Raw genomic sequence first — 576,716 nt, 5'->3', positions numbered from 1 at the left:
CTGTCGGCAGCAGTAGATTGTGGTGTAAACAACTCAAACACCAAAAGATGATGACATAAAAAGAACTTTGCCTGGTGCCCACCCGTCTTATAATTTCCCCTTCTGTCACAGCCTGAATGCCCTGAAAATCCAGCTCCATCCGGAGAGCTGAGTCTCTTCAACTCAAAGGCCGTCTTTGGAGGCGCCGCCGCGACTATTGTGCAAGCGGCGGCACACCTCACGAGGCAATGTTGTGTATCTGAACTATTTGTAGTAGTGTTGACAATTTTTATGGGATACGCAGAAGCAGGATCAGGTGACACCTCTATGGTTTCTACGCCAGAATACGTATAGGAAAGAAATGTGTTACTTACCTTGTAAGCATCTATTCGTGGCGCGTAGTGCAGCAGATCCATATGTTTAGCATACTCCTGCCATCTAGTGTTCAGCTTGGACTCCTGCAACTTGTTTTTCTTCGAAGTCATTCGAGTCACAGGGTAAAGTGACTCGATTATTAGATTATTTTTTGGGCTCATCGGGTGAGTTACGAACGGACAGGAGCAGGCAGTGACCAAAAGGATGAGCACGTCAGTAAAATGAAACTATGGTCGAGTGTTTTAGTTGAGAGGTGTGTACACAGCAAGTAGCTTTCGGGGAGGAGGGCGGGGGCCAACAAGTCTACGGTGCTATGCGCTACAAATAGATGCATAGAGGGTAAGTAACATATTCCGTTTGTCGCATGTGTTACCATAGATACATATGCTTAGCATGTAAAGCAGAGTTCCCAGAAGCGGTGGCTAGCTAGTGGTTGACGTAGATGTTTGAACAAGTGTTCATGATTCAGCTTCACCCACTCTAGCCAGTTGATTAGCTAAGACGTCCACACAATAGTGGTTTGTGAATGTATGTGGGTTATGTCCAGCGGCGGCCGCCCCATTAGAACAGAGGAGCGCCCCCCCCCCCCCACACCACCAAATTAAACGGTAATATACCTGTTTTATTATGGTTTTATTTTAATCCCCTGGACCCGCCCCCAGGACTCTGACGAGTCTTGGGGGGGGGGCTCCAGGGGATGACACTGCTGGTGGGGGAGAGGTGGGCACTCCCTTCACTGTGCATGATGTGTTTGGCCGGCCGTCTCAGGCCGCCCAAACCCCTCATGCGCAGTGAAGCTCTCTCCAGCCCCAGCTGCGTTGCTAGAGCTGGAGAGAGCAGGCACAGGCTCACAGACTGGCCGGAAGCACAAGTTGCAGGCACTCAGGCCAATACTGAAGCTGCTCCCATGTGAGAGCTGCTTCAGGATTGGCCGCAGGGCGGGTTGGGAGCCTGTGCCCAGGGCCAGAAGCAGGAAGAGCGCAATGCGGCGGGAGACAGCGGCGTTAAGGGAAGTTTCTGGTTTGTATTTATTTTAAATTTGTTTTGCCCCCGAACCCTCCTCCCCCTCCTCACATCCCTCCTTTGGCCGGTCCGCCCCCCACTTTGCCAGGGGACTGGCCGCTACTGGTTATTCCATGCAGCTGCTTTACAGATATCCGCTAATGGGATGCTTCCTAGAAAAGCCATGGAGGGTCTTTTTGTTGCGTGTGGCGTGAGCCCATGGAGTTACAAGTAGCAATCGCTTAGCTTTGAGGTAGCAAGTTTTAATACATTTTACTATTCATCTTGCGATTCCAGCTCTGGAGATAAGGGAACCTTTTTGGGGGTTAGAAAAAGTTGTATTTTGCGAACCGGTTTAGTCCTCTCAATGTAGTACATTCCTGCTCTTTTAATATCGAGGGTGTGTAGAGCTCTTAATGCCACTGAAACTGGTTTAGGAAAGAATACTGGTAGCTCAATTGTTTGATTTGCATGGAATTTGGAAACCACTTGAGGAAGGAGGATTGGGTTAGTTCTAAGTGCTAATTTATTTGGATAGATTTGGAAGAAAGGTTCTTCTAAAGTGAGCACTTGAAGTACTTATTTGCCTGAGAGATGTGATAGCTCCTAAAAAAGCTACTTTCCATGTGAGGGACTGTAAATCACATGAATTTAGTGATTCAAACGGTGGCCCCATGAATCTGGTGAGAACAATATTTAGGTTCCAGACTGGTGCTGGTGAGATCGAAGGTGGAATGGCTCTTTTTAGTCTTTCCATAAATGCTTTGATTACTGGAATTTTAAAGAGCAACATATGTTGTCTGTTTTGCACGTAAGCAGCAAGTGCTGCTAAGTGTAGTCTAATAGAGGCATATACTACGCCTGCTAGTTGCAAATAAAATAGATAACAAACAAGCTCTTGACCTGTCAGGGACAGTGGTTGGATTTATTTATCTAAGCAGTAATATACAAATATTTTCCATTTGGCTGCGTCACATGCCCGCGTGGTTGGCCTGCGAGCCTTTTTGATAATGGTCATGCACTCTTGTGGCATATTGCGGTGTCCAAATTCTAAGACCTCGGGAGGCACATCGGCAGATTGAGCTGTTTGGAATTTGGATGTATGACCTTTCCCTGTTCCTAAGTCAGAAGATCTCATGTGGTACCACTGACAGTTGTAACAGGGTTGTGAACCAGGCTTGTCGCACCCTTGTAGGGGCCATTAGGACTAGTGTGAGGGATGTTTGTGTGAGCTATTGAACCACATAAGGAAAGAGTAGAAGAGGGGGAAAAGCATAAGCAAATATGCCTGACCAGCTGATCCATAGGGCATTTCCTTTGGATGGTGGGTGAGGAAACCTGGAGGCGAGGGTTGGGCATTTTGCATTCTGTTGTATTGCGAAGAAGTGTATCTCTAGGGTTCCCCACCGTTGGAAATATGAGTGGGGAAATGTTGTGTTGATTTCCCACTCATGTACCTGCTGATGCGTTCTGCTGAGCATATCTGCAAAGTTGTTGTCCACCCCTGGTAGGTATTCTGCTAGGAGGTGTGTGGAAAAGTGTAAATTCTACGTTAGCATAACCGGCAGCCATTTTGACTGTCGCATCCATTTAGTTTCTGTTGTGTTCATTTTACTCTTTGCTGTTCGTCTTTTCACCCAGCCTGTGTCCTCAACTTTAGCTGACCTCTCTGACATGGTCAATCTGTTGTACGTGCTGGGGGCTGCAACTGCCAGTGCACCTGGTCTTAGATGTTATCCATTGATAGTTTATTGCTGCCATAAACATTCCTTACTCCCCCTCCTCATCTGCTGACCATCTGGTCAGCCTTTGCTCTTGTTTGCCTATAGCTATTTCCGTGCTTAAACCCGTTCCCCCCAGTTTTCCTTCCCATGGGATTGCAATGTAACAAAACAGTATATAAGGACGATGGTTTTTGTATTCCATGTACTTCCTCTCTCAACACTCTAGGGTGTTGCACGGACGCAGTCCCACTCATGAGTGATTAATAAACTTGGTTTGTCTTACTTCAACTCCAGTGCCGATCTCTCTTTGTTAGTCTTCGGACCCGTGGACGGGAGGGTGAATCTGCACCAGTGTCCAGGGTACATTTCCACAGGTGGGTTTTGTGATGTTTGGCCAAGCGCCATATTTGCTCTGCTATGTGTGAGAGCTGTATGGAGTATGTATCTTAGTTTTTTAATGTAGTACACTGCGGTCATGTTGTCGGCACGGACCAGAACTACTTAGTGATGAAGATGTTGCTGAAAAGCTTTGAGAGCTAATTGAACCACAAGAAGCTCTAGGCGATTGCTTTGAAAGTGTTGCAGAGTTGGAGACCATAGCTCACATACTGCGAGGTCCTGCATATGTGCTCCTCAACCCCCTTCGGGATGCCTCTGTTGTAATGGTGATTTGGGGAAGTGGGGCTTTGAAGTGCCGACCCTGGAACAGATTGTCGCTTTTCCACCGCTGAGTTTAGGATTGCACCTAAGAACAGCCGCCTTTGCAGGGGTTGCAGGTGAGATCTTGCTGTATTGAGTAGGAAGCCAAATCTGTGCAGAAGGCTGATTACCTTTTGAGTGTCCTGCACACATTGTTTTTTTTTTAAGTTCTTTTCTATCAAACAGTTAGACAAAGAAAGCTGTGGTGACAGAAGACATTTCAGATCAAAAGGGAGAGACATCTGCAGCAACCCACAAAGTCCCATCAGGACACCCAAATATCGACTTTGACTGTTGTATCAACATTAAACAGCTGCCATCGGTATTACGAAACATCATCAGTAGTACTACCCAGGGGCTCGCAAGTTCCCCCCTATAAGCATTCCACTTTCCCCGTATTTTAGTCCATTTATTTGGACAACTTCTCCCCACATATACCGCCCGCTCAGCCAGCATGAACCAATCTATGTCTCTCTTCCGGTCCCGCAAACTCGGGCTCAATTCGCATCTCCACATGCAAGCTTTGTTTCGCTTGGCTACCATTAGTCCCAATGTGAGCCAGAGTCATACGACTGAGGTCTGTTTCAGCCCAAACATTGAGGAGGCCCCATTTGGCCGACAGCGCCAGATCACGCTCCACTACTTCATTGAGGCAAGTAAATACCCTCTCTCCAGTGATGATGAAGCACAGGGCAACTCCACAGCATATGAAAAACGTACCCTCATGACCACACTTACTAGCACACCAAGCTTGAGCTATTTTGTCCATTTTACCCAGGGTAGTACATGCATAATAGCTGCGGTGACGAATTTTCAGTTGCACCAATCGAAATCTGGAGCATATGGCCACCTCCCACAGGGAGGCCAGGGCTTCGGGCCACTCTCCTTCCTCCAAATTACCTATCTCTCGCTCCCAGCTCGTCAGTAGCTTGCCCAGAAGATCAGGAGAGTTATTGATCAATTTATGACAGGTGAGTGAGATCGCCTGTCTAGTCATGTATTCATCTAACAATCGATTCTCAAGTGGAGAGGACTCAGGGAGGTCTACCACCCTAGGAATTGCTTTCCGTAGGGCGGGTCTCATTTGTAAGTAGCAGACGGTCTCTGTGGGGACCAGTTTGTACTCTCTTTGTAACTCTGAGAAGAGAAGCACATCCCCCTGCCTCCACAGATCAGCCACCCTCGACAGACCAATTAAGTCCCATTTCTCAAAGCCTCTTTGTATTGCTGGGGTGCCCAAACTCGCCATATCCCTCAATGGGGTGGCCTGCATGATTTTATCCCTCCACCCCATATTGTGAAGTGCGATGTGCCAGACCTGAAGACATTTTTGTTTGTTTGCAATCCTGATCAGCTAGTCGTCTAAAACACGTATGTGCGCCCTATTCTGAGATAATATGCCACTACTGTGTGGCATTTTGTAAATGCTAAACACTTTAAACTGGTAATGGTGGCCATTTACTTGAAATCAAAGGTAGAAGCAATGTGCTGGGTATACTGTAATGTGGTAGTAGGCGTCTTTGAGGTCCTGGGCCATCATGAAGTCTCCTTGCTGTAGCAATGGTATTACTTCTTGGAGCGTTACCATAAGAAAGTGCTCTGACAGGATGTACTTAGTAGGTGGCCTGAGGTCTCGTATGGGCCTTAAGGCTCCATTCTTTTTTGGAATGAGGACGTACAGTGAGTACACCCCGTGTCCTTGAAGTTGTTTTGGGACTTGTTCTATGACCCCCTTTTGAAGCAGAGCTTGGATCTCCTCTTGTAGGAATTATAGGTGTTCTGTTGATAATAGTTTGTGTACGTGGAGGGATAGTGGGTGGGGTCGCTGTGAGTTCCAGACAGTGCCCATCTTTTATGATGGAAAGGACCCGTTGGATCTTTTGTAATTTGTGTCCAGGCTTTGTAGTAGTGGAGGGAAAAGCGTATGGAGTCACCGCTTAGTAGGAGTGGTCTCTTTGGAGGCAGATCCACAACACCGTCCTCTATTGTTTTTGCAGTGTGACCTATAGTATGTCCCTCTGGTGTGTTGGGACTGGCAGGAACCGAGTTGCTGCTGCGCATCGCCTGGATCTGTGGTTGGATGGTGGCATTGGAAATAAGTTTGCCTTCCTCCAGTAGCTCAGCCCCTCTTTCCGGTATTGGTCTGGGAGATGATGGAGTAGTTCTTGCATTTCAGCCCATCGGGCTCTATCGTATAGTGAAAAGAGTTCTACAGAATTTGCTACTCTTAGAGATGGTTGGCTGCTTGTGTAGCCACACGTTTTCCGGCCGCATCATACTTTTTGCTCTCCTCATCAGTGGCTGAAGCATCTCCAGCCCCTTGAGAATTGGCCATTTTCCTGGCAGTATGAATCACCAAAGAATCTGCTGGAACCTGGCCCTTGATGTATGTTGGGTCAGATGGGCAGGTATTTTATTTTTCGTCTACCCTTGGGGTTATGACTCTGGATTTGACTGGTTGCTTAAACATTTCCACTGTGGGCTTTAGCATACCTTTCAGCATGGGCAAACACTGTACTGCCCTGTGAGACCTGCTTAATGTTTCCACTAAAAAGTCATCCTAATCCTGTAATGTGCGGAAATCACTTTACAATAGTGTGCAGCTCTACTGAGAATCTCACGGTAGACTATTGTACCATCTGGTGAGGGTTTAGAGGGGTATACATCAGGATCAGTGTCATTGACGGGGTCTACGTATATTGTCTGGATCTACCTGTGGGTCAGGAAAGTATGGTGTGTCATAGCGTGAATCTCATTCCGAGTCAAGGTCTCCCGTAGATGATTGCGCGGGTGATGCCTGTGGTTGTTCACGAGGGCAGTGTTCAGGTGATGGAGGACGAACTGGTGATACAGCAGGTGCTGGTAGCACGGGAATGACAAGTGGTGAAAGAGAAGGTACAGGTAGGGAACTAGGAGGAGGTGGGGTTAGAGGAAAGCGTATTGGGCTAGTGCCCCTGTCTTTGTGTTTTTTCCGTAGGGCTTTTGGTGGCGCTGGTCCCATGGTTTCTTCCTCAAAAGTCTTTTTTCTCTTAGGGAGCATGTGAGTTGGTGGGAGAGGTGGTTTTGCAACTACCCTTCCAGTGTCCGGATTGATAAACAAAGTCTTTTGTTTTTTATCAAGTATTTCTTGCTGTGGTGCAAGTATTGGCCCCACAGGTTGCTGTTTCAGCAGCGATGGTGTCTTTGCTATTTTCGACACCGAGGGTAGTTTAGGCATCAACAGCATTTTTGGCGCCAATGATCCTTTGTGCGGTTGCGCATCTTTTGGCACCAAGAGTGTTTTTGGATCTGAAGGTGGTATTTTCGTGTCCGATGCCTTGTGGTGCTTTTCCAGCATTGAAGCTTAAGTTTACGATGCAGGCACCGAGGTGAGCATTAACTTTGGTGCAGTTGGTGCTTTCGGCTTTTCAACGCCTTTCAGTGTTTGCTTAGGAGGTGGGACATGTCTGCTCCTTTGTCTGTTTTCAGACACTACCCTGGCCTGAGGGCAATGAGGTTCTGTGAGCCATTTTTGCTGGTTTAATGGGGTCTGTACGGCTTTTGCCAGTGTTCTCACAAGCCTTATGGATGTCGACGGGTCGTGGTCTGAATCAGAGCCTTCCCTGCTGCTGGCGAGTGGTAGGGAGATGTCCATAGGCACATCTTGTGATTTGAGCGTCCTCAAATTTCTCTTCTGTCTCAAGAGACTGCTCCTCGCAGATATCTGGCTTATTTTCTACTTGGTGTGCTTGAATGGTGGAATGGGCCCAGGGGAGTTCCCTCTTTTGCCGAAGAGTCTTTTTAGTCCAGAAAGCCAGGCAAGCCTCAAACGACACCTCGTCGTGTTCAGGGGATAGGCAGAGGTTACAGACAGAGTGTTGATCCTGCCTTGAGTACTTGGTATGGCACTTGGGGCAGAAACTGAAGTGCATTTTTTCCATCACTCAGAGTCGTGGAGTGGAAGAAGATGGTGGCTGAAATGGAAGCTGAAGCAGAACCGGGCCCGAGCCCGGGTTGGCGGATCGAAAATATGTAAAGGAAACCAGTGGTTAGTTGTCGTTGTCAACTACTCAGTCGAAACGAATAGTTTCTTACCTGTCGGTGTAGTTTTGCAGCTTGAAGATCTTTCTGGATTCACTATGCTGTGCATTATTCCGCGATCTTGTGGTTGGGTCCGGATTCGTAGTCTTTTCTTTTTTTTTTTTTTTTTTTGTAGCCCAGGTGGGCGTCGACGTACACCATTTGGTGCACCTCCCGTGACGTCGTCGTGCTTCCTGCGGAAGTCCCACCTTTGGGGCGCCATCTTCGGGTTCTTTTTTCCTTCCTTTTTTTTTTTTTTTAACCCTAGGCGATTGATTAACCCTTCTTGTCCCTTTATCTGTATATTTGTATTTCTTTGATCTTTTCCATTTTACCCCCTCTTCCTCCAGCCTCATCTTCCTGGCGGAGGTGGGTGGGTTCGCTAGTGAATCCAGAAAGATCTTCAAGCTGCAAAACTACACCGACAGGTAAGAAACTATTCGTTTTGCAGCGTGAATCTTTCTGGATTCACTATGCTGTGCATCGATTTTGTAGCGGTTTTCCTAGTTCTGTGGCGGCTGGGTGGTAGATGAGCGTTGGTCGTTGAAAATGTGCTGAAGCACCTTCTGTCCAACCTGTGCTTCCTTGTTCATCTGAATGTCCACGCAGTAGTGTTTCGTGAACGTGTGCACAGATGCCCAAGTTGCCGCGAGGCATATGTCCTGGATGGGCGTGTTCGCCAGGAAGGCCACGGTGGCCCCCTTCTTCCTTGTGGAGTGAGCCTGCGGCCCCTCCGCTAGCTCCTGTCCAGCCTGTTTGTGGCAGAATTGAATAGTGAGGGCAATCCACCTTGCGATGGTGCCCTTAGTCACTGGCCTACCCATGAAGCTAGTAGCAAAGGACACAAACAGCTGCTTCGACTTCCTGAGTTCTTTGGTTCTCTCAATGTAGTGCATCACCGCTCTTCTGGCATCGAGGGTGTGCAGTGCCTTTTCTGCTTTTGTAGTCGGGTTTTGGAAGAAACTTGGTATCTGGATAGTCTGATTTAGGTGGAACGCCGACACTACCTTGGGCATGAAGTGTGGGTCCGTTCTCAGGACTATTCTATCTTTGTGAATTTGAATGTAGGGTTCCTGCAGCGTTAGTGCTTGAAGCTCGCTCACCCTGCGTAGTGAGGTTATGGCCACCAGAAAGGCTGTTTTCATAGTTAGCATTTGCAGTGTGGCCTTGTGAATGGGTTCAAACGGTGCCTTCATGAGCTCCGTCAGGACCACATTCAGATTCCATGCCGGCGGCGGCAACCTTTTCGGGGGGGCCATCCTTTTGGCTCCCTCCATGAATCTCCTCACCACCTGCGAGCTGAAGAAACTTCCACCTTTTTCACCTCTGGTGTATGCCACGATGGCCGCTAGGTGTACCCTTAGTGAGCTCGAGCAGAGGTTACTCTTTAGAAGGTGTGTGAGGTACCTCAGTACTGTTGAGTCTCTTGTCATTCTGTTTTGCAGGCCCTTCTTCCGGCACCACACAGTGAACCTCTTCCATTTTGCGCTGTAGCATTTTCGTGTAGTTGGTTTCCTCGCCTCCCGTAGCACTCGCATCGTGCTCGGCGGCAATCTTAGGTGTGCGAACTCTAGGTCTTCAGGAGCCATGCCGCCAGGTTGAGGGTCTCTGGCTCTGGGTGCAGGACCTCTCCGTTTTGCATTGAGAGCAGGTCCTTCCTCCTCTCGAACCTGTATGGGTCGCCTTGTGCCATTTCCTGAATTTGTGAGAACCATGTCTGCCTCGCCCACTGCGGAGCCACCAGGATCAGGGTCATGTTGCTGGTTCTGCACTTGTCGAGCACTCTGTGCAACAGGGGTATCGGTGGAAAGGCGTAGGCAAATGTCCTCGACCAGCTTATCCATAGGGCATTTCCCTTGGATTGCTGATCTGGTTGCCTGGACGCGAAGCTTTGGCATTTTGCATTGTGGCGTGTTGCAAAAAGGTCTATTGTGGGAGTCCCCCATCTCCGGAAGAGTTTCTCCGTTTCCTGGCCATTGAGCTCCCACTCGTGTGATGCTGAGGTCTGCCTGCTTAGCCAGTCTGCCTCCACATTGTCCTTCCCCGCTAGGTGAATTGCCAGTAGATCTATCCTGAGAGGTATGGCCCATCTCCAAATCTCCTGAGCTAGGGATGAGAGTGGGAACGACTGTGTCCCCCCTTGTTTGTTGATGTAGAACATCGCCGTGGTGTTGTCTGTTTGGACCAACACCCTCTTGTTGAACAGGTGCCTCTGGAATGCCTTCAGGGCTAGCAGGATTGTTTTCAACTCTAGGTAGTTGATATGGCGGACCGCATCTGCTGGGGCCCATAGACCCCTCACTCTGAGGTTGTCCATGTGCGCTCCCCATCCCTTCTGCGATGCGTCCGTGGTAATGGTCACTGTTGGGATTGGTGGTGTCAGGCTTCTCCCTGCTGTTATGTTGTCTCTGTTCCACCAAGTTATCTCCTCCTGCACTGCGTGCGTAACAACCACTAGATCCTCCCAGCTTCCGTTTGCTTGTGACCATTGTTGTTGTAGCCATTCCTGGAATGGTCTCATGTGCAGGCGTACATTCGGCACCAGCTGGATACAGGACGCAATCATCCCCATCATCTTGCTCACAGTCCTCACTGTCAGAGCTCGCCCCTTCTGGTAGAGCTTCGCCTCCTTCAGTAGAGCCTCTGTCCTCCTCTCGCTGGGTACTACTGTACTGTTGCGGGAGTTGATCTTTGCCCCCAGGAAAATCTTCACCTGCTCCGGTACCATCGATGATTTTCCCCAGTGGATCGAGAATCCCAACTTTGTGAGGGTGTCTGTTACGCGTTTGGCGTGCCTTTCGCACTTTCCGCGTGAGTTTGCCTTGACCAGCCAGTCGTCCAAGTAGGGGTAGACATGTATTCCCTGCCTTCGTAGGTGCGCCGCTACCGCCGACAGGCATTTTGTAAAGACCCTTGGTGCTGATTTTAATCCGAAGGCCAGGGTCGTGAACTGGTAGTGTTCTTGTTCGATGTTGAATCTTAGAAGGCCCTTGTGCCTTCTGTTTATTGGGATGTGAAGATAGGCATCTTTGAGGTCCACGGTGACCATGAAGTCCCCTTCTCTTATCTGTGGCAGAACCTCCTGCAGTGAAGTCATTTTGAACCTTTGCGTTCTGATGAACTTGTTTAGGTAACGGAGGTCTAGAATGGGTCTGAGGTCTCCGTCTACCTTCGGAACCACGAAGTAGTTTGAGTAGACCCCTTTGTTGCATTCTCTGAACGGCACTGTCTCTATGGCTCCCTTTTGCAGGAGTTTCCGCGTTTCTTCTCTGAGTATTGCCAGTTCTTGGGCCGATCTCAGTCTCCCCCTTGGTTTCCTGTTTGGAGGTCTTTTCTCCAAATCTACGCAGTACCCGTACTGCACAACGTTCCGTATCCACTTGTCTGTGGTTATACGCCGCCACTCCTGAAGGTAGAACCTCAGTCTTCCGCCTACCGGTGTCGTATGCTCGTAGGCTCTTGAATTTTCTCTTCCCCCTGATGACACTTTTTTGCGCCTCACCCTTGGGGTCCTGACGAGGGTAGGCGTCCTCTTGCGTGCTGAGTCACTTTGTCGAGGGCTGTTCGCCCCCTCTCCTCCTTTGGCCACGTCCGTTCCCTCTCCCGCGAAAGGACTGGCCCCGATGTTGATATTGCCAGTTTTGCTTCTGTTGACCTTGCCCGTGACCTTCACCCTGCTGACTTTGTTGGAACGCCTGGTGCGACGTCCCCTGCTGGCTTCCTCCCCTACCGTAGGGTCTTCTCGAGGGATTTCCTCGCCTCATTCCCCTCAGCTGTAGGGCCCCCATGGACCTCGCCATCTCGTTTTCTTTTTTCAGCTGGGTGAGCTTGTCGTCCACTGTTGCTCCGAACAGTGTCTCTCCATTGAAGGGGGTGCCAAGGATGTTGTTCTGCACTTCCGGTTTGAATCCCGAGATTCTTAGCCATGCATGCCTCCTCTCTGTGACCCCTATGGCCATGAGTCTTGCTGAAGTCTCTGCCCCATCCAACGCCGTCTTTATACAGGAGTTGGCGATGTTTTTGCCTTCATCTATCAGGTGAGAGGCTCTCTGCCGGAATTCTTCGGGGAGGTGCTTTACTAACTCCCCCATCTCATCCCAGTGCTGGTACTGGTGTCTATTGAGGAGTGCATTTGAATTCGCCATGCGCCAGTGCATTGCGGCGTTCCTCTCGACCTTTCTTCCTGTGAGGTCAATCCTCCTGCTCTCCTTATCCGGGGGTGGGCCTGAAGTTGCTGGTACGTTGGCCCTTCTCCTGGCCGTGGAGGCTATGATGGAGTCCGCGGTCACGCTACCCTTGATGTAAGGGGGGTCCAGGGAGGAGTGCTTATATTTCTTCTCTGTCCTGGGCGTGATCGACCGGCAGGTTGCAGGTTCCTTGAAGGCTTCTCTCCCCTGATTCATCACGCTTTGTAGCATGGGGAGGAACTGGCTCCTTGTCTGGATGGGGAGCAGTGTCTCGACGAGAAAATCGGCTTTTGGTTTCTCCTCGTCGAGTTTGACGCCGAAGGCCATTGCTGCGCTCCTGACCACAATATTGTAGACCCCGATGTCGTCGGGTGGCGAAGGCCTCGAAGGGTACGTGTCTACGGGCTCCTCCGGGTTTTCGGTGTCGAGATCGTGCCATTCGACGTCGTTGTCGGTAGATGCCGCCGATTCGTAGAACGACCGTTGGTCTTCTTCCTCGGCTTCTCCCTCATAATAGGGTTCTTCTTCCTCTTCGAGTTCCCTTGTCAGCCCTTCGGCGTCGAACTCGTCTTCGACCTCCTCGACGTCCGCTGATGGAACCGTTGGAATCTTGAATTCCTTCATTCTGGCGTCGAACTCCTTCTTTCTTTGAAGGATGTTCTCCATTTCGGCCTCGAGCCGCCTCTTCTTCTTCTCCATCTCGGAGATGCTTTCGGCGTCGACCGCGGGTCTTTTCGATGAACCTTGCGTCGACGTCGAACGTTCTTTCTGCGTCGATCGGCCCGTTTCATGGGATGCTTTCGACGACCCTTGCCTTTCGGCGTCTTTCGGCACCGGGGAGTCCTTATCTAAGGATCCGCTCGGCCTCTTGTCCGTGGTTCCCCCTTTGGACGTCGAATTTTTCGGCGCCGGGGCTCCCTTCGTGGACTTTGACTCAGATTTTCTCGAGTCACCCTCGTGTTGTCGAGGTACTTTTTGTTTTGCGCTCGACGATTCTCTTACCTCGTCTTCTTTTTTCTTGTCGGTCTCTACGACCGTGAAGTTTTCGGCTGTCTCGGCGACGTTGTCCTCGTCGTCTGAGGAGAGGCCCAGAGCGTAGAGCGTCGGGGGCTTCCCCTTGCCGTCCATGCTGGCGTTGGCCCTTCTCTGCCGCTCTCTCACCCTGAGTGTCTTCGGCGCGAAGGCTGAGCAGGCGTTGCAGTCGATACTCTGGTGATCGACCGGTAGGCAGAGGTTGCAGACCGGATGCTGGTCTCTCTGCGCGAACTTGTGGTGGCAGTTTGGGCAGAACTTGAATGGCGTCTTGTCCATTGCGCTCAGGGTCTCTGAGCGTGCATTCTCCAAAGCCGTCGAAGAAAAAGGGCGCTGGTCCTCCTTTCTTCGCGCTCCTGATGAAATCTTTTCCTTTCCTGATATCTTCTAGTGTTTCTATCGATGAAACTCGCTTTTCTTCCTTCTTCCTTCGAGTGTAATTCTGGAGCTTCCCGATGACGATCCAGACCCAACGGCGGAAAAAAGAATCTGAAGATGGCGCCCCAAAGGTGGGACTTCCGCAGGAAGTACGACGACGTCACGGGAGGTGCACCAAATGGTGTACGTCGACGCCCACCTGGGCTACAAAAAAAAAAAAAAAAAAAAGAAAAGACTACGAATCCGGACCCAACCACAAGATCGCGGAATAATGCACAGCATAGTGAATCCAGAAAGATTCACGCTGCAAAACATTATGAATCAGGGCTCTGGGAAGGCCTTGTGGCAGGAATCGACGCTTCGGTAGAGGAGCTCCTCGGTCGACATCTGACCCCGATGGCAGAAAAAAACAATCTAACAAACGACCCATTGAACATGTGCAATACAGTCTATAGGAGGAATCACAAAATCTCCTGACTCCAACAACTTGTATGAAGAAAATCAAATTACAAACGTCTGAGCGCAACACTAGATGGCAGAAGTATGCTAAGCATACGTATCTATGGCCAGCACATTCTATGAATATATCATGCTACAAAATTATCACAACCAAAATATCGTCTTTCTCAAGGCTTTTAGATGCAGGGTTAGGGACACCTACCTTCACAATTCTACGGCAGAGGGAATGTTGGCTACGATATTTAGGCAGCACGATAAGTATTATCCTGGTAGTATACCCTCTAATGCAGGGCTTTCACTTTGCAAAGAGGTGCACTTGAGCTTTCAACACAAACTGGCACCACAAGAACATATAACCCATAAAACATCACAGGAGATCAGTGATATACCCGGAGGCGCACCTCGAGCCCTCGCCGAAGGCGATCTGATGGCAGAACTGTCCGGAGCCTTCTCCCCCTAAGGCACAATCTCAATGTTAGCATAGGATTATCATGCCCGTGTGAAAACCAATTTAGTAAATAATCTTTTAAATGCATGCATCCTGCATTTACCATCCTTAGAAATTCAATTTGGGGCAGCTGTCCAAACACCAATATCACCCACACAAGTCAAGCATGCTAAAATCACTTGTGACTGACACCGAGGCACAACGCGACTACTGCAGCTGAGTGTTGGGAGGTTACCCTAAATGCAGATTCTCCACGACACGGCAGACTCAGATAAACCAAGATGAGGGGACTCCTCACCTTCTCAGAGCCATCATGTGGCCTGTTGCCCGCCCGATCCTCTGATTAACAAATGACCACTGATTATGGAGCTCTAAACACCACACACCAAGTCATCCACAGCCGATGCCACAGTCCCTTGCTGAGAACATACAACACGGTCTGCGGAATCTTCAGCAGTCGCGCTTCTTTGTATTCCATGACCAGAGAGGAAACATGCGTGGGCGCCTACTCAGGGTTCAGGCAACGATGTTAGGGATTATTCTGTCTCTTTGCATAAAGTCTATTAAAGAACATCTTCTCTCAAAGAAATACCTGTTCTTGCTCCCACTACAATAGGTGTGTCAGACTCTCTAGCGCCAAAAGGTCATATATGTGCTCTCCAACCACTGTAGCATGGCCAATAACACACATTCTAGCAGGCTACTGTTCCAAGTCATACCTTATTAGTCTCCCACAACTCAACAGATTACAGTCACACATACAAAAACATACATAATTAATATTGTACAACTCAACAGGACAAATACCATCCCCCAACCACAGATCAACATGAAGCAAACCCAGAGCACAAGATCCACCATCTCACAACTGCACAGAATGCAACGACCAGGGGCCGGGTAAGTAGCACAACTGCCCACAATCTAAGGTTAAGCAATCACAAGCATACTGGCCTGAGGATCTGAATCACAGGAAGAAACACCTTCAAATAAATACCACAAAGTCAAAAATCGAACTAGTCAGAGGTCTACAAGCCACCAGGAGAAGAAAAAAGCAAGTGACCATAACTGCACCTAGCCAAAACTAAACGGGATATAAGAGCAAATCTACCGAACTGCTAACATGTAGAAATCATACCTGATGAGATTGTAACTGATCAGGAAACATGTGCAAGTCTCACTTCAAGATAACTGGATTGGAAATAAGTAAACCATACCAGACGACAAATGAATTGGAAGAAAATATAACCCACACCTGACGACAAGTCAATTGGAAACGTGCAAATCATATCTGACGACAAGTCAATTGGAAACGTGCAAATCATATCTGACGACAAGTCAATTGGAAACATGTGCAAATCATATCTGACGACACGTCATTTGGAAATATGTGCAAATCATATCTGACGACACATCAATTGGAAACATGAAAAACATACCAGACGACAACTAAAACGGATACAGATGTCAAACATTATCTGACCACAACTGGAGTAAATCGATGCAAGAATACCTGACAACAACAAAACTGGCAAGTGGTAATACACCTCCTAGTGAGGAAAGATTCTTGGCACAATTCTGCAGAAATTATGCAGACATTTTAATAGCAGTGTCAAAAACTAATTGTGTAAAGACCTGTGGTGTTTTTAAAAACGATTCAGTTAACAACATTACATTACTGCAGGTCGCATCCCTTCGTGCATGAACATACAACAGGCACAGGCTGGGACATGAACACTTTGTGTAACAACACTAACAAGCAGTACGACTGCAGTTTTTTGGTGAGCTATTTTACTAACATATAGCTTGCTCACCCAAATGTTTAGCAATAGTGGTATAGGACATCAATGTATAGCCGTTGTACGTTCTAGCTTCAAGGTTGGTTGCAATGAGTCTTCATCAGGATGGGCTGCAAGGCAGTTCAGTAAGATATTTTACAATCACCTCTGTCGCTGGACAGCAGGATGTTGCCTATAAGATAAATTGCTAAGGATGCACATAAGCTGATTAATATAGAGCCAGGGTGCAGTGCACCTTATTTCATTTAAGTTTAGGGTTTTGTCGCATTTATAGTTGGAGCGCATAGAAAGGATTTGCTCATACAGAGGACGTTGTGTTTTTTTTAATAGTGTGCCTTGCGTGACTACATGCATTTTTAATGGAACTTTTTAGAGCCTGTTTGTTTGTTTATTCTGGGGAAATTCTTCTTACCGGGGCCTTTGTGCAGTCTTTTGGCAGCTCTCCGGTCCACCGCAACCGGACAGCTGGTTGTTTGAGTGGAGAGAGTCTGCCCTTCCATTTCCGGCTAGTCGCGGGCCGCCATTCACAGCGGTTAGCGTTCTAGCTGCTAAACTCTTCCGGGGGCATATATTCACTGCGCTTGCGGCCGCGCCGCTGGCGAGCCTAAGGCAAGCCCGTCTGCACCTGTCCGCGCCTGAACGCTGCCGGCTGCCAGGAAATGCTGCCCGTTTCCCAACAGGTATGTCCTGTACCGAGATTATGCTATTCTAGAGAGAGGTTGATGCAAATAGGATATGCTGTTCCATCCTGTCCTGGTAGAAGTCATTTTCCTAAGGTAGCAGAGACCCTCATGGCTAAGAACTGCCCTCATTGCGGCTGGCTATTAGCAGATATTGCTTGCTCCTCATGTACCCTTCAGGCCGACTCGCCGAGGCACTTATTAGATCTGGGCCAGTCTGATGGGACAGAGAAACTAGCAGAGGGGAAACTAGCAGTACCCTCGCAGGGACTCTACCTTAATGTTAGATCTATCCCTAAACATGTGGCAGAAATCTGGGATCTATTAGATGATACTAAACCAGATATCTGTCTTTTTACGGAAACCTGGTTAAATAATGAAGCTACACCAACTCTGGCAATGGCATTCCCAGCGGACTATTCAGTTGTGCGCCTAGACAGAGTAGGGAAGAGGGGTGGAGGGCTGGCAATCGCCACGCGCCCCCCTTATCATATTATGACCCTTGACACTGTCTTAACCCCCAATTCAGAGTTATTGATTTTTAGAGTACAACGAGCACACGCGATTGCATGGACAGGAGCTCTAGTGTATCACCCTCCTGGAGGAAGCAAGAGAGAATTCTGTACAGCACTATTAGAGAGGCTTGCTCCATTCACGCTGCAATCAAACAAGTTCCTGCTGGTAGGGGACTTCAATCATCATCTGGAGGCTCTCGCTAATGTAGAGTCGGCCAGTTTGCTTGCAGCTATGGAGTCCCTTGAGCTTTTCTCTAGAGTAGCTAGCCCAACTCACCTGGCAGGCCATGTACTGGACACCATCTTTTCCGACATCTTAGATCTAAAAGTAGATCCCCCGTTAGGGGTAGATTGGACAGACCACTTGGTGTTACGTTTTTCCTGGGCCCCCCTGAAACCGCATGATTTTCCGCAACCCCGTAAAGAACTTCGCAGAGTTTGGAAAAGGTAACAGCCTCTGCCTTTAGCAGGATCTATACCCGCCCTGCATTGCTGAATTGTAATGACTGTGATCGGGCTTTAGAACTATTGATGTTCTAACCTGCCTCAATTTAAAAAAAATGCTTAAGACCTGGCTATTCTAAGTTTTTACTTTACATGGGATCTTTCTTTCTCAGGCGCCGAGAGATCCCCTCAGGGATGATTTGTGTGCCATACAAATGAATGTAAAGTAAAGTAAAAGTTATAGTGTTGGTTTTGACTTAAATCAAATTTGTCAATTCTAGTAAATGGTGAATGTGTGTGTAGAGCGCCCTCCACATCTTTGGACCCATATGAAGAAAGTATATGCCATGCTCAAACTCCATCTGCTGAAACCAATAGTAAACAAGGAGATACTTAGACACTAAGGATTGTTACGACTGTGAAAACTCTCAAGGGCTGAGCCGAGCAGAAACAGGAGTGAATCATGATTAACATGTGCGGGTGGAGCCTTGCCCTGGTAAGATTTCTCCAACCTACTATAATGCATGTGTCCGAGGGAGGCAGACTGCGGTCTCTTTTTACTGGCAAACTGAGCAGTTCTACCCAGCAATAGGCGAGCACTGACAGACAGCATTTCTAAACTGCCGATACAAGGGCAGAGGACTTACTATGGTGTCTTAGTTATATGTCCCATGTCCTCTTGCCCTCTACTTACAAGCAGGAGGGTTGGGAGCTCTCCCAGGATAGTGAAGCCTGAGACTCAGCTCTCTAGTAATGTGATATGTGAACGCCTAAGCTCACAAAACTAGACACAAAGCTAAAGCAAAACTGATCCAACAAACCAAGCTGACAGGGAGAGATGTGGTGCAGCGGCTGACTCTGGACCACAGGGCTCATGGTTCAATCCCCGGCGACAGCTCAGCTCAGTACCCTGTGACTCTGGACAATAGCTCACTTAATCTCCTGACGGCCCCCAGCGCCTTGACACCCCTAGGGGTGATTAGTTTGCGCTACACAAATACTGGATACATACGTACATCCATCTAAACCATATGAGACAAAAACTACATCAATTACATATCAAAAGTGTATGTAGAAAGAACCAATACAGATACAGGTCTGAAACATGACTAGCCAGTATTCTACAAAAACAAAATTGCATATAAACAAGAAGAGGCTGGAAGCATACCCACCATCAAATGAGCAGGACACACATCAGAAGCATCTACATCCACATATGGTATAAAGTGTAACTTGCCGCACCCAAAACAGAGCTGAAGCAAACCAGAGCACAACAGAACCAAATAAAGACTCCGAACACAACAGAAATAACCAACAACACATCCACTGCATATCTGACTGCCCCCAGAAGCACAATGAACCAGACACAGACCGCAACAGAGCAAATTATTGTAAAGAATTCAACACATATCTTACAAGATAGAATTTCATTGTGACAATGAACCCAGAAAAGAGAAAAACAATACACAGAAAAAACCATCAACGGAAAGCCATTACTTCAAAAAGTTTAATAAGTCTTTGCAGCAAATTATTTTCAGCACTGAGATCAATGGATTCATCTCATTGTAGCTCCGGCAAGGTGACGTATTTGATTCTGGTTAGGGATATTGTTACGGCCAGGATAAGAATTATGGGTAGGATTAGGATTAGCATATGGTTCAGTGTTAGGATTCGGCTTACAGTGGTAGAATGAAGGCAAGTTAAACAGTGATGTTTAGGGGTAGGGTTTAGCGTTACCATTAGGGTCTGGTTTAATGTTATGCCTAGCGCATCCCAACCAAACTAGATGTGTGATCTAAAGCAAACCAAGCCACGATCAGCCCGGATACAGATCCAAAACACAAGTGGGCACAAAGAGGTGAGATGCAGATTTAAGACCTAGCTGGGCATAAACAGACCGAATGCAGACCGGAAGCACACCTGACCATAACCGCATGATGCCAACAAAGGGATGCGCCATAAACAAAAACAAGGGTGAAAGCTGCAGACAGATCCTCTACAAATGTATGCATCTTTAAATACGGTCGACCATAGCATTTTCCTATTGTGACTGGAGACCACATTTGGGATTAGAAGTGATGTACTCCAGTGGTTCAGGTCATTCTTGGCTAATCTCAGTCTTCAGGTGGGACGAAGCCCGTTAACATCTAAAACCTCATATAGGACCAGCTCTGTGCTTTCTGGGTCATGCCTCTCAGCGGTCATCATGAAAATCTGTGTTGATTTGCTAGCAGCTATCCGCAACAGCAGCAGCGCTGGGTACCATATGTATGCTGACAATACTCGAATACACCTCAAAGGTCCAGAAACAACTAGAAATTGGAAGAGAAATGCACAATTGCTTCCAACACCTGCCAAAATGGATAACAAAGAACTGGCTTTGCACGACTGACACCAAGACCCTAATAATCAGCCTAGGAACACCAGACACTCTTGCCTGAATCAGGTCCCACTCTCTAAGCCGGCCTTCCTCCATCTCGAAACCAATCCGAAACCTCAGAGTCATGTTCGATGGTGAACTCTCCTTCTCCATCCAGGTCAATTCTGTCACTAAGAATGTGTTCTTCTGCCTCTGCCATGTCCGCGGATTTCTCCTCCTACTGCCACTCAAGACCAATCCTCCCTTATCACCGCTGTGGCCCTTTCACACTTCAGCGAATGGTACAGAGTCTAGTGGGGCTGCCCGTCAAAACCCTGAGTAAATTACACCGAGCCCAAGGCTCTGCTGCCCCAGTCAACTTTAACTTGAAGAGCTTTGATCACCGCAGCCCAGCACTAAAATACAAATCCACTGGCTGTCAATCAAACAAGTGGATCAAATTTAAAACCCTCGGCCTGGTACACAGCATCTGGCATGTTACAACCTCGGAGTAGCTTCAATACTACTTATTCCTTACAGCCCTACTAAACACCTACATTCGGCCTCCCAAAAGTGTCTCTTAGTATTCCCTTCTGAGGTCAGTCTCTGCACCACAAAGGCTCCTTCACTGGGGACTCACCACCACTGCATATTTGTCATGAAACTAACATCAGTTTTTTGCACAAACAACTGAAGACCCATATCCTTTCCCAAGTGTTGTTATGACTTTTATCACTTTGCAGTTCCTCTTCCCACTGTCCTTGTTCTTCGGCCTCTCAGGTATTCCTTGGTCACACAAGTGCCTCATAAAAACAGTAAAATAGAATAATTACTAAAAATAAACAATTCAGATGGGGTTCTTTAATAAGCGAAAGCCAGCTTTAACCAGGATGGTGACCACGCTTTATTAAAATTATTTAGTGGATCACCTACCCCTGTTTTAATATACTCACTTTCACCTCATTTGCACCTACACTCACTATTGTAATTAACTCTCCCCCCCACACACACCTCACTCATCGGCGTTGGAAAAAAAGATCTCCGCTAGGAAGGCCCCATTAGGTGCCTGATCGGACATTGCACCTGCCGGCCCGATAAGGAGCAAAGACCCGGTGATGAAGCAAGACACCAGCTTGTTGGGTGTGTGAGGGTCTTCTTTTCCAAATAAGGAGTTATCTTAACTCCTGTCTTTCACATCAGTTCCCTTACATCACCTTGGTACCCCTTAGGTAATCTATCACACCCTGCGTCCACTTTAGGAACTGCATACCCTTTGCTTTCACTCATTCATGGGCATGTATGCTGGACCTGTGATAATAATAAGACTGATTGTTATTATTTAAAAGCCCTCCTTTCCCTCCATTTGTTTGATAATGATGTTCTTTAATAAGCCACAATACCAAATGGAGGGCAACTCTTCCAACGGTAGGGGTGCTGCAAGTCACCCACTCACTGTAACAAAAGAGAGATAAGAGGGAAAAAATGAAGAGGTGAAAGAATAGTCCTAGGTATCGGACCCACTTGCAAGAGGCATGCACAATCTCTTGTCTCTTGTTGCCCTCACACACTCCGAAGGATGTCATGCTTCATCATCGGGCATTTGCTCCTCGTTGGGCCGGCGCTGTAATGCCCTACTGGTCCCCCGAGGGTCACTTTGTCAGAGATCTTTTGTTAGAACCGCCGTCAGATGAGTGCGGGTGTGTGGGGGGAGTCCTATGTGAAGGGTGAGATGATGTGTGCAAGTTAAAACTGGCTTACTGTAACCAAATTGCTGCGATTTATTATGAATGTTCCCTTGTCAGAATAGAAGACCCCAAAGGTCGTGAGTTACTCCTGCAGGTGTAATGTGCCCAAGTAACTAAAAGGTCAACATGTTTCACGCCTCACTGGTCGAAAAGATCCGTGGCGCTGCATCAGGACAAAAAAAACGTGATGTGACAATGAAAGTGAGTGGAGGGGTCATGGACCCAAATGAATCAGGGCGGGCCAAGCCTGTGACTAGCTACAGTGAGGCTAAAACTAAAATAGTTAAGCCGCTCCTGAAAGAACCTAAGAAAAGGAAGGGAGACATAGAAAACAAAAAGACACACATGAAACACAGAGGTGGAGTTGATTGTGGACTCCACAGAGCTGGCTCCACATGGCCTTTAACTCTTTATGCCCACTGCACCAGTCGCCTACACACTCTGAGGCCCCTGCCTCCTACTCGCACGATCGACTCTTGTTACACTTCGTGAGCGCACCTAGAGCATTTGCCTCCTAACTTGCTGAGTGTTTCTCTGTTTCTACACTGGGCAACAGATAGAGGAAAACCGTTGGGCTTTCATATTCATTTTTTTCTATTTTCCCAATCCCGACACTCATACATTATTCATGCGGTCACCGGAGGTCTAGTAAACCCTACCTCACTATGGCAACCACTTGGGGCACGTGTTACATCTGTTTGCGCAAAGCGAGGGCCGAGCAGCGCTAGACGCCGCTACTCTCCCACATATGCGCAATACTCAGCGATTTGGCTGCTCCCCTCTGACACAGGCGCAGCTTAGACAGACATGACCGGACATTCCTGAAGGATGTACCTCCCTCAACTACCAACCGTGTCACTATATTTTCGATGCCCCTACCGCAGCCATATAATATGCAGGCAGGCGTGATGGCGGGTAGGTACTGAGAGCCAGTACACCGACGCAAAGTGTAAGTATCCCCACGAGACAGGGACTCCGGCCACGCCGTAAGGCTTGTACGGTAAGTCGCTGTGCTGGGGCATGACTTCGCCTCGCGCTATTTTTTCTCTTGCATTTCTTCCCTTCTCATCAGCCCGTTAAGGTGCGGGTCACATCACGCTCTAGCCTATGGGGCGAATTCCTTCATACCTTTCGGTAAGGGCACAGCACTCACGCGCCTATTATTATAAATGCATAGCGATGTGCGACATGTTGTGTTCTACTGCGGAGCATCACACTGCCATGATTATGAGTGCACTGCCGTGTTCCCAATGCGGGCACTATTACATTGACAACGCTGCGCGAGGAGTGCACTGTTTCGTTTATTGGCGAGCACCACATTGGCATGATTAGTAGTGCATCTTCTTGCTCCCAATGCGGGCGCCATCACTCTCCATGCTCCGCACAGACAGGGGGTTTGCACGTGGGGGCTAGGGAGACACCGTACATGCTACTGCCAGTTTCCTGGCAGTGCCTATGTCCGGCTCCTCCACGCCTACCACGACGGCCACACCTGTGGGAGCGTGCCTGCTGTGAAGCTGTGTAGTTGGTCTCAATACTGTTTTAACAGGTAATGTGCGCTGATTGATGCGCTCTGTGGAGTCCACAATCAACTCCACCTCCCTGTTTCATGTGTGTCTTTTTGTTTTCTTTGTCTCCCTCCCTTTTCCTAGGTTCTTTCAGGAGCGGCTTAACTATTATAGTTTTAGCCTCACTGTAGCTAGTCACAGACTTGGCCCGCCCTGATTCATTTGGGTCCTTGACCCCTCCACTCACTTTCATTGTCACATCACGGTTTTTGGTGCTGACGAAGCGCCACGGATCTTTTCGACCAGTGATGCACGAAACATGTTTACCTTTTAGTTACTTGGGCACATTACGCCTGCAGGAGTAACTCACGACCTTTGGGATCTTTTATTCTGACACGGGTACCTTCAAAATAAATCGCAGCAATTTGGTTACCCTTAGCCAGTTTTAACTTGCACACACCATCTCACCCTTCACATAGGACTCCCCCCAACACACCTTCACTCATCTGACAGCGGTTCTAACTAAAGATCTCTGACAATGAGACCCTTCGGGGGACTCGTAGGGCATTGCAGCGCCGGCCCGACGAGGAGCAAACGGCCGATGATGAAGCATTACATCCTTCAAGGTGTGTGAGGGCAACAAGAGACAAGACATCGTGCTTGCCTCTTACTAGTGGGTCCGATACCTAGGACTTTTCTTTCACCTCTTCATTTTTTCCCTCTTATCTCTCTTTTGTTACGGTGAGTGGGTGACTTGCAGACCCCTACCCTGGGAACAGTTACCCTCCATTTGGTATTGTGACTATTATCAGGAGCATGGGTACTGGACCATAACCAGCTCCTAGTCCCCCTTCTATTTTTTTAGGTTCTTTCGTAAGCAACATAAATGAGAGAAATAATTGGAATCAGTAAATTGGTATCTTTAATTAGAAGCTAAGCAGTCCATTTCTGAGAAGGCTATTGGAAACGAAAATAAGACATATATTAAACAAGCATTAGCAAAGCCAATTGGTCTGGCCTTGGTTAGCCTGCAATATTTTTATTTATATATTTATTGCAAGCACAGGTTGTAGGCATTCAGAGTTTGAAAGTAATAAAAAGTATAATAGAGCAGCCTTAAAGTGCTGCGTATACGCTTGCCAAAATAAAGCACTAAAAAATGACCCATCGCAAATATAAGTAAAAAAATAAATTAAAGTGGACATGAAAGCAGAGATTGGTCTAACAGCTTGAATAAATGATAAGAGACAGCCTTGGGAAGGCACTGAAGATTTTTAAACTTACACAGTTATCTCCCCTCCACGACTCCGAAAAGTACTCCCGGCTAACACAGGGCGGCCACTCGGCACTAGAGCATACTCTGGCAAGTGAGTGGGGGACCCATGATGACGCATGACACCCACGGTGGTGTGTGAGGCCGCACCTTACAATTCTGTATGAACCATTGGTCCCTGTATATAGGAAAAGATACAGGATACTCAGGTTTCTCCAAAAACTATCCGGACACAAAGGCCTCATGGAAAACATGTGATGGTCTTGATGAACCGAGCCAGTCCGTTCTGTTGGTAATTTAGACTGTGACATGGGGGAACGCAGACAAGGCCGGACAGGTTTGCTTCTCGCTCCCTCAGTCCCAGCAGTCGGGGTACTGTTGTTTAGTCCAGGCCTCTTCAATGAGTACCTCGTGAGCTCCTGGAAGCTCACCGCCTACCCGGAGGAGCTCTCCTGTGTGCAGACAGCAAACTAAAGTAGAAACTTTTGTTGGGTTGATTTAATAAATGTATCACAAAACTGAAAGGTGTGTCTCGGATGAAAATGTGTGTGTTTTCATAACTCATAAGCTGAAGTTTAGAGAAAATGGATTTCCAAAATTTATTTAAAGCTTATATTTGAATGATAAATCATGCAATATTATTAATATCACGCTGGTGACTGGGGCATTGCAACTATTACTGCCCAGTATTACCCATGTAGAGGAATTCCAAATTGAAAAGACCTTTGTAAATTAGTGCTGGCAAATCTGTATGATGCACCGAGGTGGGCACAGCTGGTATCTAAAGAAGCCTTATCTCACGGGGGCACTATTACAACACTGGTAACATTAGGAGCTTGGGTTCACTTTCATTGAACATAAGTAGCTCTAATTACAGAAAAGGATGGAGGTCCCTGGTTTAGTACAATGCATAGTTGAGAGGATATGCACAGGATACAGATACAAAGCACGGGTGAGCATACCTCAACAGGGTACAGATACAAAGCACCGATGATGACCATACCTCGTTAGGGTACAGATACAAAGCACCAGTGACCATACCTCGTCAGGGTACAGATACAAAGCACTGGTGACCATACCTCGTTAGGGTACAGATACAAAGCACCGGTGACCATACCTCATCAGGGTACAGATACAAAGCACCAGTGACCCTACTTCGTCAGGGTACAGATACAAAGCACATATGACCATATCTCAACAGTGTATAGATACAAAGCACCGGTGACCATACCTCATCAGGGTACAGATACAAAGCACATATGACCATATCTCAACAGTGTATAGATACAAAGCACCGGTGACCATACCTCATCAGGGTACAGATACAAAGCACATATGACCATATCTCAACAGTGTATAGATACAAAGCACCGGTGACCATACCTCCTCAGGGTACAGATACAAAGCACCGGTGACCATACCTCCTCAGGGTACAGATACAAAGCAACAGTGACCATAACTCGCCAGGGTACAGATACAAAGCACAGATGACCATATCTCAACAGTGTATAGATACTATGCACCGGTGACCATACCTCATCAGGGTACAGATACAAAGCATCGGTGACCATACCTCGTCAGGGTGCAGATACAAAGCACCGGTGACCATACCTCAACAGGGTCCAGCCACAAAACATAGGAGCCGATTACAAAGCAGAAAGCAGGCACAAAAAATACATGACTTTAACTGAAGTGGATGGAGATGCAGGGAGTGCCTCGATAGCACAGGAAACTAAACACCATGGGGTTTAGTGTGACCCAGACCTCTTAGTCACAGAGTGCTTGTCTTGAGCCGGTGCTTGCCGGTGGGACCCACCAGCACTCATGTTTGAGGGCCAACACTTATTTTTCTGAATTAGACATTTACAGAGAGCAAGAGAGGGAAAAACACACAAAGCAAAAAGACAGAGGAACAGAAAGACAGAAAAAAGTCTTAAAGTGAGAAAGCAGGAACTTGCAAACGTGAGATAAAAGGGCAGGGGGTGTCTGGTAGTAAATTAAGGAGGCATGAGGTGGATTCAAGACTACCCTGCCTTGGTACTGGTTGCACTGGCATTTACTTGCAGCAGCCGTGGACTTCTGCGCAGATCTTTGGGCACCGGCACTCATTGTTTATAAAATATGCCCCGTTGTCATACATCAGATCACATCATCACGAAAAGGAGCAGCAGCCAACCAATTACGCTTGGAAGAGTCCATCAACTCCCCCAGGTGAAGGAACCAATCGAGAGCCCATCATGATAGCTGCATCACAGAAAGATATTCCCCCGCTGCAGAGATGACTAAAGACAGAGTACAATGAAAGAGGATCATGACGCCCCAACTCCTGCACTTTCTCAATAAACCCATTGGACGAATGGCCCAGAACGCTTCATAAGCGCCCACACCACTGGATCCCGAGCTGGAGTCCCAGGGCAGCAGTGGAAGCTTGACGACCCAATCCAGATCTAAGACAATGCCTACAGCTCTATCAGTGTCCTTGGTCCGCAAGCCCTCGCGTTCTTCTTGGTATCCTGGAAAGGATCTTTAGGGAAGGTCTGAAGACCCAATCCAGATCTAAGACAATGCCTACAGCTCTTTCAGTGCCCTTGGTCCGCAAGCCCTCGCGTTCTTCTTGGTATCCTGGAAAGGATCTTTAGGGAAGGTCTGAAGACCCAATCCAGATCTAAGACAATGCCTACAGCTCTATCAGTGTCCTTGGTCTGCAAGCCCTCGCGTTCTTCTTGGTGTCCTGGAAAGGATCTTTAGGGAAGGTCTGAAGACCCAATCCAGATCTAAGACAATGCCTACAGCTCTATCAGTGTCCTTGGTCCGCAAGCCCTCGCGTTCTTCTTGGTGTCCTGGAAGGGATCTTTAGGGAAGGTCTGAAGACCCAATCCAGATCTAAGACAATGCCTACAGCTCTATCAGTGTCCTTGGTCCGCAAGCCCTCGAGTTCTTCTTGGTATCCTGGAAGGGATCTTTAGGGAAGGTCTGAAGACCCACCTGTTTTAGGCTTTGGTCGCTTGACTAGGAGGCTGGCCTGTTTCTAGGGTGGCCCTTGCTGCTGGCTCGGGGACACTCCCTTGGGAGTAGCCGTGGACTCTATAAATGCCATTGTTTGTATTGTATCCTCAAGAGAGATCTCCATTCGCCTCACTTCGGGGCAGCACGGAAAACTCCCAAATTGCACAATGGAAGTAAGTCCATTGAAACATTTCTAGCAACCATTGCCTAAAACTTGAAATGACAGACGTGCCAGTCACCCACCTGCCTAACTATCTCCGATCCCAAGCGTGTATGACTGACCCCATAATCTGAGACACTCCAGTGCTATGAAGCAGACATAAAGCCTCATGCCGGCGCTTTATTGAATTCATCAATAAAACATACTTTTATACCTGCGATGGTATTACATCAGACATAAACCCATGAATAATGATAAAGTGTCACTCTCTACCTACAGCCACCGCAGAGGATGAGATGGGAGCTCGCTGTAGGGTCAGCCTTGGCGTGTCCGCCCTCTACTTACATTGCACATACAGTTGTGCCAAGACTTGGCGACCTGGGGCAGCTTCTCCTTCTTCTTCCAGCTTGGCGAGGCGCCTTCCCGGACCGCTTCCTGAGGGAACAAAGTCACCTGATGGTCAGTCTGCCAGCGGTCAGATAGAGACTCTCCAATGCATATTCAGTCAGAGTATGCTGCCTCGCACATCAGGCTGCAAACACTGCTACCTTAGAGTACAAAGAAACGGATCTCAAAAATAACAAAACAATGGTGTACAATGGGAGAGCTTGTCTTTAATTCACTTTGTCAAAGCTAAAAGGTTTCAGTTTAATGTTGTATTCTCTACAGAGCTCTGCAAATTCAGCTCTCAGTGGCTCCTTTTTTTCTGGCCTGAAAGACACTGTGAGGTGAAGGTTGAGGGATCTCCCTGCAGAGAAGGCAGTCACAATACTTGCGGTTTGTGGGCAGTGAGAGCGAGGCTCTAAACTGAGGTAAAGAACATAAAAAGACTGAGCAAGACTTACGCCATGGGGACAAGAGCAAGGTGGGGAGTGTGGCTCATCGTGGCAGCAGGAGGAGTTAAAGGGAGAAGCACCTTTATGGTGTTTCTGCTACTCCTACCTCTTACTCTCCACATTTTCAACTGGCTGGAGATACATCGATCCTTCTACTGATCTGGTGAAGTCTGTCCCGGCTGCACACAAGACGCCCATGTGTGATCCTGGTAAATCCAGGCGTGCCCGCTCTAGTTTAACAAGCGTCAAGCGTTCAAGATCAGCGAAGGGAAGAAGGGAGGATTCATCCTAAGTGCCGAAAAACAGGAAAACCAGAGCACAAGAAGCAACAGAAGGTCACACCCCAGAAAAGAAACCTGTTTTGCCAGAATGGGGCTGTGAGGATCCCCTGCAAATGGAGGATTTCTTGACCTCCCGGAGAGTCCTGTTAAACGGGGGGTGTCGGAGAAAGCCACAGAGAAACGTTCCTGACCAGTCTAGATGGACACTGTTAATAATAATGAGGTAACTCTGAATTTCCAAGAACCTGGTTAAAAATACCAGTACAGGCTTAATCTGGTAATCTTGATAAAATATTGCTAAGGTTTTATGGAGTCCTCACACAATGATCAATCATTACACAACAAGAGATGGTAGACTAAAATGAACAATTGCCAGTATTTTACCAATTTAGGGCCCAATTCTAATGTTGGCAGTGTGAACATTCCGTCACACCGGCAACAGAGTACATCCAGGCAACACGAAGGTCCGCCCTATTTAAATGAGGGCAGACCGTCAATTTTGGCGATGAAGTTGACTACTCCATCACTGCCATAGCCAAACCTCTCCGATGACCCGTCGGAGTAAGGGCCGTCAAAGAAATGGCTGCATGTCCGCCCGCCCAATAAGGGTATTTTTACTGCCGTACGCCACCAGGCAAATCCTGGCAGTGAGGGCCAGTAAAAACCAAATAATGCTCCCCCGCCATGGGAGATGACTTCCATGGTGAGGAGAGCGTTGCTTTTTTATCTTCAAAAAGAAAATCCTGTTTTGGGACTTCCTTTTTGAAAATATGTAAAGAATACTGTATGTTGCAGGCTTGCGTCAAGCTAAGGCAGCCCTGCACGAAACAGCGAGACGTGCTGACAGGCATCGCCATGACAGCAGTTCCTACCAATGCTTTATAAATGACCGCCTGCTTGAATTATTCCATGTCCATGGTGGAAAGGCAGGCCGTCGTCAATATCTAAATTGGACCCTTAGGCTAGATGGACATCATTCCTAACAAAACCTTCCTCCACGCCTAGACAAGAAGCGAGCTGAGGACAGCGGTGTCACCAGCATTTTCAGTCGACAAACTCTTCACTCACCAAAGACTGACTGGAAAACCGACTCATTCCGTTGACCTTTGTGAGAAACAAGCTCGAGACTGGTCAGGACGTCCACCTGGATGTGGTTTTTCCCTCCCAAAGGAAGGCCAAAGGGACAAATAGGTTTTGACACACCCAGCCCCAAAGCCAGGCAGCTCGCTAGCGCAGAGCCAGACATGCCACACAGTGCTCGCTGAAAAGGAACATGATTGACGTGCTGTCTGTCAGGATTCGCTCAACTTTACTCAGAAGAAGGGGAGAAAGCACTTCAGTCACAGGGAAATGTTTTCACCTCAAGAGCAGCATCGTTTCTTGGGTGGGTCACAGCCCAGGAGCCTTCAGATCCGATATATGTATGTATGTATCCATGGCATGAACCTTAGCAAAGGTTAATAAGGGATGTCAGGGAAGAGACAAGATTGTGTACATCAACTGGAGAGCAGCTTGAACTGAATACTGACACTACATGCCAGATACATATTTACAATTGCATTGCATTTCACATTCTGTACATTTACAATTTTAATCACATGGAAATTAAGTGAGAGAATGTGGTGTAACGGCCAGAGCTGCCGACTTTGGAGCTGGGGATGTAGATTTGATTCTCAGCGTCGGCTCAACATCCTGTGATTCTAGGTAAATCTCTACGTGCCTAGGAACAGCGCCTAGAGAGCCTCATGGGTGATTAGCCGCGCTTTACACATCCGAGTATTTATTTTATTAAGTGATTTGCCCACAATATTCAGTCAAGTTCCGAGCTGGGGATAGAACCCAGGCCCTTGGGTTACAATTTCAGCAGCTCAGTCATTAAACTGGCCACTGAAAGGACATACAGGGATCCACACTTCTGGTCTGGAGATTGCACACTCAAGTCAGCAGGAAGCACCGAAACAACACAGAGGTGCTCATGGGCGTATCCATTCCGAAGCACTCAAGTCAGCAGCAAGCACCGAAACAACACCAAGGTGCTCATGGGCTTATCCATTCTGAAGCACTCAAATCAGCAGCAAGCACTGAAAGGACACCGGGGTGCTCACAGGCGTATCCATTCCGCAGCACTCAAGTCAGCAGCAAGCACCGAAAGGACACTGGGGTGCTCATGGGCGTATCCATTCCGAAGCACTCAAGTCAGCAGCAAGCACCAAAAGGACACCAGGGTGCTCATGGGCGTATCCATTCGAAGCACTCAAGTCAGCAGCAAGCACCGAAAGAACACCGAGGTGCTCAGGGGCTTATCCATTCCGAAGCACTCAAGTCAGCAGCAAGCAACGAAAGGACACTGGGGTGCTCAGGGGCTTAGCCATTCCGAGGCACTCAAGTCAACAGCAAGTAATGAAAGGACACTGGGGTGCTCACGCGCTTATCCATTCCGAAGCACTCAAGTCAGCAGCAAGCAACGAAAGGACACCGGGGTGCTCAGGTGCTTATCCATTCCGAAGCACTCAAGTCAGCAGCAAGCACCGAAAGGACACTGGGGTGCTCATGGGCGTATCCATTCCGAGGCACTCAAGTCAGCAGCAAGCACTGAAAGGACACCGGGGTGCTCACAGGCGTATCCATTCCAAAGCACTCAAGTCAGCAGCAAGCACCGAAAGGACACCGAGGTGCTCAGGGGCTTATCCATTCCGAAGCACTCAAGTCAGCAGCAAGCACCGACAGAACACTGAGGTGCTCAGGGGCTTTTCCATTCCGAAGCACTCAAGTCAGCTGCAAGCACCGAAAGGACACCGAGGTGCTCACGGGCTTATCCATTCGGAAGCAGTCAAGTCAGCAGCAAGCAACGAAAGAACATCGAGGTGCTCACGGGCTTATCCATTCGGAAGCACTCAAGTCAGCAGCAAGCACCGAAAGAACACCGAGATGCTCACGGGCTTATCCAATCCGAAGCACTCAAGTCAGCGGCAAGCACCGAAAGGACACCGAGGTGCTCACGGGCGTATCCATTCCGAAGCACTCAAGTCAGCGGCAAGCACCGGAAAGACACCGAGGTGCTCACGGGCGTACCCACTCTGAAGCACTCAAGTCAGCAGCAAGCACCGAAAGAACACCGAGGTGCTCACGGGCTTATCCATTCGGAAGCACTCAAGTCAGCAGCAAGCAACGAAACAACACAGAGGTGCTTATGGGCATATCCATTCCGAAGCACTCAAGTCAACAGCAAGCACCGAAACAACACCGAGGTCCTCATGGGCTTATCCATTCTGAAGCACTCGAGTCAGCAGCAAGCACCGAAAGAACACCGAGGTGCTCAGGGGCTTATCCATTCCGAAGCACTCAAGTCAGCAGCAAGCACCGAAAGGACACTGGGGTGCTCAGGGGCTTATCCATTCCAAGGCACTCAAGTCAGCAGCAAGTAATGAAAGGACACTGGGGTGCTCACGCGCTTATCCATTCCAAAGCACTCAAGTCAGCAGCAAGCACCGAAAGGACACCGAGGTGCTCAGGGGCTTATCCATTCCGAAGCACTCAAGTCAGCAGCAAGCACCGACAGAACACTGAGGTGCTCAGGGGCTTTTCCATTCCGAAGCACTCAAGTCAGCTGCAAGCACCGAAAGGACACCGAGGTGCTCACGGGCTTATCCATTCGGAAGCAGTCAAGTCAGCAGCAAGCAACGAAAGAACATTGAGGTGCTCACAGGCTTATCCATTCGGAAGCACTCAAGTCAGCAGCAAGCACCGAAAGAACACCGAGGTGCTCACGGGCTTATCCATTCCGAAGCACTCAAGTCAGCGGCAAGCACCGGAAAGACACCGAGGTGCTCACGGGCGTATCCACTCTGAAGCACTCAAGTCAGCGGCAAGCACCGAAAGGACACCGAGGTGCTCACGGGCGTATCCATTCCGAAGCACTCAAGTCAGCGGCAAGCACCGGAAAGACACCGAGGTGCCCACGGGCGTATCCACTCTGAAGCACTCAAGTCAGCAGCAAGCACCGAAAGAACACCGAGGTGCTCACGGGCTTATCCATTCGGAAGCACTCAAGTCAGCAGCAAGCAACGAAACAACACAGAGGTGCTTATGGGCGTATCCATTCCGAAGCACTCAAGTCAGCAGCAAGCACCGAAACAACACCGAGGTGCTCATGGGCTTATCCATTCTGAAGCACTCAAATCAGCAGCAAGCACCGAAAGGACACCGGGGTGCTCACAGGCGTATCCATTCCGCAGCACTCATGTCAGCAGCAAGCACCGAAAGGACACCGGGGTGCTCACAGGCGTATCCATTCCGCAGCACCCAAGTCAGCAGCAAGCACCGAAAGGACACCGGAGTGCTCACGGGCGTATCCATTCCGCAGCACTCAAGTCAGCAGCAAGCACCGAAAGAACACAGAGGTGCTCACGGGCTTATCCATTTGAAAGCACTCAAGTCAACAGCAAGCAACGAAAGGACACTGGGGTGCTCACAGGCTTATCCATTCCGAAGCACTAAAGTCAGCAGCAAGCACCGAGAGGACACCGGGGTGCTCACAGGCGTATCCATTCTGAAGCACTCAAGTCAGCAGCAAGCAACAAAAGGACACAGAGGTGCTCAGGGGCTTAATCATTCCGAAGCACTCAAGTCAGCAGCAAGCACCGAAAGAACACTGAGGTGCTCACAGGCGTATCCATTCCGAAGCACTCAAGTCAGCAGCAAGCACCGAAAGCACACCGAGGTGCTCGGGGCGTATGCACTTCGAAGGACTCAAGTCAGCAGCAAGCACCGAAAGAACACAGAGGTGCTCACGGGTGTATCCATTCCGAAGCACTCAAGTCAGCGGCAAGCACTTAAAGGACACCGAGGTGCTCACAGGCGTATCTATTCCGAAGCACTCAAGTCAGCAGCAAGCACCGAAAAAACACAGAAGCACTCAAGGTCGTCCAGTACTGGAAGCGAGAGTCATGTTAGCATTGAAGAGTCTGTCACCAGGTCAATTTCCCAATAAAAATGAGTAATTAGTGGTAAAAAGATCCAATAGGAACCAATTTGCGCTTGCAAACCTCATGAGCGGGGAATACATTGTGCTCAATATCAGGGACTGACCAATAATGATGAATTAATGCACAGGTGCATTGATGGTCAGGTGTATTGATGAACAAGTGAAATAATGCACAGGTGAATTGATGCACAGGTGTACTGATAAACAGGTGGATTGTTGGAAAGGTGAATAGATGCACAGGTGTATTGATGCACAATTGAATTAATGCACAGGTGAATTGATGCACAAGTGAAATAATGCACAGGTGAATTAATGCACAGGTGTACTGATAAACAGGTGGATTGTTGCACATGTGAATTGATGCACAGGTGGATTGATGCACAGGTGTAATGATCCACACGTGAAATAAAGCACAGGTGAATTGATGCCCAGGTGTACTGATAAACAGGTGGATTGTTGCACATGTGAATTGATGCACAGGTGGATTGATGCACAGGTGTAATGATAAACAGGTGGATTGTTGCACATGTGAATTGATGCACAGATGTACTGATAAACAGGTGGATTGATTCACACGTGAAATAATGCACAGGTGAATTGATGCACAGGTGTACTGATAAACAGGTGGATTGTCGCACATGTGAATTGATGCACAGGTGGATTGATGCACAGGTGTAATGATGCACACATGAAATAATGCACAGGTGACTTGATGCGCAGGTGCACTGATAAACAGGTGGATTGATTCACACGTGAAATAATGCACAGGTGAATTGATGCACAGGTGTACTGATAAACAGGTGGATTGTCGCACATGTGAATTGATGCACAGGTGGGTTTGATGCACAGGTGTAATGATGCACACGTGAAATAATGCACAGGTGAATTGATGCGCAGGTGCATTGATAAACAGGTGGATTGATTCACACGTGAAATAATGCACAGGTGAATTGATGCACAGGTGTACTGATAAACAGGTGGATTGTCGCACATGTGAATTGATGCACAGGTGGATTGATGCACAGGTGTAATGATGCACACGTGAAATAATGCACAGGTGAATTGATGCGCAGGTGCACTGATAAACAGGTGGATTGATTCACACGTGAAATAATACACAGGTGAATTGATGCACAGGTGTACTGATAAACAGGTGGATTGCCGCACATGTGAATTGATGCACAGGTGGATTGATGCACAGGTGTAATGCTGCACACGTGAAATAATGCACAGGTGAATTGATGCGCAGGTGCACTGATAAACAGGTGGATTGATTCACACGTGAAATAATGCACAGGTGAATTGATGCACAGGTGTACTGATAAACAGGTGGATTGTCGCACATGTGAATTGATGCACAGGTGGATTGATGCACAGGTGTAATGATGCACACGTGAAATAATGCACAGGTGAATTGATGCGCAGGTGTACTGATAAACAGGTGGATTGATTCACACGTGAAATAATGCACAGGTGAATTGATGCACAGGTGTACTGATAAACAGGTGGATTGTTGCACCGGATATACCATATGGAAGTTGCTGAGGGATGCACGTGTGCTGCTTGCAAGGGCACCACACCTTTCAGAGAACATTCTGTTTTACTGCTGGTAAACGACAGGACAAAGCTCCCACAGGAGAGGAACTAAATAACCACAGAACGGCAGCGGGGCGAGTCATACAGAGACGCCAGGCCATGTGAAAACAGAGAAGTAGGAATCACGAGCAGACCCAACTGCACCACTGGCCTACGGTGTTAGGGGTGGACGGGCGTTGTACTAGTGATGACGCGGTATCATGAAATCACCATTAAACTCTGCATGATGTGCCAACCAGATAACACTTTGGAGCTAATGTACCTTTGCAGCTGGTTTTAACACTCCGAGCTTTTACTTCAAATCACTAAAAGAGCAGGTTCCCCGGAGAGAATGGGTGCCCACAACTTCTGCGTGTTCTCTGGTTCAATGCTGAAGCCCCTCCATCCTAGGCTGCAGAAGAGATGTGTGCTAACACACCAGTGGTGCTCCACACACTCACGGTGCCCCCGTCTGTGTGATGTGCACCTCTTTTTTGCCTGAGAAATGCAGCCTTAGCCACCAGGATTTTATCCAAGAACAATCATGGGACCAGGCGAGCGGCTCTCGGCGCTCTTGCATAAAGTTCTGCCTACGACCTATAAAACCAATACATTAAATGCCATATTGGAGTGGAGTCAACAGAACCGACTTTAGCTGCTTCCTGGTAAGAGGAGATTACAAAAGGTGGGCCTGAGTATATTTCTGGATGCAAGGCTGTTTCCGTCCTTGCGGGTGATCATGGGAGCGTGTTCCTAAGCTTGGGGATAGGACTGTAAATTGTATCACTCATTTCAGTCATATTCTTTCACTCCCCAAACATCACTTTACTGCGCATTCACTACTAGTATGCCACTCCCCGACCATCACATTACTGTGCATTGACTACTAGTGTAACACTACCCGACTGTCACTTTACTGCGCAATCCCTACTAGTGTGCCACTCCCCGACCGTCACTTTACTGTGCATTAACTAGTAGTGTGAAACTCCCCGACCCTTGCTTTACTGCGCATTCACTATAATGTACCACAGCTCGACCCTCACTTTACTGCGCATGCACTATAATGTACCACCGCATGACCCTCACTTTACTGCAGATTCACTACTAGTGTGCCACAGCTCGACCATCAATTTACTGCGCATTCACTACTAATGTGCCACTCCTCCACCACCGTCACTTTACTGCGCATTCACTACTAGTATGCCACTCCCGACCGTCACTTTAGTGTGCATTCACTACTAGTGTGCCACTCCCCGTCCGTCACTTTACTGTGCTTTCACTACTAGTGTGCCACTCCTTGACCGTCACTTTACTGCGCATTCACTACTAGTGTGCCACTCCCCGACCGTCACTTTACTGTGCATTCACTACTAGTGTGCCACTCCCCGACTGTCACTTTACTGCGCATTCACTACTAGTGTGCCACTCCCCGACCACCACTTTACCGCGCATTCACAACTAGTATGCCACTCCCCGACCGTCACATTACTGTGCATTGACTACTAGTGTAACACTACCCGACTGTCATTTTACTGCGCATTCACTACTAGTGTGCCACTCCTCGGCCATCACTTTACTGTGCATTCACTACTAGTGTGTCACTCCCCGACCGTCACTTTACTGTGCATTCACTACTAGTGTGCCACTCCCCGACCGTCACTTTACTGTGCATTCACTACAAGTGTGCCACTCCTTGACCGTCACTTTACTGCGCATTCACTACTAGTGTGCCACTCCCCGACCGTCACTTTACTGTGCATTCACTACTAGTGTGCCACTCCCCGACTGTCACTTTACTGCGCATTCACTACTAGTGTGCCACTCCCCGACCGCCACTTTACTGCGCATTCACTACTAGTATGCCACTCCCCGACCGTCACTTTACTGTGCATTGACTACTAGTGTAACACTACTTGACTGTCACTTTACTGCGCATTCACTACTAGTGTGCCACTCCTTGACCGTCACTTTACTGCGCATTCACTACTAGTGTGACACTCTTCGACCATCACTTTACTGCGCATTCACTACTAGTATGCCACTCCCCGACCATCACTTTACTGTGCATTCACAACTAGTGTGCCACTCCCCGACCGTCACTTTACTGTGCATTCACTACTAGTGTGCCACTCCTCGACGGTTATTTTACTGTGCTCTCACTACTAGTGTGCCACTCCCCACCCTTGCTTTACTGCGCATTCACTACTAGTGTGCCACTCCTCGACCATCACTTTAATGCGCATTAATTAGTAGTGTGCCACTCCCTGACCATCACTTTACTAAGCATTAACTACTAGTGTGCCACAGCTCGACCATCACTTTACTGCGCATTCACTACTAGTGTGCCACTCCCCGACCGTCACTTTACTGTGAATTCACTACTAGTGCGCCACACCTCAACCATCACTTTAATGCGCATTCACTACGTGTGTCACTCCCCGACCGTCACTTTTCTGTGCCTTCACTAGTAGTGTGTCATTTATCAATGGTTATTTTACTGTGCTTTCACTACTAGTGTGCCACTCAACGACCCTTGCTTTACTGCGGATTCACTACTAGTGTGCCACTCCTCGACCGTCATTTTACAGCGCATTCAATACTAGTGTGCCGCTCATCGACCGTGACTTTACTGCGCATTCACTACTAATGTGCCACTCCCGGACCAACACTTTATTGCGCATGTGCTACTAGTGTGCCACTCCCAGAATGTCCCTTTACTGCGCATTCACTACTACTGTGCCACTCCCCGACCGTCACTCTACTGTGCATTCACTACTAGTGTGCCACTCCACGACCGTCACTTTACTGTGAATTCACTACTAGTGTGCCACTGCACGACTATCACTTTACAGTGAATTCACTACTAGTGTGCCACTCCCCGACCATCGCTTAATTGTGCATTCACTACTAGCGTGCTACTCCCGGACTGTCACTTTACTGCCCATTCACTACTAGTGTGCCACTCCTTGACCGTCACTTTACTGTGCATTCACTACTAGTGTGACACTCCCCGACTGTCACTTTACTGCGCATTCACTACTAGTGTTCCACTCCTTGACCGTCACTTTACTGCGCATTCACTACTAGTGTGACACTCCTCGACTGTCACTTTACTGTGCATTAACTAGTTGTGTGAAACTCCCCGACCCTTGCTTTACTGCGCATTCACTATAATGTACCACAGCTCGACCCTCACTTTACTGCGCATGCACTATAATGTACCACCGCATGACCCTCACTTTACTGCAGATTCACTACTAGTGTGCCACAGCTCGACCATCAATTTACTGCGCATTCACTACTAATGTGCCACTCCTCCACCACCGTCACTTTACTGCGCATTCACTACTAGTATGCCACTCCCGACCGTCACTTTAGTGTGCATTCACTACTAGTGTGCCACTCCCCGTCCGTCACTTTACTGTGCTTTCACTACTAGTGTGCCACTCCTTGACCGTCACTTTACTGCGCATTCACTACTAGTGTGCCACTCCCCGACCGTCACTTTACTGTGCATTCACTACTAGTGTGCCACTCCCCGACTGTCACTTTACTGCGCATTCACTACTAGTGTGCCACTCCCCGACCGCCACTTTACCGCGCATTCACTACTAGTATGCCACTCCCCGACCGTCACATTACTGTGCATTGACTACTAGTGTAACACTACCCGACTGTCATTTTACTGCGCATTCACTACTAGTGTGCCACTCCTCGGCCATCACTTTACTGTGCATTCACTACTAGTGTGTCACTCCCCGACCGTCACTTTACTGTGCATTCACTACTAGTGAGCCACTCCCCGACCGTCACTTTACTGTGCATTCACTACTAGTGTGCCACTCCTTGACCGTCACTTTACTGCGCATTCACTACTAGTGTGCCACTCCCCGACCGTCACTTTACTGTGCATTCACTACTAGTGTGCCACTCCCCGACTGTCACTTTACTGCGCATTCACTACTAGTGTGCCACTCCCCGACCGCCACTTTACTGCGCATTCACTACTAGTATGCCACTCCCCGACCGTCACTTTACTGTGCATTGACTACTAGTGTAACACTACTTGACTGTCACTTTACTGCGCATTCACTACTAGTGTGCCACTCCTTGACCGTCACTTTACTGCGCATTCACTACTAGTGTGACACTCTTCGACCATCACTTTACTGCGCATTCACTACTAGTATGCCACTCCCCGACCATCACTTTACTGTGCATTCACTACTAGTGTGCCACTCCCCGACCGTCACTTTACTGTGCATTCACTACTAGTGTGCCACTCCTCGATGGTTATTTTACTGCGCTCTCACTACTAGTGTGCCACTCCCCACCCTTGCTTTACTGCGCATTCACTACTAGTGTGCCACTCCTCGACCATCACTTTAATGCGCATTAATTAGTAGTGTGCCACTCCCTGACCATCACTTTACTGTGCATTAACTACTAGTGTGCCACAGCTCGACCATCACTTTACTGCGCATTCACTACTAGTGTGCCACTCCCCGACCGTCACTTTACTGTGAATTCACTACTAGTGCGCCACACCTCAACCATCACTTTAATGCGCATTCACTACGTGTGCCACTCCCCGACCGTCACTTTTCTGTGCATTCACTAGTAGTGTGTCATTCATCAATGGTTATTTTACTGTGCTTTCACTACTAGTGTGCCACTCAACGACCCTTGCTTTACTGCGGATTCACTACTAGTGTGCCACTCCTCGACCGTCATTTTACTGCGCATTCAATACTAGTGTGCCGCTCATCGACCGTGACTTTACTGCGCATTCACTACTAATGTGCCACTCCCGGACCAACACTTTATTGCGCATGTGCTACTAGTGTGCCACTCCCAGACCGTCCCTTTACTGCGCATTCACTACTACTGTGCCACTCCCCGACCGTCACTCTACTGTGCATTCACTACTAGTGTGCCGCTCCACGACCGTCACTTTACTGTGAATTCACTACTAGTGTGCCACTGCACGACTATCACTTTACAGTGAATTCACTACTAGTGTGCCACTCCCCGACCATCGCTTAATTGTGCATTCACTACTAGCGTGCTACTCCCGGACTGTCACTTTACTGCCCATTCACTACTAGTGTGCCACTCCTTGACCGTCACTTTACTGTGCATTCACTACTAGTGTGACACTCCCCGACTGTCACTTTACTGCGCATTCACTACTAGTGTTCCACTCCTTGACCGTCACTTTACTCCGCATTCACTACTAGTGTGACACTCCTCGACTGTCACTTTACTGTGCATTAACTAGTTGTGTGAAACTCCCCGACCCTTGCTTTACTGCGCATTCACTATAATGTACCACAGCTCGACCCTCACTTTACTGCGCATGCACTATAATGTACCACCGCATGACCCTCACTTTACTGCAGATTCACTACTAGTGTGCCACAGCTCGACCATCAATTTACTGCGCATTCACTACTATTGTGCCACTCCGCGACCGTCACTTTACTGCACATTCACTACTAGTGTGCCACTCCTCGACTGTCACTTTACTCCGCATTCACTACTAGTGTGCCACTCCCTAACCCTTGCTTTACAACCCATTCACGACTAGTGTGCCACTCTACCACTGTTACTTTACTCCGCTTTCACTACTAGTGTGCCACTCCCTGACCGTCACATTACTGCGCATTCACTACTAGAATGCCACTCCCCGACCGTCACTTTACTGTGCATTCACTACTAGTGTGCCACACCACGACCATCACTTTACTGCGCATTCACTATAGTGTGCCACAGCTTGACCATCCCTTTACTGCGCATTCACTACTAGTGTGCCACTCGCTGACCATCACTTTACTGCGCATTCATTACTAGTGAGCCACTGCTCGACCGCCACTTTACCGCGCATTCACCACTAGTATGCCACTCCCCGACCGTCACTTTACTCCGCATTCACTACTAGTGTGGCACTCCCTGACCGTCACTTTACTGGGCATTCACTTCTAGTGTGACACTCCTCAACCGTCACTTTACTCCGCATTCACTACTAGTGTGGCACTGCCCGGCCCTTCCTTTACTGCGCATTCAATACTAGTGTGCCACTCCTCGACCGTCACTTTACTGTACATTCACTACTAGTGTGCCGCTCCTCGAACGTCACTTTACTGAGCATTAACTACTAGTGTGGCACTTCCCGACCCTCGCTTTACTGCACATTCACTACTAGTGTGCCACTCCTCGACCCTGGCTTTACTATGGATTCACTACTAGTATGGCACTCCCTGATCGTCACTTTACTATGCATTCACTACTAGTGTAACACTCCCCGACTGTAACTTTACTGTGCACTGATTACTAGTGTAACACTCCTTGACCGTCACTTTACTGCGCATTCACTACGAGTGTGAAACTCCTTGACCGTCACTTTACTGCGCATTCACTACTAGTGTGCCACTCTCCGACCGTCACTTTACTGTGCATTCACTACTAGTGTGACACTCCTTGACCGTCACTTTACTGCGCATTCACTACTAGTGTGACACTCCTTGACCGTCACTTTACTGTGCATTCATTACAAGTGTGCCACTCCCTGACCGTCACTTTACTGTGCATTCATTACAAGTGTGCCACTCCCCGACCGTCACTTTACTGTGCATTCATTACAAGTGTGCCACTCCCCGACTGAGGCTTTACTGCACATTTACTAGTAGTGTGCCACTCCCGACCATCGCTTAACTGTGCATTCACTTCTAGTGTGACACTCCTCGACCCTCGCTTTACTGCGCATTCACTAGTAGTGTGACACTCCCCGACCATCGCTTAACTGTGCATTCACTACTAGTGTGCCGCAACTCTTCGTCACTTTACTGTGCATTCACTACTAGTGTGCCACTCCTTCACTGTCACTTTACTGCGCATTTACTACTAGTGTGCCACTCCTCCACCGTCACTTTACTGCGCATTCACTACAAGTGTGCCACTCCTCCACCATCACTTTACTGCGCATTCACTACTAGTGTGCCACTCCTCCACCGTCACTTTACTGCGCATTCACTAGTAGTGTGACACTCCCCGACCATCGCTTAACTGTGCAGTCACTACTAGTGTGCCGCAACTTGTCGTCACTTTACTGTGCATTCACTACTAGTGTGCCACTCCTCCACCGTCACTTTACTCCGCATTCACTACTAGTGTGCCACTCCTCCACCGTCACTTTGTTGCGCATTCACTACTAGTGTACCACTCCTCCGCCATCACTTTACTGCGCATTCACTACTAGTGTGCCACTCCTCCACCATCACTTTGCTGCGCATTCACTACTAGTGTGCAACTCCTCGACCATCACTTTACTGCGCATTCACTACTAGTGTGCCACTCCTCGACCATCACTTTACTGCGCATTCTAGTGTGCCGCAACTTGTCGTCACTTTACTGCGCATTCACTACTAGTGAGCCACTCCTCCACCGTCACTTTACTGCGCATTCACTAGTAGTGTGACACTCCCCGACCATCGCTTAACTGTTCATTCACTACTAGTGTGCCGCAACTTGTCGTCACTTTACTGTGCATTCAGTACTAGTGTGCCACTCCTCCACCGTCACTTTACTCCGCATTCACTACTAGTGTGCCACTCCTACACCATCACTTTGTTGCGCATTCACTACTAGTGTACCACTCCTCCGCCATCACTTTACTGCGCATTCACTACTAGTGTGCCACTCCTCCACCGTCACTTTACTCCGCATTCACTACTAGTGTGCCACTCCTCCACCGTCACTTTGTTGCGCATTCACTACTAGTGTACCACTCCTCCGCCATCACTTTACTGCGCATTCACTACTAGTGTGCCACTCCTCCACCGTCACTTTGCTGCGCATTCACTACTAGTGTGCCACTCCTCCACCGTCACTTTGCTGCGCATTCACTACTAGTGTGCCACTTCTCCACCATCACTTTACTGCGCATTCACTACTAGTGTGCCACTCCTCCACCGTCACTTTGCTGCGCATTCACTACTAGTGTGCCACTCCTCCACCGTCACTTTGCTGCGCATTCACTACTAGTGTGCCACTCCTCCACCATCACTTTACTGCGCATTCACTACTAGTGTGCCACTCCTCCACCGTCACTTTGCTGCGCATTCACTACTAGTGTGCCACTCCTCCACCGTCACTTTGCTGCGCATTCACTACTAGTGTGCCACTCCTCCGCCGTCACTTTGCTGCGCATTCACTACTAGTGTGCCACTCCTCCACCGTCACTTTACTGCGCATTCACTACTAGTGTGCCACTCCTCCACCGTCACTTTACTGCGCATTCTAGTGTGCCGCAACTTGTCGTCACTTTACTGCGCATTCAGTAGGCTCAAACATTCACCCTTCTTCTCCCTTCCCAGCAGTGCCCCTTTCCTAGGATGGTTCACAGATTTTGAAGGTTTATGATTTCTTCTACTCGACAGAGTACCTGCCCAAAGCATACATGGCACATATCAAATGTCACTCTCAGGGCTGCAATGGCTGACCACGCCCCTCTTATCTTCATCATGTTTCCAATCTACGTAATTCCTTTTATGAACCAGTGTTCGATTCCGTGCAGTTCAGTTTTTCAACTGTAGCGAACCAAGACTACTACCCCCAGAATGCATTAGGCTCCATGGACGCCCAGGACTGTAAACCTGCTGTCCAGGTTACAACGCTCCGCTCAATGACCTGAACGATTATTCGCCCTGCAGAACACAGGGCTGCTGGTGCCCCTGCTCTGGGGGCACCCTCTGCCCCCCTTCCCTGCTTAGCAGACACACCCTTACCTTGGCAGCGATCATGTACGGGGGCACAATCTCAATGCCCAGCTCCTGGAAGAGCTCGCGACACTGCATGGTGATAAAGTCCCCGGCCAGAGGGGACTTCACGATCCCTGCAAAACATAACAGAAATGTGATGTACACGTGTGGCCAGAGGCGCAACTAGAGCCAAATTTCGAGGGGGGGGGGGCTAAGAAAAAATTTCGGGGGTGGGGGGGGCTGAATCTTTTAAGCCATAGGCAGAGTGGAGCTGCAGGGGCTCTTAGAAGGGGTGAAACAACAGCGAGGCCTCATTAACATGCAAATGGTCTTCTAAAGACCTGTGAAGTGCTCGGGTGCGGCTGTGTGCGCCGCGAGGCTCTCTCATCCCGGGAGCCACACACGACGGGGGGGGGGGGGGGGGGCTGAAGCCCTGTGATCCTACGTGTGGCCCTGCCCTTGATTCTAAGCGCAACTGCCGTTGGCAGACAGAAGAACGAGAGCACGGGTAAATGGAATGATCTGCCCAGGAGAACACCATGTGGTGCGGGGAGCAGCCGCGAACTGTTTTTAGTTTCATGCCGGATGCCAACTAAAAAGAATGTGAACACTCCACGGATACACAGGAAACCGAAGCACACGGGGTTTTAATATATCTGTAAAGTGGGTACTGTCTGTGAGACGAGGAACTTCAGTCTGAGAGAGGGAGACTGTATGTAGGAATAAACACAAGGAAATATACCTCAATGGTGTTGTATGTAGTTAGAACTCGAGTGTGTGTCGGCACTCAAAGTTCCGTGGCTCTTTTATTGCACCTAGTGCCTTAATTGTTGCATTATACACCCATGGGGCAATGCCTGGGAGGAAGAAATCCATCTAGTAAATAAATACATGAATTAATAAAATAAATCAGTTCTTTCAGTTTCATAATTAACAGGTTATGCACGTTGCGTTGTCTTGCCTACGGCTGGAGGAGATTGAAAAATACTGAAATATAAAGGGAACAATGAGACACTTTGTAGAGTAGACAACTGCAATTTATTTGTAGCAAAAAATCTAGCTAAAAACCTTGCGGGGGATTTCAAAAGCTGTTGTTAACAACGGTGTTCCCGCATACATGGAAACGTGCGCCATCTAGAGGCCAAAAGGAGTGGTGCAGGTAGAACACGCACGTCTGCGAGGATTCAGAGTGTGGATTCTGACCAAGAAATGTCGGCCCACTTAGCCGCCCCTTGAAGCGTTTTTGGAGTGAATTCTTATTTTGGTGGTCACTGTAGGAAATTGTATTTTTTTAAGTAAATAAAACATCTACCAAATATTAAAAATATTAGACATGCTTAATTCAAGATCGTAAGGGCACTCGATGACAATTAGCAGGCCTTGTATGTTATGTTCATTTAGCTTAATAAGTGCAAGAATTCACCCCTATCGACACCAAGGCGCTATACTTCTTAGCACAATTAACGAAAATATGTACTAAAGCGCGAGAGATCTTACCTGATGATGAGGTCATCATGTGCACAGCAGGGGCCAATGTTTGGGTCAGGAAGGGACGTCCACCAACCAGGGCCGGACTGGTCGTAGCGGGCATCGGGCGTTTCCCCAGGAGGCAGGAAGGTTGGGGGCTGGTTTTGGAGCAGCGGGGGCCAGTTTTGTTACTTGGGGACGATTTTGTAGCGGTGTTGCAATATCAGCTCCCAGTAACAAAAGCAATAGTTTTAGGGGCAGTTTAGTTAAGAGCAGGAGTGCTTCACACTTGCACCCTCGCCCATTGCCTTTTCCTATTTTGGAGATGGTTACTATCGACTTGGAATCAATGGCAATAGTATTTCCTAAATGCCCATTTCGCAATTAGGAAATACTTTGTACATGTGCTTAGGAAATCGCAAATAGGAAATCCCTATTTGCGATTTCCTATTTTGGTAATCACTAATTGTCATTTCCACGGGATAGAAATCGCAGTTTGCGACCGAGTTTCTGCTTTGTACATATGGAGCCCATTTAGCACTTCTTAACGGCTCGAAATAGTGATTCGGTCCATTAAGAAATGCTAAATGGCTTCGTACATAGGGCCCCAAGATTCTTTGTGGATTTAAATGGAATAAGCGGGGTACCCAGGTCATCTAGGCACCAACCTGTGTTAGAGGGGGGGTGCGGCTCAGATTTTTCACCATTGAGTTTTAAAGAACAGAGGTCCATCCAAGCGGCAACTGATAGAAGACAGGAAGATACTTTATCGAGAAGGTTTCCTAGGTCACCGTTAAATGAAATTATGCCCAGAGCGTCATCCACGTAAGACCTAAAAGAGAACCCAAAGTACTGGTCAGCGCTGCCAAGGAGTCAGATAGAAAGTGAAGAGGGCAGGGCAGAGAGATGAACCCTGAGGGACTCCACATCCAAGAAGATTGGAAGTGGAGCAAAGACGGGGGACACGCGCACTGTCCGCGTTCAATCGCACACAACAGAAGAGACAAGGCCACGGTCAAGAATTCTCTACCACCTTGATCGACAATGTGTCCGAGGTTGCTAGAGCCGCTGTATAGAGGTATCTCACTGCTATGCAGAGGGCGGATCCCAGTCTGCTGGATGTCTGGTAGACCTTTGGATTCAACAAAACTGCGGCTCGACAACTGCTTTTTGATCTACAAATCTGGAGGGGAAGGAAGCAACAAGATGGGCTGGAAGGTGCTGAGAACCTTAGGATAGTTTGAGGGTTATTGAAGAAGAGAAACCAATAAAAGAATGGTGGCAGCGGAGAGGAGTGTATTGTAAAGAGATGCAGCAGAAGAAGCAAAGAGTCAAGGGCTTTCATAGCAATGTGACCAGGGCAGAGGACAGAGGGACAAGGTTTAGCAGAGAGGGCTAGAGATGAGAGGATTTCAATGATTGAGGAAGAAATTGCTACAAAGAGGCTCGGTAGTCTCAGGGGCAAAGGAGGAGCGGATGTGGGGTTGGCCGTGAAAGGTAGAGTGAGGAGGCATTGAAACAGCAGCAGATGTTTCGTTCATTCTCATTGTAAAACATTGAAAGACAGCTACAAATTCTTCAGAAGGCAGGAAAGACGTAGCAATGTAAGAAGATTCAGGAAGATCTTGGTCTATTTTAAAAAGATGCCCGGCGATCAATCAATCAAAATTTGCTCGCGATGTGAACAGAACATCACTCGCATGGTCATGCACATGAACATGTGATTAACACCATGCTACATCATCTTCCCTTTTTTAATAAACACCAAAAAGTCAGCATTTTAATGTACATAGAAATTCTTTAAGCCTAGATGGCATGGGAGCATCGCGTGCAGCTCTGGAGTGAGTCAGAGCATTGGGGTCAGATGGAATGGGAACATGATCACCCTGGCAATCTACAAGAATGTCATTGTGTGCACTATCAGCAGACCTTTCACCAGCGAGATCAGGAACAGCAAAATATGCTGAGACCTGAGGTTGAACAAAGTCAGAAGAGCAAATATCATTTGCCAAAAGCTCATTTCCCAAATTAAACTAACTTTCAGGGTCCAACTTTTATATTTACCAATGTCACGCGCCTGTTCAGGTGTTAATTTGATTACATCTCTTTTATTGCACCATCCTTTATCTTGTGAGAAAACAGAACCTTTGCAAACTTCTCAAATTGAGTAGGTTCAGAGAATATAGATTCTCCCTTTTTAGGTCTCGCCTGACCCAGCGCATGCGCTGGTCTGGCGAGACTTATTGAGAGGGCTCCAAAAAGTGCTACCAGGCCAGCCTAGAGCTAAAGTGCATGTGCGCGGGCGCGCACGCCGCGCTTTACCGCTATTACTTTCACTTTCGGGGCCGCACGGCCGCTTTGATGTTTGATCGCGATCACTTTCGCGGCCGCACGGCCGCTTTGATGTTCTCCCCGAGGCTTCAATAGATTGCAGCAGTTAAAACAAGCATTGGCATAGCCAATAGGTCTCATTTTTGGGACCTTATAAGTGTTTAGTTATGCAACTGTTGCATGGCTAAACACTTATAAGGTCCAAAAGGCAAGACCTATTGGCTATGCCAATGCTTGTTTACCTTGTTCGGATGTTTGATGAGAACCCAGTCATCTTTATTAAACTCAACACACTTTACACCATGAGTGGCATGGTAATACAGCTTTTGTCTGAGTTGGGCAGCCTCAACTCTCTGTTTGACCAAATGGGCCAAGTTACAAAAACAAGATTTCTCTTAGGCAAAGTGTCCTTTAACCAATCAGGGAACACCTCTGACTTTGGGATTCTTTTCCTTAATGGTAGATAAGGAGACACCCATGTAGTGGAGTGTGTGGTATGATGATATGTCCACACCTTTTGTTTAAGAAAAATATCAACTGGTACTCCAGTTGCCAAAGCAGAGTGCACACCCTCTTTAAAAAATCTGTTTACTCTCTCAACTAACCCATTGGAAGTTGGAGAATATAACGCTACTTTGGGGTGTCTAATATGGTATTTCTCAACAAACTCCTTCATTTGTGTTAAAAGAAAGTGTGTACCATTGTCAGTTACCAAATCCCTGGGGGGTCCGTCACAATCAAAAATACTGAATAAGAATTTTATGACTAAGAGTATTTGTATTAGGAACAAAATAATTTTTTTTTTTTGAAAAGTAATCAACTTAAACTATTATAAACTTTTTATCAGATGGTAACTGATGAAATTGACCCGCAAAATCCAGGGCTACTTTAGACCATGGTTCCTCTGGTAAGGGATCTACGTGCAAGGGTGTTTTGTGAGGGGGCCAGTGTTTGTCAGACAATAAGCATGTACTGCAAGATGAAATCCAAGCGGCAACCTGTGAGTCTAAAGAGGGCCACCAAAAGTATTGTTTCAAATTTTTAGATGTGGCTCCAACACCAAAATGCCCACAATGTGCTGCTTGATATAATTTGTGTCTACCTGCAAGAGGTGGGACGATCTAATTGCTGCAAAAAATGAAGTCGCCCACTATTGATAACTCACTAGAAACATGTGAAAAAGGTCTGATTGTTTTCGCCCGATCTCTCTACTTCCTTTTGCTGCCACAATCACAGAATCTTACATTAACTCTATCCTTACTAAATTTATAGAGGCTAATAACATTCTAGACCCGACACAGAATGGTTTCAGACCTGGCCACAGCACTGAATCCGCTTTATTGGCTGTGACTGAACAACTGCGGTGTACTTTGGATGAGGGACGGACCTCTGCCTTGATTCTCCTCGAACTTAGTGCAGTGTTTGACACAGTATCTCATAAAATCCTGCTGCAACGCCTTCAGGAGATTGGCCTAGGAGATTCGGCTCTTGTCTGGTTTGTGTCTTTTTTAGCTGACAGATCCTTTCAAGTCATCTCCCCTCCCTATGGCTCCCAGAGGCAGCATGACCACCATGGGGTTCCCCAGGGCTCAGCTCTGAGTCCAACATTATTTAATATCTATCGTCAGCCCCTGGTGGAAGTGGTTAAAAACAGAGGCCTTTCAATGGTCCCATATGCTGATGACAATCAGCTTGTCATCTCGTTATCCAACACCTCTGATCAGCATGTCACCAAGTTCCGCGATGACATGATGGCCATTGCAGAATGGATGACGACCAACCGTTTGCAGCTCAATGCTAGTAAATCTGAGAACCTACTGGTGGGCAGGGACACCCACCTCTGGAATAACCAATGGCGGCCCTCGGCCTTGGGAATCTCTCATACTCCTAAAGATACCGTAAAAAATCTGGGCGTGTGGCGGGACAGTGCACTCACCTTTCAAGCACAGATAAAACTAGTTGCGGGGCAGCTGCTTTGGTCTCTTACGCGGCCTGAGGTCACTGCTCGGGTTCTTTGACCTTCACACTCGCCAAGTTATCATCCAGTCCACCATCCTTTCTAGACTGGACTACTGTAACTCCTTGTATCTGGGTGCCAACAAGGCCGGCATTACCAGATTACAGAGGGTGCAAAATGCCGCTGCTCGCTCCATCTTTGCCTTCCCGCGGTCTTGCTCTACGTCAAAATACATACATAAATTACATTGGCTCCCGGTAGAAAAAAGAATTAAATTCAAATCTCTGTGCATTGCCCACAGAACTGTTCATGCGCAGGCCCCCTCCATTCTAACCAACCTTCTCATTCCCTATAAACCAGAAAGTGCCCTCTGCTCATCACACCAACTATTGGTGTGCACCCCCGTGTTAGAAGAGCATGGGCGGGCGGCTGCTCTTTCCGGGTTCTAGCTGCGTCTCTCTGGAATGCTTTCCCCCGTTCACCGTCAGGAACCCACAAGATCATAGGGTGTTTAGGAAGGCAGTCAAGACCTGGCTCTTCCCCTGATTGCTCCCACCTTTCTGTCTCATCCAGCACTGGGACGCCCCGTCGCTGGGGCAGCCATGTGCTCTACGAATCAGATAACATAACATAACATTGGGGCAGGTAGACATCTTTCTCTGGGCCATCCTTTGGTGACAAAATTCATGACCTGAGACAAAATGTTATCATCTGAAACAGCAGACATCCACTCACTGCGAGAAACCACTCCGTGAGCACTCAAAGTATCGTCCAAAGTCGCCTCCACAGACTCAGCTTTTTCTTGTCCTTCACCAGAATTGATATCTTGGGTTGGCATTCGGGACAAGAAATCCGCTTTGCAATTTCTGCTGACTGCAATGAATTCAATCCTAAAATTGTACTCATGCAATCGTGATAGCAACCTCACAAACCTAGCAGGGGCTTTTGCTGACCCAATACCATCGCGTAGATGAATCGATGATCAGTGAATAGAATGAAACTCACCCACCATAAGTGAGTTTTGAATGTTTCAATGGCCCAAGAACAGGCTAAAGCTTCTCTCTCTGATGGTACTGTATTGAGATTCCGATGACTTGCGAGAGTGGGATGCAAAAGCAATAGTGTGCTCATCGGTGTCCTAGGATTGTAAAAGCACAGCACCTACACCAATTTGACTGGCATCAACAGTGACTAGACATTTTGCACCTGGTTTGAATGCTGATAGAGCAGGGGCATTAGTGACGACATTTTTTTACTGTATTAAACGTTTGGTCAGCAACCTCATTCCCTAGGAAGTTAGCATTCTTTTTAAGAAGATTCCTAAGGGGTTGAACGATGATAGCGTACTCCTGAATGAATTTGGAGTAATGTTCACTCATTCCTAAAAAGGACCTAAGTGCGTCTTTATCCTTGGAAGAGGAACTTCTTGTATGGCTCGTATGAGCGAAGATTTGGTCAAAGTGTCAGAAATGCGATGTCCCAGATAGCCTACTTCATTTTTACAAAATTTGCACTTGTCAGGTTTAAGAGTGATGCCTACATTTTTAAACATTTCTAATACCTTAGATAGGGTGTTTGTATGTTCTACTTTTGTGTTTGAAAAGATTAGAACATCATCTTGATCAGCTTGTGTTCCGGGAAATCCAGCTAATATGGAATCGATGATGTGAGAAGTTGGCCTGGAATATGCTGGTCACTAGTTAAAGTGGACACCTTGCACCAGTACAACTCGACTCTTATGGTAGTAGGTTTAAGACAACCTTTTAAAGAAAGCTATCCTAGTGGTAGCTGTGGAGAGCAGCCTTCAGGCTAAGTCTTTAGAGAAATGTAAAGCAGCTTGTTTTACCTTATAATCTCTTGAATCACTAAATGAAAGGACACCACACAGGTATGTATATCAAATATATATGTATTTATTACTAACAACTCTCTGCTAATCTCTTTATGAGATTAGAAGTCAGGAACATATGCATAAATCAACGTTTCACAACAAGTTAAGCACAAGTATGGCTGGGGCCCTAGGGGCGTACCAGACCATATACTAAAAAAGAGATTTAGGGATAACGACTTGCAAGGGGACATGGCCTAGGGCCTTCAGAAGTGCTGGGGCCTCACAAAACCACCCACGGCAGGTAAGTAAAGGACCCACGGGAGACGCATGCAGTGTGAGAACACAGCCGCGAATCCCTATTGACTTCAATGGAGCAAGTCGCGATTAGAAATTAAGAGTTAAAGGATACTTCGGGAGAGTCTACAAGCAAGTCACTTACAAGCAAGTCACTTACAGGGTAAGTAGTTCTAGAGTCAACACCCACAGGAGCACCGTAGTGCTGGAGTTACCTCACCCAGGGAAGCTGGGTGCATAGGTGTCTTTTAGTGTCGGGTCGCGGCGTCGTTTTCAATGGGAGCCAAAGAAGACTTGCTGCTTGTGACGACAGAAGTGTCCGGTGGAATCCAAGGCTGGATTCAGAAGAAGGAAGACCTGAAAGCAGAGGGGACAGTGTTCAAAGTCACTTGGCAGTGACCCGGGGCAAGGAAGATGGATGCCCACAGTTGTCGGGTGATTTCAGGTGATCCACGGGTGTCTTGACTCTTCAGCCACGAGGTCCAGGAGGCGTCGACGACAACCAGGAGCTGGATTCGGCGTGTCCCACGAAGTCTGCAGCTTAATGCGGTGTTGGTGATCAGATTGGAGACAACAAGCCTTGGTAACAGCAAGTCTCGTGGAAAGGGCAAAAAGTCAGCGGTGCAGACCAGCAAGGTCTGAGGGACACACCCTGCAAGGGTAAGTCAGGGCAGGCCTGGAGCAACCAGGGGAGCCCTTTGGAACTGTAGAAAAGTCTTCAGGGGACCCACAAGACAACTGGCAAGGGATCGCAAAGACGCCTCAGGAGGATCCATTCAACAGGGGCCCACGGTCACTCGGGATGGGGTAGGTCTCTGATCTTCGGAGGGATTCCTGCTAGAGGCTTGGACCACACGTGGCCCAAAGCACAGGTTCGTAGAACGTCGTGAAGGGGTTGCACTCGAAAATAGTGCACAGTACCCAGGGATTGCGGTTCCACGTGGGATCCACTTGCCTCAGCGTCGCTGGGGACTCACGATGGCCTTGGAGAAGTCAGGAAATCCTCTTCCTGGGCTGCAGGGACTTCGGGCTCCGGCAGGAGCTGTGGAGTTTGCGACCGTTGATTGCAAGATTTGGTGCCTGCCGAGCAGGGGAGTCACTCCTTGACTCCAAGGGAGATTCTTCTGTCTTCCAGAGGTAGTGGAACGTCAAAGGTCCGGAATTCGTCTTCAGAGCGTCGTCCAGGGGTATCTAATCTGCAATGTCAAGGGTTCCCTAACTTATACTGGAAGGAAGGGAGGGACTAGCTCTATGACCCCACCTATGGGAGGGTCAGGGGAGTGGGTGGCTACACCCACTTCCCTTTGTCCAGTTTCGCGCCAGAGCAGGGGCAGGTAGCCCCTGAGCCGGTTTGAACTGGTGTATGCACAGAGGAGCCTACTGCTCCCCCAGTGCAGGACTTCAAAGCACTCTAGGAGTGCACCCACCCAGCCCCAATACACTAAACCCTGTCTGGGTGGTGGTCACACCTCCCTGTGACAGGATACCTATTGTTGGGCTCCTTCCACTGCGAGTTTCGGTCATCAGTAGGAGGGCAGCACAGTGTCTGTGACTGGTGGCATCCATTTTGTGATGCCAGGGCTCTTCGGGATTCTACCGTGTTTCCACAGTAGGTACATGTCTATCCCTCTAGAAGGGCGTGATCATACTCCCACACCAGTTACTGGTGTGGGAGTATGATTCCAAAGCGTTTGACACCAAACACAACATGTTTTGATGCAGCCATCCCAAAGTTAGCATTTACCGCGAGGTTATAATGCACTTAAGAGTATATGGTTTGACCGCATTCACAAACAGCCCCAGAGAATGGACTCTGAGAGCTGCAGAGGGGGCCTGCTCAGGAAGAGGCACCCCCTCACATGGAAACCAAGCACCCTGCCCTCAGGATTGATAGGGCCTGCCTTAGGGGTCACTGATAGGTTTAAATGTGTGTGCAGGAGAGATATAGTGAACCTATATCTTAATGAGGAGTGCTAGCACCACCTCACCCAGGCTGCAGTAGCAGGCCTGTGGTGTCAGATTTAGTCTGCTTCTCAGGGGTGGCATAATACATGCTTCAGCCCCTGGTAGGCCTGTGAAGTACCTATGCCCTTGGTACCTAAGGTACCATATACTAGGGACTCATAAGGCACCACAGTATCCAATCACTAGTGCACCTAATATGCACTCCATGTTGTTTAGAGAGAACAGAGAGGCTGGGGCCCTGATTAGCAGGGTCCCAGCCAGACTATAGCCAGAAACCAGTGTAAACATCAGAAAAAAAGTGGGGGCACCATAAGAGGCAGATCCTACTCTCCTACACATGAGTTTTTGAAGCACACTCGCTGCAGAAGCAAGACTAACATTTGTATGCTCCAAAAGGAGTGATGAAAGTCGTGAGGTCTTGAGATTCTGCAGGGAACGGGATTTAGTGGTATGCGGAGCAGAGGTCCAAGAATGGAATGTTTTTTGCACCACTGATATTTGACAGCAAATCATTAATGTTCGGCAAAGGCTGACAGTCAATACCTAGATTTTTGTTTAAAGTACGTAAGTCTGCACATAACCTAATATTGCCATCCCTCTTACGAACTATAACAATGGGACTGACCCACTCAGAAGAATAAGTCTCAGTAATCACCTGATCTTTCACCAAATTATGTAGTAAAGTTTTGAGTTCAGGTTTAATCGATTAGGGTACTGGTCTTAGCTTGTGCGAAATAGGAATAGCATTTTTCTTCAACTTAATTTTGTGTTTAAACTTCTGTATCTTGCCAATTCTGCTTGAGAATACATCAGAAAAAGAATTTAAAAATTCTGCTGCAAGGTCACCTTCAGCCTCCTGCATGGACGGTAAATTTACATCACAAATTCTGACTGTATTGGACAACCCAGGAACCAGCATCAACCCTAACATTACCAAGTCTTGCCACCCTAAAATCAAGTTGCCTTTCTTGGCAACATATTCCTTGGTGAAAGCCTTTTTACCTAAACATTTAATATTTCCATGAAAATCCCAAGTATATCAATGTCTTTCTCCCCATGTGCTTTCGGAAATACATCTGGTTTTTATAACGGTTTTGTTGAAGATCAAATTTGTTCATATAAAGCATTTGATATTATGATGATGGGTGCACCTGAATCTGCCATCATCTCCAGCTTAGTGGTACCCATATACACATCACATATGGGTCCCTTGATTGTCATGGCCTCAATTGTGTCTACATAAAGGGTGAGTACAACTCTGGAGACGTCCTGTGAGCAAACCTCCGTAATGGATGCAATGTCTACGGGCCCTCTCCTAGAGATGCCCTTACCACTCCTACAGACACCGTGAAAATGACCAATCTAATGACATTTAGTACACTTCTTACCGATGGCAGGACACATAAAGTTGTTGCTAAGATGAGTCTTAGAGCCACGCCTGTAGCAAAAATAATTTTCCTTACCATAAGACTTGTTATTATTAGACCTGAAAGAAAAAGCGTTAACAGATTCAGAGACCTGGACAGTATATCAGACGAAATACATCTACTGAAAATTATGGAACGTTCAATTGCTTTTGTCAAAGTTGGATTCCTGAATGAAAGGAGCCGTTCTTGAATCTTCTTTGAATTACATCCAAAGAAAAATTGATCCCTAATTGACACATCAACAGACACCCCGAGATTGCATTTGGCGGCCAGGATCCTGAGCGCAGAAATGTGTTCTTCAACAGTCTCATCTGAAGATTGATTCTTGATGTTGACGTTAGGTCTTTCTAATAAAACACTCAGCTGTTCTGTAAATGTGTTTTTCAATTTGGAAGTTGCCTCTAAATATTCATTTGAGCCTCCCTCTCCTGACGGCGTAATTGGAGGTAAACTGTCAAAAACTTGTTGACCTTCAACCCCAAGACTGCTGAAAAGAATTGCCTTTTACTTCTTTGCATTTCATTTTTCTGCTTTAATGGCCACCAGGAAGTTTTCAAATGGATTGTGCCATTTGTCCCAAGGTTGCAAAGGTTTACCCGGATTTTGCAGAAATTGTTGCATCTGCACGAATTGTTGAAAATTAGCCATGTCTCAGTTTCTGTATTTATTTATTTACTGAGTACAAACAATATAGAGAATTCTTGGAGTTATGAGGAACTATTTGTGCAGAAAGATCTTTATCAGGCACAATTATGTTCAAAATTTGAACATGCAGAAGCAAACGGGAAGTTTGACTTTTCTTTTGTTAAGAGCTGACAACTCCCAGGTTAACAGCTGTTTGCAATGAGACTCTCGCATAATGGGAATCAAAATTGTATCCCAATCCAAGATGGCTGCCGAGTAAGTAGTAGAGGAGAGCGTCTGCAATGAAGGCTGAATATGCAACTGATGTAAGCCTCACCTGGGGAGGGAGCGGGGAGGAGTGCGAGTAGGGGCAGGTGAGCGTTGAAGTAAAACAGCAATTGAGCGTAGGAAAATACACTCACGGTTCCAAAAAAGATGAAATAAATGTCCCCAGCGGAAGTTCCAAAATACCTGCTGCACCTAGGATCCAAAATTGAAGAAAATTTCAAAGGCACAGCGGGCTCCTGCCTGTTACCGCTCATTGTTAAAATGTTACGTGGGAAATGAAGGTACGAGAGAAATCCAAAAGGTACAAAATTAAGGTTTATTCGTATATAAGCAGGAGCCTCTGGCCGCAGGTCCGCCTTCCATGAAATCACAGCTGCATCTAACCAGATACGGTTGCAGATGCCATGGAGAAGGAATGTGGCCATGAGTTCTGTGTGTTGCAAGAAATACAAATATAAAAAGCATTTGGGACTCCATGTGTTAATACAGTACAAATGAAAACATTGTGCCTGACCATGCTCGCGAAGTGAACAGAACATCACTCGCGTGGTCATGCACGTGAACATGTGATGAACGCCATGCTGCAACCACAAAGGCAAAGAACGAACTTTTTGCAAGCAATGGAGGTGGGAAATTCCAGCTTTCTTTGATGTGGCTGCATCTGATAAGATTCCCGGAACCATGAGCCCCACGAGGTCGAATAGAATATGTTCCAAATTCCAATGGCCATTTGGGTGGTTGGATTCCTACAAGATCTCCCTCTTGAATGGGTTCCAGTTTAAGACGCTGACCCTAGAGTTGTCTCTGTATGGTACCCGCTGCAGCTCAGTGAGGTCATCAGCGACCCTCCAGCGCACTGCGTTAAGATAATAAATTGGATCTGTTGAAAGGAGAGGATGAAGTACAGGAAGTGGGGTTCAATATACCTTCAGCTTCACCTTTACTTTTTTAGGTGCTGATGAGAAAAAGTGCAAGCACACACTGCTCTACCCACACTTATGGGCTGTTTTTCTTTTAAATCTCTGAAAACATATTGCAAGGACCTGTCTCAAGCTCGGTCAGGGGTCATTGCTAGTACGGTAATCCTGAAGTGATGCTGGGAGATACAAGGACATTGGTGCCAACCCTATTTGCTTCTGCATGAGCAGCATATTGCACTGGGACCCCCAGACTGCTGCCTTGTGCAGGTCTTACGATAAACTCTCCACATGGTTCTCTAAACTGAAATATATCATAGTTGCTACTTTGAAGTACAAACATCAGGGTTGAAATGCTTCCCTCTCCTACGATAAGTAATTTGGTATTGTGAAGCTGCAGTGGGGGAAGAAGTTAGGACAGTTTTCCTTAAATACCAACAGATTAAGAGGGCGAAGCAAGGACGGCTAAGATGGGGGACGCTAATTTCTGAGCTCCTGTCCGGCTCCTGGTGCCTCCCAGTATAGTGTGGTGCTGGCATGCAGTGAGCACCGTAACAGGCACTCTTGACCCGTGGAGGTCCTGGGGCAAACGGTGCAGGGCCACAGCAACACAGAGCGGCCGAACAGAGTGCCAAAACTGTGGGCCGGGACACAGGTTCTTACAAACAAGATGGCAGCAGGGTTAAGCACTGGCAGCGCCGAAGGCCAAGGTAGACCCTAAACGGAGTGACCCCTTCAGGGTAGCACTGCCCTGGAGGAGGGGTCCTTGAGCTTTGGCCTTGATGGAGGACTGCTCCAAGGTGGTGTGCAGCTGGTGCCACATTGGGACACACAGTAGAGAAGCCACAAGAACCATTTCATGTGGCCATGCACAGGAATCGCGGCGGTCGTGCTGCGGATCGAGGAGTCCCCAGACTGTTGCGAGTCCTTTAGACAACCCCAAGCAGAGGAAACCAAGATTTTAGCGCATTCGTGGAAGCAACCGAGCAGAGGACCCACCCTCTCGAATGGACAATAAGCCCGGGCTGCAGCTTGCAAGAGCAATGGGGGGCACCTGCAGAGTGATGGGCCCAGGGCTAGACATAGGCCATTGTCCCCATGGGGGACCCTGGAGGGGGAGTGTAAAGGGGCCATGCCACATACCAGAGTGGTGACCCCGAGAAGGCTCCCAAGGGACAGCTGACCCTGGCTTGCATCAAGCAAGTTGTTGAGCTCAGAGCCTGACTGCACGTGCCGCCTGTGACAAGAGTGCTGTGGGGCAGGAGGGCCAGGATTTTGCTGTTCCTGGCACAGGAGCTCACCTACCAAGGATTCAGGACCAATATGGGGCGCGGTAAACACCGGTGACCCCGGGCCAAGGCAAGATTGACAAATCCACAATGGCCACCGGAGCGACCAGTAGAGATCGCCAGGGCAACCGAGCCCCAAGGGAGGGGACACCTCAGTGATCCTGTAAGCTGTACAAGACTCGTATTTGGTGCTCGAATCTAAGATCGGAGGGGCCTGGGTGGATGTAGCTCTTCTACAACATACCGTTCGCAACACCACAGCCAGAGTTTCCGAACCTGAAGGGTGCATCTCCGCACTGGAGGATACTGTCCGAGACCTCAAGACAGAGGTGTTCCGCCTGACTGTGAACTCCAAGACCCTTACTGAACGGGCAGAAGACACCAAAATCAGAGCCCATAGGAGTAATCTCCATTTTGTTGTCTTTCCCGAGGGGGTAGAGGAATCTACGCCTGAACTGTTTTTGGAGCAATGGGTTAAATCATGGCTCAATACACTCTTACTATCACTTTGCGTTATCACTGAATAAGCATATAGGTCGTTGGCCCAGAAGCGCCCCTCCCGGGGGCCATACCTCGCCTCATGATTGCCAAAATGTTATGTTATGTTATTTTTATTTGTACCGCGCACAGCTGCCCCAGCAAAGGGGCGTCCTGGCGCTTTGAGAAGGTGAACACAACACAGCACTAAAAGCGGACAAAAGGAGACGAGACACAACAGATAAGCTAAACAAATAAAAAGGTCTTGATAGCCCGTCTAAACTGAAGGAGCTCATCGATGGCCCGGATTTGTGGAGGAAGAGAATTCCACCAACTCGCTGCCAGGACTCGAAAAGAGCGGCCACCAATTCTGCTCAACTTAAAACGCGGGACCACTGCTAAGTTCTGGCCTAGCGATCTAAGAGTGCGAGAGGGGACATAGGGGATCAGCAATTTCTCCAAGATTTGTGGGGGAGTACCCTTTAGGATTTTAAATGCAAAGCAGAGAACCTTAAATCTAATCCTCTGCTGCACAGGGAGCCAGTGGAGAGAGCGCAGAGTTTTGGACACTGAGCATCGCCTAGGCAGACCTGTCACCAGTCGGGCCGCAGCGTTTTGAACCCGCTGGAGCCGCAGAAATTCTGACTGGTTTATCCCCGCCAGTAGGGAGCTGGCATAGTCCAGCCTGGACAGCACTGATGCTTGGACCACCAGCTGTCTTGTGGATGCATCAAAGAATTTGAGGATGGGTCGAAGTCCTCTGATGATGCCATAGCAAGAAGCCGCCACCTTCTTGGTATGACAGATGAAACTCAGAGAAGGATCAAGCCACACCCCCAAGTTTTTTATCTCTGCCGCTGGGAGGGGAGTCACACCCAACTCCGAAGGCCACCATTTGTCATCCCACAAAGCCACCTGTTTACCAACCACCATAATCTCCGTCTTCTTGGTGTTTAACTGGAGACAGTTGGAATTCATCCAGTTAGCCACTTCCCGCAGACCATCACAGAACCTGGGAGCCTCCAGGTCTGAGTCCCCACTCAGTGTGACCGCCAGCTGCGTGTCATCTGCGTAAGAGACCATGGTCAGGCCCCACCGCTTGACGACCGCAGCCAACGGTCTCACATACAGATTGAAAAGGGTGGGACTCAGTGAAGACCCCTGTGGGACTCCCTGGTCTAGCGGGTAGGATGACGACTTACCGGGCGGGATCGCCACCTGGAATGACCTATCCGTAAGGAAGGAACGAAACCAGTGCAAGTCGGAGCAAGAAACGCCCACCTCCTCAAGACGCCGAATCAGAATCCCGTGCGAGACCGTGTCGAAGGCGGCACTAAGATCTAATAACAGTAGTGCCGCCGTCCGACCGGAATCCAGCACGGAACGCAGATGCTCGACCATCGAGAGAAGGGCCGTCTCCGTTCTGGGTAGGGTCGAGAATGTTAAGCCTACCAAGATGGTCTGTAAGAGTGGCATTCACATGGGCCTCTGCTATTTTCGTGGCCCAAGGGAGAAGGGCGATAGGGCGGTAGCTTTCAGGTTTAAGGGGGTTAAGGGTCGCCTTCTTCAGAATTGGCGTGACTACTGCCTGCTTCCATCTAACGGGAACCACTCCAGAAGAGATAGACAGGTTGATCAAGGACAGCACCGGGGTACGGCAAACCGGTGCCAGGGTCTTGAGTTGGGCCGGTTTCAGCGGGTCTGCCGGAGATCCAGACTTGATTTTGGCGCTGAGAAAGTCAAACACCTCCAGAGATAAGGGGGGTAAGATGGAAAGACATTCCCCCTCACCTAAGGTGCGACCAACCTGCTCTAGCATCAGGGAACCCGTTGGGAAAGTGCGATAGATGGCTTGCACTTTTTCATGGAAGAAAGAGGCCAAACCCTCACAATGTGAGTCCGAGCATATTTCCACTGCAGTTGCTTTCTTCGCCATCAAGTCCTTTAATACTTTAAAAATAAGTTTCGATGGATTGGCAGAGTTCTGAAACTGTTGAGCATAAAAGGAAGCGCGAGTTTGACACACTGCCCTGTGATAAATCTTGACCTTGGCCAGATAACATATTTTCAGATCTGGGTCGTACGACTTCCTCCATTATCTTTCGGCCTGTCTACAGGCCCTCTTAAGAGATGCCAAGGAAGTGTCATACCAAGGGCTCGGCTCCTTCCGGTGACACTTGGACCAACACATAGGAATCAGAGAATCGAGGGCACCAGATATCCACTCACAGAAGGAGTCGTATCCACAATCGACCTCGGTGAGCGGACCTAAAGAAACCTTCTCGAGCTGATGGTAAAAATCCTCCAGTCTTAATTTGTTCCAGTGTCGTTTAAGAACAAGTCTATCCTGAGATAGAAAAGGAGAGTCAGACAAAGAGCATGCCGTTTTCACCAGCATGTGGTCTGTCCAGACCAACTGGGAGGAACCAAGAACTCTGAGTCCTTCTAGATTTGTGAAGAACGGGTCAAGAATATGACCACCTTTATGTGTGGGGAAAGTAATCATCTGCGAGAGCTGTAAAGCCTCAAGATCCGCCAGAAAGCTCCTAATAGAGGGTAAAGAAGGGCAGTCCAAATGGAGATTAAGATCTCCCACAACATTAAAATTTGCGCATCCTAGTGCCTCTATGCTAATATACTCAGGAAGAGCAGCCCTAAAAACAGAGTCACAGCCCGGAGGCCGGTAAATTAATAGCCCAGAGAAGGTAAACTGGTGACTAAACGCTATTTTAAATAGGGCACCCTCACACCCCAAAAGTTCAGCGGCTTTCCACTCGCAGGGATAACACCGTTTGGTGGCCATCGCAATACCTCCACCTCTAGTCATCCGATTTAAAGTGAAAATAGCATACTCTGGGGGAAAGGCTAGGTTAATTATCGAGGAGTCAGAGTCCTGGAGCCACGTTTCCGTCAGAAAAAGCACATCCGGCGAACCATCAATAAGAAGGTCGTAAACCTCCTGATGGTGCTTTACCACAGATCTGACGTTTAAGCTCCAGATACTCAGGTCCCGTTGTCCTATCCTCTTTATAACAGGCCCCAAGGAGCGTATAAAAGAGGGGGGTTCCAATGACCAAGCACCACACCTGCAATGATATGGGCCACACAGCGGGACTACAGGCGAAAACTCGCAGCGTGTACATCGGTCCCGAAGGGCCAGTAGATCGGCCCTACTATAAGTTCTCAAAAGTATAGTCATGATGGCCAGGTCCGGAGTTCTGCTGCGAGCCGCGCTTCCTTAGCGCGGACGGGCGCAGACGGGCAGGACTCTGGCACGACTCAGGCACAGCGAAGGCACGCCCACTGCACGTAACCGCTGCGCGTTGGAGGGAGCTTTAAATAGGCGTCCCTCCACTCAGCCGGAGCGCTAGACCGCTCGTCAGCAACACCCACCCAGAGTGACCACCACTCCAAGATGGCGCCCAAAGTGACCACCACTCCAAGATGGCGCCCACAGTGACCACCACTCCAAGATGGCGCCCAAAGCCAATCCCACCCCAGAGACCGGACCCGCCAAAACAGCGGTGAAGGAACCGATTAGAGTGCAGGTGAGGGGGTTACAATAAATCGTATTAAAATCAGGGCAAAATACAACTAAGAAAAACACAAATAGTCATAAGGGTAGCTTTAAAAATAATAGCGCGGTAATGAGGCGCATAGCGCGATGCAAAGCGCGAGTACCTTCTCAGGGCAGTCCACAGGGCAGGTCGCCTTAAATAGGCGTCCCTCCACTCAGCCGGAGCGCTAGACCGCTCGTCAGCAACACCCACCCAGAGTGACCACCACTCCAAGATGGCGCCCAAAGTGACCACCACTCCAAGATGGCGCCCAAAGTGACCACCACTCCAAGATGGCGCCCAAAGCCAATCCCACCCCAGAGACCGGACCCGCCAAAACAGCGGTGAAGGAACCGATTAGAGTGCAGGTGAGGGGGTTACAATAAATCCTATTAAAATCAGGGCAAAATACAACTAAGAAAAACACAAATAGTCATAAGGGTAGCTTTAAAAATAATAGCGCGGTATTGAGGCGCATAGCGCGATGCAAAGCGCGAGTACCTTCTCAGGCTGAACTTTTGTGATAGGGATGTAATCCTACATGGATCACGGGCAAAAGGTCATCTCATGTATCAATCTAGACCTGTGATGATATTTCCAGACTACACGCGACAAGTTCAAGTTCAGCGGAAATCATATGACCACGTAAAACAAAAACTTAAGGCCCTAGGCCTCCAACATATGCTTGTGGTACCAGCACGATTACACATGATCTAAGGGGGCAAATCACACTTCTTTGAGACCCTAGGACAGGTCTGGAACTTGCTCATGGAGCAAAGGCCACTATTGTTAAATAAAGAACCCCGAACGCCCTAGGAGCGGAAGGACAGGGCCCGGTGTGAGGTGAACCCAAAGGCCCCCGGTGTTGGAAAAGATCATATAGAGGGCATCAAGACCACCAAGAAGACCCAGTCACTCCTGGCTCCGAGAGAGAGGAGGCTGTTGCTCCATACATGTCGGACAGTGGGACAGCAGAGGGGAGCCCCACCTTTTTGCAATGGTACACTGAACCCATGATGAGGGGCAGCTACACCGGTCTTGGTGCTTCTTTGCGCACCAGCACGTGTATCCTCACTAAAGCCCTCTGCAGCTGGTAGATCCAGTAGGAGAGCCGGGAAAGCTTTTTTTTTAATAACGCCTAATTTTGAGTTGGGATTTGTGTTAGGGCGACGGATGCTGCTTCGGGGGAAGTATAGGGAGCGGGGTGTTGGGGTGGTGTGAAGTTGGTTGTTTTCTTTCACTGACTTTTATTTTTGTTTTACTAGGCACATTTTACAGCATATGTACCTTGCGTTATCTAATGCACCACAGCTCCTTTCCGCTAAGAACACACTCGCAGGGGCCCGATGAAAATGCCCCACTGACTGGGGGTGTCCTCGAGAGACATCCTCCCCTCCGTACCACATATCGCATAAATCGCTACAGCTACTTTTACAGCTGTGGCGTGGAATGTGAACGGTCTTGTAGGTCACATTAAACGTGGGGCAGTCCTACAATTCATCCATCGTCATGCTCCCCAGATTGTAATGTTGCAAGAGACCCATCTCCTGGGGGCAATTGTGCTTTCCTGGTCAGACCTGGCTACAATAAAATTTACCAAGCAAGATTTACCAGAGGCTCTAGGGGAGTGGCGGTCATGCTTCATAAATCCCTGCCATTAGTGGTCTCTAAGATCCATCAGGACATTGAGAGGCCATTACTTAGCGTATTTGTACCCCCGCCCCAAATGGCCTCACCCACACTGCAGACACTCACAGACCTCATATCGTCCCTCCCCCCCTCAGAATGCTCATGGGAGGGATTTCAATGAATTTGTGCTCTCCCAAGACTCCCTACGGAGTTCAGGGAACATTTCCAGAATGGGAATAGATTGGTTATTTGGACACAGGGCCTGAGGCTATGTGATGCTTGGAGGTTGTGTAACCCAGAGGCGAGGGAATACACACATGCCTCGGCAGCCCACAGTTCACTGTCTCGCATTGACTTTTTCTAGCACCCAGACCCTGACCTCCTACACACACGGGGCTCCCATATCCCTGCGAGTAGTAACTCGGACCATGCTCCAATCACGATCCACTTGGGAACCCGGGGACAGGAGGTGGTGAAACAGATGTGGAGACGCAATGCCTGCTTTCTATATGATCAATCTTTCGCTCAGATATTGCAGGCCTAGCCGATGGCCTTTTTGGAGGTCAATCAGGAGACAGTGCACTCACCTGGGACACTGTGGGAGGTTTGTAAGGCTATTATGGGAGGAGAAGCACAGATCTATATTAGCTGCAAATCCTGTGAGAACTATGCCCGCATACTCGGCCTGGAAACCTCTATTTTTAAAGGCTAAGCATCAGGTTACTCCTGGGGAACTAGTGTGCTGGCACTTGGTGGTGGAGAGGGCCACCTTTTGCCAGCTATGTCTGGATTAAGGCCGTCTGCCTTTGGGACGCCTCCACAAGAAGAGTGTATGAATGAAGTGATAATTCCAGCAAACTCCTGCATTGGCTTGCCACTAGTGAACATGAATCTACAATAGTGCCTAAAATGACTGGACCGAACGGGGTGCAAGCTTCCACCTTTACAGATTTCTATGGCTCTCTTTATGCCAAACACACATGGTTTAGCAGCAGGCACACACCCCACTACCTGCGGACATTCCATTGCCCAGACTGACCCCCTCAGAAAGGGAAGATCTAGACCAGCCATTGACCATGAAGGAGGTCAGAGAGGTCCTCTCAGATCTCAATCTGGGCAGGACTTCCAGGCCAGACAGATTCCCAAAGGAATATTATCACAGACTGCGCCACATCATCCAACCTCCCATCCTGGACCTGTACCTGGAGGCAAACAGTCTAGGCCATTTCCCACCAGAAATAGACCTCGCCACCATAGTAGGGCTTCCAAACCCGACAAGCCACTTGAGCTTTGCACCTTCTACTGGCATTTCTCCATTATAAACGCAGAAGTTAAACTGTTCGCCAGAGTTCTAGCATAATGCCTTGCTGGAGTACTGAGCCGCCTGATCCATCCGGACCAATGTGGCGTCATTTCCCACTGTAACACGTGGCACTGTATTTGAAGGGTCCACTTGGCTCTGGCCTGCAACGCGCCGCAGCGCTGATGCTCTTTGAATTTAAAAAGGCCTGTGCCTTGGTGCCATTTCCATTCCTAAATTTGCACATTAAATGCCAGGCCTCAAGCCCAGGTGCGAGTAAATGGGGCAACTTCCCTTAGATTTCCAGTGTAATAAGACACCAGGCTGGGATGCCCCCGACCCCTCTTTTCGCCATGCTAATAGAACCGGTAGCAACCTGGGTGCGGTTTGACGCCCAAATCTAGAGATTCAACTCGGGAATGGCAATGGAGGACAGGATTGTAGTCTATGCTGGAGCCACATAGGCATTGAAAAGTGTTGGGCTAAAACTGGACCCCTGAGGGACCCCAGAGAGCAGACGTTTTTCTTCTGATTTGCAGTGGCCTAGTGTAATGACTTGTCTGCGATTTTGCAAGAAGTTCTTCAGTCAGGCCAGGACTGTATGGGAAATGTCGAAGGATGCGAGCCGGTCTAGAAGGATGACATGTGAGACCCCGTCTAACGCGGCCGACAGGTCTAGTAACACTAGGTTTGGTCCAGGGCTGCTCTGAGGGATTCAGCCGTATACAATAAGACTGATTCTGTTGAGTGTTGAGATCTAAAACCGGATTGGTTGGGGTGAAGCAGATATGCCTCTTTCAAGTATGTTGTAAGTTGGATATTGTTGAGTTTTTCCCTGATCTTGCTGAGGCAAGGTAAAAGGGAAATAGGTCGAAGATTGGAAAGGGTAGAGGGGTTCGCAAGTTGTTTCTTTTGTAGCGGCTTTACAGCTGCGAGCTTCCATTCTGCGGGGATCTTAGCAGTTGACAAGGAAGCATTTATTATTTTGTTTATGATGAGGTTTACAGTGTTGATTTTGGTGTGTAGAATCAGGGGGGGGCAGGGATCAAAGGGGGAGCCTGATTTTGTAGTAAGGATCGCCTGACGCGATTCTTCCGGGGTGATCGGCTTAAAACTTGGCTCTGTCTTTGCCTAGAGCGGCATTGTAGTTAGTAGAAGCAAGAACAGGAGGAGAGAAATCTTTTTGTAATGTCACAACTTTCTGTTCGAAGTAGTCTGCTATGCTGTTACAAAGGGACTGCGAGGGGGAAATCTCTTGTTGTAAGATTTTAGGATTGGTGAAGGAGTTAACTATCTTAAAGATAGCTTTTTGATTAGAGTTAGTTGTTTTGATTACTTCTGTATAGTTATGTATAGATGGAGACTTGACATGTGCAATGCAGGAAGGTGGAATCTGACTGCATGGTTGCCCCCACTTTTTTACTGGTGTTTGGATGGTTTTTGACTAGTCTGGCTGGGATCCTGCTATCCAGGACCCCAGCCTACCTGCTTACTCCCTTAAAATTACATGGTGTGCATACTAGATGCACTAGTGATTGGATACTGTGGTACCTTATGAGCCCCTAGTATATGGTACCTTAGGTACCAAGGGCATAGGTACTTCACAGGCCTACCAGGGGCTGAAGCATGTATTATGCCACCCCTGGGAAGCAGACTAAATCTGACACCACAGGCCTGCTACTGCAGCCTGGCTGAGGTAGTGTTAGCACTCCTCACTGAGGTATAGGTTCCTATATCTCACCTTACACACACATATAAACCTATCAGTCACCCCTAAGGCAGGCCCTATCAATCCTGAGGGCAGGGTGCTTGGTTTACAATGTGAGGGGGTGCCTCTGCCTGAGAAGGTCCCCTCTGCAGCTGGCAGAGTCTATTCTCTGTGGCTGTTTGGGGATGCGGTTAAACCATATACTCTTAAGTGCATTATAACCTACCGGTAAATGCTAACTGTGAAATGACTGCATCAAAACATGTCGTGTTTGGTGTCAAACAACTTGGAATCATACCCCCACACCAGTAACTGGTGTGGGAGTATGATCCCACCCTTCTAGAGGGGACGACATGTACCCACTGTCGAAACACGGTAGAAATCTGAAAGAGCCCTGGCATCACAAAATGGATGCCACCAGCACAGACACTGGGCTGCCCTCCTGCTGCTGACTGAAACTCGCAGTGGAGGAGGCCCAACAATAGGCATCCTGTCACAGGGAGGTGTCACCACCTTCCAGACAGGATTTAGTGTATTGGGGCTGGGTGGGTGCACTCCTAGAGTGCTTTGAAGTCCTGCACTGGGGGAGCAGTAGGCTCCTCTGTGCATATGCCAGCTCAAACCGGTTGAGGGGCTACCTGCCCCTGCTCTGGCGCGAAACTGGACAAAGGAAAGTGGGTGTAACCACCCACTCCCCTGACCCTCCCAGAGAAGTGGTCATAGAGCTAGTCCCTCCCTTCCTTTTCGTATAAGTTAGGGAAACTTTGCCATGGCAAGTTAGATATCCCTGGACGACGCTTTAAAAGAAGAATCCTGGTCCTTCGACGTTCCACTACCTTTGGAAGACGGAAGAATCTCCCTTGGAGTCAAGGAGTGACTCCCCTGCTTGGCAGGCACCAAAACTTGAATCAACGGTCGCAAACTTTCCCGCTTCCGCCGGAGTCCGAAGTCACTGCAGCCCCGGAAGTGGATTTCCTGACTTCTCGACGGCCAATGTGTGTCACCAGCAAAGCTGAGGTGAGTGGACCCCACGAGTGACGAGGAACCGCAATACCTGGGAACTGTGCTCTATTGTCGAGTGCAACCCCTTCACGACGTTCTACGAACTTGTGCTTTGGACAATTTGTGGCCCAAGCCTCCAGCAGGTTGTGCACCGAAAATCAGAGGCCTACCCCGTCCCGAGTGACCGTGTGCTCCTATAAAGCATTTCCTCACGAGGCGTCTTCGCGATCCCTTGCCCGTTGGCTTGTGGGTCCTCTGAAGACTTTATTAACAAACCAAAGGGCTCCCCTGGTTGCTCTAGGCCTGCCCTCACTCACCCTCGCTAGGTGAGTTCCTCAGACCTTGCTGGTCTGCACCGCTGACTTTATTCACTTTCCACAAGGCTTGCTGTTGCCAAGGCTTGTTGGCTCCAATCCGGTTGCCGACACCTCAGTCAGCTGCAGGCGTCGTGGGACACTCCGAATCCAACTTCTGGTCATCGTTGATCTCTCCTGGACCTCGTGAGCGAAGAGTCAAAACACCCTTGATCACCTGAAATCACCCAACATCCGTGGGCATCCATCTTCCTGGCCCCGGGTCACTGGCAAGTGACTGTGAACACTGTCCCTTCTGCTTTCAGGTCTTCTTCATCTTGAATCCAGCCTTGGATTCCACTGGACACTTCTTCAGTCTTCGCAAGCAGCAAATCTTCTTTGGCTTCCATAGAAAACAGCGACGCGACCCGACACCAAAAGACACCTATGCACCCGGCTTCCCTGTGTGAGGTAACTCGTGCACTCCGGTGCCCTAGTGTGTGTTGGCCCTCGAATTACTTACCTTGTAAGTGGCTTGCTTGTAAACTTCCTCGCAGTACCCTTAAACTTTAAAAATCCAACCGCGACTTGCTCCATTGTAATCAATAGGGTTGTGTTCTCACACTGCATGCGTCTCCCGTGGGTCTTTTACTTACCTGCCTTGGGTGGATTAGTGAAGCCCCAGCGATTCTACAGGCCCTGGGCCTTGTCCCCTTGCAAGTCGACTTTCCTAAACCTCTTTTTTAGTATATGGTCTGGTACGCCCCTAGGGCCCCAGCCATATTTGTGCTTAACTTATTGTGAAACGTTGATATTTGAATGTGTTCCTGACTTCTAATCTCATAAAGAGATTAGTAGAGTGTGTCTAGAAATAAATACATATATATTATATATATGTATACCTGTGTGGTGTCCTTTCATTTGGTAATTCAAGAGATTATAAGGTAAAACAAGCTGCTTTACATTCCTCTGAGACTTAGTCTGAAGGCTGCTCTCCACAGCTACCACTAGGATAGCTTTCTTTAAAGGTTGTCTTTAACCTATCACCATAAGAGTCAAATTGGACTGGTGCAAGGTGGCCACTATAACTAGTGACCAGCATATTCCAGGCCAACTTCTCACAATGCAAGAACAACAATTTCCAGTTATTTTGAGGTAAACATCTCATACACAGGACTGGGGGAGAAGACCAGAGTTGTCAGACAGTTCCTTAAAGCTTTGATGGTCCGAGTGGTCCTCAGAGTGTGAAAGACTGATGAAGATTTAAGGTCATATTGAAAGGGTAGGGATATTGCTGTAAATACTGTGGGTGCAAGTGCACACGGTGAAAGGGCAATCCTAGGGAAGGGAGTTATTGTATTACTGATTAGTGGCTTTCTCTTACGGAAAGGGAGGCAATAGCTGGTGTGCACTCCAGACAGCATGTGTGAGTTGTGTCATAAAGGGATAATGTCAGACCACTAGCTGGTTACTCACATTTGTTTCTGTAAGTATGGGACAGTCAGGAATAAATGCTGGGCCGCCTGGGTGTCAAATGGATGTTTTAGGTGAGGAGACTAGATGAGGTGATAAACTGAGGGACAGGCTGAATGTTTGGTAGGAGCTCAGCTCTCGCATGGCTGTAGAAGAGGAAGCATGAACCTTGAAGTGGATGCAGATGTACAGTCAAGATTGTTTATAATTTGTTAGGCCCCGATTTGAAGTTGGCTAAAAGACAGCCCAGAAATTCCTCTCCCTGTGCTTAAGGATCCTGGGGCATCAATTTCTCTTGGATGGAGGGGGTGTAATTACTTCTCATTACAAGTTTTGGAGGAATAACATTTAGGAATCTAGGTTTCAGTGCGGATTCCCTCATATTGTCGTTCAGTATTTCACCTGGATATTGAGGCTTCTTTCAGCACCAAGCAAGCACCAGGCTTAGGGTCAATGCGAAAACCTGTTACAGATCCCATCAAAATTAAGAGGTCACTTGTTGACGAGGACCTTATTAGATGGATGGAAACATGGTGAGAGGGAACTATGTGGTTTTTGCTTAATCAAAAGTGAGCAGGTGGTGCCTTGAATTTTTGTTGGCCCTAGCTTCCCTTCACTGCCTCCAAAGAAGGTTCAATACTGGGCTCTTTGAGTCAGTGACTTGTACTTTGCACTCGGAGAAGGGCTCTGTGCATTAGTCCAGAGATACATTTGCCACAAACAGCATTCAACATGATGGTGGTTCTCCCAAGCCCCAAAGAGTCTGGATCTGGCCTCTCGCTAAGGAAGAAGCCCTGAAGCTATGATCTGACCCTATGGAGAGACAGTTTTCTCTACTACCCAGAGTGGAGAGGAACGGGTCCCTGCACAAGAGAACACAAACAAGGCCAAGTCGCCCAGCGCCTCCATGAAGAGCCTCATAAGAAACTGAGTAAGTCAGGAGTTACGAGGACCTTGCAGAACATTTGTCTACGATAGAACTAAGAGCATCAACAACATCACGTCCATCGACCAGCTTCAAGTATTCCAGCACTTGCAATACGAAGAGCCTGCATGCTTTCCAACCTTGCTGTACTATTCCGGACTTTGTGGGTTGCCAAATCTACCATTTCCCAGTCCCTAAATGACACAGTGACTTTCCTTCTTCACCAGAGGACTAACAATGTTATCCTGTTGGCTGCAGCAGCTGACCAATTAGGCTCTTGACTTTGGGATCAAATCCTTTGGTATCCTAAAGATATCATCTTTGAGCTGGGCATGGTTTTTAGACTGTATGTGCTGCTTTTATTTTGCACCCAGAACCAACGAAAAGCCCAGCAAAGAACAGACAATTATTATACACTGCAGAATTCTCTCACCTTCGCCCAACTGCATGTGATTTATAAGCAGAGTTCATAGTATGTGACTTGAAACAAGCGTTCCTAAAGTTAGCTGATATTACCGAAAAGTTTCCAGAGGATAACATCAATCATTCAAGGATTTATAAAGTGCGGCAAATCACTCTTGAGGGTCTCAAGGCACTTGGGTTGCTAACTGCTTCGTGGTGATCTGTTCATTTGAACAGCCTGGTCTTGAGTCCTTTCCTGAATTACCAAAGCAAAGAGGCGGCCCTGGGAAAGTCATTCCAAGCTTTGGCTGCCAGATCTGAGAAGGAGCGTCCTCGGCTGTTGCATCAGTGGATCCGGGGGGTGTCTGTGAGGAAGAGGGAGGCGGATCGTAGGTGTCTGTTGGTTGGTGGAAGATCATGCGCTTGTTGATGTAAGCTGGTCCTTCGCCATGCAGCGCTTTGTACGTCAGCAACTTGAACTGGCATCTCTTCTGGATCGGGAGCCAGTGGGGCTTCTTGAGGTGGGGTGTGATGCGGGTCCATCTGTTGAGGTCGAGAATGAGTCTTGTTGCTGAGTTTTGTATTGTCTGAAGTCTCTTCAGGTGGCGTGCGGTGATTCCTATGTAGAGTGTGTTCCAGTAGTACAACCTGCTGGTGACGAGGGCCTGCTTGACGGTCTTTCTGATGTTTACTGGGAGCCACCTGAAGATCTTGCGGAGCATGCATAGGGTGTGGAAGCCGGCGGATGAGACTGCGTTACCTGTTTCTTCATGGATAGCTTCTGTCCGAGACGATGCCGAAGTTGCGGGTGTGGGCTGCCGGGGAGAGGGAGTTCAGCAGGCCACCATGCGTCGTTGGTGATGTGTTATTCCCAAAGATGAGGAATTCTATCTTGTCCATGTTGAGCTTAAGACAGTTGTCCTTCATCAAGTCGGCGATGTTCATCATCCCTCTGTGAAACTTGGCTCCAGTGTTGGAGAGGATAAGCTGGGTGTCATCGGCGTAGGAGATGATGTTGAGTATGTGCGATCTGACGGTGTTGTCCAGGAGGGTCATATATGTGTGTACAAGGGTGGGGCTGACGGACTATCCATGTGGGACGGTTGGAGACAGATTCTCAGGATTTTTCCGGTGAGGTATGAGGCGATCCATTTCAGGGAGTCTCTCCTGGATTCCGATGTGTTGGTGTCTATTGATCAAGATGTGAAGGGAGAGTGTGTAGAAGGCAGCTGATAGGTCCAGGAGGATGAGGGCTGCTGTTTTGCCATGGTCCAGGAGGGCCCTGATGTCGTTGGTGGCTGTGATCGGGGCTGTCTTGGTGGCGTTGTTGACTCAGAATCCAGATTGAGAGGGGTCCAGGAGTTTGTTGTGTTCCAGGTGTTCGGTGAGTTTTTGGTTGATTGCCTTCTCGAGAACCTTCGCTGGAGAGGGGTGCGAGGAGATGGGCCGGTAGTTCTTAGGTTCTGTTGGGCAGGTGAATGGTTTCTTTAGAAGGGTCCTAAATTCAGCATGTTTCCAGTCCTCAAGGAAGGAGGCCGAGATGATGGAGGAGTTTAGGACTTTCTTGAGTTTGTCGCCAAACGTGTTGCTCTGGAGGTTGATGATGTGGTGGGTACAGGGGTCCGTGGGTGCTCCCGAGTGCACGGAGTTCATGATGGAGATTGTGACTTGAGTTGTCAGAGGGTTCCCAATGGGTGAGCTGGTGCTCGTGTTCATGGGTGTGAGCAGGCTGATAGGGTTTGAATTTTTCATAGATGACTGAGATCTTGTCGTGGAAGAAGTCTGCCAAGGTGTCACACGGGTCTTGGGAGGGGGTGATGTCATTTTTGGCAGCTACAGAGTTGGAGAACTCCTTCATGATGGCAAAGGGCTTCTTGTTGCGGTTTGTGCTGCCTTCTATGCAGTCCGCTAGGGCGTTCTTCCTTGTTTCTTTCAGGAGGCGGTGGTACTGGTTGAGTGCTGTCTTGAAGATGGTGTGGTCTCCTGTCTCTTTGCTGGTGCGCCACTTCCTTTCCAGTTGCCAGCAGTTACGTTTGGTGGATTTCAGCTTTGCAGTGAACCAGCTGGCTCTCCTGGCAGGTTCTTTGAATTTGTCTGGCTTGGCGGGGGCAATTGTGTCGGCACATTTTCTAATCTATTGGCGGAAGCTTTTCTAGTCTGTTCTGGCTTTGTTGTTGTGCCTGGTAGTTGGGAGTTGAGCACATTGTTCCACTGGTCTTCGGATATCTTTTTCCAGTATCTCCGCTTGGAGCTGGGAGGGCATGGTGCCAGTGTTGGTAGGTCCAGAGATGGTGAAGTGGACACTGTAGTGGTCGGTCTAGGTGAGCTGCGAGACGTGGTTGTACTTGAATGTCGCTGGATGTGAAAATAGGGTCGAGCGTGTGTTTTGCAATGTGTGTAGGGTCGGTGACTAGTTGCTTCAGGTCAATGTTGCTCATGGTTTCCAGAAGGTCAGTTGTGTTGGTGTCGCTGAGGTCATCGAGGTGTAAGTTAAGATCCCCTAGGATGATGTAGTGCTCAGAGTCGATGGTGATCGGGACAATGAGGTCAGGGATGGTATTGCAGAAGCTGCGGCGTGGTTCTGGTGGTCTGTAGGCGGGGGTGTCTCTGATAGTGCTTTTGCCATCTGTGTGGAGTTGGCAGCTGAGATGCTCCATTATCGGGTTGAGTCGTCTGAGGAGGTTGTGCAGCGAATGGTGTTCTTGCAGATGATGGCGATTCCACCTCCGTGTTTGTTCGTTTATTCCCAGGGTGTTATTTTGTAGCCTTTGTGGGTGGTGGCGGTGGCCAGTGCTGAGGCGGGGTTCAGCCAGGTGTCTGTGAGGAAGATGACATCCCATTGATAGGGATGAGATCGTGTCCCAGATCTCCGTGGCGCATTTGATGAGCATTGAGTGGAATGTACTGGAGTTCTGCCGTGGCGGTCACGGTGATGTGGTGTACGCAGTTGTGTTTGCAGTGTCTCCTGCATTGTTGGTTGTTACCATATTGCAGATGAAGCATCAGCGTTGGCAGCAGATTGGTCCCCTGGTGGTGCGTGGAAATGAGCGGCAGTAGTTGTTGATGATGCCAATGCGCCCTGGATCCAGGGCTCAGAGGTCTACAGCGGTGCAGCTGCATGGGGTGGGAGAACCAGGGTTCCTGGTGCTGGACACGGGGCGTAAACGGACGCACATAGGCTTGCCTGGGAGGGGGAGGTAAGCGGGATCAGTGGGAAAGCAGTCCAGCTCACTGCACAGAGATGGCAGTGAAAGGCTGGGAAAAGGCTGGAAAAGAAAGTCATGAATTACAAAAAACAGGGCTCAGACTACAATCACAGACACAGAAACAATAGCAAGGGAAGGTTGGAAAAGAAAAATTCACAAGTTACAAAATATTGGCCCTCAGACTACAATAACAGGCATAGGGTACAGCAGCAAAGGAGGGCTGGAAAGCGACACACAGAGGGCAAAACACACAGAAAAGGCACTAAACTTAAAGCAGCAGCAGGGGTGCTGGCACAAAGACCTGCTTTGTACATAAGCAGTATGGAACATAAGCAACACGGCCCCTTGTTTCTTGTGTTACAGCGCTGTACCACTGTATTATTTTGTTTGAGGCCATAATGTAGCCCGGAAGGTGCCTAAGGCCTTCTGTTTTCCTAATTGTTAATAAAAGTCCTGTATTTTTTAAAATAAAGACTGAACTGGACATTAAGTCCATTGAGTCCAAAACATGTGTTATACAGTATCAAGTGCCCAACCCTCAACTGAAGTGCCTTGGACCGTGCCCTCACGCCATGAGGAGGGAGTACCGCGACAAAGTAGCCTTGATATCCAACTGAGGTGTATTTACATCTAAGATGCAGGTCTTGTGTGGTAAAGAAGGGCATGTGCCATGGAAAGAGCCCAACAAGCACCACTGCCCGGTGCCCGGAGTAAATGCCACTCTCTGGGTTGAGGCGCAAAAGGTAATCAAGAGAGCTTGTTGCTGTAATCGGATACAATGGTAATCACTGGTAAACATGGAGATGGTGATAAATCACAGGTGTTCGGATCTCCACAATCCATTTTCAGAAATAACAATTTGGGTGATGAACCACTGACCACAGGTGTCACGGTCCATGGGCTTCCCTTAGAAGTACGTGGTACAGCAGACGGCGGGGACATTAAAAATGGCTGGAGCACCTAACCTCAGGTGTAAGCCATCTCGCTTCTTCTTCATTACCATCATTGTACTCATTACCCTTCCCCTCTTCCCCTCTATTGTTTCCCTGCTTTGTAGCTTATGTCCTTCCTCTCTTCTTTTTTTCTCTGTCTTTCTCTTCCTCTCTTTACTTCCTTCCTTGTATAGCTTATTCTCTCACCATCTCTTCCTTTTTCTAACTCTCTTAAATATTATATTTTGCACGTCACTGTATTTCTTTTTTAAAACTCTTTTTATTTGGTACAAGACTTATACTTTTATCTTCAGTAATCATTGAAACCTTTACATATTACACATTCTTTTATAGTACTTCATTCCAGTAGTAATTGTGTATTTCTAGTACATGAGTATATTTACTGGACTGAGTTATTCGCCGCTCCCTGGTCATGTCACTGTATTTGCTGTTATTTCTCAACTCTTAATTTTAACAATAAAATAATTGATACACGCAACAAACGTCAAAGTGCCGACTGCCTTTGTTATGGTGCATCATGACCCTTCCGCAGTGGGGGAAAGGGGTCACGTCATACAAACGCTTTCAGAGTCGGTCTTTTGATTATCAACGCCCATCCACACACAACAGTCCAGCTCCCGACGTACCTTGCTGAAGAACGTATCCATCGTGCACTGGGATGGCCGTGGTGTGTGTGGCCCCGCTGTCCAGGACGAGGCCTGTGGAGCGTCCATTGGCAAAGCTGGCGACAAGAGGTTAAGGAACAAGAAGTGATGCCAACAAGAGCTTGAAAATGTCCTCATCGTGGGAGGAAGGCAATCTAGCGCAGGCACGTGCACTAGCAAGCAACAACACTTAATGGAATCACTTTTGCAGACAGCTTACAATTGAGGAGAACATTTTAAGGAGGACACATTTTGCTTTACACGATAAGAGCATAGTTATTGAACACAGGCCCCAAAGGATATCTACAGAAGGTACATTTCCATACACATAGAGTGTATGGAACATATATACACAGTGTGCAAATATATAGAACCAACTCCGCTGACCTACGTTGGATTTACACAGAATATCAAAACCAAAAATATTGTGAGACAAAATATTGTTTCAAGAATATTGAGGAAAAAAATATTGTGACGGTCATTTTCTATGGTTAAGTAAAGTTTTACTGTATATAACTCCACACATACGTACTTTGACGATATATATATCTACAAAGTTTGTAGATGTGGAGTTAAGAGCAGTAACTCTATACTTATCTATATTGCGCTTACCTTCTCGATATTTTTGACACGATATTCTATTCAAATGATATTTTTGGTTCCGATACGTTGGCTAGACTTCAACCGCAGTCCAAGTTTCATTTCCAGAACTGAGATTGAGAAAAATGCAGATGTTCTAGATCTCTAAGAAGGGTTTTTCTTGAAATGCATTGGGACAAACCGCTCAATGGATCATGTATGTTCAAGCGTTGCAATGTCAACAGTAAAAGGCGCTTCAAGAAGACACAGATGCAGGATGATCCAATTGATTAAATTCACAATAAAGAGAATCCGGTCTCATTTAGTTTGACAGTGAATTGTAGAGAATGAGGCAGGAAGATGTACTGCACAAGTGTCGATCACGCGCACCGCGACAGAGTAGTGGAGCCTTTGATTGGGGAAGCAGGGGGGGTCTTCTTTCTGCAAGCGAAATACCATCACCACAACAGAAATAAAATAGTCTCCCAGATGATGGGCGTCCCACTGCAAGGAAATGAGGGATATGAGGTCGCTGCTGAAACAACTGTAACATGCTCCTGAGCAGTGACCTGCAGCTCTCCACAGCAGCAGGAACGTTACTTGCAGAGCCATGTTTTTACCCCTAACACATCTGGCAAGGTTTAAAAATGAATTTGAGAAGTTGCAAGGTCAGAGTTTCCAGGTTTGCACATCCCAGTATATCATGCCGGTGACCTGAGGTTTTGATCCCTATTCTATTCACAGAGACCCTATTTTAAGTCTCAGACAACCAATCCAGCACTTTCTTACCAAAGACCTCTTCCTTGGAGCCACTAATGTCTGCCTGGTAACATGAGACTTACGTAGAGGACCAGGGCTGCTAAAGAGACACACATCCCCTCCCCCATGAAGCAGATAACTACATTACAAATTCATCCCATAATTTCCCAGGCAGGGCCCACCCTGGAGTTTGTAAGTCCATCCTAAGAGCAAACACCACCACACGCTGGCAGTGGACGGCTGCCCCCTTTCCTGGAGCAACAGAGAGTTACAATCTGTCACAGCTGTGAATTGTCACAGTGCCGGCTGCGTAAACCCATACAGTCCTGCACACACCCACAGAATGAAGAGATTACGCTGTAGCCGCATTGGGATAGAATACTGGGCGCCCAACATAACTTGGTGGGAAACCATTAGGACACCTTTGTTACAAACCTCAGAGTTGACCCTTCAGCCACTGACAAACAACAGCATCGCCCCCCTTCTCCCGCTGACGGAAACTGGGAGTAGATGGCACGGAACAAAGCATTATCTTCGGAGGCACACATGTCCAAGACTGTGAACCCGAACCAACGATAGCTCCTCAGAATGCCTCCAGAATGACATAGTACTTCTAGGAAGAGAGTAAGATCATGATCAGAGTGTCTGGAGCTATGGCGTCAACTCCCAACCACCGCGTGTGAACCACCGAGAGGAACAAGAAGCTGCCACATCTTCACGAAAGGCAGCCGCAGATGAACTGCAAACACTTTTAGGACTTTGTTCTTCTTGATCCTGCACCATTGACACAAGTGGGTTGTGACCTGACAGTAGTGTGGGGAGTTCCTTCCAGTTCAAAGATCAAGGGTTCTCTCTGGCAACAGGCCTTGTACTATCCTCTCTCTAAGGGGGCCCCTAACCATAGCCTGGACGTTGGAGGTCTGAACATGGGGTCTAATGGCAAAGAAGGAAGACGCGAGAGAAGATGCGTACGGACTATTCACCAGTGCGTTGTCTCAAAGATCTCTAGTGTCACTAGAATCTGGTGTTAGTAATCCTTGGATGACGATTTCCATCACTGTCCAATGTGCAGCTTTAATGGGCCATATACAGGCCAGACCAGGGTTCTGCGAAGACTAAAGTCAACCGTGGACAAGGAAAGGAACACAACAGCAGGAGACAGGTGAGAAAGAAAGAGAGACAGAAGAGGATACAAAGAGAAAGAGATTGTGTGAGAAAGAGACAGAGGGGGAAATACGGAGAAAGAGTGAAAGACATAAAGAAGGGGAAAGCGAGAGAAGCAAAGACTGATAAAGTGAGAATTGTGAAAGGCTGTTCCCACACCGCTGCCCATTGCTGTGGCTAAAGATACTGTTCAGGACCTTGTGAGATGCAAAATATTGTCTTAGCATAACTGTGACTACAGCAGCCATGTTTGTAAAGGAAGTGCCCATCCATGATAGGATGGCAACATTTTGAAAACTAAAAAACGGGACATGTATCAAACATGGAAGAAGGGCTACAATTTTACATCGGCACAGAATGACTTTAATGACACTGCTTATCAACACCGAAACACAGACAAGGCTCCAAGGGACTAAATTAATCAAACTTTGAAACCCAGGCTCCTGTGTGTTCATTAAATTGGTTCTTTTAAGATCTGTTACCTCGTCCTACCTTGGAAAACATAAAAATGTTCGTTCCCCAATTTACAGTCGTTCCTTTCTGAAAAGCAGGACATGTGCAAAATGTGCCATTATAGCCGGGACAGCTGGTGGGACACCAGGACTATTCCGACAAACCTGGGATGCCTGGTGACCCTAATCCATGATATCTGAAGCCTCTCTTTCACACCCTAACTCCCAAGGTGAGAAGGTGATGATGAACCTGCTCAGCTGAAAATCTTTACATTCTTCTAACTAGGGAAGGTCTTCTTTCTTCTGTTTAATGTTCTCATTCTCCAGCACCGGGACACTTCCTTCGTCTTACGAAGTCATGTACTGGATTTTACACCTAGTCTTCCAATGGACATCACATCTGTGGTTTACCTTTAGTTTCTGAGTTTGCTCCAATACAGATTGCAGAGGTATTCCCTGATTGATCAAGACTGGGAGTTCTCAGACTATTCATTTTTCCTTTGTTAATAAACTCTTTCGAACTTCGATTGGCGTATGTGTAGATTTTCTTTGACAATTCTCACTGAGGCCAAAGGTCTGCCAAGTAGGAACGCAAGAGACCATCAACAGCTCGAACCACCGCGAACGCGACCCTCCAAACATCAGTGCGACCCTCCAAACATCAGTGTGTCACATTGGGTTGTGGTCCTTGCCGCAGACCAAGCTTTGACTTGGATCTAGCGTTCAGCAATCCCAACAGTCAACTCACTGCCTGGATGTCTGATACCCGTCTGGGACAGTGCATGCATCACGCAGGCATCCAGACTGTGTAGGACACTGATGGTCTCGATTTCACGAACTGCAGAATTAACGCCTGGCACCTCATAATCTTTGGGGCTGAAGCGACTCGATTTTCAGTAACATCGTCCAGTGCATCAACCAGAGTCAACCCCGCCTCAGCACCCAGAGAGATCCTGGCCCTTGGTTTCCCACACAGAGCTCTATGGCCCCTTGACGGGAGACAGTCAACCCCGCCTCAGCACCCAGAGAGATCCTGGCCCTTGGTTTCCCACACAGAGCTCTATGGCCCCTTGACGGGAGACAGTCAACCCCGCCTCAGCACCCAGAGAGATCCTGGCCCTTGGTTTCCCACACAGAGCTCTATGGCTCCTTGATGGGAGACAGTCAACCCCGCCTCAGCACCCAGAGAGATCCTGGCCCTTGGTTTCCCACACAGAGCTCTATGGCTCCTTGACGGGAGACAGTCAACCCCGCCTCAGCACCCAGAGAGATGCTGGCCCTTGGTTTCCCACACAGAGCTCTATGGCCCCTTGACGGGAGACAGTCAACCCCGCCTCAGCACCCAGAGAGATCCTGGCCCTTGGTTTCCCACACAGAGCTCTATGGCCCCTTGACGGGAGACAGTCAACCCCGCCTCAGCACCCAGAGAGATCCTGGCCCTTGGTTTCCCACACAGAGCTCTATGGCCCCTTGATGGGAGACAGTCAACCCCGCCTCAGCACCCAGAGAGATCCTGGCCCTTGGTTTCCCACACAGAGCTCTATGGCCCCTTGACGGGAGACAGTCAACCCCGCCTCAGCACCCAGAGAGATCCTGGCCCTTGGTTTCCCACACAGAGCTCTATGGCCCCTTGACGGGAGACAGTCAACCCCGCCTCAGCACCCAGAGAGATCCTGGCCCTTGGTTTCCCACACAGAGCTCTATGGCCCCTTGACGGGAGACAGTCAACCCCGCCTCAGCACCCAGAGAGATCCTGGCCCTTGGTTTCCCACACAGAGCTCTATGGCTCCTTGATGGGAGACAGTCAACCCCGCCTCAGCACCCAGAGAGATCCTGGCCCTTGGTTTCCCACACAGAGCTCTATGGCTCCTTGACGGGAGACAGTCAACCCCGCCTCAGCACCCAGAGAGATGCTGGCCCTTGGTTTCCCACACAGAGCTCTATGGCCCCTGTACTGCTTGATTTTCCCGGCTTTCTGGTGCTGCAGGGCAGTCCATATGACTTCAGTCTATTTCCATCTAAGTCTCAAGTCTGGAGTAGTGAGTAGAGCCTGTTTGTTAGACACTTTGACACAATTCCGTGCTGCTACCCATAGCCTAGGGCCTATACACATAGCCTAGGGGATAGATTCGTTAGTATTGAGGATAACTTGCCCTATGGTGAGGGTATTTCGTAGAGTTGTACTGAATCCAGGCCTGGTAGGCCTCAAACGGGAGAGACTCCATCTTTCTTTCTGCTCCGGCAGCCCGGGACCTTCCCAGAGGGAGGGGGATGTTTTAGTTATGAAGTGTTATTCGCTCGGAGAGAACTGGTTCGGGCCGGCCCTTATCGAAGGATTGTATTTTTCTTCATGCCGAAGACACTACAACAGGCCGGCCGGCTGGGAAAGTGTCCTTGGTACGGGGAGGTACAGGAATTTGGTGGGCGGCAGGTCTTGAGCTGGAAATTTCCATGAGGGAATGCACGTCCATATTAGTGAAAGTCTGAGTGAGATAAGGCACTTGCTTCTAGACCGTAGGCGGCATCTGGCCGTTAGCAGAAAAGCTATTGCTTGTTTCAGGGAAGACTGATGGCAAACTCAAATCCAAAGAGAAGGGAGTAGTCAAGGAGGACAAGGTTCTAGTGACTCGGAGAGGGAGAAGGAAGCAGACCCACAACTGCCGAGGGGTAACTTCCAGGCTAAACCGAGGCATAGACGAGAAGGGAACCCAGATGTCCATCGAACACAGCCTACACAGATATAAGGTGCAGTCGATCCCTTTTTCTTCTTTGAAGTATATAACTTAACCTTTCACTTTCCTTGCAGGTTCCATATGTATGGTATGTTCTATAACTATGCATGTGCCATTTGAATAAAGTATTTAGCTTGTTGTACGTTAGCATGTGTTGTGTACTTTTGTATAGGAGAACAGTCTATTCTTTAGTCGGAGTTACTTCAAAGTGAACAGAGACTAATCCTGGTCAGGTAAGGGGTAACTGGATGAGGGGAAAGACAAGTCCCTCGAACTAAGAGAACAGGTTGTGCTCAACTGGTAGTCTTTGTGTGATCGGATATGTGGTAATCCTAACTCCCCTGTCGTGTACTATAATTATAATAGGATAAGCTCGTGCTAAGGCTGCCGAATGGGTAGGAGATTCTGGGTCTAACAACGGCCGCGAGACTTTGAGTGTCGCTGCCGAATGGGTAGGAGGTTCTGGGTCTAACAAAGGCCGCGAGACTTTGAGTGTCGCTGCCGAATGGGTAGGAGGTTCTGGGTCTAACACAGGCCGCGAGACTTTGAGTGTCGCTACCGAATGGGTAGGAGGTTCTGGGTCTAACAAAGGCCGCGAGACTTTGAGTGTCGCTGCCGAATGGGTAGGAGGTTCTGGGTCTAACAAAGGCCGCGAGACTTTGAGTGTCGCTGCCGAATGGGTAGGAGGTTCTGGGTCTAACACAGGCCGCGAGACTTTGAGTGTCGCTGCCGAATGGGTAGGAGGTTCTGGGTCTAATACAGGCCGCGAGACTTTGAGTGTCGCTGCCGAATGGGTAGGAGGTTCTGGGTCTAACAAGGGCCGCGAGACTGTGGGTGTCGCTGCCGAATGGGTAGGAGGTTCTGGGTCTAACAAGGGCCGCGAGACTGTGGGTGTCGCTGCCGAATGGGTAGGAGATTTTGGGTCTAAGATTGCGAGGCTGTGAGGCCTCCATATATAATTATAATAGGAATTCCCTGTCCTTAGGTGGTACGCATATATGTGGTTATTTAGGTGTAAAAAGGCCCTAGGGAGGGGGTAACGTTCTGCATTTGGGTTAGAAGGGCTCTGTAGAGCAGGTTCCACCCGATCTAAAAACCCAAGCAGAACATTTGGCATCACGAACTGTTTACGAAACCTGTGTGCGTTGTGTTTGTCTTGTGTTTGCTTTCAGCGTGTGCGTGGTTTTCTTTTTTGTATATTTGCGTGTATAGTTTTTTTTTTTCTCTTTCTTTCTCTCTTCCTTTCTTTTCTCTGCGTCTCTTTTTCTTTCTTTTTCGCGATGTTTTCTAGGAAATCTAAAGCTACTCTTAAATTGTCCGTTGATATTCCCGGATGGGATTCAACGCCTTATGGTGCCTTGGCCCGAGAGTGGGCTGATTCTACTGGTTTGAGTGAAAATTGGACCTCTTCTTTGGAGTCGGCGGAACCGGCTGACGTGATTACTTGTTTGCAGACGGCACCTGTCCTGAAGGGAGAGGAGGTTCCCGCTTTAGGGCGCAGAGGTTGGGTTATTCTATCTGCGTATCGGATTTTGCATGAGAAGTTGCTGAAATTGCAGACCGCTCTTAAGGATGCGGATTCGCACTTTGTTGAGGTTCAAAATTCCAATACTTTATTGCGCTGTCAAAACAAGTTGCTTTCCGACAAAATTGACACTTACCAGACGGTTGCTGAACGGGCGGCTGTGCGGATTGCTCGTTACAAATACAAACACAGGCGTGGTCGAGTTTCGTCGCGTAAGGTGCGTCTGGCCGTGGCAAAGGCTGGACTGGATTGGAATCCTGATGAATGGGATGGTAATATCTGGGACTCGGCTACGTCTTGTTCCTCGGGTGAGGACTGTGCTGTGCATGAGTTTTCTCGTTCCCGTCATGACAGTAAGTCTACTTCCCGCACCTCTGATGGTGCACCCCGTGATTGCGCTCGTCCTTCGGGCGGCATCGATGCTTCTTACACTGATTGTCCCTCTACTAGTACTACTCGGGCTCCTTCTGATGCTCGTCCTGTGGTTGCTGCGCATCCGGTTTTTCGTCGGAAGTTGCAGCAGTCTCCCAATGCTCCGCAGGGTGTTTCTTTAGACTGCTTGGAGGATTTTACCCAACAAGAAATTAGTGATATTTTGCAGCGCTTTCGGCAGCGGACTGGTGAGGCTTTGCTCACTTGGATGGTGCGCCTTTATGAACTAGGCGCTGCTGGTATTATGTTGGATACTGGCGATTGTTTGAAGTTTTGTTCTTTGAGTTTAGATTCTTCTGTACAAGATCATTTTCGTAACTATAATGGTGGTGGTCAGATTTCTTTGCTCCAATTGGCGACTGAGGGCTGTAATTTGAAGTATCCTACTGAGTCTGACTGGCCTGTCAATGACAAGCCGTGGTATACCCTGCGTGATGCTGCGCAACGTCTTAAGGAGGAGGTGATGAAAACGGCTATTTTTCTGGGCACTGCTGACAGGTTGCTTGATGGGATGTTGACTTCTTCTGTGCGGAATCGTATCATTCGCTCTTCTCCTGTTGCCTACAAGCAGGTCATGATGACTTTGTTGATTAACCAGACTGGTAATGTTCTATCTACGGTGTTGGAGTCGGTACGCCAACTCGGTGAGTTGGGTGAGTGGTTTAAACCTGAACGTCAGTCCCGGCCTGACACTCGTACTCCTGGTGAATATAAATTTACTAGACGTGACATCTTTACTGGTCTTTTGGCTGATGGTGTGCGTCGGGAAGACATTGATGGTGAGACTACTGCCCGTTTGTGGGAGATGTTTCGCAAACGGGGCTTGGATCGGAAGGAGGGTGCCCGGCGTGTTCGAACGACTGAGTGTGATCATGGTTGTTCTGATGGTAGCGGTGATGATGATCGCCGTGGGCGCTCTGATCGTCGTGATGATCGGCGTCCTGTACGTAATCTGTCCCCCCGTCGAGAGCGGGACAGGGAGAGAGAGGGGGAAAGGGAAAGGGGGAGAAATGATTATGCCTACAACAGACGTAGAGATGATAGGGATCACTCCCCTGAGCTGAGAAGAAGGGAGGATAGACACAGTTTTAACGATCGAAATTTGCAGTGCAGTGCAGAGGACAGGAATCCATTTCGCAATAGAGATGGATATGAACAGGAAGCACTGATACCTAAAAAACGTGAGAGTCTTTATCCTGATTTGTCCTGGTACACAGAATGCAATAAGAATGACTAGGAAATAGGTCAAGCTCCGGTACACAGATGGGCTCACAGAGATAATAGACCCTATGTAGATATTGAAATTTATTGGAGACATCGTAATATCCAAAGGGCCCGAGCATTAGTTGATACAGGAGCGGAGGCCACTCTTATTCATGGAAAATCGAGGAAATTTACAGGGCAGCCTTTTACTATTACTGGATTAGGAGGAAAAGAAACCCCCGCAGTTCAAACTTTGCTTGAAATGAGAATAGGTAGAATTCCTAGAAAGGAATATTCTGTATTAGTGGTGCCACTCCTAGAATTCATAATTGGAATTGATATTTTGAAAGGAATGACGTTGCATCTTGATGATGGGTGTTACCAATTTGGAACGACGCATTATATCTCGTCCAGACCTATACGGGTTGGTCGTTTAAGGATGCCCCCCATACAAGTTCCCCAGGCGACAAAGGTGGTTTGTCAGAAGCAGTATCGTATTCCGGGTGGTCATGAAGAGATTAGTACCACCATTCAGGAGTTGGTTAATGCAGGTGTTATAACTCCAGTTACTTCTGCTTGGAATAATCCTGTTTGGCCGGTGCGTAAAAGTGATAATTCTTGGCGCATGACTGTTGATTATCGAGAATTGAACAAACACACGCCCTCTTTGACGGCTGCAGTACCGGATGTTATTACTCTGATTGAAAGAATCCAAACACACCCAGGTACATGGTATGCGTCCCTTGATATTGCTAATGCTTTCTTTTCTATTCCAATTGCCCCTGAGTGTCAGGAACAGTTCAGTTTTACGTGGAACGGGCGTCAGATGACGTTCAGAAGTCTTCCTCAGGGCTATGTGCATAGCCCTACGATCTGTCACCGGCTGGTGGCAGAACACTTGACTGAGGTACCAGTTCATCCCAAAATTCAGATATGTCATTATATTGATGATGTGCTGATTCAAGGCGAAACACAAGAGGATGTTCAGATACAATTAGATAAAGTCATTGAATGTCTGCGTGAGAAAGGTTGGGAGATCAATCCGGACAAATTACAGGGTCCATCCCAAGCTGTAAAATTTTTAGGTATTAATTGGCATGAGGGACACCGTGAGGTGATCCCTCAGGTAAAACAGAAGATTCTTGATTTTTCGGTTCCGAGGAATAGGAAGGAAGCCCAAAGCTTTATTGGTTTATTTGGTTTTTGGCGCCAGCATATTCCTCATCTGAGTCAAATATTGGCCCCATTGTATCGTGTTACACGTAAGAAGAATGCATTCGAATGGGGTAAACAACAGCAAGATGCATTTAGCCTAGCAAAAGAGGCGATTCAACATGCTATGGACCTTTGGCCTGTATGTGATGGTGATGTGGATTTGAATGTGTCTGTGCAAGGCCCTTATGCAAACTGGAGTCTGTGGCAGAAACAGGGTAGGTGCAAAGTACCATTAGGATTCTGGACCAAAAAGCTACCTGATGCTGGTGAGCGTTACACACCTTTTGAGAAACAGCTACTTGCTTGTTATTGGGCTTTGGTGGATACCGAGCAATTAACATTGGGACATGACATATTCTTGCGTCCTGAAATTCCTATTATGCAGTGGGTTTTGAGTTCACCAAAAACTCATCGAATTGGGCATGCTCAGGAGGCGAGTGTGATTAAATGGAAATGGTACATACAAGACAGGGCACGTGTGGGTCCGAAAGGAGTTGCGTCCTTACATGAGCAGGTGGCGCAAGTACCATCGACTGAGACTGAGAGTGAGTGTTCTGTACCTTTAGAACAGGAGTCTCCTGTCAAGTGGGGTAAACCTTTTGATGATTTGTCCGTCGAGGACAGGAACCATGTGTGGTTCACAGATGGGTCAGCAAAATTTATTGGAAATACACGGCACTGGAAGGCGGTGTCTTATAATCCGATCACACAGAGACTATTGAGCACAACTGGTGAAGGAAAAAGTAGTCAATTCGCAGAGCTATATGCTGTTTATCAAGTCCTGAAACAAGAGTTACCTGGCGTATGCCATATTTTCACTGACTCCTGGTCTACTGCAAATGGACTGGCTGTTTGGTTACCAACCTGGCATTCTCGTAATTGGAAATTACACTCTAAAGAGTTATGGGGAAAGGAGTTATGGCAAGAAATTTGGGAAATGCTCCCACAGAGTACTGTTACCATCTTCCATGTGGATGCTCACACCCCGATAGACTCCCTTGACAAATTTTTTCATAACATTGCAGATGAGAAATCTAAAATTGCCGAGGCAGTGGTGGACAGACAAGATCCTGACATTGCGGGATTGGCGAAATGGGCACACCAGAAGGCAGGACACTTTGGAGAGAAGGCCACTAGCAGGTGGGCTGCTGACAGAGGAATCTATATTCCCCTAGATCTAATTAAAGATGTTATTCTACATTGTCCCGTCTGCCAACATATCAGGCAGCGTAAAGTACCCCAAATTGTTAGAGGCCATTTACATCGCGGGAAATTGCCCGCTCAAATCTGGCAGATTGATTACATCGGACCCCTTCCCATGAGTAGAAATTGTCAATATGTTTGCACAATTGTCGATACATATAGTGGGTTGCTGGTAGCTTTTCCATGTAAGCAAGCCACCCAATTGAACACCATAAAAACATTGGAATTAATTATGATGTATTATGGTGTGCCATTCCAAATTCAATCTGATAATGCATCCCATTTTCGTGGAAGATTGGTACAGGAATTCTGTGTGGAACATCACATTGAGTGGATCTTTCATATACCCTATTACCCGCAGGCCTCAGGCCTGGTGGAAAGATTGAATGGTCTGCTAAAGGACCAGTTGCGCAAACTAACAGATGACAAGTATAAAAATTGGCGAGACTTTTTACCTCAAGCATTATTGATCTTGAATAATCGTCCTTTTTTAAATGCTGAATCTCCACTTATGCGTTTGTTCCCCCCACAGGTTGAAACAATGCCTAATATAATAAATGAAACTGTGATGTATTGGGAAATTACTTCCGGAGCTCTAGCTCCATGCAGAGCGACCCCAGGGTCGGCAGGCTTGGACTTGCATGCTATGGATGACACCGTTTTAAAAAGCAAAAATCGGGTCATCATTGCTACCGGTGTTGGTATTCATATACCACCGGGAAATTTTGGATTGATCGCCCCTAGATCGGGGTTGGCTGTAAAAGGCATCCAGGTACTTGGAGGTGTAATTGATAGTGATTATCAGGGAGAAATCAAAATACTTCTGCTAAATAGCAGTGAGGATGACCTACTGATACACCGCACCGACCGAGTGGCTCAATTACTCATTATGCCTGTTTTCAGTGGTGGAATAATAAAAGGCACTGCCCCAACTTTGCTAACTGTACGAGGCCAGAAAGGCTTTGGCTCTACGGATAATCCTGGAGCCAAGATTTGGGTGCAATCGCCTAAGAATCCCCCTGAACAAGCGGAGGTTATTGCCACCGGTCAGGATAACACCATTTTGGTTATGAGGCCAGGGAAAGATAGCTGGGAAGCTGTCCCAGCTGATAAATGTTATTTACGAGAATGATTAATGCCCGTGTTTGGTTCTTTTTCAGATCATTCTTTGGATTGTTGCTGCGGGATGTGTCGGTACTGGACACCCTTCGGTCTACTTCGGAGAGAAAGGAGGGATCCCATTAACCCGGGATGAATTGGGAACCAGAGTGTTGCGTTCCTTCAATGCGTGGGACTCGTCATCGAACTTTTGGACACTGCTGGCGAAAAGAGTGACTGATGCCCCTCACTTCTGTTTGACACCGATGAGATCTGTACATGACATTCTGGCGACATGCCTAGTTGCTGTCCCCGCTTCGCTGGAAACCTTAACGAGCATTTTTAACGTTTCAAAAGCTCGTTCGAATATTATTCTGGGTGATTTTGCTACCCATGCATATTGTCCGTTATGTACTGAACTGCCGAATGAACAACTTCCTATTCAATCCCAAATAACTACGTATAACATCACACAGGGTGACCTGTGCTTTTTCCTCACATGTAATCCAAATGCAATCTCTGAATGTCTACGTCTCAAGTTAAGAGGTGCTGTTTCATTCACACCCCATGAGCGAACTTTGTGCCTCCAGAGGACACCGACCTCATGTGCTTCCATACAAAATAATATGACTTGTAATAGTTTGGTAGTTACTCCTAGTCACTATCGCGCAATGTTGCTACCTGCCGGATGGCTTTTCTCATGTGGTAATACTTCCTGGCCCTATGTCCCTGCAAATATTTCCGGAGGTCCGTGTGCCATTACTAGACTTAGTCTGCTTATGTTTTCCTCAAACCCGAATGCCAACTCTCGTGTGCTCCGAGATGCAGTTATGTTACAAGAGGATTGTGATTCATCGTTGCATTTATATTCTAAGTCTGAATACCTTAGTCTAGCTGTCTCAATTATTGGTGTCCCTGCTTTGGCGGTTTATAATGCTAAATCCATTGGAAAAATGGCTTGCTGGATGGTTAAGTCTATTAATCATACTTCCACAGTCCTATCTGACTTACTATTAGATGCCCAGGGTGAACGTAGGGCTATCTTGCAAAACAGAGCAGCCATTGATTATCTTTTACTTAAGCATGGACATGGCTGTTCAGATTTTGAAGGCCTCTGTTGTTTTAACTTATCTGATCATACACAATCCATTCGTGCACACATAGATAAATTGCATGATCTAACTAACGAAGTTAAGAAACACATTGATCAGGGTTGGTTTGACTGGCTCTTCAACTGGTTGCCAGACCTGAAGATGCTACGTCAAGCATTAGGTGGCCTTTTGATTACTATTGTTGTTTTGATTTCTATTTGTTGTCTTATTCAATGTATTCCTTCACTGCTTCAATTCTGCACATCTGGTACTAGACACAGATCGGTTAGTTTTGTTTCTTATTACTCTTCCACAGATGTTAGCTCCGCTTAGTATATGTAAATAGACTAAAGTCAAGGGTGGAATGTACTGCTTGATTTTCCCGGCTTTCTGGTGCTGCAGGGCAGTCCATATGACTTCAGTCTATTTCCATCTAAGTCTCAAGTCTGGAGTAGTGAGTAGAGCCTGTTTGTTAGACACTTTGACACAATTCCGTGCTGCTACCCATAGCCTAGGGCCTATACACATAGCCTAGGGGATAGATTCGTTAGTATTGAGGATAACTTGCCCTATGGTGAGGGTATTTCGTAGAGTTGTACTGAATCCAGGCCTGGTAGGCCTCAAACGGGAGAGACTCCATCTTTCTTTCTGCTCCGGCAGCCCGGGACCTTCCCAGAGGGAGGGGGATGTTTTAGTTATGAAGTGTTATTCGCTCGGAGAGAACTGGTTCGGGCCGGCCCTTATCGAAGGATTGTATTTTTCTTCATGCCGAAGACACTACAACAGGCCGGCCGGCTGGGAAAGTGTCCTTGGTACGGGGAGGTACAGGAATTTGGTGGGCGGCAGGTCTTGAGCTGGAAATTTCCATGAGGGAATGCACGTCCATATTAGTGAAAGTCTGAGTGAGATAAGGCACTTGCTTCTAGACCGTAGGCGGCATCTGGCCGTTAGCAGAAAAGCTATTGCTTGTTTCAGGGAAGACTGATGGCAAACTCAAATCCAAAGAGAAGGGAGTAGTCAAGGAGGACAAGGTTCTAGTGACTCGGAGAGGGAGAAGGAAGCAGACCCACAACTGCCGAGGGGTAACTTCCAGGCTAAACCGAGGCATAGACGAGAAGGGAACCCAGATGTCCATCGAACACAGCCTACACAGATATAAGGTGCAGTCGATCCCTTTTTCTTCTTTGAAGTATATAACTTAACCTTTCACTTTCCTTGCAGGTTCCATATGTATGGTATGTTCTATAACTATGCATGTGCCATTTGAATAAAGTATTTAGCTTGTTGTACGTTAGCATGTGTTGTGTACTTTTGTATAGGAGAACAGTCTATTCTTTAGTCGGAGTTACTTCAAAGTGAACAGAGACTAATCCTGGTCAGGTAAGGGGTAACTGGATGAGGGGAAAGACAAGTCCCTCGAACTAAGAGAACAGGTTGTGCTCAACTGGTAGTCTTTGTGTGATCGGATATGTGGTAATCCTAACTCCCCTGTCGTGTACTATAATTATAATAGGATAAGCTCGTGCTAAGGCTGCCGAATGGGTAGGAGATTCTGGGTCTAACAACGGCCGCGAGACTTTGAGTGTCGCTGCCGAATGGGTAGGAGGTTCTGGGTCTAACAAAGGCCGCGAGACTTTGAGTGTCGCTGCCGAATGGGTAGGAGGTTCTGGGTCTAACACAGGCCGCGAGACTTTGAGTGTCGCTACCGAATGGGTAGGAGGTTCTGGGTCTAACAAAGGCCGCGAGACTTTGAGTGTCGCTGCCGAATGGGTAGGAGGTTCTGGGTCTAACAAAGGCCGCGAGACTTTGAGTGTCGCTGCCGAATGGGTAGGAGGTTCTGGGTCTAACACAGGCCGCGAGACTTTGAGTGTCGCTGCCGAATGGGTAGGAGGTTCTGGGTCTAATACAGGCCGCGAGACTTTGAGTGTCGCTGCCGAATGGGTAGGAGGTTCTGGGTCTAACAAGGGCCGCGAGACTGTGGGTGTCGCTGCCGAATGGGTAGGAGGTTCTGGGTCTAACAAGGGCCGCGAGACTGTGGGTGTCGCTGCCGAATGGGTAGGAGATTTTGGGTCTAAGATTGCGAGGCTGTGAGGCCTCCATATATAATTATAATAGGAATTCCCTGTCCTTAGGTGGTACGCATATATGTGGTTATTTAGGTGTAAAAAGGCCCTAGGGAGGGGGTAACGTTCTGCATTTGGGTTAGAAGGGCTCTGTAGAGCAGGTTCCACCCGATCTAAAAACCCAAGCAGAACAGCCCCTTGACGGGAGACAGTCAACCCCGCCTCAGCACCCAGAGAGATCCTGGCCCTTGGTTTCCCACACAGAGCTCTATGGCCCCTTGACGGGAGACAGTCAACCCCGCCTCAGCACCCAGAGAGATCCTGGCCCTTGGTTTCCCACACAGAGCTCTATGGCCCCTTGATGGGAGACAGTCAACCCCGCCTCAGCACCCAGAGAGATCCTGGCCCTTGGTTTCCCACACAGAGCTCTATGGCCCCTTGACGGGAGACAGTCAACCCCGCCTCAGCACCCAGAGAGATCCTGGCCCTTGGTTTCCCACACAGAGCTCTATGGCCCCTTGACGGGAGACAGTCAACCCCGCCTCAGCACCCAGAGAGATCCTGGCCCTTGGTTTCCCACACAGAGCTCTATGGCCCCTTGACGGGAGACAGTCAACCCCGCCTCAGCACCCAGAGAGATCCTGGCCCTTGGTTTCCCACACAGAGCTCTATGGCTCCTTGATGGGAGACAGTCAACCCCGCCTCAGCACCCAGAGAGATCCTGGCCCTTGGTTTCCCACACAGAGCTCTATGGCTCCTTGACGGGAGACAGTCAACCCCGCCTCAGCACCCAGAGAGATGCTGGCCCTTGGTTTCCCACACAGAGCTCTATGGCCCCTTGACGGGAGACAGTCAACCCCGCCTCAGCACCCAGAGAGATCCTGGCCCTTGGTTTCCCACACAGAGCTCTATGGCCCCTTGACGGGAGACAGTCAACCCCGCCTCAGCACCCAGAGAGATCCTGGCCCTTGGTTTCCCACACAGAGCTCTATGGCCCCTTGATGGGAGACAGTCAACCCCGCCTCAGCACCCAGAGAGATCCTGGCCCTTGGTTTCCCACACAGAGCTCTATGGCCCCTTGACGGGAGACAGTCAACCCCGCCTCAGCACCCAGAGAGATCCTGGCCCTTGGTTTCCCACACAGAGCTCTATGGCCCCTTGACGGGAGACAGTCAACCCCGCCTCAGCACCCAGAGAGATCCTGGCCCTTGGTTTCCCACACAGAGCTCTATGGCCCCTTGATGGGAGACAGTCAACCCCGCCTCAGCACCCAGAGAGATCCTGGCCCTTGGTTTCCCACACAGAGCTCTATGGACCCTTGACGGGAGACAGTCAACCCCGCCTCAGCACCCAGAGAGATCCTGGCCCTTGGTTTCCCACACAGAGCTCTATGGCCCCTTGACGGGAGACAGTCAACCCCGCCTCAGCACCCAGAGAGATCCTGGCCCTTGGTTTCCCACACAGAGCTCTATGGCCCCTTGACGGAAGACAGTCAACCCCGCCTCAGCACCCAAAGAGATCCTGGCCCTTGGTTTCCCACACAGGGCTCTATGGCCCCTTGACGGGAGACAAGACAAAACAGAGTGTAAGGAATGCATGCCCGACAAACAGCAATAGAGGGGTTCTAATGAACACACTCTTGTTGTGACCCCCTCACTAGGCCCCATGGTGGATAACGTCATCCCATCAGGCTGACACTGCAACATGGGCCTTCCTACTTATAGAAAACTCCTCCAAAAAGCCCACCTTATATTGCCACAGTCTGTATGAAAATGTCAACACTGTCCTGACCAAGCGAAACACAAGTGATCTTGGACACAGGGAAATAGCATCATTTGAATCAGATACTCGCAGACCTACACATCAGTAGTCTCTGCAACACTGAACCCAGTTCAAAGTACACAACTGTAGGAAGGTGGATATCTGACTATGGTTACCCCCAACTTTTTGCCTAGTGTCTAGCTGGTTTTTCGACTTAGTTGGCCTGAGATCCTGCCATTCAGGGTCTCAGGCTGTCTGCTCTCTCTTTAAAATGGACTCCATGTACCCTAGGTACATTCCCAATTGGTAAGGATCACCTTATTGGACCCTGTACAGTGTACCCTAGGTACCCAGGGCATAGGTGTACCCTAGGCCTCCCAGGGGCTGCAGCATGTATTATGCCACCCCTGGTCTGGCCTTCCAATCAGACACAACTGGCTGATCACTCAGCTGGGGCAAGGTCGTGTAATCACCCCTTGCTTAGATATAGTATGCCTATATCTACCCTTATATATAGACACATGTGTACCTATCAGTCACTCCTATGGCAGGCCTTAACAATCCTGGAGGCAGAGTGCTTGGTAACATGTGAGATGGTGCTCTAGCATGAGCTGAGCCTGTCTGCAGCTTTCGGAACCATGTCCTTATAGCTGTTCTATGATATAGCCTACCATATACTCTTAAAGTGCCTTATAATCTTAAACGGTTATGGTAACTATGGTTTGGCTTTATCAAAACATGTCGTGTAAGGTGTCTAACACTTTGGAATAATACCCCCATACCATTTCTGGTGATGAGGATATTATTCCTCCCTTCTAGAGGGAGAGACATGTTAAAATCCTACTTTGCTGTTTAACTCTAACCAAAGCCTCAGCATCACAAAATGGATGCTGCTGCCACAGACACGAGTCTGACCCCCTGCTGCTGGGAGTGATCCTGGCAAAGGAGGCTTGGACAATAGGTTTCCTGCTTGGGGAGGTGCTAGCACCACCCCAGACAGACTTTAGTGTATTGGGGCAGGGTGGGCTGAAAGGAATGAGACATGCCTGGGGCACACAAGGTGTTCCTTGCATAGTCCAGTTCAAACCGGCGCTGGGGCACTCCAGCCCCAGCTCTGGCGCGAAACTGGACAAAGGGAAGTGGGTGTAACCACCCCCTCCCAGGTCCCACCCATAAGGCGTGACCTAGCAGGTATCCCAGCCCCCCAGATTAGTATAAGAGTGGGAGTTGGGCCTCAAGACTTTAGATTATCCTGAACCTGCAAAACTGAACAGAAACTCTGGACCTTCGACATTCGACGAAAGAAGAAGACTGAAGAATCTCCCTTGTAGCCAAGGAGTGGCTACCCTGTGCAAACAGGCACCATCAAGAGACTACCCTTTGCTTTGCCCACGTTCTACGAGGAACCGACTGCAGAGCCCGACCAGAGCCTTGACTTCCAGACTTCTCCGACCCTGATCCACATCTACAGCAGAGCTGAGATCCGTGGAGGCGACGAGCGACGTGGGACCGGCTACCTGGAAAAAGTGGCTAGTAACTTAAAGCGCAGCTTCTGAGGTACCCTCGAAGTTGTGCACCGGGGATTGAGAAGCCCCAACCCCAAGCACCATCTGCACCGAAGATCAGCCCCCCACACTCCACGAGTCCTGCGTGGGGCCCTTCAGCATTTTCCTGCTTGCCGCGTCTGTCCGGTTGCTTGCCCGCTGGCTGGTGGCCTTTGTGACGACGCACCCTGAAATCTTCTGCGCTGGTTTGGCTCCTCCAGACTGGCTCCCGCTTCTCTGCAAAGAAGAAGCACCCCAGACCTTCCTGGTCTGCACCAGAAGCAAGTCCTTCGTTCTTCGTGGGTTCCGCTTGCCAAGGCTTGGTGAGTCCTAGTCCAACTTCGACGCCGCCGACAGCAAGAGCCTTCGTGGGACAGCTCGCCTCCTGGTCCTGGTCGTCCTCGACGCTTCCTGGTCCTCCTGGCTGCAGCGACAAGCTTCACCTTCACCTGCAATCTTCACGACATCGCCTGGTTCCTTCCTGGTTCCACGTGGTCACTGGCTAGTGACCTTGACTCTGTCCCTTCTGCTTGCAGGTTTCCTCTCTTCTTGATCCCAGCCTTGGGATCCACCGGACACTCTTCACTGACTGCCTGTCAGCATCTTTCTTCAGGCATCCATAGGAGTCGACGACGAAAACGACGCATCTTCACCCCTATGCACCCGCAGCCTGTGGGCTAGGTAACTTGGGTACTCCGGTGCTCATCAGGATAGTGACTATCCTAGTGTCTAGTTTTCAAGTCTCAACTTCCTAGCTACTCCGGAAGTGTCCTAAATCTACCGTTTTCTAAACTGTACTATTGCTATTGACTTTTACGCATTACGCGTGAGTGTTTCCACTCTGCACACGAATCCCGTGGGCCTCCCACTTCCTAACTAACGCTAGTGTAGTGTAGCCCCAGCGATTCCCTAGGCCTAGGCCTATTCTATTTCCGTGACAGTGGTTCTTATACCACTTACTTAGTATATGGTTTGCGTGGCCCCTAGGGCCTAACTGTATTACTTACCTGTGTGACGTAATGTATGCTTAAATAAGACTGTGTTGTACTTACCTCTAATCTCATAAAGAGTGCTGAGGGTTTGACTAGAATAAATACACTTTATTTTATATATATATCTGTTGTGGTGTCCTTTCATTTGGTATTCAAGGGATTATATATGGTATCACAGCTGGCTTCACATGCCATTCAGAGTTTAGCCTAAGACTGCTCTTGTCCATGCTACCACTAGGATAGCTGGTCTATAAGGTTGACTTTACAACCAATCACCATAAGGGTATTTGGACTGATATAAGGTGTACACTAGAACTAGTGACATCATACATTAGGCCAACTTCTCACAACAACCCCCTGCATGGATATAGTTTAAAACAAGGAAATGCCACCTTAAGCACAATAACCTTCCCCTCTACCCCTTTGCCCTTCAACTACTATCAAAATGGCCAAATCTTAAAACACAGACCCATGGGACCTGAAAGATGCCAAAACCCTACACACCTTTTAAGAAATCCGGGAAATATGGCACTTCCAAGAAACCTGTGAGGACCACCCAGGGCCTACGTAACCAGCCATCATAGGAAAGCAAAGGGACCCTCTTTGTTGCCATCACTCTTACCTTAAAGCTTTTGGGTGTGTGCGCCCCAAGCAAAAAAAAGATCTATTAAATGAAGGGCTTTGTTGACTGTATCAGCAGCAGGATTGACCCCCCTGAAAAGTATGGCATGAATCAGTATTTAAAATCACAGCACAGCCCCTGGTGGAGCCTTAAGAGACATGGAAAAGAATTGTCAACCAACCCCAAAAGACATGGGATCCCCTCAAAGAATCTACATTTGGATATCCAGGTTCTGCTGCCCATACCGGGGATTGAGAACGGTTGATTGGAGGTTTGAAGGAAGGGGCACTTAGGACACGCTAAAGTACTTCTACCATCTGCCCACAGAGAGCACCCGTCTTCCAGTGGAGAGGGCCATTAGAAATGTAGCCATCAAAATGGATGGAGGCAACAAATGATGCCCAGTGGGCTCGCCCAGAAAGGTTCAAGCGTACAACAGGCCGCCCGTGTGGCTGCCCAGCATATTACATCAACCAGTGGTTGACAATGGAAAGCTACTAATGCTGCCTTTCCCTTACTACATGAAAGGATGTCATCTCGAGGAGAAATCCATTTGCATAAAATAATTTAGGGGACTACCCAGAGGGCAGTGGTGGTCTCGAAGACTTGTATGCTGGGTGGAGTGCCGCTGGGAGTTATAAAACACCCACCAGAGGCTCTGAAGTCTTTGGTACTGTTCAAATAAAATAAAAGTAGGGGTCCCCTGTAATTCAAAGTTCTGGAAAGTCCGTTACATATTAAAAGCGAAATTTAAAAAAAGGTGTTCGATTCATTCATTCTCATGGAAGTCGCTTGGGGGGCTTACATTGATCTCGATAAGGAGGTAGGGGAAGTGAAGAAGCCGGTGGCATTTGTTACACCCCGGGTGGAAGGAGAAAAACGTGTTGAAAAGAGAACGCTGCGTTTTTAGTAAAAGTAAACACAGTGAGATGGTCTGTAATGTGCGATCAGTAACTCATGTCCTGGGAGGGAGTAAGTGTCAAAGTGCTGGGGGGAGGGGAAGCTCCAACTAACCTTCAAAGTTCTTCCCTCTCATTTTGATTAAAGGACCACACTGTGGGCACGTTTACACTTTTAGGATGCCCCGAATGCCAATAGCATGTTGGCACGTATGCATTTAATTTTATCTTCAACTGGGCAGAACTGCAATGTCTGAATTGTTAATCTGCTCAGAGCTGCAGATTTCACTGAATAATTTTGAGCAAATGTTTGTCATTCTGGGGCCCCAATACAATATTTTTACACGAAGGAGGAGTGGCATTAAAAAGTCTGAAGACGACTGCCTTAGAGCAGTGGTTTCTAACCTGTGGTCCTGGGACCCCTGAGGGTCAGCGAAGCCTACACAGGGGGCCCGCGACGGCTTAGAAAATTAAATAATATTAACAGATTAATAAAGTATATATAAAAAGAAAAACAAAATTGAAAATTGATAATGTGAAAACATTCTGTAAATGTGAAGGAATTTGAAATTGGATGATAAAAATTAAGTTAGTGACCTCAAATTGATTCGTGGGAGGAGTGCGAGCGCATCGAACAGAATATAGTTTGGACGACGAGCGACCAAGCTGAATTTAGAAATGCTCCAACCTTCCTAATAAAATTAACATTTTTACTTTTTTTATATTTGTTTGTGAATTAAATGCAACATTTCATAATTTGTGTATTTGTTTGATGTATGCTTGTTTCTGTATTCTTTGTGTATTGTTTTGTGCTTCGAATCATCGAAAGGGGTAAGGCATGGGTGCCAGGCGTGCAGTGATGACTCAGTGGGGTCTTCGAATTCCAATAAGGATTCTGGGGGTCCCAGATTCCAATAAGGATTCAGTGGTGGTCTACAAAAGTCAAAAGGTTAAGAGCCACTGCCTTAGAGGAAGACCAGGTACATGTACATCTATGAACGATGGCGCCAGTGGAGATCAGTTAGAGGTGAGTTACGTGTTATTGTTCAAACTGGGCCTTTCATAGGTTCACTTGCGTTTGAACACAGTTACAAGACGTACACAAAGCAGTGTTCCGAGCTGGTCTGGGGGCCACAGGTCACTCAGCGGTCCCGAAGAAGCAGAGGACAGCCTCACAGGAGGATAAATGTTATAGGTAGGTAACTTTCTCTCTAACACATGGGATTCTCTCCAGATTTATTTGCTTTAGAATAATCCTTCATCATCAGTGAGGTCTGACTTAGCATCAATGACAAAGCTTGAGAATTACAGGGAGCAGGAGACGGGTGGGGATTCCTGTGTTTCAGCAGAATTTGTACCGGTACGATCCATTCTGTACCATGGGATCCTCTCTACATTTAGAAGCTTTAGAAGAATTCCTTGTCCCCAAGTCTGGATTGGCAACAGGAAACTATTCAGAAGAGGGGATGCCTTCGCTGAGGAATAAAGATTAGAGATAACTTACTTTTCAAGAAGGAGTCTACTCCTTGTCAACAGGAATCTTCAGGATCTGTGTGGAAAACATCACTGGAGAACAAAGGCAGGGGTTGTCAAAGAAATTGCAAAACATTGTGAACAGGTGAGAAAGTTTCCCTCCACAGCGAGGGATCTTCCACAGAACAATTTACTACCGTGGGCCATATTTTAGGGTCCAGACAATCTGCAGAGAATGAATCAACAACACACGAATCTGGGGAGGGAATCCGCGGCGGACAATTCATGCTTTAGGTAATCACCTAACTATCCTAGCATCTGCAACTGCTTACAATCTCCACCTTTGAGCAGGGGACCCAAACCAGATTTGAACTGAGAACGGTTGATTGGAGGTTTGAAGGAAGGGGCACTTAGGACACGCTAAAGTGACTAACGTGTACTTCTACCGTCTGCTCACGAAGAGCACCCGTCTTCCAGTGGAGAGGACCATTAGAAATGTAGCCATCAAAATGGATGGAGGCAACAAATGATGCCCAGTGGGCTCGCCCAGAAAGGTTCAAGCGTACAACAGGCCGCCCGTGTGGCTGCCCAGCATATTACATCAACCAGTAGAGGACAATGGAAAGCTACTAATGCTGCCTTTCCCTTACTACATGAAAGGATGTCATCTAGAGGAGAAAGTCATTTGCATAAAATAATTTAGGGGACTACCCAGAGGGCAATGGTGGTCTCGAAGACTTGTATGCTGGGTGGAGTGCCGCTGGGAGTTATAAAACACCCACCAGAGGCTCTGAAGTCTTTATTACTGTTCACATAAAATAAAACTAGGGGTCCCCTGTCATTCAAAGTTCTGGAAACTCAGTTACATATTAAAAGCGAAATTTTAAAAAAGGTGTTCGATTGATTCATTCTCATGGAAGTCGCTTGGGGGGCTTACATTGATCTCGATAAGGAGGTAGGGGAACTGAAGAAGCCGGAGGCATTTGTTACACCCCGGGTGCAAGGAGAAAAACGTGTTGAAAATACAACACTGCGTTTTTAGTAAAAGTAAACGCAGTGAGATGCTCTGTAATGTGCAATCAGTAACTCATGTCCTGGGTGGGAGTAAGTGTCAAAGTGCTGGGGGGAGGGGAAGCTCCAACTAACCTTCAAAGTTCTTCCCTCTCATTTTGATTAAAGGACCACACTGTGGGCACGTTTACACTTTTAGGATGCCCCGACTGCCAACAGTATGTTGGCACGTATGCATTTAATTTTATTTTCAACTGGGCAGAACTGCAATGTCAATCAATCAATAAGCTTTATTCGACAGTTTAGTCATAAAAGCACATTACAATCATAACACAGAAACATATAAATTACCTAAAATTTATAAAACTAGGATTAAATTCATAATACAACCGTCGCTAAAGCTAAAATCCGCATAAATTTTCTCAATTTAGGGTATCACATATGTTCAAATTACTGTTAAAATTCCCTACCTTGGGGCTAGCATTTGGTGAAACTTATACAATTTACAGTTGATCACTATACATTACCATCACAACTCATGGCTTTAGCCCGTATACCCCAGGCCCACCCTAGGAACTTGGCCATTGCTATACAGATAAGGGGAGCAGTATCAGTACTCAGAATACGAAAGGCTATACGATAGTTCCTAGTACCCAATAACTTACAAACGGGTTTTATCCAGATCTTCCGGGGTATCATATACATTGGGAAAAAAATAGCAGGTGTTCTACGGATTCACAAACCTCGGTGCATCTATAGCACTTGTCACTTTTGTTTTGGGCACTCCCCCACCCCGCTGTAAATTCTGCAACCGGTAGGGTACCCACCCGTAGCTGGAAGTATAGCTTACTGTCCGAGGGCCTCTCTCTTATATCCCAATACCTCTCAAGCAATGGACTAACTTTTAGGTCTAAAAAACGTCCTGTTAGGTGGGAAGAAAGTCCTTGGGTTGTTTCTATCGTAAAAACCCATTCCCAGTATATAGTTTTATGCTTGTCCTTACTAGGGAAAGTAGCATTTAGTGGGTCATTCCATAATTCGATCAAACCTAAACTACCCAAAAGAAGTTTAATACTACGTAGCCAGTGTATGTTGTGTGATGAATCAGTTTTTAGTATATCACAGAAGCCGCTCTGGTAATGTGCAAGTTCATCAGTGCACCAGAGTCGGTGCCAATAGAGTAGTGGACGAAGCTTTGTAAGGTAGGCCAGGGGCTTTTTCCCTAAGTCTAGCAGTAGAGGACACAATGGAGTGCTAGCAGGAAGGCTTGTAATTTTGCGTAAAAATGCATTTTCAAGCAACGTCAATTTATTCAGGTTGCTAAAGCCCCAGAGTTCAGACCCATATAAGCATGAACTCAGTACCATTGTCCCATATACTTCAAGGACTGGTGAAATTGGTTTTGTATGTGAGCTTTTGAAACTAGTTAAAAGAGCACCTGATTTTTGTTTGTGTAGTAGTGTAGCGCGGTCCATTTGGGAATCCCAGCGCATATCCTTCTGTAATGTAATGCCCAAATACGTGAAGGAGGATACCTCCTCCAGGGGCAAGTCGTTCATAAGAATTTTTCCCCTGAATGATTTATGTGCGTTGAAGGACATAAACTTAGTTTTTTCAGTGTTGACCACCAATCCCCTTATTTTACAGAATTCTTCGAAGCGTCCGAGTGCCTTCTGCAGACCGCTTGGGGTCTTAGAGATAATCAACGTGTCATCCGCAAACATGAGGATAGGAACACGGGTTCCAGCCAAAACAGGAGCATCAGTGGGGGTCTGTGAGAGGAAGTCGACCACCCCGTTGACAAAGAGCGAGAACATGGTTGGTGCCAAGACACAACCCTGCCTCACACCCCTGCCAACCGGGAAGTGTTCCGTCACCTCTCCCACGTCCCCCCAGCGAACCCAAGCTACATTACCCTCATGGAAGCGAATGATTACGGTAAGAAGTTCTGATTCAAGTCCCATTTCTCGCAAAATTTCCCAAAGTTTTATCCGTGGAACTAAATCAAAAGCCGCTTTAAGGTCCACGAAAACCGCGTATAGTGTGCCCTTGCCTAGAGTTACCGTCTTCCAATATAGGATGACAAATCGGAAAATTTGATCTATTGTGCTTGTTTTCCGACAAAAGCCTGCCTGCATTGGACTTAAGATATCCTGCTCCTCGATCCATAATAGGATCTTCTGTAGGAGTAAGCGGGCCCCGGGTGCAAGGAGAAAAACGTGTTGAAAATACAACACTGCGTTTTTAGTAAAAGTAAACGCAGTGAGATGCTCTGTAATGTGCAATCAGTAACTCATGTCCTGGGTGGGAGTAAGTGTCAAAGTGCTGGGGGGAGGGGAAGCTCCAACTAACCTTCAAAGTTCTTCCCTCTCATTTTGATTAAAGGACCACACTGTGGGCACGTTTACACTTTTACGATGCCCCGACTGCCAACAGTATGTTGGCACGTATGCATTTAATTTTATCTTCAACTGGGCAGAACTGCAATGTCTGAATTGTTAATCTGCTCAGAGCTGCAGATTTCACTGAATAATTTTGAGCAAATGTTTGTCATTCTGGGGCCCCAATACAATATTTTTACACGAAAGAGGAGTGGCATTAAAAAGTCTGAAGACGACTGCCTTAGAGCAGTGGTTTCTAACCTGTGGTCCTGGGACCCCTGAGGGTCAGCGAAGCCTACACAGGGGGCCCGCGACGGCTTAGAAAATTAAATAATATTAACAGATTAATAAAGTATATATAAAAAGAAAAACAAAATTGAAAATTGATAATGTGAAAACATTCTGTAAATGTGAAGGAATTTGAAATTGGATGATAAAAATTAAGTTAGTGACCTCAAATTGATTCGTCGGGGGAGTGCGAGCGCATCGAACAGAATATAGTTTGGACGACGAGCGACCGAGCTGAATTTAGAAATGCTCCAACCTTCCTAATAAAATTAACATTTTTACTTTTTTTTATATTTGTTTGTGAATTAAATGCAACATTTCATAATTTGTGTATTTGTTTGATGTATGCTTGTTTCTGTATTCTTTGTGTATTGTTTTGTGCTTCGAATCATCGAAAGGGGTAAGGCATGGGTGCCAGGCGTGCAGTGATGACTCAGTGGGGTCTTCGAATTCCACTAAGGATTCTGGGGGTCCCAGATTCCAATAAGGATTCAGTGGTGGTCTACAAAAGGTTAAGAGCCACTGCCTTAGAGGAAGACCAGGTACATGTACATCTATGAACGATGGCGCCAGTGGAGATCAGTTAGAGGTGAGTTACGTGTTATTGTTCAAACTGGGCCTTTCATAGGTTCACTTGCGTTTGAACACAGTAACAAAACGTACACAAAGCAGTGTTCCGAGCTGGTCTGGGGGCCACAGGTCACTCAGCGGTCCCGAAGAAGCAGAGGACAGCCTCACAGGAGGATAAATGTTATAGGTAGATAACTTTCTCTCTAACACATGGGATTCTCTCCAGATTTATTTGCTTTAGAATAATCCTTCATCATCAGTGAGGTCTGACTTAGCATCAACGACAAAGCTTGAGAATTACAGGGAGCAGGAGACGGGTGGGGATTCCTGTGTTTCAGCAGAATTTGTACCGGTACGATCCATTCTGTACCATGGGATCCTCTCTACATTTAGAAGCTTTAGAAGAATTCCTTGTCACCACGTCTGGATTGGCAACAGGAAACTATTCAGAAGAGGGGATGCCTTCGCTGAGGAATAAAGATTAGAGATAACTTACTTTTCAAGAAGGAGTCTACTCCCTGTCAACAGGAATCTTCAGGATCTGTGTGGAAAACATCACTGGAGAACAAAGGCAGGGGTTGTCAAAGAAATTGCAAAACATTGTGAACAGGTGAGAAACTTTCCCTCCACAGCAAGGGATCCTCCACAGAACAATTTACTACCGTGGGCCATATTTTAGGGTCCAGACAATCTGCAGAGAATGAATCAACAACACACGAATCTGGGGAGGGAATCCGCGACGGACAATTCATGCTTTAGGGAATCACCTAACTATCCTAGCATCTGCACCTGCTTACAATCTCCACCTTTGAGCAGGGGACCCAAACCAGATTTTAACTAGAACTACTATAATTCCAAAAAAGGCGCTTTCTGTGTGGGTCAAGAGACGAGTCTATTGAAATGGGGCCCAGCCCCTTTGTGTGGTTCAGCACTTCACCGGCCACAGTACTAGGCAGGGTTTGTGGTGCAGCTACTGGTGGAAGGATACGCTGTCAGCACAGCTGTCTTGCACAGGAAGAAGGCCGGAATGTTGTAGTGCTCAAACATCAGCTCTGTCAGCTTCTCCCGCTTGGCCCTAGTGTTCCACTGAGTAGAGAGAAAGAGGCACGTTAACTACAAATACAAGATCACGCACGCCCTTCAATTTCATTGGGTAAGAAAGACAGAAGCATGGGTGATATCGACTTGGCTTCTACTAGTCAATGCTCAGAGTGAATCTAGCATAGCACGGTACTAGCTGCGATGTCTTTCACGCTGTTTTTTAGATTTCGTTGTTCACAGAAATATTTGAGAACAATCGGAGAGATTGCCACATCTCCCAAGCACATCAAGTAACATTGCCTGCAACTTAGCCCCAACCTAAGACACCTCCAGCAATGTACACATTTATCTCAAAAATGGCTGGATGGCGTAGGGGAGATTAAGTGAGCTACTGCCCAGAGTTGCATGATGCTGAGCCGAGCTGCCGCCGGCACCCGGGATCAAACAGCGAGCCCCTCGCTCCAGAGTCAGCCACTCTGGCCACTGCGCCACACCTCTCCTAGTGCATTGGTGTCTTCTAAATGGTGTAGAGTGTATACCCTGCATTGCAGCACCATCACCGCCCCCCTGAGCATATCTACCACTGGGGGACATTCACTCACTGCCGCATGTTCAGTGTACTTAGTACACCTGGAAGACACACAGTTATATATTACACAGTGGTGGTCAGCAGGGCGTAGTGATGGTTCAGCCGCACTTTCCATTGAAAAGGCATTTTTTGATTTTCTTATCTGCACAAAACTTGCCATTGTAGCAACTCAGGCAGATATGTTTCAGCACGCAAAGTTTCTTGAAGATTCACCCACAGAATTGAATTAGAGGGAGGTGAAAAACGCTATCATTTTCCATTTTGGCTCCCAGAGAAAACTTAGCCGAAAGATAGAGCAAAAACCGCTGAAAGGATTATACCAAACTTGGCTCAAATGCACAACTGTACTTAAAGGCGAGCTGTGTAAATCCATCTACTAGTTCTTGAGATATTATCCTTTTAAAAAGTTACAGAGTGTGAATTAAAGAGTGAACACGTTTCTATGACTCTGCCGTTCGGGATTGGCAAATTATTTACTAGTCTGGGAATTAAAAAAAAAGGAGAACCAAGAGTTCGGACTGTCCCGCACAGTATGGAAAATGGCCTATTTGGGGCACTGTAGACACCCCCTGGACCTCACGCTGCTGTGATTTAAATTTAAAGTATCCTGGGATTCCAGACTCTAGTTTCTTTGCAGTCCATCTCTGAATCCGCAGTACCAAAATTGCGACAGGAAAAACCGCTCCCTCCGTCTCCCCGATCAGTGTATGTCGTTTTTAAATGCTTTTTAGCTGTGGAGGTCGGTTGTGCTGGTAATGGTCCAGATATCTATAAATTGTAGCCTTTTTGTGCCCATCTGGGCACCTTTTTAAACGCTAATTTCTCAAAAACCACTGGATGGATTTACACCAAACCAAGCAAATGAATACCGTTCTGGCTTCGTAGCAGCCCCGTCGCGCTGTGTTTCTGTGTCAGACAGCACAGAATCCTATACGAATTAAAAAGGAAGATGGCACTTTTAACCCCTCCCCCTTTTCCTTGGCACCCGCCTGATACAAATGCATGAACCTCGCCATGAAGCAGCAAAGGTGCACGTATGTACCTTGAAAACCTTTCTGCAGAGTTAGCAAATGGTGCCAAAGGTATCAACCTTACGCTATCACATCGCTGCCCGGTCACTATCAGACAGCGCGCACTGTTTGGTTAATAACGGTGCACCCTCTTCGAAAAGAAATGATTTTATGTGTAAATGATCATTCGCAGTATGATGGAAGAGAGACTTACCGGAGCCTCAGACATCAGCACGGGGTGCAGATTGGGTTCGGACTTGACGTGCTTGTTGTAGGTGTGGTCCAAAATGGCCTGAAAACAGTCCCAGTCTTCAACTGAGAGGAAGTGAAAGTGAAGGGAAAAGGAGGGAGATGAGGGACAAATAGAAACCCAAAGGGGTAAAAGTGCAAAATGAAAGAGCAATAAGTGATCGTTGCAATGCAACAAGTCATAAATCAACTACAGGCAGGTGGGGTCATTGTGCAATAACATCACAAATAAGTTCTAGGCAGAACAAGTCAACCATCAAGAATAAATGTTGAGAAAAAAATGAAAGGAGTAAAAAGAAGGAGTAAGGAAAAAAGGAGGGAAAAAATAGGAAAAAAGAAATTAATATTCAGAAAAAGGATCTATAAACAGTAGAGAGAAAAAATAAGAAATAAAGGGGAAGAAAATGGAGACCTAATGAAAACTAAGTGCATGGAAATATGCAATCAAAAATGAAGTTATGAAGAGCTCAGAGCAATCTTACGATACAGGACAAAACAAATCTCCCCATGATTTCAATCCATTAACACATGATGATAACCTGAGGGAAATTCCAGCTCTGAGACGAGCAGTGACGCACCCTGGAAAGAAAGGCCGCTTTGTGCCTCGGACACATTAACACAAAGCGCTGGCCCGGGCAGGGACAATACTTTGTAATAACTTGAATTACAGCACCCCGGGCTGAATGGTGCAGACGCACCGGCAGGGCGCGAGCAGTCTCAAAGGCACTGCGGTTCTCCTACTCTTCGCCCCTTCTTCCAGATTTATAGGATGGCCCTAACTCCCTATCTCGCTTTCATATTCTCTCGCTTGTTTCCCTCTCTCGTGTTCTTCCTCTCACCCTCTCATATTCGTATATGTTTCTCCTCAAGCTCTCGCTATTTCCTTTTCGCACTCTCTTATTTCTTTCCTCTATCTCATGTTCACTCTATATCCTTTTCACACTCTTTTTTTTCTCTCTATTTCATGTTCTCTATATCTCTCTTTCCTATTCTCTCTCTTGTTTCCCTCTCTCGTGTTCTTCCTTTCACCCTCTCATATTCGCATATGTTTCTCCTCAAGCTCTCGCTATTTCCTTTTCGCACTCTCTTGTTTTTTTCTCTATCTCATGTTCCCTATCTCTCTCCTTCATATTCTCTCTCCCCTTCTCGCCTTGAGGGGGGCTGTGCAGGGGACGGAAAGGCCTTACTCGAGCTGAAAACCCCAACCCCAGCCTGTGAATGGTCCAGATTGTGCCATTCCGCGTCCGTCCAGCACAGTGTTGCTGCCTGTAATCCAGCACAGCATGGCGACGAGGCTCATGCCATGACATCAAATTATGTAACACCGTCAAACTGCCACCTGCCAATGGCCCTTGGCGCTCAGGTGCCAGGCATGGGTGGTCTACTGTATCCCAGGATGCATGTATTCAGGTCACGTTCCAGGATATGCCCCTAAAGGCATGATGCCAACTGCGGCTGACAGAGCCCTGCTTTTGTGTTTTGCATCCTTGCTGGCATATGGTATCTGGACTATTCTGAAGTGGGTTTAAGACAGGAATGTTAGTGCTGTGCAAAATCAGTCACGTGGGTGCAGGCCCCCCCAAAGCTGTACTTTGTGGGACCTGCACACCCTGGTTCTGTCCCTTGAGGCCAAGAGAAATATCTTCAAAAGCCCGATGCATGAGACGGAGCTGCTGCCCTGCAGCGTCTACAGATACGACGAGACGAGAAATGTGTTCAACCTCCCCGTGGGTAGGAAGGAGCTGTCTGCAGCCTCCACAGATAAAACGAGAGGAGAAATGTCTTCAACATTCCCGTGGGTAGGAAGGAGCTGTCTGCAGCCTACACTGATAAGACGAGACAAGAATTGTCTTCAACATCCCCTAGCATGTGACGAAGCGGTCTGCAGCCTCCACAGAAAAGATGAGAGGAGAAATGTCTTTAACATCCCCGTGGGTAGGAAGGAGCTGTCTGCAGCCTCTACAGATAAGACGAGAGATGTCTTCAACATCCCCGTGGGTAGGAAGGAGCTGTCTGCAGCCTCCACAGATAAAACGAGAGGAGAAATGTCTTCAACAGCCCGTGAGTAGGAAGGAGCTGCCTGCAGCCTCTACAGATACGACGAGAGATGTCTTCAACATTCCCGTGGGTAGGAAGGAGCTGTCTGCAGCCTACACAGATAAGACGAGACAAGAATTGTCTTCAACATCCCCTAGCATGTGACGAAGCGGTCTGCAGCCTCCACAGAAAAGATGAGAGGAGAAATGTCTTCAACATCCCCGTGGGTAGGAAGGAGCTGTCTGCAGCCTCTACAGATAAGACGAGAGATGTCTTCAACATCCCCGTGGGTAGGAAGGAGCTGTCAGAAGCCTCCACAGATTAGACGAGATGAGAAATGTCTTCAACCTCCCCGTGGGTAGGAAGGAGCGGTCTGCAGCCTCTACAGATAAGACAAGAGATGTCTTCAGTTTCCCCGTGGGTAGGAAGGAGCTGTCTGCAGCCTCCACAGATTAGACGAGACGAGAAATGTCTTCAACAGCCCCGTGGGTAGGAAGGAGCTGCCTGCAGCCGCTACAGATAAGACAAGACGAAAAATGTCTTCAAAATTCCTGAGGGTAGGAATGAGCTGTCTGCAGCCTCTACAGATACGACGAGAAATGTCTTAAACATCCCCGTGGGTAGGAAGGAGCTGTCTGCAGCCTCCACAGATAAGACGAGACGAGAAATGTCTTCAACAACCCCGTGGGTGGGAAGGAGCTGCCTGCAGCCTCTACAGATAAGACGAGACAAGACGAGAAATGTCTTCAAAATTCCTGAGGGTAGGAAGGAGCTGCCTGCAGCCTCTACAGATAAGACGAGACGAGGAATGTCTTCAAAAACCCAGTGGGTAGGAAGGAGCTGTCTGCAGCCTCTAAAGATAACACAAGAGGAGAAATGTCTTCAACATTCCCTTAGGTAGGACAGAGCTGTCAGCAGCCTCTACAGATAAGACAAGAAATGTCTTCAACAACCCCGTGGGTAGGAAGGAGCTGTCTGCAGCCTCTACATATAAGACTGGACGAGGATTGTCTTCAACAACCCCGTGGGTAGAAAGGAGCTGTCTGCAGCCTCTACAGATAAGAGACGAGAAATGTATTCCACATCCCCGTGGGTAGGAAGGAGCTGTCTGCAGCCTCTACAGATAAGACGAGAAATGTCTTCAACATCCCCGTGGGTAGGAAGGAGCTGTCTGCAGCCTCTACAGATAAGACGAGAAATGTCTTCAACATCCCCATGGGTAGGAAGGAGCTGTCTGCAGCCTACACAGATAAGACGAGACGAGAACTGTCTTCAACATCCCTGTGGGTAGAATGGAGCTACCTGCAGCCTCTACAGATAAGACGAGAGATGTCTTCAACATCTCCGTGGGCAGGAAGGAGCTGTCTGCAGCATCTACAGATAAGACGAGACGAAAACTGTCTTCAACATCCCTGTGGGTTGGAAGGAGCTGTCTGCAGATAAAACAAGACGAGAAATGTCTTCAACAACCCCGTGGGTAGGAAGGAGCTGTCTGCAGCCTCCACAGATAAGACGCGACAAGAAATGTCTTCTAAATCCCCGTGGGTAGGAAGGAGCTGTCTGCAGCCTCTACAGATAAGACGAGAGATGTCTTCAACATTCCCGTGGGTAGGAAGGAGCTGTCTCCAGCCTCCACATATAATACGAGACAAGAAATGTCTTCAAAATCCCTGTGGGTAGGAAGGAGTTACCTGCAGCCTCTGCAGATAAGACGAGAGATGTCTTCAACATCCCAGTCGGTAGGAAGGAGCTGTCTGCAGCCTCTACAGATAAGATGAGACGAGAAATGTCTTCAACAACCCCGTGGGTGGGAAGGAGCTGCCTGCAGCCTCTACAGATAAGACAAGACGAGGAATGTCTTCCAAAACCCAATGGGTAGGAAGGAGCTGTCTGCAGCCTCTACAGAGAAAACGATAGGAGAAATGTCTTCAACATTCCCTTAGGTAGGACAGAGCTGTCAGCAGCCTCTACAGATAAGACAAGAAATGTCTTCAACAACCCCGTGGGTAGGAAGGAGCTGTCTGCAGCCTCTACATATAAGACTGGACGAGGATTGTCTTCAACAACCCCGTGGGTAGAAAGGAGCTGTCTGCAGCCTCTACAGATAAGAGACGAGAAATGTATTCCACATCCCCGTGGGTAGGAAGGAGTTGTCTGCAGCCTCTACAGATAAGACGAGAAATGTCTTCAACATCCCCGTGGGTAGGAAGGAGCTGTCTGCAGCCTCTACAGATAAGACGAGAAATGTCTTCAACATCCCCATGGGTAGGAAGGAGCTGTCTGCAGCCTACACAGATAAGACGAGACGAGAACTGTCTTCAACATCCCTGTGGGTAGAATGGAGCTGCCTGCAGCCTCTACAGATAAGACAAGAGATGTTTTCAACATCTCCGTGGGCAGGAAGGAGCTGTCTGCAGCATCTACAGATAAGACGAGACGAAAACTGTCTTCAACATCCCTGTGGGTTGGAAGGAGCTGTCTACAGATAAAACAAGACGAGAAATGTCTTCAACAACCCCGTGGGTAGGAAGGAGCTGTCTGCAGCCTCCACAGATAAGACGAGACGAGAACTGTGTTCAACATCCCTGTGGGTAGAACGAAGCTGCTTGCAGCCTCTATAGATAAGACGAGAGATGTCTTCAACATCCCCGTGGGCAGGAAGGAGCTGTCTGCAGCCTCTACAGATGAGACGAGAACTGTCTTCAACATCCCTGAGGGTAGAACGGAGCTGCCTGCAGCCTCTACAGATAAGACGAGACAAGAAATGTCTTCTAAATCCCCGTGGGTAGGAAGGAGCTGTCTGCAGCCTCTACAGATAAGACGAGAGATGTCTTCAACATTCCCGTGGGTAGGAAGGAGCTGTCTCCAGCCTCCACAGATAATACGAGACAAGAAATGTATTCAAAATCCCTGTGGGTAGGAAGGAGCTGTCTGCAGCCTCTACAGATAAGATGAGACGAGAAATGTCTTCAACAACCCCGTGGGTGGGAAGGAGCTGCCTGCAGCCTCTACAGATAAGACAAGACGAGGAATGTCTTCCAAAACCCAATGGGTAGGAAGGAGATGTCTGCAGCCTCTACAGAGAAAACGATAGGAGAAATGTCTTCAGCGTCCCCTTAGGTAGGACAGAGCTGTCAGTAGCCTCTACAGATAAGATGAAACGAAAAATGTCTTCAACAACCCCATGAGTAGGAAGCAGCTGTCTGCAGCCTCTACAGATAAAACAAGAAATGTATTCCACATCCCCGTGGGTAGGAAGGAGCTGTCTGCAGCCTCTACAGATAAGACGAGAAATGTCTTCAACATCCCCGTGGGTAGGAAGGAGCTGTCTGCAGCCTCCACAGATAAGACGAGACGAGAAATGTCTTCAACCTCCCCGTGGGTAGGAAGGAGCTGTCTGCAGCCTCTACAGATAAGACAAGAAATGTATTCCACATCCCCGTGGGTAGGAAGGAGCTGTCTGCAGCCTCTACAGATAAGAGGAGAAATGTCTTCAACATCCCCGTGGGTAGGAAGGAGCTGTCTGCAGCCTCTACAGATAAGACGAGAAATGTCTTCAACATCCCCGTGGGTAGGAAGGAGCTGTCTGCAGCCTCTACAGATAAGACGAGAAATGTCTTCAACATCCCCGTGGGTAGGAAGGAGCTGTCTGCAGCCTGTACAGATAAATAACAAGAAATGTCTTCAACAACCCCGTGGATAGAACGGAGCTGTCTGCAGCCTCTACACATGAGACAAGAAATGTCTTCAACAACCCAGTGGGTAGGAAGGAGATGTCTGCAGCCTTCACCAATAAAATGAAAACGAGAAATGTCTTCAACATCCCCATGGGTAGGAAGGAGCTGTCTGCAGCCTCCACAGACCAGAACCTTCCCAAGTGTGTGCCAGGGCATGAAGAGATCTTTGGTAATCATTGCACCTGTCCCTGCCTTTACACATCACCACAATGTCTGATTCTATTTAAGGTAAACACAGTGAGATTCTTTACCTCTCCTCCAGTTGCTGAACACAAATAAAAAAGGCACTTGTCAATTCTAAGAAGCACTCCTTTACGGGGGAGGTGTCGTTGTTTCAGATCAAACACAGGGCCCTGTCCACTCAGGAGTCACAACGCGTCCCATCAATCAATCAATCAGGGGAATTGTAAGCGCACTACTTACCCGTGAGGGTCTCAAGGCGCTGGGGGGGGTAGCAGCTCCGTTTAGTCGAAAAGCCACGTCTTGAGTGTCTTCCTGAAGATGTTCAGGGAGGGGGCGCGTCTGATGTCGATCGGGAGTTCGTTCCAGGTCTTGGCCACAATGTAGGAGAAGGTTTTCCCACTGTTCTGGCTCTGCGGATCCGCGGGATTACAGCGAGGTCAGCGGATCGGAGGTTTCGCTTGGGTGCATGGAAGGAGATTCTCTAGTTGAGGTATTTGGGTCCGGTGTTGTGAAGGCATTTGTAGGCATGGGTGAGTTTCTTGAAGGTGATTCTCTTTTCTATGGGAAGCCAGTGGAGGTTCTGCAGGTGATGGGTGATGGGTGATGCGCTCGTCTCCGGGGATGTCGAGGGCGAGTCTGGCTGCGGTGTTCTGTATGGTCTGGAGTTTGCGGAGCAGGGACTTGTTGATCCCGGCATCGAGGGTGTTTCCATAGTCCAGTCTGCTGGTTATGAGTGCATGGGCGACGGTCTTCCTTGATTCGGGGGGGGTCCATTTGAAGGTCTTTCGGAGGATGCGGAGGATGTTGAAACAGCTGGAGGCCACGGCATTGACCTGTCAGGTCATGGAGAGGGAGGGCTTGAGTACGATGCCGAGGTTACAGGCGTGTTCCGTGGGGGTGGGAGAGCTGCCGAGGGCAGTGGGCCACCAGGTTTTGTCCCATGCAGAGGGGGAGTGTCCGAGCACGAGGACCTCTGTCTTCTCCAAGTTGAGCTTCAGGCAGGTGCTGCTCATCCAGCATGCGACGTCCTTCATTCCTTCCTGGAAGGTGAGCCTGGTGGTGATGGGGTCCTTGGTGATGGAGAGGGTGAGCTGGGTGTCGTCGGTGTAGGATACTATGCTTAGTCCATGCTTTCTGACGATGGCGGCCAGGGGGTCCTGTAGATGTTAAAGAGTGTGGGCCTGAGCGACGATCCTTGGGGTACTCCACAGTTGATTTCCGTCGGTTCGGAGAGGAAGGGTGGCAGTCTGATTCTTTGGGTTCTGCCGGTGAGGAAGGAGCGGATCCAGTCGACGGCGGTTCCCTGTATTACGGCGTCACGGAGTCTGGCAGTGAGAGTGTGAGATGGGAGACGGTGTTGAATGTTGTAGAGAGGTCAATTAGGATCAGGGCCGCGGTGTGTCCTTGGTCGAGGAGTGTGTGGATGTCATCTGTGGTGGCAAGTAGAGCGGTCTCAGTGCTGTGGTTGCTGCGGAATCCGGATTGGGAGGGGTCAAGGATGGAGTTTTCTTCGATGAATCTTGTAAGCTGGGCATTGGCGATCTTCTCAGTGAATTTGGCCGGCGAACAGGAGGGGGGAGATGGGTCGGTAGTTCTTGAGGTCCGTGGGATATGCTGAGGGCTTGTTGAGCAGGGTTTGACTTCTGCACATTTCCAGTCGTCGAGATAGATGCCGCTCTTGAAGGTGGCGTTGATTGTGTGGCATAGTTCTGGAGCGATGGCGGCTCTGTGGAAGATGTGCAGCAGGAAGGGGTCCGTGGGGGCTCCTGAGTGGATGCCTTTCATGGTTGAGGTGGTGTCTTCGGTGGTGACTGGGGTCCAGTAGGAGATGGTGGGTTGGCTGGAGGAGCATGTGGTTTCGGGGTCAGGCGTCTTGTCTTTAAAATTGTCGGAGAGGCCCTTGATTTTCAGATGGAAGTAGGATCCAAGCTTGTTGCAGAGATCCTGGGAAGGGGTGATGTCCGTGGTTTCGCTGGGGAGCTTGGTGAATTTCTGGATGATGCTGAAAGGTCCCTTAGAGTTTCTGGAGTTGGCGAGGATCTTGTTTTGGATAAAGGTCCTTTTAGTGGATATGATGCGTTGGTGGTGTTCCGTCATGACGTTCTTGTACATGGTGTGATCTTCAGGCGTTTTGCTGTTTCTCCAGTTCTTCTCGAGGCGTCTGCAGATGCGTCTGGATTTTTGGAGATCGGCAGTGAACCATGTGGCCTTCCTGGGGCGCTGTCTGCCGGGGTTACGTAGAAATGTGTGAGCTCGTCTGCGCAGTTGGAGATCCATTTGTGGAGTTCCTTGGCTGCGAGGTTGGCGTCGGTCGAGGTGGTGGGGGGGTCTGGGTTGAGGGGGGAGTTAAGCTGCTCCTCGATGACATTGCTCCAGTTCCCTCGTGGAGGGCAAGGTGCAGGTTTGGGCGGTGTGGGTTTTTCGACGCGGAAGTGTACGCATCTGATCATGTTCATTGTTTATTTACAGTCATTTGTCTTTACCATAGCACACCCTTGTTATGTTTTTAGCTTGTTAATGTTCATCGGTGTACACCAGCATCATCCATATACCCTTATACATGTGTCCATAATAAATGTATGCCAATAAAGAGATAAAAACCACATATTAAGGAATTAAAAAGAGCTTAAGACATTTCTTCACTATAATAGCTGATACTATGCATTTCTATTCTCCAATATATAGTTGTTTGAAAGTATTATCCATAACGTTAAGTTACAAGGTGAAAGTTCAACAATAGTTCCCTTATATATGTCAAAGGTCATATTTGTTTTTAGCATGCTCCTAAATTACAGATGCTGTGTGTGTTTCAGCCTCATTGGCGGCAAAGACTTTTGTGGAGGTCTTCCTCAGGACATGTATTTTATGTAAAAAGGCCCCTACAAATAGAACATTTATTTCGAAAACTCATACTTCAGCAATGTCAACTAGTTTAAACACATAGAGAACAAGCATTGGCTGTTTTTTTTGCCCCGGTTTTTGTAAAACTTTATTGTTGTGTGGGGGCGAAGGGGGCTGACCTACTTCCCCATGCTGCAGTGGACGGAAGAAAAATGTGAATGACACAACAAAAGACAATGGATGAAGAGGGCTGGGTGAAAGTCCCTATCTGTATATCTTATATCTACTTTTAGTTAAACAAAGGGTCATGGCTAAAGCCAGACCTAATAAATGGGTTGTGTGACAGCACAGTTTCCTTTGGTTGCCTAACTAAATCTGTGGGGAAAGAGAAATTATATATTTTTTAGTTATTACGCTCCGTGTTTTTGTTGAATAAGTAAAAGATAATTTTTCTTTTTGCACACAATAGGACAACCAAAAGAAATCGGTAAGACACACAACTAATTTATACTCTACATAGTTCCACCAGTTGAATTTAATTGAACAATTATTTTGTTATCTTTATAGCCCTCTTTCCTAAAAATATAGGTCCTGAAGAAGACCTCCAGAAAAACCTAGACCGGCCAAGGAAGTTGAAACGCACAGCATCAGCGTTTATAGCTGATAAGCATGCTAACAAAATATATATATATGGACTATAAGATCTATAAAGGGACCAATTGTGTAACGTTGGCCCTATAACTTAAGAAGAAGGGATTCTGGTTCCTTGCCCCCAGAGCGACATTATTGATAATACTTTCAAACAACACTATAGTGTTGAATGGAAATGCTCCATGTCAGCATTTGAAGGGGAGGGATATTGTTTATGTGAAGTCATGAGCTCTTTTCAGTTGGTTAATATTTTGGCTTTATCAGACTATTAGCAACTTTTCCTCACAGATACAGGTATAAGGCCCCATGGGTACTGGTGGTGAATGATGGTGGACATTAATAATAAATAAATAAAATAGTGGTGTGTTGTGGTAAGACAAGAAGAAAGACTGTACATAAACCATGAACAGCACCAGAATAAAATCCAGGCGCTTGGGTATTCAGGAATCTATTAATCGTTAGCTGGCTGAAGGAGGTTTGGTGTCCTGGTTTATTAAAGACCCCACCTACAGCAATACTTAAAGGGCCAGACCCCATACATTAGTTCAAGATAGTACTGAAGGTCTTGCACAGAGAAAAACAAAAAAGTGATGTGTGGGATGCTTGAATTAAATCTCAGTCTCTGATAATCACTCAGGGCTGCTTTCCAGTTCATTGATTTTTTGTGCCCAGTGTGCCATTCCAGACAAGACCCGCTCTCACACCTATCAGGCTTGGTCCTGCTCCAGTAGGCAAGATCCGGCCCACACTGACAGTTCTGGTCCCTCTAAAATGGAAACAAGCAACCCAAGGTCAGGATCGGCCTCCTGGGCCTCCTCAGTGAGGTGCAGCTTGATTCCTATTTTTTAAAAACAGATTTTATTGATTTTCATTGATAGGAACCATCAAACATTTCTGGTACTTTTGAAGTATGCAATTGTACAGTTATTACTGCAGTTTCACCAGTACCATCAAAACATTGTTAATCCACCCAACAATCCCACCCGCCCTTTCCCGTCGTGCCTCCAGATATCGGCGTTTGTTGATAGTGTCGGCAGGGTGTGGTCTACTGTTTCCTATGAGGCCTATTCCACATACGACACACATAACCTTTGGTGTGGCCAGAGACATCTTAAGGATTTTGGGGGCCCTGAGCCAAACATATTTTGGGGGCCCGTGTTAGAACAGCTTTGAATTTATGATCCAGTTTCAGCTCTTTCATCCACTCTTTGTCCAGGTCACGACAGTGCGCAGGCACACACGTCCAAATTCTAAATGTTTTGTACATTAATATTCAGGGATAGTGAAGTGTTTTCAATATTGTAGCACAGCAGCAGTTCAATAATATTACTGCAAATAATCTCTTTGACACCATCCCATTTCTCATATGTGAGGTCCTGTTTTGATCTAAAGGAATATTTGTATGGATTTTGCATGTCAAGTAAACACAACATTTCTTGGCAAAATGTCTGTACTAGACTCACACATCACCTACATTAAAAATAGATGAAAGGAAAATGGTATTTAAAACAATCTGTTTAAGAATTATTCAAGGAAACAGGGCAAGACTCTGCAGAACAGAGCTGGCTGTAGCAGGAGGACCCCTCAAAGGCTTGGACCGTGGGCCAGAGCCCACTTTGACTATGCCTTTAAACACCCCTGTGTGTGGCAGGGGTAAAAAGAATCCGTGATAAAGTGTCTGCTATTAGGGGTTCCAGTCGGAGCTCCCGGTGGAGAGGGATCTGGATGCTTCATTCGATCCACTATGGTTTCCCTGGCTCTGGCCATTTCCACTGAGCCCCGGCCAGCTCTAGCCTCTCTCAGCAGCACTGCCCCTTCATAACCAACCCATTTCTCGAGTTCCCTCTGCTATACTCCCCCGCGGGATCCATTATGAGCTTTCCATTTCCAGAAAATCTGCTTCGCAAGCAGGAGTGCCAGGTCCTGGAACCTGCTTGTGGCTTTGTTTTTAGCAGTGTGTGGGGACTAGCTTCAAAGGCAATGATGTGGGGTGCATGGGTCCGCTCCCTCAAAGTCAGCGCCCTCCTCCCCGCACCTTGGACATCTGGCACTTGAGGTTGCACAACACCGATTCATTTGTCTCGGTGTCAGATATGCCCTGTGTTTCAACGCCGCTTGATTCCTATAGCACTGTGAGCATGTGACGGGTGTGCTATAGGGATCGAGCTATGCCCCGCCGATGAGGCCTGAATGGGCTACATAGAGCTTGTGTTCTCGTCTGGGGGCACCTGGTCTGGCACTTTGGGCTGTTCTTCCAGGAGCAGGATCAAGGCTGATTTGCAGGTGATTTTTCTCTGCCCACAGTGGAATAGTGGGCACGAAATGATGGATTGGAATGTGGCATTAGGTAATAACCACCGTCTGAGATTAATTCAAGTATCCCAACCATCACCTGTCTATTTGCTTAGTGCGATGCTCTAAGTGCGACGGGTATGCCCAGACATAGTTATCATGCGCACTGTGCCCCTGGACCCAAGCTTACTTCGCTTTTGACCCCTAACTAGGGAATGCTTGTATTCCCATCTCGAGAGGACCTGGCCTAGCAGTTTGGGCTGGACTGCTTCGATTGGATCAGGACCAAGTCTGAGTTGCATACCACTGGTCTCTGTCGAGTGTGCCATGGTGAGATACAAATACAATGGGCTGAGGCCCATGTCAAATTTTGCATTTCACCCATCACCTTTTTTTCCTCAAGATAATCTTTAAGGCATGTTGCAGGCCAAAGAGTGTCTATCAAATATTACTACTGTGTAACTCTAAGCTATGCTTCAAAAAGGAGTTCCATCCAATTTATGTGGAAAGAGCTGACCTTGGTTAAGGTCATCCTAAATCAATGGTGTATAGATTTAGCCAAATAAACAGACTGGGGCCAACACAAGTTGAACATGGATTCTAGACCCATTCTATGGACCAATAGCTCTCAAAGCTCCTCTCACTCACATACCTTACAGCTGCTAAGGAGGCTCCTCCCAAAGTCTCCACTGAAGAGGGTCAGCCCTCCCGCTCCACCCCCCCCACCGCCAGAATCTTACTCATGCCGTTCTTGAGGGGCGAGATGACCTCTGTACCCTCCCGTGGCACGTGCAGTGAGTTGGTGTCGATGTAGTAAACCTTGCCAACCTTCTTCTCCTTCTCCCCATCGATGTCCATCGCAGATTCATCGTGCGCGAGGAGCCCGACTGTGGTGGGGAAGTCTGCCTGGAAGAGTCAAGACACCACCAGTTAACTCAAGTGCGTAAGTGACATCATTTATAAGTGAATATTGTATATTAAAGAGTGTCTTGGGGCAGGCCATTGCTTCCCTTGCATTGAAGTATACAAAAATTGATGGATGGAATGCTTGAATTAATCTCAGCCACTGGTAATCACTCGGGCAGCATCCTAGTCCATCGTTATTTTGTGTACTATGGTGCCACCGTTTAGACCCAGCTGCAAGCAAATCAGTCTTGACACTCATCCAAACTGAGGAGGCACGGTGTGCGAAATAATGGACTGGGAAGTGGCCCAAGTAATTACCAGTAGCTAAGATTAATTCAAGCATTTCAACCATAATTTTTTGCATACTTTACTGCAGTGCTTAACTTGAGCCAATGGTTTCCGCTGCTCAGCACCGGCACTTAATCACCAACACCGGCACTTTTCATGAGCACCACTTAAGGATAAATTTGTTTACTGGGAGATTAAGGGATTTGACCAGAATCACAGGACATTGAGCAACGCCAAGACTAGAACCTGGTTCCCCAGCTCCAAAGTCGGCAGCTCTGGCCATTATGCCACTTCCTCTCCCCACTTTCATGGTTAGTCGTTGGTTCTGTTTTAGGCGGCGCTAACAGGAGAAATGGGCTGGTGTAAGCTGCCTCCTGATGACAGCCCGGCACTTATGATTTTCACAAATTAACCACCGACTGACCTTACTCAGAAGCAAGGGTTGCCCAGACCAATGGCCACAGAAGAGCAGTGTAACTTACTTTAAAACATGTCTAGGTCCCAGAAACACCAGTCCATGGTATGTATTTGTATAGCATATGTTTTCAGAACACTATCTTGGATGAGCACCAACAGTGTTAGGGTTACGGGCAGTAGACTCTATGCTTCTCTTTGGAAAGAGGGTATTGTTCTACGGTCATTGTTGGGGTGCTGCAAGGGTGGTTGCACTTCTGAACGCGTAGAAGGCAGCCACCCCAGTAGCCAGTACTAACTGGTACTCGGTTTGGTGGTGTTTCTTAGATAATCTGTGCGTTCCAAAGGTCTGGTAGCAAATGTCTCAATTCCTGGTGTGTGGGGGTTTGCCCAGGTATGACTTTATAGAGGTTAAGAGTACCTGAAATATTTGCAAACTTGCAATCTTTAGTTACAGATTGTGTGGAATGATTAAAGTTTCTTTTGAACACCCACATATTTAACTACCAGAAAGCTTTTCTGTACCACATGTCACAAGCAGGCTGATTACTGGAGTCCAGGAATGAGGGTCAGGTGGTGTTTTGAGGAGAGAATATGTGAGCCTAAAGAGTAGAGTAGCATCAAATACACAAAAGGTGATTGGAGGATTCTTGCAATTTGTCTCACCGCTGATAATTGCTCGGGGTAGCATCTCAACCCATCATTCTTTTGCTCATCATGCATTTTCACCCAGCCATATGCAAATCAGTCTTGACCCTGAGCCAATAGGAAGAGTCCAACCTGGATGTGGCCTGGCCTGGTCTAATCTGAGGTGGCATGGTGGGCAGAAGAACAATGGGTTGGGATGCTACCCCGAGCAATCGGCAGTGGTTAGACTTGTTGCAAGCAGCCTCCCATCACCTTTTGTGGGTTTGCCATAGAATACCAAGTATTAGCAAATAAATGTTAATTACCCGTCCTTCCAGCCTAAGTACAGAAGGGCTTGGCAGAACAATCCACAGTACTAGGGTCAGATTGTTTTAGACATGGTCATCACCCACAGAGCTCGACATAATAGGGGTCCCAGGAAAATCAAGAATCTAGTATCCCTTTACATTACAAACAGGCATCTGCGCTCAAGCACGGAGGAACTTCTACAATCAACGAAGGTCAGGAGGGAGAGATGGGGAGGAAGATCCTTCTCCGACCTTGCTCCTAAACTTTGATATTCTTTATCACTGGAACATCGGATGATGAACAAAGAACTACAGTTCCGCAAAGCGATCAAAACATGGCTGTTCAAGCAATACCTTTAAGGCCTGTCCAATTCCTACCAGGCACGTGTCTCCTAGCGCTGGGAAGCCTTAGGGTAGCCATGCACTCTATAAATCCCATATAATAATAATAATATTAGACACCCATTCATGCACAGTACTCACACAGGGTCTGGAACCTAAGCATTTGCATGTGGATTTTTACCTGCATATCTTAGGCTTGGGTTGCATTTCTCAGGATTCAGGTGGATTTGCAATGCAGCGAGTGAGTCTTGGTAGCAGTGTCTATCCTTTGTGGCAATGGCAGCCAGTGCAGGAGCTTGACTTTGTCAGGATGCGAGGCTGGAAGTGCCATTTACAGTCCTGCCGGGTTTGTATCCAACGATGCAGTATGCATAGCACAGGAAAGGATTGTGGTCAGTTCAGAGTAAGGGTGTTCGCTGGATTAAAGCTGTGCATGCGTTGGGAACGTTCCATGCGGTGCAGTGAACTACATTTCCCAGTAAGACGGGGACTCTAGCCTATCTTGAGAAACGGCAGCCATCTTTGATTTTCAGGTATAGCTTCCCTCGCGGGGCTTGGCATTCTTACAAGGTACTTTGTGCTACAACGCGGATGTAACCAGACGTCGCAGCATGGATGCTGGCTTTCAATCATCAATACACCTAGAGCTCTAAGGATTGGTCTATGGATATTTGGCTCTGATTTGCTTCAGCTCTAAAGACAGTGGTCTATGTGTTCTGCTGAAGTTCTTGTGACAGAACAGGAATTGGGTAAACACACACACACGCGTACACACGCACACACACACACAGAGAAACACTCTTATGTTTCTTCGTGTCTTTATGTTAAGGTTTCCAGGCTTCACAGCATCCTGCATAAGCCTTGAAAGTTGGCCGTACACAGATATTGCTAATGAATACCACTGCACCATTGCAGGATATGCACAGCCTTCCAATGACTAGTCAAAGTGCTGCATCAAAAGTCATACAGAATAAAGACTTTTCTGCTGGAGCTGGCGGATTGTGCAACATCTTGGGCCAGTGAAGTGGGCTCGAGACAGACTACAGGCTTGAAGCCGCTTGGGCATGAGCAGCTCTTCGGCATCCATTCATGCATGAGCGAGAGGTATTACATTATTTCAGGATGGGTTCCACATCCTACTTCTGGGTATGAGTGAGATGGGCAGAGGTCACGTGAAGACACTTAAAGGCCACCGGGAGAGTGCTGAGCCTCGGGGACACTCACAGCAGGATTAGCGGCAGGATTTCAGACAAAAGCTGCCCTTCTTTAGTTTGATGGCTCAGACTTGCAGGAAGGGGCCTGTTCATGCTTGGTCAGGGACTGAAGTATTGTCTTGTAAACAAACAGCCACTGGGTAAAGCCAATGCATTGTCGTCGGATGGGGGTCGAAGATTATCACGGGTGCCGGTGTGGGGCTATCGCTGAGTGATGGTTGCACGACTGACTTCAGGGGGGAATGTTTGTAATCTACAGATGAGTGCAATACAGTAGGTGGCACTCTTGACGACTTCAGTTTTATGCTCTTCCATAGTCACATGACTGCCAGTGGAACCCATGAGTTTTCACTTTCTGCCATACTGGGTGCTATCAAGAGCAGAGTGTACGGAGAGCCTATATCTTTCAAATATGTATTGAGCCCGCAAGAAATGGCTCAGTTCTCTCTTTGAACAGAATGAGGCAGAGGGTGTCCAGGGTCCATTTGAGAGTTCCTCCCGGGCCCCTCTGAACAGTTCACAATGGAGTCCAACTATGGTCTTTTGGGTGGTACCGCAGTATGTTTGGAGCCCACCGCCTGCTGTAGCGGAGACCAGACCGTTCAGTGACCTGAGACAGTGGACTCAAGCCTAGGTCTGGCAAGCAAAGCAAACCACCATATGGAGCATGAACTTTATGAACCAAAACAAGGACTGTTCAAGCATACCCAAATCTGACCTTTGACCCTCAAAGTAGGAGTACTTTTAGAAGTCCCAGAATATGCTGACAATGTTGTTGTTTTTAATTTTAAAAACAATTATCAATGAAGGGACGGAGAGGCTTGGGGAAAAAAAGTAAAATGCAGATTTTGTTGCATTAAAAAACAACTTGTTTGTTATGCTTCATTTCTAGGAGAAAAACTTGAAAAAGGAAGTATTTATCACACGCTTTAAATCTCACACAAGAGTAACTGTATTTTACTGACAGTCTGTAAAAACTTTAACCTTTCCCAACCCACTCAAATTAGGACCCAGTTATTTTGGCATTTTCAGCAGCATGGGAATCTTTTGCGGTGTACTTCGCGTTACCACCACCTCCAGCACCGGTATGTACCACACGTAACACTGGAATGAGCAGCACAATAAAAGCAGCACCAGAGACGTCCTCAGCAGAGACATTTACCTCCACCGCCAGCACTGCCTGAAATGATTTCATCTCAAAATGTTGAAAAATTTACATTTGAGGGCCCACAAATTTGTAGAAATGTAGGGGCTTTTTTAAAGTTTGGTGGACAGGGTACTCAGTCAAAACATTACAGATATATTGTTTGCCGTATTACGACTGCCATAGCCTACAACACGCTTGTAATGCGGTGACTGGGAAATCTACCGTTTTGTGACGGAATATCCCAACCACCAAGCTATAAGTTAGGCCCTTATTCTTTTAAAAATGTGTGCATGTTTTTGATAGGGTGAAGTTAACCAAAAAGGAACAAGAATCAAACCTATGAACTCAGAACAAATTCATACTATTAACCATGTACTGAGGACGTAGCATATGAAAATAAGAACTACAAAAACCACACAAAGACTCAAAATAAAGACTGCCCAAAAATCTAAAACATCCGCCCACTAACTCTGACCTGCACCCAATGCTCCAATCAAGGCCTTCCCTCCAAACATACTAAGACGTGAGACAGAATAGAGATGCCACTAAGAGATGGGAACTGCGTTTTGATGAATTGTCAATAGGTCAAAGTCTTTGCATCCTGTTTCTTTTCACAGTTGTCACTTTATTGTCTATAATGTGTTACCCTGTGTCTACTCAGATGGCACTTCTGAGAATTCTGAGAAATAGATGTGTTTGATTAGGGTCCCAGAATTCTTAATTGTGCAGAATGCTTCAAAGACAAAAAAGGCTTACTCAACAGTACAAACCAATCATGTTTGTCAAGTTTATACATCACTATACTACAGAGTAACAGTCCACTGCCAATCTAGCTTCCACTCCAATTGACTCAACTGTATTTTACATTTGACCTTGTACAGTGCTCCCCTGCCGTTTGGCTGGACTCACACTACACAAATGCCACATACATAAATACATACACAGTTGCTACACATGCGACCAGAGAATCACAGACCATCAACATGAAACTATTGTTAACAGCCACATAAATCACTATGGTTGCAGTGTCATGCTATCCTAGTGTGTGCACACAGAGGACTAGGGCTGCTGCTGATAATACAAGGTCCAGAACCTGTTCTTTGACCTGGAAGGTAGCATTAAGTTGTTCAAGACCAGGAAGTTCCTAGTCTCTAATGGCAGCACTGCTAAAACGACAACGCCAACCAGCAGGTAAAAGTGTGGCCCAGCTTGTGATGCAACAAGAGACTAGAATGCACGGATGAGGCTGCTGCGTGGAATTAAGACATGCTGTCAGGGTAAAGCCAAGGGGTAGAATATGTTAAAGTGATTTGCACATCTGATCAGAGGGGGAACTTGAAATAAGTTGCACTTGTGCTCAATCAATGCCTATGTCAACCCGATCATCGAGACGGTAGTCATTAGAAATCTCCAATAGTTGGCAGACAAAGTCCCAGAAGTGGAGGATAGCTCCTTACTGAAAACCAGAACTGAGGAAACAACCTAGTAAATGCAGTTACTATTCAACTGTGCAATCTTCTGTTTTGCTGTGAGACTAAGGTACTTTCTTTTAACTAAACGATGGACACTGAGCTGGATAATATGGTATGTCTGACGTTGGCTGCAGGCTCCTAGCTTTTGTCCACCACAGTACCCACCTGAGACCTGTTTGAGCACTTGCCCTTCCTCTCCTGAGAGTCGAGTGCGGAAAGGGTTGCTATTGGCTCAGTGTGACAGCCATAGTAGAACAGAACCCAAGACACCAGAGGCAATCCACCTCAACCACCACGGTTTGCTCTGTGGCCAACCGAACAGGGTCTGAAACTAGCAAATTAAGGTTACGATACAGAGCTTCTGAGTTTGAAGTGAGGGGTAAGTCATATGGAAAGAAAAAGACACAGCCTATTCTGTTCTGTGCTTTGCGCACCCCTTCTACCATTGGAACCAACCTGATCAAAAAACACAAAAAGTCAAGCAGCAGCGAAAAAGACAGACCACATCTTTGTGGTTGCTAACAATGCTACAAAGTATGCGAAGACATTTGCCCTGTAATAAATCAGTGCCAAGGTTGTGCCTGATGAAGGAGACCACAACCTTTTTGAAACTACTCTTTCACTGAGAAACCAGATGATAGGATGATATGGAGTACAGAGCATGTTGGAATGGGATGCCTTCAAGGTAGTCATCAGAGAGGCCTGCATCAGGCAGATAGCGAGAGTCCACAGGACACTTGACCGAAGCTTGCAGAAAGCTGAAAAGAGCTGGCGGCCGTGACCAAGGCAGCAGACACGGGCTCTGTGACCCCAGCCCAAGTCGCGGAAGCCAAGACGGCGTATGAGGAAGTATAAGCAGACCTACGCAGATACAACTTCAATCTGTAGGCACTCAGGAAGCATAGGGAGGGGGGATTGCAAGATTCTAGGCAAGATTCTGGCGGACCAATTAGGCCCAATGCTCCCGCCGTTAATACACCCGGACCAGAACGGGTTTGTGCTGGATAGGAATACATCCCAAAGCATCCGCAGGCTCTTTCATGTCCAGGATCGGGCTCTGTGCCGCTACCCCAGGGCGGCTTGCCTGGTCCTGGACTTGGAAAACGCATTTGACACTTTGACCTGGCCATACCTCTTCGAGACACTGAAATGGATGGGGGCTGGGATCCACCTTCAGAGCACAGGTGAAACTGTTATACACAAATCTCACGTCCAGGGTGCGAGTGGGTAGATACATCTCGCCGCCCTGCCAGATAGAGAGAAGCACTCGGCAGGGGTCCCCCCTCTCCCCCTTGTTGTTCGCCATGGCAATGGAGCAGCTCTCGATACACTTGCGCCGGGAAGGAGAAGCTTGGGGCATCCCAATACCAGGTACTACGCACATTGTGTCCCTGTACGCGGACAACCTGCTGCTGTTTGTACGGGATATCGTAGCGGATTTCAGTCCCATATGGAACACACTTTTGGACTTTGCGGCTGCAGCAGGGCTAAAGGTCAACTGGGCAAAATCCACTATATACCCCTTGAACCCAGACCTTCCCAACAAGAGATAAGAGTCGGAGACTCAAGTATTGCCTGGAATACCTGCGCCCCACGATACCTCGGCATTCGATTTTAACACTGTCCCACGGACTTATTCGAGGGTAATCATCGTAGAGCCCTAGCGGGAGCCAAGGCCCGTGTACATTTGTGGAAGGCTCTGCCGCTATCCCCAATAAGCAGGATAGCCTTAGCGAAGGTGATCTTAGTGCCGCAATTACTTAGCCAAGACCCCTGTCATCCCCCCTCACTCTTTCTTTTGCGAACTGGATACCTTATTGAGCTCCATCATTTGGGGAAACGGGCATCGGAGAGTAGCCCTTTCAAAGCTACAACTCCCGACAGACCGAGGAGGACTGGGGGCGCCATCCCCCTTATTTTCTTGCGGTGCAACTCCAGTGGGAGTCCCGATGGCTGTACCGATGGACAGCGGGGTGACATCTGGGGGAGACCGGCTCGGAAATGGGATCCATGATGGTGCAGGCTATTTGCCGCTTGCTCCTCCCCGGCACCAGTCATGAGTCGACATATTCTATACAGGTGACGGCAGCACGTACATGCATGTTACGCATTCACCGCATGTCTGGAGGGACCCCCTTGTACAAACCCCTATTACCGCTAACCGGAATACCTAGAAACGGTGGATACTACTCCCCCCGAAATCTGCACAAGCCACTCGGACCTGGAGGTGGGATACTTTTCATGGAGGGTCAGCTGCTCCAGTTCGACCAGCTCTCTGAGGAGACTGGTCTCCCACGTGGGCAATTCCTGCTCCATAGACAAATAATCCTCAGTTGCTGCCGCCTTTTGGACATCTCAGAGGGGGAACCCGCAACGCACCAGGTACTTCACGCAGTACTCAATATGGGCATGGGCCGACACTTAATTACATGGCTTTATAAAGCAATCCGGGATCTCACTGCCACTACACTTACACCACTGCGACAGAAGTGGGAGGAGGAGATAGGGCACCCACTACATGATAAGGAATGGGAACAAGCCTTAGAATACCCAAAGAAAGTGTCCCGCAGCGCTCGATTTAAAAACATACAGTCCTTACCCCGGCACGGCTCTAACGGTTTTACCCAGACACGCGATTCCTCTGCCCAAGATGTCAAACCCTGGATGCAACATTTAAACACGTTTTGGCTATGCCCCACGATACAGTCCTATTGGAGTACAATACACGAGACACTACGGGAATTAACAGGGCTCACTGACATTCACACCTGGGAGGCCAGCGGGATTGGGATATTCCGCAGACGAAAGACCCTTAAAGTTCAGAAGCGCTTTGCCTCCCTAGCCCTTCTACTGGCGAAGAGAGGGATCACAATGTACTGGAGAGCCCCAGAAGACCCCCACTGGCAGCCTGGAGAGGGGCAGTTAGTAAATGAGGCTTGGCAGAGGAGGACACAATTAGGCGGGAGGAGGTACAAGGTCTGCGTAAGAAGCATATTTCCACAGAGTGGGCTACACTACTGTACCAATTCCACCACCACGCAGTAAGCACCCACCAAACGCCACAACAGACAAGTACAACTAAAGCCCCAAGCCAAGATACATAAACCCAGTCCGCCCCAAATACCGGTAACACCCCACTTACCTCCAGACATCACGTTAGTGCATGACCTGGCAGTACCCCCACAGAAAAAAGAGACCCCTACACAGCACCTGCACTCGTATGAGCCACACTTTGGGAAAGCCCCACTCCCACCCCCCACCTAAAAAATACACGCAGCAACATAATCCTTCCATCTCTTGACGCCCACGGATGAAGAGGTTCTAATTTGCTTTGCCCCACTCACTCTAGGTTCTCACCCCCTGTTCGTTCTCCATGCCGGTAGTTTCAGGGACCGGATACCGTTCAAGCTATATAGCTCCTATATTAAGACACACCACAACACTGCACGGCCATAGCAGGGAGACCCATAGCCAATCCCGCTACTCTTGTCACGCCCTTGGTTGACCGGTGGACATGTAATATGCAATTATGACAATTGTGCCAACTTCTATGACTACAATTATGTAAACTGTCGCGGAAAAAATTCAATAAAATAGTTTTTAAAAAGATGGAGTACAGAGCGTGTCCGGCATCTTGTATCATCCTGAGATAGATGGCTGTGTGAAAGATTTAGCTGGACCCCAAGGGTTTGTTTATAGTAAAAAAATCTGATATATTGCGGTTTTAAGAAGGTAACGCTGGAGCTTGAGGTATGGGCGTCACTACCACTATGAGCATATGGGCGTAAAAGTAATAAAGGTAAATCACAATGAAGAGTCTCAACAGCACAAGCATTTTAGTGAGACTGGTACAGAAGATGAGAATGTTCATTGGATCATGAACCCTTTTAGGTCTCACTCACAAACAGGCAAAAGACCTATTGCGTTTAAAGCTGGATGCAACAAAAGTCTTTGTATCTTCAAGGACGTGCCCCTGAAGAATGGGTGATTTCATTATGCAGCTCCTGCACTGACTGGTGATGTATCTGACTGCAGCTGGCAAGTGCCCTTAGAAAGAAACCAATGCTGAGGAGAAAACAAGCTGAAGCAACAACCTCCAATGTAGACAGCAGGAGACCGAACTCTGGAGCGACACCAATGCATCTGAATGGCAAGACAACAGTGAAGGACCAGCCCCAGGAAAATAGTTACACCAAAAGACATAGTGAGAGAATTGAAACACACTGTTAATTTAACTGGCCCCACTAATATAGGATCAATCACCCTGGAAGTTAAAGAGGAACAATGAGAACTAATTTCCCACCACCTTAGATTAGTCTAAGAGGAATCTACAACATGGGGCACCATCATGAAACACTATTGCAACTCAATTCAACATGGTGTCTGAGCACGCATCGGAGCCCCAACGCAGCAGACTCAGCTGCCCCCCTCAATGGCGGAATAGATGGGGGGTTCTACCAGGTGGGCTCCATGCCTTAACACCCCAGGAAACACCACAACTCACCAGGTAAGCAATGGCCCTGGGTAAGTAACGTGCGCTCGAGCTAAGCAGGCAGAACGCCGTCGCCTGACATACTGCATACAATATCAAGCCTTACAGTGGGCATGGGTCAGCCAATTGTTTATAATTGGCTGGCTTTCTTGTCAATTGTGTTTATGTCTAACTCAATGGCTTTCCTTTCCATCTCTTTCCTTGTATTTGTCCTCCCCTGGAACATAGCTCTATTAATATTCTTTAGATTGGATGACTTGTATATTTACACTGCATACATTCATGGAACTTTCATATTTTGCTTTCAGCACTCAATGAGAGTGCATGCATCACACACCCTCCTACCAAGCACTGGCTCGGCAAGAAAAGCCAAGGCATTGCAGCAATGGATATATGATTGGAATCGCTGATGTCTGGAGCAGCCGCAATAACGGTATGCGGGAATACTCCTTTTGTTCACCACTGCACACATTACATTTATTCCTCGATAGAATCCTTTGCATCCCCCCCAACTTAGTATCACACATGCAACATACCTAGGTAAAACGCTAGCAGACCACAACGCCCTAGAAGTAACACTGGCATGGGATTGAGTGCCATCCCCAATACCCACCTGGGGCATGCAACCACTGCTACAGGAGGATGCGGTGTTACATGAGACTATGGCCAACACGACAGCCACCTATTGCTGAGAAAATCCAGACACGCATAACAGTGTTGTTACCAGTAGAAACAATGCTGATGTACGCCATGATCTAGATACGCATAACTATGTCAATATCAGTAAAGACAATATCGATGTATACTGTGACAACTGTACGCACAATGTTGAGAATGTCGGTAAAAATTATAATAATGACTGCCATATTATTTTCAGGAGTTTTAATAAACTTGTATCATTGTTGTTGGATTTACCCAAGGTGACCTCCTCCGTCAACCCAGAGTCAGAGATATGTGGTCAGACAGGTCCTACGACCCCAACTCACGCCTATCGAGTGACACGTCACAGGTGGGGTCTCACTTAGCCCACAGACAAATGGCACTCAGTGAACACCCTGATCGATCCCACAGATAGACAGTTTCACACCAAGCAGGTCAGAGGAAACTGGCCCCAATCAAACAAATTTGGTCAAAGGCGCGTGTTCCCCAAAATACCACAAAGCTAGATGCCACATGTAGTTAGGAACACTCAGCCAATCAGGACATGACATGCACACCACAGGTCGTGATCGCGTGCTCCCCACACCGGATATCTGGACACATACGAATTGGCCCTCAATAGCTCTCCTAGAGGTTGAGAGCCATCTGTGTCCCTATCAGATGCCCAAACTTGTTAATTTATGACTTGGATGCTTTTTCAAGAATGCACAATCAGTTTATTGTACCTCTCGAGAATTTATATATTATCAGCCGAAACTTGTACAAAGTGAGACTTTCCTCAGACGCACTCTGTCGAGACTCTCACGGTTGCTGCGTTTAATTAAACCAACTTGTTCCTTTTTTGCCAAATGACTCTTGTCTTTTCGTGTATAATTAAGGTAAAATCTTATCTGAGCAACCTTTTGACAAGCCAGCCAGAAGAGATTGGTTTATCGAGCCCGACTGCTGCCGAAGGACAAGTACCCATGACCGGACGGATTTATACAAAAGTTGCATTACATAAAACATAATCCAAACAACAGGACAGTTGACATACTACAATAAACTGAAAAAATGACTCAGTTGGACATCCGTTCATTACTGAGAAAACAGTTCAAACATATCCATATTCCCTAAGTGTAGGTATGTAAGACATTGGGACGGAACACCTATTCTTATTGTCGACGTTTCGACCCCCAATGGAAAGTGTGTGTGTATAACACATAACAGTGGGTCTTCCTCAGCACAAATAAAAATTCATCCTGTGTGCTGAAGAATACAGGGCTTATCTTTTGTGCCCATGTCACTCCCTAACTGTTTTAACACCAAGATTGAACTTCAACAATTTTTTAGGAAAGTACGGTTGCACCATTATTTTTACAAGAACCCCAATCCTACACAAGATAGCAGGTTGTCCACCACACAGTTTAGAACACCATCAATGTTTACATCTCATATCCATCAAAATACTGGCATTTGAGCAAGTGGTCCGCGTGATGTCATGAAACTTTTTGACAACAAAAAAAATACCCGATATCACATAAGTAATGAAGAGCGACTGAGCTTAGAATCACTTAAAATGAATGGTGACATAGTCATTAAACCCGCCGACAAGCGGGGTGTTATTGTTATTCAGGACATCGAGGACTACAGCACAGAGATCTCCACACAACTAACAACAAAAATACAAAGGGTGACTCCACCAAAGAGGTTACCAAACTGATACGTCGACTCACACTGACTGAATGAAGGTTACCTCAGTGACTTGGAGTTTGGGTTCCTGAAGAAAAAGAATCCCCGCACTGCTACGATATATACCCTACCCAAGGTACACAAAAATAGGGATAAGCCACCCAGGAGGCCTATTGTCTCCGGATGTGGTTCCATCTTAGAGCCCCTCTCAAATACATTGACCTTATTTTACAACCATGGGTGTTAAAAACAAGACATCGTATTCGAGATACGATGGAGGTTGTTAAATTGGTTGAATATCAGCCCTTCGACAGAGACAGGCAGCTAAAGGTGACGCTGGAAGTAGCCTCAATATACACTAGTGTCCCTCAGGACCAGGCTTTACAAGTGGTCCGTGATGTCCTCAATAAAAGGGAAGGTCCTAACTGGGTACCTACCGAATTTATAGCGCGGTTACTCGAGATAGCCATGATCACAAATTTTATTTCTATTCAGGAATGAGTACTTTTTTCGAATGATGGGTGGGGCTATGGGGGCCGGATTTGCCCCAGCTTTAGAAAATCTGTATATGGACAAGTACGAGGAGGATTACACATACAATACTGATAATTCTTTCCTTGATAACATCACACTTTGGAAGAGGTACATTGATGATGTACTGATGATCTGGACTGTGGGTGAGCTCAGATTGAAAGATGTTTTCATGTGGCTCAATAATAGATCCATGGACATACAATTTACCACTACATATAGTCAAGATGGTATAAATTTCCTAGATCTGAGTATAAGAGTTACTGACAATGCACTTCACACAACACTCTTTAGGAAACCTATGGAACGCAACACACGACTCAGATATCCCAGTCAGCATCCTAGGAATCTGAGAGACAACCTACCACATGGTCAGTTTCTGTGACTTCGGAGAAATTGTACACAAAGAGAAGACTTCTTTAGCGAGACTGACCATCTACTTACACGATTGAAGCAACGGGCTATCCTAAGAGCTTACTCAAAAGAGCTCGAAAAGGAGCACGGTACTGTCCCCGTGACACCCTACTAGGAGTTAACAGCAACCGCAATGCATCCCCCAACAGAATAGTGTGTGTTACTACATTTAATAATAGAAGCCATGCAATAATAAAGCTCATAACCCAGCATTGGGCTCTGGCCTTTGATGAGGCTGACACTGAAGGGAAGCCATTATTTGCCTTTGAAGAGGGGAAAGAACATCAGAGAGTTTGTGGTTAGCTCATTTTTGAAGACGTCGCCAGCCCCTGACTTGAGGACCCAATTAATGTGGCCATTTCAAACGCGGGCGATGTAAGGCGTGCAAATTTGACATTGGAAAGAAAAAGGCTTTATGCATGTTTATCACGGATACACACTTTATCATCAGACAAATTGTAATTCTGCAGAGTTTATCTATGTCTTCGCATGCCTTTGTGACAAGCTATACGTGGGACAGAGGAGACAAAGTCAAAGCCAGAATCCTCCAAAATTGTTCCAGGATTTGTTGTAAAACACAAGGGGTCCCCTTGGTTGACCATTTCAATCACATGCAGCATACAACAGCAGTGGCGGCTGGCATGTATGAAGGGTAGTGAGGCAAGAGGGAACTAAATAAGTTATTAACAAATAAAAAAAACATACATTTACCTTCGATCCTGGCACAACATCCTCCTCACTCGTGTCCAGGCAGGCAAGCAGGCTCCAACGCGACGTGACTAGGAAGCTGCAGAAGCCAATCCTGGCACTGCTTTCAATGAGCATGAAAGCAGCGCCAGGATTGGAGGGAGCAGCCTCTCTGGCCGCCCCCGAGGGCACTGGAGCCCTATGCGATCTCTAACCCAGCTGTCTTAACACAGCTGGGCTAAAGAGGTTCAAACTGAGCATGTCTGGCTGGCCATTGCAAGACGGCTGGCCAAAAAGACATGCGCAGTTTAAACCCAAGTGCCCTGCCTATCGCTGCTTTCTGCTGCTGCCTGATTGGCAGCAGCAGAATCCATAAAGCCCCGCCCCCAGTCCTGACGCTCCCGCCCCCAGTCCTGACGCTCGGCTCAGGACGGGGTTGGGAAAATAAAATGGTAATAAATTACGTTTATTACCATTTAATTTTTCCATATCTGGGGGCAATTTGGTTAGTGGGGCGACGCTCCTTCCCCTTAGCAGAGGATCCGCCCCTGTACGACAGAGAATTTGAGGTGCTGGGTACTGGAACAGGTAATCCCTTGGTGGTGGGTAATTGAAAAGGAGGTGACACAGAAACCACCCTTTACTTAAGAGAGTGCAAGTGGATACAACAGCTTGATACAGGGAAGAAGGGGCTTAATGAATCAGGGGAGATCTCGAGACAGGTGTCCCAACTTCATATGTGTTGAGACCTCCAGAGTACTCTCTTCATACGATCTCTTCGTTTGGTTGTTCTCTTAGTCGGCCCCAGGGGAAACCATGAACTGTATTGACACTTACTTTATTCCTTTTACAAAATGTGATGAGCGATCTGTGTAACGTTTGTGGTGCATTAGCAACTAAAACACACAACATCTATGTGGATTATGTGATAAAGTGCCTTTGATATGTGCTCAAAATAGTACATGCATTTGCCATGTTATGATAACAATTCTGTAGTAAGTATGTTTCCGGATTGTTTCCTAATGTCATGAAATCTTTTACACAGCATGAATCGGAAACTCTCTGTGAAGCATATGGTGATGTAATGATAGTTTTGGAAGTGCCCGGACAGTGTTAACCCTGGTGACATTCCTCGTAGGGCTCATGTTCAGATTAATTATTGGACTAGCGCAGCTCTCAATATTGACATAGTCTCTTGATGACATTCGATAGAATGTGGACACACGTGTTGAAAAGGAACGCGCCTGCCAGACCGGCTCTAAATATATACATCCGACCTGTCACTCCGCCAGGAAGCTAGGGTGACAAAGCAACCGTCCCTCAATTTCACGGACCGTCCGTTATTTTAGTCTGATGTCTATAATGCATCCGTAAAACGCCTTACAGACATCATACTAAAATCAAATTGCTGAATTTCAGGAAGGTATGCTGTTCCCCTGCAGAGGCCCCATGAGTTTGAAAGTTTCCTCTGGGGGCCTCTCGCACTTACCTTTTAATCTGGAGACGGAGGCTGCCTGCAGCCCCCCCCCCCCCCCCCAGACCTCGCATAGACTGTGGACTGGCCCATTGTCGTTCTGAGACGGCAGACGATTATCACAGATAGAGTGACAATGGGCCCTATGATAGTCACAGCGTGAGGTGTGCCTTCTCCCGCACAAATCTGGGTTGCAGAAAGGACCTGGTGTCCCTTTGCAAAGCTGCGCGCATACTGAAAACCTGTGAAGCGCACGATTGTCTCAAACTTATATAAACTTATTTTGACTTGTACTTACTTTGGTTGTCTATTTACTTATAAACTATTGTGCGACCTCCTCTGATATGTCTGTAAAACATATGTTTTGTCCCAAATTTTTGTCCTGAATTTTGACCCTTTGTCCTGAATTTTTACTCTAACCATCTTGAATTTGCACCCATGGCAGTTGGTCACCCTGCAGGTAGCACCACATTATGACGAGCCAGCTGCTTACCGCATAGATCCAGCCCTTGACGTGCACTCACGCAGCAGCTGTCCTTGCATACCTCACTTTACAGGCCCTATAATCTTACAGTCATCAGCAAGGAACGTGGCTGTTGGATCTACTAATTTTCATTGTATATTTACTTATATACTATTGTGCGACCTCCTCTGATATGTCTGTAAAACGTATGATTTGACCCAAATTTTTGTCCTGAATTTTGACCTTCTGTCCTGAATTTTGACCCTTTGTCCTGAATTTTTACACTGACCGTCCTGAATTTGCACCCATGGCAGTTGGTCACCCAGCAGGCAGCACTACATTATGACGAGCCAGCTGCTTACCGCATAGATCCAGCCCTTGACGTGCACTCACGCAGCAGCTGTCCTTGCATACCTCACTTTACAGGCCCCATAATCTTACAGTCATCAGCAAGGAACGTGGCTGTTGGATCTACTAATTTTCGTTGTATATTTACTTATATACTATTGTGCGACCTCCTCTGATATGTCTGTAAAACGTATGATTTGACCCAAATTTTTGTCCTGAATTTTGACCTTCTGTCCTGAATTTTTTTCCTGAATTTTGACCCTTTGTCCTGAATTTTTACACTGACCGTCCTGAATTTGCACCCATGGCAGTTGGTCACCCTGCAGGCGGCACCACATTATGACGAGCCAGCTGCTTACCGCATAGATCCAGCCCTTGACGTGCACTCACGCAGCAGCTGTCCTTGCATACCTCACTTTACAGGCCGTATAATCTTACAGTCATCAGCAAGGAACGTGGCTGTTGGATCTACTAATTTTCATTGTATATTTACTTATATACTATTGTGCGACCTCCTCTGATATGTCTGTAAAACGTATGATTTGACCCAAATTTTTGTCCTGAATTTTGACCTTCTGTCCTGAATTTTTGTCCTGAATTTTGACCCTTTGTCCTGAATTTTTACACTGACCGTCCTGAATTTGCACCCATGGCAGTTGGTCACCCAGCAGGCAGCACTACATTATGACGAGCCAGCTGCTTACCGCATAGATCCAGCCCTTGACGTGCACTCACGCAGCAGCTGTCCTTGCATACCTCACTTTACAGGCCCCATAATCTTACAGTCATCAGCAAGGAACGTGGCTGTTGGATCTACTAATTTTCGTTGTATATTTACTTATATACTATTGTGCGACCTCCTCTGATATGTCTGTAAAACGTATGATTTGACCCAAATTTTTGTCCTGAATTTTGACCTTCTGTCCTGAATTTTTTTCCTGAATTTTGACCCTTTGTCCTGAATTTTTACACTGACCGTCCTGAATTTGCACCCATGGCAGTTGGTCACCCTGCAGGCGGCACCACATTATGACGAGCTAGCTGCTTACCGCGTAGATCCAGCCCTTGGCGTGCACTCACGCAGCGGCAGTACTTGCATACCTCACTACACAGGCCCCATAATCTTACAGTCATCAGCAAGGAACGTGGCTGTTGGATCTACAGGCCTGTGTCTCCAAGACTACGGTGATCCGACCTGTCAACTCGACGGGCGGCATCATGTCGTGACGACACACACCAGATGCTCTCTACGTAGATGCAGCCAGGGCGGACACGCTAGCACAGCGGCCGTCCCTTAATTTCGTTCTGCCGGCCCCGCAGCCTCTCAGTCTATCCCAGATGTGCTTCGGAGCAGGTTGGATTTATGGCCTTTCTACATATGAATAAGGTTATGGCTATGTGGATTATTAGCACATCAGGCTTTTCAAATAGGAAATATCTTTTCCTATTTTGTACAATTCCCCCCTTTTTTCATATTTCAAAGAATCCTATTAGATCCTTCGAGATAAAAAGCAACATTTATTTTCTATTTTATGGTCAAGGTGTCGTGGAAGGACAGGCATCTTTCCCTTAACGATACTCACGAGTTACTTCACAGAAGGTAGGAGCAGGAACATTCACAATTCCACTTAAGTTTGTTTTAAATTTAAATTTGATTATGAGGTCTACACAATGTCACATATGACCATTTCTTCAATGCAGATCTGCATTGGAGACCCTACATTTCCCAGCAGGGCCCTAAAGGGGCCCACAAATGACCATTCGACCACCTCCGGTATCCTTTGTTAAAATTTGCAATGCCCAAAACACAGGTAAACGCCCGCCGGAACCTGCACAAAACAGTTGAAAATCAGCCCACAATTCTCTTCCAAAATAAGGGCGTAACCCAGCAATTCAACTTAATTAGAGAAAACCTTACTCCACGCTACGTGTAGAGACCCAATGGATGCACACGTCAACAGAAATATTGGCCTAAGTTTCAAACATCCATTTCCCTTCACAAGTGCACGCTGTGCATGCAGGTCAAAAGGACACCCCTGCACTGATCAAAACATCACACCTTTATACAGAACAGCCCACAGGGGAAAGAGTACTGTAAGAAGAGGGGCAAACAGAAAATAAAGACAGCATTAAAAAAGTTTAAAATTCACCATTCCCCTAAAAATACTAGTCCCTCCTTCCAGCACACCACCAAGAAAAAATCACTTACAGTACAGCCATCGAATGAATCAGTAAAATGCGAATGCAGGAATTTTCCAAACAACTGCTGAACGATGTGTTTTCCCCCAAGTTAACCTACAACGTGCAGCTTTTATCCTACATGTCTGCGATCAAGCTGAAAGTGCACCATCACTGCCGCAGTCCGCCATTCCTTCGATCAAAGCTTTCAAAAGGACTTTCACAAGGCCAATCACTCAAGTAATCCAGACTACCAATTGACTTTAGCGACCACTTTAAGGGACATTTTATGTATCGCATTAAAACAAGACACCTCTGGGCACCCAGACGATACACATCTCCTCCTAAGGCAATCCTACCCCACAAGACAATCCTACAGCGTATGAATGTTTGTTTTTTAAGGTGTGTATTTTTGTATCATTGTACACACTCTATTTAGCTGGAGGTCTCTCGAGCCCCTCCAAAACTAGATATTTGCCTAATGTCATAAACTCTACTTCTACATTTTTGCAACGCATGGCAGGGACCTCTCTCACCTCATGTACACCTATACTGAACCAAAAGCTAGCATTCCTCACACACTAAACAGCGCACTCCTATACAACACCTGGCACCAAGACATGACCGCCATAGGAACTCGAAGTACAAACTGATCATGCTACATATGTTCACTAATACCACATGCTGTAGGCGCGGGCAGGCTTTACTTATCCAAGGAGATAGCCCCTGAAGAAGCAAAATGTATCGTCCACCTGTACCCATGTAGGATCAGGGCTAAGATTCAAGCCAATAAAGTTGTACCCCGTAGGGAAATAGCAAACATCACCCGGTATGTGACTAACCCCACAGCACTGTACCTTTTCACCAATCCTAGTGATATCCAAACAGAGGTAGGCAGGATGCGCAGGAGCGGCACTAGAGGGGAGAACACTGTTTGGCCCCGGGACTTCGTAGAAAAGAAGTTACTGCAGGTAGCAGGATCACCACACCAGTGCACAAATACGTCAGCTCCCGCCTCCGTATGCAGTCCCAGGGTGGCCCTTAACATCTTTGAGACCACCGTCTTTAATGATAAGTGGATCCCGGACATGGAATTCAAGTGCAGGGCCGTTCACCTCGATCACACTGGGGGAAATGAGTCCCATGGGAGGAAGTCCAAAGCTAGCAAGGACACCCCGTGCCAGCAAATCTGGAACGCTAAGATTAATAGGTACACATGGTTGGAGAGGAAGGGGCAACCCCTAATTTTATAGAAACTTTCACTGTATTCTCTATGTTTCAGAGGCAAAGGAGCTATACTGTTGGGCAGTAACAAAAACTGTACCATGATACTGCACATACTGAACCTGCAATAGGGCACCTCCGCGTTGATGGATATGTACTGGCAATGCAGTGACCTGGCCTACACTCAGCTCATACCCAGATGGCGGGGCCTCTGCAACCTCATGACCATACTCACCACAATGCTGGTCATCCCTGGAGAAGATCTGTCTTAGTTGTCTCAACATCTGTTAGAGAAGAAAACAACTCTGTTGCGTCAGGCTCGAAGGAGAAGAACTACTGATTATTTTGGCTGGGTTCAGGACAAGGACATTCCAGAAGAATTTAGACTGTTCACAGAGACTCACGTAAATGCTGGGGGGGGGTCAATACCCTTTTCCACCATGCAAACAAAGGTAAACACCCGCTGGTTGCAAATAACCAGGTGGGAATTACTGAAGATAAGAACTGATACTGAGCACGACCTAAAATGCACCTTATGGTGATGCAGCATCAGTACATGTTGGACTTGATGACTGTGATGGAGGGGATGGAGGGTGGAGTGTGTACCAAGATTGGTGCTTCCTGTTGTACTTTTATCCCTGGACATCATATGGACAATGGGACATTAGCTATTGCCATCCAAGATCTGCATCATCAGCAAGTCGACATGAAGAAGGAAGGAGGTGCCGCAGCGCAGGACTGGTTTCATAGTATCTTTCTGTGGATCCCCCATGGGGGTCCAAACTATTCATGTCAATTATCCCAGTTTTCATTGTTGTACTTCTGTTGTGTGGTTTCCTGCAAGTGAGGATTTCCTGTTGTAAAAACGAAGTCCTCAAATTAGGTAGTATGCACAAAACTAGGGAAAAATAACAGACACACAAACAATTTAGAATAATATAACGGTCATGATATATGAGGAGGATTGAGTAGTTGAAAAATCAACTACAGTGGGGGGGACGCTGGAGTGGGTGAATATGATGTCAATGAATACCATGGTATGTGCAGGCCGAACAACGGAAATAGCAATAAATGCAATGTCAACGTATGCCACAACAATGTCAATAGCTATAAATGCAATGTCAATGTATGCCATAATCTATGCCCGCACAACAGTGTTGATACCGGCACTGTATGCCATAAAAATGTTGTTACCAGTAGAAACAATGTCGATGTCGCCATGATCTAGGCACGCACATAATGTCAATATTATTAAAGACAATGTTGAGGTACGCTGTGACAACTGTACGCACAATGTTGAGAATGTTGGTAAAAAATATATCAATGACTGCCATATTATCGAAGTGTAATAGACTTGTATCAATGCTGTCGGATCCACCCAAGTTGACCTCCCCATCAACCCCGAGTCAGAGATACATGGTCAGCCAGGTCTTATGACCCCAACCCATGCCTATCGTGTGACAAGTCACAGGTGGGGTCTCACTTAGCCCAGAGCCAAAAGCGCATCCAGGAAAAACCCTGATCGATCCCACAGATAGATAGTTGCACCACAAACAGGTCTGAGGAAATTGGCCCCAATAAAACACGTTTGGCCAATTGCGCGTGTTCCCCCAAAATACCACAAAGCTGGATGTCACATATAGGTAGTAACAATCAGTGCCTGACATGCACACCACACAAAGTGATCACGCACTCCCCGCACTGGACATCTGGACACCGACACACTGGCCCACACTAACTCTCCCCAAGGTCGAGAACCATGTGTCCTTATCAGATACTCAAACTTGTTAATATATAACTGAGATGCTTTTTCAAGAATGCAGAATCGGTTTGTTGTACCTCTCAAGATGTATATATTGTCAGACAAAACTTGTACAAAGTGGGACGTTCCTCAGACGTACTATGTCGACACTCTCCCAGCCACTGTGTTTAATTAAACCAACTTGTTCCTGTTTTGCCAAACGCCTCTTGTCTTTTCATTTATTTAAGGTAAAATCATATCTGAGCAACATCTTGATCACCCTGCCCTTGTCTGTGGTGGGTTGCTTGGCCCTCGCCAAGATGGTTATTCTGCCTCTGCTATTGTACCATTTTGTAAATTGGGTACCTTATGCCCCGAATATCCCTTTGCATGCTCTCCCTACATGTATGGGCACCCTCACCATGGGACGACTGCGCCCTTGGGAACTGGGGTGGCAGGGTGACGACAGTGCGTTCATTATTAGTGGATAGTGTTCATCTCTTGCACTCGGATTTTACACACAATCATTCTCTACTGGAGACCTTATTTCGGACACATGCTAGTATCACTCGTTACATTCGCCAGCATTGGGTGCCAGAAGGTGCCGAACCGGACAACCACGAGCTGATACAAACGATACACACCATGGGTCCCGACAGCCACCTAATCAGATGGCTATACTGAGAACTCTGCACGCACTTGTTGGTTTCCCTAGCTCCTCTGAAGGCCAAATAGGAGGGGGACTTTGCAAGTGAACTCCAGGATAAGGAATGGGCATTCCTACTCGAATACCACAAAAAATATATTGCAACTCCCGCTTTAAGTTTATCCAGTTTTCGGGGGCGTGGCCTGCTGAGCAGCGAGATGGCCGCTCTTTGAGTGAGCTCCGCCGGCCGGACTATAATCCTACATTAATCCTGCACATCGAGGTGAGCCCACGCTGCCAAAACCGGCGACACACGAGCAGGTGGCGGAGGGGCGCCGGAGGAGGCGGCATATTCCCGTCCGCGATCGCCCGGGAGCCGGCGAGATCCGAATAACCTGCGAGCGGCCCCAGCGGAGGAGACTGCCCGAACCAGATTGGGGGTGTGCTGAAACTCGAGCCCGGAGTCGCGGGTGAAGAGGCCTGTGCTACGGCGGAGCAGAATTACTCGGGAGTCTCGGGCAGGTTGGCGGAGCTGCTCGCTACAGCCTGCAAGCACGGATCTGGACGGGCGGACCAGGAGCTGACGGTGGAACGGGCCGAGAGAAGCCGGGAGAACCTGTGGCTGCCCGGCGCCGAGCCGTTGCTGACTGATGCGGTGGGCGCCCGATTAACTGCGGACCCGGATGGCGAGGCACGGTGAGGAGTGAAATAAGTGCCGGGCGTGCGGGAAGAATTGTGAAGAGTGGATGGCTACCCTGTGACGAGTGCCTGAGAAGCGGATCCCTGGGGAGGTGGCCGCCATTTTGTGGTCGACACCGGGAGCCGCGTGGTGAAGGAGTATTGTGCGGTGAGAGGCGCTGGGAGAAGACTGGCGCTCTGGAGGAGACGGCGGGTGCCTGCTGGACCCAGGAGCTGCGGGTGGCGCTGCCGGAGGATTATAAGGCTGCAGGTTGGTGGATACGGGGGTGCGCGAAGGGTCTCCCCCCCCCCCTCGCTGTGCACAATAAGGCGCTCCCCATATGGTCTGGTCCGCCGTGAAGAACTGGCGTAAGACATTGAAGGCAAGATTGAGGTCCGCGAGGTGGCGGTTGCCTGTGCGTCTGACCTCCAAGTTGGGGCCGGCAATCAGGGGTACGGGGCCGGCGCGAGGAGGCCCGCAGTGACACGTCAGCAGCTGTGGAGGCTGAAAACCAGGTGGCGGTGGTCTACGGCGGGACCCCGCGGGGGCTTTCCTCGCCATGGGTAAACACGACTCGAAGCAGCCGAAGCTGAATTTTGATAATAAACGATCCACACGACAGGGGGAGTTGGAGCTGGAGTCCCAGGTGGCAGAGGGGCGCGACCTGGCCGCGAGTGATCAGGGCGAAGATCTGCGCACGTTGATGCTCGAGATGCGCTCTAGCCTCCAGCAACATCGACACAAAACTGGACGCCCTCACCAGTCAATTGGACTCTGTGAAAACGCAAGTGGCGACACACGAGACGAGGCTGGACACGTTGGAGGCTCGCCAATCGGAGTTCCATGGCTTCCAAGTGGAGACGAAAGACCAGCTCCTCCATATGGATAAACTGCTGGGGATCATCCGGGCTAAGAATGAGGACTTGGAAGCGCGGTCCCGGCGCAACAATATACGAGTCACGGGGGTGCCGGAGACCACTGCCATAACGAAAATGGAGACCTATATCACCGAACTCCTACGTGAATTATTTGATCCTGATCTCTCTGCGGTCTTTGCGGTGGAAAGAGCACATAGGTCGCTGGGTCCGAAGCCCCCGGTTGGGGCGCCGCCACGGCCTATAATTGCGAGACTCTTGAACTATCAAGACCGCGACCAGATCCTCAGACTTGCAAGGGAAAGAGGCACCATCACGCACAGGGGCAATACAATCGCCTTCTACCCAGACTTTACCCCGGCAGTCCAGGCTGCCCGCCGAGAGTTTCTGCCGGCGAAGCGGCTCCTTCTGCAGGCGCAGATTCCATACTCGCTCCTTTACCCGGCTAAGTTGAAAGTGGCCTATGAGGGGACTGCCCATATCTTCACTGATGCCAAAGAGGCGATGAAATTTGCCAAACATGTGGGTCGTAAGTCTGGGCAGCGATCTAAGAACATGGCGGAGAAACCGGATAGCAGGCTGAGCGACAATGAGTAGCCGAGTGGCCTATCTATCATATCCTAAGGGGACTGGCTGATATTGGATCTAGGCCTCCTGCTCAGCGGCGTGGACGTGCCTTTGAGATACCCAGGGCTTAATTGATGCCATCTGTTACCATGTGTAATTTCAATTTATTAGGTTTTTGAGTGGCGGGGATCCCTCGCAGACCTTCTGGCCACCCTGTTCCATAAGGGGGAGTAGCCGGCACAGCCACACCCCCTCGGGAATGTTCCCTTGTTCATTTACTGCAGTTTTGGGGATACTATGGGGATGGCTATTCTACGACCCGGTTGGGGGGTTGGAGTGGGTGGGGGGCGGATGGTTGATGTTGTTTGTTTTGATGTTCACTGCCAGCATTTATTACGTGATATCGCAACGGTGCCCGATGTGTATGAACTGGTCACTGTCAACGTGTCCTACTGTAATTTACATACTGTATACGAAGCATGCCGAGAGTAGATAAAACTTTGAACTGCCTTACCTGGAATGTTCGAGGGCTCAACGACCACCGGAAGGCTAGGTTGGTACATGCTTATCTGGTGCGCCATGGGGTGGATGTCTGCCTATTGCAGGAAACGCATTTGAACACAGCCCCCGCTCAAAGACTGCACCACACCAGATGGGGACACGTTTATTCCGCTATATACTCCAATTATGCCCGGGGGGTGGCGATATTGATACGTCGTGGGTTGGACTGGCGGGAGGGCTTGGTTCAGTGTGACCCGGAGGGCAGGTATGTTTTGGTTCAGGGCATCGTATGCGGTGTGTCAGTGGTGTTTGTGGCGGTGTATGGGCCGAACGCGGACTCCCCTGGCTTCTACCATAAGCTCTGGGGGCAGGTGAAGGCCACTGGTTGTGGTACGATTATATGGGGCGGTGACTTCAATGCCATACTTGATGACAACATGGACAGAAAGGGATTGGCTCGCACTTTGAATCCGTTGGCGAGTTCCGTGCTGAGGGAAATATTGACAGACGGGGCGCTAGTTGATGTGTGGAGGGGGAGACATGCGTGCCTGAGGGAGGGTACCTGCATATCGGCCCATGGTAGCGCGTGGTCCCGTCTCGACTTCTGGTTGGTGTCGAGGGATGTTGCACTGTGGACGGCGCAGGTGGAGCATATGCCCCGCTCACTGTCTGACCATGCACCCTGCATGCTGAAATTACTAATCCCGGGCGATCCTTTCCCGGCCTTTTCGTGGCGGCTCCCGCCCCACGCTTTGCTTGATGATGTGTTCAAGGAGGAGATACGGTCTGATATCACTGAATACTTTGAACGAAATACAGGGTCGGTGGCCGAAGAGGCGACTTTGTGGGAGGCATTCAAGGCCGTTATTAGAGGCCAATGTATAGCCCGGCAGGCTGGTGTGCTGAAGGCGATACGAGGCACCCTAGCGACATTAGAGGCCGATATAAAACGACTTGAGCGCACTTTCTTTGAGGGTGGTGGATCGGAGGTGTCAGGGCAGCTGAAGACCAAACTTTTGGAATATGACGAAGAGGCAATGCGGGAGGTAAAATTTTTGGGGAAATATGCGGCGGCTAGGCGCTATGGCGAGGGCGGCCGCCCCGGAAAAGCCTTGGCGAATATGATCCGGTCGCCGCGGACCGCGACATATATACATGAGCTGCGCACGTCGGCTGGCGAGCTACTCCATGATAAGGGGGACATTGCGGGAGCATTCTCCGAGTTTTACTCCCGCTTATATACAAACACCCAGGATGTGTGTCCGGAGGGGCTTGCATCCTTCCTGGACTCCATCGCGTTGGTGTGGTTCAACAACAGACACAGAGAATATATGGACCTCCCAATAGACGCCAGTGACGTGGCACAGGTTATAAAGAGCTTGCCACCTGACAAGGCGCCAGGACCGGACGGCCTGACGACCGCTTTCTACAAGGCGTACGCTGAAGAGTTGTCGCCCCGGTTATTAGCGGTGTATGAGGAGGCCTTAGAAAAGGGGGTGTTGCCTGCTACCATGCGTGAAGCGCTGATCATCACACTGCTGAAGCCGGATAAACCGGCTGACGATCTCAACTCCTATAGGCCCTTGTCTTTAATTAACGTCGACATGAAAATCTTAGCCAAGCTGCTCGCGAACAGGGTGCAGCCACTGCTGCCAATGATCGCACTTCCAGATCAATCCGGTTTTATACCGGGCAGAGCGACCTCCCACAATTTGCGAACGGTCTTCGCCGCGCTGCACTACCTGCACCCCGAGGTCAAGGCTGCGGTGGTGTTTTTAGATGCCACCAAGGCCTTTGACACTCTCGAATGGCCCTATTTATTCCGCATTCTGGAGCGGATGGGTTTCAGCGTGCTGCTGCTTCAGAAAATCCGCTTGCTCTACACTCTGCCACGAGCCAGGGTGCGGGTCAATGGACTGGTGTCGGCACCGTTTCCTATCCTGCGCGGTACTAGGCAGGGTTGCCCTCTCTCCCCGCTGCTGTTTGCCATAGCTATGGAGCCGCTGGCAGCCAGGCTTCGACAACATCACACAGCGAGAGGTATAGGCTTTAGTTCTAGGAATCTTCTAATATCACTCTACGCGGACGACGTGACCCTATACCTTATCAACCCTGCGGATAACCTGGATCCCGTCCTACGGGAATTTGTCCGCTTTGAGGGCCTAGCGGGTATATCCATTAATTGGTCTAAATCGGTAATCTTTCCTCTCACGGACGGCACTGCGGAGGTGTCCTCCGAATACCCCCTTCGTTGGGAGGCGGAGGAGGTTAAATATTTGGGGATCTGGATCAGCCGGAACCTTCAGGAACTCTGGAACCTCAATTTTGGCAGGGCAATGATGTGGCTGAGCGAGAAAGTAAAACTATGGGCTTCCCTGCCACTGTCACTAACTGGGCGGATTGCATTGGCAAAAATGGTGGTACTACCAAAATTCCTTTATTTATTTGTTAATGTACCTATTCCGCTTACGTCGCACTTTTTTGCCGCTCTGCGGTCGCAGTTGGTGGCACTGGTATGGGCAGGTGGACAGGCCAGAATAGCGTGGGACACACTAGTTCTGCCATTGCGGCAGGGAGGCCTGGGTGCCCCGGACATGAAATTGTATGCCCTCTGTGCGCAGGCACAGTTCCTGCACTTCTGGACCCACCCTACCCCCTATCAGCCCCATGTGGCGGTGGAGCGAGATGTGGTGGCGCCCCTCCCGTTGGGTGTAGCGATCTGTGCCAAGGCACGGCGCCCTAAGGCAGATGTAGACACAGCTGGGATGCTGCAATGGGTGTGGGAGGAATTGCGTAAGAGGGCGAAAGTTCCATTGTTGTATGCTCCATCGCTCCCTCTGATGCATAACCCGATGCTGCCCTGTGTCGCTGACGGAATAGCCAGCCACCTAGCTGACAAGATGCACCTTCGCACTTTTGCGGACCTTTTCCCCGATGGCACGTTTATGCCTGCTCCGGTGCCGGAAGAGGGAGGCGCGGTGCCATTTTCCGAATTATTCCTGTATCACAAACTGCGCGCGGCATGCCGGACGCTCTCTGAAGAGTTCCCGGAAGCGCCACCGGTCTTTAAGGCCTTGGAAGCCGTGGTGGGGTCCCCGTCTCCCCGGAAGTTGATAACTCGTATTTACAGCCAGATGCAAAACAAGGAACTGGCGGAGGTGCCCAAGTCTATGTTGTCTTGGAATGAGGAGCTCCAGCCTGGGCTGACTGAGGAACAGTGGGAGTTTTGCTGTGGGCAGCTCACTGCGCTCTCGCCAAACTACAGGTTGCGTCTCATACATTTTAAATATCTGCACCGTTTCTACAGAACCCCCGTCAGCCTCAAAAGGATGGGGCTGCGTGAGACGGATGACTGCTGGCGTTGTGGGTTTGCCTCGGCCTCCTTTTTGCACGTAGCATGGTCATGCCCGAGGCTGGAGGATTATTGGGCTCGGGTATTTTTATTCATCAACCAGATTGTGGGCCGCCTGGACGACCCCTTCCCCCTGCTAGGATTACTAGGCTATGTCAAAGACACTTCACCACAACTACGCAAGTTGCATGCACTGCTCCTGCTGTTCGCTAAGAGGCGGGTGGCGATCCATTGGGGTAGGAGAAAGAGACCCACGGTGAAGGACTGGCTAGCAGACGTAACGTATGGGCATACGCAGTTGACCACGTTTGGGGAGTTGCTGCCGACTACGTCGCGACCCCGCGACATCTGGGATCCATTTGTGAGCTGGGCTCGGGAACATCAGGCTGGGGAGGCGGAGGGGGATATGGTATGTGCATGAGCCCGGAGTGGTGGGGGGCGGGAGAGCCACGCAGAAGTCCTGTCCTTTCCAAACGCGATGGCCGAACCTGTTGGGCTGGAGTGTCCTTTGTTTGCCACACATGCTCTTCTCCATGATTAGTTCACCCTGTGCACCAAGGTAGAGTGTTGCGACCCCTCGAGCTCCTGTATCCAGTTTAAAGGCTTGTAATCCCTATTGCTACGGACATGTTGACTATTGCACGACGTTTTTTTTTCGTATGGCACCAAGCAACAAATTATTTTGTAACACCATGATGATGCTGAATGGCAGGTTTGTTGGTTGTATTAGAAATGTTGAAAATGCTCAATAAAAAAAAAAAAAAAAAAAGTTTATCCAGTTTTCCATATTGCATAGGGCCTATCGTATGCTGCCCAGACTACAGTTGATGTTCCCTGCGGTATCCCCGATGCTCCCATTGCCGATCCCAGACGCAGATCTACTGTATGTTATGGGCTTTCCCCTTACTATCCACTTACTGGTCAGGTGTACAAACTGCCCTCTCAGACCTGACTGGACTAGGTCAATCAATCAATCAATCAATCAAGAATTTATATAGCGCACTACTCACCCAGAGGGTCTCAAGGCGCTGGGGGAGGGGGATCCGCTACTGCTCGAACAGCCAGGTCTTGAGCTGCTTCCAGAAGGCGAGGTGGTCCTGGGTCAGGCGGAGGTGGGTCGGGAGGGAGTTCCATGTCTTGGCGGCGAGGTAGGAGAAGGACCGTCCCCCTGTGGTGGCTCTTCGGATGCGGGGGACGGCGGCGAGGGCGTGGCCGGTCGATCGAAGCTGGCGTTTGGGTGCGTAGAAGTTGAGGCGGCTGTTGAGGTATCCTGGGCCTTGGTTGTGTAGGGCTTTGTGTGCGTGGGTGAGGAGTCGGAAGGTGATCCTCTTGTTGACCGGGAGCCAGTGCAGGTCTCTCAGGTGTCCGGAGATGTGGCCACGACGGGGGATGTATGAGTCGTGCTGAGGCGTTCTGGATCCGCTGGAGTCTCTTCTGGAGTTTGGCGGTGGTTCCGGCGTAGAGGGAGTTGCCGTAGTCCAGGCGGCTGGTGACGAGGGCCTGGGTGACCGTCTTCCTGGTCTCGGTGGGGATCCACCGGAAGATCTTACGTAGCATGCGCAGGATGTTGAAACACGACGAGGAGACGGCGTTGACTTGTCTGGTCATGGAGAGGGAGGAGTCCAGGATGAAGCCCAGGTTGCGTGCGTGGTCTGTTGGTTTGGGTGCGCTGCCTAGGGCGGGGGGCCACCACGAGTCGTCCCAGGCGGAGGGTGAGGAGCCCAGGATGAGGACTTCCGTCTTGTCCGAGTTCAGCTTCAGGCGGCTGTTCCTCATCCATTCGGCTACCTCCTTCATCCCTCCCGTGAAGGTTGGCTCTGGCGGTGGCGGGGTCGTTGGTGAGGGAGAGAATCAGCTGGGTGTCGTCGGCGTAGGAGATGATGTTGAGGTTGTGCTGGCGTGCGATGTCTGCGAGAGGGCTCATGTAGACGTTGAAGAGGGTTGGGCTGAGCGAGGAGCCTTGAGGAACGCCGCAGATGACTTCGGTGGCTTCAGATCTGAACGGGGGGAGGCGGACTCTCTGTGTCCTTCCTGCGAGGAAGGAGGTGATCCACTCCAATGCTTTTTCCTGGATTCCGACGTTGCTGAGACGCTGCACTAGTGTACGGTGGCAGACGGTGTCAAAGGCCGCGGAGAGGTCTAGGAGGATGAGGGCCGCTGTTTCTCCATTGTCAAGCAGGGCTCGGATGTCATCGGTGGCTGCAATCAGGGCGGTCTCGGTGCTGTGGTTGGCCCGGAAGCCAGACTGCGAGAGGTCAAGGGAATCGTTCGTCTCGAGGAAGGCGGCCAGCTGTTTGTTGACGGTCTTCTCGATGACTTTAGCCGGGAACGGGAGCAGTGAGATGGGGCGGTAGTTCTTGAGGTCGGTGGGGTCGGCTGATGGCTTCTTTAGTAGAGCTGTGAGTTCGGCGTGCTTCCAGCTCTCCAGGTAGGTGGCGGTGTCGAAGGAGGAGTTGATGATGTCCCGCAGGTGGGGTGCGATGACAGCGTCGGCCTTGTTGAAGATGTGGTGCGGGCAGGGGTCGGTAGGAGATCCGGAGTGGATGGAGTTCATCGTGCGGGCGGTGTCTTCGGTGCTGATCGGGGTCCAGGCACGGAGGGTGGTGGTGGGGGGCGGTGGTTCGGTCGTGGCGTGCATCGGTTGAGTGCTGAAGCTGTTGTGTATGTCAGCGATCTTGTTGTGGAGGTAGGAGGCGAGGGAGTTGCAGAGGTCTTGCGAAGGGGTGATGTTGTAGTTTCCGGCGTTGGGGTTGGAGAGCTCTTTGACGATGGTGAAGAGTTCCTTGCTGTTGTGTGCGTTGTTGTCAAGTCGTTCCTTGCATGCGGTTTTCTTGGTGGCGTGGATGAGTTGGTGGTGTTTTCGGGTGGCGAGCTTGAGGGTGGTCATGTTGTCTGGTGTCGGGTCTCTGCGCCATGTTCTCTCGAGGGCTCGGCAGTTCTTCTTGGAGCTCTTGAGTTCGTCGGTGAACCATGGGGCTTTCTTGCTAGCGGGCCTGCTGGGCGGGGTCTTCAGAGGGGCGAGGTCGTCTGCGCAGTTGCTGATCCACTTCGCGAGGTTGATGGCCGCCTGGCTTGGGTTTGTTGCGCTGGTGGGAGGGTTCATGCTCAGGGAGGACGCGAGTTGGTCGGCTGTGATCTTGTTCCAGCTTCTGCGTGCAACCTGTTGCTGGTGGCGGTGGACCGTGGTCCTTCTGAAGCTGAAGTGGACGCAGCTGTGGTCCGTCCAGTGGAGTCCGGTGGCGTGGCTGAAGGCGATGTCCTTGCTGGATGAGAAGACGGGGTCGAGTGTGTGTCCGGCGTAGTGGGTGGGGGTGTTGACCAGCTGCTTGAGTCCCAGGTTGGCGAGGTTGTCCAGCAGGGTGGTGGTGTTGCGGTCGTTGATGTTCTCCAGGTGGAAGTTGAGGTCCCCGAGGAGGATGTAGTCAGCGGAGGGGAGGGCGTGCGGGCTGATCAAGTCGGCGATGTCTTCGCTGAATTGTGTGCGTGGTCCCGGGGGTCTGTAGATGAGGGTGCCTCTGAGGGTGGTCTTGGGGTTGACGTGGACCTGGAAGTGCAGGTGCTCGGCGGGTGCGAGGGTGTCGTCGGTGTTGGTCGTGATGCGGATGGTGTTCCTGTGGACGATGGCGATGCCTCCTCCGGTCTGGTTGATGCGGTCCCTTCGGATGATCTTATAGCCGTCTGGGATGGCGATGGCGATGTCGGGCGCTGAAGAGGCGTTCATCCAGGTTTCCGTGAGGAAGGCGACGTCTGGTGAGGTTGTGTCGAGCAGGTTCCAGAGCTCGATGGCGTGTCTGTGGATGGAGCGGGTGTTGAGCAGGATGCATTTCAGGTGGCTGCTGCTGTTGCTCGTCTTGGTCTTGGTTGGTGCTGGAGTAGTGCTGGTCCGGATGCAGGTGAACTTGCAGGCGTTGCAGCAGAAGGGTCCGTGGGTGTGTTTCGGGGTGGCTTGGAAGCATCCCGGGAATCGGCCGGCGTTGAGTGCGTTGAGGGTGGCGGTGTCGTACGTCCGGCGGGTGGGTTGGGGTCTGCGGGGGCCAGGGGTCCTGGCGCTAGGCGCGGTCCGGCCGCGGACGGGCGCAGACGGGCTTACCTTTGACGCACCTTCGGCGCTCAATCGGCGCGCCCACTGCGCGTCAACGCTGCGCGTGCGCACGGTCGCCATTTATGGCGAAGTGCAGGGAGGGAGGAGCAGCTGGGAGGCGGGAGCGGGGAGGAAGGGGGCGTGTCCACACTCCCGGCGGCGGGAAGCGGGAAGCGGGGAGCGGGGAGCGGGGTGGGTGGGCGCAGAGGACAGCGCAGAGGACAGCAGCACAGGGGGGGCAACAGGAAACAAATGATACAATTCTACTGTAATACAATTAAAACAGCACAAAAGCCTGAACGAGGCAGCAGAAGGCAGGGATGCGGGAGCTGCGAGTGGCGGCGGGGGGCGTGGCCCGAGGGCGGGAGGGCTCACGAAGGCTGAGGGTAGCGGCGGGAGGGGCACACGCGACAGCTGGTGGCCGTGCGGCGCGGGGGTGTCCTAAGAATAGGTCACTGGGAAATGGTGGAACACTGCATCCTGGGGTTGCACCCCAGGCCCAAGAGTTCTAGGGTACTGACGCGTTTTGCAGACTTAGCGATTCTCCTCACAAAGCGTCTGTCACGCCCCCACAGACTGGATGAGGCAAAGGAGCTGGGTGTATACGTTTTTTTATTGGCGAACACAAATGAAGGACCGTGGAATTCGTCCATGTTGAGGTTGGCTTTTCGCCGTAGTGCCTTGAGCTCCGTAGGTTCCGTGCAGGGATGTCGGTCTCTGCCGCGTTCCTGCTTCCGTGGGCTGTTCCACCGGGCGTCCCCCTCTGTAAAGAAAAGAGGAGGCGGTCAGGGTTAATTCTTTCCGTTGTTAGTCTTACGCGCGTAGGCTTTGCACTATCCTTTATCTCTCAGTCTCCCAGTGAAACCTATACTGCCTTTCGGGTTCAACCCCTCTCTCTCCCGTCCCCGGGCCCTTTCTTCAGGTGGAGTCCCGTTGGAAGTGAACGAGGGTGGTCCCTGGCCTCGGTTGTGCCCGCCTTTGAAACAAAAAGAAAGAGATGTAAAAGAAAACCTCCTGCTCCTTACTCTATTCCCCTGCTGTTCAGGCGTTCTCCCCGCTCCCTTTAAAGACCAGAGAAGCCGGACCGCGCTTGCCACCATCCTATCAGCGAGCGCCCTGTCTTTCCCATCACTTGCCTGAAACCGGGACCCGATGACAGGGTCCCGGCCGTCTCGTCCGTGGCGCCTTCCTCGGGGTACTTCCCGGTTTTCGTCTGGGTCCTCTCGTCGTCGCCTCGAGCCTCCTGCAGATCGGTCTCCTTCGTCTCCTCCTCCGGTGTCTTCTCAGCTACCTCCTCTTCGTCTCGCGGGTCTCCATGTGGCTCCTCGCTTTCTTGGCGTCCCACGCTGGCTGCTCCTTCTTCCGGGTTTATGTGCGTCCTTGGAATCAGCCCCCTGGCCGTTGCTAGAGTCAGCACCAGTCGCGTCGGCTCAGTGCCCCCGGGGCACTCCTGACGGTATTCGCCGCTCATCTCATCACAGCGTCTCTTGACAAAACACTGTAAATCCTCCCCAGCCCCCCTTGTTTCTCTGTAACATGAGGAGGTGGTGTCTGGTGGAGATTGAGTCTTTGAGGAATACAGAGACTTACGAAAACGACCCATCGCAATGGAATGGGAAGCTGTAGTGTAGTTCCTATATCCCTGATAGGCTCTGTGGATTGGAATAATATACACTGTCGTTTTGACAAAGGACTGAGGTCAGTATGTCTCTATCGAGCTAACTCAGAGGTCACTAGAAACTTCTCGAATAAACAAGAAGGGATTAGTTTCTGACAACCGCATAAACATGACAACTTTTTTTCCCTTAGAGTCGGAACAATATCAGAACCGTGGAAACAATAGATAACAGTCTCACTTAGTCAATTGTGCATGCTTAGTTTCTTCAGAGTTGCACATAAATAACACAGGATAAAATGTGAATACTCATCTGATGCTTCTAAATAGTTCTACCCCAGTGTACCTAACCTAAGTGTAGTACGAGGTAAGAAGTAGCTGCTGTTTCTAAAGTATAGCTAGCTATAGTTCAGTTTTGCCAAGAGTTGCCAAAAGTTTCTCTAAGTTCTAGTCTGCTCCATACCTTAGAATGTGCGAGGTTGGAATCTCTTTTCGGGACTCGATATCTAACACCCTCAAGGGGAGTCAGAAACACTGGAGCTGGATTCTCTGCGAGGAGGATGACAGCGTCTGGTCAGTGCATCAGGTGGGAACTCGATCTCCTTCCGAACCGCAAGAAGGCAGTCAAACTGCACCGTACCGGAACCGTGGTTTGTCAAGGCAAGTGCAGGTATAGTTATACCTTGAAGGTGTTTAGGAATGCCTGTATTGACGTAAAAGTCGGGCATCGGAACATCATGAATGAACCCCTAAGGAATAGATGTTTATGCATAATAAATTAGTTCTTGGAGAAATCAAAGCAAGGGAAATTCCTAAAGGCTTAAGAGTCTGGTTTTCCAAGAACCCGTTGTGACGTGGATGGACGGATGTAGGAGACCATGCCTGTATTTGGTTAGCATGGACAATGCCTAAATAAGGGCTGGATTTTCTATGCCTAAATAAGGGCAATATGAATTGTACCTATATAAGGGCATAAATCGGGAAACCTATATACGGAATCTAAATCTACACACAACAAAGCATTGCTGGAATCATTCAAAACACAGCAGGCTGACAGTGCATAATGTCCCCTGCCATAGACATTCTATATGACAGGTCTAGCCCCTCTCTCCCCGCACCACCCTGATACACTACTGGACTTTGTACCCTTGTGCAGTTTAACCCAACTCTCTTGATGCATTATATACTAGATGCTGGGCCACGGCAGGTCCAAGGCCTCCATCGATCGCACTGTTCCGTGGTCATCTACACCCACCTGTAGCACAGAGATATATAGTACATTATAGTGCCTTTACCAGGTTGTTTTAGGAGAGGGAGGGATAGCGAGGGTTGGGGGAGTTCACATTGGTTTAGGATTCAAGATGCATGTCTTTTGACAGTTATGTAAATGTCGGGGACATTCTCCACCAAAACTTTGTTCATGTACGCCATACGTTTAAAAGTAGATTGTGTCATATTCTTATGTTTTGGACTATGGATGCACACTGACATCATTCGCTCTTCGGCATCTGTACTTACTCGTCTGTTTCCAAATACAATAAAGTTTGTGAAAAAAGAAAATAGAGCGCATGCATATTCTTGCTCTCTCCCTTGCTTGCTTTTTTCTTTCCTTCTGTTCTACTTTAACAACGCGTTTCGAGTATCTTTCAGTTATCCATTGCTCCCTTGCACAGCAGTGTTTGTTTTCACAAAGGATTTCAATCTAGCTTGATTGATTGTCACTAATCCAGTCATCTGCGCTTCCAAATTTTCTTCTGCCTTTGTAATTTCAGCTCACTTTGAAGTTTATTGTCTTCTCTTCCTGTGCAAAATAACTCGACAAGATGCACCATAAATGAATTTATGCACAATATTTTATCTCACCTTCCTGTGCAAAACACCTCTGTTTGCTACATGAAGAGACGTAAATTCATGTATGCACAGTGCTGTCTCTCAGTGTACACTACAGTGTTGCTCTCCAGCGATCCTCACTTTTATTTAATTCCGCTTGGCATGTGCTTTTGTCAGCTTCATGTTATATTCGATTTGCCTGAGATTCCCATGTCCTTGAAGCATGCCGATGTACCCTTCAGGGGCTCACGTCTCCACACGCTGGCAGCGTCCGGGTGATCAGTCGAAGAGCCAGGTCTTCATCGCCTGTGGAACTCCCGGTGGAACTTTGATAGAACTTTCGATGCACCTTTGACGATGCCCCCTGGGCGGATACCAAAACTGTTTGTACTTACCTCGGTGCACGAGCAACCTTGGCCGATGCCCGGTGGAGCTGTATATGCAGCTATAGAGGAGTCCGGCCCTGGTTTTACCCCCTCGGCCGTCACCTACCCAGCCGGTCATCTGACATTGTTTTCCTCGTTTCCCCGTTGTGTTTCCTTCCCTCCCCCTCCCCCTCCTCCTCCCTCCGTGATTCATTGATTTAATTGATGTAACTATGTAACCTGTAACTCTGGTCGGATACCAAAACTGTTTGTACTTACCTCGGTGCACGAGCAACCTTGGTCGATGCCCGGTGGAGCTGTCACATGCAGCTATAAAGGAGTCTGGCCCTGGTGTTTCACCCTATCGGCAGTCACCTACCCAGCCGGTCATCTGACATTGTTTTTCCTCGTATCCTTCCCTCCCCATCCCCCCTTCCTCCCTCCGTGATTCTTTGATTTAATTGATGTAACTATGTAACCTATAACTCGCTGATCCTCATGTAAAGCGCTCTGATACCTCCGGGTCTAGCCAGCGCTATATCAAACTTTTCAAATAAATATAATAAAATAAATAAAATAAACTCCAGAAGGAATGGGGAGGTCCAGAGATGTAGTGGAAGTTCATTCCATGTCTTCGTTGCCAGATAGGAGAAGGAGACGGAGCGTCCCCCAAGCACATGCAGATGCACTGATTATATGTTATTTATTACCATTGTTGAGGGAGGGGAGGAGCCTCATGGCTCACTTGAGGCATCCTCCACCTCCCGTGAGTCATGGCCCCTCCCTCCACTCAACAATGGTAATAAACAGCATATAGACTCTGCAAATCTGCCTATATATTATTCAAATATACCCATTCAAGGACTTCAGCTAGTACTCTTGATCCATTTGTTGGTTTAAGTGTCAGTAACATTTTTGCTTCTGCTCACCACAAGTTCCAGAGTACGCAAAGGGTCAGCCCTCTTAAGTCTTTGGCTCTCCACATTGAATAAAGGCATTTTCTATGTGCACGTCTATCTAAAAAGTAGTCCAATTCAGTGCCATGGCTAGAAGGTCTAAGCCTACTTTGACTCCTGCTTTCATTCCATGTTTTTTTTCTTTATTTTTGCGATGTGTCATTTTTGATTTTTCTTTTTTTTTGCAAATGTATCCATGTCACCTTCAGAAGACAGCAGCATTTTTACTTTTAATGCATTTAGCAAAAAATAGATTTAAAACACATTATAGACTTGCCATGGAACAGCCTATTGGCTTTGCAAATTCTTGTTAAAGGAAAGAATGCCTTACAGTGCACAATCATGCAGAAATTTTTAATATTCATCCTTCCCTTGCCCTCTGTACTAGCCTATCTGATTTCTTTGAGGAAAAAATTCAAAAGCTTTACTCTTCGTTCCAGCCAGAAGTTGGCTTAGAAGGATCTGCCCCACCATCCAACAACCCTCAGGTTTTTTTTGTAGAATTTTTATCCAATTTCCAAAAATGATTCACTGGAGGAGCTATCGAATTGTAAGACCGGCTCCCCAGAGGATCCCTGCCCGCCTCAATTTCTCAGAATGGTTGCTTCCAATGTAAATACATTTTTTAATCGAATCTGGAATGTCTCTCTGAAATCTGGAATATTCCCTGCCATATGGAAACAGGCGTTCCTGCTGCTGCTGCTCAAAAAGACCAATGCGGACACAGGGTGCTTAGCAATTTTAGGCCCATCTCATTGCTATCGGCACCCGCAATTTTTTTAGAAAAGATGGTACAGCACCAACTATCCTCCTTTGTAGAAGCCAGTGGTTTGTTGTATGACGCGCAATCCAGCTTCCGTGCAGGCTATAGCACGGAGACCGCTCTACTGGAAGTGTCTGAAACAGTCAGAGAGGCGCTGGACGGTGGTGCTTCCGCTATGGTAGTGCTGCTTGATCTCTCAGCAGCGTTTGACACAATAGCTCATTCTACGCTGTTGAAGGAATTAAGCTATTGTGGCTTTCAGGGCACAGTGTTATCTTGGTTGCAATCTTTTTTAGAAGATCGATCCCAGAGGGTCTTCCGGCACCTATTTTCATCTTCACCCAAACCGTTGGTGTGTGGGGTGCCACAGGGCTCTGCTCCTAGCCGCTGCTTTTCAATCCATATCTAGCCCCTTTCGCCACTCTTATCAAATCTTGGGGAGTGAAGGTTGGCTCGTATGCGGACGTCAGGCAGCTAGTGTTTTCGTTTAGAGAACACTCAGAAGCAGCCTTTCTTAATTTCAAAGAGTGCTTAAAAGATATTTTGAAGTGGATGAACAGCAACTTTCTGAAACTAAACGCAGATAAGATGGAGGTGCTCTGCTTTAGTCAGTCTGCATCCCGTCCATCTGGCCTTTGTAGGCCGTCTGAATTGAATCCCCTACCATTACCGGTTGCATCTGCTAGAAATTTAGGAATTAAGTTTCATGCCGATCTCTCTTTTGCAGCCCAAATCCGGCATATTTCTTCATCCTGTTTTGTTAAGTTGAGATCTGTCAGAAAGCTATTGCATTTTCTCCCAGCGGAGACTTGAAAGATCATTGTCCATGCGTTGGTGACCTCGCACTTGGATTAAGCCAATAGCTTATATTTGGGGCTTCCAGCTTTTCTGATCCGTAGGCTACAAATCATATAGAATGCGGCAGCTAGGCTCATTCGTCGGGTCTCATTTCGCCATCACATCTCCCAACATTTGAGACAACTTCATTGGATTCCGGTTGCCAAGAGGATTGACTTTAAAGCCCTGACTTTTGATTTCAGAGCCTTGAGGGGCATTGAGCCTAGCTATCTCAGGAGTAGGCTCAGCATGTACCAGCAGGAGCGGGTCTTGTGAGCTAACCACCTGCGACTCCTTTGCATTCTGAGGTTTGCCAAAGCGCGACGAGGGGGCAGGTCATTCTCGGTACGGACGGCTAAGCTCTAGAATTCCCTGCCCACCCACTTACGCATTATTACAAAAAACAGTGGAGCCTAGTAGTTGGGGGATTAAGATAAGGATAGAAACTAAATAGTATTTATGTCATTTTACAGCTTGAATCTATTGGCGCTTTCAACAGTGTTAATATGTACTATAGTTCTCAATTATGTTATCGCCGATTATATTTAATGTGAGATATTTTTGATTGCTTCCGCAGCGTTTAAGGTTGGAATTCTACAGTTCATTTTTAGTGGTTGCATTTCACTTGATTTTTAGCATTTATTATTATATATATATTATGATATGATATATTTTTTTAAATTTCTTTTTCATGTGATGTTTTAACCATTGAAAGTTGATGTTAATTTTCTTTTGGGTTTAATATTTTCATCCATTATGATTTTTGCTTTGTTTCTTTTTCAATTTTCTTGCCACATGGTGATTTGTTTACTGAATCTTGTTGCGAAGACTACATTTATTTATTTCTAATTGATGTTTTGTGATCTTGGGTTATTAATCACTGCACTTATGCACAATTTTCTATGTTGGCGCTCACACCAAACTCCAAAGTGTGAGTTTAAGTCACCCTCATTGACACCTACAAGCCTCTGTGGAGTTGTCTGTGAGTGACTGTCTAACAGGCCTGTTTCTTACAAACCCAGAAAAAGATAAACTTACCTTTGTAGATTGATCTGTTCCCCATAACTTACTTTTTCTGTCCTGTTCTCTCGACCTGTCCGTGTACTGTCAACTAGTGATTGGACCAAAATATTTTTCTGGTCGCTATTGATTTGGTGGTTTGGACTGTTGCTATCATGCACTCATGCGCACTTCTATGCATAGATGTTCTATTCCGCTGCATCTATCAATCAATTAATCAAAGCCATTTGTACAGCGCGCGTCTACCTCAACTGACGCGTTCCAGCCCTTAAAGCAAGACTGAAGAATAGACTGGCCAGAACGATCTTAGCTTAACTGAAGAGCCATGTTTTTAAATCTTTCCTGAATCCCTGTTCTGTCTCTGCCATGCGTATGTGGGTTATGAGAGACAAGGGAACCCGAAGGTAATACACTAGGGACCTTGGGCGTTAACGTATTACAAAAAACAGTGGACCCTAGTAGTTGGGGGATTAAGATAAGGATAGACACAAACTAAATAGTATTTATGTCCTTTGTCCAGCCAGACAAGAATTTATTTGGCGATGCACAAAATCAGAAAGTAATGTCAAGGGGGCACAGCCCGTGACCTACAGCGAACAAGACAAAGCAACAAATATAGGCAACAGCGAGCAAATCGGTCTGTATACTTATAATCAGTGAACAGACTTGATTATAATTTGAGTGACCATTGTACATAGCATTCACAAGCATATGCAGTACATATGATCCTATTGTGTCGACGACGTTTCGATGCCGAAAAACAAAATAAATGGCATCATCTTCAGGACAAATATATAAATCATGTTTGTCTTGGAGTTATAAACAATTTGCCTTTCATGCTACATACAAGCGACATTTGTTGGGAAAAAAATAAGGGAGAAAAGGGAAAAACACTGTAAATACGAGGCCAGGCATGTAAATTTAGAACAGAAGTGACATGGATAAAATTAGTGATACGGTTTGCACCAAACGGACCGTTCTTTTCAGGCATGCTTAGTGCTAGAACAACGATGTCATACTGTGCACTAAACAATGGTGCAGTCACTATGTTTGGATAGTGAAGTGTGTTTAGAAACTGTGATCGGTGCTCGGCGTAGGCGGCGAAAAATAGAATAGGAGCTATCACCATGTTTAAAAAAAGACGGCGCAGTGCGGGAAGATATTAAAAACCATAGTTCCATTTGGGAACAATAGGAGAACCAGGTGAATTAAAAACCAGATAGTTACATATGGCGCAGTGCGAGACAATATTTAGAATAGAGGTGAAAGGGTCAAAGTTGACCGGTGCATTAGCGAAGACTTAACGGTGCTGGGTACACAGTTGTCTATATAGTGATTAATCTGGTGTAAACGGCGCATTTGCATTAGAGGAAAAAGGTATTACCAAGGCTGGTCCATAAAGCGGGGAAGGTAGTTCAGGTAGAGAAGGAATAAGACCTATGGGGAAGTTAAGCAATCATAAGTATAGTGCATTCAGGGCAGATTGGGCGTGAGAGACGGGGGCAGAGTATAATTACCATCAATGGTGCGTCGATATCAGGATATCCCGCGTGTTTATCAAGGAAACCATCCAGGTCACGGCTCACTGGGGAAAGGAAGCACGGGTATTATTCAAATTAAGTGACAGTGGGGCTGGAGCAAGGCTATGCAGGTTAGGGATTGTGTACTTACAGTGGTGCCGGTTGCAGAATCGCAGGACGCAGCATCTCTGGCGGGGATCGCTGTTAGACTGTCCTAAGAGAACCAGCTATAAAGCTAGCAAGGAGCATGTGGTCTGGAAGAATAAAATAAATAATAAAGAAGGGACTAATGCTGACTGTGTGGTGGCCATATTGGAATGGCAGTCAGGTAACTAAGACGCGGTGGCCATCTTGGAGTGGTGAATAAGAGATAGTGAAATAGAGGTGGTGGTGACGTGAATTACAGTGACAAATTTCAAAAACTGTTTGGAATTATACATTCAAAATAACAATTCAGCTATTAAGAAATGGATACAGAAAATCACATTGAGAGAGTATTTTCTATACAAGGATAGAGACAAAACACCGAACATTACTGTAGACTTCCACGTAACCCGACAGAGGAAATACAAAAGATGATTCTTGGTGTCACTAAAGAAGCACTCGAATCAGGATATCTATCCAAAAAGGAACACAAATTTCTTAACATTAAAGCACCCAGAATACCGGTGATTTACTGCCTCCCTAAAATCCATAAAAATTCCGACAGTCCACCTGGTCGACCGATTGTCTCGGGGTGTGGCTCTGTGTTAGAGCCCCTCGGACATTACATTGACTTCTTCATTAAACAATTTGTCCCGGACACCCAATGCTACATAAAAGACAGCATGTCCATGATAAACATGATTATTATTATTATTATTATTATTATTAGGAGCTTATAAAGCGCGCTTATACCCGAAGGTGTCCTGGCGATTGAGGACCATCCATTTGACCCCACAGCCAGCACTATGTGTACGCTGGATGTAGAGTCATTATATACCAACATCCCTCAATTAGAGTCTCTTCGGGTAATTGAAAAAGTTCTAAATACACGACCACACCCGCATAATGTCCCTTCACTATTCTTTCTGCAATTACTGGAAATCTGTCTAACTAAAAAAAAAAATCTTTTTGAGGGACAATTCTATGGCCAGGTACGTGGAACTTCCATGGGAGCTATCTTTGCTCCCAACCTGGCCATTCTATACATGGATCATATTGAAACATCATGTATTCTGAGCTCCTCCAATCCTTTCCACAATGGCATAGCCCTGTGGAAACGATACATTGATGATATTTTTTTTACTATGGACTGACTCTACAGACTCTCTCACCGACCTTCTAGACTGGCTTAATAATAACAGTGGGGGACTCAAATACACGCTCTCAATAAGTAAAGACTCAATACCATTCCTTGATCTTGAAATTAAACACACAGATGGACGTTTGACCACTAGTCTCCACCGTAAACCTACTGAGCGCAATACTCTGTTAACCTACAACAGCCATCATCCCCGTGCCTTGAGAGATTCCCTTCCTTACTCACAGTTCCTACGTATCCGAAGGAACTGTTACTTCAAGGAAGACTACTTCAAGGAGGCAAAAATTCTCAGTGATAAACTCAGGAACAGAGGGTACCAAAAAAATTGGTACGCCGCTCTCTAAAAAGAGCTTGGCACTGTCCCCGTGAGGTCTTGCTGGAACCCAAACCCAAAAAGAACCAAGACAAACTCATATGTGTGACTACTTTCTCACCAGCCTCAAACTCTATAAGGAAAAGCATATTGAAACACTGGCCAGTACTGAATGCAGGGGAACTACAATTAGAACGCCCCATGTTCGCTTTCAAACGGGCCAAAAATATCAAAGACCACCTGGTACGAGCGTCCCTCCCACAACCGACATCTAAAGTTACGCTAAATGATGTATGGGGACTACCCACACTAACTGGCCACATGAAATGTGGCAACTGTGTAGCCTGTGACTCAACTATTGAAGGTAAAACCTTTTCATTTGGCTCGATCCAGTTTGAGAGAAAACATTTTACTAATTGTAATTCATCAAATGTGGTGTATGCAATCTTTTGCCCGTGCATGAAAATATACATAGGTCAAACCGCTCAGAAAATAAAGCTTCGCATTGGGCAGCACAGGAGCAGAATAAGATGCAACATGGAAAATGCTCCCTTGGTGGAACACTTTATGGAAAAGGCACACAATGAAAGAGACTTGACTTGGACAATTATCACACAGATCAAACCACCACCACGTGGTGCGGATGTGTCACAGCTACTAAACAAGGAAGAGCTCCATTGGATATTAAGGACTAACAGTATCGCATGGGACTCCATCGCATTGAGGATTGGACGTCCCTCCTCTAACTGAATGTGCAAAATGGTTACAAATTACTGTGTCAAAGAAATGTTTTGTCTCTATCCTTCTATAGAAAATACTCTCTCAATGAGATTTTCTGTATCCATTTCTTAATAGCTGAATTGTTATTTTGAATGTATAATTCCAAACAGTTTTTGAAATTTTTCACTGTAATTCACGTCACCACCACCTCTATTTCACTATCTCTTATTCACCACTCCAAGATGGCCACCGTGTCTTAGCTATCTGACTGCCATTTCAATATGGCCACCACTTTACTATTTCTCACTCACCACTCCAAGATGGCCACTGCGTCTTAGTTACCTGACTGCCATTCCAATATGGCCACCAAACAGTCAGCATTAGTCCCTCCTTTATTATTTATTTAAATTCTTCCAGACCACATGCTCCTTGCTAGCTTTATAGCCGGTTCTCTTAGGACAATCTAACAGCGATCCCCGCCAGAGATGCCGCGTCCTGCGTTTCTGCAACCGGCACCACTGTAAGTACACAATCCCTAACCCGCATAGCCTTGCTCCAACCCCACTGTCACTTAATTTGAATAATGCCCGTGCTTCCTTTCCCCAGTGAGCCGTGACCTGGACGGTTTCCTTGATAAACACGCGGGATATCCTGATATCGACGCACCATTGATGGTAATTATACTCTGCCCCCGTCTCTCACGCCCAATCTGCCATGGATGCACTATACTTATGATTGCTTAACTTCCCCATAGGACTTAATCCTTCTCTACCTGAACCACCTTCCCCCGCTTTATGGACCAGCCTTGGTAATACCTTTTTCCTCTAATGCAAATGCGCCGTTTAAACACCAGATTAATCACTATATAGACAACTGTGTACCCAGCACCGTTAAGTCTTCGCTAATGCACCGGTCAACTTTGACCCTTTCACCTCTATTCTAAATATTGTCTCGCAATGCGCCATATGTAACGATCTGGTTTTTAATTCACCTGGTTCCCCTATTGTTCCCAAATGGAACTATGGTTTTTAATATCTTCCCGCACTGCGCCGTCTTTTTTTTAAAATGGTGATAGCTCCTATTCTATTTTTCGCCGCCTACGCCGAGCACCGATCACAGTTTCTAAACACACTTCACTATCCAAACATAGTGACTGCACCATTGTTTAGTGCACAGTATGACATCGTTGTTCTAGCACTAAGCATGCCTGAAAAGAACGGTCCGTTTGGTGCAAACCGTATCACTAATTTTATCCATGTCACTTCTGTTCTAAATTTACATGCCTGGCCTCGTATTTACAGTGTTTTTCCCTTTTCTCCCTTATTTTTTTCCCAACAAATGTCGCTTGTATGTAGCATGAAAGGCAAATTGTTTATAATTCCAAGACAAACATAATTTATATATTTGTCCTGAAGATGATGCCATTTATTTTGTTTTTCGGCATCGAAACGTCGTCGACACAATAGGATCATATGTACTGCATATGCTTGTGAATGCTATGTACAATGGTCACTCAAATTATAATCAAGTCTGTTCACTGATTATAAGTATACAGACCGATTTGCGCGCTGTTGCCTATATTTGTTGCTTTGTCTTGTTCGCTGTAGGTCACGGGCTGTGCCCCCTTGACATTACTTTCTGATTTTGTGCATCGCCAAATAAATTCTTGTCTGGCTGGACAAAGGACATAAATACTATTTAGTTTGTGTCTATCCTTATCTTAATCCCCCAACTACTAGGGTCCACTGTTTTTTGTAATACGTTAACGCCCAAGGTCCCTAGTGTATTACCTTCGGGTTCCCTTGTCTCTCATAACCCACATACGCATGGCAGAGACAGAACAGGGATTCAGGAAAGATTTAAAAACATGGCTCTTCAGTTAAGCTAAGATCGTTCTGGCCAGTCTATTCTTCAGTCTTGCTTTAAGCGCTGGAACGCGTCAGTTGAGGTAGACGCGCGCTGTACAAATGGCTTCGATTAATTGATTGATAGATGCAGCGGAATAGACCATCTATGCATAGAAGTGCGCATGAGTGCATGATAGCAACAGTCCAAACCACCAAATCAATAGCGACCAGAAAAATATTTTGGTCCAATCACTAGTTGACAGTACACGGACAGGTCGAGAGAACAGGACAGAAAAAGTAAGTTATGGGGAACAGATCAATCTACAAAGGTAAGTTTATCTTTTTCTGGGTTTGTAAGAAACAGGCCTGTTAGACAGTCACTCACAGACAACTCCACAGAGGCTAGTAGGTGTCAATGAGGGTGACTTAAACTCACACTTTGGAGTTTGGTGTGAGCGCCAACATAGAAAATTGTGCATAAGTGCAGTGATTAATATCCCAAGATCACAAAACATCAATTAGAAATAAATACATTTAGTCTTCGCAACAAGATTCAGTAAAGAAATCACCTTGTGGCAAGAAGATTGAAAAAGAAACAAAGCAAAAATCATAATGGATCAAAATATTAAACCCAAAAGAAAATTAACATCAACTTTCAATGGTTAAAACATCACATGAAAAAGAAATAAAATATATCATATCATAATATATATATAATAATAAATGCTAAAAATCAAGTGAAATGCAACCACTAAAAATTAACTGTAAAATTCCAACCTTAAACGCTGCGGGAGCAATCAAAAATATCTCACAATAAATATAATCAGCGATAACATAATTGAGAACTATAGTACATATTAACACTGTTGAAGACGCCAATAGATTCAAGCTGTAAAATGATCACAGTAAAAATCAATTGTACGACCAATGATCAAAATTGCCCAAGGAAAAATAATACTAAAAACATGACACCTAAAACCAAATGGAAAAATCAAAACTCTGGAAAATACTGAAAAATGATAAACATCCAAAGTTGGGACTACGCAGTGCCTGGAGCCCATGTGCAAACACACGCAGTCACATGCTAGGAAGGATTCTTCCAGCTGAAGGGTTTTCCCTTTAGACACAGAAACTTTAATAGAAGCCAAAAATCATGATAATGACCCATCGAATGACTGCAGCAGACCTGGGTCCCCCCCAAACCGAATATCCCTTGCATGAGATCTTAGTCAACTGGATAACATTAGTGGTAAAAGCTCTGATTGGGCGAAACATGAAAAACCACCGGTGGATTTGGGCTCCAGGAGCTTGGATATAATTTGTAGATGCTTCAAGTCAACCACGTACATTTAGTACAAAAAACATTCAAACGATCCCAAGTCAAAATTCAAGCCGGGAGTCACCTCAATTTTAGAACCCCGACTTTTTAGGTTTATCTCAATCTAGATGTAGGATTTTACAAGTTTTTACTGTAAAATGGAAACATATGGGCTTCATCTGCACCACTATTATTGTAACTATTCAGGGTAGGTCTCTGGTAACCGTGGCCATTTATAGAAATTGTTGAAATGGGTGTCCCTGCACAGACCCATAGTCCAGAACTCCAAATTAATAGGACAGCCGGAACCCATCAGCAGCTTCCGCTGGATAGCTAAAGACGTAGGGGTGATTTATAGTTTTGGAGACAGGGTACTTTGTCACAAATGTGACAGAGTATCTTGTCTGCCAAAATGACTGTCGCTTTGCCATGTATAGGGTCAGGAGGACCGACAGCTTTCCCAAACAAAAGCTTCCACTGTCGGCAAGCCAGCAGAGTAGGAGTCGTCAGAGGAAGGGCATTACACCACCGGTTGATGGTGGGATACTCTTTATTTCTGTCCACCACCTCCAGGTAAAACCTGATAGTGAGGGACAGTAAACAAAAAATAATGACCCTCACACATGGGAAAAATCCCTGGGCGTGGTGTCCATTAGGTTCTTGTTTTTCAATAACAAACTCCTACTATGTGAGTTTGATTCTGAAAATCAAAATTTGTGTGAAAATTAGATGGGCTGCCGTCAAACCTGATGGCGGCTCACCACCAAACTTTTGTCATTCCAGCAGTTCCTGTCAAGGTACAGATATTGCTGCTAGGCCAGCGTTGATCTCTAAACTCAGCAGGTGTCCGACCGTCAGGGTGTCCGATGTAATGTCCTCCATCACGGTGATGGACGGAGCACCGTCTGTAAGACTCTAGATATGGCCCTTACATCTCCATGTTCCTCAAGAGCTGGCAAAAGTCTTCAACGGGTCTTTTTGAGCTAGAGAATTTAAATTGTTGAACTAGAAAATTCCAGGCACTTCCCCACAGGTCCTCAGGGAACAGTATTCCTTGTTTTTTCTTCTTCAAGTCCTGAAAAGGATGAGTCAGAACTTTTAAAGACAATCAATCTGTATCAGTGGTGAAGGGAAAAATGGTAAAATAATTCCTGCCTACAGCCCACTGACTTTCAGAGCACAATGATACAATGCTAATCAAACACTATTGGGTTCAATATGGGCAAATCCCCCAGGAGGCTGATAGGTAAACCCGATATGGCAGAATGCTAACTAAAACGCAGCCTTCTCCCAGCAAACAAATCTTTACATCCAATAGCTACAAAGACATGCAATATACCTGTCTTAAAAATATCTAACCCTCCCTTCGTGCAACTGTGCAGGTCCTATGCACCTTCATAGCTAACTTGTTAGTTATGTATGGTGAACCAGCCTTCAGTGTCAGGCTTTCACCTGGCTCAGGTCAGGGCAGCGGCACAGAAGCAGCGCTATCCTGGCTGTTGAGGAGACGTCGATTATGCAAAGCGTCAAGTGGCTAAGCTTGTTTATCAGACCTCAAAGGTCCAAAGCAAAAAAGAAATAAAAAATGTAAGAAGCAGAACTTTTCCCAGAGCAGATGGAGAGTCTCGCAAAGGTACCTTCTAGCTCGAGTGTGATTTGGCAGCTGGGGCGGCTTCAGACTGTAAGGTTATCCAAGGCCTCCAGTGTCTCTCTGGCCTGTGGAATATCAGAGCTGCTGATCTGAGGTGCACACAACACCTCGCTCTCTTTTTTCAGTAGGTTTCTCCTCTCGTTAGAATCCTTGGCTAACACGATTGAGACATCTGGAGATGGGAAAATGCCACTCCATATTGAATACCTGCTCATTGACGTTGGCTGCTAGGTCAGTTGTGCCCAGAAGAGGCTGTTGTAGCGCCTATAAAGATTTACATGGTCTTTCACCTTCACCAACTTTATAAAATAAACATGGAAAGATGTAGATGGAAAGAAAAAATAAATAAAATCACTGACAGTATTGAACCTAAGGACAACTAACTTGGAGGCAAATGCCACCCAGGCACTAAGCTATCTCCACCCACACCTGATGGAGAGTTTGCAGTTTCTTTTCAATACAGTTACACCTCCCCCACACCCTGCCTCGCCTACCTTTGCAGCTTCAGTAGCAGCCACAGCGCCTCTATCAGGGCTGCTTTAAGACTGCATTTGCAAGCCTCACTGTCCTTGTCTACCCAGAAAAGGATTCCTCCAGTTTGTCTTCACTGCTCTGGTCACATTAAGGAACTTCATGGTCACTACAGGCCAGAAACAAACTTTTCATCTTTCTTGCTCCCCACGACCTGTGTTAGGACTGCCTGCCCCTTATCTACAGTGTAAGTGCTGCTCACTTCATGCTCAAAGGAAGCAAAGGCAGCAAAGGAAAGGGGTTCCTTGCTGAACAACTCCGGAGGCTGAGGTCTATTGTTTGCACAAAGGCCCTGAAGCTTGCTGTCAGTAAGGTGCATGAATGGAGACCTCTATGGGGCTTCCACTGGGGTTTTATGAATGGAGGCCTCTATGGGACTTCCACAGGAGTTTTATGAATGGAGACCTCTATGGGACTTCCACTGGCATTTCATGAATGGAGACTTCTATGAGGCTTCCACTGGAGTTTCATGACTGGAGACCTCTAGAGGACTTCCACAGGAGTTTTGTGAATGGAGACTGTTATGCCCTGCATAGTTATTCTATTTTTCACATTTCACCCTTTCTTCCTGCTGCTCAGCCAATGTGCATGTGTCCTGTAGAATGTTGGGAATGCAGTGATGCACGGAATGTTGTGTGTCTGTGTGAGTGAGGAATGACAGTTAGAGAGAGAGGGGCTGAGCAGCAGGCAGGCTGCTCCTGGTGGGGTTTGATACTACAAGGGGTTTGCTGTGGCATAGGACCAAGGGCTGACTGCTGGGCTAACCTACTTTACCTTCACCTGTTACATGGACTACCGACTACAGATTAAAGGTACATGTTAAATCTACTAGGCTACCAGTGTCTACTTCTACCACAGAGTACAACAGAGACCTCTATGGGACTTCCACAGGATATTCATGAATGGAGACCTCTACAGGACTTCCACCGATGGTTCATGACTGGAGACCTCTAGAGGACTTCTACAGCAGTTTCATTAATGGAGATCTCCACTGGATTTCCACCGGCGTTTCATGAATGGAGACCTCTACAGGACTTCCACAGCAGTTTCAAGAATGGAGACCTCTATGGGACTTTAACAGCAGTTTCATGACTGGAGACCTCTAGAGGACTTCCACAGCAGTTTCATGAATGGAGATCTCCACTGGATTTCCACCGACGTTTCATGAATGGAGATCTCTACAGGACTTCCACAGCAGTTTCATGAATGGAGACCTCTATGGGACTTCCAATGGAGTTTCATAAATGGAGACCTCTATGAAGACCTCCACGGTACTTCCACCAGTGTTTCATGAATGGAGACCTGAACAGGACTTCCACAGGAGTTTCATGAATGGAGACTTCCACAGGACTTCTAGCGGAGTTTTATGAATGGATACCTCTACAGGACTTCAACTGGCGTTTCACGAATGGAGACCTCTATAGGACATCCACAGGAGATTCGTGAATGGAGAGCTCTATGGGACTTCAACAGAAGATTCATGAATGGAGAACTCTACAGGACTTCCACAGTAGTTTCATGAATGGAGACCGTCACAGGACTTCCACAGGAGTTTCATGAATGGAGACCTCCACGGGACTTCCACTGGCATTTCATGAATGAAGACCTCTACGGGATTTCCACAGGAGTTTCATGAATGGAGACCTCTACGGGACTTCCACTGGCGTTTCATGGATGTAGACCTATATGGTACTTCTACAGGAGTTTCATGAATGGGGAATTCCACTGCCGTTCCATGACTTGAGAACTCTACAGTACTTCCACAGGAGTTTCATAAATGACGACCTCTATGGGACTTCCACAAGAGTTTCATGAATGGAGACCTCTATGGGACTTCCACAGGAGTTTCGTGAATGTGGACCTTCTCAGGACTGCCACAGGAGTCTCATGAACGGAGACCCCCACTGGCCTTCCAGAGGAGTTTCATGAATAGAAACCCCTATGGGACTTCCACTGGAGTTTCATGAATGGAGTCCACTACATGACTTCCGCTGCAGTTTCATTAATAGAGACCTCCACGGGACTTCCCCTGGCATTTCATGAATGGAGACCTCAATGGGACTTCCACTGGAGTTTGATTTACGGAGAGCTCTACAGGACCTCCATTGGAGTTTGATAAATGGAGACCTCTATGGGACTTCCACAGGAGTTTCATGAATGGAGACCTCTACATAATTTCTGATGGAGTTTCATGAATGGAGACCTCTACAGGACGTCCACTAGAGTTTCATGAATGGAGATCTTTACAGGACTTCCACAGGAGTTTCATGAATGGAGACCTCTACGGAACTACCACTGGAGTTTTATGAATGGAGACCTCTATGGGCTTCCACTGTTGTTTCATGAATGGAGACTTCTACTGGACTTCCACCTGCGTTTCATGAATGGAGTCCTCTACAGGACTTCCACAGGAGTTTCATGAATGGAGTCCTCTACAGGACTTCCACAGGAGTTTCATGAATGGAGATCTCTACAGGACTTCCACAGGAGTTTCATGAATGGAGATCTCTACAGGACTTCCACAGGAGTTTCATGAATGGAGACCTCTACAGAACTTCCACAGGAGTTTCATGAATGGAGACCTCTACAGGACTTCCTCAGGAGTTTCATGAATGGAGACCTCTACAGGACTTACACTGGAGTTTGATGAATGGAGACCTTTACAGGACTTCCACAGGAGCTTCATGAATGGAGACCTCTATGGGCCTTCCATAGGAGTTTCATGAAAGGAGACCTCAACGGGACTTCCACTGGAGTTTGATGAATGGAGAACACTACAGGACTTCCGCAGTAGTTTCATGAATGGAGACCTTTACAGGACTTCCACTGGAGTTTCATGAATGGAGACCTCCACGTGACTTTCACAGGAGTTTCATGAATGGAAAACTCTATGAGACTTCAACTGGAGTTTCATGAACAGAGACCTCTACAGGACTTCCACAGGAGTTTCATGAATAGAGACCTCTACAGGATTTCCGCAGGATTTTCATGAATGGAGACCTCTACGGGACTTCCACAGGAGCTTCATGGATGTAGACCTCTATGGGACGTCCACAGAAGTTTCATGAATGGGGACTTCCACTGGAGTTCCATGAATTGAGAACTCTACAGTACTTCCACAGGAGTTTCATGAATGACGACCTCTCTGGGACTTCCACAGGAGTTTCATGGGACGTCCACAGGAGTTTCATGAATGGAGACCTCTACGGGACTTCCACAGGAGTTTCGTGAATGTGGACCTTCTCAGGACTGCCACAGGAGTCTCACGAATGGAGACCCCCACTGGCCTTCCAGAGGAGTTTCATGAATGGAAACCACTATGGGACTTCCACTGGAGATTCATGAATGGAGTCCTCTATATGACTTCCGCTGGAGTTTCATTAATAGAGACACCCACGGGACTTCCACTGGCATTTCATGAATTGAGACCTCTACGGGACGTCCACAGGGGTTTCATGAATGGAGACCTCAATGGGACTTCCACTGGAGTTTGATTTACGGAGCACTCTACAGGACCTCCATTGGAGTTTGATGAATGGAGACCTCTACAGGACTTCCACAGGAGATTCATGAATGACAACCTCTAAGGGACTTCCACTGGAGTTTCATGAATGAAGACCTCTATGGGACTTCCACAGGAGTTTCATGAATGGAGACCTCTACATAACTTCTGATGGAGTTTCATGAATGGAGACCTCTACAGGACGTCTACTGGAGTTTCATGAATGGAGATCTTTACAGGACTTACACAGGAGTTTCATGAATGGAGACGTCGACCGAACTACCACTGGAGTTTTATGAATGGAGACCTCAACGGGCTTCCACTGGTGTTTCATGAATGGAGACTTCTACTGGACATCCATCGGCGTTTCATGAATGGAGTCCTCTACAGGACTTCCACAGGAGTTTCATGAATGGAGACCTCAACAGGACTTCCACAGGAGTTTCATGAATGGAGACCTCTACAGGACTTCCACAGGAGCTTCATGAATGGAGACATCTATGGGACTTCCACTGGAGTTTCATGAATGGAGAACTCCACAGGACTTCCACAGTAGTTTCGTGAATGGAGACCTTTACAGGATTTCCACTGGAGTTTCATGAATGGAGACATCCACGGGACTTCCACAGAGGTTTCATGAATGGAGAACTCTATGGGACTTCCACTGGAGTTTCATGAACAGAGACCTCTACGGGGCTTCCACTGGCGTTTCATGAATGGAGCCCTCTACTGGACTTCCACCGGCGTTTCATGAATGGAGACCTCTACAGGACTTCCACAGGAGTTTCTTGAATGGAGACCTCTACAGGACTTCCACAGGAGTTTCATGAATGAAGACCTCTACAGGACTTCCACAGGAGTTTCATGAATGGAGACCTCTACAGGACTTGCCTGGAAGCAAGCTTTGAACAGGCCCTGAACCTCCTGTCTGCCTGGAAGCAGGCTCTGAGCAGGTTCTGAATATTATCTCTTCCTGTAAGCAGGCTCTGAACCTCTTCTCTGCCTGGAAGCAGGTTCAGAGCAAGCTCTGAACCTCTTCTCTGCCTGGAAGCAGGCTCTGAACCACTTCTCTGTCTGGAAGCAAGCTCTGAACCTCTTCTCTGCCTGGAAGCAAGCTCTGAACCACTTCTCTGCCTGGAAGCAGGCTCTGAACCACTTCTCTGTCTGGAAGCAAGCTCTGAACCTCTATCTTGCCTTGAATCAAGCTCTGAACCTCTTCTCTGCCTGGAAGCAGACTCTGAACCTCTTCTCTGCCTGGAAGCAAGCTCCGAACCTCTTCTCTACCTGGAAGCTGGCTCTGAACCACTTCTCTGCCTGGAAGCTGGCTCTGAGCAGGTTGTAAATCTCTTCTCTGTCTGGAAGCAGGCTCTGGACCTCTTCTCTGCCTGGAAGCAGGCTCTGAACCTCTTCTCTGCCTGGAAGCAAGCTCTGAAAGTCTTCTCTGTCCGGAAGCAGGCTCTGAACCTCTTCTCTGCTTGGAAGCAGTCTCTAAGGAGGTGAACCTCTTCTCTGCCTGGAAGCAGGTTCTTAACCTCTTCTCTGTCTGGAAGCTGGCCCTGAACCTCTTCTCTGCCTGGAAGCAAGCTCCGAACCTCTTCTCTGCCTGGAAGCAGGCTCTGAACCTCTTCTCTGCCTGGAAGCAGGCTCTGAACCTCTTCCTTGCCTGGATGCAGACTATGAACCTATCCTCTGCCTGGTAGCAGGCTCTGAACCTCTTCCTTGCCTGGAAGCAGGCTCTGAACCACTTATCTGCCTGGAAGCAAACTCTGAACCTCTTCTCTGTCTGGAAGCAGGCTCTGAACCTCTTCTCTGCCTGGAAGCAGGCTCTGAACCTCTTCTCTGCCTGGAAGCAGGCTCTGAGCAGACTCTGAACCTCTTTTCTGCCTGGGAGAAGGCTCTGAACCTCTTCCTTGCCTGGAAGCTGGCTCTGAACCACTTCCTTGCCTGGAATCAGGCTCTGAACCTATTCCTTGCCTGGAAGCAGGCTCTGAACCTCTTTCCTGCCTTGAAGCAGGCTCTGAACCTATTCCTTGCCTGGAAGCAGGCTCTGAACCTCTTCCTTGCCTGGACACAGGCTCAGAACCTCTTCACTGCCTGGAAGCAGGCTCGGAACCTCTTCTCTGCCTGGAAGCAGGCTCTGGGCAGGTTTTGAACCTCTTCCTTGCCTGGAAGCCGGCTCTGAACATCTTCCTTCCCTGGAAGCAGGCTCTGAACCTCTTCCTTGCCTTGAAGCAGGCTCTGAATCTCTTCCTTGCCTGGAAGCAGGCTCCGAACCTCTTCTCTGCCTGGAAGCAGGCTCTGAACCTCTTCCTTGCTTGGAAGCAGGCTCTGAACCTCTTCCTTGCCTGGAAGCAGGCTCTGAACCTCTTCCTTGCCTGGAAGCAGGCTCTGAACCTCTTCTCTGCCTGGAAACAGACTCTGAACCTCTCCTCTGCCTGGAAGCAGGTTCTTCATTTCCCTTGCTCTTTGAGATACTGCTTGTTCAGCTCACTGGTGGGTTTCCATTATAACTAGGGCTCCCGGTTTTCCGTTTAAACTGATTTTTACATATAAATACAGACGGATTTTTTTTTTCCTTTGTCTGTATTTACATATAAAAACGGAAAAATACTAGCAAATGTTGCCGCGCTGCCGTGCTCGAATCCAGAGTTATCTCGCATTGCCCCCTTCCTGATGCTGGGAATTCCTTCTGATCCTTCCATTCAGGGTCTTTTAGTGACCTACTGCGGTGCCCCTGAACCAGCCCTCCGCAATTTCAACTCGGAAGGTACGTGTAGACTCGAAAAGAACCAGGGCATATGGGAGGTCGAAGGGGGAGGGCGGGAGCAAACAAACACCACACAACAGACAAGCACTCCAGCGTCCTCTGTGCCACCTCTGTACCCCCGTGGCACCGCTACACTAACAACGTCCCCACCCGCTGTACCAACTACACCGTCGGTGCTGTCCGGATGGAGGCCGCGCACATGAACTTCTTGGTGTAGCGGGGGCCGGCTCGTCGTCTCACCTTCTGCGTGGCGGGCCCCGAGGCCCGATCTGGTCAGAGCTTTCTACCTCTCGGGGCCCTCCTTGGTGCACATGTCTATCCTCTGGCGCTGAGGGCGGCCCCGGCCTGTTCTTCATCTCTCGGGCCTGCCCAGCTCCTGCGATGTCTCGCTACTGGGCTGCCTGCACACCTGACTCGTCCTCTAGGCAAGTGGCCGACCACGGGTACTGGGGTGGGGGGGCGTCCTGCAGGTTTCTCAGGCCCCATTCGGCCGGCTTCCTCCATCACTAGAGGTCATAATCGATATTAGAGGCAGCATAGACCGGCCAGGATCAGTCGGACGACTGCTGGTGGTGCAGGCGCAGAGTCTGGTCTGTTCCGGCCTCTCGGTTGCATTGTGTGGAATTGCCACCCTCATGAAGTGGGTCGAAATGGAAAGAGCGAGAAGGGTCCCCAGTTCGTCAGAACATGTCTATTTGATTTAAACGGTAGTGTGCTATACATCGTATGGAGAACCTAGCTGAGGGGAAAAGGTGTTTGCATATGTTTAGAAATGTTGGAATTTCGCCTTTTTACTGTACTACCCAGGCGCGCAACACCCATTGGGCTCATTGGGATTCACTCGGTTGCTCGTGGTCAGCACCCTAGTTACAGACCACCCAACAACTTGCACATGCCCATTCACCCCTGTGGCCTCTTACTTACCCTGCAGTCAAACAGCAATTTGAAATGTTGCCTTACTTTAATCTTTCATGGGTCCCCTGATAGACCAGCTCTGTTCTGCAGTCTCGCCCTAATGACCGTGAATATGTCTTTAAAAGAGTGCTTAGCTACCGTTTTCATGTAATTTCTTTTTAAAATGGAACTAGCATGTGTTTCAGCTTTTCGTGCCCTCTTTTGCCAGGTCGTTAGAGTGCACAGGAACACTCCTTCAAATTCTAAATGTGTTTACATCGATTATTCTGGGATAGTGAGGTGTGTTTTCAATATTGTTGTAACACAGCAGTAGCTTATTTATATATATTACTGAAAATAATCATGCATTGTCAATTTAAATAATTGTGGAAAAATACTAGCTGTAGCGTCGTCTTTTGCTTGTGGCAAAAATAAATGTGGATAAATACAAACGGAAATGGCAAAAAAACAAATACCATAAAACCAGGAGCCCTAATTATAACCAACTCAACCTAATGATGCACAGAATCAAGAAACTCCAGTGAGTCCTATTGCAGCAAACAGAATGTGGAGACAGTGTGGTCACAGGTCACCATAAATTTGTCACACAGTAAGTTGTAGATTGTGATTTGTCTAGAACTCTGGTGCAGCAACATGTCAAAGTTTCTGCAGATGTGCTCGATTTTGGCAAATTGCAAGGTCGTTCCTGAGCACCTTCAAAGCTGCAGCAAACAAAGACAGATGTGAGTGTGAGGAAGGCTTCATTCAACAAGGGACAGAAATCTTGTGAAACATCCATCTTCTGCCCCACCTGGACACACGAAAGACCCACACTACATACTTTGATGCTTCTGCTCTTATGTGGAGGAAGAGACGTGCTTAAATATTTCACTAAGTAGAAAGTTGAGGATCCTCCTGAGTATACACCTGGTGGAAAAAAGAGTCCATGTTGAGGGAATGTAATCCACCATTGTCTGGGAGTGTGAGAAGATGGGGTGGGCCCTGCAGAAACGCAAATTCTACAATTAAAAGGCACAGGGTCTGATGTCATTGGCTGCTACCCCTCTGACTGGCTAGACACCATGAATGAAATTTAACAGAGAAGTCTCTCTGAGAGTGGTGTCATCTCAAGGGCAGAACACAGCTACGGTACAATAACATGGCAAACCCAGAGGAAGCTCACTAAAGGGGAAACTTTAGACCTCATCATCTCCAAAGTTCATACCATCTCATTGGATTCCATCATTCCATGTGATTGGTCGGATCATCACATCATTTCCTTCCATATCAACTCTGAGGTTCATCAGAGTAAGGCACAAAAAACCAAACCAAAGATTTGGAAAAGGGACCTCGGAGATATCAATACAGCTGACCTAGCAACCCGCTGTAATCAGGCCCTCTCTCCCCAATTGGACATACTTGAAGTCCGTGCTCTCACAGACTTCTAAAACTCTTCTATTTCCAACATCATGGACGCTTTGGCCCCACTACAACAACAAAATGCACCTGCAAAAATTTCCAAACCTTGGTTCAATGGCAACTTCAACTCGGAACGTCTCAATCTAAGGGCCATAGAACGTTCCTGGAGATCCTCTCCATCTGCAGACCATCTAAAAAACCTTAAAGCAGCAAGAAGTGCGTATAACAAACAAATCAAGTCAGCTAAGGCAGAGTATTTCAGATCCCAACTTAACCAAGCGTCGAATCGACCCAAGAAATTGTTTGAATTGATTAAACAACAATCAGTGGTAGCCCCTAACCGACCAGCCTCAGAAGTCAAACCTCCCTCATGCGATGATCTGGCTGCCTTTTTCACTGAGACAATGAGATTTATTAACATTGATCTGGAAACAAGGAGGGCTCTAAATGCTACCTAATGAACCTGCATCCCCACTGACCGGACTAGACATGACTGCACCATGTAGCTGGGGTATCAAGAACAACGCTTCCTGGGACACCTTTACCCCCTCAATGAAAATGATATCAAAAAGGTCCTTCGGAGTATCAACCCATCTAATCACTTCAGTGACCCTTTACCACCTACCATCTTCAAAGTAATTAAGGATGAAATCTCCCCCTTCTGGACAAAGATCGTCACTGCGTCTCTGTTACAAGGCACGATCCCAGAATGCCTAAAAGAGGCTCAGGTAACACCTATACTAAAACAAAAACACAGCCGACAGTACAGACCTTAACAACTTCCGACCTATCTCCAGCATCCCCACTCTAGCCAAACTCCTTGAAAAATGCGTCCAGTCACAACTATGTGCGCACATAGAAAATTTCCATCTCCTGGACGAACACCAATCTGGCTTTCGCAGTGGGCACAGCACTGAATCGGCTCTCACCCACGTGATGGATGACATCTTAATAATGCTTGATCAAAATGAATCCTGCCTCCTTATCCTACTTGACCTCTCCTCCGCATTTGACACCGTCAATCATGACAACCTCCTATTCATTCTGGCACATAGGATGGGCCTTTCTGGTCAGGTACTGCAGTGGCGCTCGTCCTTTGTGCAGCACAGGTCCCAAAGAATTCAAGCAAACCACTCACTCTCCCAGCCATCCCCAGTCAGCATGGGGGTTCCCCAAGGGTCCTCCTTATCTCCCATTCTCTTCAATGTGTTCCTGGAACATTTAGCTAATGTTCTAAAATCCTTGGACATTCGCTTCCATATGTATGCAGACGACACCCAACTCTATCTGAAAATCTCCTCCCCCGGATGGCATCCCTTCTCTCAACTCCACCCTACTGACTACCCAAAACTGGTTAACTGCAAACCACCTCCTGCTAAACACCTCCAAAACAGAATTCCTCCTCATTTCTCCCCCGAAACATACTCCTAACATCGACCTATGAATGAACCAACTTACAGCCTCCAACTGCTCCCCCCGCATTATCGACTCAGCTAAATCCCTAGGAATTACCCTGGACAAGCATCTGAATATGAAGACTCACATTAACAACATGTGCAAGGGAGCTAACCACCTTCTGAGAACACTTAGGAATCTCAAACCTTTCCTACCTCAAGCAGATTTCAAGCAAGTGGTCCAAGCGCTTGTTCTGCCGAGACTTGACTATGGCAGTGCTACACTATGGGGCCTCCCCAAATACACTTTGGCTCCCCTAAAGGCTTCTCTGAACGCTGCGGCAAGATTGATCACGGGCACCAAGCGAAATGCACACATCTCCCCGGTTTTAAATTTGCTAAACTGGCTACCCTACGAAGCTAGAATTCAACTGAAGATTGCCTGCCTATCACACAAAGCCCTCCACTTTTAAAACCCCCATCTACCTTGCACAAAAACTTGAACTATCCGGGGAGGGGGGGGGGGGGGGGGTAAGTCTGTCAAGGAGTGCTTTTTCCCTCCTCTTGAAACCAGATCTTTCGCAAAAAGAGAACATGCCAACGAGCCTTCTCTGGCGCCGCTCCTAAAATTTGGAAGTCTCTTCCACCGGAAATTCGGAGGATCTCTTCCAAGGCTGCTTTCAAACTGGAAGCAAAAAAATTCCTCATGAACAAGTTCTTACCTTAACATGGGGGGCAATTTTTAAGTCATTCTGCTCCATCGTCTAGCACATTCCTCGTTCACCCAGGTGTATAAATGATCGGTTAGATGTTCAACATTTGATTCATTGCCTTTTAGACTCCGCATTTGGCTTTTGTTTTGATTATTGTTTAGGGTACTGGTTATTATTCCTGTATATGATTATTGCACGTACTCCCCTTATCTCTCTATGCTCCATCGCATAGCCCATTCTTATCCGTGTACTCAGGTTTATTTTGAGCTATTATGTGTGTACTAGTTGATCCAACGCCTATTAGAGTCCCCATATTAGACTCATGTTTTGATTTGTTACCTGTGTCTCAAATTGTAAAGCGCTCTGATATCCTTCGGGATCAAGTTCGCGCTATAGAAAACTTTATAAATAAATAAAATAAATAAGCGGGTAGTGCCACAGTACACGAGAGATCAGGTAAAAACAGACATTGTTAAAAGGCAAGATTTGTTTGTTCCCACCCATCCTGACTGTGTAGTGATGTGTAGAGAAATAGTATCGAGCTTGTAAGGTTCTGCCACTAATGAGGACATTTCGATCTTCACCTGGACCATGCCCTCTCCTTCACTGTGCATGCATTAACCAGAGGAAAGGAAATGCAAAACCTTACCATTGCACCCCCAAGCCTGAGAGCCAGCCCCCTATCCCCCCACCTAAAAGGAATGATCTGGTGCCCCTACGGCATGCTGAGAGGGAATGCCAGGCTACTTTACTTTTGCCTAACGTTTAGCAGACTGACCTCTGTGGCATCCTCCCTAGACGGGGAGCATGCAAATGACCACACCACACATGGAGCTCTGTAACACACGTCTTTATTCTTTGGCATGCAACCGTTAACTGAACGTAATACATCATAATCTTTATTGACCACACCCAGACACCTCCCAACTGATTACATAACTTTGTAAGGAGTCTGACGAGGACCACAAGGGTCATACTGCACATTATCACACAACACTAGACACTCCCTACCTTCTGCACAGTATCCACTGTATCACTTCAGGCAAATACAAACACAAAGTGAACTTGGAGTTGTGTGATGACCAAATAACCAAAATAAGAGAAAGTAAAAGTGCATAAAACTGACCTTTGGGCAATCTTCGCCTGCATAGCCTGCCCGCACGGAGAAAGAGCCGATGTCAAAAACCAGGGCGCCCACCTCATCTGACCAGAGACAAGAGGGTGGTGGGGTGAGGTGGGGGGAGAAGTGAAGGAGAAGGGGAAGAGGGAAAGAAATAAAAAGTCAGGAAGAGGCAAAAGTTCCAAGAGTGAGTAAAAGTCTACATAATAAATTATGAAAAAACCTGCACAAAAGTAACCACAAAGCTAGTCTTGGTTCCACAAAATGAATAACAGTGAGTGAAGCGGGTGTGGTGTGAGGTGACTTGGCAGAGCTGGGTCTGCCGCTGTACAGGTATGACAGGTTGTGCTGCAGTCCCGGGTTGAGGTGAGTTGGAATAGTGCTGGACAACAGACTAGCATGTGCACAGTATGTTATGGCCAGGGCTACTGGAATTCTGCGATTCTGCAGCGACAGCATTTTGCACATAGTTATCGTTTGACACAAAATTCATCATCTGCAGTATACATTGGCTCAAAAGTTACAAAAAGCATGGCAAGATTGACCAGTCACTTTTCTCTTGCTTTTTTCCTCTGTATTTGAGTGTCAATGTAGTACTAATGAGGTGAAACCTTTGTTCAGATAGTATTAAAGTGTAAATATTCCAAAATAATAAGGGAACGCTAAAATTAAATATGCTGCATTACACAGCATAATTTGTCTTTTCTTCAATATATTATTTAGTCAACCCTGTGGCATAATTTGGTTCTTCCGAACCGCATTTTTTCAGTGGCCCTCTTTAAGGTTGAGTCATATTACAAGAGGTCTGAGTGAGTCCCAGAAATGACAAAGCAACGGGTTCTTAGGGCAGTGTGGTGCTGCATTGACAGAGCAGGAAGTGGTTCCCAGCACCAGCATAACAGCTGGGGGCTGTCAGGGGCGAGGTACTATATCTTCTATGAGAGCATATCTGCATGAGCATATATAATCCCCTATAATATCCTTGTTTATTACTGGATATTGTAAGTTACAGGGAAGCCATAATAAGTACATGGGCTGGATATTTATTCATCATTACGAGTTGCCCAACTCCATAACGGTTTCACTGAAGTGTGGGATGTTTTGTACCAAACAGCTCAGCAGAATAAACCTGCACTGATTCCAGTGTCGTAATAATTTACAAAAGTGCACACAGAAAGACTTTTAGAGGGGCCCCCTAACACTTACCAATCCTTAGTTTGGTCACCGACTGGCCTAAGCCAGCCTGCTACCAGTGTTCTGACCTCATGGGGAGAGTGCCTGCGCACTCTGAGGCCGAGAACAAGATGTTCACACCTCCCCCTGGTCAGGAAGACCCATCCATGGCGGGGAGCTTCAAAGGCCTTGCCGCCTTTGTAATGCGACCCCAGCCTCTCCTGTTAGAAGGAACAGACCCCCTTCCTGTCCTCATCCCCTTTTTGGTGGGAGGACAGGCAGGAAAACATAGAAAGAATCGGAGGTGTCCCCCCCTTCTGCCAACTCCCCCTTCAGGTGCTGGAGGCGAGATGAGGCAAACTTTTGGTGGGACTCTTCCAATCAGGATCAGGGATTTGCCCCCCCCCCCTCACGTGGGGTGAGCATTTAGAGGGTGTAGTTACCCTTAAGGTAAGTAGCTCATTGACTACTACCTGGCACTCCCTTTAAATGCCCCTACATGCAGTATTTAGGTGGCCCTCCTGAACCCTGATCTTCAGTTCCTGATGGCCTGAGAAGAGCCAGACACTACAGAGCCTCAAAGAAGACTGCAGAGACCAACTGACTTGGCCCCAGTCCTACTGGCCTGCCCTCGACGATCCTGCACCAAAAGAGTAATAGTCCTGCAGTCCAGCAACCACCAAACACCTTGGAGGACTGACTGCCTTCAATAAAGAGGATGAATCCCACGAAAAGTAGACCTGTTCCCCTAGCAGCCATCTTTAAAGTAAGGACTCTGTGACCAGAAGAACTGCAAAGCCTGCCCTAGTTCCACTTCGGCACCCGACGCCTCGGGCCCGAGTCCAAGTGGCCCACCGGTTCCAGTGAGGTTCCCCAGCACTCCAGAGTCCGAGTCCATTGTGGGCTGCCCTCTACTGAACTCCTGGACGTTGCCTGAAGCCTCTGCACAGAGACCCCCTCAGCTGTGATTTGCTCTGGTAAGCAGTTTCTGACATCAAAAGGCACCCCTGCAACCATCCATCCTGGGCCTTGTTGAAGAGGACAAAAGGTGTCCTTATATCCCCGGGCATTGCAACTTACCTCTACAGCTGTAGGTTTTCTTTGACTGACATAAGCCTGCAGCCTGTTTCCGATTTTAGTTTAATCCATTGCTTTGCACTGGGCCCCCAACACACTGTTGGCCCCCTGCATCCGGCCGCCTCTGTCTCGCTGGTGGTGTGTTGGTGCTGCTTGGGGTCCTGTCTAGTGCTTGCTTCAACCCTTGGAGACGGCTCGTCCAAGTCGCTGCTAGTTACCTGTAAGCAGCCTCTGACTGATTGCCCACAATCTGCATTGATTTGTATTGGGCGCCCTACCTTGAACTTGCACCTTGCACCTGGCCACCCCGATGCCTCTGGTTGTGCACTGTTGGCGCTGAACTGAACCTTGCCAAATACTTACCTTAACTTCCAAAAACTGGTCTCGTAAGTCGATGTTGACCCTACGTTTGCTGAATGTTTTCCTTCTCTCATAGGTTAACATTGCAAAGTCTGAAAATTGCACTGTGCCCATTTTTCCAACTGAAAAGTATTTCTTTTGAAACACGTATTTACCTAAGACAAAGTTCTGTGGCTCTGCAAAATAAATATAAGCACGTACTATTTTTATAAATTGGTCTTGGATTTATTCATTGAGTGGGTGTCTCATTTATTGGCACTGTGTGTACAACAAATGCTTAACACAGCCTTCTGATAACCCTAACTGCTCGCCCCCACTACCACAAAAGAGAGCATTAGTATTATCTACTTTAACCTCTGTCAAGTCTCTGGGGAGTCACTGGACTCTCTGTGCACTATACCTCTTTTTGGTATAATATATAGAGAGGCAGATTCCTACAGGACCGGTTTGCTGCTGAGAAGAGCTGGCACTCTCCCTTGCACATTAAAGAAGTGTAGTTAGCCAGTGGCAGACAGTACCTGGTCCATTTAAAGCACTGGTGATGATCCTAGCAGGTGAGAACTGGTATGCACCGGCTGAGATACACGAGGAGAGGAGAGTTGCGAGATAGGGTTGAGGTACATTGGCTGAGCCCTATGTGGGTGTAGGGGGTGGGAGAGCTAAAGGGCAGGATGAGGTGCACTGGCGCGGCCGGGTGTCTCAGTACTGGAATAGGAAGAGGTGCAGCAGGGCAGGGCTGAGGTTTAATGGCAGAGCTGTCGTGGGTCCCAATACTGTACAATCAGGGAACACTGGAAATATGCACTGTAGTGGGGGGATACGGATGAGGCTTGAGGTACACTGGCAGAGCTGGGTGTGGACTCAAGTGCTACGATAGGAGATGGCATGGGGCACATCTGAGGTGCCACTGGCATATCTGGGCGTGGACTTTTGTGCGGCAATAGGAGATGACATAGGACAGGTCTGAGGTGCACTGGCAGAGCTGGGAGTGGACCCCAGTGCTGCAATAGAAGAAAATGCATAGGGCTGGGCTGGGGTGCACTGGCAGAGCTGGGCGTGGACCCCAGTGCTGCAATAGGAGAGAATGCATAGGGCTAGCCTGAAGTGCACTGGCAGAGCTGGGCGTGGACCCCAGTGCTGCAAAAGGAGAGAATGCATAGGGCTGGTCTGAAGTGCACTGTCAGAGCTGGGCGTGGACTCCAGTGCTGCAGCAGGAGATGACATAGGGCAGTTCTGAGGTGCACTGGCAGAGCTGGGCATGGACTCCAGTGCTGCAATAGGAGATGACATAGGGCATGAGTGAGGTGCACTGTCAGAGCTGGGCGTGGACCCCAGTGCTGCAATAGGAGCTATGGCATAGGGCATGAGTGAGGTGCACTGGCAGAGCTGGGTGTGGACCCCAGTGCTGCAACAGGAGAGATGGCATAGGGAAGGTTTGAGGTGCACTGGCAGAGCTGTGTGGGAGTCTCAATCTTGCAATAGGAGACACACTGCAGCGCATGACTGAGGTGCCCTGGCAATGGTAGGCGTGAACCCAGTGAGGTGCACTGGCAGAGCTGAGCGTGAACCCCAGTGCTGCAGTAGGGAAGATGGTATAGGGCAGTTCTGAGATGCACTGGCAGAACTGGGCGTGAACCCCAGTGCTGAAGTAGGGAAGATGATATAGGGCAGTTCTGAGATGAACTGGCAGAGTGGGCGTGGATCCCAGTGCTGCAGCAGGAGATGGTATAGGGCAGGTCTGAGGTGCCACTGGCACAGGTGTGTGTGGGTCCCTGTGCTGCAATAGGGGAGATAGCATAGGGCAGGGCTGAGGTGCACAGGTGTGTGTGGGTCCCTGTGCTGCAATAGGAGATAGCATAGGGCAGGGCTGAGGTGCACAGGTGTGTGTGGGTCCCTGTGCTGCAATAGGGGAAATAGCATGGGGCAGGGCTGAGGTGCACTGGTGTGTGTGGGTCCCTGTGCTGCAATAGGAGATAGCATAGGGCAGGGCTGAGGTTCATTGGTGTGTGTGGGTCCCTGTGCTGCAATAGGAGATGACATAGGGCAAGGCTGAGGTGCACTGGTGTGTGTGGGTCCCTGTGCTGCAATAGGGGAAATAGCATAGGGCAGGGCTGAGGTGTACAGGTGTGTGTGGGTCCCTGTGCTGCAATAGGGGAGATTGCATAGGGCAAGTCTGAGGTGCACAGGTGTGTGTGGGTCCCTGTGCTGCAATAAGAGAGATAGCATAGGGCAGGGCTGAGGTGCACAGGTGTGTGGGTCCCTGTGCTGCAATAGGGGAGATTGCATAGGGAAAGTCTGAGGTGCACAGGTGTGTGTGGGTCCCTGTGCTGCAATAGGGGAGATTGCATTGGGAAAAGTCTGAGGTGCACAGGTGTGTGTGGGTCCCTGTGCTGCAATAGGAGAGATAGCATAGGGCAAGTCTGAGGTGCACAGGTGTGTGTGGGTCCCTGTGCTGCAATAGGGGAGATAGCATAGGGCAGGGCTGAGGTGCACAGGTGTGTGTGGGTCCCTGTGCTGCAATAGGGGAGATTGCATAGGGCAAGTCTGAGGTGCACAGGTGTGTGTGGGTCCCTGTGCTGCAATAAGAGAGATAGCATAGGGCAAGTCTGAGGTGCACGTGTGTGTGTGGGTCCGTGTGCTGCAATAGGAGAGATAGCATAGGGCAGGGCTGAGGTGCACAGGTGTGTGTGGGTCCCTGTGCTGCAATAGGGGAGATTGCATAGGGCAAGTCTGAGGTGCACAGGTGTGTGTGGGTCCCTGTGCTGCAATAAGAGAGATAGCATAGGGCAAGTCTGAGGTGCACAGGTGTGTGTGGGTCCCTGTGCTGCAATAGGGGAGATAGCATAGGGCAGGGCTGAGGTGCACAGGTGTGTGTGGGTCCCTGTGCTGCAATAGGGGAGATTGCATAGGGCAAGTCTGAGGTGCACAGGTGTGTGTGGGTCCCTGTGCTGCAATAAGAGAGATAGCATAGGGCAAGTCTGAGGTGCACAGGTGTGTGTGGGTCCGTGTACTGCAATAGGAGAGATAGCATATGGCAGGGCTGAGGTGCACAGGTGTGAATGGGTCCCTGTGCTGCAATAGGGGAGATTGCATAGGGCAAGTCTGAGGTGCACAGGTGTGTGTGGGTCCCTGTGCTGCAATAGGAGAGATAGCATAGGGCAAGTCTGAGGTGCACAGGTGTGTGTGGGTCCCCGTGCTGCAATAGGGGAGATTGCATTGGGCAAGTCTGAGGTGCACAGGTGTGTGTGGGTCCCTGTGCTGCAATAGGAGAGATAGCATAGGGCAAGTCTGAGGTGCACAGGTGTGTGTGGGTCCCTGTGCTGCAATAGGAGATAGCATAGGGCAGGGCTGAGGTGCACAGGTGTGTGTGGGTCCCTGTGCTGCAATAGGGGAAATAGCATAGGGCAGGGCTGAGGTGCACTGGTGTGTGTGGGTCCCTGTGCTGCAATAGGAGATAGCATAGGGCAGGGCTGAGGTTCATTGGTGTGTGTGGGTCCCTGTGCTGCAATAGGAGATGGCATAGGGCAAGGCTGAGGTGCACTGGTGTGTGTGGGTCCCTGTGCTGCAATAGGGGAAATAGCATAGGGCAGTGCTGAGGTGTACAGGTGTGTGTGGGTCCCTGTGCTGCAATAGGGGAGATTGCATAGGGCAAGTCTGAGGTGCACAGGTGTTTGTGGGTCCCTGTGCTGCAATAAGAGAGATAGCATAGGGCAAGTCTGAGGTGCACAGGTGTGTGTGTGGGTCCGTGTGCTGCAATAGGAGAGATAGCATAGGGCAGGGCTGAGGTGCACAGGTGTGTGTGGGTCCCTGTGCTGCAATAGGGGAGATTGCATAGGGCAAGTCTGAGGTGCACAGGTGTGTGTGGGTCCCTGTGCTGCAATAGGGGAGATTGCATTGGGAAAAGTCTGAGGTGCACAGGTGTGTGTGGGTCCCTGTGCTGCAATAGGAGAGATAGCATAGGGCAAGTCTGAGGTGCACAGGTGTGTGTGGGTCCCTGTGCTGCAATAGGGGAGATAGCATTGGGAAAAGTCTGAGGTGCACAGGTGTGTGTGGGTCCCTGTGCTGCAATAGGGGAGATAGCATAGGGCAGGGCTGAGGTGCACAGGTGTGTGTGGGTCCCTGTGCTGCAATAGGGGAGATTGCATAGGGCAAGTCTGAGGTGCACAGGTGTGTGTGGGTCCCTGTGCTGCAATAAGAGAGATAGCATAGGGCAAGTCTGAGGTGCACAGGTGTGTGTGGGTCAGTGTGCTGCAATAGGAGAGATAGCATAAGGCAGGGCTGAGGTGCACAGGTGTGTATGGGTCCCTGTGCTGCAATAGGAGAGATAGCATAGGGCAAGTCTGAGGTGCACAGGTGTGTGTGGGTCCCTGTGCTGCAATAGGGGAGATTGCATTGGGCAAGACTGAGGTGCACAGGAGTGTGTGGGTCCCTGTGCTGCAATAGGAGAGATAGCATATTGCAAGTCTGAGGTGCACAGGTGTGTGTGGGTCCCTGTGCTGCAATAAGAGAGATAGCATAGGGCAAATCTGAGGTGCGCAGGTGTGTGTGGGTCCCTGTGCTGCAATAGGAGAGATAGCATAGGGCAAGTCTGAGGTGCACAGGTGTGTGTGGGTCCCTGTGCTGCAATAGGGGAGATTGCATTGGGCAAGACTGAGGTGCACAGGAGTGTGTGGGTCCCTGTGATGCAATAGGAGAGATAGCATAGGGCAAGTCTGAGGTGCACAGGTGTGTGTGGGTCCCTGTGCTGCAATAGGAGAGATAGCATAGTGCAAGTCTGCGGTGCACAGGTGTGTGTGGGTCCCCGTGCTGCAATAGGGGAGATTGCATTGGGCAAGACTGAGGTGCACAGGAGTGTGTGGGTCCCTGTGCTGCAATAGGGGAGATTGCATTGGGCAAGTCTGAGGTGCACAGGTGTGTGTGGGTCCCTGTGCTGCAATAGGAGAGATAGCATAGGGCAAGTCTGAGGTGCACAGGTGTGTGTGGGTCCCTGTGCTGCAATAGGAGAGATAGCATAGTGCAAGTCTGCGGTGCACAGGTGTGTGTGGGTCCCTGTGCTGCAATAGGGGAGATAGCATAGGGCAGGGCTGAGGTGCACTGGCACTCCCAGGTGTGGGTCCCTGTGCTGCAATAGGAGATGGCATAGGGCAAGGCTGAGGTGCACTGGCACTCCCAGGTGTGGGTCCCTGTGCTGCAATAGGAGATGGCATAGGGCAGGGCTGAGGTGCACTGGCACTCCCAGGTGTGGGTCCCTGTGCTGCAATAGGAGATAGCATAGGGCAAGTCTGAGGTGCACAGGTGTGTGTGGGTCCCTGGGCTGCAATAGGGGAGATTGCATTGGGCAAGTCTGAGGTGCACAGGTGTGTGTGGGTCCCTGTGCTGCAATAGGAGAGATAGCATAGGGCAAGTCTGAGGTGCACAGGTGTGTGTGGGTCCCTGTGCTGCAATAGGGGAGATAGCATAGGGCAGGGCTGAGGTGCACTGGCACTCCCAGGTGTGGGTCCCTGTGCTGCAATAGGAGATGGCATAGGGCAAGGCTGAGGTGCACTGGCACTCCCAGGTGTGGGTCCCTGTGCTGCAATAGGAGATGGCATAGGGCAGGGCTGAGGTGCACTGGCACTCCCAGGTGTGGGTCCCTGTGCTGCAATAGGAGATAGCATAGGGCAAGTCTGAGGTGCACAGGTGTGTGTGGGTCCCTGGGCTGCAATAGGGGAGATTGCATTGGGCAAGTCTGAGGTGCACAGGTGTGTGTGGGTCCCTGTGCTGCAATAGGAGAGATAGCATAGGGCAAGTCTGAGGTGCACAGGTGTGTGTGGGTCCCTGTGCTGCAATAGGGGAGATAGCATAGGGCAGGGCTGAGGTGCACTGGCACTCCCAGGTGTGGGTCCCAGTCCTGTAACAGCAGTGGAGCTGAAGATCACGACTGAGGCGCCCTGGCAGAGCTGTGCACAAACCCTGCCGCACTTGTGCATGGGGGGGGGGTGCACTAACCAGGCCCTGTGGCTGCCCTTACCTCCTCCATACACACCCCCGCTCATCCTGACCGGTCCCCGGCAGCCCTGCTGCTGCTGCTGAAGATGATGATGATGCAGAAGCAGCTGGAAGAAGGGTGGGTGGATGCCCAATTTCTCTTTCCTCCCCACCCCAAAAAAAATTTGGAGAATGACCCTTTCTTCTAACCAATCACAGGACAGGACAGCCGACGGTCGCCGTTTACGATTGGCTGGCAGCAGGAAATGGGCGGGTTGATCTGGCTCGCACCTCTCGAGCTCTTAAAGGCACAGCTCGGCAAGAGAGGAAGAAAATGGGATAAAAATATATAAATATATATGTAAATACAAATATGTGTATTAAAATAGACGTCTGGTTTTTGCAGCCTCCGGGGAGAGGCGTCATACGTCGCGCCCTGACGTCATGACGGCACCAGGGTCCTCATTGTTTGGGAGGGAGGAAGAAGATGCTTTTGGAGGGATGGGCGGTGCGGCTGCCATGATGCATGTTGTATTAGAGCACCATAAAGCTGGTCTGTGAGTCGGTGCTCCTGACGCAGATGTCTGCGGCCAACCTGCTAATGCAAAATTCGAATCTCAGAAAGAGAGAGCGCTCAGTGGGTTCATGCACCGGTTGCTCATTCCTTTTGCATTTTCCATGCCGCAGGCTCAAGCTCATTTAAGTTAGCCACAGCAGGCAATACAATCAAGCCAATTTAAGGGCTGCTCAGTGGGTTCATGTGCCGGCTCCAGATATGTGTGTATGCCAAGTACTGAATTCCAATCAGAGGAATTCACAATTCGAGCTCTAATAATCTAACTCAGTAGATTAGTGTGTCTGTTGTAGAGAGGCATATATAACTTGCTGTTCACGGCTTCCATGACCAGAAAGCTCAGTGGGAGTCAATTCTAGGAGGGAGGGAGACAGAGAAAGAGAATAGAGTGTGTTTGTGTCAGTCAATCCCGGTAAAATGGCTTGATGGGTTAATGTGCCTGTTAAACTGGGCTGTACCACTACTTCACTTGTCCTATCCCTGGTATGATGTAATTTTATCTGTATTTATGTAGCGTATTCACCCGGTAGGGTATCCTGGCGCTTCGCAGGTGTGTGAGGCTAGCAATGAGTGGGGGGTTGGCATAGCCGCCAAGGTTCCAGATTGCTATGTGTGACATTTTCATAATTTCAGATTAATTATGAGTGACATTTCATCGACTATGAGTGACACTTTCTCGTGAGCAAAATCAAGCAATGAAGATGAGGGAAACATATAACTACCAGAAATGTCACCCATTTGAGCAACGAGAAACTCTAAGAAGATCTTAAAACTGCTGCAAAGCCCCAGAAAGGGAAGGAAGGGCACTGAGTGGCGGCAGCATCAGTAACAGAGGGTGGGCAGGCCCTGCCGATGATCTCACTGATGTGATCATTCATGACCTCAGCGAGCCCAAAAAGGTCATTTTTGGCATAGCAAGTGCAACTAGGAGGTTATACCGTCACTCAGTCACAGGCATAATCGGTTGCTAATGCAATAAGGTCAAAAAGAATGCTGTGAAGCGCCAGCGCAAAACTTGGCAGTGTTCCACTCTAGACACGTGGTAGTGCAAAAATAAACAAATTGCACGGCCAGTCTTTTCTTAGTTTTAAAGACAAGCTTTTGCAGTCATGACACCATTTTATCAGATCACTAATGAAGAAACCACGCCACCCACAACGGTATTATACAGGGTCAATGATGCAGAAACCACATCACCCTTGCGAGACAATAGGGTTATCGCACACTTTGAAGCTTACCAGGAACCTCCAGGTATTTGTATCTCTGTGGGCCACATTTAAAGCACTACAAACATGACGGCCTTGTGCCCCTTCACTGTTTGTAAAATGCACTCCCATTCAAGCATGGCCCGGACCACCGTGCGTATCGTCGGCCAATAAAATGCGAAGACATCTCATTTTCAGCAATGTAAGATTGGTAAGGATTGCACTGGATGATGGGCCGCTATCTGAGTTGGAGCTGTGGGCCGCTTTTCTGGGAGACATGAAGGCCGATTTGGGCTGTGTCTGTTCTGTTCAGATGCCGCCAGGGGCCCAGTGGGTGCCTGAGCGGCCTTTCTGGAGGCAGATGGGCTTCTATTACCTCCCTTTTACCAAAGGGGCAGAGGTGTTATTCCCAGTCTCTTGCTGGCCCGGCCCATAAATGTATGCAGGTTGAGCAGGAGGCCTGTGCAGAAGTGGACTCAGTTATTTCAGGTGTGGTTCAACATTGTGAACTTTTCCGTGCTCAAAGAGTCCTGGCAACATTTGAATCTTTTTCTTGTAGTGAAGTTAAGAAAACATGCCTCTTTTAGAGAACACCCCCCCCCTTTTTTTCATAATACTTCAAACACTGAATCAGTGTTTTGCAAAAAAGGTGCAATCCGCAAATGTGGGCCACTTTTTGTAGGGCCCTCGGGCCTATTTTTGATCCCAAACTCTCCCTGGTTGCCTGGGATGTGTTATGATATCCGAAGATGTAGGATCGTAGATGGAGTTAAAATGTACCTTTTTAACAGTGGGTTGAGCCAGAGACATTTTATTGCATGGAGAAAGTGGGTAATTGACCAGGGCACCCACCTTCCAAAGCTGCTCCCTTAGGAAACCAAATTTTCTCTCTATTTGACCTCTGTCGATCCTATTTCTCTATCTAAACCACTCTCTCTCACTGCCTACTTTCATCTCTGACTGTCTCTTTATCGTATGTTGTTTTAAAAAATGTTGGGATCCCAAACAAGACATATTTCAACTGTTTTTGTCTGACCATGTTAAAGTTTAACCTGTAATTTAGCTCTTTTTGGCATAATGCGGATTTGAATTTGCAGGAAATTATTAATACAACTTAAATTTGTTCTGTACAGGGGTCACCAAAAATGTCTTGCCCTGGGCCCCCAAAATCATTACGATGACACTGGGCAGTGGCATTACGAAACTTGAGAGGGCCCCCTGCAAAGTACAGGGAGGGGTCCCCCCATGCTCTGGATCCAGTCAGGAGCTCTCAGGCCGGGGGCCTGCTGCCCGTGCATAGGAGCTCGTGGCCCCCCGCTCCGCGGGGGTTGCGGGGGCTAATGTTACGCCACTGACACTGGACTGAGCGCTGCTTCAGAGAGAAGAATCTGCAGATCTCAGTATATATTTACAATAAGGTATCGGACCCACTGCCAAGATCTGCCTGCAACCTGCAGGTTCGAATCCTAAGGGGTGAACTTTGTCTTTCATCCTTTTGAGCTCATTGAAAGGAGTCAATTTGCTCTGGATAAAAAGAACTTCCATTGTGAAAATGCCCTGAGACGACATATTTTGCAGCGCACTTCACAACAAAGGCCAGTATTAATAATATGTAGCAGAAGAAACACTCCGGGGGTCAAACAGATGCACATTCCAGGTTCTTTTGTTCTCTTTGTAGGTATCCGCTACAGACAGCTGTATCTGTATGTTTGCAAGAGCTTTCCTTTCCAATACATCACACGAGCCTAGAGTGGTCTGTGGGTCAGCCTTTGGCTCATGATTGGATGGCTTTGTTTTCTGTCTCCCTTCCCTGCTCTTGATTCGATGGCTTTCCTTCCGGTTCTTGTGTTCGTCCCCTCTAGGGGACGATTTAGGTCGCACAGTGTTCTCACTGGACCAGTTGTTTCCTTTCAAGGCATACGCGAGGTACCTATGTTTTATTTGTCATTGGGCACTTCATGGGCATGCATGTGTTTCTTGGCTCTCTCGCTCTAAAGCCCCCCCAACCCTATCCTGTCTTGTTGCTCCAGCCCCACACCCCACTCCCCATGTTCGAGGGCCCAGCAGGTGCCAAGTGCCGCCATCTGCTTGGTCACTTTCTCTTTCTGTTTCTCACTGTGAGCAGTCTTTAGTTTGACTCCCCTCCCTCTTTTTGCTTCCCCTACCCTCGTCCATTATTTGGCGCCCGTTCCCACTTCCAGTGTTATAAATTTGGAGAGGGCTCACAGTTGCATCACTGCTTCGCTTGGTTCCATTTTTCACTCTTTTCACAGTCTAGTTTATTTTTTACATTCTAACTTACTATTTTAACCTGGCCATCCACAGTGTTATAATAGTAAATTAAAATGACCACCTTGCGTTACGATACATGCACACGCAAACCTCACAATGTACATGTGCGCATTGGTAACTATCTTGGAAAGGGCCTTCTTTAGGACAAACCTCATTCCAATATTGCCAGCCCTGCATTTGGATGCATTTCAGTGCCAGCATGCATTGGCAAAGCCAACAGCTCAAGCCTTTAAAGCTGAGACCTATTGGCTTTGCCCGAGCTTGTTTGTTATTAGTTGTAATTGTATGATTTGCCAGGTATTTTTGCATTAATAGTCTGTGGTATAGTGTTTTGTCTTCGAAAGTAGAATATTTGAGCTTCTTTCACAATCCTATTGTGACATCACAGCCAGTCAAAAAACACAATACGACATCACCGGTCATTTATTTTAACTGGAAGAATGGAGTTATTTAAAGCATTTATGTGGCTACTGAATATGCATACTCATTCCACTTTTCACCAACAAATAAAACTGGCCCAAAAGAAAAAAAGTCTTAGGGAACCACCAACAAAATCACTTGGATACTGCCTGGTACAAGCGCCATACAAGCAAACCTATTAAAATGCAACAACAGAAGCTGATCTTTTGCAACACACAATCATCCATTTCGGAATTGTTTCGGTGCTGCACAGAGTTTAAAACAGAGGTAGTTTTACACATCTCACTTGGACATCATGTTGGAGCGATGGACAGATGGTACACATGGATCTCTGTAGCAGGGACATTACCGCACCATGTCTACAGGCTGTACAGGGTGGGAAAGTGATTACTGAATAGAATGAATGATAGAATTATAAAGTGCATGGCTACTCTGAGGAGTGTCTCAGCGTTAGCAGGAGAGCCCAGGTGCACAGCCCCATACCGGAAGAACTACTTCTCCCTAGAGAAACAAGCATTGGCATAGCCAATAGGTCTCGCTTTTGGGACCTTATAAGTATTTAGTTATGCAGCACAATATCCTTGGTGCAACAATATCAACCGTTGCATGGCTAAACACTAATAAGGTCCCAATAAGGTCCCAAAGGCGAGACCTATTGGCTATGCAAATGCTTGTTTGTACTGGACGGGGCATTAAAATATCAGTCATGGCGGTAAAAAAGGTTTAAAAAAACAGCCTTGCGAATGCCACAATTGCGTGGCTCCAGGTACCGGAGAGTGAGGGGACCACTGCACCCAGCATCTTTTTTTTGTTTACATACCGCGAACTAGACACGAAGATATCAGAGCACTTTACATAAGCACCAGTTGCGTTAAAGACGGACATATTCATTTCTAGGCACTGAGAGATTAAGTGATTTGCCCAGAACCACAGGATGTTAAGTGTCACTGCCGAGGCTCGAACACGGTCCCCTAGGTTCAAGGGCGACCGCCCTAGCAGTTAGGCTACATACTTATTTGCTACTAAACGGAGCATGGTCACCTATTGATCTAATGTAAGAGAAAGCCAAGAATGTATTCTGTGTATGGGAACGCTATCTAGGAACTCTAACTGAAATGGCTCCATGCTGAAGTGCACCTCACCAAACCACAGAAAGGAATGATTAAGAAGACAACGCCATCTACCGGCGAAAGTTAGACTGTGGCGTGACACTACTTGTGTATCGCGGAAACAACGGCCACTTTGTGTGGTTACGAAATCTTTATGCGGAAGAGAAACTTGAGCTATCTACGAAGCATAAAGTGTACGTTTCATGCAACAAGAAATGTGTAAAATACACGCATGTTATACACGGGTGAATAAAAAACGTGTCTAAACAATTTAAAATAATTTGTCTGTCATTGCCGATTTCAGAGTCGCCATAGAACCCTCCTTCCGGTCCTGCCCTGAATCGATGAAAACAGTTGATACGGAGCAAAGAGCTGTTAACGCATATCCGATGCCTCACACGTGTCCATTTGCTTCAACAGGGATATACTGTACTTGTCGGCCCAGCGCTAAATCACTGCACGGGGCGCTCGTGCAATAAGGCCTCCTTTGTTGCTCGGGGAGTGAGTGACATGTCTTCTGATGAGGGGAAGCATATTAGCAGAGGCAGAGAATGAAAGCGGTCTAAGATTAGAAACACAACCGAGCCGTGTTTAAAGCGACCTCTGTCTCCCACTTTATAATTTACATTATCATTGTGATTAAATCTCATATTATATAACAGGATGTGATATTTTTACAGTGGGCAGGATGCAATGACTTACAGTAATGGGCGGCTGGGTTTGGCAAAGTGCTTCATTCATGCTAAACATTGCATGGACAAGCGTAATTTATTTAAAAAGAATTACGATTAGAGTCTGTAAATAAAAGAAAAATAGTAACTAAATAAAGGTACTATGGTACCATGTAAAGTGATTGAACAGTGCTTGCGTGAGGAATAGAAGTAAGAGGGGAACCTAGCATCTCATGAAACTCTTCCGTGCAGTAAGGGAGGGGGAGGAGCGGGTGAGAGAGGGGGAGGAAAGCCGGCCATGCGATGAAACTGAAAGGAATGCTAGAAACCAGGAAAGAAGCTGTGCGCGTGCACGACATCGCCAACGCAAACTGGAGGCCTGAAAAAAGCCACTAGGTTAGCACTTCCAAAACCCGCTTACTAAAACTCTTGCCAGAGCAGCGCTATAAGCGCTGGCTCAGGCGAGACCTAAAAACGAGACTTACGTTATTTATGGAAGACGGGCTCTGAAACAGTCCATCATAGGTCACGGGGGACTGGGAACCAAAACCGGCCCTGGCAAAGTGCTCGGCCAGCCCCCCGGGGCTTGGGGGTGCGGCCAAGCAGTTTGCCAAGGCCGGTTTCGGCCGATTTCATTACAGAGGCCGATATTGCAGCTATGGTGCAAAAACGGCCATGTAACAAAATCAGTCCCCCAGGGGCCCAAATCCGGCCCGGCCCTGGCGGCCCACCGGGGAAATGCCGGATGCCTACTGCGGGGGAGCATTCCAGGCCTTGGAAGCCAAAAAAGAAAAGGCCTTTCGAACATGCTTAATGCGTGGACTAACTAAAAGAGAAGTAGAAGTGAAGCGCAGAGTTCTGGGAGGAATACACTGAGTAAATCTATCGGTCTAATATCGAGGTCTGGAAGAGAACACTGCTCTGTGGACCATCACTAGTGCTTTGAAGAGGATGCGTTTCTTAACAGGCAGCCAATGCAAACCTTGAGAGCGGCGGCCGTTCAGGAACGCCAGGGCAGACGGTGATGTAGTGCAGGCTGCCGCATTTTGAACCACCTGCAGGCGCTTCACCTGGGCTTCAGTAGCCCCCAAGAACAGAATATTTGCATAATAAGATGTGACATGATCATGGCATGGATCACTATTCTTCTTGCCTCGAAAGGCAGGAGGGTAAGAAAATTCGTAGTGGTACGGAGCAGCACTTTGAGATCAGGTGTGTGAAGAGCAAGTAGTGAAGGGGCAACTGTAGTGTAGGAAGCACTCGCCACACACCTGGTAATTGAACTGTAGGCTTTATTGAAGACACAGCCTGGCGTCAGTCCTCCACAAGGTGCCAGGGTCAACTGCAACCATTTACAATCTTGGGAGTAAACTGCATGGGAGGAGATTATTTATTTGCCACTGCTGGACTTGGCCCTTCTGGCAGGTTCACCCCTGAACTTTTTGCCTTAAGCTCTGACATATTGGTAGTGATTTTTGGCCTCTGCGCACTTTAGCACTGTGGCCCAGTGTAAAGTGCGTGCGCTCTCTAAGTGCGTGTGGTGAGAGTGGCCTGCCCTCCCATAGGAATGCATGGGGGATATGTGTTTCCATGGTAATTCCTGATGTGAGAGGAGTGCAGGGTTGAATTTAGTATGTGCGAACTATTGAGAATAAATGCTGCGCAATGGTGTGCGCAGATTTATTGTGACTAGTGGAGAAGTGCCACTTCTAGAAGTTGGCATTTCTGTGTGCTGTGTGATGTGAATTGCATGTCAGGCTTGTGATTGACAGGAGCTGAGAGGGCTGGGGAATTCCAGGAGCCAGGATGGGTGAATAGGGAGACCTGCATGTAGATGGGAGGGAGAAGTTGCACCTGGGACCTGAATAGGGCTGTGCCTTCACTTCCACAATGCTGGCTCCACCTCCTGTGGTGCGTCTGATGTCCCTGGCCTGTCCTGTGAATAGAGAGGGGACCTGAGCAAAACAAAGTGCTTCTGAACCAGTTGTATCTGGTTCTCCCCTTGCCTACACTTTTAAAACAAAGGATTTGCTGATATAAATAGAGGGGCTGTGACCCCATGTAAATGTTCTTGTGCTTGGACTTGAATCTGCCAGGGGTGTGCTGCTGCTGGGGCCTGGGGAAGGCTTGCCTCCCTGGGCTGTGCCCTGCCCCATGATGCCTGGAGGACTTCTTTTTCTGGGACCCTTCTGCCTTACTTTGATTCCAGGACCCTAAAGAGACATTGGGACTGCCCCAGCACCTTGGGAGTGCTGGATTTATTTTTTAATGCACCTGGCTCTTTCTGCGCTTTATTTTCTCCCCGCAGCGCTGGACTGCGCGCCGCTGCTGAGAGAGGATCCCCCAGCCTAGGGATTCCCCCCTCCTTGTGAGTTTTGCGGGTGCCCACCCCGCTTATTTTTATTATAATTAATTTGGGTGCCCACCCCGCTTATTTGAGCCCCAGCGGGTGCCCACCCCGCATGCTAGCTTTATTTCTGCTCTCGAGGGAGCCCACCCCTCATTTGCCGCTGTTAAAATCACCGCGGCGGCCCGAGTCGCGGACAGGGCGGAAGTCAGGCAACAATGGGCCTGACGGCGGGCGGGACTTCCGGTTTTGAGAAGGAAGTCCCGCGCACACCGCCGCCGCCGGAGAAGCTGCCCAGAAGGATGGTGATGGCGCCTGCCCGTGCGGGGTTCCCTTTGCTGAGGGAGAGCCTGCGGGTGCCAACCAGTAGAAATTGATGGCGGAGGGGGCGCGAGGCACATTGCCGGTTCCTGTCCCCGCCGCAGGTGAAGAAGAGAGAGCCTGTGTGCAGCCACCAGGAAGCTCCGGTGAGTAGGGGCTTCGTCCGTGTGGTGTCCCGGTGAGTGGGGGCTCCCTGTTGTTTAGTGCCCTTCGCAGCACAGTGCCATTGTTGCACTTCCAGCGCCCCCGTCTTGCAGCGAGCTGCTCCAACGAGGCAGGCATGATTTTGTTCTAGGAGCCAGCCTGCTCCACCGTGCCCATTGTCTGCCAGCTGCCCACTTTACAGCGGGCCGCTCCAACGTCGGGGGCAAGTTCTATTTTGACCATTATTGGTTTAAAGTCCCCGTGAGGGGCTTGGGGCATAATTACTTTAAAGGGCCACCACTGTTAAAAGGGCCAGAGGAGCCCGTGTTCTTTCCCACGTTTGCCCCCATCATTTCTAGAGCCTGTGCATGGCTCCAACGTTTTGCCCAGTTGTTTCAAGGGCCATTGAGAGCCCATACCACATTTTTAACTCTCACAGCTGCCCAGCAAGTAGTGAGCAGCTGCACCATTTAGGTCTTTATTTTAGGATACATGCTGAATTCAGGAGTGAGACGCACTCCTTCGCCCCCATCTTTTCCTACACAGCTGCGCAGCACTTAGTGCCAGCTGCTACGTTTAGGCCTGCACAAATTGCGCACCCTTGACAGTCGCTGCATTGGCAGCAGCCCTGACTTTTGGACAGAGGGCAGTTGAGCCCCTTTGGGATGGCCAGTTGGCCAGGGGGATTGTTAGGTTTATTGGGCGCCAGGACCTACTGTGGTTTTGGGTGCTAGGAAATGTGATTCATGTAGAATGATTTACGCACCTGTGTTGATACCTCTAAATGTGTTTTATAATTATGAGGTTGGTTCGCATATTATGGTTTATGCTAGTGAGATTTGTAGTTATACTTAGGAGGTCAGGGTCTAATGCGTTTAGACTTGTGAGATGATGGCCTCATGTGTTTATGATGGTGAGGTTGGTGCAGAATGTAATTCGTGCCTGATGTGATACTGTGCATAATGTGGTTTATGTTACAGGCTGATGCTAAGTTCAGTGGTTACCAGTAGTTACTGGTTGTGTTCTATGATTATGATATGTTCTGCATTTACTAAGTTCACTTTGTGATGGTCCTGACAGTGGTCCAGGTGGCCCTGTCATGTGTAAATAATCCCTTGTAAATATGACCTAGTGCCAGGTGGCACCATGTATAATATGTGCTTACTATTCTAATGTGTTATGATAATACAAAGGCTATTTTTGATATAACCTTGTGTGGAGTTCCTTTTGTGGTGGGCCTTGGGTGTTGTTGCTGGGTGCGTGCGCAAATGCTTTTACACATTGCCTCCGGGATAAGCCTGACTGCTCGTGCCAAGCTACCAAGGGAGTGAGCAGGGGTTATCTTTGGCGCGTAACTTTCTTGCCCTGACTAGAGTGGTGGTCTCTGCCTGGCTTTGGCTCAAGCCTTAGCCAACTAGAGATCCCATTTCTAACAGCCACGTATTCATATTTTACATTTCTTTGCTGTTAAACACGTAAGTGTGACCCTGGATATTATAAATGGATTCTTAGGTGGTGATGGGCAAGGACTCTTAGAAAAGAGACTTGCTCGGAAGCAATCCGCTCCTTTAACTCACTAACAAGTTACTAAAAGAGTTTTGTGTAAAACTAATGCGCACCACATGAGACATGAATGCGAGTGTGAAATACAATTTTTAATAAAAATTTAGGGGATGGGTTTGCGAACAATGGTTAACTAATTTTAGATGACATGTAAGCATGGTGTGATGATCATCCCCCCTTGCCTGACCAATTAGATTTCTAATTTTTACGATATTGAAACTTTAGTGGAACATGCAGAACGAAAAGGTATAATTAAGATAGCTTTAGTTAGTTAGTCAGATGAAGATTTTCTGAATGCTGCAGAGCTCGGGATGCTGTGGGTGTAGCGGGTGATGCTGATGCTGGGAGGGATGCTGTGAGATGCTGATGAAGAATCGAATGCAGAGCCTGAAGCAAAACTTTCTTTCCTAATTTAATTGGGTTAGATCAGAAGATCGCGGAAGAATCTCGAGGAGGAAGAGAGTGTCAGAGAGGGGTGCGGCGCAAATCGTCAGTGTTCTAGAGAGGTCAACTATCCTGTCCTGATTCCTGTCCTGAAGTCTTTGTCGCTTGAACTATCCCAGGGGACCCTTACCAGCCCTTTGGCCAGGGGGTTGGTCTTCACACCATTCTTGGTCATTATTATTTCGTGTTATTTGCAGATGATCTTTTCTCTCTGTCCTCTCCCTTTCTGAGCATTGATCATTGCATGAGTCCGAAGTACGTGGTTGATGTTTAATCAATTGAAGTTTCTCTCCGATGAATGATGGTGACAGTGCTGTATTTTTGAAGTGGTTCACATGCATTTAATTTAGATAAAGATGTAGAACTTTCCCGAGTCTGTGGTTATTTTACTTCAAAGTATAGATAAGTTAGAATTAAGTTAATTATCACCATCAATTAGTTAAACTAATGGTCCATCGACCAGAGGAAAGAACATTTTGATCCGTGAAGGGTTAGTTAAAGGTGACTAGAGGTATTTTAGGCTAATACTAAACATTATGAGAAACGTATATACAAAACAGTCCAGCGGTTTACTTAAACTGTGTGTGTATGGGCCCAGGTGAGTATATGGTAGTAGAGTATCTGTTGTTGGTACGCCGCTGGATCAGTTTTCTGGTAGCAGAGTTATGGTCATTATTGAATAGTTTGGGGATAAATATTGATTATTGATTTATGTTTAACACAATAGTTAGCGTCTTGTTTTATGCTGTCCAGAATCCCGGGAAGTGAAAAGCGGGTGGTAATAGAAGCCACACTGTAGTGAGGTTACTCGTCTGTTGGAATAGCATTGAGAAGCTACGCAGGGCGGGCAGTGTTAAATTAGGGACTATTTTCGTATAAAAGTAGAGTGTCATTGATAGCAGAGAGTTCGCTGGTGAAACTTTGGTCTTATTTCCCAGTAGGGGTAACACTGAAGGAGTAACAGGTTCTTCCGAGCTTGAATGAAGGGTAAACAGAGGTTTTTACTCGCAGTAGAAGAGGAGTAATTCTAAAACTCCAGAATAAGTCAAAATCTATCCTTTGTTTAGTGGAACAGGCAGAGTAGCGAATGTTTTTATGTTGTTATTAACGAAGAATTTCAAGAAAAGTATTAAGAAATACGTTTTCGTATTACCTTGTGAAGGGAGGGTCAGTCGCTGGAGTTGTACTGACGTCACAGAGAGCCACGCTGGGATTGGTTGAAACAGTGGGCTTGAGACAGAAACAGATTGTAAAGGAGAGGTCAGTAGTGAGAAGTAATACTGATGTCACAAAAGGCCGCGATAGCATTGGTCAGACCACGAGCGTGAGCCTGAGTCTGATTGGTTAAATAGATAGAAGCCGCGCTAGGATTGGTCGAAAGAGAAATTGTATGTTGGATTCTGATTTGACTGCTGGTGTGAGTCGCACAGATAGTAGAGTTCAAGGGTTTGCGGAATACTCTTTCATATATTGTTCATCTAGAATGTATGGAGAAAAGAGAAAAATGTCATTAATAAAGAAAATTAAGGATTTCTTTAAAAAAGATAAGCTTGTGTTGACTAGAGAGGGAATTTATATTCCGCCACCAAAAACGCCTGCTTCCTTTATGATTGTCGGATGTCAATGGCATATGCAAGTGATGAGCCACTAACCTCTGAGGATCGTCAGCGGGAACAATGATGTGCAGAGTATCCTCCCTCGTCCCCAAAGCACAGCGGCGCATAGGGTATGTACAACTCCCAGGCGACCCTGCACCCCGGGGAAAGGGGAAGTGGATAAAACAAGAAAAAAGGCTGCCAGATGTTCTCCTTCTCCTGTTCTCCCTCTATGGCCCTGGGGGGACGTGTAGATGTCGGGGGAGCAGGAAGATACTGTATGCACACAGGAGAGAGAGTAAGGGATTAATACAAGTAATAGTGCGTACCCTCGCCTACTATTCTACATCGGCAGGTACTCACCAAGAACCATGGCGAGCAGCTCTGAGAACAGTGTAGTCCACACGGGAAATGTTCAGGAAGACTACACTGAATCCGGACACAGAATCCTGATACGCGGTGCAAGTTTCAAACAAACAAAACAGCGCAACCGCGCTCAGCTCCAACAGTAAATTACAACCTAAATACCTGAATGATCCGATGATTTGCACGGCGTGGGAAGACACCCACTGAGACCAAGGTACGTGGCTCACAGAGCTACAGCAGTCCTGCGGGGAATACCATCCGCTCTGCCTGACTCCGGACCACAGCTGCGGTCCCCACTGCAGATAGTGAAGACTCAATGAGGCAAGAATGGCAGCGGCATCCGCACTGAATCTATAAACCGAAGAAGTTCAGAGCAGCGGAAAAGCGGGTTGACCCATCCGCTACGAGGTTGCTGACAGGAACGGCGAAGGTCACTCAGCGGCAGGGAAATCCGGCAATAGAACGGGAACGGCTGAAGACTGGCTTCCAGGCAGTTTGCAAAGCCCCGCGCTAAACCAGGGGCGGGGCTTTGTAGCTTCGAAATGCAGGCTTCCCCTTCCGGTAATTCCGCGGTGGGGCTTCTGGGAGTTGTAGTGTTCTATGGCCTGAGGGATCAGAACTCGTTCTATGTTGTCCATAATGCCTCTTCTCGGCGCTCCACCTACGGGAACGCAGGTAGGGCCGCCTGCCCCATGTCGAGAGTCCCGTGAACGCTACAGAACCCCCTCTCAATAACCGCCATCTCGGTGGTTGACCCGGTTTCCCGGGATTTTCCGCATGAAACCTGTTCAACAGGAGAGGGCAATGTAGATTATCCACTGGTTCCCAGGTTCGATCCTCTACTCCAAACCCTTTCCAATCTACTAGATACTGCACTTTTCCCCTGACCATGCGAGAGTCTAGAAGTTTGTGTACTTCGTATTCTTTCTCACCATCTATGTTGATGGGAACGGGTTTAGGGGGTAATCGTGTAGTAATCGGACAAGGCAGAAGTAGAGACACGTGAAAGACAGGATGGATGTGCCATGACGCTGGAAGAGATAGGCGCATCGCTACAGGATTGATTACTTTCTCTACGGTGTAGGGACCAATGTATTTGGGAGCTAGTTTACCCACCCCTTTAAGATGGAGGTTCTTTGTGGCCAACCAAACCTTATCCCCTACTGCATATGAAGGTGCGGGTGCCCTTTTTGTGTCTGCATGTCGTTTTTGAGCGGTTTGGGCCAAGATCAATTGGTGTTTGGCGTCGATGAGCACCGCTCGTAGGTGAGCGTGATGTTCTTGTATGCTGGGGTGATTGGATCTGACAGGCCAGTCAAAGGGGAGCATGTTTGGGTGTGAACCATACATACAGAAAAAAGGGGAGCAACCCAGGGTGGAATGTTCTGCATTGTTGTATGCGAATTCAGCCATCCAGATAAGGGGGAACCAATCAGAAGTGTTTTGGAGTGTGAAGCATCTAAGGTATTGTTCTAGGGTTTGATTAAGCCGCTCCGTCTTACCATCAGTTTGAGGGTGATAACTGGAAGATAAACGGGCTTCTATGTTTAATGTGCTACACAGCTCTTTCCAAAACCGTGAAGTGAATTGTGTTCCCCTGTCTGTGATAAGTGCTCTGGGTATTCCATGGGCCCTGATGACATGTTGCAAGAATAAAAAAGCAAGTTCGTGGGAAGTGGGAAGATGTGTGAGTGGAATGAAATGTCCCATCTTTGTTAAATGATCGACGATCACTAAGACTGTGGTATACCCCTGGCACGGTGGCATTTCAACTATGAAGTCCATTGATACTGTATGCCATGGAGAAGGGGGAATCGGTATGGGTTGTAGCAAGCCAGCAGGTTTGGTGTGTTTGGCTTTTCCTTGAACACAGATGGCACAATTCTTGACATAGTCCCTGGTATCTTTCCTCAACGTGGGCCACCAAAAATGTCTTTCCATCAAGGCGATGGTTTTGGTTTCTCCCAAATGTCCTCCTAGCGATGAATCATGAGCCCAGGCCAGTACTTGTTGTTGCAGAGATGTGATGGGTACATACAAAGCGTGATCGTGGTACGCTAAATCTCCGGTCGTGCTCCGCTGGTTTGGATTGATTTGAACCCATGAAGGGACATCCAGGGTTGTTAGAGCACCTTTTATCTCGTCGAGGAACTCCTGTGAAAGAATGGTTACCAACACTTGTGCAGGGAAGGCAGAGACAGGAATAATGGCTGGTGGTTCCTTCAGGTCTTCCTCCTGTGGAAATATGGATTTTTAGGGTCAGTTATGTCCCCTATCTTGGACCCCAACGGTTTCATGTATAAACCATAAGTACATGTATGTTTCCTCCAGTTCCAGTTATGAAGACGCAAACACATGTGCGTCCACCGTCAACATGTGTTCTTTCAGATCCGCCATGAATGGGCCGGATATTCTATTCCTAAGTATGAAAGGCCACCGGCTTTATATGGTTCACTTATCCCATTTTACAGTTCAGACGAGTAGGCCCTGATTCTGCCATCAAGTTTTTTCTGCCTTCTGCCTCTGAAAGCTCCAGTCTGAGCTCGCATCTGTACCCATGAACTTTGTCCTACTCCCTGCGCGGCTAACGGTGCCTGACTCCAGCCTGTTGCCTGCCAAAAACTGTATTTCACCTTCAAGATTATCTGCTTTGCTCCGCTCCCTATCCAATACATTCCTGTCTAGTAGTTTAAGTAAACATTCTCCCAGCTACCGAGCAAAGGGCCTGGCTTCTCTGTCTTCATGCAAGTAATTAATAGCCCTATTACTATGGAAGATTTCTGCCCTCGCATCTAGTGTAGACACTTAGACGCTTGTACACGCACTAACGGACAGTATAGTCAGTATAGAATAAGATTCTATCCTAAGAGACCTTTCTTTCTGGATAACACAGTTCTTTAAACATAGGATATTAGATATGATTTGGGATTAGGTTGACATAACCCCAGACTTCTGTCTCCACATGTAGAGCTACATGTCAAGTCCCCTTCATCCCCTAGTTGCACGTCAATCACACGTCATGCTGCTGCGCGCGCATCTCTGCCAAGTATTTCTGCTGACATTGCGAAATTCTTTCATGGAACCACCCATTTATGACATCATACCTGATGACGTTCTTTAGTTACACCCACTTTAGTTACGCATGTATGTTCTTATCTTTGTTATCAACTGTTACGCCTCCGGCATCTGTTTCACTGTAATGCCTATTGTATATAAATGATTACTTGTCAATAAAGTGGGGTCCTTCACTTCCTGAACCTTCGTGGTGATGGAATATGGAGTCCTCAATTCGAATTGATTTTGGAATAAAGCCCGTTCCGAACCTCTAATACCACGGATTCTGCCTCTTATTTTACTGAGCTATTATTATAGATTTTCCGCATCAAATTAAGTCCCGGTAATTAAATTATTTACCACATATATGGCGCCCGAACAGGGACACTTTCTCATCTCACGCGCCGGAGGTGCGTTGCAGGCCCGGTCTCCTGTCACAGCTGGACGGACAACAACGCGTACCCACAGGATTTCCTGTATCTCCCTCCTGCAGAGCGGGGGTAACTGAGGCTGCGATCAACACCCAGACGAGGCGGTGAGAAGTGCGAAGTATCCCGACCAGAGCCTAGCTGAGAGAGCAAGATCCGAGGTATACAGAGGCCCACCAGTTCCGAAGTTCCGAAGTATCGAGTCGAGTCCAGTCCGGTCCGAGTCCAGTTCAGTTCAGTTCCGAGGCCTTCCGTTCCGAGCTACCCGGTGAGTACCATTGTCGGGGAGGCGTTCTGACGTGCACATAGGTTGTGCCGGTCAAGACGGGTTTGGGTACACAAATCCGGTCTGCACTGTTTCAGCAGTGTATCTGTACTGTTTAGCAGTATATCAAGTATGTCTAGTATATGAAGTCAGAATTATCTAGTTAGTATCGAGTATTATGCTTAGTGAACGGCCATCATTGTTGTTCATTAAATGTTAAATGTTAAATGTTTTTAAATACGTTCTGCATATTGTGGTGTGAATGACTGTTCATTATTGTGTTTCGTTGTATTAAACGTGTTCAAAATTAGGTATCAGATCAGTTTTCAATATGCCGCTCTTTTCGAAATTAAGACAGATCAAAACCAGAAAAGGGGTACTCGAAGAAGCTGTTCCCATTCCCCCTAGGGACACTCCAGGGTACTTCATGTATCATAAACATGGCCTAGACGCCATATTATTTCTTGATTTATGGGTAGACTACACCAAGGAATTACCAGAAAGTCAGAGGTGGCCCGCAGCTGGGACCTGGGATGCAGATTGCATCGTGAAAGTAGAGGAAGAATTATGGAAAAAGAAAGCTAGACAATCACAGAAAGACGCCATTGAATTATGGCGTAAAGAATCGTATAGACGTACAGAAAAAGCACGTAGACAGGAAGAGAAGAGTAAGGAGAATTTAAATAAAGTTCGAGAAAATATATTAATTGAAGAAGGTACTCGAGTAAAATCAGAACAAGTAGACAGACAACGAAATGCCCTTATGAATGGTATGTATCCTCTCCTGGCCGAAGGATTACCTAAGGCTACTCCGGAGATACCAAAAGACTTGCCACCCCCATTGTTTCCGATAAAGGTACATCCCAAAGGGCATCCCAGAACCGCAGAAGATGTTTTTCTTTCCTCTTATTTAGACGACGCAGCTCCCGAGTATGCTAATGCTGCGCCACATAGACCGCCTGCAGAGGGGGTTCAACTCCAAGACCCTCTTCCGTCTGTACCTCCGCAACAGCAAACTCCGACACAAGTTCAGGCAAGCACATCTGCTTCGACATCTGTATCCACACCTATAGTTGCTATATCACGTTCGACGAATCCTTTCACATCCAGCACCCCAGGTGGGGCTACCGGAGGTACATCAAACATTTTTTCCACGCCACCCAGAGTAAATAAACTTTCCTTTCAAGAATTAGCCCACCAACGTACGCCCAAACTAGTAACTCCCAACACGCTCAAGGAACTTCTAATAGATTGTAGATATGACCCTGTGCCCGGAAAAGGGGACGAAATGATGCTAGCATCATTACGTATCCGACGAGCTGCTATATATTTAGGGAAGCTACCAGGAATGACTACACACTTAGAAAATATATATCACTTTGTTCAGTCAGGGCGAGATTCTGAGAGTATTAACAGAGCCATGGAGTACAGGGGGAACTGTTACGTTTCCTCATAAATTGTGTGATCAGAAATCAAGACCAACCAGGGGTAAATCCGAAAGAAATGCAAATTCTTACCACATGTAGTCAGAATATATCAGAGGGGAGACATGATAAACGATCATGTATAGTAGCCATGTGCCGAAAGATCCGCAAAGAAATAGAACGAATACACGAAGAAAGATTAGCAGTAGACGAACCTGAACAAACCGAAGACGAGGAAGAATTAGAACTGCCCACAGGACAGTTAGAAACCATGGCCTATGTAGGTAGAGGAAGATCTTGCGATAATACTAGATGCTTCACTGATCCGATACGTCCGGTACGTCCAGATAATAGCAGAAATTTCCAAACTCCTATAATAAATATAAGGTCCCCCGAACATTCGTTCCAAGCCGCTGACAACCTACTCCGAGAACGAAGGGGTTATCATATACTCGATTCTATGGACGAACAAGAATTAGCCAGGTCAGCCGTTCATTGGGTTGATAGTCCCGGAAAATATAGTGATGATACATTAGCACACACGTTTTTGAACCTCGCCCCAGATGAACAGCGTTTAGCTGGTATCTATATGATTCAAAAACTCCTTATATTATATAAAAGCCAACACTCCGACCCTGGTCCCTTACCTGATATATTGACTAAATTACTCACGAATAAATGGAGAGGTTCAGGTACTGAGCTAATTAGAGAAATACTAGAATCCAGAAAGCAGTACATTCTTTTTGTATGTCCCGAACATGTTTCACTGCCCATCAAGGAAAGAGCGACGTACTATATGGATAGACAGAATCCCTTACGCGAAGTGCACCCGATAAAAGGTGAGGACAATCAGTTTAAACGTGTGTTTGTATACACACCCATATCTAAAATAGAACTATTGGAAATGAAGAAGGTGGTACCCAGTCATGACAAAGACCCAGCGGGTTTCCACCGAGAAATTAAAGACATGTTGCTCATGGGAGAGTATACCTACCCCGACATTATGACAATATTGAAGGTATTAATGCCTGCGGGCATTTATGAAAAACTCAAGGAAAAGGATTGGGAGGTGGGAGACCAAAAGATAGATTGGACAGCATTAGAAAACGAAGAAAAAGCTCGAGGTCCAGGTGCAGGGCTTGGGGAGAAGACCAAAACACTACCAGGTTTACTAGTACAGGTACTGCCACGTTTATTAACTACGAAAAAGGAAGACTGGGGTGCAATCTCAGCCTGTAAACAAAAACCAGATGAAGACACTAGTGATTTCTATGCCCGATTCGAAAAATGTTTTGGTATAAATAGTGGAATAAAAGCAAGTAGCGAATCGTATCCACATCTGTTTGTGACAAAGTTAGTTGAAAATTCTTTGCCCCAAGTTAAGAATAGAGTATTGAAATTCGAGAGTACCTGGCAAGGTAACACTCCGTCACAAATGTTACAAATGCTACAGTACCATCACAATAGAATTAGAGAGGAACAAGAACATGAACAAAGACGCATGAAAGACACGAAAATGAAAATGCTAGTTTCCCAGACAGTTCCAGCTGACGGTCATAAAAAGGGTATGACACAGTCCAGTGTTTCAACAGGTCCTGTAAAAGGGACATGCAACTATTGTAAACAGCCAGGTCATTATGTACACGATTGTCCAGTTTTAAAACATAATATCGCCATAGGTAATACAAAAGAAAGACCACGGCCACTCAGACAGGATCAGAACCAACAAGGAGCCCCGCAGCATGCACAGTCCATGCCAGCCCCGCAACAGTCTCTGCCGGCTCCACCATCGCAGCCTATTGCTGCCACACAAACAACGACACGACAGATGTACCAGACCGCACAGTATGACTATCCTGATTATCAACGATACTCATGAAACAGCCTAGAGAGGGAAGTTGGCTTACCCCTTATTGAGGTCCCTGTAGATCAAGAAGGACCTTATGTACACAGTGAACTATTAGGCCAAGATAGAAAATTTTTACTTGATACAGGGGCAAGCCGAACAACAATAAAACGTAGTGAAGTTCCAGGGGCACCCCTCTCAGGCTCACAGAATATTTCCCTTGGCTTTTCAGGAAAACCTATCGTTAACAAAGTATCACAGCCTCTTCCCCTTACGATTGGTCCTTTGACACGAACTACAGATTTATTGCTTACTAAATCATGCCCAGAAAACTTGTTAGGTATAAAAACTTTGAAAGCTCTAGGAGCTATAATATGTTGTTCTCCGGAAGGAGTAAGATTGTTTTTACGTGATTTCAAAGGGCACTATGTGTCCCGAGACATGGATCACCGACTGCAGACTTTACCCACACATTTATGGGCACAAGGCCCTACAGATGTTGGTTGCATGAACATTACACCATATCGAGTCACACTAAAGGCAGGAGTGGTACTACCACGAATGCGACAATACAAGTTACCACCAGATGCTGTAGTGGCTTTACTGCAAATCATTGACGAACTTATTACCCAAGGAGTGGTTGTGGAAACAGACTCCAATGTATGTAATTCACCGATAATTCCGATTCTTAAACGAACTGATCTAAAGGCCCCGCCAGTATATCGATTGGTCATTGATCTGCGCGAATTAAATAAATGTATTGTACCACAATACCCCGTAGTTCCAGACATTTCTTCATTATTGACAGCTATTGATTCCGAAGCAACATTCTTTACTGCAATTGATCTCAAGAATGCCTTTTTCAGCGTCCCAATAGATCCGGAAAGCCAATACTTGTTCGGATTTAGTTTAAATGGACGAAGCTTTAAATTCACACGCGCACCCCAAGGATTCACAGAAAGCCCCAGCATCTATAGCCAAGCACTGAAACGAGAACTTGACAGTATACACATGCCAGTCAACACTGCCCTGCTTCAATATGTCGATGATCTGCTGATCACCGCTAGAAGCGAACCTGAATGTGAAAAAGCCTCACTGACGGTTTTACATTTTTTGGCCGAAAAGGGGCACAAGGTGTCCCCTTCTAAGCTGCAATTCTGTGTCCAGCGAGTTGTTTACCTTGGTCACTCGCTGTCCAAGGAGGGAAGGCAGCTTACACCAGATCGCATCCAGTTAATTGCTAACATACCAATACCCAAGACACAAAAGGAGGTGCGGGCTTTTATAGGCCTCACTTCATATTGTAGGCAGTGGATCCCTCAGTATGCATTTCTAGCAAAACCACTCATTCAATTGACAACACAGGAGGCAGCCACATCGACTGTCCTCCCTTGGACACAGGAACATACACAAGCTTTTGAAAGCCTAAAGAAAGCTTTATGTCAAGCACCCGTTTTAGCAACACCATGTTACTATAAACATTTTACACTCTTTGTTACAGAACGCGAAGGTACTGCTTTGTCAGTACTCACTCAGGAACAAGCAGGATCACACAAACCGTGTGCTTATTTTTCTAGTACATTAGATCCCGTAGCTCAGGCTCTGCCTGCGTGCCTGAAATCAGTGGCAGCAACAGCTTTAGCAATCAGACAAAGCGATGCCATAGTGTTAGGACACCAATTGACAGAACAAGTACCACATGCAGTAGAGGTTCTCTTGAACCGCACACAGACACAACACTTGACTATAGCACGACTCACTGGTTACGAATTAACATTGTTTCAGCCACATATAGAAATCAGACGTTGTAGTACATTGAATCCTGCCACACTGTTACCAGTAAACGGAACAGACCCACTTGCACATGATTGTATTGAAGTTATCACTATCACGACGAAACCTAGACAAGACTTGACAGACGTCCCATTGTCAGATCCAGACCTGACGTTGTATGTAGATGGGTCATGTATGAGAACAAGTACAGGAGAGTTAGTGGCCGCGTATGCAGTCACAACAGATACTGAAGTTATTGAAACAAATCGCATAAATACCTTGTCCGCTCAAGTAGCAGAGCTCGTCGCTCTGACACAAGCCTGTATTCAAGCTACGAATAAAAAAGTCAACATATATACTGATTCACGTTATGCATTCGGAGTTGTACATGACTTCGGCGTGCTGTGGCGAGAGAGAGGTTATTTAACTTCTCACGGTATCCACATTCAGCACGGACCCCTTATGCATGCCTTACTAGATGCAATACATCTACCCACTGCAATATCAATTATGAAATGTAAAGCTCATACGAAAGTTACTGATATCATTTCCCAAGGCAATGATTTAGCTGACAGAACAGCTAAACAGACTGCTCAAACCCACACGTCTGACATGACAAAGACAATAGTTCCGACACCAACACATTGCATGACGGTTAAGGATCCCGCTCTTGACGTAATTGACATACAGACACATGCTACACCAGATGAAATAAAGAAATGGACTGAATTAGGAGGGACCCAAACGGATCAAGGATGGATGACGAAGGAAAAATCTGTGTGGTTCCTTCCTGATTCAATGGTCCAAGTTATCATTAACACTGTACATAGTCCAGCGCACCTAGGAGAAAAAGCTATGCTAGACAGCATTCAACACATTTGGTTCAACAAACATTTACGAGCAGCAGCTAAACAAAAAGTCCGTACCTGTATGATCTGTTGTCAGTTTAACCCAGGTAAAAGCATTCCCGTAGAACAGGGTGGATTTCAGCCTCCTGATCACTCTTTTGAAGTCCTCCAGATAGATTATATCCAGATGGAACGATGTCGAGGATTCAAATATGTTCTCGTAGTTGTCTGTGCTCTTTCCCGTTGGACAGAGGCATACCCGGTTTCAGATTACACTGCCTCGACTACTGCCAAACAATTGGTTCGAGAATTCTTCCCACGATACGGTTTACCACGTGTTGTCTACTCAGATAACGGCCAGCCGTTCTCCTCCGAACTAATGAAACACGTTTCACTTTTGTTAGGCTATCAGTGGAGATTTCACTGTGTCCGACACCCCGAGGCAGCAGGTCTCGTGGAACGACATAATCAAACTCTGAAAATTAGATTGTCCAAAATATGTAGAGAGAAAGGTGTCGACTGGGTAGTAGCCTTACCAGTTGCACTCTTTTATATGAGAATGGTAGCGCACTCTCGAACAGGGCTATCCCCTTATGAGGTGGTCTTTGGTAGACCACCAAATATGTGGGGGACGCCTATACCACGAAAAATAACTGATGTTGACTGTAACATGCTGACAGATTACTTGGCTTCCTTGATGTCTGCACTACAATCTTGTGGTTCACAGGTAGCTGCAGCCTTTCCCGACAACACCGAGGTGAAACCCCATGACGTAATTCCAGGGGATTTGGTGTTAGTGAGGAATTTTGACCGGAAGTCCCAGCTGGATCCTAGGTGGAGATCGCCTCAACTCGTACTGTTAACAACGAGGACAGCCGTGAAGATCGAAGGTCGAAAAGGCTGGATACATTCAAGTCATATCAAGAAATTTCATGGACTACCGTCCGATGTAAATGACACACCTTGCGTGTCTTCACCGATTGACTCAAAGCTTCCTTTGGTTGAACTGAATGACAAAGAACAATACAGACTAAAATTAAGGTCTACCAAGTCAGACAATTTGATTGTTTAAGTCCTCTCCAAGGTGAATCGGTCGAATTTGTCCCTGACATGAATCCCCTAGACCTGAATAGAGAAAGACACCGAAGGAAGCGAATGAAACAACATGCGTACTATAAATCACTGCGTAGTCATTGCACAGTGACGTTATTAATTTTGTTTTTCTTATGTCTTTTAATAATAGCTGCAAGTATATTGTTGCACATATATTATCCTATTTCTAAACATGTTCATAATATTACTGCTGAACATTCTTTTAGTGAACTTCCCCCGCATGAGTTGTCATATAGATTTGCGCTGCGCAATAACACTTTTATTAGTATGTTACATCATTCCCATCAGGTTAGCAATGCTACAAATTGTTGGATATGTGGCCGACTCCCTCCCTATCAGAACTATAAAGGAATTCTGCCTCTCTTTCCATATCCGTTCACACACAATGGCTCCTGTGGAGCATGGTTTAGTCTAATTAATTCCCAAGATTCGAATTCCGCAGTTTATCAAGACAACTGGGTATGGGGAAACCTGAACTTAGTTTTACTCAAAGTCTGCTACCCTGACAAGAAGGGACTTCCCAAAAGAACAGGAACTGATCTAGAAAATGAAGTATATGGATTAGGTAATTTCACGCTTAATCTCATGATCCTGAATGTTGAATCCGAAGCTGCACCAATTTTGCCCGCTATGTCAGTATTTCCAGTTAAAGGTGAATTATGTATAAGAAAGAATGGCTCTATACACATGGGCCACAGTAAATGCACCACTGTAATAGAATTCAGTGATCAAGGCAAGTCTACATTTAGAGCTTCTCGCCATTCCTACTTTGTATGTGGTCAGACTGCATATATACGTTTGCCTCTAGATTGGGATGGTACCTGCTACATTGGATTCCTTTTGCCACCTGTTTTCCTAGCTCCTCCTGATTATCATAGAAATACTCATTTAGTACACAATAGAGAACGGAGAGATCTCCCAATAGTCGATTACACTGAGACAGCATGGGAAAAATACACAGATTTCAATAAAGGTCTCTTTCCCTATATAGGTACAGTTACCAATAGTAAGCTGATACGTAGATTAACCAGAACCCTTGAAGCAGTAGTGAACGAAACTATTTCCGCCTTAGGCAATTTAACAGAAGAGCAGTCTGCTATGCGGATTGTTGTGCTTCAAAATCGTCTTGTCCTTGACGTCATCCTGGCCGATAGGGGCGGAGCTTGTAGGGTCATCGGATCAAGCTGTTGCATTTTCATACCAGAAAATTCGCCATCTGTATATAAAGCCATAACTCGCCTTCATAAGATTGTAAGCCAGATACACCAGAATCCAGGCACCTGGACTTGGTCCAGTTGGTTTTGGAGTGTATTATCTACCTTTGGATGGAGGGTCCTATCCTTCCTAGGTATTGGCTTTCTCATACTATTCAGTTGCTGTTTATGCCTACAATGTGGACCAGCGATTTGTGGTCTGTGTGCCACCTCGTGTATCCCACATCCAAGTTTTCATTCAAGATTCCGGAAGAAGAAAGAAGAACAAATGATGCTATATGAACAGATCAACGGATTGATGAAGATTGATATCTCTTAAGGGCAAGTAGGGGACAAGGAGGGAATGTGGAAATATGGATTTTTAGGGTCAGTTATGTCCCCTATCTTGGACCCCAACGGTTTCATGTATAAACCATAAGTACATGTATGTTTCCTCCAGTTCCAGTTATGAAGACGCAAACACATGTGCGTCCACCGTCAACATGTGTTCTTTCAGATCCGCCATGAATGGGCCGGATATTCTATTCCTAAGTATGAAAGGCCACCGGCTTTATATGGTTCACTTATCCCATTTTACAGTTCAGACGAGTAGGCCCTGATTCTGCCATCAAGTTTTTTCTGCCTTCTGCCTCTGAAAGCTCCAGTCTGAGCTCGCATCTGTACCCATGAACTTTGTCCTACTCCCTGCGCGGCTAACGGTGCCTGACTCCAGCCTGTTGCCTGCCAAAAACTGTATTTCACCTTCAAGATTATCTGCTTTGCTCCGCTCCCTATCCAATACATTCCTGTCTAGTAGTTTAAGTAAACATTCTCCCAGCTACCGAGCAAAGGGCCCGGCTTCTCTGTCTTCATGCAAGTAATTAATAGCCCTATTACTATGGAAGATTTCTGCCCTCGCATCTAGTGTAGACACTTAGACGCTTGTACACGCACTAACGGACAGTATAGTCAGTATAGAATAAGATTCTATCCTAAGAGACCTTTCTTTCTGGATAACACAGTTCTTTAAACATAGGATATTAGATATGATTTGGGATTAGGTTGACATAACCCCAGACTTCTGTCTCCACATGTAGAGCTAAATGTCAAGTCCCCTTCATCCCCTAGTTGCACGTCAATCACACGTCATGCTGCTGCGCGCGCATCTCTGCCAAGTATTTCTGCTGACATTGCGAAATTCTTTCATGGAACCACCCATTTATGACATCATACCTGATGACGTTCTTTAGTTACACCCACTTTAGTTACGCATGTATGTTCTTATCTTTGTTATCAACTGTTACGCCTCCGGCATCTGTTTCACTGTAATGCCTATTGTATATAAATGATTACTTGTCAATAAAGTGGGGTCCTTCACTTCCTGAACCTTCGTGGTGATGGAATATGGAGTCCTCAATTCGAATTGATTTTGGAATAAAGCCCGTTCCGAACCTCTAATACCACGGATTCTGCCTCTTATTTTACTGAGCTATTATTATAGATTTTCCGCATCAAATTAAGTCCCGGTAATTAAATTATTTACCACACTCCGGTGGATCTCCAGATTCGTTCCTCCGGGATAGGGCATCTGCCTTCCCGTTTTGTGGTCCAGGTCTGTACTTAATGACGAAATCGTAGTCAGAAAAGAATAACGACCATCGTAACTGGCGAGGAGTTAAAGCTTTTGCGGTCTTGAGAAAAAGGAGATTGCGGTGATCAGTGTAAATTTCTACTGTGTGAAGTGCTCCCAAGAGATAATGACGCCATTCCTCACATGCCCGTTTAATGGCCAGCAATTCTTTATCTGTGATGGAGTAGTTTATCTCACAAGGTGTGAGTTTCTTTGAAAAGAAAGCAATCGGATGTAGTTGACCAGTTGTAGGATGTCGCTGGGATAGAACTCCTCCCAATGCGTACTGGGAAGCGTCGGTTTCTACTACAAAAGGTACCCCCGGATCAGGGTGACGTAAAATGGGGGCCTGGGTGAACCGTTCTTTTAGCGTTTCGAACGCATGGTCAGCTTCCTTGGACCACACAAACGGGGTGTTTTTCTTCAGCAGACCAGAAATAGGATGTATGACTTTCGAAAAGTCTTTTATGAACCGCCTATAATAATTGGCGAATCCCAAAAATCTCTGAACAGCTTTGACGTTCCCCGGAGCCTTCCATTCCGTGATGGCTGTCACTTTGTTGTTGTCCATTTGAAAACCTTCGGCATTGATGATATAACCCAGGAAGGCAACTTCATCGACGTGGAACAGGCATTTTTCCAACTTGGCGAACAAAGAGTGTTGTTGCAATCGCTTCAATACCTTCTTCACATGGATTATGTGCTCCTGACGGTTAGCAGAGTAAATGAGAATGTCGTCAATATAGACAATGCAAATGGTGTCCAATAAGCCTCTGAGCACTTCATCCATGAAAAATTGAAACGCTGCAGGGGCGTTACATAAACCAAAAGGCATTACTTGGTATTCATATAATCCAAATTTTGTCCTGAACGCTGTTTTCCACTCGTCCCCAGCTTTGACCCTTACGAGGTGGTAAGCGCCTCGGAGGTCTAACTTGGTAAAAATACGAGCTCCTCTTAGTTGGTCCAGCAACACCGGAATCAAAGGTAATGGGTACCGGTTTTTAATAGTTACTTTATTTATGGCTCTGTAGTCAATGCAAGTTCTGAGCTCATCGCAGTCCTTCTTAGAAATAAAAAAAAAGGGGAGATGAAGCCGGAGAAGATGAGTGGCGGATGAAGCCGGAGGCAAGGTTTTCTTCGAGGTATGACTTGAGATAACGTGTTTCGGATTCCGTGAGAGCGTATACCCGACTGCACGGTATGTCGGCACCTGGAATGAGATCTATACGGCAATCGTATGGTCTGTGTGGTGGTAACTGGGTAGCCTTCTGTTTGTCAAATACCTCCTGATAATCAGTATACTCCACAGGTAGAGAGGTTGAGCAGCAGAACTTCTTCTCTTCACATCCGGTGGACAGCAACCCAGCTTGGGATGTCATGGCGTTGTCCTGTACCGGGGCACTCCTATAACAATGCTCTTGACAGAACGTAGAAGTCAAAGAAACAGTGCGTTCCGTCCATCTGATGACAGGGTCATGCAGGGTTAACCAGGGCATTCCCAGAATGAGGCGAAAATCCGGGGCATCTATCAAATCGAACTGAATGAGTTCATAATGGTCCTGGCCCACTCGCACTCCCAAAGGGGTAGTATGAAAACGTATCGGACCTGAAGTCAATGTTTTGCCATCTACCGCTTTAACTACTTCTGGGATGGTTTTACGTTCACACAAAACTCCTAGATGTTGGGCGTACTGTTGATCAATGAAATTCCCGGTGGCTCCGGAGTCAATCAAGGCAGCGACACATATAGCCTTATCGGTGGACACCCAAACAGTTACGTTCAGATTGATGTGTGCCACGGAGGGCTGAATGGTGTTGGCTAACATAAATGGGATCGGTTGTGATCCATAACCCAAGGAGGCGATCCCGTCCATACTTGGGTTCATTAGTTTTCCGTCTTCTGAAGGGCAGATTTCTGTGGCTTGGCCTCTGTTCCACGGTCGGGTCCTCTGGCTCGGGCTCTACAGTCCCTGATAAAATGGCCGCTTTTGCCACAATAGAGACAGAGCTGACGTTGGCGCCTCTTCTCCCTCTCTTCTGGTGTAAGGGGGCCCCTGATCCCCCCAATCTGCATTGGCTCTGCTCCGTTTGCCGTCTTTGTCTGTTCTTCCAGAAATGCACGAGCCCTGGGGGCAGAGAAACGGGAGTCCCCACGGCCTCGATCACCCTTTCTCTCTTGCAGTCGATGATCCAATTGGACGGCTAACTCTATCATTTCTTCACACGTATTGGGGAGTCTTACCACTTGGGAGAGGACGTCTTTCATCTCACTCCGCAGCCCCTGATAGAATAGGGTGGTCCTTTTTTCTTGTGGCCAATCGGTTTCAACAACAAGACGATTGAAGGTGGTAATATAAGTGAGCAAGTCTTGAGACCCTTGTCGAAGGGTAATCAGTTCTTTGTCTAAGGCCATCATGTGCGTCTTCCTATCAAAGAGCTTCCGCATCTCGTTACAAAACTCAGGAAAGTTATGGAGCACCGGGTCATTCCGTTCCATTAATGGGATGGTCCAACTTGCAGCGTTACCCCCCATGTAGGACATCATGAATAATGTTTTTGATGCATCGTCCTGGAAGATAACCGGTTTACACAAGAAATGAAGTCTACAGTGATTGAGAAATATCTCAAATTTTTTCGGATCGCCATAATAACGTTCAGGGGGTGCTAAAGGAATCCCGGGGTTCTGCACTATGTGTACGGTGGGTGAAGTGCCCTGGGCAGGGGGTAGTGATGTTGGGTCGGGTAGAAAACTAGCTCCCTGTGAAGGTACCCCAATAGAAGAGGAAGGAGGGGGAAGAGTACTTTCCTTGATATAGGGACATTTACCAAAGGCATATGTTTTCCCTGCTCTAGACATACCCGCTACTTCTCTTCTTAATGACCCTACCTCGTTTTTCAACTCATGGGTTTCTGTCCGGGAAGTGTGTAATTCCTGTTGGAGGGCGGTAAGGCTGTCCAGCAGGGAGGCAAGAACCACATTGGTATCCATTGTTCAGGCTGACACGTTAACGTGGGCTTTGCAATCTGTCGGATGTCAATGGCATATGCAAGTGATGAGCCACTAACCTCTGAGGATCGTCAGCGGGAACAATGATGTGCAGAGTATCCTCCCTCGTCCCCAAAGCACAGCGGCGCATAGGGTATGTACAACTCCCAGGCGACCCTGCACCCTGGGGAAAGGGGAAGTGGATAAAACAAGAAAAAAGGCTGCCAGATGTTCTCCTTCTCCTGTTCTCCCTCTATGGCCCTGGGGGGACGTGTAGATGTCGGGGGAGCAGGAAGATACTGTATGCACACAGGAGAGAGAGTAAGGGATTAATACAAGTAATAGTGCGTACCCTCGCCTACTATTCTACATCGGCAGGTACTCACCAAGAACCATGGCGAGCAGCTCTGAGAACAGTGTAGTCCACACGGGAAATGTTCAGGAAGACTACACTGAATCCGGACACAGAATCCTGATACGCGGTGCAAGTTTCAAACAAACAAAACAGCGCAACCGCGCTCAGCTCCAACAGTAAATTACAACCTAAATACCTGAATGATCCGATGATTTGCACGGCGTGGGAAGACACCCACTGAGACCAAGGTACGTGGCTCACAGAGCTACAGCAGTCCTGCGGGGAATACCATCCGCTCTGCCTGACTCCGGACCACAGCTGCGGTCCCCACTGCAGATAGTGAAGACTCAATGAGGCAAGAATGGCAGCGGCATCCGCACTGAATCTATAAACCGAAGAAGTTCAGAGCAGCGGAAAAGCGGGTTGACCCATCCGCTACGAGGTTGCTGACAGGAACGGCGAAGGTCACTCAGCGGCAGGGAAATCCGGCAATAGAACGGGAACGGCTGAAGACTGGCTTCCAGGCAGTTTGCAAAGCCCCGCGCTAAACCAGGGGCGGGGCTTTGTAGCTTCGAAATGCAGGCTTCCCCTTCCGGTAATTCCGCGGTGGGGCTTCTGGGAGTTGTAGTGTTCTATGGCCTGAGGGATCAGAACTCGTTCTATGTTGTCCATAATGCCTCTTCTCGGCGCTCCACCTAAGGGAACGCAGGTAGGGCCGCCTGCCCCATGTCGAGAGTCCCGTGAATGCTACAATGATGATGGAAAGAGGATATCATACTTGTGTAAGGTTGGAGAATTGGATAGAATATACCAAAGGTGATGGAGTGCTAGCTTTTCCTGAACATGATACATTTAATGGGAGAATGCCAGATAAAAGTATGTTGTAAAAAGGTAACATATACAAAAAACAATCTGGCTGATGATGGGCGCCAGCCAAGTCAATCCATTAGAGTGTATGAGCAGTAAGTTGCAATAGCCTCCAAGAGGAATTCATTGTTATTGTCAGAAAAAAGAGACGCCATCCAGTTTATTAAAGAGAACGAACATATGTGCTCTATAATAATGAGTGCCTTCAGCACCATCAGAGGACAACTTGTGTGATACTCGATATAACTCCATTGGAGAAAGTCATGTGCTGCCGCACAGATATCCCATCGCGCCAAAACTCCATGCGCAGCCACGCAGGCCATTATCCCAACACAGGAACACTCTTGCTCATGGGACAGTAAGGGACTCATCAGCAGATTACAATCCGGTGCAGGAGATACCGTATTGGAGAGGCAAAGATCCAATGCCCATTCAAATGAACATTCCAAGCAGGTGAAGACTGGTTGCACGCAAGTGTAGTATAAGAAAGGAAAGGATAATCAATAAGCCACGCTGAGTGTGGTCAAGGGCAAAGTACTGTAGCATTCAAGCATACAGCTACGAAGCATCTACAGCCGGTCTGGGCTGTGCAGGGCCACAGGAGGAGCAGCCATTTCGCAGCAGGCAAATCAACAGCAGAACTGCAGCAGCTAAGGCAAGTAATAGTGGCAACCCACCGAAGACGTTGGAAAAAATAGAATGAATAAATGCCGGTATCACACCAAATAAAGTTTGGAAAAAAGTCAAAAAGGCCAGAGCCCACAACGTTAAAAAAATGGGCCAAGCCAGTAGTGTGAGAGGCATTGAAAACGGTATGAATTAACGAACCAAAATGCAGTGGGAGGTCAGTATTAAGAAGGGCCTGCACCTCTGTCCGGGTGTTTGCTACATGAAGGACGAATGTGTCCCGGGTTGATGTGAGCAAAACTTCTTTTTGAGATAATAATGCTCTTCTTCTGCTCAATTTATTGAAGTGTGCCTTCAAGGTCGGAATGGAAGGCCAAATCGAGTTATCGAGCCTCCCGTGTGGGGATGGAAAAAGTACATTTTTACAGCAAACCACATGTTGAGAGACTGTCACAATGTAAGGGATGCTGGCAAGCATGCCGCAGCATTCCTCAATATTTAAAAGCAGATAACTACAGTTTGCAAGCAGGGTGAAAGTAGGTGTAATAGCTGGCACTGGATTACCCTTCAAAACACATGCAAGATTCGGGGCCGTAAGGTTACAAGCTCCATGCAACTGAATATTTTTGCAAACTCTGGAATGACCCATGGATGAATTGTATGATTCCCCAGTAAGGTAAACCTATTTTTCATCCCGTAGGCATCTGTATGTGAATGGTAACGATCACACCTCATGAAGGAATGCAGTACCCAAGGGTTCGAAGCGGCCTAGTGGATAATGCTTCATGTATTAACTAAATTTAAACAATGAAAACGGCAGGGCTATTACCCCATGGATGAGCCAGACAGCAGAGTCTGTTTCGGCCACAGAGAACGGTAAAGGTTCTAACTTTTCAATATGTAAAAGAGTGTATGTAGCATCTTTCATGGACATAAACTGTTGTTTGTCTGTCAAGTTAAAAGGCAAAAGTAAAGATGATACGTTCAAATAATCCCATGGAACTTTCCCCATCTTCAGCGTTTGTAAAGTCCATGCAAACTGCATAATGGAATGCAATTGATGTTGACCATGATACAAAACAGAAACATCTTCCTGTACAATATCAACAACAGATGAAACAATATTATCCAAAGTGTAAATGCGGGAAGAAAGTTTGTTAATACTATTATCAACAATGGCAAGTACCTTTTCTAAATTAGCCTGGTCTATTGCCCTTAAACATTAAGCGGCTTCAATTTGGGACAGCTTCTAGATTTCATTGTTAGCTGCGTATATAAATCTTTTTGATCTAGGACCAGCAGACCATTTTATGAAATCTGTCAAATCTATGTCACCTGATAATAATGACAAATGTTTTACTGATGAAAGTGTTGAATGTTGTAACCAATTTTGACATAACTTTCCCACTGAATAGGTGGTAACTGAATGGGAGTTAGAAAAACGTGGTTCAGGCCTATCCTGTGTGTAGCCAGGGGCCTTGTCATGGAAACGGAGTTGGCAAGAATCTGAACTGGTCTGCCAAAGTAACCAACCTAGGGGGTCCAGACTAGAAATATTAAAGGTATCATTTGTAAATAATGTTTGCAAGTCTTCAATGGAATAATCCGTATGATTGCTCCAGTTCTGATATGTAGCCAGAGCAGGTATTGTAGGAGCATTCATTTGCTTCGAAGTAGCCAATCCAAAACAAGTAGTCTGATAGATTGCAGCATTTAAAAAGAAAATCTGAGTTGGGATGAGGCACGCACGATATAAAGCTTCTGTGCCTCGCACCTTCCAGGATCTAGAACCCCAAACAGATTGAAGTAGCCAATCCAAAACAAGTAGTCTGATAGATTGAAGCATTTAAAAATAAAATTTGAGTTGGGATGAGGCACGCACAACATAAAGCTTCTGTGCCTCGCACCTGCCAGGATCTAGAACCCCAAACAGATTTAAGCTCTACCGTGGCTCTCCACAGATCATAGCCACCCACCGATAATTCATCAATAAAGGATTTTGAATACAACAATTTTGTGTGGGTGAGCATCACCTTAGGATAAGAAGAAGTATTTAACTTAAAATAGAACGACTCTGGTTTTGACTTATCAAAATCTGTAAAATATGTAAATAAATGTAAAAGCGTTTTTGAGCTACCTTGCAAAGGAGTCGGGCAATGTTCCCACTGTGTGTAATTAAAAATATTTCGAAAAGTATTAGCTTTATGCAGGTAGTGATGTGCATAATGCTGGTAGCAAAACAAACCAGCATATTGCAGTATTTAAATATAAATCTTAAGCAGCATAATACTTTAAATCAGAAAACAAAGATTGTATGGCATGTGCGTCCCAATCATCGGATCTCATGTTGTGTTTCACTACATCACTCATTGAAACACGAAGTACATTTGGTACACTAACTATCTCTGTAGGGCCATGAATTTGGAAATCCACAGCATCCCATACTATACCATCTGCAACTGGCCAGGCGGTGATGTTGACAAAAGTCTGGTCTCTTTTCATGATGTGAGAAGAAGAGTGCGGAGCCAAAGTTCCATCAACCAGTTTTACAGCAGAGCGTTCAGGTTGGTAGTGACCATTGATGAGAAGGAAAAAAATGTCACAAATCCAATCGACATGAACAAAAAAATGGCGATGAGTACCAACCAGATGTATGTCCAAGGCGGAACCAATTAAGTCTGTTTAAACCTTGTGACAAGAATAGAGAATTTGGTAGGGGCCAATGATGGTGTGGAGTTCGAGTCAAAGGAAAAACATGACTGGTTAAGGGTATCCAGTTGCAAACCAGGCAATGACTCGATAGTGGGATAAGCATACTCAGTTTCTTCATTATGACTGGAAGCAAGGGGGGTTAGCAAGGGATTAGTAACATCTCTATGGCAGTGTCACGCCGCGTGCTGTCAGATGTGCCCAACACTGGATTCCTGGATATTGCTGGACAGGATGCAGCCTGTTATACTATTCAGGATCGGCCAGATGTTGTAACTTGACATTGTCCACTTAGATGTATCTGTTGTATTTGTGACCAGGAAGTGTTGGTAAAATGGCTGTACCAGTACCCTTCATGCCAAGCAATGGGACAGGTGCACGGTAAGAGGGGCCAAATTCTTTTTTGTTCTCCACCTTCTCTCGGACCAGGTCTCCGACTTTGGGTAGCCAGCCTACTACCGGAATCTGCAGTGCTGCATCAGTGTCAGAGGGTAAGTGTTCCTTTGCAAGACTGTCTCTGGTCTCTTTTAGTTTCTGTAATATAGCAGAATGATTATCTACGCCAAAGAGCATTTCGTATGGGATCCGCCCACCCAGAGATCTTCTAGGGAGATTATTAAGTGCATGTTGTAAGATATACAAATGGGCGAACCAGTTCCTGCCAGTACCTAAGACCCTAGCTGTCAAGGATTGCTTTAAGTCACGGTTCATTTGTTCAACAACTAAGTTGCCTTTAGGCCTGTATGGAGACGAATATTTGACCTGCACCCCCAAAGACCTCATGGCACCCTGGTACGCCTTAGAGGCGAACGCGAGACCCTGGTCTGAATGAAAGGTGCCACATGCAAAAATTCCCACGAAGACATGCAAATCCCTGATGACAGTTCGAGCGTCAGCACTGCATTGTGGCCACACCCAAAGAAAACGTGTGCACAAATCAACTGCAACTAAGATGAATTTATAGGCAGTATCTGAAGAAAATGGACCGCGATGATCTAGATAAACACAACCGAAAGGTTTATTAGAAATGCATAGCTGTGTTTGTGGTGGGTGTGCAACCGTAGACGGTTTAATCTGTTGACAAATGTCACAAGAAAGCACATAATTACGGGTTTGTTTATATAACCCACGCCACCAGTAACGCCATGTTGCAGGGATTCTGCACATACACAGAACTATGCGCAGGAAACCAGGACCTCGGTGTGCAGTGGTGTACCAAAAAACCCACCTCGATGCCCCACGTTGGGCGCCATGTTGCAGGGATTCTGCACATACACAGAACTATGCGCAGGAAACCAGGACCTTGGTGTGTAGTGGTGTACCAAAAAACCCATCTCGGTGCCCAGAACCCCAATCTACCTAGCTATAGTGTCTCATTCGTTCTCCGTACTACAGCGAAGCTACCAATGATTAGACATCCTAGAACATGTCACTTCGACCCTCTCAGGAATCGCGGGAATAAGAACACTCTTTCGTTCAAACACTCATATTTGTCCACAACGTGAGTAAACAGAGACACGGTATAGTTTAAAATGTTAATTTTAACTAACGTGCTCTATAATGCAGTACACGAGCCAATACTAGCAGCAAAATGCATAAGAACAATATAATCAGCATTATTATAATTCCATAAAGCACAAACGGGGAAACAGTACTATAATGACAGTGGAAATAGGACTACAGCGCCTTACCACCCTCCCTGTGCTAAGAGCTAGTTTATTATAATTATAGAAGTCCTCTAGCCTTTGTAAGGGAGACCCCATACCTCCAAGTTAGCTGAAAGGATTTTACATCTCCGGACAAGCACAGCTCTTCTTCGTTGGAATGATTTTCTCCAAGTGCCTTTTCATGCATGTAATGCCATATTAAAAGCACCAGAGTTTTAGTAGTGCATCTGTGTTCCATGTTATGTCTATGGGCGTGGGACTGACCAAAGTGAATCAACGCGGTACAAAAGGGGGTGGTGATGGACGGAGTATCAGAACCAATCAAACACTCACACCATATTTACTGATAGTCAATATGGTTTTGAGGTTATGCACGACTTCGGCCAGCTGTTGGATGCAATACAATTGCCAAAAGAAATAGCAGTGGTCAAGTGTGCTGCTCACCAATCAGGAAATGACTATGTGGCGGCAGGTAATAGATATCCTGGCCAAATTGCTCAATATTGTGCAAGAAATAACATGGCACTTAGTAGAAAAATGTAAACAAGTGAAATCAGCTGCCAACTTATGTTTTTCTCAACTCTAGAAACATGGGATGAGGTCAGACAGTTGCAGGATGAAGTTGAGGCGAAAGAAAAGGAAATATGGATAAAGTCAGGTTGTGAAAGAAGGACAGAAGATAATGTATGGGTATACACTGATCGCAGACCAGTCATGCCAGACTGCTCACTCTCTCACATGGCAAGAATGTATCATGGAGACACGCATGTGGGTGGGGGTGCAATGAGTAGACTATTCAGACAGAGTTGGTACAATCCTAAGTTTAGGGTAGCCGCAGAGAGCCTTTGCCAGAGATGCTTAATTTGTCAGCAGCTAAAGCCAGGCAGAAAGACAGTGGTCAGTTGGGGAAAATTGGAAAGGCAGAAGGACCATTCACAAGATTGCAGTTAGATTTCATTGAGTTGCCTCCGAGCAATGGATTGAAATATGTACTTGTCATAGTGTGCCTGTTCTCAAGATGGGTAGAGGCATACCCTACAAGAAGAAATGACAGCCTTACAGTTGCTAAATTACTGCTGAGGGAGTTGATACCTCGTTTTGGTTTTCCAGTCACTTTGCAATCAGATAGAGTACCTCATTTTAATAATGAAATAATTCGATTAATCCGGGAAGCATTCAAAATTGAACAGAAACTGCACTGTGCATACCGTCCAGAGGCTTCTGGAGTGGTTGAGCAATTAAATGGCACAATCAAGTCAAGGTTAGAGAAAGTGTGTGCATCCACATCACTGAAATGGCCAGATGCATTGCCTCTTGTGTTGATGGGACTCCGAAGTATTCCTGACAGAAAAGCAGGATTGAGTCCACATGAAATACTCATGGGAAGGGCAATGAGACAAGCATTTATTCCTGGACGTAAATTGATGAATATAACTGATGATCTGGTATTGGAAAGGATTGACTGACCTAGTGCGTTCTATCTCTCGCCAGGTTGGAGAAGACGCAGTTGCCAGGCAGCCAGCGCAGGCGCATGATTTGAATTCTGGAGATTGGGTGGTAGTGAAGAAACACGCCAGAAAGTCGTGCTTAGCACCCAGGTGGGATAAACCACGTCAAGTCATACTGGTCACTACTACAGCGATGAAGTGTGCAGGTTTACCCTATTGGGTACATGCAAGCCATACCAAAAGAGTTCCAGGCCCCACTGAAGAAGAACAGCAACTGAATGAACCAGTTGAGACAGCTGAAGGTTGTGAAGTCGGAGAATCTAGAGGGATAGCTTCTGAGGTGATAGACGGGGAACAACCGAGCACTAGTCAGGGGGTAATGGATACCAGTGATTGACATACCTGAAGTTGTTATTCAAACGAGAAGAAGAACCAGATTAGAGAGACAGGAAAGTAGTGAGGATCTGATAGGAGTGGAAGAACACGCTCAGGTAGAAGAGAACAAAGCTACCCGAAACCCTGAGCAGGACCAGACAGGGAGAGAAGAACATAGTCAGGCAGAGGTGAACAGAACTATTCAAAGCCCTGAGCAGGGACAGCCAGGAAAAGAAGAACACGTTCACGCAGCAGAAGAACAAATTGTAGTAAGACCTGAACAGGACCAGTTAGGAGAAGAAGATCAATTTGAAATAAGACCCGAGCAGGACCAGATAGAGAAAGAAGAAGAACAGGTTCAGGTAGATGAAATAAGATCTGAACAGGAACAGGTAGAGAGTGATTCAGAAGATTGTGCCTAGACACTCTCAAAATAAAAGAACTTTAGAAAAAGATGGAGAGGGTGAAAGTGCAGTTCAGGTTAAAAGGGTCAGAAAAGGTGACAACTGGCCAAGTGGAGTGAAAAGATTGAGATACTATCTGGGAAAAACAAGAGAAAGACCAGAGCAGGTGAATGAGATTACTAGTCAAACTCAGTCTAAACAGTTGATTGTGAGAACCACTCGAAGAAGCCCAAGACTGAGAATTTTGAACAACAAATACAAGGGCCCTGAGTGGACCTATGTAATATTAGAAGAATTTGAGAATTTAGATTTGAGTAAGGAATCAGAAGAAGAAGTAGATGCTACATAGATTGATGAAAGAAAATTGAGGCCACCTTAAAACAAGTAGGTGAAGGAAGAAAAAGAAGAGAAATCTTAGATTAAAATGGCGAAAAATGAAGTCACTGAGCAACCAAAACGAAGTTTAAAACGAAGATGGTGTAGAGCTGGCATATGTAGTATTTTATTAGTGATCTCAGTATGGCTATTTCTAACAGTAGCGATGCCTTATTTTATGATAACAAGTAAGAAGAATTATACAGTTACTAATGAGAAAACCGCTACCGTAAAAGGAGATAGAGTAGAATTAGAAGCAGCAGATGAGACAGATTTACATCACACAGTCTTAGATAATGATACGTCTTTAAATGTTTTTTCAAATTGTTATTTCAATATGTAGATACAATGGAGATTAGTGATTGTTATGTCTGTATGAAATTACCAGTGTCAGTGTCAGAAGGAGTTACATATCACCTTTTACCTTTAAAATATGGTATATCATGTAGTGTACTAGCAAGTCTGTTTAATAAAACCGGAAAACTTCAGTATTATTATTCAAACTTAGATGTAGTATTTCCAGAACTTCCTATTCGAAAGAATATGAATCCAGTACTTAGAAGCCAAGATGCACAGTTTATGTGTGAATTTTTCTTAACAATGAAATCAATAGATATAGTAAAGGCACACAAGAATAATTTAACATGTATATTACGTGAAGAAGAGAAAGTGTTTTTGAATTTAGTTGAAGAAAGGAGACAGGATTTTAGAAAGAAAGCTGCTGAACAGAAACCCCATGTACCACCATGGGCTGAGAAAGAGGTAATTTATACAGCAGGCAAGGCTCATGCTGCGATGTTCCTAGACTTTGTGAAGAAAGGGAAAACCTGCCTCCATAGGTTAAAGACAGATTATAATAATGTATTTATTTGTTCCAGTGAATGTGAACATAACTTCCTAATTTTGGGAGGTTGAGGACTAAAAGGGGGAACTGATCTGGTATTTCCTGGGGTTTACTATGTGTGTGGGAATAATACTTATTATAAGTTACCTGCACGGTGGTAGGGAAGCTGCTGCTTTGGGATAGTTTTTCCGAAAATTTATCATGTAAAAAGAATCACTGGAAACAATGACAACACTAATGGACTAACACGGAGAAAGAGAGCTAGTTTTCCAGAAATAGTAGGTGATATATTTGGTGCATTGATACCTTCAGTGGGAGTCATTCTGAATTCACATTGAATTTGTAAATTGTCAACAGTAGTTGATTGTCTCTCGACTGATACTGCTTGGGGTTTCTTGATGATAAATACGGAGATGGTTGCGATTAGGTCTATGGTTTTACAAAATGGACTTGCGCTTGATATTTTCTTAGCAAAAGAGGACGGAGTCTGTAAAATGTTGAAAGTGCAACATTGTTGTACTTACATACCTGATAAAATTAAAGGAAATCAGAGGGTATATTAAGAATATTACAAAACTTCATGAAAATTTGAAACCACTGGAGGTTGACAATGTATGAGAAAGACTAACAAAAAGTATTTCTTCAATAGGGACTTGGTTTTCTGATTTAGGGAAAAGTATTTTAGGTCAAATAAGTTGGTATGATAATAATAGTTTTAACAATGATTTGGTGTAAATGTTGCAGAAACAAAGGAAAGGCAAGAAAATTCCAAAGTTAATGGGAAAGGAAAGAAAAGAAAGAGGGAATACAAGGAAATTCAGATGGAGGAAATGAAAGGGAGGATATACAAAAAGATGAAAGATTTAGAAAACAAAGATGAAAATGAGAACGGAAAAGAGGAGAACGAGAATGAGAAATGCTAAAAGTTGGCATCTGGTTAGGGATGGGTAATTTTGTGATGGCTCAAAAATGCCATCAGAGAGGGGATTGATGATGGAGCAAGGAGTCGTAGAAAATAGACTTGCTCGGAAGCAATCTGCTCCTTTAACTCACTAACAAGTTACTAAAAGAGTTTTGTGTAAAACTAATGTGCACCACATGAACAAGCAGATTAGTGAAGCTTGCTTATGTGTTTAATAACAAGGATAACATGAACGAAGGACTATAACCACTGTAAACGAGGAATCTTTACTGCGCATGCGTCAACCACATCTACGTAGTATGACGAGCAGTCGCTTGAAGGGAAATTCTTGAGCCTGAGCAGAAGGCACAAAAATGGAGTCTTGAAGACTCGCATACATGGCATCTGCTATGCTGAAACAACACCGAGCTATTCTACTAATGCTAATGCAGGAAAAGTATTAGTAAGTAAAGGGAATTACAGTAGAGGTGGGTGGTATACAGTGTGACCACTTTTTTTTGTGAAATTAATATTTGTCTTTCTGAATTTATCACTAGTGCGCATTTGGGCCTCTCATGTATAACTGAAGTAAGCTGAGTCATGTGACGACTGCGTATGTCTACTGAAAGTGAAGCCGGAATAATGACTTGGATGTTGAACGGGAGCCAAGATCGCAAAGTGCCCTGGTTCGGAAAGCATTTATAACCCGATTCGGTGGGAATGCCTTCCTAACGACATGGTAATCGACCCCTTAATGTTTGGATTTTTAAAAATAAAATATTTATTGTAAGTCAAATTTACTGGCAAAGTAGGGTCTGTAATGAATATTTTGGAAAGGGACGTTTTAGAAAGTTACATTTGACCATGTCTGAAGTCTGCATTTAGCTCTCTCACTTCTGCCAGTCCTTAATTAGCATTTGGACCGGGGTGAAAGAGGTGTGGACTTGCTCCCAAGAGCAAACAATAGGCTTACCTGAATGGGCAGAGATGACCCATCTGAACCTGACAGAATATGCAGGGTAGCGCTGTGAAGATCTTTTTTTCACATTAAAGTGTCACATCCTGCTTGAATGTACACTCTGCTTGATGGGTCTGCTGGGGTTTTGTATATGACACTTGGGGTGCACTTCAAAGAAGCCTCCCATGTCACAGGAAATGTTAGCTGAAATTTGGGCAGTGCCCTTATTTTGTCTCCTCCAGCCTGGCAGACCCCAAACACAGTTGTTCTTTATTTGACATTACAGTGTCACAGCCCGTTTGACAGGTCTATTGGGTTTACATATAACATTTGGGACACACTTTGAAGGAGGGAAACAACATGGCAAGCAGTTTGTGTGTATGTACTGTCTGGGTGCCGAAACCTCAGCTTTGTTCTACCAGACTCCTACCTCTGAGGTTGTTGTGGGTACAGGGACTGCCTTAAACTGGATTTTTGTGTTATATATCAGAGGACACTAGTATTACCATAGTACACTACACCCACACACCACCCTCAGAGCCCAAGTTTAGGGTGGCCAAAGACTTTGGCCATCTTGAAGATACCCAACGTGGGTAGAGGTAGCTCTGGAAAACTTTACCCCATTGGTTAGGGTGCCCCCAAGTTACCACCTACTACCTTGTGCCATGCATAAATGTGACACCTGCAGGCGTCCACTTCAGAGCACTCCAGTACCTGAGGAATGTCAGTAGTGAACCTGCGGTCTGCAACCCAAGAAGAGCCCTGGAGGGCTGGACCTGCTCCCTCTTGTATCAAGGACACAGAAGTGGTCTCCAAGGGCCATAAGGTTGACCCCCTCTTCAGGTTACCGGAACAGAACAAGCTACAGGAGGCCTTTCCTGAAGCATCCCAGCTCATCAGTGGCAACTGGACTGGACACTGCCTGACACCCAGTGAGTCTCTCAGTGCCTCCCCTGAGGTCCCGAGGGCTTTAGAAGTGTACTCTCTCCTGTAGTGAATTGGGACTTAGAGGACTAAAGTGAGAAGATAAAATATTTGAGTAGGGCGAAAATCAAAAAGGAAAATATATAGATAAATAGTGGGACTTTGTGTCAGCCCTCCTCATCCACTGGCTTGCTCAACATCAATCACATTTGGCACCCACCACAGCAAGGGGCCGTGGATTAGCCCACTTCAGCCACTGGCTTCTTTGTACTGAGTGACAGCATTTTGCCTCGCCATGTGCGCATCTGCTTGCAAAGAAGGGCACTCAGTGCCAGGCCTGAGAGGCCAATCCTATGTGTTTAAACTAAGTGATCAGGTTCCAGTCATTCTAAGCCAATAGCATGTTTTCTTTGCGCCATTAAGAATCATATTTCTTGTGATGCGCTTTAAAAAAAAGAAAGAGTTTATTTGCCTCTTCTGAGTACACCTGATTGCTGGGAAGCAAGTGTTCTCTTACAATGATATGCAATGGCTGTTTTTTGTATTTGAAATGTTTATTGCAAGCATATAGTCACCAGGTTTACGCAAGGTGTTTCTTTTTTCTCCTTCTTAGTTTTGTGCGATATGCTTGAAATAAAAAAGCACTGGCAAAGCCATCACTCCTTTCCTTTTTGACCTATTGGATTTGCCAATATTGTGTCAGCAAAAAGCATTTTTTTGCCAATGCTGTGCAGCATCGGACAAAAGAAAAAGGGTGCAATGGTGCATGCGTGTGTGCTGATATATGCATGCAACACCACATATGCGCACGCAGCAACTGGGAGTGTGTGCAAGGGGGGATCAGGGGCGCTTGAGGATGGGCCCAAGGAAAAAACAATAAATATTAAAAATAAAAGCAATGGAGGGTGGGGAAAGCAATGGAGGAACTTGTGGGTGGGGGAGAGGGAGGAACATGGAGCAGATATGTGATGTAGATGTTTAGCAGGAAGGAGACAGCACATGTAAGGGAGAGAGCTGGAAAACATGCACTCTCATAGAATGCTAAAAGAAAACGAATAACGTAGTTCCCTTAGTGTGAGCACTGGAAGAATACAAGTCATTCAGTCAAAAGGATGGTTGAGTCGACCAATGGGGAAGCTCTGAGCACACCTTACATTTATGGAATGGTTCACAAGAGACTTTCGCCTACAGTGAAAAGCTGGCTGGTAGGTAAGACCTAAAAATAATTATTGCACCAGCTTGTGAAGGCCACAGCCAGTAAGTAGCTTTGCAAATGCTTGTTGGAACTTGGGGTGAGCGAACTCTACAAACTGACAGGTTATCTGGAATTATGCTGGTATGGGGCAGCATTGGAGGACCAAATTATGTGACAAGGTTGACTAAAGTATGTGGCAAGAAAAGGCAAATTCTGCTGCACATTCTGTGATAGTATTAATGTAGTACTTTGTTACTTTAACACAGTAATAACCTAATCATTTGGAGAAGTGAAAAGAAAAATGAGAAAGGGGTGTAAAGGGATGAGGGTCCACTGAGAGACCCCAATTGGGAAAAGCTCTGCTGTACCCTAGAAAGTAAAAGCAACAATTGATGGACAGAATGCAGAACAATGTCATACATTCACCCCAGTACAGAGATATGGGCCTAAATCCATCGTTTTTTGCTCACCATGCCATTCCAGTTTGGACCCAGCCATATGCAAATCAGTCTTGACCCTGCGCCCTGTGGGAACAGTCCAGCCCGAACTGCCAGGCCAGGTCCTCCCTGGACTATAAACAAGCATCCTAGGACCGGTTTCGGGCTTTCAGCCCTCATCAGCCAGGATAGCTTGACCCCAGCAGCATGGAGAGCACGGTATGCGCAGACGTGGATCCCTTGCTCACTGTGCCACTGGATTCAAGCTAGCCTGGCTGAAGAAGGGTTACATGCCCTGAAACCGGTCCCAGGATGCTTATTTCCGGTCCAGGGTGGACCTGGCCTGGCAATTCGGTCTGGACTGTTCCCATGGGGCACTGGGTCAAGACTGATTTGCATATGGCTGGGTCCAAACTGGGGTGGCGTAGTGGGCAAAAGAACGATGGATTTAGCCCAGATCTTTTGATTGGGGAAGAATGTTTGCATTGTCAGCATTCCGTCCATCATTTGTTTGCTGTACCCTATAAAGTGACAATTCAAACAGTGTTTAAACTACAATTCTGCATAGAATATATTACACCAGAGTCCAACTCTAGAATTTTGGTAAGACCCCTTCCCCACACACACACATGTGAGAGCCTTTTGGGGGAGTGAACTGGAAGGAGCTACTTCAATGTTGTCTTTTAATGTCCCAAAATTAAGCTAGTTTGGAGGGATGTTATGGATATTCTCATGAGGATTAAGGGTAGAAATATTTTCATAGCACCCAGTGGCTCAACACAAAATGGTGGGGTTCCCTAGTAAAATGTGAAGAGGGCCCGATACTTATGTATTGCACAAATGTTCATAGGCTTTTGACTGAATGTGGACCCCCTGAGCTGTGGGCCACCCTTGCCACTGGGATTGCACCCCTGATAGCAGCTATGACAACTCTCATCGGGTTGTGGGGGACAGCAATCCTTCCAGAGACATCACAAAATATTTGCAAATCTGTGACTGGCTGTGGCACACAGAGATACTGTACAAACATGGGGTAATCCCGAGAGTCCATTAGAGGCCCGGTGCACAAATGTGGATTGCTTCATGGTAGCTGGAAGAGCAGTGGCAGTTCCTCCGCTAAGGTGGGAGGGGGGGTGGCGGCACCTAAAGTGCGCTTGACGCTTTCGCCGGGCCGTATCGGGTTGGCCAACGCATAATGCGCACTCTGCATGTTCTCCACTGAGGCTGTTTAACAAACTTTGGGTTATTGACCCATCCCCTTTCCGCAGACGGTGGGGAGGACAAGAACATCATCAAGTCAGACTGACGGCTCAGGGATCCCTGCACGAAGAGTTTCTGTTACTCACAGCTGCTGCCTCTGTCCCACCGGAGGGTGCCTCGCCCAGCAGTCATCCCGACTGAGGTCCTGAACTGCGTACCCTGATCTGACTGTTTGGTCCGAAGAGTCGGCAGTGGAGAACTGGTTTCTTTGTACTTCGGATATCAGGTGAGTCTTTTTTGGTTCTATGTGGATGTGGTAGTGCTGTGATTTGGTTTTGCTTTGGTATTTGGATTGTTTTGGTAAAAAGTGTTTGCAAATACATTGCCAGGTAAAATAACGATTTGTTTTTCATTCCTTTGCAATGCCTGGTTATACTAAACTTCGGAGTTTGTTTTGTGGTTGTTGTTCCACTGATGCACAGTTGGCCGAATCCAAACCTGCACCTCCTGAGGGAAGTCCTAATTATGATATGTATGTGAAACATGGCCTTGGCCCTATCATGTTTATTACGTTATGGCACAAATATACGAGGGACATTGCCGAGTTGCAGTGGCTTTTGACGGGCTCTTTTGATGAACAAAAGATAGGATTTCTGCAGGAACAGTTGTTTAAAAGACGTAGTAGACAATCTATGTTTGACTTTCTTCGTACTTGGCAGAAAGAAGCTCTAGAGAGGCGATTGAAAACGGAGAGAGACGCTAGAAAAGGAAAGATGCAAACTCTTACACAAAAAGCTGTGGCTTATGATAAAGAAAAACAGAAGACATGAATAGAGTGTGAGGACAGGAGATTTTGGTTGCATATTGCTAAATCCTATGTGGCTAAGAAGAAAGGGGATACTTTTATGGATGCTTTGTTAGATGCTCGACCCCCGCCTCCGTATGTCCCAGAAAGGGTCTACCCCGTTATTCCCCATCTGCAACCACAGGCACTAGGTGCATCCGCCCCTACAGTCCTACAGTCGTCACACCTACTGCCCCAGTTAGTGTGCCCCCTTCTCCTCCTCTTCCATTACACTCTTTAACTGTTGCAACACCTACCACTCCTGCCCCATTAATCCATCCCCCATCGACCTTAATTACTGACATGCCAGTGCGCGCCTCGGGAGATAGGTATCTCACTGGACTCAGAGAGCGGCCAGGTCTGTTAATGCGATCAGGGGTGGAAAATGGAGAGAAGAATGAAGTAGCGGATGAGGTGATAAAATGGGCTTGCAACCCGATTTATAGTCTCACAGACATTTGGCAGGTAACACTGGACTATGACCCCTTTTTGCAACAACATGCCCTCAAACATTTGTCCTCTACCCGGATTGACCTTTGGCACATACACATTGAAACGGAAGCACCCAGAATATTATCTGATTTTAATGAAGGTGCTTATGTACATAGTTTTGAGCCGACCTCCTTGTTTAGAAATATTTCCCCACTGTTGGCTTATAGAGATAGGTTGTATGATAGGAGCCCCACTAAGATAACTCAATTCCCAATGTCAGACGTTCACCCAATTTATAATTCGGAAACTCCTGCAACAGCAGATCAGCATGGGATGGTTACCAGACAGTCTGTGCCTGCTCGCTTTCAAGAACAATGGGTCTATAGCCCATGGAAGAGATGTGAGGTTTTGGCCCTCAAGGCTATGCTGCCTGACCCTAGGAAAAATCCTGCTGCTTACCATAAAGAATTGACGGAGGCTGCTTCCTCTACTGTAATGACCCTTGCTAACATTGAGATGTTTTTTGGTTTGTTGGTTCTAGTTGATATTTGGCGGCAAGTACATACCCAAGATAACATTGCCTAGTTAGGTGGTACATAGGACGTGATTAAAGGTTGGGACAGAGACAGGAAGCCAGGAGATAAACCATGCTCTGAGTTACTTGCTTTGCCCAGCCATTTAATACAGTACATGCATACTCTTATTCCGCCCAAGAAAGTTAGTTGAGATAGATTGACTGCCTGTCGGCAGAAGAAAAACGAGAGTGTGTCTGATTTTTTCACTAGGTTTGAGGAAACGTTTTTGGACTACAGTGGGCAGGATATGTCTACAGAAGGAGGAGTCCATTTATTTGTTGATACCTTTGTCATTAATCTCCTCCCCGAAATAATTTCCAGTCTTCAGGCATCAGAGAGCACTTTGTCTACGTCTTCGCCCTCTGTTATTTTAAATACGGCCCAATATTACGAGCTTAGGGACAGAAATGATAAAAAGCATAAAGATTTGAAGACCAAGGACTTTTTGCAACAAGCATATTGAGGTAACACCAGGGGACGGGGACCCCAACAACAGCTTCCTCATACTAGACAGCCTCCAGTTACACCTTTGGATCAGAATCAGTGTGCATATTGTAAGGAGGAAGGTCACTGGAGCCGCCAGTGCCCCGTACTTTAGCAAAACGTTTCGTCCTCCCGAGAACAAGGTTCCGGAAACAGAGGCCGCGGGTCCAATAGGCAGCAACGTACTTCTGCCCCTGTAAATCGTTATTTTGATGATGCTAGAGACAGGCAGTATTACAATGACGATTATGATATTGATGATGTGATGAGGATGTCTTACAGCTAGGACAGCCAGGGACAGGGTACAACACCCGTTAAAATACCCGTATACCAATGTGGCCCTTATGTCAAGATAGATCTGCAAGGATCTAATAAGGAGTTCCTGGTTGATACAGGTGCCACAAAAAGCTCTATTGCCCACCACCTGGTCCCTGGGGCACCCCGGCTGGCCAGAATAATGTTTTGGTGGGTTTTTCAGGAGTACCGGTTGTAATCCCCATCTCATGCCCCCTTGCTCTTACTGTTGGTCCTTTTACTGTGGAATCTTCATTTTTTTTAACCATCTAATTGTGGTGAGAATTTGCTGGATTTGGATATACTCAAGAGATTGCATGCTACTATTTACTGTTCCTCAGACGGAGTCTATATTACAATGGGTCTGGACATGGGTACTAGACAGTGTCTCTCTAAAGATGCCCGCCTTCCACCTGAATTTGCTCAAGTACCCCCTACGTTGTGGGCCACTGGTGATACCGATGTATTTCTATTGCATTTACTCCCAGTTTCCATACAGGTTAAGGACAATGCCATATTGCCCCGCATTCCACAGTATAAACTATCACAGGCATGAGAACGAGCCCTTCTTCAAATAGTTCAGGATTTAATATGTAAAGGAGTTGTTGAGGAGACTACAGGTAATGTATGTAATAGTCCTATTCTTCCTGTCCTGAAAAGGACACTTTCAGATTCCTTTGAGGTATATTGTTTTGTGACTGATTTGCGAGAAGTTAATAAAATAGTAGTTCCGCAATTCCAAGTAGTTCCTGACAATACTACGCTTTTGACAATGATTCCATCTACAGCTAAGTTTTTCTCTGTTATTGATTTGAAGAATGCATTCTTTAGCATTCCTATTCACCCAGATAGTAGGTATTTGTTTGGGTTTACACTTTCTGGCAAAAGCTTTCACTTCTGCCCCGCTCCTCAAGGCTATACTGAAAGTCCTAGTATTTATAGTCAAGCATTGAAAGGTCAGTTGGATTCACTATCACTTTCTCCAGGTAATGTATTGGTTCAATATTTCAATGATTTGTTGATTGCTTCTGATACGGAACAAGGTTGTAAGGATAGTACAGTGAAATTATTGTTACATTTGGCCCATCATGGACATAAGATATCCCTTTCGAAGTTTCAATATTGTCGACAGGAGGTCACATATTTAGGTCACCTACTGTTGAAGGAGGGTAGAAGGTTAACGCCAGAACGCATTAGTAGCATTGTTAAAATGCCCCTTTCGAAAACCCCAAAAGATGTGCATGCCTTCATAGGCATTACTTCTTATGTCATCAGTGGATTCCGAACTACTCTTTATTAATAAAACCTTTGCTTGCACTAACAATGAAAGACGTGCATGAGCCTTTGCTCTGGACGCCTGATTGTCAGCATTCTTTTGAACAACAACTAAAGACTTCGCTTTGCTCCACTCCCGTGTTAGGCACACCTGACTATATGAAACCTTTTGTGTTTTATGTGCACGAGTTGGCTGGTTGTGCCCTCTCTGTCTTGACTCAAAGATTTGGTGATAGACAGAGACCTTGTGCTTATTTTTCTGCTGTGTTTGACCCTGTCGCAAGAGCCCTCCCAAGCTGTCTGCGAGCGGTCATGGCTGTGGCCTCTTCCATCAGACAATTGGCTGAACTCGTACTTGATACTGACCTCACAGTTATGGTACCCCATGCTGTGGATACACTTTTGAATAAAACAGAAACACAGCACCTCACCAGTGCACGTCTTACCGGCTATGAATTTACATTGTTTGCTCAGCATTATTACGATTAAAAGATGTGCCACTCTGAATCCAGCCACATTACTACCCCTCCCTTCCGAAAGTGATGTAGTTGATAAACATGACTAAATTTTCCGAACAGAGGAAGAGACGAAAGGATGGGTAGACCTGACTGATGTTTCCTTATCTGGCCCCCAAGAAGAACTATATGTTGATGGCTCTTGTTTTAAATTACCAGATGGCACAACTACTGCAGCTTATGCTATTACTACTTTGCGCACGGTGTTGGAAACATCACAAGTTCCTTATCAGTCTGCTCAAGCGGCAGAGCTCGTGACTCTTATATGAGATTGTGAATTGAGCGAGGGTTTGGTTGTCAATATCTACACAGACAGCCAGTACGCATTCGGGGTGACACATAATTTCGGCAGATTGTGGGCAGAGAGAGGTCAAGTCTGGAGAGCAGAAGTGGATGTTACCTGATGCATATGTACTCCATGTGGTTACTATGGCTCATGGTCCAGCTCATATTAGTGCAAAAGGCATTTGTAAATTATTGGCTCCGGTTTGGTGCAATGATAACATTTCCAGAACGGCTACACAGCTAGTAAAAGATTGCATTATTAGCATGATGCATAATCCAGGGAAGGGTACTCCTACACCATCCGTCAATTTTGGACCACCTACATTCCCATTCAAAGTCCTTCAAATGGATTTTATTGAGTTGGAATGTTGTAATAATCTCAAGTATGTTCTGGTGGTTATATGCATGTTCAGTAAGTGGGTTGAGGCGTACCATACTAAAGACAAACCAGCCACCACAACGGCGAAGGTACTCATTAAAGAGAATTTTCCTCGTTTTGGTATGCCCCAAAGTATTTGGAGTGATAACAGAACTCATTTTAATGGGAAAGTGATTAGATTAGTGTGTGAGGGCTTTCACATCAAACAGAAATGTCATGCTGCCAATGATCCGCAGTCTGCGGGTTTGGTTGAGAAGTTCAATGGTACCCTCAAACTGAAATTGGCAAAAATCCAAGAGACGACAGGGTTGAAATGGCCTGATGCTTTACCATTAGCTCTTTTGTCAACTAGAACTACAGCACATTCTAGAACTGGCTTATCACCTTACGAGGTCGTGTTTGGACGTCCGGCAAATGTCTGGGGTGTCCCACGTCCTCGTAAATACTCCGATATTGAATATCCTGTATTGCTTGATTATCTTGGACAATTGACACAAAGTGTGCGTTCTATTCACCAACAGGTGCAAGACTCCCTACCTCTTATACCAGAGGAGCTTCGCCACAACATCCAACCTGGGGACTTCATTCTGGTAAAGAATTTTCAGAGGAAGAAAAGTTTGGAGCTCGATGGAAAGGTCCTGAGCAAGTTATGTTGGTGACGCGGATGGCTGTAAAGGTTGCTGGTCGAAAGAACTGGGTGCATGCCACCCATTGCCAGAAGGTACCTTTGCAGGTACCATATGACCAGTGGGTGAAGGAGGATATTGGAGACACTGAATATGAACAAGTGCCCAGATTTCTCCCATTTAGTGACGCATAACTGATCTGGACACAAACAGAGAAGGAGAACGACACTGTTCTGAACGAGGCTGTCCTACCAGAAATACGAGCTATCCAGGAGTCTTTGTTCAGTGATCACACAGTGCCTGGGGCTGCCAGGTACAATTTGCATCCGCGGCAGAGGGCCACTGAATCTAAGGAGAAAAAAGATTAGGGATGGACTGTACAAGATAGGTAGTACTGAGTAGCAGTACTAACGGGTAATTGGAGCAAGTGAAAATTCTGCATTTGTTTTGTTTTGTTGTTCGGACATTAGATAGGGAAAATGTATTCTTTGAAAGTATACCACCTTTATCGACGTGGGATAGATTAGGAGAAGAGCTTAGGACAGAGCAAGCTCCACCGCCGGTGCTCAAGAGCGCCAGCTGATTGATGGACAATAGGAGCCCGTGCCAGTGAGGCTCTGATGGGCACCGGGAACTTTTGAATTTCCTTGCAATTTCTTTTGTATATGAGAAGAAAACAAAAAACGAGATTCAACATACATCCTTTTGGCAGGAAGCTTGCCGAGGAGGAGCAACAGATTATCATGGTACAACATAATGTGATTTGGTCGAAAAAGAGTAAAATAATATGTGTTGCTCTTTTGATACTGGTGATAATAATACTGAGTGGGGTGTCGTGGTTCTTGGAGGATGCATACAGCGTACCCGCATGTAGTACAGGCAAAACAATTTTTCCCGAGACGTAATAAAAGCGCTGTACCAAGTAATGTGTTTGTGGAGACGCATAAGAGGTTCTTTGCGAAGGGGACTGCCTGTTATCCCACCAGATCTGTCAGTAGCCTTTGGACGGCGTATCCCTTGTCACTTGTGAATTACACGTACACCCGACCGCCCCAGTTTGCAGAAGTAATGGGGGTGTTTGGATTTGGTTACCCTGGACCATGTCTATACCATAAAAAGCCACAAGAAATGGGTTAGCAAGGTTGTGATAATAATACATATTGAGATAATTTTTATATGGAAGCACAGAATATATCATTGATGGGTCGGCATTACAAGGAGTTGACAGTATCCTGGTAGGATGGTTATTATCCTGCTTGTTGCCCCATGATAAATAGTACTGATACTTCACTGTATATTAATTGTTCCGGGATAATATTGTTTAGTCATACGGTCCCCTTGGTGAATAAAGATGATTTGAGCACTTTGGGAATGAACTCTAGATATTCTGCAGTGAATTAAGAGGGACCGATATATGCACACCCTGGGTTCTTCTTTTTGTCCAATGGGTCTTATTCCAATGTCCATAATGGTACTGATGATGTTGCTCTTGGGATGGTGTTGCCATTGGGTGTCCCATGTAAATATGCTCGACCCAAAACGAGATGGGTGAAAAGGACCTTGACAAAAGAATTCTGTGAAGGAGTTACTGATTTAGAAGTAAATAGTCATAATAATGGAATTACATGTGGATACATCCTTTCTTCCATATTCACATTGGGTGGTACTGCCATGATCAGGGGTGAGAAAGCTAGGGAATATTTTGGATGTAAGGTACAAATTTTTATCCAATACCACAGTAGCAGCTTTGCTTGATATCACTACCCAGTTAGAAAGCATGCGGGTGTATTCAGAACAGACAAGATATGCACTAGATTTCATCTTAGCAAAGAGTGGTGGTGTATGCACAGTAGTTGGAGATCAGTGTGTGGTCGGTATAAGAAATTTGGAAAAGAATATAACTCAACATATTACGGAGATCATTTTTAAAAACATTTTTTTTAAATTAAAGGTTTTTAGTTATTGCAATAACAAAGCATTACAACACATCACAATGTTCATTTTCTGTGGTGTTCTTTACATATCTTCTCATTTATATCTACATTCATGTGCATTTCAAATCAAACAACAAACACAAATAAAGGTCCCTATGTGGGAGGGAGCAGAGGGGGCTCTCTCATATATATATATTTTTTTATTAAAAAAGAAAAACAACATATTTGTTCCGTGGGGCAATGGTGTACCTCATCCGGTGGTGATTGTAGCATGGGTATTCGCACATCTCACAGACAATTCATGTCATGGCGCGTCAACACACCGGCCAGACACTGCCCTAGCCGGCCAAAGTGGTGTTGGGGACTATAGGAGCGGGGGGGCGCTTGCCCTCTGTCAATCTGTTGAGATCCTGGAGAGGAGCATGGGCATGGTTGTTGTGTCTGCCACAGGTAGCAGCGATAAATATGCCAGATATCCTTAGGACGTGAGGTTGGTGGTTAGAGTGTGGCATAGATTTCTGTTTGTGTATCACAGTATGACATGCTACACAGCCACATGTCTTTTGTAGAACTGGTTTTTGCACGGCAATTTCCCTTTTCGCTAATAGCAGCGCTATAGCGACAAATCTTCAGTAACATAACTTTATGGTATTGACTATTCCCAGCAAGGCCAACTTGGGAGAGGGAGGAAGCGGGGTGGCAATCATATCAGAGATCGTTTGGAAAATGGCGGTCCAGAAGATAGCTATCTGGGGGCATGCCCAGGTCATATGGGCAAAGTCTGCCTCCAGAGCTTGGCATTTTTGGCATGTGGATGGCCTAGTGGGGTCATATTTGGCCAACTGACACGGTGTAATATATGCCCTGTGTACAAACTTGAAGTGAAGGAGTTTGTGCCTGTGGTTGGGGGATATCCTTTGTATTTGTTCTAGACAACAAGTCCATTCCTTATCCGTCAGTGGCCCAAATCTTCTTCCCATCGTTTTCTAACCCCCTGGTCCCGAGCCTGTTTTAGCACCGAACATGCTTGGTATAGTTTGGTGACGAGGTGATCCCCTTCTTTGTCAGTTATGATTAATGTGAGTGGTTGAAATTCTGCAGGAGGAGAAGGGAATGTGGGAGTGGACGAGCGGAGTGCCCCAAGCAGCCTTGTTCCTACAAACTTGTCCATATATGTCAGTTCAGTGCGTGTAGATAGATCCATCATGGTTAGCGCCTATCCGTCCGGGAAGAGGGAGCCAAGAGTACACAGCTTTAGTTTGTTAAGTGTACGCTGTATCACCGCTTCGAATGTGAGTGGTAAGTGCGGGTTCTGATACAGTGGGAGCTCTGGCGAGTATAGAGAGCCATTGCCTAGCTTCCGGCTCAGCCTACGCCAAGCCCAACACGTAGTGGAGAGAGGTTGTATGTCATTTGGATCTAATGGAATACCCCATGGAAATAGTGCCCCCAAGGGGGTGGGGGAGTCAGGTCCAGCTCAGGCTTGGTGTAGGGTATATGGGCATCTGGGTGAAACCAGTGACGGGCAAATTGTGCCTGTGCGACCTAGTAGTATAGGTGAAAGTCTGGGATTGCAAATCCACCCCTGTCATATGGGAGCGTGAGAGTGTCCAATGCTATCTGCGGTCTACACCCCCCCCCCGATCAAACGTACCAGCAGCCCCCTCAACTGCGCTAAAAAGGCATTGGTGAGTAGAATAGGTATACTAACGAATAGATATAGAAATCGGGGTAGAACATTAATTTTAATAGGGGCGATACGCCCTGCCATAGAGATAGGTAGCTGAATCCATCTCTCAACTTGTGAGCTAAGTTGTGTAATAGCTGGTCCGTAGTTGAGGCGTATAACTTGTTCCTTGTGTTTATGCAGCGCAATACCCAGATATTTGGTGGTATCCCCAGCCCCTATGAAGAGGCACCTCTAGCTCCCCCGGATTGGCAGAATCAGCGATTGGAAACAGCTCCGACTTATTCCAGTTGATCTGCAACCCAGACATGGGCCCAAACCGATGTATTTCTTCAATTAGGGGCTGCAGGTTGGCGTTAGGGTGTCTGACAAAAAGTAATATGTCGGCTGCATATATAGACATTAATAGGGGGTCTGACTGAAACTGGAGATCATCAAACATGTGTTTTTCCTGTAGGTGTCTAACCAGAGGGTCCATGGCTATTATAAAAAGTAGGGGGTATAAAGGACAGCCCTGCCGAGTCCCTCGTGAAATAGGAATTGACTTTGACAGGGAGCCATTCACTCAAATTCAAGCCATGGGGGCTGAATATAATAGCACAATCAGTGCAATAAAGTTGCCCGGAAGGCCCAACTTGCAGAGCGTGGCAACAAGGAACGGCCATTCTAAGGAATTGAAAGCCTTCTCCGCGTCGAGAAGAAGTATCGCTGCGGGGACACTTGGGTCGATTCTATTAATGACTGAGAAGACCGTTTGAAGGTTTAGGGCGGTTGACCTGTGCGGGACGAAACCAGACTGAACTGGTGACAGTATCTGGTCTAAAAGTAAGGAGAGTCGGGTAGATAGTATTTTTACCAAGATTTTATTATCAAAATGTATCAAGGATATGGGCCGGTAGGAGGCACAGCTAGTGGGCTCCTTATCGGTTTCAACAAGAGAGAAATGGCCGCATACTCTCTCATAGAGGGGGGAAGGACGCCATCTTCTATGGTTTCTGCATTTACCTCGAGTAGCTGGGGTGCGAGGGCGTCTTTGAACGTTTAGAACATTCTGGACAACCCATCTAGGCCAGGTGCCTTCGAGCCAACACGGACAAACATGGAAGCAGGACAACGATCCAAAACGCCGAAGCAGCTGGACGTGTACGGTGCAGCGCGATCATTTCGCCCTGGATACTTGGCTCCACGCTACCCTCAAGACAGCAAAAACATATCAAGAGCAAAATCTGTCCCTTCCAGTGGAGATATGACATCTGTTCCTTTTTGAAAAACGACTTTGACCTACAATAGCGTCCTACACTTAATTTACCAGCCCTGAGGAAGACCTTCTTCGAATCCTCTTGGTCCCTACACGAAGGTCGAAACGCGTCGGCTCACCCACCACTCACCCAGTTTTTACATCATGAGGCCAAGTATATCGCCATTCTACACTGAAAAGAGATTATGAACATCTAGGTTTAGCCAACCGATGGTGGCCTAAACTGACAGAAAAAACTTTAAGGCGTTCTCTGACCTCCACACTTTATGGACCGTTTATTGATTCAGTATCGAGGATAATTAGGGTATGAATCCCAATACATGACTACAATGAAGTAGGACCTGTCTGCCTTATGACACTGTTCATGCACTGCTTGTAAAGATTAAGTTTGTATTTTGTTTTCTTTGCACTGTATATAGAGTATTTATTGTATCAATATGTGAAGCAGTTCTACAATGAAAATATGTGTTTCAATTTTGAAAAAAAGAAAAACCAAAAATATGAAGTAAAATTGCATTGATGAATTACTAAACATTGTGCACTAAGATGTTTGAATAATTTACGTCTGCTTGTTCACCCACATGGCTAAGTAGTAACGAAAACTCCAGTTCATTTGTTGGACATATACGGAAGCAATAAGCTCAGACCTTCGTAGTGAATAAAAAGAGTGAATTTATGGTCAAAGAGGCAAAATTTCACTGTACTTTCGAGCCACATAGAGCATCTATTGCCGTGGCCATCTCCTCCACAGTGAAAGGGTCACTGAGGAACTCAGCTTGACCAGTGGTGAGCCACACCATGGCAATCTCTTGCAGGTACGTTAAATGTTGTGTAAAGTCCTTGGGGAGCTTAGTAGTGTATAGGGATCGATAATATGCGACAAGTTCTGACAGAATGTCTGCATCCTCAGTAGCCATTGAGTCATCTGCTCTTTTTATTGCCACTTTGTGCCCTGCTCCCCGAGGGGGTTTCACTAAGCGTGCTAAAGTTTTACCCGGGTGTTCTCCCTCGCCATATCAGCATGCTGTGTGAAATTTACCTAACAAGGTAGCCTCCCTATCAGCATGCTCATTTAATTTGAGTAGAAGCGTGTTACATTTATTTAAGGCACCGGGAGCGTTCAGGGACACATCCAATAGTGACAGTTCCGTCTCAACCCGGGGAAGACTACCCCGTATGGAACGCAGGACACTTGCCTGTTTAGATATACATATCCCCCGGATATACGCCTTAAAGGCGTCCCATAAAGTAGCATATTTAGCTACTGAACCGGTGTTCAGAGTAAAATATTCTTCAATGGCTTAAATGGAGGAATACTGGTGCATGATCAGAAAGCGTACGTGGCAGAGTGTCTATGCCCTTCGTCCACTGGCACCCCAAGGCGTCAGTAAGTCAATAATCTATGCGTGTCTGGGTGGAATGTGGTGCCGAGTGGAAGTATATCCAGAAGTTGCTGGCTGGTGTGTGCGACAAAGGTCATGTAGGTGTGGGACCGGATGAGGTCCACCAGCTCCCGGTGTGCGTGAGGCTTGACACCGTGTACAGCGCTCGAGGAGCCCTGCTCAGGGTCTAACCATATATTTAAGTCCCCTCCGAGGAAAATCATGTCGTATTCGTATCGATGCAATAATGTATGCAGACTAGTAAAAAAACACGTGTCGTCTATGTTAGGTGAGGATACATTGAGAAATGGCACTGTTTTACCCATCAGTGATCCCACCACCAGTAGGTATCTTCCTTGTACATCGGCCACCATAGTTTTAAGTGTAAACAGGAGGGTATGATGAATCAAAATACACACCCTGCGTGAGTATGTGCTTTAACTTGCAAAGAATCTATGTGATCCCCACGATGAAGCAAATGGAGGAGTATTCTGCAACGGGAGGTGAGTCTCCTGTAAGACTGCTCTCTTAATATTGTGTCTTCGGAGGTACACTTTCTGGGATTGTTTAAGCCCTCTTACATTCCAAGTGATTAGGTTAGCTTTAACAGCAGAATCTAGGGTCATGGCCAGCAAGGGGGTGAATAGATGCACATATACTCGGTAAACACAGGTCTACATTTCAATTGTGGAGAGAGAGGGACACATAGGAAAAGCGGCATAGGGATCCTTAAAAAACAAAGCAATAACAATGCAAAGAACAATTTCCTTAAAGAAAGTGACCACCACCACCCCTTCCCACACCTGGGCTCAAAAGTCCGGTGAATATCCACCCCCCAGCCCCAGACTAGAAAGAAAATCCCACAAAACAAACTATTTGGGGTCATCCATAGGGGGCGGGCAACGCCTTGAGTGCTTGATGCCCATTACTCAAATTAAGCATTTTGAAAGGTATCGGCATACAGGAACTTATGTAACTGTTTAAACTCTATATGGCTCTATCCTCATATCCAACATCTTACGAAGCGAATTACTCCCGGGCCTGTCCACAATGACCCAGAGGCTGCTACTCCGTAGTAATCAATTCTGCACTTGCAGCACGCTGCCTGTCCGGGGAAGAATGCCCTGAAGTTCGGGACGGGCTTCTATGAGTTGTACTTTGGTGTTGTTTACAGAAGGTCATTGCGTCAGCGTCATTCTCGAAAAAACATGTTTTATTGTCCACCGTTACTCAGTGCTTGGCTGGATAAAGCATAGCGTAGGGCAGGTCCATCTTGAGGAGCTGAAGTTTAGCGTCCGTGAATTTACGGCTGGCCTCCTGGACAGCAATAGTATGGTCCAGGTAAAAAGAAAGTGTGGCGCCTTGGTATTGTATCGGTGCGTTTTCTCGGGCTAGGTGAAGTTTCATGTTGCGGTCCCTATAATTGAGCAAGCGTGCAATAATGGGCCGCGGGGGGCTCCTGGGGGAGGTCGCGGACCAAGAGATCTACGGGCCCTCTCCACAACAAAGGCCTTAGAGAAGTTGTCAACCCCAAACAGTTCAACCAACAAGGACTCGATAAAGGGTTCAGGCCGCCCCATGTTTGTGGACTCCGCCAGACCCATTATGCGATTGTTGTTCCTCCTAGACCTCGCTTCCAGGTCTTCATTATTTGTTGCTATGGATTTAAGTAGATGCTCCACTCATTCCAGTCGACGCTGCATGTCTGTGGATTGATCCTCGTGGGAGGAGATGCGCTTTCCGGCCTCGTCTAGCCTAGTGCTGTGGTTCTCCAGGCGTTCCCCCATTTTGTCGAGGCGGGTGGTCAGGGAGTTGAACCTGGAGTCTATCACACACAATCCTGCTCGGAGTTCCGCCATAATAGCTGCAGCGCCATCTGTCCCTTGTGGCAGTTCGTCGTGTTCCGAGCCGTCCCCCCTTTCAGAGCTGGGGTCGTTAGACGTACCCTGCTTAACAAAATTAAGCTTTTGCTGCTTAGGGTCCCCACGACCCATGGTCACGACGTATGTGAGTCTTGGTATAGCAAAAGAGGTTGGGGCTCCGCACCGCAACCGGACAACAGGGGGGGAGAGAGGAAGGTGTTTCCCACGCTGAACCGATGAAGGAACTCACCCCCAGCCGCCACCCCAACAAGGTGATTTGGGTGGTAAGTTGCTGATGTAGTGGGCTCGAACGCGTCCCCCCCCAGGGATCAAGTATTGTTGCCAGCGTCTCCATCCCCAGCAGGTCCCAAATGTGTGCATACTTTTTGAGGCAGCCTTCGCTCTGGCATTCTTTGGGGCATTCTGAGCAAGGGCACAAGTGGCCCCTTCCAAAAATCCTCTTCCCTGTGGGTGGGCTCAATTTGGGGCTGATCACAATGCTTAAAGAAAAATAGTGAGACTGGATTGCCTCAATGATCCCAAAGGCTGTCCAGTCCGCCTCCTCAAAGCTTATACGAGCCAGAGGCTGAAGCGGGGCTTTTCTCTATTGTGCAAGAAGCTCGATCTCCGTCGATAAGACTGCAGTTTCAGTTGCGATAGTGAGGATGGCACTTGGGTTGGTTGATATTGAAGATTATTTTAACACATTCCTTTGTCATCAGGCTCCTTCCACAGCACCCCCGGCTGGTATGCAGGATGAGGCCATTATGAAGATAAGTCAGGGAAAATGTAGGCGCTGTTAGTCCTACGTCAGGCATATTTCCTATTAGCCAGGAGATGGTGGACTATGTTCCCTCTTTGACTCACTCCTGTTTATCCTCTTCTCTCATCAGAGGATACGGAAAGTACCAGTTGTCTGGGTTATCGGGACTCATTTATCACAATAGCCCAGCGCAGAGCCCCCTTTGCAAAATGGTATGCGGTGGCTGGGTCTCTCACAGACAACAGCTGAATGGTTTGGGAGACCTGCCGAGAGAGCACAGCTGGGAGCTTAGATGGGGAACCCCCTTACTCTTTTCCTGGACCACCGTACCCTCCATTTAGGGACAGTGCCCTTAAAAACCTATCTTTCCGAGGTACTCTGGGTGACTGGCCCTCTCGGGTCTGTTCTCGCGAGTGGGAGCTCATTGCCAAAGATGCAGTTAGTGGGCATCTGGGGACCAACAAAGACCTTCCTGTGGACAAGTATCTCCTCCAGTTCTAAGAATGCCATGCGCATAGGGTGGAAAAAGTAGTGCCTATGGGCCTGGGTAACACTACAGACTTATCCTGGCAGACACTTTTCCGGGAAAACCAGCCTTGATACCACCATGGTCTGGACGGCACAAGTATCCAGCAGAGCAGTGACCGGGACCCCATTCACTCTGACCGCCTGGAAGTGACGGCTACCACGCTCCAGAGTCACCAGCTTACCTTCTGGGTACATGTCCCAACCACAGGATGCTAGAGTGTGCTCTACCCTCTCGTCCTGGGACTAACCTCCACCCAGGACTGCATTGACCACCCCAGTGCAGGTCCTATTGGTGTATGGCTTCCTGTGATGTACAGAGTTCCTCTTCTTATGCCCTGACTGGAGACAGGCATAACAGCTGGGTCATCAGAACCTCCCCTCCTGTGCCATGAAGAGGTCTGGGAATCCTTCCCCTCAAAACTCTTTTGGGGCAATCTCTGAATTATCCTGACCTTCCTCTTTTCTCTGTAGAGTTGAACCTGAACCAACCTTCCTGTGGTAGCTCCTGTGTACCTTCTTGAACACTCTAGTGCTAACCCAGAGGTCAGCTTCCTTCACAAGCTCTCTGGACACAGTACACTTGGTATCTGCCAGGTGCTGGCTCAACTCTGTAAACACATTACTTAAAATGTTTTTTTCATCAAAATAATTCTACAGCTTATCATAATCACTTAATATCCTGTCCTCCACCAAACCATCCAGTGCCTGGCTAGAAGAATCCACAAAATCTACCCATACCTGGTGTGACTGCTCCCGGCTATCCTGAACTATAGGTGATATGTCTCTGGTGAGGTGGATTGAACCTGGCATACTTCCTCCCAATCTCTGAGGGCAATGTCCTCCTTCTTGTAGTCTCTGCTCAGCCTTAGCCTTCTGTCCTTGCAGATCTTCCTCAGCTCTGCCATGCAGAGGCTCTCGGTGCTGCTCAGGTCTACCTACACGCTTGCAAAAGTCACAGGTGCAAAAATTGAGGATAAGATTGAATATAGGAAAAATCCAAATAGGACCAATCAGAAATCATAAGCCAATTTAATACGCCAAAAGTCGATTTTTTATGTCACTTTAAAAAGGGATTTTTAAGTTTAACATAAATCCTGGGTCCCACTGCTAAACTCCAATGTAAGAAATTGGAATATTAATTGAGACAGGTGACCCGCCTCACAGAATAATCAGAGCCCTTGTGTGGGTGAACTCTTAAAGTCAGTAAAGTAACCTGAGCTCGACCCCTTGGTAGCTGTGGCACAGAGCAGACAGGCTTAACTTAGACGATGCGTAAAGTTTTATGCAGTACCAAAACAGTAATAAAGTCGAAATGCAAAACAATAAAGATCCTAAACTGAATTAGAAAATAGAGTAAACTTTAATAAACAAAATCACACCAAAATGACAAAAATCAAACAGGGGAATCTGGAGATAAGAGTTTTAAAACTTTTAAGTAGGAATAGCGCCAAGAAGCATAAAGTGACAATGATAGTCAATGGTCACGTTGACCGCTATGGAGCGTGGGTAGAAAATACCAACCAGGTTTGCCCTGCTCAAAGATTTTATCTTTTGACTTTGTTCTTTAAGTCCCAATCCGCCACCGGAGCGCACTTCTAAAGTCCCAAAGCCTTCACGGAAGGCACTTAGAGAGACTCACAGGGTGTCAATACAGAGGTCAGCAGCAGGGTTCAGTCACCATGGTCAGCTGGAGAGTTGCAGGAAAATGTCTCTTGTAGCCTGTCCTGTCCCTATAGCTTTAGCAGATCAGCCTAATAAGCCTTGGAGTCCACATGTTTGTCCTGGGTACATGAGAGAGTAGCTCCAGTCCTTCACGGCTCCGCTCAGGTCACAGAGAGCAGGTCCAGTCCTCTTCTGTTCTTCCTTGGTTTGAGGAGTGTTCTGAATTGAGTGCCTCGAGGTGCCACATTTATGCCTGGCACAAGCTAGTGGGTGGGTATGACTCCTGGACATGCCCTCATCAATAGAGTAGAAGTTCCGGGGGCCTACCCTTTGATCATTTTCAAGATGGGGAAAGCCTTCAGCCATGCTAAACCTTGGTTCTGAGGGCTGGGAATATGTGTGGGAAGAATACTATGGTAATCCTAGTGTCCTCCTACATCTAACACTAAAATCCAGTTTAGGGCAGTCACTGTACCTACAATAAACCCAGCGACAGAAGTGTAGTAGACAAACAGTAGGATTTCCATCAGACAGTGAATATACAAGAATTGTTTTGGCATCCTGGTTCCCTTCCTTTCAAATGTTCCCCTAGTGTTATATGTAAAACCCAGAGAAAGAAGTCTTGTGTGACAAAGTAGGTCCTTCAGCAACTAGACAGTGGATACACAGGGATTTTGGCAGCCTGTTTCCCTTCCTTTAAAATTTGACCACAGTGTTATATGCAAACCGAGCAGACCTTTCAAGCAGGATTTGACACTGTAATGTCAAAAAGGATGCTCGCAGTCCCATCCCACATATTGTGTCAGGTTTAGAGGCGTCATCTCCGCCCATTCAGGTCAGCCTATTGTTTGCTCCTGGGAGGCACTTTGCACCTTTTTCATGCCTTATCAAATGCTGGATGGCAGAAGTGGGAGAGCAAATGCAAATTTAGCTTCTGGGAACTTCGCACAGTGAAAAAGTAATTTTCTAAAAGTTATTTTTCCTTAAGATTTATTAAAAACATGACTTCACCATTGAATTGGATGTTTAATGAGTATTTAAAATAGTTGTTTAATTATTTTTCAGCTAGTCCCATTCCCAAAATACAGTATTAGGATTTTAATCTGTTTTCTGGTTTTCTACATAAAACAGCTAGGCCTGCCACAGTGAAAAAGAGCTTTAGGTTGTAGTCACTGCAAGGACATGTTAACATTAAATTTCTACATGGTCTACTTTTAAATACGGTGCACCCTACCTCGTCGGCCACATGGCCTATATAAGGGTGACGTATTAATACGAAAAAGTGAGGTTTTGACCTGTCAAAAGGGTTTGTTTTGACTAGTCAAAATTGCAGTTTTTACACTGCTAAGTCAGGCTACACTGTTAGGCCTGAATCTATGTTTTACACTGTCAATGTAGTGGATAGCATAATAGGTGCTGCAGCCATTAGTGTCATTTAAGTTACAGGCCCTGGGTGTACTATGTACCATCTACACGGGACCTATAGGTAAGTTAAATATACGGATTATGAGTATACCAATTCAGCCATGTTTAAAGGGAAAGCACAGTCACTTCAGTACTGGTTAGCAATGGTCAAGAGCTTAGGATTCTAAAGCAGGGTATGCCCAGACGTGGGTCCCTTGCTCACTGTGCCACTGGATTCATGCTAGCCTGGCTGAAGAGGGGTGATGCCCAGAAACCGGTCCTAGGATGCTTGTCTCCGGTCCAGGGAGGACCTGGCCTGGCAGTTCGGGCTGGACTGTTCCCACAAGGAACATGGTCAAGACTGATTTGCATATGGCTGGGCCCAAACTGGGGTGGGGTGGAGAGCAAAAGAATGGTGGATTAAACCCAGACCCTTGTGACTGGGGGTGAATGTTTGCATTGTTCTGCATTCCGTCCATCAATTGTTTATTTTGCAGAATTCTAAAGCCAGCAAAAATATAGGAGCCAACAAAAGGCAAATAATCCAGGGAGACCACGCAGAAAGGATGGATTTCATACACTCCTGGAATCTAGACCCCCCATGCCCTCCCCGACATACTGTGTATCTACCTGGGAGGCCCTACATCACCAAGCTGGAGTGGGCCAGCTTGTTGGGTGATACGAGGCAGGCATTGGTATCGCATTTCCGGCTAGCAGGGTCAAACATGGTCCAAAATGATGCCTATGCTTGCATGGTGCTTGGGGGGGGGGGGGTGATGCCTATGCTTGCATGGTGCTTGGGGGGGAGGGGGCTGTCTCACTCAGCTGTGGAAAGATCAAAGAAGACGTTGAACACAGCAATGGGAACATTCTGCAGGAGCATGGCCTCAGGATAGCGCTGCACGGTTTACTCAGGTTGAGTTGTGTGGGGAACTACAAGCAGGAAGGGTGCATCTTTCTGAGGTGGGCACTGAACCATTCCTGCTCAACACTGGAAGGCTCATTGAAGTGGCGGTGCACAGGGCCATCCTTTGGCATAGGCAAGCTGTGCTGACGCCCAGGGCGCCAACCATCAACGGGGCGTGTGGAGCTGTCTGCACTAGGCCATGCCCCGGCAGCGTCCCTCCCACTTTGCTCCCTTCATTCCATTTAAATTGTTTCTAATCGTGTTTTGCATTCTTCAAGGTCACACGTGGCCCTGTGGAAGGGACCGGACAGGGCCTTGTGCAGGGAAGCCCCGTGCCTTGGGAGGGGAGAGGGCAGGCTGGGCCCAGTGCATGAGAGAGGGGAGGGTCGCAGGGCCCTGAGAAAGGGACAGGACAGGGCCTTGTTCTGGGTGGAGGGAAGAGTCCCGTGCCCCGAGCAGGGAAGAGGGAACGGCAGGCAGAGCCCTGTGCAGGAGAGAAGGGAGGGCACTGAGGAAGGGAAGGGACCTCGTGCATGCTGGAGGGATGTCTCGTGCCCTGTGCAGGACTGAGGGCAGGCAAGGCCCTGTGCAGGAGAGGGGGAAAGGACAGGGCAGGACCTTGCGCATGGTGGAGGGAAGTCCCGTGCCCTGAGCAGGGGAGAAGGCAGACTGGACCCTGTGCAGAAGGGCAGGCGGGGCCCAAAAGAACGGACAGGTTGGGGGTAGGGGGGATTAGAGGGAGTCCCGTGCCCCGGGGAGAGGGCAGGCTGGCCTCCAGTGTAGGGGAGAAGGGAGGGCAGGCAGGACCCTGATGAAGGGACAGGGTCTCGTGCAGGGTGACGATATCTCGTGCCCTGTGCAGGAAGGATGGCAGCCTGGACCCCGTGCAGGAGGGAAGGGAGGACAAGCAGGACCCTGATGAAGGGACAGGACAGGTCCTCGTACAGGGTGGAGGATGTCTCGTGCCCTGTGCAGGGAGGAGGGCAGGCAGGCCCTGTGCAGGAGAGAGGGCAGGCAGAGTCCCGAGGAAGGGAGGGGCCGGCCTTGTGCAGGGCGGGGCCCCGAGCCCTGGGGAGAGGGCAGGCCGGACCCCGGTGCAAGAGAGCGGGAGCCCTCTGCCCGGCTGGCCGAGGCCCGGATCCACCTTTGGAGTTGGCTGCTAGGGAGGGAGAGAAGAAAGGAGAGAGGAGGAAGGAGGGAGCGGGGCGGGCCCAGGGCTTCCCTCGCCGCAGACAGGCCCGAGGAGGAGGAAGGGCTGAGGAGCAGGGCTGGGGCTCCACCCCGGGAAGGGAAGCGGAGGGAGGGGTTGAGGGAGACGAGGAGGGCTGCTCATCCGCTCAGGAAGGAAAGCAGCAGCAGTAGCAGCATCCCTGCTCCCATCCTCAGGAGGGCCGAGGGGAGAGGGAGAGAGGTGAGGGGCCGAAGGAGAGGGGCGGAAGGGGGGCGCCGCACGGTAGAGGGGGTCAGGGAGGGCGCAGTGTCCCCGCCGGTGGAGGCCTGGGACCTCCGGCCCAGGACCCCCTCCCATCCTCAGGAGGGCCGAGGGGGGGGACGGGAGAGGGGTGAGGGGCTGAGAGAGGGGCGGCAGGGGGGCGCCGCACAGTCGAGGGGGGCGGGGAGGGCACACTACCTCCCCCCCATCCATCCTCCGGGGGCGGCCAGGGACCTCCGGCCCAGGAACCCTCCCATCCTCAGGAGGGCCGAGGAGAGAGGCGAGGGGCTGAGGGAGAGAGAGAGGGGCTGCAGGGGGGCGCCGCACCCTAGAGAGGGGCGGGGAGGGTACACTGCCCCCCTTTCCCGGGGGGCGGCTTGGGATCTCCGGCCCAGCGCCCCCGATGCCCCCCCCCCCCCTTGCATCCACCCTAGAGGGCTGAGGAGAGGAGGAGGAATGGGGCGGGGGCCTCCACGGGGTGGGGGTGACCCGGACACTGGGAGGATGGGGGTGGGGGGTCACCCGCCGGCCATGCACGGCCTCCGCCAGGGGCACACTCGCGCACGGCTCGATGGAAGGGGCTTTTGTGGAGGGCGGTGGCGAGAGGAGGAGACCCATCCTCTGCAGGGTGGGGGTGAATGTGGCCGGTGCTCGGGAGTGCCCCCTCCTCGAGGAGGGCACCATGGGGGGCGTGCTCAAGGCTGGGGGGCTGCGGCGGACAGGAGGAGGCTGGGATCGGGCCTAGGGGATGGGCTGGGCTCGGAAGAAGAGGCTGGGATCTGGCCCAGGAGATATACTGCAGATCGGGGCTAGGGGATGGAGAGAGAGGGGAGCTGTAGGCCAAGCCTAGGGGATGGGCCGGGCTCGGAAGAAGAGGCTGGGATCTGGCCCAGGAGATATACTGCAGAATAGGGCCAGGGGACGGAGAGAGAGGGGAGCTGTAGGCCAACCCTAGGGGATGGGGTGGGCTAGGCAGAGGAGCTGTGGATCTGGCCTAGAGGATGGGGTGGGCAAGGGAGAGGAACCGTTTATTAGGGCTGGGGGAAGGAGAAGAGCAGTGGATCAGAGCCGTCGTAAGACAGGCCTAGGGGATGGGGTGGGATAGGGAAAGTAGCCGTGGGCCAGGCCTAGGGATAGAGTGGGCTAGGGAGACGAGGCTTCGATCGGGCCTAAGGGCGCTAGGGGATGGAGAGGGCTAGAAAGAGCAGCAGTGGATCTGGCCTAGAGGTTAGAGAGGGCCAGGGAGAGGAGCCACCGGTCAGGCCTTGGGAATGGAGCCTGGGGTACGAACAGGAGCCGTAGGTCATTCCCCAATATAGCCCGGGGTAGGAAGAGGAACCGTGTGGACCAGCACCGAGGTTCTCGGGTGGCATTGGGTGATGAGCGTACATTTTAATTTTATTTATAACGTTTTATGCAGCGTAAACTGCTTTACAAATGGTCAGGAAAGGAGAAACGGGTAGAGCAAAACAACAACATACTCTAGAACGTACAGGATGTAGTAACTACCCATGTCAGGGAAGAGACCACCACAAAGGCCAGGACGATCGATCAACAAACAATAACATAACAGACATAGGTCAATAGTGGAGGCCTGTGGTTAGTAAAGAGAAGGAGCCATGGATCAGGGCTGGGTTGGAATAAGATGTGAGCCATGGACCTGGCCTGGGATAGGACGAGGAGCTGTCCATGAGGGTTAGAGGTCTCCTCTAGGATTAAATGATTGTGGCCTCGGATAGGACCAGGAGCTGTCCATGAGGGTTAGAGGTCTCCTGTAGGATCGGATGAGCTTGGCCTAGGATGGGACGAGGAGCTGTCCATGGGGGTTAGAGGTTTCCTCTAGGATTAGATCATCTTGGACTAGGATAGGATCAGGAGCTTCCATGAGGGTTAGTGGTATTCTCTAGGATTAGATGATCTTGGCCTAGGATAGGACCATGAGATGTTCATGAGGGTTAGAGGTTACCTGTAGTATTAGATGATCTTGGCCTAGTATAGGTGCATGCATGGGCTCTTGATGAGGGTAACAGGTCTCCTTTCGGGTTAGTTGATCGTTGCCTAGTATAGGGCCAGGAGATTTCATGAGGGTTCGAGCTATCCTCTAGGATTAGATGATCTTGGCCTAGGATAGGAGCACAAGCTGTCCATGAGGGTTAGCGGTCTCCTCAAGGATTAGATGATTCTTAGCCTAGGATAGGACAAGGGAGGAGCTGTCCATGAGGGTTGGAGGTTTCCTGTAGGATTAGATGATCTTGGCCTAGGATAGGACAAGGGAGGAGCTGTCCATGAGGGTTGGAGGTTTCCCGTAGGATTAGATGATTCTTAGCCTAGGATAGGACAAGGGAGGAGCTGTCCATGAGGGTTGGAGGTTTCCCGTGGGATTAGATGATTCTTAGCCTAGGATAGGACAAGGGAGGAGCTGTCCATGAGGGTTGGAGGTTTCCCGTAGGATTAGATGATCTTGGCCTAGGACAGGACAAGGAGCTGTCCATGAGAGTTGTAGGTTTCCTTTAGGGTTAGATGATTGTGGCCTAGAATAGGACCAGGAGCTGTCCATGAGGGTTAGAGATATCGTCTAGGATTAGATGATCTTGGCCTAGGTTGAGACCAGGAGCTGTCTGAGGGTTAGAGGTTTCCTCTAAGATTAGATGATGTTGGCCTAGGATAGGACCAGGAGGTGTCCATGAAGGTTGGAGGTTTCCCGTAGGAATAGATAATCTTGGCCAAAGACAGGAGCAGGAGCTGACCATGAGGGTTAGAGGTTTTTCCGTAGGATTAGATGATCTTGGCCTAGGATAGGACCAGGAGCTGCCCATGAGGGTTTGAGTTATCCTCTTGGATTAGACGTTCTTGGCCTATGATAGGACCAGGAGATGTTCATGAGGGTATGAGGTATCCTCTTGGAGGAAATGATCTTGGCCTAGGAGAGGACAAGGAGCTGTCCATGAGAGTTGGAGGTCTCCTCTAAGATTAAATGATCTTGGCCTAGGATAGAAGCACAAGCTGTCAATGAGGGTTAGAGGTTTCCTCTAGGATTAGATGATCGTGGCCTAGGATAGGACCAGGAGGTGTCCATGTGGGTTGGAGGTTTCCCATAGGATTAGATGATCTTGGCCTAGGAGAGGTCAAGGAGCTGTCCATGAGGGTTAGAGGTCTCCTCTAGCATTAGATGATCTTGGCCTAGGATGGGACGAGGAGCTGTCCACGAGAGTTAGACGTATAGTCTAGGGTTGGATGATCTTGGCCTAGGATAGAACGAGGAGCTGTCCATGAAGGTAAGAGGTATTCTCTAGGATTAGACGATCTTTGCCTAGGATAGGAGCAGGTGCTGTCCATGTGGGTTAGAGGCCGCCTCTAGAATTAGATCATCTTGGCCTAGGACAGGACGAGGAGCTTCCATGTGGGTTAGAGGTATCCTCTAGGATTAGATGATTGTGGCCTAGGATAGGACCAGGAGCTTCCATGAGGGTTAGAAGTTTTATCAAGGATAATATGATCTTAGCCTAGGATAGGACCAGGAGCTGTCCATGGGGGTTAGAGGTTTCCCATAGGTTTAGATGATCTTGGCCTAGGAGAGGACAAGGAGCTGTCCATGAGGGTTAGAGGTATCGTCTAGGATTAGATGATCTTGGCCTAGGATAGGACCAGGAGCTGTCCATGTGGGTTGGAGGTCGTCTCTATGATTAGATCATCGTGGCCTAGGATTGGAATAGGAGCTTCCATGAGGGTTAGAGGCATGGCTTTAAGTGGGCCGGGTCTCACCAGGTCTGAGCACCGGCAGTTTTTAAAAGAGGCCTCGAAACGGGTCTCTATCGGGCTCTGTTTTGTGCCCTGGCACAGGCGGTCCGTTTTTTCCGGACTGCAGTGACAGCATGCACATGGATGTGCGCGTGCTCACTTCTCACTAGTGGATAAGTTACGGCATGACGTCATGCCAGGTGAGCCTTGTAGGGAAAGGGAAATCCTTTAAAGAGAGTCATTCTCTCTTTGGATTTCCCTTCTCTTTTTGAAACTCAGGAGCAGCAACATCGTCGTGGTGTCACCAGGGCTTTAGGTGGAAGCTTTTTCAATATTATATATGAGCCATCATTACTGCTTATTTAGCTTATGCAACTAACAACCATTGACAAAGCCAATAGTCCTGACTTGTTGTAGGTATGATGTTAATTGTTGTATCATATATCTGGATGCAATGACAGAAACAGCAAAATACAAGTCGAGTGGCACACTATGCTAAGCACAGATTTTTAGCTTGCGTGTTTTAAGCCACGCCTTTAATTAAATTGGCCACACCCCTTTGAGAGACCCCCCAGTTTTTTCGTCCCACTTAAAGCCCTGGTTAGAGGTATCCTTTAGGATTAGATGATCTTGGCCTAGGAAAAGATGATGAGATTTCTGTCCATGAAGGTTAGTGGTTCCCTCTAAGGTTAGATGATCTTGACCCAGGATAGGATCAGGAGCTGTCCATGAGGGTTGGTGGTTCCCTCTAAGGTTAGATGATCTTGGCCTATGATAGGACCAGGAGCTTTCATGAGGGTTAGAGGTTTCCTCTAGGGTTAAATGATCTTGCCCCAGGATAGGACGAGGAGCTTTCATGCAGGTTATAGGTTTCCTTTAGGGTTAGATGATCTTGGCCTAGGATAGGACCAGGAGCTGCCCATGAGGGTTAGAGGTCTCCTCTAGCATTAGATGATCATCTTGGCTGGGGCAGCACAGGCTTAGGAGCTGTGGATGAGAGCTGATCAGATAGGATAACGAGTCTTGGATCAAGGCTAGGGGCTTGTGGTGTGATATAGTGATGAGCCATGGGCCTGGGCTATGCTAGGATGAGAAGATGGGATTCTGGATTGGAGGTCTGGGGTGGGAAGGCAGATTTAGGTATGACTCCATGGTGTGCTTCATTTGTGGGATAATAATACCTTGGCGTGAGTGGGGTGTGATCAGACCCCATGGCACAGAGTGGTGTGTGATAAGACCCCATGGCACAGAGTGGGGTGTGATAAGACCCCATGGCACAGCAGAGTTGGGTGTGATAAGACCCCCATGGCACAGCAGAGTGGGGTGTGATAAGACCCCATGGCACAGAGTGGGGTGTGATAAGACCCCATGGCACAGAGTGGGGTGCGATAAGACCCCATGGCACAGAGTGGGGTGCGATAAGACCCCATGGCACAGAGTGGGGTGCGATAAGACCCCATGGCACAGAGTGGGGTGTGATAAGACCCCATGGCACAGAGTGGGGTGTGATAAGACGCCATGGCACAGAGTGGAGTGTGATAAGACGCCATGGCATAGAGAGGAGTGTGATAAGACGCCATGGCATAGAGTGGGGTGTGATAAAGACTCCATGGCAGTGAGTGGGGTTGATAAGACCCCTACGGCGAAGAAAAAGAGCGGTATACATGAGCTAGCTTCAGCAGTGTGTACCAGGGTTCCCTGGTGTGCGGCGGAGGGTCAGCACGAATAGAACACGATGGAAGACAGGATATATATGACTGCGTAGGGGAGAAAGGGGTGGAATAAGACTTCCCCACTATGGATATGGGTGGGATAGGACACTACAGAAGGGAGCGAGGCAGGATACGTCCCAGTGATAGAGAGCGGGGTAAGATAAAACCTTGGGGCGGAGGGCAGCCTCGGATATGAGCCAGTAGTGGATAACTGGGTGGAATAAGGACACATGGTATGCATCAGTCAAATGAGTTCCCATGGCTGAGAAGAGGCTAGGATAACCCCTCATGGTGGAGAGCAGTCTGGAAAATGTTTCCATCTTCAAAACCCACTAGAGGAAGACCCCTGTGGTGGAGTAGGGGTGGGATGAGAACCCATGATAGGGAGCAGGGTGGAATAATATCACCTGTGGAGAGGAGGGGATGGAATAAGAAACCAAGACAGTGAGCAGGGTGGAATATGACCCTGTGGTGGAGCTGGGTAGGATATGATCCCATGATAGGGCGTAGGGTGGAATAAGACCCCGTGGTGGAGCCGGGTGGGATATGATCCCATGATAGGGAGCAGGGTGGAATAAGACCCCGTGGTGGAGCCGGGTGGGATATGATCCCATGATAGGGAGCAGGGTGGAATAAGACCCCGTGATGGAGCCGAGTAGGATATGATCCCATGATGGGGAGCAGGGTGGAATATGACCCCGTGGTGGAGCTGGGTGGGATATGATCCCATGATAGGTAGCAGGGTGGAATAAGACCCCGTGGTGGAGCCGGGTGGGATATGATCCCATGATAGGGAGCAGGGTGGAATAAGACCCTGTGGTGGAGCCGGGTGGGATATGATCCCATGATAATGAGCAGGGTGGAATAAGACCCCGTGGTGGAGCCAGGTGGGATATGATCCCATGATAGGGAGCAGGGTGGAATAAGACCCCGTGGTGGAGCCGGGTGGGATATGATCCCATGATAATGAGCAGGGTGGAATAAGACCCCGTGGTGGAGCCGGGTGGGATATGATCCCATGATAGGGAGCAGGGTGGAATAAGACCCTGTGGTGGAGCCGGGTGGGATATGATCCCATGATAGGGAGCAGGGTGGAATAAGATCACCTGTGGAGAGGAGGGGATGGAATAAGAAACCATGATAGGGAGCTGAGTGGATTAAGCCCCAGCGGAGGGCGGTGAGGATAAGAGCCCATGATAGAGAGTAGGGTAGCATGAGACCCCCGCTACCATGTAGAAAGTGGGTGGAATTAGAAACTGTGATAGGGAGCAGGGTGGAATAAGATCCAGCGGAGGATTGCTGAGGATAAGATCACATGACGGTGAGTCGGGTAGAATGAGACCCCCTGCACCCATGTAGAGGAGGGGGTGCAATTAGAAACGATGATAGGGAGGAGAGTGGAATAATGCCCGGTGTAGGGGTGGTGAGGATAAGATCCCATGATAGTATACATGGTGAAATAAGACCCCCCTTCCTGTCGAGAGGAAATGGGATAAGAAACCATGATCGGGAGCAGAGTGGAATAAGACCACAATAGAGATGGGGTTGAATACAATCCGATGGTAGGGAGCAAGGCGGTTTAAGACCCTTGGCGGTGAATGGCATAGTTATAAAGACCCCCTTGGCAGATAAAGGGGTGGGCTAATGCCTGCGGGGCGGGGGTGCTAACATAACACCACATGGCAGATGCCAGATTGTCCAGTGTGGTTGTATGTCCACTGTTGGTTGCAGCAGGAAGGCTAATGATCTTTTCTTAGTTCCCACCTACAGACCGCTATACCTTTTGGTAGAGACCTCATATTAACAATACGCTACTGCATACACGAGCATGCCTATACAGAAAGAGTTGACTCTCCTGCTTTGTTGGGTTGGCTCTCCTTCAAGCCATGACATTTGTGGAAGGTTACATGACTTTGCTATTATGTTTTGCATTGACTCTTGTGATAGGTTGGAACTTACAGTTGTACGCTGTGGTAACCTCTAACCTGTTTTGACTGCTCCCCTTGCTGTTTCTCTGGTCTCCACCCTATGCATGCACAGCAGCCATCTTGTTTTAGTTTTTCATAAAGCATAAGCAAAACCATTTCAAAATGGCAACCATGCGTATGCGAACATGCTCGACTGCCATTGGACTGGAAAAGGAAAATGGCACCCCAAATAGGTCAGCCTCAAAGGCAAGATCTGTTGATTTTGCCACTGCTTGTTGAGGGTTTTAACACACCATATACAACTGCAAATGACTTGTGAGGCTATGTTGCGGCACACCTATCTAATTTAGGAATATTTTGCTATGGAACCATTATCGAATAAGGTACCGCCTGCGGTTCCCAAGCAGGTAAAGCAAAGGGAAGTCACTGCTATAAAACAGAGGCAGGGAGATGCCTCCCCTTCATAAAGGTAGGCAGGGTGGCAATGCCCTTTCATAAATGGGATGAGGCCTGGAATGTGCCTTTGCATTAGAGTGGAAAAGAGGCACCTGCCTAAGGGGATAGGGGAGACATTGCTGCATGAAAGGGGCTGGTCTCCCTCCTTGTCTGCATTTCATCAAAATCCATTAAAGGTCTTTGACATTTGCCGCCTTTTCCAGCCATAAGAAAAAAGTTTCATTTAGCCAGAAGAGGACCTCTTCTCGTTCACTAGTCATCAGATGTTCTTTCTTTCTCTTTCTGCTGCCCTCGCTCCATTACAAGTACTTAACCCCTTTTGATGTCTACTCCTCACTTTCACAAGGCATGAGCATAAGACATCTTCACCTTTCCTTATCCACCAAAGGTCATCTTCCCCTTTCTCCAGCTGTCATCGTTAATTTCCATCTTTATCCAACCACAGGAGGGGGTTTGCGCCTTCCCTTTTCGAGATAGCCTACCCCCTACTGCTTTTTATATTCGGAATTCCTCTTCTCCCTTCGGTGATCCTTTAGACTTTCTCCCCTCTTTAGCCGTTCTATGTCCTCTTCCTTTTCGGCAAGGCCTAGACGTTTCCTACCACAGCCGTCTAAGGTCCTCTGTCTCATTCCCCATCTTCTCCCCACTTTCTGAGCCATTTTATTCCTTTTTCCTTCATTAGCCCATCCCCCTTTTCCAGTCATCAGTGGTCCTTTTCTGCCTTGTCTCTTCCTTAAAGGTCCCCTCTGCTTTTTTCTTGCAACACAGGCGCTCTCCCCAGCTGCCAGAGGTCCAGGGCCATTTCTACAGCCTTGGCATCTAGCCTCTTTCGGCTGCTGCAACAAGTCCTATTTCTCCAGCCGTCTGAGATCCCTCCTTTTCCATCCTTTAGAGGTCAAATGGACCTTGTAGTATTCACCTTTCTCCAGCTGTCCGAGGTTCTCTTCTCTTTTCCGAAGGACACCGGGGGCTCTCTGGCCCTAGCTATCAACAGTTGTCTTCCTTTTCAGCACCTATCAGGAGCCCTTAGCCCTTTTCTCCATCCATCTGAGGCCGCCTATGAAGCCACCTATACCATTTCAGGCCTCACATGAGCCTTTCTCCAACCATCTGTGGTTCTCTCCTCTTTCCTTGGCCATCTGCACTGATTTTCCTCATTCTTCAGTCGCCGTAAGCCCTCTCCTCCTTCTCTCTTGTCATCAGAAGCCCCCTTCTCTGGCTGTCAGAGGTTCAATTCACCTTTGTCCAGACAGCAAACGTCATTTTTATCTTTTTCCAAACTTCAGAGGACCTTTTTATATTTATCCGGACACTAGAGATTTATGATAGCTTTCCACAGCCATTTCCATGTCTGCTCTACCTTTCCTTAATTATATAGGTGCTCCCATTTCCTAGTTGAGTCATGTGAAGAGACTTTTTTGGAAGAACCTTCTGAATAGGCTTACCCGCGTGGCGGTCATTTGAGGTGCTGCCTCACTGGCTGTATATTCAGGAAGGGTGTCTGGAGCACAGAATCTAGGCGCTTTGCTCGCTTTTTCATCTGGGGGTGAGTGATAGCTATGTATTATAAAGATGGATTTTGTGCACTTCTTTGAACCCGGTTAGCTTATTCCATTATATTTTTTATGGGGTTTGGGCAGTCTTTAGTTGATGTCTGTAGACCGTGAAGGGTTGTCCACTCAGTAAGCCGGTGTGTACTTCTATAGCGAGGGCACCTGCAGGCAGGCATGGGCCAGGCAAAGGATCTCCTTTTTTAGAGGCAAGTCGATTTGTGCTGGCCGTGGGGTAGTGACGTGGTGAACTGGTGGTACTGTGACTATGAGAAGGGACCCTTTGAGAGTACATTTGGTGTCTAGGGCCAGTGACATCCAATCTTACAAGTGCTGAAGGCATTGTGTGATGTTTGTTATATGGTGACCGATAAGCTGCATTCGAGTTCTGATGTACAAGTTAAAGTAGGTGGTGCGAGCTGGTTTCCGCGTGGCACCATGTAAAGACTAGGGTCGCAATATTATGGCTGCCGACCCAGACATCAACATTAGCAATTGGAAGCATTTGATGTTGCAAAGCTGCTTCTCTGTGGTGTTGGGAAGGGAGGGGATAGATCTGTGATATTATCCACACCAGTAACCTCATGTGAGTGTGTGTGGTGAGCAGAAGGCTGGCTAAAAAGAGTCTCATCATCTTTGTTGTTCTGGGTATTGATGACAATGGACTACTGTGATTTTTTTAAATTTTATTTTAAATATGGGCTATGATTGGTAGATTGACGCAGGGATCATTTTTAGTTAACTTACTTCATATACTTGTATATACTTAATGCATTTTCTGCCTATTATGGGTACTGTAGTCTTCTTGTTTGCATTGTATCTAGCAAGATTTTATGGCATGATAAATCGCAGTGTTTCAGCCTGACAACCTTTCTCTGGGGGAAACAAGATGAAAAGCGGGACAACTGTGGATGAAGACATTTTTGATCATCTCTCGTTTGTTCCAAAACTAAGTAAAGCAAAATGCTTGTGATTAGAGTCCTTTTCCAAATTTTTAAGAAAATGTGCTTTGATGTACTCGGATTTATATTCAGGATTGAAATATTTTTACATTTAATTTTATACATAAATTAATTTCAAGTTTAAAAAAAATAACTATTGAATTATTTATCAAATGCTTCCTATGCTGTACACCAACATATTTATTTTCAACTACATGTACGAAGAACATCAACAATGCAGACCTTTTGAAATATAAATGGTTCCTTTCTTCTGTCTTTTAGTCCGTAAGGTGTTTTTGTGTTGAATCTCTTTATCCATTTAGCATTCTCTTTGCAACTGCCTCACTGGAGACAGTGGCAAATTAGAATAAATGATAAATTGTTTCTTGCCATGATGTTCTGCAGAGTGTATCCCAAACCGGTTACTTATATAATCTTATTACTCTTGTTGCCACACTAGTCACAGTTTTAATTCATGGATAGTGTTACCTACAGGTGAAAACCACAGAGCACCAACATACACATCAAGAAACTATTCAGAACACAAACAAATCACAAAGTTTAGTTGTCTAATACTGACTTTGGGTATTCCTGGAATTATTTTAGGTATTGGTCACATACAGAGGAGATTCTGTAGGTGCAGAATTCTTATTAATTGAGGACATCTTGGGTCTTTGTTCTTCTATTCAAGGATATTTATTCTAAGCTTTGGTTTTTTTGTGATAATTTGCTCAAAGCTAATGTGGAAACAGACTTGAGAAACCCAGGTGGATGGTGCATTTTCCTCATTTAGAGATGTCTGCTGTCTCTTGGAGTGTTGAAAAGAAGCTGGCCCTTGTAAACATGTTTTACTTTGAATAACCATATGTCTTGTACCTTATTTACCTTCTGGGTCAGTGGTGAAATGCCTCATGAAATTCATCTTCCTTTGTGAATAGTTCTTGTCTGAGAGTGAGAATGTCGTACATCAGCTCTTAGATAACGACAGGAGGAGCTTGCTTTGTCTTTGGGATGCCACTGGGGAGGTCTTTCATCTGTCCTGGGATGCAGCTGGTAATTTATATAATCAACCCTTGGGTGAGGCTGGGAGAATCTTGGACCAGATCCTACATGATTCATTGGATGAGACTGGGGCAGGGTGACCATCTCCCTCATGGTCAATATGGACACTGTATTACGTCCTGAACGTATGAGTGATAGCCTGGGGCATCCTGGATGTTGTAGTCTTGTTTTGCTTCCATTGAACTGTTTAGACTATCAGTGGTTTGTAAGTGAAAATTGAGAATAGGAGACAGTACCTGAAATGACCTTGAGTGAGATGGTCACCCTAGCCTGGGGTGGTCTAACAACAATCTTTTCATGAGTCCAGGATTCTATTTCTACAATCCTTGGATGGGGAGGGTCCTTTCTGTAATCAATCATTGGGTTAGGCTGGCCATTTTACTTTAGTCCTTGTTTGGGGCTAAGAGAATCCTATATTATTCATTGGATGAGGCTGGTAAGATTTTACATCAATCCGTTGATGAAGCTAGGATAATCTTGGATTTGTCCTTTGAGGCTTGGTATCTCGCACTGATCCTTGAACAGGGCTTAGAGAATCCTGGAACAGACCTTGATGGAATCTGGATGGTTATTATAATAATCTAATTGATTTGGGTTTTGCAGCACAGAATACCAGCAATACAGATTGCATTTCAAAAGCAGATACAACGCATGGTCAAACAACAGTTGTCTCGTCAGCTCAAGAATGCAGTAGAGGGGCAACATAAGGATGACTGAGGGGGAAAGACGGGAAAAGGGGAGAAATGGAAGGATAGGAGTGGGGAAGGACTAGGAGATAACCAATAACAGCCTCTCCGTAAAGTCTACGCTCTGCCCTAGCAAGGGGATCCAAAGTCAGCCCACCCAACCGGTTGAATGGTCATGGCATCCGTTCGAGTCAATCGGGCAATCAGACAAGGCGTCAATGAGAGAGGGCAGTCAGGCATACCCACAGTTTAGGAAGATTTGCCAGGGTCGCGCCTACTCTCCATCGAAAGTAAGTTGTCAAGTGGGACCATATATCTGTAGGACGGGAGCGGCCAGGCATCTACTCCCAATACGCCTTCAGCATCTCCTGACAGACTGCAGTGTCATGTAACTAGCTGCTCCTAGTGGGAGCCCGTCCCCTGCCCCAATGCATCTCCACTCTGCTCTTCGTCAATAACAGCAGCTTTGCCGTCAGCCGATGGACACTCGGGGGAATTTCCTTGACGTAGCCTAGCAAGGCAACAAGGGGTCTGTAGTCTTGAGAGTGGTCAGTGATGCCAAGGACTTCCCGGAACACCTTCTCTCAAAAGTCGCGGATTTCAGGGCATTCCGGTGCCAGGTGCAGGACGTCTGCATGCAGCGCAGCACAGCGCGCATCCTCCGTGAGGCCAGTGCGCTGCAGTCTCACCGGCGTCTAATAAATTCTGTGTAAAAACTTGAAATGGATCAAGCACAGCCTATAGTTTTGAGAAAGGGCCTTAAATGGAGCACAGCAGAAGGCCCACTGTTCCTCTGTTATCACCACATTAATATTGTCCAACCAAACCTGTCGTTTAGGCACGGTCCACTGCATACTGACATAGATACGCGTAATCAACCTGCGGGGCGAGGGGTTAGTGAGCATCTTTTTGAGTACCATGAACATATGGGGGGCCGTGAGGAAAGTATCATAAAGGTTGTGCATGGACTCTTGGAGTTGGTAATGGGTAATGAAATCCAAAAGAGGGGTCCTGAAAAGTCTGCTGGTAGGTAACAAAGCTGTCATCAGGGTATGCCGCCCCCAAAGGAGGTGAGTTGTAGCCGGCAAAGACGTGCACGCGTCCCAGCCTCCGAGGCCATGGGGATTAGCGGGTCTCCCAAAATTGGAGCTGACACAGCAAACAGTTAGTCAAGGCCCTCTTTCGCAGCTCATCACGCCAAGACCGTGCATGTCATGCTGTCCACCTGTTTGCACACATGGATAACACATGGCGGGGAGGGCCATAGATTACTACCTGAAGTGGACATGGGCCATGTGGCCTGCCTCAGCAGCGGTGTGAGGCTGGAATTTAATAGGGTGTAGCCAGAAATTCGTTAAGTGTGCCTGTGCGCTAAGGAAGTAAAGATCCATGTTGGACGCCCCAAGGCCACCCTATTCAAAAGGAAGCATCAGGATTTCCAATGACACACGAGGCTGTTTACCCGCCCAAGCTAGAGAAACAAGATTAGATCAGAGTTGCCTACAGAAGTAGGCTGGGAGTGGGAGGGGCAAACTGGTAAATATAGGAATTTGGGAAGTATCACCATTTTAGCAATAGTCAGTCTACCAGTTTGGGACAATGGCAATTTCAACCAGACAGCCACCCTGTCATCAGCCTGCCATAGTTGTCCCGACTAGGGGTGGGCGGAATTTGCGTAGTCGCGCTACGTAAATCTCCGTGAAATGGTTAAAAATCTCCGCGAACACGCAGAAATTCCGCAAACACGCGGAATTGCTTGTTCGCGATGCTTTTTTCCTGTTGGCGACCGCTGTTTGCATGCTCGACGGGAAATATCTCGCAAACACGCATTTTGAGATCGCGAAAAAGCAAAAACTTCCGCGAAGCTGCGGAAAGCAGAATTTTGGGAAATTCCGCGTTCTCCGCGGAACGCGAAATTACCCAAATTCCGCAAATTCTGCGAGCGGAATGGAATTTACCGCCCAGGCCTAGTCCCGACACAGCTTATCTGTGTTCTGGCTGTGTCACACCCCCAAATAATGGACAGAGTCCTGGGCCGGAAGTTAGGAGTGAAAATCTGCGTGGTCTGGGTGAGTGGGAGTAGAATGGATTTCGCCCAGTTGACAGTAATACCTGCTATACCACCAAATTGAGTAAACTCCCGATGGAGCGGGTCCAGGTTAACCGAAGGCTTCCTAGCATTTAAGGTAACATCGTCCGCGTACATCGAGACAAGAATCTTCCTTGGATAGAAGACAAGGCCGCATTGTGCATGGTATTAACGCGATCGAGCTGCAAGCGCCTCCATTGCGTTAGCAAATAGAATAGGCAACAGTGGACATCCCATCCCTTGCCTGTGCCGCGGGCAACTGCAAAAGGGGCCAAGATTGTGCCAGTAATCCGCAGACTTGTGCAAAAGGCCGGGTGTACAGCAAAAGAATCAGGTGAATGAATTTGCGACCCACACCAAGACGCTTGAGAAGACGAAAAAGATAAGGCCATTCGAGCTAGTCAAATGCCTTGGAGACGTCCAGGAATACAGCAGCGGCCTGTAGGTGCAGATCAATTATGTGAAGGAGGGCAAAGAATGTACGCAAGTTATGAGCCGGTGATCTTCCCAGCACTGGGCGGATCATCTGGGAAAGACGAGGGTGGAGTCCGGAGGCAATGAGTTTTGCCAGAATCTTATTATGGAGATTTATCATGGAGAGGGGTCTGTAGGACTTGCAGTGCCTAGCGTCTTCATCAGGTTTCAGGATGGTTATGATCAGGGCCTCCCGCAAGTAGGAGGGGAGGACTCCAGTTTGTGTAGACTCCTCATACATGTCAAGAAGGAGAGGGGCCTGTAGAGGCCCACATTCCTGATCCTGGATGGGTGACTATCAATCCTTGGATGACTTCTGCAAGATTTTGCATTCATTATAAAAAAACACGAAGATCTTGCGTCCGTCCACAGATGAGGAGGGCTGGTAGCTTTGAATTAGTTTAGGCTGCGAAGCTCTTGCGTCAATCCAAGGATACGGATTAGGGGGTGGAGATACAACATCAAGCTCTAAATGTGGCTTCAAGATTTCACTTCATTTCATGGATGGGAAGGTGCTACATCAATCCTTTGCAGCCTGCAGTGGTGCTACTTAATGTCTGCAGGTTGGATTATGACTGTGGCACGGACTACCCTGTGGGAGCGGACTGCCAGGGGTCCACCTCCTCTTCATTTGTCATCGGATTGTGGACTTGGGATCCTGATACACCTTTGCAAATGGAAACCGTGACAAGAGTATGGCTGTATACCATCCTTTCTATATATTTTGGCAGACTGTTAAGCATTCTCAGGCACAGGGCATGCCAACACCCCCTCGCTACTTGTAATTATTTCCCCAAACATAGACAAGTCACCTTCTAATCAGGTTCTTTGTTGGGGCAATAGCAGAACTCTATAGGAGTGCCTTAGATGGCAGGTCACTGTATGTGTCTCTCAGCGCCATGATGCTGGAGGGAACTAGCCCCCTCCTCTGCGGAAGAAGGACCTAGATGATATGAGGCAGTCCCTTTCTCCTTTGTGAAGAACCATGAAAGCCAATGTTTCCTTTTAAAATAGGTTGGCATTGGCTCTTGCTATTCATTGAATCAGGCTTGGTGTGGTTGCAGCGGGACGCAAGATAGAAGACCTGATTGGCAGGCAGAAAATTCACAAGAACTGTGGCAGGCACATATGGCAGTGGCAGATACGAAGAGAGGTATACATTATGGTGGAAGGTTCAGAGACGCTTATACACTGGCATATGATCAGGCCAGTGATAGACAGCAGGGGCTCGACATCTCTTATCCTCACTCTCTTCCAGCAGAGGGTGCGGCCACTGACAGTTCGAGTATACTAGTTGCTGGGTCATGGCGGAAGGTAGGCCCCAGATTCTTCCATATTTTCCTACAGTGTTTGGAAGTTTCAGAGTGAGGGCTTCCAGAAGCAGAGAAGCGTGACTGGGCTTATGGACCAAGGATCACTTTTTTGTCATTGCACATCTCACCTTGTCACTTTAAATGCTATTGGTCCCCCCTCTCTCTGGCCATCAAGATGTTCCTGTAAATGCTTTCAGGAACTATTTTATTCAGGCTTTGAAAGTCTTATCACCCCCTCTCCAGCATTTAGATATCGCCTCCTTCCTCCAGAGCTGCAGATTTTTCATCCATCACTTCAAGCCATGGAAGTCTCATCCTCTCTATCCCTTCCACCTTTTCTGAAACTCTCTGCACTTCTCTCTCTCCCTAATCTTTTTGTCCCATTTCCAGCTATCGAAGGACTTCATCCATCCAGCCACCAGAAGTCTTCCCCAGCTGTTGTAGGTCTGCAGTTGCCTAAACAACGGAAGCCATGTCCCCCCCCCCTACTATCTTTTGATCTCTTTTCCTGCTTCCCCATCAGCAGCAGTGCTACTATCCTTTACATCAACTATCTTCTCTCCTTGCCTACTATCAGATGTTTTTATCCCTTATCTCCAGTGATCCTTTTGTGCTGTCTGCAGTAATGGGATCAGTTCCACCTGATCGCCAGGAATCTGAGATCTAATCCTCTACAACTATTCTAGGTACTTATACTATAGTTTCCAGCCACTGAAGTCTCCGCCCCTCTCTCCAGCCACCAATGATAATCTCATTTATGGATCTGCTTTGAGCTTCAACCATTTGAAGTTTTTTGCTGGCCATCAGTGACCTTATTCATTTCTCTTGAGCAGTCAGAGACTTTGGCGTTACACCCAGCCATCATGGATCGCCCCCTTTCTCGCCATTATTTGAGGCCCCTTCGCTTTCCTTGTTAAGCCTTGTTCCATTCTCCTCCACCATGAGAAGTGGTCTTCTCTGTTCTCTTATTTGCGTTCTTCCCGCGGTTTTCAGCTACTAGAGTATTTCTCATTCTCATTAGTCATGATTTTCCTCTCCCTCTCTTCTCCAGCCATCATATTATTTTTCCATTATCTTTCACAACTAGTCATCTTCTCCAGCGATGAGATGTACTGTCACTTCCAGCTGTTGGAAGTCTTCTTTCTTCCTCTTGTGTTTAAAGAGAGCTCCCTTTGTAGCCTCCTCCCCTCCTCCCCCCAGCAATGTGAAGCCTATCGTCTTGTCTTCAGGTAGCAGGGGCCACCTTCAGTCAGCGGAGTGCTTTGCCCCTCCTCTACAGCCAGCAGTGATGGTATCCCCTCTTTCCACCCATCTGAAAATCTCTCAAGTAATGTGAAGGTCTTTCCTTGTTTTTGCAGCTACACAAGAACAGATTCTGTCTTCATCCTCTGGAGGTCCTCGTTGTCCATTCCTAGACATTGTAGCTCTTGCGTCATCTTCTCCAGCCGTAGGACACTTACCTCCTTACTCTTCAGTCCCCCATGACCGTCTTCCGTCATCTTCAAACAACTTCCATAAAATGCAGCGGTTCCTTGTTTAGCAGGGCATGGATGTACTGTGCCCCTTCTCCGTACCCTGGTCTCCCCAAAGCCGCATAAAACACCAATGTAGGTCATACCTAGTAGACTTCCTCAAAGGTGAGCTTGTTACTGCTGACTCCACAGTAGCAAACATGGCCACCAGTCTAACTGTTGATCTGCATTATCAGTGAGCGCTGAAGTCTCCGTGAACATGCTCGTACTCTTCACACGGCCCTACCCTCGCTCCCTGGGTGTAGTTTTAAAAACTGTATGTAATATTGTAATATGTGTAAAATCAGTACTCTGAGGTCCAGGTGATTTCCAGACTCTGGTTTGTCCGAACCATCCACATAATCATTGCACACCAAATGGACGTACGTATCCCAAACCTCCAGATCCTTGCACAGCGTCTAAAGTCTTTGCACAGCACTCCATCTGCAGTCACTGCTCTGAAACTAGTCTTTTTACTAGTTCTGTGATTGGACAGGGATCTTTTCTGAGGAACTAGGGCTCTTTGATTGTCTTCCATTTCATGACCGACACCTCACTGCAGCGGAGAGGAGACCTAAAGCAGAACATGCATTCGCCACACATCTCGTAGGACATGCCCAACCCAGATTCTGTGTCACAGCATATTGCGTGACCAGCTACCCTCGAGGCAGGGCCTGGCCTCAATCAATCAATCAATCAATCAGTGACACTTGTAAAGCGCGCTACATACCCGTAGGGTCTCAAGGCGCTGGGGGGAGGGGGAGGGGGGGTGCCGCTACTGCTCGAACAGCCAGGTCTTCAGCTTCTTCCTGAAGGAGAGGTGGTCTTGGGTCAGGCGCAGGTCGGTCGGGAGGGAGTTCCAGGTCTTGGCGGCCAGGTAGGAGAAGGACCTTCCTCCTGTAGTCGCTCTTCGGATGCGGGGGACGGCGGCGAGGGCGTGGTTGGCTGATCGGAGGTGGCGTTTGGGAGCGTGGAAGTTGACTCGGCTGTTGAGGTAGCTCGGGCCTTGGTCGTGTAGGGCTTTGTGTGCGTGGGTGAGGAGGCGGAAGGTGATTCTTTTGTTGACGGGGAGCCAGTGAAGGTCTCTCAGATGTCCGGAGATGTGGCTGGTTCGTGGGATGTCGAGGATGAGTCTGGCTGAGGCGTTCTGGATCCGCTGGAGTCTCTTCTGGAGCTTGGCGGTGGTACCGGCGTAGAGGGCGTTGCCGTAGTCCAGTCGGCTGGTGACGAGGGCCTGGGTGACGGTCTTCCTGGTCTCGGTGGGGATCCACCAGAAGATCTTCCGTAGCATGCGTAGGATGTTGAAGCACGCCGAGGAGACGTTGTTGACTTGCCTGGTCATGGAGAGGGAGGAGTCCAGGAGGAAGCCCAGGTTGCGTGCATGGTCTGTCGGTTTGGGTGCGGTGCCCAGGGCGGGAGGCCACCAGGAGTCGTCCCAGGCGGAGGGTGAGGAGCCCAGGATGAGGACCTCCGTCTTGTCCGAGTTCAGTTTCAGGCGGCTGGTCGTCATCCACTCGGCTACCTCTTTCCTCCCTTCGTGCAGGTTGGATCTGGCGGCGGCGGGGTCGTTGGTCAGGGAGAGGATCAGTTGGGTGTCGTCGGCGTAGGAGATTATGCTGAGGTTGTGTTTGCGTACGATGGCCGCGAGGGGGCTCATGTAGACGTTGAAGAGGGTGGGGCTCAGAGATGATCCTTGAGGGACGCCGCAGGTGACTTCGGAGGCCTCTGACTTGTACGGTGGTAGGCGGACTCTCTGTGTTCTTCCGTCGAGGAAGGAGATGATCCAGTCCAGCGCCTTGTCCTGGATTCCGATGTTGCTGAGGCGCCGTACTAGGGTGCGGTGGCAGACCGTGTCGAATGCCGCAGAGAGGTCTAGGAGGATGAGGGCCGCTGTTTCTCCATTGTCCATCAGGGCTCGGATGTCATCGGTGGCGGCGATGAGGGCGGTCTCGGTGCTGTGATTGGCTCGGAAGCCGGACTGTGAGGGGTCGAGGGATCCGTTTGTCTCGAGGAAGGCGGCCATCTGCTTGTTGACGGTCTTCTCGATGACTTTGGCTGGAAACGGGAGGAGCGAGATGGGGCGGTAATTCTTGAGGTCGGTGGGGTCCGCTGTAGGTTTCTTTAGTAGGGCGCTGAGTTCGGCGTGCTTCCAGCTCTCAGGGAAGATGGTGGTGTCGAAGGAAGTGTTGATGATGTCTCGCAGGTGGGGTGCGATGACAGCGTCGGCCTTGTTGAAGACGTGGTGAGGGCAGGGGTCGGTCGGTGATCCGGAGTGGATGGAGTTCATCGTGCGGATGGTGTCTTCGGTGCTGATCGGGGTCCAGGCGTGGAGGGTGGTGGTGGGGGGTGGTTGTTCGGTCATGGTGTGCGTTGGTTGGTTGTTGAAGCTGTTATGTATGTCCGCGATCTTGTTGTGGAAGTATGAAGCGAGGGAGTTGCAGAGGTCTTGCGATGGGGTGATGTCGTTGTTTCCTGCGCTGGGGTTGGAAAGCTCTTTCACGATGTTGAAGAGTTCCTTGCAGTTGTGTGCGTTGTTGTCCAACCGGTCTTTGAATGCTGTTTTCTTGGCGGCGCGGATCAGCTGGTGGTGTTTCCGGGTGGCAAGTTTGAAGGAGGTCCTGTTGTCTGGTGTCGGTTCCCTTCTCCAGACTTTCTCGAGGGCTCGGCAGTTCTTCTTGGAGCTCTTGAGTTCGTCGGTGAACCATGGGGCCTTCTTGCTGCCGGGTCTGCTAGGCGGGGTCCTCAGTGGGGCGAATTCGTCCGCGCAGTTGCTGATCCACTTCGTGAGGTTGTCGGCGGCTTGGCTGGGGTTCGCTGAGCTGGCAGGAGGGTGCTGGTTCAGGGAGGTGGCGAGCTGGTCTGCTGTGATCTTGTTCCAGCTTCTGCGGGCTGCCTGTTGCTGGTGTTGGTGGGTCGTCGTTCTCTTGAAGGTGAAGTGGACGCAGCTGTGGTCCGTCCATTGAAGCTCTGTGGCGTGGCTGAAGTCTATGTCTGTGCTGGATGAGAAGACTGCGTCGAGTGTGTGTCCGGCGAGGTGGGTGGGGGTGGACACCAGTTGCTTGAGTCCCAGGTTGGCGAGGTTGTCGAGCAGGGTGCTGGTGTTGCGGTCGTTGTTGTTCTCCAGATGGAAGTTGAGGTCTCCCAGGAGGATGTAGTCGGCGGAGGGGAGGGCATGCGGGCTGACGAAGTCGGCGATGTCCTCGCTGAATTGTGTGCGTGGTCCAGGGGGTCGGTAGATCAGGGTGCCTCTGAGGGTGGTGTTCGGGTTGGTGTGGATCTGGAAATGCAGGTGTTCGGCGCTGGTCAGGGTGTTGTCGGTGCTGGTCGTGAGACGGATGGTGTTCCTGTGGATGATGGCGATGCCTCCTCCCATCTGGTTGGCGTTTCGGTCCCTCCGGACGACCTTGTAGCCCTCTGGGATAGCGATGGCGATGTCGGGAGCTGAAGAGGCGTTCATCCAGGTCTCCGTGAGGAAGGCGACGTCAGGGGCTGTGGTGTCTAGAAGGTTCCAGAGTTCGATGGCGTGTCTGTGGACGGAGCGGGTGTTGAGCAGGATGCACTTGAGGTGGGTGCTGCTGGTGTTCGACTTGGTGGGTGCTGGTGCGAGGCTGGTCCGGATGCAGGTGAACTTGCAGGCGTGGCAGCTGAAAGGTCCGTGGGTACGTCGTGGAGTGGCTTGATGGCATTCTGGGAGTCGGCCGGTGTTGAGTGCGGTGAGGGTGGCGGCGGAGTACGTCAGGCGGGTCGGTCGGGATCTTCGTTGGCCAGGGGTCCTGGCGCTGGGCGCGGTCCGGTCGCGGACGGGCGCAGACGGGCTTACCTTTGGCGCGCCTTCGGCGCACAATCGGCGCGCCCGCTGCGCGTGACCGCTGCGCGTTCGCACGGTCGCCATATAAGGCAAAGTGCGCGGGTGGGCGGGGCAGCTGGGAGGCGGGAGCGGGGAGGGAACAGAAAGGAAAAAGGGGCGTGGTCAGCGGTGGTGGCGGGAAGCGGGGAGCGGGGAGGGAAGGCGGAGGGCGGCGAGGTAGGCGGGCAGACAGGCAGGAGAACGCAAAGGGCTGAAACTGACTAGGAAAAAATACAGGCACAAAAGTCAGACAAAAGCTGCTAACACGGGAGGAAAAATGCAGTTCAAACAAGCACAAATGCTAGACAAAACAAGCACAAAAGTCAGACAAAAGCTGCTAACACGGGAGGAAAATGCAGAAACTGACTAGAAAAAATACAGGCACAAAAGTCAGACAAAAGCTGCTAACACGGGAGGAAAATGCAGTTCAAACAAGCACAAATGCTAGACAAAACAAGCAAAAACAGACGCCAGCGGCGTCAGCCGGCAGCGAGGCAGGCAGCGAGGCAGAGGGCAAGGCGAGGGGGCACACACAGCAGCTGGTGGCCGTGCGGCGCGGGGGTGCCTCAGAAGCTCGTGCTTGAGGGAGATCATTAGTTCTGGGGTGGGGTATGAAGAATCAGGGTCTTTTACTTTGGAGTCAACCATTGGCTCCTTTGGACTCTCAGGGATCCCTAATCACTGGTTTACGAGGGGTGTTTTGGAATCGCGGCATGCCTTCTGGGGCAGTGTCTGGCTGTAACATCCACAATCCACCTTTTCTAAGTTTAGCTTGACAGCGCAGCTATCCGTTCTTTCAAAGGTGCACAGAGCGGGCTTTGACTCCTCCCAGAGGAGTACTACCCTCTCACCTCATGCTATTGGCTGTTACTTTACCATTCCACCTTCAATGAAGTGTTTCCTCTAGGATGCATGAGGGGTTATTTTACATTTGAAAAGTATTCACACACCGTTTCCCCTTCTGCCTTCTGTACAGTAAGCAATCCTGATTTGCTACTTTTTCCAGCACTGGACAAGCTAGTAGCTCGTGCTTTAATGTGATAAAAGCATTTATGCTTGCAAGCTGCATTGGTTTTTCCCTTTATATGCATACATTAGCACAGTAAAGCCAGACCTGTTGGTGTTACCAGTGTTTGTTATTTACACTAATGGTATGTGGCACAAGCATCGCTGCAAACCACTTCTTGCCAAACTCTGTACTCAGTGATGCTGGGATGGCCTTATTCGGTCAGTTAGGATATGGAATGTTGCCAGACCCTACTATACTCCATAAAGTTCTAAGAAGCTGAAGAGAGAGCTGTACCATCTTGTGTGTTGGCTCTTGAGTTTAACTCTACCTAGAGTTTAATATCAGCCCCAGATGCAACGTGCTTCGATCGCTGAATTCATTACTTTAGCTAATGTCGTCTAGAGGCACTCTGTCAGGCTTACTAATATTAAACGTTTGACACTACTTTATGAACTTGCGATGTTACGCAGAGGCCAGAGTTTAATCCTCCAAGGTGCCCTTGATTAAACCAAGGCAGTGATGAACTGATTACATTTACCATATATTAAAAAAATGATGGGCGAAAGAATGATGCACAATGTACACTGTTCCTCTACACCCGGTATAGATAATCTGAACTTCTTAATAACATTCTCAAAAAGTAATTTTTAAACACTTCTTTGTTAGTACTATAAATGTCAGTCTAGCAGTGTTATCAGTGTTGTCTCACAGATCTGCATAAGACACGTGCCTACAAAATAGGCTTTTAGTTATGGTGTTAATTATTAGAGAAAAACAATGATATACTGTATTCATGGGACATGTATTTTGTGATCCTTTAATTTCAAAGGGATGTTTTCTCTGTGTTACACAGACATATGGTTTAATGGAGTAAAAAGGTTTTTGTGTTAACAAAGACAATCATTTAGGTATGTGTTTGCTTTATATTTTTACCATGCTTAACGTTTTTAAATACATTTTTCTTTCATTTTAGTTACCTTTGGTAAAATCAAGAGATGGTATTTTATTTAATGAAAATTATCTTTGTAATTTAATAGTCTTGAATGAGTAACAATGTACCGAAACAAGCATTGGCTGTGGGTGTTCATATTTTTTGTACACAATTAAGGAATTAAAGTTGTTAATAGAATTGTCTTCAGATCGATACCTGGAACTAAATTTGATAACACTGGAGCTCAAGAACTGATTTGATACTCTTTACAACAAGGATTTGATTGTGAAATTATGTTAGAAAATAAACTTGCCAAAAAAGAGAAATTTGAGTATAACATTAAGAAATGTTTTGGGGCAAAGGTGAATTCTACATTGACACATTGTTCCATATTTGTGTCCAAATTGTCTCCTATTGAGTTCTTCATCAGTCCATCAATGAACGTACAATAATCTGTACGCACCCTCATCTCTCTATTTACCTTGCTAACCACCATGATTGGTGAGATGCATAGATTGAAAAGTTCCCAGGAGCGTTCAAATTCTCTAGATTCCTTCTTATATCATCCCAAACATATTGAGTGAGATACCCGAGCCTTTCCCAGAGTATAATCTGATCACATTGTTGAATATATTATTTAACCTCATGCACTTTCACTATGTCAGACTGGCCGGTAGAGCTCTCATGCATTTTCTACTTGGTTTCTGCATGACCTTTCACTTTCACTCCTTCCGCATAGTGCATTAATAAAATGTAAGTCTGCATCCAGATATATATAGCACCAAATCACTAAACGCTGTAATAATACTATTGTGATTGTCCAAGTCAGCAGTACTCATATTAAAGAGCTTAAAAGATGAAGAGCTGAACCAGAACCTGCAACCTTGGTGTGTGACTTTGCTGGCAAACAAGCTGAGCACGCCAGGTTAACCCTAAAAATGCAGCCCAAATGGTCTTTCGGATTGGGCTATTGCACGGTAGGTGATGTTAATCATGAGCCCATGAGGAATGGTTTGCCCCTTTAGAGGTTTGAAAAGTCTCATTAATGGGATGGAACTGAGAAGGCAGCCTCCCTGCAGTTTTTCCATACAGCAAGTCCTTTTCAGTAATTGGTGATTCCAACTAAGAAAGGTGCTTGTCGTGGCTGGAAATGTGACTTGTGCATTAAACAAGTGACTAAAATAGCCTTCAAGGTGTGGTATACTTTCATAGTGCAGGCAGTGGACACACAGTCCATGCAGAGCAAGATTGTTTTTTCGTATGGACCAAATTCCACTTCCAAACAACCTATCGACTGCAATGATCGCGGAGGGCAGTGAGTTCCATATTGACTGACCTTGAAAGAAGAGGCTCTCTCCTCCCTCTGAAGCTGCAGTCTTGAACGGTAATGAGGTAACAGAAATTCGACCGTAGTTGGTTGACGTCAATCCATGCCGATGCTTACGGACCAGTCACACTACTTTGATAATAGCCAGCGGGTGACTTGGATTGGGATACAGACCAGTGGGCTTGAGAAATGTGTCTGTACCTGGAGAAAACACTGGTTGTGCTCCAGCATTCTGCATTACCTGAACATAGTTGATCGGTCCTTTTCGTAAGCTACTTAATACACTGTTTAAATATCCTACCTTTGAGCTGGTCATTGCTATCTTGCCAAGCTGTGATTCCGAAGTAAAAGCAGCAACATGTGTTTCCTCTTGAAAACATGCGTTCTTTACCTTTGCAGTGAGTGGGCTCGCAAGGGTGATGTTCGACTACTGCGCTCAGTGCTTGACTTTAGTGCTTTGAGTGACAATGCTCACCGTAAGAGAGAAACATACTTGAATGCCAGAGACCTGGAAGTCCTTTGGAAGCCTTCAGCCTTTCACACCTACCCACCGCCTGTCCTACAATCCACGTCAAAAACTAGATGAGGGGGTCGAAAAAGCTTGGCAAGTTGGAAAATGTGATAAAAATTGATGAATTATGTGTCTGTGAACTGATATACGCAGTTTAGTCACACGTAAGAGAGGGGCCAGATATACCTTGAATACCTTCGATAAAGATGGTGAATGAGCAGTGACTCTTGGCACGTGGCCCTCGGGGTGAAAGGGGAACTGTCTGTTAAGGGGTGTAGGATAGTCGACTGGTTCAAGCAAATCAAGCAGGACTAAATGCAAGAATGTTCGGCATGACTGCTCCTAAGATTTCTTCCCAGATGATAAATAAGACATACGTGGTCCTGGACCTTGATCTAAATCCTTTTTGACCACCTTCCAATACATGGTTTGATATCGAAAGCGCTAGACTTGGGACAGACTAACTTTGCCTGTCTCTGGGACCTGGACCTCCGCTTTCTTAGATGGTAAGGCATGCCTTCAAATGGCCATCCCACCCAGCCTACCAAGGACAACATCCAACCGAGGTCATGGGCGGTTTCCAAAGACAGTGCCGACTGTGGTTGCGTGCTTTTCCAGAATGCAGGACACTGACAGAGAGCGCTCCTTTCCTAAAACAAATTGGTCCTACAGATTCTGGGCAACGCTGGAAGCTTCTTTCGCAGATGGGGGAGGACCCTGACGTAGAGTGGATTTGATGCACTGTCGCTCCCCCGCTTCTATCGGACACAGCCTCTGGCGGCTTCTAATATCAAATGCCAACGTTGTTTCCTGCACTAATGGGTTGTATGACATTGATGGATACAGCGCAGCGTTACTTGTAACTCAGGGGTCCTGCAATCTCCCAATAAAAGGTATCCTTCAATAGGGGACATGGGTTGCTGCTCTCGCCTTATACCCACCCAGTCCCCAAGTTTCTATTGTTTTCCTCTGCAGCTTGAGAACAAAGGAGCTTAAATTAAAGGGTGGGTGAATCTTTCCATTTACAGGTAGAATCCCCAGGGGAGTCCATCCTGGCCACCCAGAGTGGAACGTGTTGTAATGTGCGTGTTCGTAATTTGCAGTGGTTTCATCGATGAGGCCAAAAAGATGGTACAGAAGGCCCCATAACATGTGCCCTTCTTTTATTGCGAAGTGGCTTCTTCTTTTGCCAAGAGGTGGAATAGCCAAAATTGGGAGACTGTCTCAGATGACTGGGGTGGACGCCATTCGGACTTCCCTGATTTCTAAAGCTACTCGGTGAGTCCATAAGTGGTTAGAAGACTGGGTCAGAATATGTCAGTTTTCTTTGCCTTGTATGAAACCTAAAGCAGCATCTGACCTAGATTTATAAAAAACGTACAATCTTGGTACATGACCACCGGTGTGTTGGTAATTTCTCTTAAACACACAGAGGTTGGTACAATCTTGCCAATGCCAACACAGCAGGCTATCATAATTACAACCCTGAGGGGCTGTTGAATCACATATGTCGCCTTTTATGTCTGCTCCTTTTCAGCCTCCTCGTACTCGGGTCCACTTGCGTGGCATGGAGAGGGACACGTTCATGTGATATATCCAGCCCAAGGGTGTCCTCTGTGAACCTGGAAGCGGTAGATGGATCCAAGACCTTAGGATCCATTTACTGCCGGTAACCTGGTGATGCCCACTCTGCTCCGTATACATATCTAATAGAAGTGCTGCTTGCCGTAAGCCAGCTAAAGGGGGGCCTAGCCTTTGAAGATGTAATTTGGTGGGTTTTGCTGGGATTTCTTGAGTCTGGTGAAGTTTTACCAGTGATCTTGTTTATAGTACTTCTGAAGACTCCCTATAGGAGATCAATATCTTGGGGTTTGGTTTCTCAACCGAGAAGAATCGGGCCTTGCTATTGAGAAGTGTCTGTATCTGATAGTGCACTGGTGGTTCATACCTGCTGTGAGGCAGGCATCTGTGCTAGCTGAAGGATTTCCAGGGTATGTGGCCTTCAGTAGGAATAGATTTACTGTTACAGCTTTCAGGCGGAGCTTCCCCTCCATCAGCGGCAGTAGTGCAGTGTCTTCCTCTGCGCGGCTTCATTTCTGCGAATGTGCCAGAGTGTGTTGTTTTTGACTTGAAGACTTACTTTTTCCTCCTCCCAGTCTCATGCACAATAACCTGCACCTTTTAATGGCATCAACCAGCATCGAGTAAGTAGTCCTTGCGGCTCCTTCAGCAAAGCCCTACCGCTCTCATGTTGTGCATTGGGTGCCGCACTCCTGTTGTGCATTGGCTGCCGCACTCCTGTTGTGCATTGGCTGCCGCACTCCTGTTGTGCATTGGGTGCCGCACTCCTGTTGTGCATTGGGTGCCGCACTCCTGTTGTGCATTGGGTGCCGCACTCCTGTTGTGCATTGGGTGCCGCACTCCTGTTGTGCATTGGGTGCCGCACTCCTGTTGTGCTTTGGGTGCCGCTCTCCTGTTGTGCTTTGGGTGCCGCTCTCCTGTTGTGCATTGGGTGCCGCTCTCCTGTTGTGCATTGGGTGCCGCTCTCCTGTTGTGCATTGGCTGCTGCATAGGGATCTCTACACTTGCGGTCCTGGACCTTATTGGGCCGCGATTGCTTGGTTTACAGTCGAGGCACCCAGGTCAGTCCGGCATCTGTGTGCTGTGAAATCTGAGAGCAAGAGATGCAGTCCTGTTTGTGGCATGCAAAACTGAGGCAATGTCTCCATGCAAAGTGGCTAAACGGCGAGAAGGCAAATCCTGACCAAGATTCACCAACCGCTCGTCATTTACTCTGGATCCTCGCGGAGGGCGCTGAGAGCCGCGTGGGCTCGGCACCGTTTTCTCCTCCGGCTCTTCCTCCTCTCATCCTTCATCCGAGACCCTGTCTTTGTCCCAGTTCTTCAGCTGGAATCATCGTTCAGTGTGGTCCATTCCAGCCTGTGACCTAATTCAATCTGCAACCTGCTCCTTTGTTGTCAGCCTCTTCATTGTCTCTGCTGCACAACTCTGGAATTTGTAGCTCCAGGTGCCTCCTGTCCCCGAGAACCTCTGTGAAGTCCCTGAAAAAGCCCTCCATGCCACATGCCTCTTCGCCTTTTGCTGTGCTTCCACAAGGACGCCATGATGACGGACCATGAGTCCCACCAAGGTGCCACCATTTCCCATCCTGGACTGCACACAGTACTGTACTCCACCTACCAGGATTCCCCTTTCAGCCAAACTGCACTAGTGTTGGTGCTGCTCTGTGATTTCATGGGGAATGTATCATTTTTTCTGCAAGTTATTTTTTTTTTTAACTTGCCACATGAATGAGATTGCTTGTAGTTATTAGGATATGAGATGAACGGGGAACCTTCTGTCCCCAAACTGTTTTCAAAATTCAATGCTGTGCTGTCTGTGGTGGTGTTTTTCCTGCACCTGGAGAGCTTTAGAAAAGACTGTGATTTGCAGTGACGTGCATCGGACCATTGACGTACCGCGTCTTGTGAGCGGTGGTGGTAAGTCGCCCATACTTTGAACCAGACATTGTGGGCTTGGAGGTGGACTTATATCTATGGTACAAAAAACACGTAGAACTCAGAGGAGTGAGGGAGTCGGGGAAAGGGGGTGAACAGCCAATCTATGGGTGTTGCATACCTGGTGCATGCACATATCGGAAGGTTAAGGTCTCAAGGTCATTTACTTTAGGTTTTTATACATGTAAAGGAGGGGGGATGGCAGAGCACGTTACATATGATGCTAGCTCGTTACATATGATGCTAGCTCGTTACATATGATGCTAGCTCGTTACATATGATGCCAGCTCGTTACATATGATGCTAGCTCGACATCGACCGATGCAGATTTACAGTTGCGCAACACTAAATGCACCCTCTCCATGCACTGAGCTCCTACAAGTTTTGTAATTTGATATGTCACAAGTGTTGTTATGAATGCTATGATTTCACATGGTATAAGCGGTGTAATGTGAAAGGGAAGAGCCAGTGTATGGAGAAGGTGCATGCTATGGTTAATGTAGTGTGGCGACCACACTGGACATGGAGGTGCGCAACCGATAGTAATTTGAAGGTGAAGCGTAAATGATAAATTTGTTATAACTTTAGAATTTTGAATCTTTGTCTAGTTTAAGTTGAGTTTGTATAGAAAGAATACATAAAGTTTCCCGAACTATAACTTCTCTATAGCCTTTCGTTTGTTTTGGGAATGATCATGGACCGAAAGGGTTTCTCAACTTGAATGCTCTCTCAGCAGAGGACTCATCCCTTTCCTTCTGCAGATTGAGTTGAAGCAAAAGGGTGTGAAGCTGCATAGTTTTTGCTGTTCTTCTGAGAATCTTTTGATTTTGCATTATTCAAGCCATGTGGGCGATCTTCCATATTTTTATTTTGCCATAAATGGTGTCCTCAGTGTAGCACTTGCAGGCAATGTTAAATTACATTTCAAATAGTCCAGCACTTTAATATTCAGGGGATTTTTAACTATCCTAGAAATAATGCAGGGCTGGAGTAAGTCAAGTAAATAAGCCTCCTGGACTATTTTGAGAATTTTCCAAATATTGAAGGACTGAAGTTAGTCTATTCAATTAGCCACAAACCCCTCTGCTGCTTGAAGGCCGCCCCTGAAGGTGAGCGACTCGAGGGGATGCTGGGTTCGAGGCTGATCAGTGCATTCAGACACATTTGCAGTTTGGTTGATGACATCAGGAAGGGTTCAGTTTTTTCAGGGTTTAATTTGAGGAGGTGCTGGGTCATCCGCTAGTTACGTGTGTTCAGAATATGTGAGATTTGTGGGGGGAAGGCACTCTCATGCGGGTAAGCTACTCTCAGACCACTGTCGCAAGTTAGAAGTGGTAGCAGATGTTGAAGGGGTTTTTGGGGAGGTTGTGATGGCCTGTATTGCCATCTTTTTGAGGATGATTTAGATGTGGTCCACTGAGGTGGGTGATGACACCCATTCTTTGAGTTGAGTTTGTGGTGTGCCATGCCAGTGTAGAGAGCAACAGGTTAATGAAGGTAATGCTTGGGGTGGCCCTTCTGCTTGCGTCCTCAATCCGCGTCTTGGCAGATGTAACAGGAGACCCAGACAAATAGAACCCCACTTGTTTTATATTGATTATTAGTCTTTCAGAAGTCCATGGCAGGAAAAGGAAACAGATGTGAAGAGTGGCTGTTCTCTGGGCTTTCCTGTTTCCTGGGGATGAGACTGAACAACTTCCTGCTGATTTTACCGCTGGAGATTGGAGGGAGTGCTGGTCAGGCTTGTCCACCCCTGTCCTACCTGGAGTCCAGGTGGCCAAGCCTTTTAAGTCATCCTTCCTGCAGGACTGCAATTCCCACATTGCTTAGGGGTGAGAGTCACATGCGTCACTAGTTTGACATGATCCGAATCGTGCTGCAGTGCACGTCAGGCTGCGTTGCTCATCTGGGCTAGGCGCTGGCGTACACGTCAGCCTGGGGTGCTCATCCAGGCTAGGCGCTGGCGTACACGTCAGCCTGGGGTGCTCAGCCAGGCTTGGCGCTGGCGTACACGTCAGCCTGGGGTGCTCAGCCAGGCTAGGAGCAGGAGTACACGTCTGCCTGTGGTGCTCATCCTGACTAGACGCAGGAGTACATGTCGGCCTGCGGTGCTCATCCAGGCTAGGCGCATGAGTACACGTCCGCTTGCGGTGCTCATCCAGGCTAGGCGCTGGAGTACACGTCAGCCTGCCGTGTTCATCCAGGCTAGATGCTGGAGCACACGTCCACCTGCAGTGCTCATACAGGCTAGATGCTGGAGCACACGTCTGCCTGCAGTGCTCATCCAGGCTAGACGCTGGAGTACACGTCAGCATGCAGTGCTCAGCCAGGTTAGCTGCTAGAGTACACGTCAACATATGGTGCTCAATCAGGCTATGCACAGTAGTACACGTCAGCCTACGGTGCTCAGTCAGGCTATGCGCAGGTGTACACGTCAGCCTACGGTGGTCAGTCAGGCTAGGCGATGACACGTCGGCCTGCGGTGCTCTTCCACGCTAGGCACTGGAGTACACGTCAGCCTGTGGTGCTCATCCCGGCCAGACGCTGGAGTACACGTCAGGCTGCGGTGCTCATCCAGGCTAAGCACTGGAGTACACGTCAGGCTGCGGGGCTCATCTGGGCTAGACGCTGGAGTACACCACAGGCTGCGGTTCTTATCCAGGCTAAGCACTGGAGTACACTTCAGGCTGCGTTGCTCATCTGGGCTAGAGGCTGGAGTACACGTCAGCCTACGGTGCTCAGCCAGGCTAGGCGCTGGCGTACATGTCAGCCTATGGTGCTCAGTCAGGCGAGGCGCAAGAGTATACATCAGCCTGCGGTGCTCATCCAGGCTAGGTGCGGGACTACGTGTCAGGCTGCGTTGCTCATCCAGGCTAGATGCTGGAGCACATGTCAGCCTGCGGTGCTCAGCCAGGCTAGGCGCAGGAGTACATGTCAGCCCGCGGTACTCATCCAGACTAGGCGCTGGAGTACAAGTCAGGCTGCGTTGGCCATCCAGGGTAGGCACTGGAGTACACTTTCACCTGTGGTGCTCCTCATGGCCGGCGGTGCTCATCCAGGCCAGGCGTTGTAGTACACGTCAGCCTGCGGTACCTATCCAGGCTAATCGCTAGAGTACACGTCAGCCTGCGGTGCTCTTCCAGGCTAGGGGATGAAGTACTCTTTCACCTGTGGTGGTGCTCATGGCCTGCGGTGCCCATCCAGGCTAGATGCTGAAGTACACTCCAGTCGGCAGTGCTTATCCAGGCTAAGCACTGGAGTACTTGTCAGGCTGCGTTGCTCATCTGGGCTAGAGGCTGGAGTACACGTCCGCCTGCGGTGGCACATCCAGGGTAGGCGCTGGAGTACACTTTCGCCTGTGGTGCTCCTCATGGCCTGCGTTGCCCATCTAGGCTAGGCGCTGGAATACACATTACCCTGCGGTCCTCATCCAGGCTAGGCACTTGAGTACACGTCAGCCTGCCGTGTTCATCCAGGCAAGACGCAGGAGTACACGTCGGCTTGCGGTGCTCCTCCAGGCTAGGTATTGGAGTACACGTCAGCCTGCGATGCTCATCCATGCTAGATGCTGGAGCACACGTCAGCCTACGGTGCTCAGCTAGGCTAGGCGTAGGAGTACACATCAGCCTGCGGTGCACATCCAGGCTAAGCACTGGAGTACACGTCAGGCTGCGTTGCTCATCTGGGCTAGAGGCTGGAGTACACGTCAGCTTGCGGTGCTCATCCAGGCCAGACACTGGAGCACACGTCAGCTTGCGGTGCTCATCCAGGCTAGGCGATTAAGTTCATGTCGGCCTGCATTTTTCACATCAGCCTGCGTTGCTCATCCGGGCTAGGCGCTGGAGTACACGTCAGCCTATGGTGGCCACCCAGGGTAGGCGCTGGAGTATACGTCCGGCTGCATTGGCTATCCAGGGTAGGTACTGGAGTACACGTCAGCCTACGGTGGCTATCCAGGCTAAGCGCTATAGTACACGTCAGCCTGCGGTGCTCATCCAGGGTAGATGCTAGGGCACACGTCAGTCTGTGGTGCTCAGCCAGGCTAAGCACTGTACTACACGTCAGCCTGCGGTGCTCATCCAGGCTAGATGCTGGGGCACATGTCAGCCTGTGGTGCTCAGCCAGGATAAGCACTGGAGTACACGTCAGCCTGCAGTGCTCATCTGGGCTAGAGGCTGGAGTACACGTCAGCCTGCGGGGCACATCCAGGCTAGGCGCTGGAGTACATGTCAGGCTGCGTTGCTCACCTGGGCTAGAGGCTGGAGTATACGTCAGCCTGTAGGGCACATCCAGGCTAGGCGCTGGAGTACATGTCAGGCTGCGTTGCTCACCTGGGCTAGAGGCTGGAGTACACGTCAGCCTGCGGGGCACATCCAGGCTAGGCGCTGGAGTACATGTAAGGCTGTGTTGCTCACCTGGGCTAGAGGCTGGAGTACACGTCAGCCTGCGGTGGCACATCCAGGGTAGGCGCTGGAGTACACTTTCGCCTGTGGTGCTCCTCATGGCCTGCGGTGCTCATCCAGGCTAGGTGCTGGAGTACTCTTTTGTCTGTAGTGCTCCTTCTGTCCTGCGGTGCTCCTCGAGGCTAGGTGCTGCAGTACTCTTTTACCTGTGGTGCTCCTCAAGGCTAGGTGCTGCAGTACTCTTTTACCTGCGGTGCCCATCCAGGATAGGTGCTGCAGTACTCTTTTACCTGCGGTGCCCATCTAGGATAGGTGCTGCAGTACTCTTTTACCTGCGGTGCCCATCCAGGATAGGTGCTGCAGTACTCTTTTGCCTGCGGTGCCCATCCAGGATAGGTGCTGCAGTACTCTTTTGCCTGCGGTGCCCATCCAGGATAGGTGCTGCAGTACTCTTTTGCCTGCGGTGCTCCTCCAGGATAGGTGCTGCAGTACTCTTTTGCCTGCGGTGCTCCTCCAGGCTAGGTGCTGCAGTACACTTTTGCCTGTGGTGCACATCCAGGATAGGTGCTGCAGTACTCTTTTGCCTGCTGTGCTCCTCCAGGATAGGTGCTGCAGTACTCTTTTGCCTGCGGTGCCCATCCAGGATAGGTGCTGCAGTACTCTTTTGCCTGCGGTGCCCATCCAGGATAGGTGCTGCAGTTCTCTTTTGCCTGTGGTGCACATCCAGGATAGGTGCTGCAGTACTCTTTTGCCTGCTGTGCTCCTCCAGGATAGGTGCTGCAGTACTCTTTTGCCTGCGGTGCCCATCCAGGATAGGTGCTGCAGTACTCTTTTACCTGCGGTGCCCATCCACGATAGGTGCTGCAGTACTCTTTTGCCTGCGGTGCTCCTCGAGGCTAGGTGCTGCAGTACTCTTTTACCTGCGGTGCCCATCCAGGATAGGTGCTGCAGTACTCTTTTGCCTGCGGTGCCCATCCAGGATAGGTGCTGCAGTACTCTTTTGCCTGCGGTGCCCATCCAGGATAGGTGCTGCAGTACTCTTTTGCCTACGGTGCCCTTCCAGGATAGGTGCTGCAGTACTCTTTTGCCTGCGGTGCTCCTCCAGGCTAGGTGCTGCAGTACTCTTTTGCCTGCGGTGCTCCTCCAGGCTAGGTGCTGCAGTACTCTTTTGCCTGTGGTGCATATCCAGGATAGGTGCTGCAGTACTCTTTTGCCTGCGGTGCTCCTCCAGGATAGGTGCTGCAGTACTCTTTTGCCTGCGGTGCCCATCCAGGATAGGTGCTGCAGTACTCTTTTGCCTGCGGTGCCCATCCAGGATAGGTGCTGCAGTACTCTTTTGCCTGCGGTGCTCCTCCAGGCTAGGTGCTGCAGTACTCTTTTACCTGCGGTGCCCATCCAGGATAGGTGCTGCAGTACTCTTTTGCCTGCGGTGCTCCTCCAGGATAGGTGCTGCAGTACTCTTTTGCCTGCGGTGCTCCTCCAGGCTAGGTGCTGCAGTACTCTTTTGCCTGTGGTGCACATCCAGGATAGGTGCTGCAGTACTCTTTTGCCTGCGGTGCTCCTCCAGGATAGGTGCTGCAGTACTCTTTTGCCTGCGGTGCTCCTCCAGGCTAGGTGCTGCAGTACTCTTTTGCCTGTGGTGCACATCCAGGATAGGTGCTGCAGTACTCTTTTGCCTGCGGTGCCCATCCAGGATAGGTGCTGCAGTACTCTTTTGCCTGTGGTGCTCCTCGAGGCTGGGTGCTGCAGTACTCTTTTGCCTGTAGTGCTCCTCATGGCCTGCGGTGCTCCTCCAGGATAGGTGCTGCAGTACTCTTTTGCCTGTAGTGCTGCTCCTGTCCTGCGGTGCCCATCCAGGGTAGGTGCTTCAGTACTCTTTTGCCTGTAGTGCTGCTCCTGTCCTGCGGTGCCCATCCAGGGTAGGTGCTGCAGTACTCTTTTGCCTATAGTGCTGCTCCTGTCCTGCGGTGCCCATCCAGGGTAGGTGCTGCAGTACTCTTTTGCCTGTAGTGCTGCTCCTGTCCTGCGGTGCTCCTCCAGGATAGGTGCTGCAGTACTCTTTTGCCTGTAGTGCTGCTCCTGTCCTGCGGTGCTCCTCCAGGATAGGTGCTGCAGTACTCTTTTGCCTGTAGTGCTGCTCCTGGCCTGCGGTGCCCATTCAGGATAGGTGCTGCAGTACTCTTTTGCCTGTAGTGCTGCTCCTGTCCTGCGGTGCTCCTCCAGGATACATGCTGCAGTACTCTTTTGCCTGTAGTGCTGCTCCTGTCCTGCGGTGCTCCTCCAGGGTAGGTGCTGCAGTACTCTTTTGCCTGTAGTGCTCCTTCTGTCCTGCGGTGCCCATCCAGGGTAGGTGCTGCAGTACTCTTTTGCCTGTAGTGCTGCTCCTGTCCTGCGGTGCTCCTTGAGGCTAGGTGCTGCAGTACTCTTTTGCCTGCAGTGCTCCGTCTGGCTGCCGGTGCTCCTCCAGGATAGGTGCTGCAGTACTCTTTTGCCTGTAGTGCTGCTCCTGGCCTGCGGTGCTCCTCGAGGCTAGGTGCTGCAGGACTCTTTTGCCTGCAGTGCTCCTTCTGGCCTGCGGTGCTCCTCCAGGATAGGTGCTGCAGTACTCTTTTGCCTGCGGTGCCCATCCAGGGTAGGTGCTGCAGTACTCTTTTGCCTGTAGTGCAGCTCCAGGGTAGGTGCTGTAGTACTCTTTTGCCTGTAGTGCTGCTCCAGGGTAGGTGCTGCAGTACTCTTTTGCCTGTTGTGCTGCTCCTGGCCTGCGGTGCCCATCGAGGATAGGTGCTGCAGTACTCTTTTGCCTGCGGTGCCCATCCAGGGTAGGTGCTGCAGTACTCTTTTGCCTGCAGTGCTGCTCCTGTCCTGCGGTGCTCCTCCAGGCTGGGTGCTGCAGTACTCTTTTGCCTGTAGTGCTGCTCCTGTCCTGCGGTGCTCCTCCAGGGTAGGTGCTGCAGTACTCTTTTGCCTGTAGTGCTGCTCCTGTCCTGCGGTGCTCCTCCAGGGTAGGTGCTGTAGTACTCATTTGCCTGTAGTGCTGCTCCTGTCCTGCGGTGCTCCTCCAGGGTAGGTGCTGCAGTACTCTTTTGCCTGTAGTGCTGCTCCTGTCCTGCGGTGCTCCTCCAGGGTAGGTGCTGTAGTACTCTTTTGCCTGTAGTGCTGCTCCTGTCCTGCGGTGCTCCTCCAGGGTAGGTGCTGCAGTACTCTTTTGCCTGTAGTACTGCTCCTGTCCTGCGGTGCTCCTCCAGGCTGGGTGCTGCAGTACTCTTTTGCCTGTAGTGCTGCTCCAGGGTAGGTGCTGTAGTACTCTTTTGCCTGTAGTGCTGCTCCAGGGTAGGTACTGCAGTACTCTTTTGCCTGTAGTGCTGCTCCTGTCCTGCGGTGCTCCTCCAGGGTAGGTGCTGTAGTACTCTTTTGCCTGTAGTGCTGCTCCTGTCCTGCGGTGCTCCTCCAGGCTGGGTGCTGCAGTACTCTTTTGCCTGTAGTGCTGCTCCAGGGTAGGTGCTGTAGTACTCTTTTGCCTGTAGTGCTGCTCCAGGGTAGGTGCTGCAGTACTCTTTTGCCTGTAGTGCTGCTCCTGTCCTGCGGTGCTCCTCCAGGGTAGGTGCTGCAGTACTCTTTTGCCTGCAGTGCTGCTCCTGTCCTGCGGTGCTCCTCCAGGCTGGGTGCTGCAGTACTCTTTTGCCTGTAGTGCTGCTCCTGTCCTGCGGTGCTCCTCCAGGCTGGGTGCTGCAGTACTCTTTTGCCTGCAGTGCTGCTCCTGTCCTGCGGTGCTCCTCCAGGCTGGGTGCTGCAGTACTCTTTTGCCTGTAGTGCTGCTCCAGGGTAGGTGCTGTAGTACTCTTTTGCCTGTAGTGCTGCTCCAGGGTAGGTGCTGCAGTACTCTTTTGCCTGTAGTGCTGCTCCTGTCCTGCGGTGCTCCTCCAGGCTAGGTGCTGCAGTACTCTTTTGCCTGCAGTGCTGCTCCTGTCCTGCGGTGCTCCTCCAGGTTAGGTGCTGCAGTACTCTTTTGCCTGCAGTGCTGCTCCTGTCCTGCGGTGCTCCTCCAGGGTAGGTGCTGTAGTACTCTTTTGCCTGTAGTGCTGCTCCTGTCCTGCGGTGCTCCTCCAGGGTAGGTGCTGCAGTACTCTTTTGCCTGTAGTGCTGCTCCTGTCCTGCGGTGCTCCTCCAGGCTAGGTGCTGCAGTACTCTTTTGCCTGTAGTGCTGCTCCTGTCCTGCGGTGCTCCTCCAGGCTGGGTGCTGCAGTACTCTTTAGCCTGTAGTGCTGCTCCAGGGTAGGTGCTGCAGTACTCTTTTGCCTGTAGTGCTGCTCCTGTCCTGCGGTGCTCCTCCAGGGTAGGTGCTGCAGTACTCTTTTGCCTGTAGTGCTGCTCCTGTCCTGCGGTGCTCCTCCAGGGTAGGTGCTGCAGTACTCTTTTGCCTTTAGTGCTGCTCCTGTCCTGCGGTGCTCCTCCAGGCTGGGTGCTGCAGTACTCTTTTGCCTGTAGTGCTGCTCCAGGGTAGGTGCTGCAGTACTCTTTTGCCTGTAGTGCTGCTCCTGTCCTGCGGTGCTCCTCCAGGGTAGGTGCTGTAGTACTCTTTTGCCTGTAGTGCTGCTCCAGGGTAGGTGCTGCAGTACTCTTTTGCCTGTAGTGCTGCTCCTGGCCTGCGGTGCTCCTCCAGGGTAGGTGCTGTAGTACTCTTTTGCCTGGAGTGCTGCTCCTGTCCTGCGGTGCTCCTCCAGGGTAGGTGCTGTAGTACTCTTTTGCCTGGAGTGCTGCTCCTGTCCTGCGGTGCTCCTCCAGGCTGGGTGCTGCAGTACTCTTTTGCCTGCAGTGCTGCTCCTGTCCTGCGGTGCTCCTCCAGGCTGGGTGCTGCAGTACTCTTTTGCCTGTAGTGCTGCTCCAGGGTAGGTGCTGTAGTACTCTTTTGCCTGTAGTGCTGCTCCAGGGTAGGTGCTGCAGTACTCTTTTGCCTGTAGTGCTGCTCCTGTCCTGCGGTGCTCCTCCAGGCTAGGTGCTGCAGTACTCTTTTGCCTGCAGTGCTGCTCCTGTCCTGCGGTGCTCCTCCAGGGTAGGTGCTGTAGTACACTTTTGCCTGTAGTGCTGCTCCTGTCCTGCGGTGCTCCTCCAGGGTAGGTGCTGCAGTACTCTTTTGCCTGTAGTGCTGCTCCTGTCCTGCGGTGCTCCTCCAGGCTAGGTGCTGCAGTACTCTTTTGCCTGCAGTGCTGCTCCTGTCCTGCGGTGCTCCTCCAGGCTGGGTGCTGCAGTACTCTTTTGCCTGTAGTGCTGCTCCAGGGTAGGTGCTGCAGTACTCTTTTGCCTGTAGTGCTGCTGCAGGGTAGGTGCTGCAGTACTCTTTTGCCTGTAGTGCTGCTCCTGTCCTGCGGTGCTCCTCCAGGGTAGGTGCTGCAGTACTCTTTTGCCTGTAGTGCTGCTCCAGGGTAGGTGCTGCAGTACTCTTTTGCCTGTAGTGCTGCTCCTGGCCTGCGGTGCTCCTCGAGGCTGGGTGCTGCAGTACTCTTTAGCCTGTAGTGCTGCTCCTGTCCTGCGGTGCTCCTCGAGGCTAGGTGCTGCAGTACTCTTTTGCCTGTAGGGCTGCTCCTGGCCTGTGGTGCTCCTCCAGGATAGGTGCTGCAGTACTCTTTTGCCTGTAGTGCTCCTTCTGTCCTGCGGTGCTCCTCCAGGATAGGTGCTGCAGTACTCTTTTGCCTGTAGTGCTGCTCCTGTCCTGCGGTGCTCCTGCAGGGAAGGTGCTGCAGTACTCTTTTGCCTGCGGTGCTCCTCGAGGCTGGGTGCTGCAGTACTCTTTTGCCTGCGGTGCTCCTCCAGGATAGGTGCTGCAGTACTCTTTTGCCTGTAGTGCTGCTCCTGTCCTGCGGTGCTCCTCCAGGGTAGGTGCTGCAGTACTCTTTTGCCTGTAGTGCTGCTCCTGTCCTGCGGTGCTCCTCCAGGATAGGTGCTGCAGTACTCTTTTGCCTGTAGTGCTGCTCCTGTCCTGCGGTGCTCCTCCAGGGTAGGTGCTGCAGTACTCTTTTGCCTGTAGTGCTGCTCCTGTCCTGCGGTGCTCCTCCAGGCCAGGCTCTGGTGTACTCTCTGCTCTGACCTCCCAACGGCTGCTTCCTGGACCCTCTTCCTCTTCCGGTGAACCTGCCTTGTTTTCTCTGTGAGCGCTTTAGGGAAGTGCAATGGTGGCGCGCGCTGGAGCGACTCTTGGGGACAGCGCCTGACCTGCTGGTGAGATCAGGGCCGCTGGCACCAAACTCAGTTCATAAGTTGGACTCTGGGTGTGTGTCCGGACACCTGCCCCGACCCCCCGAGACTGAAACCCCGCCGATGCCTCCACTGCCCCATTTCAGGTATCCCCTGGACCAGCAGGACGAGCCCTGCGCCTGCCTGGCTGTTAGGAGCACTCCATAAAATCCACGTGTCACGGTGCCACTGTGCGCACACAGTGTCATTATTGGGGGTTCACCAGTCAGAAAGTAGGTGTCTCAATATTCAGGGCCCACAGGGAACAAAATGCCTGCTCCGCACTATCGAGGACTCCTGAGGTAAAAGTACTGGTCGGGGTCAGCAACCTCAAGAGGACACCGTAGGCTCACTGGCGCTGCCCTCCAGAGCAGCCAATGCTGGGCCAAAGCTGGCACGGGTGGCAAGGATTCATTCAGCAACTCCACTAAACACAACAGAAAGCGCTGCCTTCAATATGCTGGGATCACCATCCAACGCCTGGAAAGACGCCAGACGATACAGAACTCAGAGGCCAGACTCCTCCTCGGCCTCCCCAGACACACCCACATCAGCCCCCACCTCAGGACCCTCCACTGGCTCTCCATCCAGAAAAGATGCCGACACGCGCCTACAAAGCCCTCCACGACCAAGGACCATCACACACCAACCACTGCCTGAAGTTTTGCAGACCCCTCTAGACACTTGCGCTGCGCCTTCCTTGCCTTCGCTTACACTCCTTGCGTCCGTTGGAGCCACCGTGGAGGACAGTCCTTCTCTTGCGTCTCTGCCAAGGCCTGGAAAGACCTGCCCCTCCATCTCCATCGCTGCCAAGGCCTGGAAAGACCTTCCCCTCCATCTCCATCGCTGCCAGGGCCTGGAAAGACCTGCCCCTCCATCTCCATCGCTGCCAAGGCCTGGAAAGACCTTCGCCTCCATCTCCATCGCTGCCAAGGCCTGGAAGGACCTTCCCCTCCATCTCCATCGCTGCCAAGGCCTGGAAAGACCTGCCCCTCCATCTCCATCGCTGCCAAGGCCTGGAAGGACCTTCCCCTCCATCTCTGCCAAGGCCTGGAAAGACCTTCCCCTCCATCTTCAAACAGAATCCTCGCTCCTGGAATCCAGAAAAGGACTCGAGACCTTGCTCTTTGACTGATCCCTGCAAGAACCTAGCGCCTGGATACACTCGCAGGTGATTAGTCGCGCTTTACAAATCCGGGCTGATTGATTGTACAGCCAGCAAAACACTGATGGCAAAGTGTCTCTTGAAGACTAACAAACAATGTCCCCAAAGTGTCACACGCCCAGGCTGTTGGCAGCATAAACATATGTCTATGTACCACCCCCCCTTCCAAACTATACGGCACAACAAACCACCCCGTAGCGGACCATGCCCACATCTGAACCGATGTACCAGGTGATGGGTGGCAGTCGCATTTCAACAGTGCAGAATCAAACCCAGGCCTCTTTCGACTGCTCCTACATTAAGACGCGCACTGCACTCGCCCGTCAGGCATACCCTACACGCACTGCACTCGCCCGTCAGGCATACCCGACTCCAGTCACTGCATAGGGTCTCCTATTGCCCCAGTGGCTCATCAGATCAGTCAGTCTGACCAAGTCCACACACGCAAGAGCCTCCCTTGGCTGCACTGCCCAGCACACCCACGATGCACCATCCTGGTGAAACCTCTGCCCTGGCACAGAGGTGTGCCAGTGCATGCCAGGGGCAGATGTAGACTCTACAAATATTACGTAAAAAAGCACAACACAAAAACAGCGTCGTGTTTGTATCTGAAAGGGGACATTCTTCCATGTAGAATTTAGTGAGGCCTGCAAGCTGTCAGCCTGAAAAGCGGATGAACCTGTTCTGTCTACTACGTGTGCTGGAGCCCTGAAGGCACAGGAAGCTACCTGCCCCAAACATGCACTCTTCATTTGTGGACGACAAGTGGGGCAGTAGATGTAAGCCTGTGTTTCCTTTCCCAAGAGTGCATGTGTGGGGGACAGCAGGTCATGGCTGCTGGAGCCCTGAAGGCACAGGAAGCTACCTGCCCCAAACATGCACTCTTCATTTGTGGACGACAAGTGGGGCAGTAGATGTAAGCCTGTGTTTCCGTTCCCAAGAGTGCATGTGTGGGGGACAGCAGGTCATGGCTGCTGGAGCCCTGAAGGCACAGGAAGCTACCTGCCCCAAACATGCACTCTTCATTTGTGGACGACCAGTGGGGCAGAAGATGTAAACCTGTGTTTCATTTCCCAAGAGTGCATGTGTGGGGGACAGCAGGTCATGGCTGCTGGAGCCCTGAAGGCACAGGAAGCTACCTGCCCCAAACATGCACTCTTCATTTGTGGACGACCAGTGGGGCAGAAGATGTAAACCTGTGTTTCATTTCCCAAGAGTGCATGTGTGGGGGACAGCAGGTCATGGCTGCTGGAGCCCTGAAGGCACAGGAAGCTACCTGCCCCAAACATGCACTCTTCATTTGTGGACGACCAGTGGGGCAGAAGATGTAAGCCTGTGTTTCATTTCCCAAGAGTGCATGTGTGGGGGACAGCAGGTCATGGCTGCTGGAGCCCTGAAGGCACAGGAAGCTACCTGGCCCAAACATGCACTCTTCATTTGTGGACGACCAGTGGGGCAGAAGATGTAAACCTGTGTTTCATTTCCCAAGAGTGCATGTGTGGGGGACAGCAGGTCATGGCTGCTGGAGCCCTGAAGGCACAGGTAGCTACCTGCCCCAAACATGCACTCTTCATTTGTGGACGACAAGTGGGGCAGAAGATGTAAACCTGTGTTTCCTTTCCCAAGAGTGCATGTGTGGGGGACAGCAGGTCATGGCTGCTGGAGCCCTGAAGGCACAGGAAGCTACCTGCCCCAAACATGCACTCTTCATTTGTGGACGACAAGTGGGGCAGAAGATGTAAACCTGTGTTTCCTTTCCCAAGAGTGCATGTGTGGGGGACAGCAGGTCATGGCTGCTGGAGCCCTGAAGGCACAGGAAGCTACCTGCCCCAAACATGCACTCTTCATTTGTGGACGACCAGTGGGGCAGAAGATGTAAGCCTGTGTTTCATTTCCCAAGAGTGCATGTGTGGGGGACAGCAGGTCATGGCTGCTGGAGCCCTGAAGGCACAGGAAGCTACCTGCCCCAAACATGCACTCTTCATTTGTGGACGACCAGTGGGGCAGAAGATGTAAACCTGTGTTTCATTTCCCAAGAGTGCATGTGTGAGGGACAGCAGGTCATGGCTGCTGGAGCCCTGAAGGCACAGGAAGCTACCTGCCCCAAACATGCACTCTTCATTTGTGGACGACAAGTGGGGCAGAAGATGTAAAGCTGTGTCATTTCCCAAGAGTGCATGTGTGGGGGACAGCAGGTAATGGCTGTCTGGATGGAGGCAACTGACTGCTGCACACCTGGACGCGTGCCACTGTGTCATGCTGGCTTCCTCTTGCATTGTGTTTGCTCAGTGTGTGTCTTATTTTAACTCTGTGACCTGCATTGTTCCCTCTGCTGCTCATGGAAGATTGTTCTGTGCATGTGTCACAATGTGTTCTCGGAGGAATGTTACTCCCGAGTCGCCCTCCTATAGGCTGCGTTATGGGCTCCTAGTTTTAGACTGACCATACAAAGAGCACCCTCGCTGAATAAAGAATCGAGTGTGATTCTATCCCGTTTCAATAAAAGGAGGCGATGGCTGATTTTTTTTATCCCGGTACTTTTAAGGGCGGCGGAGAGGTCTAAGGTGGTCTTGCAATAAGCGATCATTGAGTCGCCCAATCTCAAGAACCCGCCTTTCCTTTGCACCGTGGAGTGCGCAGTAGATTTGCTGAACCTGAGCAAATAATGGTATGTTTCTTTCTTTTTCATACTTGGCCCCGTACCATCGGAATAAACTGACCCTTCGATCCGTACCCGCCCTGACTTTTGGAATTTTAAGAAGATGTCGAAGACATGGATGTTCTGAGCGCACTCGCTCTTGCCTGTAACACAAGAGCCGAGATACTCCTATGGGAGTGAGTTGTGCACTATACCAAGAACAATAAATAAATATATAATAATTGTGAATGTGAATGAACTCTCATCTCAAATTACACAGGCGACCTATTAATCCTCATGAATGTCTCAAAGCTTTTCTAGTCTAAATTTGCAAGGACAGAAACGTTTCAACTCTTTTATGAGCTCATAGCGCCTTAATCAGGCACTCATGGCCTAAGCCAGCTTTAATATTGTGATCAGGAGTTTTCTTCAATAAAGTCACCTCTTCTCAGTTACATAATTGTAATCCTTACTGACCCATAAACCGTAGTTACAAGCTGACCACACAGCATAGCGTCCACACAGATTTGAATCTCACCACTGACTCTAGTCCCAGGCTAAGAGCAGACCTGATGATGGAGCATGCCCCATAAATGTGGGCGAGAGGACCCTTTAAAAGCTAGTGAGATACGGGTAAGAGGTATCGCCTCCGATTATCCAAATACGAATAAATCACACTATGTGCTCTGTCCAACCGATATGGATATCTGTGCAGTGGGGATTGCACCCTTTAGTTGCTTCCTTAGCTGGTAAGCCTCATCTTTTCTTGTTTTGAAAACCTCTGGTTTTAGAGCCATATCTGTAAGGCATCGACCCCCCCCCCCCCCCACCCTCCCTTACACACTGCATATATTTAAATTGTTGCATTTCTAGTCTTCTGGTGCAGCCCTGACTCTGTTTTGGTAGCTGTCTTCTGGAACATATGTACACTTTAATAAACTTTTTTGAAACATTCCTCTAGAAGAGGATACAATACTCCAGATCTCAACTTTAAAACTGGCCTGAAGGTTGCAGCTGAGGCCTCCAGGTTGGGATACATTACTTACAATATGTTCGACAGGAATGAAGAGAATACCACAGATGAGGCTTTCGACATTTGATCCAACTTAACACATGAGGACCGGACACAAAGCGCCTAGAGGGGCCTTCAGTACTCGGCTCAATAACCCCAGATAATATCTTCAGGACTGGACATTAGTCCTTCTGAACTGGACACAATCACTCAGATGAGGTCTCTAGAATAGAACACCATACTCCAGTTCTGCAAATGACCTAAGTGATAGGCTATGTCAAAATGCCCATTTCTACACTGCTCGCTTCCATCATATCGAGGCACCTTTACTAAAGAAACCCTTTGTAAACACCAGCTTTATCCCAAAAGAGAAGTATATTGCGGGAGTCGTGGTACTTTCCACACTTCCAGTCCACAGTATCTCTCCTTATCTGCTCTCATTTTAGATTTTCAAGAAGAATTGTGTCATATTTGAGAAGTCGAGTGCTCTTTTTTTTTTGTTTTGCTCTTTGTTTTTTTTTGCTCTTTTTTTTGTTGCGCTTTTTTTTTTATTTTTTTTTACAGTGAAGTCAATATGTGGGTAAGAAATAAGGAAAGAAATAAACTGCTTAATCATCCCTTTTATTGAATTTAATGTATACTATCATTTACTCCTTAAGAAGATTTTTTTAATATCTTCAAAATCATGGATTTAAGTGAAAAGGTTTAAATAGATGAAGGGATGCAAATGCATCAGATAACTGGAAAAATGTGTACCCAAATTATTATTATTTTTTAAATCTGGGTGTAAGTCAAATTTTCAAAATAAACCAATCATTGATCTTAATAAAAAATTGTAAGATATGAATGCAGATTGATAAACACCAATTCATGTGCTAGAGAATACTGGAATAAGTGAGATGTGCGAGAGGATCTAGTTATGATGGCTGATCGACATGAAATGCAGCACTAGAGCAAATTACTATACACTTGCTCGCTTGTTTACTTGGGGCCAACCTTGCATGAGTCAGTGTTACTCGCCACAATATCCAACAATACCACATGGTTAGCTTCATTATTTTTGCAGCTTACAAAAAGGGGAAGAAGTGGCTAGGCCTCCTAATAAAGCGGACAAAGTAAACTGATCGAAAAGATCTGTTTGCGTATGTTGCCTCAGTAAGCTATAGATTGGAATTATGCTGCAGGGTTGAGTCAATTATGCTGCAAGAAAAGCAAAATTATGCGGCGTAATGCAGCACATTTTGTGATAGCATTACATATTTAGACATTTTTTAACACTGTGCCACATTGGTTGCATCTCATTAGTACCAGTGTAATACTCCAATTCAGCAATAAGCAACAGAAAGATGACCTGGCAACCTTTCCAAAGGGCCTACCACTGCGCTGCAACGTGTTGATGTTTTTACTAACTTTTGAATCATTTGAGCTAGCAACTTAGGTTTTTGATAAAATCTGCAGATTATGCAGCAGTAGATGGATTATGCGGCAAATCTATAACTATGCGAAAAACGCTGCAGCAGCACAATTGCAGAATACCATTGGCCCTGATTTTAGGTAGGCCTGAGATTAACATTTTGTGTACGTACAGGTAAAGCTATTTAGTTACTCCATAATACAGTCTTTTTTTATTAAAAAAAAAAAAAAAAAAACAGCATTGCAATCTGCCATGCATTTATAACTGGGAACAATAATCCAGACTGGCCAAAGTACTTCCAGAACTGGATTCAATATTCCAATTGCGTCCCTTTCAAATGGGCCTAACATTCCAGCTGTGTCCTCTAGAGAGGCGCAAAACTCCCGATGTGGCCTTTACAGTGGGAACGATACTCCAGATGTGTACTCCAGAACGAGGCGTAATACTGTTGGTGTGGCTTCCAGAACTGGGTATAATATGCCAGATATGGATTTCCGAACTAGACCAATAGTTTTGCTCCAGATGAGGCATTGAAATTAAACAGTTATGATTCAGTGGCAATTATGTCAGCATCCGAATAGTGGGAAGTGGCCCAATGCCACCTGCCACTCAAAAGGAAGGCTCAAATAATCTTACATAGAAGTTGACTAATTGTAGTTCGTCCCACTTTCAAATCTCTCTACAATCGGTTTCACAGTATGTGTCCTGAAGAAGCCCTTTGTGTTTACTGTTTTTTTACATGGGGGCATCAGCAGGATGCTATGAGAGTACCATGTCTCTGCTTTCTGCCCCCACCCTCCAATCACATTGTAGACTCCTGGAAGAATGTGCAGCTGTCTGAGGGGTTCAAGAGTTCTCAGGCTGCCTTTGTGCTCTCCTGTCTTTGCATCTGGTTTATTATAATGGCCAGATAGTTTTGTCTCTAGTTCTCTGGATGACTGTGTAGTGGCTGAAGAGCACAAGCTGTCACCGCGATATCATTGTCCACCTAGCTGTCTCTCTCGTGACATTATGAGTACAATATGCAGTGAATGAACCGCCAGCCAACTGTCCTCCTAGATTGTGTGCTGGGTGTTTTTGGACCACCAAATTAAAATAATAAATAGATTTGTATAGGCGTCTGTAGGATGCAGTCTGGTCACACAAGGCATTCAAGCTGTTTGTGTGAAACAAAGTCCTACCAGATGTCTGGACCGGTGACGATGGACCAAGGACATCTTGGACTCCACTGCCACAGCCGAGCTGCTGGTATAGGCAGCAAGTTTATTCCAAGCCAGAGTGGAACAGGAGACCACATTTTGGGTGGCACTTGCAGAACTTATCTGATGCAGAGGTTTCTCTGGTATTGCTACAAAACCAAAAGTAATTGCAGTGCTAGTACTAGAGATGAAGGTCTGTCACGTGCCACAGTAGTAAATTGTATGTTAGCACCAGGGTCAGACAGTGGCTCACTTGTCAGAACCTAAACATTCTGTAGGGGTTCATGTTAGTAAGCCCGCTGTGTGCCAGGGCCACAATAGGGAATGCAGGCCCCAACTAAATACTTGACGGGGAGAATTCGGAAATGAATCTGAAGTCAAGGAAAACCTATGTGATGCTGTAGACAGAAATCTAGAGAGGTGTGACTCCATATAGCAGGATCAATGACCTCAGGGACACACATACCCACACACGGGCAGATTAACTGAGCACACGTGCATAGAATTGCTCTCCTATTTTGGCATGAGCAACCGCCACTGTGCCAGTTGCCTTCTACTACAGCATGTTCCCAGAGCTCTCTTCTCTGGTCTTTCATGTTCGTCCTGGTAGTCTTGCTCATGAGTGGATGGCTTTGTTGTCTATCTCACTAGTCTATCTGTGCTGGCTCTCCTCCCTAATCATATTTGTCCTGCCCATCACCATTTCATTGTCATAATGTTTTGATGGATCTGTTCTATCCTTCCAGTGCTTACTTCAGGGGACTTTCTTAAAGCACTTCATGGAAGTGCATGTTTCCTTGTTCTCTCTTTTTCCTTCCCACACACCATTGTTTTTTTTCACACTGCCACGCTCCTCGACGATGCCCCCTGTCTCTTAATGCTTTATTTTTATTACGAGAGCCCACCAGGTACAAAGTTCTGCCCGGCTACTTGCACTACCCTTTTATCGATGTTTTGCTTTTTTTGAGTAAATAACTTACTATTGTAACTTGGCCTTCTGCCATGTTTAAATGGTAAATAAAAAATGGCTGCCATGCCTTGTGATGTAAGCGTCGCTACGCACACATTGGTGGCCATCGTGAAAGGTTTTTTTCTTTAATAGAAAACCCATTTCAAAATTGCCATCAGTGCAGGTGCGTCTTGACACATGCAAACCTATGCCACTCCCAAAAGACATTGGCAAAGGCAGCAACCTGCCCTGTTGGATCTGATACCTATTGGCTTTGCCAGTGCTTGATCCGTTAGGCAAGTACTTATGAAAGGAACCTTGCCATCCGGCTGGAGGCAGGAAAGGAAGTGAGGATCTTCAGGGATTTGATGCCTTCTTCTTTTCCAACCCATAGTCTGTCTGATCCAGGCAATTTGCATATATTTTTTTTTTAACGGATTAAGGGAGCTCAGTGTATAGTGACATTAAATATACCAGCTGTGAAATAGCTACCACCCTAACATCCCCTTGGGATGACACCTAAACCTTTCTAGAGTTTGAGCAGGTGGAAGGGCGGCTTTTGCGATCTGAAGGCTGCTCGACAATTTTATATTAGTGTTACCGGGTTTTTTTTTTGCCTTGGCGGCTATTGCTACTTGTTGTTGGATAAAAAATCGGAAGCGGAGAAAAGAATTGACGTGACTGCATTATCTCCCTTTTCATGCTGTTATCCATCAATTTATCACCATGAATACATACGACACGTTTGTAGTCCTTTATATCAATGAAATTATCCAGGTGCCCTTGAGTAACTCTGGTCTGCATCAGCTGGAGATTGAATGTGTAGGCATTTTATTGTATCATTACTGTCAGCAGAGGTCTTCTATAGCGAGGTTAAGGGGGGGGGAGAAGTAGAGGCGGCATCTTGGAGGAATATCTGCAGATGGGGAGAGAATATATGGTTTTAGTTGGATTGTGTTTAGCATTTTTTGTATTTAAAAGAGAGAGACTCGCCCTTACGCATTGTGTTTTGAATGTGAAGACCTAGTTGCACTTAAAATAATTTGTCACACTTTATCAGCTTAAGAGAACTGTTCGGGTCGGGTTGGGTTAATGTTTGTTTTGTAAAGCGCAAAATGGCTACCCAAAGGCTTACCCGCGCAGGTAAGCTTTACTGACAAACAACAGCTGTGAGTTTCTAAAGGTAAGCATGTTTGGATTTGATCGGACGGATGTCTTGACGGTTTGTAATATGCTGGCCTTATGCCTGCAATAACTCCAAGGCCTTCCAGCGCAATAAACTGGGGGAAATTCTAAAAGTCTAAAGTTTCTATATGGAAAACTCCTGTGTGAACAGTTCACCTGTGGATATCATATGATGACCTTATAAACCCTGATGAAGTTCCCCTTAAGGGAATGAAACGCATTGGCTGAGTGTTGTTTACTCGCATGAGAAAAAAAGAAATTTGAAATAAAGGATTTGTTTACACTACTGTCAGTCTACTGGACTTCATTACCTGGCGCACCCCCATTTGTAGTAATTGGTCTGGATCTGGAGCACAGAGTCGTCACGCAACAGCTGGTGCTGGGGGGTATTGCTCAGAATCAGGATTTGATGGAACTAGCGTGAGGTGCAGTGCTAGAAGTTCGCCGCTGAAATTGTGGATATATTTAATGTTTGTTTTGTAAAGCGCAAAACGGCTACCCGAAGGCTTCCCTGCGCAGGCGCGTACTGTGCTGAGAGTAGGGCCACTGGTACATTAATGGGGATACAGCCATGTCTTAAGTTTCTTCCTGAAGGAAAGTTCATTTTCCAGTGCTCTGAGACTGGGTGGAAGATTGTTCCACAACTTCGGTACTAAGTGTGCAAATGATCTTCCTCCCCATCTCATCCTTTTTACCCTGGTTGTACTGAAGATATGAGGATCTCAGGTGTCTAGTTGGAACATAAGTGGTTACCAACTCACTAAGCTTCACTGATCAACAACAGCTGTGAGTTTCTAAAGGTGAGCCTGTTAGGACAAGGTCTTAGCACCAGCCCCAATAGGCAGCCTCAAGACAGAACAAACTCCCTCCTCCGCGAGACATGGGTGATCTACTTGTTTCCAGGATGGGTTTGAAGACCTGGTTGTTCAATCTCATCCAACACGCGGAAGAGTTCTCCTCCTCCTAATTCATGTATGGTACTTTTTCATCATCCAGTGGGTGGAATCAAAGCTTTTGAAGAATTGGGTCACTCATTCTTCAATTTGTTTTTTGTAAACTGTTGCGTCTAAGCTCTGAAAGAATTGAGAAAGCAAGAGCTTGTCAACTGTCATTAAAATGGTGGATGGGAGCACGGTGTGCTGGCTGGTACAGATATAATTTAATGTTGCTCGCAGCATGGAGAATTGGCTTTTACAACTACAGTGGAAATGGTGGATCATGGTGTGCTGGCGCGTACAACTGTAAACTATTGATCGCAGCATGGTGTGCAAGCTTTGTACAATTGTTATTAAATGGTGGATCCTGGTGGGCTGGCTTGTACAGCTGTAATAGAAATGGCGGATCGCTTGCACAGTATGCTAATTGTACAACTGTATTGGAAATGATTGATCCCTGCAATATACTGCTAAGTCCATATTTGTTCCACACACTTGTCCATGGTATTAGATGGTAAAGTCTTGGAGGTTGCATTAGTTGGAGTCAAGTAGCCCCATCAGACTACAGCAGGGGTTGCTGTGGTGTATTTCCCCTCCTCTTAGCGTGGGGCAAAGGGGGGCGATTACCTTCTCTTATATTTCCATCTGATGCTTTCTTGGCTATGGTCAGGCCCACTGGAATTATGCGATGCTGCAGCATTTTCTGCATAATTATAGATTTAATGGATTTGCCACACAGCCTGTGTTTTTGTCATAATTTGCAGTTTTTAACAAAAAAGCCTATAGCTCAGAGATCAAAAGTTACTAAAGGTGCCATACATGGGCCGCGCCGTGGCAAACCCTTTGCAAAGGTTAACTAGTCATCTTTCAGTTGCCAATTCCTGTATTCGGGTGTTAACTGATACTAATGAGGTGAAGCTTTGTCCAAACATTGTTAAAATGGCGAAATAATACTGCCATAGAACGTGCTGCGTGATTCGGTTTTTATTGCCATGTAATTTAGTGAATCCTGCTGTATAATTTGATTCTCCATTGCCACATGAAGGGGCCCGGAGTAGCATTCTACTTGCAATGAATTGTTTCAAGGCCATCTCAGGGGTAGTAAGCACTCCTGGTTCCTGCAGTACATGCAAGGGCCTGGAGTATCCAGAGCACTAGCTTCCTGCTAGCTCCTACATCTCACCATAGAGTACAGGCAGTGGCACACCCGCTCTGCAGTTGTTCCTGTTGTGCATCAGTCACAGAGAGTGGAGTAGCCACTCCTTTGGTTACTGCAGTACATGAAAGGGTCCAAAGACCTTGAGTATCTATACCAGTGGGTTTCTCCTAGTGCCTAGATCTCACCATAAAGGCAGTGGCCAGCACACCCCTTCTGCATTTGTTCCTGTTCTGCATCAGTCCCGTGAAGTGGAATAGCCACTCCTGCAGCACATGCAAGGACCTGGAGTATCCAGAGCAGTGGGTTCCTGCTAGTGCCTACATCTCGGCATAGATTAGAGGCAGTGGCCAGCACATCCCTTCTGCAGTTGTTCCTGTTGTGCATCATTCCAGGGAGCTGGATAGCCATTCCTCTTGGCTGCAGAACATGCAAGGGCCTGGAGAATCCAGTGCAGTGGGTTCCTGCTAGTCCTACATCCCGCCATAGAGGCAGTGGCCAGCACACCCTTTATGCAGTGGTCCCTGTTGTGCATCAGTCCCAGAGAGTGGAGTAGTCACTCCTCTTGGTTCCTGTAGCACATGCAAGGGCCTGGACTATCCAGAGCACTGGGGTGTTGCTAGTTTCTAACTCTCACCATAGAGGAGAGGCAGTGGCCAGCATGCCCCTTCTGTAGTTGTCCCCTCCCCTCCCCGCCCTCTATGGCTGTAGTCTGTGAAGTAAAACAAGGAAACTGCTCAACTTCACAGCCAAGCCTTGGTCACGTGACCCTTTGAGCTTAAAGGTTGTACTCCAGCCTCAACCAACGCTCGAGGGTGGGGAATTTCCTTTCTCCTATGTGCATGTGGAGGGGACGTCACGCTACAGAAGTGTAGATCTAAACCAGGATTTTGAAAGTTTAAATTTAATCGAAAGCACCATTCGGGAAGGACAGAGACGCTTAACACAACGCCCTCCCTTGCACTGTAGGATTGGTACGACCCTCTTCGCAACGCTGGGTGCGGCGGAGACCGTACCACCAAAGGAGAAAAGGGGGGACAGGATAGAGGCGTGACCCAGCAAGCGCTTCGCGAAAGAAAAGGAGAGAACCTTCGACGGTAAACGTGAACTCGACGGGTCTCTGCGGGGCTGGTGCCTTCGTTTTGACCGGAAGGCTCAGCGCCACCGTGTAAAGGGTTGAGACCGGGCGTGCGCGCCCCCGTGGCAGCAGTGGTACGGTCCGGGGCGGGAGGGGGTCGGGTGGGAAATGCCCGCCGCCTCCTTCTCGAGTCATTCTACCGAGGAGGCGCCGAGGAGGGATCCGGGCATCGACGGGAGAGGAGCGGGGTGCTGGGGTGACGCACAGCCGGACACCCAACCCACCCTCAGGGACCGCGGACAGCCACGCCGCCCCTCCTGACACCGCGGGGCGGGCTGCGTCCCCCCTTCATCGTTTCACTTGGAAGAGGCTACATTTTAAAGAAGGAAACCCTTTTTTGGCGGTTGACACATATTTCTGGGGTGGACCCTGTCCCCCCTCCGTAGTCAGTTGGAATCACCGGGACTTGAAGAGGAAGGCGGCGGCCGCCGGTACCATTCCCTACCCGCAGGGGGGCGGCGGGATTCCCCCAGCAGGTACTCGTTTGCTGTATGTTTGTGGGGGGTGGAGCTGAAGCCTGTACAAATAGCGAAATATGAAGAATCCGCATGCTATCCTTCATGTTTAGGCTTATCTGGCCCATTATTAGCAGAACGCTTAGGTCCGGGTTTAGGGCCACCCCCCTCCTCATGATTGGAGCCTGTCGGGGGCACCCCAGTACCTGAGTGTTATCATTGGAACATGTCATCTAGGCAAGGGGGTAGGGGTGCAGTACTAGGCCTGGCTAGCCCCGAGGATGGCTTACCTCCCCCCCCCCCCCCTTTTGTTATCGAGGCTTGTCCTTCCTGCATGGGTCTGAAGGCCCCTCTGCCCCTGGGGCCATCACTGGAAGCATGTCCTGATGGAGGCACCCCCCACCCCTCCACTAATGAGCTGTCACGTGAGGGCTGCCCATCAGCACCATTGCCACACGCCATTTCCGGGTGGGGGTGGAGGCTTGACCACACCACACTGGACCCCCTGCAGGGGACGTCCCTTCTGCTGGCCCACTCATTTGTTTGTTCTCTCCATTGTCATTGCATGCTTTACAAGGGGCTGTCCCCGTTACTATTTCATCACCCGTAGGGGGCTTGGCCTGATTGGCCTAATTGTTTATGCATGCATGTTTGACCTGTAAGGGGGGCTTGCAGTGGGATTTTCCCAATAATATTTGAATGTCTTACTGTAGCCAATTTACCCCCCACCCCTCCCGTGTCGTTTTCTTTCTTATTGCATCTGCTGCAAGGTACTTGATTTACCCATTCGTTTTTCAGCACGTCTAGACCGAAGATGGTTTGTCCCCTCTTTCAGTGCAGCACCCTGCCCAGTACAAAGCTCCACTCCTGCCCTATTTAATTATTTGCAAGGGGCTTACCTCGCTCTATTTCAGTGCAAGTTATCTGGACATAGCTACCCTTTGCGTGATGGATTTCCCCTCCATCACTGGGAGAGGCCCGTCGTTGGAGCCACGACTTCACCATCAGCCCCATTAGGAATGCGCAGGCTTATTCTTTGCGGCTCCTGCCCTTCACTCCCATTATCATAGAGACGTGCCTGCCCTGGAAGGAGGTAGCCACCTCCCCCCACTGTGTGACCCGCACGGGGCCTCCCTCTGAGTTTTTAAATATACCGCACACTGATGGCCACAACCCTTTCTTATTAGGACATTTGGTTTTAGAGAAGTTCGATGTCTCTGGTATCATTGGAGCTTGCCTCTGCAGCATTTAGGGCCCTCTTTTCCAATTCCGTTTGGGCCCTGTGTCCTTGCACATGACACTACACTTGCCATTGGACCATACATACCTGTTCTGGAGGGAATGGGGGGGGTGGGCCTTCACATCCTCCATTACTGTTGGAACATGCCTGTCCTGTAGCAGCGTGACACCAGATTATTACTGGAACATGTATGTATAGTCCCCTTGTTACAAGATGTCTGTCCAGCTGCAGGGCTTCTCGTCCCTCCTCATTCTAATTGTATCGTGCCAGGCCTTCACAGCCTATTACTCTACCCGTCCTGTGGGGCATGGCTGCCACCCCTCTGGATCCGTGCGTAATATCTTGTCACCTCCTAGAAAACGTCCTTGCCACACAGACAGCCTCGGCGACAAAGCTGGGCCTTGTCTATGCATATTTGCACCATCTCCTCCACCCGGGGATGTCTTGGGGTACCCAGTAGACATTGTCTTGGCGCACTGTGCAGCACACACCAGTCATTTAATGGGCTGGTTGAATTGCCCACCCCTCCCTGTGAAAGTGTCACCTTGTGACCAATCGCCCCTTTCTGAACCAGCGGCTTGGGTAACGTTGAGCTCTACTTGTGTGTGTGGGGGGGGGAGGGAAGCACCAGTGGTGTCCTTTGGTCACTGAATGGTGTGGGATCCTGTCCCCAAGGCGCCCGGCACCATCTGCCCCCTCTTCTCGCCGCCCTTGTTATGAAACGACCATGGGTCCAGAGTGAGGCGGATCTGAACGCCGCCCCTCTCCCCCTTCATTCTTCGAAAGCATTCCTCTTTGGTGCCTCCCCAAACCCTGATGTGTTTGTCGCAGGGACCCCTCCCTCAGGCCCCTGCACCCGTCTGTGGGTGGAGTACCCTGGCGTGGGGTCCTCTGCCCGGGGTGAGGCGGACCCGAGCTCCCCCTCCAATCCTGGAAAGCAATATTCTTTTAGTACGTCCCCGAGCCATGATCTATTTGTCGCAGAGCCCCCACCCCCGGGGGGTATGCACCCCCACCCCTCTGAGCGGTCAGAGTCGAGGCTCCCAGCCACCCTTGCATACACCGGGTTCGAGAGGCGGGCACCCCTCCTCCATTCTGTTCTGTTCTTCGAAGGCATCCCTCCTCCTCGCTCTGCCTCCATCCGTCATGGAGACGTCGCGTGATGGGCAGGACGAGCCACCCCTGCCTCTCCCACCACAATCTGGAGGGCTCCGAGGCTGGCGTCGCCTCTCCTATCGAGAAGCGTTTGTAGTTCGTGGTACCCTTGCATCTTTGTACGGCTCAGCTGTGCCTTTCACAAATGCGTCGTGTCGTTTACATGAAGCTTCTTCCCCAATGCTGGCTGGTGGGGAGTGACCTCTTTTCCACCCCCTCCCCCCAATAACTCCTTTTGGATAATTGTATTAAATTGCCCTCTCATGACATGCACAGGCTATGTAACCATCCTATCCAATCTTTCCCTTTTTTTATTAGACCTTTTTGCGTAATTGTGTAAAAAAAAAAAAGGGGGGTGGAGGTCAACTGTTAGAGTTAAGGGCGGCGAAGGGAGTAATAAAAAACGATGGGAGGGAGCTGGAGACATTGGCAAACATGGATCTGGCTGTCGCCTGCTCCTCGCTGGTTTCCTGCGGTGGGTTAGGAAATGGATGCCGGCTCTGGGGGAGGGAGGCGCCGCTCTTTCTCCTCCCCGAGGCCACACGCATGGTTTTTATTTAACGCCTGTACGGCTTTCTCCTCTACACATACATGTGGCTGCGTTTGTTGGTGTGTGCTCTGCCGCTGCAGACACCTCGCCTCATGTGAATGTGCATGGACGGGTGCGTGTTCTTTACATGCCAGCCATTCTAAACGCGCCAGGGCCCCCTGCCTTCTTGTGCGCCACGGATGGCTTTCGAGGTTTTATGCAGTATGTACATTGCCGTTTAATACACGCAGGCCACCGTAATGGCAAGGGCGGCTGCCAGCGGGGCTCTTTTAAGGGTCTGCGAAAGGGCACACCATGCTGCCTTACATTGGGGCATGTTCAGCCACACATGCCTCTTTGGCTTAAACTCTCTTGAGCTTTGCCTGTCTGGTTCTGCTGTGAACAGTAAATAGTGGCACCGACACAGAGGTGGCCAATGGTCCTTCTTTGCGACATTTGAAGATCTTTTTGTAACTTGCACATGTCTTACACTTCCTGGCTTTAAGTGTTTTTTATGGGTGAAGACTGCCACCATCACTTCCCAGGTACCTGGTGTCACGTCAGATGCATGCACACTGGGCTTTGGGCACCGATACTGGCTGTGGGTTCATCATTGCTTCATATGGTTACTCTGCCTCTGATGTATGTAGTTCTGCATATCTAGTCTGTTGTAGTGCTGATGTAAGGCTCACCTTGGTTGGCAAACTTTTAAACGAGAATCTGGTGGCATTGGGCCTACCCTTCAGTAATGCTGGAAACACATCTTTTGATGGCCAGTAGTGTTTTAATGGTAACCAGTGGTTACTTTGGAAAGGCGCTCCGATGAATCAGGTTGGGAATTTGTAGGTCCCTCGCTGCTTTCTCTTGCCATTTGATTTGTGAGCTCTGTGGTTTGCCTGTGCTCCACCTAGTGTGCTCTTTTTGTTATGTTCAGGTTTGCACAGTGGTTGGCTATACAGAGGTAAGGTAATACTTTATTGTGCATTTAATAAAAACCATTACAAACCAACATCAATTAAAACGGTTTCTCTAATGAACAGAAGCCATGTGTGCACTTCTCAGGGGGTGGGCTTACCTTTATGTGGCCTGCCATATCATAGCACCCAGACAGGTCGGCATGCCCCCTCCTATTTGCGTAAGGATACTCCTGGGTGAGATGCGCACTTTACAAGTACACTTAACATGCCATATCTTCACTGTGCCCTGGCACTCACTGGTTAGATGAGACTTAATTTAAGTAGCTTCTGATGGACTGTGAGTGATGCACCCTCTCACCACTACAACCATCCTTTCTTTGTTGGGTTTCAGCAGCCTGGCTTCCTTCTTTTCTTTGATTCGTGTGCATGATCACACATGGGATCACGCTCTCACCAGCGTCTTTTGTTGACGTTATGCTGAGCGCCACTTAGGGCGAACATAGCAAACACAACATGATGGGCGGAGTGCTGAAACTTTTCAACCACTCCACAGTTGGGTTGCACTGTTCCCATGAGGAGCAGTCTCAAGATTGATTTGCATAAGGCTGGGTCCAAACTGAGGTGGCATAGTGATCAAAAGAATGATGGATTTAACTCCGATCTCTTGGCTGGCAGTGAATGTTTGATTCATTCAGCATTCCGTTCATCAGTTGTTGCCGCAGCACTTTTCTGCTCTGTTAGTGGATTGGGTACTGATTCAGGTGAGAGGTACATCAGTGCACCTACCTCCCTACACGTTTACCTCGCCCAGTCTGTCCCAGATTTTGAGAACCATCTCCTTCACTTGATTGCCTCAACCACACCGTATATTTTTCTGTCCGTCCCATCTCCTCCCCACCGCGCACTCTCTCCTAGCCCTGATGTCTTTATCTGTCAGGCCTCTGACCACCACTCTACTTCCAAAGGCGAAGTCTCTTTCCAAACACCCGCCTCCAGTCCCTCTATACCTTTCTGGCAAGGGCCCACTCAGATCTGCAGCTACTTATTGTTTACATGTCTCTACCCCCCCCCCCCCCTCCCCCCCCTATCCGTTGCTGGGTAACCACTGGTTTCAGAATATAGTAAAGTGAATGATGGAAAAACTGTCCAAAATCGCGTGAATATTTATTGCTTGCCAATTCCCAGGAAGGGAACCATCCTAAAAGGTATAACTTGCCCCTCGTGCCACCATGGTATTTCAGAAACGCTTGGAGATTCTGCTGCCCACCTTTTTGTTTTCAGTTGCACAATTGTGTTGTCTAACACCATCCCACTCATCCAGGCGGCATATGCATCCTGGACAGCACCCTTCTTGTTTGCTGTCTGGTTCTCGGTACATCTTTTTAACTCTTCCCTGCAGATTTGTACTTCATGGTGTCGTCGGAGCTCGTAGCAGCCAGTGCTTCTTGGTTTGCTTTGGAGGTTACCTTTATTGTATGGATATGGGCTACCTGCGCGTGGTAAAATACATACACCTCGTATCAAGCTTCTCTGAATCACGGTTTATTGTCACAGGATAAGGAATATGTGCCTGTGGTGTGAGTGATTGCACTCCTGTCCTGCTTAGGTCTCTGAGTGAGTGATGCAGTCACGTTTACGGTTAGCGAGTCTGTGTCCTGCAGGCACTGCCAGCTCAGTACATTCTCTGCTAACTCCTACTGAGGTGAGTCTACTTGTAAATAAAAAACGTTTTATCGTACACTCTTGCCTGATATAGGTAACTTGATTTGAAATGGTGACCAGTCCTAGCCTCCCATCCAAGTTCTAACCAGGCCCGACCCTGCTTAGCTTCCGATACAGGACAAGATTGGGCGCATTCAGGGTGGTATGGCTGTAGGCGACTAGTCTTTGCCTGTGAGCGAACCCACATGTTGCAAGTTCAGGTGGTGATCTGCGCCAGGGAGGTTGTGTTCCAGGAAGATTTCCGATCAGTCTTGCCTGCCTGCTGAAAGTTACACCAGTCTGCTTCAGTGGTAGGGCTTGCCTTGCTGGAAAAAGGTAGAAGACATTTGCCATTAGGACAGCCAAGTCAGCAGAACTGGTAAGTTGCCACACGGAGGAAGCCGCAGTTGGAAGCCAGGAGATCCCCAGACTGGTGGGGTATAATAGAACCTCCTGATTACTTGCTTGGAACCAAGTAGAAGCAGTCTATTGTAGGGAATTTTAGGAAAGAAACCTGCTTGAGTAAGCCTGTTAATGGCAGTTGGAAGCAGGGTGCGGAAGGAGAAGACACCTTGATGAGTTTGCTGTGGGAAAGAGAGAACAGTGCTGATGTGCTGGGCCAGGTGCCTGAAAGGGAAGCTGGGGACACTTGAACTGTAATACACCTTAATAATTAGACTGTGCTCCAGGAGAACCTTATTGTTCCTTTAGGGTCGGTGTTCCCTGCTCCTGCTGTTTTGTTTAGCCCTTGTGGCATAATCTAGTATTTTGCCACCCTGCACTCCCCTGGTAACTGGCGCTTTGCTTCAGCGGGAGGTGTGGTTACCTGCGTGTCCTTGGTTGCTCTGGTAACTAGTATGAGTGGGAGCACCAGATCTTGGTTTGTGGACAGCGTAGTGGTGGTTCTTGCACTAATCTTACCATTTGTGTGTAGTGCCTGCATGGACGTTATGCTCCTACCTCTTGTGCATATACAATTGGGGCCTCCTTGTCAGCGCTGCATGTGAATATCAGAAGATTGTGCTGAGGCGATGAGGTATGGTTTTTTGGGTCGGAGGCTTTGATGCAGTACTTGCACAGGGGCTGCGTAGTACGCCTTCATTTGCCAAATATGTTGCATTTTGTGAAGGGAAGGGCTATGCATGTAAACGCTTGAAAGGCAATAGGCACTGCTATGGCAGAGTCAGACGAGCAGTGCCACTTTTCAAATGTAGCTTGGTAGTGCACCTGTTGCCTGATGTTATATGATCAACAAAAAGACTGTTCAGCACTACTGTAGGCTGCACCCACATGTTGATTCCCTTGAGTCCAGCATTTGATTGAGCAGAAGTTGTGTGCTTCCACTGAATGAGTGCTTGTAATCTTACTCATTATGACAGGACTCAGTTATAGTGCCAATTCTGTGAGCTAACCTATAGATTTGATACGTTTATTGTGGAAAGTTATGATCAGGGAAGTCGGCATGGCAGATTTATTGGGAAAGCATATGTTAAAGCCTAGAGGGTGGTTGTTACACTATTTTTAAGGCTATTGAGAGAGGTACTTGGTTGTATGGAATCTCCTAGATTATTGTAGTAGGCAAGTGATTTCGAGTTTACCCACTTTGGCAAACTCTGGGGGCGAGACGATTTACACCGATAAACCTTGCAAGGGCCTCTTCTGAATGACTGTACACCTGAGTGCTGCCTTATATGAGAGCCAACGTTCCATACATTAAGATTGAGCTGCTTACGGTGAGAATCAACCGATAAAGCTTTTAGGTTTGAGTGGTTGATTGGGAAAAGTTATGTCAGATGCCATTGGTCTGGTCTGCTTATTTTGAAAGTTACAAAAAAGAGACAGGCCGGACTTGTTTAATGTGGAAAGCATGTGATCAAGCCAATAGGCCTTTGGGTGGATTGCTTTTATGTGTTAAAGCCCATGGGTAGATATTTTGTTACTTGGAATCTCACAAAATTCCATTGTAGGCATGGGTTTTAGTGTTGACTACCGTCTGACATCCTGGCGGTTGAATATGTGCACTGTGGAATTCTTTGTGCTCTCCATTAAGGGGCTGTACATTGTTTTGCCAACTGCAATTTTACGTATTGATCATTTTATGAGTGTATAGCTGATTGCCTTATCAGAAAGTTTATTTATTTTATTTATAAAGTTTTATATAGTGCAAGCTTGATCCTGAAGGATATCGGAGCGCTTTACAATTTGAGGGAAAGGAAGGTAACAAATCAAAACATGAGTCTAATATGGTGAATCTAATAGGCATTGAATCAAATAGTGCGCACATAACAGATCATTTGTGAACGGGGAATGGGCTATACGGTGGAGCATAGTTACATAAGGGGAGTAAGTACAATAATCATTTACAGGAATAAAAACCAATACAATAATCAGAACGGGAGTCAAAAGGGGAGTCTAATAGGCATTGAATCAGATGAACACCTACCAGATCATTTATACGCCTGGGTGAACGAAGAATGGGCTAGACGATGGGGCATAATGACTTAAGGGGAGTAAATACAATAGTCATGTGCAGGAATAATAACCAAAACAAACTAATAAACATATACAGGGATAATAAATGCTATGATATGTTCGATGCGCTTAGAGCTGACAAATGTCCCTCATGTAAAGGTAAGAACTTATTCATGAATCTTTTTGCTTCCAGTTTGAAAGCATCCTTGGAAGAGCTCCTCCGAATTTCAGGTGGAAGAGTTCCAAATTTTTGGAGCAGAGCCAGAGAAGGCTCGTTGGCATGTTCTCTTTTTGCAGTAGATCTTTATGCTCTTTAAGTAGGAGTTAGTTGGTTAGGTTAATTAATGGGCAACTGGTAAAGTCAATCTGCATTTAAGGTACATTTTTATTCTTCTGTAATAAAACCTGTGGACAGGTATTTTGTGACTTTACTAGGCAAGGATTTAGGTGTTGATTACTTCCTTTTACATACCCCGGAGATGGATGATTTGCAGTCTGATAATCCTTGCTATACCTTCTTGGGAGTGATTGACAGCATATGTGCCTAACTCTTGTAATATAAGATCACTTCTATTCGTATACATATCTAGAGGGTCTCTGGATCACCCCTTTTCTGCCACTGTAGAAAGGCCTTTTTTTAGATAATTACCAGAATCTTAGTGGGCATTGTACTAGATAATTGCACAACATTGGTTGGGTTTCTTGTCATTCGTTTGCTTGCTTATTCAGTGGATTTCCATCCTCGTTTTTTGTCCCTCCCCTGGAGCATGGCCTTTTACCGTCCTTAATGTAGCAAATGGGTCCTGCCCACTGAGTCCACCGGGAATTTTCTAATGATCCACATTCCACCCCCACACCCCCAGGACTTTTGGTCTTGCTTGCAGTAAATTCATGGTAATTGGACTGAGCATATTAACCATCACTGTCCAGCTTTTAAGATAAACCAGTTGCTTCCGACCCACCTCCGCGCACTCTTTATTTAAAAAAAAAAAAAAGTTTTTTCAGGTCCAGTCATCTACCATTTGGTACCAGACTGCTCTATTTTAAATGTGATTTCGCACATAGTTTAAAAAAAATGATGAATGCTCCCAGAGACATAAGCCATCTTGGAACCGGGAATGGTACTATAGCGCTCTTGCTGCTTGTTTAATCCGCAATACGTTGCATCACGTACAGCCACTGCCGCTAAAGCAGGCAACCATCTTGGAATGGTATTGTCCATTGTGAATCAATCAATATATCTATATTAAATTGTATATTTCGACATCGTATGTCATTGTTTTTTCCTTTCCAAGAAACAATTAGAACAGTCTTCAGATGCTTTGTTGACATTTTTTTGTAGGCAGATGCTTGTCATGTTTAGGGGTTGACATATTTTCTTTACATTTATGCTTTTATGTATGTGCTTGTTTAGTGCTTTGTGGGTTGGTAGTTGGGAGAGTCCCATGTTAGTGGGTGAAGGATTGAATGCATGAGCTGGAAGGTGAGTGAGTGCACATGCGATAACATGGCGAGTGGCTAAACTCCCCAGTGATTGAACAGGCTCTTGATCACAAGCCGGTCTTTTCTGGGTTTGAGGACGCATGCTGGTTGTGCTACATTGGGTATCTGTGTGCGAGCCAGGTGGTGGTGTAGGCACTGGTTGTATGAGGAGTTATCATACCAGTGATCCGGTGAGGGTGGAAGAGTTCAGGTCACTTTATCTTCTGGTTTCTTTTGTGCAGGGGCATATTCTCTACTTTAGTAAATATTTGATGTTCTTCTGGGGAGATAGCTTTCTTCTTTGGTTTCTTGCCTACAGGACAACAGTGTGGATTTCATTCACACTCTGGTTGTGGTTTGTGCACTGTGGTCATGGTTCATGCACAGGTTTCCTTGTTGTGTGGTGGTTTGTTTGAGAGAGTATTTATAGAGCGCCCGTACACTGCGTCGTCTTGCTGCTAATGAAGAAAATGCCTGCAGCACACTGTAAAAGATGGCAGAAACATACCCGGTATGGTGTTCTATTAAAGGTAGGCAGGTGTAGAACCGTGTTTATTGGCTGTGCTGCGTTCTCTGTGTGTTTAGTGGTGGCGAGTATGCTGCTGCTGAGATGAGGCGGGTATCCACTCCTGGTGGGACTGGTCTAGTGCTGACTTTGGAGCTAACTGTAGCCATAATAAATGCACGTTTACATTGTTGCCCACTGGAACCCCACTTTGTTACATGTTCCTTCGCGACTATGTAGTTGTACTATATAAAGACAGGGTTCTGCTTGCTAACCATCCTGTTTCATGGAAGGCGTGCTGGCGCGCTAGAGAGGGCGTGTGTGACCTGCAGGGGTTCTTCTGGGGTTGTCTTTTCTCTGTCAGACTCTTCTCTCCTCTTTCTTCGGTCGTGCTGTCTCGTACCTTGACTTGGGTAACTCCTGCAGTCTCCCTTCTCCAGAGGCATGGCTGCCCGTCTCTCTGCCACCTGCAGCTTGGCCGCCTCTTTTTCTTGCATCCACTGCTGGGAGAGCAACTGGTCCAGGAGCTTGTTCAGCGATTTACCAAGAATGGACTGACAAAGACATTGGTCTCTGTTCAACAATCTGTCGGCGTAGTGCTTGGGCTGATGACAGACCCTGCTGTCAGGCTCGCGCTGTGCCCTTATTCCCAGGTTTTTCCACCATGTCAGCCCGTGCTATTATCAACTACGACCTTTACCTCTTGCTTGATTCGACCTGAGCCCTCTTTGCCCTCATGTCACCCTCCTCTCATTCTTCAGTTCCTCTGCTGAGCATAGTCAAGATGCTTCCTCTTGAGAACAGAGACCCCTGCTCTTTACACAGCACAGGGTTATTATATGCCGGTTTTTTCATGTGCGAGCTGGAGAGCGGGGTGGGTTGGAGTTGCATTTACAAAAGACAAGATACAGAGGAGAGTTGAACGAAATGATGTGCAGCCCATCTCACTTTTGACCAACTACACTAGGCATTGGTGTCCTACATGGGAGAGCGGGTGGACAAAGAATTGAACTAGTTCTAGTTCGCAAGGGGTCCTGCTTTAATAGCAAAAACAACATCCAGTCAAAATCTCCACACGTCTTTGCAGGAGCAGGGCATTGAAAGGTTTGCCAAAGCAGAGGGTGGTGCGAAATATGTGTAGGAGGGCAAAGACCCAAAGGGAAGCTGACTAGGCAGCTGCCAATTTAACGAGCATTGGCGTAGCCAATAGGTCTCGCCTTTGGGACCTTATAAGTGTTTAGCTATGCAACAGTTGATGTTGTTGCACCAAGGATATTGTGCTGGATAACTAAACACTTATAAGGTCCCAAAGGCAAGTCCTATTGACTATGCCAATGCTTGTTGTGCTTTGAATTTAACACCGACATTTCACCCAAGAGAGGAATTAGCTTTCCTAGTGTAGGCCGGGGATGGGTACTGAAAGCGCAGAGCTATAGTCCCTTTTGGCTTCCTGCATTCTTTTCGGACAGATGCATTTTGTTGTGGAGGGGGTAACAAGACCTAAAGAACCTTTGGGGGTCGGGGGGTGTCTCATTTATAGGTATGTAGATGTCCATCCCCTCCCGGTCCCTCTACCCCATTTATTGCAGCAGGGGGTGCTTGGGGGTCGGGAAATGTGGCCCCTTGTTACTGGGGGATCAGAGATTAGGAACCGGGCTTTCCAATTACAAGTCCTTGTTAGCATGTGTGTTAAGTAATTAACTGCCCCAACACTAAACTACAATGCAGTCCATGGTGACCTGAATCACTTAATACCCTCATCCAGAGGGAAACAAATGAAACGGGGGTGAGGAATTTGATAAAATATCTACTTGTCCATGGGGCAGGTTGCTTCATAAATCTACTTTTCCTGTAACAAAATCAATTTGTCCCTTTGGTGCCATTTAGTGCGACGACAAATGATGGCAGCAAGCAATCTCATTATATAAGATCTCTGATATAGCCTCTCTGATTATGCCAGGGCTCATACCATAGTAGTGTTTGAATACTTGCAATACCCTTATGTTGCTACTTTTCCGCAGATCTACATACTGGGGCTGAAGGTAGTGGTAAGCAATAGTTCCTGCGTTTGAATGCCTTTTTGAGTCTGTGCAAACCCACTAACTTGCATGTTTTAAGGGTTTTTAACAACTCTTCTCTAATCTTTTCCCATACTGAGAAATAGTGGAAATTTACTCCGGACCATGGCAGACGTAAACCTTCTACCAGAGTTGGGGGGGAAAAAAGTGGTTGGAGGGAAAGTGAACTTGCAAATACTCAGATTTACGCATGAGCAAATGTACACAGTGCAGTCAGAGCTTACAACATTTACTTGGAAGGCTTACCCTAATAATAAAGGTGTTCAATTAATGAACCATAAATACAGGTTTGAACAGCACTAACAAATGGACAAAAATATTACCTTAACTGCAGACATTGCCCTTCTCTGTTCCATAATGTGGTACTGCAAACTGGCAGTCAAAGGGTTTGTGCTGCAGGGGGTTGGGCCTACTTGTCCCAAGGACAAAATACACATGAGAACTTGTTGCCCTTTACCCCAAACAATATGTCCTAGGCGTCTGGCTATAGGAATTCCACATCGCTGTGAAACCATAGAAGAAGTAAAAAATTATGATGACTCACAAACTGCTAACTGAAGGGGGATAAACAGACCGGGAGGAGTGCCTTCAAAAGCCGCAGAATAAAAGGTGCACACCTTTTATTACTTTCACCTTTTATTACTTTCACCCAAGTAAGTCTATACACGTGAGGCAGATTATAGAGAATCTGTTCTTGTGCTTAAGGACATCGTTCTATATTTCAAACCAGAAGGTTTGGCCATCTAGTGCATTAACTAGCAGAGGCCTGTAAAAGAAACCGATGGGAACTTGGAACACAAGAAACCGCGTTCATGCACCAGAGGAGAGCATGAAAGATCACCGTTGAAGGGGGGCCCTCATACACCACATTGTACGTTTATGGAGAGCAGGGCACCAAGCTAAAGAATAAAGGAAATCATTATTAATGGAAACACGCACAAAACAAACGAGAAAAGTGGAGTAGGGTTAACATAACACGCTCTTATCGTATACCGTGCAAGTAAATGCGCGGACAGAGGTGGAAAGGAGCACTTACTCTACAGATTCGGCCCTTAAATCTACAGATCCACCTGTTAAATAAAAAAGTTGACAAGGGAGGGTGAGAAAGGCCGTGGAAGAGGAAGCGCGCGCGCGCCTGCGCTAATTACAAACTGATGGCCCCTGCGCGCCGCTGCTCGCTCCCGGAAGGTGGATGCCGCCACATGCTCGAGTGTGTGGAAAAGAGCAGACCAATTTCTAAAGGTCACCTCCTAGACAGCGCATGCGCGCTGCGCTAGGCTCGTCCTAAAAAGGAGCAAATGTTGGGTTGAGCACGAAGCTGATGAGAAGTAGTTGTCTTTACATAAATGCTTATCACGTTTTCAGTGTTCATAGGTCTGTGCGAATGGATTGGTGACTAGAAGTCTGTGGTCGAATTTTAAGCTGTCACTAACTGGTGGGTAAGGCAGTGGTTACCTTCTTTGGTCACACGCTGGAGCAGGGGGCATTGCTTAGTTGAAGACTTGGGAAGGGGCACTTCTCATTAAAAATGAAACCGACTGGCCGATCCCGCCCTGCAAACCTTTCCTCTGCGGTGGTAAAATCAATGCAGACCTTTATGAAAGTGCTTAGTAGACTAGAGTGAAGTTGTAAGAGGACGTGGTCTGGTGCTACAGTTGGACTTTGATGGACAGGTCTTCTTGTGATCAACAAGGGACTGTGAGACTTGGGTAAAATATATATATATATATTTTTTTTTGCATATGATGCATACTCATGGGGAATAGTTTTAAGTATAATAGATTGATGTGGTGTACTTGGATTTTGCAAAACTGCCGGGCAGTTCTCCTGGACTTGGAGGCAGATAATGTAGCTACTAGGTTGGTCCAATGGGGTGAATCTGGATTGGAAGCCATGGTGATAAAGTATGTTGTCCTCTCTATGGCGAGGGGGGGACCTGGAGTATGTCCTGCGGGGGTCAATCACAGAGCTCCCCTCTTCGATTTCTTATTGGTGACACAAAGGGCTTAGAAGAAAGATAGGTCATCTTGAGTAGATACTAATGCCTGCCACTGGAAATGATGGGTATTGAAGGAACCTTTCATCAGCCAAGCAGAAATGTATATCTATGTTAGATCTATTCGGGGTGAGTGTTGCAATCTATACCATGATCGGCGGCGGTTATTATAGAGTGGAATCTTGTGGCTCTCCGGCATAGCAGACGCGTGAGCTTTCAGGATTGCAAGCCAACCAAGCAAAAGCTATTTGTTTCTTTTTGTTTATGGGTCGCTCTTTGTCCCCTATTTCTGGGGAGAAATCATGCGGATCTATGTTCCACTTCCCCCGCGCTCTGATTAAGACTGGCCTGGGTCGTCATGAGGGAACATATACAGGCAGCACCTGTCTTCTGAAAATGTGTGCAGTGCTTCACCAAATCGTCCCCAAAACGACGTCCATGCTCGCTCCAATCTGAAATCTAACCCCGGTTGAAGCCAGTGACATTGTGGATCCTCTCTTTATCAAATTAAGTTTATTTTTTCCAAAAAAGAAGAAAAAGTAATGCAAAATTTGTTTGGACTGTTAAAATATTCACTTGCGGTCAGACCATATTGAGCCTGGTTATCCAGAATTCCAGGCCAGATTACAAAAGCGCTTTAGAAGAATGCAAATGCACTTAAAATAAGCTAAATAGATTTAAAACTGTCAGTGTCCCTATTTTAAATGGTTTTTTTGTGCACTTTTTATTGCGGTAATCAGGGTTGCTGTAGCCGGTACGTTTCTTGTGTTTTTTTGGGGTTTTTTTTGCCTCTCCTCGGGGAAAAAAATGTTTGTAAATTATGGGAAGTGAGTGCCAGATAGTTTTAGCTGAATCTAAATTGTTTCCTTTTTTTCTGGTAATGACTTCACACAAGTACTTCAAACCAAAGTGCCACGGAAAAATGTTTAGTTAAGTAGCTGCACATTTTTTGCCGCTGTTGATCTGCGGCTGATTGCTTGTGTTCTGTGAAATATTTGGTGAATGCCATGTGGTGCAATTTTTAGAAAATATAATTGGTGAGTATTGGAAAAAATAGTTTTTACATTGCACCCTCCCACTTTAGGTGAAGGTTTTCACACATGCTTTGCTTAAATCACAGGGTGGTGAGGCCAACCATGTTGGTCATGACCACCTGTGTTTTAAGCTGCGTGTGTTCTGTCTTTGTAGCTAAAAGAAGCGGAGCAATGAATGTGGTTAAAGGAGAGCATAAAAGGAATGTGTATGGGGACAGGAGTTTGGGTTGTGGACGCTTAATTCATTTTGATGTAGTTTTCTTTGAAGCAGTGAGTCTTTTAATGCTTTCCTTAATTGAGGCAAGGTTAGGGCAATCCTGATGGATATGGAGATGTTGTTCCACATCCCGGGTCCTTGGATGTAAAACGCCTGTTGTGTTTTTTTTTTTGTTTTTTTACACTTCGTAGTCTGCAGTCTGATGGTGTCCTGGATGCAGTTGTTCCGAGATCCACCAGAGATGGTGAAGAGTGCGTAACTGGGGGTGCTGGTCGTGATTGCTTTGTAATTAATTTACCTGGTTTTGAAGATGGTGCTAGTCTGCAAGGGCAGTCGGCGTAGTTCCATTAGGATGGGGTGATGTGATCTTATTTCTTCAGGCCCTGGATGACGCATCCTGCGGCATGTAGACGATTCCTCTATAGGATGCCATCATTGAGTCTGGGAGGCCAGGGAGTAAGGCGTTTCCACAGTGTAGATGCAAGAGTATGAAGGCTTGAACAGCAATTCTAACATCACTTTTGGCAACAAACTGTTTGACTTTCTTTAGAAAAGAGTGCTGGTACCAGGCTGCCTTTTTGTTTGCAACAAGGTCCTTGAGGGTGAGGTTGGTGCCCAGGATGAATCTTGGGGTAAGCTAGGGTTTGAAACAGTCGTTGAGCCTAGTTTGTACTTTTTTTTTTTTTTTTTTTTTTTTTTAGTTCTTCGCAAATACCAATTTTGGTTGGGTTAAGTTTCGTTTATGAGCTGGGCATCCAAGTTTGCATGATGAGCAAGTAGTGTTTTAATGCGTTGGCTGTTGAAGTAGAGGAATCTTTCAGGTACAGTCGTGTCATCTGCATATTGGTGACACTTGATAATGTTGTCCGAGTAGAGCACCAAGTGGCTTACTGCAAAAGTTCAAGATGACACAGTGCAGAGGACATAATGACTCCACTGGAAATGAAAATGTTTGATAACCCAGGGGGTGCCCATATGAACAAAGTACTATCAGTTGATAAGGTGGGAGGAGAACCAATGAAGGACATTGCTGATCAATCCCATTTGAGACTCCGGGGTGCGTATGAGGCTGGGATAGGCCAACTGTGTTGAAGGCAGGTGAGAGATTAAGCAATGTCAGGAGGCAGGTGTCATAGTTTGGGATGCAGCGTGATCTGAAACCAGACTGGTAATCCGGCAGGAGATTGTTCGCTTCAGTGTGATCTTGGAGTTGAGCATAGTCTACTTTTTTAAATCTTGCTGATGAATGGTAGGTGAATGATGGGCGAATAGTTAGCGAGGTCATCAGGGTCTTGTGTAGGTTTCCTTATGAGTGGGAGGTTCTGGCTTGTCTTGAGAGCTTTTGTGACTGTTCCTAGAGTGAGGGAGGCGTTGATAATGAATAGTAAGGGGTAAGAGCATCCCCAGAGGGAGCTTTAATGAAGGATGATGGTAAGACCTCTTCATAGTCAAAAGTGGCTTTGTGGGAGTCCAGTACATCAGCAAGATCTGGCCCCGATGGGGCTTTGAACACTGGCAATTGCAGGGTTATACGGGAAGGGGTGGGTGTAAGAATTGAAGCAGGCTTGTTTTCAGGTCTTTTGTAACTTTTCTTTGAAGAAGAGGTTGGTGCCTTTGCACTTTTCTGAGGAATGGGTGGGTCTGGCAGTGTTTTGATAGTGTTGATTAGTGTTCTGCTTCTGTTGGTGGCTTTCTTGGTATTGTTAGTACAGTAGTTCTGTGGCTGATGTGATTAGCTGTATGTGTTGAGCGGGTGGACTTTTGTATCAAAAAGTCCCCTGGATTTTTGTTTTTCTTCCCATCGACGGAAGGATTTATTGTCAGCATTTTCTTAAGAGTACCAGGGTGCTTAAACTTGCTCAGTCATTCAATCAGTTTGTAAAGCAAAGCCACTCACCCGTTAGGTTCTCAATGTGCAGGGAGGGGTGGGGAGGCTGCTGGTCCGTCTGTGCTTAGGTGTTCAGTCAAAGAGCTGTGTCTTGAGGTCCTTCCTAAATTGGGTCAGTGACTGGGATTGTCTGGGGTGGGTAGGCAGGGTGTGCAAGGTCTTGCGCGAGTGCTGCTACCCAAAAGCGGCCATAGGGATGTTGGTCTCCAACTTAACACGGTTGCTAGATTGCTTACCTGGTAAGTCTCTTGGATAGCTTCACCTGGGCCGGCATTTGGCCACCGTGGTTTAGTTCAGTCTGTCAACTGCTGTGAAACTTCCAGAGCGCCGTGTGCTGAAAGTTAACTGAAGAGGGATTGTGCCATTTATGTCCCTTAGCAAGAGTGGCCAAGCTCTGGCTCCAAATATAGTCTACGCCTTCTGTCATCTCTGCTTGTGGAGCACCAGTTCTAGCTAAGAGAGTGCGAAGGGGTGAGAGTTTAGGCACAAGGTGTACCTGTTCACTCAAACCAACTTTTTTTGGTTCTACGGAGCTCGTGTCTGAATAGAGACCCCCAAAGTTAGTGGCAGACCTCGATTGGATATTCGACCAGGCCCTCCTGAACAACCACTGGTGGAGGATAAGGCGGGGCTGTGAAAGTGTGTTCTTAGGTGGATGTGTGATGGAGCTGGATGCTCAGCTGTGGGGGCGCTACAAGGTATCGGCCTTTATGGCCTTCGAGGTTGATTCCTTTGGGGGATGCAAGACTCTGCAGAGACTACCTCTGGGTTCAATGCTCTCTGCTCTTGCGTGGGATTGAAGACTTGCTCCTTAAGGTTCTGCAAGGGACTGGGTGCGAGCAGACTTGAGCAGTCCTGCTGAGGTAATACCGTTTGCTTGTTTCCTCCTTGCCACATTCGCGTGAGTGGGTGTATGTAGATAAAGGGTACTTTAAGTGTTGAACAATCTTAGGAATGCGTGTTCTTTCCGGCTGCAGTGGCAGTAGGTGAGCTGCCTTCAGCAACCTGTTTGCTCATTGTTTTTGGTGATCCCTTGTTAGTCTTGTTTGCTTCCTTGAAGGTCTGGTAAGGCTATGCCTCACCCCACCCCCCACCTTCAGAGGGTCTAACAGTATTTAAACGTTCAAACTTGCTGCTGTTCACGAATCACCCTTATAGCTGTTCCAGGAGCCTCATGGGGGCCTGGGGATCTAGCTATAAATTATGCACTGCCTTCACACAGCCCTTAAAACCCCATTATGTAGAAATGTTGTCTCAAAATGAGGAGGCCGATAAAGCTCTATACCCAAATGCAAAGGGCGTGGTGCCTCAAAAGTGCCCCTGGTGCCTAAAGGCAAGTATCTCTGAACAATGCTACGTAATTATAGATTTTTGATCCACAGATACACCGAGTAATGCAGCTGGGGGTGTGATGAATGTGTTAGGGCTGGAAAATGGCTAATAGTAATTAACTATCCACTTTAATTGAGTAGAAACATGTAAAGCCTTTTTTAAATCTGCTCACATCCCAAACGTAACTTACTGTGCGCATCTTTAGTCTAGGGCACATCATTAGTTCTCTTTGCCCAGAACCCCACTAGGCTCCTTGATTCTCCTGCAGTGGAGTTGTTGGTTCCCCGTGTATTTCTGAAGTTATGGGTATCCTGAACTCTTCCATGGTGGATTTGTGGGCCCGCTGTCTCTCCAGGATTCTTCCACAGTAGAGTTGTGATTCTCCCGAATTCTTTCAAGGTTGAGCTGTTTGGCGTTTTTTCTCCTGGATTCTTCCTCACTGTGGTTGTGGGTTTGCTGTTTTTCTCCTAGGTTATTCTACAGTGGAGCTGTTTTCTAAGTGTTTTTTCTGGATTTTTCCACAGTGGGATTGTGGGATTTCTGTGGGTTTCTCCTGGCTTCTTCCACATTGTGATTGTGGGTTTGGCCTGGATTCTTTCACAGTGGGGGTTGTGGGTTTGCAGTGTTCTTCCTGCATTCTTCTAGTGTTGATCTGTGTTTTTCTCCTGTATTCTTCTGCAGTGCAGTTGTGGGTTCGCCATATGTTTCTTTTGGATTCTGCCACCGTGTAGCTGTGTGTTCCCGGTGTGTTTCTCCTGGATTCTTCCACCGTGGAGTTGTGGGGTCGCAGTGCGTTGCTCCTGGATTCTTCCACCGTGGAGTTCTGGGGTCGCAGTGCGTTGCTCCTGGATTCTTCCACCGTGGAGTTGTGGGGTCGCAGTGCGTTTCTCCTTCATTCTTCTTTCGGTGTTGAGCTGCCTGCCGTGTTTTTCTCCTAGATGGAGCAGTGTGCTCGACGTTCGTTTAGGCTGTGGTCGGCTCTCTTCGAGGAATCTCGCGGGTTAGATTTATTTATGTTTTGGGCTCCTGTTGAATGTCCGCTTGAAGTGTTTATTCGTGCGCGGTGCCTCGGCTCCCGCTTGTCGCCAGCCCATGGTACGTACGGTGCCTTGGGCTGCCCTGGTGGCTCGGTGTCCGGGGAGCCCTGTTGCCAGCTGGGGCCCCATTAGTTCCGCCCCCAGTGGCCTGCGCGTCCCTAATTAGATTGTTAGTGAGGTTAATTTGCTGCACACCTGCCCGGTAATCTCCTGCGTAGCTGCCTCTGTCCCTCGGCCCAACCCGCAGCCTTTTCACCAGGAGCGCAGCCCAGATCTTTGGTTAGATGGTGCTCGTGCGCCCTCGATGTGGCTCCTCTGGTGATTGATGGGTACCTCAGGGGTACCGCGCACATACCCCTGCGCCAGTGCGCACCTGCCTCAGTCCCTCGGCCCAACCCGCAGCCTTTCCACCAGGACCGCAGTCGTGATCTGCTGTTAGCTGGTGCTTGTGCACCCTCGAGGTGGCCCCTCTGGTGGCCCGGTGGGTGCCCAGGGGACGGCACACATACCCCTGCGCCAATGCGCAGTTGCCTCTGTCCAACCCGCAGCCTACTCACCAGGAGAGTAGTCCTGATCTTCAGTTAGATGGTGCTTGTGCGCCCTCGAGGTGGCACCTCTGGTGGCCCGGTGGGATCCCCAGGGGTACGGTGCACACTTGGTGGGTATTTCCTGGCACTTTGGTGTGGTCATGGACACTGCACGCTCTCCCCTATGGACGGGTGCCCAGTGGCTGTGGTGACCCGATGGGTACCAGGAGTTCGGCGCACAAAGTAACCCCTGCGCGGCTGCTCAGGGGCTGTGGTGACCAGGTGGGTACCCCAGTGGCAGGGTTGGTATTCCTTAGCACTGCGGTTAGTTCATGGGCACGACGCGCACTCCCGGTGCCCAGTGGCTGCTTTATCCGGTGTGGCCTGGCAGGTTGCCCGTAGAGGGCTCGACAAAAGTGCTACTAGTGGACGAAGCGCCAACATCCGTGTGGTAAAAGGCTGCCGGATAGCGGGTAGATTGAAGAGGCAGGACTTCACAGGCGGCTTGTGTGTTAACTATTACTGGTTCTGTGGTGCGAGAGCACCGTTCACGCACCTCTTCTGCCTGCATTGCGTTTCGGAAGAGACTTTAAAGTTTTCCTGACGGGAGGCTACAAGTTGACACTGGACCCAAGTATGCACGGCCCCTCATGGACCACAGAGCTGCTCTGTTGTTGTCTCCCATTCCAGAGAACAAACAATTAATATTTTTTTTCCACAACATGGAAAGGAGAGGAATCCGGCCCCATGGTTGTGGCTTCACATGCCATAAGTGATGTCTTAATCCATGCAGTGTCACTAGTGTGATGTCCACACTAGGACCTCGTTGTGAGCAGCGCCGCAGTGAGGATTGTCTGGCTTTGTATTCGTTCCTGGGTCCTGTACTCCTCAGTCTGGCAAGTTCACCCCTAATGGTCACTGGCCATTTCTCCATGGGAGGGACGCCAAACTTACTACTTCCACTGCTCGTCCTGTGTGCTTGTGGCTGGTGGGGGCACGGTGTGGGAGTACGTGAGCTCTACCATCCTGCCAGCCTCTGGCTCATTTACAGCAGTGTACCAAGAGGTACAGCTCTTCCCGCTCTCTCCACCCTTGCAGTCTGGGCACTCCTCTTCTAGCCTTCCCTGCTATAGGAACCAAAGTAGTTTCAGTAGCCCTGGCTGCTGAGGGCTCAGATCGTCCATCTGAGGGCCCCCCCCTCATGTGAAGGTTCTGCTTTGGGGGCCCATCTGTCACCATAGTTCTGACCTACTAGGGTTCTGCAGGTTTTTGGGGCAGTGTGTGCTCTTTAGAGGGTAGAGAGGCTGTGGTGGCGTCCTTGACGTCATGGGTATTTAGACAGCTGACCTTTGAAATGCTTCCACATTGCTACTGCTTCAACCACAGGCCCTGAAGGTTCAAATTTTCTAGGCCTTCTCTTGCTGGCCACAGCTCTCTGAGGTGACTTTTACCCTATTCTCTGTACCCGTATAGTGCTCTGCTCTAAACCTGTACAAACTGAGAGCTTCTCACTAGTCCATTGGGATTGTATTTGGCATTTATTTCTGAGATACTAAAAATGTGTATCTCTGGGCAGAGCAAACCAGGTAATTCCCTTCGGCTTGAAGCGGTGGTCATGTTACTGAGCTCGGTGATGCTGAGAAGGATGGAATTTTTACCTGCCCCTCCGGTTGTGCAGATCTCTTCTGATAACGTTGTACTAACGGACGCTACTTGCATTTTCCATTTATCATTCATGTGACCGGCTGTTGGTAAATGGGATATCACAAGTGTTCACGCAGCTGTGGTGGTGGTGTGGGACTGTCTTGCAAGAATCTCTTGCAGAGATGGCCTTTGGCCTTCACCAGGAGGTAGCAATCTGGGTCCAAGCTTCTCCAGCCGATGACTCCTGTGTATGGTGGTTTCATGGTGGCTCACTTTGGCCAATTGTTAGGAGTAAGAGCCTTCCTGGCGGCTGATCTTCAGTCTATACATCCAGCTGAGCCCTCTGTGAGCTGCCTTGCTGAAGCTTGCTTATGTTTCTCTATAGGTTGCAAAACTTTCAGTCAGTTGTCCATGCATTTTATTGTTTGCACTAGTTTTTTAAGTCTCGCCTAGGCAAGATCTATTGTTGTCGACTTGGGTGCCGAAGGGGGACAGGAGATGTGCACTTTCCCAGACAGCTGATGTGCACGCTCACGGCATCTCTTCTCTGGTGTAGTTGCTGAAGGGGGACAGCGGATGTGCACGCGGACCCGTACGGCGTTAAGACGAGTGTTCTCTGGGCGGAGGACAGGAGATGTGCACGCGTAGGGAGGACAACGGATATGTACGGGTCGCAAGCTCAACGCGCGCTTTAGCTTTCCCTACCTTCCCCTCCCTTGTTCGTTTTCTAGTTGCATTTTTCCAGTTGCATTTGTGTGCATGGTTTTCTGCCTCCGCTCTTTACCTTGCTGTGTTTAGTGCGCAATGCGCGGTCCGTCCCCATCCGTTCTGCGTCCAGTCCGCTGCACTTCTTGTGTCAAACACAAGCGACTGCCTTTTTTTTTTTTTCCAGTAAATTGGGGGAAATTACATTCTCCTCCCCTCCCCGTGTCTGCCTTCGCCTGGATACCTGAGTCGACGTCACTGACAAGCTGCTGCCTTTTGCATTCCGGAGTGCTTTGGTCATGATAACTTCAGCGATTTCTGGTCCTCCGCCCTACCGATTCCGTGGCTGCCTTCTCTACCCATTTCTGCTCCCTCAGGTGGGTCTGTTCAGTGTTTCATCATAAATTTGGGTGTCGGTTTGTATCGATCTGCTGGCCTGCCATTTTGTGCTGAGGTATATGGGTCTGTGAACTGGTGCCACCATCTTCACGGCCTCGATCGGTTTCTTTCATCGCTATGGGCCACCGGTCTACGTCTTGGTGCTGGCAATCTTGTTCCAGTGCTTCAAGTTGACCCCCTCCCCCCTCAGAACGCATAATCTCCCCTCGGAAAACAATGGTCATGGCAAGACACCCCTTTCAACCTTTGGTGCTCCGGCATAGATAGCGAGTATGGCCACAGACAGTATGTTTTGTGTGACTCTTAACTAACAAAAATACAGATTTTGCTTGTTCCGCTTTTATGGCGGACTTCTCCAGCTTCACCTAGCCCTAAGCTATCAAACACATTCGAACTGGAATATGTGAACTGCAGCCTTCACGCATTTAAAATTTCTGTGCTTAGCAAAATAAACCAGTCGGGTGACTTATTGTATTTGAATCCCTGTGACTGTCCCATTTTAACTTGTCCTAAAGGCATCGGAGCGCTTTGCCTCAGCACCAGCTTACATTACACGAGGTCAGATTCTTTTTTAGGCCCGGGCAGAATAAGTGGTTTGCCCAGAATCACAGGATATTGAGCCTAAGAGACTAAACTGACTCAAACCTGTTCCCCCAGTTACAGTCCATGCTATTGCCGCTTGAGGCTTCAGGGCACATGTCAGATTTTTGCAGAAGGCGCATCAACAATCTTTGAAGGTTGCTGGAATTGTAGCTTTTGGCCTCCAAGCTGTACATATATATCTGCAAAAAGCACATTAAGCCACCCAGCTCATGTACTATCTTTAGGAGTTTTTCTGGTGATCCATTGATGTCACAGATCCCAGCCTTTTCACCAAATCTCCCAAAAAAGAATAATGACTTTCTTTGCACTTCAGATAAAACTGGGTCCGTGTTCTGCTTCCATCTAATAGAAGATGCACACATGACACTTCTCTTTATAGCACATCCCTTTCGCCTTCTTCCAATATTAATACTTGGTGCCATGTCATTTGGAGCACCTTTTAGGTAGCCAACGATCCTGGCTTTTGAGACTCGGGTTTCGATGCTTCTCATTATAAGCATGTGACTTTCAGCCCCACTGTGCAGCGCACTATTTCGTAAACGTGACGGGTAATCCTACAAACGTGGGGACAGTTACACCTTAAAGGGTTCCCATTTTTCCATCGTCGACAAGAGGCTTCACGTCGTGTGTGGCACCCTTAATCAGAGCTTCCTTCTTAGCAACAGTAGTTTGCACGCTGTGAGCATATATCAGTAATGTCAAAAGTGAAACTGCAACTCCTGAAATATAGTGCATCACTGGCTTAAAAAGCAAGGACTGGCTACTATGTCTGAGGACATGGTTCCACTTGGCAGCTGTGCTTTAGCCACCTGAAACCCAAGATACAACTAGAGAAGTACACAGCCCCTCGCAGCCCCCGCGCACAGGGAGCCCCCAGCCCTTCAGCACAACACCAATAAATATCTGTGATATGAGGGACCGAGAGCACCCTCTTCCGTTCCGTTGGAGGTCCCCACCATCTTGCATTACAGTACCGTCATAAATGCTTAAAATGTACTGCACAAAGAACATAAAAGGGAACACTATATTTGACAAGTGCATTCTGGGATGTACGTCGATCGTAAACTCCACTGGTAGCACTCTGATTTAATTTTTAATTAAAGTTTCAATATTTGTTTTGACAATTTGAAAAAGATTCACACAAAGAAACTTTACCATAATTAACATTGTTTTAAATCGATCACAGGAAGTCTCTTGAAGTTCATTACAAAAAGAAGCTATCTAACGTGTACCAGGAGACCGTGTGCAAAACAGTAAACAGACTTGAAAATACAACACGCATAATGTGTCCTATTGAACACAACCAGCCAGGGCTTATTCAAGCGGCCGGTGTCTAGCTCTCACTGCACTAAGCAGCCATTTTGCATCGAGTGGGTCGCGGACGTACAGTGACCACGTTGTGTGACATGAGGCATGGGCTGTTTTGAATTTGTCTCGGCTGTGACTGGCTGCAGGAGGTGATCGTGGGGTGCTATGAAGAAACTGGGCTAAATAGTCCGAGTTGAGTTGCATTGGGAAGACTGTAACAAGCATTTGCAATGCAATAGGTCTCACATTTGCGAGAGTTTAAGCTATTGGCATTCTAAATGACAATGCCTTTTATTTATGTTTTAAAAACCAACCCGTAAATAAAAGGCGCATTGCCATTTACAATGCCAATAGCTCAAACTCTTAACTGCGAGACCTATTGCATTGCAAGTGCTTGTTTGACCACAAGAAGCCGAGGTTAGCCTTCAGTAGAGATGTCTATACTAAAGAGGACACAATGTCTGTATTTGTGGACACCGCTTAGAACTGTATGATTGTCATACATTACTGTTGTGTGTGATTAATGTGGTGCCAAATGTTGTGGGGATTTTAGGTGTCTTGTCAAATCCGCTATGCTCAAACCTTGCACTGATCCCTATTGAGTCGTGATGTGGACTGTTACGTTCTGCTGGCCCCGGCTGTGTCGCTGCTCAGGTGCATGCCTACGAATAGCTGAAGCTGCAGATGCGGTATGGATGGCTGCATCTGTGGCCTAACGGATTGGCATAAGCTCGCGGAGATTCAGACCTGTCCCCAGGTGATGTGGGTGCCAGCTGCAGACACCATTCCAACACAGAGCATGACGACTTTGCCTGGTTTGTGCTTGTGAGGCACATTCCGCAGTGAAATGAAACGCTGGGAACCGTGGGTTTCTCAAAGTGTGGTCTGAATGCAGAGCTCAGAGAAACTTTGTGCAACATGGAAAGGTTAGTCGTTGGTGTTGGGTCAAGTATGGCTTATTCTCTTTTCCGCTGTCGGGATGTGCCTTGTGTGGTTCTCTTCTGCCTGATGGATGCTGGGTAGGTCCATGTCTCTGTACAGTCTCCAAGCCGGCTGGCTTTTGGCAAAACCAAACTCTATACAAGCTAAGCCGGACTTCCCCAAACTACCTGTCAGAAATCCCGAATCTGTTCCAATTCGCAACCTTTTCTCAACTGACCAGTACCCCATAACTACATTCAGGCAAGCGGTGTCAAGGCTTTGAACCATGCTGGGGCGACTGTGCTACAACTCTCTTCTGACTGAAATTGGCTCGGTTGCCACAATCTGAATTTGTCATTTTATACATAGTGTCATATTCCTCTGTAGTACATGTATTGTGATGTTGTGCAACATGCCCCATCGATCTAATTCACCTGCTTCTCTCAAGTATTCACCCAAGACCTCTAGTTCACTGTTGCTGTATGACATTGGTGCCTTGTGCATCATTTCTGGCCTGAATGTTCTTGTGTGTTAAATGCCTTGCACCGCTTTACATTTCTATGATCCTAACAATAAAAACAGGATTTGTAGTGTTTAGCACGAAGTCTCTTCTTGTGCCCTAGACCGGGGGTTCTCCAATGTCGGCCCTGGAGGTACGGATCCATGCCAGATTTTTTAAATAACTACATTATCTAAATGTGGATATGTTAAAAATCTGGTGTGGACCTAGCCATCCAGGACCGACATTGGAAAACTCTGCCCTAGACTGTGGTCTTGTCCATTACTTCCCTTTTGCCTCCCCTTCCGTATTTTCAGCCACATTATGATGAGTCCTAGGCAGCTCTTGACGAGTGTCTTCCATACCTTTCCCCAGGCCGTCTCTTGGGATGGGACAGTGTTGGTGGTACGTTGGAGGAGGACACTAGACCTGCTTTCTGATGTTTACTCTCCACCTTCACACTGCCCTGTGCCATTGGCTAATCTACTCATGCCTACTCCCCTTCCCGCTCTCTCTTGCCCTTACGCAGGGTGCCACTCTGGCTTGTTCTGTTGGTGAAGCCCTGCTTCCTCTGCACCAGTGTCCCTACATGCTTGCTTCTATCATTTATTGCACCTCGCTGCAGTTAATCATTACACGCCATGACATTATTTATTACCTCCCATCTGCTTCTATCCAGTCTTTGTCCATCTGTCAGGCAGCCTGGGAGGAAGGAATCCCTTTTCTCTGTTACAAATCGGTGGTTGTCCTCTGACGGATCACCTGCTTACACTGTGATGCCCCATCCAGTGCAGACTGGATTAGGGGACTGGAGAGCAGTCCGTATGACTGAGGCGAACAGAGTGGTTGGACAGGGTGTCCTCAAAGCCTGCTATTGAGCACCCGCACAGGGTGCCAGGGAACACACTGGCCTGGGTGGAGTGAGCTCTTGTTTGCGGTAAACCTTCTTAGATGCCCTTCCATGTGGGTAGGATCACAGGCCTAGTGTCCTCTGTTGTGGGAGGGCCAGGGTTTCACGAGGCACATTGCGATGTCCCAGCCAGTGGTGGTGTAACCGGTTTTATGAGTTGCAAAACTTTCAGAGTACACTCTTAAAAGTGTATGACGTGCTGTGCAAGTCCGAATTGCCCACTCACTGGCAGCAAAACTGGTTGTGAAAAAGTTTTTCATCCACTACGTAGATTGGTTGTGTTTTCTGTTTCTTGACTGTAACCCAATACAGAGGCAGCTGTACCATACACATCCACTTACTCGACAATGGGCAGTTCCGCTTGTAGCTTTCTTGGCTCTCGGTGCAGGCGTTGCCAAGCTTTTGGGAAACCTGCAAAGAGCAGTTGCGATAGCCTGAGCCATTATCATGGTGCAATTACTTTGAGAGTATTGGAGTCTGCTAGTGTGTCCCCTTGCCAGTTACTGGATCTAGGTTGGTAATTCGCATGTGTGCATGTTCTGGATCTAGGTTGGTAATTTGCATGTGTGCATGTTCAATCTTTTAGACTGAGTCTCTCACCTCCATTAACATAAGGAGGAAGCTGTCCTTGCTTCAGTGATGGACAGAGGCCCAATTAAGAATGAACTTGTCAAGAGGTTACAGATTTGCAAAAAGTGGCCCCAGAATGTGATTACTGAAGGGAGCCTGGGGGATTAATTTTACCTCCAACTACCAGTAGTGTCTTCGATTTCTGGATGGGGGCTTGCTTGGCACCAACCAGGAGGTCTGTCACTCTGTAGCGGTCCAGCTCTAGCAAGCACCAGTTAAGCGGGAATCTCAAGACCATCCGTTTAACCAACATGATGCATTGAGACTACTATCCTGCAGTAACCTGCCCTCCCTTTGGCAAATGCAGACCACCCTTTTCTCCCCAAGTTGTTAATTTCAAGCTTTCTCTCCCGTTTTGATAGCCCTATAGGCGCCCACACTTGTGCTGCATTCCTTTGCTTGGTACCTGGGTTTACGCTGTGTTAGTCACATGCTTGGCTTGATGTCCTCACTAACCACCATAATCTTGCTATTAGGACATGCAGAATTGTGGCAGAAGTATTTGAGGTTGAGATCTTGGGGCTGCAGGGATGTTCAACGTCTGTGCTGTCTGGAACACTTGAACATGCTGCTTATTGGCCTCTGGTTCATGTTTAGCTGCAAATGTTGACCTGTGATGCTTGTGTGGCTGTACTCTGTATAGTCGTGTGTTCTTTGCAGAAGAGTTTTTACTTCATTTAGTTTTAATTTGTCAGGTTACCCTTTTCTCCATGCTATGCCTTAATTGAACTGGCTGTAGGTTTCCCTTCAGACCAGCTCGTTCACCTGAGATTTGCTATGCTTTGCCTTTTCAACCACAGAGACCCAAGTGCCTGTTGGCTTTCACTCTATCTTTGGAGTTGTTCTTAACCTTCAAGTTATTATTCTTAGCAGTACATCCCAGTCTGTCCTCTCGAGGACTAGATTGAGGTAGAGAACTCTTGCAGCAATTCAGCCCACTGCAATAGTGAATATCCACCCTCCCATGTTACTTGGGATGCTGCAGATAGTCTAGTGGCTAGAAGGGAGCCTCAGACCAAACCACCACTCGGTGGACACTTGGCTGCCTCCTTGTGAAGTTGTGAATCCTAGCTTACCCAAGTACTGTCATCACAAGTGAGACTTTAAGAAACCCCATAGCTCTGTGATAGCAAAACACATTTGGTCCGTGGAAGCTCTAACCAGAATCTCCGGCAGCTCCTCATGTCACCTTGCAGGTCCAAAGCTTTGTGCTGCTTCTAGACCCAATCTAGGAGGAGGTCCCAACTCTCATTCCCACCCCTATAACACTGAATTCAGAAGGTACTTTCAAACCTGTCGGATTTGACTCAAAAACGGCTTCTCCTTGAGCCAAACAGTACCCAGATGTGTTTCCTTTATCATGGTGCTGCCAAACGAGGAACTGCTTTAGCCGATCAGCTACAGAGCTGCGCGCTGAATAGTACAGTACCTCATTTCTAGGATCTGATAGCATATCCTCTATACTTTTCCACCCCCAGCATTTGCTTGAGGACTTTTTGAAGAACCTCGCTTTGCTCTATATAGTTCTAATCTTGCAATTTGAGGCTGTTGCCATTCTGATAGCCCTATGGCTGATTTTACTTACCTCACTTGGAGAAGCAGTCCCACCATGCCCCTGCCCCACCTCTGCTCCAACTAGTGTCATTCACTATGTGGAAGAAGCAGATATTACTTACCTACCCAGGGGAATATGTCCACACAACCCAAACTCCTGTACTTAAAGGTGCAACATCTCAATCTTCTGCAGCACAGCTTCCTTTATTGAGAAATGCAGCAGATTTGGGCTGGCTCACTATCTATATGATTAATGCTCTTAACACCACTCCTGTGTAAATTTAAGATTTTGCCTAAACTTTGCTGTCTCTTACAAGACATTTGGTATCTTACAGGGCGCTTAGAGGCCACCTATTGCTTGCCATCAGTTGGCTTTGCTAGTCTTATTGTTCAGTTTCCGTAGGCTTCCTTCTTTGTCATGTTTGTTCCTCCCCTGGAGCATAGACATGTTACTCGTCTTTCCACTGCACCTTTTTTTCTGGTGTGACTTTTTTTTTTTTTTGTTTTAAGCACTTTTCTAAAGTGCATTTTTTTCCAGCTGTCTCCTTTGTGCACTTCTCCTCCCCCCCCCCCCCCCCCCCCCTCCTGTGATGTTCCCCAGTCCGTCTCGTCGGCTTTCCGTGATCAGTCTGCTTGCTCCTAGCCCCTCTCTCCCACCAGTCTGTCTGGTTGCTTGTCCCCAGCCATTCCTACCTGCTCTTCAATTTCTAGGTGTTTGCCCCAGCCCCTGCAGAACACTCTCTGTTGTCTGGCTGCTTGCTTCCCCATCCGTGCCCTTGCTTTCCTCTGTTGCCTGAGCCGCAGTGCTTTTTTAAAATCACTTTTAGCCATGCTGCACAACAGGCACGCTGCAGTTCAACATGGCTACAAAACCTTGGCAAAGCCAACCGCTCTCATAATCGAGACCTTTTGGCTTTGCCAGCGCATGCGATATTGGGGTTCTGTTTGCTGAATTATATGTATTTAATGGGTTACGACCTTGCAAGGGTGTTTTTATGGGGTGTGGTGGGTGTGTGAAAGGAAGTGGGGAGTCTTGTTGCTTTGTGGTTTTCTGTGTGGAGCAGAGCTTACCGAGGAGGCCGGTCAATGAATGCTCTTGCTGTTATCAGATTGTGAAACTACGGAAGTCCTATCATGGGCCAAGCAAGCGCTGCCTGTGGTTCCGTTTGCAAGCGCCTTGTTTTAAGATGTGGAGATGCTCTGTTTGCTCATGCTAGTGTGTGCGCTACTGGTCCAAGACTGTCCTTTCTGTTTTTATCAAGCTGTAGTATATCTGGATGTATGGCAGGCCATACATTTACTGAGGGTTTTTTTGTATAAGAGTATTTACCTTTGATATTTGCTTAGGACTTAATTTGCAAGGCATTTTTCGTACCTCCTGTGCGAGGCTCCCTAAAGTGAGCTCTTTGCTTTGAAGGAGCTTTATTCTTGGGTGATAACCGTAGTAGGCTTTCAGTCCACCAACCTATACCACCGCCTTTCCGGACAAACGGATGCTGAGAACTAAAGCTGTCTTCCTATGGAAAGGTTTGTCTCCCTTTCACGCCAGACCATCCATCACTCTTCATATGTTATTTGCCCCACTTCACCCCTTGAAAGAGGAAAGACTGCATTTTTGGGGGATTCAAAGAGCGCTACTCTTTTTTTTTTTATCGGTCATACCAAAGACCATTGGGTGGACGGTCGGCTCTTAGTGGCGTTCTCCAGGGCAAAGCAATGCAGAAAAGGACTTTGTCCAGGTGGATAGTCCTGTGCATTAAGATATGCTTCGTGATTGCCAAGAAGCAGCCTCCAGTGGGTAAAGAAAAAAAAAACGCTTTGATCGTCACGACGAAGTGATTCCCTCCGGACTGATCCCGTCTCTGAAAATCAGGCTTGACACCTCCAATCGCTGATTTACACAGTGCCTTATTATTTCATTTGCTGGTTGCTCCGACTGCCCTTGATTCCCATACCTGAATTCCATTATTGATTGCTGATTAATACAGTGTCTAAAACCTTCATTGCTGTTTGCTCCAATTGCCCTCGATTCCCAGACCCCATTTCCACTATTGACATTATTAGATACGTGCCTCCCTTCATTGGCGGACCTCCATTGATGTTGTTATACAACTTTCCCTCAATCTCCTAATTGGAATTTCATTTCCCTGTACTCGGCCATGACGCTGTGAATTAAACAATTTCATACACAGGTATTTTTAATACTCTGGTAACCATAGTCCTGATGATGACCTCAACGTAAGGAGGTTGAAACGTCGTCGACTTGACAGCAGTAATCGCGGCTTGTTAAAGGGCCATTTGTGATTTAAAAATATTTTGTAAACTGTCTACTGTATATATCTTTGTTTTGACCCTGAATTTATTATTTTTGAATAGTTCTTTGCCGCACCATGTTGTCCTTCTAACACTTATGTCACTGCGCTGTTCACTTCACTATCAGTGCACATATGATTGTTATGGTTACTTCAAACTGTATATACTAATTGTGTATTTAATTATAAATCATTACCTTTTCATTTCCTTTGGTCTCCCTTGTCCCTCCTTGGCTGTTTGATTAAATCTTGTATTTATTGGTCCCTTGACATAATTTCCCTGTTGAGACATTGTTTTTGTTATTAGTGGGTTTCAGGTCCTTTCCACCAGGGCCACGGCTGTTACTCCTGCGATGGCACACAGATTGCTTGTGCTGGATATTTGTCAGGCTGCAGTAAGGGCCTCCGCGCATGCATTCATGAAACACTACAGCCTTGGCAGCCAGGTTTGACGAAAAGAGCATTTTGGCCGTTCGGTCCTGCAATATTTTTCCGTCTGAGACATTCGACAGATCCACCATCGGGGGAGGTAGGTACTGCTTTGGTATCTATTCCAAAGGTGAGATCTGTGATTAGAAATATCCATCAAAAGAACAAGTTATTTAGCTTTGAATTTTTTTCTGGTGGATAATGTATCGAACTGCAGATTCCTAACCAGTCTCCTCCCTCACTGTTCTGTGGAATGGACACTTCCATCTAAAAGGTCCCTAATTAGAGCTCTGCACACAGGCACATACAACCGGCTTTTGGGTCCCACCTCCGAGGGTGAACTTCACGCACACGTGTGGATGGGAACATTCACGGTCACTGCAGTGTAAAAGTCCCTTGCTACACCGAACAGTTACAGCATGGCAGTAGCGACAGCGTTTCCCTCCGACACAGAAAACCAAGAGCACAAGCAGCAGGATACAAGCACCCACCCACCCCTTTACATGGGCAGCTGTGCAAAGTTTCCTCAAGTGCATCATGAGCAGTAGTGCTGCCAACATCCCTGACACTTGTGATGCATTCAGCATATGCATAACTGGGGCTCTATTGGTGATGGACAGTTGAGAATGGGCTAGAAAGATGCCTCTTGGTTGACTGTTTAATCGTGGGCATCCGTTTGGTACCTGGCCGCATGGTTTGACATCACTCGACTGGATATGAGCTCCCTTTCCCTCTAGGTTAATCATGGGCCTCACAGAGCTGGGCATGTGGTTCATGGTTGGTTGTAGAGTGCTCATGGGATTTAGCGGCTGAATACAAGACCCTTGACTTGGTATAGATTACTAATTGGCTGTAAGAGTTTGGGTACAAGGTTTTTGGTTGCCCTTGGATTACTCATGGGCGTCATTGACTGGGAATGAGGCCCCTAAGTTGGCTGTAGATTACTCATAAGCGCCAGTGGCTTGGTTTGATGACCCTCTGTTGGCTGTATATTACTCGTGGGTGTCTGTGGCTGGGTATGCTGTTAGCTGTAGATTACTCCGTCACATAGTGATGTTTTGCCTCACACCACCATGTTACAAATTGAAAGGATTGAGTCAGTCTCATAAGATAGTCATGGAAGGTCCCACTTTTTTGGGGATGCAATATCCTTCACCTACCAAGGTAACATGCATCATTGGATTTTGATCCTCGCTAGTGGGCATTGCAATACCAGCGGGACCCATAGGCGGGGCTCTTTAGCAGAGATTTTTCTCAAACCTTCCAGGGCCAACTTATGATATTGACTCCCCCATTTCAATTTGGAATACGATGGCGTGGTGGAACAGCATACTATGCGTAATTGCGAATTATCATCTGGGAACTGTGTGCATGTTTAAAAAGATGAATTAAAAAAATCCTCATTCCTGCTTGGCTTTGTAGTAATTACTCATAAGCCCCAGTGACTAGGTATGAGGCCCTTGGTTGGCTGAAGAATAATCGTATGCATTGGTGGCTAGTTACGAGGCGCTTGGTTGGCTGTAGAATAATCTTATGCATTGGTGGCTAGGTATTAGGCCCTTGGTTGGCTGTAGATTAATCGTGGGCGTCGGTGTACAAGTACGAGGCCCATGGTTGGCTGTATATTAATTGTGCGTAGGTGGCTAGATACGTGGCCCTTGGCTGTAGATTATTCGTGGGTGTTGGTGGCGATGTACCTGGTTCTTGGTTGGCTATAGTTTAATCGTGTTCGTTGGTAGCTAGGTACGAGGCTCTTGATTCGCTGTAGATAAATCATGGGCATCGGTAGCAGGTACAAGGCCCTTGGTTGGCTATAGATTAATTGTATGCATCGGTGGCTAGCATTGCGGCCCTTGGTTGTAGATTAATCGTGAGTGTCGGTGGCTAGGTACGAGGTCCTTGGTTGGCTGGCTGTAGATTAATCGTGAGCGTAGGTGGATACGAGGCCCTTGGTTGGCTGAAGATTATTCGTGGGCGTAGGTGGCTACGAGGCCCTTGGTTGGCTGTAGATTAATTGTGGGTGTTGGTTGCTAGGTACCTGGTCGGCTACAGATTGTGTGCATCAGTGGCAAGGTACGAGGCCCTTGATTCGCTGTGGATTAATCCTGGGCGTCTGGCTGGAGTTATGGTCTATATATTGTCCTGTAGATTGTGGCTTTTGTTTAAAGTAGCTTCAGTTAGAAATAATGTGCTGTGGGGTTGTCTCTTTGTGCTCTGTGGCAGTTTGGGCGTCACTGGGCAGTGTTCTGTGTGGGTACCGTAGGTACGTGTCATATGGTCGCGGATATATTTCACTCAGTTGGATAAGCAAGTTATTCTGTGTAAGTTCTAGATTTCCTAGGGGTAACCAACTTGAGCATTCAAAGCTACCGAATGGTAATGGTTAGTGAGTCGGTGTAAGGTGGTGGTTGGGATCTCAGCGGGACACTCGTGGTAACACTCCGTAAGATTGCCAGAGTGGCTAGGAAGCCCCTGGCAGCCGCCGTCAGTGGCCCGGGGCCTTGAAGCCCTGTGCGTGGCCATCAGGTGGAATGAAGTTGGGTAACCAGTGAGCAGCTGGCAGGTGAAGGCTGGATGCGAGGAAGGCTAGCTTCAAGGTTCCGAGTGACAGCCATTTGTCCTCCGCATCTCCAGATTTGGATTGGAATTGCATTTATGTAGCGCTTACTCCTGATGAGGCATCGAAGCGCTATTTTGGCAAGTAGCACGCTGCTCCAGAACCCCTAAAGGATTAGTGGTGAATTAGTATAGTGAAATAAGAAAGTAATTTGAGTGGTGCTTATTTAATAACTTACCCATTAGTAAAATCTTTTTTGTTTGCCAGTTTTATTTATTTTACCCAAGTGACTTTGCGCTATTACAAACACGAAGCATGGTTGAGCATATACTTTTATTTGTTTTACGGGTTGATCGTTCCAACATTATTCATTTTTATTTATTTTTACTAGTAACACCCTACGAAAAACGCTATTTGCGGCTTTTGAGATCAACACTTAAACCTCTAAAACACAGAAACAAATCTCACCCGGAAACAAGCACTTTCATTCTTGAATACCCAAAAAAGTCAAGTTATTTGACAGGTTAGTAATGTAGCAACAGATGCAGAGTGTGCATCGTGTGTGCAGATTATTAAAACTCCACTTGGTAGAAGCTGTGGCCGTAAATGTTTTTAAGGCTTAAAGTTTTGACCCAAACTTAACGGAACATATTCTTCCTGAATGCAATAATTCTTGAGAATAAACGCACAGACGCCTCAAAATATCGGAACCAGTAATTGTGGGAGGGTGAGTGACTCGCGTCCACCTCCGCAGGCGAAGAGAAGCTTGGAAACTCCGTGTGGCTTGTGGAGTCTGCTGCTGGACTAGCACACAGGAGGCTGCACACACCCCAGACGCCGCGCTGTGCACATGGCTTGTGTCCAAAGCACAGCTCGGCCTGTGCGGGTGTGGGAGGGGAAACCGGATATCCTGCTAGCGCTGGCCACGCCTCCCTGTCCATCTCTTGGAGTGTGGCTCGCTGTGGCAGTAGGAGCCGTCGCCACATCCCCGGGCACCGTTTGAATTGGTGCACCGCCCTGAGAAGTGGCCAGTTGTGCTGGCGACTGCACAAGAGCTATGGCAGCGAAGAGCAGTGCCGAGACATGTCAGACATTGCTGGAAATGTGACCATAAACTTCCTTAATCGTGACCTTGTAAGTAGAGGGTAGTAGTGAAATGTTAGTTCAATAACCTACATTAAAATTGGCCCCGGGTGAAACCTTATGAAATTCGCGTCACGTGATTAGTTTTGTGTGTGCAGCGTTTTGTAGAAAGAAGGGTCTCCTTAGCAGAATCGTTGGAGGAGACAATGCTTGGTGGAAACAGTGACCTCATTGCTGCGGGGCCTTTAAACAGTCTCCAGCTGGCTAACCTGTGACTTTTGCTCACGAGTATGGTCACTTTTCACGCGAATTAAGCCATTTCTCCGAATGTGTGCAACGGTTCCCCCTTGATCGTGTATTATTTACAAAGAAGTGTTGCGAGAAAGGAACAATTGGCTTTTACAAAAGTTATTCCAATCCAGTTTTTTAAGAGGAATCGAACATTGTACCAGAAGCTGGAGCTTAGAGTTCTTTCTGTGGTGTGGGGTTGAAAGAAAACGTTCAACTACCCGCGCTGGTCATTCATGGCTCTGTTAAGGATTTCTGTGTACAGGCTTCGCATCTGAGCTCCCAGGTGTGGATGACATGTCGCCTAAAGGTCACCTTGGGAGGGCATGGGCAACTGCGGGCGCTGTCCGAGGGGCGCCCTCCATGGACGTGCATCTCACGGGCCTCGGAGGCGGGAGGAGAGGGGCCCCCTCCATGGACGTACACCACACGGGCCCGTAGGATAGGGGCACCCTCCATGGACGTGCACCACACGGGCCCGTAGGATAGGGGCCCCCTCCATGGAAGTGCACCACAAGGGCCTCGGAGGCGGGAGGAGAGGGTCCCCCTCCATGGACGTGCACCACACGGGCCCGTAGGATAGGGCCCCCCTCAATGGACGTGCTCCACAAGGACCTCAGATGCGGGAGGATAGGGGCACCCTCCATGGACGTGCACCACACGGGCCCGTAGGATAGGGGCCCCCTCCATGGAAGTTCACCACACGGGCCTCGGAGGCGGGAGGATAGGGCCCCCCTCAATGGACGTGCTCCACAAGGACCTCAGATGCGGGAGGAGAGGGGCCCCCCTCCATGGACGTGCACCACACGGGCCCGTAGGATAGGGGCCCCCTCCATGAAGGTGCACCACACGGACCTTGGAGGCGGGAGGAGAGGGGCCCCCTCCATGGACGTGCACCACACGGGCCCGTAGGATAGGGGCCCCCTCCATGAAGGTGCACCACACGGACCTTGGAGGCGGGAGGAGAGGGGCCCCCTCCATGGACGTGCACCACACGGGCCTTGGAGGCGGGAGGAGAAGGACCCCTCCATGGACGTGCTCCACATGGACCTCAGAGGCAGGAGGAGAGGGGCCCCCTCCATGGACGTGCTCCACACGGGCCCGTAGGAAAGGGGCCCCCCTCCATGGACGTGCTCCACACGGGCCCGTAGGATAGGGCCCCCCTCAATGGACGTGCTCCACAAGGACCTCAGATGCGGGAGGATAGGGGCCCCCTCAATGGACGTGCACCACACGGGCCTCGGAGGCGGGAGGATAGGGTCCCCCTCCATGGACGTGCACCACACGGGCCTCGGAGGCGGAAGGAGAGGGGCCCCCTCCATGGACGTGCACCACACGGGCCCTTAGGAGATGGGCTCCCTCCATGGACGTGCACCACACGGGCCTCGGAGGCGGAAGGAGAGGGGCCCCCTCCATGGACGTGCACCACACGGGCTTCGGAGGCGGGAGGAGAGGGCCCCCCTCCATGGACGTGCACCACACGGGCCCGTAGGAGAGGGGCCCCCTCCATGGACGTGCACCACACGGGCCTTGGAGGCGGGAGGAGAGGGACCCCTCCATGGACGTGCTCCACACGGGCCCTTAAGAGATGGGCTCCCTCCATGGACGTGCACCTCACGGGCCTCGGAGGTGGGAGGAGAGGGCCCCCCTCCATGGACGTGCACCACGCGGGCCCGTAGGAGAGGGCCCCCCCTCCATGGACGTGCACCACACGGGCCTCGGAGGCGGGAGGATAGGGTCCCCCTCCATGGACGTACACCACACGGGCCTCGGAGGCGGAAGGAGAGGGGCCCCCTCCATGGACGTGCACCACACGGGCCCTTAGGAGATGGGCTCCCTCCATGGACGTGCACCACACGGGCCTCGGAGGCGGAAGGAGAGGGGCCCCCTCCATGGACGTGCACCACACGGGCTTCGGAGGCGGGAGGAGAGGGCCCCCCTCCATGGACGTGCACCACACGGGCCCGTAGGAGAGGGGCCCCCTCCATGGACGTGCACCACACGGGCCTTGGAGGCGGGAGGAGAGGGACCCCTCCATGGACGTGCACCACGCGGGCCCGTAGGAGAGGGCCCCCCCTCCATGGACGTGCACCACACGGGCCCGTAGGAGAGGGGCCCCCTCCATGGACGTGCGCCACACGGGCCTTGGAGGCGGGAGGAGAGGGGCCCCCCTTCCATGGACTTGAACCACATGGGCCTCGAAGCCTTGTGTGGGGGCGCGGGCAGAGGTCACGGGGATGCTCGATTTTACTCAGAAGCACGTATCGGCAGAATCCCTGCAGTTTACTTGTCTAAAGTGACTGAATTGTGTCTTTTGTTTGCATTTTCCTCACTTTACTTTGTACATTTGCCCCCTTCCCCACCCCATGTCTGCCTGCGCATCCTGTCTCTCATAATAGGCATTTTCTCGAGTTATCCCTAGGACTACGCGCCTGGGTAATCCTGCTGTAATCTGCAGTTTAATTTCAGATTTTGTATCGTAATGGATCTGCTTTTTAATAAACAAATAGGATTGCAAATTGGATGTGGAGGGCCGGCGTAAAGGCTGATCTGTGCGGCGGGGGTGTGCTAAGCTGGCGGCGGATCTCCCGGCCTCGAGTGCACGGTTGTGATGTCGGCTCTGAACCCGCTGATCTGCCGGGAGTGCAGGACTCGAGTGCCGGGGCCGCAGCTGAGCCACGATCACGACTCGGGCCTTGTCTACACCCGTGGGGAGTTCGTTCTCTGCAGCGCGCGTGATCGCATGCCCTGCATTGAACTGGACCTGGCTGGAGGGGGCTCTATCCAGGAGCGAGACCTGAGAGGGCGCTCGGCAGACTTCACCAAAAGTGCCCCCCCTCCCCCGCGAGGCTTTGGGGTGGGTCTGATCGTATGTACCCCAGCCCCCTCCCCCTGAGGGACTGTGGCGGGTCTGATCCCATGTACCCTCTCCCCGAGGCACTGGGGTAGGTCTCTTCCCATGTTTACACCCCCGGCATCACGGCAGGCTTGATTCCCCCCCCCCCCCCCCCCCCCAACTAGGGCAATTGAGCCAATGCATTACCCCCCCCCCCGCACTAGGGCATGCTTGATCCCAAGTGGGGTGGGTCTGATCCATGTACCCCCCCCCTCCCCCCCCAGGCATTGGCTCGGGTCTGATACCATGTACCCCGACCCCGAAGCTCTGGGGCGGGTCTGATCTTATGACACCCCCCCCCCCCCCCCCCCAACGCACTGGGGTAGGTCTGATCCATGCACCACCCCGAGGCACTGGGGCAGGTTTGATCCCATGCACCACCCCGAGGCACTGGGGCAGGTCTGATCGTGCGCCCCCCCCCCCCCCCCCCCGGCACTGGGGGCAGGTCTGGTACCGTAACCAGCGGTGGAAGGGTTACAGTATGACCTTCCATGTGCATGATCACACCGACTGCAGAATAGGCCTTTACATAATCACCTCTGGTACCTTAACTAGGGCGGAAGGGTTACAGTTGGACCATCCATGTGCATGATCACTCCGGGTGTAGGATAGGCCTGTACATCCTCTCCTCTGGTACCTTAACCAGCGACGGGGCGGTTACAGTGTGACCTCCCATGTGCTTCATCACACCGGCTGTAGGATAGGCCATAACATCATCCCTCTCTGGGTACCTTCACTAGGGCGGAAGAGCTATGCACCGGAGGATGAGTTCAGTTTTTCCTGGTTAAAGCACTTCCTTTCTCTGTCTTCACTGTTCAGCACTGCCAGTCATCCAACTCGACCTGAGATAAGATCTGCACCATTTTCAGACTTGGGCTCCACACTGTTTGAGCAAAGCTCCTCCATCCTGCTGCATGGTGGCTCATGTTTTTTAGAGTTTGGTCCCTTGTACAGTTCGTACCACACCTTGTACGGTCATGAATACTCCATATTGCAACTCACTCTCCCACTACCCTGACCTGCTCGGCACTCTGATTTTTCTTTTTCTTCTCATCCCTGAAACTCCCGTTATGATCTCGGTGCAGCTCTATTCCTGCCCTTCAGCATCTCCTGTTGCAGTTCTGGGAGATGTACACTGCTCTTCCTGTGCACCTCGTCCCTGCCCTTCAACATCCTTGTGCACCTCATCCATGCCCTTCAGCATCTCCTGTGCACATCACCCCACCCCTTCAACATCTCAAGCAGTTTCAGAGGTGGGCGCCACGCACTGCTGTGCCATTGTACCTGCTTCCTCACCTGTGACCATCTGCACCACTGTAAGTGTGCTGTAGCCTTGGAGCGCTGCTTTTTAGGTTTCGCCTGCAGAGCCTCTTGTAATTAAAAAAGAAAAATCTTAAAACTGGCTTACAGCCCACTCATTAGTTACCATTGGTTGGCTGTGTGGTCACTCCCATTTTCTTGCTTCTCATTGGTCAGCAGCATCAGTGTAATGTTACCAGGTCTTACTTCCTTTCTTCTTCCCAACATTTGGCTTTTTTCAAGAGCTTGGACCAAGTACAGTTTCCGGTTGGTGGCCAATGTCCTTCCACTAGCCACATGATTCTTGAGGTACATTGTTTAGTTGGGTTCTAACACTCCATTAGCGTGCATGTGTTTCCTGACTGTCTTCCCTCTACCAGCTCACTTCCATGTCATTTCCTGCACCCAGAGCATCCTCCCCCGTGTCGTTGCTTACACCAGCCTCCACGCATGCTCGTAAACACTAAGTAAACATTGGTAAACCTGTAGACCATGTAGCGCCCACAAGTAAATCGCAGGCAGGAAAGGGATCGCCTTGGTAAGTCCTAAAAGCTTTAATCTGCAGCCGGCCTCTGTTTGTAAGAAAGCATGTTTCCTTTCCTTCCATACTTTATGCTCGCCTTAAATGTGTCATCTGTTGCAATGCACAGGTATGAGCTAGATCCCACTCTTTGAAGAGAGCCGCACATAATGTGATATTAATTCCAGCGACACTGTAGTTATGGTATTTAGTGGAATCGAAAAATGAAACATTCTCTTATTTGAGTAACAATGTTGGCAAGCATGAGATGGCAACACTCGTCGTGTCATTGGACACTGAACGATTATTCCGTGGCTTATTTTTCGGGACTTGTGCCCCATTTTGCTTACTTGGTCCTCCCAAGGTCCCAACGCCCCCGTTAAGAGTAACGCCGCAGAGACAATGAAGTATATTGACAGTTTATACGCAATTTAGATAAACCCACAACTAGGAGCGTCCGGCATCTACAAAACATGTCCAGCAACTGCCTAACATTGTTGGAAACCATGCAGGCACCAATCCACTATCGAGCATGGAACTCGCATTACATAACACGGCATCGCTGTGCTATAGAGTCGCACAAGGATGCTCAATACTCCCAACATTTCCCTCTTTTTTTTTTTTTTAAACTTTATTTTTCATCTTACAGTAACCAGATAGGCACCGGTTATTGCCTTAATTTTTTTACAAGTACATGAATAGGCAGTACATTTCACCCCCTTATGCACCCTCCCATCCTGTCTATTCAGACTTAAATCATTCACCCAGTGGGGCCAGAGAAAAGCACGTATCTGGGTCTCGCTCCACAGGAGACCCGCCAGGGAATCTGGTTTACGCAGGTCCGCCATTTGGCACGTTACTCAGCATATCCTCTGAAGGTGTTGGGAGAGTGATTTTGCTGAGATGGGGAGCTAGTGGTGATTTCCAACGCAAGGAGATATTTCTGCAACGGCTGCCATATGTCACCAGGTCTACATGCTGTTAGTTGCAAGTTAGAGTATAGCTCACAGTTACTGTTACAGTGGTTTAACCTGTTAAGCCTTGCTTTTTGTGTGGGAGAGTGCTTGCTGCCCCAAAGCGGCATGAGGTTTTAGGGATGTCATGTACATATCCTAAGAGCTCTGGTGAGGGTGTGATGGTAGTCATGTGTGACAGCTCTGCAAATATGAACATCCAGTATCGTTTATCCTATCGCAGGTCCATGTCATGTGTGCGAAGTCCACTTGCGGTGCTTAGCATTTGGGGTATGTTTGGGAGCGCGAGGGGTCGATTTTGCTTAGTTTTGCCGGTGTAGAATACACCCGCCACAGGAATTTGAAATGGAGTAGCTTGTGTTGGTGATTGAGAGAGATCTTCAGTGTCTGCTGACAACAGTAGTACCACTGGGAGTCCAGCAGCGAGTGGCCAAGATCACGCTCCCAGGCTGCCCGGACCCCAGTGTCCCTAGGCGAAAGTAGGGCTAGACTTGTCTTGTACAGTTTAGATATCCGATGATCCTAACCTGAGTCTGTGATAAGTAGTGTCAAGGGGGGGGGGGGGGGGGGTGGAAACCCTCCGGTTCCAAGGGGTAGTTGTGGACCTGGCCCCCAAGTGCTCCAGGCTACTGCCCATTAAGGGGGCTGTCTGGAAACTAATATCTTCCGGTTCGAGGCATATGTGCTGTGGATACACATGCTTTGCATACTTCTGTCATCTACTGTTGGGTCCGGATGTTTGCAAGTTGTTTTTCTTCGAAGAAGTCTTTCCCAGTCGCGAGGTAAGGTGATTCCTCCTTAGGGTGATAATGCCCATGGGCATCAACTTCATTGTTGGATTATTTTCTTACCGCCATCGGATTAAGTCGTTTTCGGGATCCCCTCGGTGCGTAACCCACTGCAACCTCGTCAGTATGGTTTTGTACGCCTTCCTTTATTCCCGCGTGTCGGGGGAGGGGGGGGGGAACGGACACGAGAACTTCGTCCTCGATCCAGAAGACTCGTTGGTTGCCTTCAGGCCTATCCATTTCTTTTGACTTTCTCTCCATCGTACTCGTTGAGTCTACCGCTGATGGAACAGACTCATTTCAATTCTTTCCCCGGTGCCACGCCAATTATCCGTGCACCGACCTGCACGGAGTCTGCATCTTGTGCCTTTCACCGTAGCACAAGAAGGAAGATTGTGACGCCTGTCGGTCATTTCGGTTGAAATAGACTTTTGCGGGATCGTCAGGCTCGATTAAGGGGCATGCAGAGACAATACATAGAGTATACCTCAGATCCCAATAATTCCTCCTATAAAACAAACCCAACCTACTTCATCCAGGGGGTTCTATAGGGGAGGCTACAGAGGGAACAACTTCAGAGGAAGAGGTACACCATCACGTACCTCCCTGATCATCTTACACCTGTCGGGGAAGACTACAGTACTTCTCATTGGCAAGCAATGACCACAGACAAATGGGTATTAGTCGTTATCCAACTTGGTTATTGCCTGGAACTCACCAGCGATCCTCCCAATATTCCACCTCGCATTATTATTATTATTATTATTATTATTATTATTATTATTATTATTATTATATGTTCTTATATAGCGCTCAACTACCCTTGGGCATCTTGGCGCTTGCCTTGGGAACCCTTCCTGGTTTTTCCCTGTGAGATAACCCGTAATGGGCATCCCCAAGGTGAAAGCCAGGCATCCCGCCGCGGGGGGGCCGTTGTGGAGATTAAGCAAGCTATTGCCCAGAGTTGCAGCGTGGGACCCATGATTAGAATAGGCACTGAGGCGAGAATATCCAGTCCGCGGAATTTATAGCCCGAGACCCTGCCGCGACGGGAATCGAACCCTGGTCCCGGACCAGTGCTCTGCATCGAGGTCTGCCCCTCTAACCATTGAGCCACACTTCTCCACTAATAATCAGCTGTAGTTACAACACTTACAGCTACTCAAACAGGAAGTACAAGCTCTTAGCAAAAGGAAGTATAGAACGTGTTCCAATACAATATCAAGGTTTATGAGTATATTCACTGTATTTCCTAATTCCCAAACAGGATGGGTCTCGACGACCAATAGTAGATCCAAGACCCCTAAATCTGTACATACTATCAGAGCACTTTCACATGGTCACCCTCCATCACCTGCTCCCGCAAATACAGCAAGGAGACTTTAGGTCTATGCTAGACCTAAAGGACGCATGCTTTCATGTCCTCATCCATCCATCCAGCACATCGCAAATACCTCAGATTTGGGATGGCAGGAAAGCTCTACCAATTCAAGGTACTTCCATTCGGATTGACTACTGCACCCAGAGCATTCACAAAATGTCTGGCAGTAGTGGGCACCTCCGATAATGTAATGGGCCTAATAAATTGCCCAAACAAAGATGTCCGCTAAAGCTTCACCAGAGTGATGACTTATTTGATGCTGTGATGGGCTGCCTGGCAGTCGCAGCTGAATTCAAGAACGAATGCTTGCCCGGCCTCTCAGATGGGAGAACCTAATTCAAGGTTGGTGAATTTGACATGGGTCAGTTCCGCTCGTCACAAAAAAGGTTAAGAGTATATCCGCGGAGTCCATTGAAGGTTCATTCACGATATTGATACACCCACTACCAGCAGCGTCCGGTGTCTGCGAGGCGCATCCTGCAACTGTCCAATGTTGTGGTGAGCCATGTAGGCACCATTCCACTCCCGAATGTGGAACTCACATTAAATAACGCAGCATTATCGTGCTAAAGAATCGTACGAGGATGCTCAATAATACACCACCACTCACTTCATTACCAGTCAGCACATGCGTGCCCTATGAAGCACTGTTTCACCTGCCCCACCTCACTGAAGAGCTGTTCAAGCATGTCACCGCTGACAGAATCTGGCAAGCCTCGTCAAAAGAAAGTGAGGCCATCCATGGTAAAGGGAATATCAAATACTTTATTCTCTCACCCATATACTACACACAAGCCTGACACATGGGAGCAGCCATCTTGGCAAAGTGGAAGTTCGAACGCCACTATTTTTGGAAAAGGCAGAAGTGAAAGAAAGTTAATGAACTCAAAGGTAAACAGCACAGTTGCCATTTTGGAATCGTGAGGAGTGTAATAAGTAAATAATGGCTAAAGTAGCCACGGAAGTGGCTGGGAATCTTACTGGGCCTGGAATACGTTCAAAATACGAAGAAGCAGAAATCTGACATGTATTTCATGTTGTGGGTCACGTTGATAGCAACTAATTTTCACACATATTTGTACAAAATATACTGTTTTTCTTCCCTGACGCTCCTAAAATATTTTTTCTAAGACCGTACATAGAAAACAAGGCTTGGATTGTATTTCACAGTGAAACCAATGTTTTTCGAGTTATGGAAAGTTATCTACCATGGCTGCTGTGCATACCTTTTGTGCCAGTACCTTTTAGTATGTCGCTATCGGGTTAAGATGGCTCCATAAGGTCGCCGTATAGGGCTTTCACTCAATTTTACAATTCACTGCATTTTGGGTGTGTTTATCCTGGTTCGGCTCAAGCCAATTTTCTGATTACAAACAATGGTCAATCCGTATTTGTAAGCAAGGTTGTGGTATCCTGCTAATCATCCCAAGGGGGGTATCAGGCACTGAGGTCTTCGAGGTCTCTAGTCGAAGAGCCAGACCCTGAGTCCCTTCCTCAAGTCTGCTAAAGAGGGTGCTATTTGTAGGTGGAGGTTGTTCGAGGACTTGGCGTTGAGGTAGGAGAAGGAACAACCTCTGCTGTGGCTCCGGCGGAGCGCATTTGTATGGCAGGCTGGTATAATTTTGGGCAATGGTTGATGTAGGCTGGACCCTGGTCGTTGAGGGCTTTGTGGGAGTGAGTACGCATCTTGAACTGGCATCTCTTCTGAACTTGGAGCCAGTGGAGGTTCTTGAGGTGATATGTTCTTAGAAGGTAAAACGGAGTGAAATATAGGGACCCTGCTGATTTGAAAAAGAAAAAAGCAAATCTGTAGGTCTGACGTTATCAAAGACCATTTGATTTTACTAAAATTATATGCATTACTGCTACGTTTTCAGACTGCTTATGGGTGGCATTTCAGTGTAGGTATGAGTGACATTTTACTGTCCAGGGTGACACTTTTTCGTCCGAAATCATAGCAGTGACACTTATTTGGCTGCCTCTATTTTTAGGTTTTGCCTGCACGGTGCTTGCAAAATCTCTTGTAATAAAAAAAAAAAAAACAGATCTTAAAAGGGGTTAACAGCCTATGGTGGCCGAGTCGGATAACTTTTTTTTTTTTTTTTTTTTTAATTTACGCCATATTACACTGCAGCTCAAGTTCTGTACAGCATGTAAATTGACAAAGCGAATAGATTTTGCGTAGGTGAAACCTATTGGCTTTGCCAATGCTTTTCCAGTGACCTACTTACTCCTGCCTACACATTTCGTTTCTGAGCTGCTGCGCCCTCTGACTTAACAATGGCTTAATTCATCCGCCACACCATAGTTGACGAGGTAAGTCTTTGTTACAATGGCTGTGGTGTACGTATGCTGAGGTGAAAGGTCGTGCCTGTGCCCTCCACACATGAGCACACTGACTTACTTCTCTCCAATAATATTACTAAGTGGCAGAATCCTTATCTGTGGTTAAACATCAATATATTTCAAGATTTCTCTTCCTCTTGTTTGCCACATGGAACTGTTATAGGCCATACATGCAGTTGCCATGGCAATGTGTCGGGGAGTCAGCCGATGGCGCCAGTGTGTAGTGCCTCAGAGTGATGGTTGCCATGGAAACCAGATGGACGAGCTTGGTGCTCGCCTTGACCAATTCAGTGAGATCTTGCCTGGCAGGTGGCACCTGGTGAACGGGAACCTGGGCCGCAGGGTATGGTGGTGATACACAGGTATCATTTGTGTGTGTTTTTTTGGGTGGGGGGGCGTTGTGTAAGGAGGGTTGGGGTTACCTGCTTCTGCGGGCATCATGGTTTTCCAAAGGTTCTCCACAGGTGCGCCCACCTCTGATTGCCCACTGGCTTCTTTAGCACCTGGCTGTTTGAACTAGCTGCATAGAAGTTCCTCTTGCACTTCCAGGCCACTGGGTGAAAGTGTGGCAGAGGGTGATTTTCAGTGGCAACGCATCCCTTCATGTAGGGTATAGTGCAGAAAGGCCTTTCCAACAGTTTCACAAGGTGGCACAGTCTCATATCCTGTTCGCCCTCCCTCGAACTGGAACCCTGAACTAGAAGACATTGTCCTGTGTGCCTCAGTCCTTTTCTAATGCTCCTAATTAGGAGCTTTGGAACGGACCAGCCCCAAAGTATGATCTGTTTAACATTTTTGTCCTACCTCTTTTAGTACAGTCAGAAAAGTCGACAGTGTGTGCATTCTAATCGGGGCCGTAGCCAGGGTGTATGTTTTGGGTGGCATGAAGCCCCGCCCACCCCGCGTCCCCTGGTGAATACCAAATTAAGGATAGAGACAACTGTTTTAACAATGGGCGCGGCGCACTCATGGAATCGTGCATACACCTGTCTAATTTCAGCGTATTAGGGGATTTTAATTTTCCCCTAGAGGAACCTGCTGATAAAGATACGGAACACTTAATCATATGTTAATATGTTAAGCTTTAACCTCGCACAAAGGGTCCATACTAGCACTCATTTAGCTGGCCACACTTGATGGTATTTTTACCAATAATCCTGCTCTCACATTCGTCCTCTCTACCGCTGACCTGGTCAGACCATAATGCGATCTTTTTTTTCCATGGAGATCCTTTAATAAAGTAGTACCGGGTACTGACATCTTCTAAACTACTAAATCACAAGCTTGGCACAAAATAGATGAAAAATGTTTAAAGAAATTCTTTTAGATTCCCAACCATTTCTTGTTAATGACTTAGACCTAGCAACCTCAAACTATACCAATTGGATAGATAAAGCAGTGGATCGGCTGACCCCTTTAAAAGGCCAGAAAAACCATAAACTTAAACCATCAACCCCTTGGTATTCGGTCAATCTAAGATTCCAAAAAACATTTGTAGAAGGCTGGAACAAAAATGGAGGAGAAACTATAGCCATTTCGAAAGACCCATATAAACAGTGTATTAAAGAATGTAAAGCTATGATTGTGATTGAAAAATCTACCTACTGTAGTGAAAATATCAAACCCGCTAAATATTCTGCTAAAGAACTCTTTAAGACAGTCCATACACTCACACTTCAACAATAAAAATACGTCTGGCCTTAACAAATCTTTCTATGACAAACTGCCCAACTATTTTCAATCTAAAGTTATTGTAGTGTATAACAAGTTCCCCTTCAGTATGCAAGAGGATCTATCTGACCTTATGTTGAAAAGCCTTTTTTTTTTAAGTATCCAGGACTCCTAATGATTTTACACCTTTGCCTGTAGAGTTCATAACAAAGCTAATTGAATTAAATAAATCTGTCCCCCCCCCCCCCACCACCACCACCATTGAATTAAATAAATCTGTCCCCCCCCCCCCCCCCCACCACCACCACCACCACCACCACCACCACCACCTCAGATCCCTGCTCTCCTAGAATCATACACCTTGTTCAAGAAACAATAGCTTTGCACCTCACCAAGCTTGTAAACAGTATGTTTGAATTAGAACAATTTCCAAGGCCTTGGAAAAAGTCTTCTGTTTTGCCATTAGTAATAAGACCATCGTTCAACCCACACAAAGTAAGCAGCTACTGGCCCAATTCCAGCTAAAAAAAAGTGGGAAAGGCTATGAATAATGTACTCTCCTCATTTCTTAATAGTAGTCATGTGTTAGATTCTTCTCAGTTTGGCTTTAGAAGTAATCGTAACACAATCTGCCCTGATTGTAGCTACGGAAGAAGTCCGATCCATAGTAGATAATGGTGGCATGGCTGCACTCAGCCTGTTAGATTTGTCTGCGGCGTTCGACACTGTCAATCACAAAGTGCTTATTGCTGGTCTTGAGAGCATAGGGATTAGGGACTCTGCCCTAGTCCTTCTCAGACAGAGAACAGTCTGGTTCTCATGGTGATTGTGTATCTAAGCCTTTCTCCCTCCCCTGTGAAGTTGGAACTCTTCCATCTCCTGCTAGAAAAGTCAAGAATCTGGGAGTACTGTTTGACGTAAAGTTGACTTACTCAGTCCAAATCAATCATGTCACTTCGACCTGTTACGGTCTTCTAAGAATTCTGATGAAATGCTTTTTCTTCATCCCTTTTGAGCTTTAGAAAACTGTAATTGACCTACTGCTTTTCAGGATAGACTATTGCAACACTCTATATGATGACATCCAACAACGATTACTAAATAAGCTCAAGATCCTACAAAATGCTGTTTGCTTGTCTTCTCCTTAACATTCCAAAATTCCAGTCAGCCTCCCAGGCAATAGTCTATCTTCACTGGCTGCCAGTAAAGCAAGCATTGGCATAGCCAATAGGTCTCTTCTTTGGGATCTTATAAGAGAGCAATCGCTGCTAAAGTGGATGTAGCAAGGATTGACACTAGGACAGCAATCCAAAAACAATGACAGTAAAAAAGTGTAACCTGGTCTCATTCCACATAAGTTACTTCAATACAACTGGCGAAATACTGCCTACTGCACTAAATAATGTCTGCAATAAAGCGACTTTGCAGAGCCCAGGCCAATCGCCAAAAATTGATACACCAGAAAAATCATTTTTGCCTCTTTCCATGCTTTGCCATTGTATTATGTAAAGCAATACTGTCACCTTAACAATAATTGATCACAAATATGGGGTACCTCAAGGCTCCATTTTTAGCCCTTTGTTTTATGTGTATGTCAGACTTTTAGCCAACATTGCAGAAGAAGCTGGGTTGTCCTTATTCTCCTATGCGGATGACACCCAGATTATCTTCTCCCTTTCTGCTGAGCTAGGGCTGCGTAATATCGCATCTTGGATGCAGGCTAATTTTCTTAAACTCAATGGGGAGAAAACTGAGGTCTTGATCCTGGGGAAAAATAAAGACCTTTGGGTCCCCCAACATTGGTCCATGGAAATGGGTGCTTTTTCCTCAACCTTCTCGCCATATTCGCAATCTAGGCTTCATCATAGACTACTATCTATGAAAAACCAAGTAGTGACGGTGGCCTCAACTTGCTTTACCATACTGAAATGGCTTAAAAAGATTATCTGGATGCTGCCAGCTCTATCCAGAGAACCGTGGTCCAAGCTCTTGTTACCTCAAGACTGACTACGGCAACATCCGCTATCTTGGGGCTAATAAGGAGGTAACGCGCAAGCTACAGATAATCCAGAACTCTGCTGCCAGACTGATTTGGCAGGTTCCCAGAACTGCCTCAATCTCAGGCTCTCTGCGTGACCTTCACTGGCTCAGGGTGGAGAGCTGAATTAAGTTCAAAGCCCTGAGCTACGTGTTCCAAATCAAATGTGGAGTGGCCCCTCAAAACCTACAGACTCTGGTTCACCCCTATTTGCCCCCACGTGCGCTGCGCTCTGCCACTCGGGCGAAGTTCTCTGTACCTAAAATTAGACTGTCATGTATGGGCGGTCGATCATTTGCCTACTTATGCCCCACTTTGTGGAACTCTCTTCCTGCGCCGCTTCGGAATGAAACTGTATATGCGAACTTCCGTAAAAGCCTAAACTTTGCAGTTCAATCAATAAATAGTTTACTTCCTTCTGGTCCTTCTTAGCCTGCGCCGGGAAACCCATCTTGGGTAGCTGTTGCGCCTTACAAATTAAAATTAACATAACATGCACAACATGTATGTCTGCCAAAAGACAGCAATTCCAAAATACATAATGAAAAAACGTGCAATTACGTTTTGCAGTCGGTAATGCTCTCGTTCCAGTATTTCATTTCCAGCTTTCCGGTGCTGGCGAAGCTTTTTTAATTCACATAATGTATAGTTTTTCAGATTCTCCATGTGTGATGTGATGGTGGCTTGAAATAAACTGCGTTGCGTTGTTGGACTTGTAGTTTTTCTTTCCTTTGGTAGGCCCACTCCTCCTAGTCCAAATGCGAGCAGTGCAATACAAGCTTTCTTTATTTTCCCCAAGAATGCTGAAACTTATTTTTTTCTCAAGAAATGTGGCCTTCTTTCGCTAAATTATCGTGTCCACATTAGAGCAATTTTTGGCAACTTCAGTTAGTTAGAAAACCCATCAACGAGCGCGAAAGTGAAAGCGACCTCGCTATGTTAAATTAGTAACCTGATCCACGACCAGCTGCCAGCCTGCGTGCCGCTGCGCGCTCCCGAGACCCAAAGGCCATGGGAGTGAACGTTTAGAGGAAAGGCAGGACATGCACCCGTCTTGGGCCATTTGCGTGCTTTCATTATTGAAAGCCACACGCAAAGGCCAATGGAATGTGTGGGAGGAGTTCGACCCACACGGAGAAGTCTCTGGAAAGTCTGGAGTGATTCCAAGGGGCCCTCTCCTAGAGCAGCGCATGCGCGCTGCGCTAGGCTCGACCTAAAAAACCGGGTTGCTTTTAATGCCCTGTGCACTGCTCATAAAGCGTTTCTTGACTTTGGCCCGAAATACCAGCGTACTAGATTCCAATGGTATGTCCCTAATAGAATGCGACGTTTCACATGTTCAAAGAATATAGTGTTCACTATATCTAAAAGGGCACTTTGGGATGACAGGTTTCATCTCGTCCACTGGAAAATTGTGGAACAGTTTACCCTGGTTTCTAAAATCTCAGACCAACTTGACTAATTTCAGAAAATCGCTCAAAACCTCACTGTTTTCAAATTACTTTTAGCAGGATCATAATCAGTCGCATTCAGTTCACTAGCACCAAAACGCCTATGGGCCATTTGCAAGCTTTTTATATTCATTCATTAACTCTAAGGATCCTGGAGTTTTAGGATGCGGGTTTCTTGCATGCAGAAATGTTTTTGAAAAATGCTGCAATAGGCGGTGAAGTTTAAAAAAAAAAAAAAGTGTATGTATGTGTGTGTGTGTGTGTGTATATATGTATATATGTATATATGTATATATATATATATATATATATATATATATATATATGTGTGTGTGTGTTTTTGATTACAGTATTATTCCCCCCCTTAAGATTTTGGGGAAATTTTGCAGTAAATGTATCTAAAAAGGCATTGGTATAATCTGAATATAATTCAATGCCCACTTAAGGTGAGCCATGACTAGAGCTGAGTAGGAAGCTGCTGCAAGAGTACTGTGGTATGCTAAAGCATTCATGCTTGAATTAATCTCAGCCACTGTTAATTAATTTGGCTGCAGCCATGTGCACATTAGTCTAGACCCTGGTCCAGTAGGAACAGTCCAGCCCGGGCAGCCAGGGCAGGGCCTCCCTGAACTGGAACACAAGCAACCCTGGACCAGTTTTGCCTTTGTTGGCTGATCAGCCAGGTGACTGTGCATGGGACACATGTCTGGGCATACTTTTCCACTTAGGGCAGCACACTGGAATGAACGGGTATGCGACCCTAGTGGCTGAGAGTAATTCAAGTATTCCATCTTTTTCTTGTATGCTTAAGTGTGTTATCCTGAGTGGGACGTAGTGCTGTGTTTAGATGTCTTGTGCTTTGCACTCCTGGAGGAGGGGGAGGATGGGTATCCTACATGCCCTTACGTTTCATGATGTGATCACAGAACTGTTGTCTCCCATCTACAGATCCTCTTCCAAATATCGCTGTCTTGTCAAAGAAAACCATGTATGCAGGTCCCTGCACTGTAGCGCTTGGACACCCTGCTCACTTTTTTCCCGAGCCTCCACTCCCCACTGGTCATGGGCATGTGCATTCTTGAGCAGGTGCGATCTCTGCTCGTAACTTGTTTGTGTAATACACCGCTACCCCTGGTGTAGTCTGCAGTACTGATGTCAATCGTACCAGAGAAGGTTAAGCTTGTAACTTTGATTTGTCTAGTACACAGCTTCTTCTGGTGTGGTCTGGAGTACTAATTCAAGCCTAACACCAAAAGTTGGCTTCTAACTTCTGATTGTCTGGACTCCTGATGTCAAGCCTAGCAGTGTGGACTGTGTTAAAGCGTTTGTAAAAGGAACACAACGGTCCATCTAGTGAGATGTAATGGAGTGGAGGGTTAACTGTTTTGTTTTCAGCATTGGCAGAGTACTAAGTGGTCATATTGTACTTAAACAGTGTTCTCAAGTCTGTCCCGAAGGGCCGGATTTTTAAGATCACTATATTTATTTAAATGGGGATATGCTAAAAACTTTGGCATGGATCCGGTCCTCCAGCACTGACTATGGAGAACCCTGTACTTTAATACCTGGCTCTTGTTCAGAGGGCAGCACACATGTGTTGAAGGAAAGTTAGAATGATGATGACATTACAGTGTATTCTGGTGCACAAAATGGGGGGAAAATTGTCCTTACATCAGTGCCCTATAAGTTTCCTTTTAATACTCCGTCTTGGCTGCCTCACTGTTTTTAGGTCTCGCCTGACCCAGCGCATGCGCTGGTCTGGCGAGACATTTTGTGAGGGCTCCAAAAAGTGCTACCAGGCCAGCCTAGAACTACAGTGCATGTGTGTGGGCACGCGCGCGTCGCGCTTTACCGCGATTACTTTCACGCCGCTTTGATGTTTGATCGCGATCACTTTCGCGGCCGCATGGCCGCTTTGATGTTCTCCGTGAGGCTTCAATAGATTGCAACAGTTAAAACAAGCATATGCATAGCCAATAGGTCTAGCTTTTGAGACCTTATAAGTGTTTAGTTATGCAACTGTTGCATGGCTAAACACTTATAAGGTCCCAAAGGCGAGACCTATTGGCTATGCATATGCTTGTTTGTTTATTTTGGGTTGTCCTCCGCCCATTAAAACTCCCTTGATAAATTGAGTATGCATGGTGTCTGCTACGGAGATCTGCACTCGTAACATGTCACGGCTGTCATGCGGTGGCGGTTTACTGGTCTTTGCTATTGAAGTTTGATTTATGCAATCCAAGTCGGTCATCTTTTTAAGTTATAGGTATCTGCTATGATGTCTGTCTTGAGCAGCCGTCGAGACTGCCACATTACTGGAGCCAAGGGCTGATCTCTACAATACACCACTTACTCAGTGGTATCTTCTGCTGTGGGCGCAACAGTGGCATACTGTAGCGTTCTGGTAGTGGTGTCGTATTGCAGCAGTCTGCTTTTGGTGCTACAGTGGTTTACCGTAACAATCTGCTATGGACAATACAGCAGTGTGTTGTAGCAAACTGCTACAATATGCTACTGTATCACCCACAACAGTCTTATCAGTGTTACAATGGCATAGCTGTCTCTGATGAGGGCTACGGTGGGATGTTGTAGTGGTCTCTGATGAGGGCTACCGTGGGATGTTGTAGCTGTCTAATGTGGGATGTGGCCTATTGTAGCAGTCTGCTATGTGTGCTACAGTATCGCATTTGTAGCAACCTGCTTTGGCTGCTACAGTGGCCTATTGTAGCTGACTTCTCGCCACAGTCCTTCATGACAGTCTGTCTGAATGGATTTGCCGCCTTTGTTCTGTACAGCCGTCCATCACTGCATTAGCTGATCTGTAGTGAGGGTACATGCAGTGGTTTGTGATTTGGTTGTTACATTTACTTTTTGTGGTAGAAGGTAGGAAAGAGTTGACCATAGTGCTTGTCGGCAGTGTGTTGTAAAAGTTTGTCTTTGAGGAGTGTGCTTTTTAGATGCATGCTTGGGACGCACACAGTGCTTTAACTGGAAACACTTGCTGCTAGAGTTTCTAAGCTGACTTGAAGCCCTTACAGTTCCTCTTAACTCTGGTCTGAGGTGTCGTATCGGCTCCTAGTAAGTGAAGCAGCAGGCGCGTCATGTGCTGGATGGGCCAGCAGGCAGGAGACCAAGGGTTTGTGGTTTGGATCTAGTGGTCATGTGGCAGCTCCTACATGGTTTTATGGTCTTCTTGTGCGTTTGTCCTTGGGCTTTAAAGTTGTCCGACAGCTTTAGATAAGTGGCTCGAGTCCTGAGATGCTTGTGCAGTTCTTAAGGCTGCCCCATCACCGATGTCTCCACCTACCCCCCTTCCTAACTTCCTCCCCCAGCAGAAGGATGGAGATGCCAGACCAGTTTGCAATAGCATCAGATTTAGGGAAGGAGTCACATTGTTTGTATGCAGTTTTCCTTTGGTTACTCGAGGGAAAGAAGTGCTGTTTTCTTTGTACTACACATGCACAAAGTGTTTACTGCAAAAGCTTCTCTCCTTTCTCGCTTGTGAACATTTAATGGAAGCCTTTGTACTCTACACCTGGCCCCCTTTTTTTTCAACATGGAATATGCACCTGAAACACTTGCCCCTTCCTCCACCTGTTTGATTTTACCAAGTTGCACTTAGGGTCAGAGTTTGAAAAAGCCCTGGCTCAGCAAATAGCTGACTTGCAGCAGATTTTCTCCATTGCGTTAAAACCTCCTTGAATGTGGTCATTGGTTTTGGAAGATTCTTGCCGCCTGCCTACAGCCCAAGTGCAAAACATTTGCCTGTTACTCTGTGGATATTAGTCTGGTGTTCTCGAACTGTAAACTCATAGAATAAAGAGCTATTACGAATCCATAGCGACTTCTGTAAACTCTATAGTAAGCAGAAGACACCCTTGTTTTCAAACTGAAATTTAGCTTGCTTTATGTTCTGCCTTTATCCAAGTGGAGATGTCGCTCTACTACCTTTAACTTCTTGCTGTCATTTCTATGGTTTCTGATGGAGTCTCGAAGGTGGACAACTTTTAAAACTACTAGGGCTCTGCAGTTTAGAGATGGTGGAGTCTGGTAGATAAATGTCCAAAAACTCTTAAACACTGCGGTCTTCTTTCTGACATACTCTCAATATTTGCGTAACCTCTTCCAAAGACAGTAGGAGGAGAACACAAGAACTTTAATCAAGTTATCAAACAGGACTTGACCTGTAAAAAGGCGGTACGTGAATGTTTTAAACCTGCGGAAAGACTTGTGCACAATTTTCATGTTCACCAGTATCATGTTCATCGTATCTTCTGAGTAGGAATGAGTTGACCCACTGCTACATCCTTTGCCACCAAAACCCGAACAAATTGTAGCATTTCTTTCCACCGGTCTCTGCTGTCTCCCTCCCTGGCCATTTGTACCTTACTGCCCACTGATCTGGTGCTTGGACACATCCCGTTTTCAGATAGAGGTGAACGTTGTGAAATTGCTGCTTCTTCCAAGCCAGCCTGTGTAATCATGTGTCTCGCAGGTTGAAGTACACTTCAGGAATTTGCAATTTCGAGAGCTGGTCCACTCTTTACAGTTTACCTAGCCCTTGCCAGGAGCTGCTTTTCACCACCTATAAGTAGCCTAATAATGCATGGTACCCAGAGGACCGAATGATTCGGAGGTGAGAGTAGTTTGCACCTACAGTGCATTGACCATTGTATGCCAGTGCTGGCCAGGTGTGTGAAGACCTTTTGGAATTTTCTTTCAGTATGCTTTACAACTGGCTCGGTTAGGAGCCCATCCTGAATGCATTTGTTACTTAAAGGATAAGGTTGGTCATCCATTTTACAGGGCACTTTCAATACTTCTACCTTTTCTCATTGTGACGATATTAAATTAAGTCTTCTCAAAACTCTTCTTTTGAGTGCAGTTTCCTGTCCCTTCCTACTATGTGGCACATGCACCTTGCTCCCTGCTGCTTATGTTGATTTGAGATGTGGACACTGGCTGCGTATTACCCAGACACTGGATTGCTGTTATAGTCTGTCACCGTAACCAGAACCCCGAGCTCAGACAACATGGAGATAGGGTTTTAGGTAGGATTTTAGTAAGGTGGAAGGATAACGTTCTTGTGCTTCTTCTACAGGGTTTGCATATTCTCGATCCGGTCTGCCATCAAAGTAATTCGTCTAGGATTGCAGTTTCATTGACCTTCTCTTCTAGATGAAGTGTCACTTCAGGTGTGGGTAGTATATACTACAGCAGTGCGAGTAGAGGGGTTGATAGAGAAGCTGCTGCTAACTAGTCTAACCTGCATCGTCTTTACAGTCAACCTATTAGTGTCGTGGCTAGAGTAACTTCCACTTTACCCTGTGCTCAATGAGTATGTGGCCTTGGAAGAGGCAGTTGTTGAGGTAGTGCAGCTGTTTCCAAACCTTGTATCAGCGAGGCAGTACATAAGGAAAGTCCTCATGGCTGCACTCTTCAGATGTTTTGATCACTGTAGATAACAGATGCATACTGGGCTATCACCCGTGTTCTTCTCTACTGACTGTTGTAGCTGAGGCTGGTAAATGTGGATGATAGCTGCCGATTTTAGGCCTCGTCGTCTTGTGATTTACATTGGTTATCTCCTAAATGGGCCCTTGTGTCTGTTGCATGATATCTACATGGAGGTCTTATACTGGTAACCTAGCATGTGCGTCCTGATGATCATGCAGCCATTGCTGCCTTCAGTTTAGTTTTGTCCTCTGACCAACGAAGGGCGGTGCAGTTGTGGCATGTTGCTTTGCGTGTGATCGGTCCTCTGTGGAAATCAGTCGTAGCAGAGGTGGCAACCAGGTGCTACGGTGGCAATGTGTTGGGTGAAGAAACATTTTGCTAGAAACTCTCTGCGGCAGGGTTTGTGCTGACACTCCCTGCCAAATGACACGGGCAGTAGACAGCGGAAAACCTTTGCTAAAAGTTTGTGATTAGAGTTTGGCCTAGCACCTCTACCCACCTTCATGCTCTTGGCGCTCCTCAACTGAACCCTGCTGTCTGTCGAAGTGAAGGTAAGTGTTAACATGCTGCATTTGTGTTGTCGTCGTTCATGAATGCAAACCTTGGGAGCACAGCCCTGTGGTCCTGCTGTGTCAGCACTATATTTATCTTAGGGTTGCAGGATGGTGAAGACCGCAGTAGATGAGATGGTCATACCCTGTTGCAAGGAATTTTCAGTGCGTTCCTTACGGGTGGAGACTCCGTTGGCCATCCAGAGTACCATCTTACTGTAGGTTGCGCCATGTTGGGGTCTTGAACCTCTGCTGACTGTTGAAATGTTGTATGTTGAAATCATGAAAAAGTTGAGGAAGAGCAGAATTTGGAGGCAGGTTCGTATGAATTAAAGTGAAAGAGCCCTGGTGAACATAGACATTAAGTTACACTAGGTAAATACTGCAGAATGAAAACAAGGGGGCGGTTCCCCCGAGTGCAGCAGTCTACCAACACTGGTAAGTGTCGGAGAAATGCTTGTGCTCTGTTAAAGAGCTGCAAGAAAAATTGGCTCTCCATTGACCCAAATTCAACTTCAGTGACTTTGTTTTCCTGCCTAGTGTTTGAATGCAATTATAAGAGACCACGGTCTCTTTCAAAGAGTGTACAGTTTCATAGCCACAAAACTATGAGGATTGGGTCTTAGGTTTGTCCAAATGGAAAAATAGGGATTTAGTAACAAAGAATATCACATGAAAAATAATGAAGTATAAAGTGAGCAGAACGTGACTGGGTTTGGAAATCAACAGATGTCCTTACCTCAGGCATGTAACTTCAAGTGACTTTCGAGTGAATTAGGAATAAACAGTCACAATAAAAACATCTTGTACTCCTCAGAAATGATAAATGACGGTTCGAGTTAAAATGTGGTGTCGACGTAGTTTCGATCCACGACAGCAGTTATGGGATCATCATTAGGACTAATAAATCTGGAATGCCTGAGAAGTTGCTGTATTCTAGATATCCCATGGAGGAGGCAGGCTAGTAGTAGCAGGCTAATAGTAGCAGCGAGGGCTGCTTAGTTCCGGGTGAGCTGAATCAAAAGTCACATGGAGAGTTCCAGGACCTCATCTAGGGTCGCTGGTGCGAGCGCAACAAAAGACGCGATTGCAATATCTGGGGGCGGGCACAGACACGATCACGTAGGGATCCGGAGGGGTCTGCTGCCAGAGAAGAGATCAAGGTCTCCAGGTGGTCAAGATGTAGGAGAGTTAAGTTGGGCCGTGCGGAAGGCACGTTCAAGGTCTGGAGAGATCCAATATCCGATGTGCATGGTTAAAGTCGTGCGGGAGGCGCGTACATGTTAGGCAAGGATCAAAGTGGCGGGATTCACGTGCCCCCGATATGGGGCCTGCACGATGGCAGCGAGTAGTCCGGAAAGATAGTGTTTGAATGCAGACATTCTTCAACTTCGCTTTGGCCAATGCGTGACACATTGTGTAAACTTGAGGGTATTTTGATTTCTTGGTGAAAAATGGTGGTCCTCCCAGAACGCTATTTTAGAGAGCCCCGTCTTCGTTTATGAAGGTTTTTTTATGGGTGCTCTCTGACGCTAAGGATTTGTATAATTGAATGGAGTTAGTTGTAGCACCAAGAGACTGGGGTGTTGCTTTTGGAGCATGCCCCCACAGCGCCTTGAGATCCTTATGGGTGAGTATTCGCGCTTTACAAGTAACCTGATTGATTGATTGTTCCAGTGTTGGTTGTTCCACAATGGAAATGGACGTTTTCAGTATTGTCTGCTGGATAGGCAGAGGAGGGGCTTCACTCTTCATTGCCGTAAGCAACTTGCTTGTTTATCTGCCAGAATAGAGTTTTAGATGGTTCTCAAAGCTAATATTGAACTTGAAGAAAGCTTGAGGCTTCATTGCTGTGTTAAGTAATCTGTTAAATCCTTTCTACAGTTTCACCACAACAGCCCACCAGTGGGGTAAGAGCAGTATACCCCGTTACTACTCTTTCGAGTAGGTCATGAAGACAACGCTGCTTGGCCAGCACTTCGCTACTTACTTTTTTTATTTTTATAAGACTGTACAAAAAGAATGCAGTAGTGCAATATATTAGGAGCAAAGCATAATGAAAGTTAATTTACAAATCCAGAAAGAAAGCGAAAAAAACTAAACCGAAAAGCAAAAAATAGAAGATGGAGAGGGGGTAGAGCATTACATCAGGGATAAAATCAATAGGCTTCCAGGATTACAATAGGTCATTGATACATACATAGACAAATATCATAAAGATATACATAATATTGCAGTGGCCCAATTATGTATTTTTTCAAATTGGATAAATATAGAGCCCCTGTCCTATGTAATGTGGAAAGCTAGACTTTTGACAATTTATAACTTGGAGTCTAGTCTCTATATCCTTAAAGGTCTTAGGAAACGCTGACTAAAAGAGAAAATGTGGGGTAAGAAAACCGATTGGATGAAATCTTAAATCCTGTGTCCGGATTTCTTCTATCGTTTAAAAAAGAAATAAATAATTAGACGACATCAGTGACTTTGGAATCGGAGTGGCTCCCCGCTGAGAGGTTTCATTTCAGCATGCTGCACTTTAGGGTTAGGTGGTAGGGCTGGTCCAGTGAGTCATAATGGGGGTCAGTAATCTGTGTGTCTGCTATGAAATGTGTGCATTTTGCAACTTCTTTGTGAATTGAACGCTCTTGCAGTAAATATACTCCTGCTTGATTGTAACCCTCAAGGCACTGACTTGTAACAAGTCTGAGATCGTTCTCCCATGACTTCTCAGAAAACTTGTCATCAAGGCCCAGTTGAACATGCGGGCAGAAGACACTGTCTGGTCTAATTCCTGCTGTGACAATGGCCTTTTGATCATGCAGAAACCTCAATAAATTGAGGCAGTGTAATGATGAGGAATGGATGTGTGTAAACGTTGGAACACCCAGAGGTATTTGTACATGAAACAATGTCCTGGAACAGGTTCTGCTCGGAGCGCAGGCAAAGTTCGGACAGGAGCGTTTTGCTCCTGGGATGAGAGCCAGGTAGTAGTAACAGCCATTTCTTGGACGTGGCGAGGATGAAAACTGCATTGGGACTCGGTAGCTGCCGGATATTGTGATCTAGGTATTTTGTCATTGATTGCACAGCCTTCAACCTCTTAGTAGTTAGTGCAGATTCAGTCTAGGTTGTATGCTGCAAGTCCCTGCCCCCTGGCTAGCAAGATGGCTAGCTGGAGCCCAATGTGAGATGCATTGATATGCGGCACATCATGCAGTGGTTTGTCTCTAGTTCAGTGCTGACATATTTTCACTTAACAAGGGCAGCATTTCACCCAACACTTACCTGTAGGCAGAGGTTGAATGAGCAATTTGACGACTTCCAGGCGTGGCAAGTCTTTTTCATTGCATTGAAGTTTTGTAGCTCGTGCAGTGCTTAAGGTAATTGGTTACATGTGCTGCTTGCAGAAGGTGGACCCCAGAGTGAGCCTAAGAAGTCTGCTGGTGCCAGAAGTAAGGATTAGCATGTTTCTAGAATGATTTTCTGCAGTGAAATTGCTTGGATTGACTTAATCTATTGCTGTTTGACTTCCAATCCAGGCTCTATAGACCATTCCTTCAGTAGATGGATACTCTTTTATGGCGCTCTTTTCTACCGACCCTACATACAAAGATGTTCCAGTTTACTTTCAAGAGGCTTTGTTATGACACATGCTGTGCATTCAAAGAAAAACTATTTGTACACGTCCGAGCCCAACACTAGATTGCGGAAGAACAGTTTGACACCATGCAGTGTTCTTGCCGGTCCCTTGGGTCTGTGTTCTTGTCGCAGATTTTCAACCGCCATGTTTCGTTCGACTCCGTATTGGCTGCATACCTCTCCACTCCTACCATCTGGGTCGAGAATGTCTGTGATGGAAATGACTTATTTACATTCTCTCTTACGTGCCACACAAAGTAACCGAGGTCCGACGTTAGCGAAGTTTGCAATGTCTGCGTGTCTCCTGACCACCAGGAAGACTGCTGTTCAGCGTGCCTTGCATTGTATAACCAAAAGACTCCACAGAACAGATGTGATTGTTGCCTTGGCCACCATGGCACACAGACTAGAAGCAGAGCGCGAGGAGTCTGATCTAGGAGAATCTGGTGCTCCAGCCGTCTGAATTGAACCAGCCTTCCCGTCTGAAAGAGCAGACTCCAAAGCGGCTATTGAGGCCGAACAACCTCCACCTGTACAGCAGCAACAAAAGGTCACAGTGAGTACTGATGCTTTCCCTACCCTCCACCACGAGGCATCTGCCTCACGCTCCCATGCCTATGATGTGTCTTGTGCGCCACTGCCTTTCGGCAATGGTAAACACCAGCAATTTGAGCCTTACCAGTCGCCCATGCCACATTCGGCGCCATGGTCCTTGTCTAAGCTTAGAGCCTTGTCTGCCGCCTCTGCAAAAAAGGCACATAATCGAACACCCGTGGAGCCAAAAGGGTTGGAACTGAAGATTTCGGAGCAGACACTTGCTGCACCAAAACTGTCGGAACCAAAGCACTGAGGCCCGCTGAAGCATTCAGAGCAGAGATCAAGCTCAGCGGCCCATGGTGAGCAGCCATTAATCCCATCAAGGCGCTCTTCCACTGCTCCCTCTGCAGCTTCCGAGGACTTGCGGCAGGCGATCCTAGAACGGCTTCTAGAACATCTGAACACTCGACAACAGAGGATACATATTCAGCTGGGCAATGGAATAATCTTGGCAAAACCTCTGTAGGTGCTGAAGGACCCTACTCCTCATAAGAGGAAGTTGACTTGAGGAGGCCATGAACCACCGACCCATATCCTCCCAAGAGGATAAAAAGCATGACCGGGCTACCTATCCCATACCTCCTCCTCATCCTTCACCTTCTGCCTCCTTCTCCTGCACCTCCTAAGTTGCCTTTGGAGTCACCACACTACTCGCCTAGGAGTTCTTGGCACTCTGGGAAAGGGACAGTCCTTATGACCCACAAGGCTCAGATCCTTAGGATGTTTAAGGCACTGAACCCCCTGCAGACACAGATTCAGATTATCCTGCAAAGCCTTTCTCTCCCAGAGATAACTGCATATTCCACGTTTCAAAATGTCTAGCTCCACTTGTAGCAAGAGGATGATTTCCTTGTGGAAGCCCTCTCCTCCACTCAACGGACCCGCCAATATCTCCTGATGCTATAAGGGTTACTCCGACTGGCCACCGAGATCATTAAGGAGCCAACAACCGAGTTCTCCGAGCACACACAAATTAGAGCTGAAGTTGTAGTATGAGCAGTTTTTATTTCTTTATCGTGTACGCCCTTTGCCAGCACATGTTTTGTCTCTTGCTGTTCCTGTCACAGCAGACTTCATCAGGGCATAACATCTAAAACAAAGCCATAGTCTCGTTTAGGAGGTGCATCTAAAAGGAAACCAGTGACCCCAGGGGTGCCCTGTGCTTTTGGGAGACATATCGTGTATATTCATTAAAGCGTGAGATGTCATTAAGGAGCCAGTCAAGGCAAGAATTATCATGTCTAGGGTAGATGAGCAATATAAAGCCCTCCCCTAGTGATGCGCCATATATTCGTGGCCAGTTACACCCCAACTCCCTGTTGGTACACACCACCAGAAAGCGTCCGAACACCAAGAGCAAGAAAGTAGATGCTGGGGTTAAAAGGGTGGCGGCACAGTCTGCTACTCGTTGGTGAATGACCAACTCCATTAGTGACTTCTCCAGATATGATTGCGCTCACTGGGACCAAATGGCAGATTTGGTAGAACATCTCCCAGACCAGTAGCGCAAAAAAGGTCAGCAGTTAGTGGCAGAGGGAAAGGTTATCTCAAATACTAATATTCTGTGTGCTTTAGACACCGCAGATACAGCCTCACACTGCGCTAATTCCAGCATTCTTTTGCATTGACATGGCTCGCTAGGGGTTCTTGCGTTTAAACCTGAAGTGCAGCAACACTTAATAAATGTGACTTTTGACGGTCTGTTATTATGGAGGCTAGATGACCTACTACTAGGGTGTGTTAAGGAGCCAAATGGGAAACATTTGTGCACTATTGTCTTCCCAATGACATCAATACGCTCACGTCGTCTCTGCAACACATTGTTACCTCCTTCAACGACAGAATTCTGGTCTTCCTCATACATCTGTTTGTTTACATCTAGCTGCTGTAGCAACCTGTTTACAGAATAGGCAACATTTCACTAGTCATAAATTCCAGTCATTAAAGTGTTCATAAAAGGCATCAATGGGGTTATTACTCCACGGACACCCCCTGCTCCCATCTGGAACCTTAACATAGTCCTCACAAGACTGAGACCCTCTTTTGAACCACTTCACTCTTGTCCTCTTCAATTTCTATCCTGGTAGGTGGCCTTTCTAGTAGCGGTCACGTCTCTCAGAAGAGTTTGTGAAATACATGCACCTTAGAGCCGTTGAGCCGTTTTTTCAAGTACATGAAGACAGAGTGGTTCTCAGAGCCAATTCAAAATTCCTGCCTAAGGTGGTCTCCAGTTTTCACCTTTACTATACAATCAAGATGCCTGTCTTATTTCCACACCGAGAAACGGTAGCAGAATGCGCTTTGCACACTCTTGATGTCAGGAGTGTTAATGTACTATATTGATGGGACAAAGACCTTCGTAAAGACTAAACAGCCATTTTTCTTTCTGCAAGTCCCATAAATGACTTGTAATTTCCAAAGCGGGGATTGCACCATGGTTGGACAAGTGTATACAGACCTGCTATATCAAGGCAAAACGACCTCTGTACAGCCCTACTAGACCATATTCCACTTGTTATAAATGGGCTTCTATTCCCTTCTTAAGAATTATACCATTAGCTAACATCTGCAAAGCAACTGCTTGGTCTACCCATCATACCTTTACCAAACATTACTGTGTGGACGTCCTAACTAGACTGCAACCTAGAGTTGGCCAGGCTGCCTTGCACACACACTTTCAATCTTCTGCAATGTCCGCAGGCTAAGCCACCACTTTTGGGATGCGACATAGCGGCCAGAGCTGCCAACTTTGGAGGTGGGGGTCGAGGTTCGGGTCTCGGCTCAACATCTTATGATTCTGGGAAAGTTGCTTAATCTCCCTGTACCCATGTACAGCGCTTGGATACTCTCACGGGTGATTAGCCATGCTCTACCAATCAAAGTATTATTCTTTTATTTTTTTATTGGGAGGACTGCTTTACAGTGTGCACAGCATTTGTATCTACAGCTACACATGGTACGAACTGAAATTGTTACTTACCTTTTAAGAATCTGTTTGTGGATTGTAGTGCTGTAGATATACATGTGCCCACCCACCTCCCCAGTGAGTTGAGATTGTTACAAAAAGGGTTTTCCTTTCCTTAAGTTACCTTTATTTTTATACTTAGCATAGTTATGTTTATTTTTCAGTGCTCTATTTTTATTCTTGCCCTATGTGTGGAGGGAAGGGGGGAAACAATGGAGCAGATGCCCATGCACAATACCACTGATGGGTAGAGCCACTAGGTCCTGAGACTCGAAGACTTCATTCGAAGAAAAGCAAGATTTACATGTCGGAGCCCAACACTAGATGGCCGAAGAATGCACTGCATGTGAATCTACAGCTCTTGCTGATGTATCTGGTGTGACGTGGGCCTGCACACAGCTCTTTAGCCTATTCTAATACCTGTTGCTTACACCATCATAAAGGAACTCTCCAACAATCCATCTCCTCTTTGCCTCTCAAGATTTTTGTGATGAATTTACTGATATCTCTGTAACTGTTCCCGCTTCAGCATTCTCTTCAGCGTTTCAGCTTTTGGACTAGTCTACTTTAAGCTGCCCAATGATGTGCTATTATCTGGCTTTCCTTTTGATCCCATTCTTATTAAATTCTTGTGCAGAGTGGGTTATTTTGCCCTTATCACCGGTTAGATATTGTCGTGGGTTCCCTGCGTGCATCTGATGTCCCTGAGACTCAGAAAAAAGGACTGTGGTTCCCTTACTAAAAAAGGCTCATTAGGACCTGCATTTTTTTTCTCCAGTTATTGATTTATCACATTGCTTCTAGCAAGGCTCGTGTTGCATGGCAATTTAATAATTTTCTGGAATCCAATGTCATCCTCTGGGATTCTCAGTTTGGATTTCGTCCGAACCAAAGTGTTAAATTTGCTCTCCTGGCTGTGCTGTATGAGTTCTACCTTGCCACTGACAAAATGGTTCTGTGTTTTGATCGTATTAGACCTACCCGCAGCATTTGACACCCTTGACCATGCCATCCACATTTTATCATCTTCACACTATGGGCATTAGAGACTGTTTTGAATCAGTTCACTTTTTTCCCCACATTCAGAGGTCAGCAGGTGGTGTTGGACACTACCTTCCTCATTCGGGTGCACGTTAAGCAGTGTCCTTCAGGCCTCATCTCTCATCCTACCTGTTCAGCGTCCATGAGAGACTTAAGCAGCCATTGATTAATCCTATGGTTCACTTTACACCTACACGGATGATAGTCTGCTATTGCTGAATTAGCGCTCCACCTCATTGATGTCCACCGAGATCAACGCCTTACTCAATAAAAACCAAGGCTGATCCGAAGGACCTCAAGAACTTCTGACTCATCTCCCTGCTCCCATGAAGGTCATCGAGAAGACAGTCAACAGACAGCTGACCCGCTACCTCGAGGAGAAGAGCATCCTGGACGCGTCCCAGTCCGGGTTCAGCAGCAACCACAGCACTGAAACTACCCTCATCGCCGCCACCGATGACATCAGTGCCCTGCTGGACAATGGCGAAACCGCGGCCCTCATCCTCCTGGACCTGTCAGCTGCCTTCGACACTGTCTGCCACCGCACCCTACGCACACGCCTCCACAACGCAGGGATCCGAGACAAAGCACTGGACTGGACCACCTCCTTCCTCTCCGGCAGAACCCAGTGTCCGCCTCCCCCCCCCCCCCCCCCCCCCCCCACCCCCTTTTCGATCCGGAGCCACCGAGATCTGCGGCGTACAAGGATCATCCCTCAGCCCGACATTGTTCAACATCTACATGGCCCCACTCGCTCACGTCACCCGACTGCACGACCTCCACAATATCTCCTACGCTGACGACACCCAGCTGATCCTCTCCCTCACCAAGGACCCCCTCACTGCCAAAACCAACCTCCACAAAGGAAAGAAAGCCATCGCAGAGTGGATGAAGAACAGCAGTCTGAAGTCAGACAAGACTGAAGTCCTCATCCTCTGCTCCACCCCCTCGGCTTGGGACGACTCCTGGTGGCCGATCGCACTAAGAGCAGCACTGACACCCACCGACCACGCACGCAACCTAGGTTTCATCCTCGACTCAACACTATCCATGACCAAGCAAGTCAACGCCATCGCATCCTCCTGCTTCAACACCCTCCGCAAGATCTACAGGTGGATCCCCACCAAAACAAGAACGGTCACCCCGGCCCTCTTCAGCAGCAGGTTAGACTTCGGAAACTCCCTCTACGCAGGAGCCTCTGCCAAACTCCTGAAACGATTACAACGCATACAGAACGCCTCTGCACGCTTGATCCTCGACATCCCCCGCCGCAGCCACATCACACCCCACCTGAGACCTACACTGGCTTCCCGTCAAGAGGATCACCTTCAAGCGCCTCACCCACGCACACAAAGCGCTCCACAACACCGGACCGGCATACCTCAACAGACGACTCGCCTTCTACACCCCGAACCGCCAGCTCTGCTCCGCCGCCACCATCCCCCGCATCCGAAGAGCGACCACCGGCGGCAGATCATTCTCCCACCTCGCCGCCAAAACCTGGAACACCCTCCCATCCTCCTACGGCAGACCCAGGACCTACTTACCTTCAGGAGACTATGTAAGACCTGGCTATTCGAGCAGTAGCAGCACCCCTCCCCCTCCCCCCGCACCTGGAGACTTTCGCGGGTGAGTAGTGCGCTTAACAAATGTTTTGATTGATGCCTGCTTCCCCCACCATTGCCTTCCAATTTGATCAAATTCCTGCGAGTAAAAAAAGATACTGCCATGTGTCTGCTATTGTCTTCTGATCCTTTTAGTTTTCGACAACTCTGCTCTGTCTTGCCCTTAATGTTGGAACACGGCCACATCGCAATTTCGGCTATTATAAGATAAATACAGTAATCTTGTAGTAATCCAGGTTTTATAAGAATATAAAATAGTCTTTGCGCCTCAGTTCAACGTTGAACAGCCAATCTTGTTATATGAGCCCCTCTTTGCAGCCATACCACTTCAGTTTGAAAATCCTTACATTGGCTCCCAATTCAACCACAAATTATCTATAAAAATCTTTGTAAAATTCCAGCTCTTGTTCCCGACCTTCTCAGTGTCCCTAGGCGCTGAAAAGCACATGGCGGGTGCTTTACTTTCTCAGTAAGTGCTACTTTTCTTTGGAACGAGCTTGTTGAAGAACTTTGTCTCTGCTCCAACTACTTCACCTTCAGAAAGACCCTGAAAACACTTCTTCTTTTGTGTTGGCATCGGCTGCACTCTTTGACGTGGACCCTGCCTTTACTATTCATGCTAGGAGATGATGTGGGTGACGGAGCACTATAACAAATGAACAGAACACATTGAGGCTTCAACCATCTCCCCACTTGTACCAGCCAATGAAACTTTCAGATCGCCTTGCTTTACATCTTCAGGATATGTGAATGGAGAAGTTGTCAAACTCTACATTGGTTTCTGTCCAGTCTGGAGTGGGACGATCTAGGAATGCAGTGTGTTAGTGCAATTGTACTGGACAGCTCGGGCGCTATGGCAGCAGTATTTATTTACTTTGTGGATTTCTGTAATACGTACTAGATAGACCCAGGCAGTAACACAGCTGGTACGGTACATAAACTGCATTGAACCCTAACTGTGCTTAAACTCGTATAGGAAGATAAACTGTCTAAAGGACTTGGATTATTGTACAGAACATTGAAAGGTAGCAGTTTATATATTCCATGTGTACAATTATTTGTTCAGTTTGTCCAAGGGTAGAGCTGTTGGGGAAGTACAAAGTTTGACAGATGCAACACCAATATTTTATTCTTCCAAAAAAAGTAGATCCCATCATGAAGTGATGTTTGAAAGTAGTTGCTTCATCTCTTGTTGGCGTTAATGTTTTTGTCTTGCCAGGCCGGCTGCCTTCGGCATTGCTGGAGTCCTTTGAAGATTCTGTGCTTCGATGAAGTCTGTTGACTACTCCCATGTAATATTGCCAGATTTTAGATAAATCTTCATACTACCTTATTTAGTCTGCTCAACAACCACTAACTTGTGTGGATCCTTTGGGCCTAGTTCAGAACTGCTGAACAACCAACTAAACTGTAGACCCTCCTGGCATGGCTCGAATCTGCTCAACAACTTCTAAACTGTAGTTCCTCTGTGCCTAGCTCAATTCCACAAAACAACCTTAACGACCGCTAACCTGTGTCGACCCTCTGGGCTTGGCTCAAGTCCACGAACCAACCGCTATCCTATGTCGACCCTCCTAGCATGGCTCAAATCTGCTTAACAACCACTAACCTGTGTCTACCACCTGGGCCTGGCTCAAGTCCACAAAACCACCACTTACTACTTGTGGCGTCCTTCAGGCATGAGACTGTCCTTTTTAGGTCTTGCCTGACCCAGCGCATGCGCTGGTCTGGCGAGACTTATTGAGAGGGCTCCAAAAAGTGCTACCAGGCCAGCCTAGAGCTACAGTGCATGTGCGCGGGCGCCGCGCTTTACCGCGATTACTCTCACTTTCGCGGCCGCTTTGATGTTTGGCATAGCCAATAGGTCTAGCTTTTGGGACCTTATGATTATTTAGTTATGCAACTGTTGCATGGCTAAACACTTATAAGGTACCAAAGGCGAGACCTATTTGCTGTGCCAATGCTTGTTTTATATGATTTTGATCCAGTCGCTGCACATAATGGAACCTAAAATTCATTTGTTGATTTGGAATCCATTTCTTTTAAAATGTAGTTGTTTAAGGAATTGTTGTTCAGATTGTCACCCTCTGGGCAGCAGATGAAAACCATGACTTTGCCACATGCTTCCTTTTTTTAAAAATGTTCTTTATTGAATTATGTTGAAACGTGCAGTACAATGGATGAGACCAGCATATTTAATTATCCCCCTAAAAGCACCAGTACCATTTTTGAGTTGTCCTGTAGAATCCATTTACCACATCATAGTATTTTTAGACAGAAAAAAAGAAAGTAGAACATCCATTTCTAGAATTAGCTTTTCCAACGATAGCTCTGTCTCATGGTTTAGGTTTTTTACAGCGGAAGCCGCAACAGGCTGGATGGAACAAGTCTGAGGTCAGAAGTCCTCAGGAAATGTATGAGGAGGACAGGAGTGTCTTATCCAGCGCACCTCTGTTTTTGTCAGATTTAAACTAAAGAGTTGCGTTTTTACTGCTCAGACAGCACAATCATACTCTGATGAAAGGAGACAAAGGGGGGGCATTGTGATGAGTTGCGTATTTTCCTGATAGTTCTTGCATTGAAGGGTTGATCCCTTTTTTTTTTTTTTTTTTTTTTTATCAGCTGAACGAAGGGACGGATGTGAATGTTAAAAAGTGTCGGGCTTATAGCTGACGCTTGAGGAATCCTTTGGTGCATTAAGTGAGGCAGATAGACTGCCTTGGACCTACCTTCCTGGAAAGATCTGCTCCATTGAAGTGCCATCACTCCAACAGAATGGAATGAGACACCGTATCCAATGCTGCAGACTGGCCCAGTGACCCAAAAGCCGACCACTTCGCCCTGTACAGCATTCGCAGCCCATCGGCCATGGCCAACAGAGCAGTCTCTGTACTAGGCTCTGGACTGAGCAAAGTCCAGACTCTGGCCGTGGTCCAGAAAAAGTGGACAAAAGTTGTTTCACATACTTTTCCACACCCTTCGCTCCAAATGGCTGCAAAGATATTGGACGAAAGTGTGATCAACTAGAGGGTCAGCATTGCTTTTCTTAAGTAGGGGTACAATCGGGGCTTTTTTTCCATGCCTCCGGTATGCACCCACTCCTCGGTACTATTGCTGACGTCCAATTGTGGAAGTGCAAGGGCCTCGAATGCTGCCTTCCACTGAGCGGTGTGCATAGGATCTAAAGTGGGGAGGTGGTGGTCGTGGTGGGGGGGGGGGGGGTCATAGTAATGGGTATTTACTACTTAGCTGAAATGTTTGAGAGAATCGAGTGTCTGTGACTGCCTCAATGTCTCCACAGCTGTGAGAACTGCTTTTTATGACCAAGGCTGCATTTCTTCCTCTAGGGAGGAGTGTGGGTTTAGGACGGTTCTGCTGGTGGTTGAAATGGGGTGCCAGTGTCTGACAGTCTGAAAGATGCAAACTAGTGAGATATTATGTTAATGGCTCCGCCTCTGGTCGTATATGAACCAGAGACCATAAAGTAAGAAGCTTGCAATCGAGGTTAGAGACCCCTGGGTTTGTTGCATGAAGGTTGCCAGCAGATTCCTGGAGCTACTCCGTACGTCTGTGTGGTCTTCGGTGTGCCCAAACACATAGTAAGTCTGTCCCACACGAGCCATGTCCCTGCCCCCTGTAGTTTCTTTGCATCTCTTTAGCTTTCTTTAACTTTGCTTCATTACAAATAATTTATGTTAACGGCTAAAATGTGTTCATTCACTTGCCTCTGTTAAAGGTTTCCCGTACAGGCTGTTTGATTTTTGAATCTACGCCAGCACACAGAGTAGAAAAAGGTGCAGCGCTTCTCGCCCCAGTCTCTAAACCCTGTGATCTTGGTGTGGGCAGAGGCTTCCCCACGCGGTCCCTGTAGTGAAAATCCTAGTCTGTTTTAGATCTGGCTGTGAGACTGCTTTAGCGGTTTGCCCAGACTATTGTTCCAAAAATGACGTCTAATCCGCATACATGGAGCTGTAGGTCAGCATCCATTGGTCTTGTAACATTGCCGCTCTCATTTTGCTCCCGCCCACTTTACCCATTGGCTCCCTGAACTTTGAGGGGCTGCTTAAAGCCTGTTCACATTGTTCACATCCAGTTAAAGTAGTTCCTTTCTCTTGACTTACACAGCTGGCTCAGTGTGTTCATACATAACTGCATTTCAGGTGCCCTGTTAGATCCAATTTATTTACTGCCTCCTCTTAAAGTTGCCGTTATAAAGTGTTAGTATCATTGTCACCTTGTAGCTGCCTGCACCTAAAGTGCTTGGTTAGGTAGTGACTTATATGCCTTTTTCTTATATTGTTGAATATGCATGGCGCAACTGAAAGGATGGTTGGAAAAAAAAAAGTAATACAAACACATCAGTAAAGGTTTATTTTTAAAACGTTTATTTCAAGTATTCATTTTATTGTGTTTCCGATGCATGGTGTAAAAAATGTAACCATTATAGAAGCTTGCGAAAGGCCAGACCTGTTGGCTTTGCAAGTGCTTGCTTACTTATACATCAAAAATGCAGCCTCGTACAGTCCAAGTTTGTGCATTATTTGCTTTGTTTTTAAAGTGTTTTCACAGCCTTGTCTTTGAGGGCCGCGGGTGCTCGTGGGAGGCTCTCCAGTTTACACGTAGGATCAGCTCGCGGGAAATTATGGGGGTTTCAGAATATATTGTATTCAACATTTAAGGTCACATTGCGGCCTTAATCAGACCCACATATTTAAACACTTTATTAGTTTTGGTTTTATACAAACATGAGACTTAAACTTTTGGCATCGCGATAAGTGACACACAGCTATTGCATAACATACAACCCATCTCCAAAAGTTATCAGACATAGCATATCATGTAGCATTTTATTAGCAGAGCCCACCTACCAGGCTCCAACTGCCCAGCCTTGCATTCCCCCATAATAGCATCATGTAGGTGCCATACGAATAGTGCCCACACAGCATCAGTATGATACACTTCTGACATTTTACGTGAACCACGCGGACCTTGCGCCACTAGTCAGCGAGGTTGATCCTGCTTAATTCCTTTGTTTCAGCTTCCGTAGGTGTAGTGCCCCCCCCCTGGTCATAATTTTTGTACAATGCCCAAAAATTCTTAGGCCTACATGGCGGGAGTAGGTCACCAAAATTCACCGTTTGTGTGCTGCAAAACAGCATGTCGTTCGACCACTGTGCTATCGTAGGGGTCGGGCCTCACAGCCAACACATCGCTACTCTGCGCCTAGCTAGCAGGAATCCCATGTCCACCAACCTCCGAGCACCTTTTGGTATCTGTTTGGAGTAGCCCAGTAGTGCCAGTGTCGGCTCCGGGGAAAGGGCCAGATCAGCCACCTGTCCCAGCTCCTTAAACACTCGGGGCTATTACAATGTCTGGCGGATCGCCACTGCCCGCATGGCGGTGGCGATCCGCCAGACATTATCCTCCACCCGCCTCCCATTTCCCCCCTGCCATAATATGATGGCGTGGGGTACCGCGGCGGACGGGAAGACAGTCCACCGCTTTTCCTCGTCGACCAGGCGGATAAGGGTTGCATATGGTGGCGGTGTCTGCTAGACACCGCCATCCATATTACAATGGCAGAGGGAAGCGGCCTTTTTGCGGCGGCGTTGCCGCCACGGAAAGGCATGCGGTCTTCTCAGTTGGGGGCCCGTTGTAGGCCCCCAGGATGTTGGGGGTTTGGGGGGGGACCTATAGTACCCCCCTGCATTTGCATGCACGACGTGGCAGGCACCGCACGGTGCCTGCCACGTTGTGCATACAAATGCCTTTTTTGCATTGCGGCGGGTGCTGCTGACCGCACCGCCTGCCCGCCACAATGCAAAAAATGCAGGATGCGCCCGCCAGTGAGGCGGGCGCATCATATTTGTGTATGCGGGACCGCCGCACATATGGCGGGCGGTCCCATTTCACGATGCGATGCCATCGTAATGGACCCCATAATACCAAAATTTGTCGATCCCGGGCAAAACTAGGCCAAGTGTATAAAATCAGCAATCTGTTCACTGCAGCGTTCACACTCCGCCCCATCCCTCAGACTGTATCTATTCAATCTCTCTGGGTTGTAGTAAACCTTATTTAAATATTTGATATGAATCAGTCTGTGTCTACCACAGTGAGCAAGGGACCCATGTCTGGCATACCCATCCCACTTGAGGTGAAAAGTGCTACTCAAATGATGGACGGAATGCTGAATAAATCCTACATTCACCCCAGTCAAGCGATCTGGGTTAAATCCATCGTTCTTTTGCTCACCATGCCACCCCAGTTTAGACCCAGCCATACGTGTTCCCGTGCTCTCCATGCCACTGGAAGTCCAGCTATCCTGGCTGATGAGGGTTGAAACCCCGAAACCGGTCCTAGGATGCTTATTTCCAGCCCAGGGAGAACCTGGCCTGGCAGTTCGGGCTGGACTGTTCCCATTGGGAACAAGGTCAAGACTGATTTGCATATGGCTGGGTTCAAACTGGAATTGCATGGGGAGCAAACAATTATGGATTTAGGCCCAGATCTCTGTACTGGGGTGAATGTAATACATTGTTCTGCATTCTGTCCATCAATTGTTCTTTTTGCATTTGACACTTAAGAGCTAGGGGCATGCGAAATTCCTGCAATTTGCTCCTGCATAACTGCGTGAAATTTCAGCAAAATTGTGCGTGGTGCAAATCTGTAGCGTTTTGTGGAATATTTTACCACAAAATGAATACTTGTGTCAATTTTTGCCACACAGACACATTTTTTTGCTTAAAAAAAAAACTGGAAGAAACAAAACCACTGCGAGCAGCCCTAGCACATGCTCTGATGTTCCTGTGCCTTTGTGGTCCGCACTCCCAGGCCTGTGCTGCGTTTATACGAAGAGGACGACGAATGCGCCCCGATATAGATCAGGTTCGGGAACTCTCAATGAATATACATGATAGAGCCCCGTACTGAATTGGTAGGAAGTAAGGAGAAGTCTCAGATGTGTGTCACTACCTGAAAGGATAATATTGTAAGGAATTGAATTAGATTTTTTATATACCTCTCATAAGGATTGATATTAACGCAATATTCGAAAGACTCGAGATAATTGCTTACCCGTACATAAAGTATTTGGGAATTCACAAAGCACATAAGGAGGAGTCTAAAAGGTTTCAACTTTACTACCATGTATTATTTCTTGACACTGTAGGGAGAACTATTTCATCCTGAAGAAGGTGGCTCTAAATATTGGGATTCCACTGAAATGCGACGATGCAAAACTTCAAACTAAATCTAAAAGGCATTGAGTGATACAGTTGATATCCATGAATTACGGGTACCCTGTACTATAGACAATTAGCAAATAGATTAGTGATTTTAAGACTTAAGTGTTTTTCTACTGTATTCTCCCAGTTTGTTTGTATATGTGTATCTCGTATAACCAGTAGTTTATTTTTAACAGTTGTGTACTTTAGGAGAAATGTGATTGTCCCACTGTATTCTTCTTGTTGCTGTTTGTATTCTCGCCTATGCACTTAGAAGATTAATTGCTTTAACTGTATGTGAATAGGATTTTTAATTGTCACAATTTGGCTTTTAAATATTTTTAGAATTGCTTACAAAAACTGTTTTTATTCAGCGTAGACGTTTTATTTTTTTGATAAATAAAGAATTGTACAGTTATGGGGTCCTACCTTGATGTCTTCAGGGAAACATACAGTATGATGAGTGAAACTGTGAGTAGAGTATGAATGGGTTGTGAGATCTAGTGAATTATACCCAAAGCGAGTTTTCTGTGACTGGATAGCTGCTTTGCTACAGCTAGTGTATAGATGTTTTGCTGTTAATAATCTTTGAGATTCCTGTCACATCAGAGAAGGCAATCTCTGTACCAGTGCTCTCTGCCTTTTCCATGTGGCCTCTCCTATAGATCACATGGTTGGAATGTGACTTTGAAAATGTCTACTATGCCCAGGGAAGGAACAGTACTCTGTCTGTTCTGAAGCAATGGCTCTTCTACTCTGGGCCAACATGAAGTCTTCGGAGTCTAAGCTGGGCTGGTGCAGTTGAGGGATGGGGCAGCTGGGCCGTGACCGGCTCAGGACTTTCAGCCGAGCTGGGCTAAGTCCGAGGAGGGGATGGGGATGGCAGTAAAAGAACAGAGGAAGTTCCGCGGTCTAGTCAACGTCTAAGATGCTGATTTGTTTAATTTTTTTTTGTTTGTTGCTTTTCCAGGTTTCTGGTTGGCTGAGTGGAAGTGGGAAACCGGTGTCTGCTCTGAGCTGCGACCATGAGTGAACTTGAACAGTTACGCCAGGAGGCGGAGCAGCTACGCAACCAGATCCGGGTAAGTTGTTGCCATCCCTTTTCGCCTTGATGCCGAGCACTTGCATATCCTGCATGCCGCGTCTCGCTCTGCCGTTGCAGACGTTCAGCAATGCATCTACTGCTCTTAAAACCTGATCCGTCATGTATATTACTTCTGCATGTAGAATAATGGTTCCTTATACATGATGTTCTCGTGTGTGTGTTCTCATTTAGGGAATGACAAAATTAGATGTGTGCTCCCTCAAAATGTTCGTTCTCTAATTTGGTGATAGAGGCGTTTAATAACCTCTAGTGATGAGGCATCTCTAAACAGTTGTTAAAGAGTTTGAGTCTTCGGACTCCATTTCAGTCCTTGGTGAACCAGTTTTTTGTTTTTGTTTGTCTTAAGTAAATGATTCCTTACCACAGATGGTTACTTTAGGCAGGAAAAGCGGGCCTTGAAATTGTGGCTGAGCGATTCCTTTCACCTGCTATCCTGTCTGCAAAAGGAGTATCTGGGGCTCAGTTGACTTCACCCTAGAGCCTCGGTTTTTAACCTTTAGACTTCTGTGGACCCCCATTCTCCCCTCCCCCCCCCCCCGAATCATGACTGAAATCCAGGGATTCCCCCCCCCCCCCCCCGAGCCATTATTGGAAGCCGAGGACCCCCACCCTAAGCAATATTTAGGAGTTTGACTTCAAAGCACAAGACTGCAAAACAAGTCTACTCCAAACAAGTGCTCAGTTATTGAAATCTTTTTTTTTGTAATTCACAATCAATTGAGGAAAATTTTATACACAAAGGAAGGTGCACTCAAATAACCAGGTCCAAATTGATATGTGTTCCAAAAGATCTTCTCTCGATCTTCGTATTTATTAAGCAAACAAGGCAGCCAACGCGTTTCGTTCCTAACACACAGGAACTTCTTCAGGGCACAAAGTAGGTAACTTATGTATTTCTATTCCAAATTCATAGAGTCAGGGAAAACCCCGATCACAACGTCGAACCGTACAGTAGGTGTGTAGTAGCACATCCACAGGTATAAAAACGAAGACAAGAGCTGGTTATCATGCCGCTGGTTCATTTACGAACACTGAGATTAATTGGTCCAACAATGGATTTATAACCTACCTGACCTACTATCCTGTGTCTACACGTGACTTTGTTATAATAAGATCTTGTCTTCGTTTTTATACCTGTGGATGTGCTACTACACACCTACTGTACGGTTCGACGTTGTGATCGGGGTTTTCCCTGACTCTATGAATTTGGAATAGAAATACATAAGTTACCTACTTTGTGCCCTGAAGAAGTTCCTGTGTGTTAGGAACGAAACGCGTTGGCTGCCTTGTTTGCTTAATAAATACGAAGATCGAGAGAAGATCTTTTGGAACACATATCAATTTGGACCTGGTTATTTGAGTGCACCTTCCTTTGTGTATAAACTTTTGGTCTTGTCCTGCATCTAACAACGACGGGTGCTGGAAGTTGTTGCACCACGTACACAAACATAGTGTACCTTTGAAATAAGAAAAACAGTAGGAATACAAGTGCTTGACCTTGGTCCGTCGTTGGGTTTGCTTTGTTCTTGTACAATTGAGGAAAATGTTCGTTTTACATTTTGCTTCTTTATTAGTTTTATTTGGTTAATGTTAATAATCTTTAATTTTGTTTAAGTTGTGGATCTCCTGAGTAGGCCTTGCAGGCTCCCAGGGGTCCTCGGACCACAGGTTGAGAAACACTGCTCTAGAGTGTTGCAGTTGGATTTTTAAATATTCTTTCTATGCAGAAATGGTGAAGATTAGAGGTTACAGACTTAGTAAGGAATTCTTGCATCGCTACATACTGCCTTGCTTCCTGTTTAGTATGGGACTTGGACCGAGTGCCAACTGTCCTACTAGGACTTGCGGGTCAGGGCCCTTGCCTTGGCCAAGGTTTTGTTCCAGGGATCATCTCTGTTATCCATGGACAGCACTGGGTAGGACACTGGTTTGGTTATTTGTGGCTAAGAAAAGAGCACATTCCAGCTTCAAGCACTGCCCTTGTGATGGTTCAGTCTTCAAAGCAGTATCATCATCAGATTACTTGGTATCCTTTAACCAGGCTTTGATGGATGATCCACCTGCCAGCAGCTTCTCGGAGAGGATTTACTCGTGCTACAGATTTTGCCATAGGATTACTGTGATGGTGATATGATTGCCCTTTGCTGCCAAGCTCCTGGGAGAGGGCTTGTTTGATGTATATTTCTGGCACCGTATATACCAGACCCTTGCCAAAAGAGTGCGTAGCTTCAGCTTCCTGGTCTGGGAATGCCCCCACGGGTAGATGTTGAATGTGTTTTTCAGGAGGTTAGGAAAAATCCACTTACAACCACTGCCTTCCTCTGGCAGATCCCTGCCCAGAAGAGGCTTTGCAACTGCAGCAATGTAGAATACAAGGAGCGCACGTGGCGTCCTTCCGTGTTCTTGTCGCTGATGTTTTTACCACTGGGTAGTCTTCTCTTGTGGTCCTTTTGTAGTGTAAGCTGCTTCCTGCTCCCAGGGCTGCAGAGCAGTATGGACAGCAGGGACCAGTCGAATTGTGACCAAGCCTTTGCAGCAGCCCATATTGTAGCAGAGATTGTCATTTGATACTAGTGCTGCATTTTATAGGTTATGTGTAAGCACTTGCTTTCCCTGATAGAGCTAACAATTGATTGTCTTTTTAAATTAGGTTTATTAGTTTTCAATATATGAACAAAGTAACAATTATTCAGTTCAGTTTGTGGTATCGGGTAGGCAGTCCTATGTTTAATGTGTTTATCCAGAAGATGTGTAGCCCTTCTCGACAGCAGTCCGTATTTCCCATCGGGATCTTCCATCCAGTATGCCCAGATATTGTAGCCTCCGCTCCCAGATCTTTTGGCCTTCTGTGGACACCTGGTTGCCTCGTATACAGGCATCTCCAGGTAGCTACAGTCCCTTTTTCCATTTGTCAGTGCTTGGGGTGTCTGGCTTTCTCCAGTTTTGGGCAATGTTTTGCGTTGCAAGGACCAGCCCCAGTAATACTTTATAATATCTGGTTAAGCTAGTTACATCAAGTATGTTCAGCAAAGCCATTTGGGGACACCTGGATGAAAAGTCTGTACACACGCAATAGCTTAACATTTTGTACAATTAACTGGTAAATCTAGAAGTCAAAGGTTTGCCATAATAGTGATCTCCCTGGGGTCCATAAGCTCCTTCTGCGACACTACATTTTCGGGAGGGCCTACATCTTTTCCCCAAGGATGTCTGGTGTGTTTATCACCAGTGATTTTGTGTCTTGGATATCTTCCCTTTGCTCCCCTCCACCTCCCACCTCCACCAAGTAACCCAAGGAGTAACCTTTCCTTTGATGGGGAAACAAGCCGGGCCACTGTATCAAAATGAGCAATCTAGGGGGATGCCTGTCTGAATTGTACGTTTCTATAACATTGCACCTTTAGGTGCCTGAAGTCTACTTGAAGTTCTACAAAGGCCTTTAAGATATTATGCAATTATCTCACCCAAAAGTGTATACTGACAGTCCCTCTCATCCTTTAATCGGGTAAAGAGGGCCACCAGACAAAGTAGCGTACAAGCCGATGTGGTTTGCTTCCCTTGCCACTGCACGTTTCATTGCATCTTTCCAAACTTTGAAGGATGTTTTTTTTCTTTTTATTATAGTTTGACTTGTATTGTCAATATTAACAGATTAAGCCAGATCAAACCTTTCAGCAGCTTTAGGAGTTCGTTAAAAATGGCAACAATACATACATTGGGTAGACCATACTTTTCAATATCCACTTGTCCTAATCTTTTCGCACCTTCAGGTACAGCACACTGTAAATAGTAGGTCAACACGAGTAACTTCTTTCGCTTCATCTCCTATTCCATAAAAGCCCTCCATTTCTCATATTTTTTTCAAATATTAGAGCGCTTCCTACTGATGTATACCACTCTCTTCCACCTCCAAACAGCAATCAATTCCCTTTTTCCAGGCCAGCGTAGTGTGTATGGTTGGGGATCCCTACTTTTTAGCAGTATCCCTTAGCTACACAAAGTTCCAACTTGCAGAATGATAGTTTGTTTCTCTAGGTCTACTTTGTTGTGTATACAGAGGATCACATTGAGCTGTGCATGCAGTTTGTGTCCAGCATCTGCCCCAGTTCAGTGGTAATGTATCTCCAATATGGCTGTAAGTTATTAAAGCTACAAACAGTGTGCAGAAAAGTACCATCTTCCAACTAACACCTCAGACACATTGGTGTCTTGGCGTGTCCCATTGGATACAGCTTAGTTCTAACATAGTGTATTTTCTGCAGTATTTTGAATTGAATCAGTTGAAGCCTGGGGTTTATTGGTACCTCTTTGGTGCATCAACACAGCTTCCCATTCAGTGTACCCTCTCTCCCAGGTCCTCTTCTAACTTACTACTTAGACCTTTCAGCCCGTCTGGTTTGTTGCTGATGAAAGATTTATAGATAGCTGTGACTGTTTCTGCTCAATTCTTTCATCAGCACCCTTTCCTCCAAGGATGCATATTCTGGTGCATCTGACCATTCAACCTCTTCTGCTCCCAAATCAGGTCTAAGTTATGTATATTTAAATCTTGATCCAACCCTTAAATGAGCAAAATATTTAAGTTCACCCCATTCCAGAAGCTCTCCTATTTTGGATGTCCCAATTACATTGCAAGGGCAGGATCTGTCACGTTTCAGTATCTAGGTCAACACAATCCCCTTTCATAAGTCTCCTTTGAGATTCTGCCCTCCGCCCCAGATCGCATGTTGCCCAATTTGTCCTAAATTAATGTTGTACACTATATGCACCAAAATCTTCAAGAAACTGAACCAATACCCAGGACAGTTTCATACTCTACACGGAGACCTTCTCCTCCCATCCAGCATCACCTATATCAAATCCTTTAATATCCTGTCCTAATCTGCCATGCCAAAGGCTCTATACAGAAGGTGAAGAGGAGCGTCTAGAGCAGGCAGCTCTTTCTTATGCCTTTCTTATAGAAAGGCAGATGACATCTCATTTTTACTCTAACTCTTGCTGTCTGCTCGTTGTGGAGGAGTCTCAAGCGGCTACAGAAATTTGGTTCCAGGCCACGATTTCCTTAATACTGCAAAGAATGCCAGTGTATGGAGTCAGTTTTTTTCAGCTTCTAAAGATATTATGGCTAAGGGCTCTTTGGAGTCTTTAATCTTGTTTAGCCGGTTGTTTAGCCTCCTGAGATTGAACTAAGTGGAGGTCCTGGCTGTAAACTCAGGTCGAGTCCAGTGGATTAGTAAAGTGATAACTCTGTCTTGTAGCTAGTATTGTTGCAAGAATTTTATTTTTGGCATTCAACAAAGATATCCGCCTATAGGAGGCATATTATCCTAGTGTTTCCCCTGTTTGTCAATTGGCGTAATTGTGGCATGTCTCCTGTCTGGTTCGTAGGCTGCCCTGAGTATTTGCAGTATATAGGGAGCGAACATTGAGGACAGACCTTTGAATAATTCTACTGGAATGCCATTAGGCCGAGGGGGGCTTCCAACGCCTCATGCATTTGACCCCCTTCTATATTTCATAAAGAGTGATCTCATGATCTTGCAGTTTTGTTGCAGGAAATGTAATTCTTTGCAATATTCCACCTTCCAGTGGTTGGATCTCGAAGTGTTTTTGCATGTGCGGAACTCTTGCATGACATCGTAATCCAACAATGCCTATGTGCATGACCACAACTTTCTTCTGCCATTGGTGCGGATGTGCATCAAGAGAGCTACCGACTATTTCGTCGAAGACCTTGAGGAAAGCCGGAAAGTGTTTGAGAAAGTCATCAAGATCAAAGATGAAGAGGTTTTTTAGGGTGTGGCACCATGGGAGGTGGATTGAACTTATTTGGAGGATGGTATCTGGTCACTGTGGAATCTCTGGGGTTCCTTGGCACAATATTGGATAATGAGCAAGCTCTTTAAATGTTTGCCTGCACTGCCATAGGAAGGTTGCTGTAAATGACTAGCATCTAGTCTGTGTGTTCCGCCTCCCAAGAGACCAGAAGTCTGATGACTGCATCTCGTGTTCGTTGTTTATCGACCTCCATTTTTCATGCGGTTGAAGAACATCATAAACAAGTCCCTAAATCTACAGGACCACTTGGCCAAAGTCTTTGGAGGTGTCCAATAAAAAGACATCCAGCTGCCATTTAATACGTTGAGGCAGAAGTATTCAAGCTACATTCTAGAACCACGAAAGGAGCAAACTGTCAATGCAAAAAAGCCTACAATTGGAGAAGCTAGAGAGACTGCCCATCCTAATGTAAAAGAGGTATTGGTAAGGATCCACGAAAGGGCGTCACCTCAACTGAAGAGGGCGATTGAGTGCCAAAGACGGAGGGGCTGGTGCTGTCTAAAGAAAGACCCAAAGGGGACAGTAAAATCTCAGAGGTCGAGAAAAAGAAGAGGTTCTTGGAGACTGATATAAAAAAAAAGTATGAAAAAAGAAAGCCTTTGAGGAAACGAATACTTTACAAAACCTATAGTTTTAGGGAGGTTAAGAAACCAACACCAGAAATACAAGTTCCTCAGCAGGACTTAGAACAGGGCATGGACATGGGCATAGAATGCTACATTTTTACACATACTGTAACAGAAAAAATGGGGTCCCACATACCACAGGAAGAAACCTTGCTGGTGGACGTTGAGGCAGATTACTCACGAGATGGATATGTACATCTCGAGGCAATCCCCTCTGGATATCATCTCAACCTAAGCGAGCAGTTGATGCTTTTGGTGTGGAAATGGCGGTAGAGAAGGACACATGCTTTCTTCTCGAGATACCAGTTTACTATAAAAAATGATTTCTGTTAATGCTGCCAAGCATAGTCCAGCAGGGTAGGGATGTATTTTCGAAGGCGGCCACTGCAAAAGCAGAGACTCCTCGCATAATGAAGGAACGTAGGGTGTCCACTCAAGTCCCTAACTCCAACCAGGGATATGTTGAGGCAGACATGCTTATTGTAAATACTGCCAGATAAAGGGCCATGTCTCTGGCATCTGTAGGGCCCCCGTCGGACCAGAAGAGCAAGAGGTAGGAGGCGGGCGCAGGAAGATGGAAAGAGCAGCTGCCACACAATGGCGATAGGTAACTGAAACACCCTAATAGACATCCTCACCAAATCTAGGAACTCTAGGACAACCTTATGTCACATCTCCAAAAGATTATCTGAAAAGGGCTAAAAGTTTGACCGAAGGGGGACACATATTGCCAACACCTACCTTAAGTGGGCCCTAGATGCTGCATATACAGCGAGCAGCAGTGTCAGTCCTAAAGAGACATGCCTGCCTGCGCATCACCGGATTTAAAGCAGAGGTCCAGTCAAACAATATTGATATGCCCATCACTTGAAACCAGCTCTTCTGCCCAGGGATTGAGCAGACTCTGAAATTAATGAAAAAAGCAGATTAGACAGGTGGCCATGGTGTTCCTACAGGTGTGCAGACCACATTTCAAGAGATTGATCCCTCCGTACAGGGGAGGCAAGCCTTTAGTACACGGAGACAAGCTGGAGGCAGCTAGCTCTCGATAGCCACACAGTGGCCACAACAGCAACCAATACTTTTTTTCGTGGCAGACTAAAACCAAGGTGCGGAAAACTCCACAGGATCTGACTATGGTCTCCAACATTACCATGGACAAGTGGGTTATAAATAACCTACACCATGAATATCGCATCAACTTTGTACAAAAACTACCAATAAAACCCGGAGTACCAGCAGTACGAAAGAACTGTTGGAAATTCAGAAGCTGAAGTACAAGAGCTGCTGCACAAAGATTCTATAGAGATGAATAAACCCAGTTGTGTACTCTGTTTACTTTCTAGTCCAAAGCAATACCTAACCATGCAGCCTCGTATTCTAGATCTATGCTTTGTAAACTGGTACATAAAAACATAGCGGTGCCAAATCACTACCTTACAAGACGTTATTCCATTACTAGAGAAAGAAGACTATCTGGCACCAGTGGATCTCAGACAGCTAGTTCCACATTCCCATCCACTCTGCGCACAGATAATAGCTAAGGGGAGGGCATCTGTTGAAGGTTCAGCCTTCTGGCATAAAGTCCGCACCAATAGTCTTCACAAAAACACAGACAGTTACAGCAGCACTCCTTAGGAGATGGGCCGTACATTTCTACTCCTTTCTGGGTGACTGGCTGGTCAGGGCAACACTACCTGGTATGGTGGTATCGCTATTACTCACACTAGAATTCCCTGTATATTAGGGTGAATAATTTCCCACCCCAGGCTCAAACAAAACTTTACTGGTGAAGAGATCTTAACACAACTACGGCAATGACATGCCCTACCGTGCGAAGGGTTCAAACTATACTAGGCCAAGTTTACCTTTACCAGACATCCCTGACTCAGTCTGACAATGAGGACAATAATGAAACTACTAGAGAAGATGGCAACTTGCATTCACCTCATTCCAAACACAAGACTACACATGAGGCGTTTAAGTGTGTGGTTGAGTAACCAATGGTCACAAACTCCAGTAAGTTGAGAAGATCTAGTGGGTATAATGACCAGGGTCACCAAGGGAAAGTGGTGGGGGAATACAGTCAATATGCTGAAAGGGAAACCCTTCACAGCTCCACTCCCAGAAGCCATCCTGACCAGACTCCTCACGCATGTTGAGGAGCACGCTGGACAGTGATTTGCATAGCTTCCAGATGTCCTTGCCAACCATGGTTCTCACTTACAGCCGGCAGGGCAGAAACATGTCAACATTCCTCTGCACAAGTATATCCATACCCTGCATGTGGCGATCTGCAGCTGAGAGTATGGTCCCTGGAGTAGCGGAGTTTCAGCATATAATCTTACCTAATGCAACATTGTGTATCATTTAAGAAGCACACAGACCAGCCACTAGAAGTTGCTGCACATGGAGAAGGTTTTTAACAAACTGTCAGGCGAACTTGCTCCAACACATTTTAGCAGGGCATGGTCTTATTCTGATACCTCACACCTCTGACCAAATGCAAGCTTCTCTGAAGGTGCACTGGTTAGCTGTTTCTGCTTATGTGAAAGGACTACACTCTGAACCGGCTTTATCAAGTTCACTTATAAGTTTAATGGAAGAGGGAAGCGACTCTTCCTTGCCTGGGCGCTACCACCCCCACAGTGGAACCTCAACTTGGTACTAGCTGGGTTAGTGAAGGCACCCTTTGGCCCCATACTCAAAGCTACACTAAAGTTTCTTACCTTAAAGACCGTCTTCTTGGTGGCCATCACGCCACTAAGAAGGGGAAGCGAGTTACAGGTACTCACATAACAGGAACCATATGTATCCATTCATAAGGATAAAGTGGTTATGAGAACACGTCCCAAATTCTTACCAAACATCATTTCGCATGTTCACATTAATCAAACCATCAACTTGTTAGCTTTTTTCTAAAAGGCCTTTAATGGCGTTGAAGGGTCCTTACTCGCACTAGATGTCAGAGAAGCTTTTCTGCATTGCACACAAGTCACTGAGAACATCAGAAAAGCACAACGTTTTGTGACCCACTTGGCGCATTCCTTGGGTACAACTGTAACCAAGAATACTGGCTCTAGATCAGAGGTCTTCAAAAATGCTCGATTTTATGATAGCATTACTGCATTATTTTGCCATTTTTACACTTAACACTGTCCTGGCATATTTCCCCTCATAAGTACCACTTTATGTCCCACATATAGCAATAATCAACAGAAAGGTGACCAGTCAACCTTTAGAAAATGCCTTCCGCTGCAAGCTAACATGTTGCTGCATTTTTTAGTAACTTTAACTAGAAACACTTTTTTTTCTTAAATTTTACTAATTATGCAGCAGATGATGGATTATGTGCCAAATGGGGGAAATTCATAACTAGGCGCAGAATGGCAAAACCGCCCAATTGCCGTGGCCCCGACTATGAATACAAAGGAGACTATTCCTCTGTGCCAACTAGGGTTAATTATGTATCTCAGCTTTAAAACACACACCACACCCCTGCAGTGATGGTAGTTGCTAACTGAGGGTTCATAACCTAAGCATTTATCTGTTAGTTTAACTTGCATTTATTTTTCAATTAAGCTGTTATTGCATTGCATGATTTTATACTTAGATGACCGTGAAAACACTTGGGCTTTTTTTTTTTTTTATTGAGCAACCTCTTCGACCCTGCCAGCACACTCACTGACCCCACGACACTCCAATAACAGTTCGCACTTTCTCTTCAAGGGCTCAGTAAATGAAGACCGCTTAGAAATGCAGCAGATAAACATTGCCGCACTTCCAGGCCATCTTCATTTACATGTAATTGCAGAGGCATTTGCGCCTACATGGGAATACTGCGATACCAAAGGGGATGATGGACTGAGCGTTTGAGCAAGTCAAACATTCACCCCCAGTCAACTGATCTGGGTTTAATCCATCATTCTTTAGCTCACTCCACCACTCCAGTTCAGACATGGCCATATGCAAATCAGTCTGACCCTATGCCTCATGGGAACAGTCCAGCCCGAACTGCCAAGCCATGTCTTCCCTGGACCGGAAACGAGCATCCTGGGACCGGTTTCGGGTTCATAACAGTCATCAGCCAGGCTATCTTGAATCCAGTGGCAAAGTGAGCAAGGGACCCACGTCTGGGCATACCCTGCCAACTTCGGGCGAACAAAGCGATACCAAAGGGGATGATGGACGGAGCGTTTGAGCAGTGGAGTGAGCTAAAGAATGATGGATTAAACCCAGATCAGTTGACTGGGGGTGAGTGTTTGATTTCCTCAAACGCTCCGTCCATCAACCCCTTTGGTATCGCTACATGGGAATACTGTGCATGGTTATCGCTGCCATCTTCAGTGTGGTTTTTTTCCACCGACTGGTTCGGATGTAGTATCTTGCGCTTCGGTTCGAGGCTCGTTCAGACTCGCTTTGGGTAGTTTATTCCCATTATACGGTTGTCTCAGTTGGTCTACTTTGCGTCTCATACAACCATTCTAAAGCGAGTCTTCAGCTCCCTTCCTTGGCCCTCAGGTAGTACCTGGCCAGGCAAAAACGTCTCCATTTCCCCACACACAGAGAATGACGTGCTAATGGAATGCCCTCTGTTTCATTTCTGTCCGAAGTGTGGCTCAAAATACCCTCCCAAAAACAAACGTGCCGTTTGTAACTTACGCCTCTCGCCCTAGCATCGAGAAGACACCTTTGAGACCTGTAAATCCTTTCGGTCCAAAAAGACCCTTTGCGACCGATGTGCAAGACAACAGGAAATGCAGTGTAAACGAGCAGATGATGTCCCAGACATCTTAGGTCGACAAGAAGAGGAAGAAGCTACAGCGGCACAAGAGGAATCACTGTCAATCCTTGATTCAGAGACTCAACTGTTCTACAGTCAGCACAAAAGCAACGGACAGTGAGTACCTCTGCCCCGATTCTAACCCCAAACCATTGGTTTCTACCGAAAAACCTGCTCAACAGCCCGACACTGCACATAAGCCATGGTTCGTGCTGAAAATAGAACTCTGAAGCCCAGTCCTCTGGCTTGGCTTCGAAGGTTCGGCTTCGAAGGTTTGGCCTACAGGAGGGGCCTCTACCGCCTTGATACCTGAAGCCATATAACCCCTCGATCTGTGGTCTCGGCATCGAAACAGACTACTAATTTCGTATCCTAGCATTCCTTTACTGAAATCAAATATCTCCCCACCGAAATTAGTTTTCTGTTCGAAACCTCCTCCAGAGCCAATTCTCAAGCAATTTCATCAAAAGTTCGATCCCATACAAGACACTGCAATTTCAGCCAGGAAATAAGAAAATGACTATGCAACCACCAGAACACACTTCTAAGAAGCAGTTGAGTTTTGAAGAGGCATTGGACATTCCTGTTCAGCCTCTAAAGAAGAGGACTGCTGCTACTAGTCCATTGCACATTCCTATTCCCTCTTTACCACTACCACAAACCTACTCAACCTCACTCCCCACATTTATTTGAGCCAGGTAACTTATCCCCTCAGTCTACAGTAGGGGAGGTTCAGGATATCCCAGATGATACACAACAAGGGGATCATTGGGATATTTTGATATTGAACCTTAAACAGATACTGACTTGGATCCCACTCGCCCATCACCACCTGATGATGCCTCTGCTTATCAGGACCTAATGGCCGGTGCAGCAACGTTCCATCAAGTTCCTTTATATAAAGATTCTATAGAATAGGATGTTCGAGGCATATGAGCTGCAGATTACACACTTTTGCATAGATCGCCATCTGGTGTTGGGCCCGGATGTTTGCAGTTTGTTTTTCCTCTTGGAAAGTCTTTGGAAGTCACGAGGTCGATGACTCCTCCTTTGGTTCGTATTGCGCATGGGCTTCGGCTCCATCCTCAGATTGTTTTTCGACACTTCTATTCCAGTCATCGACGGCGGCCTTCGGGCCTATCCCGGCTCGGGTCTCGGCTGATGGAAAGAAATCCCTTCAAGAAGTGCCCTCGATGTGGGTCCAAATTCCCCCACACCGATCTTCATGAGGTGTGCAACCTCTGCCTCTCCCCTGAACACGAGGCTCGAGACTGTCCCGCCTGCAATTCTTTTAGATCGAAAAAGACTATTCGAGATCGAAGGGCCAAACGCAACATGGCGCACTCCTCGACCTCCGCTCCAGTCGACATCTTCGGGGACGACGTTGAAGCTCCGGGACACCAGCACACCGAAGACAACGACCTAGTCAGTGCTTCCGAAGCCGACGACTCCGATGTGGAGGACATCACCCCGGCGCAGAGGGTCGTGAGTACTATACCCCCTCCCACACCCGCGCCGACACCCAAAAAGGCTTTGGTCACGCCTTCGAGCCTAGGCAAGACCAAGGACACTGCTTCTAACACCCCACCTTCGGGCCCCGTAAAGAAGCCTAATCAGCTTTCCGGCAGCTCGGGCTCTAGCCAGCCTACCAGCGGTGCTGAAAAACACCCTTCGGCACCGAAGAAAAAATCGGCCTCCACCTCCACACCGAGCTCAGCACCAAAGCCCTCTGTGTCGAAACCCGGCCTCTCTGTACCGGCCAAACCTCATAAGGCCCTCCGCGCCGACACTCCCGTGCCGAAACCTCTCTCGGCACCGAACAAAAAATCGGAGGTTCCAAGAAAGCACGGCACAGACAAGCCTAAAAAGCCGTCGGCCCCGAAAACCTCGGCGCCGACCGAACAACCAGTGTCGCAAGAACTATTCACACCGGATCCTCTGCAAAAGACACTTACCAAGGATCCAAAAACTGGACATTTGACACTGTCTTCAAAAAAGAGACATTTGGACAAACCAGCTCCACCTCCACCGAGGAAGGACTGTGCTACCTCCCCTTTCAGAGTGCCTTCTCCACCTCCCTCAACCTCTCCATCCTCTCCACCTCCGCCCCCTCTACCTTCTCCACCCCTGCCTCATCGCTCTCCGACCCCCGTCTCCAGACCATGATGATCAGGGAGACCCATACTACGACCCAGCAGATGTTCCACAAGACCCCACCCCTACAGGATCCCCAGACCCCTGGGATGATTATAATAATCGACATTCCAGATGTCCCACAAGATGACCTCTATCCATCCAGGCCATCTCCACCAGAAGACTCACTAGGTTTTCACCACCTACTTCAGAGGGTGGCACATTATCACTGGGTAGAGCTACACACTGACCCAGTAGAGGAAGATTTCCTCCTAGACACCTTTGATACTGCACATAGGTCTACTGCTATACTACCTATGCTCAAAGGGGTAATAAAACATGTGCCAGAGGTTTTTAAAGACCCAGTCAGGGCTAGGGTCCTAAACCCACGCATAGAAAAAAAGTATAAAGCTGCCCCCATAGATCCTGCCTACATCAAAGGGCCAGCGCCACTGGATTCCCTAGTGGTATCCACCGCACGAAAGAGATCAAATTCCCAGGCGTCAGGCGAAGCACCACCACCTGACAAAGAATCAAAGCTCCTGGGCGCGTCAGGAAAACGCACTGCGTCACAGGCAGCCAATATATGGCGTATCGCCAACACTCAAGCGCTATTGGCCAGATACGACAGTGCGCATTATGATAAACTAGAAACCATCATGCACCATCTCCCAGAAAAATATAAAAATAGGGCCAATGAATTAATTCAAGAGGGTAAGACCATAACTAATACCTCTATACGTTGTGCCTTGGACGCAGCAGACACAGCCTCCAGGGCCATTAACACCAGTGTCCTACTCCGTCGACACGCTTGGCTGAGAGTTTCCAGCTTTAAACCTGAGGTACAAGCCTCCATATTAAACCATCCATTTGATCAGGAACATTTATTCGGTCCAAAGATAGATGAGGCCCTCGAAGATGAAAAAAGACAGATACGGCTAAATCTATGGGAGCCCTACAGTCACACCCTCCTAGGCGCTCCTTTCGCCGCTCTTCCTTTCGGGGCAGAGGCTACTCCTCAGATCGCGTCCACGTCCTACAAATTCCCTCCTCAGTCCACCTTCACAAAAGGTTATCAAAGAGGCGGCAATAGAGGCAATAACAATAAAGGCAGAGGCAAAACAAATACCGCCTGCTCTGCCACACCGCCTACCCAATGACATCCCCTGCTCCCCCCAGACCATCCCACTCCGTCGGGGGCAGACTACAAAATTTCCTTCACGTCTGGGAGTCCATCACATCAGACAAGTGGGTGAGCCAAATTATTCGTTCAGGGTACTGCCTAGAACTCCCATCTACCCCCCCAACATTCCACCCAGGCAACGCCCAATGTCACAAGAACATTCCACGTTACTAAAACAGGAGGTAATCTCCCTCCTACAAAAACACGCAATAGAACAGGTCCACCACGATCAGCCAAACGTAGGGGTCTACTCCCTATATTTTCTGATACCAAAAAGAGACAAGACTCTACGGCCTATCTTAGATCTCCGGCCTCTAAACACATACATACATACATTTGGACCATTTGCACATGGTAACACTTCAGCAGGTACTTCCGCTCCTCCCCCAGAACGACTTGTTCGAGGCATATGAGCTGCAGATCACACACTGAGGATAAGATCGCCATCTGGTGTTGGGCTCGGATGATTGCAGGTTGTTGTTGTCTTCGGAAGAAGCCTTTGGTCACGAGGTTGGTGACTCCTCCCCTGGACAACAGTGCGCATGGGCATCCACTCCATCGTCAGATTGTTTTTTTCCGCCATTGGGTTCGGATGAACTTTTTCCGCTCCAGCAGAAAACTTCCAACAATCGATTTAACTCTTCAATCTTCATTCCATCGAAATCAACTCGGACCGGTTCCGGAAGTGGCTGATGGACAGGACACCCTTTAAAAAATGCCCCCAGTGTGGAGCGAAGTTCCCCCACAGTGACCACCACGAGGTTTGTAACCTCTGCCTGTCGCCGGAACACAACGAGTCGACCTGTCCAGCTTGTGCCGCTTTCCGCTCCAAGAAGACCCTCCGGGACCGAAGAGCTCGACGCCATATTATGGCCAAACCAGCTCCAGAACCGGAGGACATCTTTGCTCAGGATGTTCCTGCAGATGACACCGAAGATCTCGATCGTGTCCGAGGCCGACGATTCCGATGACCTCATCACTCCAGGGCAGCGTGTGAGTACCACCCCCCCTGCCCCTGCCCCATCCAAAAAGACATTGGTCAAGACTCCGCCAGCTGGGCCCAGTCGCAACCGGAAATCCTCTTCAGAAGCCCCGCCCTCGGGCCCGGCTCCGAAGACATCTAAGCCTGTAGGTGGCTCGGGCTCGAGCAAACCTCATGTGATTGTACCTATAACACCTTCGGCACCGAAAAAACCACTGTCTGCACCGAAACAGGCTTCAAGACCGAAATCTCCTTCGGCACCGAAACGTTCCTCGGCACCGAAGTCTCCACCGGCGCCGAAACGTTCTTCCACTTCGATGCTTAAAACCCCATCGGCTCCGAAAACCCCATCGGCTCCGAAAACCCCATCGGCTCCGAAAACCCCATCGGCTCCGAAAACCCCATCGGCTCCGAAAACCCCATCGGCTCCGAAAACCCCATCGGCTCCGAAAACCCCATCGGCTCCGAAAACCCCATCGGCTCCGAAAACCCCATCGGCTCCGAAAACCCCATCGGCTCCGAAAACCCCATCGGCTCCGAAAACCCCATCGGCTCCGAAAACCCCATCGGCTCCGAAAACCCCATCGGCTCCGAAAACCCCATCGGCTCCGAAAACCCCATCGGCTCCGAAAACCCCATCGGCTCCGAAAACCCCATCGGCTCCGAAAACCCCATCGGCTCCGAAAACCCCATCGGCTCCGAAAACCCCATCGGCTCCGAAAACCCCATCGGCTCCGAAAACCCCATCGGCTCCGAAAACCCCATCGGCTCCGAAAACCCCATCGGCTCCGAAAACCCCATCGGCTCCGAAAACCCCATCGGCTCCGAAAACCCCATCGGCTCCGAAAACCCCATCGGCTCCGAAAACCCCATCGGCACCGAAAAATCCATAGGCACCGAAAACTACGTCCACACCGAAAAAAGTTCATAAAGACCCGAAACGGCCATCACCGCCACCACCTTCGGAGCCAGATGAACTTTTTCGCCCAGATCCTACTCATAACAAAGGTCGAGGGCGGGGCAATAACAACACCCGCACCTCCCCAGCCACCAAACAGTGACTTGCCACCACTCCCCCCAGACCATTCCACTCCGGTCGGGGGGCGGCTCCAACAATTCCTACCTGTCTGGACTTCCATCACCACAGACAGATGGGTAAGACAAATTATCCAGTCTGGCTACTGCCTCGAACTCATACAATCCCCCCCAAACATACCACCCAAACAACGTCCAATGTCTTCACATCATCTCTCTCTCCTCAAACAAGAAGTTCAATCCCTGTTACAAAAACATGCGATGGAACCAGTCCCTCTTCAACATCAGGGAACAGGGGTATATTCTCTATACTTCCTCATTCCCAAAAAGGACAAAACATTAAGGCCCATACTGGATCTCAGACTACTAAACCAGTATATACATTCGGATCATTTTCATATGACCACTCTCCAACAGGTCCTCCCACTCTTACAACAGGGAGACTTCCTCACCACATTGGACCTCAAGGACGCGTACTTTCACATCCCTATGCATCCCGCTCACAGAAAATATCTGCGATTTGTGGTAGATGGGCAACACTATCAGTTTACAGTTCTCCCATTCGGAGTAACAACAGCACCCAGGGTATTCACCAAGTGCTTAGCAGTCGTGGCAGCGCACCTCAGAAGACAACAGATCCATGTCTTCCCCTATCTGGACGATTGGCTCATAAAAGCCAATACTCACCAAAAATGCGTTCTCCACACTCATCGCACTATTCAAACCCTCCACAATTTGGGATTCACTATCAACTACCCCAAATCCCATCTACAGCCTTCCCACCTACATCAGTATCTAGGAGCAACCATAGATACATCCAAAGCCATTGCTTATCCCAGCACTGCCAGGATAGCCAGTATACAAAATCTCAATCTCTCAATTTCAAACTCATCCATCTCTCCCAGCGAGAGTGTTCATGCAGCTCCTAGGCATGATGGCGTCATGCATCTCCATAGTCCCACACGCGCGACTTCAAATGCGTCCCTTACAGGAATGTCTAGCACAACAGTGGAACCAAGCTCACGGACAACTTACCGATCTGGTGTTGGTGGACAGTCGCTCACTTCGCTCACTGAAATGGTGGAACACCATCAACCTGTCCAAAGGGCGGCCGTTCTTAGAGCCTCTTCCACAAGTTTTGCTAACTACCGACACATCTCTCACAGGGTGGGGAGCCCACCTCCTTCACCATACCACTCAGGGCAGATGGACCAGTCAACAAAAACTGCTCCACATCAACCACCTGGAACTCCTAGCAGTGTTCCTAGCACTAAAATCCTTTCAGGTACACCTAAAGAACAAAACTGTCCTCATACGCACAGACAACATGACGACTGTATTATATACAAAAACAGGGAGGGACACACTCTCTCCAACTGTCCCAACTGGCACAGCAAATCTGGAGATGGGCAATTCCCCAAAACATCTACCTGTTAGCAGAACATCTCCCAGGAATCCACAATCAGGTGGCCGACCTCCTAAGTCGCCACATACAGCAGATCCACGAATGGGAATTACACCCCAAGGTTCTCCTCCCCTTCTTCCAAAAATGGGGACAACCAGACATAGACCTGTTCGCCACTCCCGAAAACACAAAATGCCCAACCTTCGCCGCCAGGTTTCCAGACCCACAGTCGAAGGGCAATGCCCTATAGATGAACTGGTCAGGCAGATTTGCGTACGCTTTTCCGCCTCTCCCACTAGTTCCATTTGTGGTACGCAAACTGAAACAGTCGCTAACACTAATACTGGTAGCTCCCACTTGGGCACGTCAACCGTGGTTCACCACACTTCTCGAACTATCCTTAGTTCCACATCAAAGGCTACGCCTCTCCCCGGATCTATTAACCCAGAACCGTGGAGAAATCAGACACCCAGATCCTCAAACACTGAACCTAGCGATCTGGCTCCTGAGGTCTTAGAGTTCGGATACCTCCATCTCCCTCCAGACTGTATGAATATCATAAAGGAGGCCAGACGACCGACTACTAGAGCATGTTATGCCGCAAAATGGAAACGATTTGCCATCTACTGCGCTAATAAAAACATACATCCATTGGATGCTTCCATCCAAAACATCATTTGCTATCTACTACACTTGCAAAGATGCAATCTAGCGTATTCCTCTATACGTTTACACCTACCAGCCTTGGCAGCCTACTTGCAAAATAGGCAACACCTGTCCCTTTTTAAGGTACCAGCCATCAAAGCGTTTATGGAAGGTCTCAAAAGAATTCTTCCCCCAAGATTGCCACCTGCCCCAGTGTGGAATCTCAATGTTGTTCTAACAAGACTTATGGGTCCCCCATTTGAACCTATGCACAAATGTGAATTACAATTCCTAACATGGAAGGTAGCTTTCCTTATCGCAATCACTTCCCTACGCAGAGTAAGTGAAATACAAGCCCTTACAATAGAGGAACCTTTCTTACAACTACACCGTAACAAAGTGGTTCTTAGGACAAACCCTAAATTTCTTCCAAAAGTGATTTCCCCTTTCCACCTTAACCAATCAGTAGAGCTACCAGTCTTTTTCCCAAACCCAGACTCCGTAGCTGAAAGGGCCCTACATACCTTAGATGTCAAAAGAGCCTTGCTTATTACATCGACAGGACAAAACCTTTCCGAAAGACAAAACAACTCTTTGTTGCTTTCGCACCACCACATAAAGGCAATCTCATCTCCAAACCCGGTATAGCCCGGTGGATAGTTAAATGCATCCAAATATGCTACCAAAAGGCTAAACGTACACTTACAGTTCCCCCCTGGGGCGCACTCCACGCGTAAAATAGGGGCTTCTATGGCCTTCTTAGGCAACATTCCCTTAGACATTTGCAAGGCAGCCACGTGGTCTACCACGCATACCTTCACTAAACACTACTGTTGACGTGCAGGCCAAACAACAGGCCTTAGTGGGCCAGGCTGTCCTAAAAACTTTATTTCAAACTGCTGCAACAGATACAGGCGACCACCGCTAAGGGGAAGCACTGCTGTATAATCTATCCTCGGTGTGTGATCTGCAGCTCATATGCCTCGAACGGAATATGCTAGTTACCAGTATGCATCTGTTCTTGGCATGTAGAGCTGCAGAGTCACACACGCCCGCCCGCCTCCGCGGGACCTGCATCTGTCTTACTTAGACATTACACATGGACATCCTTTCTTTCATTCCTATACACTCCATCTTTTCCCATCATGGCGAAAAAACAATCTGACGATGGAGTGGATGCCCATGCGCACTGTTGTCCAGGGGAGGAGTCACCAACCTCGTGACCAAAGGCTTCTTCCGAAGACAACAACAACCTGCAATCATCCGAGCCCAACACCAGATGGCGATCTTATCCTCAGTGTGTGACTCTGCAGCTCTACATGCCAAGAACAGATGCATACTGGTAAGTAGCATATTCCTCTCACCACACTGGACTTGAAAGACGCATACTTCCACATTCCGGTACACCGTGCCCACAGAAAGTACCTCAGATTCGTAGTGGATGGGCAACACTACCAGTTCAAAGTGCTCCCATTCGGGGTCACAACAGCACCACGGGTATTCACCAAGTGCCTAGCGATAGTGGCGGCACATCTCAGAAAACAGCACATTCACGTCTTCCCGTATCTGGACGACTGGCTGATAAAAGCCGCGTCCTACAACCAATGTGTACACCACACCGCCACTACAATCCAACTACTTCATCAACTAGGATTCACGGTGAACCACCAAAAGTCCCAGCTAACACCATCCCACATAAAGCAATACCTCGGTGCCACCATAGACACCTCAAAAGCCATAGCCTACCCCAATCCGGCCAGGATTGCAAGCATTCAGGCTTTGCATCAAAAATTCATACTTCAACACTCCTTCCCAGCAAGAGTGTTTATGCAACTAATAGGGATGATGGCCTCTTGCATTTTCATAGTGCCTCATGCAAGACTCCAGATGCGTCCACTCCAAGAGTGCTTAGCGCGCCAATGGAACCAGGCCCAGGGGCAACTGACAGATCTGGTGTTGGTAGACGGTCGCACCCATCGCTCTCTGCAGTGGTGGAACACCACAAATCTTTCCAAATGTCGACCGTTCCTGGACCCGGTCCCACAAATAATCCTAACAGACTCATCGCTCTCAGGCTGGGGAGCTCATCTGTTACATCTCACAGTACAGGGCACATGGACGCCACAACAGAAGTTACTCCACATCAACCATCTGGAGTTACTGGCAATCTTCCTGGCCCTAAAATCCTTCCAGATGCAGATTACAGGCAAGGCAGTCCTCATTCGCACAGACAACATGACTGCCATGTACTACATTCAAAAACAGGGGGGCACACACTCTCCACAGCTCTCTCAATTAGCACAGAGCATATGGAGATGGGCAATTCCACAGAAAATCTTTCTCCTGGCCCAACACGTCCCAGGAGTCCAAAACACCATGGCAGATCTGCTCAGCAGACAAACGCAACAGATTCACGAATGGGAACTTCACCCACAAGTTCTTCACCCGTTATTACAGATGTGGGGGCATCCACACACCGACCTATTCGCCACCCACGACAACAAAAAATGCCCAAGCTTCGCCGCCAGATATCCACACCCATTGTCCAAAGGCAATGCGATATGGATGAACTGGTCAAACAAATTTGCATACGCTTTTCCACCTCTCCCACTAATTCCATTAGTGGTGCGAAAGCTACAATAGCATTCCCCAACACTGATCCTAGTAGCTCCAACATGGGCCAGACAACCGTGGTACACCACACTGCTGGAACTCTCGGTAGTACCACACCAAAAGCTGCACCTCTCACCATGCCTCCTAACCCAGAACCATGGAGAGATTCGGATACCTTAACCTTCCCCCTGATTGCATGAATATTATCAGGGAAGCTAGACGCCCTACTACTAGGGCATGCTATGCTGCAAAGTGGAAAAGATTTGTTGTTTACTGCCACAACAATACAATCAATCCCTTAAATGTGTCCATACAGCACATCATATGTTACTTGCTCCATCTACAAAGGTGTAACCTAGCATATACATCCATTCGGTTACACCTCGCAGCAATTGCTGCTTACTTACAGAACAGGCAGCACCTATCACTTTTCAGGGTGCCTGTCATCAAGGCCTTTATGGAAGGCCTCAAAAGAGTAATTCCACCCAGAGTACCACCCTCACCTGTCTGGAACTTGAATATAGTTCTCACAAGGTTAATGGGACCCCCTTTCGAACCATTACATAAATGTGAGCTGCAATTTCTCACATGGAAAACAGCTTTTCTAGTGGCCATCACTTCCCTCAGAAGGGTTAGTGAAATACAAGCACTCACTATACAGGAACCTTTTCTCCAAATGCTTCAGAACAAGGTTGTACTCCGCACCAACCCAAAATTTCTACCCAAAGTCATTTCTCCATTCCATCTAAACCAGTCGGTAGAATTACCAGTCTTTTTCTCACAACCTCAAACCGTTGCGGAAAGGGCTTTACACACACTGGATGTTAAAAGGGCCTTACTTTACTACATCCAAAGAACACAACCTTTCAGAAAAACCAAACTGCTATTTGTCTCTTTCTCTCCACCACATAAAGGCAACCCTATTTCTAAATCGGGGATAGCTAGGTGGATTGTAAAATGCATACAGATTTGCTACCGCAAAACGAACGCTATCTGTTCCCCCTAAAGCCCACTCTAAAAGGAAGATAGGGGCTTCTATGGCGTTTCTAGGAAACATACCACTAGATGACATCTGCAAAGCAGCGACATGGTCAACACCGCACACTTTCACAAAACATTACTGTGTAGATGTGCAAACCAAGCAACAAGCTAGTGTGGGCCAGGCTGTACTAAAAACACTGTTCCAAACAACTGCAACGGATGTCGGTGGTCGCCGCTAGGGTTGGGTACTGCTATATAATCTATGCACAGTGTATAATCTGCAGCTCATATGCCTCGAACGGAATATGCTACTTACCAGTATGCATCTGTTCTTGGCATGTAGAGCTGCAGCTCTATACACGCCCACCCGGCTACCTGTATCCGTTCCAGTTTATCTAATTTAGATACAACACACATGGGTTTCTTTACTGTTACTACTACGCTCCAGCTTTCCCTGCTGGCGAAAAACAATCTGAGGATGGAGCCGAAGCCCATGCGCAATACGAACCAAAGGAGGAGTCACCGACCTCGTGACTTCCAAAGACTTTCTAAGAGGAAAAACAAACTGCTAACATCCGGGCCCAACACCAGATGGCAATCTATGCACAGTGTATAGATCTGCAGCTCTACATGCCAAGAACAGATGCATACTAGTAAGTAGCATATTCCTTATCTGCAGTTTCAAACTGGAAATCCACTTCCTGCGAAAACATTTCTCATACTTGTAGGCATGATGGCATACTGTATTCACATAGTTCCACACACCCGACTAGATACGAGACCTCCGCACACCAGACTAAATATGAGACCTCTACAACAATTTGTTGATCACGATCTAGTGTTGGTAGACAGCAACACATCATTCTCCGCAATGTTGGAATCCACAAAATGTATCCAAAGGACAGCCATTTCAGGACCCAGTTCCCCAGATAATATTCACAACAGATGTTTCCCTAACAAGTTGGGGAGCACATTTCCACAACTTTACTATTCAGGGAATATGGGATTCCAAATAAAAGAATCTCCATGTCCGTTACCTAGAGCTGCAAGCTGTTCATCTAGCAATCAAAGCCTTCCTACCTCACCTGCAACAAAGTTGTTCTAGTTCGAACCTACATTATGACAACAATGTATTTACAAAAACAGTGGGTACACACACTCCAATTATCGCAGGTAGCACAGAAAATATAGAGATTAGCAATACATCACAAGATTCGTCTCCTAGCAGAACATTTCCCAGGGACAAGCAATCAAATTGCAGACTTTCTAAGCAGAACGCAACAAGCCCACAAATGGGTGATTCGCTCCAATGTTCTTCTACCATACTTTCACAAGTGGGAGTTTCCAGAGATCGACTTGTTTGCAACAAAAGAAAACGCGAAATGCCCACACTTCGCAAGCGGGTATCCACACCATCATACCAAAGGCAATGCTCCATGGATGAACTGGTCAGGGATATTTGCATACGCTTTTCCACCTCTCCCACTACTTCCATTAGTGGTCAGGAAACTCAAACATCTCTCACCATGATAAGATTAGCTCCAACCTGGGCGAGACAACCAGGGTTTTCAGCACTCTTGGAACTGTCTTTAGTCCCACACGAGAAGCTTCACCTGAACCCGAACCTTCTCACACAGAACTACGGAATATTAAGACATCCCAATCCCAAATAAATGAATCTTTCAATTTGGCTCCTGAAGTCTTAGAATTTGGATACTTTAATGTACCTCAAGAATGTATGAAAATTCTTAAAGAGGCTCGTAAACCAACTACAAGGCAATATTATGCAGCAAAATGGAAACTCTTTGTTATCTTCTGCCACAAAGAAAACGTAAACCCTCTTCAGGCAAAGGTACAAACACTTATTTTATGCCTATTGCATTTACAAACTGCAGGATTAGCATGCACTTCTATAAGATTGCATCTTGCAGCTATTGCAGCATATCTTCAAACTAGATAACACGTCGGTGTTTAAAATTCTTGTTCAAAAGCTTTCATGGAGGGACGTAAAAGAATAATTCCTCCTAGACTTACACCTGCCCCAGCATGGAACTAAAACATTGTCCTTACAAGATTAATGGGTCCTCCTTTTAAACCATTACATTCTTGTCAATTGCAGTACCTTTCATGAAAACTTGCTCTTTTAATCGCTATTACTTCTCTTAGAGTTGGTGAAATTCAGACGTTAACTGTGATAGAGCCTTTTTTTTCCACTACATAGGGACAGAGTAGTGCTTAGAACTAACCCTAAAGTCCTACAAAAATTAGTTTCCATTTCCCATATGAATCAGTCCATTGATTAACCAGTTTTGGCCCCCGCAACCACACCCATTTGCAGAAAAGGCATTACACACTTTAAATGTCAAAGGGGCATTGATGTATTACATCGGCAGGACTAAATCATTTAGAAAAAACAAAACACTTTTTTGTTGCCTTTGCACCTCCTCTTTTAGGGAAAGCAATTTCTAAATCTGGCATTTCAAGATGGATAGTTAAATGCATACAGACATGCTATGCAAAGACTCCACTACTTTTACCTGTTCCTCCAAAAGCACACTCCACTCAAACATTAGAGCTTCTATTGCATTTTTAGGGAACATCCCAATTGCGGATATTTTCAAAGTAGCAACAAGGTCTAATCCACACACCTTCACAAAACATTGTGTGGATGTATTTACACACCAACAAGCCAATGTTGGTCAGGCAGTACTTAAAACTTTTTCAGGCAACTGCAACCCCCACAGGTTAACCACTGCCTAGTGAGAGGGACTGCTTTACATTCTATGCAAAGCATGTGTATCTAGAGCACAAATGCCTTGACGGATTGTTACTTACCCTGTAAGCATCTGTTTTTGGCATGTAGTGCTGTAGATTCACATTTGCCAACCCTCCTCCCCAAAATTCTTGTGTAGGTTGCCGTTCATAAACTTTATCTTATACTAACTCATGGACATCTCCATGCTTACATATACAGCATTCTTACATCTTACCTATCCACGGCAAAACAATCTGAAGATGGAGTCGATGACCATGCGCAGTATTCCCTAGAGGCGGAGTCACACAGCCTCATGACTCGAAGAAAACGTCTTGGAACAAAAACAACTTGTAATCATCCGAGCCCAACACTAGATGGCGGACTTATGCAAAGCATGTGAATCTACAGCATTACATGCCAAGAACAGATGCTTACAGGGTCAGTAACATAATCCTTCTAGATATACATGTGACCCTACCATCTATCCATTGAAGGAGTTTTTGTAAAATATAAGGTTGTAGGTATGTACGTGGTCATTGTGGCATTAGAGAAGTCCTGCAAGTGCTCCACTTATGTCAACACCTACTCACAAGCTAAGAAAAGTTTAACAAAACCACTTCCAGACCCAACCGCTAGAAGGTGGAGTTGTGCAAAACATGGGAATCTGTACGAGTTTCAAGCTGCAAAACCGTAATTACAGGTAAGTAATGTTTTTGTCCCCTTTATCTTCCTCACATACAGCAGGTGTTTCTATATCAGATAGGAGTCTGTCCTTGCCTAGAGTTTCTTGACCCCATAAAAGTATATAGTATCCAGCAAATGCTCTCTTGATCAGATGTATGTTTCACACCATTCTCCTCTACCAATTCCCTACCCCATCTGGCTGCCTCTTCCTGTTAATACAACTAGGCCAAAACACGTCCCTTTTTTTTTTCCCATCCGCTTCATAGGGCCTTTGCGGGGTTGCTCTGTAGTGTAGACATGCTGCATCTTGCACCTGTCTTGTATTCTGTCTTCATTATGTCCAGATTTCTAACTGTCTCAGGGCTATACAGTTAAAGTTCCCTTCTTGCTCAAGGAATTTAGTCTCTAGTTACAAAAGTTTCTTTAATTTCGACTTTTTTTTTCCTTTGCAAATATTTTGTGTTCTTTGTTGCTTGTAAGCTTCCTTAACCCCTTCCCCGCTCATGACGGAGCCGCTCCGTCATGAGCCACGGTTGCCGTGTGCTCATGACGGAACGGTTCCGTCATGTCACGGCCGTTGGCGGCCGCTCCGCCTACGCGGCGCTGTTTCCCCGCCTGTGCGGGGGGACAACGCAAATGGGCGGAGTCATGACGGAACCGTTCCGTCATGAGCACAGCTCAACCGTGGCTCATGACGGAGCGGCTCCGTCATGAGCACTGCGCCACCGCGCTGCCCCCCCGCACCCCCCCCCCCCCGCGCCGCGGCGGAATTCCCGCCGCGGCGAAGGGGTTAATACTCTAGGCGACTGTACTAAGGTTTCATTCTCTTTAGAGTTTGTTTGGAGTCATTACTCATTACCTTGGGGTCCTTCAGTTCCCAGCTTTTAACTTCAATATGTCTTGCTTTCCCAGTATTGTTGCCCAATGTTATTAGTAAGTGCTGTAATGATTAGAATTCCCTCTGTTCGCTTATTCAATTTCTTATATACTGGGGAATTTCTGCCGCAGGGATAAAGATGTAATGTAGGCTTGAGAGAATTGTTTATCAGCAGGATGTTTAATTCTCCATACATCTGCAAGCACCATACCTCTTCCAAAGCGAGGAAGTTGTGTATTTGTGCATGTTTGCCTATCATGGTTTAGAGACTGTTTTATTGAAGTGATTTCACAAGGGGAGAGACTCTGCATAAGGAAAATATAGTTTGGAAGAAGCTCCCTGGTCCGATAGATCTGTCTTGGAGGCAGTGTCTCCGCCAGAGCCACAATGAGATGTGGTGCACGGTAACGAGAGCCTGTCATCACAGAATACAAGGAGTTGTTGCGAACTCTGCGCAAGTCTTGCTCCAAATCCTGGGTGCCGACTCAGTCTGGCTCCAGTGGTTGGTCAACGTCAAGCTTGAAGTCCTCCAGTAAGCTAAAATCAAAGTCCAGTCACAAACACACACAAAACCTAATTGTACTGACACCAGTACAGGCTTCCACTCTGGCACAAAAACCTGCACTGGAGTCTTCCATGTTGATGCTGGTCCTAGTGCCAGTGGCTCTAAAAGAGGATCTGGTTCTGATACAGATGTCGGACACAGGACAGGCTTCAGCTCTATCTCGACCAGTGTCTCAATATGATATCACAAGAGGTCAGTTGGTCTTCATGCATCCTGACTGATTTGGTTTCCTGTACCTTTGGTTTCCTGTTGTCTGGATTTACATCTCCCTTCATTAGAGGTGAAAATGAATGTTCAGACAGAAATTTTTGACGCTTTGGCCAACTACTTCTGAGTTCCTGCTTCCCTTTTTAAAGAGGCAAGCATGGATACCTTGATGGCTACTTGGTCCAAGTGCTGTTGCTGCCCACCAGTATATGAACAGGTGGACTATTTAATGCCGTTTGCTTGCTGGGTCGCTACACATATGCCTTTGTGGGACATGACCAACAAGATCTTGCCAGCTATCCTGCAAAACCTTAGGGCCTCTTTGGCTCAAGCAATTCATGATTACTAAGACGAGCCCAAATATGTAATGGTCTAGATATTTGATTGCCTGGGGAGGACAATTTACAGCAGTGTATTTCATTGACACTTTCGGATGTATGCGCTCCACAGGATTTTCTGGCAATGCACAGGCCTTCCTCATGGATCTGCCCTTTATACTATCCTGCCTTTCGGTGAGAGTGCGCACACTGCATTGGAGTGCCATAAGCAAAGTAGAGCCATGGCACACACCATGAGTCTACTGATCCCTGCCAAGCAGTTTCTCCATCAATTAAAAAAATTCAGAGGCTATTTCAGAGGGCTGGTGTATAAACAAGCAGTCTCTGCCACCCGTACAGCAATCACCCAAGTCCTTTCGAGGCCATCATCGTGGGTTTAACCGGCAGCGCGCATGCCGCAGCGGCATCGGTCCTCCCATTGCTGCAACAGCTAACAAACTACTTTAGTTTGCTTTTAGTGGTGTGCCCCCACCCAGTGAAGGAGCAGCATCCATCATTTGCTCACAGCAAAGTGTCGAAGTGTGGCTCAATGTTAGAGCGGCAGACCCTGATTCAGAGGTCTGGCCCGGGACCAGTGTTCAATTCCCCGCCTCGGCGGGGTCTTGCGCTCAACATTCCACGGACCGGACCATTCTCGCCTCGGTGCCTATTCCAATCATGGAGTCCCACTCTGCAACTCTGGGCAATAGCTTGCTTAATCTCCACAACGGCCCCCACAACGCTAAGGATGCCTGGCCTCCACCTTGGGGGTGCCCAGGAGTGGACACCTCACAGGGAAAGCCAGGATGGGTTCCACAGCCGTATTCGTACAAGCGCCTTGAGACCCTTGCGGGTGAGTAGTGCGCTATACAAGTATCAATTTACATTTACAGCATGGTGATTCATCATGTCTGACAGATGGACCTTACAAATCATTTGACATGGCTGTGCCCTGGCTTATATTTTTGCCCCTCCTAATATTTCCCCTGTATCGTAACTAATTTTAGAAGAGCGCATATTCATTCTGCCATAAGAGGTGCTAGTATTACTATCCAGGGGTGCTACTGAGAGGGCATCGACTCGGAAAGAGGCGAGGGTGTTACCCTCATTTCCTTGTGCCGGCGGACTTGGGTCCCAGGCCCGTTTTAGACCTTTGGCCTCCGAATTAGTTCATGTGGAAGGACCAATTTAAAACCCTTGCACTGGCCCAGATGCAGTCAAGGACTGGGCGACTGTATGGTGTCATTGGACCTGCAGGACCAACAGACCTTACCTACAGTTTAAGGTAGGGCAGGAGCATTTTCAGTTTGCTGTACTCTCCTTTGGCCACACCAGCTCCCCTCGGGTGTTCATGAAAGTGATGGTGGTCACTGCCAAGTTTGCTATCAACGTGCCTCACTCCTTCTCAGATGCTACCATTCAATGTGCTGTTCTGGATTCAGTGGAGCTCCGATACAGGGCAGTTCAGAGCCTCCTCGCTGCCCCAATGAGTCCAGGACATTCAAGCTATGATCCTGCTTTTTCAGACTTGGTCCTGGATTTCAGTGAGAACAGCTCTGATGCTTCTAGACCTCTTAGCCTCCTGCATCCTTCTTATCAACTATGCCAGGTTTTACCTGTGGGCTCTGCAATGGAATATGAAGTTCCAATGGGCTCAGCATCAAGGAATTCTCATGGATGTCATCCAGATTTCGAATGTGGAAGTTCATGATCTTTAATGTTGGCTTCCTTAATGCAATTGAACCAGTGGCAGATCCTTCTTCCTTCCCCACTCGGCACAGACTGTGGCAATGGTAGCAGCTCTTCTAGGCTACGCAGGTCATCCGGAGAAGGTGGCGATCATGGAGGACTCTGATGTGGAGCTGTGCTTCTCTTGCAGATCAATGTGTTTGAGTTGCAGTCTGTTAATCTGGCTCTGAAGGCTTTCCAGCAGTCTATCAAGGGTAGGCTGGTGCTGGTTTTCCCGGATAACACAACTGCCATGTGTTCTAGCAACAGGAAGGACAGAGTGGGTTCCTGGCTCTGTGTCCGAAGGCTCTGCCCCTTGAGTTGGTTGAATTGCTAGGCCATTTTCCTGATTTCACCTAGCAGAATCTCCAAATGCCAGAACATACGAGCTGAGCAGGCAGTCTGACAGATCACGAGTATCCTTTACATGCAAACATGGCCCATGGTATCTTAAACCATGGAGAGAACCCTGGCTGCATCTTTTGCCCCAGAAAAACTTGCAATGTTGAACGTTTAGCGTGTTGGAGTTTCTGCAAGAACACTTTTAGGAGATGCGTTCTAGTTGGGAAGGAAAACCTCTTGTACTCCTTCCCGCTCACTCCCATTATTTCTGAAAATGATCAAGAACCGCTGGATCCAAGTCATTGAAGTGACTCCGGACTGGGACAAGACCGTGTTATACCTGAAATGTCTTGGTATGAGCATCTGTTCTCTGATCAAACTACCACTTTGAGAGGATCTTCTGTCGATGGAACAGGGTAGAGTCCTCCTCCTAAATTTGCGCAATGTACATTTAGATGTGTGGAGATTGAGTGATGGCAACTGACTGCATTTGATCTGCTGCCTGAGATGGTAAGGGGTCATCCATGCTGCCATGCTCCCTTAACCGAAATCCATTTATGCTGTGCGCTGTGACCAATTTGCTGCCTGGTGTGACACTTGTAAAACTGATCCTACGGCTTGGCATGTAAAGGATGTTCTTTTTTCATCTTCTGCCAGCAAGGCCTTGCAGTAGGTACTAGTAAAGGTTGTCTGCCATTTTGTTTGTTCAGAGTGCCAACAGTCCTTGTTTGAATCACCTGTTGTGGTGATTTGTTAAATGTTTAACTCTCATTCCATCCCAAGCAGTTTGTGATTCAATAGTGGGACCTTAACTTGGTTTTGATGTTTCTCATGCCCATGTCTTTTCGAGCTGCTGCATAGTTGCTTGATGTGTCTCTTAACTTTAAAGACTATCTTCCTCATTTTGTCAAATTGTAACGAGTGAACGCCCTGCACTTTCAGTGTAATCACCTTATACCACCTTACAAGTTGGTGCTCAGCAGCATTCTTGTCAAAAAAAGTTGTGACAACGTTTCATGTTGGACAATCAGTTATTCTGCCTTTCTTCTTCGCCCCCCTCCCCCCCTCATCCTCAGAGAAGAGGCTCAATAGGCTGGACAAAAAAAAAAGCTTTAGGCTGTCACATTGATCCTACCAAGAATCACAGAGTGATCTGCATTTGTGGGGGGTTTTCGGGGTGAAGAAAGGGGAGGCTTTGCATAAGCATGGCTTGTTAAGGTGGATAGTACCCTGCATCACGGTCTGCTGTTCACTGGCCAGTGAGTAGCACTCAGAATTCCGCTATGGCTGCTAGCACCATGTTGGCTTGCAAAATGCCTGTCCTTGACATCTATAGACCAAAATGTGGGTGTCTGTGCATACGTTCATGAAGCACAACTGCCTTGACAGGAAGGGCATTTTGCCTGCTCGGTCCTGCAGGACATTTTGATCTGACCCCCTACCTGAGGAGCGATTTCTTTGGTATATATTCTAACGTGAAGAATCTGCAGTTAGAAGTGTCCATCAAAGGAACAAGTTTTTCAGCATGAATCCTTCTCTGGATTCACGTGCTGTGCATTATTCAGCCATCTAGTGGTTAGGTCTGGAATCTAATTGGTCCTATTTACCAGTCCCATCCCCCCCCCCTTTTTTCTCTTTTCTTTTGGGCAGCATCTGTAACTATTTGATGCTATGTTTATCTTCCCATGACGCCAGATGTGCACCCCGGACGCTCCAGTGTGTTTGCCATCACTAGATTATTTCCCCCGGTTTTGGGTCCAGAAGAAAAAGCTGTGAGAAAGTGCCATCTTTCTTGCATGGTATGCCCCCACTTTTTGCTGAATGCCCGATGTACTTTGACTGAGTGTGCCCTGGGCTCCTGTCAATCAGGTACCCAGGGCCTATGTTCCTTCCCTGAAACTGTGTTGAAGCCTAAACCCAATTGGCATCTCTGGCCACATGTCAGCCCCTGGTAAATGGTACACTAGGTACCCAGGGCCTTGTGACCAGAGAAGGCACCTAAGGGCTGCAGCACTTATTTTCTACTTGAAAAACTCCTCGACTGTATTCGGTTGTCTGTCGCCAATTTTAACTTGAGTATCATTTGTTGTATTATTTACTGACACCTACTTGTGGCATATCTTTAAAGAACCTCGAGATTTAGCTCACTTCCCCTGACCGATTTCTCTTGTCATGAGTGCGGATTGCCTTTTGAAAATAATAGGGTACCATTCTTACTTCGTACAGACTTGCGTTGCTGCTCATTTTTCCTTGATTATTACCTTTGTACCCGGCCGGGTTGGAATTATCACCGGCTAAGGGATATACACTTTGTCGTAGCTACTCTACAGCCCTGAAGAGTCGTGGTTTACTCTTCCCCAATGAAACACGTGTCGGCTGGTTACATTTCTTTCAGGAATAAAGAAAACCCAGTAGCACTGAAGCACTCTGGACATTCTATTTATGGTTATACGTTGCATCTGTGCAATTGATTTTGTATGTGTGCGCAGGATTACGTTGTACTCCTGACGACTCCTGCAGCCTCAGAACCAGGGACCCCTCCAACCGCGACCAGCAGAGGGTAAGAGTTCCCGACACCAAAAGGCACCCCTGCACCCTGCGGCCCCCTGTTCCCAACTCCTGGGTGCCTACCTATCCTCCAACTACCCAACTTACCTCTCGAAGTGGTGGTCGCACCTGAAGAATCTTCGTCCCCGAGCTTGCAGCCTTTGTTCGTTCTTGAACTTCTCCATTGAAATCCATTGAGCGCCCGACGGCTCAAAAGCACCCTGCACCCAGCCGCCAGAGTGCCCCTGGCAGTGCAACCTCTACTCTAATCTACTTCCACATTTGCCCTGAGCAAGTGACCAGGAGCCCAGCTCTCAGTCACATGGCCTGCTAGCCAACAGCCACCAACCAAAGGCCCCCTGCCTCCCATAGGATAACATTGGGTCTAACTCACTCTGCACCCGGCTGCCCCTGTGCCACTGAGGGTGTAACAACTGTACTTACCTGACCCTGGGAGACCCCGGAGTCTATGCCCAGAACCTTAACTCTGCCAGTCGAGTACTTACCCAAAAGCCGATAACTCACTTTTCTTCCATAGGGTAACATTGACTGATTTCACTTGGAAAATCGAAAGTGTCGAGTTTTGGAACTTTAAAATATTAATCTAAAATCAGCCGAATAACGAAAACGAATTTACTCACCTGCTATCAGGAGAGATCCAAGTGCTGGATCCTGGTGCCCAGCACTGACCCTGCAAAGTAATTACAACCGTACTTACTGCTAACTTGATTTTCCTCCATAGGATAACATTACCTGGGTTTTGCCAGAAATTCTTGTAGGTGTCGATTTTGGAAACTTACAAATATTCGTTAAAAATCGCCTGTATAACAAACGCATTCTTTCAACTGTTTACAGGAGATGCACCAGTGCTGGATCCAGGATCCAACACTGAGTTAGAAAAAGTAACGATAACCCTACTTACCTGCTATGTGAATTTCCTCCCATACTGTAACATTGGTGATTCTATGTGAAAACGTTTCTAAGTGTCAACTTTTAAAATACAATAATATTCCTTAAAAATCATTCCTGTAACCAAAACGTTTTTACTCAACTGTTTACAGGAGATGTCCCAGGACTGAATCTAGGATCCAGTCCTGTGGTAAGAAAAGTAATCCAAAAAGTAATCAATTGCATTTAACTAGAAATTCCCATTGAGCTCAATGTATAATTGTGTTTGAAATTGTGCTGCCTATTGCAACAACTATATCTATTGCATTGAAAAGTCTATTGCCTATTGAAAGTATTTATCTAAAGCATCTCATTCTGAGAAAGTATATTCTGATACCTATTGTTGGTTCTAAAATAAAACTATTTATATTTTTATACAAAATCATTGGCCTAGAGTTCAGTTCTTGAGTGTGTGAGACCACTTGCTGACTGAGTGTGTACAACAAATGCTTTACACTGTCCTCTGATACTGCCTTACTGCTCGACCAAGCTAGCACTTTAGAGAGTAAGGTTGTATCTAACTTAAGCCTCTGCCTATTTGGGAACAGTATATACAGAGCCACTTTCTTACAACAGCCTAAACTCTACATATGCCAAATGTTTTCAGGAGAAAAGCGACGGATTGTCGAAAGAACAAAAGATGAAAGCACTAAAACACTGAAGTTCGCCAGAAAAGTGACTGAAAATCACTGGAGAAGGGAGCGAACTGCGTAGGTCGATCATGCGGTCCGAGAATGCTCAGAATGGGGGCGAGAACCACTAGAGGAAATGAAAAATACTCCCTTTAGGTAGTGCCACCGAAAATTTGCCCTAAAGGACAACCAGAGGTCTGGAATCTCTGCCTGCCACGGGACCATGACTCCAAAAACTGATTCAGGCCAAAAATTCTGAGAGCAAGAGAGAAGCTGAAGCAAAAGCACAGCCATACAGATGCAAAGGAAAGGGAGCCCATCGCAGAGACCCCTCTGTCGAGCGAGGAGGAGGGCAATGTTGAGGACTCAGAAGTGGCGCAAGCAGAAGGTTCTGACTCTGAAGTACAAGAGGTCGGCGAAATCGAGCAAAAATTGCTGACAAACCCAAGGAGGGGAACCATCAAACATCAGGTAGCATCGGAAAAACATTCTAGGGCTGAGTCAAAGACTTCAGTCTTGAAGCCGTGCAAAACTACCTTGATGCGGAAGCACTCTTTGACTGAATGGAAGTCGAAATCCAAAGAACTCCATGGGTCCTAAAAAACAAAAAAACAACAAAAGACACTGATGGAGTTTGTCCCTCTGAGAAAACTTTGACTTGAAAGGAGAGAGGTAGCGGGCCAGGGAAGACTGTGAAAATGGCAGGCCCAAAGTAAAGACCGTTGAAGAGTCATGCCGAAGAACAAGCCCTTAAAGTTAAACGGGAAAAGAGGCAGATCGAAGCAGGAATGGCGGCAATCCTATAAAAGAGGATTTAAAGGCTTTAGTGCCGGAATTCCCTCAAAACCCCTAGGTGTGAAGAAACTGGTAAGAACACGTGTAGCTAGTTTCACCAGTGAACACAAAGCGCAAGAGATGACCCTCCGAGGACAAAGAGGGCCAGGGTATCTTCCATGATGCTGAAAGTGGTGATGAACAGTGGCAGGATCTTGGAAAGGGCTCCCCCCTAGAAAGCTGTCAACACACATCCCTCTAGGCCATCGCTGCCCAACAGCATTGCAATGTATAATGCTGTTGTTAGACGAGCAGCAGACCAGTACCGGGGACAGTTAGAAGAGGAGAGGACACAGCTGGTTTCCACCTAGAGGCAATCTTACCATCCCAGAGCCGTGCAGCCATGCAGCTGCAAAGGAAAGGGAGCCCATCACAGAGACCCCTCTGTCGAGCGAGGAGCAGGGCTCCTGCTCGCTCCAGGATGCTTGCCATGCTGGCAAGCATCCTGGATCACCAAACTAGCATTGTGCAAAGCTCTGTAACACCAAGAACAGAAGAAGTTCAGGCATTCCTCCAAAGACTGAGTTTACGTCAATGGTAATGCAATTGAGGATTCAATTATTGTGGCCACAGCAAGGAAGAGAGCAAACATTCCAACATCCACTGGATCACTTAGCAAAAAAGAAAGCAAGATAGTGGAAATGGTAGACCAAAATGTAGAGAGTGGGTCTGCAACTCAGTTGAAGGGTCACAAACTCACTCGTCAACCGCTGGGCCCATAGCCACTGGGAAACACCTCCCAGGAATATACCAGAAAAAAAAAGCTGTGCTGGCAGAGGAGGGCAAAATAATCGCCAACAAATGCTTGAAATCTGCATTAGATTTGTTAGGCATCTAGTAACGGAGCCTCAATGGGGAGACTGACATTGTTGCGGGTGTCCTGTTTTCAAAATTAGTTTGTTCAACAAGATAAATGCTCCTTTCTCAGGAGAGCACCTTTTTGGCACGCTACAGCAGATAGACAATTACACTGCAGCTGCCATCGGGGCATTGCAGTTTGAATGGTCAACCAAAAAGGGGAACAACCCCCAGTGAGAAGACCCTCCGGCCAAGGAATTTTTCAAAGCACAGCCCCACAGCCATCCTACCAGCAGCAAGCTCCACACAAAGGATTGCAGTGGCAGTTCCCACTGTGGCCTCAGCCCTTTTGGGGTAGAGCTAGAGGAAGGGGACAACTTTCCAGGGGGCGAACTCCTCCAGCAAGTGACTGCCTATCAACCACATAACACCAGTGGGGGGCAGAATAGAGGCCTTCCTTCAGGAGTGGAGGAGGTTCACGTCAGCCATGTTGACTGATTATTACAATCCATTTGTCTATTGGGTAGAACGTATAAAGATGCCACTGGGCTCATTCCAAAGAAAAGATCACACTTGGAAGAGGAAAGACACAGCCTGCAGCGCGAGGTGCAGGAACTCCTACAAAAAAGGGTAATAGAGAGCTTGCCCACAGCAGAAATCAATCAAGGAAACTAGTCTGCATACTCCTCGTCCCAAAACTGCACAAATCCTGAAGACCAATTCCAGACTTGCTCTACTTAAACTAGTTCATAAAGACCCAAGATTCAAAATGACCACACTGGAAGAGGTCATTCTGTGGCTGTGGGAAAAGGACTGTATAGCAACTATATACCTGAAGGATGCTTACCTACATGATCCCCTGAACCGCAAACACAAAAGGGATCTATGGTTCATAGTCACTAAAAACCACTACCAATTCATGGTGCTTCCATTCGGAATCAAGTCAGCACCCAGAGTATTCACAAAATTGTCTAGCCACAGTGGTAGCCCATCTTAAAAGGAAAGGAATACCGGTCTACCTGGACGACTGGCTAATCGAAGCAAGCAAATGCTCAGAATGCGAAAAAGACGCCAGGACCATCATGGACATGCTTCACAGACTAAATTTCATGATCAACCTAGAAAAAAATTAAATGAAACTGGAGTGAGGGAAGACCTTCCTGGCAGCGAAAATCAATACTGTGGTGGAGAGAGTCTTTCCTACCCTCAACGATTCGGGCAATCCCAGAACAGTCTTGCAGCTACTGCAGCGGCCAGTTTAACAGTTAGAACTGTGGAGAATATATCATCATGATTGCCTCATGCATCCCACTGATCGCACATGCAAGGCTACTACACAAGACCACTGCAAGAGTTTACCTGGTGGAACTTTGGAAACACAACAGTGGGCTGATCTTGCAAGTAACCAACTCCCAACAGTGACCATCACCCCAGACTCCTCCCACAAATGCTGCGGGAGCAAATAAGGGGCCTAAGAATCAGAGTGCTAAGTAGGGCTGACAAAGCAATCGAACACATAAATTTCCTGGAGCTAAAGATCTTCCTAGCCTTGAAGGCTTTTCAGGCACAAGTGAGGGGAAATTCTTGGTCTTGTATCAGATTTGTTTCTTCTCTGATGGGTTCCCTAACTTCCTTTTCAGTCAGCCCCCATGCATTTAGATGCCACATACCCTGCTGTCAACATGTTTTACTTCCTTGAGTAAACTCAATTGATGAAGGGGGGGCTGAAAAGTCATTGAGTGTGTTTGCAGCAGTCCTTGACCTTCCTGATCTCTATCACAGGGATAAGGAAGTAGTGTCTACAAAAAATGGGCTATGTGCCCCGGAAAAGAAAATCCTAGGGTGGTAGTGTCAGATTGCAGTATGTAGGAGTATGTTTATTGCTAAGCGTGATTGTCCCCTGGCTGTGTTAGGGGGCTTGGTCTATCCAAGGACTTGTTCAATGAAGATGCCCTACAATTAATTTGTGACCGGGAAAGCCTTCAACGAGGTAACCCAAGCAGAAGTTGGAACTTTGACACTGTAGGAGGTGTGGTGTTAACATTTAAGTGTTACCATTTCCCTCGTGTGCCACTCCATGGTTTCCTTGATTATCTAGCAAAGTGCATGTCACTTGTAAGAGAAAATGTCATATCAGCACTATGGCTACCCCTTTCAAGCCTCTGGTCAAAGGCAGGGTGATAACAGTCTGACGTGTTCCGTTCCATGCTGAATTTAGTCTAGGATGCAATTGATATTCTGTGATGCACCACGAATGCTTGAGGTTGTATTCCTGCGGTGTTTTGCTCATGCTGGTCTGTAAGACACATCATTGAAATAACATTGAGCATACGTTGATTTAAGCCTACATTTCTAAACCGCAACACTGTACTAGTAAACCGTCAAGCACTTCTACCCTCTACTTCTCAACCCGAAGCATCTGTTGAGGCATTTTAGATGTAAATCACACAGCTGGTAAAGACTAGCAGAGTGCATTATACTCCCAAACGTATGCCCTCAATCAACTTCAGATAACTACATCTTTGGCTCTGCGTGTGCATTAGTCATGTTTGCTCGGTGTCCACTCTAGTATTGGTCACATGGCACCTCACCAGTGTGCTGAGTCTTCTTGAATTGGTTCTGGACTTTGGAAGACGCCCATGTAAGCCACGCACGTGGGGATGCGGTGGGCTAAATCGTTCCTTATTGGGCCTTTCAGTACGCCTCAGTCCTTGCCCAGCCTTCGCCACAGAATTCCCTCTGGCACAGAGGACCCTTGGGGTTTTATCATGCCAATTCATTCACCTCCTTCGGATGTGAAGCACCCTCTATTTGGCCCAGCACAGGAGAGGGAAGATGGGCACGAAAGATGGCCCCTGCGTTTGGCCCCTCTACAAAGCAATGGTACCCGCTTGTGGGGTGGTGAGAGAGCTCCCCTCGTAAATTTTACTGTGTGCCCTCTTCCTGGCGCACCACTGCCACCCCCTGATGTAAGCGAGCAGTCTCCCCATAACTTGCGACCTAGGCGTCCATGTGGTGAGGCTGGGCCTCTTTCCCACTGAAAGTGAGTTCAAGCTGCAGGTCACTCTTAAGACATCTGGTTTCTCCAGTGTATCCACCACTGCACGACTTTCTTCCTGATGGCAGTCTCTCCCAACTCTTTCCTTCTCTCGCACTGACCTCTTCCATTCCTGGAGGTCCACACTGGGAGAGCTTCCTCCACCCTGCTGTCCAAACCTAGGGAAGCCACCCTTCATGAACAAGCTCCCGTAAACCTTCTCACCCTTGCTTCCTAATACCACCCCAAAGCTTTTATCTTCTGTCCTTCAAGGACCTCCCCCGCTTTTTAGAGACATGCCCCATTCAGTTTAAAGGTGATTCACTGCAGCTGACTGGTCTCTTGTCCTCCTTTCACTGCATTGCCCATGGCTCGCTTGAGACCCTTTAGAGTTTTGAGTGAGGGCTCTAGTTTAGGGACAGACCTCAAAAGGCTCAATGTTTGTTTTGTGTGTTGTTGTTCAGCTTCATCATTGAAAGCAACACATGCTCTCTCACTAATGTTCTTGTGCTTTCTCTCTCGCACTGTATTTCGCTCTTTGTCTCGCCCCTTCTCGCTCTCCTCCTCTTGTGGTCTTACTCCTTCTACCACATTGTCTCCTCTTGCGGTCTCTCACTATCTCCAGCATTGAGTATCTTCTCTCCCACTATCTCACCCTCTACACTTGGTCTGTTCCTCTGTCCCATTTTCTCCCTCTGGGGGTCTCCCGCTCTCTCTTTCCCCTTATTGTGACCCTGTGCCTTAATTGGCCTTTCTTTAATGCACATGCAGTGGATAACCGTTTCCATTTTGACACCATTCCCTGGTCTGTCCTTCTAAGTGTTTGTTCATTGGTGCAATCACAATGTCCTTTATTCCCCCTTTGAATAGTGTTCATGCTTCTGATCAGCACACCTGACCACTGTTAGTTTTGAGTGGCAGAAGGTCACTTTGTGTATGGGGCTCATTGTGGCCTTATTAGGAAAGAGTTCAGACTGTTCTTTCCCTGCTTTGATTCCTGCCAGTCAGTCGCTGACTCCCAAGTATGGCGCCCTGCGTAGTCTAAGACTGTTGCATCCCCGCAGGGATGTTGGACGTGATCCTGTGGGTTTGGCTCAGTTCCTGCCATCCGTCCCTGTTGCGGCTGGGCGAGACCTGACTAGTTCTGAGAAATTGTTCCGGCCTGTAAGATTCCTTAAAGATTGCATCCTCTACCTGACTTAAAAAGGAAACTTTGGTGCCTGAGATGGGCATCTGTGTGTTTACCAATGTTAAGCACAGTCTTATTGGCAAACAGATTTGTCTGCTGTGAAGAATAGGATTTCCCGCTTGGAAACTTATTCCTTGAAGTCCCTCCTTTCAGCACAGTGACTTAAGGCACCTGGAAAATGTATTTGGGGTGCTTGCAGGTCAATTGTAGCGTTGATGACAGCATGCTGAGTTACATCTTAGGAAGGGGCTTTATTTGTAAGTTTGGCTTTGGATGTTCTGTAGCACACATTTTTCATCTGCATCACTTGCTGTAGAGTAAACAACTTGTTCTGATATGTTCTGAAGAATGTATTATCGGTTAATAAGAAATATTAATTAAGCAACCAGTGAATGTTTGTAGCTGAAATGTGCTTTGACTTCATTGGGGCACTCAAGCCAACCTAGCTGAGGCCTTGGGAATGCTCTGAAATGTGTTCTGCTACTGCTTAAGTTCTGCGTTTGCACAAATGATTGGTCTTCCTCAGAACTGCTTTAACTGTCTCTCCTTTTCTTGTAGGATGCGAGGAAAGCATGTGGAGACTCTACGCTGACCCAGGTAAGTGGGCTAAAGGTACCAGACTAGCTATAGAGGACATCCATCTTTGGGGCTCTTTTAACCAGTGGGCGCATTGCTTGTTGAATGGTATGCATCTTGTGCAGTGCTGAACCGCATTATTCCAGGGATCCAGGGCTGTGAAAGGAGACCACACTGACCGCTTCCTCTTCTCACACGTTTGCTTGTCTAAATTAAAAATGGACATCTTCAGTATGGCTTGATTGCTTGTTCAGTTAGTAGTTGTGGAAGTAAATCTAATTAGGCAGGAAAGGTGTAGGCACCTTGGTTTGGCGTGGTATGTTTTGCACGTTAACAGTGTTTCTGTGATGGCAAGTGATGTTGTAAGGTAATGTTGCTACTTAGTAAAATTCAGCAAGCAGATGATTAATAATGGACGCCGGCCCAATGTTAAGAATATTTGTGTTCAGGGAACTGCAGCATTAAAGATCTTCAGCCTGTTTAAGCATCAGATGCCATCTTTAAGAGACAATAACATAGCTGCTGAGGGTTAAATTGCAGCATTAAGAAGCAACGTACTAGCTGGAAGGTGTTTGGTGACCACATTCAGGAGATACAGCCTGCTTTGTAAAATAGCGGATTGTAGGCGTTGTGCACTCTCTCTGGCATAACAGACGGGGCTTCAGCTCAGTGGTAGATGAGAGATGACAGTGATGAGCAGATGACCACATTACAGAATTCTGGAGGTGTAGAGAGGAAGATTTGGAGTGCGCAAACCCAAGAAGGAAATATTGAGAACTCAGATGTTCGGTTTAGTATTAATAAATAGTGGCAGATGAAGGGCTACAGCTCCTGATTGTAATCTGGGGGCTACATTTCCACACATACCTTTTTGTCGCCGTCCCTGTAATAACCGTACTTCACTGCACCACCGTCTGAAATCAAGCCAGCTTGAATTTTGAGGTACTTTATGTTCGTGGCATGTGAACTGTACATCACATGCTTTGCATACTCCTGCCATCTACTGTTGGGTCCGGATGTTTGCAAGTTGATTTTCTTTGAAGAAGTCTTTCTAGTCACAAGGTAGGTGACGACTCCTTTCGTTGATAGTGCGAGTGGGCATCAACTCCATTGTTAAATTGTTTGTTCGAGGCATATGAGCTGCAGATTGTACACTGTGCATAGATCACCATCTGGTGTTGGGCTCGGATGCTTGCACCTTGTTGTCTTGGAAGAGTCTTTTGTAGTCGCGAGATAGGTGACTCCTCCCTTGGACGATAGTGCGCATTGGGCATCGACTCCATCCTCAGATTGTTTTTTTCCGCCATCTGTTTCGGATGCAACTTCTGCTCTCCGGTTTGGCACCATATTCTCCAAACCTTTTCGATGCACAAACTATGTAAAACTCGGTGATATTGTTTTCGATCGCGTGATCTTCGGCGAGCACCGCATCTGCTCGATCCTGGTCGTCGACGTGGGCCGCTGGGCCTATCGACGCCGTTCGGGCCTACAGCTCATGGAAAGGACTCCATTAAAAAAAATGCCCCTTGTGTGGAGCTAAATTCCCACACTGTGACGACCAACAAGGTCCGTAACCTGTGTCTCTCTAGCCCGAGCACGACGAGAACAATTGCCAGGCCTGTGCCTCTTTTCGATCCAAAAAGACCATCCTGATCGCCGGGCCCGACGACACATCATGGCGCAGCAAGCGGCTCCGGTACAGGTGGACATCTTCGATGAAGGCCCCGATGTCCTGGAGGAGGATTCTGAAGACCTGGAAATCGTGTCCGAAGCAGACGACTCAGACGACTACAACACTCCTGGTCAACGAGTGAGTAAAATTGCCCCTACCCCAACCCCACCAGAAAAAAAGAACGCCCTGGTCAAGACTTCGCCTGCTGGCCCCAGTGGCGACTGAAAACAAGCTTCAGAAGCCCCGGGCACGGCTCCGAAGATAAGGTACAAGCCTTCCGGTAGCTCGAGACCAAGCAAATTGCATCTGTGTTCCGCAGGCAACATCGGCACCGAAGCCAGGCGTGCAGCCTACTCCCAAAAACACATCGGCACTGAACACCTCGACGCCAAAACAAAAGGCATCCGATCCGAAACCAAAACATTTGGAACGGAAAAAGATTTCCGCCTCCACATCCAAGCCGAAGGATCCCAAACCACCTCCCAAGGCCCCGGAGCAGAAATCCAAACCTCGCTCGTACCCGAAGAAATCTGCGCCCAAAGCGGTTACCGAAGAGGAAGAATTTTTTCGACCGGATCCTATCATTCCGAAACAACTCTCCACATAGACCCCAAAACAGGACATATGGCTACTGATACACACTAGAAGAGGAAACTGGACACGCCAGCCACTCCTGTAGTGCCTGTGAAGAAAAAAGACTGTGCCACTTCACCTATAGGCCCCTCTTCTCCTGTTCTTTCTCCTAAGCCTGTCTCTCCTCCGCATTCTCCTATTCTTGTATTTATGTATGTATTTACATTTATAAAGCGCTCTGTAACCCTACTATCCTGGCGCTAAAACTAAACTTCCACCAAACTCACCACTACCACACGTTGAGGATGATTTAGGGGATGGGGGAGGCAACAACGACCGTTTCACTGACCCTGATGCCGACACAGATGTACCACAGGACGATTGGGACGATTATGATGACCCAGTAGATCCTCCAGACCTCCCTGATCCCCATGCATATCCAACAAAGCCATCTCCCCCAGATGACAATATTGGATTTGGTCAGCTTGTGAATACAGCTGCTTGCTACCATGGTGTCCAGATGCATTCTGACCCCACAGACGAGGACTTTCTACTAGACACCTTTGAACAGTCACAAAAGACTGTACAAACCCTGCCAATGTTAAAGGGTGTTATTAAACATGCCCCCGACATATTCAAGGGCCCTGTTAGGGCTAGAATTCTCAATCCCAGGATTGACAAATATAAACCCGCCCCGAATGATCCCACCTACATCAAGGGTCAACTACCTGTAGATTCACTAGTGGTAACAAATGCTAGGAAACGTGTCAACTCTCAGACCTCCGGTGATGCGCCACCTACAGATAAAGAGTAAGTTGTAGATGCTTCCGGCAAGAGAGTTGCTGCCCAAGCAGCTAATCACTGGCGGATAGCCAACACACAGGCATTACTTGCTAGGTATGATAGGGCTCACTATGACCAACTGGAAACCCTATTGCAACAGTTACCTGATCAATATAAGACCAAGGCCAATGATTTAATTCAGGAGGGCAAATTAATAACTAATTCATCAATCAAGTGTGCCCTTGACGCAGCTGACATCGCCTCTAGGTCCACTAACACTAGTTGTTACTCAGACGACATGGCTGGTTACGCATCTCTGGCTTCAAACAGGAGGTACAAACAACTATCCTCAATCAGCCGTTCAATCATCAACTCCTCCTCTTTGGACCGGCTGTAGACACCACTCTAGAAAAAATGAATAAGGACACGGAGACTGCTAAATCCATGGGGGCATTAGTCATGGGGACGCCTACTTCCACATTCCCATACACACTGCTCACAGGAAATACCTAAGATTCATAATAAACGGACAACACTATCAGTTCAAAGTCCTTCCATTCGGGGTGACCACCGCACCCAGGGTGTTCGCAAAGTGCCTTGCAGTAGTAGCAGCACACTTAAGAAGACCTCATAAAAGCCAAGTCATTCAACCAGTGTGTTCATCATACTAATCAAACCATCCAGCTACTACACAACTTGGGATTTGCAGTAAACTACACCAAATCACATCTGCAGCCCTCCCACATACATCAGTATCTAGGGGCCATATTAGATACCTCCAGAGCTCTTATCCCAATCCAGCCAGAATAGCCAGTATACAAACCCTAATCACCAAATGTCAGCCACAGCATTCCCTCCCTGCAAGGGTATTCATGCAACTCATAGGAATGATGGCCTCTTGCATTTTCATCGTACCTCGCGCAAGACTTCGGTTGTGCCCCTTACAAGAATGCCTAGCAAGTCAGTGGAACCAGGCTCAAGGACAACTTACAGATCTGGTGTTGGGGTACAGCCGCACACATCGCTCTCTGCAGTGGTGGAACACACAAAACCTTTCCAAAGGGCGGCCGTTCCTAGAGCCAGTTCCACACACAGTGCTAACGGCAGACGCATCACCGGCTGGGGAGCCCATCTCCTAAACCACTCAATTCAAGGCAAGTGGATCACTCAACAAAAAGTGCTCCACATCAATCACCTGGAATTACTGGCAATATTTCTAGCATTAAAATCATTCCAAGTACACCTACACCACAAGACTGTCCTAGTCCGGAAGGACAATATGACAACTATGCATTACATACAAAAACAAGGAGGCACCCATTCTTTACAGCTCTCGCAACTGGCGCAAAGCATATGGAGATAGGCCATTCCACAAAACCTATACATTCTAGCAGAACACCTTCCAGGAGTGCACAATCAGATTGCGGATCTGCTATGTCGACAGACACAGCACATACACAAATGGGAACTTCATCCCCAAGTTCTTCAACCATTTTTCCAAATATGGCATCATCCAGACATAGATCTGTTCTCCGCAAATGCAAAATGCTCAACCTTCGCCGCCAGGTTTCCACACCCGTTGTCCAAGGGCAATGCGATATGGATGAACTCGTCAGGCAGATTTGCGTATGCTTTTCCGCCACTCCCACTAATTCCCCTAGTAGTATGAGACAACAGTCTCAAGATGATCCTAGTAGCTCCCACATGGGCACAGCAACCGTGGTTCACAACACTCCTGGAACTTTCAGTAGTTCCACACCAAAAACTACATCTGAAAGAGACACGTTTGGGATAGATTCCTTACCTTAGAATATTCCCAGGCGTCAGACCGAATCCTGAAAGTTTGTGTAGCAGTACCCCTGCGCGTCAGTAGGTGGCGTCGTGCGGCTCGGCGTCCATCGCTGGCTTCGTAAGCAGCGAGATGACATCACGGAGACTACTTGGGCGCCACCCATGCGCGCTGACGTCAGTTCTTTCTTTTTCCGCGCCAGCAAGCGCAGATCCGGATAGAGCACGTACCTTGGTCACTTTTTGACTACTCTTTTGAGACTTTTTGTCTACCAACCCCCTTTTTTTTTCTCCTGGTGCATGTAGGGATGCCTGGATTTAAGTCTTGTGGGGCCTGCCGTCGCAATATGTTGGTGGCGGACCCAAACGATGTTTGCCTCTACTGCCTGGAGACCGACCACGACTCCCGAGACTGTCTGGCCATGGCCCTGATAAGCCTTGAGGGAGCGGCGCCGGAAACTGCTGCAGGTCCGGCCCTCGTCCCAACACCGCTCCAGCGACCGTTCCAGGGACCTCAGTCGTCGCTCCTCGGGCTCCAAGTCTTCGCCCTCTGATTCGGGTAAGCGACGACATAAAAAGAAGTCGAAGAAGCGCGTTCGCTCTCCGACGTCCCTCTGTCGGTCCTCGGATGCAGACGAGGGGGACAGGGGTTCTGCCCCTGCGGCTCCTTCGGAGTCTCGGAGTCCCGCGGCCTACCCGCCTTACCCGGGTCTGCCGGCGACTCCCGAACAGGTGCTAGAATTTCTTTCCACCATGGGCCGCCTTTTTAGGCCTCTGGCTCCCACCGGCGCGCCTTCGGGCCCCGCTGTCCCGTGTCCAGATCCTGTTGGGCCGTCGGCAGATCCAGCTTCGGCGCCACAGGATGCTACGCCGTTGGTTCTGGCCCCGGTGCCATGAGGTTCGGCGCTGCTGGCCCCGGCTCCACCTCCGGCGCTGCAGTGGGTGCCGTTTGGTCCGCCCTTGCCCCGGTTCCAGGACCATTTTGTTCCTCCCTGGGATTCGCATTGGGAGACGGCGCCGTTCCCGATGCCGTATGTTCCTGCTCCGGCTCTGCTGCCGCGACCTGTTCCTCCTGCAACGGAGGTGGAGTATGACTGGGAGGGGTCTGAGGACCCTCTTGCCCGTCAGTGTGATTCCAAGCAGGACTGGGTGGACGACTTGGAGGACGTCGGCGACCTCAATGTCTCTTCTGACCTGGGCCCCCCCGCCCCCCGGCCAACCATGGAGGAGTGCGCTTCCTACACGATGGTGCTCCGTCGTGCAGCTGAGGCCCTCTACCTCAATCTTCCTACGTTGGCCCTCAAGACTAATCTCCTCACTGAGGTGCTCCAGATGGTGTCCACTTCGTCGGAGCCCCTGCTTCCCTTTAACAACGCTCTCACCGACATCTTGTTGGGCACTTGGTCGAGGCCGGCCACAGGGGCCCCTATGGATAAGAATGTCGCCAGGTGTCACCTCCCGGCGACCCCGTGTTTCTGACCACTCATCCCATGCCTGAGAGTCTGGTCATCCAGGCCTTGACGTCGCAGAGTGCCTTTCCCACGGCTCCGCCGGATAAGGACTCTAAGAAGCTGGAACAGTTTGGTAAGAGGTTGTTCTCTACGGCTGGCTTGGGGCTACAGTCGGTGAACACCGCCTGCTTATTGGCGGTTATTCCCACACGGTGTGGGATACCGTTGCTCAGGTGTTGCCTCAGTGTCCTGAGGAGGTCCAGGCGATCCTTTCCCAGGAAGTTGCTGAGGGTAAGGATGCGGCTAAGTTCGCCATTTGGTGTGGTTTAGACACCGCTGACTCGTTGGGCAGGGCGATTTCTAAAACTGTGGTGCTGCGCCACCCCGCCTGGTTGAGATCTACTGGGTTCTCGCCCGATATCCAGAGCTCGCTCATGGATATGCCCTTTGATGGCACTCTCCTGTTTTGGCGATGAGGCCGAAGGGGCACTGGAGCATTTTAAGGACTCGCGGGCCACGGCCAAGTCCTTGGGTCTTTCCACGAAGAGTCCAGCCACTCCTGGTTTTCGTTCCTTTCGTGGCCAAGGCAGGGGCGCCCAGGCACGTTCCTTCAGCAAGCCTGTGCAGAACCAGCCTCAGCGTGGATGCAGCTTCTGCAGGGGCGAGTCTAGGAATCAGCGTGAGGGTCAGCCCTCCTCCGCCCCCGCCGCTTCTACCTCGAAACCTTCCTAATCCGAGCTTTCTGGAGCACCCCACGCCGGTGGGTGGCAGGATCCGCCACCACCTCCCCCGCTGGTGCGATATCACGTCGGACAAGTGGGTGTTGCAGATCATCCGCAGAGGTTACTCTTTTCTTTCAGTCCTCCCCTCCAGCCATGCCACCTCGGTGCCACCGCATGTCGGGGGATCACTTGGTGCTTCTACAGCAGGAAGTCACGGCCCTCTTGGCCAAGGAGGCCATCGAGTGCATTTCTGGGCCGAAGGTAGGGAGTGGTTGTTATTCCCACTACTTTCTGGTCCCCAAGGAGGACTAAGGAGGCCTGTGCCCCATCTTGGACCTCCGGAAAGTCAATCGCTTCCTCCGGAAGGAGAAGTTCAAAATGCTCAGGTCCTGGCTGCCCTCGACCCTGGAGACTGGATGGTAGTGTTGGACTTGCAGGACGCATATTTACACATACCTGTCCTGCCGGCCCACCGGCGTTAGCTGCGGTTCCCGGTAGGCTCGGAGCATTTTCAGTTTGCTGTACTCCCCTTTGGCCTTACCAGCGCCCCTCGGGTGTATACGAAAGTGATGGCGGTGGTCGCAGCTCAGGGGTGTCAGTCTTCCTCCTACCTCGACGACTGGTTGTTTAAGGCGGGCTCACCCTAGGCAGTCGCCGACCTCCTGCCTTTGCAGGGGTTCTCCATCAACGTGTCTAAGTCGCACCTGAGTCCCTCTCTGAAGCTCCCCTTCATTGGAGATGTTCTGGATTAGATGCTGTTTCGGGCTTGTCCTCCCGAGCAGCGAGTTCGGGATATTCAGGCTAGGATTCTGATCTTTCAGCCTTTGCCCCGGGTTTCAGTCAGGCTGACCCTCCGGCTTCTGGGCCTGATGGCCTCCTGCATCCTGCTGGTGATGCATGCCAGATGGCATATGCGGGCTCTGCAGTGGGACCTGAAGCTCCAGTTGGTGCAAAATCAGGGCAACCTGTCCGATCATGTCCACAGCAGTTGCAGTGGTGGCTCACAAATCTCGATTGGGTCAATGGCAGATCCCTCTCCCTTCCCCAACCGAAGCACACAGTGGTGACGGATGTGTCCCTCCTGGGATGGAGAGGCCACTTGGGAGAGGCGGAGATCAGAGGCCTCTGGTCTCCGGCGGAGTCCCGGCTCCATATCAATCTGTTGGAGCTTCGGGCGATCTGACTTGCACTGAAGGCATTCCTTCCCTCTGTACGGGGGAGTGTGGTGCAGGTGTTCACGGACAACACCACCGCCATGTGGTATTGCAACAAACCAGTGGGGTGGGGTCCTGGACCCTATGTCAGGAGGCTCTGCGCCTCTGGACATGGCTGGAACATCAAGGCGTTACCTTGGTGATTCAACACCTGGCAGGTTCTCTGAACGCCAGGGCGGGCGAACTCAGCTGCCGGTGCTTGATGGATCACGAATGGCGTCTGAACTTTGACGTGGTGCAAGGTCTACTTCGGCAGTGGGGAGAGCCTTTGTTAGATCTATTCGCCGCCGAAGAGAACGCGCAATGTCATTATTTCTGCGCTTTGGAATTTCCAAGGTGGCACTCTCTCGGCGACACTTTTCGTCGCGAGTGGAGTTGCAGTCTATTGTACGCCTTTCGGCGCGACCGGGCTCAAGTCCTCCTTGTGGCTCCGGATTGGGTACAAAGACACTGGTATCCCGAGTTCCTCAGCATGGCGGTCGATTCCCCCGATCCGTCTGCCTCTTAGGGAGGATCTTCTGTCACAGCAGCAGGGAAAGGTCCTCTACCCGAACCTGTCGAGCCTCCACCTCCATGCGTGGAGGTTAAGCGGCGACAGTTGACAGCTTTCGATCTTCCTCCTGAAGTCTGTGATGTCATTCTGGCAGCCAGGCGTCCCGCCACTAAAACGGTATACGCCTGCAGGTGGAACAAGTGTGTGGCATGGTGCACAGCAAAGGCTGTGGATCCCCTTTCTGCCCCTCTTTCCGAAGTTCTTCTGTTCCTTCTTTCGCCCAGCAGGGTCTGCTCTGGGCACTATCAAAGGTTATCTTTCGGCCATCTCTGCCTTTTTGAGGCTTCCAGATCAGCCTTCTCTCTTTAAGTCCCCAGTTGTTAACCATTTCCTGAAAGGCATTACGCACACGTTTCCTCCCGTGCCGTTCATCATGCCTCAATGGAACTTTAATCTCGTTTTGACCTATCTGATGTGCGCTCCTTTCGAGCCCCTTCATACCTGTCCTCTGCGTCTTCTTACTCTTAAGATGCCTTTCCTGGTCGCTATCATCTCTGCCAGAAGAGTGAGTGAGCTCCAGGCTCTTTCTTCCAAACCTCCTGTTCGAGGCATATGAGCTGCAGATCACACACTGAGGATAAGATCGCCATCTGGTGTTGGGCTCGGATGATTGCAGGTTGTTGTTGTCTTCGGAAGAAGCCTTTGGTCACGAGGTTGGTGACTCCTCCCCTGGACAACAGTGCGCATGGGCATCCACTCCATCGTCAGATTGTTTTTTTCCGCCATTGGGTTCGGATGAACTTTTTTCCGCTCCAGCAGAAAACTTCTAGCAATCAATTTAACTCCTTAATCTTCATTCCATCGACTTCGAAATCAACTCGGACCGGTTCCGGAAGCGGCTGATGGACAGGACACCCTTCAAAAAATGCCCCCAGTGTGGAGCGAAGTTCCCCCACAGTGACCACCACGAGGTTTGTAACCTCTGCCTGTCGCCGGAACACAACGAGTCCACCTGTCCAGCTTGTGCCGCTTTCCGTTCGAAGAAGACCCTCCGGGACCGAAGAGCTCGACGCCATATTATGGCCAAACCAGCTCCAGAACCGGAGGACATCTTTGCTCAAGATGTTCCCGAAGACGACACCGAAGATCTCGAGATCGTGTCCGAGGCCGACGATTCCGATGACCTCATCACTCCAGGGCAGCGTGTGAGTACCACCCCCCCTGCCCCTGCCCCATCCAAAAAGACAGTGGTCAAGACTCCGCCAGCTGGGCCCAGTCGCGACCGGAAATCCTCTTCAGAAGCCCCGCCCTCGGGCCCGGCTCCGAAGACATCTAAGCCTGTAGGTGGCTCGGGCTCGAGCAAACCTCATGTGATTGTGCCTTTAACACCCTCGGCACCGAAAAAACCACTGTCGGCACCGAAACAGGCTTCGAGACCGAAATCTCCTTCGGCACTGAAACGTTCCTCGGCACCGAAGTCTCCACCGGCGCCGAAACGTTCTTCGACATCGATGCCTAAAAGTCCCTCGGCACCGAAACATACATCGGCACCGAAACATACATCGGCACCGAAACATACATCGGCACCGAAACATACATCGGCACCGAAAACTCCATCGGCTCCGAAAAATCCATCGGAACTGAAAACATCCTTCGGCACCGAAAACATCATCGGCACCGAAACATACATCGGCACCGAAACATACATCGGCACCGAAAACTCCATCGGCTCCGAAAAATCCATCGGAACTGAAAACATCCTTCGGCACCGAAAACATCATCGGCACCGAAAACATCATCGGCACCGAAAACTACGTCCACACCAAAAACAGCTCCTAAAGACCCGAAGCGGGCGTCGCCGCCACCACCTTCGGAGCCAGATGAACTTTTTCGACCAGATCCTACTCAAAAGCGGATCTACATCAATCCTAACACTGGACATGTGACTGCCATCCCATATAAAAAACGGAAGCTGGACACTACACCTCCCCCAGCTCCCATACGGAAAAAGGACTGTGCCACTTCACCACTTCGTCCTTCTTCTCCTGTTTTACCTTCTAACCCGTCCCCCCCCTCCTCCTCCTGTTTCTCCTTCTCCTTTACCTTTACCACCTCCCTATCATTCACCTCCTCCACAGGATGATAATGACGACTTAGGGGGAGGGGCGGACCCTGATTTATTTAATGATCCTATTGATCCAACCGACCCGTTTACTTTTCCAGACACAGCACCGGTAGATGACTGGTCTTATCCAATGCCTGACATGCCTGACCCCACTACCTACCCCTCCAAGCCCTCCCCTCCTGATGACCACCTAGGGTTTGGCCAACTAATAAATAGGGCAGCAACGTTCCATGGTGTCACTATGCACACGGACCCCCTTGAGGAGGATTTTCTCCTCGATACCTTTGAGCAGTCACAAAAAACTGTTCATATACTTCCCATGATTAAAGGGGTTATAAAGCATGCCACTGACGTCTTTAAAGACCCTGTTCGAGCGAGGGTTCTCAACCCCCGCATCGAAAAAAAGTACCGACCAGCCCCGCAGGACCCTGCATACATTAAAGCCCAGCTCCCTTTAGACTCCTTGGTCGTATCAAATGCCAGGAAGCGCGTTAACTCACAGACAACTGGAGAAACGCCCCCCCCAGACAAGGAGTCTAAGCTTTTAGAGGCCTCAGGCAAACGAGTCGCCGCACAGGCGGCGAACCACTGGCGTATTGCCAATACCCAGGCCCTGTTAGCTCGGTATGACAGGGCACATTATGACCAACTTGAGGACCTTATGCAACATCTGCCTGAACCCTTTAAGTCCCAGGCCACTGACCTCATTCAAGAAGGCAAATTAATATCTAATGCCTCCATTAAATGCGCCTTAGATGCAGCAGACACTGCTTCTAGGGCGGTCAATACTAGCGTCTTACTCAGACGACAAGCCTGGCTCCGTATTTCCGGTTTTAAACCGGAGGTTCAAACCGCAATTCTGGCTCAACCTTTCAACCAAGAGCAGTTATTTGGCCCTGCAGTGGATACTGCATTAGAAAAAATGAAGAAGGATAATAAAACTGCCAAGTCTATGGGAGCACTGCAGTCTCCTCAAAACCGGGGTTCCTTTCGTCGCTCCTTTTATAGAGGAGGCTCCAAAAACACATCAACTGAGACCACGTCCACCTTTAAAAATTCTGGACAAACATCCCCTAACAGAGGTTATTTCCGGGGAGGTTATAGGGGAAACAATAACAAAGGCCGAGGGCGGGGCAATAACAACAACACCCGCACCTCCCCAGCCACCAAACAGTGACTTGCCACCACTCCCCCCCAGACCATTCCACTCCGGTCGGGGGGCGACTCCAACAATTCCTACCTGTCTGGACTTCCATCACCACAGACAGATGGGTAAGACAAATTATCCAGTCTGGCTACTGCCTCGAACTCATACAATCCCCCCCAAACATACCACCCAAACAACGCCCAATGTCCTCACATCATCTCTCTCTCCTCAAACAAGAAGTTCAATCCCTGTTACAAAAACATGCGATAGAACCAGTCCCCCTTCAACATCAGGGAAAAGGGGTATATTCTCTATACTTCCTCATTCCCAAAAAGGACAAAACACTAAGGCCCATACTGGATCTCAGACTACTAAACCAGTATATACATTCGGATCATTTTCATATGACCACTCTCCAACAAGTCCTCCCACTCCTACAACAGGGAGACTTCCTTGCCACATTAGACCTCAAGGACGCATACTTTCACATCCCTATGCATCCCGCTCACAGAAAATATCTACAATTTGTGGTAGATGGGCAACACTATCAATTTACAGTTCTCCCATTCGGAGTAACAACAGCACCCAGAGTGTTCACCAAGTGCTTAGCAGTCGTGGCAGCGCACCTCAGAAGACAACAGATCCATGTCTTCCCTTATCTGGACGATTGGCTCATAAAAGCCAATACATACCAAAAATGCGTTCTCCACACTCATCGCACGATTCAAACTCTCCACGATTTGGGATTCACTATCAACTACCCCAAATCCCACCTACAACCTTCCCACTTACATCAGTATCTAGGAGCAACCATAGATACATCCAAGGCCATTGCTTATCCCAGCACTGCCAGGATAGCCAGTATACAAAATCTCATCTCTCAATTTCAAACTCATCCATCTCTTCCAGCAAGAGTGTTCATGCAGCTCCTAGGCATGATGGCGTCATGCATCTCCATAGTCCCACACGCACGACTTCAAATGCGTCCCTTACAGGAATGTTTAGCACAACAGTGGAACCAAGCTCACGGACAACTTACCGATCTGGTGTTGGTGGACAGTCGCTCACTTCGCTCACTGAAATGGTGGAACACCATCAACCTGTCCAAAGGGCGACCGTTCTTAGAGCCTCTTCCACAAGTTGTGCTAACTACCGACGCATCTCTCACGGGGTGGGGAGCCCACCTCCTTCACCATACCACTCAGGGCACATGGACCAGTCAACAAAAACTGCTCCACATCAACCACCTGGAACTCTTAGCAGTGTACCTAGCACTAAAATCCTTTCAAGTTCACCTAAAGAACAAAACTGTCCTCATACGCACAGACAACATGACGACAATGTATTATATACAGAAACAGGGAGGGACACACTCTCCCCAACTGGCACAGCAAATCTGGAGATGGGCAATTCCCCAAAACATCTATCTGTTAGCAGAACATCTCCCAGGGATCCACAATCAAGTGGCCGACCTCCTAAGTCGCCACACACAGCAGATCCACGAATGGGAACTACACCCCAAGGTTCTACTCCCCTTCTTCCAAAAGTGGGGACAACCAGACATAGACCTGTTCGCCACTCCCGAAAACACAAAATGCCCAACCTTCGCCGCCACATTTCCACACCCACAGTCCAAGGGCAATGCCCTATGGATGAACTGGTCAGGCAGATTTGCGTACGCCTTTCCGCCTCTCCCACTAGTTCCATTTGTGGTACGCAAACTGAAACAACAGTCACTAACACTAATACTAGTGGCTCCCACTTGGGCACGTCAACCGTGGTTCACCACGCTTCTAGAACTATCCTTAGTTCCACATCAAAGGCTACGCCTCTCCCCGGATCTATTAACCCAGAACCATGGAGAAATCAGACACCCAGATCCTCAAACACTGAACCTAGCGATCTGGCTCCTGAGGTCTTAGAGTTCGGTTACCTCAATCTCCCTCCAGACTGTATGAATATCATAAAGGAAGCCAGACGCCCTACTACTAGAGCGTGTTATGCCGCTAAATGGAAACGATTTGCCATCTACTGCGCTAATAATAACATACATCCATTGGACGCTTCCATCCAAAACATCATTTGCTATCTACTACACTTGCAAAGATGCAATCTAGCGTATTCCTCTATACGTTTACACCTAGCAGCCTTGGCAGCCTACTTGCAAAATAGGCAACACCTGTCCCTTTTTAAGGTACCAGCCATCAAAGCGTTTATGGAAGGTCTCAAAAGAATCCTTCCCCCAAGATTGCCACCTGCACCAGTGTGGAATCTCAATGTGGTTCTAACAAGACTCATGGGTCCCCCATTTGAACCTATGCACAAATGTGAATTACAATTCCTAACATGGAAGGTAGCTTTCCTTATCGCAATCACTTCCCTACGCAGAGTAAGTGAAATACAAGCCCTTACACTAGAGGAACCTTTCTTACAACTACACCGTAACAAAGTGGTTCTTAGGACAAACCCTAAATTTCTTCCAAAAGTGATTTCCCATTTCCACCTTAACCAATCAGTAGAGCTACCGTTTTTTTTCCCAAACCCAGACTCCGTAGCTGAAAGGGCCCTACATACCTTACATGTCAAAAGAGCCTTGCTTTATTACATCGACAGGACAAAACCCTTTCGAAAGACAAAACAACTCTTTGTTGCTTTCGCACCACCACATAAAGGCAACCCAATCTCCAAATCAGGTATAGCCCGGTGGATAGTTAAATGCATCCAAATATGCTACCTCAAGGCTAAACGTACACTTACAGTTCCCCCTAGGGCGCACTCCACCCGTAAAATAGGGGCTTCTATGGCCTTCTTAGGTAACATTCCCTTAGAAGACATTTGCAAGGCAGCCACGTGGTCTACCACGCATACCTTCACTAAACACTATTGTGTTGATGTGCAGGCCAAACAACAGGCCTCCGTGGGCCAGGCTGTCCTAAAAACTTTATTTCAAGCTGCTGCAACGGATACAGGCGACCACCGCTAAGGGGAAGCACTGCTGTATAATCTATCCTCAGTGTGTGATCTGCAGCTCATATGCCTCGAACGGAATATGCTACTTACCAGTATGCATCTGTTCTTGGCATGTAGAGCTGCAGAGTCACACACGCCCGCCCGCCTCCCCGGGACCTGTATCTGTTCCAGCATCCGTCTTACTTAGACATTACACATGGACATCCTTTCTTTCATTTCTATACACTCCATCTTTTCCCATCATGGCGAAAAACAATCTGACGATGGAGTGGATGCCCATGCGCACTGTTGTCCAGGGGAGGAGTCACCAACCTCGTGACCAAAGGCTTCTTCCGAAGACAACAACAACCTGCAATCATCCGAGCCCAACACCAGATGGCGATCTTATCCTCAGTGTGTGACTCTGCAGCTCTACATGCCAAGAACAGATGCATACTGGTAAGTAGCATATTCCTTCCTTTCTGTTCATCCGGACAAGCTGGTTTTAAGGACCCGTCCTTCTTTTTTGCCAAAGGTGGTCACGCCCTTCCACATCGGGCAGACTATCACTTTGCCTACCTTCTTTTTGCCTCCGCATCCTTCGAGGGAGGAAGAGAGGCTCCACTGTCTTGACCCAAAACGTGCGCTCGCATTCTATCTGAAGCGTACACAGCAGTTCCGGGTGGCTGACCAGCTCTTTGTTGGCTACGTTGGCGCCAAAAAAGGTCAGGCTGTGCACAAACAGACCATCTCTCGGTGGGTCGTTCTGTGCATTAAAGCATGTTACTCCTTGGCTAAGAAGGAGCCTCGTGTGGGGCTGCGTGCCCATTCTACCAGGGCAACTGCAGCCACTACTGTCTTGGGACGCAGCGTCCCCTTGCAGGACATTTTTCAGGCAGCTAGGTGGACCTCGCTGCACACGTTTAACCAAGCATTACTGCCTTGACAGTCAGGTCCGGAGAGACGGCTTCTTTGGCTGTTCTGTTCTCTGACTTTCTGGTGTAATCTCTTCGCAGACCCACCAACAGGGTTGGTATTGCTGGGGTATCTTATTCTAAGGTAAGGAATCTATGACTAACATGTCTTTCAGATGCACAAGTTACTACTTGTGTAACAATATATCTGTAAGAGACATTAGTTAGTGATAGATTCCTTACCGCCCCACCCATCCTCCCCGTTCTGCGAACTGATTTCTAGAGTTAAGGGCATCCCCCCTTTTTAGGGCCCTAGTTTCATGGCACCAGTGGTCAGTTTCTTGCATGGCTCTGCGTTCCTGGCGCGGAAAGTCGTGTACAGAACTGATGTCAGCACGCATGGGTGACGCCTTAGTCTCCGTGACATCTCGGCGGTTACGATGCCAGCGCGGGACGCGGATCCGCACGATGCCACCTACTGACGAGCAGGTGTGCTGCTACAAAAACTTTCCGGATCCAGTCTGATGCCTGGGGATATTCTAAGGTAAGGAATCTATCACTAACTAATGTCTCTTACAGATGGATCGTTACACAAGTAGTAACTTGTGCGTCTCTCCCCAACGGTGCTAGCGCAGAACCATGGAGAGATCAGGAACCCCGATCCAGGACAACTGAATCTAGCGATCTGGCGCCTGAAGTCCTAGAGTTAGATTACCTTAACCTCCCACCGGACTGTATGAACATCATTAAAGAAGCCAGACGCCCACTACTAGATATTGCTATGCAGCAAAGTGGAAAAGATTCGTCATCTACTGCAATAACAAAATCGATCCGCTGGATGCTTCAATTCAGGACATGATTTGCTATCTGCTACACTTATGAAGGGGTAATTTAGCATATTCATCCATAAGATTACATCTAGCAGCACTTGCCGCTTATTTACAAAACAGACACTTGTCACTATTTAGAGTACCTCCAATTAAAGCCTTTATGGAGGGCCTTAAAAGGATAATTCCCCCCAGACTGCCACCCTCTCGTTGAATAGTCGGTGAGCGTTCTTTACCTGGAGTCTTTCTCAGTTCTACTATTAGAAATTTGTGTTCCCGTTCTACTTGACTGCACTAGCATTTACCGGGGTCTTAAAACACACCTCGATGAGCTTTACAGCGTGTTTAAACAGCTGCTGTTATCAAGCCACTGCCCATACGCCGACTATGTAGCGCGCATTCCTACCTGAAGACTTTGTGTTTCACTATCGGCATATGTGTCGCTTGACCAGAAAGTCGATTGGTGGACTAGTTGTTTTAATCATTGACTTTTGCCAATGCGAAGGGTCTTTTCTATCGACCAAAGTTAAGTCCTGAGGATGGTCTAGCGGACAAAGACAATATTAGACCGAAACGTTGACTTTTACACCTATTCCTTATTTTACTGTACTAAAGGCAATTTTGGTATTGTGTTAACTTTTCAGATTGCCTATAAATACTTTGTGAAAAGGTGTCCACAATTATAACTATGAAGATTATGTAACCCTATGTATTGTTTTACTTCTGGTTATATTGTGTTGATTTTTTGATTTCTGTACCCTCTACAATCAATTATTTTTCAGTAAATATAAAATTAGGTTTCAAAATTCCTACACCCGTGGTGGTGGTATCTCTTTTTCTATGACCATGTTTGATTCATTTACAAATTAACCGAATTGCTGTTGGAGTAAACTAACTGTAAGCGACTTGATCAGAGCTTACTCAATTGTAATTTCCCATTTGCTATAAATATAATTTTGAACTAATCCCTTGTAGGCACCCATACCTGCTCATTTAATTGCCCAAGCCTCCAAGGGTTTATTGGGTTTCCCATTGTTTGACATATTACTTACAAAACAGATAACACTTTCAGAGTACTAGTGATAAAGCCCTTTATGGAAGGATTAAAATGTGATACCACCAAGAGTCCCACCTGCACCAGTATGGAACTTAAGCCTAGTCCTTACTAGGCTAATGGGTCCACCGTTTGAACCAATGCACAGGTGTCAATTACAATTCCTCTCATGGAAGGTTGCCTTTCTCATTGCAATCCCTTTACTAAGGAGAGTTTGGACTTGGGTCAAGGCTAACACTCTTCCCTGCAGCCTCGCTGCTCAGTCGGTCCTCCATCTTCGCACTAGGGTTCGAGCCAGCTGCCCATCCCGTCGCCGCCGCTTAAACCCCTGCCGATCACCACTGTTGGTGCCCCCCCTGCCTGCTCGCCACTGTATGCCCGGATTGTGCACCCTGCTGTTGTTCTGTCCCTGACAGTACGTTCTGTTCTGTGTCATACCCGCATTATACTGTCTGCTAAATTTTCAGCTGTGCCACGGTTGTATTTTTCTCAGTTTATCTGCTTTCATTACTGCTGTCATCCTCTTAATTCGCTTATTTCTCCACTGACTGTCCTTTTTCCATTCTGCTGCGCCGTGTCTGCCTTTTCCCGTCGCTGCTGACCCTGAGGCCCTGCCTCGATCCAACCCACTCCCGCCCCCTTCCCTTCTTATGGCGACCGCGCACAGCGGGGGCGCCTAAGGCAAGCCAATCTGCGCCCATCCGCGTCTGGACCACGCCAGAACCCCTGGCCACCGCAAACGGCTCACCGCCTGTCACCGCTACGACGCCAACACCCTCCTCGCACTCAAGGACTGCCGAAACACCACCTGCTTCCAGGCCACCCCGAAGCTCACCCACGGACCCTTCACCTGCCGCAACTGCAGCTACACCAGCCAGCGCACGTCCTGGCCACCACACCTCAGCAGACCACAACAAATAACTCAGCTGAATACTACTCAACACCCGCTCAGTCCACAAGCACGTTGCAGAACTCTAGGACCTGCTTGACTCCTCCTCCCCGGACGTCTCCTTCCTGACAGAGACCTGGATGAACACCTCCTCAGCACCTGACGTAGCCATAGCCATCCCGGATGCCTACAAAATCACCCGCAGGGACCAAAACAACAAACCAGGAGGAGGAATTGCCATCGTCCACAGAACACCATCAGAATCTCCACCACCGAAGACTCCCTCGGCCAAACACCTACACTTCCAGATCCACGTCAATCAAAACACCACTCGCAGAGGGACCCTCGTCTATAGACCACTGGGACTCAGACTACAGTTCAGCAATTCTATCGTCGACCTCATCAGCACGCACGCCCTCGCCTCCACGGACTACATTCCCCTTGGAGACCTGAACTGCCACCTCGAGAACACCAACGACAGGAACTCCACATCCCTGATCGACAACCTCGCCAAACTCTGACTCAAACAGCTCGTCACCACACCCACCCACTCCGCCCGACACATGCTCGACCCCATCTTCTCCGCCAGCGACCACGTCCCCTTCATCCACACCACCGAACTCCACTGGACTGACCACCACTGCATCCACTTCTCCTTCGAGAAACACACCACGCACAACCAACCGCAACGTATCCCACAACGCAGCTGGAAGAAAGTCACCAAAGACCAGCTCATCGCCACACTTGCCCGAGACCCTCCACCCGAGCCCCCCCACCCGAGCCCCCCGAGACAGACTCCGCAGTCTACAACTTAAGACAATGGATCAACGACTGCGCCAACACCCTCGCCCTGATTAGGAAACCCTCCAACAGGCGCACTGACACGAGAGCCACCTGGTTCAGCACTGACCTCCACAACTCCAAGCACACTTGCCGGAAACTCGAGAAGCAGCGGCACAATGACCAGACACCAGACAACCACGCAGCCCTCATAAACGCCAGACGCAAGCACCACCAACTCGTCGAATCTGCCAAAAGAACGCATCGACAACGCACACAACAGCAAAGAGCTCTTCAACATGGTGAAAGAACTTGCCACCCCCAGCTCAAACGACGTCCCATCATTACAAGAGCTCTGCGACTCCCTGGCCACCTTCTTCCACCGCAAGATCGCAGGCAACCGCAACAGCTTCGACACCCAGACGCCGATAACGGACGCTGACGCCCGTGACTCAACACCCACCAAAAACACCGGCCTCCTACTCGCCTGGAACCACCTCAACGACGAAGACACCATCAAAATCATGAACACCATCCACTCTGGCTCACCTACCGACCCCTGCCCCCACTACATCTTCAACAAAGCAAGCTCAATCATCGCACCCCATCTATGAAAGATCATCAACAACTCCTTCGAGACCGCCACCTTCCCGGAGAGCTGGAAACACACAGAGATCAACGCCCTACTCAAGAAACCCAAGGCAGACCCAAAGTGTTAAATGGTAGCGGCAGTTTCAGTCGATAACCTTTCAAGTATTTGCCCGGCGGTAATCGCCTCTCATACCACTCGATAATTTACCAATGAAAGAGGCAGGCGCCGGAGACTGGAAGGCAGGAAACAAAGTTTTATTCCGTCGGAGCAGAACACATTAGATCAGACAGCAAGGTATCGTCACGAGGTGCTCTAACTGCATCTCTGAGACCTGGTCTCTTATATACAGGTTTATTGCTTTATTACACATAGTACATTCTTGAGATTCCCTTGATGCATGAGAGAACATCCCCTGAAGCCCCGGCTCAGATCCGATCCCACACATAGCTACAGTAGAGGTTCCCACCTTACCCGCAGTAGGAGATGGCTATCGCGCAGCAGGGTATTCCGCCAATTCCCGGGGGTGTGTGGGTCTCAGGGGGTAGGGGCTTTGATCTACTGTAATCCCTTTGATGTGGGGCGTTTCCTTTACAGTAGGGGCAATAAACTGCATCCGCAGGGCTAGGTGATGGCCTGGGACCAGTTCGGACAATGGGGCGCAGAGGAAGGGGGGTTATCAAAGGAGAGGCATGACCATGTATGGGATGTCGGTCGGATGTGGTTCCGTAGCAGGGTCGCGCAGAAGGAGAGGGTTTATGGCCCGTGTATGAGAGAGCGGGGGTGGCCGGCGCGCGGGGGATGCTTGCAGCGCCAGGGGAAAGCGCTGGCGATCGAGAATGAGCGGGGAGAGAGTGGGGTGCCTAAAATGGCGGCCGTGCATTCGCTGTGCGTGGCGCTGGGGAGAGGCAAGATGGCGCAGATAATGTTCAGTTTGCAAGCTAAATTTCCACAAAAGGACCTCAAGAACTTTCGACCCATCTCCCTGCTCCCGGCAAAAGTAATTGAGAAAACCGCCAACAGACAACTGACCCACTTCCTGGAGGAGTACAACACCCTGGACTACCCCCAATCCGGCTTTCGCAGCAATCACAGCACCGAAACCGGCGTCCTCGCCGCCACGGACGACATCAGGACCCTACTGGGCAACGGCAAAACCGCAGCCCTCATCCTCCTGGACCTCTCGGCCGCCTTCGACACAGTCTGCCACCAACCCCTGCGCACATGCCTCGACGACGCAGGGATCCGAGACAAAACCCTGGACTGGATCACCTCCTTCCGCTCCAAAGCCACCCCATCACCTGCGGCGTACCCCAAGGATCATCCCTCAGCCCGACCCCTTTCAACATCTACATGGCACCACTCGCACACAACATCGGAGCACACCATCGCAACATCATCTCGTATGCCGATGACACCCAGCTGATCCTCTCCCTCACCAAGGACTCAGCTACCGCCAAATCCAACCTCCACGAGGGAATGAGGGCCGTCACAGACTGAATGAAGACTAGCCGGCTGAAACTGAATTCGGACAAGACTGAGGTCCTCCTCCTCGGCTCCACCCCCTCCGCATGGGACGATTCCTGGTGGCCGGCCGCCCTGGGAGCCGTCCCGACACCAACCAACCATGCTTGCAACCTGGGGTTCATCCTGGTCTCAACTCTCTATGACCCAGCAAGTTAGCGCCGTCTCCTCCTCCTGTTTCAACACCCTCCGCATGCTCCGCAAGATCTACAGATGGATCCCCACCGAAACCAGAAGGACCGTCACCCAAGCACTCAGCAGCAGGCTGGATTACGGCAACGCCCTCTACTCTGGAACCACGGCCACACTCCAGAAAAGACTCCCAACGCATAGAAAACGCCACCGCACGCCTCATCCTCGGACTCCCCCGCCACAGCCACATCACCACCCACCTGAGAGACCTGCACTGGCTCCCGGTCAACAAGAGAATCACCTTCAAGCTCCTTACCCACGCTCACAAAGCACTCCACAACGCCGGACCAGCAAACCTTAACGACCGACTCTCCTTCTACACACCGATCCGCCAGCTCCGCTCCTCCGACTTCGCCACCTTCCCATGCATCCGCCGAATGACCACCGGCGGCAGATCATTCTCCCACCTCGCCGCCAAGACATGGAACACCCTCCCCGCCCATCTACGACTTACCCAGGACCCACTGACCTTCAAAGACTGTTCGACCAGTAGCTGCTTCCCACTCCCAGCGCCTTGAGACCCTCACGGGTGAGCAGCGCGCTTTACAAATGTTTGATTGATTGAGCTTCAGGCACTAACTATACAAGAGCCTTTCTTTCAGCTTCACAAAGACAAAGTGGTTCTTCAAACCAATCCCAAATTTCTTCCTAAAGTAGTTTCTGCTTTTCATATCAATCAGTTGAGTTACCTGTGTTCTTTCCTCAGCCTGATTCTGTAGCAGAACGAGCTCTACGCACACTAGAGGTTAGAAGAGCTGTACTATATTATCTAGAAAACAAAATAATTTTGCAAGACAAAACAACTTTTTCTTGCTTTTACGCCACCACACAAAGTCAATCTCGTATCTAAATCCGGAATTGCAAGATGGATCTTGAAATGTATCCGAACATGCTATGTAAAAGCTAAAAGAACTTTGATAATACCCCCTAGAGCACATTCATCCCGCAAAATAGGGGCTACTATGACCTTCTTTGGCAATATTTCCCTAGATGACATCTGTAAGGCAGCAACAAGGTCTACACTGCACACATTCACCAAGCACTATTGTGTAGATGTGTTAGCGAGGCAACAAGCTAATGTAGGCTAGGCAGTACTTAAAACACTTTTTCAAACAACTGCAACAGCTACAGGTTAGCCATCGCTTTGGGAGTATACTAGTCTATGCAAAGCATGTGATCTACAGCTCACATTCCTCAAACGGATAATGTTACTTACCCTGTAAGCATCGTTTCTTGGCATTTAGAGCTGTAGATGCACATGCGCCCACCCGCCTCCCCAGGTACCTATACCTGTTGCAGTTTCATCCTTTACATACACATCCATGGCCATCTCTATTCTACACTTACTAACTCCATTCTCACCCTCTGCGGGAAAACAATCTAACAATAGAGTCGATGCCGATGCGCACTATCACCGAAAGGAAGAGTCACCTATCTCGTGACTGGAAAGACTTCTTTTAAGAAACATTTTGTAAACATACAGACCCAACACTAGATGGCAGAAGTATGCAAAGCATGTGAATCGACAGCTCTACATGCCAAGAACAGATGCTTTTTGGGTAAGTAACATTATCCATTTGTAAGCTGTCAAGGGGTGTAAGTGCAGTTTTAATCTCTTCATATTGCTTCACCATTGGCTTGTGATTAGTTTTTACCGTTAGTTTATTTTAACTTTATCTTTAAGTTTTCTGATGGATGTTTCCATGTGCAGATTCCCCACTTTTAGAGTATCCTAAAGCACCAGACTGAATCTGGAAAATGTAAACAGCATTGCTGCAGCGCGACAAATGGTGGTGTGTGTCTGTGTTGACTCTGTTGGGGGACTGTCTCAAACAAATGTCTGTGATGAACCTGCACGAGGTATGCTTTTGTGTTGGGGGCACAGCTCCAAGCCATGTGAGTAGTATGTCCTCATGAACCCAAAGGTGATCTGGAATCATGAAGTGAAGCTGTATGTCGGCAAATGCCAGAAACAAAAATAAAATGCACAAGTCCTGCTTGAGGTTGAGGGCTCGGTCTCGTTCTGACTCCCAAGGCCATATACCCATTTTTGGTTAAAATCGGCCAGTCTCGCCGGCCCTGGTGCTAAGTGGTGTCTGACTCCAAGCCATTTTCAATGAAAGCCTTACTGATATGCTGATGGACACTTGGGGAAGCCACGTTGTTGTTGCCAACCACTGAACAGGAAGGTTGCCAGATACCATAGACCAAACAGCAGGTGACACTGTTTTTTTGTTGTTGTTTTTTTTTAACGCAACTGCTTGTTCCTGAGAGTCTGGTGGTCTGAGCTTCCACCAGCAAGGTGACTCCTAATTAATTTCTTAAGACTCCCCTCGAGAGGGAGTAAGAGAATTGAGGTGTCCAGGGAAGTATGTAGTCTGCCAGCCGAGCCGTGAGTTTGATTAATGCCACTTGCCCTAATATATGCACACCCGCTGGCACATGGTCAGTGAGATATTGACAGCAGTCCCTAAGACTTGCAGGCCCCTCCTTGCTCAAACAATTCAAGATGGGCAGGATATGGCCAAAATGTATTAGGTGTGGCCTGGACACTAATGACTGATTAGGCTGAGTAGCTGTCTGCAATGAGGTGCTCTGTCACCATGCTTGGATATGGTCTGTAGGCATCTCTGGGGACTCCCAGGCTTACGGAGATGCATTTGGACCTCTCGTCTGTTCGGCTACTAGGCTGTTGATTCCCTGGAATGTGTTATGGAGAGCAAGCCACAGCAGGCTCCCATGTGCCTTTCAGCACCTGCTGGGCAATTTTTCAAGCGATTTCATCTTTCGAGGTTACTCCAGAGGGTTGGCGTACAGGCAGCAATCGGCACTCACCTGCATCAGGCCCCCAGTCTTTTCATGGTTGAGCAGACAACATGCAGATCTCCAAGGACAGTAATCATTCAAGCCCCTCAAGCCTGAGACGTCTGCCTCCAAGTTGCTGTACCTTGCCCTTATTGGCAGTTACCCTGTGGGAGGCCAGATCAAACACATCCTTCAAGGTTCACCTATACAGTGGCGTCCGTGGATTCACTAACTGCACATCCCATTTATGGGCAGTATAGTAAAAACAAACTAGTAACAAGAGTATTCAAATGTTGGTAGATTCTTAATAATCCTGCTTCATTCAAAGGGTGGTACATCAGACCAGCATCTTGCTACCATAAGTATGTGGAGAAGAGAAATACCCCACCTGAAACAAAGTATATTTGGTCTGGAGCACACCATCAACTAACAACAAATATAAGGAAATTGAACAGTCGAAACCTTTGCTCCTATTTTATCACCAAGCGTAAAGGACAAAGTTAATTGTTGAATTGGTGATATAAAATCTAAATTCCTATTTGTTGTACAATAACAAAATTCATACAGAAAGTATAATGTAAAGTGTTGGATGCAATCTTAAAAATAACAAGATACTGGACTGGAATAATACAAAAGTCTTGGGTACAGGCAGATCTCAAATAGAATATCACAATTGCCAATGATAAGGCTGAGACATTAAAAAAAAAATCCAGTGCGTGTCGAGTTTGTCATGAGGCAAAGCGATGGGAAGTATAATCCCAAAATGTCAAGCAAGTTGTCTGGACTCGCCTGACAACTGCAGTCAGGAATGCAAACGCATGGTCATTGAACTCCCTGCAGGTCACCAGGGACAGCGAGCATTCGAGTCCCCCAAACCATGACAGTCCGCCCCCAAGCTGCTGTAGCTTGCCCTTAGTGTCCACTGTCACTTTGTGGGAGGCTGGGTCCAACACTTTCAAGGATTACGTTTGACAGATCGCTCAACAGGGCTATGCTCTTACATTCATTTACGACCTGCCGTATCTTCCATTTTAATCGGTGGCTTCCAGAGGTGACACCTAGCCACCTTGTTGCTGGAGGTGCAGACTTGTTCAAAGAGGCCATAGGGAGAGTGCCGACCTTGTTAGTGTTATTTGCTCCCTCGATTTTCTCATGCTGTAGAAGGCGGAGTTGTTCTTCCTATTTTTGCTCTCTGCTCTCTTAATACCTTCCTGAAGAAGGGCAAATTCAAGATGATCAAAAACAATTAGGTTCTGTCCAGTGTAGATCGGTGTGACTGGCTGGTGGTCCTGGGCCTACAAACTTCCTATTTTTATATGCTGGCCTGCAGTTCCACAGACTCTTCCTGTGGTTCACAGTGGGCCAGGGGTTTCACAATTTACTGTGCTCTCCTTTGGCCTCACTTGTGCATCTCGGGTGTTCACAAAAGTGATGGCTGTGGCAGCGGCACACCTTTTGGAGTCTGGGATACCCGTTTTCCCTTTCTTTGTTGATTGGTTGCATGCAGGCTCTCCACAGTCTGTTGTAGATGTCCACAAGAAGACCGTAAACGTCTTGACCTTGTTAGGGTTCACAATCTACATGCTGAAGTCACACCTGGCCATGTGCAGAGGCTTCCTTTCACAGGCGCCATCCTGGATGTGGTGTAGTTCAAAGCCTTCCCTCTGTCACTGGACCTAACCGCATGGGGACTTATTATATTCCATCCAGGTTTCAGAGGGCACTGCAGAAGATCTGCAGTGGTGGCTTCTCAGCTGCAATTACACCGGCAGCAGACCACTTTCCCTACCTCAACCAGAGCTGGCAGATGCTGGGGAGGTCATCTGGGAGTGGTGGAGATCATAGCACTCTGGTCCATGGCGGAAACCTGATTCCTCATCAGTCTGTCTGGAGTTGGGGCCCATTCACCTTGTTTTGAAGGCCTTCCTACTGTTCATCAAGGTGCAGTATTTTACACGTTCTGGCGAACATCACTGCCATGTGGCACTGCACAAAGCAGGGAAGAGTGAGGTTCTCGGTCCTGTGTTAAGCGGCTCTTCATCTGTGACGGTTAAAATGTCCGAGCATCTCCATGATCGTGAAAAATTTGGTGGGATCTTTTGAATGTCAGGGCTGCGAACTCAGCCAACTGCGCCTAGAGGATCACAAATGGCAGTTACATCCAGAGTTAGTGCACAACATCTTCCAACAATGGGGAGAACCTTGGCTGGAACTGTATGCCACTGCCAAGAGCGTGCAACAGCACATTTGTACGCTAGAATTTCCAATAAGGCTTTCTCTTGGAAACTCATTTCGGCTACAATGTAGCACAGAACTACTACCTGCCTTTACACTCAAATTGCCCCCTCTGATTTCTGAAGTTTAGTCACGCTCATGCCCAAGGTATCCCATAGGTCCCAGATTGGGCACGGGGAAGTATTATCCCGAACTTCTGGGCATGAGCATTGGTCCTCCAATCAGTTTACCAATTCAGTAAGATCTTCTCTTGCAGCAGCAGCAAAACTTGATCCTGCACCTGGGTTTAAGCAATATACACCTCCATGCATTGAGAAGCAGTTGGCTGCTTTCGATATACCTCGTAAGTTTTTAGATAGTCTCCTTGCTGCATGGTGCCCCTCTTCAGAATCCACTCTAAGGGACAAATTAATGGCCTTCCATGAATTACACAACATAGTCCATTTGGAAGCCAGACGGTCAGATGTTATGTTATGTGTTAGATCTTTTAGCCCAGCAAGGACTGGCAGTGGACACTAGTAAAGGTTGTCGGTCCTTTCAGCCTGTTTGGAGTTATCCAGAGCATCCATCTTTGTTTAGATCACCCGTTCTGATAATATTTGTAAAAAAGTTCACGCACATTTCCCTCCAGTGCCTTGTGCAGCACCAGTGGGACTGCACTTAATGCCCTTTCGGTAACATTTTTCCACACTGCCTGTTTTCCGGTCACGTTGAAGACGATGGTGTTCTTGTGAAAAGTAGTCACGCGTTTTCATGTTGGGCAATTTATCAGTTTGTTAATGTTTTTTTCCCCCGCCTCATCTTGCCTCAGAGGAGGAGGCACTCTGGTGCGATTGATGTAAAAGCTCAGTGCTCTTCTGCCAATTCAACAATTACCCATTGGGTGAACAAACCGTTCTATGTAGTGTCCTGGGGCAAATGAGGGTAAGGCAGTGCAGAAGTTTGTCAAGGTGGGCAATCCTCTGCATTAAGAGCTGGTATGCATTTACCAAGCAGCAACATCTGGAAGAACTGAGGGCTCATTCCATCAGGGCAAAGATGTTAACACTGTGTTGGCAAGTGGTGTACCTGTTGTGGACATCTGTCCGGCTGAAATGTGGGTGGCAGGGCACACGTTCACACAACCCTACTGTTCGGTCCTGCAGGAGTTCTTAGTCTGAGCCCATTCCACAGGCCTTCTACCTTGGAAGTTACTGCTTTGGTATCTATTCTAAAGGTGAGGAGTCTGCGGTTAGAAGTATCCATCAGTAGAACAAGTTACTTACCTTCGGTAATCTTCTTTCTTGGTGTATACTCGAACCGCAGATTTTGCAGCATGAATCTTTCTGGATTCACTATGCTGTGCATTATTCCGCGGTCTGGTGGTTGGGTCCGGATTCGTAGTCTTTCTTTTGTCTTTTTTTTTTTTTTTGTAGCCCAGGTGGGCGTCGACGTCCCACCATTTGGTGCACCTCTCGTGACGTCGTCCTGCTTCCTGCGGAAGTCCCACCTCGGGGCGCCATCTTCAGATTCTTTTTCCGCCGTTGGGTCTGGATCGTCACCGTGAAGCTCCAGAGTTTTTTGGCGAAGAAAAAGCACGAGTTTCATCGAAGAAGAAGTTGAGGAAGACTACAGAAAGGAAGAGCAACAAGCCGGGACGACTAAGGAGGAGAACCTCGAGATCTTCGACGCCCAACGGAGAATGCGCACTCCGACACTGAGCACAGGAATGGACAAAACACCTTTTAAATTCTGCCGTAACTGCCACCACAAATACGCGCAGAAGCACCAACATCTGGTCTGCAACCTTTGCCTGCCAGTTGACCACGAGAGCAAGGACTGCAACGCCTGTTCGGCCTTCACACCGAAGACGCTCCGGGTGAGAGAGACCGAGGAGAGCCAACTACAACATGGAGGGCAAGGGGAAGGCCCCAACACTGTACGAACTGGGCCTCTCCACTGACTAGGAAGACAACGTCGCTGAAGGACCTGATGACTGACAAGGTAGGAGACACGTCGAGCACTAAACCCTCGACAGGGCCCCGAAAATCAGAGTCAGTCGCGAAAAACCGAGTCTAAGTCCTCGAAAGGAACACCTGCGCCGAAAATTTCGACGACCGCGAGTTGATCCAAGGACGAAAGGACCGGCGGATCCTTCGAGAAGGACTCCCAGGTGCCGAAGACCGCCGAAAGGCAAAGGTCGTCGAAGCAAGGTCAAGAAAGTGGGCGTTCGACTTCGAAAGCTAAAGTTGCATCGACACAAGCTCCGTCAAAGACCAGCGCTAGACGTCGAACACGCCTCCGAAATGAAGAAAAAAAAGAGGAGGCTCGAAGCAGAGATGGAGTGCATCCTTCAAAGGAAAAGGGAGTTCGACGAGAAGATGAGAAATTTCACTATCCCAACGAAACCACAGTCGATCATAGTCGAGGTCGGAACAGGAGGAGTCCGACTCAGAAGAACTGTCGAAGACTCCCGGAGAGGAAGAAGACCTTTACTATGAGGGTGAGGAATATGAGGAACCACAATCTAACTACGGCTCGACGCCGTCGACACAGGATCTGGAGTGGCAGGACCTCGACGCCGAAAATCCAGAAGAGCCTGTGGAGACTTGCCCTTCGAGGCCTTCGCCGCCAGATGAAATAGGGGCTTACAACATAGTAGTCAAAAGTGCGGCTGCAGCTTTTGGTGTTAAACTGGTGGAAGAAAAACCTAAAGCAGACTTTTTACTGGAGAAACTGCTTCCTATCCAAACTAGGAGCCAGTTCCTCCCCATGCTCCAGAGTGTCATGAACCAGGGGAACGAGGCGTTCAAGGACCCAGCAACATGCAGGTCCATCACACCTAGGACGGAGAAAAAATATAAACACGCCTCCCAGGACCCTTCATACATAAAAGGATCCGTCACAGCAGATTCAATCATTGCATCTACTGCCAGGAAGAGGGTAAATGTCCCAGCAACCTCTGGACCACCTCCAGACAAGGAAAGCAGGAGAATGGACCTGATGGGGAGAAAAATAGAGTGAAACGCGGCAATGCACTGGCGCATGGCGAACTCCAATGCCCTACTGAACAGGCACCTGTACCAACACTGGGAAGAAATGGGGGAACTGATAAAGTACCTCTCTGAGCAATACCAACAAAGAGCTGCGCACCTAGTGGAGGAAGGAAAGAATATAGCAAACTCTTGCCTTAAAACAGCGTTGGATGGAGCAGAAACATCAAGCAGGCTGTTGGCAATTGGAATAACGGAAAGAAGGCAAGCCTGGCTCAGGATTTCAGGCTTCAAGCAAGAAGTTCAGAACAACATCCTGAACACCCCTTTCAACGGAGAGACGCTGTTCGGGGCACCGGTGGATGAAAAACTCACCCAGCTCAAAAAGGAGAACGAAACAGCAAGGTCCATGGGGGCCCTGCAATTCAGAGGAATGAGAAGAGGTACCCCGACACGGAGACCTTACGGAAGAGGGGGAAAACAAGCCGGGAACGTCACACCAAACATTCCAGCAGGCCCATCAGGGCGACAATCACGGGCAGCAGGCCCAGCAGAAACAACACTGGCAGTACTAGCCTCGGGGCCAGTCCTTTCGGAGCAGGGGGAACGGACGAGGCCAGAGACGCAGAGGGGGAGACCAACCCACCTCAAAGTGACTTCACACAGGAAAGAGTGCTCACCCACAAAAACCCTCCGAGGGTGGAGCACAAAAGATCAAAGACTAGAGAGTTACACAGACCAAACGACAAACGAACATGCAACACCAGTAGGCGGCAGACTTTGAGACGTTTCCTTCAAGAATGGGAAAAGATAACAGACAAATGGATACTGAACATCATACAGTTCGGATACTGTATAGAGTTGGAAAGGAAACCACCAAACGGAAAAGCAGAGGAGGGAGCACTCACGACAGGAGTTAGTGCAACTTGTAGAAGAAGCACAATAACTACTCCTAAAGGATGCCATAGAGCCAGTACCTTTCAAAGACAGGAACAAGGGAGTGTACTCAAACTACTTCCTGGTACCAAAGGTGGACGGAACACTAAGGCCCATCCTGGATCTACGGTTCCTAAATAAGTACGCAAGGACGCAAAAATTCAAAATGACGTCCCTAAAAGAGGTACTCCCGCAAATGAGACGGAGACTTCATGTCCACCGTGGATCTCAAAGATGCCTACCTGCACATCCCAATGAACAGGCAGCACAAAGGTCTGTTAAGGTTCGCCATTGGCAAAGAACACTACCAATTCACAACCTTGGCATTCAGGCTAAAGTCCGCACCAAGGGTTTTCACAAAATGCCTGGCAGCAGTGGCAGCGTACCTGCGGAGGGAAGGGATTCATGTATACCCTTACCTCGACGACTGGCTAATAAAGGCAAGTTCATGCGAAAAGTGCGAGGAACACGCACAGCGGGTCACGAACACACTAACGAAGCTGGGATTCTCAATACACTGGGGGAAATCCTCTATGGAACCAGAACAGGTGAAGATCTTCCTGGGGGCAAAGATCAATACCTTACAGAGAACAGTGATGCCCAGCGACAAGAGAACACTGACCCTGCTGAAGGAGACGCGCCTCTACCAGAAGGGGCAAGCTCTGACAGTAAGAACAGCGAGCAAGATCATGGGGATGATGGAGTTATGCATTCACCTAGTTCCCAATGTACGCCTACACATGAGGCCTTTGCAGGAATGGCTGCAACAGCAATGGTCACAGGCAAACGGAAGTTGGGAGGATCTAGTGGTTGTAACGCACGCTGTGCAAGAAGAGATAGCATGGTGGAACAGGGAGAACATGAATCTAGGGAAGCCCTTAACACCACCAAACCCAACGGTGACCATCACCACAGACGCATCTCAGATAGGATGGGGAGCACATATGGACAAGCTCAGAGTGAGGTCTGTGGACTACAGCGGATGCGGTCAAACACATCAACTACCTGGAGTTGAAGATCGTATTCCTAGCCCTGAAAGCCTTCCAGAAAAAACTGTACAGCCAGAAGGTGTTGATACAAACAGACAATACAACAACGATGTTCTACATCAACAAGCAGGGAGGAACACAGTCATTTGCCATATCCAACCTGGCGCAGGAGATTTGGAGATGGGCCATTCCACTCAAAATAGACCTGCTGGCCATTCACCTACCGGGGAAGGACAATGTGGAAGCAGACTGGCTCAGCAGGCAGACTTCGGCGTCCCACGAGTGGGAGCTCAATGGACAGGAAACGCAAAGGCTATTCAGAAGGTGGGTTACACCGACAATTGACCTGTTTGAAACACACCAGAATGCAAAATGCCAAAGCTTCGCATCCAGACAACCAGAAAACCAATCCAAGGGGAATGCCCTATGGATAAGCTGGTCAAAAACATTTGCCTACGCTTTTCCACCAATACCACTGATACACAGGGTACTCAAGTGCAGGACCAGCAACATGACGCTGATCCTAGTGGCACCACAGTGGGCAAGACAGACCTGGTACTCGCAAATAGTGGAGATGGCACAGGGACCACCACACAAGTTCACCAAAAGAAAGGACTTACTCTCCATGCAGAACGGAGAGGTTCTACACCCAGAGCCAGAGAGCCTCGGCCTAGTGCAATGGCTCCTGAAGACATAGTTTGCACACCTTAGGCTACCTCAAACCACTATGCGAGTGCTCCGGGAAGCAAGGAGACCGACGACACTGAAATGCTATGGGGAAAAATGGAAGGGGTAAACACATTGGTGCAGGAGACATAAAACTGCAAAATAAGATGACCAGGGAATCAACGGTGCCAAGATACCTCACGCACCTACTAAAGGCTAAACTATGTTCATCCTCACTAAGGGTACACCTCGCAGCGATTGTTGCCTACACACTAGGTGAGACGGGTGAAAGTTTCTTTACATCAAGAGTTGTAAAGAGGTTCCTGGAGGGGGCAAAAAGGATAGCGCCACCAAAAAGGATGCCGCCGCCGGCGTGGAACCTCAACTTAGTCCTAACGGAACTTATGAAGGCGCCCTTTGAACCCATTCACAAGGCCTCCCTGCAAATGCTAACAATGAAGACAGCCTTTCTGGTGGCAATAACCTCGCTGCGCAGAGTAAGCGAGCTGCAAGCGCTAACGCTGCAAGAGCCCTACATCCAGATACACAAGGACAGAGTCGTAATGAGAACGGACCCACACTTCATGCCGAAGGTGGTGTCGGCATTTCATATGAACCAGATAATACAAATACCAAGCTTCTTTCAGAACCCTACCACAGGCGCAGAAAGGGCACTGCACACTCTGGACGCTGGAAAGGGCGGTGATGCACTACATCGAGAGAACCAAGGCGCACAGGAAAACTAAGCAGTTTTTTGTGTCCTTCGCAACCAGCTTCCTAGGTAGGCCAGTAACAAAGGGCACCATCCATCGCGCGATGATCGCACTCACGATACAGTTCTGCCACAAACAGGCAGGGCAAGAACTACCAGAAAGGGCACGGGCCCACTCCACAAGGAAGAAAGTGCACACGTTCACGAAGCACTACTGCATGGATATACAAATGAACAAGGAAGCACAAGTAGGACAAAAGGTGCTTCAACATATATTCAACGACCAACGCTCATCTTCCACCCAGCCATCACAAAAGTGACAAACCGCTACAAAATCGATGCACAGCATAGTGAATCCAGAAAGATTCACGCTGCATAACAAATAGTTTCTTACCTGTCGGTGTAGTTTTGCAGCAAACACTCCCACCTCTGCCAGAAAGATGAGGATGGAGAAGAGGGGGGAAAGACAGAGAATGGAGAACAAAGAAGTTTTGAAAAGAAATGTGAGAAAGGATAAAACTGAGAAGAAATACGGTAAATGGCCTAGGGTTCACAGAATCAGAAGATGGCGCCCCGAGGTGGGACTTCTGCAGGAAGCAGGACGACGTCACGAGAGGTGCACCAAATAGTGGCACATCGACGCCCACCTGGGCTACAAAAAAAAAAAGACAAAAGAAAGACTACGAATCCGGACCCAACCACCAGACCGCGGAATAATGCACAGCATAGTGAATCCAGAAAGATCTTCAAGCTGCAAAACTACACAGACAGGTAAACTATTCGTTCCTTGCTGCCCTTCCAACTTCCCATTCTGTGGAATGGTCTCTTTTCCAGTCTAAAAAAAGTCCCATACTAGAGATTAGCACTCTGCTACCTCCTTAACTTGAATACTGCTGAGGACTTGCCAAGTCACTCTGCAAATTTGCCCCCCACGCATTACAATATGGCCCTGTTACCTTTTGGTGGTGGCCGTTGTAGTTCTCACTCAGTAGAGCTGCTGGCATTAATAATGTTTCCTTTTATTGGTGGAGCCAGCAATTTGTCTAAAAACAGTTTTGTTTTTTTGCAATGCAAGATAAGTAAATCTACCTTTAATGGTAGACCTGGCAGCAGTTCTGAATTTGAAACAGAGTACGCTTCTGCTGTCTGCACTTGAAGACTGCCCTTAATCGCTGTTACCCAGGCTTTATGCGATTGGCGTTGGGGTATCGAAAGACTCCCTGCACCTTGGTAGGATTCTGATCCCAAACAAGCTGAGGAGTAGGAGATTGTACCATCAACGGGGAGTCCTTTGTTGATTTTCTCTTTTTGAAGCTTATTTCTGTCTAAGAAAGTCAGCTGGCTGCTGCACCTGCTCATCTATTTGCAGCTTTTTAAATTTTTGTTAGGGCAGCTGCAGTGTACACTTACTCCACTGTAAGGAAAAGCCACTTTCTCAGCCACTTTACAATTAAAGGAATCAGAACTTCCAGTCTTGTAGGAAAGCTTTATACAAACTGGTCTTCAAAGCCCAAACAAGTTCGTGACCAGTGGGCTCCTCCAGTGGAACTCGACCAGTCCATCAGTTGTTTCATCTTCAATGATGTGTCTGATTGCTCTCCCAGGAGAGGGATGAAGTGATGCTTTGAAGGTACACCTTATGAAACCCAAGGCCAGTTTAGGACAAGGGTGATCATCACATGGCTAAGTGTTTCCAGATGGGCACCCTGCAGTTCTTGAGACCCTCTGTCTGCTGTCAATCCACCAGCGCTTTGTTGAAAATATTGTGAAGTGCAGCTGCCTGTTCTCTTGGAGTTGCCATGTTTGTAAATAATCTAAAATAAATGTTCGAGGCATATGAGCTGTAGATCACATGCTTTAGCATAGATCACCATCTGGTGTTGGGTCTGGATGTTTGCACTTTGTTTTGTTCGAATAAGTCTTTGCAGTCACGAGGTAGGTGACTCCTCCTTATGGTGATAGTGCGCATGCGCATGGGCATCGACTCCATCCCCAGATTGTTTTGTTGTTTTCCGTCATCGGGTTCGGATGCGTATTGCTGCGGTTCGGTATCCTTTGCTTACCCCTTCGACGCGCAATCCTCTACCCTCAACGGTTATGTCTTTCGGTCGCTGTTTCCCAGTCGACACGTATCGTGTACACTGTAGAACCTTTGATTGGGAACTTCGAGGTGGGCCGTTGGGCCTACCCGTGCCGACCAGGCCAAAAGTCGATGGAACTCACTCCGTTCAAGCTATGTCCTGGGTGTCGTGATAAGTTTGCACACACCGACTTGCATGAGGTCTGCAACCTGTGCTTATCCCCGGAACACGAAGAAAACTCCTGTGAAGCGTGTCGTTCATTCCGATCGAAGAAGAATGTTCGAGGCATGTGGGCTGCTGAATTCATATCTGTGCATAGATTGCCGCCCAGTGTTGGGTCCGGATGTTTGCACGTTGTTGTCCTGGAAGAGTCTTCGAAGTATCCTGGGATAGGTGACTCCTCCCCTGGACTACAGTGCGCATGGGCATCCTCTCCATCCTCAGATTGTTTTTTTCCGCCATTGGGTTCGGATGTGCTTATCTTGACTCAAGTTAGGAAAAACTTTTTACAGGCCAAAAGGCCTTTAGTTCGCGTCGGTACTGTTCCCGATCGGTATCGATAGTTATCTTGTTAGTTTGCTAATTTCAAAAACTATTTTTTCGCATCATACCCAACCATCGACCCGATATCGACTATGGAATCGAGGGACACCATTCAAGCGGTGCCCTGTATGCAATGCGAAATATCCCCATGTCGACGTCCACCCGGTGTGCAACAAATGCCTTTCACCGGATCACGACGAGTCCACATGTATGGCCTGTGCCCGATTCCGATCCAAGAAGACTCTCCGGAATCGACTAGCAGCGAGACTTGAAGCGCAGCAAGCGGCACCGGCCCCGACCAACATCTTCAGCGCCGAAGACTAAGATGTCGAAGACGTGGAGAACCTACAGCGGCAGCCATTACTACCCAAAACGACTGGTTTCCCTTCATCGAAACCGAAACCGAAAGCCATACTGGTTCATCAGAAACCGAAACTGAAAGTGACACTGGTCGGATTGAAGACCGCCACACCTTCGACGTGAGCAAAACCCGTCGGCGCCGACCGCACCAAACGGGACTTCGGTGCCGAGCTTGCAGCAGCCGACGCCGGCGCCGACACACGGAAAAAGACCATCGGTACCGCAAAACCGCCTCCGCTCCCGGCACCGAAACAATCGGTTCCGGCCACAAAGGTCAAAATGGCTGCTGCGTCTCACACCGCTTCGAAGGCAGCACCAAAGGCACAATCATCGACGCCGTCCACGGCTACGGCCTCTCCTCGACTCGATGACCCACTGGCGCCGAAGAAGTCCACGCCCGCCTCTGCAGAACCGGTCGGCGCCAAAGAACCGTCGGCGCACCAGGTGCGGCAAGTTGCAGCGCCCTTGCAACGCATCAAAGACAAGGCAACCCTCCAAGACACGTCGGGCTCCGAGCCGAAAAAAGCTCAAAAAGCTTGTACGGCACCAGCCAATATCACTTTTGGGCTGCCACCATCCACGGCCCCAAAACTGTTCGAAATAAGAACACGTGTCACCCACACCAGGATCACACCTGCCGACCGCTCTCCTGCGGAGACGTCTCCATCACACATCATCGATGCCGACACCGGCAGAATGATGCTCCACAAGAGGAGAATAACTTCCGAGCCAGCTTTGGACTCCTACCGGATCCCGCTAAAGAAAAAGCTGCCAGTGGATTCGGAACCAGTTCTTTACGAACCTTTCCATACCTCTTACCAAGATCCACAGTCCTTCTCTCCGACACACTCCGAAACTGACGTTTTGGAGGACTACATGGGTGACCACGTCCCCTACCCAGGAGAGATGGACCCTGAAGGCCAACAGGACCCTGACCAGGCTTGGGATGACCCTGCGGAACCGGGTGCACCTATGGATACACAGGACACGCAGCTCTATGGTGCAAAAACGTCTCCCACAGAGGACACTGCCGCATTCAACGCCCTCATTGAACGTGCTGCGGCCAATCATGGTGTGCAACTCCACTCTGACACCATCGAAGACGATTTTCTCATGGATACTTTCGCATCCTCAGAAAGAAATATCAAAACTCTACCCATGTTGAAAGGTGTCCTCAAACCAGCAAAAAACATTTTCAAAGAACCCACCAGGGCAAGAGTAATAAACCCCAGAATCGACAAATATCGGTCGGCGCCTGGGGACCCTACCTACATTAAAGGCCAGTTGCCTCTGGATTCCATAGTGGTCGCGAATGCTTGCAAACGGGCGCACTCCCAGACGACAAGGGATGCTCCTCCCCCGGACAAAGAGTCCAAGGTGCTAGAGACCTCCGGCAAACGGGTTGCAGCCCAAGCAGCTAACATATGGCGTATTGCCAATACTCAAGCGCTCCTAGCTCGCTACGATCGAGCACATTATGACACATTAGAAACATTACGCCAACATCTCCCTGACCAATACAAAGAAGGAGCAGAGATCCTCATCAGGGAGGGACAACTCCTCACAAACGCATCCATTAAGTGTGCATTGGATGCCGCAGATACAGCTGCCAGAGCCATAAACACTAGCGTCATGTTAAGACGACACGCCTGGTTACGAATCTCCGGATTCAAACCTGAGGTACAAAACAACATCCTCAACCAGCCAGTCAACCCCGACTACTTATTCGGCCCAGAGGTTGACCCCACCCTAGAAAAAATAAAAAAGGACACAGACACTGCAAAGTCCATGGGGGCTCTCCAAACGCAGACCTTTCGGAGCGGCTCCTTTCGTCGCCCCGGGAATAGAGGAGCAGGTAGAGGACAGGGGTCACAGCAAACCTACAACAAGGGGAACACACAAAGTTCCTACGATTAAAAACCCCCGGGGTGGATATCGTGGCTCAAGCACAAAGGGCAGAGGACGAGGATACGGCAACACCAGGTCCTCCCCCAAGAATAAACCGTGACACCCTCTCCCTTCCTCCCGACCACATAACACCTGTCGGGGGAAGGCTGCAACGGTTCCTGTCCACGTGGAACTCCATCACCACGGACAGGTGGGTCAAAGATATTATCAAACACGGTTACTGCCTAGAATTAACCTCCACTCCACCCACAATACCTCCAAGACACCGTCCTATGTCCTCAGAGCACTTAACGCTCTTACAGCAGGAAGTGCTAAGTATGCTACAAAAAGGCGCAATAGAGGTCGTACCCGTCCACGAGCAAGGTACGGGGGTGTACTCCCTGTACTTTTTAATACCGAAAAAGGATGGGTCACTCAGACCTATACTAGACCTGAGACCCCTCAATCGCTACATTCTATCAGAGCATTTCCACATGCTCACCCTGCAACAAGTCCTCCCACTGCTCAAACAGGGAGACTTCCTAGCCACGCTAGACCTCAAAGATGCGTATTTCCACATACCCATTCACCCATCACACAGGAAATATCTCAGATTCACTATTCAAGGGCAGCACTACCAATTCAAGGTTCTTCCCTTTGGCGTGACAACAGCGCCCAGAATTTTCACAAAGTGCCTAGCTACTGTGGCCGCACATTTACGGAGGCAGCACATTCATGTCTACCCCTACCTGGACGACTGGCTTGTTCAGGCAAAGTCAGCCCAGCAATGTGCCAGCCACATGTCCCGCACCATTCACCTTCTTCACAGTCTGGGGTTTTCACTAAATTACCCGAAATCACATCTCCAACCCGCACACGTACAACAGTACCTAGGTGCGACCATAGACACTCTGGCGGCCACAGCTCAGCCGAATTTAGTGAGAATCAACAGCATGCAAATGCTGATTTCCAAGTTCAAACCCCAACACTCCCTTCCCGCGCGAGTGTTCATGCAGTTGATAGGCATGATGGCCTCCTGCATTTTCATAGTCCCACACGGGAGACTACATATGCGCCCGCTTCAGGAGTGCTTAGCACGTCAATGGAATCAGGCTCAAGGACAACTAAAAGACCTAGTGTTGGTGAGCGCTCGGGCATACAACTCTCTGCATTGGTGGAGTCCACAAAACCTTTGCAAGGGCCGACCGTTCCAAGAGCCTGTTCCACAAATAATACTGACGACGGACGCGTCTCTCCAGGGATGGGGAGCTCATGTACTCAGTTATACAGTGCAGGGACTATGGACAACACAACAAAAGAAGATGCACATCAACCTTCTAGAACTGATGGCAATCTTCCTGGCTATGAAAGCATTCAAAGTACACTTGTGCAACAAAGTCGTGTTGATCCGGACGGACAACATGACCGCCATGTACTACATACAAAAGCAGGGAGGAACACACTCTCCACAGTTGTCTCATCTGGCTCAGAGCATGTGGAAGTGGGCCATTCAGAGGAACATATTCCTCATGGCGGAACACCTCCCCGGCAAGGACAACCAGATGGCGTATCTGCTCAGCAGACACAGCCACCAGATGCACGAGTGGGAGTTACACCCATCAGTACTCCAACCGTACTTCCACCAGTGGGGTCATCCAGAGATAGACCTATTCGCCACAAGCGAAAACGCAAAATGCCCAAGCTTTGCCGCCAGGTTCCCACATCCGCAATCGCAGGGCAATGCGATATGGATGAACTGGTCCGGCAGATTTGCGTACGCTTTTCCCTCAGCACCATTGATGCCGCTGGTGGCACGCAAACTCAGACAACACTCACTAACACTCGTCCTGGTTGCTCCAACGTGGGCACGCCAGCCATGGTACACCACCTTTCTCCAACTTTCCGTGGTGCCGCATCAAAGACTGCGGATCAAACCCGCGCATTTGACGCAGAACCATGGAGAGATTCAGCACCCAGATCCGCAACAGCTGAACCTGGCAATCTGGTTTCTGAAGTCCTAGAGTTTGGCTACCTAAACCTGCCACCTGACTGTATGGACATCATTAAGGAGGCCAGGAGACCCACTACCAGAGCTTGCTATGCAGCCAAATGGAAAAGATTAGTCATTTATTGCACTAATAATGACATTAACCCGCTAGACGCATCCATCCAAAACATAATTTGTTACCTCTTACACCTATACCGATGCAATCTGGCATACACCTCCATACGTGTCCATTTGACCGCAATATCAGCCTATCTCCAGAACAGGCAGCACCTCTCTTTATTCAGAGTGCCTGCCATCAAAGCATTCTTGGAAGGACTCAAACGAGTAATTCCTCCAAGCCACCCACCAGCTCCAATGTGGAACCTCAACTTGGTCCTCACACGCTTGATGGGTCCACCCTTCGAACCTCTACACTCATGTGAGATTCAATTCCTCACCTGGAAAGTAGCTTTCCTAGTAGCAATCACTTCTTTAAGAAGAGTTAGTGAACTCCAGGCACTAACCGTTCAAGAGCCATTTATACAGGTTCACGCCAACAGGGTCGTACTACGTACCAACCCCAAATTCATGCCCAAGGTGATATCGCAGTTCCACATGAACCAAACTATTGAACTGCCGGTTTTCTTTCAAAACCCACAAACTGTCGCAGAAAGAGCACTCCATACACTAGATGTTAAGAGAGCCCTCATGTACTATATCGACAGGACTAAGGTCTTTAGGAAGACTAAACAACTTTTCGTTGCCTTTGCCCCACACCACAAAGGTAACGCTATCTCCAAAGCAGGTATAGCCAGGTGGATCGTTAAATGTATTCAAATTTGCTATCACAAGGCTAAACGCACATTGACGATTCCCCCACGAGCCCACTCAACACGTAAGTTAGGGGCCTCCATGGCTTTCCTGGGAAACATTCCTTTGCATGATATATGTAGAGCAGCCACCTGGTCCACTACACACACATTTACCAAACACTACTGTGTAGATGTGCAATCAAAACAGCAGACAGCTGTAGGACAGGCTGTTCTCAAAACTCTTTTTCAGACCGCTGCAGCTGGCACTGGTAGCCGCCGCTAATGGGAGGTACTGCTATGTATTCTATGCACAGATATGAATTCAGCAGCCCACATGCCTCGAACTGAATATGCTACTTACCAGTATGCATCTGTTCTTGGCATGTAGGGCTGCTGACATTCATATCGCCCTCCCGCCTCCCCGGCGCCTGTAGCAGCTGCAGCTCTCAGAATTACTGTAAGCATGGTCATCACTTTCTGTATCTACTCCATCACTGCCACAATGGCGAAAAACAATCTGAGGATGGAGAGGATGCCCATGCGCACTGTAGTCCAGGGGAGGAGTCACCTATCCCAGGATACTTAGACTCTTCCAGGACAACAACGTGCAAACATCCGGACCCAACACTAGGCGGCGATCTATGCACAGATATGAATGTCAGCAGCCCTACATGCCAAGAACAGATGCATACTGGTAAGTAGCATATTCAATCTGTGATAGTCAGGCTCGACCCCAAGAGATGCAACGCGGCAGCAGCTCCGTACCGGACATCTTCGGCGAAGACCTAGAATGCCACTGTCCTGCCGAAGAAGCAGCGCTGGTCTCCGTGTCTGAAGCCGACTCCGACTAGGAGGAAGACCTGAATATCACTCTGGGTCAACGTACCGGGAGTACAGATCCCCATGTGCCCACTCAAACAAAATATAAGGCTCTGGTATCGCCCTCGGGCTCCGGTCGACGCAGAGAAAAAGTTTGTTGCCCCGCCCTCCAGCCCGGCTATTAAACATAAACACAAGCCTTCCGACTCGAGCTAGCCCCGTTCCGGTGCCGAACCAAAAACACCTTCAACACCGAAAACCTTGGAGCCTAAACCCTCCAAAACAAAAGATTCGTAACCGAAATTGTCCAAGCCTAAACCCTCGGAGCCGAAACACTCCACACCTAAAAGCTCGGAGCCAACACCCTCCGCCCCAAAAATTGGAGCTGAAACATGCCACTCCGAAAACTACACAGCCTAAACCAGCTAAAACTAAGAATTTGGATTCGAAACACTGGCCACACAAAGACACTGAACCCAAATCTTCGATGCCAAAATCCATTCCTAAAGAAAAAGATACTCCTTCCAAGGAACTTCCATCCGAAGACACACCTGGATCCAAAACAAAAAAGACTTCGTATTGATCCGGAAGCTGGACACCTTCTGGCTACTCCTTCCTAAAAAACGGAAGTTAGACCTCTCCGAAGATGCCCCTATACCTCTGAAGGAAAAAAGATATAGGTGCTAACCCATCTCCCCCTTACATACTTCCCTCTCCCCCTCTTATTCCCAATTTACAGATTACACCATCAAATTCATCAGCTCCAATTTCACCTGACCCACAGGATGATTTTGGGGATGGGGATGACGATGATACCCCACAAGATCCGGACATACCACATGACACTGATCCCTGGGAAGTTTACAATATTGATCCAGATCAACCTAATGACCCTGACCTGTATCCCTCCAGACCCTCCCCTCCTGATGACATTGGCTTTGCACAACTTATCAACAGGGCTGCCCAATATCACGGGGAGGAACTACATACACACCCTCTAGAAGGGGATTTCCTTGTAGAAACATTCACACACTCACAAAGGTCTATTAACACTTTGCCCATGCTGAAGGCCATGTTAAAACATACCGACGAGGTGTTAGACCCAGTTAGAGCCAGGATATTGATGCCTAGAGTCGATTTAAAAAAAAAAAAAAAAAAAACACACAAAAAAAAAATACAAGCCCACTCCAACAGACCCTGCATACATAAAAGGTCAGTTGCCTTTAGACCCTCTTGATGTATCGAACGCCTGCAAGAGCTCGAACTCTCAAACTACACGCAACGCCCCTACTGCTGATAAGGAGTCTATACTTATTGATGCCTCTGGCAAGAGAGTAGCTTCACAGGCTGCTAATTATTGGCGTATTGCCAATGCTCAGGCTCTGTTAGCACGCTACGACTGGGCCCACTATGATGAGTTGGAAAAACTCATGCAACATTTGCCAGAGGAGTATAAAACTAAAGGTAACGACCTCATTCAGGAAGGGAAGCTCATCACCAACACTTCAATAAAATGCGCCCTAAATGCAGCGGATACAGCTTCTCCTGCTATCAACACTAGCATACTGTTGCAGTGACATGCTTGGCTTCAAATCTCTGGATTCAAGCAGGAGGTACAATCCTCCATACTTAATCGGCCCTTTGATAAGGAGCATCTTTTCGGTCCAACAGTAGTTACTTCATTAGAAAAAATGAAGTAAGATACCGAAACTGGAAAATCCATGGGAGCCCTACAATTACCTTCTAGCAGGGGTTCTTTTGTCGCTCCTTTTAAAGGGGTGACTCAAAAACACTGTCAGAAAATCCCTCCTCTTACAAAGGGAACAACCAATCTAACTCTTCCAGAGGCTATTTTCGAGGAGGTTACAGAGGAAATAACAAGGGAAGAGTCAGAGGTAACGCCACCCGCACTTCCCCTGCCAATAAACAGTGACTTCCCTCCACTACTCCCCGATTATTCCACTTCCGTTGGGGGACATCTCTCACAGTTCCTACCTGTCTGGAATTCAATCACCTCAGACAAGTGGGTAATACAAATTATCCAATATGGTTATTGCCTGGAACTTACCAGCACTCCACCAACAATCCTTCCATGAGAACATGCAATGTCACCAGAACCTCTCACCCTGTTAAAACAAGAGGTCCTCTCCGCTAGACAAACATCCAATAGAACCGGCCCCATTACGTCATTAAGGGGCAGAAGTGTACTTCCTATACATTTTGATGACTCTTTCAGAAAAGACCCCCCCTCCCCTGCCCTCCTCAGGCCCATACTGGACCTCAGACAGCTAAACCTCTACATTCAATCAGACCACTTTCACGTGATCACCCTTCAACAGGTGGTCCCATTTCTTCAGCAAGGCGACTTTCTTTCTACTCTAGATGTAAAGGACGCCTACTTCCATATTCCCATTCATCCAGCACACCGGAAATATCTCCGGTTCATGATGTTATGTTAACAGCAGCTTATAAAGCGCACTGTCACCAAAGGTTTCATGGCGCTAATCATGCATAGTGTCGTTGCGTAGAGACTATTTAATAGGCTTGCCCAAACAGCCATGTTTTCAGGGCCCTTCTAAAACCCAAGAGGTTGTCACAGCTCCTGGTTGTCAATGGGAGAGAATTCCAAAATTTGGAGGCAAGGTAAGAGAACCTGCAGCCTCCCTGGTTCAAAATAAATGAGTTTCTGGAAATGTCATCCAGTGATTCCATGTTGACCGAGGGGGGAATACTAGCCTTGATGATGGCGATTTTATCCCCCAAAAAATTATTCAGAGAATTACACAACTCTTGGGTGGGAGCCTGGCTAGGTGATATTCTCTCATCACTACTCGGGTCAGTTACCATCTTAAAAATTTCCTTTGGTTTATTATGGGCATTAAGTATTCTCGCTGAGAAATAAGCAGCTTTAGCTGTCAGTATAGCTTTTTTATAATCCTTGCGAGGTAGCAGAAACTGATGTCAATCTTCGATAGAATAGCAGAGCCTCCATTTCCTCTCTAATTGACGGAGCTTGAGTTTTTGATCTTTTAATTCGGTGGTGAGCCATTTGTGGGCATCTGAGTATCTAGCACGAGAGAATTTGGTGAGAGGAGCCTGTGTACCGCTAGCCGACAGCCAGTCCGCAATGTCCTTTTCCATGGAATTAACATTGGAGTTAAACATAGGTAGAGAGCTGGCTAGGGTGTTAATGAATCCCTGTTTATCGAGGGTTCTCCGCTTTCTTGTCAATCCTCCTGCCACCTTGGGGATCTTGATCCCGCCGTTGAAAGTGGCTGTAAATTCAATCAGATGGTGGTCAGACAGGGAGAAATTAAGGGTACCGACAATGTGAGGTTATAGGACCAAATTTGGTCCAGAGTGTGCCCGTTTATGTGGGTAGGGGAAAATCAATGCTAGGACATATTTAAGTTGGAGAGTAATTCGGAGAGTTCTGCCGCCTGTGGCCCGCCACGGTCTTCATTGAACCAGTAATTCAAGTCCCCGATAAGTAGAGGACCCTAGCATGGTTCATGAGGTTGGCCATTTGCTCGCTTAAGGAGAGTGGGAAGGAGGGCATGGTCTGGGGGGGGGGGGGGGACGATAAATGAGCACCAGTGCAAGAGACCCCGTATTGGTGTCAAGTGGGATGACCATGTTCTCTACTTCTGGCAATTCAAGTGAAGTCATAGTGACAAACTTATGGTTTTTATGTATAATGGCAGCAGCTTGGATGGATGGACAACATTACCAATTCAATGTCCTCCCATTCGGGGTAACTACAACACCAAGAGTCTTCACCAAGTGTCTAGCAGTGGTTGTAGCTCACTTAAGAAGACAACACTTTCACGTCTTCCCTTACTTAGACGGCTGGGTAATAAAAGCCAAGTCGCAACACAGCTACGTACACCACACTCACTAAACAGTTCAGCTACTTCACGACTTGGGATTCACTGTCAACCTCACCAAGTCTCCCCTTCAACCCTCCAACACGCAAGCATACCTAGGATCCACAATAGACACTTGCAAAACTCTAGCGTACCCCAACCCAGTCAGAATACGCAACATGCAAACCCTAATATCACAATTTCAACCGTAGCACTCACTACCAGCCCGAGTGTTTATGCAGGTAATCGGAATGATGGAGTCTTGCATTCGAATTGTTCCTTACGCAAGACTCCAAATGCATCCCCTACAGGAATGTTTAGCACATCAGTGGAACCAGGCTCAAAGTCCGTTAACGGATCTGGTGTTAGTGGACGGCCACACATCGCTCTCTGCAGTGGTGGAATACACAAACTTTCCAGAGGGCGGCCAATCATCGACCCGGTTCCACAGATAGTGCTTACAGCAGACTCATCCCTCACTGGTTGGGGATCTCGTCTTCAAAAACATACCATTCAGGGCATGTGGACTCTACAACAAAAACTCAACATAAACCATCAGGAGCTGCTAGCAATTTTTCTAGCATTGAAAGCTTTTCGGATGCATCTAGTAGGCAAAGCTGTCCTAGTTAGTACAGACATGACAGCAATGTTCTACATACAAAAACTGGGGGGGGGGGGGTGGGGGTGAGACACACACTCTACAGCTTTCGCACATAGCTCAAAGCATATGGAGATGGGCCGTACCTCAAATATATCTCCTTGCAGAACGCTCCCAGGCCTAAACAATCAAATTGCAGATCTGGTCAGTCGTCAAAGACAACAGATCCATGAATGGGAACTACACCCTCAAGTTCTCTCATTTTTTCAAATGTGGGCTATCCAGAGATAGATCTGTTCGACACACACCTCAACGCAAAATGCCGAAACTTCGCGCCCAGGTATCCACACCCATTTTCCAAAGGCAATGCGCTATGGATCAATAGGTCAGGGATATTTGCTTACGCTTTTCCACCTCTCCCGCTAATTCCATTATTGGTTTAGAAGCTTAAGCAACATTCCCTCAATGATCCTCGTTGCTCTCACATGGGCTCGACAACCCTGGTTCACAACCCTGTTGGAACTATCAGTAGTTCCTCATCAAAACTACACCTCTCCCCCAAACGTCTCACTCAGAACCATGGAGAAATAAGGCATCCAGATCCCAGTCAACTCAACCTTGCGATCTGGCACCTGAAATCATAGTTTGGCTACCTTAATCTCCCGCCAGACTGCATGAACGTCAATAAAGAGGCTAGACGCCCTACCACAAGAGCTTGCTATGCAGCAAAATGGAAATGATTTGTAATTTATTGTAATAATCAAATCAATCCACTTGATGCTTCAATTCAAAACATCATTTGATATCTGTTACACCTACAGCGGGCTAACTTAGCATATACATCAATAAGATTACATCTTGCTGCAATAGCGGCTTACCTACAAAACAGACAACACTTGTCCTTGTTTCGTGTACTCGCTATCAATGCCTTTATGGAAGGACTCAAAAGAGTCATTCCTCCTAGACTTCCACCTTCTCCTGTGTGGAATCTTAATATAGTTCTTACAAGACCCATGGGCCCTCCATTTGAGCCGTTGCACAAATGTGAACTACAATTTCTGACTTGGAAGGTAGCTTTCCTCATAGCCATCACATCTCCTTAAGAGTTAGTGAGCTCCAGGCACTAACCATACAAGAACCATTTTTACAAATTCACCAAAATAAAGTGGTACTTCGGACTAACCCCTAATTTTTACCCAAAGTCGTTTCTGACTTTCATCTCAACCAGTCTGTTGACTTACCTGTGTTTTTTCCTCAACCAGACTCCGTGGCAGAACGTGCTCTTCACAGTAGATGTTAAGAGAGCATTACTTTATTACATTGAAATAACTAAATCTTTTAGGAAAACCAAGCAACTTTGTTGCTTTTTCACCACCACATAAAGGCAATCCTATATCAAAAGCAGGTATTGCACGGTGGATAGTTAAATGCATCCAAATATGCTACATTAAAGCTAAACGCACTTTAACAATTCCCCCTAGCGCACACTCTACACACAAATTAGGGGCTTCCATGGCATTCTTAGGTAACATACCCGGAGGTGATATTTGCAAGGCTGTAACATGGTCGACACCACACACATTCACAAAACACTATTGTGTAGATGTGTTAGCAAGACAACAAGCTAGTGTGGGCCAGGCTGTTTTAAGAACACTATTTCAGACCACTGCAACAAATACAGGTTAGCCACCGATGGGAGTAACTGCCGTATAGTCTATGCTAAAGCATATGATCTACAGCTCTTATGCCTCGAACGGAAAATGCTACTTACCCAGTATGCATCCGTTCTTGGCATATAGAGCTGTAGAGCCATATGCGCCCACCCGCCTCCCAGGGTACCTTTATCTGTTGCAGTATTATCTTACTTAGATACACTATGCATGGACATCTCTTTCTACTCTTACTAACTCCCTCATCACCCTTACGGCAAAACAATCTGGGGATGGAATCGATGCCCATGCGCACTATCACTGAAAGGAGTCACCTACCTTGTGACTTCAAAGACTTCTTCGAACAAAACAAAGTGCAAACATCCGGACCCAGCACCAGATGGCGATCTATGCAAAAGCATGACTCTACAGCTCTGTATGCCTAGAACAGATGCATACTGGGTAAGTAGCATTTTCCTTACACTCAGTCTTTCCTGTGCAATAGCTTTCAAGGATTCACACATCCTGTGGCAAGAAGCCACAGGAGATTTTCTTGGTTTTGAAATGTGAATCTTTTCTAGTCTCATTTTGTGCATTATTCCGCGATCTAGTGATTGCCTCCGCAATACTTTTTAGTCTCTTGCTGGGCATCTGTTACCATTTGGTGCAATGTCTGTCTCCTTATGACGTCTGATGTGCGCCCCTCCTGTCCCTATGCATTGTCGCCATCTTCAGATTCTTTTCTACTGATGGGCCTGAAATTTATAGTCTGCAAAATGTGGCTGAAGTCACAGCTCATCCCAGGATACGTATGTTAACTTTAGAAAGAAGTGACCGCATTAATGGGAGTTGAACACCCTAAGAAACAACTCTGGTGATGAAGAGGTTAATGGGAAGAGAACAGCATAAAGATGTGAACACTGATTTATATCGAGATAATGGGACGAACTTGTGTTCATTTCTCAAGTCCATCAAATAAAGCACTTGCACCAAACAAGGTGGCATTATAAATCCAAGGGCGACCTGCTGGAAGATGCAAACACTTGTGCAAATTCAGATTCACACGAGACACTTGTGAAGTCTACTTTCGAGACCTCTTGATAACCTGTTGAGTCAGATGAGGGGGTCCTTTGTACTTGCCAGTTGAGTTTGTAGGCTTTTTACAAATTTTGTTTACAATGTACATTGAGTGCAATTCACGCAGGAAAGTGGCAAGTTGGAAGCCTCCTGGTTAGGCAATTTATTTGAAACTTGGAAAAAAGAATCTACCATTGTGAAGCTGTTGTAGCTGCTTGCGGTGAAGTGCTGCGTCCTTGATCAAGATGCGTCCGTTGAGGAGTATTTGTCTCATGCGAGTAAAGACGGCATCTCAAGCACGCTTCCCAAATGCTATTTATTTTTCCTTAGTAGCGGATAGCGCATCAGAAGATTAGAAATGTATTTCAGAATGGCATGGTTTAGCTTACTACAGTCTAGAAAGACATGGCTCTGTTAGAATTCTGGCGTTGGGGGGCAGGGACAAAGGATTTAGGATCTGTGCCAATAGGGTTGCCCCGCTGACAGTATGACCCTTAGTTTGCGGTGGTCGCCATTTTGTGATCTGCCCGCTGTTCTTCATCCTTGTGTGCATTCCTGGTGGTACTGCTGCACTGCACCCATACAAAGAGCCTGGCTGTGTTGAAAATACTAACATACGAGCAGTGCAGTAGATTGTCAGTATGGTGGGGCGAACCATTGCCTTTACTTGCCTTTTCCCTCCTTGTGTATGGATTTGCTGTGTGTCTGCACAAGCACCTGCCTATATCTTAGACTGAAGGTTGGTGGTGGATCCCACAATCCTGCCTACTTTGCAATGAACTCCTCTCTGTCTTCCAGATCACTGCTGGCCTCGACCCTGTTGGGCGGATCCAGATGCGGACACGGCGCACTCTGCGAGGACATCTTGCGAAGATCTATGCCATGCATTGGGGCACGGACTCCAGGTACAGCGGCAGTGCTTCTAGATGCTAGCTTGCACTTAACTTGTCTTCATGTGGCTGGAGAGGGCAGGGAGCTCCTGGGGAAAGGCGTGCTATTTCGAGGGTTGCGAGCTGCCCTCACGCATTGTATGTCCAATTATTTGTGTCACTGCACCCATTGATAAACTGGAATATCTGCGTCATTCTTGCCCATGTGTTTCTTTTTATCAATCTCCAGTGTTATTTTTAAGTCTATAAAGTCAGACTTGGTTTTTAAGTCTGGCGTTGGCTATTAGCTGATGTCAGTTTGAGTGACCACTTGTTACCCTTCCACAAGTAGCAGATCTGCAAACAGACCAGTAACCTTCAGTACTACGGATTACTAAGGCAATGAGTGCTTTTTGAAATCAAACACGTTTTTGCTTTAAACCATTTTTTCTTAGATTGACTAGTCCCAGCAGATCTCGAAACCATTTTGATAAAATCATGACCTAACAAAACTAGCATTGATTGACCAAGCCAAAAGGCTGGCAGCCAGCACCAGATCCCTTGGCTTTGCCAGTTGTTATGAATGCCTCACCAGAATTCTAAAGTATACATAAAGGTGCCGGCTGGAATGCTAGAGTTCGTCTCTGCCACTGGTAATTACATGGGGTCACGCATCCCAGTCCAGCACTGTTTTGCTCACCATGCCACCTCAGTATTGACTGCCATATGCAAATCACTCTTGACCCTGCTCCAATGAGAACAGTCCAGCCAGAACGGCTAGGCCAGATCTTTCCTGAACCGGAACAGGAGCATCCCATGCCTAGTTTGGCCCTACTTTGAGCTCGTCAGCCGGATATGGGTTGGTTCCAGTGACAGTGAACATGGGGTCCATATACATATGGCTGGGTATAAACTGAGGTTGGTGGTATGCAGAATAAGAATGGACTCTGATGCGGCCCGATTGATAACCAAGGGCTGCGATTAATTCAAGCCTTCCATCCATCACTTTTGTGTACTTTACCAGACTTCCAAGCTGGCTAAAACATGGGCGGCCCAGCAACTCCAATCACTTTGGAGGATGCTGGTTTGTAGAGAATTATCCTTTAAGCCTCAATGGTAGACTACTGAAGGGAACACTGTTGCAGCTCATTTGGCTTTCTGTGGCTTTTCCTTTTCACAATATTGGTCTGTAATGAGGGCCGGAAGCACGCTGCATGTAGGCAGAGCTCTATAATGTACTCTTCATTCTTAAAGGGCATGGTAGATGTGTAGATGTCCAGCATGTCCATTTGATGACTGCCACACCACCAGTAACGCAGTTTAGCCTCCAGCTTCACTATTGGCTGGCAACATTAGTTTGTTTGACCAAGGCCTCCTGGAAGTCTGTCCTTTTGGTTTTTCCTTAACTTTTCCTGCTGCAAGCAGCTATACACTTGTTCACCCTTTCTGCGAGCATACTAATCATGAATCGCTGGCTGAGTCGTGGAACGTTGCTTTAGATCCAGTGTGACTGGGTGCATGCAGCTGTCTGCCTTTGACTCATTGTTGTAATGTGATGGCTGACATTGTGCTTTTTCTTCCCTGGTTTTCACACAGGTTGTTGGTCAGTGCTTCGCAGGATGGCAAGCTGATCATATGGGACAGTTATACTACAAATAAGGTAGGAGCCTGTCCCGCTCTGGTAGTGATGGAGATGGTGCAGTTGGCCGGCTTGTTGAGTTTGACTTCCTAACTCTTATCCATGCCTCACTCTAGGTTCACGCCATTCCGCTCCGGTCATCATGGGTCATGACTTGTGCCTATGCCCCATCTGGCAACTATGTAGCCTGTGGAGGTTTAGACAACATATGCTCCATCTACAGCCTGAAGACCCGGGAGGGGAATGTGAGGGTGAGCCGGGAGCTGCCAGGCCACACAGGTAAATTATGAAGGATTTCTGGGATGCGGTAGGCTTGAAATCCAAAGCCACTTCAAATATTCACTGTCTCCTGCTCAACAGAGGCTCCTACTCACCCATGCACACTTCCCCCCTCTTTTGCCAAAACCCCTTCACCGTGCTCCTTCCTTGCTACCGCTGTGGTCATTCCTACAAAACACCACTCCCGTGTTCCCTATACACCTCCCAGTGCAATAATACAGGGCATGGAGAGACAGTGACAGAGTGGGGGGGAGGGGGGAGGTAAAAAATGATCCCTACTAAGACCTTTCGTTGTCCGAAGTTCTGCTGCCGCCCTGGCCATTGCTGTAGGGAATGAACATGTGAGCACTTTGAGCGGACACGGACATCGTTGTTTTCTGGTCGCTATACTGTATCTATCCTGGACCTGCAGAGTAGCAGTCTGCCTCTCTTGGGTGTAGGGTTAGACCTTGCACCTCCATGGCCAGACATTCTTAGGGATGAACCTTGTGAACCATAGGATGCTAGTTTGATGTTGGTTCCTTGCTAAGTGAGGTTGCTTTTAAATTGCCACTGTCCTTGGAATAGGAATCTGACTATACAATTCCACTCGATTGAGCCAAAACCTGATTGGTCACATTCTGTGCCTTTGTTCATCTGGTTTCTTCCCAGTCCAAGGGACCAGGTATTTGCACCCTCAGGCAATCAAATTCCGGTTGACAACAGATTGTATTTTTGGCTTAGTTCAAAGTTTGTGCTGGAACTGTTGATAGAAAACTAGTGAAATGTCTAAATTGCAGGAATGGGTATTAACCCTGCTTGTTTGCTTACAGACCACAGCCGGTGCATCCTTGCATGACCTAGTTCAGCCTTTACTTTATCAAGTTAAGACAGCCATCCAATTCTGGCTCATGTATGACCTGCAGTACCTCTATCCAGCCAGGCTGTATGTGATTGCCGAGGCAGTGGAGCTGCAATGTAGAAGCGGGCACTTGTTTGGGATGCAATGGGAGCATTGTGTGCTTGCAACTTTCCTGTTCGTTTTCACTCCCTCTTGAACTTGGATGAGATCCCGCTCCAGTCTTTGAGCTCCCCTAGTGGGGTCCGCAACCCCCAGAGCTCCAGAGGCCGTCCCAGCAGTAGCATGTCACTTTCGCCATCACACTTGTTGCCACTCTGGTCAGAGCCACACCTAGCATAGTTTCGCACAGGCATTATGACCTGGCTGATGCCTCACACAACCACCTTTTGACTGAACAGCCAGGCATTCAGATTAGCATGCATAACCCTGCACGTAAAATTATGATGATGCTTGTTCGATTCAGGGAGTTCATGAAACCACTGTTATGAGAAGGGCTGGAGCTCTAAAAACGAGTTTCATGAATGAGATACTAAAGATTCCTGTGTAGCTCAATGCAGAGGGCTTTCAGTTTGGGGCCCACGCATAGGAGATGGCACTACCTGCCTGCTGGTGGACTACAGTGCCGAAAAGAGAAGATGGTGAGAGCTTCAAACTACCAGATGGAGGAATGGTGCACAGCATGTGAACCCAGAAAAGACTTGCGCCACAAAACTGAATTCACTTCCAATGCATGCAATCCTGATCTGCAGAAGAATGGGAGCGAGGAAGCTCATTGGAGTAAAGTTAGGCAAATCTATCCCCAGTGCACGATTGTCAGTGCCATCAAAAATGGCATTGGGTATATGGCTGCTCTGAAGACTCCAGTCTATTGCTGTGGAAACAGGTGGTTTTACACATACACAAGTAAAGAGTACATGAAAGTAGTTGATTTTAAATAAATGTAACTAAGCAAGCAGAGACTACCTTCAAATGTACATGTTTTATGAGGGAACCCGCTGTTAAGACTGCTTTTAAATCAAGTGCAGATTAGGGTAGTGTCTTTGTCCCTGAGACCTGCCACACCAGTGCTCCCTTCAGTTCTGCCCTTCAGAGGGGCACATTTCATGCAACCCCAACACTGCACATTCCCACCAGTATACGATGAAGCGAGGCCATTGAGGAATGTCCTTCCTCGGAGGTATTTATCCTGAAGAACTGCTGAGGAGTCGGGCTTCCAAGCGTGATTTCCCACCGTGCTGTCCTGCACATGCACTCGCACACTAGTGAGTGTGTGCCTCTGTAGCAGGACATAGAGGCCTGTGTGACCTGTGTCTCACCAGGGAGACCTATGGCAACAGAGGCCTGCAGACGCTTCCACTGGCTTTGCTCTCTAGTTGGTGATCTCTTCTGCCTGCTGGGGAATGTAAGGGATGTGAGTGTAGTACTTGGATGTTTCTTTCCTCTAGCAGTTGTGCTACTCTAAAGCCTGCATTCCTCCTGTGCTTGCCACAGCATCTCCATCTCTGGGCTGATGAGCACACCCTACCTGGATCAGACGGAGGGTACTATAGCGTTTTATAAAGTGCTCAGCTGCCCATAACGGGTTTCTAGGTGCTAAGCAAAGGAAAGGCACCCTATGCTGTTAGCTTGAAACATCCATGGCAAGTGAGGTGCAGCTTCTCAAGGACTCTGGTAAGGCCTTCCTTAACTTCGTGCCCAAGTACGTTAATGAACGGCCTCCCATAAGAGCCGATCGAATTCTGGGAACGATGCACAGGGCTTGATTGCGAGATTGCAACGTGTGCAGACACCACCAAGGTCTGGGTATAACACGTACCAGTGCCAGATCTAGCCTTGTGCATGTAGCACAAGGATTTGAATTGTATTCTCTTTTTCACAGCGCGCCGATGACTCTCAAAGAGGAGGTGCGAAAGAGACATGTTTTTGCAGCGTGAATCTTTCTGGATTCACTATGCTGTGCATTATTCCGCGATCTTGTGGTTGGGTCCGGATTCGTAGTCTTTTCTTTGTTTTTCTTTTTTTTTTTTTTTTTGTAGCCCAGGTGGGCGTCGACGTACACCATTTGGTGCACCTCCCGTGACGTCGTCGTGCTTCCTGCGGAAGTCCCACCTTTGGGGCGCCATCTTCAGATTCTTTTTTCCGCCGTTGGGTCTGGATCGTCATCGGGAAGCTCCAGAATTACACTCGAAGGAAGAAGGAAGAAAAGCGAGTTTCGTCGATAGAAACACTAGAAGATATCAGGAAAGGAAAAGATTTCATCAGGAGCGCGAAGAAAGGAGGACCAGCGCCCTTTTTCTTCGACGGCCTTGGAGAATGCACGCTCAGAGACCCTGAGCGCAATGGACAAGACGCCATTCAAGTTCTGCCCAAACTGCCACCACAAGTTCGCGCAGAAAGACCAGCATCCGGTCTGCAACCTCTGCCTACCGGTCGATCACCAGAGTATCGACTGCAACGCCTGCTCAGCCTTCGCGCCGAAGACACTCAGGGTGAGAGAGCGGCAGAGAAGGGCCAACGCCAGCATGGATGGCAAGGGGAAGCCCCCGACGCTCTACGCTCTGGGCCTCTCCTCGGACGACGAGGACGACGACGCCGAGACAGCCGAAAACTTCACGGTCGTAGAGACCGACAAGAAAAAAGAAGACGAGGTAAGAGAATCGTCGAGCGCAAAACAGAAAGTACCTCGACAACACGAGGGTGACTCGAGAAAATCTGAGTCAAAGTCCACGAAGGGAGCCCCGGCGCCGAAAACTTCGACGTCCAAAGGGGGATCCACGGACAAGAGGCCGAGCGGATCCTTGGAGAAGGACTCCCTGGTGCCGAAAGACGCCGAAAGGCAAGGGTCGTCGAAAGCATCCCATGAAACGGGCCGATCGACGCAGAAAGAACGTTCGACGTCGACGCAAGTTTCATCAAAGACCCGCGGTCGACGCCGAAAGCATCTCCGAGATGGAGAAAAAGAAGAGGCGGCTCGAGGCCGAAATGGAGAACATCCTTCAAAGAAAGAAGGAGTTCGACGCCAGAATGAAGGAATTCAAGATTCCAACGGTTTCATCAGCGGACGTCGGTGAGGTCGAAGACGAGTTCGACGCCGAAGGGCTGACAAGAGAACTCGAAGAGGAAGAAGAGCCCTATTATGAGGGAGAAGCCGAGGAAGAAGACCAACGGTCGTTCTACGAATCTGCGGCATCTACCAGCAACGACGTCGAATGGCACGATCTCGACACCGAAAACCCGGAGGAGCCCGTAGACACGTACCCTTCGAGGCCTTCGCCACCCGACGACATCGGGGTCTACAATATGGTGGTCAGGAGCGCAGCGACAGCGTCAAACTCGACGAGGAGAAACCGAAAGCCGATTTTCTCGTCGAGACACTGCTCCCCATCCAGACAAGGAGCCAGTTCCTCCCCATGCTACAAAGCGTGATGAATCAGGGGAGAGAAGCCTTCAAGGAACCTGCGACCTGCCGGTCGATCACGCCCAGGACAGAGAAGAAATATAAGCACTCCTCCCTGGACCCCCCTTACATCAAGGGTAGCGTGACCGCGGACTCCATCATAGCCTCCACGGCCAGGAGAAGGGCCAACGTACCAGCAACTTCGGGCCCACCCCCGGATAAGGAGAGCAGGAGGATTGACCTCACAGGAAGAAAGGTCGAGAGGAACGCCGCAATGCACTGGCGCATGGCGAATTCAAATGCACTCCTCAATAGACACCAATACCAGCACTGGGATGAGATGGGGGAGTTAGTAAAGCACCTCCCCGAAGAATACCGGCAGAGAGCCTCTCACCTGATAGATGAAGGCAAAAACATCGCCAACTCCTGTATAAAGACGGCGTTGGATGGGGCAGAGACTTCAGCAAGACTCATGGCCATAGGGGGTCACAGAGAGGAGGCATGCATGGCTAAGAATCTCGGGATTCAAACCGGAAGTGCAGAACAACATCCTTGGCACCCCCTTCAATGGAGAGACACTGTTCGGAGCAACAGTGGACGACAAGCTCACCCAGCTGAAAAAAGAAAACGAGACGGCGAGGTCCATGGGGGCCCTACAGCTGAGGGGAATGAGGCGAGGAAATCCCTCGAAGACCCTACGGTAGGGGAGGAAGCCAGCAGGGGACGTCGCACCAGGCGTTCCAACAAAGTCAGCAGGGTGAAGGTCACGGACAAGGTCAGCAGAAGCAAAACTGGCAATATCAACCTCGGGGCCAGTCCTTTCGCGGGAGAGGGAACGGACGTGGCCAAAGGAGGAGAGGGGGCGAACAGCCCTCGACGAAGTGACTCAGCACGCAAGAGGACGCCTACCCTCGTCAGGACCCCAAGGGTGAGGCGCAGAAAAGTGTCATCAGGGGGAAGAGAAAATTCGAGAGCCTACGAGCATACGACACCAGTAGGCGGAAGACTGAGGTTCTACCTTCAGGAGTGGCGGCGTATAACCACAGACAAGTGGATACGGAACGTTGTGCAGTACGGGTACTGCGTAGATTTGGAGAAAAGACCTCCAAACAGGAAACCAAGGGGAAGACTGAGATCGGCCCAAGAACTGGCAATACTCCGAGAAGAAACGCGGAAACTCCTGCAAAAGGGAGCCATAGAGACAGTGCCGTTCAGAGAACGCAACAAAGGGGTCTACTCAAACTACTTCGTGGTTCCGGAGGTAGACGGAGACATCAGACCCATACTAGACCTCCGTTACCTAAACAAGTTCATCAGAACGCAAAGGTTCAAAATGACTTCACTGCAGGAGGTTCTGCCACAGATAAGAGAAGGGGACTACATGGTCACCGTGGACCTCAAGGATGCCTATCTTCACATCCCAATAAACAGAAGGCACAAGGGCCTTCTAAGATTCAACATCGAACAAGAACACTACCAGTTCACGACCCTGGCCTTCGGATTAAAATCCGCACCAAGGGTCTTTACAAAATGCCTGTCGGCGGTAGCGGCGCACCTACGAAGGCAGGGAATACATGTCTACCCCTACTTGGACGACTGGCTGGTCAAGGCAAACTCACGCGGAAAGTGCGAGAGGCACGCAAAACGCGTAACAGACACCCTCACAAATCTGGGATTCTCGATCCACTGGGGAAAATCATCGATGGAACCGGAGCAGGTGAAGATTTTCCTGGGGGCAAAGATCAACTCCCGCAACAGTACAGTAGTGCCCAGCGAGAGGAGGACAGAGGCTCTACTGAAGGAGGCGAAGCTCTACCAGAAGGGGCGAGCTATGACAGTGAGGGCTGTGAGCAAGATGATGGGGATGATGGCGTCCTGTATCCAGCTGGTGCCGAATGTACGCCTGCACATGAGACCATTCCAGGAATGGCTACAACAACAATGGTCACAAGCAAACGGAAGTTGGGAGGATCTAGTGGTTGTTACGCACGCAGTGCAGGAGGAGATAACTTGGTGGAACAGAGACAACATAACAGCAGGGAGAAGCCTGACACCACCAATCCCAACCGTGACCATTACCACGGACGCATCGCAGAAGGGATGGGGAGCGCACATGGACAACCTCAGAGTGAGGGGTCTATGGGCCCCAGCAGATGCGGTCCGCCATATCAACTACCTCGAGTTGAAAACAATCCTGCTAGCCCTGAAGGCATTCCAGAGGCACCTGTTCAACAAGAGGGTGTTGGTCCAAACAGACAACACCACGGCGATGTTCTACATCAACAAACAAGGGGGGACACAGTCGTTCCCGCTCTCATCCCTAGCTCAGGAGATTTGGAGATGGGCCATACCTCTCAGGATAGATCTACTGGCAATTCACCTACCGGGGAAGGACAATGTGGAGGCAGACTGGCTAAGCAGGCAGACCTCAGCATCACACGAGTGGGAGCTCAATGGCCAGGAAACGGAGAAACTCTTCCGGAGATGGGGGACTCCCACAATAGACCTTTTTGCAACACGCCACAATGCAAAATGCCAAAGCTTCGCGTCCAGGCAACCAGATCAGCAATCCAAGGGAAATGCCCTATGGATAAGCTGGTCGAGGACATTTGCCTACGCCTTTCCACCGATACCCCTGTTGCACAGAGTGCTCGACAAGTGCAGAACCAGCAACATGACCCTGATCCTGGTGGCTCCGCAGTGGGCGAGGCAGACATGGTTCTCACAAATTCAGGAAATGGCACAAGGCGACCCATACAGGTTCGAGAGGAGGAAGGACCTGCTCTCAATGCAAAACGGAGAGGTCCTGCACCCAGAGCCAGAGACCCTCATCCTGGCGGCATGGCTCCTGAAGACCTAGAGTTCGCACACTTAAGATTGCCGCCGAGCACGATGCGAGTGCTACGGGAGGCGAGGAAACCAACTACACGAAAATGCTACAGCGCAAAATGGAAGAGGTTCACTGTGTGGTGCCGGAAAAAGGGCCTGCAAAACAGAATGACAAGAGACTCAACAGTACTGAGGTACCTCACACACCTTCTAAAGAGTAACCTCTGCTCGAGCTCACTAAGGGTACACCTAGCGGCCATCGTGACCTACACCAGAGGTGAAAAAGGTGGAAGTTTCTTCAGCTCGCAGGTGGTGAGGAGATTCATGGAAGGAGCCAAAAGGATGGCCCCCCCGAAAAGGTTGCCGCCGCCGGCATGGAATCTGAATGTGGTCCTGACGGAGCTCATGAAGGCACTGTTTGAACCCATTCACAAGGCCACACTGCAGATGTTGACTATGAAAACAGCCTTTCTGGTGGCCATAACCTCACTACGCAGGGTGAGCGAGCTTCAAGCACTAACGCTGCAGGAACCCTACATTCAGATCCACAAAGATAGAATAGTCCTGAGAACAGACCCACACTTCATGCCCAAGGTAGTGTCGGCGTTCCACATAAATCAGACTATCCAGATACCAAGTTTCTTCCAAAACCCGACTACAAACGCAGAAAAGGCACTGCACACCCTCGATGCCAGAAGAGCGGTGATGCACTACATTGAGAGAACCAAAGAACTCAGGAAGTCGAAACAGCTGTTTGTGTCCTTTGCTACTAGCTTCATGGGTAGACCAGTGACTAAGGGCACCATCGCAAGGTGGATTGCCCTCACTATTCAATTCTGTCACAAACAGGCTGGACAGGAGCTAGCTGAGGGGCCGCAGGCTCACTCCACAAGGAAGAAAGGGGCCACCGTGGCCTTCCTGGCGAACACGCCCATCCAGGACATATGCCTCGCGGCAACTTGGGCATCTGTGCACACGTTCACGAAACACTACTGCGTGGATATTCAGATGAACAAGGAAGCACAGGTTGGACAGAAGGTGCTTCAGCACATTTTCAACGACCAACGCTCATCTACCACCCAGCCGCCACAGAACTAGGAAAACCGCTACAAAATCGATGCACAGCATAGTGAATCCAGAAAGATTCACGCTGCAAAACGAATAGTTTCTTACCTGTCGGTGTAGTTTTGCAGCTTGAAGATCTTTCTGGATTCACTAGCGAACCCACCCACCTCCGCCAGGAAGATGAGGCTGGAGGAAGAGGGGGTAAAATGGAAAGGATCAAAGAAATACAAACATACAGATAAAGGGACAAGAAGGATTAATCAATCGCCTAGGGTTAAAAAAAAAAAAAAAAAAAAAAAGAAAGAGGAAAGGAAAAAAGAACCCGAAGATGGCGCCCCAAAGGTGGGACTTCCGCAGGAAGCACGACGACGTCACGGGAGGTGCACCAAATGGTGTACGTCGACGCCCACCTGGGCTACAAAAAAAAAAAAAAAGAAAAACAAAGAAAAGACTACGAATCCGGACCCAACCACAAGATCGCGGAATAATGCACAGCATAGTGAATCCAGAAAGATCTTCAAGCTGCAAAACTACACCGACAGGTAAGAAACTATTCGTTTCGAAGGCAATACAAAAGTCTGACTGCGGAGTTCTTTACTACCTGAAGGTGTCGAAAGGATGCCTTGTCTAATCAAAGATAGAGAACATTGCCATCATTGGTCCTTGATGGTGCCAGAGCGTGCATCATTGTCCTTTGGGTTGGCTGTGGGATCACACAAATGATTCTTTACCCACTTCACCCCTGCAAAGCAAGTGGAGGCCACCAGAACCACCTGAGGTCCATCGTCCAGCCATTCAGAAGCCCAGGTTCTTTACCCAGGGATTCCAGCCACTGCTGTGGACCCCAGATTTGAGGATTCTTACCCAAGACTATTCTGTCATTTTGCCATTGAGCCTGTGTGAAATGGTGTTAATCCAAGAAGAGAGCCGACTCAGACCCATATTTAGGGCTCTGGGATTGTGGCCTTGAGCAGATGACCGAGAAAAAAGTTGTCTCATCTGCATAAAAAAAATAGGCTTAAGCCACAGCTTTCCACCACATCCGCCAAAGGGCGTACACAAATATTGAACAGCATCGGTCTGAGCCTTGGGGAACTCCAGAAGTCCGATCACATGGCTCTGACCAAACACTGGCCGAGAGAACCTGGAATTCCAAGCTTTCATAAAAAAGGTCATCCAGGCTAAAGCTGATCCCGTGCCTTCAGTCTTTCCAACGTGATGGAACGGGGCAGTGTCAAAAGCAGTGCTAAGATCTAACCAGATCAGCGTGACTCTTAAACTCTCATCCTGGAGTCATCTCGAATGTTCAGTGACTCCTAGGAGTGCGGATTTGGTGCTGTGCTTCGTCTTACAACCAGATTGTGAAGGATGGAGCTATTTTTGACTTCCACAAAGATGGCAAGCAGCGAATTCACATGCCTCTCCAAGATTTTGGAGCAGATGGGCAACAGGGAAATCGGCCTGAAGTTAAACCAGTTGGTGGGATCACAGGTAGGCTCTTTTTTAAAGCGGTAGGCCCATAGCATGCTTCCACCTTTGTGGAACATGGCCTTCTTGTACTGAGGAATTGAGAAGATTTACCACCAGTTGTAGTAACTCGGGGTCCAGAAGGCAAAGCTTAGAACGGAGCAAGGGTGTTTAGCGGGGAACCTGATTTCACTGACTGTAAAATGGTCAAAAAATAGGGAAGTTCAAAAGGGTCAGGGACTTCATTTTAGGAGTCCTAGGCCACCTTTTCAGGATATTGTCACCTATTTGAACAGGCGGACGTTTGCTGGTGGTGGTGGCAGTCATTAGCCTGGCCTTTTGCCTTCTAGTCCTTTGCCGAATGCAGTTGTATGTCGGACCCCTTTCTGACAAAGAGGTGGGCCAATTCTTTGCATTGGGACTGAGACTGTGAGGGCACTGGAGACGAGAGTTCCTTGACCACGTTTGAGCGTTTTATTTGGGGCATTAGAGAATTTGTCCAAGTAAAAGATGCTCTGGCTGTTGTACGGAGCCCATGATATTGTATAGCTATTTCTGTATTTGATTTTAGCTCCTCGTCCTTTCTCCAGATCCTTACCAGGCCCCTGCATTGTTTTTTTCCAAGCAAAGTGCTTTGTTGAAGCACGGAGCCGGGGTTGGATTCTCACTGAGGAGCCAAGTGTGGCTGGTAGAACTGTCTCCAAAGAATCCATTACCCACCAGGGGCTGATCTCAATCGCGTAGCTGTTTTAAGTCTAGTTTAGTACTTTTGGGGGGGGGGGGGGGGGGGGAGAGTGGTATGGTGTATGTGAATAGTGAGTTGGCTATATGTTCCATGGACTCTGGGTTCCTTGTCGTAAATTTCTTGGTGATTTTTCAATTCATGAGACCACATGGTGCAAGGTTTCCAGGGGGCGTATTGAAATTTAGCCTTTAAGCTACTTGTCTTTGGCAATACAGGCGGGTAGTTAAATATTGTCTCAAATATGACAACCTCTTTCTTCTATTAAAACCTGGTGTCTTCTTTCTTCTAGGGTACCTGTCCTGCTGTCGTTTTCTGGACGATAATCAGATCATAACCAGCTCTGGTGACACAACCTGGTAAGCAGTTCTTCCTCTTGTTCATGTCTTTGATCGCACTTCAGTTGGTGTTAGTGAGGCATCACGGGCTCTGGTTCTAATTGTGCCCTGAAAACTAATAACTCTTTTTATTTAAAATCCTGACCTTTTAGCTAGAAAGTTACTGATGAAATGTTTAACACTTACTATAAGTAACTAACAGCACATAGTCTGTTCCATCAAAATTAGTAAATGGGTGCTGAGGAGATATTATCGTCTTGTTCTCAAGTCACATCCACACTTTGTTCTAAAATGGCAAATAGATTTCGCCGGGCGACTGCTTTATTAGTCTTGCCACCCTCCAAAATACTTGCATATCTGCCTGTATAGAGGGACTTTGGATCCACCATTATCTATTTATCTTCAGCTTTCCTTTACATTGTGTTTGTACACCACCACAGCACAGCATTAGCTCTCTTGCGCAATGAGTGGCAGGGCTTTGCCTGAGCATGTGCTCTTCTGCTTAAGAAGTGCACTTCAGTGCCAGAACTGGCGCCCCCCATAGCCTGTGTGTGTGTGTGTGTGTGTGTGTGTGTGTGTGTGTGTGAGAGAGAGGAGGGTTGGCTTTTTCCCCATTTATACTTTTAAGCCATTCTTCAGTGTTTAAACCATATCTTCAGGTTACAGTCATTCAAATGAATACACCAAAACTGGTTACAGGTACCAGCCTAATCCGTCCTCCGGCTATACTATATGGCCACAGGTCGCAACGAGACTAGGTGTAAGTAAACACCTTTTTGTATGGTCACCCCCAAGTTTTTGGACTGAAACTACTGTTTTTTCTACTTTTGAGAGGGCACTGAAGCCTGGTAACCATACCTCCAGTACCTGTGCCCCTACCCTTAAACTAGTAGGTCGAATTGGCTCTTACTCAGTTGCCTAAACTAACGTACCTGTAAGTCCCTTGTAAATGGTACCCAGGGTGTGTAAGTTAGTGCCCCCACCCCCCTGAATTGCATCACTGGTTGTGCCACCCTGGGTGTGATACGAGTAAAGTTTCCCAGCCCGCCATTTGTAGGCTGAATGTCAGTTTAAACTGCTAGCTGGACTTTGCAAATTAAAGTAATGCTAAATCCAGACTCCAACAGAGCTACACCCCTCTACTAACTCTGAAACTGTGCGACCAAAGTGGGTATCAAACAACCTGTTATATGCCCGACTTGGATTTTCGGGTTAAAATTAGTTTAACCAGTTGGTGTGCAAATTTAGTAAAGTTGACACTTGGTTGCCTTTAGGTCCTTGTGCCCGTTCAGTTACACATTGGTTCCTGTCACCAAGACCACGTTTTGCCCTCCTGTGGAGACTTGCTAACCACTCCCAGGAAATTATACAATAGGGACCTGCTCTGGAAGGAGGTGTCTCCTCCCTCATACAGGAAGGAAGCCACTCGGTGTTGGCCCAAAAGACGAGTTCCAAAGGAGAAGCTGCCATTGAAGGGCAAATGGGCTACACTTGCGAGAAGAGTTGCTCCATTGTTCTGCCAGACAGGTTGGCACTAGGGACAGGAGAGGAAACCAGTTGCCAAGCCAGTTTTCCAGGGGCATGTTGCCACACATGTGACTTGGGCTATGGAATTCCACATACCGGAAGAGGGATTCTGTCATATTGGAAGTTGGCAAAATGGTGCATCCTGGAATGCTCAGAAGCCACACACTGCAGGAAGTGGTCATCTACTGGGAGGGAACCTGGTAGCCCATTGGCTATCAACTGGATCCTGCCCCAAGGGAATTTTGTAAGCATAATTAGGGCACCCCTGGCTCCCTGAAATCTGGTCTCAACTGGACTGGAAGGAGGACCAAGGAAAAGGACTGCGTTGCTGTACTGGGACTGTGGAACCGGCAAAGAGGCTACATCATTGTGGACTGCACGTGTTCGCTAGGAAAGGTGCTGTGCCCACCCTGTTCTGCTGAAGACTGTCCTCTCCAGAGCCCAGCGAAAGCCAAGAGACTCCAATGTCCAGGTGACTTGCTTCCTGTTTGCAGTAGAGGGACACAACAGCTGAAGAAGCCTTCTGGGGAAAGATGTTATGCCAAAGTCTTCAGCCGGCTGCTAACTGCTGCCGTGCAGCACCAGGACCAATGCTCCAGAGTTCACTGAACCTGGTAGTGCTGTCAAAGTGCAGCTGGGACCTCTAGAAGGTTAGTTTTGCAGTGTGGATCTTTCTGGATTCACTGTGCTGTGCATTATTCTGCCATCTAGTGGTTTGGTCCGAAATTGTTGTATTTCTTTTTTATTTTTTCGTGGCCCAGGTGGGCGTCGACATACTACCATTTGGTGCCCTTTTCGTGACGTCTACGCGCTTCCTCCGGAAGCTCCTATCTTTTGGCTGCCATCAGATTCTTTTTTTTCCGCCGTTGGGTCTGGATCGTCAGTGAAGGAGCTCCACAACTTGGAGAGAAGAATCCACGAGAAAACAGGAAAATCAGAAAATCACCTTAGAACATACCGGACTACGGGTCACGTAGCGGGGACGACGAAAGAGGAGAAAAACAAAGAACTTGGACGTTCCTACGGAGAATGCGCACACGGGGGGCTCCCTGGGTGCGATAATGGACAAAACACCCTTTAAATTCTGCGCCAACTGCCACTACAAGTACGCGCAGAAGGACCATCAACCAGTTTGCAATCTCTGCCTGCCACTCGACCATCGAAGCGAGGACTTCAACGCCTGCGCGGCCTTCACCGAGAAGATCCGCAGAGTAAGAGAGGCAAAGAAGGGCAAACTACAACATGCAGGGGCAGGGAGCACCTCCATCGCTCCGAGATTTCGGCCTCTCCAGTGGAGAAGAGGACAACATCGCTGAGGGACCGGAGAACATCAGTCGTCTAGGTTCAAAAGAAAATGCCGAAGGAGTAAAGAGTCTTCGAACCCCAGGCACTCCACTGATACTCGAAAGGGTGAGCCAAAGTCCTCGAAAGGAGCATTGCCGTCAACACTCTACATCCGCAACTGCAAAAAGAAGAGGCTCGAGGCCGAAATGGCGAGCATCTTGCAACGCAAGAGGGACTTGGACGAAAAGATGAGGCAATACACTCTCACCGAAGCCCACAGCCTAGGCACAAGGGTGCATCGAGGACCTTCAACCACAGACGACACCAGAACCAGTTGAGAAACAGGATTAGAAGACCTGTATTACGGCGAAGCCGAAGGTGAGGAAGACAAACAGACCTACCAGGGCTCGACATCCTTGGAGGTGCAAGACTTGCAGTGGCAGGATCTCAACGCCAAATCCCCAGAAGAGGGAGTAGAATCCTATCCTTCGAGGCGTTCGCCACTGGACGACATAGGAATCTATAACCAGGTCGTTAAGAGGGCTGCAGACACGTATGGAGTGCAGCTAGAGGAGGAGAAACTTCAATCTTGCTTCCTGTTAGAGACATTGTTACCATCCCAGACAAGAAGCCAGTTCCCTACCCATGCTCCCAAGTGTGCTGGACCAGGGGAAGTAGGCCTTCAAGCAACCTGCTATGTGTAAAGCAGTAACTCCAAGGACTGAGAAGAAATACAAACGCTCTTCTAAGGACCCTAAGTATATTAGGGGATCAGTACCAGCGGATTCAGTCAGAACATCCATGGCTAAAAAGAGGGCCTATATACCCACAAATACAGGACCACCTCCAGACAAGGAGAGCAGGGGAATGGACCTAATGGGGAGCAAAATGGAAAGGAGTGCGGCGATCCACTGGCGCAATGCCAATTCTAATGTGCTCATCAACAGGGTGAGCCACCTGGTAGAGGAAGGAAAGAACATGGCTAACACATGTCGGAAGTCGGCCCTGGATGCAGCTGAGACATCAAGCAGGCAGATGATGCTGGGAGTAACTAAGAGAAGGCATGCCTGGCTAAGGATTTCAGGCTTCAAGACTGAATTACAAAACTAGATCCTCAACACACCCTTCAACGGGGAACAGATTTTCGGTGCTCCAGTTGACAAACTCAAATCAGCTCAAGAAGGGCAATGAGACAGCTAGGTTTATGAGGGCACTACAGTTCAGCGGAATGAGAAGAGGAACACCTTCAAGAAGACCAGCGGGTAGGGAGAGCCACCAACCTGTGGCACCACACCAAACCTTCCAACAGGGTTATCAAGGAGGTAACCAGTGCCAACAGCAGGGACAGCAGCAGCAAAACTGGCAGTACCAGCCCCGAGGACAATTCTTTCAAGGACGTGCACGAGAAAGAGGAAACTGACAGAGGGAGAGTCAACAACCCACATCCAAGTGACTCCACCGTAAGACCAACGCACACCCAGTCAAAATCTCTAGGGTTGCAGCAAAGGATAAGACAGACCAGACCTAATTCAAGACCAACAACAGTTCCTCCTGCATAGAACACCAGTAGGAGGCAGGATAAAACACTTCTTCCAGGAGTGGAGGAAGATCACATCAGACAAATGGATACTAAACCTCCTACAATACGGTTACTGTATAGAGCTAGAAAAACCACCTCCAGACAAGAGACCGAACTGCAGAGTACACTCAGCAAAGGAGCATGCTCATTTGCTACAAGAAGCACAGGAACTTCTAAACAAAGGGCCATAGAAATAGTACCATACAAGGAACGAAACCAGGGTGTCTACTCCACCTACTTCCTCATACCATAGGTGGACGAGGCCTTAAGACCAATTCTGGATCTAAGGTTCTTAAACAAGTTCATAAAAACTCAAAAGATTCAAAATGACATCTCTTCAAAAAGTAATACCCCAGATACAGGAAGGGGACTACATGGCAACTATCTACTTAAATGACGCTTACTTGCACATCCCCATCAACAACAAGCACAAACATCTACTAAGGTTTATGATTAACAAGACTCCCTACCAGTTCACAGTGCTGGCATTCAGACTCAAATCTGCACCAAGGGTTTTCACGAAATGCATGGCAGCAGTAGCAACACACTTAAGGAGGCATGGAATACATGTATACCCGTAACTTGACAACTGGCTGGTAAAAGCAAGCTCATACAACAAAAGCAAGCGGCACATGCAAGAGGCCATACAAGCACTAGTCCAACTAGGGTTTTCAATCCATTGGGGAAAGTTATCCATAGAACCAGAAGAGGTGAAGATCTTCTTAGGAGCGGAGATCAACACCATACAGGGCAAGGTGTTTCCGAGCACAAAAAGAACTTTGGCAATATTGAAGGAGACACATCCTTACCACAAGGGGCAAGTGAGGACAGTGAGCAAACTGATGGGAATGATGGCGTCATGCATACATTTGGTCCCAAATATACGCCTCCACATCAGACCATTCGAATAATGGATCCAACAACAATAGTCACAGGCAACAGGGAGTTGGGAAGATCTAGTGGTTGTTATGCAAACAGTACCGCAAGAAATAGCGTGGTGGAACAAGAAGAACCTAACACAAGGGAAACCATTCACACGACCAATGCCTCCCAGCTGGGGTGGGGAGCACACACAAACACACTCACAGTAAGGGGGTTGTGGTCACAACACGATGCGATAAAACTCATCAACTACCTTTCAGAAACAGCTGTATGGACACTGGGTACTAATCCAAACAGACAATACCACCACCATGTTCTACATCAACAAACACGGAGGAACACAATCATTGAAACTATCCGTGCTAGCACAGGAGATATGGAGATGGGCAATTCCAAGGCAAATAGACTTGCTAGCAATACATCTACCAGAAAAGGACAATGTGGAAGCAGACAGACGTCAGCATCCCACGAATGGGAAATCAATCAAGAAATCCAGAAGATATTCAACAAATGGGGAACTCCACAAATAGACCTATTTGCAACACACCAAAATGCCAAAACTTCGCATCCAGACAACCGTGCAAACGGTCCCAAGGGAATGCGCTATGGATAAGCTGGTCAGGGACATTTGCCTACGCTTTTCTACCGATTCCACTGCTACACGGTACTAAACAAATGCAGAATCAGCAACATGACGCTAATACTGATAGCGCCTCAGTGGGCCAGATAAACCTGGTTCTCACAGATTATGGAGAAGGCAAAAGCACCTGCACACAGGTTCCCCACAAGAAAGGACCTGTTAACAATGCAAAACGGAAGGGTGCTACACCCAGAGCCAGAGAGCCTCAGCCTAGCGGCATGGCTCCTGACGACTTCGTTTGCACATCTCAAACTACCAGCAAGCTCAATGGCTGTGCTAAGAGGCAAGGAGGCCTACCACAAGGAAGTGCTACTTAGCAAAGTGGAAAGGATTTGCCGAATGATGCATTAAGGAGAAACTACAGTGAATGATTACCAAGGAATCAACAGTGCTGAAGTACTTAACACATCTACCACAAAATAAACTAAGCTACACATCACTAAGGGTGCACTTAGCAGCAATAGTGGCTTACACAAGAGGAGAAACGGGGAAGAGTGTCTTTACTTCCCTAGTAGTAAAGAGATTTCTAGGAGGGGCAAAAAGGATCGCACTGCCAAACAGAATGCCACCTCCAGCATGGAACCTCCATGTAGTGCTAACTCAATTGATGAAGACTCCATTTGAGCCTATTCATAAAGCAACACTGCATATGCGCACGCTAAAGACAGCCTTCCTAGTAGCGATCACATCACAACGAAGGGTCAGCGAATTGCAAGCGCTTACACTGCAAGAGCCCTACCGACAAACACACAACAGGATCGTAATGAGAACTGACCCACATTTCATGTCAAAGGTGGTGTCAAGGTTCCACATAAACCAGTCGATACAAACACCAATTTTTTTCCAAAAACCAACCACAAGCACAGAAAAGGCGTTACACACTGGACGCCAGGAGGGCAGTAATGCACTGTATAGAAAGGACAAAAGAATGCCATAAAACAAAGCAATTCTTGGTGTCTTGCCAGCAGTTTTCTGGGACAAGTTACCAAAAATACCATTGCACGATGGATTGCACAAACCACACAATTCTGCCACAATCAGGCAGGGCACGAATTACAGGGAGCAACACATGCTCACTCAACAAGGAAGAAAGGAGCAACAATTGCGTTTCTAACAAATACGGTTAATCAAGTCATCTGCCAAATCTGCAACATGGTCTTCAGTGCACACGTTCACTAGGCACTACTGCGTAGATATTAAGATGAACAAGGAAATACAAGTGGGACAGAAGGTCTTACAACACATTTTCAGTAACCAACGCTCACCTTCCCCGCAGGCACCACAAACCTAGCAAACCGCTACAAAGTCTATGCATGTTACCTCTTGACTCCCTGGCAGTCGATATTAACACCGCCACGGGTTAGAAGAACGCCATTCCCGACAGCAGCGAGCGAGCCTGCAGTCAGGCCACGCCCACTTCTTGAGGCCACGCCCCTAAGACTACTTAAAGCGCCGCTTTCCCGCCCTCATTGAAATCTGTACTCCTGAGGCTCAGCCGGGAGGTTTTGCTTTTAAAACATGTGTCATTTACGAAATTGTGTGTGATTGTGATTTTAAAACTGCGCACTTCCCCTCACCTGCACAGCAGCTGGGGCACTTACTCTTACCTCTTGACTCCCTGGCAGTCGATATTAACACCGCCACGGGTTAGAAAAACGCCATTCCCGACAGCAGCGAGCGAGCCTGCAGTCAGGCCACGCCCACTTCTTGAGGCCACGTCCAATCTGAACTTTAAATATGTGCAACATCCGTACGCGCAGCGGACGGGCGCAGCGGGCGCGCCGTCAGCGCGCCGAAGGCGCGCCAAAGGCAAGCCCGTCTGGGCCCGTCCGGGCCCAGACGGACCTAGGCCCAGAAACGCTGCCGGATACCCCACGCGCGCGCATGGTATACACCGGAGACATGCTCCGTGCACTTCAACCGAAAACAATATTGACCTGTTACCATACGCATTCCGTAGGTAAACCTTTCTACTACTGTATGCGCTGCGCTCCACCCCCTACCGCACCTACTAAACTCGGACTTAAGATTGGACTTCTTAATTGCCGTTCCCTCCCCAAACACGCAATTGAAACTAATTTATTAATTTTAGACCATGACTTCGATCTGCTCTTTCTTACGGAAACGTGGCTATCAGACAGCACCGACTCGGACATTGTCGTGGCCTTGCCCCCAGGGTATCTCTGTCAAGCACTTCATAGACCCAAAGGGAGGGGAGGGGGGGTAGCCATAATTTTTAAGGATCATCTTACCTGCAGAACCACTGATGCCCAAATCGAGGACTGCGAAAGCTGCCAATTCTCCATTCTACTTCCCCCAGCCCACTCCCTGTCGGGCTTACTGATCTACCGCCCCCCGGGCCCCCCGGGAAAATTCCTTAACGCTCTTATTGAATCAGTCGCCCAATTAGCATTCTCTGTCAGCAATTTTCTCATTTTAGGCGATCTCAACTTACATTTGAATGACCCGACAGATCGGATAGCCGCTGACCTTCTCCAAGACCTGTCGTCATTCAACATCCGACTGGTAAACAATGAACCCACTCATGAGAAGGGACATTTATTGGATCCCGTCCTCACTAATGCGATAGCCATCACCACCAAGCTTCCCTTGATCCTCCCTTGGACAGATCACTTTCTTGTCCCAATTTCCTGGGAAACATCTCTCACCAACCCTCAAACCTCTAAAATTCAGACCACTGACAGGCGGTGGCACAAACTTGCACCTGGGGAATGGGCCGCCGTGCTAGCAGAGTCCACTCCTGAGCTCTCCAGCGATCCAGCTATGGCTGACGGGCAGGTTAATGAATGGATAACCTCCTCTCTTGATGCACTCATCCCTAAAACCTCCTCTCTTAAACACCTCAAAAGAGTAGCCTCGGCTCCATGGTATACACCAGAGCTTAAAGCCCTGCGCCAAGAATGCAAGAAAACGGAACGATCCTGGAGGAAAGTTAAAACAGAAGCAAACAAAGAGATCTATTCGGCTTCTCTCCTTAATTACAAAACCACCATCCGTAAAACCAAAATAGTGTTTTTTCAGGGGAGAATAGAGAAAGCAGTATGCTCCAGCAAGGAATCCTATGCTATCCTAAAAGACCTTTTGAAACCCCCAGCACCCGCACCTAAACATCCCACTGACCCTATAGCTGACCAGACCAAATGCCAACAATTGGCGGATTTCTTTCACGGGAAAATCTTAAAAATCCTCGAGGCGATTCCCTCCGTGATTCCGGACGAGGAACAAGATCTCCCGCAACCGTCAACATCCTGCCGTCTCTCTTCTTGGGGCCAAGTCACGACTGAAGAAGTAGAAGACACATTAACATCCATAAAAAGCGGCTCACCCAAGGATCCAGCCCCACTCCGAATTCTCAAAAAGGTAGCCTCCACGATCATCCCTCCTGTGACTCACCTGATTAACACCTCATTCCAACAGGGAGTTGTACCCCTAAGCTGGAAGGCGGCGGTCGTGAAGGCCCTGTTAAAAAAACCCTCCCTCGATCCCGAAAATCTGGCGAACTATAGGCCCATCTCCCTACTCCCAGGAATCAGCAAGATCGCTGAAAAACTGGTGAATAGAAAACTTTCCCAGTTCCTGGAGAGTAATAACATACTAAAAAGCTCTCAGACGGGCTTTCGCCCAGGGCAGGGCACAGACATCGCCCTCCTAGCAGCGGTTGAAGAGGCCAGAACGCTACTGGACGGAGGAGGATCAGTGGCAGTGATCCTCCTCGACCTAAGCGCGGCCTTCGACACCGTTGACCACCGACTCCTTATCAAAAGACTCAAGGGAGCCGGTGTAGAGGGCTCCGCCTTAGCCTGGCTTACATCTTTTTTGGCTCAAAGGACTTACCAAATCTGGGAGAACAACGCCCGCTCCTCCGAAATTCCCCTCCAATGTGGCGTGCCTCAGGGCTCCTCCCTGAGCCCCACTTTATTTAATATCTATATGTCCACATTGGAGGAGGTTATCATTCCATTCGGAGTGAGTGTCGTCAGTTACGCTGACGACACACAATTGGTTGTGTCACTATCCCACCCCAAACAACAACCAGCAGATCTATTTAATTGTCTTGCGCAGGTCCACCACTGGATGAACACTTCTGCCCTAAAATTAAATGGATCAAAAACGGAGGTTCTGCTCCTGGGCCCAAAAGGACTTACACTGCCCCCGAACATTTGGCCAGCATGTTTGGGCCCTCCTCCAGAACCCAGAGAGGAAGTAAAGAGCCTGGGAGTGTGGCTCGACACCGACCTCTCGTTCAATGTGCAGGCAAAGAAAGTGGCTGGGACCTGCTTTGGTCTCTTGAAGTCATTGAGGAAAGTCCTACCCATCCTACCCCCCAACTCCCAAAAGTTGCTTATTCAAGGCCTAATAATCTCGAGGCTTGATTATAGCAACGCGATATACCTGGGCGCCCCGGAGATGACTCTGAATAAACTGCAAAGAATTCAGAATACCGCGGCCCGTATCCTCACGAATACTCCTGCCAGAGTGTCGGCCAAACCGGCCTTAAAATTCCTCCACTGGCTCCCTATAAGAGAGCGGGTCAAATTTAAGGCCCTGTGTCTGGCCTACAAACTACGACGAAATCAAGGCCCCCCTGCTCTCAAGAAATTCATCGCCCCTTATAAATCCTCAAGACCTCTCCGTTCCGACACCGAAAACCTCATTGTTGCCCCCAAATTTAAGAGAGCCCGATCGGGAGGAAGGCGTTTCTCAGTCCAGACTGCACGACTTTGGAACACCCTCCCCCGAGTCCTGCGTCTCGAACCTCAATACCTCCGGTTTAGGAAACTGCTTAAAACCCACCTTTTCCCACAGTGAATCATTCCTGGCCCTTATCTCGTTCCTTTGTTCCGCCCTCCCTGTCCTCTTTCTTGCCCCTCCTTTCTTTTTCCCCTCCCTTGGTCCACTGCACTCAGGAGATAGGATTTTTTTTTTAGCGCTGGGATACCTTCGGGTGACTACGCGCTCTACAAAAATAAATAATAATAATAATAATAACAGCCTAGTGAATCCAGAAAGATTCACGCTGCACAATGTATAGTTTTTTACCTGTCGGTGTAGTTTTGCAGCTTGAAGACTTTCTGTATTACTAGCGATCCCACCCTCCTCTGCCAGACAGATGAGACAGGAGGAAGACTATTAAAACAGGACAAGAACTACTAAAGGAGAAGAAGCAAAAAAAAAAATCCGAAGGTGGCGACCAAAGGTGGGAGCTCCCGGAGGAAGCCCGTCGACGTCACGAAAAGGGCACCAAATGGTGGTATGTCAACGGCCACCTGGGCCACAAAAAAAAAGAGATGAAATAGAACAATTCCGGACCCAACCACTAGAAGGCGGAATAATGCACAGCATAGTGATTCAAGAAAATCTTCTAGCTGCAAAACTATACCGACAGGTAAACTATACGTTACCGGCCCACGAAGATTGACTCATGACTGCGATACTGGGCGACTGATAATCCAGTGGTGACAGAACAACTGCCAGCACCAAAAGGATTTTGAGGGACATAGACCCTGTGACCCATACCGCCTCACCCCCTTCGTGGACTGAGCAGTAGTCGCAGCACGATCAGTCAACCGCATTGCATCGCATCGACCGCATCCTTTGAGCATATTTGCAACCTTCATCCGCTGCATCACAACCACTTCATAGGAAATCCCTCTAATGGATAAAAGTGCCTTTGACTGAAGACTGCTTCACCTGCTGAGGGAACTATTCCTTAGGACTTTGCTTGTTCCCCTGACTGGCTCCCTACTGGACTTTTTAAAGTGACTCTTAAGTGACCGCATGACAACGAGGCAAAACATTTTAGTGAAAAAGTAACTGCAGGACAACTAGGACAAAACGTTTTTGTGAAAAGGTTTCCAAGTATCAAATTAGTTGAATATGCCAGTGCTTGTTCACGGTTTAGTGAAATGCTTTGATTTATTATACCTTGTAAATTCTATCTCTCTGGAACCCTCCGGTGGATCTTTTTCATTGTGGTGTCCAACAATACAATCTATTTTATAAATTGGTGTAGGTTTTCTTTGTCATGTTGATTTCTTCAATTGTTTTGGTGCGGTTTGAATGGTTTACACTCTGTCCTTTGTAGAAGACTTGCTGCTCAGAGCCACAGCTACCCAGGGTTGAGCTAAAGGTTTGACGAACGAAACCCAAGGGTCCTGAAGGGGTTAGTTAGTGTATTACATAGTGAGGTCTCACAACTGCACCATATAATGCACCCTATTTAATCAAACTTAGAGATAATCGATTTTAGTTTCAACAGCGGGCCGTAGACAAATGGGGATGGTTAGTCTTCTGATGTTTCAGAGGAGTTAGTTACCAACATCATTGCAGAACATTCAGCAAATCTCTGCCTCTGTAAAGGTTTTGTCGATCAGTAGTCTTTTAATGTGACCAAAGCACTTATGTTTTTAATAACTAAAGTCTGTTGATTACAAGCACTGATGAATGCACTTGTCCTGGATTGCTATATGTGGTGACTAAAAATCGTAGAAGTCACTGAATGGGGGGAGTTTGAGTTGATCAATCAGATTTTATGCATACTATCGCACAGGGATAGAATTGACTCGGGTGTCCTGCAGTGAAACTTTTTTTTATGGTGTATATTTGTCGAGAGTCCCTACTCCTTTTCAAATGTGTTGCAGTGGGTTTGGATATATTGACTTACACCCAAAGGGCGAGCATACCATAATAAGACACACATTCACGTTTTTACCTAATATCATAAGAGCTAGATGAAATGATTGTGTTTCAATAGAGACCGCAGCATGCGCTGCTGTGCAACATGCTTGAAAATATTACAAAGCCAATAGATCTCACGTAGGTGAAATCTATTGGCTTTGCAAGTGCACGTTAACAGTTGGAGTCGACCCCTGGCTAACTGAGCCAGGGACTAGATTAGCTGGAGCAGCCGATGCAAGACCTTTTTTGCGGGGTTGCAGGGGCCATACATCCCACTCTGAGTGACCAGAAGCCTTCCCTAGGTGACCTTGTCTGGGGTAAAGCACAATATTTGCATATGGGACTTGCATCACCCACTTCCCTGTCTGGGTGTTTGGGCCAGACAGTGTAGCTTTCTGTCTCAAAGGACTTCTCATCTCTCATAGATATGTGTACTGTGTGGATTTCCTAGTCCTGTTTTGGCACTTTGCAGTGTTTGGCTGTGCAGTGTCTAGTGGGTTTCACCTTGATGTCCGGGGCCATTGAGTTTTCAAGTTCAGTACAAAGTTAGTGTGCTAAAGTCCCTTTCCATTATTCCCATCTCAAGAATCATTACTAGCATATAGAACCAGGACGTACCAATTATAATCTACAGTACCCATTAGTGTTCAGTTGGGCATGGGCCGAGGAGAATTAAAAAGTAAACAAAATAGCCCCCACTATCGAATATCATCCCTAGCCTTAGTTACATTAGAACTGTACATCACTACTAAGTGAATTAAACTTAACTCCCCCCTCACCCCCCCCTTTCCAGGCATGTCACTTCCATCCCTGCTCAACTCTTCTCATTAGTCATCCATTATGCATGGGTATCTCCAACTCATCTAGGTTAACAATGAAAGCGGCTGTGCGCCACCATTATATGCTCGTAGATCATGACCGTGTTAGGGGTGACTGCACAGTTGTTCTTGGGGGCTAGCATTTCATGTTCCTAACACTGGTACGTCAATCTCACTGTCCTCATCGCTATTCTCTTTTGGGTCTTTTAATAATCCCACCAACCATTCCCATGCTTTGGCCGCTTCTAATGCCTTTTCACTATTTGTTCTCTTTGCCAATTGCAATCGCACTATTCCATCACGTTCCGCCCGCTTGATATTTTTTTTCCATCTAGCTACGTTGGGGCCCCTTTGTGCTTTCCAATGCCTCGTAATTTCCCATTTTGCCAGCAACGACCCCATATCCCAAAATTTGCTAGTTATCTTGTTTTTAGCCGTGTGCGGGAACCAATGCAGCACGCATGGGCCCATTGCCAACTCCAGCTCTGTCCGTTATAACGTTCAACAGGGCTACTACCTCAGTCCAATAACTAGTTAGTTGTGGGCACACCCATATCATGTGAGGGAAGTCCGCACTCTCCTCTGGCAACGCCGACATTCATCTGAAGCAGGTTTTGATCTTTGCTGGGGTGAGATAAGCTCTTTGTAAGATATATAAAAGTACACTAGTTGAAAACGGGCGTTCCTGGTGCTCTTCCATTCTCTCTCCACCGGCCCAGGCCCTATCTGGCATCTCTTTCCCAAAATCTTCCTCCCATTTACGCTTAAGGACATCTAGGGGTGCCAGTTTGTCCTGCGTCAATCGCTTCTACAGACATGTTACAGCTTTAAACTTGCCCGTTGCAACTACCATATATTGGCAGCCCAGGGAGGTGCGCGGTTCATTTAGGCCCTCCTTCCATTGGTCACGGATAGCGGCGGTAAGCACCGCATGAAGCAAGAACCCACCCCCCAACCCCCCTCTCAAGTCATATCGCTCCTGCAATTCTTGGACAGGCAGTATGTTACCATCTTCGTATTGGTCCCCTATGGTAGTAGCCTTTCTCAGCCCAGTCTGCCAAGAGCCTCCATGGGGCAGTGCCTCACATGGATAGTGGTATATCAGAAGCATGTGGGACTGCAATGCCCACTCGCCTCAGGCTCCGTTTCTAGCACTGCCTTGCTGTTTTAAGATCCTCTGGTAGAGTACCAACCCGTACAGGAAGGTCCAGTATGATTTGTGAGTAATCCCACTGTTGGGGCTCTCTCCTTCGCCTCTTCTGGGCCACGCAGCATTGCCGCTACCTGTTCCGTAAGCCATTGCAGCTGGGCAGCTATATAATAGGTTTCAAAATCATGAACTGCCCATCCCCCTTCTGACCTCTGGCGCATCAAGACAGTCAAAGCCACCCTCCGTCTACCAGTGCCCCACAGCCTGTGACCATGGATATGAGCTGTTTGAAAACCTGCGCTGCAATCCAAACCGGCAGGTTCCCAAAGTAATACAATAGCCTGGGGAGGGCTACAATTTTAAGTAATGCCACTCGCCCAGCCACCGACAGTGGGAGTGTCCCCCAGAACTCAAAAGCTACTCGCCAGGCCTCTCGGTGCTCTGCCAATGTTGCCCTCCAACAACTCCGCATGTGTGTGGTTTATCTTGACCCCTAAGTACGGGTGGCACCTAGATTCTGTAGTAGGGGATCTCTGTGTATAGTCATAATCTATGAATAATCCCCGCCCATGTGCGGGGACCCCGGAGCAATCAAAAATATCTCTTAAGCTGTCCGCATTTGCAACCTGCAAAGACACTTAAGAGACAGACAAAATAATACAGCCTAATCACAACAAGGCTGCACTGGCCAGCACTTCCTCTGAAGTGAACACAAAAGCCAAAATAAAGTTGAAATGTCATTTTTTATTCACATTTGACATGTTCCTTTATTATCACACACTCCCTTCACCAAAATCCCTTTAAACAATAGAGAGGAAGGGGTGGACAGACAAGCCCTATAGGCTGTCATTATGTGTCTGCTAAAGGGATACCGTGCCTTTAAGAAACTCTCCAGAGACCCCCGGTATCCCAGGATGCACAGCCAACACAAGTTACTTTCAGTTCTTTTTTCCGGCTCCTGCTAGCAGGACCCTGGAGCTTGAGCTCTACCCTTTTGGGTGGTTTACTTAGTTAAAATTGGATTTTTTGGATTAAAAGTGGTTTCATTCGACGTCTAGAGCCTTTGTCTACTACTGCCTGCAATCTGGAGCAGTTTTGGCCCACTCTCAGCATGGCTTTATTCGATAAATGCCCTGAGTGTGGGAGGAAGAAGGCTAAGACGGACCCACATGAGGTGTGTATCCTCTGCTTGTCGCCCTCACATGTCCCAGCTGCCTGTGACATCTGCGGCACCTTTTCGAAAAGGACCCTGAGGGACCGGGAGAAGACTCGCCTTCAGGGACAGGAGAAGCAGAGGACCGGTGAGACTTCAGGGCATGGAGGGTCCCATTCCCCCTCCTCCGCCCATGCTCCAGCCCCCGGAGGGACCTCCGGGCAGAAAAAGGAGCAGAAACGACGACTACCGGCTGGTAGGTCGCGTTCGACGTCGAAGGCGACGACGACGTCGACGGCGAGAGAGAAGGCACCGGTATGTTCGCCGTCGATCCAGGGCTCTGGGTCGCGGCAGCCTCGGCGTTCGACGTCGAGGGAGGGGCCGGCGGGACCCGGGACCGGGTCGCCGTCGCAGGTGTCGCGGTCGACGTCGACAACACATCGACGTCGTACCGAGCCCCATGGACTGCACTCGCCGCCGTCTACCCACGGCTCGACGCTGACGGAGTCGACGCCGAGATCCCGGCGCCCGCCGTCGAAGCGGAGGCGGTCGACGCCGAGACGCAGGTCGACGTCGAGACACCAACGATCGACGTCGAGACACCACCGATCGACGTCGAGATACCAGCGATCGACGTCGAGATACCAGCGATCGACGTCGAGATACCAACGATCGACGTCGAGATCGCAGCAGTCGACGCCGAGGCACCGGCGGTCGACGTCGAGACGCCAGAAGTCGGCGTCGAGGAGACAGTCGACGTCGCGGCAGACACCCCGACGACGGCGATCAAGGTCGACGTCGAGGAGACTTGGTTCGACGTCGAGAGGACGGTCGACTGCGGGGCGGCACTCGTCGTCGAGGGCGAAGAGACGCCGTTCGAGGTCGAGGTACAGTTCGACGTCCCAGACATCGGGGAATACGTCCTCAGTGATTACGATCTCCAGTCGAGGATCAGGGAGGCGCAGACGTTCGCCTTCGGTGGCTTCCCCGCGGGACAGGCCCGCCAAGAAGAGGAGAATGGCCGCGAGCCCGGACAATGATGATGGGGGCTCTCCGGCTAGAAGTGATGGGGCTTCAGACCATCTGACCCCGCTGCGTACCCAGCGGCCCCCTTTGCCTCAGGTGCCCGACCTTCCACCGGCGCCTCCACCGGTGCCTGCACTGGCTCCTCCTCCTCAGCCTCCTCCTCCTCCTCTTCCTCCGCCTCCTCTGCCTCCTCCTCCACCTCCTCCGCTGCCTCTGCCCGTGCCTCAGCTGCCTGCCTCACCACCGCGGCCACCGCCTCCTCCCCCGAGGGTCCCTCACCGGCAGAGATCTCGCTCTCGCCCTCGCAGGCGCTCACGGAGTAGGCGCAGATCCTCCACTCGCTCTGGACATGGTCGACGGAGGTATCGGTCCCGTTCCAGAGGGTCGAGGGGCACGTACTCTCCGGGGGCTGGCAAGTATTCGCCCTCGCTGTCAGAGACGCCTCCTTCCCGCGTCTCTCCAGTGGATGACATTGCCACGTTCCAGGAGGTGTTGCTGAGAGGGGCTGCGAAGTTGGGGATATCAGTGACTACCCCTATTCCCACTACGTCTGTGATTTTTGAGACTTTGCATAAAGTACATCTGTCGCGCCCCCTCCTCCCGCTGGTCCCAGGACTGGAGGAACCTGCGATGGAGGTGTTCTTAACGCCGGCTGTGGTGAAGCCGGCGCCCTCGAGACTGTCAAAGAAGTACAGGGCCCCTGACTCGGATCCGGCGTTCCTCAGAGTGGACCCCCCACCGGATTCCGTTATCGTGGCGGCGGCTCGTAAGCAACACTCTACGACGCCTTCCTCCACGGCTCCCCCGGATAAGGAGAGTCGCAAAATGGACTCCTTGGGGAGGAGGATGTGCTCCACGTCGGCTACTACAATGAAGGCCGCTAGCGCCTCCGCTCTGTTGGGGCGCTATGACAGGTCGCTTTGGGACTCCCTGCAACAGTTCGCGGCCTCCCTGCCCAGAGACAAGAGGGAGGATTTTCAGGAGGTGCTGAACGAGGGCATGATGGTCTCTAATCAGATCATCAGTGCGGCGGGGGACGTATCGTTGTTGGCGGCCCATGGGTACTGCCACGGCATACATATGAGGAGGCATTCCTGGCTGCGGCTGACTCCGCTCAAGCCGGAAGCGCAGCAGAAGATCGCCAATCTACCATTCTCTGGCACGACGTTATTCGGGTCGCATGCGGATGACGAGATGGCCCGCATGAAGGCTGAGGCGGAGACCCTGAAGGCGGTGGGGCTGGAGCGGCCTAAGGAGCAGAGGAGGTCCTTCCGTTCCTCGGGCAGGCGCTACACCAAGCAGAGGGGCCAAGGGCGTCAGTCGGGCCCCCAGCAACAGCCCCAGCAGCAGCAGCAGTACCACAGGCAGCCCTTTCAGAAGCGCCAGAGGGGCAGAGGCCAGCATCAGTCCTCGGCGGGGAACAAGGGCCCGTCCGGGTCGAAGCCCTGAAAAGTTACTTCCCCCTCATCCGTTACCCGCTCCGGTGGGGGGAAGTATTCAACACTACCTGGCAGAGTGGAGGACAATAACACAGGACAAGTGGGTGCTGAATATTGTTTGCAATGGCTACTGTCTTCGTTTCACCAGTTCGCCTCCACAGATTCCACCAGTGCGCTCCCTTCACATGGTGCGGGAGCTCCAGCGGGAGGCGGACGTTCTATTAAAAAAGAAGGCGATAGAAGCTGTTCCTTTGAGGCAAAAAGGAAAAGGTCTCTACTCACGGTTCTTTCTCGTAAGAAAAAAAGACAAGAACGAGTTCAGGCCTATTCTGGATCTGCGTCAGGCAAACAGGTGGATCCGGCGAGAAAAGTTCCGTATGTTGTCCCTGCATCAGATTTACCCTCAGTTGCATCGAGGAGACTGGCTGTGCGCCATAGATCTGCAGGACGCTTACTTTCATGTGCCGATCGCACCGAAGCATCGCAAATTCCTGAGGTTTCTGGTAGGCAACAACCATTACCAGTATTCCGTGCTCCCGTTTGGCCTGAAGTCTGCGCCACGGACGTTCTCCAAGTGCATGGCGGTGGTCGCGGCACACCTGCGGAAGACCAAGGTGTTTGTGTACCCTTACCTGGACGACTGGTTGATCAAAGCGTCCACTTATCAGGAAGCCCAGTGCCATTTCAACAGGACGGCGGCTTTGCTTCACCGTCTGGGGCTGCACATCAACATGACGAAGTCAGTGCCGATCCCTGTGCAGTGTCTCCAGTACTTGGGGGCTTCAGTCAATACCTTGACCGCAAGCGTGTGTCCTTCGGAGGAGAGACGCTTATCGATCCGTGGGAAGGCTCTGCATCTCATCTCAGCCCGCTCTCCTACGGTGAGGACGGTGTCTTCATTACTGGGGTCGATGGCTTCTTGCATCTTCCTCACCCCCAATGCACGTCTGCATATGAGGCCCCTGCAGGAATGTCTGGAGGATCAATGGGACCAGAGGAGGGGGCGTTGGGAGGACAAGATCCAGTTGTCTCAGCACGCTCGGCAGTCTCTGAAATGGTGGTGTTCCCCAGGGAATGTCTGCAAGGGGACCCCTTTTCACAAGGACATTCCGGCCCAGACCATAGTGACCGATGCGTCTCTCCAGGGCTGGGGAGCGCATTCGGGCCCTCTTCAGATTCAGGGGATATGGTCGCAGATGGAGACGACCTACCATATCAACTTTTTGGAACTCAGAGCAGTACACTTGGCCTTGAAGGCGTTCCATCCCTCCTTCAGGACGTCCTCCCTGCTGGTTCAGACGGACAATACTACGACCATGTATTACCTCAACAAGCAGGGGGGCTCCCGGTCACGCACCCTGTCTCGGGAGGCACAGGCGATCTGGAACTGGCTGGTGGCCAGGAATCTGACGATCACGGCGACCCACCTGCCGGGAGTGCAGAATGCCCAAGCAGACGCGCTCAGCAGACTCGTTCAAGAGAACCACGAGTGGGTGCTAAACGACGACGTGCTAAGAGACGTCTTCGCAGAATGGGGCACTCCGGATATAGATCTGTTCGCCACGGCAGAAAACAGCAAATGCCGCGACTTCGCGTCCAGGTACTACCAGCCAGGGACGCTGGGGAATGCACTATGGATCAGCTGGTCCAACAGCTTTCTCTACGCCTTTCCACCCATTCCCCTGATTCCGGCGGTGCTGATCAAGCTGTCGCAATCCAGAGCCAGAATGATCCTGATTGCTCCGGAGTGGCCGAGACAATGGTGGTTCACCGACCTTCTTCACCGGTCTGTTCTGCCACACCGGCGCCTGCCGTGCCGGCCAGACCTCCTCACGAAGTTCGGAGGGCAGATGGTTCACCCCAATCTCTCGTCCTTGAGTTTGGCAGCATGGCTCCTGAGCTAGTGCAGTATGGACACTTGAACTTGCCTCAGGACTGTATGGAGATCTTAAAAGAGGCTAAGAGACCGTCTACGAGGACCTCCTACGCCTATAAGTGGAAGAGATTCTGCTTATGGTGCAAGGCGAAGGACTTTGACCCTACATCCTGTAAAGAAGACGTTATTTTGCCTTATCTGCTGCAGTTAGCTCAGTCTGGGCTTAATTTCCAATCTATTAAGGTTCATCTCGCAGCTCTGACTGCGTATAGGAAGGGCCCTTCTCAAACTTCATTTTTTCAAATCCCTGTGATTAAGGATTTTTTGGAGGGTTTGCGTAAGGTGTTTCCCCCTGTTAGAAGGCCTTCTCCACCTTGGGAATTGAATGTGGTGTTATCTAGATTGATGAGGGAGCCTTTTGAACCTATCCATAAGGCTTCGCTGCAGCATTTGTCTTGGAAGGCGGCCTTCCTTGTAGCCATTACATCGGCCAGGAGGGTGAGTGAGATTCAGGCTCTGTGTTGCCAAGAGCCGTATACTGTTTTCCATGCTTCTAAAGTAGTGATGCGTACCCATCCTAAATTTTTGCCTAAGGTGATATCAGATTTCCATGTGAATCAGATGATAACTTTGCCTACGTTTTTTCAGCATCCTTCCTCTCCGGCGGAGAGGTCTCTGCATTCACTTGATGTGCGTAGGGTGTTGAAATTCTACCTGGATAAGACAAAAGATATCCGCAGGTCGGATCAACTGTTTGTTAATTATGGTTCGGTAAGAACTGGTTTAGCTACCTCAAAGCAGTCCATTTCCAGATGGATTGTTTCCTGTATTCAGCTTTGTTACCAAAAAGCTAATAAAACATTAGGGGGTAAGCCTACAGCACATTCGACTAGAGGAAAGGCGGCTACCACCGCTTTGCTTAGGAATGTTCCCATTGCTGACATTTGTAAGGCTGCCACCTGGAAGTCAGTCCATACGTTTACAAAGCATTACTGCCTGGACTCTGATGCTAGGGCAGATGCGCAGGTTGGACAGGCTTCGCTAAGGAATTTGTTTGCACAGTGATTTGTTGGTGGTTGGTCTTACTCCACCGCTTCTTGTTGGTTGGGATGGGCTTGCCATTCTATTCATAGATTATGACTATACACAGAGATCCCCTACTACAGAAGGAGTAGTTTCTTACCTGTAACTCCAGTTCTGTAGTAGGGGTATCTCTGTTATAGTCCTAAGCGACCCTCCCTCCTCCCCGGTGGAGTAACCTGACGGTATCAGGCCTGTTGTTATACACCTTCAAAAAGAACTGAAAGTAACTTGTGTTGGCTGTGCATCCTGGGATACCGGGGGTCTCTGGAGAGTTTCTTAAAGGCACGGTATCCCTTTAGCAGACACATAATGACAGCCTATAGGGCTTGTCTGTCCACCCCTTCCTCTCTATTGTTTAAAGGGATTTTGGTGAAGGGAGTGTGTGATAATAAAGGAACATGTCAAATGTGAATAAAAAATGACATTTCAACTTTATTTTGGCTTTTGTGTTCACTTCAGAGGAAGTGCTGGCCAGTGCAGCCTTGTTGTGATTAGGCTGTATTATTTTGTCTGTCTCTTAAGTGTCTTTGCAGGTTGCAAATGCGGACAGCTTAAGAGATATTTTTGATTGCTCCGGGGTCCCCGCACATGGGCGGGGATTATTCATAGATTATGACTATAACAGAGATACCCCTACTACAGAACTGGAGTTACAGGTAAGAAACTACTCCTTCCCACTGCAACCCTGCCGTGGTCTGCGGACCGACTTTGTCTCCGACAGTAGGGAACAGCCCCGATTTTGCGCAATTCACTCTAAGTCCCGACCCACTCCCAGTTCGTGTAATAATGCCTTTGCCCCCAAAAGCGCCTGACCTGTGTCTTCCAAGAACATGAGCAAGTCATCAGCATATAGGGCTATGTGGTGAACCTTCCTGTGTGCCTGCAATCCTCCGTAGTATCGTCCCTTCCTGGCCTTCGCTGCCAGTGGCTCCATGGCCAGCGATGATGATGATGACTACGACAACAACCTTTATTGAGCGCACAGCTACCCCAAATAGGAGCGGGGACAGAGGGCATCCCTGCCTCGTACCGCTACCCACATCCCAAGCATCAGAAATCGACCTACCCGGCCTCACCCGTCCCGTTGAGTAATTGTAAAGTAAAGACGTCCACTCTATAAACTTGTCCCCCAACCCAAACGTAGCCATGACATGGAATAGATAGGGCCACTCTAGGCTGTTAAATGCTTTTTTGATATCGACCGCAAACACTGTGGCCGTGTCTTTCAAGTAGGTATCTGCTTCTAGAATCTGCATGAAGCGCTGAATATTTAAGGCCGTATTCCGAGCGGGAATAAATCCAGCTTGGTCTTGGTGTATGATAGTCGGCATGAGCGGTAATAGTCGAGTGGCTAAAATGGGACACAATATTTTGTAATCCGTATTGAGCATGGAGAGCGGATAGTATGCAGACCGGTACCATGTCGGCTTACCAGGTTTAAGAAGAGGGATGACAACTGCTTCTGTTGAGACTGGAAGCCTGCATAAGTGTTTTGCATCGTTGTAGAGCGCCACCAGTCGCGGCGCCAACAAGTCCGTATAGTTTAGATAAAATTCTATTGGAAGGCCATCTGTCCCCGGTGTTTTATACCGTGCCATATGCTAAATAGCCGCCCGCACTTCCCCAATCTCAATGTCTCTGCCTAACAACTCCACCTGTTCGTCACTCACCCATGGGAGTGGGAGGTCCCTGGTAAACCCATTCAAGTCATCCTCTGTTTGGGACATCTTGATCTTATATAAGTCCTTGTAATAGTCGTAAAACAGCTAATTTATACCCTCTTGTGTATAGCAAGGTTCTTGGATTTCCAGAATTGTTGAGCCTCTGCGCGATGTGTTAGCCAGCCAGACCAGGAGTGTGCCGGATTTGTCACCTTCGACATGGGTGCGCGCAATATATGCTTTGTGGTCGAAACATCGCAACCGTTCCACTTGAGCCGCAACCGCCTCTCGTGCCTCTCCTAGTTCCCCTGTTTGTCCTGCCTCCCGGGACGATCTTTCTCCACCTCCCGTAGGTGCTGTTCCATTGTCCCGAGTTCGCCTAGTAGTACCCTACGTACGCCCACCATCCCAGCAATACTACAACCTTGAATCACTTTTAAAGGCGCCCCACTCCATTAAAGAGGTTGAGGCTGTACCCTCGTTGTCCCTAAAATATTGAGTTATGGAAGTACCCACATTTTCGCGAAACACTTTGTACTCCAATCCCTCTGGGTGCAATCTCCAAGTTGGTATCCTGGCTCGCACCTGTGACCATTGCATCTGTAGTAACAGAGGGTTGTGAGCCGATAATGTCCTAGCAAGATACTCCAGATACTCGCTGTCCTGCACTCATGCATGTACTTCCGGAGTGCATATAAACTCATTCAAGCGCACATGAAGGTCATGTAATGCAATGCGGAATAAAGAGTAGTCGCGTTCCCCTGGGTGTTGTGCCTTCCATGTATCCACCAGCCCCCAGCGACTGACCATTTCGCCTCGCCTCCGCTATCTTCTAAATGGGCGCACTGGGAAGTGGGGGTGCGAGCGGTCAAAGATTGCATCCGGGATGCAATTAAAGTCCCCACCAATCAAGACTGACCCAGTGATATAGGGTGCTAGCTTCCCTGACGAGTGTGCAAAAAAAGCAGGTTGGTCTGTGTTGGGAGCATATATGCTCCCCAAAGCTATATCGCATCCGTCCAATTTCCCAAGTACCACTACGTACCTCCCCTCTGGGTCTATAATCCGTTCCCTGCATTGGAAGGGCACCCCCGCTCGCACCCAAATTAATGCTTCCCGCGCAAATCCGGAATAGTCTGTGTAAAACACCTGGCCTCGCCAGCGCCGTTGCAACGCTGCTCCTTCCTGCAGCAGCGCTATATGAATCCCCCTACTTACTAAATGTGCATGCAGTTTATGCCGGTGCCACATAGTGCGTACCCTGTACATTCCCTGATGCACACTTCAAGTCGTTGGCGGTACCCATGTCAACAATGTCGGTGATCCTACAATGAAAACTGCGCTAGTGACGTGCCTGGCCCCCTAAACCCTGATCTTAAACATGCCCAACTCCCCCTCCCCAGGACAGTTACTGCTAAACAAGTACCCATCTAAACCTGAAAAGAAAATGCACACTAAATCCTCTGTCAACGACAGAGGTACTAGGGACACCAGCTGGCTTGGATCCTCGCTATCCATTGCACATGAGTCCCATCAGGAACAGGACAGTCCAGAACCTACCCCAGTTCTGAGCAGCGTAAATGTTCTACTAGTCATCCCGCCCACCTTTAACATTCCACCCTCATTCAGATAATACCATCCACCGTCTGCGGTATCACCTCAGGCAGCCGATTGCCGCTACCCTGTGACGTGTCTGAATCATTATCCACTGAGTCTCTTGTAGAGCACGCTTCTTCGGCAGACAGTACAGTCAGATCCTGCGCCACCACTGCTTGTAGTGCCTCTGCTCGTTCCCGAGCCATTTGAGCTATCGTGGGTTTCTTCTGGGTTCTGTTACGGAGTCGACGGTGTGGAAGCAGCTGCCGGGTCACGGTTTGTTCCTGTGACTCCCCAGTGTTCTGTCCTTGCGGTGTTTCTTTTCTGTACATCTCCAGGCAGTCTCATGCGTCCTTAGGAGAGTCGACATAGTGCGTGGTCCCATCCAGTATAATGCGCAACCGGGCTGGGTACATCCGGGAATACTGGAGACTGAAGATAAAGGTTCTTATTAGAGGTCTGGTGGGTGCAGCATGCCCTCTGTGCTAGGGCTGAATGCTGAGGCAGGGGAGGGCAGTGAAGGCCCCAGTTTGGTAAGATAAGCATGCAATGGCTTTGCCTCCTGACATTGACTGAGAGGGTATGTTTACTTGCCCCCATCGACAGCAGATGCCGCTGGGCACTACATGTAGACCTAGACCTTTCCCATATAGGGGGGTGTGGGGGTTAAGCCAACACACTAATATCCAGCTCGCAGGCAGTCACTTGAGATGGGGCACAATGCCGTGCACAGCGGCACCGGAGTACGCTTGGAACATTTTACACTCGAAGGTCGTTGTCTCTGGGATTGGCCCTTCAAAAGCAAAGTGTGACTTGTTACAGAAGGACCCTGTAATCCACAGACGTGCGCTGTAGATACAGCCTCGTTGTAAGGAGTATGGTGGGTGGTGGCACAGGTGGAATCAGAGGCACGTGTGGCACAGCGCTTTAATGCTCTTCCTTGTTTGGTGTTGCAGCGCTTTATGGGACATCGAGACTGGGCAGCAGACCACCACTTTCACCGGCCACAGTGGGGATGTGATGAGCCTCTCCCTTGCCCCAGATTTCCGGACCTTCGTCTCTGGGGCCTGTGATGCTTCCATCAAGCTCTGGGACATTCGGGACAGCATGTGCCGGCAGACTTTCACGGGCCATGAGTCCGACATCAACGCTGTCTGTGTAAGTATGGGTGAGATGGGACAAGTGAGGCCAGTGTCTGGTACACAGGACATCAGAGCATGGAGCAGATGGGATGTGTGCAGCCAGTGTGAGGTGCATGGCCCATCATTAGAGTGTGGGGCAGACTCGACAAGTGAGGCCAGTGTTGGATGCATGGGGCACCATCTGAGCGTGGGGGATGCAGGGGAGGTGAGGCTGGTGTTGGGTGCACGTGGCATCACCAAACCATGGGGCAGACGGGACAAGTGAGGCCAGTGTTGGGTGCACGAGGCATCATCAGATCATGGGGCAGACCGGACAAGTGAGGTCAGCGTCTGGTGTACAGGCCATCAAACGAGCCTGGGACAGACTGGGCAAGTCAGGCCAGTGATTGGTGCAAGGGGCATCATCCTAGCGTGGGGCAAGTGCGGCCAGTGTGAGGTTCATGGGCCATCATCCGAGCGTGGAGCAGAAGGGACAAGTGAGGCCAGTGTCTGGTGCACAGACCTTATCTGAGCATGGGGCTGACGTGACAAGTGAGGCCAGTGTCTGGTGCATGGGCCATCATCCGAACATGGGGCAAGTGCGGCCAGTTTCAGGTGCACAAGCCATCATCTGAGCGTAGGGCAGGCAGGACAAGTGAGGCCAGTGTTGGTGCATGGGGCATCATCAGAGCGTGGGGCAGGCAGGACAAGTGAGGTCAGTGTCTGGTGCACAGGGCATCATTTGAGCATGGGGCAGGCAGGACAAGTGAGGTCAGTGTCTAGTGCACAGGGCATCATTTGAGCATGGGGCAAGTGCGGCCAGCGTGAGGTTCACGGGCCATCATCCGATTGCGGGGCAGAGTCTTCAGGCGGGACAGTTGAGGCCAGTGTCGGGTGCACAGGACATTTTCTGAGCATGGGGCACGTGTGGCCCGTGTCTGGTGCACGAGTATCCTCCGAGCATGGGGAAGACTGGACAAGTGAGCAGAGTGTGAGCTGCACGGGGGTCATCGGAGCATGGGGTAGATGGGACAAGTGAGGCCAGTGTTGGTCATTCGGAAATGAGAACCTTCACTGCTTGATGCTGAAGTTCAGCCATTAGTTGGCATAGCTGTGCATGAGAACTAGAAAAGGCAGGTTGCTGCCTCCTGCCTGCATTGAGGGGCACTAGAGGCAAGCTGGGGTGTACAGACTCCCGCCTGCATAGAGGTACACCTGCATAGAGGTACACTGGAGGCGAGCCAGGTGCCCTAGTGCTGCCTCCTGCCTGCATCAAAGTTCACTGGAGGGGAGCTGGGGTGTCCTAGTGCCGCCTCCCACCTGCATCAAGGTGCACTGGAAGCGAGCTGGGGGTGCCCTAGTCCAGCCTCCCGCCTGCATCGATGAGCACTGGAGGCAAGCTAGGGTGCTGTATTGCCGCCTCCCACTTGCATCGAGGTGCAGTGGAGGCGAGCTGGGCTGTGCCGCCTCCCGGCTGTATCAAGGTGCACTGGAGGCGAGCTGTATGGTCTGGTGCCACCTACATAGAGGTGTACCGGAGGCAAACTGGGGTGTTCTGGTCCCACCTTCTGCCTTTATCGACGTGAGCTGGGGTGCCCTAGTGCTGCTCCCCTGCCTGCGTTGAGGTACACTGGAGGCAAGCTGGGATGCCCTAGTGTCGCCTTCTGCCTGCATTGAGGTGCACAGGAGGTGAGCTGGGGTGCCCTACTGCCACCTCCTGTCTGCAATGAGGTGCACTATGGACTAGCTGGGGTGCCCTAGTACTGGCTCCCGTCTGCATGGAGGTACACTGGAGTCGAGCGGGAGGTTGCTACCTCCCACCTGAATCGAGCTGCACAGGAGGCGAGCTTGGGTGCCCTACTGCCACCTGCCTGCATTGAGGTGCACTGGAGACTAGCTCGGGTACCCTCGTATTTTACTCCCACCTGCATTGAGGTGCACTGGAGGCCAGTTGTAGTGCCAGATTGCCGGCTCCTGCCTGCATAGAGGTACGCTGGAGGCGAGCTGGTGTCCTAATGCGGGCTCCCGCATGCATCGGGGTATGCTGGAGGTGAGCTGAGGTACCTTAGTGCTTGTTACCGCCTGCATTGGGGCACGCTGAAGTAGAGTTGGGGTGCCCTAGTGCAAGCTCCCACCTGCATCGGGGTACACTGGAGAAGAGCAAATGTGCCTTGTTGCCATCTTCTGCCTACATTGAGGTGAGCTGAGGTGCCCTAGTGCCGACTCCCGCCTGGAGGCGAACTTGGGTGCCGGCTCCCTCCTGCATCTGTGTAAGCTGGAGGCAAACTGGGGTGCCCTAGTGCCAGCGCCCGCCTGCATTGGGGTACACTGGAGGCGTGCTGGGACCCCATAGTGCTGCCTCCTGCCTGCATCGAGGTGCACTGAAGGCGAGCTTGGGGGTCCCCTAGTGCTGCCTCTTGCCTGCGTCGGTGCGCGCTGGAGGCGCTCTGAGGTGTGCCGCCTCACGCCTGAATCAAGGTGCACTGGAGGTGAGCTGGGGTGCTCTAATGCTGCCTCCTACATCAGGGTGCACAGGAGGCGAGCTGGGGTGCCCTGGTGCTGCCAGCATTGAGGTACACTGGAGATGAGCTGGGGTGCTCTAGTCTTACCTCCTGCCTGCACCGGGGTACACTGGAGGTGAGCTGGGGTGCCCTAGTGCAGCATCTGGGTACTCTGGAGGCGAGCTGAGGTACCCTAGTGCCGGCTCCCGCCTGCATCGGTGTACACTGGAGGCGAGCTGGGGGTCCCCTAGTGCTGCCTCTTGCCTGCGTCAGGGCACGCTGTAGGTGAGTTGGGGTGTGCCGCCTCCCGCCTGAATCAAGGTGCATTGGAGGTGAGCTGGGGTGCACTGGTGCTGTCAGCATCGGGGGCACTGGTGGCGAGCTGGGGTGACCTGGTGCTGCTTGTATCGGGTACACTGGAGATGAGCTGGGGTGCTGTGGTGCTGGCAACATCGGGGTACACTGGAGGCGAGCTGGGGTACCCTGGTGTTGCCAGCATTGAGATACACTGGAGGTGAGCTGGGGTGCTCTAGGCTCCTGCCTACATCGGGGTACACTGGAGGCGAGCTGCGATGCCCTAGTGCAGCATCTGGATACACTGGAGGTGAGCTGGGGTGCCCTGGTGCTGGAAGCAAGCTGGGGTGCCCTGTTGCAGCTGCCTGTCTGCATTGGGTTACACTGGAGGCGAGCTGGGGTGCCCTTTATTTGATTTTATTTTGAAGGTTTTATATAGCGCTGGCTAGACCCAGCGGTATCAGAGCGCTTTACAAGATAAGGATATTATAAAGCACATGGGGTATAAAAGCGTTCGAGGCATGTGGGCTGCTGAATTCATATCTGTGCATAGATCGCCGCCTAGTGTTGGATCCGGATGTTTGCACGTTGTTGTCCTGGAAGAGTCTTCGAAGTATCCTGAGATAGGTGACTCCTCCCCTGGACCACAGTGCGCATGGGCATCCTCTCCATCCTCAGATTGTTTTTTTCCGCCATTGGGTTCGGATGTGCTTATCTTGACTCAAGTTAGGGAAAACTTTTTTTCAGGCCAAAAGGCCTTTAGTTCGCGTCGGTACTGTTCCCGATCGGTATCGACAGTTACTTGTTAGTTTACTGACTTCAAAAACAGCTTTTTCGCATCGACCATCGACCCCACATAGACGATGGAATCGAGGACCCCATTCAAGCGGTGTCCTGTTTGCAATGCGAAATATCCCCATGTCGACGTCCACCCGGTGTGCAACAAATGCCTTTCACCGGATCACGACGAGTCCACATGTATGGCCTGTGCCAGATTCCGATCCAAAAAGACTCTCCGGAATCGACGAGCAGCGAGACTTGAAGCGCAGCAAGCGGCACCGGCCCCAACCAACATCTTCAGCGCCGAGGACGAAGATGTGGAAGGCGTGGAGAACCTACCCTCCAGCCCCGCTTCCGAACACGATTCCGGATCGGAAGACATCGAAGAACTCCTCTTTCACAGGGAAGAAGCCAACACCGAGGTAGGAGACTACGATGAGGCCTTAGGGGCCGAAGAAGGTAGCTCCGGTGACGAGCAAGGCCTACCCGTACAGACGGAGGATATCCCAGTGCGTCAGTCTATGGCTCCGGTCGAAGGATCGCCTTCGGGCCTTACCCAAGACCTATCCCGCAGTTCTTCGGCCCCGCCCTCTGGCCCGGCCTCGGACATCCAGCGAAAGCCATTAGTACCCAAAACGACTGGTTTCCCTTCTTCGAAACCGAAACCAATAGTCGTATCGGTTCCACAGAAACCGAAACTGACACTGGTCGGATCGAAGCCCACTACACCTTCGACGCCAGCCAAACCCGTCGGCACCGACCGCACCAAACGGGACTTCGGTGCCGAACTCGCAGCAGCCGACGTCGGCGCCGACACACGGAAAAAGGCCATCGCTACCGCCAAACCGCCTCGGCACCCGGCACCGAAACAATCGGCTCCGGCCACGAAGGTCAAAATGGCCGCTGCGTCGCACACCACTTCGAAAGCAGCACCTAAGGCCCAATCATCGACGCTGTCGACAGCTACTACCTCTCCTCGACTCGATGACCCCGTGGCTCCAAAGAAGTCCACGCCTGCCTCTACAGAACCGTCGGCGTTCCAGGTGCGACAAGTTGCAGCGTCCTTGCAACGCATCAAAGAAAAGGCAGCCCTCCAGGACACGTCGGGCTCCGAGCCGAAAAAAGCTCAAAAGGCTTCTCCAGCAACACCCAACATCACTTTTGGCCTGCCGCCATCCACGGCGCCCAAACTGTTTGAAATCAGAACACGTGTCACCCAAACTAGGATCACACCTGCCGAACGCTCTCCTACGGAGACATCACCGTCCCACATCATCGATGCCGACACCGGCAGAATTATGCTCCACAAGCGGAGAATATCTTCCGAGCAAGCTTTGGACTCCTACCGGATCCCGCTAAAGAAAAAGCTGCCAGTGGATTCGGAACCAGTTCTTTACGAACGTCTCCATACCTCTTACCCAGATCCGCAGTCCTTCTCTCCGACGCCCTCCGAAACCGACGTTTTGGAGGACTACATGGGTGACTACGTCCCCTACCCCAGGGAGATGGACCCTGACGGCCAACAGGACCCTGATCAGGCTTGGGATGACCCTGTAGACCCGGGTGCAGCTATGGATACACAGGACACGCAGCTATATGGCGCGAAAACGTCTCCCACAGAGGACACTGCCGCATTCAACGCCCTCATTGAACGTGCTGCGGCCAATCATGGTGTGCAACTCCACTCTGACACAATCGAGGACGATTTTCTAATGGATACTTTCGCATCCTCAGAAAGGAATATCAAATCTCTGCCCATGTTGAAAGGTGTCCTCAAACCAGCAAAGGACATTTTCAAAGAACCCACCAGGGCAAGAGTAATAAACCCCAGGATCGACAAATATAAGTCGGCGCCTGGGGACCCTACGTACATTAGAGGCCAGTTGCCTCTGGATTCCATCGTAGTCGCTAATGCTCGCAAACGGGCGCACTCGCAGACAACTGGTGATGCTCCTCCCCCGGACAAAGAGTCCAAGGTGCTAGAGACCTCCGGCAAACTGGCTGCAGCCCAGGCAGCTAACATATGGCGTATTGCCAATACCCAAGCGCTCCTAGCTCGCTACGATCGCGCACACTATGACACATTAGAAACCCTACTCCAACATCTCCCTGACCAATACAAAGAGGGAGCAGAGCTCCTCATCAGGGAGGGACAACTCCTCACGAACGCATCCATTAAGTGTGCACTGGATGCCGCAGATACAGCTGCCAGAGCAATAAACACCAGCGTCATGCTACGACGACACGCCTGGTTACGAATCTCCGGATTCAAACCTGAGGTTCAAAATAACATCCTCAATCAGCCGGTCAACCCCGACTACTTATTCGGACCAGAAGTTGACACCACCCTAGAAAAAATAAAAAAGGACACAGACACTGCAAAGTCCATGGGGGCTCTCCAAACGCAGACCTTTCGGAGTGGCTCCTTTCGTCGCCCCGGAAATAGAGGAGTAGGTAGAGGACAGGGGTCACAGCAAACCTACAACAAGGGCAACACACAAGGTACCTACGATAAAAACACCCGGGGTGGATATCGTGGCTCCAGCACAAAGGGCAGAGGACGCGGATACGGCAATACCAGGTCCTCCCCCAAGAACAAACAGTGACGCCCTCTCCCTTCCTCCCGACCACATAACACCTGTCGGGGGAAGGCTACAAAGGTTCCTGTCCACGTGGAACACCATCACCACGGACAGGTGGGTCAAAGATATTATCAAACACGGTTACTGCCTAGAATTAACCTCCACTCCACCCACAATACCGCCAAAACACCGTCCTATGTCCTCAGAGCACTTAGCGCTATTACAGCAGGAAGTGCTAAGTATGCTGAAAAAAGGCGCAATAGAGGTCGTACCCGTCCACGAGCAGGGTACGGGGGTGTACTCCCTGTACTTCTTAATACCAAAAAAGGACGGGTCACTCAGACCTATACTAGACCTGAGACCCCTCAACCGCTACATTCTCTCAGAGCATGTCCACATGCTCACCCTACAACAAGTCCTCCCGCTGCTCAAACAGGGAGACTTCCTAGCCACGCTAGACCTCAAAGATGCGTATTTCCACATACCCATTCACCCCTCACACAGAAAATATCTCCGGTTCACTATTCAAGGGCAGCACTACCAATTCAAGGTTCTTCCCTTCGGCGTGACAACAGCACCCAGAGTTTTCACAAAGTGCCTAGCTACAGTGGCTGCACATCTACGGAGGCAACATATTCACGTCTACCCTTACCTGGACGACTGGCTTGTTCAGGCACAGTCAGCCCAGCAATGTGCCAGCCACATGTCCCGCACCATTCACCTCCTTCACAATCTGGGATTCTCACTAAATTACCCAAAATCACATCTCCAACCAGCACACGTACAACATTACCTCGGTGCGACCATAGACACTCTGGCAGCCACAGCTCAGCCAAATTTAGTGAGGATCAACAACATGTAAATGCTGATTTCAAAGTTCACACCCCAATACTCCCTTCCTGCGCGAGTGTTCATGCAGTTGATAGGCATGATGGCCTCCTGCATTTTCATAGTCCCGCACGCGAGACTACATATGCGCCCGCTTCAGGAGTGCTTAGCACGTCAATGGAATCAGGCTCACGGGCAACTAAACGACCTAGTGTTGGTGAGCGGTCGGGCATACAACTCTCTGCATTGGTGGAATCCACAAAACCTTTGCAAGGGCCGACCGTTCCAAGAGCCTGTTCCACAAATAGTACTGACGGCGGACGCGTCTCTCCAGGGATGGGGAGCTCATGTACTCAACTACACAGTGCAGAGACTATGGACAATACAACAAAAGAAGATGCACATCAACCTTCTAGAACTGATGGCAATCTTCCTGGCAATGAAAGCATTCAAGGTACACTTGTGCAACAAAGTCGTGTTGATCCGGACGGACAACATGACTGCCATGTACTACATACAGAAGCAGGGAGGAACACTCTCCACAGTTGTCTCATCTGGCTCAGAGCATGTGGAAGTGGGCCATTCAGAGGAACATATTCCTCATGGCGGAACACCTCCCCGGCAAGGACAACCAGATGGCGGATCTGCTCAGCAGACACAGCCACCAGATGCACGAGTGGGAGCTACACCCGTCAGTACTCCAACCGTACTTCCAACAGTGGGGTCATCCAGAGATAGACCTATTCGCCACAAACGAAAACGCAAAATGCCAAAGCTTTGCCGCCAGGTTCCCACATCCGCAGTCGCAGGGCAATGCGATATGGATGAACTGGTCCGGCAGATTTGCGTACGCTTTTCCCCCAGCGCCATTGATACCGCTGGTGGCACGCAAACTTAGACAACACTCACTGACACTCGTCCTGGTTGCTCCAACATGGGCACGCCAACCATGGTACACCACCTTTCTCGAACTTTCCGTGGTGCCGCATCAAAGGCTGCGGATCAAACCCGCGCATTTGACGCAGAACCATGGAGAGATTCAGCACCCAGATCCGCAACAGCTGAACCTGGCAATCTGGCTCCTGAAGTCCTAGAGTTTGGCTACCTAAACCTGCCACCTGACTGTATGGACATCATTAAGGAAGCTAGAAGACCCACTACCAGAGCTTGCTATGCAGCCAAATGGAAAAGGTTCGTAATTTATTGCAATAACAATGACATTAACCCGCTAGACGCATCCATCCAAAACATAATTTGTTACCTCTTACACCTCAATACGTGTCCATTTGACCGCAATATCAGCCTATCTCCAGAACAGGCAGCACCTCTCTTTATTCAGAGTGCCTGCCATCAAAGCATTCTTGGAAGGACTCAAACGAGTAATTCCTCCAAGCCACCCACCAGCTCCAATGTGGAACCTCAACTTGGTCCTCACACGCCTGATGGGTCCACCCTTCGAACCTCTACACTCATGCGAGATTCAATTCCTCACCTGGAAAGTAGCTTTCCTAGTAACGGTCACTTCGTTGAGGAGAGTTAGTGAACTCCAGGCACTAACCGTTCAAGAGCCATTCATACAGGTTCACGCTAACAGGGTTGTACTACGTACCAACCCCAAATTCATGCCCAAGGTGATATCGCAGTTCCACATGAATCAAACTATTGAACTGCCTGTTTTCTATCAAAACCCACAAACTGTCGCAGAAAGAGCACTCCATACACTGGATGTAAAGAGAGCCCTCATGTACTATATAGACAGGACTAAAGTCTTTAGGAAAACAAAACAACTTTTCGTTGCCTTTGCCCCACACCACAAAGGTAACGCCATCTCCAAAGCAGGTATAGCCAGATGGATCGTTAAATGTATTCAAATTTGCTATCAAAAAGCTAAACGCACATTAACGATTCCCCCACGAGCCCACTCAACACGTAAGTTAGGGGCCTCCATGGCTTTCCTGGGAAACATTCCTTTGCATGATATATGTAGAGCAGCCACCTGGTCCACTACACATACATTTACCAAACACTATTGTGTAGATGTGCAATCAAAACAGCAGGCAGCTGTAGGACAGGCTGTTCTCAAAACTCTTTTTCAGACCGCTGCAGCTGGCACTGGTAGCCGCCGCTAATAGAGGGTACTGCTATATATTCTATGCACAGATATGAATTCAGCAGCCCACATGCCTCGAACTGAATATGCTACTTACCAGTATGCATCTGTTCTTGGCATGTAGGGCTGCTGACATTCATATCGCCCACCCTCCTCCCCGGCGCCTGTAGCAGCTGCAGCTCTCAGAATTACTGTAAGCATGGTCATCACTTTCTGTATCTACTCCCATCACTGCCACAATGGCGAAAAACAATCTGAGGATGGAGAGGATGCCCATGCGCACTGTGGTCCAGGGGAGGAGTCACCTATCTCAGGATACTTCGAAGACTCTTCCAGGACAACAACGTGCAAACATCCGGACCCAACACTAGGCGGCGATCTATGCACAGATATGAATGTCAGCAGCCCTACATGCCAAGAACAGATGCATACTGGTAAGTAGCATATTCAATATGAAAGGTAGCGCAACAAAAATGTTAAATATACAAAGGACAAACATGAGCATTATACAAAACCAGATAAACAGGGGCAGGAGCTATACATTTAAGTAATTTGGGTAAATGGTGAAACAGGAGAACAGGGTATATATTACTGAACAAATATGGTATGGTATGATAAGAGATCAGGAGTAGGACACAGGTTATGAACCCCAATAATAATTGAGGAGGTGGGTTTTGAGGTCTTTTTTTAAACTAGAATAGGAGGGATTACAGCGCAGGCTTTTTAGGATGGCATTCCAGATAATGGGGACATTGCCAGAGAAGGAGCGAGATTGTGTAGGTTTCTTTTTATGCAGAGGTGGGATTAGGAGTAGGGTGTTGGTGCTTCTCAGAGGTCGAGTGGCGCCCACAGTGTGGAGTTTCTTTGAGAGGTAATGCGGAGTGTTTTGGTGGAGGACTTTGAGTAATGCAGGCGGTGTTGTAGGCAGATCTGCGTTCGATAGGGAGCCATTTAAGAGATTTGAGAGCCGGGATATATTATCGAAGCGTTTGCAGTCCGTGATGAGCCTGGCAGCAAGGTTGAGCACAGCTTTGATTGGAGCTAGGTGTACCTTGGGGATTCCAATGAGGATGGCATTACCATAATCAAAACGTGACAGAACAAGCGACTGAACTACAAGTTTGAAATCATCGGTGGGTATGAATGGTTTGATTTTCTTGAGGTGACGGAGGGTGAAGAGGGCTTCTTTGGCAGAGTTTTTGATGTGAACATTAAGGGTTAGGGTGTTGTCGATAGTCATGCCAAGAGATTTGACGGAGTTGGACAGGGTGAGTGAGCAATTGAGTGCATTGAGGTCAGGGTTCCAAGATTGAACGGGTAGAGGGTTATTTTTGGGGGAGAAGAGAATGATTTCGGTTTTGTTCGTGTTGAGTTTGAGATGATTGGAATGGAACCAGGTTTGGATCTTGGTAAGGGTGGTGTTCAGGTGTCAGATGTCAGCATGAGTTTTAATCTTGTAATAGATTTGGGTGTCATCGGCGTAGAGGTGGTAATTTATGCCTGCTTGGTTAAGAATGAGGGTGAGGGGTTCCATAAAGAGGCTAGGGAGGGAGAGAGAATAGATCCTTGGGGGGGCTCCATGGGAGACAGGAGTGGGGGTAGAGAGACAAAGTTTTGAATTTTATTTGCTGAGAACGGTGTTGTAGATAAGAGATGAACCATTTGTAGGCGGTGCCATTAAGTAGGGCTGAATGGTTGACTGTATTGAATGCTGCGGAGAGATCAAGAAGTATTAGAAGGCAGGTCTTGCCATTGTCAAGTGATTGATGGATGTCATCTATGACATTGAGCATTGCCGTTTCGGTGCTGCAGCCTTTTCTGAAGCCAGATTGAAAGGGGTCAAGAAGGTTGAAATGTTCTATGTGTTTGTCTAGTTGTAGTAGGACACATTTTTCAAGTACCTTTGAGAGAAGGGGGAGGTTAGTGATGGGGCGGAGATTATTTAGGTCATTGGGGTCAGCATTGGGGTTTTTGATTATGGGCGAGATTTGACCAAGCTGAAGGGAGGAAGGGACACAGCCCGTGGGGGAGAGAGGTGTTTATGATTTTGGTCCAGAATGAGGTGATGATGTGCTTAAGGGCAGGGACAAGGTTGGAGGGTATTGGGTCTTTTGTGTGGGAGGACGGTTTTAGATTGCCAATTATATTGAGGACTTCAAGCTCAGTGACGGGGAGAAAGTTTAGCAAGGAGGCATTGTTCTCAAGTTGAGATTTAGGGGAGTTGGTTACTGGAGATGTGGAAGGTGAGAGGCCTGTGGCGTGGTGGGGGGGGGGGGGGGGTATGGAAATGGGCGGGTGATGAGGCTCGCTGGGCAGCGGTAGGATTGAGGGCAGAGTAGAGAAAGTGTCGTCTGGAAGGGGGGATGTTGAGTAGGCATTAGAGGTGAGGACAAGATTGGATTGGGAGTTGGAGGGGAGCTGTGTGGAAAGGAAGGATTGGTCCATTTTGGCAATTTTTTCCGAGAAGAAGTGGGCAATTTCTTCACATCTGTCTGATGAAGCGGTCATATTTGGAGGTGCGGGGTAAGTTTGGTTTCGGATGATTTTGAAGAGTTCCCTGGGTCTGTTTTTGGCACGGTCAAGTTGAGTGCGGAAGAAGGATGCCTTTTCCTTGAGTGTTTTTTGTAAGTGGATCTAGCATGTCTGAGAAGTGCAAGATGGGAGGGTGAGGGATGGTGTCTCCAGGTTCTTTCCGACAGTCTGAGGGCCCATCTCTCATTATTTATCTCTGTATTAAACCCAGAGTTTGAGGGGGTGTTTCTTTGGTTTTTGAGTTTAGGCGGGGCTAGTTGGTCAAGAATATCAGTAACAGTATTGTTAAATAGTTCAGTGAGCTCATTCGCATTTTGGAAGGGGGGAATGAGAAGAAGTTGAGCTTGGAGTTTCGATTGTAGAACGCCTGGGGGGGGATGCCTTTTAGGTTTCTGGTCAATTTCTTAGAGGTCTGGTAGTTTTAGGTGCGGGGAGGTTTGCTGAGGTAGCAATGGTGAACAGTATAAGGTGATGGTCTGACCAGTCAGTGGGGATGATATTGGTAACGGAGGTCAGATCTTCGTTGGACAGAATGACGTCAAGTATGGATCCTTTAGTGTGAGTTGGAGATTGGCAGAGTTGTTTGAGTTCGTTGATTTCAAGAAGTGTAGTGAGGAGGGAGATGGTGGGGTCATTGGTATCATTCCAATAGAGGTTAAGATCCCCAAGAAAGATTTATTGAGTTGGATAATGCTGATTGCGCTAGTAGATCAGATAAGTCCTCAATGAAGGGCTGTGGTGGTCCCAGGGGGCGATAAAATGTGTAGACGAATTGGGAGGGAGTTTTGAGTTAACAGTTCTGCTTCCAGGTATTCACATGAGGAGTAGCCTGGGTAGGTGATCAGGGAAATCTGAAGTTCCTTTTTGAAGATGATGGCTAGACCACCCCCAACTCTGTTAGGTCTGTCTTTTCTAAGAATAGAGTTTTCCGGGGGGGGGGGGGGGGGGAGAGAAGGTAAAGTATGCTCGTTGAGCTGGGGTGCCCTGGTGTTGCCAGCATCGGGGGTGAACTGAAGGCCAGCTTGAGTGCCCTGGTGCTGCCAACATCGGGGTGCACTGAAGGTGAGCTAGGGTGCCTGGTGCAGCCTCCTGTCTGCATCTGGGTGCACTGGAGGCGAGCTGGGATGCCCTAGTGCAGCCTTCTGCCAGCTTCGGGGTGCCCTGGTGCTGCCAGCTTTGGGGTGCTCTGGCGCTGCCAGCATCGGGGTACAAAGGAGGCAAGCTGGGGTGCCCTGATGCAGTCGCCTGTCTGCATCGGGGTACACTGGAGGCAAGCTGGGGGTGCCCTGGTGCTGCTAGCATCGGGGTGCACTGGAGGCGAGCTGGTGTGCCCTAGTGCTGCCAGCATCGGGGGTGCACTGAAGGCCAGCTTGAGTGCCCTGGCGCTGCCAGCATCGGGGTACAAAGGAGGCAAGCTGGGGTGCCCTGCTGCAGTCTCCTGTCTGCATCGGGGTACACTGGAGGCGAGCTGGGGTACCCTGGTGATGCCAGCATAGAGAGACACTGGAGGTGAGTTGGGGTGCTCTTGGCTCCTGCCTGCATCGGGGTACACTGGAGGTGAGCTGGGATGCCCTAGTGCAGCATCTGGTTGAGCTGGGGTGCCCTGGTGCTGCTAGCATCGGGGTACACTGAAGGCGAGCTTCGGGGTGCCCTGGTGCTGCTAGCATCAGGGTGCACTGGAGGCGAGCTGGGGTGCCCTGGCGCTGCCAGCATTGGGGTACAAAGGAGGCAAGCTGGGGTGCCCTGATGCAGTCTCCTGTCTGCATAGGGTTGCACTGGAGGCGAGCTGGGGTGCCCTGTTGCTGACAGCATCGGGGTACACTGGAGATGAGCTGGGGTGCCCTGGTGCAGCCGCCTGTCTGCATCGAGGTACATTTGAGGTGAGCTGGGGTGCCCTGGTGCTGCCAGCATCTGGATACACTGGAGGCGAGCTGGTGTGCCATGGTGCTGCCAGCATCGGGTTGCCCTGGTGCTGCCAGCATCATGGGTGCACTGGAGGCGAGCTGGGGTGCCCTGAGTCTCCTGACTGCATCGGGCTGCGCTGGAGGCGAACTGGGGTGACCTGGTGCTGCTAGCATTGGGGTGCTCTGGAGGCGAGCTGGGGTGCACTGGAGGCGGTCTGGGTGCCCTGGTGCTGCTAGAATCGGGGTGCACTGGAGGCGGGCTGGGGTGCCCTGCTGCTAGCATCGGGGTGCACTGGAGGCGAGCTGGGGTGCCCTGGTGCAGTCTCCTGTCTGCATCGGGGTGCACTGGAGGCGAGCTGGGGTGCTTTGGTGCAGTGATTGACTCCTCGCACCAGCTTGTCCTCTCTTGGTTTCTGACCTTGAAGCTGCCCCCACCCCAGTGTGTTTTGTTCGTGCCCCCCCAACACCCCCCCCCCCCCCCCCCCCCCCCCCCCCAACCAGCTCTTAATAGCACTCTGCCAGCCCCCCGGGGGTTCGGCAGTCCTACTTTGCCTAATGTGCGTGTCCGCCTGCAGCGCGCTCGCACGGGTACTCCGAAGCTCGGCTGTGGGCCAGCGGGCGGGGGTCGCTGGCCACCGATGCCAGCGCTTTGTTTGACATCACCTGGGGGCTTCCTGCTCCGAATGAGTATGTGAGGCAAGGGGCGGGGCAGGAGGGGGCGCTGGCTCCTTCTGTCTCTTTCAATGCTTTTATGTGTTGCCTTTAGGGGGGGACAGCGGTGAGTGTTTTTAAAAGGCCGATCAAGGGGAGGGGGGGGGGGGAGGGGGGGCAGCTAGTAAAGCCATTGGGACGAGAAACCCGGGTTTCCTCTCTTAGGGCTTGATGGAACTGCGATCCGTCCTCTATTCCAGACTCTACTCTGCAGCTACCTTCGGGGCCCTGTCCTCGGGTTCAGTGGGGCCCGCATGCACCATAGCCCACACATCCCTACAGCCGCCCTCGCTGCGCGTGGCCGACGGGTGGCCTCTCGAATATGTACATAGAGCCTCTGCTGTCCGGGGGTCCTGGTGGGTTGGGTGGAGGTCCCTGTAGTCTCGGGAGGAGTAAGACTTGCTTCTGCATTTTGGCCCTGTTTGAAGTGCATGCCACAGGCCTTTTAACAGACCACTTCAGGTGAGAGTTCATGTAGTAAAGAGAAGTTCTTCCTCATGTTGGAGTTGGATTCCACTTCTGCAGCTGTTGGGTAGAAAGGTTTGTCGCGGCATGAAATCTCCTCCGGGTAATTCTGCCATCTAGCGGTTGGGTGTGGAACCGACCTGGAGTAGGAACGTGTTTGTACTCCGGTCCTACCACAGGCGGTGGGTGGCAGTATGTATGCATATAGGACGTGCGCCTAGAAGAGCTCGGAGCGGCAGACCCGCTAGTACAGGTCATCAGCTGGTCTTAGTCCTGTCCCCCCCCCCCCTGCGTGCCTTCTGCTGCTTCGGCGCTCAGTGCCCGTTTAAAGAGCTCTGTCTCTATTCCTTCTAGTTCTTCCCCAACGGGAACGCCTTCACCACCGGCTCCGACGACGCCACCTGCCGGTTGTTTGACCTGCGCGCAGACCAGGAGCTGATGATGTACTCTCACGACAACATCATCTGCGGCATCACCTCGGTGGCGTTCTCCAAGAGCGGGCGGCTGCTGCTGGCCGGGTATGACGACTTCAACTGCAACATCTGGGACTCCATGAAGGGCGACCGTGCAGGTAAAGACCGCTAGCGCGCGCCTGGATAGCGCTGCGCTGTGTGACGTACGACTGGTACCTGAGCGCTGCGACGTACGACTGCGCGCCTGGAGCTCCTGGATAGCGCTGCGCTGTGTGATGTATGACTGGTACCTGAGCGCCACGCGCCTGGATATCGCTGCGCTATGTGACGTACGACTGGTACCTGAGCGCTGCGCGCCTGGAGAGCGCTGCGCGCCTGGAGAGCGCTGCGCTGTGTGACGTACGACTGGTACCTGAGCGCCGTGGCCTGGATAGCGCTGCGCTGTGTGACGTATGACTGGTACCTGAGCGCCGTGGCCTGGATAGCGCTGCGCTGTGTGACGTACGACTGGTACCTGAGCGCTGCCCACCTGGATAGCGCTGCGCTGTGTGACGTACGACTGGTACCTGAGCGCTGCGCGCCTGGACAAATGCAAAGTGAACTATTGATGGACAGAATGTAGATCAATGTCATACATTCACCCCAGTACAGAGATATGGGCTTAAGCCATCGTTTTTTTGCTCACCATGCCATTCCAGTTTGGACCCAGCCATATGCAAATCAGTCTTGACCTTGTGCCCAATGGGAACAGTCTAGCCCGAACTGCCAGGCCAGGGCCTCCCTGGACTGGAAACAAGCATCCTAGGACCGTTTTCGGGGTTTCACCCCCTCTTTAGCCAGGATAGCTTGATTCCAGTGGCATGGAGAGCACGGGACTCATGTCTGAGCATACCCGTCCCACTCGGGGAGACAAATGCAAAAAGAACTATTGATGGACCGAATGCAGAACAATGTCATACATTCACCCCAGTGCAGAGATCTGGGCCTAAATCAATCGTTTTTTTTGCTCACCATGCCATTCCAGTTTGGACCCAGCCATATGCAAATCAGTCTTGACCCTGTGCCCAATGAGAACAGTCCAGCCCGAACTGCCAGGCCAGGTCCTCCCTGGACTGGAAACCAGCATCCTAGGACGGGTTTCGGGGTTTCACCCCTCTTCAGCCAGGATAGCTTGATTCGTACGACTGGTACCCGAGCGCTGCGCGCCTGGATAGCGCTCCGCTGTGTGACTTTCGACTGGTACCTGAGCGCTGCCCACATGGATAGCGCTGCACGACTGGTGCCGGAGCGCCGCGCGCCTGGATAGCGCTACGCTGTACGACTGGTACCTGTGTGCTGCCCGCCTGGATAGCGCTGCGCTGTGACACATACGACTGGTACCGGAGCGCTGCCCGCCTGGATAGCGCTGCGCTGTGTGATGTACGACTGGCACCTGAGCGCTGCGCGCTTGTGGCACCGGAGCGCTGCACGCCTGGCTAGCGCTGCATGACGTACGACTGGCACCTGAGCGCTGCGCGCCTGCATTGCGCTGCGCTGTATGATGTACGACTGCGCGCCTGGACAGTGCTGCGCTGTGACGTACAACTGGTACCTGAGCGCTGCCCGCCTGGATAGCGCTACGCTGTGTGACCTACGACTGGCGCCTGAGATCCGTAAACAAAGTAAGACCTACAGGGACAGTGAACCTCCCAGTTCTCCAACCCTTCCTCAGCAACCTCCGAGCTGCTTTAGTTTGCCCTTAGTGGTCCACTACCACCTGTGGGAGACAGAATCAGCAATGTTCGAGGCATATGAGCTGCAGATCACACACTGAGGATAAGATCGCCATCTGGTGTTGGGCTCGGATGATTGCAGGTTGTTGTTGTCTTCGGAGAAGTCTTTGGTCACGAGGTTGGTGACTCCTCCCCTGGACAACAGTGCGCATGGGCATCCACTCCATCGGCAGATTGTTTTTTTCCGCCATTGGGTTCGGATGAACTTTTTTCCGCTCCAGCAGAAAACTTCCAGCAATCAATTTAACTCTTTAATCTTCATTTCATCGACGTCGACATCAACTCGGACCGGTTCCGGAAGCGGCTGATGGACAGGACACCCTTCAAAAAATGCCCCCAGTGTGGAGCGAAGTTCCCCCACAGTGACCACCACGAGGTTTGCAACCTCTGCCTGTCGCCGGAACACAACGAGTCCACCTGTCCAGCTTGTTCCGCTTTCCGTTCGAAGAAGACCCTCCGGGACCGAAGAGCTCGACGCCATATTATGGCCAAACCAGCTCCAGAACCGGAGGACATCTTTGCTCAAGATGTTCCCGAAGACGACACCGAAGATCTCGAGATCGTGTCCGAAGCCGACGATTCCGATGACCTCATCACTCCAGGGCAGCGTGTGAGTACCACCCCCCCTGCCCCATCCAAAAAAGCATTGGTCAAGACTCCGCCAGTTGGGCCCAGTCGCGACCGGAAATCCTCTTCAGAAGCCCCGCCCTCGGGCCCGGCTCCGAAGACAACTAAGCCTGTGGGTGGCTCGGGCTCGAGCAAACCTCACCTAATTGTGCCTTTAACACCCTCGGCACCCAAACACCCATTGTTGGCACCGAAACAGGCTCCAAGACCGAAATCTCCTTCGGCACAGAAACGTTCCTCGGCACCGAAGTCTCCACCGGCACCGAAACGTTCTTCAACATCGATGCCTGAAAGTCCATCGGCACCGAAACCTCAGTCGGCACCGAAACCTCAGTCGGCACCGAAACCTCAGTCGGCACCGAAACCTCAGTCGGCACCGAAACCTCAGTCGGCACCGAAACCTCAGTCGGCACCGAAACCTCAGTCGGCACCGAAACCTCAGTCGGCACCGAAACCTCAGTCGGCACCGAAACCTCAGTCGGCGCCGAAACCTCAGTCGGCGCCGAAACCTCAGTCGGCGCCGAAACCTCAGTCGGCGCCGAAACCTCAGTCGGCGCCGAAACCTCAGTCGGCGCCGAAACCTCAGTCGGCGCCGAAACCTCAGTCGGCGCCGAAACCTCAGTCGGCGCCGAAACCTCAGTCGGCGCCGAAACCTCAGTCGGCGCCGAAACCTCAGTCGGCGCCGAAACCTCAGTCGGCGCCGAAACCTCAGTCGGCGCCGAAAAATCAGTCGGCGCCGAAAAATCAGTCGGCGCCGAAAAATCAGTCGGCGCCGAAAAATCAGTCGGCGCCGAAAAATCAGTCGGCGCCGAAAAATCAGTCGGCGCCGAAAACTGCGTCCCCGCCGAAACAAGCTCATAAAGACCCGAAGCGGACGTCACAGACACCACCTTCGGAGCCAGATGATCTTTTTCGACCAGATCCTACTCAGAAGCGGATCTATATCAATCCTAAAACGGGACATGTGACTGCCATCCCATATAAAAAGCGGAAGCTGGACACTACACCTCCCCCAGCTCCCATACGGAAAAAGGACTGTGCTACTTCACCACTTCGTCCTTCCTCTCCTGTTTTACCTCCTAACCCGTCCCCCCCCCCTCCTCCTCCTGATTCTCCTTTACCTTTACCTTTACCATCTCCCTATCATTCACCTCCTCCACAGGATGATAATGATGACTTAGGGGGAGGGGCGGACCCTGATTTATTTGATGATCCTGTTGACCTTATGCAACATCTGCCTGAACCCTTTAAGTCCCAGGCCTCTGACCTCATCCAAGAAGGCAAATTAATATCTAATGCCTCCATTAAATGCGCCTTAGATGCAGCAGACACTGCTTCTAGAGCGGTCAATACTGGCGTCTTACTCAGACGACATGCCTGGCTCCGTATTTCCGGTTTTAAACCGGAGGTTCAAACCGCAATTCTAGCTCAACCTTTCAACCAAGAGCAGCTATTTGGCCCTGCAGTGGATACTGCATTAGAAAAAATGAAAAAGGATAATGAAACTGCCAAGTCTATGGGAGCACTGCAGTCTCATCAAAACCGGGGTTCCTTTCGTCGCTCCTTTTATAGAGGAGGCTCCAAAAACACATCAACTGAGACCACGTCCACCTTTAAAAATTCTGGACAAACATCCCCTAACAGAGGTTACTTCCGGGGAGGTTATAGGGGAAACAATAACAAAGGTCGAGGACGGGGCAACAACAACAACACCCGCACCTCACCAGCCACCAAACAGTGACTTGCCACCATTCCCCCCAGACCATTCCACTCCGGTCGGGGGGCGACTCCAACAATTCCTGCCTGTCTGGACTTCCATCACCACAGACAGGTGGGTAAGACAAATTATCCAGTCTGGCTACTGCCTCGAACTCATACAATCCCCCCCAAACATACCGCCCAAACAACGTCCAATGTCCTCGCATCATCTCTCTCTCCTCAAACAAGAAGTTCAATCCCTGTTACAAAAACATGCGATAGAACCAGTCCCCCTTCAACATCAGGGAAAAGGGGTATATTCTCTATACTTCCTCATTCCCAAAAAGGACAAAACACTAAGGCCCATACTGGATCTCAGACTACTAAACCAGTATATACATTCGGATCATTTTCACATGACCACTCTCCAACAAGTCCTCCCACTTTTACAACAGGGAGACTTCCTCGCCACATTGGACCTCAAGGACGCATACTTTCACATCCCTATGCATCCCGCTCACAGAAAATATCTACGATTTGTGGTAGATGGGCAACACTATCAATTTACAGTTCTCCCATTCGGAGTAACAACAGCACCCAGAGTGTTCACCAAGTGCCTAGCAGTCGTGGCAGCGCATCTCAGAAGACAACAGATCCATGTCTTCCCCTATCTGGACGATTGGCTCATAAAAGCCAATACATACCAAAAATGCGTTCTCCACACTCATCGCACGATTCAAACTCTCCACGATTTGGGATTCACTATCAACTACCCCAAATCCCACCTACAACCTTCCCACTTACATCAGTATCTAGGAGCAACCATAGATACATCCAAAGCCATTGCCTATCCCAGCACAGCCAGGATAGCCAGTATACAAAATCTCATCTCTCAATTTCAAACTCATCCATCTCTTCCAGCAAGAGTGTTCATGCAGCTCCTAGGCATGATGGCGTCGTGCATCTCCATAGTCCCACACGCACGACTTCAAATGCGTCCCTTACAAGAATGCTTAGCACAACAGTGGAACCAAGCTCACGGACAACTTACCGATCTGGTGTTGGTGGACAGTCGCTCACTTCGATCACTGAAATGGTGGAACACCATCAACCTGTCCAAAGGGAGACCGTTCTTAGAGCCTCTTCCACAAGTTGTGCTAACTACAGACGCATCTCTCACGGGGTGGGGAGCCCACCTCCTTCACCATACCACTCAGGGCAGATGGACCAGTCAACAGAAACTGCTCCACATCAACCACCTGGAACTCTTAGCAGTGTTCCTAGCACTAAAATCCTTTCAAATTCACCTAAAGAACAAAACTGTCCTCATACGCACAGACAACATGACGACAATGTATTATATACAGAAACAGGGAGGGACACACTCTCTCCAACTGTCCCAACTGGCACAGCAAATCTGGAGATGGGCAATTCCCCAAAACATCTACCTGTTAGCAGAACATCTCCCAGGGATCCACAACCAAGTGGCCGACCTCCTAAGTCGCCACACACAACAGATCCACGAATGGGAACTACACCCCAAGGTTCTACTCCCCTTCTTCCAGAAGTGGGGACAACCAGACATAGACCTGTTCGCCACTCCCGAAAACACAAAATGCCCAACCTTCGCCGCCAGGTTTCCACACCCACAGTCGAAGGGCAATGCCCTATGGATGAACTGGTCAGGCAGATTTGCGTACGCCTTTCCGCCTCTCCCACTAGTTCCATTTGTGGTACGCAAACTGAAACAACAGTCACTAACACTAATACTAGTGGCTCCCACTTGGGCACGTCAACCGTGGTTCACCACACTTCTGGAACTATCTTTAGTTCCACATCAAAAGCTACGCCTCTCCCCGGATCTGTTAACCCAGAACCATGGAGAAATCAGACACCCAGATCCTCAAACACTGAACCTAGCGATCTGGCTCCTGAGGTCTTAGAGTTCGGTTACCTCAATCTCCCTCCAGACTGTATGAATATCATAAAAGAAGCCAGACGCCCTACTACTAGAGCGTGTTATGCCGCTAAATGGAAACGATTTGCCATCTACTGCGCTAATAATAACATACATCCATTGGATGCTTCCATCCAAAACATCATTTGCTATCTACTACACTTGCAAAGATGCAATCTAGCGTATTCCTCTATACGATTACACCTAGCAGCCTTGGCAGCCTACTTGCAAAATAGGCAACACCTGTCCCTTTTTAAGGTACCAGCCATCAAAGCGTTTATGGAAGGTCTCAAAAGGATTCTTCCCCCAAGATTGCCACCTGCCCCAGTGTGGAATCTCAATGTGGTTCTAACAAGACTCATGGGCCCCCCATTTGAACCTATGCACAAATGTGAATTGCAATTCCTAACATGGAAGGTAGCCTTCCTTATCGCAATCACTTCCCTGCGCAGAGTAAGTGAAATACAAGCCCTTACACTTGAAGAACCTTTCTTACAACTACACCGTAACAAAGTGGTTCTTAGGACAAACCCTAAATTTCTTCCAAAAGTGATTTCCCCTTTCCACCTTAACCAATCAGTAGAATTACCGGTCTTTTTCCCAAATCCAGACTCGGTAGCTGAAAGGGCCCTACATACCTTAGATGTTAAAAGAGCATTGCTTTATTACATCGACAGAACAAAACCTTTTCGAAAGACAAAACAACTCTTTGTTGCTTTCGCGCCACCACACAAAGGCAACCCAATCTCCAAATCAGGGATAGCCAGGTGGATAGTTAAATGCATCCAAATATGCTACCTCAAGGCTAAACGTACACTCACAGTTCCCCCTAGGGCGCACTCCACGCGTAAAATAGGGGCTTCTATGGCCTTCTTAGGCAATATTCCCTTAGAAGACATTTGCAAGGCAGCCACATGGTCTACCACGCATACCTTCACTAAACACTATTGTGTTGACGTGCAGGCCAAACAACAGGCCTCCGTGGGCCAGGCTGTCCTAAAAACTTTATTTCAAACTGCTGCAACGGATACAGGCGACCACCGCTAAGGGGAGCACTGCTGTATAATCTATCCTCAGTGTGTGATCTGCAGCTCATATGCCTCGAACGGAATATGCTACTTACCAGTATGCATCTGTTCTTGGCATGTAGAGCTGCAGAGTCACACACGCCCGCCCGCCTCCCCGGGACCTGTATCTGTTCCAGCATCCGTCTTACTTAGACATTACACATGGACATCCTTTCTTTCTTTTCTATATACTCCATCTTTTCCCATCATGGCGAAAAACAATCTGCCGATGGAGTGGATGCCCATGCGCACTGTTGTCCAGGGGAGGAGTCACCAACCTCGTGACCAAAGACTTCTCCGAAGACAACAACAACCTGCAATCATCCGAGCCCAACACCAGATGGCGATCTTATCCTCAGTGTGTGACTCTGCAGCTCTACATGCCAAGAACAGATGCATACTGGTAAGTAGCATATTCCTTTCTCCATGTGTGGCTGATAGAACATCCGACGGGTTGGTCTTGCAGACAGTTTAACGTGGCTACAATCTCATTCCTTTCCAACCCTCTACCTTTTTCATTCACATCAGAGCGGCTTTTGGAGGAACACTTGTTCATTTTGCTGCAGGAAGTTTGTGCTCTTTCGGTAAAAGGAGCCATACAGTCATGGCCTTGGCATTAGGAACTGAAGGTCACTCTTGCTATTTCTTAGTGCCAAAAAAAGGCAGAGGCCTTCCTCTTATTTGAGTTGTCCTACCTCTCAATTTCTTCCTGTGAAATAACCAATTTAGAGTGCTCATGCTGGCCCACGTTCTGTCTGAGCTGGAGCCAGGAGACTTGATTGTAGCGTTGGACTTGAAGAATGGCAATTTCCATGTCCCTATTTTGCAGGTCCACATGTGCTTGTTGTAGTTCAAGGTGGCCCAGGAGCATTTTTGTTTGTGCTCCCATTTGGACTCACCAGTGCCCCTCAGGTGTGCACGAAAGTGATGGCAGTGGTTGCAGCCCATCTTCTGTGGTCAGCCATACCAGTGTTTCCTACCTTAGTGACTGGCTGTCGAAGGTGGGATAGCTATGGGTAATCATGGACCCCATCCAGATGACTGCGAACCTTCTGATTTAATTGGATTTCACTATCAACATGCCAAAGTCACACCTGACTCATTCACAGAGACTCATTCATTAGAGCCATTCTGGATACAGTGTTTTCAGGCTTTTCCTCCAGATCGAGTCCAAGACATTCAGACTATGATCCAGATATTTGAGCTTTGGGTTTCCGTGAGAGGGGCTCTGAGGCATCTTGTCCTATTGGTTTCCTGCTAGTACACTGTGTGTGCGTGCTCTGCATTGGGATTTGAAGTCTGTGGGCCTAGCACCAAGGCAACCTGTCCGATTTCATCCAGCTTTTGGAGGAGTCCGCAAAATATCTGCTGTGGTGGCTTTTCGACCACAATTGGACAAGTAGCAGATCCCTCTCCTAATCCCTCCCAAGTGGTGCCACATCATTACTGGGTTGGGGAGAGGTGGAGATCAGAGGAGACTGGTCACCTGTGGCGATCGTTCTCCACTTCAGCCTGTTGGATTTGGGGGCCATTTGCTTGGGTTTGAAAGCCTTACAGCCGTCCGTCGAAGAGGCTGGTCAGGTCCTCACAAACAACACCACTACAGTGTGGTATTGCAATAAGCAGGGCAGGGTTGGGTCTTGGATCCTGTGCCAGGAGGTCCTTCACCTCTGAAACTGGTTGAATAGTCTGGGTGTTTCCCGGGATCTTAAAACAGGGCGGACCAACTCAGCTGGCGGAGCCTAGCGAATCACTAATGGCAGTTCCACCCAGAGGCGGCGTTTAGCATCTTCCAGCAATGGAGAGAACCCTGCCTTGATCTTTTCATCATTGCTGAAAGCATGCAGTGTCTGCACTTTTGTGCCTGGAGTTTCCAAGGAGGCGCTGCCTGAGATTCATTCCACCTAGAGTGGAGCACGGGACTCCTTCATGCCTTCTGCATACTACCTCTGCTGTCCGACGTTGTGATGCTCAGGAACAACCCACCCCAAGTCATCCCAGTGATTCCAGATTGGGCAAGGAGTGTGTCGAGCCCGGAACTTCTGGGAATGAGCATTTGCTCTCTGACCAGGTTGCTGATTTCGCAGGCATCTTGTGTCACAGGGCAGGGTCTTGTACCCACGCCTGCACAATCTACAGCCCCACATGTGGAGGTTGACTGTTGGCAGATGACTGCATTTGATCTCCAGTGGTCATCATTTGATTTTTGCGACCCTCAAACAAGCTTTCACGGGTGGATGTATTAGCCAAAAGATGATCTTCATATGGAAACTCTGACTTTACTATAACCACACAGAGGCAACTGCCACTGTGTAATTAAAACCGCTTTTTGAACCATATTTCCCCAACTTGAAGGACCTCTAGTAACAACTCGAGGTAATGCAGCATTGATAGTTTTGTATCTGACCTCACGGTAAACAGCATAGGGCAGTGGGATTTAATATGAGCAGCTGCGGCTATTGGCGCACGGGCGCTCAATAAACCAGTTTTCTAAGAATGAGGCTGAAGGCACTTTTATTTATCAGTGACTACTTGCACTCTATTAGAATGGCATCATTGGTGATTCACAATAATCAAGATGTGGAAAGTTACCACCCTGATGTATAAAAAAAGAAAATAAACTTGAAATCAAATGTCTGGAAACCATTAGTCTAGTAGTCCATCATCCCTCAAAGTATGGACACTTCCGCCACAGGCAGCGGGCCAGGGCAATGTGGCTGCCATTCAGCAGATTTCCATTGAGACGTTTGCATTCCACTCTTTTAAGCACTCCCCTAAACATGGACACAAACGTAGATAAAAAGAATCCAGAAATGTATTGAAGTTGGCAGTACTAATTCATTATTATAAACCACCCATATATCCTGTGGAAAACAAGCCCAAGTCATTAAAGTAGCACAAATGTGTGTTCTGAGTTGCTTAAGCCGCACCCCCTGTTTAATGAAGGTCATTTGAAGTACTTGCATCTGACTTGAGCAGGACCTGTTTAAAAAAAAAAATAAGGCGACCAATCAGACCTTCACAATGTCTGTATCGTGTGTGTCACCTATTGTCTTATTTCTTCTTTCACCTTTCTTGTCACTGGATCTGCAAGCTTCCAGCGGTCCGCAGTCTCCTACTTTTCCAGGGAAGGCTTGCTAGTGATTGCCTTGTTTTCCTGCCTCCGGGCACACTCTGAAGCATGCTGCCTCTCCAGGACCACATCCAGAAATATTGGAACAGGCTGTTCCGCAAGTGTCCCCTCTGCCCAAGCAGCCCTTAGCGCCTCAGGCTTCAGAGCTACTTATGCTGGATCTACCTCTTCTGATCTCGCTTCTGCAGTGACACCTCTGTTTCTTTCTGAGACTACAGTGACACAAGCTATAGCAGAAGGTCCAGGTCTCTGAGGAGACCTCGTAGGAGACCTCGTAGGAGTAGGCTTCACCGTTCTGATTTTCTGACTCATCACAGCACCGGTCTAGACACCGTTCTGCCACTGTATACAAGTCAATGTCAACACATTAGCCCAGATCTCGATCATCTCATCATGCTTACTCTACTGTGTCTTCAGTTCATCACTACTCTTAGACTCTTATGGATTTGCCGCCAGCCAGGGTTTCCCCTGTAGAAGGCCGCTCCACGTTCAATGAGGGTTTGATATGCAGGCCAACAAACTGAGTATATCCATTCCAACTGTCCAACCTTATTCTTCAGTCATGTTTGAGACGCTACATCCTCATTCTTCTGTCCGTTCTTTCCTGCTGCTGTTCCATAATTTTTTTTCATCTATAGCGGAGTTGTTCCTAACTCCAGCTTCAGCCAAACCTGCCCCCTCGTGGCTGCAAAAGAAGTACAAGCCCCCTGAGACGAACCATATGTTCCGGTGTGCAGATCCTCTTCTCCACTGTCAGTGACGGCACCAAGAAAAATACCATCCCGTTGTGCCACCGCTACAATGCCTTCTGAGAAAGAAAGTAAGATTTATTCAGAAGGCCGGATGTTCTGCGCTACAGTGGCCACTGCTATGAAAACTGCTAGCGGCACTGCTCCTCATGGAGGATATGACAGATCTCTGTAGGAGACTCTGCAGCGATTTCAAGAGAAGCTACCTTGAGGGGACATGCAGGACTTCTCAGAGTAACTCCAAGGGGGTAGGATGCTATATAACCAAGTGAATAGTGCTGCTGCTGATGCAGACCAAGCTGGCCATGGGTATTGTCATGGTCTGTCTCTTCGTCGAGCTTCTTGGCTCAGTTTAACAGGTTTAAAGCTGGAGGCTCAACACGTTATTTTAAATCTTCCCTTCTCTGGAACAACTTTGTTTTGAGCTCTTGTGTGTGTAGAAACGCAGCGCATGTAAGCAGAGTTGGAAATGCCAAAAACAGTTGCCTTAAATAAGTATGAATTACAGGAAACATTCCTTTAAGCCTTACAACAGACTTTACGTTGGAGGGCTCAAACACCTCGGTGCCAGTAGCAGTACAGTCAACAGCAACGTAAAAAAAACCTTCAGCCACAAAGTTATGAAACGAAGAAGTGGCCAGCAGACACCAGCAGCTGCAGGAAAGCTTTCAAAACAGTGACTCCCCTCTTCCATCTTTTTCGTTTGCCCCTGAGTTGGGTACTGAATATTGTAGAACATAGCTATTCTTCAAGGTTCAAGTCACCACCTTCATCCATTCCTCCAAAGAAGTCTTCTCAATATTGTTTAAACTTGCTTCGTATGGATGTCGGCACCCTTCTCATCAAAGTTTCCATAGAACCTGTTGCCACTCCTTCTACTTTCTGGTTCGAGAAAGGGTCAAAGGATGAATATTGTCCTAGTTTAGACCTCCGGACTAAAGATCATAAGTTTATAAAGCTAGAGAAGTTTCACAAGTTGGCACTTTACCATATTTCCCCCCCCAACTCCATCACTGAGATTAAATGTGTGCCATAGATCTGGAGCGCTCTCACATTCCCATCATCAGAAAGCATTGCATATTCTTGAGATTTCCCGTGGGCCAAGGTCCTGCCCTTTGGCCTAAAATCTTCTTCTCAGATTTGTTTTCCTGAAGTGAATGGCAGTAGTGGCAGCACATCAAACATGGGAATCTACACCTATCTAGCTGGCTTATGAAGGCTTCAAAACCTGAAGAAACCAGCATCACCAACTTCAGGTAAATCTTTCTAAGTCTACAGCGACTCCTGTACACTGCATCCATTACTCGAAAGTATGCATCAACATAGTGACACCAATAGTACATCTTTCAGAAGAGAGACTGTGTTCTGTCAGTGTGAAGTATCAGTCTTTTAAAAGCAAAACACCCAGCGGCCTGTCGGATCTTGTCACTGCTAAGGTCAATGTCTTCCTGCATCTTTTTGCTTCCAGTGCTTTTCCAGCTGTCTGTAGATCAGGCCCAGTGCAGCAGTGCTTGGAAGTTCAGTGATGTCTAATCTCAGGAAGCTGTGATGACAAATTGACTGTTACATACCCCAGTCCACTCCCTCTAAATCTGCTAAAGGGTGTCCAAACTAAGCATCCAGGTATTACCAACCAGGAACCATGGGGAGTGCTCTTTTGACCAAGTCGAAGTTTGTTTACACTTTTCCTCCAATACCGTTGATCCCATTGGTCATCAAACTAGTGAAGGACAGAACAAGAATAAATCTCATAGCTTCAGTGTGGTTGCAGCAGCAGTGGCACACTGACCTACATCTGTTGGAACATTCACACGAGACTGCACTGCAGACTTGATCTCCTCTTCAACTTGGGGGGGGGGGGGGTCTTGCTTCTTAGTCTTCTGTCACTGAGCTTGGCAGCCTGACTCCTGAACTCTTGTAGAACAGATCTATACATATGCCAGAAGATTCTGTAAACATCTTGAAAGAGTCCAGATGTCCTTCAATAGAATGTCCTACCCATTCGAATAGAAGAGTATTTGCATTGTATCTGCAAACGTATATTGATCCTGCTAAATGCTTAGGAGAAGCTGCCCTCTTACCTTCTTGATTTAGAGAATTCACTGCTGCAGTTTTCTTCTGTAAAGTTGCACCTTCCACTATAACAGTTTAGTGGAAAACCCCTTCGCAACCCCTCCCCCAACCAAAGTGGTGGTGGTCCAGGATTTTCTGGAGGAGATTAGAGTTTACCCTCTTACCCTCCATTAAGGAGACAACCTACTCCCTGGGAGTTGGATATGGTGCTATCCAAATTGCACAGCTGTTTTCAGTCTATTCATAATGCATCTCTCCAGCATATCTACTGGGAGACGGGTTTTCTGGTGGCATTTGTTTCAGCCAGATGGTTGGTTGAATCCAAGCCCTATGTTCAAGGAGCCTTTTCAGAAAGACCAAATGGGCATGAGAACCCACCCTTGTTTTTAGGTCTCGCAGACCTGCGATGCAGCGCATGCGCTGCTCGCTCTGCGAGGCTCCTTGCAATCTATTTCTGTTCCGAAGTGGAGTGTAGGCTCCGCCCCCCTCTTGCCATTGGCTTGCGTCAGCATTCATGGTATACGCTGGCTTTCCATTGTAAATGAGGCTTTTTAGCCCCTCCTTGTTACCGCCCTGTCTCCTTTTCGCCCCGCCCACCCAGACTGGATCGTTTACTTGCGGCTCTACACACACTCCTTTAGTTAGTCGGGAGGCACTGTTTTTTCATTCCCCTTTGGCAAGAGCTTGTGCTGCTTTTGCCTCTGCTGTATGGTAGCTCCCCCCCCCCCCCCCCCCACCACCGCCGGTTCGATCAGCAGCAGGCATCACAGGCCAGCGCAGCGCCACCTCACTCAAGCCACGGCCCGCAACCTCCTTCTCTGCCTTTATAGCGGCCGCCGTCCCAGACTTTCACAGGCCAGCTGCTCACCAGTATTCTCTTCCATTATTTCTAGCGGCTGGACACTTCACACGTTTGAAGTGTGCCTTCGCAAGGCAGCTCACGGGTCAGTCGCTCAAAACACGTCTGCTGGTGAAGATTGTGGCACCCCTGTAGGTAAAGGGCATGGGGGGGGGGGGGGGGGCTGGAGAGACTGTGGACACCCTGTCAGGTAGAGGAAGCGTTTAGAAGGTCGTTGAAGGATTCGTCTGCAAAGGGGACTTCAAACAAACTTGGTGTTTAATAGGGCATGACTTGTAAACAGAAGCACAATTCCATCCGTCTGAAAGGCACTGCCCTGCCAGAGAAAGAGTAGTCTTGAGGGGGCTCTCTCTAGAAGATCTCCCACAAGGGCGTCTCTCGCCAAGAGACGCCTTATCAGATCTTCCATCAGAAGACATGGCCAGAGAAGGTGGAGCTTGAGGGCTGACAACAGTGATGGCATCCGAGAGCCTTACAGCAGCAAGTGTACCTGTGATTGCACAATGGCGGATGGCAGCGGGTGTAGCTGGTGGACTGACAAAAGGGACTGCAATATGGTGACTGACAGCAGGGACTGTAGTCCGAGGTCTGACAATATTGATTCTACCGAGAGGCCTGAAACCGTAAGGTCGAACAGTGGTGAGCGCAGCATGGGGCATGACAGTAGGGACTTGTGTGGGGCGCCTAACAGCGAGCTCAGCAAGGGTCCTGACAAAAATTATTGTACCACCAAGAGGCATGGTGGCCATCCCAGTGTCAGCAGGCCTAACACTATCATTGCCAATAGTTCTGAAATTGGTGCCATTATCTGTAGTGGTGGTAGGAAGAGGCCTGACAACAGTGGCAACAACTTCCTGTCTGATGAAAACGACTCTATCAAAATGCCTGGCAATAGTGACTTTAGCTACAGTGGCTCTCGTAGGACACTTGACGACACTACATGAGGAGGGACGTCTTACAAAATGGATTCTATCGGGAGCCCTGGCAATGTAGGCTGTGGCTGGAAGCCTGAGAAAAACGAAGCCATAGAGTGGTCTGAATGCAACGTGTGCAGCGAGAGCAGCAACAGCCCTGGCAGGAGTGAGCGCATAACTAGGCCTTACAGCAGCGAGTACCCTAATGGGACTGAGCATAGTGAACATTGTGAGAAGGCAGCCGACATCGAGTGCACCGTGAGACTCTGCCATAATGATTCTAGAGGTAAAACTGACACCAAGGACACTGAGGGGAGTTTCAATACCAGCAACCACAAGGAATGTGCTGACAACAGTGACTCTAGCGGACAATGTGACAACAGCAGCGCTATAGAGGGGGAGAAAGAGGGGTTCTAGCATGAAGGCTGACATTAATGATCACAGCCAGAGGCCTAGAACCACTGACTGCAGTGAGAGTATGTCAGTAAAGATCACTGCCAGAGGCAAAACGCCGCCGACTGTATCGAAATGCCGGACTGCAATGTCTTGTACAGAAGGCCTGAAAGCACGGTCTGTTCCAGGTGTCACGACGACAGTTACTCCAGTAGGAACCACAACAATGAATCTACTGGTTGGGCTGATGACAGCGATAAACAGGACAAGAATGGCACTAGTGGCAGACCTACTGATAGGAGCTGTAGCATAATACAGGATAAGAATGACTCCACCGGGCAACAATGACTCCAGTGAGGAACAAGACATAAATGAGTATAACTGTAGGCCGGACAACAGTTACTCCAGCGACAAAGATGACAAGAATGACTCTAGTAGTAGGCTTAATGACAGTGGATCTATCGAAATGCAGGATAATAATGACTCGTGGTAGGCGTAACAGGCGCTGTAAATGAAAATTGTAAATGAGACGCAATTATACAGTTGCAAAGGCTCATAAATCAGCAGGAGTCCGGTCACATGGTTAAAGACATTGCCACTTACAATCCTAATATCTCTAATTCAAGCAAATGCGAGACCTATTGCCTTTCCAATGCTTGTTCTTTATCTGTTGTTCATGTAACCCAGCCCCTTACCACCTCCTTTCAGAATCCTTCTGCTCCAATTTAAAGGTGTTGTATTTCCTTGTTATATTATATTAGGAAATCTGACCATCTATTTGTCTAATATGGTCCTATTCAAACTTGTTTGGCTCGGTCTAAACCGACATGGGACTATAAAAAAAAAAAAAATCCCATGGAGGACAACTAGGTTTCGATAAAGAAATTATTCCTTCTAAATGGCTCTGGAGCCAGAATTATTTGGTCTGCAAAGTTCGGATCTGATCATTCATGGCCTGGACATGCCAGACTCTTCCCAGTGCAACAGCGTCATTGGCCAGAGGCAGCACCACAGCCTGCAGCAGCACAGTGAGAGACATTACTCCCCTGGTCAGGGGTGAAAGCACCTGGACAAAAGCCAGTATCTCGGTCTCAGTGTGGTTATTCCCACATTCTACGGTGAGAAGTCATAACTGGCAAACTCCTTAAGGAGGGCCTAGACGGATAGCACACGTTTTGCATCTTGACCCATTTATAAAACTCATAAGCTGTGCATATTCTGACATTCTGTGGCTGAGGTTGAGAATTGTTTCTAGCAAAAGTTGTATGTTTGGGTGACAATAGGCAGTCCGTATGAATCATCATGGCAACTGTAACCCCACTAGTGCCCAATATGTGCCTTCTAGTTGAGATTGTTTTCCCAGCAATGTGGTCTTGGGAAAATTGGTAAGCTGAAGAAAGAAATGGGGGAAAAACAGAGCAATACCGAGCTCTGGATAGTGAAAGACTTGAACACTTAAGACATGAAGGAGTTCATTATTATTTTCCCCCTTCAACCATTTCACAGAATTATTATTTTTTGGGGGAAACATTTTTCCTTAGGATCTCTTTAGCACTATTTTGAGAATAGATGATGCCAAGTAGCCTGACATTTTTTGGGGGCTTAATTGCCACTGGGGGATATGTATTAAACAGCAAGGATCTATGCTGCGTTTACCTAAGAACTAAAAGTTAAAGGACTATTTTGTGCGCTTGTGTTTTTAAGTTGAAAGCACTGAAACCAAGCAAATTGAATTTTACATCACTGAGCAGATATAGAAAGGCTGAGAGCATCAATACTTGAGCTTATTAAACAAGGCTTGTCCATGACAAATGGGTTTCTCTGAAGCAAGGTGTATACTAGAATATGGGGTTTGGAAGGGAAATCTGGTGAGTTGGAGCTTAAGGAAACTGCTTTGTTTAATGTTGATAGTTTAAATTCCCTCCCAGAACAAAAAAATCTCTTGATTTGTCAAAGGCCACCTGTGCTTTGATTTACTTTGAGCTCCAAAACATAAATCCTAATTCGATCACACTGTACAGGATTATAGAAGGTGGTCCGTGACCATAGAGATTAATGTAAAAGGAAAATAATGAATGTAGAATTTTTAATCTACTGAGGAACACACATCAGTCTTTTTTTTTTCTTCTGGTTCGACCTCTAAAGAAACTAGCAAGGAAATGCAAGATTGTCGACTCAACTGCGAAGTCTGATTGCGGATGAAGTGGGGTAGAGTAGTTACACAAGCAAGGTTCATCAGATGTGTTGAGCATAAAAATATATTAAAGGTTATCGATCCTGAAAACCCATTGAAGGCTGTGAATCCTAAAAATCCATCAAAAAGTATGGATGCTGAATGAAAGGCGGCCTTTGGAGCTATGATAGGTTCTGTAATAAAGTTAAATCTTTTTTGGAAACTTTAGCCTCTTGCAAGTACCCAAGACAAATGTGTAAAAAAAAAATAGGGCGTGCACACAGATATTAGAGCAGAGAGGAAAGGTATGTTTCCTGTTGTATACCTTAAGAACATGAGTCTTTCACTCACACCACACGATATTGAGGATGCAGTAAATCACGTACAGAAAGATAATTCCCCAGAAGAGAAGCGTCTACTATAACATCGCCACCTGATAATACGATCTATCCTGCAATAGCTAAGAGGGCTGAAGACAGGCATCCAGGTAATATAAAAGAATAGGACGATTCTTAGGTTCGAGGCATGTGGGCTGCTGAATTCATATCTGTGCATAGATCGCCGCCTAGTGTTGGGTCCGGATGTTTGCACGTTGTTGTCCTGGAAGAGTCTTCTAAGTATCATGAGATAGGTGACTCCTCCCCTGGACCACAGTGCGCATGGGCATCCTCTCCATCCTTAGATTGTTTTTTTCCGCCATTGGGTTCGGATGTGCCTACCTTAGCTCAAGTTAGGAAAATTATCGATACCTCTCGTCGGATCGATGACCCCATGGCTCCAAAGCAGTCGACGCCTACCTCCAAGGTGCCGACCGGTTCCAAAGAGCCTTCTGCGTTCTCCGTGCAACAAGTCGCGGCATCGTTGCAACGCATCAGGGAACAGGCAGCCCTCCGATCCACATCGGGCCCCGACACGCACAAGGCTCCGAATGCACCCTCGGCGCCAACCAACATCACTTTTGGCTTGCCGCCGTCCACGGCGCCGAAGATGTTCGAGATCCGAACACATGTCCGCCAGACACAGTCCCCGTCTACTGGACACACAGACTCTGAGCCTTCACAGCCACAATTCATCGACGCCAACACTGGTAAACTGATGCTCCGCAAGCGGAAAATCACGCCAGAGAGGGGATTGGACTCCTACAGAATCCCTCTCAAGCACAAATTGCCAGCGGGTTCGGAACCAGTTCTTCATGAACGCTTACAACCCTCCTATCGCGATCCCCAGTCCTTTTCTCCTACGCCTTCAGAGACAGAAATGAAATGAAAAAGGGATTTCTAAAGCGCATGGCTGCCCTTGAGCGTCCCAGCGCACTTGTGCAACAAAGTCGTGTTGATCCGGACGGACAACATGACTGCCATGTACTACATACAGAAGCAGGGAGGAACACGCTCTCCACAGTTGTCTCATCTGGCTCAGAGCATGTGGAAGTGGGCCATTCAGAGGAACATATTCCTCATGGCGGAACACCTCCCCGGCAAGGACAACCAGATGGCGGATCTGCTCAGCAGACACAGCCACCAGATGCACGAGTGGGAGCTACATCCGTCAGTTCTCCAACCGTACTTCCAACAGTGGGGTCACCCAGACATAGACCTATTCGCCACAAACGAAATTGCAAAATGCCAAAGCTTTGCTGCCAGGTTCCCACATCCACAGTCTCAGGGCAATGCGATATGGATGAACTGGTCCGGCAGATTTGCGTACGCTTTTCCCCCAGCGCCATTAATACCTCTAGTGGCACGCAAACTGCGACAACACTCGCTGACACTCATCCTAGTTGCTCCCACATGGGCGCGCCAACCATGGTACACCACCTTTCTAGAACTTTCCGTGGTGCCGCATCAAAGGCTGCGGATCAAACCCGCACTTTAAACGCAGAACCATGGCGAGATTCAGCACCCAGATCCGCAACAGCTGAACCTGGCAATCTGGCTCCTGAAGTCTTAGAGTTTGGCTACCTAAACCTGCCACCTGACTGTATGGATATCATTAAGGAGGCCAGGAGACCCACTACCAGAGCTTGCTATGCGGCTAAATGGAAAAGGTTTGTCATTTATTGTAACAACAATGACATTAACCCGCTGGACGCATCCATTCAAAACATTATCTGTTACCTCTTACACCTATACCGATGCAATCTGGCATACACCTCAATACGTGTCCATTTAACCGCAATAGCAGCCTATCTCCAAAACAGGCAGCACCTCTCTTTATTCAGAGTGCCTGCCATCAAAGCCTTCTTGGAGGGACTCAAACGAGTAATTCCCCCAAGACACCCACCAGCACCGGTATGGAACCTCAATTTGGTCCTCACCAGACTGATGGGTCCACCCTTCGAACCTCTCCATTCATGTGAGATTCAATTCCTCACCTGGAAAGTAGCTTTCCTAGTGGCAATCACTTCGTTAAGAAGAGTTGGTGAACTCCAGGCACTAACCATTCAAGAGCCATTCATACAGGTTCACGCAAACAGGGTTGTACTACGTACCAATCCCAAATTCATGCCCAAGGTGATATCACAGTAACACATAAATCAAACTATTGAACTGCCTGTTTTCTTTCAAAATTCACAAAATGTCGCAGAGAGAATGCTCCATACACTAGATGTTAAACGAGCCCTCATGTACTATATAGACAGGACTAAAGTCTTTAGGAAGTCGAAACAACTTTTCGTTGCTTTTTCTCCACAACACAAGGGCAACGCCATTTTTGCAGCGTGAATCTTTCTGGATTCACTATGCTGTGCATTATTCCGCGATCTTGTGGTTGGGTCCGGATGCGTAGTCTTTTCTTTGTGTTTTTTTTTGTTTTTTGTAGCCCAGGTGGGCGGCGACGACCCACCATTTGGTGCACCTCTCGTGACGTCGTCGTGCTTCCTGCGGAAGTCCCACCTTTGGGGCGCCATCTTCAGATTCTTTTTTCCGCCGTTGGGTCTGGATCGTCATCGGGAAGCTCCAGAATTACAATCGAAGGAAGAAGAAAGAAAAGCGAGTTTCGTCGATAAATACTACGAAGATATCACAGGAAAGGAAGAGATCTCATCAGGAGCGCGAAGAAAGGAGGTTCTGTGCCTTTTTCTTCGACCTTGGAGAATGCGCACTCAGAGGCCCTGAGCGCAATGGACAAGACACCATTCAAGTTCTGCCCAAACTGCCACCACAAGTTCGCACAGAAAGACCAGCAACCTCTGCCTATCGGTCGAGCACCAGAGTAAGGACTGCAACGCCTGCTCAGCCTTCGCGCCGAAGACGCTCCGGGTGAGAGATCGGCAGAGAAGAGCCAACGCCAGCATGGATGGCAAGGGTAAGGCCCCGTCGCTCTACGATCTGGGCCTCTCCACGGATGACAAGGACAACGTCGCCGAGGCAGCCGAAAACTTCACGGTCGTAGAGACCGACAAGAAAAAAGACTAGGTAAGAGAATCGTCGAGCGCAAAAGAGAAAATACCTCAAACACGAGGGTGACTCGAGAAAATCAGAGTCAAAGTCCACGAAGGCAGCCCCGGCGCCGAAAACTTCGACGACCAAAGGGCGAAGCATGGACAAGAGGCACAGCGGATCCTTCGAAAAGGACTCCCTGGTGCCGAAAGACGCCGAAAAGCAAGGGTCGTCGAAGACAAACCAGGAAACGGGACGATCGACGCAGAAAGAACGGTCGACGTCGACGCAAGTTTCGTCAAAGACCCGCGGTCGACGCCGAAAGCATCTCCGAGATGGAGAAAAAGAAGAGGCGGCTCGAGGCCGAAATGGAGAATATCCTTCAAAGGAAGGAGTTCGACGCCAAGATGAAGGAATTCAAGATTCCAACGGTTCCACCGACGGACATGGTCGAGGACGAATTCGACACCGAGGGGCTGACGAGGGATCTCGAAGAGGAAGACAAGACCTATTATGACGGCGAAGCCGAGGAAGAAGACCAGCAGTCGTTCTACGGCTCGGCGCCATCTACCAGCCACGACATCGAATGGCAGGATCTCTACACCGAAAACCCGGAGGAGCCCGTGGACACGTACCCTTCGAGGCCTTCGCCACCAGACGACATCGGGGTGTACAATATGGTGGTCAGGAGCGCAGCGACAGCCTTCGGCGTCAAACTCGACGAAGAGAAGCCGAAAGCGGATTTTCTCCTCGAGACCCTGCTCCCCATCCAGACGAGCAGCCAATTCCTCCCCATGCTACAAAGTGTGATGAATCAGGGGAGAGAAGCCTTCAGGGAACCAGCGACCTGCCGTTCGATCACGCCCAGGACTGAGAAGAAGTATAAGCACTCTTCCCTGGACCCCCCTTACATCAAAGGTAGCGTGACCGCCGACTCCATCATAGCTTCCACGGCCAGGAGAAGGGCCAACGTACCAGCAACTTCGGGCCCACCACCTGATAAAGAGAGCAGGAGGATAGACCTCACAGGAAGAAAAGTCGAGAGGAACGCCGCAATGCACTGGCGCATGGCGAATTCCAATGCACTCCTCAATAGGCACCAGTACCAGCACTGGGACGAGATGGGGGAGCTAGTAAAGCACCTCCCCGAAGAATACCGGCAGAGAGCCTCGCACCTGGTAGACGAAGGCAAAAACATCGCCAACTCCTGTATAAAGACGGCGTTGTACGGGGCAGAGACTTCAGCAAGACTAATGGCCATAGGGGTCACCGAGAGAAAGCATGCATGGCTAAGAATCTCGGGATTCAAACCGGAGGTGCAGAACAACATCCTTAGCACCCCCTTCAACGGAGAGACACTGTTCGGAGCAACAGTAGACGAGAAACTCACCCAGCTGAAAAAAGAAAACGAAACGGCGAGGTCCATGGGGGCCCTACAGCTGAGGGGAATGAGGCGAGGCAATCCCTCGAGGAGACCCTACGGTAGGGGAGGAAGCCAGCAGGTGGGGTGAAAGTCACGGACAACAAGGTCAACAAAAGCAAAACTGGCAGTACCAACCTCGGGGCCAGTCCTTTCGCGGGAGAGGGAACGGACGTGGCCAGAGGAGAAGAGGGGGTGACCAACCCTCATCAAAGTGACTCGGCATGCAAGAGGACGCCTACCCTCGACATGCCCCCAAGGGTGAGGCGCAAAACAGTAACATCAGGGGGGAGAGAAGAAGCAAAAGCCTACGAGCATACAACACCAGTAGGCGGAAGACTGAGGTTCTACCTTCAGGAGTGGCGGCGTATAACCAGACAAGTGGATACTGAACGTCATGCAGTACGGATACTGTGTAGATTTGGAGAAAAAACCTCCAAGCAGGAAACCAAGGGGAAGGCAGAGATCGGCTCAAGAACTGGCCCAACTCAGAGAAGAAACACGGAAACTTCTAGAAAAGAGAGCCATAGAGGCAGTGCCGTTCAGAGAACGCAACAAGGGGGTCTACTCAAACTACTTCGTGGTCCCAAAAGTAGACGGAAACCTCAGACCCATCCTGGACCTGCGGTACCTAAACAGGTTCATCAGAACGCAAAGGTTCAAAATGACTTCGCTGCAGGAGGTACTGCCCCAAATAAGAGACGGGGACTTCATGGTCACCGTGGACCTCAAGGATGCCTACCTGCACATCCCAATAAACAGAAGACACAAGGGCCTTCTAAGGTTCAACATCGACCAGGAACACTACCAGTTCACAACCCTGGCCTTCGGATTAAAATCGGCGCCAAGGGTTTTTACAAAATGCCTGTCGGCGGTCGCGGCCCACCTACGAAGGCAGGGGATACACGTCTACCACTACTTAGACGACTGGCTGGTCAAGGCAAACTCACGCGAGAAGTGCGAGAGGCACGCAAAACGCGTAACAGACACTCTCACGAATCTGGGGTTCTCGATTCACTGGGGGAAGTCATCGCTGGAACCGGATCAGGTGAAGATTTTCCTGGGGGCAAAAATCAACTCCCTGAACAGTACAGTGGTGCCCAGCGACAGGAGGACAGATGCCCTACTGAAGGAGACGCGACTCTACCAGAAGGGGCGAGCTCTGACAGTGAGGTCAGTGAGCAAGATGATGGGGATGATATCGTCGTGTATCCAGCTGGTGCCGAATGTACGCCTGCACATGAGAGCATTCCAGGAATGGCTACAACAGCAATGGTCACAAGCAAACGGAAGTTGGGAGGATCTAGTGGTTGTTACGCACGCAGTGCAGGAGGAGATAACTTGGTGGAACAGAGACAACATGACAGCAGGGAGAAGCCGGACACCACCAAACCCAACAATGACCATTACCACGGACGCATCGCAAAAGGGATGGGGAGCGCACATGGACAACCTCAGAGTGAGGGGTCTGTGGGCTCCAGCAGATGCGGTTCGCCATATCCATTACCTCGAGTTGAAAACAATCCTGCTAGCCCTGAAGGCATTCCAGAGGCACCTGTACAACCAGAGGGTGTTGATTCAAACAGACAACACCACGGCAATGTTCTACATCAACAAACAGGGGGGGACACAGTCGTTCCCTCTCTCCTCTCTGGCTCAGGAGATTTGGAGATGGGCCATACCTCTCAGGATAGATCTACTGGCAATTCACCTACCGGGGAAGGACAATGTGGAGGCAGACTGGCTAAGCAGGCAGACCTCGGCGTCGCACGAGTGGGAGCTCAATGGCCAGGAAACGGAGAAGCTTTTCCAGGGATGGGGAACTCCCACAATAGATCTATTTGCAACACGCCAAAATGCAAAATGCCAAAGCTTCGCGTCCAGGCTACCAGATCAGAAATCCCAGGGAAATGCCCTATGGATAAGCTGGTCGAGGACATTTGCCTACGCCTTTCCACCGATACCCCTGTTGCACAGAGTGCTCGACAAGTGCAGAACCAGCAACATGACTCTGATCCTAGTGTCTCCGCAGTGGGCAAGGCAGACATGGTTCTCACAGATTCAAGAAATGGCACGAGGCAATCCATACAGGTTCGAGAGGAGAAAGGACCTGCTCTCAATGCAAAACGGAGAGGTCCTGCATCCAGAGCCAGAGACCCTCAACCTGGCGGCATGGCTCCTGAAGACCTAGAGTTCGCACACCTAAGATTGCCTCACAGCACTATGCGAGTGTTACGGGAGGCAAGGAAGCCAACTACACGAAAATGCTACAGCGCAAAATGGAAGAGATTCCCTGTGTGGTGCAGGAAGAAAGGCCTGCAAAACAGAATGACAAGGGACTCAACAGTGCTGAGGTACCTCACACACCTTTTAGAGAGTAACCTCTGCTCGAGCTCCCTAAGGGTACACCTAGCGGCGATCGTTGCCTACACCAGAGGTGAAAAAGGTGGAAGTTTCTTCACCTCGCAGGTGGTGAGGAGATTCATGGAAGGAGCCAAAAGAATGGCCCCTCCGAAAAGGTTGCCGCCGCCGGCATGGAATCTAAACGTGGTTCTGACGGAGCTCATGAAGGCACCGTTTGAACCCATTCACAAGGCCACACTGCAAATGTTGACGATGAAAACGGCCTTTCTAGTGGCCATAACCTCACTACGCAGGGTGAGCGAGCTTCAAGCACTAACGCTACAGGAACCCTACATTCAGATTCACAAGGACAGGTTAGTCCTGAGGACGGACCCACACTTCATGCCCAAGGTGGTGTCGGCGTTCCACATGAATCAGAGTATTCAGATACCAAGTTTCTTCCAAAACCCGACTTCGAACGCAGAAAAGGCCCTGCACACCCTCGACGCAAGAAGAGCGGTGATGCACTACATTGAGAGAACCAAGGAACTCAGGAAGTCGAAGCAGCTGTTTGTGTCCTTTGCTACTAGCTTCATGGGTAGGCCAGTGACTAAGGGCACCATCGCTAGGTGGATTGCCCTCACTATTCAATTCTGCCACAAACAGGCTGGACAGGAGCTAGCGGAGGGGCCTCAGGCTCACTCCACAAGGAAGAAGGGGGCCACCGTTGCCTTCCTGGCGAACACGCCCATCCAGGACATGTGTCTCGCGGCAACTTGGGCATCTGTGCACACGTTCACGAAACACTACTGCGTGGACATTCAGATGAACAAGGAAGCACGGGTTGGACAGAAGGTGCTTCAACACATTTTCAACGACCAACGCTCATCTACCACCCAGCCGCCACAAAATTAGGAAAACCGCTACAAAGTCTATGCACAGCATAGTGAATCCAGAAAGATTCACGCTGCAAAACGAATAGTTTCTTACCTGTCGGTGTAGTTTTGCAGCTTGAAGATCTTTCTGGATTCACTAGCGAACCCACCCACCTCCGCCAGGAAGATGAGGCTGGAGGAAGAGGGGGTAAAATGGAAAAGATCAAAAGAAATAAACGTACAGAAAAATGGACAAGAAGGATTAATCAATCGCCTAGGGTTAAAAAAAAGGAAAAAAGAACCCGAAGATGGCGCCCCAAAGGTGGGACTTCCGCAGGAAGCACGACGACGTCACGAGAGGTGCGCCAAATGGTGGGTCGCCGCCGCCCACCTGGGCTACAAAAAAAAAACCAAAAAAAAAAAACAAAGAAAAGACTACGAATCTGGACCCAACCACAAGATCGCGGAATAATGCACAGCATAGTGAATCCAGAAAGATCTTCAAGCTGCAAAACTACACCGACAGGTAAGAAATAATTCGTTCCAAAGCAGGTATAGCCAGATGGATCGTTAAATGTATTCAAATTTGCTATCACAAAGCAAAACGCACATTAACGATTCCCCCACGAGCCCACTAAACACGAAAGTTAGGGGCGTCCATGGCTTTCCTAGGAAACATTCCTTTTACAGGAAATATGTAGAGCAGCCACATGGTCCACTGTACATACATGTTCGAGGCATATGAGCTGCAGATTGTACACTTAGCATAGATCGCCATCTGGTGTTGGGCCCGGATGTTTGCAGTTTGTTTTTCTTCTTGGACAGTCTTTGGAAGTCACGAGTTTGGTGACTCCTCCTTCGGTCTGTACTGCGCATGGGCTTCGGCTCCATCCTCAGATTGTTTTTTTCCGCCATCGGGCTCGGATGTGATACTTCGTGCTCCGGCTTCGAACTTCTACGGTTCCAGCCTCGACGGAAAATCCTCGTTTCTTCGAGTTTCTTCATCATCATCTTCATCTCTCGAAGCGGCACTTTCTCCATCCCGTACATCGGCACCGGCCTTCGGGCCCTCCTCGACTCCGGTCCCGGGCTGATGGAAAGGACTCCGTTCAAAAAGTGCCCAAAATGTGGGTCTAAATTTCCCCACACCGACCTCCATCAGGTGTGTAACCTTTGCCTCTCTCCTGAACACGAGGCTAGAGACTGCCCCGCCTGCAAGTCTTTTCGATCGAAGAAGACCATCCGGTGCCGAAGCCTGGACACTCGGTGCCGACCAAACACAAACATAAATCTGTCGGCACCGACGCCCCGGCGCCGAAACCTCATTCGACGCCGAAACACCCGGAGACCTAAAGAAAGCATGGCGCACACAAACCATCGAAACCCTCGGTTCCGAAATCACCGGTGCCGACAGACGATTCGGCACCATTGGCTCTGTTTACACCAGACCCTTTACAAAAGACTCTGTCCAACGATCCAAAGACTGGGCTTTTGACTTTAATTACCAAGAAAAGACGCCTTGATACTCCGGCTCCTCCTCCTCCACCCAAAAGGAAGGACTCTGCTACTTCTCCCCTCAGAGTGCCCTCCCCACTACCGCCTCCCCTACCTCCTCCACCCCCTCCCAGGTCTCCGCCACCTCTACCTCACTACGATCCGGCCCCATCCCCAGATCCGGATGACGGGGACCCGGACAATTACCCGGCGGACGCCCCAATGGATCCCACTCCACCAGGGACCCCAGACCCATGGGAGGATTACAATAACCCTGATATACCAGAGATACCTCAGGACGACCTATACCCATCCAGGCCGTCTCCTCCAGAGGACTCCTTAGGGTTTCATCATTTAGTGCAGAGAGCAGCACACTACCATGGGGTGGACATGCACAGTGAACCAGTGGAAGAAGACTTCCTACTGGATACATTTGACCTACAAGACAAATCCACTTCTATTTTACCCATGCTTAAGGGTGTCACCAAGCACGCTACAGAGGTGTTCAAAGACCCTGTCAGGGCCAGAGTACTGAACCCTAGAATAGAGAAGAAGTACAAGGCGGCACCCACAGACCCTGCATACATTAAGGGCCCTGCTCCCCTAGATTCCCTAGTTGTCTCCACAGCTAGAAAGCGGGCTAACTCCCAATCCTCAGGAGAAGCCCCACCGCCAGACAAGGAATCTAAACTTATGGACGCGTCTGGTAAACGCACCGCCTCCCAAGCTGCAAACATGTGGCGCATTGCAAACACACAAGCACTGCTTGCGCGATATGACAGAGCACACTATGACGAACTAGAGGCTCTTATGCAGCACCTTCCAGAAAAACACAAGCGCAAGGCTCATGACCTGATACAGGAGGGTAAACTAATTACAAACACCTCCATTAAGTGTGCCCTCGATGCAGCCGACACTGCTTCTAGAGCCATAAATACAAGTGTCCTGCTTCGTCGCCATGCCTGGCTCAGGATCTCAGGGTTCAAGCCTGAAGTCCAGGCGTCCATACTCAATCACCCCTTTGACCAGCAAACTCTCTTTGGGCCAAAGGTAGACGAAGCGTTGGAAAAGATGAAAAAGGACACAGACACAGCAAAGTCTATGGGGGCACTCCAAACACAAGCCTCTAAACGTTCCTTTCGACGCTCGTCCTTTCGTGGCAGAGGCTCCTCCACCGATAACGCCTCTACCTCCTACAAGTCCCCTCCTCAAAATACCTTTTCAAAGGACAATCAAAGGGGTGGTTACAGAGGCAACAACAATAAGGGCAGGGGCAAAACCAACAACACCCGTTCTGCCACCCCACCCGCACAATGACTCCCCTCCGCTCCCCCCAGACCATCCCACTCCGGTCGGGGGCAGACTGCAAGACTTTATCCACACATGGGAGTCCATAACATCGGACAAATGGGTGACCCAAATCATTCGGTCAGGGTACTGTCTCGAACTAACATCTACCCCACCCAATATCCCACCAAGGCACCGTCCAATGTCTCAAGAACATTCCACACTGCTCAAACAAGAGGTACTCTCACTCCTCCAAAAACACGCTATAGAGCAGGTCCCCGTCAATCAACAAAATCTAGGGGTCTACTCCTTATATTTCTTAATACCAAAGAAAGACGGGACCCTCAGACCCATTCTCGACCTCCGGCCTCTAAATGCCTACATACATTCAGACCATTTTCACATGGTCACCCTACAACAAGTCCTCCCACTCCTCTGCCAGGGAGACTTTCTCACAACCTTGGATCTGAAAGACGCATACTTTCACATTCCAATACACCCCTCTCACAGGAAATACCTCAGGTTCGTGGTGGACGGGCAACATTACCAATTCACGGTTCTCCCCTTCGGGGTCACCACCGCACCACGGGTGTTTACCAAATGCCTAGCAGTAGTAGCAGCACACCTCAGACGGCAACATATTCACGTCTTCCCTTACCTAGACGACTGGCTGATAAAAGCCGCGTCCTACGACCAATCTGTGCAACATACAAACAGCACCATCCAACTGCTCCACCAGCTAGGCTTCACGGTGAACTACCAAAAGTCCCACCTCATACCATCTCACACAAAGCAATATCTCGGGGCCACTATAGACACCTCCAAGGGTATTGCCTATCCAAACTCAGCCAGAATCACAAGCATTCAAGCCTTACGCAAAACATTCCTTCCTCAACACTCTCTTCCAGCAAGAGTGTTTATGAAGCTCATAGGAATGATGGCGTTTTGCATCTTGATAGTGCCCCATGCAAGACTCCACATGCGTCCACTTCAAGAGTGCCTAGCACAACAGTGGAACCAGGCCCAGGGTCAGCTGACGGATCTGGTGTTGGTGGACGGCCGCACACATCACTGTCTGCAGTGGTGGAACACCACAAACCTTTCCAAAGGGCGGCCGTTCCTGGACCCGGTTCCTCAGGTGATTCTAACAGCGGACGCATCGCTCTCCGGCTGGGGAGCGCACCTCCTACACCTCACCATGCAAGGTCTATGGACGCCACAGCAAAAATCGCTCCACATCAACCATCTGGAGCTCTTGGCGATCTTTCTAGCCCTAAAATCTTTCCAAAAACAGATTTCGGGCAAAGCAGTCCTCATTCGCACAGACAACATGACTGCGATGTATTCTATACAAAAACAGGGGGGGACACACTCTCCCCAGCTCTCCCGCTTAGCCCAGAGCATATGGAGATGGGCAATTCCCCAAAACATCTTTCTCCTGGCACAGCACGTTCCAGGCGTACAAAACACCGTGGCAGATCTGTTCAGCAGACAAACGCAACAACTACACGAATGGGAACTGCATCCACAAGTTCTTCACCCATTCTTCCAACAGTGGGGGCATCCTCAGATAGACCTCTTCGCCACCCACGAAAACAAAAAATGCCCAAGCTTCGCCGCCAGATACCCACACCCATTGTCCAAGGGCAATGCGATATGGATGAACTGGTCAGGCAGACTTGCTTACGCCTTTCCACCTCTCCCACTAATTCCATTAGTGGTCAGGAAGCTACAACAGCACTCCCTCACACTCATTCTGGTAGCTCCCACGTGGGCCAGGCAGCCGTGGTACACCACGCTACTACAACTATCAGTGGTACCACATCAAAAACTGCACCTATCCCCATGCCTCCTAACCCAGAACCATGGAGAAATCAGGCACCCGGACCCAGCTCGGCTCAACCTGGCGATCTGGCTCCTGAAATCTTAGAATTCGGATACCTTAACCTTCCCCCTGATTGCATGAACATCATCATGGAAGCCAGACGTCCTACCACTAGAGCATGCTATGCCGCAAAGTGGAAAAGTTTTGTAATTTACTGCCGTAATAATACAATCAACCCTCTAGATGCATCCATACAGCACATCATATGCTATCTGCTCCATCTTCACAGGTGTAACCTGGCATATTCATCCATACGCCTACACCTAGCAGCGATCGCTGCTTATCTACAAAACAGACAGCATTTATCACTCTTCAGAGTGCCCGCTATTAAAGCCTTCATGGAAGGCCTTAAACGAGTAATTCCTCCCAGGGCACCACCTTCCCCTGTATGGAATCTAAATTTAGTTCTTACACGACTAATGGGTCCGCCCTTCGAACCAATGCACAAATGTGAGCTACAGTTTCTCACCTGGAAAACAGCTTTCCTTGTAGCTATCACTTCCCTTAGAAGGGTTGGTGAAATACAAGCGTTCACCATACAGGAACCCTACATACAAATGCATCACAGCAAGGTCATACTTCGCACAAATCCGAAGTTTCTGCCCAAAGTCATTTCCCCCTTCCATCTCAATCAATCAGTGGAATTACCTGTCTTCTTTTCGCAACCCCAATCTGTTGCGGAAAGGGCCTTACACACACTTGATGTGAAAAGGGCGTTGCTATACTACATACAAAGAACGCAACCCTTCAGGAAGACTAAACAATTGTTCGTTTCCTTCTCTCCACCACATAAAGGCAACCCCATTTTGAAATCCGGGATAGCTAGGTGGATTGTAAAATGCATACAAATTTGCTATCAAAAGGCAAAGAGAACATTATCTGTTCCTCCTAAAGCCCACTCTACAAGAAAGTTAGGGGCTTCTATGGCTTTTCTAGGGAATATACCCTTAGATGACATCTGCAAAGCAGCCACATGGTCTACACCGCACACCTTCACAAAACACTACTGTGTAGATGTGCATTCCAAGCAGCAAGCTAGGGTGGGCCAGGCTGTACTAAAGACACTTTTTCAAACAGCTGCAACGGATACCGGTGGTCGCCGCTAAGGTTGGGTACTGCTATATAATCTATGCTAAGTGTACAATCTGCAGCTCATATTCCTCGAACGGAATATGCTACTTACCAGTATGCATCTGTTCTTGGCATGTAGAGCTGCAGAGTTGTACACGCCCACCCGCCTCCCCGGCTACCTGTATCCGTTCCAGTACATCTTATTTAGATACAACACATGGGTTTCCCACTGTTATTACTACGCTCCATCATTTCCCTGTTGGCGAAAAACAATCTGAGGATGGAGCCTAAGCCCATGCGCAGTACGGACCGAAGGAGGAGTCACCAAACTCGTGACTTCCAAAGACTGTCCAAGAAGAAAAACAAACTGCAAACATCCGGGCCCAACACCAGATGGCGATCTATGCTAAGTGTACAACTCTGCAGCTCTACATGCCAAGAACAGATGCATACTGGTAAGTAGCATATTCCTTACCAAACACTACTGTGTAGATGTACACTCAAAACAGCAGGCAGCTGTAGGACAGGCTGTTCTCAAAACTCTTTTTCAGACTGCTGCAGCTGGCACGGGTAGCCGCCGCTAATAGGAGGTACTGCTATGTATTCTATGCACAGATATGAATTCAGCAGCCCACATGCCTCGAACTGAATATGCTACTTACCAGTATGCATCTCTTCTTGGCATGTAGGGCTGCTGACATTCATATCGCCCACCCTCCTCCCCGGCGCCTGTAGCGGCTGCAGCACTCAGAATTACTGTATAGCATGGTCATCACTTACTGTATCTACTCCATCACTGCCACAATGGCGAAAAACAATCTAAGGATGGAGAGGATGCCCATGCGCACTGTGGTCCAGAGGAGGAGTCACCTATCTCATGATACTTCGAAGACTCTTCCAGGACAACAACGTGCAAACATCCGGACCCAACACTAGGCGGCGATCTATGCACAGATATGAATGTCAGCAGCCCTACATGCCAAGAACAGATGCATACTGGTAAGTAGCATATTCATTACTTTAAATACTAAGCTAACTCCGAGAGGAATTGGTTTCATCTGATGTCAACAAGTCCACGAGTGGGAACTCCACATACAATTTCTACACTGATACTTCAGCTAGAAAATGCGAAATGCCCAACCTTCGCCTCCAGATAGCCACAGCCATAGGCAATGCCCTATGGATTAACTGGTCAGGGATATTTGCCTATAATTTTCCTCTTCTGACACTCATCCATAAGTGGTGCAGAAGATCAGGCAGGTGTCCATGACCATTATCCTATTGGCCCCCCAACCTGGGTCAGGCAGCCATGTTACTTCATGCTCCTTGAGATGTCCTTCAATCCATACTAGAAACTGCTGATAATGCTGGACCATCTCATGCAGCAACATTGGCACATCAGGCACCCAGACCCCACACAACTCAACCTAGTGATTGGTCACATGAGTTCTCAGAGTTTTGTGCCGTAACCTCCTGTTTGAGGCATGTGAGCTGTAGATTACATGCTGTGCAAAGCCTGCCATCTAGTTGTTGGGTCCGGATGTTTGCACTTTGTTTTTGTTCGAATAAGTCTTTTCCAGTCACGAGGTAGGTGGTGACTCCTTTTGGTGATAGTGCGCATGGTCATCGACTCCATTGTTAGATTGTTTTTTTTTTTTATCCCACCACCGGGTCCGGATGTGAATTGCTGCGCTCCGGTTCAGCACCGTTTCGCTGGTTCCCTTTGAAGCTCAATTCACTACCCTCGACTATATTGTTTCTCGATTGCGTTTCACATTCTCCGCGTATTGTTTCGAACCAACAATCTTCGATCGGTAAACTCGTGGAGGGCTGTTGGGCCTACCCGCGCCAGGCTCGCTAGCAGTCGATGGAACGGACTCCATTTAAGTTCTGTCTCAGGTGTTGCGCCAAGTTTCTGTGCACCGACCCGCACGAAGCGTGAAATCTGTTTGTCACCCGAACACGACGAGAAAGACTGCGATGTGTTGCGATGGTGTCGATCAAAGAAGACGCTCTGTGACCGTCGGGCTCGATGTCACGAGATGCAACACCAAGGTGGCTCCGTACTGGATATCTTCGCCGAAGATTCCGACCAAGGAAAAAAAACACGCTAAAGGAGCAGAGGAAGAACAACACATCTCTGTATCCGAGGCAGACTCCGACATGGAAGAAGAGGAGCAAGTTACACCGGGTCAGCGTACCATAAGTACAGAAACCCCCTTCCCCCAACAACCAAAACCGAAAAAGGCTCCGGTCCTTCCTCTGCCTGCGGGCCAAGGTCAGCACCAAGAAAGGTTCGAGCACACCGCCCGCGGGCCCGGCGCTGAAGCAGAGAAAAGCCTTCCGGCTCGTGCTTGAGTCAGCCCCATTCTGGCGCCGAGCCGAAATTCAAGCACGTCCATGTTCCATCTTTGTCGAAGCCTACAACTTCAGTGCCAAAGAGTTCGGAGCCAAAACTTTCGACACCGAAAGCTGCAAGTTAAGATAAAAAGACTCCGACAAAGAGCCTTGCTCCGATATTCCACCTTCGGATCCGAAACAAAGAACTGGTTATTAACCCAGATACCGGACATATTCATGCCAAATTGCATGGAAAAAGAAAATTGGCCCATCCGGATGAGCATCACATGCCCCTGAAGAAAAGGAATGTGGGTACAAATCCATCACCACCTTGTATGCCACCTCATTCACCTACTAATCCTCAAATACTTATTACACCCACTAATTCACAATCACCTGACCCACAGGATGATGGCGATGAGGATAGGCCACAAGATAATGACCCTTGGGAGGATTATGATATTGATCCACTCACAGACACTGACCCTGACTTGTATCCATCCAGGCGATCACCACCTGACGAAAATATAGGCTACATTAGGCTTCGTAATAGGGCTGCTCAATAACATGGGGTGGACCTACATAAGGAGACTTTAGAGTAGGACTTCTTGTTTGAGACCTTAAGCTCCACTCAAAAAAGTACACACACGTTACCAATGCTTAAGGGGATGCTTAAGCATACAGATGACGTTTTCCAGGACCCTGTCAGGGCAAGAATCCTCACGCCCAGGGTGGAGAAAAAAAATAATCCAGCACCTACTGACCCTGCTTACATCAAAGGTCAGCGTCCCTTAGACTCTCTAGTGGTCTCTAATGCTTGGAGGAGAGCAAACTCTAAGACCACAGGTGAGGCTCCTCCTCCTGACAGGAAGTCCAAGTTAATTGATGCCTCTGGTAAAAGGGTAGCCTCACAGGCGGCTAATCCCTGGCGCAGTACCAATGCTTCGTCTTTGTTAGCCAGATACGATAGGGCTCATTATGATGAGCTGGAAATACTTGCGCAATTTCTGCCTGATGAGCACAAATCTAAGGCAAATGATCTTATCCAGGAGGGAAAACTTCTCACCAATACCTTCATCAATTGCTCATTAGATGCAGCAGACCCAGCAGCAAGCGCAGTAAACACTAGTTGCTATGCAGACATGCATGGTTGAGAATTTCATGTTTTAAACCTGAGGTACAGGCCTCCATTCTCAGCCTTTTTAACACCTCTTTGGTCCAGCAGTTGACACCTCACTGGAAAAATGAAAGTAAGACACTAAGGTCAAAGTCCTTGGGGGCTTTACAATTACCTACTAATACCTACTAAGATTTCCTTTCACCGCTCCTTTTAAAGGGGTGGCTCCAAAAATGTTACCACAAAAAAATCCCTCCTTTTCTTACAAGGGCAACAACCAATCGTCCTCATCAAGAAGATATTTTAGAGGAGGTTTTAGAGGAAACAATAGTAAGGGAAGAGGCAAAGGCAACTCCACATGTATTTCCCCCACTAATAACAAACTGTGACTTCCTTCTGCTACCCCCTGATCATTCCACTCCTGTCATGGGACGTCTCTCAATTTTTCCCTGCCTGAAATAACATCACCTCAGACAAATGGGTTTTACAAATGATCCAATATGGTTACTGCCTGTAACTTTAAGATACTCCATCAAACATTCTTCCAAGATCACAAGCAATGTCACAGGAACATCTTACCCGTCTAAAAAAAAAAAAGTCCTCCCTCTGTTAGGAAAAGTAGCAATAGAACCAGTCCCATTAAAACATCAAGAGACCAGGGTATACTCCTGTACTTCTTAATTCCCAAGAAGGACCGCTCTCTCATGCCTATACGAGACCTCCGAGAACTAAATCTATACATTCAATCGGACCACTTTCACATGGTCTTTCTCCAACAAGTTCTTCAGCTCCTTCAACAACTCGACGTTCTGTCCACTTCGGACTTAAAGGATGCCTATTTCCATATCCCAATACATCCTGCTCGTCGCAAATACTTGAGGCTTATAGTAGCAGGACAGCATTATCAGTTCAAGGTACTCCCATTCGGAGTAACTACCGCACCCAGAGTGTTCACCAAGTGTTTAGCAGTACTCGCAGCTCACCTTTGAAGACAACACTTTAAAGTCTTCCCATATCTGGACGATTGGCTCATAAAATCCAGCTCGCAACAAAGTAGTCTGTCACTCACAAAACAATGCAGTTGCTCCACAATCTTGGATTCACAGTGAGCCTGTTCAAGTCACATTTACAGCCATCTTGCACACAGGCGTATTTGGGAGCCACAAAAGATGCGCAAAAGGCTTTGGCCTACCCCAGTCCGACCAGAATCCGCAACATGCAGACTCTGTCAGTTTCAGCCTCAACACTCATTGCCAGCTCGAGTGTTCATGCAGTTGCTAGGGATGATGACGTCTTGCATCCTAATAAGTCCCTTATGCAAGACTTCAAATGTGTCCCCTCCAGGAGTGCTTGGCACGTCAGTGGAACCAGGCTCAGGGTCTGTTATCAGATCTAGTGTTGGTAGACTGCTGCACCCATTGCTCTCTGCAGTGGTGGAATACACAAAACCTTGCAAAAGGGCGGCCCTTCATCGACCCTGTTCCACAAATAGTTCTAACAGCAGACGCATCGCTCACTGGTTGGGGAGCTCATCTTCAGCCGCATACAATTCTGGGCATGTGGAGCCTGCAGCAAAAGCAGCTACTCCTAAATCACCTAGAGCTGCTAGCGATTTTTCTAGCGCTCAAAGCTTTTCAAGTTCATCTAGTAGGCAAAGCTGTCCTGATTCGTACAAACAGGACAGCAATGTACTACACACAAAAAACGGGGACATGCACTCTCCAGCAGTCACAACTAGCACAGACCATCTGGAGATGGGCCATACATCACAGAATGCTTCTCCTTATGGAACAACTTTCAGATTGCAGATATGCTCAGTAATCAAAGACAACAGATAAACAAATTGTTACTCCCCCCCCCCCCCCCCCCCCCCAGCTCTCCCATTCTAAATGCAAAATGCCCAAACTTCGTATCCAGACATCCCCAGCCATTGTCCAAGGGCAATGCACTATGGATGAATTAGTCCGGGATATTTGCCTAAGCTTTTCTGCCTCTTCCACTCATTCCATTGTTGGTTCAGAAGCTCAGACAGGTGTCCCTGACATTAATCCTAGTTGCTCCCACATGGGCCAGACAACCCTGTTGGAACTCAGTAGTTCCTCACCAAAAACTATACCTCACTTCCAATCTGCTCACTCAGAGCCATGGAGAGATGAGACATCCAGATCCCAGCCATCTCAACCTTGTGATCTGGCACCTGAAATCTTAGTTTGGCTGCCTTAATCTTCCCCCAGACTGCATGAACATTATCAAAGAGGCTAGATGTCCTACCACAAGAGCATGCTATGCAGCAAAGTGGAAGCGATTTGTGATATACTGCAATAACAATCAGATCCACTAGACGCTTCAGTTCAAAACCTAATTTTCTATTTACTACATCTGCAGCGTTCCAATTTAGCATACTCTTCCATACGCTTACATCCTGCTGCAATAGCTGCATACCTACAAAACAGACATTTGTCTTTTTTAGAGTGCCTGTCATCAAAGCATTTACGGAGAGACTTAAAAGAATCATTCCTCCAAGACTTCCACCTGCTCTAGTGTGGAATCTCAACATTGTCCTCACCAGGCTAATGGGTCCACCATTTGAGCCATTGCATAGATGTGAAATACAATTGCTCACTTAGAAGGTAGCTTTCCTCATAGCTATCGCATCTCTGAGGAGGATAGGTGAGCTTCAGGCACTAACCATAGAAGAACCATTCTTACAAATACACCAAAACAAAGTGGTTCTTTGGACCAAAAGTGATTTCTGCTTTTCATATCAACCAATCTGTTGAGTTGCCCATGTTCTTCCCTCAACCAGATTCTGTGGCAGAACGTGCTTTACACACTTTAGATGTGAAAAGAGCAATTCTTTGCTATATAGAAAGATCAAAACCTTTCCACAAAAACAACTATTTGTCGCTTTTGCTCCACCACATAAAGGCAATCCTATTTCAAAATCGGGCATTGCAAGGTGGATAGTCCGGTGCATTCAAATATGCTATGCAAAAGCAAAAAGAATTTTAACAATTTCCCTTTGAGTGCACTCAACACGCAAACTAGGGGCTTCTATGGCAGTCTTAGGAAATATACCCATAGATGATATCTGCAAAGCTGCAACATGGTCTACACCTCAAACATTCACATCTATTGTGTAGATGTGTTAGCAAGACTGCAAGCTAGTGTGGGCCAAGCAGTTTTACATACACTATTTCAGACCACTGCAACAGCTACAAGTTAGCCAGCGCTTTGGGAGATAACTGCTTTTTAATCTATGCACAGCATGTGATCTACAGCTCGCATGCCTTGAACGGAAAATTCTATATACCCAGTATGCATCTGTTCTTGGCATGTAGAGCTGTAGAGTCACATGCGCCTCCCCGGGTACCTATACCTTTTGCAGTTACATCTTACTTGGATACATGTATACCTGGACATCTCTTACTACTCTTACTAACACCATTATCACCCTCTGCAGCAAATAATCTAACAATGGAGTCCATGCCAATGCGCACTAAAAAGTCGTCCCCTACCTCATGACTGGAAAAGACTTCTTCGAACAAAAACAAAGTGCAAACATCCAGACCCAACACTAGATGGCAGGCTATGCACAGCATGTGACTACTGCTCTACATGCCAATAACAGTTGCTTTCAGGGTAAGTAGCATTTTCCTTATGAGGACATGGCATACTGCATGAAGCTCGTAGGCCTACTACTCATGCATGTTCTATAGGTAAGTGGAAGAGATGTGCCCACAATTGCATCTCAAAACAAGAAGACCCCTTCAAAGGCAAGGTTTAAGACCTCATCTGTTAACTTTTACACTTACGGAATGCAGGTCTTGAATATACTTCCATATGTCTTCACCCAGCCGCTATCACTGCTACATGCAAAATAGGAACACTGCCCAGTCTTCACAATCTCTGTTAAGTGTTCACGGAGAGTCTCAAATTGGAAATTGCCTCAAGAACACCTCCAGCCCCTGTCTGGAACCTTAATGTAGTTCTAATAAGGCATATGGGTCTGCCCTTTGAGCCCCTCCACTCTTGCGGTTTGAATCCACGAAAGTGGTTATCGTGCTAGCTATTACCTTGCAAAGACGTATTGTAATTTATTCATATAGCGCTTACTACCCCTGATGAGGTGTCAAAGTGCCGAGTGTGTTAGTTGGGTTGAATGCGATAATGGAGGGATAGAAGAGGTAAGGCTCTAGAAAGTGTAATTTGGGAGATCATAGTAGTAAGATGAGGTTTAGGATGAGTAAATGGAGAGATGGAGGAGGGTAGAGTCTCTAAAAAGGGATTAGGGAGATCATAGCCGTTTAGAGATGAGTAAAAGGGGGGATAAATGAGTGGAGAATTGAAAAAGGGTTGTTTGGGAGATCATAGTAGTAAAATAAAGTTTGGGGAGAGCAAGGAGGGATAGAGGAAGGAAGAGTCCAGAAAGGGTTATTTTGGAGATCATTAGCAAGTTTAAACAACTTGCCATTCAAGAAATATTCATTCGGGTGCATAGGGCCCTGGTGGTCCTTAAATCTAATTCAAAGTTCCTACCGAGGTAATCTCACCTTTCCATGTCAATCAGATTATGGAGCTGCTAGTTTTCTTTCCACAACCAGATTCAGTAGCTTTGCAAACCTGGTATGTGAAACTGGCACTAATGTACTGTATCCACAAGGCTAAGTCTTGCCACAAAATTAACCAACTATTTGTAACTTTTGCTAAACCCTACAAAGGTTTCCCCTATTTCCAAAAAGGCGCTGCAAGCTGAATTGTCAAGTCTGTCCAATCTTTCTATGCTAAATCTAACCTTGGTACTCCATTGTACCTTTCAGGGTACACCTTGCATATAGAAGGGGGTCACCATGGCTTTCCTGGGTAACATCTCATTGGCATACATCTGCAAGGCAGCTACCTGGTCCACACAGCACATCTTGCACAACTTTATGGCCACACTAGCCTGTCCACAGGCTATGGTTAGAAAAACTGTATTGAGAACATTGTTCCAAACATCTGCATCATCTGCCAGCTAGCTACCGCTTTGGGGGAAACTACTTTAGTAGATGCAGAGTAAATGTCACTATAGTCACACATGCTGTGAACTGAATAAGTCCCTCCTAATGCATTGGTTTGTAGCATGTAATACTGTCGATTCACCCGTGAGACGCAATAAGGCAACCCAATCTTCCCTCAGGAGATAGGTACATAATGCAAACACAAAAATGTCCAAATTAATTGTTTTAGAAAATCTTTCAAACCTACATTAGATGTTTGGTCAATTAGATTCAATCAAGGGAATCAATGAGAATTAAAAACCAAACAAAACAATCAAAATAATAAGAGGCGTTCTCAATGGTCACTCTAATAAATATTTTTATATGTTAATGTAAGTGTACAGTCCTTAAAAGCCAATCGCATATAAATCAATTCAATAACCGTTTCTATCAATTATGTTTTAACTCCTGCACCTTGCTGTTAGCCAATTGTTCAGCTACTTTTGGGATGTCCATTTGATGCGCCTGTTAACTTGCTATTTAAAAAATGCCTCTTTCCATTTGATTAAGTCATAACTTTTCGATATAAAATATTTTGAGGATCTGCTCCCACAACGTATGTCCATGAAACTTTAGTTTTTTTGTAGCAGGGCCCTATTTCATTTATTCCATCCTGAAGATGGTCTCAAGGTTTTGGTCCCTTAGGAGACTGAAAGTTCTGTTTCCCCCTCACATCCACCATAAAAATTTAGATCAAAATACCACATGCACTCTATGCATAGTTTTTTGTGAGGTGGTTGTCAGTAGTGCAAGGTCTATTCTCAGTGTTCTGTAACAAATGTCTGTGACCCAACAAGGAAATTGTATTCTGTTCGATAAGATTTGTGATTTTTCTGCCTAGTCTTGATCTGTCTTTTTCTTTTCTGTAGGTGTTCTTGCTGGTCATGACAACAGGGTGAGCTGCCTTGGAGTGACGGATGATGGCATGGCAGTAGCTACCGGCTCATGGGACAGCTTTCTGAAAATATGGAACTAGCCAGGAAAGGAGTTGAGAACAAAGAAAACACCCTCTGTGGGTTCTGGCGTTCCCGATGCATTGATCTAAAGTATTCAACAACAAAAAGGAAGGAGAAAAAAATAATTAAAAAAATAAACTTTCCACAAAAAAATTACACAAAAAAAAATTAGAAAATGAAAGGGGGTGGCATGGTGACAGGGTCCAAGAAAGAGGTGCCCTCTCTCTGCCTGACAGATAAAGCCCCCTTCCCAACACACACCCGTCTCTCCTGTGATGTTTTTACAGGTGAAGAAAAAAGTTTAAAAAAAAGTATTGCTAAGCTTCTTGTATAAGTAGCAAGTATTGACGGGGGGTTGGTTAAGGCAGGCATCTCGACGGGACAACAGTTACGTTTTGGTCCGTCTCCAGCTAGTGCTGGCTAGCATCGAAGTAAGCGCATCACTGTTTTTAGATTATTTTATTCCTTTTTGAGGGGTGGGTGGGTGGGAGGGGCGGGAGGTTATTGCCTGAGTAGCATCTGTTCTTTTGTGGGTGGGGTGGGGAGACAAGAGCACTCCGATGCAAATGGGACTGGTCGGTGTAACGTTTGACCTGCTGACTGGTTTCTTTATTCAGTATCGCCATTTTCAAGATCATTGTGTGCAAGGTTGGACACCGCAAGGCACATGTACTTTCATTACACTTGCCTGCCCACGTATACCCATTGACTTACACCCATGAAGTTGTGATCACCTGCACGCATGCACCCTGTATTTGGTTGCAATTGCATAAGGCCCCTTGTCTCACTTTAACACTCAGGGCCATTTATGCTCATGAAGCTCCTATGTTTCAAGAAGACACGTAGATATAGCATCTGTTCGGTCTGTTTTAGGCAAACGGTTAGATTATTTCCTGTAAGGAGGTTCACCAATGATGGTTTACTTTGAGGACAGCAGGTTGTTATGGACCAGTCATTAAGTTGCACTTCCTTTCCCCCAGACCTTTTCCTGATCAGAATTTTTAGTATTGAGTTTGCATCAGGCATGCATTCTTCTGGAAATGTCCCTGCTTCGTTCAACATTTCATTTTGAGGGTAAAAACGTGTCTTGCATTGAAAAGGGGTTTTGTCTGCTGCCTTACTATCTAGGTATATCCATCCTTTGCATTAGAAACCTGATCAGCATGGTGCAAAGTAGCAAATTAAGAACTATGGTTTTATTACATGTTAGGCCTTCCAGTCAGTGGTCCGTATCCACTTGCTGCAGTGTGGCCAGGATCTGTGTTTAGTAGATTTCTTTTCCCCCCCCGAGAAAGGGCACTCACTGTCTGTGCACTCGCCTGAATGTCAACCACCTGTACATCTCAGCTACCCTGTGCTTCTGACATTTTCCCCTCTTCTGCACTGTCCTTGTGACCCCTGGGTTTTTGTGTGAATGTGCCCACAGTGCACACACTGCGAACTATGCCAGAAGAAACCTTGTGGCATTATAGCATGCTCTCCGGCTGGAGAGAATGGGAAGGTGTAGAGAGACCCAAAAAGTATTGATAATTCTTTATCCTTTTCCTCTTTATAACATGCCTTTTCTGAGGGGCAAGGGTAAGTTCCATGAGTAATTGCCTCAAAATAAACCCAAGGCCAGAGAGACTTCATGGGCGTGCTGGAGCTACCATGCAGGAGTCTTGGCCTTTGGCCCTTGTGCTCTGGAATGAATGACCTTCCCTTACCTCTTGATCCACCTTTTCAAGCTGTCTCAGTGAGCTAAACATGGTCTGTTTTACGACCCTAGTGGCAGAACGGAAGGGCCAATAAGCCATAGAACGAATTGTAGTGTAATGCTTTGTGGTGGTTTGTCATTTAGATGCAAGGCTTGGGTGATCTCATTCAATTGAATCCAGACTAGGCCTTTGCGATTGGCTGGTGTACATTTGAATGAGGTGGTAGTTTGATTCTGGTTCACGTGGAGAAAGTGATCTGATCACCAGTCCTCTTTCACTATTGACGCACCGTGGAATGGGCATGAAGCCATAACGTTCCTACCCCCCTTCCTTTTAATTGGGCTGCTATAGAGGCAGTCGTGGCATCGGGCTCTGCAGAAAGAGGGGATGAGGAGCCCACCACTGCATCCGGCAATGTTTCTCACCTTTAGAAGTAATGAAGGTTTGCCACTATCTGGGCTAGCCACTCTGGCTCTTCTTAAAAGCAGTGGCCTGATTTTACTATTAAAGACCTACGTTGGGGTGCATCACACTGTGGCATACTACTGTCTTGCGTGGTCACCACCTGAGGAGAATGGTTGTTCTTCTTCTGTCGAAGGAAAGAAGCTGTTAAAATCATGTCGTGAATTTAGAACATCCAGACCAACATGAGTCTGATACAGTAGGTAGGAGGGGAGTACCTATTCGCTGTTTAACTTCGTTCCCGGCCCTAACACCGTGGTCTGAGGTTATATGAAATGCCTGTAGTCCCTGCCCAGTGCCCATGACCTCTGTGGGCTAAAATCTCTTGGGGGAGGGGGGGCCTTTTGTTTTTTAACTTTTTATTTTAATTATTATTTGGAAGCCTGCTATTGTATGTTGGCTTCCATCCTGTCCCCTCTTTCAGTTTGTTTTGTATGTATATATATATACCGAGGTTTGTACACAGTGAATGGCTGACTGTAACATTTGTGTTATTGTAAAAGAAGACGGAAACAAAAATCCTTGTTCTCTTTATTTTGTTTTCCTTTTAAAGAAAAAAAGAAATGAAAAATTCTTTGCTGTCTGCTCTTATTTTTGGTTGTGGTGTTTGATTTGAGCCGCTGTGACTGACAAGAGTGAGCTTTTGAGATGGCTGCTACTCCTTTACATACCGGACGCAAAATCGTGCATTGACAAACAATAACTCGTTGTTCTGAATAAGGAGCTGAAGTCTTGGATTTAAATGAGTAGCAGGAGGGACCAAGTGAAGGTGAATGATGTAAGCATGATTATACAAGATGGAAACTAATGCTGGCCAGTGTCCTTGAATGGGTACATGTGCCACAAACTGACCTTTTGAAGTTTGTTGCGTGACCCTATTCTAGGTTCAGATGCAGTACATTATTCCGCCATGTATGGTCGGTTCCAGAAAAAAACTATTTTAATGAAGCTTTTTCTATTTTGGGCCTTGACAAATAGCCCAAGTCTTTTGACTCAATGGCTTTGACCATAAGCAGACACTGCCCCACCGATAGCCTATGAATGTATCTGATAGACAGCTAGCTGCAGATTCCTTAACTTAGAATTATCCCCAGGCGTCAGACTGGATCTGGAAATGTTTTGCAGGAGCACCTCTGCACGCCGGGGGACGGCGCCACACGACCCCGCCCTGACGTTGTCCACGGACGTGACGTCAGTGAGGTCACATTAGTCCTTTCCGGCACGCTGATGTCAGTTTCCTTCTTTCAGCGTGCAACGCGGATCCGGAGTAAACGGTTCCTCTGGCCTGTTTTCAGGCCCTTTTGACGCCTTTGCGTCTGGAACAGTGTGCGATGCCTTAGTGCTTTAAAACGTGTACCGCCTGTTCACGGCAAATGTCTGCGACAGACCCACACCTTACCTGCATGTGGTGTTTGGTCAAACACCACGACTCTACGGATTGCGACGCCTGCCAACAGCTCAAGCCGAAGTCCCGGCGGGAGCGCGGGATGAAGTTACTTTCAGCTCGCCTGTCCCGGTCGGAGTCGTCACGGCCCCATGCCTCCTCTTTGGCGGCAGGTCCCGGAGGCAGTGGGTTCCATTTGCGGCATCGGTCGCCATCTGGTTCCCGTGTGCGTCGCTCGCCCCTTCCTGGTGAGTCCCGGTGCATGTCGCCGAGGTCCTCGAGCCCCACCTCCCTTCCTTCTGTTGTCGGGGGCACTAGTTCCCAGATCTCTCCAGACGTGCGCCCCCGGGAGTCGTCCCTCCCCTATCCGCCTTTCCTGGGCATGGGGGCGACTTGGACCCAGATGGCGGCCTATTCCGCGGACTTACAGGCCTCCCTTGGGTCCTTTCCCTGGGTTGTCCTCTGACCCTCCGCTATGTGCGGGTTCTCCGGTGGGCTCGCCCCCGGTGCCGATTGAACCCCTTGCCTCTAGGTATGATGGAGATATGGCATCAGGGCGCGGGTGGCTGGGCCCCCCTTTTCGACCCATAGCACCCCTACAGCGCCGCATAGTCCAGTGGGGCTCCCTGTGGCATTGCAGGTGGTTGCTGGTGCTCGAAGCTTGGCTCCGAGCCCACCTTAGCCTTCCAGACAGGCGGCTGCCTTTTCGGAGGCCGAGCCGGCGCCGGTTCGGCGCCAAAGGCTTGCCTCTCCGGCTCTGTCCCTTACTTCAGAGTCGGAGCCTGTTGTGGTCGAGGTGGGGTCAGTGCGGGTCCAGCGCCGTAAACTTGCCTCCCCGACTCCAGCACCGTTCCTTTCTTCGGTGCCAGAGCTTATTGTGGTTGAGGCCGAGTCGGCGCCGGATGAGGCTGAGTCGGTGCCGGACGAGGACACCCTGGTGCCGCCTCGACGCCGGATCATTTACTCCTCTCCGGAGGCTTCTGGGGGGAGTTCGGCGCCACCCCAACATCCCGCAATGCCGGATCAGTCATTGCCTCTTTCAAACCCACCCCCCCCCCCCCCCCCCCCTTTGGAATTCATGTCTCTGGCGGATTCTCTGCCCCCTCAGGAGCCCCATCAGGCCCCTCATTCGTACATGGGGCTACCTTCATTTGGACATTGGTCTCATCCTCCGTTCATCGGAAACCCTCCTTGGGGTGGGAGGCTCAGTTTACAGCCCTCACCCACAGATGAGTTATTGTCCCCTCCTTGGAGGGCTACTGAGGCTGGTGCGGCATTTCTAAGAGTTGTTTCCATGGCCGTCCGCATTCTGAGTATGCAGCCCCCTTCGGTCCCTCTGCCTGTTGACCCTCTGTTGGATGTCCTCCACCACGGTTCGGGGAATGTAGAGCCGCTTCTTCATTTTGAAGCTTCTCTTTATGATGCCCTCCTGGGCTCGGCCGGCATCTGGTGATCCGGTGGCTCGTTCTATCATGCACCGCCACTGCCCTGCTCCAAATGATCCAGTTTGCTTATTTGTTCATTCAGACTTTCATGGGTTGGTTCTGCAAGCTGCTTTTTCTTCCTTGCCTCTGCTGCTTCCTCCCTCCCGGGAGTCCAGATGGCTGGAGTCGTGGGGTCGTAATATTTTCACCTCCACTAGCGCAGCACTTCGATCACTCAATACAGTATGTGTCTTGGCTCGGGCTACTTCTGCTCTTTGGGACTCTACCGAGTCTCTTCTATCTTCCACATCTGAGGGTGCTAGTGTTAACCTCCTCCGTCTTATCCGTGACGGCCGTGATCTGGTGGAATTTACTATCCGCTCGGCCCTGGATACCTCGGATTCCTTAGGCAGAGCTATGGCTGTTTCGGTTCCACTATGACAACATGCTTGGTTGTGGGATGGCATCTTCCCGGAGAAAATCCGGGAACGCCTTGTTGATCTGCCATTTACTGGGGTCTTTTTGTTTGGTTCCCACGCCGATTTGGCAGTTTGGCGCCTCCTTGCGGGCTTTCACCCTCCCCAATAGGTCTGTACTAATCGGGTCTCACGTTGTCTTATCCTGGGGTGGTTATGCTTTCATTGAACGTCCGCCTGTTGGACTATGTCTTTTTGGGGTGACAGTAAGCCTACTGTGGCGGTGTTCCACAGGTTGTTCTGTCCTCTGACTGTGGTTTACCCTAAGAGGTGTTCCCCTGTTTTTCTTGGTGGTGTGATATACTCCAGGTGGGGTACCTGTATGCTATTGTGTAGCTCCGCTCTGCACCAGGCAGGCGTGGGGGTCCCCTTGGGCTCCCTACGCCTATTGATGCTATTTGCTTACCGTTGAACGGTTTATAGTGTTGTGCCTTCTGGCACGGTCTCCTAAACGCCACAAGTCTCGCTTTGCTTGAGCCTTGCGTGTGTGCCTCATTTTCCTCTTCTAGAGGTTTTTTCCTTGAATGATCTCTTTTCAGTGTATTTCAACACGCTTCAAAATGAAGCTGCCTCCTGCCCCAGGTGCATCAGGCGGGTCCTCCTATCGTACCCGCAGCTGCCTGGTCTCGTGGCTGGGCCCCTTTTGAGATATATATATAGCTCCTCGGATTGCCTGTAGGGTATCCCTTTCCACACACCTCCACCTCTTCGCTTCTGCGAGGTCTGGTCCTATAGCCTTGTTTTTCGGGGAGCAGTTGGGTGCCTTCTGCTCAGGCTTGCCATTGTTCTGCACGGCGGTGTTTTTTCATCACAACGTTTATGCTGCACTTCGGTGCATCTTCCTGCATCTTCAGCAATGAGGTTTCCTAGGGTTCCGCTCCTGGATGCTCTTTTTAGGGTCTTATCTGTCCCGTTCATGTGCTGCACAGTCCCTCTCCTCTATGGGGGCGCATTTCCCCTCTGGGTCGGAGGTGGTGGTCTGGAGATCTGATGTTCTCAACAGCTATGTGTGTCCATCAGAATTCCTATAGGCTCAGTCCGTGCCTCGGATGCCACACTCTTCGGATGTGTCTTTTTCCTTTGGGTGTTACCCTCATCTGTGTCTGGTGTGCCTGCGGTACAGCTCCTCTGATGGTCGTCCCAGGTGCTGCGCCCTGCGCTTCTGTCTTCCGGGAGTGTTCTCCACTTGGCCTTAAAACTGCCTTGCTGGGCAGTCCCGTACTCATATCTACTCCACCTTGTTGTCACTAGCTGTCTGCTATGTGCATGTTCTCGTTGTGGCCTGCCTCGGAGTGGTTTGTCGTGGTACTGTCTGCCCGTCACGTTCTGGTGACTACCTGCGCACTTGGCGTGTCTTATGTTCCTGGCTGTGCTTCTGAGGTGCTGCTCTGTTCCGGTCTCTTGCCCTTCGCTTCCTGGATGCTGCCTATCTGGCCTCCCTTGCATGGGCTCGCCTGGTAGGCTCTGGGTACGTCTCTCCATGTTGTCCTGTAGCTTGGTTGGTGTCCATTTACTGCTCCATTGAGCTCTGGGAATGGTTAGTGCATTATGTAGCTCTGGGAGTAATTCTCCTTCCTTCCTTAGTTATGTGTACTCTCTTCCGTTCTGGGATATGGCTTAGTGCAGTTTTCTACATCTTATACTCACACAGGTATGGTCTCGCGCCATTTTGGCAGTCTCATGATGCCTCGCCTCCTGTTATCTTTTGCTCTCTCGAGCTGCTTGGGTTGCTGACTCACTGCACCGCCACAGCTTTCCCCTTAGTCCGTCACTCTGTTGCCGGCTCAGTGCTCTCTGGCACTTTCTGTTGTCTGTCGCAGACCCACCTTCCCCTGGGGTATGGCTCTGATATCTATTCTAAGTTAAGGAATCTGCGGCTAGATGTCTATCAGATGTACGAGTTTTGCAGCGTGAATCTTTCTGGATTCACTATGCTGTGCATTATTCCGCGATCTTGTGGTTGGGTCCGGATTCGTAGTCTTTTCTTTTCTTTTTTTTTTTTTTTTTTTTTTTGTAGCCCAGGTGGGCGGCGACGACCCACCATTTGGTGCACCTCCCGTGACGTCGTTGTGCTTCCTGCGGAAGTCCCACCTTTGGGGCGCCATCTTCAGATTCTTTTTTCCGCCGTTGGGTCTGGATCGTCATCGGGAAGCTCCAGAGTTACAATCGAAGGAAGAAGAAAGAAAAGCGAGTTTCGTCGATAAATACTACGAAGATATCACAGGAAAGGAATAGATTACATCAGGAGCGCGAAGAAAGGAAGTTTTGCGACTTTTCTTCGACGCCATAGGAGAATGCGCACTCAGAGGCCCTGAGCGCAATGGACAAGACGCCATTCAAGTTCTGCCCTAACTGCCACCACAAGTTCGCGCAGAAGGACCAGCATCCGGTCTGCAACCTCTGCCTACCGGTCGACCACCAGAGTAAGGACTGCAACGCCTGCTCAGCCTTCGCGCCGAAGACGCTCCGGGTGAGAGATCGGCAGAGAAACGCCAGCATGGATGGCAAGGGTAAGGCCCAGTCGCTCTACGATCTGGGCCTATCCACGGACGATGAGGACAACGTCGCCGAGGGACCCGAAAACTTCACCGTCGTAGAGACCGACAAGAAAAATGAAGACGAGGTAAGAGAATCATCGAGCTCAAAACAGAAAATACCTCAAACCCGAGGGTGACTCGAGAAAATCAGAGTCAAAGTCCACGAAGGGAGCCCCGGTGCCGAAAAGTTCGACGACCAAGGGGGGAACCATGGACAAGAGGCCGAGCGGATCCTTCGAGAAGGACTCCCTGGTGCCGAAAGACGCCGAAAGGCAAGGATCGTCGAAGTCAACCCAGGAAACGGGTCGCTCGACGCAGAAAGAGCGGTCGACGCCGACGCAAGTTCCGTCAAAGGCCTGCGGTCGACGCTGAAAGCATCTCCGAGATGGAGAAGAAGAAGAGGCGGCTCGAGGCCGAAATGGAGAACATCCTTCAAAGGAAGGAGTTCGACGCCAAGATGAAGGAATTCAAGATTCCAACGGCTCCACTGACGAACGTCGTCTAAGTCGAGGACGAATTCGACACCGAGGGGCTGACAAGAGATCTCGAAGAGGAAGACGAGACCTACTATGAAGGCGAAGCCGAGGAAGAAGACCAGCAGTCGTTCTATAGCTCGGCGCCGTCTACCAGCCACGACATCGAATGGCAAGATCTCGACACCGAAAACCCGGAGGAGCCCGTAGACACGTACCCTTCGAGGCCTTCGCCACCCGACGACATCGGGGTGTACAACATGGTGGTCAGGAGCGCAGCGACAGCCTTCGGCGTCAAACTCGACGAAGAGAGGCCGAAAGCGGATTTCCTCCTCGAAACCCTGCTCCCCATCCAGACGAGGAGCCAATTCCTCCCCATGCTACAAAGTGTGATGAATCAGGGGAGAGAAGCCTTCAAGGAACCAGCGACCTGCCGTTCGATCACACCCAGGACGGAGAAGAAGTATAAGCACTCTTCTCTGGACCCCCCTTACATCAAGGGTAGCATCACCGCCGACTCCATCATAGCTTCCACGGCCAGGAGAAGGGCCAATGTACCAGCAACTTCGGGGCCACCACCTGATAAAGAAAGCAGGAGGATCGACCTCACAGGAAGAAAGGTCGAGCGGAACGCCGCAATGCACTGGCGCATGGCGAATTCCAATGCACTTCTCAATAGGAACCAGTACCAGTACTGGGACGAGATGGGGGAGCTAGTAAAGCACCTCCCCGAAGAATACCGCCAGAGAGCCTCGCACCTGGTAGACGAGGGTAAAAACATCGCCAACTCTTGTATAAAGACGGCGTTGGATGGGGCAGAGACTTCAGCAAGACTAATGGCCATAGGGGTCACCGAGAGAAGGCATGCATGGCTAAGAATCTCGGGATTCAAACCGGAGGTGCAGAACAACATCCTTGGCACCCCCTTCAACGGAGAGAGACACTGTTCGGAGCAACAGTAGACGAGAAACTCACCCAGCTGAAAAAAGAAAACGAAACGGCGAGGTCCATGGGGGCCCTACAGCTAAGGGGAATGAGGCGAGGCAATCCCTCGAGGAGACCCTATGGTAGGGGAGGAAGCCAGCAGGGGGCGTCGCACCAGACGTTCCAGCAGGGTCAGCAGGGTGATAGTCACGGACAACAAGGTCAACAGAAGCAAAACTGGCAGTACCAACCTCGGGGCCAGTCCTTTCGTGGGAGAGGGAACGGACGTGGCCAGAGGAGGAGAGGGGGTGACCAACCCTCATCAAAGTGACTCAGCACGCAAGAGGACGCCTACCCTCGACATGCCCCCAAGGGTGAGGCGCAGTACAGTAACATCAGGGGGGAGTGAAGATTTAAAAGCCTACGAGCATACAACACCTGTAGACGGAAGACTGAAGTTCCACCTTCAGGAGTGGCGGCGTATAACCACAGACAAGTGGATACTGAACGTCATGCAGTACGGATACTGCGTAGATTTGGAGAAAAAAACCTCCAAACAGAAGACCGAAGGGAAGGCAGAGATCGGCTCAAGAACTGGCCCTACTCAGAGAAGAAACACGGAAACTTCTAGAGAAGAGAGCCATAGAGGCAGTGCCGTTCAGAGAACGCAACAAGGGGGTCTACTCAAACTACTTCGTGGTCCCGAAAGTAGACGGAAACCTCAGACCCATCCTAGACCTGCGGTACCTAAACAAGTTCATCAGAACGCAGAGGTTCAAAATGACTTCGCTGCAGGAGGTACTGCCCCAAATAAGAGAGGGGGACTTCATGGTCACCGTGGACCTGAAGGATGCCTACCTGCACATCCCAATAAACAGAAGACACAAGGGCCCTCTAAGGTTCAACATCGAGCAGGAACACTACCAGTTCACAACCCTGGCCTTCGGATTAAAATCGGCGCCAAGGGTTTTTACAAAATGCCTGTCGGCAGTCGCGGCCCACCTACGAAGGCAGGGGATCCATGTCTACCCCTACTTAGACGACTGGCTGGTCAAGGCAAACTCACGCGAGAAGCACGCAAAACGCGTAACAGACACACTGACGAATCTGGGGTTCTCGATTCACTGGGGGAAAGTCATCGCTGGAACCAGAGCAGGTGAAGATTTTCCTGGGGGCAAAAATCAACTCCCTGAACAGCACAGTGGTGCCCAGCGACAGGAGGACGGATGCCCTACTGAAGGAGACGCGGCTCTACCAGAAGGGGCGAGCTCTGACAGTGAGGTCAGTGAGCAAGATGATGGGGATGATGGCGTTGTGTATCCAGCTGGTGCCGAATGTACGCCTGCACATGAGACCATTCCAGGAATGGCTACAACGGCAATGGTCACAAGCAAACGGAAGTTGGGAGGATCTAGTGGTTGTTACGCACGCAGTGCAGGAGGAGATAACTTGGTGGAACAGAGACAACATGACAGCAGGGAGAAGCCGGACACCACCAAACCCAACAATGACCATTACCACGGACGCATCGCAAAAGGGATGGGGAGCGCACATGGACAACCTCAGAGTGAGGGGTCTGTGGGCTCCAGCAGATGCGGTTCGCCATATCAATTACCTCGAGTTGAAAACAATCCTGCTAGCCCTGAAGGCATTCCAGAGGCACCTGTACAACCAGAGGGTGTTGGTTCAAACAGACAACACCACGGCAATGCTCTACATCAACAAGCAGGGGGGGACACAGTCGTTCCCTCTCTCCTCTGGCACAGGAGATTTGGAGATGGGCCATACCTCTCAGGATAGATCTACTGGCAATTCACCTACCGGGGAAGGACAATGTGGAGGCAGACTGGCTGAGCAGGCAGACCTCGGCGTCGCACGAGTGGGAGCTCAATGGCCAGGAAACGGAGAAGCTTTTCCGGAGATGGGGAACTCCCACAATAGACCTATTTGCAACACGCCAAAATGCAAAATGCCAAAGCTTTGCGTCCAGGCAACCAGATCAGCAATCCCAGGGAAATGCCCTATGGATAAGCTGGTCGAGG

At 48.3% G+C, this 576,716-nt stretch overlaps 3 protein-coding genes across 6 annotated transcripts in view; 2 read left to right on the top strand and 1 right to left on the bottom strand.

Moving 5' to 3' along the window:
- The window catches only part of ACTL6B (actin like 6B), a 254,821-nt gene extending 66,470 nt beyond the window's left edge, over nt 1-188,351 (bottom strand). Inside the window, exons 1-8 of one of the 2 annotated variants that reach the window (XM_085640126.1) lie at nt 188,230-188,351; nt 179,616-179,692; nt 118,650-118,815; nt 106,134-106,234; nt 104,268-104,365; nt 76,205-76,299; nt 44,291-44,397; nt 28,174-28,263 (exon numbers count right to left, since the gene is read on the bottom strand). In XM_085640126.1, coding sequence (XP_085496252.1) covers nt 28,174-28,263; nt 44,291-44,397; nt 76,205-76,299; nt 104,268-104,365; nt 106,134-106,234; nt 118,650-118,815; nt 179,616-179,692; nt 188,230-188,254 — 759 coding nt within the window. In that variant the 5' untranslated portion in view covers nt 188,255-188,351. The remainder of the gene's footprint in view (nt 1-28,173; nt 28,264-44,290; nt 44,398-76,204; nt 76,300-104,267; nt 104,366-106,133; nt 106,235-118,649; nt 118,816-179,615; nt 179,693-188,229) is intronic. The other variant, XM_085640127.1, reaches the window with a different exon arrangement.
- Nucleotides 188,352-253,440: 65,089 nt separating this feature from the next.
- LOC146782977 (guanine nucleotide-binding protein G(I)/G(S)/G(T) subunit beta-2) lies at nt 253,441-568,030 on the top strand. Of its 3 annotated transcripts, none has more exons than XM_085638267.1 (10): nt 253,441-253,592; nt 381,481-381,592; nt 421,858-421,896; nt 471,354-471,460; nt 473,021-473,084; nt 473,180-473,342; nt 483,976-484,042; nt 509,391-509,592; nt 524,617-524,833; nt 565,211-568,030. In XM_085638267.1, exons 2-10 carry the CDS (start codon nt 381,536-381,538, stop codon nt 565,315-565,317), a joined length of 1,023 nt encoding a protein of 340 aa, XP_085494393.1. In that variant the 5' UTR covers nt 253,441-253,592; nt 381,481-381,535; the 3' UTR covers nt 565,318-568,030. The 3 variants fall into 3 exon arrangements, with proteins under 3 accessions (XP_085494393.1, XP_085494392.1, XP_085494394.1); XM_085638266.1 differs by lacking the exon at nt 253,441-253,592 and adding an exon at nt 305,275-306,114; XM_085638268.1 differs by lacking the exon at nt 253,441-253,592 and adding an exon at nt 305,288-305,597.
- Nucleotides 479,820-481,750, top strand: LOC146782978 (uncharacterized). Its single transcript, XM_085638265.1, has 2 exons — nt 479,820-481,538; nt 481,629-481,750. Exon 1 carries the CDS (start codon nt 479,921-479,923, stop codon nt 481,505-481,507), a length of 1,587 nt encoding a protein of 528 aa, XP_085494391.1. The 5' UTR covers nt 479,820-479,920; the 3' UTR covers nt 481,508-481,538; nt 481,629-481,750.
- Nucleotides 568,031-576,716: the final 8,686 nt, after the last annotated feature.

The sequence above is a fragment of the Triturus cristatus genome, chromosome 12 (genome assembly GCF_964204655.1).
Source record: "Triturus cristatus chromosome 12, aTriCri1.1, whole genome shotgun sequence".
NCBI classification, from domain to species: Eukaryota; Metazoa; Chordata; class Amphibia; order Caudata; family Salamandridae; genus Triturus; species Triturus cristatus.
Note: the sequence above shows the minus strand (reverse complement) of the source record. Positions and strands in the feature narration are given on the sequence as shown.

What these genes read in the sequence shown, in the direction of transcription:
- LOC146782977 (XM_085638267.1), top strand. Translation starts at nt 381,536, where the DNA reads ATGAGTGAACTTGAACAGTTACGCCAGGAGGCGGAGCAGCTACGCAAC. An exon ending in CATTGGGGCACGGACTCCAG is followed by an intron (nt 471,461 to 473,020) that starts GTACAGCGGCAG and finishes GTTTTCACACAG; the next exon opens with GTTGTTGGTCAGTGCTTCGC. An exon ending in CCGACATCAACGCTGTCTGT is followed by an intron (nt 509,593 to 524,616) that starts GTAAGTATGGGT and finishes TATTCCTTCTAG; the next exon opens with TTCTTCCCCAACGGGAACGC.
- LOC146782978 (XM_085638265.1), top strand. Translation starts at nt 479,921, where the DNA reads ATGGGCCATACCTCTCAGGATAGATCTACTGGCAATTCACCTACCGGG.